The sequence below is a fragment of the Seriola dumerili genome, unplaced genomic scaffold (assembly GCF_002260705.1).
Source record: "Seriola dumerili isolate Sdu_G_001 unplaced genomic scaffold, Sdu_1.0 BDQW01000449.1, whole genome shotgun sequence".
NCBI classification, from domain to species: Eukaryota; Metazoa; Chordata; class Actinopteri; order Carangiformes; family Carangidae; genus Seriola; species Seriola dumerili.
In genome coordinates this window covers 4,191,566-4,726,924 of record NW_019174704.1, presented here as the reverse complement: position 1 = coordinate 4,726,924, position 535,359 = coordinate 4,191,566, and the positions used below count along the sequence as shown (strand labels likewise).

Genomic DNA, 535,359 nt, shown 5'->3' with positions numbered 1-535,359 from the left:
TTTCCAAAACTCCTCCTCTACATACTATGTATCAAAATGCACTGACCAAATGATAGCTAATTGTCCTTCAAACAGTCAGAATCCTTCATTCACAGCTGGCCTGGCCCCATTCTTGCTTTTAGAATTACCTACTCGTCATATTCATTTAAAAACCGACTTTTGAAAATAAAGAAATTATACAACAGTGACAGATCAATCATCCAGTAAACTTGACTGACTTCAGTCACACTCTGAGAAAAGCCATTGCATAAAGAATAGATGAACCTTTGGTATGAAGAGATGGAAATATGCTATCACTACAGCGAGCAATTAAAAGGAGTCGCCGTGATCGTATAGTGGTTAGTACTCTGCGTTGTGGCCGCAGCAACCCCGGTTCGAATCCGGGTCACGGCAATGATATAAAGTCAAGTTGTTTTATTTATACTTGTTGGAGTTGACTGGCATTCTCTACACTTGTCTACAGCATCATGGCAACAATACATAGGTAAGTTGCTTTACATATACTTGTAGCAGGCGTCTGGTATTCTCCACACTTGACTACAACAGCACAACTGTTTATATGCAGTTCTGTGAGAATCAATGTTATACATCATACAAATGTACATGGGGCTAGTGGCGCAATGGATAACGCGTCTGACTACGGATCAGAAGATTCTAGGTTCGACTCCTGGCTAGCTCGATATAAACTTTAACTTACAACTTGTCCGTCGTTTCCAAAACTCCTCCTCTACATACTATGTATCAAAATGCACTGACCAAATGATAGCTAATTGTCCTTCAAACAGTCAGAATCCTTCATTCACAGCTGGCCTGGCCCCATTCTTGCTTTTAGAATTACCTACTCGTCATATTCATTTCAAAACCAACTTTTGAGAATAAAGAAAGTATACGACAGTGATAGATCAGTCATCCTTGGAACTCTGCGTTGTGGCCACAGCAACCCCAGTTCGAATCCGGGTCACGGCAACAATATAAAGTCAAGTTGTTTTATTTATACTTGTTGGAGTTGACTGGCATTCTCTACATTTGTCTACAGCATCATGGCAACAATACATAGGTAAGTTGCTTTACATATACTTGTAGCAGGCGTTTGGTGTTCTCCACACTTGACTACAACAGCACAACTGTTTATATGCAGTTCTGTGACAATCAATGTTATACATCATACAAATGTACATGGGGCTAGTGGCGCAATGGATAACGCGTCTGACTACGGATCAGAAGATTCTAGGTTCGACTCCTGGCTAGCTCGATATAAACTTTAACTTACAACTTGTCCGTCGTTTCCAAAACTCCTCCTCTACATACTATGTATCAAAATGCACTGACCAAATGATAGCTAATTGTCCTTCAAACAGTCAGAATCCTTCATTCACAGCTGGCCTGGCCCCATTCTTGCTTTTAGAATTACCTACTCGTCATATTCATTTCAAAACCGACTTTTGAGAATAAATAAATTATACAACAGTGATAGATCAGTCATCCAGTAAACTTGACTGACTTTAGTCACACTCTGAGAAAAGCCATTAGATACAGAATAGAGGAACCTTTGGTATGAAGAGATGGAAATATGCTATCACTACAGCAAGCATGCAAAGTAAGTCGCCGTGATCGTATAGTGGTTAGTACTCTGCGTTGTGGCCGCAGCAACCCCGGTTCGAATCCGGGTCACGGCAACAATATAAAGTCTAGTTGTTTTATTGATTCTTGTTGGAGTTGACTGGCATTCTCTACACTTGTCTACAGCATCATGGCAACAATACATAGGTACGTTGTTTTACATATACTTGTAGCAGGCGTTTGGTGTTCTCCACACTTGACTACAACAGCACAACTGTTTATATGCAGTTCTGTGACAATCAATGTTATACATCATACAAATGTACATGGGGCTAGTGGCGCAATGGATAACGCGTCTGACTACGGATCAGAAGATTCTAGGTTCGACTCCTGGCTAGCTCGATATAAACTTTAACTTACAACTTGTCCGTCGTTTCCAAAACTCCTCCTCTACATACTATGTATCAAAATGCACTGACCAAATGATAGCTAATTGTCCTTCAAACAGTCAGAATCCTTCATTCACAGCTGGCCTGGCCCCATTCTTGCTTTTAGAATTACCTACTCGTCATATTCATTTCAAAACCGACTTTTGAGAATAAATAAATTATACAACAGTGATAGATCAGTCATCCAGTAAACTTGACTGACTTTAGTCACACTCTGAGAAAAGCCATTAGATACAGAATAGAGGAACCTTTGGTATGAAGAGATGGAAATATGCTATCACTACAGCAAGCATGCAAAGTAAGTCGCCGTGATCGTATAGTGGTTAGTACTCTGCGTTGTGGCCGCAGCAACCCCGGTTCGAATCCGGGTCACGGCAACAATATAAAGTCTAGTTGTTTTATTGATTCTTGTTGGAGTTGACTGGCATTCTCTACATTTGTCTACAACTTTATGGCAACAATACATAGGTACTTTGTTTTACATGTACTTGTTACAGGCGTCTGGTATTCTCCACACTTGACTACAACTGCACAACTGTTTATATGCAATTCTGTCACAATCTATGTTATACATCATACATGTGTACATGGGGCTAGTGGCGCAATGGATAACGCGTCTGACTACGGATCAGAAGATTCTAGGTTCGACTCCTGGCTAGCTCGATATAAACTTTAACTTACAACTTGTCCGTCGTTTCCAAAACTCCTCCTCTACATACTATGTATCAAAATGCACTGACCAAATGATAGCTAATTGTCCTTCAAACAGTCAGAATCCTTCATTCACAGCTGGCCTGGCCCCATTCTTGCTTTTAGAATTACCTACTCGTCATATTCATTTCAAAACCGACTTTTGAGAATAAATAAATTATACAACAGTGATAGATCAGTCATCCAGTAAACTTGACTGACTTTAGTCACACTCTGAGAAAAGCCATTACATAAAGAATAGAGGAACCTTTGGTATGAAGAGATGGAAATATGCTATCACTACAGCGAGCAATTAAAAGGAGTCGCCGTGATCGTATAGTGGTTAGTACTCTGCGTTGTGGCCGCAGCAACCCCGGTTCGAATCCGGGTCACGGCAACAATATAAAGTGTAGTTGTTTTATTGATTCTTGTTGGAGTTGACTGGCATTCTCTACATTTGTCTACAACTTTATGGCAACAATACATAGGTACTTTGTTTTACATGTACTTGTTACAGGCGTCTGGTATTCTCCACACTTGACTACAACTGCACAACTGTTTATATGCAATTCTGTCACAATCTATGTTATACATCATACATGTGTACATGGGGCTAGTGGCGCAATGGATAACGCGTCTGACTACGGATCAGAAGATTCTAGGTTCGACTCCTGGCTAGCTCGATATAAACTTTAACTTACAACTTGTCCGTCGTTTCCAAAACTCCTCCTCTACATACTATGTATCAAAATGCACTGACCAAATGATAGCTAATTGTCCTTCAAACAGTCAGAATCCTTCATTCACAGCTGGCCTGGCCCCATTCTTGCTTTTAGAATTACCTACTCGTCATATTGATTTCAAAACCAACTTTTGAGGATAAAGAAAGTATACAACAGTGATAGATCAGTCATCCTTGGAACTTGACTGACTTTAGTCACACTCTGAGAAAAGCCATTACATAAAGAATAGAGGAACCTTTGGTATGAAGACATGGAAATATGCTATCACTACAGCGAGCAATTAAAAGGAGTCGCCGTGATCGTATAGTGGTTAGTACTCTGCGTTGTGGCCGCAGCAACCCCGGTTCGAATCCGGGTCACGGCAACAATATAAAGTGTAGTTGTTTTATTGATTCTTGTTGGAGTTGACTGGCATTCTCTACATTTGTCTACAACTTTATGGCAACAATACATAGGTACTTTGTTTTACATGTACTTGTTACAGGCGTGTGGTATTCTCCACACTTGACTACAACTGCACAACTGTTTATATGCAATTCTGTCACAATCTATGTTATACATCATACATGTGTACATGGGGCTAGTGGCGCAATGGATAACGCGTCTGACTACGGATCAGAAGATTCTAGGTTCGACTCCTGGCTAGCTCGATATAAACTTTAACTTACAACTTGTCCGTCGTTTCCAAAACTCCTCCTCTACATACTATGTATCAAAATGCACTGACCAAATGATAGCTAATTGTCCTTCAAACAGTCAGAATCCTTCATTCACAGCTGGCCTGGCCCCATTCTTGCTTTTAGAATTACCTACTCGTCATATTCATTTCAAAACCGACTTTTGAGAATAAATAAATTATACAACAGTGATAGATCAGTCATCCAGTAAACTTGACTGACTTTAGTCACACTCTGAGAAAAGCCATTACATAAAGAATAGAGGAACCTTTGGTATGAAGACATGGAAATATGCTATCACTACAGCGAGCAATTAAAAGGAGTCGCCGTGATCGTATAGTGGTTAGTACTCTGCGTTGTGGCCGCAGCAACCCCGGTTCGAATCCGGGTCACGGCAACAATATAAAGTGTAGTTGTTTTATTGATTCTTGTTGGAGTTGACTGGCATTCTCTACATTTGTCTACAACTTTATGGCAACAATACATAGGTACTTTGTTTTACATGTACTTGTTACAGGCGTGTGGTATTCTCCACACTTGACTACAACTGCACAACTGTTTATATGCAATTCTGTCACAATCTATGTTATACATCATACATGTGTACATGGGGCTAGTGGCGCAATGGATAACGCGTCTGACTACGGATCAGAAGATTCTAGGTTCGACTCCTGGCTAGCTCGATATAAACTTTAACTTACAACTTGTCCGTCGTTTCCAAAACTCCTCCTCTACATACTATGTATCAAAATGCACTGACCAAATGATAGCTAATTGTCCTTCAAACAGTCAGAATCCTTCATTCACAGCTGGCCTGGCCCCATTCTTGCTTTTAGAATTACCTACTCGTCATATTCATTTCAAAACCGACTTTTGAGAATAAAGAAATTATACAACAGTGACAGATCAGTCATCCAGTAAACTTGACTGACTTTAGTCACACTCTGAGAAAAGCCATTACATAAAGAATAGAGGAACCTTTGGTATGAAGACATGGAAATATGCTATCACTACAGCGAGCAATTAAAAGGAGTCGCCGTGATCGTATAGTGGTTAGTACTCTGCGTTGTGGCCGCAGCAACCCCGGTTCGAATCCGGGTCACGGCAACAATATAAAGTGTAGTTGTTTTATTGATTCTTGTTGGAGTTGACTGGCATTCTCTACATTTGTCTACAACTTTATGGCAACAATACATAGGTACTTTGTTTTACATGTACTTGTTACAGGCGTCTGGTATTCTCCACACTTGACTACAACTGCACAACTGTTTATATGCAATTCTGTCACAATCTATGTTATACATCATACATGTGTACATGGGGCTAGTGGCGCAATGGATAACGCGTCTGACTACGGATCAGAAGATTCTAGGTTCGACTCCTGGCTAGCTCGATATAAACTTTAACTTACAACTTGTCCGTCGTTTCCAAAACTCCTCCTCTACATACTATGTATCAAAATGCACTGACCAAATGATAGCTAATTGTCCTTCAAACAGTCAGAATCCTTCATTCACAGCTGGCCCTGCCCCATTCTTGCTTTTAGAATTACCTACTCGTCATATTCATTTCAAAACCGACTTTGGAGGGCTAGTGGCGCAATGGATAACGCGTCTGACTACGGATCAGAAGATTCTAGGTGCGACTCCTGGCTAGCTCGATATAAACTTTAACTTACAACTTGTCCGTCGTTTCCAAAACTCCTCCTCTACATACTATGTATCAAGATGCACTGACCAAATGATAGCTAATTGTCCTTCAAACAGTCAGAATCCTTCATTCAGAGCTGGCCTGGCCCCATTCTTGCTTTTAGAATTACTTACTCGTCATATTCATTTCAAAACCGACTTTGGAGGGCTAGTGGCGCAATGGATAACGCGTCTGACTACGGATCAGAAGATTCTAGGTGCGACTCCTGGCTAGCTCGATATAAACTTTAACTTACAACTTGTCCGTCGTTTCCAAAACTCCTCCTCTACATACTATGTATCAAGATGCACTGACCAAATGATAGCTAATTGTCCTTCAAACAGTCAGAATCCTTCATTCAGAGCTGGCCTGGCCCCATTCTTGCTTTTAGAATTACTTACTCGTCATATTCATTTCAAAACCGACTTTGGAGGGCTAGTGGCGCAATGGATAACGCGTCTGACTACGGATCAGAAGATTCTAGGTGCGACTCCTGGCTAGCTCGATATAAACTTTAACTTACAACTTGTCCGTCGTTTCCAAAACTCCTCCTCTACATACTATGTATCAAGATGCACTGACCAAATGATAGCTAATTGTCCTTCAAACAGTCAGAATCCTTCATTCAGAGCTGGCCTGGCCCCATTCTTGCTTTTAGAATTACTTACTCGTCATATTCATTTCAAAACCGACTTTGGAGGGCTAGTGGCGCAATGGATAACGCGTCTGACTACGGATCAGAAGATTCTAGGTGCGACTCCTGGCTAGCTCGATATAAACTTTAACTTACAACTTGTCCGTCGTTTCCAAAACTCCTCCTCTACATACTATGTATCAAGATGCACTGACCAAATGATAGCTAATTGTCCTTCAAACAGTCAGAATCCTTCATTCAGAGCTGGCCTGGCCCCATTCTTGCTTTTAGAATTACTTACTCGTCATATTCATTTCAAAACCGACTTTGGAGGGCTAGTGGCGCAATGGATAACGCGTCTGACTACGGATCAGAAGATTCTAGGTGCGACTCCTGGCTAGCTCGATATAAACTTTAACTTACAACTTGTCCGTCGTTTCCAAAACTCCTCCTCTACATACTATGTATCAAGATGCACTGACCAAATGATAGCTAATTGTCCTTCAAACAGTCAGAATCCTTCATTCAGAGCTGGCCTGGCCCCATTCTTGCTTTTAGAATTACTTACTCGTCATATTCATTTCAAAACCGACTTTGGAGGGCTAGTGGCGCAATGGATAACGCGTCTGACTACGGATCAGAAGATTCTAGGTGCGACTCCTGGCTAGCTCGATATAAACTTTAACTTACAACTTGTCCGTCGTTTCCAAAACTCCTCCTCTACATACTATGTATCAAGATGCACTGACCAAATGATAGCTAATTGTCCTTCAAACAGTCAGAATCCTTCATTCAGAGCTGGCCTGGCCCCATTCTTGCTTTTAGAATTACTTACTCGTCATATTCATTTCAAAACCGACTTTGGAGGGCTAGTGGCGCAATGGATAACGCGTCTGACTACGGATCAGAAGATTCTAGGTGCGACTCCTGGCTAGCTCGATATAAACTTTAACTTACAACTTGTCCGTCGTTTCCAAAACTCCTCCTCTACATACTATGTATCAAGATGCACTGACCAAATGATAGCTAATTGTCCTTCAAACAGTCAGAATCCTTCATTCAGAGCTGGCCTGGCCCCATTCTTGCTTTTAGAATTACTTACTCGTCATATTCATTTCAAAACCGACTTTGGAGGGCTAGTGGCGCAATGGATAACGCGTCTGACTACGGATCAGAAGATTCTAGGTGCGACTCCTGGCTAGCTCGATATAAACTTTAACTTACAACTTGTCCGTCGTTTCCAAAACTCCTCCTCTACATACTATGTATCAAGATGCACTGACCAAATGATAGCTAATTGTCCTTCAAACAGTCAGAATCCTTCATTCAGAGCTGGCCTGGCCCCATTCTTGCTTTTAGAATTACTTACTCGTCATATTCATTTCAAAACCGACTTTGGAGGGCTAGTGGCGCAATGGATAACGCGTCTGACTACGGATCAGAAGATTCTAGGTTCGACTCCTGGCTAGGTTGGCCTACTTTAACTTTAACTACAACTTTTCCATCATTTCCAAAACTCCTCCTCTACATACTATGTATCGAAATGCACTGACCAAATGATAGCTAAATGTGTTTCAAACAGTCTGAATCCTTCATTCACAGCTGGCATGGAGCTATTGTCCAAGAAGAACATATAACACCAATAGATGAATCATCCTTTGAACATGACTTTCTTTTGTCACACACTGAGAAAAGCCATCACAGATAAAATAGAAGAACCTTTGGTATGTAGAGCAAGAATACAACAAAACAACAGCAACAATAGACAAGTATGTTGTTTTACTTTGGTGTTTGTATACTTGTGTTTAATGCATACTAATGTATACCAGACCACAACTGTATACATACAATTATGTATTAGCTTAGTGGCACAATGGATCACATGTTTGATGACATATCAGAAGATTCTAAGTTTGATTCCTAGCTAGCCTGGTTTAGGTAAGTGATGAATGTAATAACACTGTGGATAATAAGGAGAAATTCAGTGTTATTGTACTAATTGGCAGGTGGATCCCATGGATTATGATGTAATGGTGGGAGCTGTTTGCCATAACAACCATTGGACACTGACTGTAAGGGGCCTTTTTTATATTCAGATTGTACATAATACATGTTGATTTTATTGTATTATATGTATCTGTTTCTACATTGTCTCGGCAATGCATCCACAACAGAAACGGTCAATTTATATTGATCCGTTTGGAGCTGAAACTGAGGCATTCAATAAGTCCAGAGATATCAACAGGTAGGAGAGGGCAATAGTGAGGTGGGAAATATCCATGTGTTGTGTGTGAGGGGTTATTTTTCACAAGCTCTCCACTAAACAGGGCTTTGATGAGGCAGCGGTGCCTCAACTGCTCTTGTTGAACTGCTCAACTAAAGGGATACCTCACCCACGTCAAAAAGATGGAACTTCATGTGGTGTTATTGTGTGTAAAGTAAGCAATTGTGCTGTTAATATTACATCACTTCAGAAAAACACATTACTGCATTTGCTAAGCTTCCATGCATTCTCAACTTATTTCTTAAAGTTGGCAGACATGATTTTAATGTAGCAAACTCCCCAAATGGATTTTTCATTTGATGAGCAGAAGATAGTCCAACTAAGAATAGAAATAGCCCAAACTTTTATCAAGGCAACAGGTGGGTTTATATATATTTGTATTTTCTTGTTGTGGAAGTACTGGTGATTTGAGGAAATGACATGACTATCTGTAATCAACAGATGATTAACAGATGATTTGTCTCAACTGTATCGGCAGTGTGGTCAGCATGACAGGCATGAGCAGTGGGGTAAGTCAAGTTTGAAACGCTTGAAGTTGATTACTGTAATGTCTTAAATTATGTAACTGCTATGCATGTAATCTTTTTCCTTTCCTGCTAGATTGGATGCACACTTTGTGAGAGATGGTTCCACTGGACCTGTGTCAGTGAACTATCTGTGGACACAGACTTGTCAAACATGCCTATTCTATTCAGCTATCAGTTTGTACGCCCAACTAATTGTTAATTGTTTAATTTAAATTTCCAAACTTAGGTATGTGCAATGTGTACATGCTTCAACAAAAAATTATATGGTTACAATAATAACACAAACTTTTCCATTAGCACATATAAATGCTACTAATTCCCATATTTTTTGTCCATGTGAAAAGATTAGGCTACCATATTTTATGTGAATATATCTTTAATCCATAGAGACATTTTAGGTTATGAATTATAAGGACACAAAGCGATAAAAGAAGATGTGATAAAAAAGTGATCTATATCTTTGTAAAATTCTACTGGTTGCCTAAAAAAAAGCAGCAACTAAAAACTGGTATAAAAAGGACTCTCCCCAGTATTAAACAATGGCTAGACATAATATGTGATATATATATGCAATGGAAAAAATAACATTTTTAAAATGAGTAACCTTCACTGCAGCTATAAAGGCCCATCATATCTCGATCTAAATAATCCAAGGACAATATGGACACAAATTTAGGAGGCCAAGAAATCAATAACCAACTTGTTTCCCTTGCTTTGTTGATGTTTTTTCTTGCTCTTTCTTTAGTAAAATTTACTAAAATATTTATGAATAAAAAGTGAAAAGAGGTGTTTGTGTGCATTGGTACCTGTAGCATTGCCATGCTGTCATCCCTCTTGCCTCTCTGTGCTTCCAATTCTGCAGCTTCGACCATCAAAAGGGCTTGAATATCAAGCTCTCCCCATAGCACACATTCATCAAGACCCTCCTGTAAGACCTTAGCTGCCTCTTCATTAATGTTCTTACCTTAAAAAGACAGTCACCAAACACACACATTTATATGTGCACAGATTGAATGATTCGTCATAATTCTTTATGCGGCACACTGGGCATAATATGCCAAGCCTTGTTATGTGAAATAATGTAAAGGTACAAAGTAAATTAATCCTACATGTATTTCTCAAGTGTACATCCAGTACTAGTGAAGGGTAGATCTTTAATTTGTTTTGAGATTTGAGATCCTTATGATATTAGTGTAACTGTTTTAGCCCAAGACACATTACTCAGAAAAAACATGAAAGAGCATCACAACACATGAGCAGACCTGGAGAAAGGGCAGCGGTGCCACGGATGTGTGCAGCCAGGCTGTGGACCAGAGCCAGGCGGCAACGTAGCCACAGAAAAACTCCAATTCTCTCACTTGCCTCAACTGCTCTGGGACAGTCTCCATGTAGGGGGTCTTTTGTACCCTGTCGACACATACAAGCATACACACCATGTACATTAATCACAGTTCTACTGCTGTGTGGTTATTTGCATATTTTGAATGAACGTGATCACATCATCTTCATCATCATATTCCAGTTGATGACACACTCAGAGGTACCACTTTTATGTTGGTGTTGTCAGCTGTTTCATTCTTGTTTCATGCTGGTTGTATTATTGTTATGTTTACAAGACAGCATACAGGTAAGGCTTTCATATGCATGAATTTATATGAACTAATTTATATAAACATGCTACCCATTCACTTCCAGTCCTGGGATGTGGGAGCTCAGACACAGGTTTCTGAGAGCCAGGTAATCCTCTCATGATTACAGGTGACGTCTGCAGCAGCACCAAAGATGAAACTGCCATTTCTGAACTGAAGGAGGATATTAAAATGGTCAGGAAATACAAGCATAAGCAAACACACACACACAGTACACACACATAAGACCACTGTACCTAATTGCAGTATGTCCTTGCTGCAGGCAGAGGTTGGCCTTTAGAAGATTAGACTCTATTGCCAGTTCCAGGTTCTCCATTTTGCTAAAGCACTGAGATATGAGCTGCTGTGAAATGGAGTGCAACAAGGAGGACGCTCCTTTCAACAAAAGGAACTATAACAGAGGAGATGACAAACATGGGCAAAATAACACAAACAAGTTGAAGATAAAAAAAAACTGCCTCATATTTACTATGAGGTGCCAAGACAAAAACAGTTCAATGAAAAATTACAGGATGTGGCAAACCCCTGAAGTAAAGATCAAAAGGAAAATCCTCAGGAAGTCTCACCTTAATCCTTTCTAGAGTCAGATTCTGTGTATCAAGATCCAGCACCTTTGGCTCTTCCATCTTTAGATAGGAGCTCTCAGTATCTGATCTGTCCTGTTCATGGTGTTTTGAGTTCACCAAACAACCTGTTATGCTGGCAGAAGCTTCTCCTTCAACAGAATCTGAAAGACAATTCCACTATGTGCATAAACAATTGTTTGATACACAGTGACTCTTTTAGAATAAAATCAAATTATTTGTATTTAAAGTGAATGTTAATGCTTTAGTTCCCAAATTACAGCACAGTATGATAAAGATGATTAATATAATGGAATCGAATTTTAACTTTAACTATTTCACCCACTAAATAACCAATCTTGAAGGTAAATTGGTTCTATTTTTTATCATTCTATCTATTAAGTATCAAAGCATGTTTATCTCAAGAAGACAAATACATCTTCAGGATGCTGGATACCTGGAGAAATGGAGAACACAAAAAGGGCATGTCTTAATGTCAATTAAATGTATGATAGTTTAATTGTATGTCTCCATCCCTACTCCAATGAGAGATGTCACATGATCCAAATATAAACCAAAATAAATCACAGAGAGAGGTACTCTAGCTTACACACCTGGCACAGGAGGGCCATGTACGGTGTTACTGAGTGCCAGGACTAGTTGAACGCGAGCCAGGTTCAATCGGAGGCACAATGTGGATCCATACAACGTTCGGACCGTTGGAGCAAAGTCACAGTTCATAAGTTCTTCCAAAGCCTAACCACAGGCACCACGTACACACAAAGTACATTCACAAAAAACGTAAAATGTAGTTAGCACATTTAGAAGTTTTAATTTGTCAAATGCATAGCTGAAACAACAGCACTGAGACTGAGAACAGGTCAATAAAGAATTTAGAAAATCTACAGAAATCCCATATAGAAAGTACCTCAGCATTGTCCAGGAGAGATTTGTTGCTGTAGAATGTCTTGACAGGCTGCACAATAAGCACAATATATAATATCTATTCAGATTATGGCATGTATAAACAAACGAAAATAGCAATACTTTCAATGCTGTGCAGAGGCAGTCTATCTCGCACTAATGTATAAATTAGATCTGCAACAGCAGATACAGTACACATACTCTTAGAGGATGGCAGGCAAACAACCCATGTGTTCACAATTCCATGAAAGATTCAGATTTATAGTATTACAAACAAAGCAAAAACTGTTACTAAAAGTACAAAGGGTATGCTAAGTGTATATGATGTTGCAAAATGTGTTGCAACAGTGATATGCAACACATTGTAATATTACCAGTTGACACAGACTAAGAGAGAAAAAGACAAAGAGGGAACATATATATGTCTTTCTAAATGTATGCTCATACCTGGTGATCGTCTTTGGCAATGTAGTGTCCATAAGGCAGAAGGACACCTATTCCTTGTGTGAGCTTAACTGTCTCTTTTGCAGCTTCAGTGAACAGACAGAGTTCAGTAAGGGCACGTATCTGCAGAAAACACCAACGCAGGTTAAAAACTCTCACTGAGAACCACAGAGGAAAAACGTTCACATGCACATACAGGAGACAACACAAAGGCTGACCTTAAGTATTTTGCCCTCAACAGTGCGTTGCACATCTCTGCACACAGTCCCCACAAAATGTAGGTAAAGAGCTAGTATGGGCAGTAGCTGAAATTACAATGATAGTTTAACACTTAAGTCAATTACATATTTTGAGCATTGCAGTTCAAAATGAGGGCACACAGACAGTGTTTACGTGTGTACCGTGATGTAGTATCCTGTGGTGAAAAGCCAGTGGCAGAGGAAATTAAGGCTGGTTACAGTGGTACCAAGGTGAACCCTGTGAGGTTCAGAGAAAAGGTCAACTCCAGGGAGCAGTTCATCTCTGATGCTGTGGGAGGCATAATGGAGGTCGACTTGGGGTTGAGCCAGGGAGCAGCACAGCACACACTATGGAAGTGGTTTACGTACACACGCACACACAAATACAGGTATGTCAGAATAAATGGACATATACGCACACAGAATAAAACATACAGTCATTAAAGCGAAAACATTTAGTGTCATCATTCCTTAAATAAAATAAAAAACATGTTTGTGATAAGAGAGATTAATATCCCCCGGAAGTATTACCTTAAACAGGTGAGCAGAGATGAGACAATACTTAGTCCGCTGTCTGATATCAGACGTTAAAATATACCTGTAGAGAAAAACATCCCTCAGGAGCAAATAGGTTTAAAGGGATATGTTTGCAATCTACACAAAAAACAAATCAAATCAATGACAAACTTCACCGAAACCTACTGTGCAATCTTAGCAGTGAGCCCAGCAGCCTGTAGACATGCCCAAATGCCAGCCTGTTTCAGGGTTTGTTGCAGGGAGCCACTTCCAAACAACACACCATCCCATTTCTCTACAGCACCTGTGCTCTGTAAGGCACAATCTACAGCTTTACTCCAGAATGAGTGTGCAGCCCTTGAGATAAAACACAGACAGGGATTAAATTATTATAAGAATGCAAGGAAAATCACAAAAAAGCTCAACTTACACTTTTTTGCTGTACAATTGCAGGTGAATGCATACAGTAAAAGGCTGTAAGCTGACTTCAACGCGCATACATGCACACTCTGTGGATACATTTTTCTAACCTTGTGTTACCGCTGTAGAAATGTAGGTTTCCCATTTCATGCAGCATCAAAACTCTGAGGGAGTCATGATTGTTGGCCTGGAGATACTCTGAAGAAAAGTTGGGATGGAAAGGAAAGTCAGACCTTTATGAACATGAGAGCCTGACACATACTTAATTCAGATATTCCATGCTATTATCTTGTCATTTAGTCTGCTGGTACTCTGCAGAACACAACATGTGGATACTTGCCTTTTTTATATAAAGTGTACTATAGAAGCCTTGTCTGGTACTTTATAAGTATTTTGTGTTCTTACTAATGGAGTTGGAGTATGCAGCAGTGACAGTCGGCATGTGGTCGGTGCTGATAGGGAGGCTGTAGAGAGCATTTTGAGTACTGTAGTCCTCCTCCGTCAGGTCGCATGGTTGGATGTTTGGAGTGGGCATAACTATGGGGCTGAAATCCACCAGGCTTGCAGAATGGCTGAGACCTCTGCTCTGACAGTGCCGCAACTGTCCTGCAAAGCCTGGATAGAAACACAGACATGTGTGAGTTTGAAACAACTGATGTGTGAGTATGCATGTGTCCACTTAATCAGAACTGAACTCACAGGGCTGTGTGTATGCCAGTAGCAGTAACAGTAATGAGCGACTATGCTGGAAGACTTGAAGACAATGCGGTCTTCTCTCAAGAGCTTGTTGGTAACAGCTCAGTGTGTCTTCTACATCCAGAGGAACGCACACAAGGGACATGGAGTGCTGTATTTCTGCACCTTCGACACAGAACATATATGCAAGAAAAGATTATCCATTTAAACACAACCTGTCCACACTTGTTTGGTCTTTGTACATCCTTGTAACATTTTGGTAATTTTGCACAATTCATACCACAATATCTCACCATTCAGGCATTCCTATGTTATTTTCTAATATTGAAATTTTTCAATTACAGGGCAGCCATCATCATTTACTACAAACAACTGTTTGTATGAGTGAAATATTCTGACATGACTGAAACTTGCTGTTCAAACCTTTAAGCTCAACTGCATGTTGAGGAGTGGAGTTTGTGAGTGCTGCTTTTTTGTGAATGGATGGTTGCTGTGCATGGTGAGGGATCCACCCACTGAGCAGCTGGCAGCCTGCGTAGCTCCTGTAAGTTACCTGAAATATAGAAAAGAAAGTACCACATATATACACATACAGTACAATACACAAAATGCACAAGTGTACACAAGACATGAATAAATTAGTCATTATACTTTCAATAGGGCAAAAACACATGATGTGAGTATATTTTCAGATTTGGTGGTGCTGAACAAGAAATTACTGCCGACTTCATACTTATCATGTGATTTCTCGACCTCATCGAGTTTTTCTTCTACCTTTCAACTGCATTTGTTTGTGGAAGAATAATGAGATATATGACATATCACATAAAAGGCTGGGAAATGTTGTATTTCTTTTATCTTGCTAGGTAATCAAACATTAGTATATCTATAGAACAGTTTTATTGGCTTGGGTTTCCTTGATATACTTTGACTTTCACTATATTATCATACATAGCTTGAACATGGTTCTGTGTGTGGGTATATGGTACCTCTTTGCCAGTGGCCTTCTGTGTCTTGATATGGTGTGGCTGTGGAACTGCAGGTCCTCCAAAACTACTAATCCTTTCAAGCAGCCTCCTCTGAGCATGGATGAGTAGAGGAGTTGTAATCAAGGCATAACGTTCCCTGAGATAGGCATACAGATGAGCACACACACACACACACACACATACACACACACACGAACACACAGAGCAGTGTTTTGTGTGAAAATCCACTTAATATGTTTATTTCATGCTTTAAAGATTTCTATATATTACACTATTGTGAGTATGTCTTGTATTGTCATGTCTTTCTACACCAACTGTATATTTCCTCGCTGTGACTGATAAAGTTTAAAAATTGAAAATCTCCACTCAAATTCCCTGTAATGATTAAAACCTGGTACTCATCTCTGTGTCTTTTAAATGTTGCTATACAAACCTATCTATAAATTTTACACTCTTAGATTTGTGGCATCAATTTAATCTGTGTGTTCTACAAATAAAAAAATCCGTCTTATTCACCGTGTGTATGAGTTGAAAAGTAAGGCAAAGTGGGCCAGGCTTTCCCATTTGCCACTATCATGGAGCCGCTCCAGAGTGTGCAACACCAAGGTCCGAACCCAACGCAGGTCCACCTGGGTGCTGTCATCCAGAGGGGCCGAGAAGTGAAGACTGGACTCCAGTTCCTCCTCAGTCATGTCGCTGTCATACAAACTCCACAACTAGTAGGGACCAAGATGAAGATAAAAAGTAAAAAACAGGATTGTGTTATCTCCACAAGATGCAGACTGTAGTGACCACAGCAATCAATGGCAACCTATCGATCACAACAGAATTTGCAATCTAGAGGTTTAGTTTTTTTTTTGTTTTTATCTACTAGAAATGAATGATCATGTGTGTGAGTTTTTAAACAAGTAGCTACGTATTTGTATATAGCTGTATGAGATATTTACCCCTAGTCTGTTCAGCATATCCATGATTAGGTCAGTAGCCAGCACCAGGAGCCGAGTGAAGGTGGTGTGCAGCTGTTCTGTTGTCATGGGGGAGTGAGGTTCAAACTGAACAGCTGTTTGTACTATGAAAGCAATTCTACAGCTTTGGTCCCACACAGTCTGACACACACACTGCAGAGTGGTCCAATGGCTGCCACGATGGGCCAACACCTGAAAAAGATAAAAAAAATAGATGCATAAAGTACAGTACAAGTGCAAGTACAGACAAATTCTGAAAGTAAAATAAAAAGTAAAATTATTGTACAGTATGTGACAGAATAAACACACACAAGTAAAATATCTGTGATTTTCATACAATGACACACAAAGTTAGCAAAGCCTAGATTTACACTGTATGGTCATGTGTAATTTCAGAATTTGTTTACTTGTATGCGAGTGTACGTGCATGTATGTGTGAACAGTACCATGGCCTTTCTGAGATGTAAAGCAGCTTTGTTAAGCGAGTCAAGCAGCATGGCAGCAGTGTGCCTGTGTGTCTCAATCTGCTGTTCCACAGATTGTGAGGGGTCCTCTCCCTCCTCACAACTCTCCTCTGAGACAGAGTCATCAGCCCTAACATCTGGAAAAAAAAGAAGGGGACAAGTGATTAATTCAGAGCAGGTGTAAAGTTTTTCTTCCAATTTTTCAGTGTGCCATTTTCCTCACCCTCCTTTTTGAGCCTGTCTTTGTGTGTAGCCACGTAATTCCTATGACCAGAGTGAGAGGAGTCTCTCTCCGAGACAACCTCATATTTAGAAGACTTCTGTCGCTGCGAGTTCCTCCGTACCAGGACACCAGAATAGGCCAGAGAGAAACACAAGGGATTAAACTGGCTGTACCTGAACAAAGCAAATACAGTACACGGTATTACAGGCATAAACACATGAATATACAGTATATTTTAAATGATTCATATTTTAAAAACTAATCATAACAATAATGACACAAATACCACAATATCTGACTTAAGGTAACAAAAATCAATACTAAATGTACCAAAAATTATGCAATCCTGCTCATGGGCAATGGGCAACAATATGTCTCTATGTGTTGATATGTAATGGTAGCAACCCCCTTGGCCAGCTCATGTAATCGATGAAACTAATCAATAGTTCCCAGAAAAACACAAAAAAGGTGAAGTAAAGCTGGTAATCTGTGTGTGAACCTGTGCTGCAGGGCTCCTCCATGTATCTGGTCCAGGCCCTGGTAAAGCAGTGCTATATGTGCCTGAGCCATGATGTAGTTAAGATGTGACTTCCACACTCTCTCCTCACAGCACATGTTCCTCAGCTGAAGCTGCTTCTTGTGGCGTTGCACCACAGACGACATCATGGTTATCAGGTTCTCCACAACCTGTATCTCCCTACACACATGGACAGTAGGTCAGTGCACAATACACAAATGCACGCAGCCACACACAAACACAGATTTTCGCAACACACAGATAAACACACACACATACTGTACCTGTTAGTTTTCACTCTCTGAAGAGTGCTGTGTGGCATTTTCTGCTTTATTTTCTTTCTTGTGTCGTCATGAGAAGGTGTGTTCTTGTTCTGCTTCAAAAAGCAGCAAAAGTATTTATATGTGTATTTTACATTAAACAAAGTAACAAACCCTTCAAAATAACAATAGCAAAAATAATCATTAAATAGTGCATTTCATTTTTAGTTTTAGTTTGTAGTTTTATCTGCTTTCTTTGGGGTTGGGATACATACTTAATGAACTGCACTTAAAGTGGTTGTGAATTTTGTCTACAATATACGTAAGGCACTAAAATTAAAGGCATTTTTCAAAAAATTTGTGAAGCATATGACTACACCGTAAATTGGTGCTTCTTTGCAAAGTCAGAAACCAGAAAACTTTATCCCACATGAAAGATTGGTTTTACCTAAGCGCACACACAGATTCATTCATAAGTAATGTGCATTTAAGAACACCCATAGTTCATTAAGCTTGGCAAGGTCAAAATCCAATGATGCCAGAGGGGCACCATCTGGAAATAGGAGAGATGCCACCCTCAGCTGCTTGGTAGAGCATTGTTCATAAAGTGTAATGCAAAAAAGAATATCCACCCATTTTTAGTATAGCACAGATGTTGAGGATACTGTCTGTCCTTATGTCCTTGCATGTTTATGTGCATATTTGTATTTTCACCTGGGGTTGTTCATTTCCTTTCGGAGTTTGAACACTATTTCTTCTTTTTCTATCACCATTTCCCTCCAAACATTTTGTGGACAGTCCCATCACCTCGTCACGCCTGACAAACAGAAAAACCATTCAAATACTGACAAATCTTCATCAGCGTAGGTAAAACTGCAAATATCCATAATGAGGTCAATAACAAACCACATTAAGATCCATAAATAAGTCGATAGCAATCCACTGTTTGACATTTTGACTATACCAGTATTTGTTTTTCGAAAAATCAGCAAGGAGCTGGACAGTGAAAGTATACCTGGAAAGGAATTCAAATATGCTTTGGCCCCACTTTAATACAAGGTTGTGGTGACCTTCTTCCATGGTTCTCTGGAGTAGTACTGCCGCATACTCAGTGAAATATGCTTTGCGTCTAACCTTCATCACTATCAAGAACACAAACACACAAAGACAGATGTGAATTAACAAGACTAATTATTCATTTAAAGAAGTTTGTGAGTTTATGCTATTTACCATCTTGATAGGCATCCTTTAATGTGCTGCTGGAGATCAGCTCATACAATATGGTGGGATCCTCACTGCCAGTCAGTGAGCGCAAAATCTCTATAGAAATCAAGACAGTTGTATTCACTAAAACATTTGGATCAATGTCTAACTGCAGTATCATCTATTATGCTCTAAGTAGTTTAGTCACCGTTCACAAAACAAGTTAGCCAGCTGAGGGACTCAAACAAAAATGAAATATTTCTTTATAAAGAGATGTGTTACATGCCATTGGTTGTTTTGGTGAATAAGGTTACCAAGTATATAATATAACATATAATATATATAACAGTAGCCTAAAAATGAAAAGTACATGCTACATAATAATGAATATGTCATTTATTACTGTCAATTTTCATTGGTTGATCAGTAAGATCAACTAAGAATAGCATGCTGTATTATTTTGTTACCTAAAGTTTTGAAAGAAAAGTAATCCTCACAAGTAAAAAGTTCTTCTTTAACTTCTTGCTATACACACCATCTTGTTTTAAAAATAATGAAATAAAAAAATAATGAGACCAGTGTGTGTATGCCTGTGTTACCATTGTCTGCGGTTACCGCTGCTTCAGATGTGATTCTCTTCTTGTTCTTCGCATACAGTGCCTTCAGCTGAAGACTTATTTCACCCTTGACTGCAGCATGATGTGTCTTAGACGGCACAGACACAAAGAAACACACAGAAATACTAGAACTGTGGAGCAAGATATTCTTCAGTTGATGAGTATTAAGAATTTTTAATATCATAACATCACCTAAAAATATAGCAGTCTTTTGTAAAAATCTAAAAATATATTGGGTAATTGTATTAATTTCATGATCTATGATCATTCTAAGAGGAAAAATCATGAAAAAAATCACTTTTCCACTCTTCCTTACACCCACAGCCTCATTGGCAAGTCTCATGATTTGCCACTGGGCATCATAGACCTCCTGGAGCAGCCTGCGACCACAGTCCATAACTGCAAAAGCCATCTCATGCTCCCTCAGCGCACGTAATGTCTGGTCAGGAAGGATGAAGAAAGAGAAATTATTTTGAGCAAGGCTCCTGGTTAATTATCACTTGGGATATCTGAGAATTATAAGTTACTGTGGATGAGAGGACGGGTTAAGTATGTAAAATGTAAATAAAAGTATGACTGGAAGTACTTGGAACTTTTATTGTGAACACACATAAACAGAATAAACCTTACACATACACATGCAGACACACCTTTGACAAGTAGTAGGTGATGCAGGCTATCATGTGCATAAATGACTCTGAGATGTTTCCAGTCCATTTGTGTTTGAGAAGACCTGAATTCTCCTCCAAAACTATCAAGCATTTTTTTAGCACCTGAACATCAGAGCACAGGCACAAACACACACACTTATGAATTATTTGTAGTTTGTATTATGTTACATCATAAAAAAGTAAAGTTTGCCTTTGTAAGACAGAATATTAAGACTTGTATGATATGGTTTTTGCATACCTGTACCACAGGGTTGCATTGGATCTGATGAAAGATTAGAGGTGCCAAAAGGCCATAACAGCTTACTACAGCTTGCACGGCAGCCATGCCATCATTTAAGTACATTGCCAAGTCCATAGCCACCAGCATTCGCTCACATTCTGCCAGCCTGGCTTCCTGCATACACACAAGCACATATTATTAATTTATGTTATTTATGTTCACCTTTGGTCACATCAATACAAAAAGGCAAAAAAGAGACAAGAACACTTGTGATGCCACTATCAACAGTAACTATCAAACAAACTGTTTGGCCTTACTTCTTGTTACAGTTTTACAGTCTTATATGTTATTGTTTTATATATAATTTGACAAATATGTATATACTTCTCAATCTAGATTAAATTGTTACCTGTTCCGAGATAAATGGCCCATTGTCACTGAATGAGTTACAGTAGAGCGATCCCTGCTGAATATTGATCTCTGTCTCAATGAAGATGGAAGTGAGGAACAACTGACACAGGTGAGAAGAGGAGCTTTGTACGGTCTGTTTATGCAGCCTTTAGCATGGTGAATGGGGACAGAGAGGGAAATATATGGAAAGATGATAGATATAAGCAAATGCATTGAAATACAGACTCCTTTACCTGAACTGTGTGGATGTGTTTCCCTCCTTACCTTGTGGTAGCAAGTCTATCCTGTGTACTGTGGGACTCAGGGTCAGGGAAGGTATAATGGCTCCACAGTTCCCTGCAGGCTCTCTTTGCTAAGGCATACTGTTCTGTTTGAAATGCTGCCTGAAGAAGGAGTCAAAAAAGTCATAATCCATAATCCTGATTTTTCTCTGGCTCTGTGGGTATCAGTATTGCAGTGCTATGTCTTTTCCCTTGGCCAATATCCTGATAGTGAACACAGCTGTGTGAGTCAGTGTTAATCATTATCATGCCTAAAGGCTCTCTATTCCACCCTACACCCAAATGAGGTAAGATGTACAAATATGTTAGAATGAAAGTGTTGGACAAAGGTTCTGCTGTTCTTTCCCAGGAGTAGTACAAGCACCTGAACCTAACAAGTGATAGGTGTGGTGAGGTGACATATTAGTACCAAGTAGAGACTTGTGTACCTGAGCCAAGTGAGCCCATGTGGAGAGCAGTGGTACAGGCATGGATGCCAGCAGTGGGAATGTTGTCGCCCCTATGGTGTTTCCAAGTAGCTTTCCCTGGCTGTTGTAGGCTGCAACAGCAAACACATATTTCTGGTTGGGAACAAGCCCCTCCACACTCAGTACACACTCACCAGATACTGCTGGTACCTGGAAACAGACAAAGTCAGGGCTTATATCACAACATACATCAGGTCAAGTCCCACTACAAATGACACTCTTTGTGAAAGAAATCAATTTTACCATATTTCCAGTTCCTGACAGGCTGCAGTCTCCAAGGCGGACTTTCTGGTTAATGCCCTCAGCTGCACGGCCACAAAGCTGGTACCAGCACACCTGTAAAGAAAAAAAAGTACAAAGAGAAAGATAAAAAAGTATATAAATTACACTGGATTATTTGCTACTTGTTAGGTTAGTAAAACAACCACATAATTAAAATCAGATCTCACCTGTCCCTCCAAATTATAAGGTGCTGGAGCAAAAGTTAAGGAATGGTCAGTGCGTGAGAGTAGGATGGGGGGAGGTGGAGGGTTTTCCTCTTCTTCCTTCAGTCCTTTGTCTTTATTTTCAGCAGGTGTCTTAGAGGTGGTGGAGATATGCAGTCGCCTCTCCTCTACTCCTGCTTTCTCTATCAGGATGGAAGCCTCCTGGCAAAAACACAACACATGGACAAACCAGTTGAATATTGATTACATTTAAAGCTCAATTCAATCACCAGTCCTTAATAAAAGTGGCTACATCTGAGTCTGACACCCTACTTACACAGTATGTACTGAAGTTAAATGTGCCACTGAGGCTCTAAGTGAAGGTTTAAAGTCCAAAAACTGACTACACTAGTTGATTTCATTATTTAGCAGGCCTTCAGTCAAAGATGTAACCGGAGGTACCACCAGAACCAAGAGAGCATTTATTACAGTTAAGCCTTATTAACAGGATAATGGCTCTGTCTTAAGTGTTACTTACTATTTTTCAACATACATAACATTATGTGGAAATATATCAACAGCTGGCATGAGATGATATCAACTTTTTTTTTACATTACATGTGTATTTGTGGGTTAGTCTAACAAAGTATGAATCATGCACATGTAACCTCTAGCAGACTCTTGGTTTTGCTGCTCTTATTTGGTCCCATGCTGTTGTACACCAGTAAGGCTTTCTGGACCAGAAAAAGAGCTTTGGACACCTTGTTCTTCTTGATCCGATCCAACAGTTCAGACTCTGCAACTAGACACAAGAATGGAAGTATCAGGAGAAGCCACTTATTTAGACCCATTATTTGTGTCTGGAACTAGGCATGATTTATTGGTAGACATCTAATTTTTAAATCGATATTCTTTTGGAATATTTACATCAACTAAGTTCTGTTTGTGAATCATCAAATGCAGGAGCAGGAAGTTTCACCATTTCTATTAATGTAAAATGGAGTACAAACTCAATGTAATTAATCAGTGATGAGTAATTTTGTCAGTGCGATAGTGAGTCTGACCTGCATTAAGCTGCAGTAACTTGAGGGAAGCTCTGTGGTGGATGATGTCTAGCTCTAGATGAAGGTCTGTGGCCAGCAGGGGCACACGTGTGGACTGAGTGTCTTGAGAGCCTTTCATATCTGAATCTGCCTTAGTTTCCACTTCTTCTTTTTCCTTCTTACTTATTTCATCGTTCTCATTTCCCTCTTCTGATAGGGAAGGAGTTGATGGAGGGAGGGGACAAAATTTCTATCAGAACAAGAGCAAAACAGGTTTTAGCAGCACTCAACCACTGTATATTCTCACTGTATACTGATTTATTTATAATTTTAATGTATATACAGTACTGAGATCAAACTCAAGGCAACGCCTGGTTTAGAACTTAGAACACTTAAGTTTTACTGTGTTGAACAGGTTGACTGCCTACCTGCATAAAAGCAGAGTCAGTGATTGCTGAGCAATCTTGGGGTAGCAGTGTAGCTATGCCCTTTGCCAATGCTTTAAGACCTCTCCTCACCAACTCACACACCTTCTGAAGCATCTCTGTACTTGAACTCTACAAGCACATACAGACACAAATATTCTACAATGCATTTAAGTTTGCAATATTTTTGAAAAACCATACACAGAATACTGTTTTTTTTAACCTTGGCAATACATGGAAGTATAATTTGAGTCTATACAGTTCAACCATTCACATACCTCATGAAGAGAGAAAGGGCATGGTTTCACACCATCACTGTCTGCTTCAGGAGCTGCTAGACATAAGACATTAGAACAATCATACTGTCATAACTATGGTGTGGGAAAACATTGTATATACTGCATATTATGAATAATGTGTGTGTGTGTGTGTGTGTGTGTGTGTGTTTGTGTGTGAGAGATAGATAGATAGATAGATAGATAGAGAGAGAGAGAGAGAGAGAGAGAGAGAGAGAGAGAGAGAGAGAGAGAGAGAGAGAGACTATGGTGGAAGTTTCCCAGATGCCAAATACAAGACTGAAATTCTATTACGATCAAGCACAAAAGTGATTTCAGCTGTCCTACAGACCGAGACAGGGCATATGGTGGAACCTTATCCCTTACCTGGACATTGTGTTTGATTACTGCTTTCAGCTGCACTTTCTAGCAGTATGGCCAGTGTGTGGATCATCTCTGTTGTCATTATGCAGTCCACAGTTGCCAGATCAGAGGCAAAGGCCACCTCACACAGCCTAGATAGACACCACAGCCACTGCAAATATGTTTAAAAATAATACCACACACAAATTAACAGAAATAAGTAGTTTATGTGTGCATATAATATACTGTGAAATTTCTAAGTAAATATAAGTTCCTGTATGTGTTTTATCCTGTTCAAATCAAAGTTATAGTTTAAACAGTCCAATACTCTACAAACTGCGTTGATAAGAAAAACTATGGTCACTGTAGATGAAAAAGTAAACCGTGCTTACCTATTTAAATACGTACCTTATCGTAATTATCAACCTTCTCAAGGTAGTGTGTAAACTCTGGGTTTTGCAGCTTATCCTTTTGCATCACCACCTTTACTTTACCCCAGATAAATAAAAAAACATCCAAAACCAGGTCCTCGTCTGGCTGTACCTCCTACAAAAACACACACATACATACATAACACACACATACACAGACTAAAAAGTCCTGTGCTGAATTAATTTTCATCTGAACTCTACTTGCAGATCAACCCCAACACAAGCATATACACAATATGGAAACTTACAGGAGCGCAGCCACAAACAGTGTTGTGCAGGGTGTCTACCAGGCAAATGAACTCATCACTCATTGAGAATGAAGACATGTGTCTGTCTGTTGGAAACATCAAACACCAAACTCACATTAAAATTCAGACACAGCTGAAATAAGTGTTGGATATTTTGTAATCAAGTAACTGAGGGCCAGTGTTAAGCATCTTATTAGAACCTAATGCTAGGTTATGAACAATCTCAAAGCATGTTAGCTAATATTCAACAGGCATTAACCAGATTAAGATAAAACAGTGCCCCTCATCATTTAAAGTACTTTCTGTTCGAAGGCAACCACAATCAAAGAAAATAAGCCAAAAGACTAATGAAGTCTGGATATCAACAATAAATCAATTACGAGAAGATGTTGTGGACAAAACCCAGTTTCTATTAATCAATCAATTTATCTAAAAAGGTTTCGAGGCCTATATATTGCACAATTTAGTTTTGCTACCATCAATCACGTTGTCATCTTTAGGACGGCTCCTCTGGGAACACAGCAGACTGTTGAAACTGTCGAGTAAAGCAAGCTCCATCTCTGCCTTCCTGAATGACTGACCTTCCACACCCTGATACAGAGAGACAAAAAGAGACTCTCACTCAAGATCATTCAGGAATACAACACACATTAAACTCAAACTGGAAACACAAGAATACAAAAGTGATAACTGATAGAATGTATTCCCCTTTTTATGAATAATAAGACTGCAGTAGATGTGTGTGTGCCACTCACAGACAAAACCTGTAGCATCTCTTTGACAAGTTCAGTGAATGTATCTGGCTCCTTGTACTGAAATAGCAGCTTAATGAACCTCACTGCAGACATGATGGGTACTTTGTTTTCACCTAGTAACACAACATCACATCATTGTGACACAATTTTTCCAAACCACTGCACAACACAAACACCTTGCACTGCATCATAAAGTGGTGTATAACATGTTGATGGTAATGTAAGAAAAAAGGACAAAGAAGACTAACCTGTAATGGCTGAATCCATTAGAGTGGATGTCGATGTCAGTGTACTAAGACACATGTATGGTTGGTCATCATACCTTTGCTCACTAGTAGTTGTTACTCCTTAACATACAGAAACAAAACATGTTACACAAGCTCATTACTTAATATATAAAGTGAACATTCTACACCTTAAATACCCATTTACATTTAAACAATTACATCTAAGGGGTCTGCTGCACCTGTATGTTTGCTCTTAATCACATACTTACTGTAATTACTAGAGAGTCTTTTTCTGCTATGTGTTCGTATTACTAACCAGATAATATACTGATGCCAGCAGACAGGAGTTCCAGGATGACTTCCTGCAGCTCTGGTTCATCTGGCATCCTCGTTTGCAGTGGGTGTCTGGTGCTGTCCCAAAGTGCTTCTAAGATGCCCAAGAACTGTGCTGCACTGTTGTCAAACAGTCCCATTAGCATACGCTCTGTTGCAGTACGGGGCCATGGCACCTACAGTGGATGCAGTCAGACATACAATTCTAGGTAATGTAACAAGAACAAAATTAGTCTACAACCTAAGCAAACATCCTGAGCCTCACTCCATTATAATAAAGACAGTAAAGTAAGGCTTAAAAAACTGCAAAGTAAACTGTTTATTTAATAATTTAACAGGAGTTAGCATGTGTTTGGATGGTCTACTACATTGAATATGTCCTTTAAATTGACAGTACACTTAAGTCTGATATTTAACACTGAGTATGATGACACTTCATTAAAGTGGATCTAATTACGTTAGGCATGTCCTTAAGGGTGCTTTTGGCTTTGACTCTGAACGTTGGTTTGGGTCTCCTTTTGGTCTCATACACTGCCCGCTTGAACATCATGGCACCCAGCTGGAAAAAAAAGATCTCAATCACTTTTAATTTGATAAACCAAAAAAAACCATATCACTATTGTAAAGGCAAATGTAATAAACTGTTAACTTGGGATCAGAAAGTCACAAGTCACAAAATGCATACATCTACAAAAGGCAACAATCTGTATGTGTCTGTATTGTAGTTACACACCGAGAGGTTTCTCAGTGAGAAAGACGTTATGAATTGAGAGCCAGTTAATGCTAATGAGGCATGAGTTGAGAAAGAAGGAATGTGGCTTCTCATGCTTGGGCAGTGTCCACTGGACTTCACATAGTGCTTTAATTTATTATCATTGTATGTGTAGATTATATATGTAGATTGGTATTTGGTTTTATATTTACATGCACTACATGTTCCTTGCATCCTTTTAATGTTTTTCTCTCCTGACTGTGAAACTCACTGTCAGTGAGAAATGCAAATGATATCTACTCTATATTTTATCCAGTAACAGTAGTAAGAGTATGTTTTGATGAGAGTAGGCTCCTGCCTTGATAGACGCCTCTTTATAAGCTCTCTGAGTCTCTCTGGTGGCAGGAACTTCACTCTGCTCCTCCAGCTGTGCTAGCTCATTGATTTTTCCGAGGGCTCTCCTGGAAAATTCCTGAAAGTATTTGGAGACACACAAACAACTCCACAAATATGGAATAGGACTTGCAGAAAAAAATCAGAAATTCAGTTTAAGAACCTTTTCTATGTGACTTCAATATTCATTCAACATGTCCATGCATAATAAACCTGTGACCAGTATTTTATATTAACATGGAGAATGTATTATTTAATTATGTGTTTGAAACAGTAAAATCTTGATACAGCAAATACATGAACATCAAAGCAGAATTTTATTATATAATCCTTGGTAATTAGGACTATATAATAAAATTCAGCATATTAACACCAGGTAAACTGCTGTAAAATTGGCTATCGGAAAACTGCAGACAGATTGAGAAAGGCTGTACGTTGGTATTTATAACTTGTTATTATCAGCCTGTGAATAGTCTGTTGACATTATGATGATTGTGTGTTTGTAGGTGTCTGGATGCATATTATGTGTGTCTTTCACCTCCGCCTGCACTGCAGCCTGGTTGTCATAGTAACAGTGACAGACAGCACAGTAGAGTGTGACAATCCATGGCAGATACTTCGCAGTCATCAGTGGAATGGAGAGCTCAAAACTGATGCCTGCCCACAGAAGGTACTCCAGTGCCTGAATCAGATCACAATTGGTGGCATAAAGTATTCTAAAGCATGACACTCAGACAATTATATGTACAATATAACTCACAATAATTTCTGGTTGTATCACATCATTCATTGGGTAAAAATACCATAATCAGTTTTAGGAGTTGCATGTTGTCTTTTTTTAGTCACAATACTTACCCTATACTATACCCTATATGTACTATACCCTATACAATACTAACCTGAATTCTAACACACCAGAAGGAGGGTAAGGACACCAGCCAATGTGCAAAAGAGAGTGAATCTCACGTCAATCAAACTCACTTTCCAAAACTCATATAGTTTTTCAGTCATAATTAGCACAAACCACACATCACATACTATTATTTACTCATCCACTCTATCTTTCCCTTTAGAGTGTATTAGATGTGGCATGGCAAAAACAACCTTTTGAAAAGACTCTTTAGAGGATGAATAGTCTATAACAGCTGAAACAAGATATACAGTACTATACGTTCCATCTATCATCTATCTCTGAGTACCTGTGCACTACAATTCATGGCCATCAGATAACGACAGATGGTGTAGATATGTAATGAACCTGGAAAAGATGAGAAAGAAAAATAGAAAGATGCATAGTATGAGGTTAGTTCTGCTATATGACATCAAATACAGTTGAATTCTATAATTTCTTACTTTAATCTAACAACAGATGAACTACCATTACTTATATTGAAGCATGCTATGTAATTTTCACTATATCTTGTTCTTGTGCTAACATATTTCCAGGAATCATAGGGTACCCTTGGAAAGTTAACCTGTTACTCTGACGGCATCAGCTTTGTTCACAATGTTAACTTAGTGGATACACTCCTTGCATCTGGAACGTCACAGGCCCTCTATATTGGGCACATTATCAAAATCTTCTCTTTCTCTTTCTCAGACTTTCACAACTCAAATAGTTTTTCCTAAATTTTCTGTCAGACAAAAAGCAAATACTGAACAAATTACATAAGTTGTACAAATATACCATTATATATTTGCCAGCAGAGGTGTTCATGTTGCTGAAAAGCCTGCATCATGATCCTGATGAAGTTCAGCACACGCAGCAGTTTACAGAGTCCCTTCTGGCTGAGGACGCTGTGCCTTTTCTCCAGCTCAAATATACACAGGGCACAGCCCTGCATTGCACGGATCTACACACACACACACACACACACACACACACACACACACACACACACACACACACACAAACACGTTCCATATATACAGTATATCAGGGTTCACATACAAACGTCTCAAAATATCAATGACCTCTCTCCACATGACAACATCTCTTATGAACTAAAATAACAAAATAGAATAAGCATTTTTCACTTCACAGTCAGACTGTCAGCAGTCAAACATACCACACAAAGACACACTACAGACAAGCTTGCATAATACAATATACCTTCAAGGCAAAGGCATCTTTGTCTGTATCAAAACCTTCAGGGAAGAAGCAGGCCATGAAGTGGTCCACATCTGTGATGTCAGTTATTTTCACTGTGCTGAATTGCAGTAGGTGGAGAGTGTAGCCCTGCCAAAGAGCCAATTGGTACAACTACAAACAAAGAGGATAGGGAAGAATAACTTAATGTCAACCATGTGCTGTGCAAAGGACATCTTGGTCAATTCCTGCAGTCAGTTTTGCAGGAGTAAAAAAATTAACTGGCTAATTATGGGACCAGCACTCAGCTGCTACAGCAGTTATGTACTGATGAAGTCTAAGAAGGGGAAAGAAGCAAGCAGTAGCAGTCAACATTGTAGTACAAGAGGTTGTTAATGTAGAATAGACAAGACAAACTGTATATGTGCAGCAACTAATAGTACAACTTAAATTTATCACATTACGACATAAATTACGATGATTATTAACCTAAAGCATTTGGCAGCAGCTTCACCTGACTGACTAATATCCTAACAAGCATACTATGCACAGCAACCAATACTGACCAGGGTTCCTTTCACCACCCTGATTATGTGGAGTGATAAAATAATGAAGCGGGGACTGAATTAGTTTTTGATGGAACACAACATTTTGTTGGAAAAGCAATCAACTTCAGTTGTGGAAACTACATAACAGCTGGTATTATTGAGGCTACTGTGAATTACCTTTATTCCATAGAGAAAATCTGCAATCTGCAACATACGCTCCTGGTACAACCTTGAGGGCAGTCGATGTTTGTACTTTCTCCATATCTCCACCAGGATTTTAATCCTTCAAAATGACAATCATGACAATCAAATTAAAAACAGGTTAATGTTAAAATAGATATATAACTAGACTAGCAAAAAGGACACTAAAATATTGCTGATTCACTATGTATGTAATATAAAATCTATTCCAAAATTGGAGCACCTGTTCCATACACTGTGTATCTATATGGCACTCCAACTATCAGGCTAGAGCCCTCTTTGTAATCAACTCCACTGATTATAATTCAGAAAATATCAATTTAGAGTTAAAAAATTCAGCTTGGACATTTTGGCAAGAATGAGTGCATCTAATAGTTCATAATCACTACCACTAGCTTTACTCATTCATTGCTGTGATGCAGCTGCAGAGGAAGTACTTAGACTGAGTTGACTATTTTCTCAATTAATCAATTCATTATTTTGTTTGTAAACACCCTTAAAACAATTGGAAATGTTCATCACAATTACCCAGAGCCCAAAGTGAAACCCTCAGGATGCCTTTTTGTCTGACCAACAGTCTGAACTCCAAATTTCTAAAAATAAACTTACAATAAGATTTACATTTAATTTACATTTAAATTTAAATTAGGAAAGTAGGAAAGCGTACTTTCTGAATACTGCTGTGTTGGTCAGGGGCCCAGAATCGTCAAAATTTCAGTAGCATTACCACAAAGTCAAGCCTGGCCTTGTGAGTTTGCTAACGTAAAAACATTGTTTAATAGGAGGGATTTTTAGACTGTCAGTAACTGTGAGACTGTGTCTATAAGTGGAATAAACTACATGTTTAGCGTTAATAATTAGCGTTAACTTTCATTAGCTGACGTTAGCTGGCTTTTAACATCTTACCCTTTAGCATTAGAGCCGTTGTCTTGACTTCTTGAAGAAACGACTCGTCTCATCAGTGTCATAAACGAGTTAATGTCCCGTTCAAAAGCTGAAATGACTGGGTTTCTTTTATCAATTATGCCGTAATATGAAGCCGGTAAGTCCATTTCTGTGGTCACAAAGACAATTTTAACAAACCAACATATTTTTGTTAGCTACTATATCCAACAACAAAGAGCTCAAAGCGACTGAGGCATGTCACCATGGTAACGACGCAAAAGAGAGAGGAGGCAGGGCAACTCACACGCAAGTTCTGTTTAAAAACACAACAGACCCACAAATTCAACTCTCAGGCTGTATTTTGTAGAATCAGACAAATGCAGTTTCGTGTTTAAAGAAACACTATGTAACTTCTGAAAGAAAAAAAAACACATTCTTTCTCTTACAAATCAAAAGCTACATTATAATCAATAAGACACAGTTTCTCACTTTCCCCCAGTGGTTTTACTGCCAAATCTGTCTTGGTCTGGTGTGACCATTAGCGACTGGTTAATGCTGGCAAACTGCAGATACTGCTGTATATTGGTCAGTTCACTGACTTGTTGACTCTTGTGATGGTTGTGCTACTGTTACACTATGTTTTAGCATTTACAATTACCCTGTAGCCTAATTGTTACATAGCTGTCACACCTTTAAAAGGTCTACTTGCTTTGAATCTGGCTTTTGTACTTTGCAGTAACTTTGTCAAGAAAAATCATGACATCATCAAGGCACATAAAGGCACTATAACAGTGATTGCACGATGGTTTGAAAGTTTCTGTTGAATCTCTGTGCTTGCAGATAACACAAATTCAACAGTTCTCCTACTCTGGAGACACTATGACTGGGAGGATGAAGCAGAGACAGAAAGAAATGTGGTTGGTACAAATGTTGCACAGTTGGAAAGGACTTCATATTTTTCATCTGAGCTCATAGCAAAATGATACATGCTTAGAGTGTCACCTAATGCTCTCCCATACAAACTCATCAATTCCCATTCAACCACACTTCCACTCTGCTTACAAACCTAAAGCTTCTGGCATTCGGAGCACAGCAGGCTAATGCTCTGGCAGCTATTCCTCAAACAAACACGCACAAAATCACACACACACCAGACAGGGGTATTTCCTGGGGAATGAGTATGGGGGCATCAGCAGTACTCTGAGCCAGTGTCACCTCATGACCGAGAGAAGGGGGAGACAGAGACACAGAGTTACAGAGAGAAAGGGAGAGAAAGAGAGAGAGACAACCAGTCACAGTCAGACAGATGAAACAATGAGGGCAATGGAGTGATAAACAGTTGACATCATTGTTCCAGAAAAATCAGCTTGTTGGCAGAGTCACTATGCAAGTGTGCATTGGAGGTTATGGAGGGGAGGGGGATACAGAGGATGTGAGCAGAGAGAACTCGGGTGGGATGGGAGGGAAAGGCCTATAAATGCGGTGGAGGAGAGCACAGCAGCACCCATCTCAAACCAAGTCAAACCAAGACTCAATTGCCCTCATACCCATCGTTTTGTTTTTCATCTCTTCTGGCATCTCATCATGGATATCCCCATCCAGTATCCCTGGTACCGTAGGGCCTTCCCACATCGGCTCCCTGACCCCTCCTTGGCAGAACCTCTCGCTGACTGGCCCCTCATCTGGCCTTTCTCCTGGTCTTTCCCCTGGATACGCCCTTCGTTCATGCGCTGGTTCAACTTGCCTGACAATGGACACAGTGAGGTAAAGTAAAATTCATCTGTTAACTGTGTAATCGTCTTATGTGAAATGACTGCTGTCTGAAAACTTATTACTAGCAATTTTTCAAACACCACTTATCATAAAATCAGGGGTAAAACTGATACACTGATGTCATGTGACAGATCATTGAACAGAAACGTAATCTGTGAGATTCGTTTTGATGATTTGAAGAATGGAAGAATATCCTCTTCCACTGATGGCACTCTCCATATAATTTAGAAGTATGAGTCTTGCACTGAGTTGACAATAACAAGCTAATGTGAGTTTTATGCCCAGCTGACTTATTTCTCAGTACTGCTCCTAACGGCTGCACTGTCTGTATATAGATGCGCATGGAAAGGGATCGCTTTGTCATTTATCTGGACGTGAAGCACTTCTCCCCTGACGAGCTGTCTGTCAATGTCAGTGACGAGTTCATCACAATACACGCCAAACATGAAGACAGACAGGTTAGAGGGACTACAGAGATCTGCAGAAATGTTCAAACGAAATTGATTTGGTGACACTTTGCTGATACAATTACTAACTCTGTTTCCAGGATGACCATGGCTTTGTGTCGAGAGAGTTTCTGAGGAAGTACAGGCTTCCTGCCGGTGTGTCAAGTGCTGATGTCACCTCCAGCCTGTCATCTGATGGTGTGCTGACAATCACGGCGCCTCGGTCATCGGCGGGCCAAGAGCGCAGTATTCCCATTTCCTGTGAAGATGGAACACAGAAACAGAAAATGTAGAGTAGAGCCTGACGCTCCTGACACTGTTTCACTACTAACCCCAAGTGCCACCTGTTTTTATATTTAACCTGTCACAGTTTTGTTGGGAGTTCAGCACACATATAGGTGGGGCATACATGTCTAGATGTCTATAAGTGCAAGTGCCTTCTAATAAACCAGTATCTAACTCCTAACTCCCTATTATCCTGATGTCTCAGCAAGACAATGGTGCGTTAAAACCAAAGACTAATATGTTGAGCCCATTTAACAGAGTCTGACAGGACATTTAAGTTTTTCATAGACAGACTGTGGTGAATTGCAAGATAATTAACTCCTGAGAGTTAATTTTTCTATCAAAAGCCTACAGAATCGCTCTTTAAACTATACCTCTGTGCCAAAAATATTCACTCCACCATGTAAGTGGCACATAAAGGGCATGTATTCATAGTTTTAAAGGCATTTCCTGTCTTTATCTGGCATTTGTTGTTGTATGTTATACAACACATAATGTCTATACTGGACGTGCACTTTAGTGACAAAATTGTAAGCATGTGTTATATTTAACCTAACCTAGCTTGCAGCATCTATTACTTTTACTGGGAAATGCTAAATAAAGTCAATATAAGGAGTGGAAATGTAAAGACCTCCTCTAAAAATTGTCCAGTGAAGATGGCAACAGACTAAAATTGTTAAACTTGATTGTATCTACATTACACCGTACTGTCAGAGTGGGTATGAGTAAGATGCCAACTGTGCTCTGGTTATTCTTTGAGAATAGTGTTGGTTTCTGTATGTGTGAGGAGGAATGAGTTCTCTGGAGGCATATGCAGTTACTTTTAGTTTGTTCACTAAAAAAGCCACCACAGGACTTGGGACCAGGTGTGTACTCTGTTGAGAGGATGAAAAAGGGTGAATGAGTGGGAGGGAGGAGGAAAGTAGTGGACAAGGGAGGAACTGATGTTTGGAGACAGACAACTTTTATCATTGGGCTCCTTATCCACTGGGGAGCATGACCTCTGAGCTGCTAAGGATAATGTTAATGTGTGTGTGTGTGTGTGTGTGTGTGTGTGTGTGTGTGTGTGTGTGTGTGAGAGTGAGAGAGAGAGAGAGAGAGAGAGAGAGAGAGAGTGCATATGTGCTTGTAGATGCAAGAATTACAGCTCCATCATCCCTTCATATTGGCAACAACCCTTTGGCATATTAACAAAGAAAAGATCAAATAGAATAAACGTTGAAACTCAAAATCTATAGTGTGTGTTTTTCTGTTTGTGTAGTGTTTCTGCTTTTGAAAGAACTTCACATAACAACATAGAGTAGTTCTGGGGAGACAGTGATGCATCATGCTGCTTTATGTGACTTAAAACAAAAACTGTCGCATGTTATGCGTACAGGTTTTTATTTGTTTTTGTCAGGTCTAGACTAGACTACTAGCCAACATGCAAATACAGTGATTTTAACACTGACACTGTTATATCCTGTCGGTGCATTGGGAATGTCCCTAATTCATTTTGATCTAATTAGGTAATTAGGAGAGAAAACCTGTTCATTGCTGTACATTTAGCAGTTGACATTGCGGGCATATTTTTCTCAATTTACAAGGAAAAATAGTAGTTGTAGTAAAAGAAGGGGAGTAAAAATATGCCAAATTTATATTTGTCTCTTTTAAAAAAAAAACAAAAAAACATATTATTTAATGCCTTTTAATACCTGCAACACAGATATAAACTGTATGAAGGGGTATTACAGAGAATGTAGGCTGCGAGATTTTTCGATCAACCAGTAAAACAGACAGAAGGAGTCAAATACAAACCATTAGCAGCAATGGTTCTTGTTTCAGTGTTTGAAAATCCTGATTCTACAATCTGATTACATTCTACAATCATTTGTTGCTATGCAGAGCTGTTGCCCATATCTGTCTAAATTGCAGATTATCAGCAGTGCCGTACATATATACTGTACATATATACTGTCAACAATGTGTGTAAGATCATATGATACCAAATAAAAAGTTATCTTGTAATGTAGTTCACAAGAGGGTCGTTTTCTTTGTTGGTAAAGGCATCATCAGTAACAGTAGAAGTCCCATTTCTACAAAAAAGAAGAGGCGTAGAATTAGAGGAAAGCATTGTATAATGCATATATGTAGTGTGTGTGTGTGTGTGTGTGTGTGTGTTCACCTACAGTAGTTGTGACTTCAGTGCTAGCTGGCATGAGAGGATGCATCTCCTCCACTACGCTGCTGGGGAAGTGGCCAATGCGAGCCTCCTGTTGTCCATAATACGAGTCTTGTACCTGCAAACAGATGATACAGACGAAAGTTGTTGACAGCATGACTTGCTGAGGTGAATGTTACTGCTGCATACCGATATGTTACGTCTTCATGACCGTTAGAAATACATATTATCCTATAAACATGTGTGTTTTACTCACACTGCCAGCCCAGAAGAGGTTCCCTCTGTCTTTCAGCATTGCATAGACATAGACGAGCTGCCCCTGTCTGATGGGGATGAACCTGCAGTCTCCAGGGTAGTAGTCCTGCACTGCACGAGCTATCAAGATAGGGTCTGAGAAGGAATAAAGGAGATGTGAGTCGGGAAAGGACAGAAGGCATCATAGAGAGGACTTTTGCAAATATTTGTCATATTGCTATGCAAATTGATACATTCTGCATGAGTATTAGCTGTTCAAATTTACCAACAGTTGTATAACATGATTACAACATAGTGAACTACTAAGCACAGCAGTCATTGGCAGTAAAGGGAAGTTTGTGAGTGTCCTACTTACGGCTGCATTCGGAGTCAGCGCAGAGTTTCTTGTCAGCAAGTTTAGGCATCTGCCTTCCAGCTTCAGAGGTTGGCAGGAGAAGCCACACTGAAAGAGCGAGCCAGAGTTTGCATGGCATGTCTGTATGTGAACGCACTTACTGATCCAAAGGTCTTATTTTATGTTTTTGTGAGCGTCTTGTGGGCTTTTTGATCCCCTTTTGTCTGTCTGCTGTATCAGAGGAGGAAGCCTAATAACAGCAGCCCCCTTTTCTACTCTCCCTACCCCCTACCTCATGCATAAACACACACACACACACACACACACACACACACACACACACGCACACACGCACACACGCACACACGCACACACACACACACACACACGCACACACGCACACACGCACACACACGCACAAACACACACAGAGCTCCTTTCAAAACTTTCATGCAGGTAAACAGGATGGGGAATGAGGAGGAGGGTCAGATTAGACAGACTCTGGTTTGTCTCCTGGCATCCCCCTCTCTCCATCTGTCACCCTGTTTCACCCCCGCTCAAACAGAGTGTTCGACTTTGCAACAACACATTCCTCAGAGTTAATATACTGTATGTTTTCCCCTGCTTTATTCAGCCACTAGATGTCAGAGCAATGACTCTCACTGCAGACACACCACTGTTCCCATTTTCCCTGTGTATTCCTCCCTCTGTTTGCTTCCTTTACCTTTTTAACTCAGGAGGTGGAGCCACTGGCTGTATTTACATACTGTATGTTTCCACTGCCAAGGAAACCAGCTGAGCCTCTCTTGTGCAAACACACCCAAACACACACACACACACACACACACACACACACACACACACACGCATACACACACACTGACCAAACAGGAATACTTTACCTGCTTCGTGCGAGTTGGCTGGGAGCTGTCAGGTAAGACAGACTTGATTTTTGTTCCTTCAGAATCAGGTAGAACATGAATTAAAACAGATTCTGTCAGTTCTCATAATCAAAAAGTCATGGTCATGTTTGAATGAGTTCATTATTTTGCTTTTGAATGATTTTAAGTGGGATGACAGCATGGTTTCATGATAGCAACAGGTTTTACTGTAACAGGTGAAAAGATAGATGGTGACATGAGGCTTAAAGGCAGAAATGGCTGGGGAGACTAGTTTACCTAGACAGAATTTATATAGAAATAATCCTGCAGTAACTGTAAATAACAATATGTGGTAGGAACATCTTATCAAGTCTCATTTTGGACTTGTTTTAAGACAGGTGGACAAGCATTGTAGGGAAAATTGATTACTTTAGAGACTGTTCTAGGAACAGTCAAGACTTTGTTGGATTTGTTGGAAATAATAGAGCACAATGCCTTTGGAATTTAGGGAGGGGAGCAGAACAAAGCTAACAGTGGAGCTGGTATTTCGGTCAGAGTAACAAAAGTGCCTGTTAGACAAAAGACCTCCTTAAAGGCCATGTGAGATTAGATTACTAGAAAACAACTTGTCTGATTTTCACACGTCATCATACATGTCCTGAATTCCAAAGGTACGGTTATTAAATCTGTTTGTGGTGGTTTTCTGTGTCACTGAAGGTCTATTTCTTCCCCACAGAATTATCTGTGAAAAAGAGAAGACAGGGTTTGAATGATACCAGCATCAGGACCATTAGCACCACAGTGAAGAACAAGTTTGGCAGGGACATATTGGATTACAGAATTGACTCATTCAACCACTCCAGACCAGACCATCAAGGAACAGAAAAGGACAGAAAGCTGTCCATCTGTCACCTGTGTGAGTGTGGATTACAACACCTGGAATTATGTTTTCCAGCTGACTCCTATAAACCTGCAAAAACAATGTTCACACCCAGGAAAAACAGCCTTCCTTCCCCCAGCCTGGAGGACTCCTTCTTCCCACTGTCCTCATCTTCCTCAGTGTCTCTCTCCTTTGCTCTCCCATCAACTGCACCATGTCCTGGTAGCAATGACAGCGGAGGAGGGATAGAGACAGATTTGATACTGGCTGCAGAGCTGGGACAGGCTTTACTGGAGAAGAGTGAGGAGCTGGCAGCCTCTCTGAAGATGAGAGAGAGGGAGATTGAGGTAAGAATGCTGCTGCTGCTGCAAATAGTGTGTTTTTTTTTTTCCTCAACTCTGCAAACTTTTTGACATTACTAAAAACAATAGTCAGATGTGAACAATAGGAGCACTGAAAACTGTTTGCCACGAACAATCAATTAGAATTTCTCTGATTCTGGCCTGCAGTGCCATCATTCTAAATTTGGAAAGACTAAGTCTGTATCTGTAACTATGAAGATTCAGTTTATTCCATCTTAAACAAATTCCATCTAATCAACCAGTAAAGATAATAAAAACATAGAATTATGTAAAACTATTTTTAAAAAAACCATACAAGAAATATATTCAACATGTAATTTACTACTAATATCAAGTTTTTACTTACTCGCCCACATATTTGTCTCTGCAAATCACATAGATAAAACTATTAGACGGAGGAATGTAGGTAGGGATGAGAAAAGTACAGAAAGAGGTTTACGGCTGGGTAAATGTATTTAGATTCTTATCATTATAAGTGGTAAAACAGATAGTTACAATTGTAATATTTTTATTGCGCTATTTTTATTATTACACTGCTAGTTTTCTGTAAGTATTTTTCCTTTATGTTATTTAAATGTATTCATTACAATGGAGGTATAAATCTTTCCCGGATATAAAGTAAATAAGAACAAGTATTTTTATGAAAGACATTATGACATGTGAAAGTAGGAAAAACACAGCTGTAAATAATAATATGAGTGAAGTCCTGGTATTGGGCTGCCTCATTGTCACACTGTCATAGCTTAGTGGGACACTTGAATAGAACAGAACAGTGTTCTTGTTAGTGTTATTTGTAATACCTGTCACTTTCCTACTATGACATGTCATAATGTCTGCTATGAATTAGCTGCCTACAGAAACCATCACAAGATGTAAATTTCACTTCACATTCAAAGCCACAAGAACAGAAAATCCATGTATTTCAGTATCTGATCTCGTCGTGGCGCCTCGCAGCCAGTTAACGTTGTTTTTAACATTTCAGGCTTTACAGCAGGAGAAACATGTTCTTCAGAGGAGGCTGGACATGAATGAACTGGCATCTGGTCAGAAAGAAGCAGAGCTGACTACGGATTTAGCTGCTTTGAGGGCCAAGCTGGAGCAACATCACAGCCAGGAGAGAGCCCAGAGAAAGGATGAGGGCGAACAGCTGACTCAGTTAACCAATCATAACCAACGATTGGTGGAGCAGCTAGCAGAGGTTAGTCTTAAGACACTAACCCACCAAAGAAAAGGTCATGACTATGTTGTAACGCTGTTAGAATGAACAGAATCTAGGTGTAGGCAGGATGTGTGCGTGTTTGTGTGAGGGAATTGTCTGCGCTTGTTTGTGATGTCATGTCATAGACAGGAACAATGCAGACTAGCAGGTTTTGGGAGTCCTTCTTTGTCACTAACTGAGCCTTTCTCAACTGTTCCACCTCCCTCCCATCTAGGCTGTAACACTGGAACACTCCTTGAGGACTGAGATTCGTTCCCTCAGAGAAGAGATGGAAGAATCATCTTTTAGCCGAAATATCAGCTTCACACAGATAAAGAATATTCAAGCAGAGGTATACTTACCACTTCTTAATGTTTTGCACGAGTAAATCAATGCCACAGTTTTGACATGACAGTTAGGAAGACATCATACCATCTTGAATGCTGGATAGTAGGTCATACACAAAAAGCATTAAATATCAAACATGGCCAAAGTATGAAATAATAATACAACGTGAAAGTAGGGAGCCAATTTTATGTTTATGTTTGTGTTTTTATACAGATGAAACCAAGTCCTATCAAAGAATAATGTTTAAATATTCATGGTGTGCAAGCCAAGGCCTTCCTGTAGCTGTTTAAACATTGAGACATAAAAGTATTTGCTTTGAAGTCTCATTGTAGGTCAAGTCATTAGGGAGTGACGTCTAATGTAAATCAAGTTGAAATCAAATCTCAACTCCTGTTTGGGTGGTTTGATTCTGACTCAAGTTCAAGTCTCGAGTGTACAGCTCTGCCTGCTAAGATGCAAATATAAGCAGAATATAAAATAAATCCATTGAGATTTAACAAACTCAGACGCATAAGTATCAAACCTGGTCCTAGATGAATTGCACTCTAGCTGAAATGAATGGCATTTATTTGAATGTTCATCAGAGGCATAATCCAGCAGCTAGAGTTGCTTGCTTAATGATCTAAACAAGGCAATAACTTCAGTTACCACTTTCTTCCACCACTTTCACTTGCACCATTTATTTACAAGTATTTTGTGTTCATCCATCTTTCCCTCCGCCCTTTACAGAACAGAGTTTTGCTGGAGCGGCTGTCGCACATGGAGGCACAACTAAAAGCTTCACAGGAGGACAGTGATGGACTCCGCATGGAGAGAGAGGGACTAAGAGAGAGACTGTCGGAACTCCAGATGAAATTGAGAGAGAAAGAAGCAGAGGTGAGGATCAATGAGTGGCTGATGAACACTGAGAGAAGAAGCCGGAGGTAAACAGGAAGAGGATCATGAGCTACAGGAGATATTACTAACACTAACAGAAGTCACTAACGCGACTAGTTTGAAGCTCTTGATTTGTGTGCGTGCTTGTGCCTGTATCTCACTGCATGTGTGTTTGTGTGTGCATATGTGTAGATAGAGCAGGAGCAGGGAGTGGTGTTTGAGTTGCGTACCTTGAATCGCTCTCTACAGCAAAAATCTCTGAGCCTGGGAGAAGAGAGCATCCTGGACAGTGCTCACACACAACCTTTGTCTCTGCTTAGTGAAATTCAGCAATCACAGGTACACACAGAGACTCATACAAAACACTGGCAACTGCACTGACAGGTTCACAGTAACTTCACAGTCTAACTTTTCCTGGTGTGCACTCCTTCTGACCCTGTTCTCACATGCTTCCTTAGTTTGATACTAACTGCCCCCCCCCCCCCCCCCCCCCCCCCAAAAAAAAAAAAAAATTCCCAACCTTCGTTGTCAAATTTGCATCAAAAGCACAAACACCTTCTCATGAGTGTTTTGAAATTACTGATCTTTCTAAACTGTTGTGTTGTCTCCTGCTAACCAGGCTAAAGAGGCTCTTCTGGCTCACTCCACAGTCCTGGAAGCAAGAGATGAAGAGATACAAGCACTCAAAGAGGAGGTCTGTGGAACTGCACAACATATAACCATGCGTACACAAACACAATTTAACATGGGGATTGACCTTGAGTAGGGGAAACAGAGTGAGTTGATGCTGGTTTCCATTTCAGTGGGTTTAGAATATCTGAAATGGGTGAAAATCCTTGCTGTTACAGAAATAAATGTATTCTCTGATTTGTCTAGCATATATAAGCAAACTAGCGCAATTAGCTGATTAGCTGTTTAAATTCATTACAAAGATTTATGAAATTAGGCATATTGTAGTTTTACCACTTGCATTTTAATACAGGTAAAGCCTTCCTTTTCCTGATACCTTATTTGGATGGTTAACCATTAACTGTGCAACATTATTTATGTGCAGAGCTTGATACATGGAAGCCTTTACAAATCCATCTGCTGGAGAAGAAAAGTTTCTCTGCACTCACCTAAAATCGGACATGAATATGGGAATATGATTTTGTGACATAACATCTAGTTTAGGGCCAATCACAGTCCAGTATCACCATCTTACAAAAATGTGATGGTGAGGAACTTGAAACTTCCATATTACATATACTGATAATAGACTTCAGTGAAGTGGGTGACATCTTGTGTCCAGTACTCAAAAAGATATTTGTATGTTCATAGATTCTGGATTTTTCAATAAAAGAGAAGTAGATGTGACTTATATTATATTATTATTATATCATATTGTTATATGTTACAGTATATGTTTTAAGATATAAAAATACTCAGCTTTGAAAGATGCTCTGTGTCTGATATATTTTTCAGTAGGGATCAAGGGGATCTCAGGAGCTGAGTATAAATATATTGTCTTCTTTTTCACATTTTGCAGCTACAATCTCAGCGAGGAGAGCTGGAGACTTTGAGGGAAGAAATCAAGCCATTTAGAGGCAGTCCTGAAAAGCCAAGCTACAGGTAAAGCTAAACACCTTTGTTGATTTGATGAAACTAGTGATGTTTTGTTAATCTTCATATCAATGTCCAGTTCCTTAGAGAGTGAGTTGGTTACGGTGCGCCAGGAGAAAGAAACACTAACTCAGCAGCTTCTCAACACGATCAAACACAAGGTGGCGCTGTCTCAAGAGCTGGATGCCTGGCAGGTGGGTCTGAGAACAAGGGTATAAAGTTCAAAATGATGCCTTTTGGCAACACATTTAAAATAGCACAGTGTAAAGGTTATCTGAACGTTTCATCTCGTCGCAGGAGGATATGCGGATGGTGATCAATCAGCAGGTGCAGCAAAGGGAAGAGGAGAGAAAGAAGGAAAAACAGCGAGAGAAAGACAACTCAGTGGGACTCCAAAGAAGCAAGTCTTTGAGAGTGAAGGGAGAAGGAGGGAAAGGATTTTTCTCTTTTTTCAGAGACAAATAACAGAGAATTGGCAGCAGTTTAAACAGACTGAGTGTCTGCCTTTATATTTGCCACTGTGAGCTATGGTGCCAGATAATGTACTGTTATTAGAATCACCAAGTCAAATGTTTACAGACCTCATATTTGAATATATTTAAATATATTTGTATATAAAATATATGGATGTACAGTAACTATATATCAGTAATTTCAGTTTTTAGGAATTTATACAATATTAAAAAGTTAAAGCCACTGATGAGTCTCTGCTGAGTGGTTTGCAGTATCTTAAAGCTGTATTTCCTAAATGTTTTTTTGGTCATTCTGACTGTGTGTTCAGACAGCGAAATGAGTATTATAGGCAACTGTATACAAAGTTAATTCAAAGATACAAGTTTGCAAGAGCAGTGCGAACTAACACTTGAAAATGCTTCACGTTTGTGCAAATTTGCCCAAATTCTGGGGCCTCGTGAAAAGGGACAGAGACAGGACAGCAATAACAGAAAGTGCCCAGGGGCTCTCCCACAGAAATGGTCATGTGCATCGCTAGCTAGCCTTCAGCTAACATCCTCACAGTCGGTACACTTTTTTTTTTCATGGCAAAAAATGTGAGAACTGGAATGGTCGGTTTTGCTTCGCTTTCTGTCTAAATACACCTTGAGGCACACAAAGATTAATTGAACACAAAACTCATGTTATGGCCTAAGTTGTTATGGTTAACACATTAGCAGCTATTTGAACATCTGATATACATGGAGCAACACATTCATTTACTGCCCTGAAAGATGTCCAATATTCACTGTCCTTTTTGCTTTATTTTGGTTTCTAACTATTCCTTAAAAAATATCTGTCTCTTTAGTTCACTAGTTTCTAAACAATATACAGTACCACCAAAAGAATGAATTAAAGGAGGCTAAAAGCAGCTTGGTGCTGAGGGTGAGTTAAGAGTTATGTGGCAGTTTTCTGTTGGTTTGTCATTAGGAGTGACCCCTTTCATATTAGCCATTAAATCCATAGTTAATACTAAAAGAATTGATAGTGGAGCTTTAAAACACAATGAATGCACAGTACACTGCATATCTGCAGAACTGCAATATGTTGCTACAAATATTAATACACTTGGTGAAGACAAAACAGCTTAACTATAATACAAATAACATCTTTATTAAATTAAGTCCAAAAAGACAGTCATTCCCTTCCACTTCTCTCCAGGCTTATATGACATAATGTAGAAATAATACATATGCAACATTTCTTATGTTTAACAGGACAAATGCCCAGAAGCAGCGTGGGTAGTGCAAGTTGCATACAAGTCAGTGTTTCCACATGCCTTCATCTATATACATACAGTACAGTAATGGCTCAGCAGAGTTAGTGCATAGCCACTCACACATCCCTCAGCTGGGGTTAGTATATATGGTGGAGCACCTTTTGTCTTACGAGTGAACTGGGGATTTGTTTGCGTGTGGTACTCTCACACACTTTTAATATGCTGGCAAAAAAAGATGACAATCAAACACACAATCAAACACACACACATACACACACAATTTTAGTGATCATACTAGTGTTTTAGCATGTTTTTCAACCATTTACTAAAACTCACACAGAGCTGACATTACTGCTGACCACTTTGTTTCTAGAGTTATCCTCTCAGCATTAGTCGGTGAAAATCATCTCATAGGAACTGGCTTGAGATAATTAATCAGTGAACATTTAATCAGCTTAATTTTTTTCTTTGTCAGTATCATGTGGTAATGCTGCGGGCAGCAACGTATTCAAGCTATGCTGTTTGTACAAGTTGATTTTCAAATGATACTGGCACAAATGTAAACCAATGGCTGTGTGGAAGATGGGACAAATCATGTATTAGTTTTACAAACAACAGTGAACTTGTTGATATAGTCGGCAGACAGGTCAGGTATACATAAATTCTAGTTAATGGGCTAAAAATGAAATAAAAAACTACTATCTTTTAATGCAATCTATATCCATAAAGTTTCTTTGTGTCTACCTACAGTATAAAACTTTAATTTATTTGCAGTTTACAGTACAGTGTGCCACTAATCCTTTCTGTGTCCTTTATCCTGAAGGTGACTTGCAGTCTGGTTTCAGGGAGACAGGAATTTATATCAAGTCACATATGTTGATCCCCTCAAAATGTTAATCCAATCTTCCTGTGTAATCCTATTGTCACCCAATCAGAAAACATCACCTCCATTTTGAGAGGTAGGTTGCAAGATAAGATGCATCGATTTAAAGAAACATTTTGGGCTTCAACACCCAAAAAAAATTCCCCTTTACTGAGATGGTTCCAAGAGTTTTACTGAGGCTGACAAACCTTGGAAGAGCAGGTCATTATGAAGCCTCTGAAACAGGTCTCTGGACGGTGGTCCTGACAGTGAGTTGTAATGGCAGCAGGGGTTAGTGGAAGATTATCCCACATGGACACCTAGTCCCACTTGCAGCTTGTCACCTCTGTGATTTACAAAGGCGCCCATAATCAGGGTAGCGGGGAGTGGGGTCAGGCGCTTCTCCAACACACCTCCTATTATACACCGACTGTTTATCATACCTGGACACACAGAAAAAGGTTTCTGTATGTTTTCTGAGTAGTTTTCATCAAGCATGACATTTGAAAGAAATTTACCTCGAAAGACCATGTTGGCCTCTGGGAGCTCCATCTGATACCCGAATGAGGTTGTGGTCTCCTGCGTCCTGGTACTGGCTTCAAACTCCACTCCAACTTGGATCTGGTGAACACGCACACATGCGCATGCATTTTTGCAATATGCGCTAAAGTATATGTTATGTATATACAGTACGGTGGTATTTGCTGTACCTGTTTGTTGGCTCTGTGATAGTAGCTAGCATGGGCGCCTCCTTTCCCGGCATTCAGCGTTGCCACCCAGTTTGGTCCTGCATGAAGAGAAAGTGAAATGCTGCTGCTGCTGGATCAACCAAAACAGATTTAAAAAAAACAAAAAAAAACATGCCATCTAAATTAAATCTGATGTTTAAAGTTGATTCACAAATAACAACGAAATCTCACGTGAGTACTGTCCAGCCAAAGTAAGAATTCCTCCTTCCTCTGCTCTTCCTCGATGGTAGACGAGCTCCCCTCCTAAAACCAGTCCAGAAGACACACTCTGCAGGAAGTGTGCCACAAGGATAACTGCCCCATAGAAACACACACAGATACATACAATACAAGTAGATTAGATAAGGCAAGGTGGTACAATACTTCAATTTAAGGGCAGATACAAAAGACATGGTTTTAAAAAGCTAATAGCAATATATCATATTGAGGAAACTACATTATTTCTTTAACAATATAAATCAAGACTGATATTCATGCTTGTGTCTTTTTACAAATGCAGGTGTAAAATAATTTGACACTTAATTTGATGCTCAGGTGAGGTTCTAATCGTTCCACCTGTCATTTCTCACCTGACTCTCTGAGGACATCTGGGTTGGCTACTGTCACAGCAGCGGTGAAGTCGTTCCCTCTGTACTCAGTCTCAAACTGCCATGTTACAAACTGGGACTGCTGAGTCTAAAACACAGAATCAAGAATTTGAATGTTGAGTTGTTTGCAGCAAAGAGAATTGATTTTGTGTAAAATAACTGACTTTTATAGAAACAGTGACTGAATGTGGTATGGGATAGATGGCTCTACGGACAGAGAAGGACATTAGGACCTCACCTGGAACACTGTTCTGGCTCGTACACGCTCAGAGAGATGCAACAGAGCGTGAGCGTTCAGACTACCAGAAGAGTCCATTTCACCGATCAATGCTGGGGCATCCTAAAATGTGAGGAAGGATAAATATGCAACCTATCAACTCAAAAAGCCGATATCTCTGGCTGTTTTCCACTGAAAGCGCTAAAAACATTAATGATAAAGCAGTGGTAACATGTTTATCATCTGATGACTCGTGCTTGACCTTGTCTTTGCTGTAATCGTCAGACTGCAGATGCTCCACGTGGAATCGGTAGTATGAAGGACAAACAGCACTGAGATGCAGAGTATGACTGACCTGGAAGCAATCACGTTAAACATCAGGCATTATAACATTTTAAGATGCAAGAGATTTACATCCTTATTGTCTTTACATGCAACACACTGATTGAATGTAAATCAATGTGGGTGAAAGAGTCACCTTGAAGAAGCTGCTCAGAGTTTTATTGATGATCATCTTAACACCCTCAATCTGTTGAGGAAAAACATCTGGGGAGATAGGCAGAACAGTCATATCAAAACCATAAATATCACATTTGGTGCATTTACAGGCATGTAATCATCTGATTATTCTCCTCTTCTGATAGTGAAAATGAATAGTTTCATTTTTCAGATTTAAGGAGTTACATTTAACTAATTTATTGCTACTGAAACATTATCACCGGGTCACAGAAACACAGCTACAGTAGGACAGATACATCTTTTACACATTATTTTTGGAGAGCAAACTGCATTTAAACTTTGAGGTGTAAACGTATTCAATGTTCTGATGACTTTTTGCATCCAGCATTCAATTGCGTGACTACGTTTTTCAATCTAGTGCCTGCTCCATGGTGTGCACTCCACAGCTGTTGCTTTTTAGACAGACATACAGCACATACCTTTGCAGCTCCTGTGGAGGGAGTGAAAGCTGCCTGGGTTGGGTAAGCGGCCATCTCTCCTCTCCCAGCGTGGCGGACTGTCCCAGTGAGCAGGATGGTTGTCCCAGCGAGAAGGAGAGGGGTCCGTGGAGAAAGGCCAGTTCTGATGGCCTGGACCAGAAGACAAAGCTAGGACACTGCCCATGTGGGCACAACACTTCCTACAAGGCCCAATGAGACAAAGGAGCGATTTATGATGATGCTGTCACCCACTTATTTGTCTAATTTCCTGCGGAACGTGCACTTTTAAAGCCAGACTCTAATAATATAAATTAAATATAATATTACAGAATATAAAAAGTCTGTTGCACAAAAACCTGCACTTACTGACAGCTATTCACAAGTGAAATCAAAGATGCAAACAAAATTAAAAATGCAAACTTATATTTTTGAATGTCTTTTGCTATGTCATTAACTTGGTTTACATTGGATTTGAAACTTGAAATAAAGGGATGATTACAACTATGTGCATCACGCCAGGTTGTCTGTTGTTTTCCTGTGCAGGTGCAGCAATTCCGTTAGCTAGCATGACCTTAGCATCAGCAAAAACAGATGCCTGTATGTGCGCTAGTTGTTGTACTACCTACGTCCGATGTGATCAAGACACCTTAAAATCCCGTGCGGAACTGAGAAGTGCACATGAGAAAGACTGTCAGCTGGGTTTTCTTCTTTAATAAACGACAAGTATGCGAAGGCAACTGATGCTGTGATAAACTGATGCTGTAAATAGCTCCCTGCTCCAGATGTGATGGGCCACCCTGCAAATGTGCTCCTCTGAAAACATGAGTCGAATTCTGTGGTCTGAAAAATGACGCTCTTCTATTTACATGCCGACAATTGGCAACTCAATTGAATTATTATGAATATATAATTTATACATTTTCATTTGCCTTACTTACTTAACAGTATATATTTTTCTTTTTTGATGAGGCTTTGACATCTCGGGTGAGTAGCGCAGTGTTCCGCAAGTTTTGTTTCAGGTCGGACTACTGTATGTGCGACACAGCGTCCAACGCAAGCAGCTACAGGTGAGATAATATTATTCAGCTTTCATGTGCTGCATCAGCGAACAGAGCAGGAGAAGGTCAACGGCTTTGTTTTACAACACTCAATATAATTTGTGTTATTTAGCTGAAAGCAATCTTAGACACAAGATACGGACGTTTCTTGCCAAAAGTGCATTTACTAGGATCGTATAAAAGCGTGAAGAGGACTGAAGGTTGTCACTGTCACTGTTGCGCCTACGTGCCTCTTTCTTCCTTTCGTTTCAAAAGCGGGAGTAGATTTTTTTTGAGGGGTCAGCCTTTTAGGGATTTGAGTTTTTCTGTGTGGCCACATTTCTAAGTGGACTGGACATGTCTCCTTCACGGTCCATATTGTTGGTGGGTGAAGGGAACTTCTCATTTTCTGCGTCCATGAGCCAGACATACGCTGAAACAGAGACCAACATAACGGCCACTTGTCTGCAGCATCAGGACGAGGCACTGCGGCATGAAGGTGCAGCCAGTAACATTGAGATCATCAAGGACTCAGGTACATGTTTGTGGGTACTTTCATATTTGTTCTCAGTTGCTTTTTTTCCGGGGCTAGACTTGTTTTCTATTTAATTATTTATCATATTTGTTATTCAGGTGGAACTGTGCTTTTCGGGGTGGACTGCACACAGCTGGGAGAATGTACCTCTCTACAGGGCCGTTTGTTTGACCGTGTGGTGTTCAATTTTCCTCACTGCGGAAGAAAGAGTGGGGTTAAAAAGAATAGAGAACTTCTCAAAAACTTCTTTCTCAGGTATAAATGCATCACACCGTAGGATTCAATCGTTTCGCAGAATTTTCTACTGTCAGATTTCTCTCAAACAGCCATCATCCATATCTGCACACATATCAGCCAGTGCAAATAAAATCATCCATTTCATTTGTGATTGTGAATGTTTTTCCTAAAAAAAAAAACATTAACTCAAGGTCATTTTACTAACAGATGGAATTTAGTCAATTCGGACCCTGATTTATTTATTTTTGTCATGAAATTATACCATGCTTCATATATGTCCATACATGATTTTTCAAACCATTAATTTAAAAAAGCAGTTTTATCGCACTTTATATAAATGTTTACCCCATAAACTGCAATTTATGACACTAATTAGGTTTATAAGTTTTATTTCTTTTCCCAATATGTCCATTGCACAAAATTTGACAACTATTGAGTACCTTAAATGCTGTCTCAGATTCTGTACTTATTTGACCAGATAGCTCCCAATTTAAACCAAAATTAGTCTGACTTGTAGACTTTTTATTTCAGCACATTTCATATATGGCTGCTTGTGTTTAGACAGTATTTAGCCTTTGTGAACTTTTACTTGTTTCGTTAAATGGAAAATAAAAAAAACAAAAAAAAAAAAACATATTCATATTTCATATATATACACATCTATCAATGAGCTATACTGCTTTTTGTGTTCCTCCAGTTGTGTTCAAGTGTTGGCCAAAGACGGGGAGGTTCATGTTTCATTGTGCAACGGCCAGGGCGGGACACCAGCAGACCAGCCGAGGCGAGAGTGGCACAACAGCTGGCAGGTGGCTGCCATGGCAGCGGAAGCACACCTAATCCTTAGTGACATTCATCCTTTTGGAAGTGAGAAATACCAGAGCTACAAGTGCACTGGATACAGGTAAGGAGTAAAGGTGAGTGTTGCAGTGTACAAATAGGAACGACGCTTTGTGTCTGTTTGATGTGCGTTTGCATACTGAGTCTAATGATGATATTGCTGTTGTGCAGGAGCCAGGATAAGGGCTTTCATGTGGAGAAAGCTTTGCTCCATGTGTTTACTCACAGCCTTCCCTACACCTCTGCTCAGATGCTTAAGGTGGAGGAGGCTGTTGAAGGGGAGAAAGTCCAGTACAATATGCCAGCTGAGCTCAGTGATTATATATTCAGGTACAGTAACACAGAGGCTCTCATGCTGTTTGAGTACTAAGCCACCAACGCAAAGAAAGTTATATAACCACATGCTTATTGTCTCCTCTCTTTCATCAGGGGATTTCTCTGCTCATCGTCTGTCCACCCTGTCAGATTGGTGCAAGATTTTCTTCTCGAAGGACTGGCGGAAAAGTGGCCGGTCTCCATGACGACAGAGGACATCCCCTTCCTCCTCACAGCCAAACAGCTGCAGATGTGCTGCCGTGATGTAGACATTACACAATGCTACTGGATCCACCTGCTTCAGAAAGACCTCAGCTCTGACATTCATACCTCTGTGGACAAGAAAAAAGATCAGTTCATGTTTTCGGACAGTCGGGGACACACAGACACACGAGACACTCTGTCAGCCACATGTGTTACCTCAGATAAAGTTGACAGGGTGAGGAACAAAGGAGCAGAGAGCATAAGGTCTGCTTGCTCTCTTGATGTTGATCCTGAAGGGGAAAGTGGTCTTTATTTGCTGCGTCCATCACTGCTCCCTCAGATAGTAGATTTTATAACTAAAAAAGAAGAGTTGATTAACAATGCAGGGAGTCATAGGGAGACAGAGGCAAATAATGAAAGTGTTGAAGGAAATAAGAAGGAGGAATCCTGTGGGGGCTGTAATGGTGTGACCAGCTTGTTATTTGGCATTAGTGGCCTGGTGTTCAAGAGTGTCCCAGTCAACCTTTGGTCCCTGCCTGTCTTTCACGAGCTTCTCCTCAGAGGGGTTTTCCCTTCAGAATGTGAGCCAATCAGATTGCTTGGACAAAGGCTGGAAACACTGCTCACACCATATGGGGTCTCCCTGATTACAGAACAGGAAGGTCTGCGTCTGATGGCACAGCCAATGGGTTTGATTGGTAAGGTGTTTTCAAGCATTGCAAGTGACAACATTAGCTACGTCAGTGTCACTGTGTCCCTAAATTTGGACCTTCTTGCCGTGCTCCTGTTCTCCCTCCCCGACTGGCGGCTGCTGTGGTCACATGACCCACGCTTCTTAAAAGAGTTTGAACTCCGCCCATCACCTGGGACTTCTTTCAATCCATTTTCCCTGTTTCCCGAGCACTTCAGCTTTGACATCAGCTTCTGGACGGGGCCGACATGGGAGGCGAGGAAGTTCCACGCTGTGGTCCGAGAGGCCAGTCATGGGACCGTGGAGCAAGTTAAACTCATTGACACATTCTCACATCCTGACCTGAGTCAGACCAGTTACTGCTACAGACTCATATACCACTCACACACAAATGCTCTGTCACACACACAAGCCCTCCAGTTTCACAAACACTTGGAGTCTTTACTTTTCTCTCGGTTACTGGTCACCATCAGGTAGCTATAGGTCAATCTCTCAGAGGAACAGATATTTAACCTCTTATTATTTCAGAGACATTATAATTACTGGTCCAAGTCTGTCTCTGACTGCTAAGCAAATTATAAGCATATAATCTGCAAAATTCTTGTTGAACCGTCTTTACAATAGCTGAGGCATTGTTTATAGTAAGTCTGAAAACTGTGATTGGAATTCTGTGTTTCTGTGTGTTTTAATTATCCTATAATAAACAAGTTATTTAACTTTAACTTGTGGTCTGTCAAGAATCATTGTAAACAGTTATAGTCATATTTAATACATGATGTGAAAAAGCATAAAAGCAAGTATTCTGCAATAAAACAGCTATGAAATCTGTAATCTGGGTTGTAATAGTATCTGTAACAAGCAACGCCAGTTTGTTCTTCTCATGTTATATGCTTGAGACTTTTAGGTAATTACAAGTCCATAATTGCCTAGAAAGTTTCCTTGAAAGAACTGTAAATTGGTACCAATTATAGGGGGAAAAAATAGAGTAAGTCATGAGACTGATAGGACTCAGTTGTGTGGAGTTTACAAGCAGTTGTTGATATCCCGAGGAATTTTCTTGAAAAAACTTGTCCATTTAAATCCATTCCAAGTATACAATATATTAATGGATAATGCTTGTCTGGAGATAAATTTCACACTTTTGCATGTTCAGCTGACCTGCTGCGCACTGAGTAAACCAGTCTCCTATCTTAAGTTAGCACTCCATTGGAGTTAATTAACTGGAAATGTACCAATTGAACACTTTATTTTACCTGTAATTATTACCAAATTACTTATTTCCAAACTTAAGTGACCCTTGTGCTTAGGAGCAAGTAATCTGTCTAATAATCTAAGATTAAATATTAAATATTTTTGATTTATTCAAATTATTCATGAACTGTGCAACAGGTAATTTGTGGGGTTACAATCCCTTGTTCTCTTAAGAGGATTTATTTAAAAAATCAAAGCATCTCAATTTTTCTCATGTGTATGTCTTCAAACGTTTTTGTTGATTTGAGTGCAAACAAATGATTGTAAACACAACACCTGCAGAAAAAAAGACAATGAAACAAGCCTTTCTCCAAATGTTAATCAACTGCTGTTTTTTATTTAATGAACTAAGAAAATAGTCTTCATGCAGTTTGATAAGAGCTGTCAGTAACCGGGCAGCGACGGAAATGAACGACGTCTGACTCGGGAGCAGCAGCATCGATAAACATGGCGGCCAAGGCGCTTCGGCAACGAACCAGGCGAGGCAGCAGACAAGATGCAAACAACGTGAACATATCCGCCGAAGCTCGGACACCGAAAGAGGAGAAGGGTGGCGACGACAGTAAAATCACAGAGACTCGGCAAGAGTGAGTATGAGCCAGGAGGAGAGACGTTAGACTCGCCGGTGCTACAAGCTCCATCCCCCGTCTGACTGACAGTCTGAGCAGGGGGAGCTAGCTAGCTAGCTAGCTACTTTGATACGCAAGTTTTGATTCTAACAACACGATAACAATGATCGATAACGTCCACCGAACATCCTACTGGCTCTGTGTTTAGATTCATTTCACCTAAAATGGCTGTTCGGTTGTGTTTTTGCCCTAATAATAACTAATTGCATCGTTTATGTTTTAATAATGCAACGTAACGTAGCTGAGTTACCTGGTCAGCTTCATTCATTCTCCCACCTGTCCACTGCCAGATTTATGACAGCTGACGACAGTTTAGCTGCCACCAGCGGATCCACTCCTTCTCAGTATGGGTACAGAGGTTTAGTTCAAACCAGTGATTGGTGGAGTTGATGTGTTGCTGAAATGAGAAATGTTGACAGTTTGTAAGGTGACGTGTCATAATAAATTTAAACGTGAGGATCAATGCTGAGCTGCAGCTGAGCCAACTGATCTAACTAATCTGATGAGTGAACAAGAGGAAATGTCACCAGACACAGAGAGGAGTGTAGGTTACCACCATAGATATAAATATGCATGAAATGGCTCTAGAACTGTATTCACTAACAGTATTCTGAACAAGCGCACAGCTGTTCACATCTGAACAAACTACACCCTCAGCTATCCGCTCATATAAACACAGTGCTGTAGATGGTGTGGCTATTGATTCAGGATTCAAGCATTCAGAGGAATTTTTGTCACATAATTTTGTAGTAAAATACAATGTGGTTTGCTCTTATGGTTATACTGCAAGCACTAGTGGGAAAACTAATAATTAGAAAAAACAAATACAAAGTATAAAAATTCATGATCAAAATATATAAACTTATGTAAAATGCACACATGTCATAATTTTAAGGCAAATCATACATAGAAAAAGAGGTCTAATCAGAACTGGCTTAGTCCTTGGGCACTCCAGTCTGGCATGTATAGACAACACACTCTATGTCTAGATGTCTGTCTACATATCTGGAATAATAAGATTTGAAACAATGAGCTGATTTATTGATTAGTTGATCAGAAAATTAATTTGCTGTGATTCTGATTATCAATTAAGCAAAAATAGCAAAACAGTGCCAAATAGTCTCTGATACCAGCCACTTAAATGAGATGATTTCCTGCGATTTTTGCTTTTTCTGCAGATTAATTGATTGGCGCAAGGCTGATTGAACAAGAAGAACAATCACTAAAGAATGAAACTATGAAATTGAAATAACATTTAGTTAAAACATTTTGGTATAACTTAAAAAAAGGGCAGTCCACAAGCTAAATAGGGGCAACAATCAACTATGCAACTGTATAATGCTTAATCGGTTTTCATAGGCCTTTTGATAGAGTAAGTGATAATGCCCCAACATAGTTCAATTGAGCTTTCTTTGTGGGACAGTCTTTGAAACCTCCACGTCATTAGGGCTTGTCTTTTTTTCTGTTGTGAATTGACACTTACATTGTGTTCCAGCACAAACTTACTCTTTGTAATGAGGGACATATTAACTTGTCAGCTCTGAAATCATTACCATAATTGCAGACTTCCTTAGTGCTTTATTAAAAGCAGGTGCACTGGAAATATCAGCCAGGTAAACCTGTGTATTGTAAAGGCCAGTAGACAGGTTCAATAGGCTTGTCTTTAGATGGCTAATTAGACTGTTTAAATCTAGGCTAATTTCTATTAAATACGCACAAAGCAAACATCATGTACTAAAGTATTTAAATACATTTAGGTTAATGTAAGAACCCAGTTTTCTAATGTTTTTAATACATTTGACACTGAAATTAATATTAATAATAATGCATATGTTATTGTGGGGTTATCAAGCAATTGTGCATCGTGTGTATTTTTGTAATAGGTCAATAAGTCGTGGGGGGCAAGTCTGGGCTCCAGAAGGTTCTACTGCCTTTAAATGCCTGCTCTCTGCGCGTTTCTGTGCAGCTTTGCTCAGCAACATCTCAGACTGCGATGAGACCTTCAACTACTGGGAGCCTGTGAGTACTACTCACTAATATCAGTAATCCTAAAGTGCAATTTGCTGTCATTTGTGACCCTTCAATGGATTATAATTTTCATCTTTTCATTGTTCAAGCAATTTACTGCTTCTTTTTCTTCAACTGTTCATGTCTGTATTTGTTGTGATGACTGTTTTGACAGATGCACTACCTGCTGTACGGCACAGGGATGCAGACATGGGAATATTCCCCATTGTACGCCATCAGATCTTATGCTTACCTATGGTTACACGCTCTTCCTGCTTGTTTGCATGCCCATGTTCTACAGACAAACAAGGTAACTATACCATACATGCTGTCATTTCAAAGTTTGTTGTCATTGTTGATATTTTAAATGACTTCAGCTGACCTACAGTGTAATCAGCCACACTTCTGTGTTCTTCATTTCTCTTCTGTTCAGAGAGGACAATATTTACCTTAAACTGCAGGGCAACAGTGTCAAGTCAGAGGTCTCAAGTCTAACATAAAATCTGTGAGAAACAAGTTAAAGAAAAACTCCTCCTTTTAACAAAAATACATGGTTTTTCAGTAAAAATTTAGAAAAACTAATGAGTTTAATGTTTTTACATGGGGCGACTGAGAACCATACATGAATTCACTTCACACATGTACACGCACAGAGGTTTGTATATCATTATACTGGAACATGTGCAGTAGTTTCAGGCTTGTGTTATGATTGTGTTGCAGGTTCTGGTGTTCTACTTTGTACGATGTGTCTTAGCATTCTCCTGCTGTGTCTGTGAACTCTATTTCTACAAGTGAGTTTACCTTCCTCTAAAATGCAAGTGGGCATCGTAAGCACTGAATATATACAGTATATGATGTGGAGGTTAACCATTTGTATTGTTTGTGTGTGTGACACAGGGCAGTTTGTAAGAAGTTTGGCTTGCATGTGGGCCGTCTGATGTTGGCATTCCTTGTCCTGAGCACAGGAATGTTCTGCTCGTCTGCAGGTTGGTCAGATGTATTCACCTAGTTAATCAGTTCTGTCTCTGTCTCTTTATTGTCTACCTTGCACCTCCATCCAAGCCCTCTTTGGTGTTTATCATCCACCTTTACAGATCAGAAACTGATGTTTCTCAGTCTGGCCCTGTCATCTAAATTGCCAAATGTGAAGCAAAACCTCCTGTTAAATTGTGCAGTAAATTTTCCAAAGAGAATTTCATACTTGTGATACATTTCTGGGATGCAGGTTCACTATTTCTTGACGGCACTCCAGTAGTTGTAGTATGAAAGTTGGCAGAACAAGGCATTGTTCCATATGTACTGTAGCAGACAGTACAGTACAGTTTCTGTTAGGGTTTCCTGTTTTCAGTTTGCATTTTTTATGGTTTATCATCCCTCTCTGTTGTTCTCTCGCCTTAGCTTTCCTGCCTTCCTCTTTCTGTATGTATACGACACTGGTTGCCATGACGGGGTGGTTTCAGGACTCAACACCATTAGCCATTGTGGGTGTTGCATCCGGTGCCATTGTAGGATGGCCATTCTCCGCTCTGATTGGGTAGGGTTGTAAACTAAAATTGTTAGCAATACTTTTCCCAGACAGACTTATCAAAATGTATTGCCCTTTTTACAGCTTAAGTCTATGTTCTCTGTAGGGTTCCGATTGCCTTCGACCTGCTGATTTTGAAGAGGCAGTGGAAAAGTTTTATCACCTGGTCAGCTGTTGCTCTGCTTCTGCTGCTGGTGAGAGTATTTAAAAAAAAAACAATATATGTAAAACTAAGCATTTAAATTTGCATACTACAGGGAAGAGGTACATGCAGATGAGTTTCTTTACAGTGACACATCTGCAACGTGTGCACCAACTTTTGTGGAAGAATTAATCATCAATATAGGAATATATAATATAATGGAATATTACATTATGTGTTATACAGAAAATTATAAAACGTAAGAGACATTTTCATGGTAAATACATATATTCTATATAGATATATTTTGATTCTTCATCTGTCTGCGCTGTTTAACCTGTGTCTCTCTCAGGTACCCCTGGTAGCAGTGGACTCTTTCTTTTATGGCAAACTGGTTATTGCTCCACTCAATATTCTATTGTATAATGTCTTCACACCACATGGACCTGATCTCTATGGTAATATACAAGAGCACACACGTCATTAATGTATAATTTTATATCATGTTGGCAAAACATCAGCCATAAAAATCCCATGGTGCCCATTCAGTAAGGGGTGCACTTGCTCCCTTGATATATTTTAGAGAATTTGAACTATATTTTGTCGAAGCACTTTTCAGTTTTTATAATGTTTTATTTATTTTTAACAAAAAAAGAAATTTCGGGACCCCTCTCTGTAGTAGTTAGTATACCTTGTTCGTAACAGCAACTGCAGAACAAAGAGGGTGCATAGATTACAACTGAATGACACTGCCTGACAGCCAGTAATAGTTTTTATATGTGTGCTGTGTGGAGCATGAGATACTAATTTTATTTTACTAACATTCCTGAGTTTTCTAAAGGCAGTCAAGGTGTACAACGCTGGAAATGATTATTACTTATTCGGGGTGTTATTTACATCTATTATATAGTGACTGTTAGGCTGATGGTACATTATTTTCATGACAGAACGGAGCAAATGAAGCTTAATTGAAAACGAACAATTTAAAGCTGCACTCATTTTCTTGGACTCTAGATGGCATACCATCATCATCACTAACATGTCAAACCATTTAATAGTGTGCCAATAGGTTTCTGTTCCTCTCCATTAAGTTGGCTGAAATACTTCACTGAGTAATTCATTCACAGACAGTAGAAGTATATGTATAGGACCTTCTGGCTTTTGTCTTTTGCCATCAGTAGTCAATGTTTTATCTTATATAACATGTTTTTGAGAATCCCATTTGTGGATTTTCCCTTTAAGTAAATCTTGCACTAACTATACAGTCATGATGCTTCTATTATGGTGATATGTACATGAGCTGTAATATTTTACATGTTTTGTGTTGTTTAATTTTCAGGTACAGAGCCATGGCATTTCTACTTTGTAAATGGGATCCTGAACTTCAATCTGGTGTTTGCTCTGGCATTGTTTTCTCTGCCACTCACCGCTCTCATGGAGACACTTCTACATAAGTTCAATGGTGAGGACTGGGGGTGTTTCATACAGCAGCAAGTGTTGTCATTACTTCCATTTTTTTGGGGGGGATGGAAAGGGTGTTTACCTCAGCTGTGTAAAGTGCTGTGGTAATGATGTACTCAGGTGCTTTGCCCTTGTGTTGCTTCATTCCTGTTTACAGTTATTAAGTTCTTCTAGGACATGGACTGTGTGTTGATATGATGCAATCAAATTATTATTTGCTGTTACAGACTGTTAACTGTTAATTTTACAACACTCAAAAATGTACCCAGCCCCATTGATGCTATCCTGTACCCTAGCCCTCGTCAGTATAGGCATATACTGTCTATGTAGCAAAAACCAGAAATTCATCTAATCTAACTTTTAATTTTCAAAACAGCTCCTCTTGTGATTACATGTGCTTGTGCGCACGTGTGTTTTCTGTAGTGCAGAACCTGGGCCGTCCATACTGGCTGACTCTGTCTCCCATGTATCTGTGGATGCTGGTTTTCTTCACCAGACCTCATAAAGAAGAACGTTTCCTCTTTCCCATTTACCCTCTCATCTGCCTCAGCGGTGCAGTAGCCCTCTCATCTCTACAGGTGTGGTTTGTCATTTTCCAATTTTGGCTCTGATAGCAAAACAGTAGTCTGTGTCAGTTGGCTTCATTTGTTTTAGGTACCTTTTAGTCATAGATGTGTATGTAAAATGAGTTTTTACAGATTCATTTTATTTCTTGCAGAAATGCTACCACTTCCTGTTCCAGCGATACCGACTGGAGCACTACACGGTCTCCTCTAACTGGTTGGCTCTAAGTACCGTCGTGGTCTTCACAGTGTTGTCACTGTCACGCTCTGTCGCCCTCTTTAGGGGTGCGTGTACACACAAACTCTGCTCTCCTAAGCACCAGTTTCAGGCAACAAAAATCAAGAGTTCAAGATGAATGAAAGGAGATTTTTTTTCTTTCTCTGTGGTACAGGCTACCACGCCCCACTGGACCTGTACCCAGAGTTTCACCGCATCGCCAAGGATCCGACTCTTCACTCAGTCCCCGAAGGCAGACCTGTCAGTGTGTGTGTGGGCAAAGAGTGGTACCGCTTCCCCAGCAGCTTCTTACTACCACACAAGTCAGTATGCAGGATATTGTATCTGTGCAAAAACCTGAAGTGTCAGTGCTTCTCTTCTATTACGGATTGACATATAAATGATTTTCATACATCTCTAAGCCAAGATTACATTTGTCACGCCAGATACAAATGTATACTTAAATCAGAGTGAGTGACTCGGACTGTGTCCCTTCCTGATAATTACTATTTCTAATCTCCAGCTGGCAACTGCATTTCATTCAGTCTGAGTTTAAGGGGCAGCTGCCTCAGCCTTACGCCTCTGGTCCTCTGGCCACGCAGATGACCCCAGCTAATATGAATGACCAGAACCTAGAGGAGCCAACCAGATATGTAAGTCACTTAGACATTTACATGTTTATTGGCACGTGGATACTGTAGTTAAGAGCATTGCATTAAATTGTGAATTTTCTTCTTCATACAGGTGGATTTACGGCAGTGCCACTACTTAGTAGACCTGGATACAGATGTAGTGGCGCCTCTTGAGCCACGTTATTCAACCAACAAAGAAGAGTGGAACATCATCGCCTATAAGCCTTTCCTTCAAGCATCAAGGTAATTTTCCAAATGCAAGATTTACACAGAAATAGAGAAAAAACATGCCTTCCAAATCTTAAAAAAAAAAACAAAAAAAAAAAACTTAATCTATTGTGTCTTTAAGTAAGGATAAGGCCCAGAGGAAGAAAATATAAAAAGATAGGCGGCATCCTGTTCACATCTGGGAGAACTTCAGCATAAAGCAAATTACCAATTACCAAGTCCATCTATCTTTCCTGCTTACAAAGGTCTAAAAGAGTGATGCACTTTTTTAATAAAACCCTTTTCTCTCTCAGATCATCTCCTCTCTTCAGAGCATTCTACATCCCATTTATATCAGACCATCACACCACCTACAAGCGCTACGTCATCTTGAAACCACGGCGGCAAAAGCAGCCTCGTAAGCGTATCCACGGCTGACCTTTGAACCTCAGCGTGGCCTAAAATCCTACAACATCCTGATAACAGAAATCAATCACTTCCCCTCAGTACAGCTGGTATTTGTGTGTGATTGTTGAACATGTGTGCATGCATGTGTTTTGAAGTATTTGTCTCTTGAAATATTTGAAGATAGCGAACCCTTTAAGAACTGTTTTTGGGCTTGTGTGCGTGCGTGCGTGCGTGTGTGTGTGTGTGTGTGTGTGTTTGTGTGTGTGTACAGAGAAAATGGTATGTATGGAGGTGAGCTTGACAGGAATCAGCTGGACATTTTATCTCCTTTTGTGTGTGTGTGTGTGTGTGTGTGCGTGTGTGCGTGTGTGCGTGTGTGCGTGTGTGCGTGTGTGCGTGTGTGCGTGTGTGCGTGTGTGTGTGTGTAACTGAATGTATTATATTGGCGGCACACTACAAGATTTTACATGTATTTAGCCCAGGACAGGCCATTACATACAAATAATGTGTTTTTTTTCATACTTCACTTGAAAATGTGGCCTGACAGAATTTTTCTGAATAATTAATCTAACAAATCTTGTAGTGTTTGCTTGTCTGCACTTGAACAGTATCTTATTGTGTGCTCTGTCAGGTGTGAGTGGTGGAGATGAATGAAGGTGAGGGTGTGTTATTAATTTAAGTTGGAATGTTAATAAAACATAATTGACTGTGAATACAATCCTCCTTTTTTTACTGGGATGGTAAAATCACTGCATCACAGGCTGATTGATTTAATTGTAATCTTTTTATTTGAAGATTTCCTTATGTAACAAACATACAAACTCTCACTTACAGGAGAGATGTCAAGGCATTATACATTCTGAATAAATAATAATAATAATGCTATATTTTCTCATTGTCTTTGATATCATGCTGTTGCTGTAGTCAGGCTGCAGGCACTCAAGCTGAATTCACTGTATGAGCCACCTTTCTTCTCACTAGCATTGTTTTTATTAGTCTTTACTCAAAAGGAGACACAAGACCATTGATAAATGAGGGAACAGGTGTATCAGTGAAATTCAGTTCAAGATCTAGACATCTTACAATTTAAGGCCATGTGACAACACACTGTACATAAAAATAATCTATAGTTGTGTGTGTTTTAGTTGTATATGCTCCCTCAAGCATTATTGGTTTATTGTGTCTCAATCTGTTCGAGGTAGCCTGTTTATATCAGGTAAACTATGGTGTGATTAAAATAGTATTTTCAGGCACAGCAAACGTAATGGTCCAAGACCTCCATAGTTATCCTACCAAGCAAGGGCAGCATGACAAGGCCATGCAAACAGGCTGCTACACACACACACACACACACACACACGTATTGCCAAAGTCACTTACAATCACTCAGTCAGATCTGAGGGAGTTTGGTAGTACATGTTTTCACTTGAGCTGAGCACTGAAGGTGCTCTGGGCTTCTTTACTCCCCAAGGCTGAACTGCTTTCGAAGACCCCCAGGTTTCCTGTGTGTGCATTTGTTTGTGGTAATTTTAAACGAAAGGAGCACAACATCAACTGACATGACTGGGGCCTGTAGATACAGAGGTCTTGAGGTTCAGTCATGTAGAGAGGGCTTGTGTTAAGAGTACTCCACCGATTTAGTATAGCACATCTATAACATTGTCACAGCATTTTTTCATAAAAAAAAGAATCTAAATCGATGCAGCATTATAGATATTAGATATTATCTTTGATCCTAATCTAATTACCTGGAGCTTACTTTACTCACAATGCAACTCAACCATCGACAGTGTGTGTAGCAGCTAATGTGGCCTCATGCAGAGAAGTGGAGTGGGCTACTGAGGTCTGGTAAACTAACTTTTTTCTAACCCCACACATCCAGATTTTTTTTTTAATTTTCAGACTTCAGCCCAACATTGACTCGTGATGTCACTTATCAACATTCACTCAGCTCCCTATGGAGCCACAAAAGGTTTTATGCAATACTTACTTCACATGCAATAGTACTCCCCAAGGCGTATAAACAGACTTTGTGTAAAATCAGTGGAGTTCCCATTTAATATCTAATCTCATTCTCAAGACTCTTTTAAAGTGCTGGATCACCCAAACCACCAAAAAAACATTTGTTTCATGCCCATAGCGGTGCAGTGTCTTGATATGCAGATTGTTTTGGTTTTATTTGTTGTGGTTTTGAGATATTCATCTTTGAGATTTCTACTGCCACCGGAATATAATAAAGGTGAATAGATTTTTGGTGCCCATGGCCCAAAAAGAATTACTTGGGAAAAAAAAAAAAAACAGCTTACTGTCAGCAGTTTTTATGGGCTAATGAAAGCTATTCACAGTGAGGTCTGTGGATTTTCAACAATAACCAGGACATTAACAGAAAGATACGTTGCAGTTTAATTCTTTAAGCCTAATTTTCAAGTGCTGTGAGCATTGCGAACCAAGTTGGGGGTATAAGCAGAAATGTCATAAGTGGACGTCTCAAAACCTGAGAAATCCATCCTAAAATGTCAGCATGGTAAGACGGCACCAGGGGTAAATGAGAAAATATATATATTTTTTTTTTTTTGTTGTTTTTTGTAATTTGGGTGAACTGACTCTAATGACAAATGATACAATAATACAGGTTCATATTACCAAAACTTATTGTCACATGGTGAATTGTAGGCCCAGTGACAAAATATAATTTGATCATTTCCTCACCTGATTTTCATCCTAAAAAGTTTCAGAAACGTACTGTAGAAACAATTACAACCATGAACATGCACAGTTTTTTTTTTTTTTTTTGCCGTTCTCATCCACATCTACAATCACACGTACAAACAACACAAGAGCTGTTTGGAGGATCAGTAATTTTCTCTGTTGATCCACTCTTGTTCATTGAAGTATCTCCTTCCGCCCTCAAGATTCAGGCCATTTCTGTAGGAATCCAGATTAGATTGGTAGGATTTTCGGTTTCCGTAGGTTCCGAGGCTGGTTTGGTAAGTGTCGTCCTTGCCGTTGGTGATATATGTCTGATAGAGGTCAGCCTTTACTGTGTGACTTCCAGGCCTCTGTTTGGAATCATAGAGGTCACTCCCCCCTCTGATACTGCTATCATACAATCCCTGGTCCCCATACACACTGCTGCCGTAATGCTCACTCTTAGTTGTTCGGCGACCTAGACTCCTGTCATAAAACTCTCTGTGCCCAGTGCGACCCAGACTGCTGTCATTCAAGTCCCTCTTTCCTGAGCGGCCCAGGCTGGTGTCGTAGAAGTCACGCGTGCCACGGCGTCCAAGGCTGAAGTCATTGAGCTCAAAGTTGAGGAAGCAGCTCTCTGTACTGGCAAGTGTCACAAAGCCACTCTCTGTGTCCCGACCTCCCAGGTTGTCATAGTCACCTGTCGGTGTGTCAGGGGAGGAGCATAAAAAGGAGGTGTTTTTAGTGTGTGGGCGAGCTGACACCAGGTCATCCTCCTTCTGGGAGCGAATGACATTGTAGACATCAGCTGGAGCTGGGCTAGCGCAGAGGCCTGGGTCTGTCTGGCATACTTCTGATTGATGCTGTTTTCTCCGGCTGTGTCACACACAGAGAAACATAAATAAGAGGACGCCTCAACCATTAACATAGGATGAAACCTAAAACTGAAGTATTGACAATACTTTTTGAGTCAGGAAATATCAGCGCCTTAGTGAACAGATCCTACTAACCAGTGCTGCAGAAGTAACGAAAGCCTTATTACGTTTATTCCTTTGTGCCATAGACCTCTATTGTTATCCAAAAACTATTAAAAACATGTTAATGACTTATACCCATTGCACTGGGTGACATATTCTTTCATTACAGTGAACATGGGCATGGGCATTTTTAAAACAAATCCCAAATACAGTGTTTTTCTGCTGCAAATACTCAGTAGCGTGTATTAATCCACAGTTTAAAATAGTCCCTGGGGAATTTACTTTTTACTCCTGTTTGAGTAATATTTACTAAAAACCACAGTGCCCAGCTATGTTACAAAATTTTGTTGCCTTTTTACAAAGTGAAACTATAAATCTGTGATATGATTTTGAAGACTTGGTCAAAATGGACCTCAGACAGAGTAGGGAAGTCAGAAAGTATTGAAAGATGTAATAAAACTTTACTTTTGATCTTTTCCCAGGACTTGTTGACACGAGGAAAAGTATAGAATAACACCACACTGATCATTAAGCCATGAAGTTTATCAGTCAAGGACACACTGTCTGTTACATTGTGTTTTTTTCTAGATAACAGAAATAATCAGTGACAACTGTAAATGGAAATTAGCGCCATGATGTTGCCTCTTGAGGGCTGTAGCTTACAGACGGTCCTATGAAATGGTGAGCTAGTTTTTATAACAATGATCATCATACAATGAGGATATGAAGTAAATAAATAGCCTTGGAGCCAATTTGTTCAGTAATGAACTGAACTGAACTGTATTGATATTCGAAATGCAGTGGGACAAAGCTCACACTGCTGGTCGTGTTTCAAATTGGAGTTGTTCGTTATCATCAGGTGTCCTTAGTATTTAACATTTGCTTTTGTTTTGGATCCTCACCGTCTGACAAGCAGTTTGAAGCAGCAGACTCCAGTCACTGTCAGCAACAGCAGTATCAGGGGAATGGTGGGAATGATGATGTAAACCAAATTCAGAGCTGAAAGAAAGACACAGTCAACAGAGATGCAGATTTAGTGACTGTCAGGTTGGCGTTTGCATATGACAGCATCAGAGTAGTGAGTGTACATCTGTAATGAAAGGTATCCATGATGGTCAGACTGTGTCACTCTATATTGAGCAAAGTCATTCTTAAAGTATGCAAAATCTGTTCTAAACTGTGTACTATGTCATTGTTTGAACAGGCATTCTGAGCACATTTTACCTGTTTGAGTGGAGTTGGGAGAGGGGGAAGGCTCCAGTGGCTTCTCTGAGGAGAATATAAATTGCAGTCAACAATGTTCAAGTATTTTCAAAGTAAAAGACCACTGAATTAGTGTGCGGCAGTACCTGCAGTGTATTTGCAGATGAAGTTGTTCTTGGTTTCGCAATTGTCATCGTTCCACTGGAACATGTAGAGCCCCCCGAGACCTGGAGGTGCAGATGGTTGGTGGTACATTACCACACACACCTCATAGCCGCATGATGGCTCGTCCCAGTGCCAGTGCCTACAACAATCATACGCACAAAGCACATGATCAGCTTTTTTCAAAGATGCCTGAATGGAAATGTTTACAAAACTTACATTCCCAAATGTAAAAAAGGAAAACGTAACTAAATTAAGCTAATAAATAAGATAAAAATTAAAACGCTGTCCAGTTATAATGAGACAAATGCTTGGTATCAGACGCCAATACTTTTTCTGGTAGTGTCCCAAAAATATCTGTAGCACTGAGTATTGAAACTAACTGTCGAATGTCTGGTCGGATTTTGTATTTAGTTATTCTTGATGATATTGTTCCTAATTTAGATCCATTCCAACTGTTTTATTTAGACAAAAGTGTTGTACGGATGCTTGTGTTTAGACAACATTAGAAGAAAACCGATGAATCGGCCAGGCTGACATATCAGCCTATATTAACTTATTGTAGAAATATCTGCATCTGCATCTATGTTGGCCAATAAGAACCTGCAGTACAGAAATGTCAAAATATGTTGGTTATATAGTATAGGTTAGTTATCAGTTTTTTTTAGCTCTCAAAATAAATATTGGTACAGGCCTAAAGAAAAAAATAAAGACAACATTTACTGTCTTATTTCAAAACTATGCCTTCATAAAAAATGGTTTTGTTGAAAAATATGTTTATAACCTATTTCTATGATTCTTAACCTATTATTAGTCCAATCGACAGGGAAAATTAACCAGCACTGGGAAATAGGACATTTCCCTTTATTGCTCTAAAATTCTTCAAAATTTGAGGGGCTAAACTGAGGGATTTTTTTGACCCCTTTGATTTTAATTTTTTACACTCTAGACCCACCTAAATGTAGACTTGCTGCCATCCAGCCAGTAGTACTGTGAGGAGCAGTCTGAGCTGCTATCCTCATCTCCATGGTTACGGCGGAGACCAATCCAGAAGTCTCCATCAGTAGGACGGAGCTCTGTGATGAGCTGCTCAATGATCTTCTGCTCAGCCTCCGTCTCCACGCTCAGCAGCTGCCCTCCGTCCCGTTTGCAGGCGAGCTCTGCCTCCACAAAGTTCAGCCTCCGCCGGAGCTCTGAGAAATAGGCCAGCTTGTAACACGGCCTCCCTTTCCCTGCCTTGCACACATGCTGACCTGCACACACACATTCACCTCATTACATGTGCCAGACGTGCACTGAAATTTTTTCAAAGGCATCGCTTAAATAGTCTGTTAGAGCACTGACTACAAGAAATGGCCTTACTGTGGGAATTATGGGAATTTTATACCTACTACTAAAGATACGAGTTTGTTGTGGAAGTGTTCATAAAACTGTATTTTAGTAGGAGTGTGTCGCCTACCTCTGGCTTCAAATACATCCGCTTCAAGAACCAAACATCCAGCGTATAGAGTGAGGATGGCAGGCCGTCAGGAAACCAAAGACAGAGCCACAAGTGAATCAAGAGTTAATGTTTTTATGCTGTGTTGTGTTTTTTGTGTGCAGGCTTACCTGTGATGAGGCTTGTGGCTGTAGATGGATCAAAAAATAAAAGCAGTAAGTGACAGAAGATTGTTAGCAGATCCATCTTTGTCAGTTGTAGTCACCAATTCACCACCACCTCTCAGTCTTTTTTCATGCCACTGTCTGTTTATCTGGACATCAGTGGAGCTTACACGGGACCAGATAAACTCTATCTCAAGATGCGAGCTCTTGTTTCAGGTGTGAGAAAATGCTCCAAAAAAGGTTCAAATTCAGAGAGAAAGCTAAAGAAGTGCTCAAGAGGCGAGTCCCCTGCTCTGAAAAATAGAGTATGTGAGACAGAAGGAGGAGCAGGAAAAGGAGGAGAAAAGCCTGTGCGTGTTTGGGAGGGGGCTGTAATCTGTTAAGAGCAGTCTTAATGATTGGGAGAAGAGGCTGCATCGATCGCAAGACATCTAATCATGCAAGTGCTTCTCATCGTAAACGCTGACAAGAGGCAGATTTCACTCCTTCCTTTATTACTGAGGCTTTGGGTATTATCATTACAAAAGTGTTACATGAAAATGATCTCCTCTAACTCGATCAGGGATATTATACAATATTTCTCTCAGGTCCATCTTGCAGCGTTTTTATCTTATTGTGTTTCAGGACAAAGCAAGACAGATTGCCAACACAGCTGACATCTCCATCAGGACAATCGATGTATACTTTTTCTTTCCTTTATTTTTAAAGCCCCTGAAAATTAGGTTTCAAATCTTAAATATCTCTTTGCAACAAATGATATTTTAATCAACTTAAATTAAAGTTCACAAATGGATATCCTTACCACTCAACAACTCAGCGAATCTGATTCATTAGTACTGTGTGGGTGTGGTTTGATCAGATTTGATTGACAGAGGCCTTGCAACATAAGCAAACACCCTCTCAATTGTCATGACATCACCTCTTACCAATCAAGGCATGCCCAGTTCAAACTAGCTGCACAGACGAAAACAGAGAAATCCTGAGAAATCCAGGTTGTAATATAATCATAATTGTTGCATCTTCAACATCATGTTCATGTAGGACTCCATTACTTACAATAATAGGCTGATAGATTTATTTTTTTTTAAAAGAAGAAAAAGTTGTAAAATTGGTCTGATAAATGTGTCAAATGACTCAACACTTTGATTACAAAAGAAATTCAGAAATTGACAAATTGTCAACATGCATTTCTATAGTGCACATGATAACAACATAACATTCATGTGTACAGTTATTTATTTATTTTATTTGAATAAATTTTTTTTTAACTAATTAAAAGAATGTTAGTTTGACATTTTGGGATTTGCTTTCTTGAGTTAGATCAATGTCACTCTCATTTCAGTAAGCTACAAACGAAGCCAGAGTAAGCAGGTCAGCTTAGCATAAAGACTGGAAACAGGGGAAAACAAACAGAAGTTAGCTAGCCACCGCTAAAGCTCACAGTTAACATGTTTTATATCTGATTACACAAACTACATATAACATATGAATGAGATTTAGAGATACTGGTAAGTGAATTTTGTTACCTTTGGACTGAGCCAGGCTAGATATTTCCCCGTTTTCTGTCTTTGTGCTAAACTAAGCTAACTGTCTGCTCGTGGTGGCTTCATATCATTCTTCTAATCTATCTTACCTCTTACATCTTGCAAAAGCAAATATTTTCCTTAAATTTCTGGGTTTTCCTTTAAGATTGGTGAATGGAAATAAACAGGAAAAAAATAGACTGTTCCCAAGTTAAATCAAATTTCTCAAACTAAGCTCAGACACATGTCAGATTATCCAGATGAATGTTCGACATTACAGTTTAGTGCCAAGGGAGATCTCCTCGGCCATCTATAATATCATATTCAAGCGTCAGGATCAGCAGAAACCATGGTTGCCTGTGAGCGTGACCTGCTTTTCTGAGCACAAATAGGGGGAAAGTGTATGTGTGCAGTTCTTAATGGTAGCAATTTCTAAAATGGCCCATAAGGTTGATTTAGGGCTTACATAGAGACAGATCAGCCAGAGTTTAAACAGTAGGATGCTTCATCAGGAATATGCTGTGTGTGCTAGCGTTGAATAGGGAATGGGGGGGGGGGGGCTGCCATGAATATACTGTCCTCATGCATGCTGCTCTATCCGTACACTGCTAATCAGTTTAGATGTCGCTTGATTTCAGTCTAACTGTTCCTGCATTGTTTAAATTGAAGGTGGGGTACAGGACGTCTGTATTATCAGGGGATGCTCTAAATAATAAAAGAAAAGACAGAGAGGTTCCTGAACCCTCCAGGGGGATTCAATAAGAAATCAGTCTCGTTTTAAATTTCCTCTTTGTTTACAGCATCTGAGACCAGGAGAGAGTTTCATTCAATTAAGCCTCTCCCATTCAGCTCCCCTCACACAGTCTGTCTTCTTCTGCCTCTGCCTCCCTTCGTCATCCCACTGACCTCCTCCCTCTCTGCCATTTAGTTAAAGGGAAACCAGATGAATGTTCCCATGGGAAGCCAGTACATCACTGACCCTACAAACCACCACACACACACACATAGGCAGACACTCCCTTACGTACAAGGTTCACCATCTCAGAGAAAACCTAACATTGATGTTGAAAATCCACCACTGCTCTTTGATGTTGGACATTTAGCCAATATGCATTAGTAAAGAGAATTGCTAAATGTAAGTTTTCACTGAGGCAAAGTCTGACAGCATAATGGTCAACAGATCACAGTTACAAAGTAACATAACATGATTTTGAAACCATAAACTGGATTTGACCACAACAAATCATTCGTAATGCAATGGCTGTGTTTGTTTGTGGGCTATAAAAACAGGACAATGATTGAGAAACTCAGTTCATTTCCATCTCAAAGCCACAGAGAGAAAGAAAAAACTTAATTATACACCAAAAAAAATAACTTAACTTTCCATTAAATCCAGTTTGAATGATCTAAGTTGGCATGCTGCCAGACTGAGTGTCCGCATTGCGTAGAGCTGCACAGAGAGCTGGAAAGGAGCCCTGAGTCACTGACCTAAGGGGGAGCTGGACGGCTCTATCAGCAGAGCTGAGCATCCATAAAAGAGTTTTGATGAAACCTTTTAAGTGCTGTAGTAATTCTTTTAGTCATTCCTTTTTTATGCAGGTTTGGAAAAGGCCTGAAAAAAGGAAACAGTTTAATAACCTGTGATTGTTAATGCATAAACAGTGTGTCATGTAAATTATGATAAGAAGAATTTCTTCTTCAAATGATTTTCTAAGTAAAGTTTCCTTGTTCAAATCCCGCATAGACACAGCGAACAATGTGCAAGTTATATATGTGAAGTTATATAAGTATATATACATGTATAATTCATATATGTATGTATGTGTATATGTATATAGTTAATAAGAGAATTGTGATACTGGAGACTGCGATCTACAGGAGCTGGTTTGTTTGTTTTGTTCTGATCAAAAATAAACTTTAAATCAGGCACAAAGCAGATGGTCCAAGGTAGGGCCAATATTAATGTCTAGCAGAGAAAGGGTAATTTCATATTGCATTATCAATATACAGTATACAATGATTTAGTAAAGGTTTTTGGAAAATCTACAGAAAAAAAAAAAACGGGGAAAAGGAATGTCTGTTTTGGCTGTTCCAGGTTTTTTTTTTTTATCTGGCAAGTACAAGTCAATTTTCACAATGATACAAATATCATGAGCAACACAACATAAATCAATTCTGCTGGTGGTCTAGAAACACTGACCTAACAGTCAGCAATATTATATGAATAGCCACTGAAACACAAACAATGGATAGATTAGACCTTAATTCAGGGTGTGTTAACCATTTGGATTAGTTTTCTCTTCAAAAAAAAATCTAGACCCAGGTCAATGCTGATTTATTAACTTCTTTACACACTAGTTGATCACTGAACATGTTGAATCAATGTATGTGCAGACTGGATAAAGTAAAGAAAAGCATAACTAGTAACTATTTACATGCACTGACTACCTTTTGAGAATGGGTAATGGGTGTTTTTTTGCCTTTTTGTGAATATGCATCTATGTATATACGGTATGTATGTATGCTTTTAATGAGAAAATGTTATATTCTTTAAATATTTTTATTTGTACCTTTTTCATTCTGAACTCAGTCTGATAAACGATCAATAAGCAAAATAACATGTTTTTAAACATACAGTACACATACAATACACAAATCATATCAATGAAATGGCAAAACAAAGTACAGTATGTAAATACATTTACTCCAAAAAGGTAAGTGATGAATACCCATCACTCGTGGTAACTCCAATGATTGATTTGAGGAAGGGGACAACCCTGAAAAGATTAAGAAAGAAATCTCGGGAGGTACTATCTGACTCCTTGAGACTTCCCCCAGAGCACATCTTTTTGTTTCCCCAGCTGACCACACCAATCTGTGAAAGAAATCATAAAGTCAACAACAATTCACAATGTCAAATTACATAACCTAATTTATAGGGATTTTCTTTTATTTTGGAAATATTTTGCCACAAGATGTTGCTCATTTGTGATATAATGTTGGATGCATGGAGAAGAACAACTGTTCACCTGAACAGTGCGATGTTCAAAGTCCTTGTAAACAGCACCTCCAGAGTCACCTGTCCCAAAAAATACAGAAAATAATAGGCTTCAGTTTTTGACCTACACCACTGTTTTTCATAAATTGAATAACATACCTACTTTTCATCATGTATAAAGAGTTCAAAAGCAAGTGTTACTTGATAACTGAGGTTGGAAAAGATAAAAATGTTGGAAATTAAACTGCATTTTTGTTTTGGGGTGTTATGCCATTTTCCTTACTTACCTGAAATAAGACACAACCGAATGCCTTTATAATGTGTCTGCATGTATTTTGGTGAAATTAGTTTAGCTTAGCTCAATTCAAAAAATGTTTATGGGAAAACTATCAGCTCCTCTTGAAGTAGGGAAATAATTTCTATACATGAAAAACAGAATACATACCTGTACAAGCTATATGGCTTCTATAATCAATGGTCCGACCACCACTGCACAGGAAGTTATCAGTCACAGCAACCTCTGCCTTATCTGTTCTTATTATCGTTTTTGCATGTAGCGCATGCTTGATGCATGCATCTCTCTGCATTGGAGAATTGGAAGAAGAACAATAGCTCAAAGTGACTTTTTAGATTTTAAGTGAAAAGTGAACAAAGCAGGCACACGCACGCGCGCACACACACACACACACACACACACACACACACACACACACACACACACACACACACACACACAAGGGAAGCTCAGTAATTTAAAACTCACAGTATCACCACGGTGAATGTAGGCATCTTTTTCTTCTACTGAAGACTTTATCTTGGTCAGGAAATTGAGCTTTTCAATACGATCCTTTAAAAGAAGCTCCTCTGTATTTAGAGAACACAAAAATACAGTAACCTGAGGTCCTATAGATATTCATTTTAAATGCAAGGCCACTAAATTGACAGAAGAAAATTTGGCAACCTCCCCCTATTTAGCATTTCTAAGTGGTATATTTAATAACAATAAAGAAATGCTTAACAACACACCTGACCACACTCACGCTAATTACAAGGTGATATAAGAACATTTTAAGTGATTAATAATGCATTTGGCATCAACTATAAATCCTCTGAATTTAGCATCTGTAGCATAATGATTGACAATATTATATAATGCAGTTGTAAAGCTTGTTTTATATGAATATGAAATATAAAACTTTTGTCTTTATTATTTTTGTTGTATTAATGAAGTACTCATAAGTATTCAATATTTTTTTATTTTTCAATTTTTTTTATTTTCAATTTTCAATTTATTGCTTATGAACATTTAATATTACCTTATTTCAATTAGCTAGTTAACCAAAGCAGATAAACATCTACCACTGACAGTTCTTATTTGGTTGAGAGCCGCCAGCTAGAAATGAGAGGACTGCTTTTGATTACCTCTGTCTGCTACCAGACAAGGGCCCGCTGTTTTGAAAATTACAAATATTTTTGAGTGGTAACAGTCAGATAAAAAAATCAGTTCATGAAATGTCACCCTGTTCTACATTTCTTAGCATTCATGACGACCAAGCTATGTGATGTTGTTGCAGCATGTTGGTATAGTTACTGTACCTTGCTGCTGGCAGGTAGCGTTCTTGGGCAGTTTAAGAGCAATATTGGTCTCCAAGGTGCAAGGTATGCAAATAGTTCTGAATGAGATACCAAAAACAATTTGACATGAAGAGGGTGATGTTCCAAGTGAACAATTTGTAACACAGGATATTGTCTTCATAGTAAGAACTGTTTTATCAATAAATCCTAATCAAATCATCAAATCCAACTAATAATGACAGTATTTGTGGGACACCAGTTCCGACCTAGATTTATAGGTGGTTGCAACAGCTGTTTTCAGTTCGATGAGAGCCACATCATAGTCATAGAACTCCAGCACGCCCTGATCCACTCTAGCACTAACATTATATTGTGGATGAAGAAAAAAATTTTTAACTTTTTTCACTGTAAAAGAGACAAAATGAGAAAGTGTTAGTATAATTGTTACTGTCATCAGTGAAGAGCAGAACATTTTGTCAAACAAATTTTTCAAATCAAAATGTTGGACCAAAGCATAGGTTTTGACTTCGAAAACTAGAAACATCCATTTTGAAAGCAAAAAACTGAATTAGATACTGCTCCGATTGTTTTTATGATAGCTAAAATGCCGGAAGTCATGTTCAGATACCTGAAGAGAAGAGGCTTGAGTAAGCTTACTTGTGCCATGGCCATCCTCAATCTCAACAGTGACGTGCTCAGGTAAATCATTTCTTTTGAAGCAGTGTGCAGCAGTCAAAACAAACTTCGCGGTCACCAGAGAGCCAAGGCATCTCGTCTTTGATTCTCCAGTCTTAAGTTTTAAATGATAAATAAATACATACTGTAGTTTAGTAGTTATATAACATATAACACTCAAAAGTAGGAAGCAAAAAAAAACAAAAACAAAACAAGGCCAAAAATCCTACTTCTGAATCCACTGTATTGTCACTAAGTCAAGTATTTAGCTTTAGGAGGAGTGAAGACATTTGGCCATTCTCATGCCTAAATAATTATGTTACGTATTGTGATATTCATATTTGGACTTATTTCATAAATAAATTATAAGGTTCAATGAAAAACTGAAACATTCACCTCGACATTAATGTATGCTGACCATGGATACATTTCCCTCTTGTAGCCGTAGCTGTCTATTGCCTTGTGAAGACCACAGAGACCCATAACAGCGTCTTCGTCTGCATGCAAAAACAAAAAATCCACAGTAATTACAAATAAGTAATTCAAAGTTTCTTATGTTCATTGATGCAAATACATACGTGGTTATATCAGTATAGAGTAAAGGTTCAATAAACATTATATTCATTTGGCAAAGGCTTTTTTTCAGAGTGACATAATTTTTTTCAAAAAATATTTCACATTTTTCAGCCAGACAACATTTGGAGGTGGTCAGGCTTGCACTGCAATCAGATGTACAGTTTGATCACAACCTTAAGAAAACAAAAAAAGGTCAGGTTAAAGGTCATCTAACACCGCCTCTTGTTGCTATCTTAAAAGCCCCATGAAATGAAAATGACATTTTCCCAGTTTTAATCCTTTGTCCCTGTGTTAACTGTTCATTATTTCTTGTTATATGCCAAATATATGTCATCATAATACACATTCTGTGCCACTGGATATTGTAAATGCTAATCAATATCCGTGACAAGTCCCTCCCTAGCTTCAGGTTTGTACTGGACACACGTAAATACGCAAAATCAAATAGCAAGCTTGACATAAGCTACAGTAAAAACTGATTTAGAAATTGTTTGTCTATTTGTGGCATTGTGTCCCTTGACCTGAAATGTGCCTTGTATATTGACAAGTCCGACAGTCTGTCCTAATTGCTTTGCATTTTGAGATCATATTAATAAAAGATGTAGGTGCAAAAATCTGTGGATTAAATGTCGTTATTCAGATAATATATCCAGATATAGAACACAGGTTAACACCAAGTCTAATAAAATGTGCTTTTTTGGCACTAAACATAAGGTACAGCTGAGGCTGCTAGACATGAATGTGTGAACCAAATTTCATGGCAATCCATCACACAGTTTTCAATGTATTCACTCTGAACCACCAAAATGTCCACCTCATGGTGGTGCTACAGGGAAAGTCAGGGGATCAGCACAGTCATTAGGATTCATCCTCTGGGGACCATGAATATCTGTATGAAATGTCCTGACAATAGTTGCTTAGATATTTCATTTCTCTACCAAAGACATGCAGACTAACATTGGCATCTTTAGATTTTAAGTGTTATTCTTCTTAATGGGAACACTGTGTATGTTTGACGTTTTTTAATGGTCAATTCTCTTGATTGAGATAGATATATGATCTGTATAAGTATATAATCAATGGGATCCAGTGGGTGACTTTATCGTATCTGTCCATGTAACATCAGTGGTGTTGGACTTTTATCATATACACCATGAGATCAAGAAGGATGATTTTGCCTGCTCTTAACCACTTTAGGAAACAAGAGAAGCATGTTTTTCTCGCCAGTTATGATCATATACCTCCTTTGTGTCAAATTCGAGGGTGGAGATGAAATCAAGGGTAAATATTAGCACACAAATGCACGCCCACAGTATAGTTGAACTAATAATAGAAATTACTCAAACATGTTAGCAGATTAATACAACTTTCTGCCCTCACTTTCTGAGATCCCTTACCAATTACTTCATCAAAGGTCTTTTGCAAATTTGTAATCTGATCCAATCTGAAGTAATGCTTCCCACCAAGCCCTGTTGTGAGTAGCTGCAGGTCTTCATCAAAGACTTCAATTCCAAGGGCAAAAACATAAATGTCTGTAACAGAATGAAACATAACAGGATAAATTGAGGTCTCTCCGTTGCATTAAAACACATTCTGTTGCTCAAGCTGCTAGCAAGGCATTACTGTATAATAATTCAATAATGTTACTAATCATATAGCATGTGTCTGTAACGAAAAATCTGAACAATGGTAGTGAGGCCTAATGATGAAAGTGAATATAGCAACAGAAATCATATAATCATATAATATATCATAAAACTCACCAAGAAATTCTGCTCTTGGATGATTCTCTCCACTTCTATGGTCCATGTATACCATGTTCTTTATTTTTTGCAGAGCTAGTAAAGGCGAACCTCCCATATTATAAGCACCTGCAATGAAAGACACCAGTGTGTTAAAATCATGTACAACATAGAGAGCATTTGATATTTAAACCCTGAAGTTGGCTGAACTTACCATCTGTAAAAAGCATGAGGATGTGATGATGTTCTGTAAAATTTTTTTCTCCAACTCTGTCCTTTATGAAAGCCATTTTGGACAAGAAGGTCTCAAAGGTGAGTGTCAGATCTGTCCCAGCAGTGTTGTGGTCTTTCAGTCCAAATACACAGTAAAACATTAAGATCAAACCATGTATTCAAAACTTGAGCTTTCAACAACATCTCTGATCTGTTTGACTCACCGCCTATTTCAAAAGCTTCAATGGCTTCAATGATTGTTATTGGCTGTACTCCGTTTTGCAAAAAATCAAGAATGTTGACAACTTCAATTATCTCAGAAGAGAAAAAGAAGATTTCATAGTTTGGAGACACAGTAAAGCTGGCAATCTGTGGAGACATGAAGCAGATTAGTTAAATATAAGGTGTATGATCTTTAATATTGTTTCACATTTTGACAAAACTTTGTAAACACATGTAAACTTGTGGAGCTGCTGTGACACATGTTTTTTTAATGCAACACCTCCTTATGTATCAAACTGCTTATGGTTGTTATTTTGTTGAGTAATTGATTCATTTATCAGTAGAAAGAGTATCCCATAGTGTGCATTGACAACAAGCCAAGGGACTCTTGCCAAGAAACATCAATCAAGATTATAATGTATAATTCATAATGAAATTTAATTCTAAGGAGCTGTTGCCCTGGCAACCAAATGGAATGAGATTGTGTAGCTACATGTTACGTGTACAGCGTGCCAAATGTGTTTCTAAAAGTGTGTAAACGTTTCTAAATATCTATTTGACATTTCTGACCCAGGCTACTGGCAATATAAACTCTAACATTTTAATTTTATTCCTTATAAGATCAAGTGATTGACTAAATGTTGAGATTGGTCACAATAAGTAGTATTTCTAACATGTTTTATCAACTCAGCAAATGTATTGCCAACACCAATCAGCAACAGTCTGTACTTTCACCCCATATGCATCTTTTAAACGGAGCCCACAATTAGCAAAATAATCCCAATATATCTCTAGTCCCAGGAGAATGTTGGTGACTGTTAACTGCAAATTCAGCATATTGTAATAGAGAGTTCTGTCACAATAACAATGAAAAAAACTGTGTAAAACTTTTAATCAAAAGGAGAGCTGTTTGTTTCTTACCCGTTTAATAAGTTTTATGATAGTATCTTTTGCATCAGTGACATTTTTCTCGGTTATGCTCTCAGAAATATCCACAGCAATATACACGTTAAGTATCCCATCTTTTGAAATCCTGAAATTTTTCCCCGACTGTTCGTTACCTGCACAATTCATTAGAAATACTGTTACTTTTGCCATACACATTAAATGCCATTTTTGCCTAGAGACAAAATCATCACGGAAGACCATGCAGTGTCTTCTGCATTGTTACAGGGAAACATTCATACCTATACAGTTTCTTAGATTAATATGTTCAGAAATAAGGTATTATGTCCTTATAAAGAAGAGTGAGTTTTTATGTTTGTTGACTAACTTAACAAATGTACCTCTCAACATGCTGTTATAACATAAATGACCATATAGCATTGCTATTAAATAATGCTAACAATCATATTAGTCCATGAACATCATTAGTTCATTAGTTCATTTGTCATATTAGTTCCTTACCGTTGGGCTGTAAAGTGGTGAGGCTTTCTTTGATTGCACTGCCAAATGCCTCTGAGGCCTCCAGTGGACTGTCATAGGTGTGTTTGTCTGCAAGAAGCAAAAGCCACAATAACAGAAGTTTGCAAAAGGCCTAATTGCGACAAGGTAAAAGTAAAAGTTCTCGCCCATCAACGCAGGGACTGGGGATTAGCTCTCAGTAGTTTCAGGCAGCATGTAAATGTTGGAAGCAGGTCAGGGATCATCAGCATGCATCTGCTGGTCTCTTCAAACCAGTTATTGTTGGTAGGATATGATGCCTCACTGACCTCCTACCACTAACCAGGTGGCTGCATTTTTGAAAGGGCAAGACCAGCGGAACAAAACCTGAACTTGTCTAAATGTTAATACTGTTAACAAAATACAAGAGTGCACAACTAAGTCGAGCTCACTTTGCTTGATCAAAACTAGTTAGTAAAACAGTGCTTATAGCTGTTCCGGGAATGTCACACGTTGTTGTTAAAAAAAAAAAAACAAAAAAAAAAACAGTGTGTGTGGGTTTCTGTCTTACAGTAACATTCTGGTTCTGTGCCGGTCCACTGGCCGTTCTCCAGACACGTCCTTTCTTTTGACCCCACCAAAAACAGGTTATTATTGCTGCAGCTGTATTTCACTTTGTCACCAATTCCAAATAGGTTCCCCACTCTCATGGTACCAGCTGGGACACCAGGATCAGGACAGTTATCTCCTGCTGTGGTAACACAAAAGACGAAAGATAACTCATACATACAAAAGTTACAAATGAGGGTGTATCCCAAACCTTGAAACGACAAAGGAGAGTGAGAAAGAAAGCAGATTGCTGTTCAGGACATACAGTCACGGCTACAGATGGGAGTGAAGCCGCTCCATTTCCCGTTTGGTAAACAAACACGTCTGAATGAGCCTCGCAGTCTATGTCCAGAGTAGCACTCATACGTGGTCTCATTTCCAACAAAGTACTTATCCTGAGGAGGGGAGACATCTCCATACTCCAGCACAGTTGGATCTGGGCATTCAACCACTGCAAAACAAAACAAAAGCACCTAAGTTGTCATGTTGAGCAGTCAGCCTGGAGCAAACGGAGAAACGTCATCACTACATAACTCACGTTTGCATATCTGAGGCGAAGACTTTTCGGGTCTCCACTTGCCATTAAGCTGGCACGTGCGGGTCAGAACAGGGTATGGATAGTAACCCTTTTTACAACTGTAGAACAACATGCTGCCACTCTGCAGCTGCCTGGTCAGTGAGTAATAACCGTCTTCAATTTCCATACCTTCCTCTGTGCATTCACACCAAACTTCACCTCCTGAAAAGAAAGGACAGGTTTGGGCCATGGAGGCCAAGATTTTAGGAAGCTCCCTCCATAGCCAGACATTATAGAATTGTTTCCATAAAGTGAGTAGTATTACGTGATGACTAAACAAAACTTTTTATGAAAATTTCAGATTTCAGAAAACAAACATTCTGACTGGGGAAATGTAGGATGGTATTTTTCCCACTGAAATTTTAATGTCAATATTGAAATTGCTGTTAATAACGGTTTTCAACAGCTATTTAATTTTCCTAATTTCAATATACATTATTTTTATTTCAATCCTTAAAGCTACTGACAAATTACACACATTTGTTTTGAAAATTTTTGTCGTAAATTATTTAGTTAAGTTTATTATGTCAATTCTATTATATCTTACAAAAAACAGCCTTAGTTATAGGTTACTATAAATATAAATACATGGGTGTTTGACACATTTGAAAGTTCAAAATAACATATAAAAAAAATATATATGTATTTTAAAATCTAAAGAAAAAATTAGCTTACCCATGCAGAGGACACATGAAAGAGCAGCAAACCAGCTCCAGGGGACAGAAAATCCCATGGTGAACCATAAACTGGGGAACAATATAAAAATGAGAGGACTTTGCAGGAGCCTTACATTTATTGCAAAATGGACAGCAATGTTTGCAGAGTAGGGCTGAACCATAAAAGACCATCCTGGTACTTATTAACTTTATGATAAATAGAAGGGGATCAATACTCTATGACACAACAAACAAATTTCCACCAAATTTTACCATTGCATAAGACCTCAAGATTAAAATAAAAATAATTCATTAAAACCAACTTGATTAATATACTGTAGAAATACGAAAAGCACCTTTAATTAACTATATTTTTGACTTACTATATTCAAATAACTGGTAGTGCATTCAAATATTAAAACTCTTAAAAGGGGAAAGAAAAATCTTATATGTTGACCCTTTTGTCTGAAAGATTGGGAACATTTAAATAAATTCAGTACAGTTAAGTTTGACTATTAATTTTTACCGTTGTAGTCTAAATAGTACTCTCTCTAAGCATTGCTTTGTTTTTTTGTGTGTCCTGACCTTAACTAGGCCATAGCTTCTCTGTCTTTGATCCAGGATTTCCAGTCATGTGTACACACACAGTCACATGTTGCATTAAAAAACAACAAAACAAACAAAAAGTAATTGATTAACCAGAGTACAAAGTACCAAGAACAAATATTTGTCTCATCATTTCCCGAAATAGGGAGGCACTGTGGAGATTTACATATTGGCATGTTGATTCAATTATTGATTGAATTCCCAGTCATCCCAGACTGGTTTAATAGTTGCTCTTTCTGACATTTGATTGAGAAAAACATCTCTTTTAAGAAATGTCGGCACAGGAAAACGTATGAAGTTATTTGCAGTTGTCTTGCGTCTCTTTCAGTTTGTGTCTCTTTTTGTGGTCATTTTGCATCTCTTTGTGGTTGTTTTGCGTGGGCTTGGGGTTATTTTGTGTCTTTTTTGTGAACATCTTGCATCTCTTTGTAGTCATTTGATTGACTTTTAAGTCTACAATAGTACAGCCCTGTATCATCACCTTAACACCAATTTGCACTGATTATGAGTAGTTTTGGGTGTGTATGTTGGGGGTAGAGAGACTTTATGTCTGCTTTGTGCCAGATAGGCAACCAACCTGCGCCGCATCTTACCTTCGGCCTTGGCCTCTTCTCGCTTCCTCTCTTGTGAGTAGAACACTGACTGTTTTCTCCTTCTTTCTTGATAATTAAGGAATTAGAGTATCGCCATAAGCGCAGATGTTTTCCCCATTGATTTTTAGTTTATTCATATGAAGCAATAAACCAAGCTTTTAAACTTTTTCTGTGGTCTTGTGCCCCTTGCTGAGATTGGTTGGTCAAATCAAGAACCTGTAACGTCACTGCAAAGTACTGCAGTGGGTGTGTTACAAGTCTCTTCAAACAGAGCCTCTGGCCTCTTGGGTCCCTGGACCTGTTCAGTAACTCTTTCAGGGTTTAACTTTTATTTTCAGCAATGATTTAAAAGTCTGATATGTATTTTCAACTTTTTTCAGCTTTTCAAAGAGCTGTTGTCACAACTGATCAAGACCAGGTAATAGGGATGTCACTGTATTGATGCAAAGACGTCACACAAGTAGTACTGTAGTGTTTCCTTTAGTGAACTTTGTGAATTACATGTGTTAAATGTGGGCTTTCCAGTTGGCAGAGAGAGACTTGACATCAGTGACAATTAAGTAGTTGTTCTCATTTCAGGACAGACTGATTGGTCTGTCACAGTTCATGTTGTGGAGTGGAACATTTATAATTAAATTTTATTCAACATAATTGATTGAGTAGAATCCCCTTATAAAGGGAAAACATTTTTCATTTTGAACACTTGCATTTACCGGCTCTTTGCCCGAAATATCAACTGACCTCATAATCTATCAATCTTAGAAATAGACTGAACACATTCATGCCTCCATCAGCAAAAACGTTTTGAGCCCATGGCCTTTTCTCTAGTGCCTCCCTGTGGAAGAACTACAAAGTGGACACTGTAGTACTCAGCTAACTCCAAAAAATGGCAGTAAAGCAACGTTAAGGATGACCGCTGCCGATAAAACCTCAAAGAAGAAGAAGTGGAAGCGGAAGTGACGAGCATGTCGGAAGTTATCACCAGCGAAAACAACAACGCGCCAAATTTGTGCTGAAGTCACTGCAGTCGCTGCCTCAAACACATGAAAAAGTTTGTCGAGTAAATTTTCAAAACGCGGCTGGCTGAGGAAGACAGGCAGGTAAGATAGTTACTGAAGTGCGAGTCAACAAGTTGGTTTGCACCTGCTGGTTTTGTTTGGTTGAGTGCATCATGTGAGTTCATGACATACAACAGTGTTGCTTCGTTACGGAACAACATTTTGACGGATAAAATATCAATGTAATTATTCAATGAGCAGACACTGCTTAGAAGTGACAGTATCTGCATGAAGTGAAAACAGGAAAACGTGTGTGCGTGTGTGCGCGTGTGTGTGTGCTTCTGTTTTTAGCATGGCGGTACCTTTTGTGCAGGACTGGGACCTTGTTCAGACACTGGGAGAAGGAGCCTACGGAGAGTATGAGTCCTTCTATATCATTGTCATTTATACCATTTATTTACTTCATAGCAGTGCATCTCCAGGTGATGGAGTTGATTTAAAAAATAAAACTTTTTACAGGACTTATTCTAAAACCAGCAAAGAAATCTTTCAGTGTAAAATACATCAAAGTCAAAAGAGCCACTTGATAATCTGATAAGCTGTAATAATAATAATCATAATAATAATAATTATTGTGATTATTATTGAATTCATAATAATTTAAAAATTCACTGCTTGGTTTGTCAGTTAATAAAGTTTGCCGCTGAGTGCTGACACTCATCTGTTTCCCCTCACGTGACATTTCCCTTTTAACTATTGATTTTCTCTCAGAGAACTATGTTCGTACTTGCCCAGTTGATACAAGAATAACTTTAACTCTCCATCACAGCCTCTGTTCTTCTTCTCTTTTTCGTCTCGTTCTCTGTCATTGAATGGCTGTCGCCTCTTTGTATTTGTGACCTCAGGGTGAGGCTGCTGGTGAACAGGCAGACGGAGGAGGCAGTTGCGGTGAAGGTGATCGATACCTCCCAGGCTAAAGAGTGTGCTGAAAATGTCAAGAAGGAGGTCTGCGTCCATAAGGTTGGTCAGTCACCTTCAATTTAGTCAGTGTTTACTGGCTGAAGTGTAAGAGTATAAAGTGTGTTAACCAGGTTATTTGAATTTTTAAAACTTATTTAACCAAAAACGCTGGCTGAGAACATTGCTTTATGTAAATCATGACCTGTGCACTTACACTACAACATTTACTCCTGTTTGGTAGATGCTCAATCACCCCAACATTGTACGGTTTTTTGGCCATCGGAAGGAAGGGCCGACTGTGTACCTCTTCCTGGAGTACTGCACCGGTGGAGAGCTTTTCGACCGAATCGGTGAGTGAGACAACTGCAGGTGGCAAACATAGGACTGCTTTCTTGGAGGGTGTGACCGAAAGTCTGATAGTTATGGTAGACATTACAACTGTAATGTCAAGAATCAATGTAACCAAGTATTCAGTTTCAGATCATCAAAAACCTCTTCAAAATTAACTGTGAATTACCGTGACTTGCCTCACCCACAGCTCATTCTTGAGTCTATTTATTTTTGTATAAATTTAATTTAAAATTTACTTGACTGACACATGGTTGGAAATACAACCTTTGATTTTTATTTGCCCTATGCATTTTGCTCTTCAAATTAAAATTGGTGTACTTAACCAATTATAAAAATAGGCAGAGTATAGTTTATAGCTGATACGTATGCTGAGAATTTAGACTCAAAATAGTCAGAAATGTTTTACAAAATGCACACATCACAGCCTGAATAAATATTGATATTTTACATAAATATTTCTAAATTTAACTTTTGATTTCAAAAAGCCTCCAGTGTATACAAATCTGTAAGGATATTTGTGACATTCTTTAATGTTTATTTACAGATTGTTAAATGTGCGTACAGGACTTTCGGTGAATTCTTGTATAATTTGAAAGTGGGAAAGATGTTTTCCTAAACAGGCAAAGAGCTTGTCGTCCCTCGATTAGAACATGTACATTTACCAACTATAGACTATTCAGTCGCCTGCAAATATCAGTCCGTCTGTCCCCCAGTTGAAAAGTGTTCCCTGTAGCGCCCCACCGCTTGGCGTTAGATCATGTAATACACATTTGTTACCATTTTGAGTCTAATTTATCTCTGTAGATACTTAAACGTCTGATATCAGCCTGATCAACAGTCTGTTTGCAGCCCTGTAGAAATGTTTGGATGGTGGTTATTCATGTAGGTTATTGAAATGCTCTTGTTTCATTTTAGAGCCTGATGTGGGAATGGCAGAAAAAGATGCCCATAGATTTTTCCAGCAGCTAATAGCAGCTGTGGTGAGTGAAATAAATCTGTTTGTCGATGTGATCTCCTGCACCAGTTTGTGGTGTCATTAAATTTTCAGTTGCACTTTTGCAGGAGTACCTCCACAGTGTTGGCATTACCCACAGAGACATAAAGCCGGAGAACATTTTGCTGGATGACAAAGGTGAGGAAACACAATGTGTATTGACATGTTTAAGGAATAATTTTGTTCAGTATTTATTATAACCTTAGCCTGTTGCTGTTCTTTACCTTCAGATAACCTGAAGCTGACAGATTTCGGCCTGGCCACGATGTTTCGTTTCAAAGGACGAGAACGTCTTCTAAGTCGACTCTGTGGGACGCTTCCATACGTGGCTCCGGAGCTTCTCAGCCAAACGGAGTACAAAGCTCAGCCGGCAGATATCTGGGCTTGTGGGATAGTCCTCACTGCCATGCTGGCTGGAGGTAAGATCACATAGTCTGTGTTTACAATTTGAAACGCAATTCTGTTAAAATAACAATAGCCTCGTCTTTGTGAAGGTTTTAGATTTTTGCAAGACAGAGAAGTGTTGATTCAATTCTGGCCATTTTTAAAGCTGCAGTTTGTGGTCATGTTGTAGCTTACTATATTACTTACTGTATATGTACTTTAGACTGTAACCATGTAAAATGTTCCTCACCAATCCACACTTTTATTGTTATATAAGCGTTAAAGGTCTTATTATAGTTTGGCCCACTTAACAATGCAGTTGGCAGTTGGAACTGCTGCAGAGTCTATGACATAAGGCTTATGAAAGCTATTAAGGTACTTGTTGCATCAAAATTCGTACTCCCTCCTGGAGTCATAAATCTGTCAAATCTCAATATGCAGACATTTATATTCTATGTGACTTACATTTCCCAAGGACTTCATTAGCTCCAAAAATATGCTCCTTGAGATCTAGAACTTGCCTGAGAATTATCACATTTTAAAATCTTCTTCCATATCAAAGTAATCCTGTGACAGCTGTCTGTATATCCATGGGTACACTGTAAACAAGAACTGTAAATGACTCATTTGGCATACTTTTAGTGGTGCCAGTTTGCCAGAGTTTAAACAAAAGTGGGTTAAAAGAAATGGGGTACAAATGCAGCCCACAGCTAATACTTCCTGTTTACATTCCACAAAGCGCCCAAATTATGAGCACTGTTGTTCCAAAAGTTAGAGCATGATTATCCCCAAATCAAAATAATACAAAGACTGTCAACATTGTTCCTATATACCTGGAACAATGACACTCTATTCATATACATATATTTGCTCTGTTATTAAAACGTGGACGTATTATCGACCAAAAAGTCAACAGTGTCCTACTTTGAAAACCCATGGGTTACTGATATAGAATATTCATACTGTAAACCAAACAAAATGTGCTTTACCCGTTCCAAAATACAGTTACAAGGTGATTTTCTGACTGTGAAATAGGATGTTTTGAGTGGCTGCAGTGACATTCTCATGAGGCTGTTTCCAAATCAGTTCCATGCCAAGTAGCTATAATGGGGAAAAAACTGAGACTAGAACATGTCAAATTGTTTATTCAGGGGTTTTTTGAACTAAATACTGCATGTACATTGTACAAAGGGCTAAAATGCAATAAAAATAAATAAGAACAAAAATATGCTCCTTTTCTGTTCATTCTCTTGCAACAGCATCGTCTCTTTGCAGTAGATGTGTGGAAATTTTTTGTCACTGTCTTTGTGTTGCTGCTTTGTCAGAGTTACCATGGGACCAGCCCACTGAGACCTGTCAAGAGTACTCAGATTGGATTCAAAAGAAAACCTATCTACCTCCTTGGAAGAAAATACAACCAGTGCCTCTTAGTATGTTTCAAATTGTTTGTTTCAAAAGTTTAAATCCATTTTTTTTTTTTTCGAAATGGTCTTGGAGCTTTATTTCATTCACATGCAACTCCTCTTCAGGTTTGTTGTCCAAATTACTGCTGGCCAGTCCAGATGCACGCATCAGCATCACAGACATACAGAAAGACCGCTGGTTTACTCAAGGCAAGTCTCAGTATCGGTATAACAAAATCAATTCAACTGACTGCTAAATGTTCACTGGGCTGATTTCTGTCTGTGCTTCTCTGCAGCTGTAAAACAGCCACCAGGTTCTCTGGGCTCAGGAGGAAACAAACTCCTTCGATCAGATGTGGGACTCAAATCCCGTTCCAACAGGTTGTTTTATTTATTTATTTTGTGTTTCTTACTCTTTAAAGCGGCCTTGAGTACCTTGAAAGGCGGTATAAAAATCTAAGTTATTATTATTATTATTATTATTAGAGCTTCCCTTTTTTCTTATTTGAACTCAAAGGTGTATTTCTTTTCATGCCTATAATCTTAAAACCACATTCCTCCCTCTGTAGTGATGACAGGATGCAGTTTTCCAGCTCTCAGCCTGACCTCGCAGCAGGTGGCTGGGAAGCCATGTTGTTAATCAGTCAGACTGACGGTCAAGTCAGCTTCTCCCAGCCGACCAAGCCGGAGCACATGCTGCTGGGTAGTCAACTACTGGGCACGCCAGGAGCCAGTCAGGTAGGTCACATACCCTGCATCTATTTGTGTTTTGTTTTATAATACCTGTGACAATGTGTGTGAATGTTCAACATGTCCTGTTGTGTAATTGCTTCTTCTGCTCTCCATTCAAATGTATCAAAATCTATACAAAGCATATTAATGTGTAATGAACTCCCAGCTTTAACGTACCTAGATTGATGCAAATAACGCTGTCAGTTATTTCATGTCTTAACCACTTCTTCTTATTCTGTTTGTGTAGTCGCCGTGGCAGAGATTAGTGCGGCGAATGACGCGTTTCTTCACTGCTGTGAACGCTGATGCATCATTATCTGCCCTGAAAGACACCTGTGACGGCCTGGCACTTGGCTTCAAGCTCACCTGCGCCAAACAGGTACATCTGTGCTCGAATATACAGGATTCAGATATTTACAGAGGTTAAATACATAATGAGCAACGATAACACCACCTGGACCACACAACCAGGCTACCTGTTTCAGCGGCCACTAGTATTAACACACAATCCTTCAGCAGCCACTACAGACCATAATGCACTTTAGTATAATGAACCTCTCTCTGCCCTTTAGGTGACGGTGAGCACCCTGGACAAGCGCAATAACAAGCTCATCTTCAAAGTCCATTTGCTAGAGATGAATCAGAGAGTGCTGCTGGACTTCAGACTGTCTAAGGTGGGTTTTAGTATTTCATAAGTGTGTAATGTTTCTAATGAATAATCCATTACTGCATTAAAGTTGAGATAATAGTTTATGTGAATATGCATTTTTCCTTTATAAGCCTAGTGCAAATCTAGGTAGAGGAGGATTTCAAAGAGTGGCACTAATGATCGACTGATGTGGGTTTTTCAACGGCCAATGCCAATGCCAATATTTAGGGAGCAGGGTGGCCGATGGCCTTTATTTTTTATTTGTTTTTTTTTTGTTTTTTTAATCTGATAAAATATAAGAATTTTGTAACAATGACAAATAAGACACAAAATTGCGTGAAACATAAATGAACATTTATTTAACACTGTTGTTTACACTTACATGTCCACAGGTAAACTTGTAAAAAAAAAAAAAAAAAAAGTTATGAATGAAAAATGAATAACGTTGCACTTGAGAGAGAACAGCCAAAGCAACAAACTCACGAATCACAAAGCTAATGTTACCGTTACCAAAGACATCCACATTCACTCCCTCATTGGATCTTATCTGTGACAGCTGCCAGTGATGAATTCAATATAAATAACTAATTAAAAGCATTGCTGACCTGAAAGTCTGCATTTTATAATGCTACAACTGCCCTTGCTGTTCTTTGTTTGTAGTATTTTCTGCAACTAACCAGAATCTCCTAGTTACTCAGTAGACAATCTCCTTTATGATGACACTGGCACGTTCATGCCTCATGTTCATGAATTGTCATGTGATGTGCATTTTCAGGTGTGTTAGTATGGACAGATTTTTTTCTGACACAGAGCTAAAATGGCCGTCCGGACAGGATCATTTTAGTGTGGACGTAACCTTTGTAGTCTCCTGTATTGAGGCAATATGACTTCATGCTTACACATCCTTGTTCATATGTAAAAAGTTTAACTAACATAATGTGCCACAATGTGAAAGTTATCCTCTAATGAGGTTGGTCTACGATTACATTTCACTCATTGCATGAGAGCATGTTTTCGTCCGAGAGATGTTGACGTGTCTGTGTGTCTTTTCAGGGTGACGGTCTGGAGTTTAAACGTCTCTTTGTGAAGATAAAACAAAAGCTTGGTGACATCATCAGCACTCAGAAGGTTTTACTTCCCATCACATGAGCAGCCTCGGCCTCACGGTTTCTGGTGTCTACTGCCATTGACATTGGAGAGAAAACCTGTATATATTTATTTGTTCTACTGATGTTTTAAATGTGATCTGTTGTTTTCTGTGTGTGTTCTGGTTCTTGTTTTCATGTACTTCTATCATGTGAGAGAAGTGAAGTGTTTTATATCAGTAGGAATGACATCTTTTGAAAACCTTGGTCATTGCAGCCACTTCTCACTTGTTAAAGGAGCAATAATGTTCAGTTTGCTGTTAGAATCAAGATCAAAACCTTCAGGTTGGTGTGTGTGTGTGTGTGTGTGTACTACTACTTTGTCACTCAACCTGTGTGTGTGTGTGTGTGTGTTGTGTGTGTGTGTGTGGTTGTGGTGTGTGTGTGTGTGTTGTGTGTGTGTGTGTGTGTGTGTGTGTGTGTGTGTGTGTGTGTGTGTGTGTGTGTGTGTGTGTGTGTGTTTCCATGTTATGTCTATGAGAAGTTGTTGATGATACAGTCCGAAGTCTTGAATAAATTATCAAAAGACCAGCATTGCACCCTAAAGGTTTTGTGATGAATGATAAATGCACACAATGAGGATGACCACTGATGAGGAGAAGAATAATTTTAGGGTATGAGCCCAGATTTAGCCAGTATCCATGTTAATATAAAAGTTTTCCTTTTTTAAAAAACAAAAACACTCCTGACAGCTGAGCAGTATACATTCATATCATTTAATGTAGAAGTGAACTGAACCCTTACGTCCATGCTTCAAATGATGGTATGACCAAGTTTTGTAGTGAAAGATACATGAGGACACCTTGCAACTGTTATTATAGTTGAGTTGAGATCACAAGCTGCACATACGGAAATGACAGTGCAAACTAACTGTCTACAAAAGCGGGAATTCCAGGTTAAATTACAACTGTGGGAGTCTGTGATAAATGATTATGAGCCCGTAGCCTTGACGGTGATGGTGACGCTGACAGGCTCGTTATCATCTCCAGGGGAAGGTGCTTGGCTGGTGGGGGTGGTGGCACTCAGGGGTGAGGTGGTGAGGGGTGAAGCTGCCCGGGGTAAAGCCATGGCTGGACCTGGAAGAGACCAGCATCAAGGTTCAGCATCATGGTAGATGAACGATAAGATTTTTTGAAACGCACTTCTCATAAAATCATCAGTTTCCACAAAACTTAAAATACTTTGAAAAAGCGTGGAATCATCAAGTTTTGTTTAACTATGACAGATCAAAGTAAGATTTTTTATTATTAAACCCTGCTCAACTAAAGTACATTCCCCTCAGCTGATATTGTGCCTGTTTAGATCTCCTCTCAGGACTGTAGTCATATACAGACTGTTAGTTGGCAGGATGTGATGTCACGTAGCTGCAACAACAACTTTTTGACCGCAGACAGAGCATGCGGTGTATCTGTTGGCGGTGTGAGCACATCGGCGCAGTCAAAGTAAGCACAAAGAACTCTGAGCGCAGCAAGGTGGACTCGACACAGTACAGGTAAGCTTGGTGACCTGTGGTGATGACCGTGTCCAGCATGTGGCTTTGTCCGGTATGTGTAACTCGAGGAATCACTGGTCTACTCCAGCAGGTGAACCAGCGCGCAGCTGGACACATGGTCACGGAGTCCGAGCCTCTCCCACAGGCATCTCCACGCTGAGTGACCGGAGAGGTTGCAAAGAACCGACGCTTGAATCATCGCATCGTCTTTCTCGATCCCAAAGTGGTAAAAGAACTCAAAATAAGGTGAGGACACAATATCCGGAAACGTCGAAATAATCGTGTGGTAAATATTTATACTCATGTACTCTTATTTTTGCTAATTTATTTTTTTTTATCAGCCATTCAAATGATGCAAGTTTAACCACTTATTTATGTTATCATTAAAGCCATAATCATTATTTATATATATATATATATATATATATATATGTGTATATATATATATGTGTATATATATATATATGTGTGTATATATATATATGTATATATATGTATATATGTATATATATATATGTATATATGTATATATGTATATATATATATATATATATATATATATGTATATATAGAAGCAGACTACAATATAATGGTGTATACAGTCAGATGCTACTGACACTGACGTTTCAAAGTATGAATTTTGACCCTGTTGACCACCAGACCCTTCCAGGTGTTACTGGTGACAAACCTGGATTCACCCCAGCCACTGCAGGAAGGCAGCGGGGAGCCCTGAGGAGTGGGACACGCGGATGCCAGAAGGACAGCAGGTCTCTGCGGACAGGCAGAGCAGCAAAGGCTTAGCCCAGCCTGTGCAGTGAAGAAAAGCAACAGACACAGACTGTCTGCAACACTGAAGCAGTCAAGAGCAAGCAGCCCCAACAAGAGTAACCTTAACTGGATGTTTAAAAATCCACTGATTACTCCGACAGAAGAGAAAAACCTGTATAAGGAGGAGTGAGAAGAAAAGGGAAGTATTGCAATACCCCATATTACTCCCACAGACATAGAGAGACCTTTTTCCATGAGCATCACATAATAGGAACAGGAACCAATTCCTGGAAAACAGTGTGTGTAGCTCATTACTACTGAAACTATTTAATACTTGAATATAATATAAACACTTGGGCACACACTGTTGTACTCTGTTCTATTCCATCCTCGGCACCAGCAGTTCATTATCACAGGTTTCATCAGAATAGAGCATTCGCTCAACAGCTTATACTGGTGACGTCTCAAACTTTACACTTGTGGTGGAATAAAATGGCAAGACCAGGAGTAAGATTATGGTGTCAGAGTGCATGCGTTACCCTGATGCCAGACAATTCAGATAAAATTGAAAGTATTCTAAAAGAAATGAAGAAGATTGCTAATTCTCTTGCTCCATCAAAGTCTAGTGATAGTTTTACCAGCTGGCTGGAAAAAAACCTGGGACCTTGGGGCCTGCCGATAGCCGTGATTCTAATACTGTTTCTCCTCGGGCTGGGTGTATCTATCTGTTGTCTGATTCACAGACGGAAACGGAGGGAAGCAGGACAATTCCCTTTATTGAACAATAATCAAGTCATTGTAAGAGTAGACTTGCAAGAAGTGTAAATGTGAAGTAAACCTCTGAGCTTGCTCAGAATATATATATATGTTAGCAAAAAAAAATGCAAGAGGGAAATTATAGTTTATTCTTTATAAAGATTAATGTTGTGAAATATGTGTTGCAGAGAACTGTCATGTAGCTGTGTGACCATTCTCTGACCACTGTCCTAAACTGACCGTTGTTTGACCGCTCACCTGAGCTGCATCCTGTTTCAATAGGGAATTGATCCCCATGAATCTCAGCTGGTAGTGAACCAGGCAAAAAAAGGTGATAGAAATCTGAAGGAAACAGGAAGCTCCTCACTAGCCCAGTTTGCCAAAGACTAGAGTGAGGCAGAAAAATAAAATCGGCAAATAAGGCATTCAGGATGCATCTCGGGACGGGCGGGCTAAATGTATATAATCCATGTGTAACTGTTGTTTGGGGCTCTTCATCCCTGAGTGATGCAGGGTCCGTATGCATACGTTTTGGAATAAAGCAGAAGAAAGGCAGAATTGTATTGGTGTGTTTGGAAAACATCTTACCTTAATTAGTCTACTACTCCCCCCAGTAGGGGGACATGATAAAAAGTAATTTAAAGACACCAAAAAGTCTCAAAATATTTATGTCCTACTGAGTGTGGAAACCCTGACATTTATATAAATGTGTGTTTGATGTGGGTTCATCTTGCCTGGGCTGGATGATCCACCAATATCCTCTATTCCTCCCTCTGACCCTCCTACCACTTCATCCTCTGGGAAGTTGATGTTTTCCCTCGACTGGCTGTGCTGCCTGGACACACCATAACAAAAAACACTTTTAATGGCATGTCTACACACTTAATCACTTGTCCACATCATTAGAAACTGCTAATTTTTCATTGTTGGTGCTATACGGTGCATAAACAGGTATACAGATACTCACAAGCCAAACAGCATGTCATGTAGTCCTGTGGGGATAGGAACATAGAACATTAATGCCACATAACGGGGCAAATGCTTCATTCTAGAAGTCATCAGGATGTTGCTGATTGTGTGCAGAACTCACGAGGATTGTTGTTGCGGTTGCGGATAATGTACACGAGCAGCAGCGCCGTGATGATGGCTGCAAAGAGCATCCCGCCTATAGCTGCTCCAATCACAGCAGGGTACATGTTGTAGCGTGGTTCCGCTGCAACACATCACAGTTACACATTGCAAAACAGTACACCTCTGACATAACGCGCCTTTTTTTCCATCATGTTTCATCTCTGTCAAGTGGTTCTCAACCCATGTCTTGTTGTTGCAGCACGACATACAGCAAATTCACAAATGATTGGAAATGCGTTCACTGTGGAAGCCAGGATACAAGAAATGGGAGGAAGTTTGGCTGACAAAAATCATGAAGTTAAAGCAAGACTATGTAACTTTTAAAAGAAGGAAAAACACATTTGTCCTGTCCTGTGGTTTTGATGCTACTACCTTACTTGGCCTGGTATGACCAGTAGCTTATGATGGCTAATGTTAGCAAATTTTAGGCAGGTATTATTTAACTGACATTACGGAGTCAGGTCACTGATGTATGACTAATTTTCTTGTGGTACTACTGCACTGTTTTAGCATTTTTATCCCATAATTTTCACTTTTAGCTACAGAGACTGTTGTCCAACAAAAGTTACATAGGCTCACTTTAAAGTAAACCATGTTTCCTGATACATCAACAATACAAGGGTTGAAAACCACTGGCCTATCCTACCTTGAAACCTGCCTTTCTATATCCTAAACACCTGGATTGGTTTGACCAGATCCTACTATACATGGCACAATTAACACAAAGAATTTACAAGAAGAAGCACACAGGGCCAGTTCGAGGACAGGTAAGGAAGGAGGTAAAGAGGAAGTGACTGGGAGATGTGAAGCGGTGAGATGTATGTAATTGTATGTGTTTTTTGTTGTTTGTGTATGAGTCTTTCACCTAAGTGGATAACACAAAAAGAAAAACAAAAATGTTAGACTGTCATCAAAGTCACTGTAACAGCAATCAGAGCAATATACGAGCATCAACAATTTTGAATAATCACCTAACTCACCGGCCACCTTGTTTAAGACATCCCTAACTCAAGTCCCTGTGTTTGTTCAGTTCTCTGCTGAAAATCTGACCACACTTTCCTCACTATGTTTACATACTATACCTGGAGTCTTTGGTGCAGAAGGGTGTCCGATGGTGCGGTGGTTGATGGGCGTGATGCGGAACTGGTAGGTAACGGTCGGGGTCAGTCTCCCTACTGTATGACTCCTGACTTCTGGGTCCTGGATGATGTTACGGTACCAGACTTGTGGACCAATCCTCTCCTCCACCTCCTCTTTTGAACCATTGCTGCTGCCTCTCCTTCCTGGTCTCTCTGACACCAATCTGTGCTCCAGGATGAAACCTGTCCAACCTCCTTGTTCCTCGTTCTGTACCTGCCACTCCAGCTCCACCTCGTTACGCTGCCGGCCGTTGTACATCACTTTGATCAGGGTGGCATTGGGTGGCATGGGGTGCCCTGATAAAAAGCAAAAACACAACCAAATGTATTGCTACGAAAATTTTAACAGAATTTGGTGATCCCTTCATGTTTTGTCAAGTACCACTAACAGGTCAAAACTTTTATTTGTCCAGTACTTGTTTCAGTACCAAATTCCAGTCGTCAATTCCGCCCTAAGTATTTAGTGTTAATTAGCTTGTTAGCTGCTTGACTCCACTGCTGCCTGACAAGATGTTATAAAATCACTGCACACCTAAAATAAATAGTCCAATACAATTACCTCTGTAAACCACAACTGGCCATTTATACATTTAGATTTTGTATGCCAGTCTACCTTTTGTCCCTCATTTCTGGTCTTTATGCTAAGCTAAGCTAATCAACTGCTGGCTAAAGCATCATATTTATCATACAAACATGAGTCTTCTCAACTTCCTAACTAACTCCCTGCAAGAAAGCAGTTAAATGAAATGTCAAACTACTCTTTCAAAAAGCTACAACAACATGGATTTAAAAAAAGAGAAAGAAAAGAAACAATTTCTTACTCTTGACCACTAAAGTGACATTGATTTCAGTTCCTCCCACTGCGTTGGAGGTGGTGCATCTGTATTCGCCACTGTCTTGAGTCTCATCCGTGTCTCTCACAGTCAGATTGGCCCATGCAGATGTTCGCAGCAGCGTGTACTTCAAGGTGTCTTGGATGTCCACACCCTGATTGTTGAACCAGGTGATTTCACTGACGGGAAGATAGTTGGCTCTCAGGTTGCAGGTGAGCTGGACATCGCTCCCCTCGTATACAGACACGACTCTTCGCTGAGTCAGCAACACAGGGGCCTCTATGGGTGACAAGTAAATATATAAATGAGTTAATTAACAAACCATATCTGCTATTTGTTGTAAGGTGTCTGTTTCTGACAACGTGCACTGACCCAGTGTGAGCCTACAGGTCTTGGTCTGGACCAGAAGTGGATGTTTAGCATGGCAGGTGTAGGGCTTCCCGCTACGGGCAGTGCCGTAGCGAAGGATGAGGATGTTTGAGTTTTCTTGCCCGCCTTTGCCCTGGCCCCCCGGGCCCTCCCACCACACCAAGGCCTTTGGGGCCCCTCCATCCCAGGAGCAGGACAGCATCAAATACTGCCGGTTGTTAGTCACATAGGCAAAACACACTGGCAGTGCAGGTGGAACATCTGGTGGAGGGGAAGAGGTTGAAGGGACGTGTAAGAGGTTTGTAGACCAGTGAACATATAAAACCAAACCTGTGTCTGTTCCTCTTAGTGATTCTCACATGTGCGTGTGCTGCACTCAGTTGACTGTTTGAGTGCGGGGTGGGAGCCCATGCATGTGAACAAGCTGTTGTTGGACTTCAGGCCTTCAGACGGCAGCAAGATGGCAGTGCTGCTCAGTGGATTTGTTTGCTGCCCTGTGTCAGCCTCCTCCTGTCCCAGTCGTTTTAGGTCTCCAGTCCAGCGGATGGATGCGGAGGGGAATCCACCAGGCCAGGAGCAAAGCAGTCTCAGAGAGGTGTGATTCAGAGCCGGCTGCACAGAACAGGAGGGGGGGCCATCGGGTGGGTCTGTGGGAATAAAATACAGCGTAACGAGGCAGTGGTGTGTAAGATGGGGGTTATGTGAGGTCATCAGAGCCAAAGAAAGTGCCTGTGGGCCTAGTATATACGTATTTAGGATGTTTGTTAAGAATCATCTTACAAGAATTATAAAAGAACAATGTGCTTTTCATTAGTTTTCTTTTTACTTGCAACCTTTTCTCATGATAGAGCTGGCTAACACAGGCAAATGTCAAGTCAGCACTACAGGGCCTGTTTTTTCTAATTTGAAAGATGAAAGGCAATGGTCTCTAACGCTCTTGGGTGATAAATTGTGGATCAGATATATGATCTGAGTATCTGCCAGAACAGCAGAAACTCTGCAAAACCAAACAGGAGAGTGAAATGACAAGTACTGGCTTTCTAGCCAACCAACACTTGCCATGGCTGTGACATCACAGCGAGGTACCTGCCAGAGAGTCCCATCAACAGTCCCTTAGACGGCCCGAACAGGAGAATAGGTCTGCAGCACTTCCACACTCTGCTGTGTGTTGGTGTGTTGGTGTATGAGTGCATTTGCATGTGCATTTTTTGATGTGTTTTGAAGTCTTAGTGAGTATGCACAGCTTGAAATATGAGAATTGATGTACTGAATGGAGAAAGAATGTTTAAAATAGTAAAACAGAGAAAGCAGAGGAGTTTTCTGGGTCATACTAAAAACAGGAGAGGTGCACTTGAAAGTGAAATCATCAGGTAGATTTAGGGTTAATATAGATGAGATGATTTGTGTTCTCTTGGTCTTGTACTTTCAATGTCAAAAATGAATGATTTAATCTCATGTCCTTGCCATTTGCAGTACCAAGACAGAAGAACACAGGTTAAGACTGAGAGGTCAGCCGTGGAGTAGAATAAGTAGTGGCATAGTCCAAGGTCAGAGGTCAGAGATCACACTCACAGTAGACAGTCAAGCTGATGGTTTTTTTGGAGCGGGTGTTGAGGTAGGTGTTCTGTGCCAAGCAGGCGTAGTCGCCAGTGTGCATGCGGAGGATCTTGGTGATGGTGAACTGCGGCCCGGTGTAGACCTGGGAGTTGTTGTAGAACCAGACGTACTGACTGGCCGGGTTGGACTGGGCTTGACAGAGTAAAGAAACAGTCTCTCGCTCGAGGGCTGAATATCCCCGCTCTGTCATACTGTACGGAGTCACGTCTATCTGAGGAATGTCTGGACCAACTGAAGAGAAAGGATATGAACACACTCAAGTTATAATGGACATGTTACATACACAGGTGAGCAACCTCATGTCATTCTATACAATTCTATTCTATTCTATTCATGTTATTCTCTTAAGAACTACAGTATATTTCCACCCTGCAACAATTCATCATTTGGAGTTGTGTTTGTAGCCACCTAGTGAATTTAAGTCCAATATTCAATCTGTTTTTAGTCTCCACCTACTCCTGAGGAGAATATCTGACTCTTTAGCTGCTACATGCTGCACTGCGTTCACCAGCTTGTCTCTTACTGTTTGTCTGCTGTTTGGTGCTGAGCAGGTGATGTACAGTGGATTCTTAACGCTTTTTTCGCTTAGCTGTCTCTGTGACTCAAATTCAAACCACTGGAGTCCAAGTGTTAACACTTGAAGTACAAGCCAAAGCAGAAACAATACAATGTTTGTTTGTTTTTTCAAATGATAAGGAATATAATGAAGTGAGAATTTTAAGTATATACAAAAAGCTGACCTATGGCTAAAACATTAAACAGTGTGAGTGATGACTTAATAATAATAAGTATTGACTGGAGATTCATGACTTTTATGTGCTCTGATGTATTTTTCTTCTAATGTGAATTGTTCCTCCTCTTGACATTTAAGGGCTTATACTTTCAGAGTAAAAAAAAACAAACATGCACTGTGATCTAGTATTATTACTCATAAACACTTGTGATGTCTTAAAAAGCTATACGTTGTACAATAATATTTTGTTTGAATACCCAAATCTTACCCCAAACCACCCAGAAATACTCACAGATGGTGTCCAGCCATAACCGGTTAGAGCTCTCGCTGTTGACGGCGTTGGTGGCCACACAGCGGTACCAGCCAGTGTGGTTTCGGTTGACGTCGGTCACGTTGATCGCGCTGGTGTTGCCCTGTGCAAAGACTGAGATGTTGCCACTCCGGGTTTCATGCTGCCACACATATTGGATCGGTCCGGTCCCATTTTCCAAATTGCAGCGCATCCACATTGTAGATCCTTCCACCGGAGAAGCATCACTCATCAGGAGGTAAGGCTTACTGACCGGAACTGTAAGTCACACAACATGTAGGTATGTTCACTGTCTCTAATGCAGATGAAGAACAGTGTTCAGTACATGTGTGTGTCCATGTATCCAGACAGCTCATGTTAACTATTCATCTGCAGCCTGTAAAGGTATGGACACCCAAGGGCCCCAAGCTGAGAGAGTAGCCAAAAGTTGTTTTTTTTTTATCTGTGCAAGATTATTTCACGTTTTGATTTAATGATGCTCTGGTTTAGTGACCTGTGGTTAATTGTAAAATCCAAAATGGCCAACAAAATACAAATTGGTGATTACACAGAGACGCTGTTTTTTTCTGGAGACAAACTGGAGAGCTAAGCTAACGGTCTCCTGTCTACAGCTTCATATTTAGTGTACAGATATGAGTGGTATCGACTGTCTCATCAAAAGCTTGGCAAGAAAGTGAATCCGCCTGTTTGGCCAGATCTGTCCCTACTCTGTCCATTGGTTGGAAATGATAATAACACAGTACAAGGTGCTGTTAACCTCATCTATATGAAATTATTGGCAAATCACAAAGAACCCGAGTACAGCTTGATACTTGATGAACAAGATATGTTTTGTTCACCTGAGAGCAATGACAGGTTTATTATCAAACTGTCAAACATCCTGCTTAGTAGACAATTTAAAGGATCTGCATTAGAAATGTTTGTGTTATGTGTTTATGTAGAAAAACAGAATATCAGACAATATATTGTTGTCAGCTTTTTTGCATATGGCTGATGGAATAACGGTGTAGGTGTTAAGAGTGTGTCCCCCTCCTGTGCCTCCATCCTAGCTACACCCCTGCCTGAAGTGAAATCTTACCTCGGACAGTGAGGTGCACGTAGTAGTAGTAGACTTTGGGCTCTCGTTCAATGTCATAGAAGGCCTGGCAGGTGAACAGGCCCTGTGCAGCCGGAGGTAGTTTCTCGATGCTCACAGCTGCACTGTTTGAGATGATCGTCAGCTGTCCGAGCGTCTCAGCCAGCTTCTGGATCCTCGGTCCTTGCCCCAAATCATAGACCACAGCTTTTATAGCTTCAGCGCCGGGCTTGGTGAAGCTCCATATGTACATGTCAGGTAAAGTGGTGCCGCACTCCAGGATCACCGCTTTGCCCACCACCCCATACACACTGGTGTCCTGGTATACCACCTCCCCGTTGTGATTGATCTGCACCGCTGGAGGAGGGAGAGGACACACACGGACATGCAGCCAAATGTGTGTGTGTGTGAAGGAAAAGGAGATGGTGGTGTCATTTGCCCTGCCAGTGTTCAATTACAGGATTGATTACACTGTAAGTTTCAGACACACTCTAATAGTTTAATAAGGGATTCCAAAACAGATAACTGGATTAGTCCCATTATTTTTCCATAAACATTCACTTTATCAACCATCGTTTGCTTCCTTAGCTATTCCCTTTCTCTGTTACTCTGAGAGAACTGTGAATAGTTATGGTGATATGGTTGAAATGTTCCTTTGTCTCTGATGTAATGTACATCAGAAACAACTCCTCACGTGTGAAACAAAAACCTTTCAGTTTTAAATTATAACTTGACTTGAATTAGAGCCAGACTTGCCACATAAAGTGGCAAGGCTGATGTATACGTTGATTTTAGTTCAGTGCAGATATATTGGTATCAGTGGTATGTCTTGGCCAATAAGTAACAAGAACTTACATTACAAAAATGCCAAAGATACTTCTGAGGAAATCTAGAGAGTGTCTTGCTGCTATATAGTTTCTCCCCCAAACAACACTAACAACTTTAAAATTTCCCATTCAGGAAATATCATGGTCATAAATTTAAGTGATCTTTTTTGTTTATATACATATATAAAAATATGAATATATTGTTATGAAACTACAGTTCAAAATATCAATATCAGTCTCCAATATCAACTATTTGTCATGCTATACTTCAAATCCTAAAATTTGTACAATAGATTCTACTGACAGTCGATGTTAAAGAATTTTTGGCAGTCTTCTTAATTTGTCCAAATATATTCATCAGCCAAATCATTAACTGTCACTCAGAAAAGTTTAAATGAATCCAAAGGCATTGGAAAACCCTTACCATAAGTTGTAAAGGTGACCAGACTGGTAGGTAGAAATGGTAGAAGAAAAAAGGCCAGCCCTAGCAGTTGGGCCACCATGGTATCATGATGATCCTGAGTCCAACAACCTCTTTACTCCGAAAAATGTAGTAGAGATGATTGAATGGTAGAAACCTTCTGGACAACAAAAACTGTTTTCCCTCAGGTTCCTGATATCACGTCTTTCCCTCTCTCCGCTCCTGAAGTTTTTTAAGAGAATCCAGTTGCAGGCACTGACTTCATTAGACTGAGAGTAGGAAGGGACGGAGGGTCACTAAACTGATTTGGGCTCAATTATTCATGTGTTTTTTTCTTTCTCTCTATCCCTCTTTCTCAGGGTTAGAATAACACGGTTAGAATGACACGCTGATACTGAGCTCATCCATTTTACAAAGCAGACGCATGAGTGGACAGGTTAGCTTTCCACACAGAAACACACACACACACACACACGCACGCATACACACACACACACACACACACGCACGCACACACACAAGCACACATACACTTATGAACACACCTGCACATTAACTAATAGGTGATATCCAGGGTCTTAACATGAACATTTCTCCACACAAGACTTGTTTTATGTTTCACTCCACTTTGCTGGTTGTTTCAGTATTATGTTAAGGACCAAAAAATATATATATGCTATGCGAACCACAAGTTTTTCAAACTGATTTTGGAGATGATGAGCTCAGCAAAGACATCCTTTTATTTAGTTAAAATAATATCAGACTGTTTTTCCCTCTGTTTTCTAGTCATTTTGGGGTGAGTTGTAAAATTAAAGGCTCCAGATTTTAATTTCAGAGGTCATGTGAGGACCAGAGAGCAGAGTAAACTCTACTGATGGGATTAGGATTAAAATAGATTTAGAAATCTGGCATCTCACAACGATGCTCTGTGTTTCCTCACAACATGCTGCGACCTCGACACTCCGCAAGCCACCATGTAAAGATGTAAAGCCGCACGGCCCATCCTGCACTTACACACCATCTGATCTCTGGAACAGGTATTCATCCTGTGTTTTTAAAGATTCTTCACGAGTGATGAGTTTATGTTTATGTGTTTATAACGGAGAAAGAGAGGAGGAGGGACTGTTGAGTGGAGCCATGAGTATGTAATGTGAGATGTTTGTCATGAATGAATGCAGGACAGAGATCAATTTTCCTCACTTGGCAGAGATAAGGACCGAGGGCCACAATCACTCATCTATATCCGTATAAAAATAACACAACAAGTGAAATTTCATAAAGGAAAATTATAATAATATTATCGAATATGAAGATGTACCCGAAAATATGTATCTTGGGTGGTTTATCACACTGGAATGCAGTAGGAAAGTGCTTTTTATTCTGCTTTTGTTAACTTTAAAACCATAACATGCTGAGTATATATTTTTCTTAACATACTCTACTTTCTGTTCATATTGTAAATATCTGAAAAGACTTGAAATGTATTTTATACTGAATAGTTTAATGTGTGACCTTTACAACACTCGCACATTGTTAATCATGAATGACTCCCTGGGAAGCAGGACTATGTGAGTAGAGCACTGTGGTTCAGTCTCTGACTGTCAGGCAGTGACACAGTCTCTTCTGAGCCTCAAGTAAAATGACACCAGTCCGGGTTTTGTTGACCTCATTCTCAGACATGCAAAGCTAAAGCTGAATATCAAGGCTGGTAAAGTCAGGGGACGCCCTGAGAGAGGCAGGCGTAGTCCACCCTGGAGTGATGGAAATGAAAAATAACTGCCAGCTAATGTGATATAACCTAATTTTAAATCTGTCCTAACTGATTTTCTGAACACTTGGGAGCATCAAAAACAAACTGTAGACACAAGACTGACAGATATGGCAAACCTGTTGGCATTCAGTTGCCTAGTTACACATCTTTTAGCTCTGTTTCAGTCTCGACCAACTCCTAAGAAAAATGCTCCCCTACGTTCACCAGCTAGTTGCTTACGTTGCCTGTCTGCTGTTTGGTGCTTGACAGATAGTGTACAGTCAGTTTATCAGAGCAAAACAAAAACAGCTGCAGCTGAACACAAAGCTCCAGTGTGAGAGTGAACCAAAACAAATAAGCTAAAAGTCACTAAAAAGTTCTGTAAAACTCAAAGGAACTGCATAGTCAGGTGATATGTCCATGGATGTGTCACTTAAAGTGATCCAATCTGGATATAAAATTATTGATTATAGCATCTTTAAAGTTCTCTGAAGCCCCCATGTTCGCTTTTATACTAGAAATACTAGTTAAACTAAATAAGATATAATAAATACAAATATAATCGGTTTAACCGACACTACTTTAGATCCTCTTGAACATCAAAGTTACTGTATCACCAAATTTTGGGCTTATATATGAAGTAGATCTTATTAAACTGCAACAATAAACAGCCTTGAATGGATTCATGGAGGAGTTTTTGTCTTTCAGTTATTATTAATTTGCTTGTCATATAAGCTGAAACCCTTAGACATCAGTAATATTCAACAAGATATAAATATGTGTTTCGTCCAAAGCTGAGCCCCTTTAGTGTAAAGACATGTTTGATTGAGGAGTTTGAACGAGGCGTCAGCTTCCTTTGTCTTGTCTTCAGCAGGAATCAGCCGTCCTGATGTCTCTGATTGTTTTTACAGTGAGGGTGGTCAGCTGACTCGTGATCCTGTTGTTGTTGAGACAGAACTGATCTTAGAATAATTAGCTAAAGCTGTGACGGTTTAGGCAAACGTGTAGTTACAGTGTGTGCGTGTGTGTGTGTGTGTGTGTGTGTGTGTGGTGGGGTCGGGTGCCAAGTACATAAAACTGGTGTGACTGGAAATGGTCACTCACGTCTTTTGCGTCAGCATCCAAACTAAAGTTCCTCTATACAGTAAGTGTTATGCTCTCCTATGGTAGTTTACATGAGTTACATCACAAGTGTAAGTGGTAAGTGTAGTGATCCTATCTGTTGTTGGTGCTTATTTAAGAAGTGAACAGGACCTAGCAAATCTCCCCCTTTACCAGGATGATCTATGCAGCATTGCAGAGAGGGTTTACCTCAGAGGCTGTGACCTCCCGATACCCATATTTCCAGTATTATTCCAGTAGTTTCTGGTAATTGCCCAAGTGCCTGTTAAGACTGTAAGAGTGCGGAACTTTATCAGTGCGAACAGGGAACACTTGGGTTAATACAAATACTGCACATGGCACAGTTCAGCTCAGATAATTTGTTGGTACAAATGACTTGCATCATAGTACATTGTAAAAAAAACATACATTAAGGAGCAGAGAGGAGCGATACCATTGATGAAGATGTTAAATAAAGTTGTCTAGAAACACATAGGTCTACTGTACATAAAAGAGGCATAGCATATTTGGATGTTTTTTGTCTCACAATTTTTAAGTATCAAATATACTCAAAGTAAGTATATATATATATATATATATATATACAGTATATAAGGGGTCAACAGTATATATCTATCTATATATATATATATATATATCAAATACTTACTTTAAAAATTATATATATATTATACAGTATATATGTCAGATATTCAATATTAATCTTACCAGTCTCATTAAGAAGAATAAATTAGTACATGTGGAAATTCTGCCATTAACTTCATAGTGTTTGGATATGACTATTCATGCTGAACTTGTTCATGCTTCTTGATTATTGTGGGTCCTCAAATCAGCTTATAAGCACATTACAAACACTGGACTGGTGCGGCACAGTAGACTGTGGTGAACTGTATAATACACTTAACTGAATGCTGCTTCGGAGCAGTATTAGGAAAAATGTGCAGATTAAGTGAACCGTGTGTTATTTTTCCGACATCAATCAATAATGCTAATGTGGCTTAAATCACACTCAACAGAGATGTCTTTGACAAAATAACCATCATAATTAGTCTAAAATATTTTTGATGAAACATCGTACAGTAGACTTTTAATTGTTAATACATATTTCAGGGTGAACATCTTAATACTGGCCATGAATAAAATATTAGAATATTGCTTTTCAGAGTAAAGAAAGAGAAGAAGAGCTTGTAGTTTTCAGTCTAGTATACACCACTGATACAAGTTTAAATGATCATTTTTATTTAAACGCTAAAAATTCAAGGTTCATCCAACAACCAGTGTCAATGAATACTAAAATCCACAGATACCACAAATAAAAACATCAATATCATAAATCGACAAAATGTCTTCAGTAAATAAAAATGTTTTTTTTTCAGAAAGCAGAAAAACATGAATGATACAAAATACAAACACAGTGAAAGTATTACATCAGGACAGAGGGTAAAACCGAAAGGTGAGGCCTGCTGCTCCTCAGTAAAGGGATGGTCAGTGTGTACAACACAGGATAAATCGAGAGTAGGAAAGTATAGTATTTTTTTTGTTTTCTTTGTTTTTTTATTACAAAATGATACCATGGAGGTTAAAGTAAGGGGTCAACCACATGGAACATCAGTAGATAATTTCATCCATTCTGTTTGAAGTATTTTCCCATCAAATGTAATACATCCATGCAATATATACTTATTCCAATTAAAGTCAAATCATCTTTAACTCGACCTGCCTGTAACCTAAAACTTGAACTTGCTCGCAGACATTTGAAACATGGTTCAGCAGTCTTCCCTTTTCAAAGAATAAATACCACAGTAAAAGATAAGACCAAAGAGAGAAAATTGGACTGAATTCCAGGTGCAACAACAAAAGCTGCATTGTCCTTTGACCTCCCGAGCCATCCACAATGGTGCAGACAGTGCAGAGACACCTTCTGATGGTCCAGAGTTCAACATATTTTTCCAACCTCCTCTTGGGAAAGGTTCGGGTTTGAATCGGGTTGTTTAATCTGAGCTCACTGGAGAGGTCTGAGTTTGTAACAAGATGTCGGTTCAGACATACTGCTCTTTGGGAAAAGTGTATGCCGCCACTCCTGGAGGAGGAGAAGACAGGCCCGGTACTGAGGGGTACTTAAAGATGGCCGTGGTGTGTGAAGGGGGAGAGAAGGTGTTTTTTGACGTGGTGGTGCTGCTGCTGCTGGTTGCAGTGGTTGGTTGTGAGGAGTGGTAGGGGTGCTGGGGCAGGAACGAGAGAGGAGGGTTGATGGGAGGGGAGTAGGGCTCTGGGTAGTCCTCCTTGTTACAGGCCAGTCTGTAGCTCACATAGTCCGCTGTGTTTGGAAGCTCTTCATAAAACCGTCCTGAATGCTGTGGAGAAAGGAGAGACATCACATTTAGAAACAATACACATACATGCTGTACATGCAAACAGTACATATAGTATTTACTTTGGAGTTTCTGACCTCGTAGCAGTGCTTCCTCCTCCATTAATCTCTCTGTACCTCCTGCCCGTCTTACTAACATGGGGTTTAGGACCTTCAGCCATGTTGCCCCTCGACTCTGGAACTCTTTTCCACAAGACATCTGTAATATTGATTCTCTTCCTGTTTTCAAATCCCACCTCAAAACACACCTCTTCAAACTTTCTTACTCTCTTTAACTCCAGCACAAGCACTTAATCGTATTCATTTTTTATGGAATTACATTTATTCTAATTTATTCTGTATTTTATGCCTTGTACTAGCTTTTTATTTTTTTACTGTGCGTTGTAAGGTGTCCTTGAGAGCCTTGAAAGGAGCCTATAAATAAAATGTATTATTATTTATTATAATTTAAAAAGGGAGACAATAAGGAAGGAAGGACAAAGAGGAACGGGGCCATTAAGAAAAAGCTGTGCAACACGCAGCTAATTTAATATCTCTTCCTCCATTTTGGACTTTCTGCCTCTCTTCGATCCCTGAAAGGTCAGCCCTGTCAAGGTGGTTTGGAACTGGTAAACACCACAAATTAACATTCATGCAAAGCTCTCCACAAGCAAATCCTCTGATCACAGAGATTCCACTGAAATGAAGGGAATTTTGGTCTAAAATTTCAACAGTTATAAAAGTTGTTAAGACAAAGCCTTACAAACGGTACATAACATAGTACAGATTCTGCTTTAAGAACATTATAACAGTACACAGAGAGTGTTTTATATCTACACAAATCAATAATGGTCTGAAGCAATTGGTCTAATAAGGTTACCTGCAGTCATGCACATAACCTGTTACGATGAAGGTTATGCTAGTGAAGTTATGCTAATATAAGCAAATATAACCATGTTCATGTCTCTAAGTGGTATTACTGACCCTACATACCCATGGTGCACCCACATAGGTGTTTTCATTTATTTAGACTGGTTAGACTTGTTTTCAGAACAAAAACAACAACATGGTGGAAGGACACAAAATGTTAAGATAGATGACAGAAATTTAAAATCACATAAAGGTTATAAAAGCCACTAAAAGTTCCTTACTAAGAGTTTCTTTTTAGAGTTATTCACAAAGCTGCTGAGATGAGTTTTCTGTGAGGAACAAAGAGAATTGCTCAGGTAAGAGAGGGAACGAGGCTGACGTCCTCGCTGTGTCCTCGGTGGTTGGTGTTTGACAGGTCTGACTGGTCTGTGTCAGTGAATGTGGAATCAAATATTCATCTATTTATTTATTATTGCAGTTGGGGATTATTTAACGTGCACTCAATGAACTGAGATCCTTAGTGCTGCAAATTGTATTTCTCAAGCATCCAAGTAGCACTGATGCATTACTGACAATAGAGATGACTACTATTTTCTGTACGGACAGTCCATTGTTGGTTTCTGTAATAGCAGCTTTATATATTATTTTACATCAGCTTTACTATTGTCGGCACAGTCAGCAGTAACATTACAGCATTCATTCTATTGTAAATGATGTTATTATTCTACAATTATTGTTTACTTTATAGAACAGCAAGTAGTGTGAAGAAATACCTGCCACAATTTTATAAAAATCAGAGGAAAATTTACTCAAGCACATTGGCAACCCTTTGAACATGTGATGTGTAAATTACAAACAACACACGCAGTTTACCTGGATCTCATCTCCTGGTCTTTTCCTTATTGGCTGGGACAGTTTTCTGGACGGGGAATCATTTCTGATCAAGGAGGAAAAGAGAATAGAAGATGGATGATGAGGATGGTGACAAACTGTCTTGGAACAAACACGCATGTGAAACAGAGGGCAGGAGGGAGAATGGACCGTTTACGTACGAGGAGTTGTCTTTTCTACTTCTTATTTTGAGCACCAGGACTGTGATAGTAATGCCCATGAGCACTCCAGCAGCCAGTAATAAGGCGATTACACTGATGACATCACCTGTTGCAATCTGCGGTAGTGGCTTTTCTACAGAGAAAACAATCGTACATCAATAAAAATTCAAACAAACACATGCACGGTTTACAGTAACTTTGGAGGTACAGTAAGAGTCATGCAGGAAAAAAAATGTGAAGAAAAGTTCAGTACACAGCAGCTGCAGGATTAGAAGTGGTAATATTATCAGGAATACTTTTTAATTTCCCTTTATCATTATTATCAAATGACCCCGGACCTCAGGTAAACATACCTATAATGCTGACCTCCACAGAGCCTGACCGTGTCCCAATGCTGTTGGTTGCATCACACACATAGGTACCTTGCAGGTCGTATGTGACTGGTCCTTTAAAGGTAAGGACATTGTCTCGGATCTCAGCATTGCTTGGTATGGAGCCATTAATTCTACAGAACGTGCAGAAAATATAATTTAAATAAAAAGTGCACACAAGTTATGAAACTAAAACTCTCTTCAGTCGACATTTTGTCCATGCGAATAACAATAACAACAATATGCCCTTCATATACGATGATATAATTCAATGATAGATGCAAAAATCAAATACAAACTAAGACAATACACGCATTATAAAACAGGAAGAAGAAAGGTGTGTTGTTTCGTGGTTTATGTTCGCTGGCACTTAGAAAAAGAAAAAGACAACTGTGTTAGCGTAAGAATTAAGAAGGGAAGGACAGACTCTCCACAAATTAAGGAAGAGAAACCAGATTTTGTTTTATTTTATAACTGACCCATTTTCAGTAAATCTCAGTTTCTCAATTTAAAGACACATGGCATCACCTCCTTGATTTACTGGCAGGGATGGTTTCTCTCTTACATTAACACAACTCTTCTCCCGGTTGCCAAGCTGTATTCAACGTTTTTTTCTACCTCTCCTTCATCAGTCTGGTGTCTGAGGCTGTTTCTGTTTTACTTGTATACAAGACACTGAGACGTGTACTTCCTGGATTGATGTGTTAAGTTCAAATGCAGATAAGGGTTACTCATACATGTTAAGTGATGAAGGTGATTTGAAGATAAAATTTGTTCACTTGTATTATGGTAAAATGAAAAAGTGTATTTGTTGCAGAATATTGTGAAATGTTGATTTTATTGTTGTACTCTGTATTTTGGGTATTTACGGTCAATAGTTTTCTTCACAACTAAACAACAACACAACACAACTATCAACTAAAGGCCATTACATTTTTCATACCAGTCACATGACGGCTCAGTGTATTGTTTATGAGGAAACTACAAACAGCCTCTGTCTTATCACTCTGATGAAGGCAAGATAGCTGAAAACGTTTTGTGAATTTAATATGGTGTACTGGGGGAAAAGTCATGTGACGTGTGTGTGTGTGTGTGTGTGTGTGTGTGTGTGTGTGTGTGTGTGTGTGCCCTCTTAAAGAAAGAAATAGTAAATCTGAGTGAAAGACAAACAGGCAGAGTTGTACTCACAGTCTCCACTGATACAGAGAGACGGCTGGGTTGGCATCAGCTTGGCAGCTCAGCTGGACGTTCTCTCTGTTCACATACCAGTTTCCATCAAACCCGTCCACTGAAACATCTGGCTCATCTGGTACACACACACAGACACGTACCAGTAACAAAATATAAGCCTGTAAAATTCACTTCTTTATTTTGAACTGTCGAGTTATGTAGCGTATGAGAGAGACTTACACTGAATATCGAGGGTGACACTGTCAGTGAAGACCTCCTCGTTGTAGCTGGTGACACAGGTGAGCGTTTCCCTATGCGTTTCTTTGCTGGGCACCAAAACGTAGTCACTCTGAACAGTGAAAGTCCCGTCTGAGTTTCTGTACTCTCGAGTGGTCACTTCTCCCGGCACCTTTGTCTCCCACCTGCTCACACCAACGAGGAATCAGTGTCGCGACGCACACGTACATAGATACATTTTGTATATGTGTATACACTAAACAGAAGGCAAGGGTTTCATTTACGGTTGTGTAATGGAAGCGCGCACACAAGAAGAAGCAGAAGATATAAATTCATATTGAGAAAAGCATGCAGATGTGAGAGACAGACTAGTTTTACAATGCAACAATGCAAACCATACCAAATGCTGCAGTAAAAGTAAGGGAGGGTGAATTCAAGAGACAAAACATCTGTTACACACCTGATGGTGCCAGGTGGTTTTCCATTGGCAGAGATGCAAGTGGCCACCGGTGTTTTCAGATTGGATGAACGAGCCACTAGTGTCGGTGAGGACAGACTCATCTGAGTTGTTGGGCGAACTGCGGGAATAAAAATAACCAAAGGCTTCGAGTTGATCTGGCATGAGAATCTTTTTACACCATGATAATATAGTTTTACAGCTTATCCAAGGTTAATATGAACAGCGATTGCCTCATCAGTAAATCATGTTTTACAAAATGCATCTGCACACAACAAAGCCATTTTCTAAAAAGGCGAGTAAACACAATGGTAAGTCAAGATTTTACAAAATATGACTATTATTTTTTATCTACAGGTAATCTTCATCCCATCCAATTAAGATTTTAAGTCTAAAATCAAAAGACAAAATAGCAACAGTTAAAATTTCCAAAATTAAATTTTTACATTGGCTACTTTTCTATGTAACATACAAGTACAGAAATGAATGTGAAAAAACTCACAATATCTCTGCATTTGGAAACCAGTATACAGTATTTTCAAGTGTGTGAATGTTCAATATTGAACATGGAAACACTAAATCCAAAACTGGTCAAACTTTTTAAAATAGCACGAAGCTGAATCAATGAGGACTACTTAGTGTGGCATTTGACACCTTAAAGGAATAGAGATTACTTGCTTTACACCAAAAGTTAGATGTCTGTACGGTAAATATGAAGCTAGAGACATAGTGACAATCCATCTGTATTGTATTTGAAACTCAGCTCATCATACGTCTTTCTTACCGTAGACAGTGAGGTTCACTGTGTTCTCCCGGTTTCCTGCGGGGAACGTGGTGTATTCACAGATGTAGGTGGACTCGTCAGAGAGGCGGAGCGAGGAGAAGGTGATGGTGGTGTCTTCAAGGGTCGGAGTTCGTCGCCTCACTGCTGCGTTCTTGAAGGTGACGCGGTCCCTGTAGGGCGGCGCCACGGACACACCCAGGGAGGGGTTGGCGATCGCCACGTTCTGCTTGGTGCCGTTCACCAGTTTCTGCCATGTTACCTTGAGAAGGACAGACAGACGAAATGGAAGGAGTTAATGAAGGGGTAAGGAAGTGTGTAGTACTGCTACAGTGTATGTGAATCAATGTATTGTATATGTATATGTATACTTCAATAATAAATTGAATAATAAATAAACAAGACGAATAATGACTGTGAAACCTATCAGGGCATACGAAGTCAAAATTCTGATGCATGCAGTTACACATTTATACCAAATGATACTTGTGGTTTGTCTCATTAACTACAGGGAAACATTTTACACCAAAGCCAACTGAAGCAAGCTTCAACAAAAACTAAGTTTTTAGATTGACTCCCTACCCCATAGACAACCCAAACTTTACCAGCTTACAAAGAAGATGGCCTGCAAAATGGGAAATTAGGCTAAGAACTATTGCTTTGGAAACGTATTGTAAATAATGTGATTTGTAGTTAATTTGCAAAAAAAGGAAAAAAATACCAATCCTTGAAACAGATTTCAAATGCAAAAATCACAGTACAGGCCGTTCTGTATAAGATTTGCATGTGTTGAATTTGAACATTGTTTCTTGCCGCTGTCACTTTCAGTGCAGACTCTTTCCCTGTCTGAAGTCTTTGCTAAGCACTTTCACTTTCAAGATTTACAAGAAATTAGGTTTCTCCTGCGAAAATCTAGCAGTGTTCACTGGGTTTCTCTTAATTTCTTGACACAATTAAGTAAACTGAGTTCATCGCAGGATGCTGAAGAAATCAAGTTTTGCAGAAAGCTGAAAATGATTGATTATGGAATTGCAGATAAACACACAGACAGAGTTTATGCTGATTTATCTAGAATTTGGAAGGCGTGTTCTGCGTGTGAATGGTGTTATTTGTTTTTGTGAGTTTTATGTTTTTTTTTTATGTATTTACAATTGGGTGTAATCCACGTTCAGGTGGGCGACTGGATACCTGGGAGATTTTGACGGGCGGGGAGCTGTTAATGAACCGACAGCGGAGATCCACCTTTGAGCCAACATACCCCGACTTCCCGTCATCCATTTCCACAGTCTGGCCATTTATTCCTGAAAGAGAAACATAAAGACATGAAAACACTTTCACCTGCACAGGGAACACACACACACATGCACACACACACACACACACACACACACACACACACACACACACACACACACACACACACACACACGAATATACAAACACACACACATGTTGGCAGCATCAGACTGGCATGCTCTAAGCTGTTCACAGTCAGCACAGCATGTTGAGCTTCTAAAGGGAGCTGAGCTGTCAAAGGTGATACACTTTAGCAGGGTGAGAGGTGAGCTGAGGTCAAAGGTGGTGGATTAGAGTGAGGGTATAAATAAGCACGATTTGTTTGGTTACTGTTCCCACTGACTTACTGATCCCCTTTAACAAATCCACAGCAGAGCCACGCCCACTTCCTGAGTGTACCTGAGTCACGTGTGTTTATTTGTGTTTGTCAGATAAACTTCCAGTAACATCATATTCAATCTGGAAGGTTCATAAAGAATAAAATGATTATTAATTCATGGTGCAGGATAGAGGACAGAAAAAAACAGCTGAGGACAATGGCTGCTCCCATTCTCACACACACGTGTTATTATTATACAGTACAGACACACACACTCTCACACACACACACAGAGAGAGAGAGAGAGAGAGAGAGAGAGAGAGAGAGAGAGGAACCTTTCATTCTCAATATCCCTAATTGTGTCATCTCAGTCACTAACAATCAGCCATCCTTGATTAAAATATCCAGTCTTACATTCATATTTTTTATCTTTACAAACTTTTTTTATGAAGAAATTATTTTATTTTTTATAGTTAATCCATTTAAAGTCCCTTCTCCCTTTTAGTATGGCAGCAGCCAAATAAAAGATAGATGCCGATGGGAGAGAAATACATCTTGTAACTTTACCTGAACGTTCTTTAAGATATGAAGTATTCTCACCATATGTATTTGAAATGTATTGAGATTTGTTTACTTTGTATTTTATCATTCATTTGGGGAAAAATATCACATTTTAATTATATTTTTCATCAAACCTTCTGGTAAATGCTGAGTCATTATGCCAAAATAAAAGCTTTGCAGCATAAAATCAATGTTACACATACACAAATATCATTGTGTTAGCTGTTTTGTCCTCCCAAGACATTCTGTATTTGGCTTCCTCCTTAGATAAAGCAATAAAAATTACCCTAAAGAGCAGTCTGGTGGTCCCATTAGTTTTGGAAGATTATTTTTGGATATAAATATAAACAGCAAAGGTAGTTATTAGGCATCTTATCAGAGTCTCACAACAGAAAATAAAAGACACGGTTGCAGCAAACAAGCTGTGACTTTCTTTCGAAAACATTTCCCAATAAATGTCATTATGGGAACAGCCATCCCTGATACTACTGTAAAGGATACCTCTGGGTTTGTCACAAAATTAGATTTGTTAGGCCTCAGTTACCTCAGCAAACTTTACTTCAGCTGGTCATTTTTAACTTTCTCAAACATTTAATGCCATAAGCCAGGCAACTGGAAATTTTATTAGATGTTATGTAGCTGTATTAGACTGTATGGATGTAACTCATACCCAGGGGTGATTTCCATGTTTGAAATATGAGGTGCCATATTCATCATGACGTCCAATATTTCCATGTTATTAATGGAGGAATATTGATCAGTCCATGAGTGTCCTAGTATGGTCTCTATCACAGAGACAGTCAGTCAAAAAAACACCTCAGGCTGACAGGGCAGACATCACATCTGTTCACCCCTCAAGGTTGTTAACCATGACATAATGCTTTTACCTATAAACAGTAGGTTGGCATCCTAATATTTCTATCAGAGCCGTGTAGGAGCTTCCTGCAGAAATGTTTAAACGTGTTATTTCCTGCAGAAAAATATACAACACACAGTAACTGAACAATAGCCTCTTGCTGTGCCGTTTGGAAAGGCTGAACAAAACGGAGAGGATATATGATTAATACTGCAACATGTTCTCTGGTGATACATTATGAATACACAGGAACAGTTGAAGTAGTATATGTACATGTAGACTTTTCCTCATGCAGTGTAATGTGCAGTGTAACAGTCTGGAGACTGCACTCCCAGGATGCACGCCCCAAAACGATGTGTGTTTACATTTAAGTGACACAGGAGACTGTTGGTCGGTTCCCTTTCATACTGACAGTCAGCTTTGGTTTCTCTTAACCATGACCACGATGGTTTCTGAAACTTAAGCAGGTAATTATTTATGTCCTTTCCCTAACTCTAACCAATCAAACTGTAGAGGTGAACTCAATTTGCACGAACAGGAAAAATAAATGGCTTACATGTTTCGTTACGTATTTCATCATTTCATTTGGTGACTTGTTGTAAAAAGCCCTGACAACACCATCAACTGCTATGTCACTATCCATGAAAACTGTCTGTACATCCTACAGTTGCTCTACTGATAGGCTAAGTCAAAGCTCAATGTGTGTTGTGCCCCAAGGGGTCAATTCTTGGTCCTATCCTGTTCTCTGTACACCTGCTACCCCTGTATATATTTTATCATTGCTGTGCTGGCAACACACAACTATGGTATATCTCTCATTTAATCACAATCATCCTATTACACTAAACACAAGAGAAGAAATACGACGACTCAATGCTTTGCCATTTGCCAATGCCAATGCCATTCAAAATCCTGCCATAACGTTAAATCATTGATTAAGCCCTGTTACTTTTCACCAAGACATAGAGGATGCATAGCATTGATTCTTTCATCTGGCTATCTTTTACTCATAAGAGAACAATATCTTCAAATATTCTATAAAAAAACAGAAAAACAGAATGATTAGGCAAAATGTATTAAATTGCATTTGTTTTCATAAACCTCTTCCTACAGTAAATGTCTGTAGTTTCAAGCACTTATATATGTTACACAGAGAAAGAGTTTGTGCAGATTCCGATCTGCAGACCATGACCTGCCGGAGAGTGCAGAGGGGTTCTTGGGATCTAATGTTAGAAATGGCATCGTATTTCTGAATGACATAAGAAAATCCTTCAACAATGAGCCAAATAAAGGTCAGCCACATAATAGGCCTGTGCATGAACAGAGAGCTAATCAGCTCTGAAATACAGTGAAGAATTAAGGTCTTTGCAAATTCTCAAATGCCCCTAAAAACCGAGCAAGCAGACGGATTCATATAATTCAGTGTCCCATAAACCGGGAGAGCTCTAGACCTAAATCAAAAACAGTAACTTCCTCACAGGACTGTAGATGAGGCGTATAAATTACACTGATATTTTTCACTGTTTTACCTGAAATGGTCTTAAAGTTTAGTTCTGACTGCAGTAGATATAGAAAACCATAGACAAATCTGTTGAGCTTGAATGTCTCTCTGTGCTTTTAAAACTGCACTAAGTTTGCTTTGCTGCCGCCTAACAACTGCACAAAATAAGAATATGTTGATGATTTCATTTGTTTCTTTGAGCTATAAAATAAGCATCAAAATCTTAAAATTTCAAAATTGACTGATGGCAGACTGACTTGAGCTTTGATTTATGTGACACACATTGCACAGACTTAAAGAGAAAAGGCAGGGCATGTTAGTGCTTACCTAGTTTCCTTTCAGCATTAAGATCAAAACTTGAAAACAAAGCCTCAATTAGAAAATAGAATTAGAAGAGTGTTCATTCCCTTTTTTTGTTTGGTCTTGTTTTTTTCATATCAATAACCATATTAAAAAAGCATCTGATATGCAAAACTGCATTTGGCATATTTAAGCTGTTCTATGCATGCAAGCATCTGCACTGCCGACATCAATCATAAAAAATGCAACCAACGTCATCACATAATGACAAGTACGGCTTGGGCCATATGTGTTTTGTTATATTAATATGTTTAATAGTTTTGTATTATAGTAGGAGTTCACTGTGCCATACATGCCCACTTGTATAACCTATTGTGTGTGTTTGTGTGGTTCATTGAGAGGGAAGAAGGCCAGCAGTGGGAGTAGATTACACGATTTAGGATATTAAAATGCATCTGCATCACAGAGTTTATGTCCTCTTTGCTGCAGTACATATGGACGGTTACAAAATATTTGTGCTGAATTATTGTGGATTCAGTCCTTACCAAATTGTTTGTGTGTTTTTAAGCCTCCATTACCTATATGAAGAAGACCTTTAATAGTTTAATGGTTAATGTAATTCATGTTAAACTGACGGAATATTTGCTGTTTTGTGGATGTTTCTGTGATAATTTTAGGCTCAGTTTTCATCAGGGTCCACCTTTTATCAAAGAAATCTGGAATATCCTTCCAAAACATCCAAAATATCTCATATTCAAATGCTTTATTAAATGCCTGTGTAGATTCATCTCAATCATCCAAACAGTAAAATGTCAAATTACATGTAAAACACTGAACTTCTTGACAAAAATTTGACGCATGTTCAGTATGCACTGCATATCTGTAAGAGGGTAATTGTATGATGAATTGTATGAGACATGTTTTTAAGGAATAGGATCACACTTTGAGAAATATGTCATGTCTGTATGATGAATATGAAGATACAGCCATTAGTTTAGTTAAGACTGGAGACAGGCAAAAAGCTGGTCTGACTCTGTCTAACATTAACTAAATATGGCTACCAATACCTTAAGCTCAAAAATGAACAAGATATATCTAAAAGTGTTAAAACAAGCAGTGTTTCTATGAGGGGATTATGCGTTGGACTATTTTTTGGAGCAGTGACTTCCTTGCGTGTCCACTGGTTTTATGGAAGTCACTGCTCCTGGTCAAGACGTAGTCTGCCACATATCCCCCATAAATCGTTTTTACACTTCAGTATTATACACTTCAGATTAATGAAACAAGTGCAGTTGACTATTCTGGAGAAAGATAGTTGATTGTCAAGTTGTCAAATACAGTTTTTGTGGGTTAACCACTGGGCCCAAAGTGTTGGTATGTGACAGTTTCAGCAAATATGACAAAAAGTTATTTTCATAAAAGTTACCTTTAAATATTGAATTTATAGGTGCTGGTAGGCAGATTTAGTTACCTTTGGACAGAGCCAGGCTACCTAGTACCCCATGTTTCTAGTCTTTATGCGAAGAGAAGCTAAGCTAACAAGCTGTTAGAGGTAGTTTCATAATAGCCATACAGATATGAGAGTGGTATTAATCTTCTCATCTAACTCTTGGCAAGAGAGCGAATAGGGGTATTTCCCAAGGTGTCAAACTGTTTCTTTACAAAGTCAGTGCTGCATTAATGGCCCCTCTGCAACCCTCCATCCGCATACACTAGGTGTTTATTTGACACACGCTCAGTAAACACAGACAGGCCTCATTGACAAGTCAGTTTGTAATTTCAGCCCTGCCTTATATCAGGGAGATGAAATACCTCTCACTTTAGTCTAAACACTACCCTTTAAAGGCACACACACATCCCACTGAGAGTCCCCCCCTGCTGAGCTCTGTAGCTGAGCTGATTAGGGGCTTTAGGTGAGGGCAGAGCAGAAAGGGAGCCTCTCTGACACACGCACACATGCACGCATACATGCACGCACACATGCACATGTGCGCACACACACACACACCCACACACACACATATCTCTCCCACCTTCCTCTTTTCTGCCGGGTCCATTCACATTCTTCTTTTGTTTAGACTATAGGAAATTATGTCAACAGTCCTCCTGACAATTACCCATAAAGAGCAGCACACGGGCAAGAGACGACCATGGGAACTTGACAAAACAATGGAAACATTGTTTCACACTTGAATGTGCAGCATGTAAGAACAGCAAGAGCATCACAGCAAGATGCTGGGCTTTTTGTTTACATCCTGAATGGACATCCTGCAATCTTTCTTCACCAAACTTAATAATTATGTGACAACCTATTTTTAAGCTTTTCTTGTATGTATGAGAGTGGCAGGTGTTGCTGCAGGGTATTATGAAAAGACTGGAAAAAATATCTTATTGCTTCATTATTTCAGCACAGTCTCTGATTGCTGTTGGTAAAGCATTTACACTTTTCTGCATACACCAATAAAATGTATATGCTAAGATCTAATTTTTTAACTATAGGTCTCACTGAGATTAACTTCTCTTGCTAAGATAGGCAGCAATAACAATGAGTTACAGACAAACAATATAAGACAGACATCACAAATCTGCCACAAAATCAGAAACAGAAATGCTAAATCATGAATATAATTTCTAGTAAAGTATAAACTATTTCATCCTAGAATCAGCATCAAAGGTAACTTAAAGGTGCTACATCTAAGTATTTTAGTTTAAAACATTTAAAAAATTAACTAAAATTATCAACAGAATGTAATGTAATAAGAAATCGACTGTATGTCTTGTGTTTCAGACATATCTACTCAAGTTAGCACGCTAACCAGCTAGCCCTGTCCTCTCCCGTCTCGTAATACCACTTTGTACTTTATGAGGCCTTAGTGAGTCACTTTAGCGTCCAGTTTGCCCTCAGTCCATACAAAACCACAAATGTCAGCCTGATGGAAAGACACCAAACACAGTAGGGTTCATCCTCAGGGGGTCACGAATGCCTGTGCAAAATTTCAAAGCATTTCAAAAGTACGCATCTGTACTGAGATGAACATTGCCATCAATAGAGCCATGCTGCTAGCATGGCCAAATAGATAAGACCAATCTAAAACATTAGCTTGATGAGACTAACACATTCATTAACACTAAAAAACATAAGTAGCCATACATCTGTAGATATTTTTGGTAGAATTAAGTTGTTTTTTAAAATGTACTGTTATCAAATTCAAACTGGGTCACTTTGATCTGAAAATGTTTTTCCCTTAAGATAGATTTTTTTTTAAAGGAAGTTGTTATCTGTTCTGTCACACTGGCACAAAGAATTTCAGGTATTTACAAGCATTTGTCTAAGATTAAGAATATGAGGGTGACATCATTGTCTGCAGTGGTGCAGACGGTCACATTAAACTGAACAAACCACTTCAGCTTCCCTCACTTGGCTACCAGAAGCCGGGAGATACTGAAAAACTGACCTCATGCTACATACGAGAAAATGAAAATCACAGAGAGAGAAAGAGGAGAGGGCAGATTAACTGTTTAATCTTTAGGCCATGAAATCTGTGATTGATCTGGGATTACACACTGTGTTTGTGTCTTTGGCCTTGTGACTTACAATACAGGGAAACCTTAGGCAGAATGAAGACCAACTGACACACACACACACACGCGCACACACAAACACACACACACACACACACACACACACACACACACACACACACACACACACACACATACGCTCAAACTAAAAACGTGTTTGTGATATGACTACTACCGTTACCTGTGACTAGACTGTCATTTTACATAGCAACTCTCAACAGATTGCATAGCCTGACAGCAAAAAACAACAACTTTACTGAGAATGTAAACTGACTTTTCGACCTCCACTTTACCAAATTATGTAAACTCCTGTCCATTTTTGCCTGATTGAAATGGAGAAAACACTTCTTCTCCTCTCGCCCACCCACCCCCTAAATCGATTATAATCTCTCATTGTTTTTTGACTGGTATCTGTGCACACACACATGCATGTACATGTGTGCGTGTTTGTGTGGGTGTGTAATCTCTGTGGCACTGCAGGAACGCGGAGTGTGCGCTTGGCCAGTGTTCAGCGGGCAGCTCACAGGATTACGATGACTGTTGCTGCTGCATCTGTGTTTTGGGACATGACAGGCGAATATAAACAGAAGAGGGAGAGGAGATGTTGAGAAATCATGTCTGTATTGACTGAGAGACAATGAAGGGGGGAAAAAATGGGGCTTCCAGTGGGCCGACTCTCTCTAGAGAGAGAGAGGTGCACAAAAGAGAAAGTCAAAAAAGGCAGAGGACAGAAGGGCTGTGTGTTTGTGCTGGATTATTTCTGTGGGGTAGCGTCTGTGTGTTCCAGCTGTGGACAGTGGATTATGCTAAAATTCATGAGGATGTCTGTCTGTCTGTCAGCCTTAGTCAGCCTTTTCTGTGTCTTTCTGCAGAGGAGGATTGCAAACTTTTATGCGAAGGGGAAAAACATATCAGTGCCTATCTGTGACAGCACTCGCATCAACTTGGTGGCACCCTACAGGAGATGACAGACCTGCGGAGGTGCTCTGAGTCTGCACCAGTCAGGAGAAGACAGACACACTGCAGCAACAGTCAGCAGGGTTGGACTTGGCAGCAATCATGTTGTTACACCCTTCCTGCTCCCTGTGCAGCTTTAATCCACTGCTCTGTCCTTCAACATGACAATCCTACACACATGGCGTGGCCTCACACTTGCTAATAACACGTACACACATGTATGCACACAAGAAAATTACTGCTCAACTTGCATAGGGGGGTTTATCACTGACTGAATGAAAAAACCAATCACAGCAGATGTCACAGCAGCTCAACACATGCGTATGCTGCCACAATCGCTTTTGTCATTGCGTATTATGTATACCACCACTGCCCCCCCTTTTATTACACATCCCCAACTCTGATGCCAGCTTTATATGTTTGGCCCCAGCTTAGTGTGATTACACAGCTGCACCTGTTACAGTGAGGCAAGAGTTAGTCTATTCATTCAGACACACACACACACACACACACACACACACACACTGTAAGATCTGGGGATGCCATCTGCAGGAGTGGCCACATCTCTCCGTGTGATTACAGCAGTGCACCTGCTGGCAACAGGCAAGTTTAGTTGGACACAGTGAAGTCTGGACTGACTGAAAAATAACAACAGTGTTGAAATGGTCTGGTTTGACTTCTGCACTGATCAGGAGTAAAGGCATTTAGTTTCAGAGGTTGAATCATTTACATATGAGGATGAAAGGAGTTTGATGCTCCCACTGAATGAAGCAAAACTGGCACTAGGGCACTGAACATCAGACACTGGAAAAACTGAACAAACATTAGTGAAAAGAGCCAGAAAATCGATGAACCTATAGCCCGAAGTACATTGAGAATTGACCTAATTTTAAAAATTATGAAAAACTTATCAGTTGGAACAATTCCCCTCAGTAATAGTTAATAAATAATTTTTTGCTGCTTAAAACATCAGTTATAAGCCAGAGTTCTTTAGTTGCCTGGTTGTCAAAACGTTAACATTTATACCTGACATGATAATCATGGAAGAGGACTTTTCACACCCTGGTGACCCAAATCTTGTTTTCAAATGTTACTGGTTTACAAAAGATTAGTCAATTATTTATATGTCATTAATCAGCAATCAGATACATATTATATATCACTCATAAAGGGTAACTTATCAGAAAGTGGTGACCTGTCTTTTTTTTTTCTTTTTGCCTGTTTTTTTTCATTGATACTTTGATGAAGAAAATGATGAGGAAGGTAATGGTGAGGGTGATGATGAAGGTGATATAAGTAAACTGACTCATTAGTGTTTAAATTAACACTCAAATGTTATATAACAGTAATGTAAAATAGATAAAAGACACTATGATGTTAATATTCAATCATTTATCAAAACAATAGGCTGAAACTATAAAGAACATGTTTAAACTGCCATGCTTAACAACACAGGATACCCATGGATGTGAGCAAGAAGAAGTTGGTAAATAAAAAGGTGATTAGGCCTTTTTCACTATTGTACTGTGATTTCTACTTTTACTTCACTTACAGACTGAGTTTATGTGGGTTTAACCTTTACTGTTCACTGAATGTAGGCTACAACATTTTCATAACATGAAAAACACTGAAATTTTCCCTTGCACATTATTACTTCCATCCTCTATGACTGTATCTCCTCACTGAGAGGATACAGGGAAATCAATGTCTTTTAACCTGGACTGATAACACCGGTGTCATTTCATTATTACTTAACAGGTGCTAAGAAGAGCAGAGCAGCCTACCTGGAACAACACAAGTTGTTATCAGGAATATCCAAAATCCAGTGTTTTCCATGCCCATACCACCGTGGCCAGCGTCTCGCTGTGGTTAAATTCCCAGTGTGCACTTGTTTTCTGCCTCCTGCCCCCCCCAGATTGAACACAGCAGCGGGTTCAGCCTCAGGACCGTATGTTCAAGGTCCCGTCAGGTCTCCATGTCCTCTGCGGCAAACCGAGCTCCCCGCACTCACTCCTGCTTCACTAACTGTCAGCCTGGAAAGCTTTCTCAAACTTGTCCCCGCACCTTGTGTCACTTTTTCTTTCTCCCACTCTTAATTCCGACTTCCCTCCGACCGGTAACGGAGCTGCAGCAGTCTCTGTCCGGCTGAGGCTTGGCGGGGATAAAGCAGCTTAACGCGTGGGCAGATTATTTCCGAGATAGCCTACCCCCAGTCCCGACCGACAACTATCTGTCAGTGTGTGAGGGCTGAGCTGAGCAAACCGCCCGCCGGCTGCTGTGCACATTTAGAGAAAAGGCGCAGTCAGGCTATTTTAAATGAGCAGACTCAATAGACTCAATTAGTGGCCCAGACAGAGGCGTAGCTACAGGAATTAGCTCCCAGTGACTACAGGCCCCCTCTGCTGTGCTGTTGTCCTGATTTCACCATCCACTAATGAAGAGAGATGAAGAGATTTGAACACTGACCTGATCTATAGCTAGTGCTGGTGACTTATAACTTGATATATAAATGAATACAGAGCCTGTGGTGTCATGGAGAAAAAAAATGTGCTCGAATAACTTGTGATCTCTAATTGCTTAATTTGTGCTCTGGATTTAATATCTTTTGCTATTGTCTAGTTTGTTTCCTCCCCTCTTGGAGCAGGAGTGTGAAGAAGACGTACCCTGAATCTGTTTATTCGTGAGCTAGGTGACATCTGCAGTAACGTCACATATTGTACAGAGATGCAGTCTGTGAGTTTATCCTGTAAAATATGTTTAATTAATCTCCAAGATAACACAACATTGTGTTTAACAGCCAAAACCTGAAGTACACCTCTGTCCGAGATCAAAATAAAAGAATGACAATGTTAAGGATATATTCAAGATGAGCCTAATGGTACAATTGTGTGTAAAAGTGAATACATTTAAATTTTAATTATGTGCATGATTTATTCTTTTTTTTCTCCATGACACATCCTGATAGATGAATAAATTAATGGAAAAAAAACATAAATAGAAACGATAATCTGATGCCTGTAAACATATGTGGACTATATGGCCATTGTATAGCACAAAGATATGATAAAATATGAAGCCCTGTATCATACGAATTACATCCACATACATCTATTTTACTAAAGGATTATTGAAAGGACATATAATTGTAAAAGTGGTCTGGTCTTGCTTGTATGGCCAGGATGATTTGCGTAGGAGGGAAGCTCAAGGGAGGAATCCAGTGTTGGCAAGTGAGAAATGACTTAAACTGAAACTGAAAAAGTGCAGGAAACACACACACACTAGGAATAGGAAGAAAGAGTCTTAGACTGTGTCTGAAGATGAAGATGAAAGCTAAAGAAATGATGTAGGAGGCAGCATGACACATCTGTTTGACAGAGAAATGTATTCATGGTGGCATTAATTCAAAGGATTCAAAGGTTTATCTGTCACAATCAATATGTGTAGATAGAGAGAGTGTGTGTGTGTGTGTGTGTGTGTGTGTGTGTGTGTGTGTGTGTGTGTGTGTGTGTGTGTGTCTGTGTGTGTGTGTGTGTGTGTGTGTGTGTGTGTGTGTGTGTGTGTGTGTGTGTGTGTGTGTGTGTGTGTGTGTGTGTGTGTGTGTGACTCATTTCTATGTGGAGTTTTCATATAGGTCAGATTGACTGGAGTTACCTGTGTTATCCTCTTTTATTAAACAAGTGACCTGTCCAAATTCTTACCATCTGCACAGTGCATGCTGGAAACAGCGCAGTCCTCTGTGACCATGACATGGGTAAAAGGAGTAAATAAGTATTCATAAGTTTACCTGCAAAATGTTCCAATGAGCCAACATTTTACTATGTCAAATTTTCTTTTTATACTTGATATTTTTTTCATCCATGTTGTTGTAGCATTTAGCTCAAAAAAAAGAAAGAAGAAAAAGTGGACTTTAGATGATGCAGATGGCTTCCATGTTATGAATCTCAACTTTCCCAGTGCAGTTTCATATCCACCCTCATGCAGCAACCACTAAACGTCACATGGCCCAACACTGTCACCTTGTGATGCAGGCTGTGAACATGCACTCAACTCATTCTGTCAAATTCCTTTTATTGGCCCTAAGGTGGAGACACTGAGCAATCATATGCAAGTCATTTAGCATGACAGTGCTAGAAATTTCTAGGGATGGGGGTGGGGGTTCACAAATTCACCCTGTGCAGACATGCTTTCAATAAAATCTCTATATTCTCTTTAATTTATATAATATAATAATTTCAGTCAATATTTTCACCACTGTACATGTAAATTATAGACTTGTTATATAGAGCACATCACAAGAATCACTCTAATCCTTGTTGAAGTCATTTCTAATTTAAAAGCGCAGCTTTGAAAGTGGAAAAACATAGGGAGAATATCACGTAGAGAGATGTGAAGGGCAAATCAGGACAAGAGAGTTCTGGAAGTGAGACAAAGGTGAGGAGAGGACCAGAGAGGAAAGGAGACAAGGTCATCACACCCTGCTGGTAAAAACAATGACGCTGACCGAGTTTGGTCTCAGCCCGCCTGCCTGCGTGCTTGCTCAGTGTCCTCCGTCAGACACACTGCAGAGGAGAAAGACGAATCAGCATTCTCTGGCCCACCCTCATCCCTCCCACCTCTCTGTGTCGCTGCTACCTTGTCTCAGAAGTGAGATGCTCTGCAGTGCTGCACGCGGAGGCAACTACCACCAGCTGCTTATTACCCACGAAGGCAGGAGCTGCTACATAATCCAGCCCTGACAGGAGGTAAGTCTCCTCAAAGATGTTCGGCTGCAGCTCGGGGGAAGAGGTATGAGCACTGGGGTCTCATCAGGAAGACAAAGAATGGGCTAGAATACGTAGATATGCAAGGCGTGATAAGAGAGAATGCTTATGTTCAGAGATATGTAAACATTACCTTATAACTTCACATTTAAAACTCATTATGTAATATTAGGCTTAGGATAGTGATATGTGCAAAACTGCGTCAAGGGCAGTGGGAAAATGTGAGGAAGAGTATAACAAATAGGCAATGGAAAGGAGAAAAAAAAACCTCATCTGTTTCATATTTCACTTTGGATCATGACCAGTCATTGGATTTGGCCAAAGGTGGACTCCGGTTCTGGAGACAACTAGAGGACATTTACATTTAACATTCACAAACTAGATCAGAACATCTCAAACTCTTTGACTTGGGACCCAGATCACAAAGTCATGTCTGCTGTATCAAAAGAAGGATGTTGTCTTTTTAGTTTGTTTCCTTTGGGATCTTTTTGTTCTTTTTTTCTTTTTTTTTTTGGTCTCCATGCTATGAATGATGTCATGACCTCACCTAAAATTACCTCACAACTGTCTAGAGAGCCTGACCTGCTGATTAAGATTAGATTAGATTAGATTGTCTTTGATATGATGTGGTTTGCAATGTGGTTTCCTCTCTCACATTTCCTCTCTTGTTTTTCAAAGTTGCATGGGTGCTTTTCCATCATGCTCAAGTCTCTGTTTGTGTATGGAGTGCTGGGAGGTGAGAATCATTTTTAAGAATATATGGTATATAAATTCTAGTAAAAAAAATATCATAAATGAAATATCTCTACATATGCTCTTATCCCCTTTGTGTTTATTCACATACCCTTCTCTGTTTTGCCCTAGTGTTGCTGATTCCGGCAAAGTGCAGTCAAATCACTGTGTGCTTGGAAGATGACAGGGACCTGAGAGTAGACTGTCTGGTCAAGCCCGAGCCTAACAAGATCAACAGCTATGAGTTCTCTTGGTCCTCTGGCAACAAAGAGTCCCTCATCAACACCAATGTGTCCGGTTCATCAGCAGAAGGCCAGTTCAAGGAAAAAAGCACCGTGGTGGAGCTGGAGCCCCATGGCTACAGAATGACCCTGTCCGGCTTCACAGACAAACTCCCACACAACACCACTTACATGTGCAGAATAACTGGGGAGGTTGCCAAAGTCCATGTGGAGGCAGGTAGGTGGGGTGATTGTGTGTGCGGATTTGAGGGAGTGAGCGTGAGAGTAAGTGAGTGGGAGACATATTAGAGAGGTTTTTGGTTTTTTTTTTCAACTGTTTGCATCCCACTTTTCTTCCTCTGCAGAACAACTTGTCCCGTGTTCAGCGGTAAGCCTGTTTCTGAAGAGCTCCGGTTCCTGGATCGTTTGTCTGCTGCTCGCCTTCTACCGCCCACATAGCTAAAGAAACATGCAGTCTTGCGCCAGCACATACAAACACACATCCAACCACGCCTATGCATCTGTCCGCATCTGCAAACATCCCAACACTAACACCACATGTTAAAAAGATGTTGTCAACAGCTTGCAGCTGTTTTCCTCCCAAGAGCACTGAGTAGAATTAAAATGTGTTTTTTGTAACTCTCTTTGATGAGAAAGAATGAAGGTGACTCAAAGAGTCAGCAGAAATGTTTAGAGATGTGCTTTTTTGGTGCTGAGGCTCACACTGTATTGTATGTGTATAAATGCACTCCCATGTAAATATTACTTTGGAAGCTGGAGCATTTGTTTTCAATAAAGGGATGCTGTTTAAAGTCAGACGTTGACTTGTTGTGAATACAATGTCCATGGGACAGAACTGGGGTTCAGATGGTAATAATATGGTCCAACAGGATATTCCGCCGTTTTTAAAGCTGTGTAATAAACATAAGCTCTGTAATGTTGGATACAGACGTTACTAATGTTAATAATGACAGCTAATGTGTTCCATCATTAGAATTACAACATGTGTGATTGATGATTCAGAGTTGGGTGAGGAGCATCTGAGTTACAGCACATGTACAAAAGGATACACACCCTTTGGAAGTTTTCATGTTTCATTATCATACAACACTGAATCAAAGTAAATGTAATGTGGCTTTTTTGACACAGATCAACTAAAAAAAAAAAAACTTTAATGTCAAAATGAAAACAGAGTATTTTCTGACTTAAATAAGAGTAACATCCCGAACATGGCCAATACACCTTTTCCAAAGCAGATATTTTGACTTGTCACAGCAGCAGAGACTTTAAGAGAGTTTAATTACATTAATTATGGCTCTGTTTCATTTAAGGGTTCAAGTAAGCCTCACCATTCAGCCAGCATGCACAATGCAAAGTCTTGAGAACTGCCAAAACTAATTCATCAATTCCTTATTAATTACACCGGTGTTTTTCCTGCTTTGGAATGTTAAAATGTATGCTGTGAAAAAGATCTTTAGGTTTTAGAAGTTACATTTGTCGACTGGAGATCGTCATTGTGTCTGCAATATTTGGCGAGGTAGTACAGCTGTAAAACCTCTTACCATGTAGACAAAGGAACACTTCAAGCAACTCAGCGAAAACCTGATTGAAAAGCACAAGGGGTGGATACAGGCAAATTTCCAAGTTGCTGAACATCCCTTAGAGTAAGCTAAATGAACGCAGATATAAATCAGCCAAGAGCAGACTGTCCTCAAAACTGAGTGACTGTGCAAGAAGACTGGTGAGGGAAAGACCTGTGAAAACCCTGAAGGAGTTTCAAGCTTCAATGGCTCAGATTAGAGAGACTGAGCAGACAATAAAACGTGGCCGGTTGCTCTACCAGTGACAGCTAAATGGGAGAGTGGGAGAGAGAAAGACCTGCACAGAAATGGCTTAAAATAAGAAAATGTCCTGGAGTGGCTGAGCTAGGGCTGTTCACTCACAATGCTGCACGCAACCTGAGAGACCTATCCACTCAGACTGAAGGCTGTAATCTTTGCTAAATTATGACTTACTACTTGTGCAAACAAATATTTTGTCATTTATAGTTGTAATTATTTCAGAACACTTTGTGGATATCTATTTTCCGTTGATCCTTGCCCAAAAAGCCATATTAAATCCACATTGATTTAATGTTGGGAACAATAAAACATGAAAACGTCCAAGGGGGCTGCCTTTAATTTGATCTAACTTCAAAAATCAGAAATATAGTAATATTGCAGGAGGTCACAAAGGCATATAATCCTCTCTATCTATCCCACAAAATCTAATGAGTTTGTTTGATTATTGTTGGAACCTATGGAGCCCCAGTGCACCAAGTGTCAAATATTAAGACACCAGGAAATAAATAATCCTATGAAGAAATAGAGTGAAATAAATGAAACAACAAACTGAGAAAGTTATTCAGTCATTCTTATTTTCACTGCGGCAGCGTTTTTTTTTTCATGGTAGATTTTGTTTTACGTTTTTCTTTCCAAACGCTCCATATTTTCATGCCATTAGCTACAGTATGGCTTATATTTCATGACTGTGCAGTGTCACCAGTCACTACCTAAACCAGACTGAAATTTTAAATTACAAACGAGTACTCATTTAAACACACATTCGCTATTTAAATGTACACTTTAATGAGGCAAAAATAAAACATCTGAGACCTTATACAAAATCTGTCCACTGGTACAAGCTATTTTAGAGCTTGTCAGGGCTTCACATCCGGAACTTGATTCAGTCGAAATAGACGTTCATGACCCTCCGTGTTATCCGTAGTTTCCGAAAACATAATGATGGCCGCTTTCGCTGGTAGCGGTAAAGGACCAGAACTATCCAAAGCTGAGTACCTAAAACGGTACTTATCCACCGATGAAGATGCCAAGAAATCAAAGGGGAAGCTTAAAAAGAAACGACATAAAGTTCCTGAGAAAGGGTGAGTCGATGGGGACGTTTTAATCAAGTTGTTGCCGGGCATATTGTGTGCGAGTGTGCGTTAAGCTAGTTGAGGTCGCTCCGTTCACTGCCTTAAACTCCATGTTTTGAATGAAAAGTGTTTGTGAAGTTACCAAACTCATTTTTACTTCTTTCATTTTAGACTTAAAATTGTAGACGATGACATAGACTGGAAACAGATGGTCCAAGAGGAGAAGGAGGTTGAAGAGGACGAAGATGAAGCTCCAGTGGTAAGAATTTACAGCTAGCATAATCTCGCTGTTTGGCCCGAAACCATTCATTTTAATTGTATGGATGTTATTTTCTTCTGGGATTCATCGGTTTATTTTATGGTTTGTAATAAAATATAAATTTAACAGAGTAATTAAGAGATAAGTTTAATTTAAATGTAGAAAAAATAACTTCAAAATGCATTGCTTTGTTGACGGACAAGCGTGTCTTGAAAAAGAATATGCAATTTTACATCAATGTATGTTGTGATAAGACCAGCTTTAAAGTGAAGTCATTTATTTTGATGATAGAAAAGTCATTTTTGATAGTGTTAGAAAGCTTTTTTTCATATATTCATAGTAAATTGAATGTCCTTGGGTTTTGTTCTGTTGGTCGAGTAAGACACTTGAAGATGTAACCTCGGCTCAGAGAAATAATAGCTGCCTTTTTCTCTTCACTATTTTCTGACATTTTAAGATTTAAAGTAATTAGCTGATTAATCGATAATGAAAATAATCATTACTGGCAGTTCTACTGCAACCAACAATTATTTTCTGAATAATTTTATGTGAAAAATGCTGATCACAACTTCATGAATCCCAAAATAGGCTCTTCAAATTTCTTGTTAGGTCTGATACAAAACTTCCAAAATTATGCAATTTGATATTACATAAGATAAAGTAAATCAGCAAAACCTTACAGTTGAGAAGCTGGACAAGGTAATGTTTGGCAGTTTTACTAAAAAAAAATGTATGAAAAGATTTGTCAATAGTTGCTCATTATTTTTGTGTCAATCGACTAATAATTGATCATTACAGCTGTAGTTTTGATATTGTTATTTTTCTGGAAAATCGAGCTCCATCATCACAATGATGGAAAAACCATATCCATTATTGCCACAAGGCAGTTCTCCTCATTGATTTACAACATTGCATATAATACTCCTGGCTGTCATGTTGCCTAATGTTCTCTTAAAACTGTCTTGTTTGTCTACGCAGATAGCTGAGGTGATTGATGATCGACCAGACGAGGTGAAACAGTTAGAAGCCTTCAGAACCAGCAACAGATGGAAAGTGATAGGAGGTAATTGGTATTTGTGAAAGATGTAGAAAGAATCTTTGCCTGTGTGGTGAAGAAGATCGTTATTTACTTTGTTTCCTTTCCTTATAGCTGATGAAGATGAAGACACAAGCAGGGGCCACCATGACTCGCCAGAGCTGTCATCAAAGAGAGGGATGCATGATTCTCCTGTCAGAAAGACCCGCCACGACTCTCCAGACACATCCCCTCCCAGGAGAGGTCGCCACGACTCTCCAGACATATCCCCTCCCAAAAGAGGCCGCCATGACTCGCCAGACTTGTCACCTCCACGGCAACATTCAGGGAAATCAGGAAAGGTGCAAAGTAAAGGTGAGTGTTTAGACGCAATATTGGAGGCTGAACCGAATCTCTTATTGCATAGGGCAGGTTAATATGAACAACAAAAACATCACAACAACCAAAAGACCCTCCAACATCAGTATACGTTATTAAGTTAGTTAAGTTGCCCTGTTGACATCCATCACATTTGATTGCTTGATAATTAAAGGTCAAACTGAAACACTGAATTTTCATTTTGCCAGAACTCTATATGGACTTAAGAAATCATTATGAGAAGACTCTGTCTTTCAGATAGATATTAATTTGGATAATAATATTGTGTATCAGGATGTACAGTTTAATTTAAAAATGTAGTAATATAATTACATTGAAATGTGATAAATGACACATCAATATATTAATCAGTCAGCCTAATACTTTCTAGATTTTACTGTCACCCCTCAAATACAACTGGCCTAACAACTTGCACATGAGGAACGTATTTTTGGTTCAAGTGTTTAGTTTTACACTTAACTAAACACCTAATTATTTCTTCTTCAGATTCACCCCCCAGCAGAAGAAAGCCCAGCTCATCATTGTCAAGTAACAAACGTTCACCTGATCCTCGTCGGTCACCACTGGCAAAGAGGGCTCAGAACAGGCATGATTCCGACTCTGACCAGTCACCTCCACGAAAAAAGCCACAGAAGAGAGAAGCATCGGACTCTGACCAATCTCCTCCAAGGAGGCACTCAAAAACAAGACACGGCTCTGATTCTGACCAGTCTCCACCCAGGAGGCGGCCGCGGAGTGGAAAGGACTCGGATGAAGATCTGTCACCACCTCGTAGACCTGGCCAGTCACAGGTGAGGAAAATTGTGTTAGTTTGAAGACTAATTCAAAATTTGATTTGCCTGAGATTGCTGTATGTTTTCATTGTTTGTTTGTTTGTTTTTTTTCTTGTCAGGGCCACAGGATGCTTTCTGGTGGGAAGGCAGGTCTGGTTTCTGTAGATGTTTTAAGGAAAGAGCAGGAGGAGAACCGACGCAGAGACAGACACAACCAGCCACTAGAAGGTTGGCCCAGCTTTTTCTCTTCTAAGATACTTTTCCTTCACAGCTGTTGGTGGCAGAGCTCACAGGACTTTCTATCTCATATCTACATCATCCATGTAATCTCCAAATGTTTACAGATTTCTTTGGTCACAATCGGGATTAGTTCCTTTAGAGCTGGATGATGCAATCCTCATTCAGGTGACACGTTATACCTATTTTTCTGCTATGAATAGATGAATCCCGCAATTCCCAGACGGTGTTCCGAGACAAGAGCGGTAAAAAGAGGGATTTGGATTTGGAGAGAGAAGAACAGAAGAAGAAAGCTGGAGAAAAAGCAGCAAAGGATGAGAAATATGCTCAGTGGGGGAAAGGGTGAGTCTGCATAAAGTTCTCACACATTAGATAAGGCTACTGAGTGTGATGACCGCATAATGAATTGAAATGTGCTTTGTGCCAACTTGTTTCCATGATATAAAGTCAGTGTGTGTTTATAGGTTGGCCCAGGGCCAGATGCATCAGCAGAAACTTGAAGATGCACTGCACGAAGCCCAGAAGCCGCTGGCACGTCACTACGATGACGAGGATCTCGACCGTATGTTGAGAGAGCAGGAAAGGGAGGGAGATCCCATGGCTGCGATGCTCAGACGGAAAAAAGCTCGCAGCACAAAGACACAAGGTGCGAAACATTACATACACGTACATTTATCCTTGAGTTGACTGATCCAAAGTGGTTGTTTACTTAGCGTATACATTGTAAACTGTCTTATTTTTGTTTTGCAGAGAAGCCTCGGTATCGAGGTCCAGCACCACCTCCAAACCGGTTCAATATTCAACCAGGCTATCGCTGGGATGGAGTTGACAGGTACTGTGTGTGTGTGTGTGTGTGTGTGTGTGTGTGTGTGTGTGTGTGTGTGTGAGAGAGAGAGTCTGTGAAAGTGACCTAATGGGATGTATTAGTAATAGGAGTAATGTCAATACATGTAGCAGATCCCTTCTTCATACTATTTTCTTACATCTCATAGAGTTGCACTATTGACAATACTAAATACTATACCTACACTATTGTACAATATGTGATATCATGATCACAATTTTGGCTTCTACAATGAGCTTGATAGGGAGCTTTTATTGAAGATTTACTCTGCTGTGCCAAATCAAAGATGGAGTTGAGGGTGTCATTGCAGAAATAAAAATGGAATTTCATTTGTTTTTCTCTCGCAGATCAAATGGTTTTGAACAGAAACGCTACACACGGATGGCAGACAAAAAAGCTGGCCAGGAGGCAGCTTATAAATGGAGCGTGGAGGACATGTAACGGCAATCAGATACTGATTATTTAGGAGCAGCGCAGGTCCACTGAACCTCAGAGAATTAGCTGAATGGGATATCTACTCTGTGATGTTAGAACAGCTGCAGATTAGACTCATTTACTCAGCAGAATTGATGTGTTGATGCATTTTGTTCACCTTTCCAGAGCAGTTTGGTCCTGTACAACTGATATCAGATTATTACAAACTGATAAACCACAAACATAACTGTATATAATAGTGAGGTGACAGCATCTTTATGATTTTGTAATAACGGGTTCAATGTGGAGATGTGGTTTTCACTGTTTTATTAAATAATGTTTTTGTTAAGTGTTGTGCCCTGAATCACAAGTGTTCACAAACAGTGGTTTGGGGAGTTAGTGTTTTTGTTTGGGGTATTTTTTGTTGTTGTTTTTGTTTTGTTTTAATGGGTTAGGGTCACATCTGTGAGAAACATATCTTTCTTTTGGACCTTTAACAGATCTTTAACACCTTCTGGTATTATGGTTCCAGGATATGTGGACAAATTCAAAAAGTGTATCTAAATGGTGTCTGTGATGATTCTCAGTCATCCAGGTCATAGAGCTCTTCAAAGTCAACTGGACGTTTCGCCTCTCATCCGAAAGGCTTATATAATATCAGGCTCCCAATTTAACCACAGATGAAATGTCAAATAATGCTGCTGTGTGTATATAGATCTCATTCACAGCAGATATTTTGACATGTAATATTGATGACAGCCATTTAATTGTCTGAGTATGTTTTCAGTGAGTCAGCATGCATAAGGCCCTGAGCTGGAACACATGAATGAAACTGAACCATCATCTTCATTACTGATGATATAATTGATTTTCCTCCAATGAGTCGGATTGTCTGCTGTAAAAAAGGCTATTAGTCCTACATGAAATGGCATGCAGGGGGAAGTTATACAGGAATACTTAGTACAAGACAATGAGGACATTTAATCTTTGTTTTTTTTAGAGTAACCGGGCCTTTAGTGGAGATTGTTTTGTCAATTTACTTTTTCCAAGGTGAAGAATCAGCTTTCATGTTAAACTTTCAAGCCAATACAGATGAGAAATCATAACAGTGCTATAGATTAAACCATAACAGCTTCTGAGTTCAGGTCTCAGCAGATCATCCTCATGACAACTGAGCAAACTCTTGAAGAAGATGGTAGTTGAGTGGTTGAAAGCCCCAGATGAAACTAGTAAGTAGGCTCTGAGTTTATAAATGAGAGAAATTATAATTTTGGACTTGTATACCTGTAAATATGGCGATTTTTTTATTGTTTTTGTTCTGTAAATTACTGTTTGTACGAGTTGTGATTTTTTTTTAAAATACACAAATATACAGTGAGTGCTTGTACAAAGTAAGAAATCTGAGTTTGGTCAGTTGGGGACGGTTCTTCTCTGTAGAGCGATTTTATTTCCTGTTACTTTAATTCCGTTTACTTATCAGCAAAAAATCCAAATAACCGTACATCTCTCTTTATTTACGTAGAATTACAAATAAGGACAATTGTCTCGAGCCCGCATGTTTCCAGCATTGAGTATAAAATGGTCAAGTAGGAACCTTTAAAACATGTCAGGCCGTTTCATTACGGAATGTTTTTGTGGACGTACGTACTACAGCCTGTTCTGTTGTGGTAGGTGAGTAACGTCTGAAACTCGTGTGTGGAAGAAAGAGACTTTTAGCCTAAGTTTGGGTAGAAATGGTTGATTGGAGTCCGATAGCGAAGGTGTACGACCCGCTGAAAGCTGGCAGCATCGACGGGACGGACGTGGAGCCCCATGACCGGGCGGTATGGAGGGCTATGGGTGCCCGATACAAGCCTAACAAGGGTGTTGTTGGAGACCCGCTGCTCACTCTGTTTGTGGCTCGTTTGAACCCCCAGACAACCGAAGATAAACTCTATCAAGTGTTCTCCAAGTACGGAGACATCCAGCAGCTCCGACTGGCCCGGGACATCGTCACGGGCTTCTCCAAACGATATGCCTTCATTGAATACAAGGAGGAGCGGTCTGTTGTCCGGGCCCGCCGGGACGCGAACAAACTGGTGGTGGATCAGCACGAAGTGTTTGTGGATTTTGAACAGGAGAGGGCGCTTAAAGGATGGGTCCCGCGTCGGCTCGGCGGCGGGCTGGGAGGGAAGAAGGAGTCCGGACAGCTGCGGTTCGGTGGCAGGGACAGGCCGTTCCGTAAACCCATTAACCTCGGTGTCGGCCTGGTGCAGGAACGGGGAGGTGGTGGAGGTGGAGGGAGAGAGTGGGACAGACAAGGGGCGAGAGACAGGGAGGACCGGGACCGATACAGAGAGGCTGAGTGGGGCGGCAGATCGAGGAGGGATGAGCGGGACAGAGGCAGAGAGAGGGATGACCGCAGACACGGTGACAGGAGCAGGCACAGGGACAGAAGATGAAGCCCGTATTGATCATCCAAATTACTGATCTCACCTGGTGCACATGAAGCTTGATGCTTTGATGCACAGTCCAGCTGCCTGCCTCCAATGGAGAACTTTTAACCCAAGACAGTAAAGGAAAGTGTGACTGTTGAGGCTTGTAGCACTGGTCTATGGAAAGAGCTATAACAGATGACCCTCTTATGGTATCATGATATCAGTTTGGCTTGATGTTCAGTAGATGCTGGACCGGGTATTTTCAGCTGGTACTCTTCAGCATTTCTGACTTAGTAGGCCTTCATACTTTTGTAGTGTGCACTGAGCAATAAAACCCATGTTCTATTTAACTATATTTTTTAAATAAATTCACTAATTTTTTTTTATTATGTTGATGTCCAGCCAGGTGAAGCCCATAAGCTGTAAAAAAAAAAAAAACAGGATCCACAACTAAATGGATAAAATACCAAAAAAAAATTTTTAATTTTTTCTTTTTTAAATTATATTATACACCTATAAAGTACCTGTAAATCAGACTGAATCTGTTAAGATTTCCTATGTTGTGCAGTTTAACAATGTCCTGTGGAGCATCATAATTGGCAAAAGCCACTGAAGGGTTTCTGCAACACTGGCTCTAAAAGGTGTGTTTCCTTGTGCATAGTTGCAGAAAGGTATGAAGATTTTCCTCTATTATGGGTTGCATTGTGCTCTATGAAAGAGGTGATTGAATGTTTTTTTTTATTGTCCTAATTTATATGTAGCTCTGCTACTAGCAAATTTGCTGTGGAATTGTATTGCAAAAATTACAGCATCAACCAAATGCAAAGGCCACCAATTTGAATTCTTAAAATTGCAACTCCATTCCTTACCATTAAAACTTTTGTTGTTGTTTTTATTGTTGTTATATTTTTGTTGTTATTGGTAGCCAGTGGAGTTATTCAAAAATAATCAGTCAAAAGCAAATTTGAAAATGAAACTAAGAATGATAATGACAAAATAAATAATCATATACAGACAATAGAGACAGAGAAATTAGAATGTGCAGGATGTCAGTCTTTTAACATACAGTGTGATGAAAGTTATCCACCTCTGTGACTCCTGCTGAAGTCTTAGCTCATCTGTTTAATCCTGGGTCCTGCCCTTGGATCAGATCATATTGTAGTTATGAGTCACCGAGTGGAATGTTTTCTCTCAAGCTGACCACAAGTATGAAGTCATCAATGTGAAACGCTAAAGCTCTGGTGTTAGCATTAGCTCATTAAGTCTTATCCAGTGACTCCACTCCAGTGAACACATAGTCCATTAGCTCATCAGACTGAGCTGGCTGGTGGGAAATTCATCACTTGTGTCCTGAGAAGAAGTTAAATCTGAGAAAAGTTTGTGCTGAAAAGAACTGATTCCTTAGTAACACTGATGTAACAGAGTGAACAAAGCAACTAAATAATGTAATTACACTTAAAAAACAAATGTGTGCCATGAGGAAGCACTTCCTGAGAAAAGACTATAATTCCAGATAGGTGCAATCTCATCAACACATAAACCTCTAACTTTCACTGAATTCATGTCTAAACTGAGTATAAGATTAAAAGTAATGACTTAATATGCTTTTCATGAGTTGAGACAGTGTGATTGATGCAAAGACACACAAACAAAACCCACAAAACTGTCATGTGTTTCACTCGTTTATGAAATCTTATTTATTTCTGTGCATTGTATGATTGTAACATCATCACAGGAACAAACTTGGATTTATAGCGAGGATATATCACAAGAGTCTGAGGTGACTGTTCTGTCAAACTTTTTTTGCCTAGAAGTGCACATGCAAGCTGATTTCTTACATATGTTGAAGACTATCTCTGAAAAGTGTTTGGTTGTCCGGGCGAGGCCGGTCTCAGACTGCCAGCATACCTGCAGTTCACGATGGGCCAACCAGGGTAAGTCTCTCTTTGGACTGTGCTAAACTCGATCCTGTGAACCAAAACGTACACGGACACTGATGAACTGCTCTCTACAAGAAGCTGGAGTCCACTGTGATGTGCAACTTCTTCAGCTCTCACCTGAAGGCAGGGTTGATGCCAATGTTGTCTGGCTGCGGGAGGGCAGGTGTTCGCCTCCTGCGGAAGGAGGATGGAGGAGGGAAATCCTTCTGATACTGAGACTGCATCTCTGTTGTAACTTGTTCATTTTTCAGTGCTGTCAACCCCGTCTGATCATGGTTGCCCTCTTGCTCGTCCTCCCCTGGTTCCCTGTCCCTGCTGCTGCTGTTTCCTCTTCCTGTTTGTCTCGAGGATGTTGGATGACGACAGTGGGACTGCTGCTGCATGCCCTGGGTGAAATGGTCTCCTGATGGGTAATCATAAACTTGTTAAGAGTTTCATTTGAAACACAGTAATTGAATATCGCTGAAACATCTCATCTTTCCATTTTAAGGAGGCAGCACCAGGAAAAAATATAAAAACTGTGGTAAAACACCTATCTTAACTATTAACAATCAAAAAGATTCAGTGGCTTTTTCTGATTTCTTAATCAAAGGCTTATAATTCCTAAATATCTTATGTAAATCCTCCCAGAGTCATTCATTTGCACTGTATGATACTAGTCTTCTTTAATTTGGATAAATGAAAATTAAATTATTAAACTATCATACCATTTTATTTATGGACCTGTAACATTATATCTTAATGCCAAACTAAAGGCTACACCCTCATTAGTTTAGCCAGTACTTTGCTCGCAACGTTTAGCAATTAATAAAATTGTAAATGGGTCAGTATAATCCTTTTTTTGTTTTGTTTTTTTGATACACAAGTGACAGCATTTTTAAGTTTAACCTTATATGGACGTATTTCTGTTATATTTTTTTAAGTATTACTGTATTATTATTATTTCACTCTAATGACAGTGCCTTATTTATATTATGAACAATTAAACCTTTAAATGAAAGAACAAACTCATAAATCACTTCCCCTCATGCACAAACCTTTTCCAAAACACACAAATATATATATATATATATATATATATATATCCACTAAACACAACACAGTGACATGCCCTCTGTCAACACTGAAACACTCCACACAAACCACAAACGCAAGTTATCTTAAAACTGATAAGTTGAGTTTACTCTCTCCAGGCTGAGATAAGACTTCAGACCTTTGCTTCTGTCTTGTTGTGGGATGGGCCTAAAGCAGAAAGCCTCCCGTGACGTGGTCTCCATTTTAGCAGGAGTGTCCGGGTAGAGGAGAAATCCTGGGGAGGGTAAAAAGTGCCTGATTACAGGAAGACAAGGTTTTCCGTTTTGAATGTATATCCTGTAATCAAAGTATTTGTGCATGGTTAAAATGAGACAGTTTAGTTATTGGCATTTTCTTTTTTTAACACACTACTTTGGAGTAATTCCAGCGAAAACATCTCCACAGCTGGACTAACCTCACTTAACATCTGCTGAAATCCTTCCAATCAGGCTTTTTTTTTCTAGTGTTTGAGCTGGAAACCCCCAGACCAGTTCTCTATCCTTGTTTAAATTATAAGAATTGGCGGTGTAGGTCATGGCTCATTTAGGCCCATTTACTTTGACTGCAGAGTAAAAATAATAATGTGTAATGACAATGACACTAAACACTGTATTGATAAATGTGATATAAATATAATGTTTTATTTTCCACTGAAGCAAAATTACAGACATAGTGCTAATTTCGGATATTTTAGTTATTCTCATTAGTGTGAACTTCGACATTCTGTCCACTATGCATAGACTTCACTATTCAAATACATGATGAAGAAAACTTAATCCACCTGAACCACAACATATTTAATCAGAATAATCTGATCTCAGAACATCACAAACTTTGGTCTGACTCTGGGACAAAAGAGCAGTTAACCTTTACCTGCCACCGTCGGCAGCTCCCCCCTGTAGGGTCGACTTCGCTGAAAGAATTCACGGTGGCAACGTGGGTGTCGTTGGTTGGCATTTTCAATGAACATTTTGTCTGTCGGCTCCTCGTTGTCCTGTTGGCTCACTGGCATCACCAGCAGCTCTGAATCTTTGGTGTCTGGTCCAACAAGTACTGTAAAAAATGACCACAGCTTTAATGTATTCAGTAGTTGCAGAAAGAAACAAACCTTAAAAGTGTCACAGTTTTTATGTCTTTCAAATAACAACCAGTATAAAGCCTTGGACAGCTCTGAGGAGAGTTACTGTTTTGCTTACCTTACATGTAGAAAAAACACAAGATGTGGTACACTTCTGTAGTCTCCCTATACTGTCTACAATTCTCTGTACTGTGTGTGTGTGTGTGTTTGTGTGTGTGCGTCAGGCAATATACAGAGCTACTTAAAGCTTGTTTACGGCAGTAGTCATGGCATCCTATTCTTCTGCAGTGACTGGCAGATACAGTAGTTACCAACTGAGACAATAAAGCAGCCGGACCACCAACAGAGAGCTGAAACTTTGCAGTGGCTGCTTGCACAGACAGTTTTAAAGGGGAAACATAGTCCAGTATTAAAGGGCTTGCAGCAGGGCTGTACTAAAGGCAGTATTAAAGAGCTGATTAAACCGGGGAGAAAAAAAAAAAAGACTCAACGTGAGCTGAGCCTTGTTTCCAAGGTAACATGTCTAAAAGGTCACGTCTTGCAACAGTGACTCATGTAAGATGTATAGTAGCAAGTATGATGATGATAAAATAGATCTCACTGCAGTTGTGTTTAGTCACACACACCACACTGTCAAAGAAGAAAATGAAAACATGTTGTCTATTCAGTGGTTGCCCCGGAGCATTTGGCCCACTCTCAGCAATGCACTGTGCCTCCCAGTTTTCAGCTGGCATAAATCCCAACTATATTTCTTTCACATTAGTTTCGTCCAGTAACTTCTCAGTAGGGAGACTTACACTTGTGAAAGTCCAATGAATCATTATAACTAATACAACCCAAGGTATTCTGTGGTGTGAATGTTCCTGCAAACTTGCAAGTCAATTTCATTACAATACTGTGGTTTATTTGTGTTGTGGGCTGAGGGAGGTAAGACATTATTTTAACATTATCGCATACTTTCTCTATTGTGCGTGCATATTTTCATGAGAGTGTGTGAGAGCTATTTTGAATTATATCCTACTGTGCATCATGTACAGTGATAGCTCGTAGTAAGATAACAGATAAGGTTCCTATCTTTCAAAAAACAAATCTCATTCACAATTTAGGTTTAAGTCCATACAAAAAATCCCTGCAAAACATAGCAGAAACAAAATATACACATTTTATAATCTATAAACTTGCATTTGGTAGGTAGAGGTTTTCTTTGAGTGTTATATCTACTAATGCTATTATCACCTGAGGGAAGCACACTATTGAACACCTACATATTTATCATTGCTGTCTTGGACAGGGCATGCTCCAACTCATACTCCAACTCATACTCTTTAGAGGAACTTGATTCAAACTTAAAAATGTGCAGCTTCTTTGGGTGACATGTGTTCCTCTATTCAAAATGTTGATACCGTTTATACGTTTTAGGATGTCGTAACTCTTTTGTCATATTCTCATGAACATGATCAATGAAGAACAACACATTGTAGAAACATCTATCGCATGGAGTAGATGATCTGATTAGATTGTGGTGAGACTTGCTGCACACATTTGCGTATCAATGAGGTAAAATAGATTGAAAAAAAAAACTTCTATTACCTTTCTTGATGACAAACCATCAGAAAAGTAAACACACATGGTATTTTGTCAAAGGCAAACCGAGTGCCTCTTGTTCAACTTTTTTTCCAATAAAATAAATCTGTGGAATGGTCAGTTGGTCATAATTCACTTAAACTTCCAGAGATACTGTACATAAACTGTTTACAGTGTTTGCACTTCAAGTCAACACTTCAACTTACTCTGAAATTATACAACTGACTGACTTACATTTATCACCCAACATTCAACTTTTAACTATTTTCAGTTCTTTCACAACAACTAACCCCTCAATTCCTTTCAGCACTTTCACTTCCACTGACACTGAGTTAAAAAACATTTTAACTTTATCTAGCGCTTACACTTTGAATGAAACTTAAACTCTTTTCAGGATTTCTTCTTTAGCTGCCACTTAGGCTTCTCTCATTACTCCCACTTTTAACTCTTTCAGTGCCTCCGATTCGTTTGCTTTCAATGATAAGCCTTGCTGGATATGATATGTTTTTCTAATAATCAATAAATCCCACGAATGATCAAAAACACCAATAAACTGTCTGTGTTGGCAAAGCCTGAAAAAAACATTCTTCTGGGCTGTAGGCCTCCTTTGTTATCCAAAAATGTTTGAACTGGGTGACATGTTCCTTTAATACAGTGAACATGGGTGCTATGGTTTATTTACAATGAATCCTTTGTGCAATATCACACATGTGTAATCTGTGGCTCTAGTCTAGTTACAGTGCCCAAGTGTTTTTAGGAAATTACTTAGCCTTTTTTAAAAATAGAAGAAGTATTGCTTAGTTTTGGTCTTTTTATTGAATTTGTTGACAATAGAAAATATATACTATAACTTAAACTATTAGCCTATAATGGTCCAGACTATGTAATTATTGTTTTCATTAAGGCAAACTTTGCACTCATTTTTGCACGCGCCAGCAGGAGTCTCTCGTTCCCATAGTAACAAGCCTTCATTTAGAGCCGTATGCAGCCTGAGTTAGCACCATAGTCTCTGCCGACAGCTTTGTTGCGTCTAAAACTAAGCTCTAACTGCTTTCTTTTTGCGACGGACGGTGTTTTCTATGTCAACTGATAAGTCACTAAGAAGTCGAAAGAACGTTATATTCGAATATTTTAAATTAAAAGGTGAGAGAAGCAGCGTGGAGCTCGTCGTATAACCTAGCCAAACTTTCTCTGTCAGAGACTCTGCTGTTTCAGTGTCCGGAAGTTCTGTGGGGGAAAAGTGAGAAAGGCATGAAAAAAAGGAGCTGGAAGGAACTTCTGACAAATTTTCTCCGAGCACAGTGAAACACTGTTTTCTCTCGTTAAACCTGCGGAGGGGACAGAAGCCGCGTTTTGCTGTATTTATCTAATAACTGGCTGTGTGTATTAATCTATCGATGGGTCTGCCGACGCTGGAGTTTAGTGATTCTTTCCTGGACAGTCCGGAGTTCAGAGAGCGACTGCAGTGCCATGAGATAGAGCTGGAGCGCACCAACAGGTTTATAAAAGACCTCATCAAAGATGGAAACATGCTCATATCTGCCCTTAGAAGTAAGTACACGTTGTTACACAAAGTTACTCAAACAGCAGCTGCCTGATAACAGGGTAACCTAAGGCCATCAAATCAGATAGAGCCAATGTGCTGAGTTTAGCCCACATTACACTTAGTTAATAGTCTTTACATTGACTTGTGTTTGGTGGTATTAACAGCACAGTTAGATAGGTAGTCACAGTGATATGCATAGGCCACTGTGTTGATATAATGTTACAAGCACAGACATTTTAATTTAGTGCCACTCTCTGGTAAGGCACCATTTATAAAGGGTTTTAAAAACTGTAATTAATGGTTAACAAATCGTGTGGACAATCCTGCTGCATGACAGCATGGTTTTTTAGCTCTTTAATTCCTGGGCTGCAGGACATCTGGACCAAAATCCATGTATAAACCTCTTATTAACATTTACAACTACAGATTTATTATGGTTTAACAGTTTGACTCACATTGAGTTTGACTAGCTGTTCATTGAAATGCAAAACTTAAAGTAGTTTACATGAGGACAGAATAACAAAATGTTAAATGCCTATGGTAAGAGCGGTTTTCATTGCAAAGTAATAAAATGGCTGTGTGTTTCTATTCAGTTAAATGTTTTACACTTTCTAGTAAGTCATCAGGTTTGCGTTTCTCTATTTCTGTTTAGCCATTAGGGTAAAAGTTTTAAATGTTAATGAATCATTAATAAAAGGTTCTACAATAATCCATCAAGTCTGCAGATGTAAATATTAATCAAACCAATAATTCAACAATAGCTCTGGGTCCACTGACATGTATTAAGGTGCACAGTATTGTAATCACTAATGTATGAGAATGGGGATTGTTCTGAATTGTATTTTCTCTCCAGTCAAAAATGTATCATTGCTTTTCAATGATCAGATAACAACGTACTTACATACTTAATAACTGACCACAAAGAGAGGGATTTATTTATTACCTTCTTATGACAATAGAAAGGAGCATGCTGGAAAGGTGGATGTTTAACTGCTGCACAGTTTGACTGTGGCTGTCATACTCATACGCTGATGAAAACAGTTACCTCCCATTTGTTTGGAACTTCTTTTGATCAGGTTTAAGATCACACACACACCTACGCTTTGTGGCTGCCTGTGGTTTGTTTCACTCACCTGCTGGTTGAAGTCATCAGTGTAAACACTGCTGCTGTCTGCCATACACACACAAGATGCTGTGCTTGACAACTGAAACAACAGGATCACTTCTCTGTTAACATGAACAGGTCATACAGTGTACAGAGCATTAGCTTATCATTCACCAGCACCAGCAAAATAGGATATTACTATGATACAATGCCATTGTTATTTGTGATATGCTAACATTTATTACCTTTACTGACTGGAAATTCTGTTCTCATTGGAAAGCATTTTCAAAATCTGGAGTTTTCAGTGTGTTCATCTCACATGCGTGTGTTTTAGTCAGTTGTCAGTTTACAATGCAGTGGTGTGATTGAAATAATGCCTTACAGCAGCTGGTATACAGACCAGTGTTATGGGTATGTGGGTGAGAGAATGCTGGCTTGTGATGCCAAGCGTTTGTGCACTTTAGAGAGTAAAGGCGGTATTAAATCCTGTTATTGAAGTGTTATTTGGACACGTAAACACTGTTTTATGAGAGTAAGGCTAAGCAGAGTTTGCTGCAGGGTGCGGCAGTTTGTGTACATCAGAAGACTTTGACACCTCATGTCTCAGCAGTGGATGATATGCAAGAGCTTTGTAATTAATAGTTCATTACAATGATGTTGTTTCTTGCTTTGTAAGGAAATGGGAGCACTGCATTGTGTTGAACCAATACTGGCAGTATGCAAACTTATGCCAAGGTCATTCTTGTGCATAATATGGAAATAATGAACTTATAAATAAGAAGATTGTTATGTTTAAGTGACTGAATGAAATTCTCTCTGTTTTTCTATCAGGTCTTTCTCTTGCTGTTCAGCGCTTCTCTCAGTCTCTACAGGAGTTCCAGTTTGAATGTATTGGAGATGCTGAGACTGATGATGAGGTCAATATAGGTGAGGTGAAAATGCCCCTAATGATCTAGAACATTAGGAGCTAAGAGTGCAAAATATGTCATATATGATGAGTCTTTCCACATTTGTGTATATGGTGTATAATTTCCCCTACAGCTCAGTCCTTAAAGGAGTTCTCTCAGCTCTTGAGCACCATGGAAGAGGAGAGAAAACGACTGGTAAGAAAAAACATTTGTTTGTATGTATGTGTATGAACAGATTTTTTTGTATATTTTTAAAGATGAAATAAGGAAAGTTTAAAAATTGAGGACCTTTTATTGGTTGCGACTTTGAAAAGGGGTGTTTTTAAGTTATAATTGTATAAGTTACACTGTATTTTACACAAAAAGGTATGCTTATTGCTTTAAAACTTTATTGATCACATTTGGGAGTCTAAATGTTTTCAGAGATACTTAAGCCTATTTGAAAAACAGCTGGACATGGACATTAACAAAATATAGTTTTTCTATTTATTCTATACATTTTTTACATTTTCACACCTTTCTCTGTCTCTGCACACCATCCTTATCTGCATAAAATGCATACGTAGTGTTTGTTTTAATTTATTCTGTTGGAAATAGAAACCTCAGACTTCTGAAGGGCCATTAAACCAAAAACCCCTTCTTAACCAAATTATCACCAAAGTCTAAACCAACAGCTTCCTTTGTCCACAAGTAGTTTTGCCATCTCTCTGTCTCTGCTTACTGAAGCTGACCCAACACAGAGCAACACTCAAAGACTGAAAGTTTCAAAGTTACAGTTTTTGTCAGTAACCTTCATTCAATGCATCTTACTGGGTTCTGGGATGCTTGTGCCTTAATCTGGTTTTCCCACAAGTGTGATTCATACATTGAAAACTTTGTGCCAGTAGCTGTGAAAAAACATCTTTGACTCAGAGACCCTCCATCAACCAGACGCCTTTGTGTGGGAGTGACTGGAGTCTGGCACAGTCTGTGTGTGTAGGCAAATCCTCTGTGCATGTTCAATGTACAGTATGTGCATAGTATGCTAACTTATGTATAGCCCTGTGTGTGTGCATGTGTGTGTGTGTGTGTGTGTGTGTGTGTGTGTGTGTGTGTGTGTGTGTGTGTGTGTGTGTGTGTGCCTTTGTGACTTTGTGCATGGTCTAGTTACAGAGGAACCATGTGGAACCTATTCTGCCAATTCCCCTGTGAGACTGAGCACAACCCTGACTGCCTGGGAAAGTCCATAAAAGGGTCCTGTGTGTGTTGTGTCTGCTCTTTCTGTGTGTGTGTGTGTGTGTGTGTGTGTGTGTGTGTGTGTGTGTGTGTTGTATGCTTTTCCGCTTGGAGTAGCACCACTGCAACACTGCTGATAGGTCTGAACTTCTAATAATACCATCATTATTAAGTTAAAGGGCAATTCCAGCAAATGGGTTCCTGAGAAATACCTACCTGTTCAACCCGGGAGGGACTATTGACAATGCCCATCATTCTCTTCGTTTTCAGTTTCACCCCCCTTATTGTAATGTGCTAAGAAAGAAAGAACATACAAAGAAAGCAGACCTTTCTTCGGGTGCTGGTGCAGCTCTAAACTGAAGTGAAAGTGAAGTCATGATGCAGGGCGGGGAAGTTATTTACAGTCTAATACTTAAATCAACTGGACGGAACAAAGCGAGACGTCACCGAGACTTGCAATATATAGACTCATGACTAAAGAGGACCGAGACCAAAGATAAACACCAGAGCTCTGATAACCACTGCTTGATCTCAGGCCACAACATCAACCATAAGTTTCTCATACTCACTGTACAGTCTGCTACAAAGATATTTCCACAATTGTACAATGTTTATTTTAGGTTTGGAGGTTTCTGGTGAAATTTGTTAGACTTGGTTCATATGTTATGGTATATTCAGTCAGAGGAAACTGCACCTGCTCTAAAGCAAGTCAAGATATTTTAGATTGGCCTGTGGTGGTAGCGCAGTCTTAATTTTTCAATTAGATTGGGGCAGTACATGTTACACGGTTTCACAAAAGTAAAGCTTGATTTATCGTAGACAGACTTGGCCTAATTGTTGTGAAATTCTGTGCATCTGCCCTACCTAACTTGTGTTAATAGTATTTGCATCTAGATTTTTTTTCTGTGAATTCAATAACAACTATACACAAAATCTATAAATCTCTAGTTAACTGAAGTACGGGATGAGATCATCATGAAATAGATTAAGTAAATCTCTGCCTTAGCTTTACTTATATACAACAAATTTGTGAAGTTGGCAAGACATTGAGATCATGTTAATGTCCTCATTGATATATTTTGAAAGAAATTTGTCAGGAAATGTGTCTCTTTAAGACAAAATCATCATAAAAATATATTGAGTAAAACACTGAAGTCATCACTGCAAGGACTGAGCAGCTGTCTTATTTTTACTGCTCATTTTAGTATTTGCTGTTATGACAAACTGAGCGGACTGTTGTTTTTTTTCCTCTCTCAGATCCAGAACGCTGATGACGTGCTGATCTCACCGCTCGAGAGGTTTCGTAAGGAGCAGATTGGAGCTGTTAAGGTATACCTGCAGTTGTTGGAATTAAAGGGTAACTTGAAAGTTGCACAGGTTATTAACAGAAAGTAGCTGAACCAGTTAATTTTTGCTTTGAAGTTTTTACATAAATGAAGCACAAGGGATGTTCAGATCCTCACACCGTCTCTGCTGAGGTTTTAACCAGGCCAATATGTGAAGCTCAGTTCATTAAACTTGTCACTAGTTATCTAACACTGTGGGTGGTGATCAGTCAGGTCATCCTGCTGTGGTCTGGTCCCGGTCGGTCTCTCAGTCAATGGTCAGAGAATCCAGTTTGTTCAGATAAACGATGGATCACAGTCCAGTGTCAGGAGCAAGGTCATGGGAACGGACGCTGGAAGGCAAGACAGGGAACGCGTCATAGACAGATAGTTGAACTCAGTTAGGCAGTGTAAACACAAAGTGAGTCTGGTGTCTTGTTTCAGCAGCTGTCTCAAGTCTTCCAATTCAGTTTTTCTCATATTTTTTCCTTTGCTCTCTTTTTAGACAGAAATAGAGGCAGAGATAGCAGTGTCATGCGGTGGGCAGGGTTTAAAAAATAGAACTGGTCACGGCTAAAACTAATCCTGAAAGTGAAATCATAGCTCGTTTGTCAGTGTTAATCGAAGCGACTCCTGTAGAATGTAGCAGGAGTGTGTGAGCAGTACATCCTCACACTGCTGTTGTTGTGCAAGAAAGAGGGGTTGGACATGTGGGGTTTGTAGCTGCAGCTGTTTTAGAAAAGAGCTGTTGTCCTAAATATTTTGGCAGAGTCCCTTCATTTAGATTATTAATGGTCCCCCTGCACTTCGTCATAGCTTTTTGGAATGTTAGTTTACCCCAAAATCCTACTGAGCTTTTGTCACTTTTGAAACAAAACAAAAGCAGGATGTTGTGCAGATATTGGATGCTGTGATCTCACTACAGATATGTGGCATTTTGGTATTTTGAGCCAAAGCAGCAAACTGTAGGAAAGGCAATGTCAGAGTTTTGGTCCATCAGTAACTAAAATATCTTGACAGCTATTGGACGCAGTGACATGAAGTTCGGTATAGACATTTGTGGTGCGGACAGGATAAAACTTACCGACTTTGGTGAGCCCCTGATGTTTCCTCTAGCACCACCGTGAGGTTGACGTTTGTGATTCAGAGTGAAATGTCTTAACAATTATGGGATGGATTACCATGATGTTATACAACAGATAGTTGTAGACAGCTATTCTTCTCTTCTGGCTGTAATCTAGTCTTGTTCTTGATGTCAGTCTCATTTGACATTGTTTAGTGCTAATTAGCAAATGTTTGCATGCTAATAGGATAAATTAAGGTGCTAAACATGGTAAAAGTTACACCTGCTTGTCGGCTCTTTGTGTTGTTGCTTTTATTTATTTACTTATTAGGTTCTGTACAGTTGGACTGGGTATCAAAAACTTTTTGAGTATTGACTGAATTGTGTCAGTAGTACAGTAGTAGCATTGAAAACTATAAAGTCCTGAAAACTGTTATGAAATGACCAGTTAGATTCTTGTGTTATTTACCTATTTATATATTTAGTGATTGTCCTCCCCCTGTCTTCCCCAGGAGGGAAAGAAGCAGTTTGACAAGGAGACAGAAAGGTACTACTCTGTTCTGGAGAAACACCTCAGCCTGTCCTCCAAAAAGAAGGAATCACAGCTACACGAGGTAAACTGTCAGATTCCTAGAAAACACACACCTAGTTCATCCCACATGTGTTAGATAACATAAAGTACTGTAAGTGTATTGTGGTTTTGTTGCAGGCTGACTCACAGATGAGTAAGGACAGGCAGGTTTTTTATGATGCATCACTGCAGTATGTCTTCAAGATCCAAGAAGTGCAGGAGAGAAAGAAGTTTGAATTTGTGGAGCCGGTGAGTTCACATACGCACATTATGGTCATGTATTTTATATCACTTTAGTGCAAGTCAGCTGTGTGTTTTCATACCCGGATACACATTTTATTTGTAATACACAAGGTTTTGTCAGTATCAGCCTTCTACCTTCTTGTGTCGAGTTGAGTGCATACAGATATGATCATGGAAAGGCAGCTAAGCCAGATTCTGAAAAACACACATTACACACACTGTTTGGTCAGTGATGAAAATGTTTTAATGATACATATCAGTAAAGCCCACTTCCTGTTGCTGTAGCAGCACTTCCTGCATGGAGATCTCTTCCGCCTGACAGAGATGGAAATTCTTTGTTGTAAAGTAAACAAGGGTAGAAAATCAAACAACAGGCAGAGGTTGGGTTTCTATTCACCTACAGAGGCTATTTTTATTGATTGAGCAGTGGACTGACAATCATTCTTATGTAATCCTCTCATTATACTTTAACCTACCAAGCCCACATCTAACATTTTTCCTGTGGATTTCTCCCTCTGCTCTTCAGCTATTAGCCTTCCTGCAGGGTTTGTTTACATTCTACCATGAGGGCTATGAGCTGGCCAGTGAGTTTGAACCCTACAAGCAGCAACTTCAGTTCAACCTGCAGAATGTAAGTGTGTGTTTGCTGCAAACCTGTGGACCAAACGTGGGCCTGATATCACTTGTAAATAGTATTTTTAACTAGTTTATTCCATCTGATCTACCTGCCTCTTAAGCCGTTTAGAGAAGGTATTTGAAAGTCAATTTCAGATGCATTTGGCACTACCTGTGCCTAAGTGGAAACCTCACACACCTGGTGCTTCAACCACGGCTTGAACTAGGCTTTGTCTTGCACAGACTCACATATTTTACTGCCTCAATAGTTCACACTTTGTTCACTATCTACCCTTTCAGTTAGCCCTTCAGTTTTTCCTTTAATTTATGGAAAAATAAAATCCAGTTTACTTTTGCATTTTAGTACAAACTTGTACATCATTGTTGCAGCCTCATAGTTTGGGGTCACTTTAAAAAATGCAAATGAGAAATCAATGTACGGCTTGGATTTACAAAAGAAATTTTTTAATAAATTTTTTTAATAGATTTTGTATTTTTTTTTTCAAATATGTACGCAAGCCTCCTTTCAACACATGTTTTTGTTGTTAAGGCTCGCAATAACTTTGAAAGTACTCGTGCTGAGGTTGAGCGGCTGATGAAGAGGATCCGATCAGCAGAAGAAGACTTCAAAGCCCCCAGCTGCTTTACCATGGAGGGATATCTGTATATACAGGAGAAACGTGAGATATACAGAAATCATATTTTTCTTTATCTCACTTATACTGTCTAGAAAATCAAACTCAAGTGCACCTGCATGAAAATGTGTGTCATGTATTGTAGGTCCCTTGGGCAGCGTGTGGACAAGATACTACTGTACTTATGAAAAAAGCTCCAAGATGTTCACCATGAGCAACACAGAGGCCAGACCAGCCAGCAGACAGGTGAGCTGGTAGCACAGATGAGTATGGTTATATAGCAGTCTCAAAACAGTCCCTACTAACTGCTTTATCATGTGCTGCTAATGCAGCTTTGACAGAAACAAAAAGATATGGATTACTAACCTCAAGCTATTGTTTTTTGAGTTCATTTTTGTAGTATTTTGACACAAATTGAAAAGTGGGAAGTACAAGTGTCAGCACAGTAGTTGAGGGGCTAAAACATGCAAAAACACCAATATGAAGTATCGAGTTAAGTTCATTATGTTTCTTTGCTACAATATCAGAAGCTCAGTGAGAATCCTTATAAGACTTTAATGCCACATATCATGGCATATTGCAAAAACATCTCTCTGTTAACAGAACGGCGTGGTGAATGGCACACCAGAGATGTTCAAGCTGCGTTCGTGTGTCAGAAGGAAGACTGATTCAATCGACAAACGCTTCTGCTTCGACATCGAGGTGACTGAGAGGTGAGAGGGAAAGATGACTGAGAGGCTTTGTCTATAACACACAACTGTCTGTATAATATAATAAATTAAAATACTGCTACTGTTGGATTGTGCTTCGGTAAAATGATCTCTCTTCCTCTACAGACATGGCGTCATCACCCTACAAGCGCTCTCTGAGGCCAACAGGCGGCTGTGGATGGAGGCAATGGATGGAAAAGAACCTGTATGAATATATACATCATTAAAGAGTAACAATGATAGAGTATCACCAGGAAGACATGTAGGCTGCATAGAAAAGGTGTTCAAATTGTGACTTATAGTTAGGCGTCATAATTTCATCTTTTGTCAGTGAAACTGGCTTTTTATGAAGCCTTACAGCAAGTAATGCAAACACAGGTTTACATTATTACATATATTAAGTTAAACACAAGCAACTTAGTATTGAAAAAATAATGTTTAAAATGACAGTCTTTTTAATTTATCTCTTTTTTTATCTTTCTTTCCTCAGATCTACACTCTTCCTTCTTTACTTAGCAAAAAGGAGGAGAGTAAGTAACTTGATTTATTCTTAAATGGTTTATTCCTCTATTATTTGTTATTCAGGAATTAAAGTCATATTTGTTTTTTGTTTTACAGCCTTTCTCAATGAAGCAGGTTTCAGCTTTGTTAAGAAGTGTATTGAGCTGGTGGAAACAAGAGGTATTCCTCCTTCATAAAGTGTTTATGATTATAATCAAACTGATTCTTATAAGTACTGTAACTACAGTGTTGCTTCACCAAGTTTATTTAAACACGTCTGTATGTGTGTGTAGGCATTACCACCCTGGGACTGTACAGGATTGGAGGAGTCAACTCCAAAGTGCAGCGGCTGATGACGAGTGTGTTTGGTAAGGTGTATAATGTTCTTCCTTGCATGGAGAAACTTTGATCCAGCACAATCAGGCACAATCAAACAGTAAATAAGAAAAATGTGTAACTATAGATGAATCATGATCTTTCTACTTTCCTGTAGCGGCCACAGCTCCTTCTGACATGCAGCTGGATGCAGACGCATGGGACAACAAGACCATCACCAGTGGCCTAAAGAATTATTTCAGGTAACATACTGTATAGTACAAAACATTCTGTCTGAATAACACCTCTCATGAATCATGAATTCATGATTTCTAATGTGCATACAGGTGTCTGGCAGAACCAGTACTGACCTACAGACTGCATAAAGAATTCATCAAGGCTGCAAGTAAGAGCTGCCTCCTTCAGAACACAAAGAATTTACTGCCTCATGCTGCATTATATGTCGTGTACACAGAAGCAGAGTATCTCAACCCCTCACCACCCCTGAATCATATCCCTTTCTTTGTTTCACAGAGTACGATGACCAGAAGTATAGAGTGAGAGCCATTCATGCTCTAGTTCACAAACTACCAGAAAAAAACAGAGCAATGTTGGACCTCTTAACCAACCACCTCTTCAAGTATGTGTATATCACATCCTCTGCTTTTACTGTTGAGCATAAAGAAAGTGTTGAATATTTTCCTAAAATATTTGTGAAAATGCAAGAACGTCATCCTCATGCCATTTAACCCTTTTTGGCTTTATCACAAACATCTGACAGTCAATTTGTGGGCAAAGTGGGCAAAAAAGGCAAAATTCAAAACAAAAATAAATTACAATTAAACACTGAAGAGTGAAATCTATTCATGAAAAGAATCCTAGCACAGATTACAGTTAAAATTTCATTAAATTGACACCTTTTAAGAAATGTTTATTTGCTTTAGCTGCACAAATCTCGAATTATCACGAATAAGTATGATTGAAAATATATTAAGATTGATATGTTTATAATATACTGATAGATAAACTAGCAGGAGTACGTGAACTGAACTTGGATTATGATCACTTTTTGAATAAGCTTGTCTTTCTGTTTTATTTAACAGTTCATCTCTTATTTCCCTTTTAGATGATATAGGACATATTGAAAATACATGCTTATTGTGTGTGTGTGTGTGTGTGTGTGTGTGTGTGTGTGTGTGTGTGTGTGTGTGTGTGTGTGTGTGTGTGTGTGTGACTGTGTGCGTGCGTGTGTGTGTGCAGGGTGTCCTCTCACAGTGACCAAAACCTGATGACTGTGTCCAACTTGGGAATGATCTTTGGCCCCACATTGATGAGGTCACAGGAAGAGACGGTGGCCGCCATGATGAACATCAAGTTTCAGAACATTGTGGTGGAGATTATCATTGAAAACCACGACAAGGTATGCTTACACATAAACACACACACACACACACACACACACACACCTACCTAACAGACATGTATACTGTATGTCCCTGTCAGATCTTTGGCGAGGCTCCAGACCTGTCTGTGCCGTTACCTCCGGCTCCGTCCTCTCGGTCGACTCCTCGGAGGAACAAGGCCATCTGTCTGTCATCTGGAAAGAGGAAGGCTCGTCTCTACCCTCCTGCTCTCTGCCTGGCAGACAACGACAGTGAGTCTCCCTGCAGCCTGCAGCTCCTGTATCTCATCATATATCCTACCAACAGTGGTGGACAGTAACGAAGTACACTGGTCCGTAGACCATTCAGCAGTGCTTGAGCAGGATCCTTGATCTCGTCATTGTCATTCAGTCTCTGTATTATGTAATGTGTTTCCATTTCTTCGTCCAGGTGACACATTCAGTAGCAGCCCCAGCACGACTCCGATGGGCAGCCAGGAATCTCTGTCCTCACACTCCTCTGAAAAAAACGGACTGTCTCAGACCTCTCCTCCGTCCTCTCCTGCTGCTGAGCCCAGCTCGTCCTCCGCAGCGCCTGCATCTCCTCCTGCGGCTTCCTCCTGCTCCCCCTCCCACAACTCCTCAAATGGGAAGGATCAGAAACCCCAGACAGACAGCGTCGCCTCCCCTCAGCTCATGCCTTCCTCATCCTCCTGGACTTCCTCCCAGCCCACTCCAGCCCAGCAGACTTCCTCTGTGTCCTCCTCCACATCCTCTTTACTCTCTGCAGAGAGAAGTTTGTCTGTCGGAGGAAACTCCACTGCCTCCTTGTCTTCTGTTAAAGAGTCAAGATCTCCTTCCAGAGCCTCCACATCCACCGCCTCCACCCAGCACGCTTCAGTGGACTGTGCCTCCTCTCTCAGAGAGGGTCAGCCTGTTCAGAGAGTGTCGTCTGTCTCTTCTCTGAAGAGCATTCATTCGGTGGATCAAAGAAATGCGACCAGCACCTCTTCCACTGTCACAGAAACCAGAGTGACAGACTCTACCTCTCCTGCTCGGCCGCACAGGACTGCTTACAGGACCGCCTCCTCCTCCTCATCGTCTTCCTCTTCATTGTTTCCCTACCAACTTTCTACATCTTCCTCTCTCACCTCCCTACACATCTCTGAGGGTGCGTACATTTGTTTTTTAGTTGCAAAAATATCAAGATGAACCTGTAGGTGGTGTAGTTTGGTGACAGCATGAAATGTTTAAATATCTGTCACTCTGTCAACTGTTTATGCTTAATTCTGATTTATTGTGTTTTGTCTCAGATTACAAAAGCTGTCACGGATCAGTACAGAGTCTCATGTCGCTGGACCCACGAGACGCAACACACAGACATAAACCTTCACACATCCGGTGTGGCTCTGATATGACTGCGAAACTCTCTGCAACTACATCCAGCAATGGTTACCAGAGGCCTGGATCACTGTGAGTGTCAGTCTCAGAGTCATACAGTGCTTTGCCTTTGATCTGTGCTCTCAGAGAAGGAAAAGACACATAGGCCCTGTTCACACCTGGCATTAACATGTGTCTTCAGTGATCTGATCACAAGTGGTCAGCTCTAAGTACATCAGTTCTCACCTGGCATTAAAATGCATCTCCACATGTTCAGTGATAACAGTCACAGTTAAAAGATAAATATATTATAGCTTTGGTCAGCAGCACAGTGTAACTATATACACTGTAGATCCCTAAAGTCTGAGTTAGATCTTTGTTATATTCAGTGATTTGGTGGTGACATCATCGGGTCTGTTAGATGTAGGTGATCTAGCTCTTCACCACTCTACAATGTAATGAGCCATTTGAAATAGTTATATCTTAATATTTTCAGTTCATTATAAAACTGTGGAGGGACTAATTAGGCAGAGGACGTCAGTTGAGTATGCGGTTCTTCACATCAGTCACCTGATAGGGATCTTAACACCAGGTCTGAACGGGGCCATAGATCTCAGTTCATGCACAGTTTAGCCCTGGAGAAACCAAGAGCCCATGGATAACAGTCATCTAATTTTGACACATTTTAAACATATTTTAAACTGTGTCATCTCAGACATCATTGGTCTGATTTCAGGAATGATTACTTGTTTCTGAAGAAGAAAGCTGTTTCGTTTTTGATGCTGAGAGTGTGTTTTCAAAACTGACATAGTCACTCTCTCAATTAAAAACTGGATATTATCCCAGGAAATGTACTCAGTGGTATGTACTGGAGCTTACAATTTTGTGTTTGTGTGTTACAGATTATCGGGCAGACTACCACAACGTGAGAGTTCAGTATTCTCCTCAGCGTTAGACATATGTTCCTCAGGAAGGTACGTTGTTTTTTAGGTTGTTTGTGGCACAAACTTTTTAGTCTTGAAGTCATTGAAGCCTAAAGTCTACTCAAGCAAAGTAAAACATATTGATCCACAAAATCCTCCTTACCTCACTTACTAAATCACTATTTTATTTTTGTCTCCTAGGGAAGCAAAAGCTCTTTACTCCTGTGAGGCAGAGCACAGCCATGAGCTCAGTTTTCCACAGGGGGCGCTGTTCTCAAATGGTAAGAAAACCACTCAGGGGTTTCATTCCTCGAGGAATCTTTGGTTCCATTTCCACCTGATACTGAAATGTGTTTTTCCATATTCATTGTCAGGTTTTAATGAAGTACTAGGTGTTCAGGGGCCACATTTGTAAAAGTGTGTTTTAATTTTAGAGCTGCTATTTCATCAAAATAGTCATTGATTATTTTTTCTGTCAGGCGGCTAATCAACTGGTTTAGCACAAACTCTCTTACAATCTTCATTTATTCCTGATAATAACCTCATGTAATCTCTTGTATTTCTTAACTTTGAGTGTTCATAGTGTTTCCATCAAACTGTTAAGTTAATGAAAATGAAGTTAGGTCAAACATTTTTAGATGTAGATGTTAATTGACTTGATGAATGTCTTTGCTTACTTGCTGAGTTGAGCTGTTTGTGTCTGCAGTGTATCCGTCTGTGGAACCAGGTTGGCTTCAGGCGACTTACAACGGCAGGACAGGCCTCATACCTGAAAACTACATCACCTACATCTAACAGACCTGATGATGTCATCACCACATCACTGAATAACACAAAGATCTAACTCAAACTTTAGGGCTCTACAGTGCATACAGTAACACTCTGTGCTGCTGACCAAAGCTATAATATATTTATCTTTTAACTGTGACTGTTATCACTGAACAGTATGTATATCAGACTACTGTAGCTGGATCTGAATGATGTATGTACTGTATGTATATCTGACTACTATATCTGAACTATGTTATGTGTTATTAAGCAGCTTGTAATACACTAGATGTTAATGTCTGACTTGTTGGCTTCACTTTATCAACCTTATCAGCTCCTTCTCCATGTTTGTGTTCAGCCGTCTTGCTGAGAATCGTGAGAAAACTACATGAGAAGTGTCTTCAAGGTACATGTGAACAGTATTTTTCTATCAATCTTGGTAATTTATGTGTTTGTAAATAATCATATTATATTATAACTGTCCAGAGATTAAGTGCTCACACTTCTGTACTGGAGCAGTATGAACTGTATCGTTTCATAACTCCTTCATTCTACTATCTGTCAAATTTCATACTGCCTAAATAAAGGACAAATACTTTCCATAAAAGCACAAGTTTGTATTTGTAGATTCGGTTTATGTTTAGTCTTATTTTATTATTTTTGTATGTGTATTATGTATTAATTATTTGCTCAAGAAAAAAACTGCAAATTTCTTAATTATTATTTGTTTCTGAGGTCACCGCAGCTTTCAATACAGATATCCATTATACCATATGCCAACGTGCAAAACATACTACATTTGATTAATCATTCACATTGACACTGTATTTCAAATGTATGTTAGTGTTGACAAAATCAGACTTTTTTTCATTTTTAACTGCAGGAAATTTAAAGTAATCTGCAAATTATATGTTCCTATATTACTAATGCTATAATAAGCTGTTTGATAGGTGAGAGAGGACAAATGGTCTTTTAAAAGATGTGCTCCCAGTTTGATTGATTCCAAAATTGCACTTTGCATATTATAAATATATAAATGACACATAATAATGCAATCAGCAAGCTCCATTTTAATTTGAGATTCACATACCATACGTTCTTATTTTATTATATTAATGCTTTGATGCTATCATACTTTGTCTACATTCAGTGATGCAGAACAGGCGCTTTAAATCCATGGGCTGTACAGTTTTGTGTTCAATCTACTATGAAGGTGTGCTGATCTCTCCCAGCCTCCTCAGCAGTCCGTCCAGTGTTTCCATGTTCTGTGATTTCTCCTCTAGCAGCTCATATCGCAGGCTGGAGATGTCCTGCTTGATCTCTTTCAGCTCCCCTGAATTAACAACAGACACAAAGGCATCAAAGAAAATCTAAAATGCAGAAAAAATACTTTAGATCTGAGAAAATTCTTTTTTTTTCTTCTTCTTTTTTTTAAGGTCATGCTTGGTTTATTGACAAATACATTTAGAGTAGCTTTATTTCCAAAGTGGATACAGCATTTAAATTAAGTTCAGTGCAGTTTCAGTATCATTCTGTTGATTTTACCTTCAGTGATCTCGTCACTCTCTCTGTCTGCTTGGGCTTTGATGATGTATCGCTTTATCAGTCGCTTCATGATCTTCTACAATCAGTGATGGAAAAAGCACCAGATACAATTAACACTAATACTACTACGACTACTAACAAATTATTTTATCACGACATTAACATACATGCTTAAGTTTTGTGAATGTAACAGTGTAGTTTACTGCTGATGAGTTAAAGTGTAGCAATATTAAATATAATATCATATTTTATTAACTTGTCACTTGGTTTGGATATAAAACCCAATTCTGCGGATTAAGTATAAATTACAGCCGTCAAATAAAAAAAAAAAACACACACATGCATACCTGATATCTGCTTGGGTTGGTCGAAGCACAAACCCCGAGCTAGAAAATTAAGCTGAAGTTAACTTCTTTGAACATAATTGTGACTTTTCTTTTTGTCTTCAGCTCTGAGCTGCAGCTTGTGTTGCAGCAGAGAAACCACTGGGAGGTGCTCAGGCTCTGTCTTTAAAGCCTTACTATGTACCATGGACTTATGACTGTACAAGCTGAGGAAGGATAAATGCTGTATACAATGTTTTTATGAAATATCCAGTACATGCATGCAGATTGTGTGGTACCTGGTTGAGCTGTGTCTCAGTTTTCTCCTCACTGTGTCCTGCTACATGCAGGAGCAGGGACTTGATACCTGTGGCCAGTCCCAGCATGGATTTAGGACTGGGGACCAGGTTAAAGGGCACAGGGAGCGTCCTTCCCTCCTCAAAGTAGGAGAACCAGAGTTTGGCTCGAGCAAACTTCCATTCAACATCAGCATCATCCTGAAGAAAAGAGGGAAAACACATTACGAGCATCACTGTGGCTATTTGAGTTTGAGACACCAGTTCAGATTTACTGAAAAAATAGCTTGACATTTTAGAAAATATTCTTATTCGCTTTCTTGCCAAAAATGAGATGAGAAGATTGACATCACTCTCATGTCTGTAGATTCAATTTGAAGCTACAGCCAGCAGTAAGTTAACTTAGCTTAGCATAAAGACTGGAAGCAGGGAGAAACAGCTGGACTGGCTGTCCAAATATTTTTTTTTAAATCAATCTATCAGCATCTCTAAAGTTCCCCTTGTTTCCAGTCTTTGTGCTAAGCTAATCAGCTGCCAGCTGTAGCGTCACGCTAAGCATGCATCTTTCCAAAAATGTCCCAAAACAATTTCTTCAACAGATGCTGTAAAATGAAAATATGAACCTCAACACTGTGTTGATCTGCAACACAAACTTTAAAAAAAAAGAATTTTCTGGCCTAGTCAACTGAAGTGAAAAGCTAATTGAAATGTATATTTAGTCTTTTTTATAGATAAAATGTTTGTAATTGTAGTTTGTTGGATTTTAGATCTCTTCAGAATATGTTATGGTAATTAAATAGTTTCTTATCATGCACAAAAATAAAGAGTATACTGTTTTACTCTTCTTGCTCTATGAAAAATGAATGTGAGATGATTTATTTTGTCACCTAAACATTAGAAAAGGGAGGCAAAAGTGCCATCTATTTACAAAACATGTTCTAATGAGTTCTAATGAGTAAAACCTAAATCTTAAATCTTTAATCTTAACATTTTGAACAATACTACTATGACAAACAATTTGGAGCAAATATACATTTTTACTCCTGTTTTAAATGACATTATTTCATTCCTGCCAGAAACTGAAAAACAATTTTAGCAGGATGTGTGAAGAATGCGTGCTACATGTGAAGATAATGCTTTCTCAGGCCACTGTCTATATCTGTGAGCTTGTATCTGAAGAATATGATGATGTTATTATGATGATAGTGTTTGATTTGCGAACCTCAATCTCCTGGAAGGAACTGTTAATCATGGCGATAAGCATGTTGAGCAGCACTATCACCATGGTAACGTTGTAGACCCCGTAGAGCACGTAACCAATGTTCTCAATGAATTTGTGTCCGTTGTTGATCACAACTGACTTGACCTCAGACAGTCCAAATATAGCCCAGAACAGTGTCTTGAAGCTCTCCTCCAGGCTGGGTGGACGCACAGAGAGGGAAATGGAGGGACATGAGAGAAAAATTATTTTTCACAAACATAAACATTCATCATCAGAAGGGAGACATTTTAGAGGATCTGTGAGAAAAGGAAAGGAAGAAAAAATATTTTTAGGCTCAGTAAATTCTTAATTTGTTCAATATGGTGTTTATGTTGCTCTTCATCAATTTCAAAGCATATGATACATTTTTCGGTTTCAGGCATCTATTGATTTCCACCCATTTATCTTTTACTAATTTGCACAGGCAAAAAAAAACTTAAGTTAAAGGTAGGAAAGTCATCATATGATATTTATTTTCATGTGTTATTATTAACTGTGTGAAAATGCAATTACAAGGTAAATCTGAGGGGTCGCTGTTATGATCTGCTCTTATTCTTCTGAACTTGGACACTTTCTTTGGACTTTGAATTTTGGATTTTTATTTAGTTCCTGTTTTACTTTGAATTTATTTGCCTTGTGTGTCTCATGTTTGTAGGACTTTCTATCTTTGTTCCATTTCCCTCCTCAGTGATTGTCTGCCCCGCCCTAATGTGTTTCACCTGTGTTCTATTACCCATGCCTCCCTTGTGTATTTAAGTCTCTGTCTTCACTCTGTCATTGTCAGTCTGTCTGTCGTACTCCTGTTTGCTCCCATGAACAGTTGAGGTTTTTCCTCAGACGTCCTTGTGTGTCAGTTTGGTTTCCCAGTGTTCATAGTGCTTTTTGTTCTCTTACTCCTCGTGTCACCCAACTGGATTTTGTTGAGTTTAGACTTCTGGTCTTGGACTTGCTTCGCCACTTCGGACTTCTTTTACCTGCTCAGTTAGTCTCTCATGTTGTGTTTAAATAAGCCACTTTACTGCAACTACTCTGCTCTAGTTGTCCGCATTTGGGTCCAATGAACTTCATAACTCGACAGGTCCCAATATGATTAAAGGGATAAACAATAAAAAAAAATCTGATTTTTTTTTCTTCTTCCTTTTGTTTCATAATAAATCAACGCTGTGGCTGGATTAAGTTTCAAGATAGATTTTGACACATGCTCAAAACGGGGGCTTAAGATTAGGAAATTATTTATGTATGACCCAATTTAAGATTAATATTGTGCCTTTATATTGTGCTTTGATATACTGATGTCATATGATACTGTCATATATATATATACTGATACTGTGCTTAGCGTTGGTTCTAGGGCCTCAGCTGTGTGATCTTGCCCATGTGGTAATCCATCCTCCATCCACCACAAAATGTTCAAAAAAATGGAACAGAAATTCTCAAAGCACGCTTTACATTTACACACTTGCACTGTGAAATGAATGTGAAATATACAGCCAACAGACATGTGCACAGAGAATGTCTCACGTGGTGAAGGCGTCGTTCTGCTTCGCCCCCAGGTAGTAGGAGTACAGGTTAAACATGCCGATCATGAACGCCAGAAAAACCAAGATGAAGATAACCATGAACTTGAATATGTCCTTGACAGTTCTCCCTAAAGAGATCTGCAGCGGGCCGAAGCTCTCGTTGGCTGGGAGGATGTAAGCAATCCGAGAGAAGCTCAGCACCACTGCGACTGCATACAGGCCCTCCGATACCAGCTGGGGATCTGACGGCAACCAGTCGATTCGTGCTACAAAAATAAAGCGCAAACAAGTCAAAGTTCAGCACATCAACATTTACTTATATGTATTTTACTTTACTATGTATTTCTTGTAAAATGTTAGATAGTTTTACTTCTTCTGGCCTCCAATAATTATCAAATACACATGTGCAATCTGTGACTAAGGTTTTAAAAGTAGATTGTATTTTCAGGGGTCTAAAGCCAAAAATGTTGGAAACCACTAACAATTTAGGTTATTTAGGTTTGCCATCAAAAATACTACTTTTCTAATTGGGATTACTAAAAGGTTGGTCTGTTTTATCTTTCTATTTAACTTCCCAATAACAGGAGAATTCAAACAGAGACTGCTGATGTTTGGCCATCTGTGTGCCTGCTAAAGTCCAAAGCCAACACATGTCATCTCAGCAAATGCAGTACATATGATCCTGTGTGTATCGCTTTGTGCTAACTTGCTGCAACTGTTTAAACACTAGGTGAATGTTGGCTACTAAAGTGTGGTGGTCTGATAGGTGTGTGAGCATGCTCACCCAGTGTAAAGTAGCGTAAGTTGTCGGGCAGTGTGACATTTATCAGTGTTGTGTAGTGTGTGTGTATGTGGGTCTGGGCTAGGTCAGCGTGTCTCAGAGCAGAGAAGCGGCAGCTGAAGGCGGCGAGGAAGATCGCCAGCATCCCAAAGTCCAAGAAGTTCCACGGTTCTACCAGGTACTCCCCTGGTCCTTGACTCCAGATTTCCTTCACTTCAGCCCAGATCATACCTGCAGCGGCACATATCAAACGGTGTAACACACAAGATGACATGAAGTTTTTGATGAGGAAGTTCATCCATCATGATCATCTACTGCTCACCCACGACCCATGAAATGATGAGGATCTCCATCCATGTGAACGGTGTTGTTGTCATGCGGTAGAGCAGCAGCGGGTCAGAGTGGAGTTGGTGTCCAACTGGGAGCTGATGGTGGGTCATGTTTGCCAACAGGGTGGTGCCCGCGAAACGGTCTGCAGCGTTCAGGATGAGAAGACCCAGGAAAATTGTGAAGGACGAAGCATGGGCAACAAACTTCATGAAGGGGCTTCGCATTATTTTCCCCACCTGAGTAAAAGGGATGAAGCAAAAGGAGGATGAGAGAAAAACACACTGCAGGTATTTAAAATCTAGTTTGTGCATTTGGGAATTAATGTGAATGGCATACTCTGCTGCACGGAGCGATCAAGTATGCCAGGGCCAGTCCAGGCAGTCCTATAGCCACTGCCAGCACCACCAGCAGTTTGATAGCAGTGGTCTGTTGTCTCAGGCCGGGCAGATTCTCATACCAGATACTCAGCAGCTGCTGCTGGCAGTTAGGATGAGCCACAAACTGAAGGGCCCCAAGTGCAGAGAGTAGGAAGCCAGGACATAAAGGGTGGTGAGAGAAAGAAGACAGCAATTTCAAGCCATAATGTTTATTGCTTCTGTGAAGTGTGAATGAAGAGGTCATTATGAGATGAATGGGCCAAAGGGGCAGTGTGGGAAAGAATCATCATGATGGACACAACACACATATACTAAAAATAATCTATATATATATATATATATATACTAACCTTTTTGAGTTCATATTTGATGGCTAATTTGAGCCTTGTGAGGGAGGGGCGACCTGGCAGATCATAGCTGTCTTCAGAGTCAGTTTCTCCGTTCAGTATGGCCTCCACCTCCTGCGTGCTGCGACACAGATCCAGAAGGCCCACCACATAGTCCTTACACTGGCTCGACAGACGGCAGTAGTCGTTCTACAAGCAGGGAAAATGTGCGTCAATGAGTAGTATAGTATAATGTCCTACTGTTGGCCCAATAATTACAGTTGTTAAATATGTGTCAAACCAACAATGTCAACAGTGATTACAGTATTGACTCTCATCTGTTTCTGCTTCTTCTCTTAGGGCCCATAAAATGTTCGTGTGTTTACTGGCAGCTGGTTGGCAGCAACATGGCAAATATGCTTTTTGTGCACTTGATGATGAGCTGGTTTTCAGGTCACGTGCACAGTGGCAGTAACAGTGCACGGTGTTCTTGGTGGACTTGTGTTTGCATCATTGTTAGTGCTGATTCTGTGAGATCTTTGACGGTATTTGTACCTTAAATTCTTTCTCTATATTGGCCAGCATGGCCAGTTCGTTGCTGAGCTCCAGGGCTGCCAGCACCGGGTCCTCATTGGACAGAGAGAGGTAAGCAGGACTGGCGAGTCCTCTGTAGGCATTGATCCGTGATCGTGAGTGGCTGAAGGAATCGAACTGCTGCTGATAGTTACAGGAGTCGCAGCTGCAGAAGTAGTCGTGAGGAGGATCGATGCGAGCCCCTTTACTCAGCAGGGTGTGAACTATCTCGTATTCCTGGCAGTGTGCTGCAAGTATCACTGGAGTCACATCATGAGAGAACCTAGGGGAATGTACACACACAAAAACATATACAATATACATTCACAAAGCAGCAAAAAAAAAAAAAAAAACATCAACGGCCTTAACATCATAAGAACCACTCTCATGTCTATTAAATACCATCAGCAGCTGGCTAACTTAGCTCAGCACAAAGACTGGGAACAGAGGGAAACAGCTAGACTGGCTCTACAGTATCTGAAGGTAACAAAAGCCAAGTACCAGCGCCTCTAAAGTTCACTGATTAACACTTTAAATATTGTTTGTTCAATTCATACAAAAAGAGGGTGTAAAAACAACAAATTAACATTTTGCGAGGGTGTTATGTACCAAACTATTTCTTGGCAGTGCAGCAAACACAAAATAGCCCTTTAATCAGTCAGGGGAATGCAGGATGTCCCACATATCAGGGATTATGTATATTTATTGCACCAGTGCTGCAGTTACTATTACTGTGGTCAGAGGCAACAACATTTTTAGTGACGCTTCCGCCTTTTGCATATCTCTGTATCTTTATACCTTGTCCCGTCCTCATCGTAAGCGTAGAAGTCATCCAACATGTCAGCTTGAGCAGGGCTTGCTGTCAGACGATGAGCATCTCTAAATGAAGGGTGACCCAACAGAACCTCTGTGATGCGAACATAACCTTTACCTACAACACACACACACACACACACACACACACACACAGACAAAGAGCAAAGCTGTTGGTGTGGTTTGGTACCTCGTCCTCCTGACAGCCTTACCTCAGTACTGTTGCTAATATTGTGGAAAATGAATTGCCTGTGAAAAATTTGTTGTCTTGACATTACCTACTTATACTGTGAAGTAAGTAACAATCCTGAAACTATATCTTCCCAAAGAAAGTAATGCTTTGATCTAAACTCATTCAACAGCGTTAGAGGACTCAGTTGTGTAAAAACAGTTGATTATGTTTCTAACAGTAACTGAGTAGTTCAAGATTCAATTATGAAATTACAGTATCAACAAAATCTGTAGTTGCCTTCAGCTCTTCAGAGCATTTAAGCATCTTTCAGCTCATTGGTTTGGTTTTATGGCCCACAAATTTACAGTTTTGGCTCACTCTCCCAGCTCTCACAGCTTAGTTATGAGCTGCAGCAGGAAGCTGTTTTCAGAGAGAGTTCTGTAGAAAAGGCTCTGGCAGTGCATTCCTCTGTGAGCCATTTAAGCACCTTAGCAATGCCAGCCCAGGCAAGCTCCAGAAATTGCTAAACCACACAGAGGACACCAAGTATACCTTATCTGTTGTGTGTATCAATGACAAGAGAAGAAAGAAATCGTTCTTATATGTACCTGATGCCTTAAACCCCTTCAGTAAAGTTTTATAAACCCAAGTCTAGTCTGCGTGCCCTGATCCAACATCCCACACTGGTGAAAAACGTCCACCTGTCCAGCATGGCAGATGGAGTCAGCAGTGAGCATAGTGGAGCATTTAGTAGCTAAATAGCCAAATGTTTTTCTAAGGGGTTGATGGAGACACAAAACAGAGCTAAAAGGCAAGGAAGTATTAGACTGAGATTCACCAGGTGGCCACAAACATGACACAATTCTAATGTCTAATGCTCCACATCTGCTGGATGCAACTCCCAACTGTTCGCTCAATTCAGCGTATAACCTTTATAAGGAGGTAATATGTGACTAATGAGTTTACATCTTTTTTTCAGCTCGTGTGACTGAAAAAATCAGTCAGTGCAGGTTTAATGAAGTTAAAGAACTCCACATTAAAATCTTGTTACAGTAGAAGCTGACAGTAGAGGCTCATGGTAGCCTGGTGTTTGGTGGGTTTGCTAAGCTATGCCGGCTTTTTAGCTGTATGTTTTTATGAGCTGTGGTGGAGGAGCCCATTAAAGGACAGATTAACTCGATTGTTATGGTTCGAACTGTAAAGCTCCACACACAATCAGCAATGTCAGTCTTCTGCCATGTGTGATTAACCCTTTAAATGTGTTTTTGATTCTTGTACGCAAACATACACAAACGCACACATCTTACTGATGGCTAACAGGAGGGCGTCACCCACTCTGGACAAATCTGCCCTCCCCAGCAGCAGCTCCGTCACCTCCAGATGTTCGTTGGCTACAGCCAGCTGCAGTGCATTTTGGCCCATGTAGTCCACAGCGTTGACATTCAAGTTGGGCACATGGAGCAGCATACGTCGCACCTCTGGTATGTTGCCGTACTCAGCCGCCTCCAGGAAACGCTGCTCAACCTCTGACAGGCTGATTGAAGGAGCAGAGAACATGTAGGCAGGACCACGTAGAGCCTGGCGGCGTTTAGCAGCGGTGAGACGAGCCGTGAGCTGTCTCTCCGAGCTGCTGTGGCTGCCAGAGAGTCAGGGGACATAAACACACTGTACATACTGTCCACATGGTAACACACACATAAACTCTTTTGGAAACCACACCTCAGACACTTGTCCCCAGTTTCATCTCAGTTTCACATTTCACATTAATAGGATTTAATCATTCATCATTTAATCATTAATTCTATATATGTTGAGAGAAAACCCTTTGAATAGACATAAAAAAAATAATGTGATTTCTGACACAAAGAGAGAGAGCCACTGCAGTCAGACAAATCATTAGTCAAAATGAATGAAAGACTTTTAATAGTTGTAGTAGATACTAATTTAAATTTGAAACATTACTCTACACAAACTGCATCCTAAATTCCATTTAATGAACCATGTTTGGATAAAAAAGCTAAAAATAGACAACAGTAGAGATAAAATATACAAACCAAAGAGTAAATGGAAATGTTCTGTACACAAAAAAAAAACTTCTACTGGGCTGTAAATATGAAGGGAAACTACATCACTACTCATAATCTTCTAGTAATCCTAATGACATTATGGTGTTGGACCATTCACTGACAGAAACTATTTTATAGTTTAATTAATATCACGTTTTTCTTCTCTTTTATCATTTTACAAAGTTCCGCATCTTCAGAGATCAAACTATCAAAGCTGCTGTCTCTCATACTGTGAACCACACAGGACATAATCTGTATAAAACAATCCTTGTAAGATATGAGGGACTTCTAAAGGATACGGTGTAACATTAAAAATGTAATTTTCATCTCATCCATCTTATTTTTTCAAAGACTTAATTATTGTGGACACGTATGTTGAAAACAAGTTCGAAGATGACCGCACATCATCACAATCAAAATGATAAGTGACTACAATCACGCTGAGGTCATTGACGAGGATATTGTCTTACTTTATTGTTTTATGTTATGGATCTTTATATAAACTCCATGATAATCTGTCATGCTGCGTTGATGTAAATACTGTAAAAAGTTGTTTAAAGGTTATTAAAGTCAAATGATTAATGAATCTAACGAAACACATAAACACACCCGCCCACTACATGAGCACCTGGCTGAATAGGGGATGTAAATGAGAGACTTACCCGAGGCATCGTCCAGGGCAACAGTTTTCCTCTCCAAAATCATCATACATCAGCAGGTTATCACGGCTCCTGGCCCTCGGGCTGTTGTTGTAGCCCGCAGTCCGGCTGTTATGATGAGCCGCCAACGGTCTGTGGTTCATCCTGGAGGTGGTCAACAATAGAGGGTCTGCTCCTGCTTCATATGAACGAGTAATCAAGTGCCTGTGGCATGACTCCCTCTCTCTGTCTCCCTCCGCCTCTGTTTATTCTGTGTCCTTGAGAAAGAATGCATCCTTCTGGGTCCCACTGTACTTTTATTTACATGACTCATTGAACTTTACAGATGTGGAGGGTCACTCACTGAAGGTTACTGGTGGAATATGGCCGTTTTTGTCACAGTTGTTTCAGCTGAATCTACAGACTCTTCTGGATTTTCCTCTAGTGTCCTTAGAAATTACTCTCTGGATTAGTTTTGAGAATACAGACTACTTTGCAAAATTTAAGTTGATTTACAGCTACAGAATATTCTCAGAATATTGTGCTTTGCCAGTGGTTTTCATCCTTAGGCTGTAAAATTCTATTTTAAACTGCAGTGTTTAGACTACATGTTGAGGTTTGTCAGTGTGTGTGTGTGCGTGTCTGTGTGTTTATGTGTGTACATGTGTGCAGGAGTGACTGATGGCTGATGAACAGCAGATGAGATTCCTTAGGGTTTAAATTCCCAGTAGACTTTGTTTCCTGTGCGCTCCCACTCTCCACTGATCCTTGTCCACTGTGGGAAAACAACTTCCCACTGTGCGCACACACGCACACACACACACACAGTATGTGTCTACACACATTTAAGCAAGTTTATTTAAGCATGCAAACATGTGTTCCCTCTCCAGTAGGTCAAAGGTGAGTCCCGGCACCCAGTTTCTGTCGCTTGTATTGACAAGAACACACACATCTGATATTTTTAGCTTTTTTATCTGGAAGTACAGTAGGTCTTGCATCATTGTCGCCAGTTTCTGCTCAGTTCACCACATTTTATCTGCTTTCAGTATGAATTTCACAGAAAACACCCCTTACATCACACGGACATCTCAGCATAAAAAACTCTGTTAAAGCAGACTCTCTGATGTATGATTGTAGCAGTGAAAATTGCCTTTTAAGGGCCTGATTGCTGAAGCGTAGTCACTTTGTACTTTTCATGGTGTAACAGCGTCACATCTTACAGGGTGGATGGTCGGGGGAAAGAGGGTAAACTCTGACAAATGTCACCAGCAAGAGTTTTTGTTAAGACTTCCTCCTCAGAACAGAACAGACCTAAGATCTGGTGTAAACACTGTCAGCTAAAACATACACACTCTTATTGGGGGGCACTGAGTGGGCAAGCACCTGTGTGTGTGTGTGTGTGTGTGTGTGTGTGTGTGTGTGTGTGTGCGTGTTTTAACGCCACTGATTCTGGTGATAACACAGTAGGAGCTCTGGCTCTTTGTATGGTCTGCTATGTGCATATTGCCAATGAATCCACACACACACACACACACACACACACACACAAATACACACACTAAGCTGTGTGTGTACAAATGAGTATCCTGTTGGTGAAAACTGTAGCTTGATTTTCCCTCAATTGGTAATGTTGATATTTAACTTCACCATGACACACACGCCACAATTCTGTATTAAAGCCATGCAACAACTTTCAACTCTGTAGAGTCAGCTGACAATGTGCCTGTGTGTGTGTGTGTCTGTGTGTATGTGTGTGTGTGTATGTGTGTGTGTGTGTGTGTGTGTGTGTGTGTGTGTGTGTGTGTGTGTGTGTGTGTGTGTGTGTGTGTGTATGCGTCTGTGTGTATGTGTGTGTGTAGCTGACTTTCATAGTGGCAGGAAAAGTTGTTGAATGGACAGAGCTGCTGCCTCCCCCTGGAAGTGAAGAAATACTGCATCCAACGAGTCAACGCCTAAATTACAACTTTCTGGTGCTTTTGCTTCTGCTCTGTGTAAAGATAATGCAAGCGCATGTTCAGGTACTCACCCATTCCAAGTCATGGCAACCACAAGTATAATTTGCAATTAATCTTAGTACCAACAAGGCAACATTATTCTCACAAACTGCAGAGAAAATAACTCACCCACACGCATATTCATGCATATGTAGGTATCGTCTTCACACACACTTTTACCTGCTTTCTTCTTGACTATGTTGAGATGGATTCACAGCACCGCCTGCTGGAATGGGTTGGTAGTGGTGTTTTCACTCAACTCAGAACATCAGTTTCACCTGCTGCTGCCAGTCATATTGAAACTAACAGTACACATTTACACAGCTTATTATTAAGTCAGATTTACTACTTTTCACACTCTACGATCTGTGTAACAACAATATGGAATGTGTTCACACTTGAAAGAGTTTGTTCATCTTGATCTGTGTATATGTGAAACAGGACCCCTTCGTCCCAGGCACTTATCCGCTCAGGCTTGACCACCTGTCTTCCCTCTTCTGACAACAGCACAATATTTACTGTAATTGTATCTAGGAATACAAACTGTTTACATTCACCAGCTGCTGCTGTGGCTTTGATTAAAAAAAAAACTGATGACGCTTCCAGCTCTGCAGAGGACCGCTCATTATCAGCTAACACTGCGATATGGAAAGTTGACATTGAACGTCCATGAATATCCTCATCCTCAGGATAGATGCGATTATATGAACACATATGAACATTTTCGGCTACAACTTTTTGACGTGGTTTAAGGATAAGGATTCATGTAGGATTAACAACGTACAGGTTACCCGCTAACCCGTGACTCATAACACACTACTTGGCAACCCAAAAGTTGGTCTTATTAATGGCATATACCTGATCAATAATGCATTTGTGAATTATTTATTAACCATTAGCTACAAACATTCTATAAGTGAGTGAATAAAATGGTTCTTGTTTTCCTCTTCTTGAAGGAGCAGTGGAAAGAATGATGGAAAGTTTGGACATATATGAATCATAACTGCATGCAAAATCAGAAAAACAATAATAACAATAAGTATAAGTTAAAAAAAAACTTTTAAAACATCTCTACAATCAATTGAAAACTACGGCAAAAATCCTGCATTTAATAGTACACCACAATACTGTTTTATCCTGCGTTAGAGAAATGTTGTACAATGACTTTTGCGTTTATTTTTTTCTACATTTCTGATTATTCTGGTTTGTCGTTTTATTGTAATAGATTGCATTGTAATTTCAGGTATAAACATCCTCAAGAGTCAAAGTTACCTTGAAGGACTATAATCAGCACAGGCAATTGGTTACAATCATGTGAAACAATGAAAATGAGACTTTAACAAAACTTCTATGTTGTTTAATTAGAACTTCAGGTAGTACAAATATGCAGTGCAACTTACTTACTAAAGTACTGACTCTGTGCTCTAATTCTTTCTCTGTCAACTGTCAATTATTGGTTGCAATCCTCCTGATCTTTATCGAGACAGATTTGATGGTGTGAGGGACCCCGTTCTGTCTCCAGGTGTCCCACAGGATGTGAGTCCTCTGTCCCTGGTTCTGCTCTGCATTTTCAGGAGAGCCGTTGAGGTTTGCCAGACCGCACTGGTTGAACCACCATCCTGTCTGGTTGTGCTGAGTGCTGCAGCTCTCCACAGTGCGATTCTCGATGGAGCAGAAAGGATTGCAGCCGTCATTGTCCACATCTGAGGCGCTGAACGGAGCCGTGTCCTGGTTCTGCTCCTGGTCATAGCCACGAAATGCGTCACCTGCACAAAAAACATACAGAGAAATTCACATATGGATGGGATACATAATACACAGTGCATTTATCCCAATTTTGAGTTTGACTGTGTGGCAACAAAAAGCACATTTGTCTGAGGATGGTCACACCTGCGCTGCCTGCATATCGGCCCAGGTGTATACTGAAGAACTGGGTTTCACTGTCCAGGCGGAAATCATCATATGATGCATAAGAAGTGATTTCATCGTTGGAGACCAGAGCCACATGAAGTTGGAAGCGAGTATCTTTCTGGTTTACTATGTAAAACACCTTCTTTAGGCCCAACCAGTGTTCTCCTAAACACACACACACACACACACACATACACACACGAAAAGAGAGATTGCACCATTACTACAGTCACAGTCAAGTGCAAATTGTGAGAAATTATTCTCTTCCTTCATGTCTCTGTTAAGTATGAAGCTACAGAGAGCAGCTGGTTAGCCTAGCTTAGCATAATGAGTGGAAACAGGGGTAGCAGATAGCCTGATTTTGTTCAACAAGGAAGTCAAAGCGTTTGTTGAATAACATGTTAATTAGTGAGCTTTAGAGGTGCTAGTTGGCATATTTTACACAGAGCCAGGCCCCCTGTTTCCCATCAAGACATATCATCAAGAATGGCAACTGCATGCTTCTTTTTGTTCCATATGTTTCTGTTGTGCAAATGAAAAGTTAAGTTTGCACAAATTTTAAGCACAAAAGACAGAACGAGTCTCTCCTGTTCATATTTTTGGTTTTAAATTGTGAAATGTGCCTGTAAGACATGTTGCGTTGTATAGATATGTGAGGAGCTGCGTCATCATTTTTTTCTTTAATTTCCTTTAGTTGAGCAGCACACCTTGACGGAAGTTGATGCCTATTAATGAGCTTCTTATACTTCAAGCTCCTCAACTCAAGAGTTAAAGTTAAGGTTTAGGAAACGTGCGGCTTCTGTAGGTTCGTGGTGTTATAAGATATAAGCCGTCCAACCGTGCATGGTAAGGTTGAAGTGTTGTAGTTTAATAAACGACGAGTATGGAGTTTTTACCTCCTCCTTTTATCCACGCTCTCCAAACTGCGTCAAACCAAATACACGGACCCAAACTGTGACAATGTGTTTGCTTCATGAGCATCGCCAGTTCTACTTGATAGCCTTGATAGTAGTCTGCGGCAGCTTTGTTTCTTTATTATTTCGAAAATGATCCAGACTCGCTGACTATTTTCACAGCAGACAGTTTTACCTGTCAAAGCAGACAGGTGCACAGGTGATGCTAATGACGCTAATGAGGTCTCCAGTCCAATAACTGTAACAGTGCGTTTAATAATGTTATTAGTTACACCTGTGTTTCCAATAGTTTGGCAAAAGACTGAAATTCAAACATCTAACTGACATGAAACCTTATAAGGAGTTAACATGCAGATAATGAGAAATGTGATCCATTTTAAGCAATATGACAGATCAAAGCAAACACTGGTATATTCTGCTTTTGTCATTAACAGATAGAATCTCTCCATGAACTGTGACCTGAAAGCATCTAAGGAAGTGAAGTTGTGTTAAAAGTTGATGCTGTTGTTGCTAACACCTCACAGATACAGGAAACATGCATGCGCCTGTGGAACAGCAATGTACAACCTGCAAGGTTCCCAAATCCATCAGCATAATCAACCCAAGGTCGTTTGAAGTCAGTTAATCCATCTGTCCTCCTCTGCATCACCGTCCATCCACCTCCCATATAGTCCATCTCACAGAAAACCTGCAGGACAAGTTTTGTTTTGAGTAGCTGCTGATGAGTGAGGGACAGACTGAGTGCCTGAGTGAATTACATACCTCAAAGGAAGAGTCAGTATTCTCCGGGTGGACGATGTAAATACCACTGGGGATCTTGGGGACGACTGACACAAGACTGTCTTTTATGTCGCTGCAGTCTCGTCCTAATCAAAGCAAACATGCTCTCTTTTGTCATCAGGAATAAAATTAGCGAACACTAAAGCAGCTGCTGTTTCATAATCACTGATGACAAATGAACAACTCTGCATAACTCTGCAAGTCCAGTAAATAATCCCTCTGCAACAGTATTTCACTGGCAGGACAAGAAAGAAGAAATCAGTGTTTGTACTTTATATGCATGCAAATGGCTAAAAAACACAAAAACTCCTCAATTAACTTTATATATGCCTTTTAATTACTTATGTCACTGGATAATAAACATCAAATTTGTGGTGTATTGATTACTACAGGATATATTTCTTATTTTGTTCCGCATGATTAGCAGTGGTGGAAGAAAAACTCAAAGATTAAGTAAAAATCACATTATCACAGTGTTAAAAGATTCATGTATAAGTGCAGAATTATATCATAATAATAAAAGTAACTAGTAACTAAATCTATTAAGTAAATTTAATGGAATAAAAATGTATTGTAGTGTAGTGAATGTAGTGGAGTACATGTAACCTATAAAGCAGCAAAAAATGGAAAAACTCAAATTAAGTACAAATACATCAAAACTGCATTTAAGTTCTTTAGTAAATGTACTCAGTCACTTTCCACCACTGGTAAACTGATATTTGTGTGTAAAATTTGAAAATTCTGTCTCTCATCTTTCTGAATGTTGTATCAGCGGATGTGTCTGTGTCTGAGTTACCGTGGGACTGCACAGGTTTCACGGAGTACATCTCAGTGTTGCTTCTTTGGACCTCAGAGCTAAGCGTCTGCACTTTGGTCATCAGCTCTGTGACCTGGAAATGTGACACTACTGTATATACAGCCAGCCAATCAGATATTTAGAAAAATTCTGTCACTATCTGAGAAAAAAGAAAAACTTCACTTTACCTGGGTGCTGAGGATGTCCAGGGCTCTCTGCTGCTCCTCCATCACATCCCTCATCAGCTTCCGGGTGCTGCGTCCAAACGCCAACAGAGACTGCTGTAATTGGCCTACACACATACACGCATGCATGCACGCGCACACACACACACACACACACACACACACACACACACACACACACACACACACACACATTGGACTATAGATGATGATGATAGAGGTAACAACAACACCAGGAAAGAGAAAGACATTTTACCACAGACTGAATGTTTCTCATCTCGTAGCAGCTTGACGGTGATGTCACATGGGATGGAGCATGTGTCCCGACCTTTGACCCCTCCGAGAAGTTTCTGGCCTTTGCCAGGAGCGTCAGACAAGTCCTCACTGTCTATTTCTGATTGGTTAAAATTAGTGCCGTTTCCTGTGTCCTGGGAATAAAGAGAGAACGACAGTAGAAATTTGATCCACTGTCAGCAAGTATAAATCTACAATCATATCGTGTTATTTAACAAGCCTGGGATGTGTGACTTCAGCCACTTAGAGGATTACAGATTGAATAATTTAAATGTTTTGTTTGGACAGTGTCTATTTCATTTAAAGACCTTTCTCATGGCAGACAGTTTGATTTGTAACCACTGCATTTATCTGACAGCAGTTACTTTCCAAATTAAGATTTTTGCATAAAAAATATATGAAGGACCAATGAAATACACATTTTGTTATAGTTTAAACTACCAAACAGTAAATACAGGGACAGTGGAAAAGATTAGGCAAGTTAATTTTTAAAAAATGAATTTAAAAAATTATTTTATTTATGGTTCAAACATTTTATGGTTCCAGTCTCTCAAACGTGAAGATTTGCTGCTTTTTCTATTAATTGTTTGCAAGTTTGGACTGATAGTAAGACAAGTCTCTTAATATTTACTCCACCAAAGGTCCCAGTGAGTCAGCATGCACTTTACCAGGAGCCTGGAACTGGCTCCCCTAAATGGAATACAGTCATTGTAACACTAACAATTACATGTGTGATTTTCCCGATGACATGCCAAAATAAAATGTCTGCCATGAAGATGTTCAGCTTTGTTACACTGTTGAAAAAGAACAGACAAGTGGGAAGGGCAGTCTGGATGATATTCAGCAGCACTTTGAATGGAGGATTGTTGCTCGAGTCCCTGAGTCAGCAAACAGGACACTCTGCTGAAGTGCTGAGGAAAACACAGAGTCCTGAGCAGCTTCTGTATCAGATTCTGACCTTGCAACTGAGGAGGGATGAATGGAATAACGAAATTTTCATCTGGGGATCAATAAAGTTTCAGGACAAATATCATGGTGACTGATTTGGCAACAAACACACACACACACACACACACACACACACACACACAGTGTACCTGCAATATCCTGCGATTAAATCCTGCAAAATCATTTGGAACCAGCGGTGGAATGATACCAAGTGCATTTACTCAATACAGTTCTGTCCTTCTTGAAATTCACTTGATTATATCCATTTAATACTACTTTATACTTATACTACATTTAAACAGGAAGTATTGTACTTTTTTTACAGGTTGGGACTCATGACAAGCTTCTAAAATGTGATCAGTTCAGACATTTTAGTCTGGAATTAAGTCCTTCAAGTTTTATATACTTGTAAAATAAAATCTGCCAGCGTAGTAGGAATATAATGACTTCTTTTTTCAATGCAAAACATCTTGGTACATTCTCTAAAATCAGCGTTTTCACAATAGTTTGATGTATTGTTACGATACTGCAGAAAAAGGATTTTAGACTCGATTATTGATAGAAATGCCTCTATAAAACTGAGAGTTTGGAGATCAAACGCACAACAGTAAGTAATTAAAATCAGTTCCACCTTGACCAACCACAATGAAAATGTTCACACATTAATTGATCACTATTAACAATGGTATAAAATATATTATACTACACACACACACATATACACACACACATACATACACACACACACACACACATACACACACACACACATACACACACACACACACACGCACACACACACTGACACACACACACACAAACACACACACACACACACACACACACTCACACACAAATTCATGATGCCTAAGTCTGAGCCCCTAAATCTCTGTGATTGCATCAGAATCTCTGGAAGAAATGTATAGTAAAGTTTAAAAAATGACACATTGCCACTCCCATAATTCCTGATAGAAGTTTAAGGGTCGAGGCAGATGGCTGACTAAAACTGACAACATGTATGACATGCATATCGTACATACTGTGGAGGAAAGCAGATGAGGCAAAAGCAGCAGGAGGACAGCTGTTGTCCACATCATGCCAGTCTCGTCTGACTGTGATTATTTCCTCTAGGAGCGAGGGGGCTGAGCTCTGTCCACTCCGTCACCAGCAGCCACTCCTTCATTTATGCTTATATTTCCACAGACTCTGCTCTTTTCCCTTCACAGATCCATCCTTCTTTCCCTTTCATCCACCAAGTCTTTTCTGCGTCTCCTCCTTCCTCTCACTTGTCACACTTCCCTTTCTCCCTATACCTCCTCCCTCACTGCCTCCCTGTCTCCACCTCCATCAGTTACTCCCACTTTTTCTTGTAAATTCCCATGACAACATCCCATGTGAGAGGAGGTCAGATTTGTAAATGGGCTGGTGATAAAAGTCTGGGTATTTTTCTGACAAGTAGCTGAATGTGCTGATTCCAGATTTGTGGTAAAGAGTGACTACCTTCCCCCCTCGGTGTGTCTATTACCAGGCATTGTTGGTTTACAGGTTATATCCTGCCACCAGCATGAGAAACAGATGTGGAGAGGGAAATGAGCAGCTTGTTTCAATGTAGCAACACGTTTTCTCTGCTTGTGTCTTTGCGTGGGAGCTGCAGCTGAAGGTAGGGTGTCTCTGCCACTTCGGCTCATATTTCCTCCCCGTTACACCCCTCTTCACTCTCTCTGACCACTGACTCGTACATCTGAAAACAGCCTCCTAGAGGGTCAGACCAATTACTTTAGTTAACTGGGCAGTTAAGTAGTGAGGAAAGTGAAAAGCGATGGAGAGCAACAGCGCATTCCAGTCAGGGTCCAGCTGGAGGCCTGTCGCTTCTTTAGAAAACTTTACTATGAGTGCCAAAGAAAAGATTTGCTGTTGTTTTGAACCTGTGTGAGTTTACAGCCGTGGTCAGTGAGAGGAATGTGAAAAGCCTGGTGCCGAAAGCCTTGGGGCCCCCACATCTGTCCTATGTTACATGCTCTAGTAAAGCAGTCTATGCATGCGAATGACACACTATATCTGCCAGGCCAGATAATGAGAATATTCAAACAAGACTGTGTGATTTGTAAAGGTATGAAACATTAAAAACAAAACACACAAGTTTTAGGACTTCAAAAAAAGGTGAGTTTAAAAAATGAGAGAAGGCAAAGCAACATTAACTAAATTGGGCCCTCAAAGAGATCAGTGAAACAGAACTAAACTCAAGATACAGCGAACTGAACTGCGTTACCTAACTGGCCTCCATTAAAATGACCTAATGACACATGAGGGGGACATACTGTATATATATTAGCAGCTTTAAGGTAACTTAAGTGTTGACAGTACAAAATTAAATAAATGTGCTTGAGTCATGTAGAAATGCTGCTAGTAAACCTAAATATAACGTCAAACCATGTCGGTTGTTTAAAGGACCAGTGTGTAGGAATTACCGTCATGTAACCGTGAGGTTGGGGATTGAAAGCAACAGAATACCCCTCCCCTCATCCCGCCTTTTCCATGGTCATCAGGTAACGTAAAAACGCGAAAGGCATTCTCTAGAGCCGGTGTTTAGTTTGTCCGTTCCCTATGTAGATATAAAGGACTTACTCTAAGCTAACAAAAACACCATGATTCTTAATATTATATTACATTTCTGCCAGTGGACCCCCATAAATCCTACACACTGGTCATTTAATAATATGAAAGCTGCCTTTCATAACTGAACATAAACCTAAATTAGGGAAAGTGGGATGACATCATCATTCAGTATTATTGTATTAATCTTGACAGAACTCTCTCCAATAAACCCCACAGCTCAGCCCTGACCACATGTGACAATGAAATGATTTGTCTGAATAAATGAAACCACTTCATTCTAGCTGCTTTGTTTGTTGTGTGAATAGGCACCTGAAAAGCCACCTGTGATGGTTAAGCCCCTCTGATCTGGCAGAGAAACGGCAGTGATAAAAAAAAAAAAAAAACAAAAAAAAAAACAGTGTGGAAATGATTTTGTTCAGGAAAACAGCAGAAGAAAGAAAGTTTAACCCTGCTGCAGAGGTAATAATCAAAAGACCACAGACACCATTAAATCTACTCTATCATACACTTTGTTCCTCCACTGCTGCGCGTTTGTTTTTGCACTTTGAGAATTAATGTGACAGTAATGTCAAAACAACACGTTACAGGTGTTAAGGAAGGACAGTGCCATCTAATGGCGACTGGTTTGTATTACATTACATTTAATTCTTGTGTTGACCTTTAGTCAGTCGCCATGGTGCATAAAAAATATGTGTAAAAATTTTGTATGTATGTGGCATCAGAAAGGTTAAACAGACTTCTCTTTAAAAACATAACATAATAGTGACAGTTGACATGTAAGAAACTGTATTATTGCCAGTCCAAATGAGAAAATATTATATCTTTAATGTCATACAGATTTATCAGAATCAAATGATAATTTCAGCACAAATAATACATATTATCACAGTGATGATAACATAAGTCAGCTGGTATATAACACTCCCCAAACATTTATTCAGCTATATTCTACACCTGCAAATAACAAGGTTGCTGATCTCCAAGGAGGTGTAGTAAGTGTATCATGTTTTTGAATCACATTATTTTCCTCTTATAAGGTAAATAAATTAGAATCTGAATGAACAGTGATGCTAATCAGGGGCAGAAATAGACACATACACTAAATGAAAAGTTATGAGAAATGAAAGGCTCAAGTAACCACACATGACACACACACACGTGCTGTAAACTGTCTATTTCTCACAAAAGAGTAAGTGATCACTGTACGCTATGAAATGGTACAATATAAGGGACCTTGGAGGATAAGTGTGAACAGATAATCATGAGAACTCCCAAGGCTGAATATGTTATGCTTCACATAACATGGTAGATGTGTACAGTATGAGAGTTACAGGTGTACAGTTGAAGGCAGCAATACGTGTGGTAATAAAATGTATGTTTTTTTGAGGATTATTGTTTGGAAGAAGCTGGTGAGGCGTCTGATGGATCTAAGTGGTTTCAGAGTGAGCAGGGCTGCTGAAAATCTCTGCTGCCCTTTTCTTCACCCCCAGTTTATGCAACTCCTTTCACGGATGCAAATAGGAATTGCACTTTATCAGTCACACTCCAGTATGTGGTGTAGAAACATCAGAGACAGTGGAGAGGAAACTGAGGAAAATGCAAAACCAAAGAGCAAAGACTTGCAACTGCACCATACAAATCTTTTCTGACCACCACAGTCATCACAGTTTTAGAAACCATTTCTTGAACCGCCTCAGTGTTAAACGACCTACCTACTTTTATATTGTGTTCTCATCTTCTTTTTGTTGGTGAAGAGGAGAAAGGGAACTTTCTTTCTTGGACTAGGCATGCCCAATTCATTTTGACTGTAAAAGGAAACTATGCATGAAAACCTTTCATTCATTCATTTCTGTGTGCACACAGCCCCAGAAAGTTGTGTTAATTATAACACTTGGCAAATGGAGAAATAATTGTAGAGTGAAGTAATGGAATCTGCATAAAACTCATAGAAATAATCCCTCTTTGAACTCCTTTATATTCAGTCTTCCCCTTTTATTTGCCCTTACTTTAAAGCATTTAATGTAAGTATTTCCTATAACTTTAAATACATTACTAAATAAGCAAAAATCAGAGTTAAAAACATTTCTATATATTATTTAGGAGGGGTTTAAGACAGTCAATCTGCCTCATAAAGATTGTTTGTGTGTGGTTTGGTCAGATTTGATTGAAAGTGAACGTATATTCTGAATCAACAATATATCTAAATCCTGATTGGCCCAGAGAAGTATACGTTATTATAAGATATCAATAAGAAGATATCAATAAGAAGAGCTATAACTACAGAACTCTCTCATGTGAAATAACCAAAACTATTCAAACTCTGGCAGAAAACACTGTGTTCATGTCTGACTAGTTCACTCATATTAAGAAGCTGAATGAGAAAATATATGATCAGGGTCTTTAAGTTTGTTAAAATCATACATATCATATATTCTGTATCAGCTTATTTCAACACTGTTTGAAGCTTCATGCTGTTTACAGGGTGTAATATTTAAATGTTTATTTACAACCTTTCATTTAAATGGAAATAATATGGATTCATTAAGCATCATTTCATACAGATTTTTCCAAATTGCAGTCTGTGACATATTTGGTATCTTTGGAACTGTAGGGATTTCCACTGGAAGTTAAAATAAAGTTCTGTGGGTTTGAATCACGTTTGGCTGCACAGCATGAGTTTAAAATTATGCACAATGGCAGTCTGCTACTTGTAAAGCGGTTTTTAACTTGTTTATCCATGTTTGTTTGTGAATTCGTGTCTATTTCCCTCTTAAAATGACAAATTCCATCACCATCCACCATTAAATATCCATAATTCATTTTTTACAATCATTTGTAAGAGTTTCCATGTCCGGTATGGTTTGTATTATTTCTGGTGACTTATAATGATGAAATAATTGAATGAGTTATTGGATGCACAGTAATAGCACCAGTCCAACCAGACATTTTTCTTGAATTCAGTTTGTTGGCCAGCTGAGCTCCAGCTCATTGTGTGCATGTTTTCCACTAGAGGGCAGGACACTGTGGCTGTTGCTTGCACGGACAAACAGGCTCCGGCTGGGTTGGCCTCATCAGGGGCGGATGTTTTCCCAATGCAACTTCCCAACCCCCCCACCCCCCCACCCCCCTCCAAAACCTGGCCAGACCCAGGCCCAGATTCAGGGGAATGTCTCCGGCTCATTTCTCCGCTTCAATATATCTCCTGTGGTTGTCTTTTGTCACCTCTGTCTACACTTCGCCCTCTGCTTCTTTTCCTACAGCAGCATAAAAACCGCAAAAACTGGAAACAGCACAGAGGAGAACTAAAGAACAACCCAATATGTGTAGTTGACTATAATATCTTTCATTTCCGTTTACATTCTCGTGGCTGGAGATGACTTGTTTGAACCGTTTGAAGCTGTGAATAAAACTTTAATAAACGACTTGTTTTCTGAGTCTTGTGTTGGAGTGAAACATTTCCCCTGCAACTGCGGCAGCTTTAAACCCCGCAGCCCCGCCCCTCAGCACTATCACATGAATCTGGACTCAACAGTGGATGTGAAAAAAGTTTGGAGGTCTCGCTGAAATAACTTTTCTCCAACTAGTTTCATACACATATATGTATTTTTTCCACTGTAGGAGGCTTTTAGTTTAAAGTCTGCCTCGGAAATCAGTGTTCGCCTGCGTGTTTTCCCCGGCTGTGATTTCTCCAGCTCACTTTTTTTTTCCTGCAGGAATACAGAGAGAGACAGAGAGGGGGAAAACGGTCTGGCTGCTTGAAGGTATGTGGGAGGCATGTAACGTGTTGCACACTACTGAGATTGATTTTCGTCATCGATGCCTGCTCTAAACTACTCTCCTTCGACTTGTCTACCCGCTGATTGTTTTTCTCTTCACAGCTGATTAACTTCCGATATGTTACAGCTTGAAATAGACAACGACACAGCAGTTCAAATGGGGTGGGTGGGTGGCGGAGGAGGGGGGTTGGAGGGCAAAGAGTGTAAACAAATCCGATCATAACTCCAGCACTCACACGCATCTAATCTTAACGGGCCACTGGCGTCTCTTCTCTCGGTTGTTTATTTGTTTGTTTGTGTGATTGAACTTTTCGACAGATTTTGTTTCGACACCGAACTTTTGGCGACATGGACGCGCACCGCGGCGCGCCTCCGGCCGGGCAGCAGATCGTGCACGTCCGCGGGGACTCGCAGACGGAGCTGGAGGCCCTCTTCAGTGCGGTGATGAACCCCAGCAAGGCGACCAGACAGCCGGCCTCTCTGCCCATGAGGATGAGGAAACTGCCGGACTCCTTCTTCAGGCAGCCGGACCCCCGCGGCCACTCCAGACAAGTACTAACAACAGCTAGTAACTACACCACATTCATGACAAACTACAGCCCTGCAGTTCACACAACAGTGATCACAATAATACAGTTAAAACAAAGCAATCCAAACCTGATTGTTAGTGTCAGTAGTTAGTGATAGTGTTGTATTAGACTGCAAATGTATGGAAAGGTGTTTGTCCCTAATATTTTGTCCACCCCCATTCTCATACATGAGAGACAAAATATTAGAAACACCCAGTCCAATGAAACAATTAGTAAACTGATGAGCAGTTCTGATTAGGGCTGAACTGAATAATTGTTTTCATTGTTGATAAATCAGTCCATTATTTTCTTAGTTAATCGATTATTTGTTTGGTCTATAAAATGTCAGAAACAGTGACACAGTAGTACCCATTGCTGTTTCCCAGAACCCAAGGTGATGTATTTACATTATGATTTATTGTTCACACAACACTCTGAAAAAACTAAAGACACTCAATTTACTATAATGTATGATAATGACGAGCACGGACCCCAATAACGTTTTGGTAAAAACAACAGTAAAAAAAACAATTACTTGATTATCGAAGTAGCTGTCAATTCGCTTTTCTGTCAATCCACTCAAATATTCACAGCTATAGTTTGGATAATTGATTGATTTGTTAAGTCATGCCAAAAATTTGCTGCCTTCCTTTATGAATATCTCTAGGTTTTGGAGTCCTGGTCAGACAAGACATTTGAAGGGCACCTTGGGCTTTAATACTTCCTATTAAGGTGTATGAATTCAACACTATTGGATCCCACTCTTTGGAGATTATAATTACGATTAAGGATAAAATTGGATATTATAGATGAGATGTTTAAGCCACAGTGAGAAATATTTTGGGCTGATCTTCTAGCGATTAGAAAGTAGTCACAGAGTTTCACCAGCACTCAAACCGGCATCACTTCACTTCCATGTTCAATATTGTTTTTGTTTTTTTTAATGACCTGAAAACACACCTTGAAAGTATCTCTTAGATTTGTAGCTGTGGCTCAAATATTGAAATTCGCTGAACTCAAATGTTCACTAAAGGATTTTTGGATAACTTTGCCAGTAATATTAAACTACCAGCAAAGCAAGCTCCTTGGCAGAAGTGATAAAACCATCTTGTAAAGTAAAGCAACCAGACATGTGAAGGACCAGTTTCCCAAAGTGTTTGTCTTTCCACCTTTCCTCACTCTGGTATCCATCCAAACCTTTTCTTCCTGCTGGTTTAAATTTCTGATTTGTTGTTTGTGGCTCGTCATGGCAGTTGTCAACCTACTTGTTTCTCGTCAGGCCAGTTCGGATGGAGGCGTGTGCGGCTCCCTCACTCCTCATCACGTCCGCGCCCATTCCTCCCCTGCCTCCCTCCCAGTCAACTCCCTCTCCACTCAAGCAACAGATGTAGCAGCGCCACAGATCATACCTGACGACGTGCCACTCCCCCACGGTTGGGAAATGGCCAAAACGCCTGCTGGCCAACGATACTTCCTGAAGTAAGAGGTCTATCTTCTGTTTATCACTGTGTTTCATCTGCTGCTCTGCAGGTTACTTGAAGGCTTTTCTGTGTAGAAAGACCCAGAGACTAAGCCCCACCTTGTCCTAACATCTACATTTTTGCATTATCTATTGTTTTATAAAATGGAAGAAAATAGTAAAAAGCACCCTTCACAATTTCCCAAAAGCCCAAATGAGTCTTGTTTTGTTTGATTGTCTGTCCAAAAATCAAAGAGGTTCAGTTTAGAATCATTTATAGCAGAGAAAAGCTGCCATTCCTCCCATTTAAGAAGCTGGAACCAGCTAAATTTCTACATAAATTACTTAAAAGATTAAGATTAAACAATCAAAATGGGTGTTGATTAATTTTATCTAGATCATTAAAGCACAAGGAAGAGAGACATGGGGAGAGACATACGACTGTGCAGATATAACCAGGACTTAAACTCGATCTGTTGCATTCAAACAGAAAACGCTCTGACTAGTTTTGCAACCAGTGTGGTTTCAGCCGGTTTCATTCTCAGGAGCACATGGCCTGACAGCTCACACTCCTGTCAAAGGCAACCGTAGTTTACAACACAGCACAAGCCTGTGACATTGATCTGTGTGAGTGTATATGTGAAGGCGCACATCTGGTAGTACAGGTAAAGCAGGTCCGGGGCAAAACGTAGCCTACCTCACGCTTCTCATCCGTCAGGTTACAGTGGTTTAACAGATACAGATACGTTTAGACCTGTTGTGTGTTTGCAGTCACCTGGATAAGACAACCACTTGGCACGACCCTCGTCTCTCGCAGCTGCAGTCGGCTGCAGCTCAGCATCCTATCTCTGGCACTCCGGTCCATGCCCACTCCCTCAGCAACCCAGCACCCACTACGCAACCACAAAACATCAACCCAGAGACAGGTATCACACTGCTCCCCACCCCTTAACACTCCCCCTCCCCTCCCCCTCCCCTTCTCACCCTCTAGTTTCTCTTTAAAGCACAGACCTGCTTTTTCATAGTTCAACTCCATCTCCAGCGGGCCAGGTCTTTGCTGGGTGTGATTTCTTCGGGATTCCCTTTTGGTGTCTACATCCATGGTTTTCTGTGACTTTGCTGGGAACAATCATGTTCATAGATTTAAAACCCAGGGTGAACTTTAATGACATCAGCATCAAGATGGACTCTCAGGTTCGATAGTGAGAGCATTCCACTAAAGCGAGAGAAATCTTAATTCTCCGAAAAACAGTGGTGAAAGTCAAACTCAAGCAGTTTATTCATATAGGTGTTTTTATTAGTTAGATGCAAGTTTTATAGCTTGCTAGATCATGGTTGTCTTTGAATATATTCCACTCATTTCAAATTTTTCTAGGGTCGGTTCACCCAAATTACAAAAAAACAAACAAAAAGGAAACAAAGGTCCCTGGCCAGACTTGAACCTAAAAGATTTTTCAAGTCAGTGCCCATACGAACATTGAGATGGATTTTGCTCTCTGTAATCATTGTGTTCATGTTCTTACTGGACGTTATTACTGTAGATCCCCAGGTTATACATATGCAAATGAAGGGGATATCTACCACAGTTAAAATTGCTTTTAGCACTTACTTTTGTTACTATCCCTCCACTGGAACTCAACTAGGACACACTGTTCAGGGAAGCACAAAGAGGGGATTTTATAGTAAAATTGTAACTTTGGAAACTATCCACTGAAGACTTCTGAAGCGTCACATTAACTTCAGATAAACACTTGAATGCATTTTTGCGCAGGACAAGTACCATTAATTCTGTTTCCCATCACTTATACCGAATACATTAGAAAGGAATCTCTTTATGTCCAGCATGAAGGGGTGGGGGGTGGGGGGTTAATTTGTGGTTTCATGAGATTGGAAACAATGAAATGTCATTAAAGCAGCTAAATTTGATTTTTTTTTTTTTTTTTCTTTTGGTAACGAAGGATCAAATAAGTACTTCTGTGTGGAAGATGAACCCACAGAAAGTTATCATCTGACTTTCTACAGACCATTGTAGCATCTCTCAGCTCATTGTTTTGGTTCTCAAGGGCGCAACTATACTATTTTGGTTCACTCTCAACACTCTTATCAGCCTTGTTTTTGGCTGCAGTAGGAAACTCTAAAAACCTGCCGAACACTACCTGCTCAGCACCACCAGCAACAGCTGAGAAACACAGTTAGATACTAGCTGGTGAACACAGTGGAGCGTTTGGCAGCTAAAGAGCCGCGTATCTCCCTCAGCAGTAGGTAGAGACCAAAAACAGAGCCCAAAACCCTCGGCCATGTGGCCACAAACTCGGCTCCAAGTTAATGATAATGTTAATCCAAATCCTCTGAAAGTGTAAATAGGCAACAGATTCACTTTAACAACTTTATAGGGTATGTCGGCGTTGTTTCCAGCTTATTTTCTACTGCCCCCAAGTGGTCAAAATATCAATCAATGCAGGTTTAAATAAAGAAGAAGAATAAGAAGCAAAGCATTTACCAGTATATCCATAATAACTGGGGCAGTGTGTCCTTAAAGAGGAGCTGCTGTTGAGTTTAAATGTTGTAATTTGGCTGAACAGACCCTTTAAGAATAGAACACTTTGATTCCCCTATTTTATTTTATTTTATTTATTAGTATGGATAATACTGCATACCTATTTACAAAATCTCCCATCCACTGCATCCAGGCCAGATTTTAGAGCATTTTTACTCTACAGAACATACTTTAGCTGTTTTCCCACTAACCTTCACTTCTATTCTAAAATCTCTACAAACTAGAAGTTGCACAGACATTAAAGGACGTGGGCCAAATTCTACTTTTTACTCTCAGCACTCCATGCACTCCATCCACATCACTCACTGTGTACTTTCACTGCTGTTCAGGTCCACTGCCTGAAGGCTGGGAGCAGGCTGTGACTGCAGATGGAGAGGTGTACTACATCGATCACATAAATAAGACCACCACATGGGTCGCCCCGCGTCTAGGTAGCACACTATCAAATTTGTGTCTCCTGAATTGACAATTCTTGTTTGTCAATGAGAAACATTTTGTTCCAATGTCCACCATCACAAGTTGCTGTTCAGCAACAAAAATAAGAAAGATCGCAAAAGTTTTGACAATTTTTGCTCATATATGTTATTACTGAAATGTTTTAACTCTTGGAAATATTTGCTTAATTGTCAAAAAGGTCTTTTTTCTATGAATTTTATGTTTCCAGCACAGAAGATGAACCCGGGCATCCTTGGTTTGGCATTGCAGCAAAGGCAGGAAAAAGAAAGGCTCAGATGCAAAGGCCTCCCTCCCCAAATCACACCACAGGTCAGAGGTCAAATAAAATTGTAGTTGGATGTACCGTAACCCACAAACTCTATCGTTTCATTTGGAATCACACTAATACCTGCACAAGCTGTTTTACAGTTACGTGATTCCCTGTGTCATTTGGTTGTATTATGCTATATATTCAGTTCAGACTCAACAGTAATGAAAATGTTGTTTCATTCAACACAGTTTGAGTTTTAGATGACAGTGTGTGTGTGTGTGTGTGTGTGTGTGTTGTAGGAGGCAGGAGGAAGAAACCAGATGACCGGTGGGATGGACCATGACAGGAACGCACCGACGCTTGTCCCGTCTCTGGATGTCAGGATCAGATCCTCCAACCACGAACCTACACTTAATGGGTGAACACATGTTTAATATTATCGCATGTAGCTACTGTGACTGTAGTTTTAAATGGTAGACAGTTGTTGTCATTAAGTGACAGAAGTGTAAAAGATATTCATAAACTTTATTGCAGTAAAAGCATCAACAAAGTGTAGAAATAATTCACTTTTTCAACATCTGCTGCTGCCTCCATACATTGGGGATAAGTGGAATTCCATTCATGCAGCTCAAAGCTTTGAAAAATGACATTTCAAAGACTCAACAGAAGCGTGTCTTTCCAGGAACAATGTCCCAGTTACTCTGGATAACCTATTAATTTCGCTGGCAGCAATTTGCATGAAAAATAAATCTGTTAGTTTCAATGAAAATATTTGCATAGTTCCAGGAAAAAGTATTGTATATATTATTTTGTTAAAAAGGGATGATGATCAGGAATTAAGGAATATTTTTGTGCGTGTGTTCTTGTGCAGCGCTCACTCTCGCAATGAGAGCACCGACAGTGGTCTGAGTGTCAGCAGCTTACCCCGCACGTCGGACCACATGTTGAGCTCTGTGGATCACATGGACACTGGTAATACACACACACACATACACACACACACACACACACACACACACACACACAACCATCCAAAAACAAAGTCATGAAATATAGACCTGTGGTTTCTGAAGTGGAAAAGCAGGTTTGATTTTTTTTTTTTCAAAATCATCCCTCCAAACTAAATATTATGTGTATTTTACTGAAACCAAAGTAATGAAGAATACAGTGTTCCGATTTGGCATCTAATGATCTAAATCTATGCTGCAACCAATGGGAAGCAGTTTATTTTGGGTGCAGTTTATAATGTGCCGCAAGTTTAGCCAGTGATAGCCATTATACTGGCTTATTTAGTTGTAATACCTGAAATGATCTACTTTAGAGCTAAAAACGATGGTAATTATGGAAATTAGTTGTAAACTCTGACTTTTGCACTGGCCTCTCACTAATTATTAATATAACTCATAGGGAAACAAATAATTTCATCTTTCTAATGGCATAAAGAACACAGAAAAACACTTGGCCTGGCAGCTATACTGGACTGCACCAAGTTTCAAGTAGCATCCTAATGATGCCTTGATAATTCCTGTTTATTTATTTTCTATTTATTCATCTGTATTTGTGCGCATATTTATCTAATTACATTTTTTGTGTGTGTTCAGTAGCACTGTATTGATTTATTTTTACATATTGAACAGATGAGAGAGATAGAAAAACATAAATTGTGCATTTATTTATGCACATACACAACTTCCTGCAGGGAAAAAACACAGCACCTGCCCTTGATTCAGCTGCTGCTCAATTGAAAAGTCTGTCCTTTATTTTGTTTAAAAATAAAAAAAAATAAAAAAAACTCCCAACAGCCCAACTAAATTTCCAAATTTTGCTCAGCTCACTGTTGATATTTAGATTCTCAACACAGTTCAGTCATTTTATCTTTTCTGACTTCTGTAGGTGACTCTGGCGACAACTCCTCGATGACCTTACAGGAGTCGATGCCTGTGCTCCCGATGTCTGAGGGCGAGGAGCTAATGCCCTGCATCCCCGAGGGTCTCAGTTCGGACCTTCTGATGGACATGGAGACGGTTCTCTCTGGGTCGCATATGGACAGAGACAGCCTGCTCACCTGGCTATAGACACACCCAGCCACCGCCTAAATATGGTTTGACATCAGATCTTCATGACGTGACTGAGAATTTTGGAGGATTTTTTTCTTTTTTCTTTTTTCTTTTTTTTTGCTTCAAAAGTGGTACCGAACATCATTACTGAGAGAATACGCTACTGTTGAGTGATGGATACCTAACACTACTCACACCCTGAGGAATATATAAAAACCTGACTCTCACAGAAGGTGGTAAGCTGCTGATATTCTCCTCCTTTTGGGCCTGGTCTTACAGAGATGCATTGATGGTCTGATCTGTATTTTTATGACACATTCATTTTTAGTCATCAACCTCAGATGATGCTCCCCACGTCTCTGGTAAAGTACGTCAGAGTTAATTTTAGAGTACAGATTGTTTTTTTTGCTATCCCCACTTGGGTAATACTGTTTGCAGCAATCTTTTAAAAACACAGAGCCAAGTCATAATAGTCTACATGTAACAGTTAAAGAAACACAAAGAAGACATGTTAAAATAAACTAAAAGATGCACAAAACATATTGAACTGTAACAAAATAATATCATATCCACATTTATCTCTGTTACTTCATGTAGCCTCTGGGACAAAATGGCAACATCTACAGTAGTTCTACTACCTCTGAGCAGCCTGTAATTTTTCATTTTAACGCACATGCTCACAGTTGTCCAAAGCATGCTCTGAAGAAGCATCGGCACTGCCAGAAAGAGATGACTCAAAGAATTTATATCGATTAACGCTACATTGGTTCAGTAAAACCAAAATTCATGCTACTTTTGCAACACAGAAACATCAGGGAGAGGAGGAGGCACCCTTTTGGTGAGTCAGTAGAAGATGAAGCAAACTCCCATTTACTTTCAAACTTTAGAAATGGTCAGTTAAAATGCTCACAAACCAAAAAATACAGAACAAAAACTTTAATCAGAGTAACTTGTAAGTTTGTGTTGAAGAGTGTCGGGCTGCTCTGAACATGGATTGGATCTTGCAAGGTTTTTCAAAATAAAATTCATGAGGATAAGCTTTATCTTTAGTCACAGTAAAAAAAAAAAACCCTCTTCCTCATTCCTAACAAATCAAAGCCTGTCAAAACCACTTAGAGAGAAATAAAGGCCCCTGTGCGGAGGAATCTTAACTTGAGCTAACAGTAAAATGTGTTTGTAGGGCCTCTCTTGACAGTAAGGACCACTGGAATATATGGAGAATGTCTACAGTAAATGAACATATGGTCAGTATAATGCAATCCAACACAATGCAGTGTTTTCCTCAGGATACAGTAATCCTGACACATCCAGTCTTGTGATCAATTTAGTCAGTAGATGACGGCTTAAACGGTATTCACACTCTTTAGATACTTTATATGGCGTTTGCTGTGTGAAATAGCACCTCTGCTCTTTTTACCTTGAACTTACAGTTTTATTATATAAAAGTGGGTTCAAAGTCGCCCACGCCCGCTCTCAAACACGGCAGGAAATCCTGCAACAGCCTTGCTATAAAATCACCTATTTTGAAGTTACTAATATTCAGGGTTTGTTAATGCTGTGTTTTTAGTGTTTTTAGTTGTATTGGATTGCATTTTATTGTAAAGTGGTCCAGTCATTTTGTCTACTCCAGCATTGAATATAAGCTTCACAAAGGTAGTATTTATTGCAGATTTGTTTTATTAGATTACATAATATTGTACAGCTGTAATAATAATATGTTCACCCCTTGTTAAAGAAGTGACGCCATATAATTACCATTAGGGTCGAGATTTTTCAGTAAGTGAAAAAAATTAATTGAGTCAGCCAGCACCCCTCTGACTATGAGATTAAGCTGTTGTATACCTTTCCCACTAATAGTGTGATGCATTCCTAATCATTTTCTTCTTCACATTTTTAAAAATTGTCTATTCATTCATCGGCATCATTGTTTTTTTTCTCCCACAGAAAGACACAAAACCAGTAACAGTTTCAGCCATGTGTTTCAGTTTTAGCTCCTTACCTAAAACCACACTATAACTCACAAATGATCTACACTTTGCTGACCATTTTTGGATGCATGCACTGCTGATTCAGATTTTCAGATTCATTTTTCTTACCAGTTCATGCATCCATTGTTTTCCATAACTTCCTAAATTACCAGACTCCTGGAAATTGCCCAAGCGACGTAATCACTAACTGTGAAAATCAAGTGTGCATTATTCTTTCAGTCATGCATTATCGTTGAGGGGTAATGCAATTTAAGTGCCACTTGATTTGAAGAGTCTGCCCTGCATTAACAAACAATGATAATGTAACACAGAAAAAAACAAAGCAGTCTCGATGCTCACTGTAATGAATTGTTTCTTACTTTGAGAATGCACACGCAGCGAGTTGCAGACCAGTGTGAGCTTCAAAACAAGTCCATCAAAATCAAAACATGTTGCACAACGCTTCTCCAGTACACCAAGTTTTTTTCAGTTTCCTCATGTATTCATTCATGGGATTGATAAATGATCACCATGAATGCCATGTATACAAAACCACATTCTCATCCTTTTCTTTTTTTCTTTTAAAATTGTGTCCTTGGCTCCAATTTTCCTCTCTGAGGAATGAGGAAAATATTGTGCTTTAAAAATGGCTTTCAGGGCCATTTGGAGAGTCACAGCATAAGTCAAGGACCCTGCGGTGCCTCCTCAGAAAAGCACCATGCTAATTACGGATGCTGTGTTCTTGTATTTTATTCTATCTACACGCGCTATCTGGTGCTGTAGTACAGAAGGCAATCATCAATATGGGGAGCTTTCTTATTCTCCTCTAGTTTAACTATATAGTAAGTATATATTCTGTTTTTATGTGCTGGGTTGTTTCTGCAGTGTGTTTATATTTTATCTGAATTTGAAGCTGTTTTATTATTGGTGAGAGCATTTCTTCTAACCAGCTTCCTTTTTATATATATATATATACAGTATATAGAGTATAAAGACTTAATTCACAACATCCCCAAATAAAGAGCCCGTTCACCTTTTTGTAATCTTTTCTAAATAAAGGTACAATGGGCTGATACACATAAGGCAACACACACTACCTAGCCTATTATTTATCTTAGCATGCATGACACTCGCTATGTATGTTACATATAATAATGTTTATCATCCTATTTACAGAGAGTTTGGAGGCAATCAGACTTGTTTTGTACCTTTTTATGCATGTGCTTTATATAAATATATTTCTTCTTACTCTCACTGTAATCATTTTAAAGGAGTTTCTGTTTAATAAACTTTTAAAAACACTTGACAAGTAGTCATTTGTACTCATATGGATTGTCCAAGGTGTCTTTTTTAAATTCTTGGGCAGTGGAATGACTTTAGCTTCTCTCCAGGCTCGGGGACAAGCATTGCTCACAAGGCTCAGATTGAAGTTATGAGAAATAGGAGTAGCAATATGGTCTGCTGCCATCCTCAAGAGCTTTCCATCTAAGTTGTCAATACCAGGTGGCTTCTCATTATCAATATATATATATATATATATATACATATATTAGAATAGAATTATTTCTTCACCGCTTCTATATTCACTTTGAGTTCAAAAGAACAGTTCTTTGATTATTTTATCTCATTACACACTTTGCCAGTAAAATGATTATTAAAGTAGTAGTAGCAATATCTGAAGGTTTAGTTATGAAAGCCCAATCTGATTCAATGAAAGATGGAGTTGAGTTGAGCATGAATGGAATAAACTACAGATTTTTTTTTTTTTTAATGTAGAATATGGTAGATGTAGAGTTAATCAATATATCTGATTGGCTAATTCTTCTCTTAGCATATGTGGTCTTTCACATGATCACATGGGTCTTTTACATTTCACTGTAAGTAAGTCACTTGATAAATGAAAAGTCTAATTATTAGAAGTTTGATAAACTCCCTGCTCTTGAACGCAACATTTTAGGGTGTAGGAATTTCCAGTATGTGTGGATCTCTCTGTAACAATAAAAGTGGTATTTATAAATGGTAATGGTAAATTATCTAAACTACCCTTGAAGAGAAAATTGCAGGTACTTCACATAACATGAGTCAAAATAATTATGATACCATTTAAAAAGAAAAGATATTAAAAGAGCCAATGAAAAGCAAGACAAAAGAGGACGTGACAAAGTCAGAGGAAGTGGTTGCTGTATGGTGACTTCGCGGGAAATACCATACAGTGGTTAAAATGACAGCTCATACGCTAACCATCTGACTAGTCTTCAACAAGGCCTCAACATGTAAGTATCTTCTTTTAGGAGAATATTCCATGTACCTTTATCTTAACTTTAATAATCTGAGATAACCTGACAAGACTTGACTTTTTTATATACAGTCTATGCTTTTAACACATTATTGTTGTTACAATAGTTAAGACAATTTTTTTATATTTGGTTTATATATACATTAGATGTAGACATACGGGTAGATCTAACTCTCACTTTTTATTTTCATTGACCATGTGCCCTCAAGTATATAGTAGACATGAACATATGTAGGTATGTTATATTAATATTTGTGTATCAGTGACAAAATGAACAGTGTCAGTGTCGATCTTCATTTTCTACTGACGTTATATTACTTCTATTTAAACAGACTAGTTTTCCAGAGGATGTGGGTAATTTTATGCTGACTCAGATTTATGTAACCTATTATTGTAATATAGACTAATTTATGTGAACATGGGACTGTGGTACGCTGCCAGGAACCAGCAGTGAACGGGAACTCAATGACTATGGGCTGAGGGTCTTACTGAGGGACTGGGTCATTCATCATTCTGTTTCATTTCATTTTCATGACTTTTCAACCGGAAGCAGCCAGAGGCGATCCTATATCGTCGCTCTCCAGAAACGTCGACATCAGCGGGACTTTCCGTCGCCAGTCGCCGGAATTGCGAAACGGTGAGTGTGGTATACCTTTGGAATTGACTGCGGTGTCTTGTGTTTTGTCCCGTGTGTTTGTCAGTTTCAATGTTCTTTCTCGGTGATGCTGGACATATCAGTGTGGGCAAAGTTTGGCTGTTACTAGCGTTAGCATACGTTAGCGTTAGCAAGCTAAATGTCTGCTGATCTTATCAAAACTGGTTTCCGTGCGGTGTTGCTAGCTGACTGTATAGTTTAATTAATGCTTGACTGCCGAAACCTCGTTTAAATCTATCGAATGACATAGCTAACATTAGCTACAAGGGCAGAATTTGGCCGAAACGTAACCAGAGCTGAGCCAGGAAGAGCCTGCGTGATGAATCCTTTTCGTATTCAGGAAAGTACCTAGCTACCCAGTCGGAAACAATAACAGTACATGCTGTTACGTATAGTCTTTATTTGACTGTCTAATTCAGTACCACCAGTCGTAATTCTGAAAGGATTATCTGAATGATTGATTGGTCGATCAACAAGAAAGTGTTTGGCAGCTTTGTTTAAGGGGCATTCCACCAGTTTTACTATAACAAGTTTAGATTACCAGTCTCTGAAGCCAAAGTTAACATGATGTAATGCCTTATTTTGTGTTTGACCAGAAGTTAAAAAACCCAAATATGTTGATATGAGTATTATTTAAAAAATGGCAAATGGCAATTTTAGAAGCTGGTTTAAGTGATCTTTTGGCATTTTTGCTTAAAAAAGTACTTCGATGATTTTGGTTGCTTTTCTTTCTGGATGGGGATCCCTCTAAACTTGAACTGATCAATAGTTTAGGTCATTGGTAAAGAAAAAAAAAAAGGTAATCAAATCTTTATATGTTTAGCTAGGGGTGGGCGATATGGCAAAAATATCATATCACGATTTTTTAAAAATAAAATCACGATTTCGATTTTATCACGATCTTAAATTGGAAAAAGAAAAACAGACAATTTAGACCAAAGAACCTTTCTTAACAGATTTTATTTCAAATAGTCGCAGTTTTGCCTGCATGTGCAAACAACGTAAAGTTTAAGGTAAACAACAACAACATTCTGGTTCGTCGTGTTACCACCCGACGTGCGAACGGTTTCTGTGCAAACTTTGCAAATTACATTTGCTTGCGCTTGATCAGTTGCGGAAAATCCAAACCAATTCCATATAATGGAGGTGGAAATTTTTTTAGCGACAAACTCCGTTTGGCTTTCAGCCATCGCTCTCCATGTGCTACCGCTACACACACAAACAAGGAGGCGGGTAGGAAAGTGCGTCACTGCCCGTAATTCGCTATGATTGGTCGGTCAGGTTGACGACGTCAATACGTCTGGTGCGTCGGTGCATCAGCATAGAACTGCAATTTATAGAATGTCCTCTAGACGATCCCACGATCTTTGCAGTTTGAAAGATCGTCTTCACGTTGTAATCCTTCACGATCTAATATCGTCATATCGCCCACCCCTATGTTTAGCTTTGGGACTGCTGAGTCAGACAGAATAAGCTATTTTACTCACTTCGGCCCCTGGAAAACTTTTACAGTCTTTTTACACGAACCAGTGATTCATTGAAAATATAATTGGCAGATTTGGATTTGTTTGTGTTTATGAGATTTATGCTTTATCAGAAGTGTTTTAAAATAATTCTCTGTTGAATCCCTCTGTATGCTATTTGACAGCAAAACAAATTCTCTTCTCTTTTTGTTTTAGAACAGTGTTGATGCTATATGACATGAATTTTCAGGGAAATACTCAGATCCTATGATCTTAACTATTATAGGAAAGTGGCCATTAAGGGTTAAGAGATTTTGGTAGATTATAACAATAAATGTATATAAATATAAACATGTATTATTATAATTATGAGTTTCTATGAGTTTTAAACAAATAGAGACAATGACATAAAGATGTTAAAAAAACTCCAGGAAGAATTTCTACATGAACACAAATCAACTGTTGTTTTCTCTTTTGTCTGTTTTTTTTTCTTCATTTCCACAGGTGCTGCTAACACAAAACTAAAGAGGGAAGCCCATTATCCTTACCAAAGGAGGATATAAATTTTCTTATTGGGTTTTTAATATTCGATTATGGAGGCTTAGACACCTACAAAAGCGATGTCCGAAATGGGGGGAGGGGTTTGAGATCACACAACCCATGGTCTGTATGTATGCATGTGTGCGCTTGAGGAATTTATTTAATTTATATTGTTGGTGCACATAATCACATACCTTATGTTTAAGTTTAAATGGTTGGATAATGTATTAAACATGTCTGAGGTAAATAAACCAGATAATAAAGTGTTCACCGATCCTGGGTGATCTGATCACAGTCTGATATAATTACTGCTTTGAGAATTCATTTTAATTACGCTATTAAAAATAGTCCATCCTTTTTTTTTTACTGCACAGGATGTGTTTTGTTGGACATACGTGTACTGGGACTGTAACTGAAAAATAAATATTGTAGTTTCAGTTAAATGTTCAGAGGTGGTACTCTGTACGAGCTACATGTAATACAGATCCAGGTTTGAGGAGGATAAATAACAGATATGTCCAATGCTGTGTGATAATGTTGGTTGCCAGAGTGGTACTTTTTTTTAAGTTTGACACTTAGGCCAGCCTCACATTCTTTTTCAGTTGTCTTGGTCTGAGTTAACCCTCCCACTTCTTCTGCCCCCTTATCTTTTTTACAATTTTCAGTTTCTGTATGACTGAGTGTGTCTGTGTGAGAGGATAAGACCTTGGGTTTTCTCAAACCTCTCTCCCTTTTGAAGGACATCGCTTTTCCCTTATTCACTATAATTAAATCTCAAAATGGAAACTCTTGTTCAACTCAAAAACAGCCCATTTTTGATGGGCTTGTGTCGTAACGGACCTCCACCTGACCTACAGTATGATAACTCCTCGGGTACCTATCTTTTTTATTCTTTCTCTTTATCAGATATATATTTATAATATGTTTGCATTTATTTATCCATCTAACTTTCTAATGTGATGGAAATGTGTCAATATGTTGTCGTTTTAATCTGCAGAGCTCTTCCGGATCTCTACTTTTGCTCGTTTCCCGTGTTCGGGAGTCACAGAGCGAAGTCTGGCGAGGGCAGGTTGGTTCTACACCGGTGTGGGTGACCGCGTTCAGTGTTTCAGGTGCAATGTGACGGCAGAGGGCTGGCAGGCCGGAGACTGTCCAACAGAGAGACACAGACAGCTCTCTCCTACCTGCTCCTTCATCCAGAGCCTCCCGTCTACAGCCAACCTGCTCTCCTCCTCTCACTCTGCCTTTTCTCCACTCCGCATTGCTCCAGCCATGCCAGTAAGATCACAGTTTCTTACAAAACTTTTTTCCCAATAGGTGAAGCAAGACGAAATCATAGAAATATAATGTTGAATGTAAGACTTTTTCTTATTGTTTTTAGATTCAAATTTTGACTTACTTAAAGGGAGGGGGGAGAGATACAGAGAACAAAAAACAAGAAAAAATTAATAAAAAAAAAAAAATGTCATCACATTCGTATAAATGTTTGTTTTGGGGGGGCTGAAAAGTCAGTGAAATTGTTTTGACCATGAATTCAGAGCTTCACAGATGTGTAAAACCCATTGAGTATTGTATTTGCCTTTACTAGTAGCATTTAGCAACATGAGGATATACTTAGTATTTTTCCTCTGTTTTTTTCCTCCAGCTTTCTGGTCCAGGCCCAGCTGCTCCTAACCAAACAGTAAGTCAAGGTGATGAGCCGGTCGGGTACCTAAATATGGGTTTCTCTGCTCCGCCGCCCTCCAGCCCACTGAGCTCTCGTGGTGTTGAGGACATGTCCCACCAGAGACCAACATGCCACAATCCCAGCATGCGCAGAGAGCAGGACCGCCTTGACTCCTTCCACTCCTGGACACTCTCCATCATCACCCCCGCAGAGCTTGCCAAAGCAGGCTTCTACTATTTAGGCCAGGGCGACCGAGTGGCCTGCTTCAGCTGCGGAGGACAGGTGTGTGTCATCACAGGGACACAAGCACAGCTGCTCTCAGGAAGCAAATCGCTGACTAGCTTAGCTGTGTGTTTACATGTATCAGTACACAGAGTACGGTCATATTCAAAATCGCACATTTTAGAGTCACTTTAATGGGATGGATTATCTTCTTTTTGTGGCTCTTCCCTTCTTGTATGTTGTATTACTATATTTTACCACTAATATTACTATTAGTACTAGAATTGGGGCAGCAGGTTGCAGCACATCCACCTTACAAGCACAACCAGCATCATGGGTATGTGTTGGTGTTGGTATGGTGTTAATTTTTTTGAACAGTGGACATGACAAGCGTTTTTGTTTGGATTTGCAGTTGAGTAACTGGGAACCAGGTGATAGAGCCGTATCCGAACATCAGAGACATTATCCAAACTGTCGTTTTGTCCGGGGGGATAGAGCTGACAACGTGTCGCTGGCCGGAATGGCAGGAGCTGCGTCTGGAGCAGTGACGTCCCAACTGTCTGCAGGAGGCCCAGCTCTCAGTAACGTGTCCAACCCCGCCATGCAGCAGAGCGAAGAAAGGCTGCTTACCTTTGTCAACTGGCCGTCTCGTATTCCTGTGCGCCCTGACCAGCTGGCTAAAGCTGGCTTCTACTATGTAGGTGAGGACAATATCAAAGAGAGTGACCTATTCAATGACCTCCATAAGAAAGGTGAATATCGGACTTCATTCATCAGGTGGTCGTAAGCATGAATGAAAATGTAAGCTAAAGTTGCTCCCTTTCTGCCGGATGTGTAAGTTTTTGCTGACATATCTGCGATATCAACTTTATGTGGTCATAAACGTTTATGTTTACAGCTTGTTATACACCCCCCCACCCCACCCCCCTAAGTTGCAAAGAAAACTAAAAACTAAATACATTCTAATAATTTAATAATAATAAACTTAATAATAATAGAACATTTCAGTTAGAGTGCCTTACATTGGAAAAAACAGATAAAACAATTCAGCTCAAATCCTAGAATTTGAATTATAAAAAAAATGTACTCATAATGTGTAGATGAAAGGTTGAAAGGAAGGCATTTCTTCTCTCCGCCTTCTGATACCAGTAAGTGTTTTTCCCCACTGTTATGTTTCGAGAGTGGGGAGTTCCACAGCTGGCAGGTATTTGTCACTATTTGCCCAGTTTCATTTGAGCTGGAAAGTCCTGGTAAAAATCTTTTTAGGGAATCTCAGGTTCTCATGTTAGCACTAAATGAAGTACCAAAATGTGATCATGAAATATTTCAAGCAAAAGAGAAAATGAAAGATGAGAAAAGTATTCAAATTGGTTTCAAACAGTCATCTTTAATAGAATCACAATGATTTTGCGGTTTTCCCCCCCAAAACCATTTGTCACACTGAGAGCTCTTTCTTTGCCCTCAAGGTCGTAATGACGATGTCAAGTGTTTCTGTTGTGATGGCGGTCTGCGATGCTGGGAGTCTGGAGATGATCCTTGGGTGGAACATGCTAAATGGTTTCCTCGGTAAGTGCTGCTGTTTCAATTTTTTATGTTGATTGGTAAATTTGGTGTCTGGAGCACTTTAAACTGTATTCTATGTATATTTTGATTTTCCAAATACATGTAAAAGGGATGGTTTGAATGAATGTTTGTATTCTTGTATCTCGGTTTAATTGCAGGTGTGAATATTTGCTCCAGGAGAAGGGACAAGAGTTTGTTCACCAGATCCAGGCTCGTTTCCCTCGGCTTTTTGAGCAGGTTAGTAGAGAGCAGCATAATATATTTTCTCATTTCAAACTTTTGGTATAGAATGAGTCGTTTTGAAAATGCTTATTTTTTTGTTTTGTCTCCAAAAGCTTTTAACAAATGGAGACGCCAGCTCCAGAGAGTTTGTGGATCCACCTGGTGAGTGTACAATTATATAATATCAACATACTTGAGAAGGTTAAAAAAAAAATCTGCTGAAGAGTACTGTGTTTTAACACCAGATGTCAGATGAAGATTTAGGAAGAGTATAGACAGAACATCACATGGTGCTCATTAATCAGAAATTGCAGCTGTGTATTTGAGCTATTGTCAATTTCTGTTTAGCATCATGAGAGAGGTTGCCCAAACTCGTCTTTGACATTCATCTATAAAACTGTTGGTTGTGTTGGTGCTTAAATGAAGCTTATCGAAGTCAAACGATACAATCGAAGGGCACATAGACTCCAGACTGACGTGAAATGTTTAAAATAAGTTAAGAAGTCGTATCACCCAGCCTGACATGTCTATTCTCTCTTCCTCTCAGTGGTGCACCTCGGTCCAGGAGAGGAGCGATCTGAGGACGCCGTCATGATGAACACCCCTGTGATTAAGTCTGCCTTGGAGATGGGTTTTGAGAGGAGTCTAGTCAAACAAACGGTCCAGAGCAAGATCCTGACCAGTGGCGAGAACTACAGAACAGTTCAGGAGCTGGTTTCAGACCTGCTGAGTGCCGAAGACCAGAAGAGGGAGGAGGAGCGTGAGATGCTGGCAGAGGCAATGGCATCAGGTAAAGCTGACAGCGGAAAATGTAGCACTTCCTCTCCATTTATTGTCCATGAAAATGAACAGCAATGAATTCCAGTGTTAGTCGTACTATCAGCTGTTCTCAGACCAGTCAAGCTTTTGAAAACCACCAACAATAAATTCCTTTAATAACTCATTTACTCCCTTTGTTTCAGATGGTTTCACCTTTGTGAAGAGACACCAAGCAGCTTTGATCCAGCGCCTAAAGAGTGTCGAGCCAGTGTTGGACCATTTAAGAGAGCAAAACGTTTTATGTATGTTAATCCTTTTTTGTGTGTTTTAGTCTGAGATTTAGAAGACACAGAGTTTGATACTCTGGTGTCCAGGATTTTGTTTCATAACAGCTATAGTTGAACTATTTCTAATCAAATCTTAAAATTATAATTAACTGAAGTTGTAAAACTCGTTGCTAGGTAGTGCTTTAGTATCTGAGAGCACCTTTCATGAAGCTAGTTAAATTACCTCACAATTTGTTACTACAATGAGGTTTCTGAGATTAATGTAGCTGGGTCCACTACATAAAGTTGTAGCCCTTCGTCACAGGATAATGTACAAAGTATCCTTGAACCTGCGGCTGCAGTTCATGGTGTATAACTGTATGGTTATTCGAGTCTGAGTAATATACATATAGTAGATTTTATTTCATTTAGTTAAAAAACATACACAAGTTTAGTGGTTTATCATTAGATAATACAGATACATGTTGAAATATATAATCTCGACTCACAAGTGATAATTCAGCAACATGATATTTTTGCAAGCGGCATTTTGTAGAATAACTGGACTTATCATTTTAGCTGTTATTATACAGCTGTAGCATGTAAAGTTCAGAAACCTCGATCGGGATTTAACTCTTCCCTGTTAACCTGCAGCTGCTGAGGAGTATAGCAGTCTTCAGGCTCAGACGTCGGCCCAGCAGCAAACAGCCAGGTTGATAGAGCTCATCCTCACAAAGGGTAACGCTGCCGCTGAGGTCTTCCGCAACTGGATCCAGAAAAACGATGTCCACCTGCTCAGAGATCTCATGGGTATGAAAAATATTTGATATTTCGGCCACTAAGGGTTCAGTGTGTGGATCACCTTGTACAGAAACTGTTAGTGTGATCAAACTGTAGCTTAGTGGTTTACTTAAGTCCAGGCTGAAATCCACCACATTAAGTTGTTCTGAGCTTAGGCTTGGTATAACTATCAATAAAAACATTAGATTAAACATAAGATAGTGATGAGATGCGATGGTTGGTTTATATTTGTTTACACTGTGCATTGACTAAAGTCTGACCTTAGTACATGTTGTCTTTCACATTTTCAGCCCAGTCAAATGAAGCTGCATCACCAAGCCAAGATCTTTCAGGTATGAAGACACACCTGTTCCTAGGACAGAACTTTGTGTTCTGCCAGTTGAATGTGTGCTTCATTGTGGATCACTTTGTAACTTCTATTTTAAAAAGTCATGTGAAATTCCTAAATGTAAATGTTACATTCTGTCAAATGAGTATGGTGGTACTTTCTGCATAAAATACAAGTACCTGTTAATATTTAAGTGATGCACACTGTTTGGACTCCGTGGGTCTTTTGATGTAATACACCATTTTAATTATAAGAAATGTTAAATATGACGTAATGATACTTAGATTGCAGAGACTAAATTGTTGCAGACTATTATGTTGGATTCAAGAGGAAAATTATCTTTTTCTTTGCAGACCTCCCCATGGAGGAGCAGCTGCGGCGCCTGCAGGAGGAGCGCACCTGTAAGGTGTGCATGGATAAAGAAGTCAACATTGTCTTCATCCCATGTGGACACCTGGTGGTGTGCAAAGAGTGCGCACCATCTCTGCGAAAGTGCCCCATCTGCAGAGGTCTGGTTAAAGGCACAGTTCGAACCTTCCTCTCATAACCAGGAGACTGAGCAGAGCTCCCTCAGTCTCATGTGTCACTATGATGTGATTGAATGTAAGCAATATGATACAAATTTATATTTATTGGAAAGGTTTTCTAATATGTGACTTACCTGGCCATGTTAAACCTAAGAGACATTTAAGATATCGGCAACTTTCTATATCATTTATCTACATGATCGGATAATGCTCAGACATAACCTTATATGATAAGAATCCAGTAAGAGTACAAGGTGATGGATTTTTCAAATATGCTTTTTGGTTGATATGTTTGACATAGGTATACTATTAATCTATTAATATCCAAATATGAAAAATCTAATAAAATAATCAAATCATTGTTCAAAACAATGTGTTCCACTGTTCTTGATCTTAACTCATGTAAAACAAAAACATCAATATATTATTGTTCCTAAATTAACATAAGATTGTCTTATAAGGAAAGTTTATAACAGCAGCCCCATAATCAACATCAGTTTAAAGGCTTCAGTCATTCTGATTATCAGACGAATCAATGAGACGGTCATTGTTGAGCATTAAGGGTCGAGACAGGCAGCAACTACATTAAATCATCATTAAAGAAGCAGCTTCATAAACAACAGAAGTTTGATTGTGACCCGAGGTGTTAATTAATTGGTACTGTAGTCCTCAATTAGAAGAGGGATAGTCTCAAAGTTTTGTCGATACAAGTAGACCCAGTGCTGACTGAATTAAATCATCTGTATTTAAAACTGAACTTATAAACTTTACCATATTTACTGCAGGGCTTCTGTCGTTAGTTTTTGACCAGTTCCTTCTCAAAATCTAAGGTGTTTTATTTTTCTGTATGTCAAATTGAACTGACTTTTGTGACTTGCCAAATATCCTACATCCCCCATGTAACTACAGCCGTTGTATTTATGTTACATAAAAATATGGATATATACTGTTCATTAAAAATCACAAGTCTAAGTCCTTTCTCGGGCATCTGATGGAATCATGCACTGCCCCTGAGCTTTCACATCTGAAACTGGCAATTGGCATTGACCACTGTCAGTTATGTGATCTGCAGTTATTAATTCAGCGAATGTTCATACGGGCTATGTCTGCATCTGTAAGTATCATTTTCAGCAAGTCTAATGTGTCTGTTCCCCATTAGCAGTGCTTGTGCTTTATTCTAAGCCAGTCCAGTTCAACCATGGACGTTTTAGGAAGGACATGTTCAACAAGTACATTACCATTACTAAGGCTTTAGCTATATCAGTAACTTCAGTAAAATTACAGCTACAAAACTATGTACACATTATATAGTAGTACTGTAAGATTATAGTCTCTGGACTGGTTACCAGAGCATCAGACTAGTCACTCATGGAATAAACTAACCACAACCAATGCTCCATGTATTCTGCATACAAAGCCAAACTGACCAAAATCAAGCTTACTCGCTTATTTAAAATACACTATCCACAAACACACACCTTTGATGCCTGATACTATTTGTATAAAATCAACTATGTAATTGCATGAAATCAAAATTGAAACTCAGGCAGACAACTCAAAAATACAGACACTGAATCAATTTTTGTTTATACAAATATTTATTCTTCCACTAGTCTCTTCAGCCACAGTTTAGATGATGCCAATCTGTGAAGAGAGAGACATGAATTACACATTGTTCATCAACAGTGTGAACAGAACTGTACCTGTATTATCTGGCATCAGTGGTTCCTTTGAATGCATCACAAACATTCAGATTGAATAAAAGTTTACATCACTTGCACAGAACTGACAACTTCTGAAAGCAAACATTACCATTATGTTGAACTGAACTAGCCTTAAAACCCAACCCTTTTACCCTGTTGAATGACTGACATCTCACCTTGTTTGCAACATCCAACGCATCGTAATCTGGTGCGAGACGAACGTACGCCTTCTTCTCACCGTCAGGCCTGAATATGGGTCAGAACAAAACAGACAGTTGAGATGAAATAATGAAAGGACAGTTGCTATCAAGTTTATATTTATAAAAGGTGAGATCAAGTTGTTGTTCGGAAAGCTACCTAGACCACATTTTGAATCAAATCCAAACTGTCAAAACACCAGATGAAATACCTAGAAAGGTATATTAAGTCACACAATCAACTATTGTGACTGTTCACTTCTGAGTCCAATAAAACAAACTACAAATATAGCTGTGATTATGGTAACCCAATATACCACTGTTCTGGTATGAACTAGGAATAATACATGGAAAGGGTTCTGCACAAAACAATGCCATCAGTCGAGCAATTCAGTTTCCAACAGGACAAAACGAAACTTGCATTCAGCTCTGCCTGGGTTAAGATTTCTACCTGATGAGTGTGTTGACTTTGGCGACGTCGATGTCGTACAGCTTCTTGACTGCGTGTTTGATCTGGTGTTTGTTTGCCTTGACATCCACAATGAACACAAGTGTGTTGTTGTCTTCAATCTTCTTCATAGCGGACTCTGTTGTCAAGGGGAACTTGATGATGGCATAGTGGTCCAACCTACAGAAAAAATTTACATGATTATAATGTATATTCAAAAGCCCTCCATTTTCTGTCTCTACAAAAAAGACAATTTTCTACATGTACTACATGACATGTCTATTACTTAATTTCTCTGCTAAAAACATGAAAAAATTTCAGCTGGGTGCATCAGTTTATAAAGCTGGAATCATGCTTTTTCATACTTTGATCGCTATTACCATCATATGCACCAAGTTTGATCCTTGTCAGTTTGTTAGTAGCATGCAGTTATTGTGACTCACTTGTTCCTGCGAGGAGCACTCTTGCGAGGATACTTGGGCTGCCTGCGGAGACGGAGGGTTTTGGGGCGACGGAAGGTGGGTGAAGTCCTGACTTTCTTCTTCCTCTGGCTGTGTACACCTTTAAGCACAGCCTTTTTGGCCTTCAGAGCCTTTGACTTGGCCTCAGTCTTGGCAGGGACAGCTAAGTCAGAGAAATACCATGTGTTAGACTATTGGTCAGTTGTTACATGCTCTTGCAGTTTGTAATTCAGTAATAAGCCAGAAAACAGAACCATCACCTCTAAAATATCTGACATGACATGTTAATTGTGCCAAAACGAGTCCTTAGATGGCATTAAGAGTTAATCAGTGTCCCCCTCACAGAGGGTCATCAGGAAAAATCTACATTTACATTGAGGAGCTGAGAGATGAAAACAAACTTCACCTCTGCATGATATGACTGCTGAGTGGTGTATTAGTACCACTGAAGCATTTTTCAGGACAACGCAGAGATTTTTTTTTCTTTTTTTAACTCTGACACAGCAATTGACACATATGGTAACAGTCTTAGTTCATATATGTATATATATATATTCAATAACAAAAATACACACTATTACACACACTATAATACATGAATTTCGTATTTACATATGCCATCGCGCACAACCATATCAGCCCTACTCCGGGGCTTTAACATATCAAAAGCCGCATTTTACTCTACCAAACTAGGCACTAAGCAGGGCTTCATGCTACACTCAACTTTCTTTTAGAAAAACTTGAATAGCATTGCATCGCCGAAACCCCCTACAGATTTAATGTTACAGACCCACTGTTGTCAACCACCAAAACAAATATTTTATACCCTCAATTTATTTTCTTTAATAAAATACAGGCTGGGGCTATCACGTGTAACTACTGCAACGTTTCAAACAACGCTAAGGTGCAGCAAGTGCTAACATTACCGCATAACTAATCTATACAACCTATCATAGTACAGCTTAGACGGCTACTAAGACATCTTGAATTTGTCTAGTTAAAGTGAATCAGAAACAGTCTCGGACGAAACAGGAAAAGAACCATTACTCTAAATAAGCAGCATTTAGTTAGCATTATCAACGCTAACATGCTAATATTAGCTTAGCATCACGTTTCGGCATACATGCCGGGGACAGTCTGCGTTATCTACGTATTTTAACATCTGACAACCACATCCTGAGATTATTTTAACTACTGCCGCTTTATCCTTACATTTCGGGTGCGTCTATTGAACCTTAAAGACGGTATTACAGAAAAATTCACAGTTTAGACATTCAAAATGATACGATTGACAGACCTTCCTTCTTCACCTTCGGTGCCATGTTGAGAAAGGAAGACTGAACGGGGTTTCCTGAAGTATAATGCATGGGCGAGATCTCATGGCAAATGTATCGCGATAGTTAAGAAATCGACCGAACTCCCTTGAATGCAGATGACTTATATATATCCAGGGTGCTTTCTGTGGTGAGTTTGCATGTTCTCCCTGTGCCTGCTTGGGTTCTCTCCGGGTACTCCAGCTTCCTTCCGCAATCCATAGACATGCACATTAGGTGTCTAATGCCTTACTATACTATGATATTTTTATGCCTTATATTCTATTACCTTTATAACTTATTATACTATCACCTTTTTATGCCTCACTGTCATATGACTTTTATGTCTTACTATTTTATCCTTTATCCCCCGTTACCTTACCATAAGACATTTGTACACTTTACTAATCTAGGACTTTTTAAACTAAGAATTCTTTGTTCCTTATGGTTTTATGATTTTTTTATGTCATACTATACAATGTTTTTACACCTTATTATAGTATGACATGTTTATAACCTACTAGAGTGTGACTTTTTATGCCTTATTATACTGACATTTTTTTTGCCTTACTATACTATGACTTTTTATCCCATTCTAGACTATGACTTTGTGATGAGGCGACTTGTTGGTACAGTGGTTAGAACTGTTGCCTCAAACTGAGGAGGTTGAGGGATCAAGTCCTGGGCCTTTCTGTGTGGTGTTTTCATGTTCTCCCTCTGCCTGCGTAGGTTTTCTCCGGGTATTCTTGCTTCCTCCCACAATCCAAAGACATGCACATTAGTTTAATTGACAACTCTAATGCCTTACTATACTATGACTTTTTATAGCTTACTATACTGTGACTTTTTATGCCTTTATTATATTATGACTTTTAATGCCTTACTATACAGCTGATTACATGTGTTCCGGCAGTGGCCAAGTGATACAACTTGATTTTGGTTCAGACTGGTGGAAAGTTTGTTTCAAAACATGTGTGTAAAATTGAAATCCAAAACGACCTCCACAGACTTCCATTAAGCCCACATATAAAGCAGAATTGATCCTTTTCCTCCTCCCTTATCAGGTCTACACAACCCCAACAAACAGAAGCCCCACAGTTGTGTTAAGTGCTGAACTCACAAATAAATTTGTGACGTTAAGTAACTGATGGGTATTAAACATCTTAAGAGAACCTGTTTTCCCATTTCTCACCCAATTGTTTTCAATTACAGTTTTATCGATATTATTTCATGCCCTTATCTGCTTCATAGACTTGGGTCTAGCTTGAAGTGTATTTACTGTCAGTGTCTCAAGTTGCAGGTGAACAAAGTTAACAGAAACAAAACAACACAACTATATATAAAACTGTTTATTTTATACTCTGATTATACAAAGCACAAATGTGAAAATTAGCAGTAAATTAGATTTCAAAAAAAAAAAGAAAAAAATCCACATCACATTTTCATAACAGTCTGCTTATGCCACTCTCTATTCCTCTTGAGGCTTATTTTTCTTCACCTTTTTTCCTGGGGAAGAGAGAAAAAAAGAAAATTTGAATTATTTTCTCTCTGGCTATTTATGACCGTCAACACGAACCACATCTAATATCATTTTATCAAAAAATGAACAGGTTCCAGATTTCAGACTTGTTAATTAGAGGGGTCCAACAAATACTCAGGATGAAAAGCCAACTCTTATGGCACAAAACAGATATAGTTAGACAATTATTTTATGTGTACAAGCAACACTTGTCTAGCTCTGGTTAACTGGTTTATTAATCCTGCATGAATGCATGAGTTTTTGGAATTGAAATGCACATGAAGCGCCATCCTTACTTTTTTAACTTGGCTCCAGAGGAATTCGATCCTGTCTTCTGTGACGTCTTCTTGTGTTTGTCTGTTCCCTCTTCTTTTTGTGTTTTATTTCTCTTCTTCAGTCCCTGTTCTTTTGTCTTCTTTTCTCCTTGCTGCTCTCCACCCCCTGCCTGCTTCTGTCCTTGTGCTTTGCCTTTTTTCTTCATTAAGAAGCGAGGAGTTGTGCAAATGGTGCTTCTCTTGGGAGGTTTCTTCTCAAGTCTGCGTTTCGCTTTGCTGGACACAAACAAATAAAGATGGACTATTAGAACCCTATTTCCAAAACTTACAGGGATCAATTAAGCAACAAATAAAAACAAAAAATGACTTTAGATGTTTTGCTCATTGTGAAATTTCATTAATATCTTCTTTACCTATGTATCTTCTTGAAGCCAATCATGTAATCGGGGACGGGACATCCAGTTTGTTTTATCACATTAGCAATGCTGTTAAAAGAGAAACATATTCAGAGTCAAAGTGTAAACTGTAAAACATCTCACAGAAAAACAACAAACTTGAAATCTGTGCAGGCTCCTGCTGCAGGTTGTTGCAAAAACTGATATTTTGATGTCATGTTTAAAGAGGAGAAAAATGAACCAAATGTCTAACCCAGAACACTTTTACTGTAGTGTCATCACTGTGCTGCAGGTAGATTGTTTTCTTTAATGGATTTTTCTGGGCTTTTTGCCTTTGACAGCAGAGACAGACAGAAACACTAACTTCGCTTTCTCTGCCATCAGCCGCCTGGCGTACTCATTTTCCAGGGTCACACTCACAAAAACAAGTCTTCCATTCCTATCTGCTAAGTAAGATCAGTTTGAATTTTTTATAAGTTTCATGCACTGTGTCCACATACCTGCGCAGCAGTGGTTTGTCAGTTTCTGTGAAGAAGGTGATGGCCTTCCCCTGATGTCCAGCTCTGCCAGTACGACCTGAGGAACATCAAACAGGAGAAATGTATTAAAGCAGACAACACAGGATTAGGGCCACTACTAATGATGCTATGTATTATTGATGATTGATTTTTTATTCTTTTTTTGATTATTCAATTATCTGCTTGTAGAACCAAACATCATGTGTTTGTCTTTTTACACAATAAATGATGATTAATCGTTAAAAACATATTTATTAAAAACAAAGTTTACATAATGTTTTGAAAATAAAGCAAAAGCAATTACAAGCGAGAGACTCAGGAGGCAATAGAGCAATATAACAACAGAAAGCAGGAGAGAGAGGAAGGACAGATATGAGGTCACGTTAAAGAGAAAAGACATACAATTACTTCAATAATAAAAACTAAAATTTAATTAGAGAAGAAGGATGTTCTTGCATCTTTAACTTTTTGATAGTTTTTCATTTGTCTTTCCAGATTTCATAAAATACATGTAAACATGTTTTTCCCCCACTTTCTCTCCTTTCTCCCACAGGCTCTCTTTAATTCCTGGGTGGGTTTGTTTAACTAGGGCTGAGGTGTTCTACTGGATTTGGATTTTGTCTTTGTAGGGGGCAACAGGAGTCCAGGAGTCTGACAGGTGTGATTACAGTGGGAGTCCAACTCCTCTGTGTTAAAATATAGACCTAAAGCAGTAACAAGTTACTGAGTTAGAGGTAAAAAATGCGATGGCAGACAAGTGTATTACGATTAAAAAGGTAGCTGGGATGAAACCAATAAATAAATGAATAAAAAACTAACCAATTCGGTGGATGTACTCCACAGCGCTGGTGGGGAAGTCATAGTTCAGCACGAGGTTGACTCCTTTGAAGTCGATTCCTCTGGCGAGCAGAGCCGTGCAGATCAACACCCAAATCTTACCAGAGCGAAAACTGTTCACTACGTTGTCCCTCTGAAATCAGAAGAGTCACAGAGGAGGAGGATAAATACCAAGTCGCACATCAGTGACACAGAGTGGACCAACAATACAGTGTGTTGGGTGTCCGTATGCACCTGCTGCTGTGTGCGGTCTGCGTGGATCACATCTACATTGATGCCTTCATACACCAGCTCATGGAAAAGCTCCCGTGCTCGCTCTATAGACTGAACAAACACCAGCATGGGAGGCAGGAAACCCTGAAATAAAGCAGAGACATCCTTTCATTTCATGTGTTTTTTAATGTCTTACGCATTGACAGTAAGAGTTTGACTGTTTAACTGTTCATTACCATGTCAGGATCTAATGTATAAATGAACCAAGCTTTTGCATTGAGCCAGAAAAAATAAAGTATCAAACTCACGACTGTGGGATGATCTAGTTTACAAAACGATTAAACAAAATAAATTCTTCAAAAGCTTGAAAAGTAACCTCCTTGATGTTTCCGTACTTTTTTAATGATGTCCCTCATGGCCACCAGTTTGCCGTTCTCCGTACCGACAAACAGCAGCTCCTGTTCCACCGTCTCGACGGCTGTATTTCTGAGAGGACGATAAATTCAGTTTTTCCAATGCGAGAAAAAGCCAATACAAATCCATTAAAAATGAAGAGCGTTACAAGTAGATTATTACCTGTGTCCGATGTTGACTGAAACCAGGTTGTCAAGGTTCAGGCGGCACCACTGCTCTACATCCTGCGTGCAGGTGGCGCTGAAGAAAGCCCTGCGCACCTTTGAACCAGAGCAGGCCAGAAACACTGTAGCCAGCTGCTCCCTGAAGCCCGTCTTACCGGCTTCAAACAGCTTATCGGACTCATCGACCACCAGCCACTCCACACTGCACAAGAAAACAATCAGGCGATAAACGGTGGAGATAGAGACAAGAAACAACCTAAAAGTGAGCAAAAAAAAAAAAAAAAAGTAGCAGATCAGATGTTACCTGCTGAGGTCGAGAGCTGGAGGATCCTGCTTGAGGAGGAAGATGAGTCTGTTTGGAGTACTGACGAGTATGTCTGTGCACAGAAACGTAGGATTGTAAATAATGAGGACGGGCGATCACATTTACGTCTTCTGTGAACAATTCTGCCATTTCTTACCATATTTTTTGTTTGACTGCGGTCCGTACTTCTTGGCTGCCAGGGAAGCTTTGTCTATGATGTGAACTCGAAATCCAACTCCCTCTGACAGGCGGAGCAGCTCTCTGTAGGTCTGAGCACAATACAACAAAACTTGATGGAAAGCAAGACAACGTACAATATGTGATCCTCCTGAAACTGCATTCAGTAAGGATTGAAACCTGGATACTCATGCCTCCTTCCTTGACATCAGTAAATATGCTGTATTATTATTATTATTAAGTCAAACTGTAATTGACATCTTTAAGTATTTCAGAACCGATTTCATAAACTTTTCTGAGAAATACGATTGATTTGTAATGTTAGTGATTGTAAAACTTTTTTTGGCCACTTGGGGGCAGTAGACTTCTGCATATTTCTTGCAGTTACAGAGCAATATTTTCATTCATTGGGAGCTTTTGTCCGCCTGATAAGTCCAGTATTCATTCTCTTTAGTCTTCACTGACTCCTGAAGGAGATACCTGGCCTTTTAGCGGCTAAATGCTCCACTATGTTTTGCAGCTGGTCTCTAACTGCTGGCGTTTGGTGCCGAGCGGGTAGTGTACAGCAGGTTTTTAGATCTTTTCCCCTGAAACCAGCTGCCTTCTGCGGTTGAAAACAACACTGTCAGAGCGCCATGAGTGAACCAAAACGGCACAATTAAGGATCGGACAGCTAAACGATGACCTGAGACTCACTACTCACTATAAAGCTTCACACTGTAATATTGGTTTTCACATTTTCATTTCATTTTTAGTGTAAAATATTGTTATAGTCGCTATAAAATCTCAATATTAAAGCTGCACTAATCAATATCTTTAAATAAAGAATTTGTCAATAGTGTATTGTGAAAGCTTGTAGCAATGAACCCACAGAGAATTATCACCTGACTCTGCAGCTCCCCTCAGCTCTACAAAGCATTTTAGCTGTCATCTTATTGTTTTGCTTTTCTGGTCTGCCACTTTATCATTTTAGTTCACTCTCAGAGCTATTATCCACCTCATTTCCAGCTGCAGAAAACAGCAGTTTTTAGCCAAAAAAAAAAAAAAACCCTCTGATAAACCCTTTGTAAGCTACAGACACACTCACCGTCTAGCTGGTGACCATAGTGAACATATTTCCCTCAGGAGTTGAAGACCAAAACAGAGCCAAAGGAAACAGACTATTATTATACTTTATCTTTATTAGGAGGCCAGATAGAAGTGATGCCAAGTGTCTGCTAATGTTGCTCTGAATCTGCCACACATGTAAATAAGCAACTGTTGGCCAAAACGTTACGAGATGATAGTATATCAGTGTTGTGTTTACAGCTTGTTTTTTTTGCTCGCCCCAAGTGACTGGGAAATCAATGAATACAGCTTTAAAAGCACCTAACAATACAGCGTGTGTGTGTGTGTGTGTGTGTGTGTGTGTGTGTGTGTACCTGGCTGGCCAGTTCTCTGGTTGGGGAGATAACCACAGCTCTGAAGCCCCGGTTGGCCGGCTGTTGCAGGTGGGCGAGCAGCGGGAGACAGAAAGCCAACGTCTTTCCAGATCCTGTGGGGGCACACGCCAGGAGCTCCCGACCCTGACAGAGAAACCAGTCACACAGAAATCCTCACAAACCCACCGTCTGTATACTGTTTACAAACCACTGAGCGCGTGCGCCTGTACTCACATGCATCATGAGCGGTATTGCCTGCATCTGTATCGGCGTCGGGGAGTTCAGCCCTGCGTCTTTGAGGTTCTGAAGGACACGCGGGTTGAGACGATACTCGGACTGCAGCTCTTCAAATGTGCACACAGGGTCGGGTACGTCGCAGCCGTGCACATTTATACGGTGTTGAGAGCGAATACGATTCACCTAAAATCAATCAAGGGACCTTAATAAACATTTCAGTGGTAGACATCATTTTTACATTTGTCTAAATCCCTTTATTAAAAGAGTTTTGTATGTGCTGTGAGTTGTGTCTCTGTGGGGACCTTTTCCTGATGAAGATGCTTCAGCCTCTTCAGAGAGTTTTTGTCCTTCCCGTCACTTGGCAGGTTTTGGATCTTTCTGTCCAATGAAGAGGTCCAGCTGATGCCATTTCCCTCTGTGCCGCCAGCTTCAGGCAGACAGAGCACAGCAAACATCAGTGAATCTCTGAAATAGATTGCTACATCGCATTTATTTTAAATAGCATCTCATACCATTGTTGTGATATTAAGTTTCCATAGTAAACACGTTACAGAGAAAGTGGCCAATTTTCTAAGTCTGTCTAACACTTACATTGTGGTTTAAAATGACAGATTACACGAGGGCTGCAAGTACTTATAATTTTCATTGCCAATAAACCAACCTATTTTCGATTAATGAGTTTACTGCTAAGTCTATATAACATTTTTTAAGTAAAAAAATACCTATCACAAGCTACCTGAGCCTAAAGGAAAATTTTCATATGCAATAACATTCAATTAATCATATCAATTAAACTAGACTTTTGATGACACAAGTAAAAGAAAGTTCACGTCTTAATATAATTTGTATTTTTTAACTGTTTTTGTACATGTATCACATAGTTCACGGATACAAAAAAAACATCTGGAACCTGCAAAACATCCGGTCAACAGCAAACATCATTTACCTTCCACCTCCACCTGGTTTCTTTTTGTCTTTTTCTTTTGCTTCTTCGTCCTCACTTCTCTTTCTTCATCCTTTCGCTTCCTTTTACCTCCTGCACTGGAATCTCCACTCTCACTTCCCTCCTCATATTCCTCTCCTCCATCCTCCACGTCCTCCTCCAGTCCCGTGGTCCTGCTCTGGGCTCCATTGGCCGGTCCTGTGCCAAAGTAATCGATCGCAGATAGAGGATCTGAGGACGCTTCCCCTCCGTGAGATCTGACAACCTACAAAATGAGGCAGGGGTAAACTGTATGTGTAAATACAAAATTGTGTTCCACCACTTATCTAATGAATTGTGATATTAAGGCGCCAAATCTAGCCACAATTTCCAAAATATTCGAAAAACAAACATTGCAGCACATTTTCATGCTAGTACAAATCGAGGTTGACCAAAATAGATTAAACCATGGTTCGAGCTGCTGTTGTTAAACACTATTTTCATCCAGTATATCATCTACTACATGTTTACTTTACCTTAAACCGAGCTGCGTCTTGACCAAACCTCTTCAGGTCAAATTTTGCTCCAGCTCCGAGTTTCCGAAACAACTCGAAAGCGTCCATTCCTTCAGCAGCGTGGTCTGCACTGATCCAGGCATCACTAATCAAACCGGGATCATCCACCGCTGACCTCTGGTGCCACCTACCGGCTGCGACTAACACTATCAGACATTAAAAGAGCACAGAAAGTACAGAACTGTATGCACACTACAAAGACACGAAACAAACATACAGACAACTACAAAGAGGCACAAAATGAATGTAGATGGGTGGGGGTCCCTTTCCTATGCTCCATGTTGATTCATAATCCATCCATGCATACCAACATATTATTTTGCCACAGAATCAGACCAGGCACATGATTCAAGTGTAAATGCGACTTTTTTTTTTTTACTTATTAATATAATTATATGTGTGTGTGTGTGTGTGTGTGTGTGTGTGTGTGTGTGTACATGATTGTGAATACGTTTTGATTTTATCATCAGTCTCAGTTATTTCATTGTTGGAACATTACTGTAAATGAACTGTGAACAAGTTATTCACCTCAGATTTTGTTTCTAAAAATTGGTTGGATGTTAAGGGCTCAGTCTCTGTTGGCTACGAGTGTTTTCATTTTTTTTCAGATTTCAGATGGATATATTGTACTTTTTACTCCGTTCTGACTCCTATTATTCATGTTCATTACCTATAATGGCCCGGTGATAGTCCAAACATGAACATCATTACTCCTAAAATATCAAAGTGATACTTAAAGATCAACACACTAATAAGCCATATTGCTGTTTCCTTTCTTCTTTTTTGAATTGAAAGGGAATATTTTTCTGTCAGCAACAATACAATATGTATTTTCTATTTATATGAGACCTCATTTTGTCTCAGAGGAGGGACATTTTTCAGGTTAGACAGTGACCTGTATGTGTTCAAGTTGTTACTTTTACACTTTAATACTCAGTGTTTTAATTCTCAGGTCAAATACAGGATGATGTAAAACAGAGCCAACAAAGGATTTCTCTTAAATTACCACCTACTGTATGTAAACTCTTAATGTTGAGTAACTCTGAAGCCAGACTGTGGGAAATCATTGCATTTATTGTTTTGAACATCAGATTTGCTGCACAGATGTCCAGTCCGTCTGTCAGGTCAGTGTCATTGTTACTGTGTTCAAATACTGTAGACAATGTATTATACTTTATAACCTGAAGTATGGCTGGGCAATATTAAATCAATATAATGGCATTAAGAATATTTATCCAATATTAATATGGCAAATTAATGTAAAATCACAAATAAAACAAACTGATGTTCAGTGCAACCAACCATGTTCCACTGTCATACATTACACATCAGACAAAACTCACATGTAAAACAACTTCAATTCATCATTTTGCTCACATTAATTAATCTGGAAAACTAAATTTTGTTAAACAACAGCACAATATGTTCATATTACTGCAATGTTTCCACTGAAAGTCAAAACAATAAATTATCACCCATCTTTAATCTCAATCTTTGTCTATTCATTTGATCTTGAAATGTAATTTCACTACTACATATATCAGATGTTAATCCATAAAAGAGTGCAAGTGCAATTGGGTAAATAAAAGGAGGAGCCACTGCCGACTTAAGAAAAAAAATACATGACGTAGTGTGCATGTGAATGTGATGATCACCTTATGACAAAGCTGGTTACATAATCTTTGCTTTCAGTCAGCACTTGAGTGAGTTTGTGGTTGGACATTTTTCCGTCCACAGGTCAGCCTGCTTTGATCTGTCCCGACATGAGAGCCAGACCCAGCGCTGCAGCTGGAGACTCTTTACAGCTCTTCACACGTCTTCAGCAAATCCTCCAGAAAACTGACCACTACCTCCTTACCTCTCTCCTCCTCTCCCCCTCCTTCCCCTTCAGCCTTCAACTCTTTCAGTCTGATCAGAGTCTGCTGCAGACGCCCGATTCTCTGCTGCGGGTTGAAACCATCCCCTCCTGTGTCCTTCTCTCCCTCTGCCCCCTCTCCTCCTCCTTCCTCAGCTCTGAGATATCTGATCAAATGCCCTTTGATGCCCCTACCCTCCTCGCCAGCCAGCGATGCCCCGAGGGCAGGCATGTCCTGAGGCTGGCTGACGCTGAGCAGGTGCAGGAGAGCTTGTGAGAGTGTGTGTCGCAGGCTGGCACTGTAACGGTACTCCAAGAAGTCGTTTGTGTCTTCGCTGTTCTCGAGCGCTGTGGCCAGTGAATGCCACACGCAGCTGAACCGCTTTGTGTCCCCGTAGCAGCTGCGGCGGGCAGGAACTGCCAGGGCAGCGGCCGATTTGATCCTCACCTTGAAATTCTTACAGGAAGTAACAACGTGGCAGAGGGCGGAGAATGCGTCGCAAGACCACAGAGCCGAGTCTGAGGGGAAGTAAAATACAGATATTAAGTTAATTACGTGAATTTAGACATGTGAAAAACATTAAAATATAAACTGAAATTCATATCAATCACTGTTGGATACATTTAACAACCCATCAACAAACAAACCCTGTGATACTGAAGAAGATTCTGTTGCCCAGTTTCTAGTCTTTGTAGTAAGCTAAGCTAACTGCCTGCTGGCTCTGGCTTCATATTTAGTATACAGACATGACTGTGGTGTCAATCGTCTCACCAAAGTCTCAGCAAGAAGGTAAATAATAAGTGTATTTCCCAAAAATGTTGAAGTATTCCTTCAAAGCTGTATCATGCTTTTCTTGGCTGTATGTAAGCGAACAAGGTATTTTATACTTGTACAGAGCATGAATGCCTTTTTTCTTTTGTCCTTCACATCCCGCTACCAACAGGAAGTTGGACCAACCTATCAGCTTGTGTTGAGAGCACACCGACTCCTCTTTGAACCTACTGTTACCGACTGTTACTGTTGTCCTCTCTGCATAGATGAGCAGAGACGTGCGTGTCCTAAAATTCTGGTGTAAATTTTATAGATTTTTTTTCTTTATTCAGACAACCTGTAACATGTCAATCAGCTCGTGTTCTACAGTCATGGTCATGCATCTCTCTGATGTAGAAATTTACATCAGAGTGAGTGTGTCACATTAATTACAGGTTTAAAACATTAGCTGAAACAAACAGCATCATCAGATCTTCGATTACTACCTGAGTCTTTATGCTAAGATAAGGTATTCATGCTGAGAGCAAACACAGGTGAATTCCTGGGGGATGAAGACTCACCGAGTGGCAGGGCGGGGTTTCTGAAAGCGTTTCCCAAGGCGTAACAGGCGTTCCATCTGACCTTCATCGTGGCCTCTGATTGGACAGTTTTTACGAGCGCACGGACCGCGTCCTCCAGTGGTCGTTGGAAAGCAGACCTGGTCAGTTGACTCTGACGCAGGAAATGAAGCAGATTCCCGAGTGCTCGCACTGCGTTGCACTTCACCTGGGAGGTTCAAAGAGAGGACGCACGTTCAGAGTGATGAGAGCCAATCAAAACAATACTGGGAAATGATGTCATCACAGGGCAGATATTTGATTCTTCATTAGTACTCTGGGGGTTTTTTTCACGGCATTGGCTTAATTAACATGCTTCTACAGGGGACATGCTTTCCTTCATTAATGTTACATAACTTCATAGCAGAAAAAAATAAATGGCAAGAGTTAACGATCTGCTTTCTCTTGTGTGTGAAAGTGTGAATATTCTCACCCTGTCTTTGTCAGCTGATGCTCGAGTAGCTGCCTGCAACATCTTGAGCAGCAACATGTCTGACAGCTCTTCTTGGAAGTCCACACCTACACTCTCCCTGACATAGAGACAGCAGATAAACAAATTAAACACCTCTAATGATAACAGATTATACAGTATACCTTGAATACGATATCACACTGCTTTTTATCTAAATCAGTTGATCTCAAAACATATTCTTTGTTAACGACATGATGAAAGAAAGTAAAGTTTTATTTTGAAAGATAAGTGAGGGATCCATGCTTTAAATGGATTCACCATTAGATTATGTTAGTATATCATTATAAAGGAGATTACAGTATGATTTCTAAAGCTTCATCTCAGCACTCTGTATGCTTTCTTACATATTGACAATAAGTGTGTCTGTGAGATTCCCTAACGACCAGGCAGCCTTGGCACGGACGTTTGGAGATCGATCATCAAGGGCGGCGAGGATCGTGTTTGCTGTATCTGCCACGAACATCACATCCTGAAAAAGATACCACAACCTCAGAGCAGATCCTTGTACGTCTGAAACATGTCCGCTGTTCTGTAGTTTTTCCAGACGTAAATCTCTTGACAGAATTTTAAAGATTTTACCTGATGCTCAGTATGCTCATGGTTGCCTCCTTACCTCTCTCAGACAGGGGAACAGTATGTAGACTCCCAGAGCCCTGACAGCCGCAGTCTTCACCAAATAGTTTTCACTGTAGGTCAGCCCCAGCAGCACGGTGATGCACATCAGCTGGGTCTTGTCCTGAAAACAATGTCACACATCACACATGACAGATTCCAGTGTGGGAACAGACAGAGCTCAATCGTAGTGAAACTCACAGGCAGCTGTGCGAAGGCCTGCGGCAGGATGGAGGAGAGCGTGTCGCAGGCGCTCGTCTGCAGCATGGGATGTTGTTCATTCTGCAGCGCTCCGTTCAGCGGACCGCTCAACACTTCTGACCAAAACTGGACTACCTATATCATGTACAGATATGTATGAAATGAAAGCAACTTAAAATTTGAATTTTCACACACCTGAAACATATTTTTTTAATATTTTACCAAAACTGAGGCCAGTGCCAATGATTATTTCTAGTGTATTCTAAATCTTTTTTTAGTTTTGACATATTTGGATACATAACATAAGCTCATCTGGGCAGTTTAAAAAATGGACACGAAAAACAACCAATGAGCCTCCAGTGGGAAACAATAAAAGTATAGTCTTGGGTCTGGCTCACGGTGTCTTTCATCAATACATCACCTGAATGAAAGAGGAAGAATCTAACACAATAAAAAGGAAACAAACAGCAGTAGGAAATAAGTGTCTCTTTACTAATTAAAACAGGTTTAGCCTGATAATCGTATAAAGACAGTGTGTACGTACTTGGCTCATGGGGACCCTCGAACTCTCAGGCACGTTGTTCTCTGCTCTGTACTGCTGGATGATTCCTGTCCCCAGCTCCTCTAGTAACTAGACAAAAGTTGATGACACAGATATCACTGCCTGGTTGTTACTTCTGTCATTTCTAAATATGTGTCAATTGTTGTTATTTTGTGTTGAAATTTTATATTTACACCAGAAGAAATACAGGGCCTTACCTTTGCTCCGTGCAGTTGTATGGAGGGGTCTGTCTCCCCGAGGCAGCGTGCGCTCACCTGCCCGATCTCACACAGACATGCTTGGGCTAGAGAGAAGTAGCCACGTACCAGGTGGGACAGGACCTGAAACACAGTGATACAAGACACACTTTGGGAAAAAAAAAAAAAAAATCACGTTCAGATTTCAAAAATGTCTAACTGAGGATTTCTTTTGTGGTTTCTATCTCACCCACTATCTCTCACCTGTAGAGCTTCTAGTCGGACAGGGGAGGGCTCCAACACAGCACCTCCTCCTGTTCCTGCTCCCTCGCTGTCAGACTGGTCCTCTCTGGGCTGAGTGACCAGCGACACACACAGCTGCAGCAGCCACGGCGGTGAGCTGTCCTCCTCCGCCGGTGTGCGAAGAACGTAGGGGGAGTGTGTGTGCGAGCTGCGCTGGGAGGGTGTGACTGGTGTGCGACAGGGAGAGGACACTCCGTCTCTTTGTCTCCAGCTGAGAGCCGAGTCCTGCGGCGTGAAGGAGCCGGTGCCGCTGCCGCTGTCCGGCTGTTGGAGGAGGAGCTGCACCTCAGGGAGAGGAGCCTGAGTCGTCACCAGAGCCCCGTAAAGTGTCAGGACCGACACACGCACATTCACGTCTACAGACAGAGCGCAGTGGTTTTAAAAGAAGCACAATTTACTGACCTGTTATTTGAGAGCGCTGACAAAATACAGACCTCTGTGGCGCACATAAGGACGCATCTGCTTCCAGAGCGGGCTGAGCAGACCAGGTCTGAGACGGTGGTAGGGAGCGTTGGCCACCAGATAGGCCAAACACTAACACCCAGGAAAGGAGGAGATATGCTGTTAGAATAATAAACCTACATGTGAGAGCTGGGCACTGTGTCAGCAGTTTGTTTTAGGCTCATTCTGTTTTAAGGTCTAAATCTGGAGGGTGCAATTATTATGTAGGAATCAAAATCTTTGAATCATTCCCCCTTTCGATCCAGAGTGAAATATATTGATCATTTTTATTCCTATCATGCAGAGGATGAATAATTATGATTTGGGTCACCCTCTAAACTTTCCTGTACATGGTGAGGATCAAAATGTATGAAGAGCAAGGCGGAGCTTGACAATTCATGCTTGACCTTGGAAAAAACAGTTGTCATCATAAGTGCATAAATGGACCGAGTGTTAACGTTTGTGGGCAGCCAACATGGCTGTTCACTTTTGTTCATTGCTTATTTTATGAAAGTGGAACATGTGAAACTCTTTAAACCTGTAGCTGTTGTTAAAATTGTACTCTGCCAACCTCCACAACAATGTTGGACTGACACTGGAAAAAATCATTGCGGGAGAACAAGAGATAATGTTTTTTTTCCTTGTCAAAACCTAGTGCCTACATTACCCACAATGCAACTCAACTGCCAACAGCACACTTCCCCATTTCTCTTTCAGCAGGCGAAGATGGAATCACACATGATAAGTAAGCTGTGTCTACCAAGTGTTAAGTTATCATACCTTTATGACCTGTGTGAGCGTCTGAGGGGCGGTCTCAGCCAGCAGAGCCAGACTGAGAGCACGGTGCAGTTCTCTGACGGCAGTAGCCAGCGAGAAGGAGAAAGGGGTGTAAGATGTACGAGGAGACGCCGTATCTTCAGCCACAGCCAGGAACTGGCGTGAGCCATCCAGCATGGCCGACAATACCTGAAGCGCACACGCACGTACCTGAGAGAGAGGGGAGGTAGGTGTTACGGTCATACATGTGGAGGAGAATTATAACATAAGTGAAGTTATGTTGTACCTTTGGCAATGGGTCCTTCAGTATTATTGTGATCAGGGTGAGAGGTGGTGGTCCCCCAACAGGAGATTCAGGGATGAATGAAGACCAGTACCCGTACAGGGTCCGCTTTTCAACACCTTTCACCACTGCTAGTAAACAGTGCAGAGCTCCCTGTCGCACACGACCATGGTAAAGTCTGAAAGAGATAAATAGCGCAGGCCTCAGGATTTCTCACTCATTCAGTCAGTGTAACAAACTGTGTCTGCTTTTGCTGTTAACATTAACTGACACTAGGAAAAACTTTCATGACATACTTAAAACATGTAAAACTTTTAGAAGGCATAAAGTTAATTTTGTTCCTCAAATGTAACTTGTAACTTCAAGACATCTTAAGCGTAGAAAATGGCTTTAAAAAAAGACAAACAAACAAAAAAACAAACATGCATGTGTGTATGGACGTATGGATGGATGGTCAAGAGCAGTTTCTTTCTGTACCTTAATTTGCTCTGTGCATTGCCCTCTGAGTCAGAAAACTCTGAGTCAGAACTGTTTCGCTTCCAGGACGGGTAGAGAGATGTGGCAGAGGGTTTAGAGAAGGACTCTCCCTCCCCTCTGCCTCCCTCTCTTCCCCCTCTTTTCTGAAGTGCAGACACAGCCTCTCTATCATCCTCCTCTCCATCATCCCCTCTGCTCTCCTCAGCGCTCGTCTTCTTCCCCTTTCCTCTGGATTTCCTCTTTTTATTCTTAGGAGAGATTAAACAGATTTGAATGTGGTTCTTACAATAAGTGAGTCCAACAAAAATGAAGGCTCGTCTTACCCCTGAGGCTTTGCCTTGCACAGCTGCATCCTTTGGTGGGTCAGAAGGTTTTGGTGCAGAGAGACCCTCATACTGGGGAAGAGGTGCTGGGTAAAGCGCAGCCGGCCACTCGACGCTCACACCTGGAGCTCCCTGGAACATGAGCCTCTGTAGAGTACATGCACAAATCTCTAGTTTCTTACCAAAATATAAACTGTCATGCAATGTCAGTTACTGAAAAAGGAACAAAAATGATAAAGCCATAGAAAAATCTGCAACTGTGGTAGAGTTTTGCACCTTCATTGTAGCAAGTACAGATCCAAGCTCCTCCCCGCCGCCAAATTTCCACTTCCCACCTGAGAGACAACACTGAAGTCCCTTCAGAGCTGCCTGGATCACCTGCACAGAGGGGACAGGGACAGGAATGGGTCAGCTATGACTGAATGCATTTTTCCCCATTCAAATGTTTGTTACAACACACAAATTATCCATACCATGCAGTAGAAGAGCTCATCTGTGTTGGGAGGTTTGGGTGACTGCAGTGTTTGCAGGAAGACTCTGAAACATACACTTCTGTATTGATCATCCAGAGGTGGCTGACCAGGAATCCTGGAGCGAAACAACCAAGAAAGTAAGTACCAAGAAGAAGGAGCATCTAGCCAGAAAACACTACAATACAAAAGCCAATTTGTGACCCGGACTGCAAATAAACATCCTAAATGAACGGATTTCGGACATTATTCTTGCAGTACTACTAGTAGTAGTGCTCTGTTACCTTAAAGGAAAACATGTATTTGAGAACCAAACAAGAGTTTTTTTGAACACATTCATATTTGAGTGATCAGGGAAGTAACGGATTATATTGCAGTAGCAGTTTTGAGAGGTTTCCATCAAGGTTTTGATATTTTTGGCATGACACTGGGCTCTCACTGGAATGTAACACAACTGTGACAGTTGTGAATCCAAGCTGAAAACAGCGGCTGCCCTCCACAAGGCTACAACCTTTCACTGCCACTTCTCAAGTCTACTGGTGTTTGGTGACTTTAACTCTGTTTTTGATGGAGTATAATACGAAGATACAGACGGGGATATTGAAAATGATTATTAGACTAAGAAGATATTTAGGATTAGGATTAGTTTGCTTGTTTCACCTTAGCTCCACCCGAATGTCCATATTCATTCCTTCTGGCTTCTAGATTGATAAACCCTAACTCCCAAGTTTTAAAACACGTCTTCAGAAATCAGATCAGAGACACCATGTCCATGTTTTCACGCAGTCCTCAAACTGGCTGGCTAAATTTATAAGGATGCTAAAGCTTACCTGAGACAGATATTGGCCATACAGGTGAGCGCAACGCGCCGTAATTCCATATTTGGCTGAGATGGAGCACTATACAGCAAAAGCACTCCATTTTCACCCAGTAAGTCACTGAGGTGCTATGAATGAGAAAAATCAATGTAAACTTTCAATAGTTATCTTTAATTACAACACACTTTCAGAAAGCTTGTACAAATACCCACCTGGTGGCACTGAGGTCCATTCCCATACACTACTGTGGAGAGTGCCAAGAGGACATCCGAGTGTGTCCATGTACTGCACATTTTCAATGCACTGGCGGTATAGTTCACCAATACATCCAATGTCAGCTCGTCCATTATTACCTTAAAAACAAAAATCAGTGAGAACAAAAGAAAAAAAGAAAAACCTAGTCAGCACATTGGTGGATGTGTAGGCTGAGCTCTGCTGTTGCTAAAGGCTAGTTGTTGTTACCTTTAGCTGATTGAGAAGATGGTGTATTAGCTGGCAGAGTTTGATGACTAAATGTTCTTGACTCAGCGGCACAAGACAGCTGGCATGTTTCAGCAGAGTACACACATCCTGAAATGGAAATGAAGAGATTCAACACAACCAGGAATTTCTTTCACAGCATTGAAAACATGATTAGAGAATATTTTGTGATGGGATCACACCAGCCGTGACACCCATCAACATGTTGAAGATATGAGTACTCAGCATTAATGGCTCAGGCCACACTCAGCCAAACTAGGCCTTCATTTTTACAATCTCAATTACACACCTGTAAAGTTTTGTGACACAGCTGTGATGCTACTGTGGTGACAAGGTGAGGTCACAAAGTATAATCCTGGATATCATACGTGTTGATTTAGCTGAATGTGTAGAAGCTTGACACTAATACAAAGGTACAAACTGAAAAGGCAAGCCCAAACCAACACCATATGAGATAATATTATTCAAAAGAAATAAAAAAAAAGAGAGAATTGGGAGTAGGAGTGTTGGGCTGCAACTAACAATTATTTTCAGTCTCTATTTATGGGTCTGATTCTTTATTAATTTATAATAAATTCATCATTTAGGATATGACATTTTTGAAAATAGTATAGAGAGATGTCTTCAAATGTCTTGTTTTGTCTGATCAACAGTCTAAAACTAAAAGATATTCAATTTACAATTACTGATACAGTAATATACATATACATACATCAGAGAACCTGCAACTAACCCATAATTGCCAATGAACTTTCTGTCTGACGTTACCAGTTTCAGACAGACACATTAGGTTTATATGGATCTAGGTTTGGCTGCTGTTGCTGTGTTTGTTCCTGTCTATGTCACAATGGCACCATGTAAACCTGAACGTTTATCAGCAACTTCAGAGGCTAATTGTTGAAGTTTTTCAGTATCACGAGTTACGACAAGCGTCTCTACAAGACCACAGAGTATCTGTTACCTCTGGTCGGATGTTGATATTGGGGTAGAAAGTTTTGTTGTAGTTTTCGGACAGCAGCTGGTCAAACAGCAGGTTGAGCTCCTCTCTGAGTTGTCCGGACTCTGCTCGCAGAGCTCGGAGCTTTGTGGCGCAGCGGGAAAACTGTTTCTCAGCGTCCGACGGCGAGCCGATCTGCCAACCGTCCGCCCCCATGGGAGTGAACGGGCCGGCCTCAGTCAGAGACATCGGGGGGAAGGAACGGCCAAGACCCGGTGCTGACAGCCCGGTTTGAGCCGCCATGTTTTTGCCCTCGGAAGTATTTCGCTTGTTTGGTGGTTCTCGCGCTTCCTTTCAAGTTTAACACCCAAATGTCAGACTACTACTCACTACTGCCCCCTGCAGTGTGACCCAGAAACATAAACACCCAGATCCCGGTTATTATTTTCATCGCGTCCCTGAGAAACAGGTGGACAAACTTTTACATTACATATATCATAATGTTAAAATTCATTATTACAAGAAAGAGCCACATTTTTATTAAAAGACTTTTTTAAGATTAAGTATCAAAAGATTGAGTCGTTTTTACCATATTTGAACTGTTTGCTCATGCTCATGCTCATGCTCATGGTTAGGCCCTTCTGAGGGTCATTAGATAAATCTGAGGGGTTATGAGATGATTAATTGAGGAGGAAAGAAGAAAAGGTTTTTTGCATTTTTATTTATTCATAGCTCTACCATATTATTTAGGTAAAAAGACCTGAATTCCAGCCAGATTTCTACAAATAATTGGTGTTATACAACAATTTAGGCTTATATACTTATTGTATGACACTGTAGGAGTTAGGAAGTTAATATTAAAACAACAAAAGAAAGTATTTTTACAAACATTGCTGTAGCGACAACCAAATAATTTTTTTTTCATTTATTTCTTTTTCTAATTATTTTTCAAGCTTTTATTTTCCCTGCGACTGCAATGTAATTTTTAAGTGATTGTTCATTTTGGAAAATGTTTCGAAAAACTGTTGACACTGAACAATGAGACGATCTAAAATGTCAAGAGTGTTGAGTGTGTATGAGCGTTCATACCACATCCTTTCTTCGCAAGCATTGTGTGTGGGTTGACCTGTAGCTATGCTATATGACTAACAACAGTGTTGGAAAGGTTGCTCCACCTATGGTAAAACCAGAAGAATGTGACAAAGAAAAGAGGAGCGACAGAGTGGAACAATAAATGCAAAATGTTTAATGCCAAGCACACATATATAAGCACACATGTATGCATTCACAGTTTTCTGTTCTTCTAACTTACATTATTATACACCTGTTCAGAGTGAAGATGCACACTGTGTTTCAAATTACTTGTGACTCCACAAACAAATATTAATGTTAAAGGAGTAATTTTTCCCACACAAGAAGACAAGAGGAGACAGTTGCAATTGTCACACAACAAAGTGACATTCACTCATCTACATGAAATAGGTGGGGCTGGAAGATTGGTGTCAAAACTCAACACACAAGCCAAATAAGACAAAACACTTGGAGCTGAACTTCTCACTTCTATGTCAAAATGAAACACTGCAGTCAAAACCTGACATTCCTCTTTCAAAATGGCATTTCTTTAACATACCCATACACACACACACCAACTGAATTACACTTTCAAAGCAGCAACAAAACTGATGAACTTACAGTTTTTTTTGTAATTGCTTAAACACTAAAAGTGAATGCTTAGACCAAAGCATCAAAACCTTAACCTTTGAACCCATGTCTTAAACAAAGGAACCAAAAGTACAAACACATTTTCTACTTTACACTTTGTTTTCAGTTCTACAACACACACTTGAAAAAACACTATTGTCAGCGCATTCGTTTATTTGCAATAAGAGTTCTCCACTCAAAGTCATCCGTTGAAACCAATATTTATTTGCTATTAGAGAATCAAAATCAGCATGTACATGGATCTCCTCCAATCTGAAAACCACAGTCTGCAAGCAGTTAGCTGTGGCCAACGTCCCAGAGAAGAGTGTCTATCTTAGCCGTTACACAGAGTTTTGTATATATTTTTGTAACTATCTGATTGGTGAAAAAGCTGGGGAGAAGCCGTGGTTTAGACTCAGCTCTCCCTTCGTTGGTGCACAGGCAGGTCCCAGCCTCTTGGCACAGTGCCTCCTTCTTCTGATCTGACCGCCCCTAGAGAGAAAAACCTACACTCCCTGCTTCTGTATTTGGAGTTGTTCGTTTCTTTTTCAGAAGGAGTGAGCGGAAGTGACAAGGTCAGATTCATCACTAATGGTTTCTGTTCCCTGTCTCTCCCTTCATGGGTGCAAGACCACTCTGGCCACTTTTTTAGTTCATAGAAACAGACTCAACCATAATAATTCCATCATAACCATGTTACATAATTTTTTCTTCCTAACTCTACACACTTTTTCTTATATTAGATACTTAGATCTCAAGATCTCAAGATCTCACAGTCATTAGGAAACACTTCTTTTTCAAACTGCAAAACACATCTGAGTTTTGCACCACACACATACACACCTAAAAACACTTATGCTGAAATTGAACACCAATCAGTCTGAGCCTTAGTGCTACAGAAAGACCTCAGGTGAGCTTCTGTGAGAACTTGCAAATATGGAAGCAGTGAAAATGAGAGGAAGAGGAAGACAGGGAGGAAGTGGAGGACGAGGGCCAGAACAAAGAAGACCAGGCAATAGACAGACATATTTTAGATGACAATAGGGCCACTCAGAAATCATGGACACTGACACTGGGGGAGGCTGAGCAGAGGGTCCAGACCAACCTAAGTCGCTACAGAGTAGCATCCATAATATGGATGAAAAAAATTAAAGTTGTAAAGACAGCAGTGTTTTGTGTTAAGTTCATTGGTGTGTTGTTGCTGCTTTGAAAGTGTAATTCAGATGGTGTATATGTGTATGGTTTTGTAAAAGAAATGCCATTTTGAAAGAGGATTGTCAGGTTTTGACTGCAGTGTTTGATTTTGACATAGAAGTGAGATGTTCAGCTCCAAGTGTTTTGTCTTATTTGGCCTGTGTGTTGACACAATGAGCCAAATTCTGAAATAAGTGTGTAAGCAAATGCAAAAAACTAATAAATGTATAAATGTAAATGTAAATGTATAAAAAGACACATGGAAATTAAAAACAAATCCTTAGTCTCAAAATTACAGCAAAATCATTCACCACATTATCAAGAAAGACACCTCAGAGCATTTTGACAAAAAATTATGAAGAATAAGACAAGAAGCTTTTAAGTTTCATTTGCACCTAATGTAAGTTCAAGAACTGTGTTATCCAAAATTATGTATTTCACAAAAACATAGGTTTTACCATGTGTTTTCCACCCAACCCCAACAACTGCTATGCCTTTAAGTAACAAAATCTTCCATGAATTAATTTGATAGTTTTAGCCTGCAAACATCTTGCTAAATGGGATTTCTTAAGTGTTTGCTGAAAAGGGCTAAACAATTAGAAATTGTAGCTTGCAATAATGGGCCCACCACAGGGTCCAACAGGATTCAAGAGTTTAACAAAGACAGTGCAGATCTTAAGCATCAACCTTTCACAATGCACCTGTCTCTTATCTTCCACTTGAGCTGGTTCTTTGACATGTGCTTGGTTATTTTTCAGGCATGCTTGTTTAGCTTTCACATGTGCTTGTTTAGCTTCCACATGTGCTTGTTTAGCTTTCACATGTGCTTGTTTAGCTTCCACATGTGCTCGTTTATCTTTCACATGTGCTCGTTTAGCTTTCACATGTGCTTGTTTAGCTTCCACATGTGCTCGTTTAGCTTTCACATGTGCTTGTTTAGCTTCCACATATGCTCGTTTAGCTTTCACATGTGCTTGTTTAGCTTCCACATGTGCTTGTTTAGCTTCCACATGTGCTTGTTTATCTTCTACATTTGTTTGTTCAGCTTCCTCATTTGCTTGTTCTTTGTTTTTTATGTCATTTGTAGTTGATTTTTTGTCTCTGTGCTCTTTGTTCTCCCAATTCTCTGGATAAAATGCTTTATCTAGGATAGCTTTGTTTTCTTCAAATGTTTTCTGGCCTTGAATCAAGGATTTATAAATCTCCTGCCATGAATCTATCACTGACTGCAAAAGATCAGCTGAGTCCCTGATGGGCTGTGAAGCTTCACTTTTTGCATCTTTGGCTAGACTGACACAGTTTTGAATGATGGAACAGATGTCAAAGACGAGAAGAAAAGCACGGGCTGCCAAACCAGCAGTGGCTACTGCCTGTCCTATATCAGCGGATATTTCAACCACATCACATACACCTCCTGCTCCACATTCCACAATTTTATGAACATTGTATCCCAGATTACCAACATTTAACACAACACTGGTTACTCCCAGAGTCACATCATGTTTACCTTTCCCCATTTTGACCTCCTCCAGACATTGCTGAATACTCTCCACATCCTCCTTGACACTCTGGAAGACGCAAGCAGCTTTTTTCTGCTGTTTCCTGTTTACTCCAATCTTCGTGCTTGTGGTGACTGCACTGCTGACACCACAAGCAATTCCCATCCCTAGCCCTGCCATCGTCAGTGGTAGAGATGCTCCTAGTGTTAAAGGACTTAATGCTAAACCAACAATGGAAAGCACACTTCCAATTGCCCCCACTGAGCTGCCTGCCACATAGGCGATCTTTATCCCCTTATTCACCTTGTCAAGACGAATAGCAATGTCCTTCAGCTTCTTTAGAAGCTGCTGTATCTTGATTTGTCGCTTGCCAAACTCAGTGATGAAGTGAGAACAATGCCCTTCCGGGAAGATAAACACTGTCTGGAAGTCTCTGTCCTCCCTGATAAAGAGGGGAAGCAAAATTAAAGCTCCAATTATCAACATTTTTTAATATTAACCATGGGTTACATTATTATGTGGACTTCATTGCACTCATTGATGGATGCAGAACATCTCTTCTTTCAGTCCTACTGGTGCAAGACTACCAGTCTAAACTGCCTTAACTGCTTACCTGATTCGGAGTAGTTCATTGACATGACGAATCATCCTTTCCACGCTTTCCTTAGATAAATTCACATGTATACCAACCACAGGTTTTGTCTGGCAGAAGTTACCAACAGATCTGTGAATGATAGAGCTACCATTAATTTAGACAGCTATGGCATGGTGTCATTTAAACATTTTTCATATTATTTCAATCAAAATGGAATGTGCTGTTCATGAAATGTCTATTTACCTTTTCTTTAACTCATCACAGATTGTCTGGGTGGTCTTTATGTATCTGTCCAACTGATTCGACAGCACCACTGCATTCTGAAGTTTGGGAAGACTGAAGACTCGTGAATCTCTTTTAAACTCAATGAGGAGAGGGCAGATTAGTCGTGCAGTAGCGATGATAACCTTAACCTGTTCAAGGCTGATACCTTTGGGCAGATGTAACACCTGGTTCTCCATGGGCACATGAAGTGAGGTGACCGCCAACTTCTCCACTGCACCCAGGAAGTGGTTGAGCTCCTCCAGGCCTCCCAGAGTGTCCTTCAACACAGCAACCAACTCCTTCTCCAGCTTTGCATGACTTTTGTCTGCATTCACCCAGGTCACCTTGCTCTTCCCATATTCCAGAAGGGCCTTACCTTTCTTCTTTGACTGGTAAACATGTCTCAAGTTCATGTCAAGTTTGTCAGCCTTATTTTTAATGTCTACCATGGTTTTTGATTCTGTCTTCCTCTTGTCCACCCATTCAGAGATCTTGTCACAGAATCGTCTCACTGAGTCGATGTAGCTGAAGGTATCTGTGATGTAGCGGCACAAATCCTCCTGTAGTTCCTTTCTGTAAGACAAAGCATCAACCATAAATAGCCCTGCCTCTGCTTGTTGCCTCTGGGTCAATCTCTTGAGACATCGACTTGTCTTTGATGTTGTTTATTTTGCTCAAGTCTTTCTTTCTATCTTTTATGAATTGAGAGAACCCTGCACTGAATCTTCCCACTGCATCAATGTGCTTGACACTTTTTGAGGTGTACAAGCATAGCGGTTCCTGAAGTTCCTCTCTGTAATACAGAACAAACATTGAACTTCCCTTTGAAAAACACATTGATTCAGCTATTTTGTGTAACCCTATTTTCCCAACATTGTTTATCATACCATTGGCATCCTGTCATTCTGCAAGATGATACTGCACCATGTAATTACAGTTCCTGAAACTAGGGCCCTGTTTGTCAGAGCTCCACACACATAAACTAAAACTATATACACAAAATACAAAACATCTTACATCTCTTGCAAAGGCAAGCACTACATCAAAAACTAAATAAACTCTTCTAAAAATGATACTTTGGCTAACGAACTTTACACACAAACACCAAATATATAGATCTTTCCACTGCCAACTGCACACGATTGTTCTAAATCTAAAACATTTTCCACATTTCTACTTTTCTAATGATATGTGCTAAGTATAAAAACACTATTACTGCATGTTTTTGACATTTCTCATTTTTAACATGCTGTAAATATGAACACAGATGCAATGGGGGAACAAAATTTCTTTATTCTCAATACTGAACTGAAGATGACATGAACACTGTGTGCAGTGTTTTGCAAAAATGTGAGGCCGAGAATGTGCGTATAGTTGTGCTGGGCTGACATTTTGCTCCTTGTGTGTCGAGTTTCAAAATCTGTGTATTATTTTTCATTTTAGTGTGTAAGCAATCGTAAAAAACTGTAATATAGTTGCTCACAAGTTATATTTTACGCTGCATTCGTTTTACATTCATTACATTACATTTTACAATCATAAATTATGGTTATCATCTACGCTAAGTAAATTTAAAGACAAATTTCTGCAACATTTTCAGCAGTTGTCATGTAAAATATAATCACTTTTTGCATCAGCTGTTTCCTGTCCTGAGAGTGGAGCCTCAATCAGAGAGATAGTGGAGAAACATTTTTATCTAGAGCAAAATGTTCAAAACTTACTCAGCCTCCACAAAGAACTTTGTCACTTGTACAAAGAAGCATAAGATCTAAGCAGAACTAATAAAGAAGAGAAATGGAATCTAATAGGGAACTGAACAGAAAAGACATTAACTGATAAATTTAATTATTATATAGTACTTTTTCTTTACCTGAATATATTGTGTATATACCTTTTTAATTACGTTTAAATTAGAATTGCGTGAAATTTTGCTGCATACTAATACTGCAAGGCCTATCATGGTTGCAAGATTTTTTAAAAGCCGAGGATTAACAATATTTAATAAATATAAATTACTAATAAAACAGCTTCTATTAATTCACATGAATTCTCTTTTTTGAATGAAAAAAATCCAAAAAGGCCCATCTAAAACCAAACATTTCCACCTTAGTTAATACATCTATTTTAGCCCCTGCAGGTCTTTTACTTCTTGCATAAAATTCAGCAGTGATTTAAAGATTCAAATGTTACCTTGAAGTCATCTGATTGTGTCCACTTGATGTGGTGTCATCAACTCCTTGTAGACTTGTCATTTTACTTTATGTATAGATAAAACAAACATCTGGGGTTTAGAGTAAAAAGACTTTTCTCATCCGTGTTTGATGGACTGAACTTCCTCTGAGGGGACTTGGTGAGGAGGGCCTCACTATGATGCATGCTGGTTTGGTTTCACTTTCCCTTCTCAACATATTCAATCACATATTTTTTGTTGATGTCTTTTCTCCAAAACTCATGAACAAGCAAATTACAGATTTACATACTGGAGAATTAAATATTACCTTTGCCATGACTAGAACATTAACAGCAGTATAATTATTTCTTGTAAATTCTTAATCAATTAATTAATTAAGAATTCATTAATTCTTGAAATATAAAAATGATTGATAATTATGGATTATGCAAGTTTTTCCTTTGTTTAATAAATGCAGTTGTAATGCTACTAAAGTGAGTTGTTTAATTACCATGGTTGTACCAGAGTTTACACAGAGTGAAAAGTGAAGTTCCTCTCTGAACTTTGTGAACTTCCTTTCCCCTCTGTTCTCACTGTTCATGCACTGACCACAACAGCTCTAGCACACAGCTGCTAAGTGCTATTTTCGCCAGTCAGTGGTTAAAGGTTTTTCGGGCTGCAACAAGTCAAACTGTCAAACTGCAGGATTTAGCTGTATTTATTTACTGTATGTACTTTTCTTGTCTTTTTCATTAGTTGTGTCATTTTTGTTCCTCTATTTTTCTCTGCACTTTGAACAAATTGTTTGCGGTAAAACAGCTTTTTGAATGGAGCTGCATCAAGAGAGCTGAACTTCGGCCTTTTGTGGAATAGTTCAGCTCAACGGAGGAAAAGTGTTGCTGAAAATGTTGACGGCAATATCAATACACCTGCAATAGCAGTTAGTTCCTCCTCAATAATTCATTTGTTGACCTCTGATTTTACTACTGTCACAAACACATAACAGAGTCACTCAGCTTGTGACACTTTTTTAAAACAGTTTTAATGGTATAGTATCTTGTACCAGGCCTAAGGCACCAGCGTATAGCTCCACACCAAATCTGACCAGAGCATTTTAGTCCGAATTTCACCATCTGCTGGGCTCATTCAGCCCTGACTCACCATTGTCATTTGCATTACCAGTTAGTTTTACCAAGCTTAAGCAATAGGTTACAATACATTACCTGTTAGGAGCCTGAGAAAGAAGATGTGAAAATACATATTGATATAAAAACTTCAAATAAAGAATAAAAAGCATTAATCTTTGAGATTTTGAAATAACTGCCCTAACTTTTCTGCCCAGGTTCTGTTTATATTTACTTTTCCTATCTTGACATTACTGCCCTTATGTATTGTGATTTCACTGGCAGACACCCAACATAGGCTATGATTAGACCTATATTATGTTAGTAATACAAGTGGTATAAGGTAAATAATATAAGTGAAACAAAAAGTGAAGGGCAATATTTTACTGTACTGTCTCTCTCTCTTCCTCTCTCTCTCTCTCTCTCTCTCTCTCTCTCTCTCTACAGTGTGTCTTGCTCTGAATGAAGGTAAATAAGGTTACTAAGGTTTGTAATGAAAAGAAATCCAACAATCAAGTATTGACGGCCACATCCAAAGCAAACTCAATGTAGAAAGACAGAGCTGGTGGTGGTAGCAACGCAGCAGACACACAGGCGGTGTGAATACACACACACACATGCGAGCCTCAGCAGGTCAGTGACATCAAAGCAGTGTGTCAAGCATAAATAGGTCCCAAAATGATTTTTTGTTTTTCAGTGCTTTTGCACATTCTGACCAGCAGATTCCGCCAAACTGCTAACAACTCATAATCTGAAACATGACAAATTAACCTCAACCTGACACTCTTTTAAGAGGTTTTGTATTGCAATTCAACAGCATATCGTATGTTTTGTAATGTAAAATCTTAATTTGGAAAGTAACTAGTTTCTCCAGCTGTCAGATAAATGTAGTGGAGTAAAAAGTTCAATATTTCCCTCTGAAATGTAGTGAAGTGGATGTATAAAGTATAGCAGAAATGGGATTAAGTACATATACTTTAAAATTGTATTTATAAAGAATATTTGTGACTTTCTGCCACTGAATTCCTATTATTTCTATTACCATTTAAAATTTAGAAAAACCAAGCTCATGTTTTTGCCCTCGGAAGTATTTCCCTTGTTTGGTGGTTCTCGTGCTTCCTTTCAAGCTTAACACCCAAATGTCAGGCTCACTATTGCCCCCTGCAGTGTGACCCAGAAACATAAACACCCAGATCCCAGTTATTATTTTCATCGTCTCCCTAAAAAACAGATGCAAAAACTTTTACATTACATATATATATCATAATGCTAAAATTCATTATTACAAGAAAGAGTCAAATTATTAAAGCACATTTTTTTTAAATGTGTCAAAAGATTGAGTTGTTTTTAACATATTTATGTAATATTACTTTTGGTTTTCTGTTTTTGCATAAAGGCAGAGGGTTGGGCATTATAAGCTAGCTATGGCATTGGCCCCTGCTGTATACTTAGAATAAACATAAAATAAATTATTGATGCTTGAACATAAGTGCTATGTTAATATTGCAGCCGGTCATGGTGGATCATTTATATACAGCTAGGTAGTTTAATAGTGCATCACATACTATAATTTAATCACTTTTTTGTATAAAATCCATCTAATTTTTAATTGTGGCTGCCAGGTACATGTAGTAAAGAACACAAAAAGTCCTTTAAAAATGTAGACACAAAATAAACTGTATACTGTAGTACTGTTAATGTTACTACTTCCCTCTGATGGATTACAGCAGATGCCCCCAGGCTGTTTCCCCAAATGCAGACTAATGCAATAACAAAAGAAAGAAAAGAAATTGTAACTTGTTTGTAGCCTCAGCGAACAAAACGTATGTACCTTACTTCACATTATGATCAGAATATACAGGAGGTAATATACTGTGTCCAGCCCAATAAGAAGTGAAGACATTTGTACATGGAAGTAAATTCAAGGAACATATACACACACACTGCACATTTTGAAACAATTTACTGTCTCAAAGTTGTTTTGAACTCAACATGTTGAAAATATCACAATACCAAAGTGCCAATAAAATTAAATTTCAGAGATAATACAGCAGTGACATTGTTAATATTCACACTCACAGCAGAATTGAAAAGAGGAATGTTCCAAGCATGTACAAAACCTTAAATCTGTTAGCATGGAATATTCTTTATTAAGTTAGAGCAACAGTCTTGGCATTTTTAATTCGATCTCAGTTAACACTGAAAATTAAAGGCATTTCAACAAAAACTCTGTTGCTCATTTTAATTTCTTGAAAAATAAGTTATTATACAACATTCATGAAATAATGTACAAGGTCTGTGCATCAATGCACAACAGAAATAATATCCAGAAATTATGATTTCTAGTGAGTCTGACAGATGTGGAAATGCTGACTGACAGCTGGCATAATAAGTAGTGTTACATTGGCATTTTCTATGAACAGCACATCACCAGCCCAGGCATGACTAAAGCACCATCCAACGATGGTGGTAGTGTTGTATGTGGCAAACAGTAACAGACTAAAGCAAGCAGGAAACCAGGAGGTAGGCATGTCTGCAGAAAGGTGATAGCACATGTACAGCGTGGCACAGAAGTATAAGGGCGGCATTAAAAGTAGTTTTCGGAGGAAATCTTTGGATTTCAGCCCGACTTGAACAGTAGAATGGCCACTTGGCCCAGGTAGAAGTAGATGAAATGCTTCGTCTCGTGCGTCACATAGCTGCCAAAGTTCCTCCCAACAATGCAATGCCATGTGGGATTGTACTTCTTGTCAAACTCCTGCAGGAAAGATAATATTTAGCACAGCATAGATAAGAGGCCATTAAAAAAAAAAAAAAACACGTGTCAATAAAAGTTAGATGTTTGTGGAAATCATTTAATATTAAAATCAAACGTACCTTTTTGACGTAGGCGGCGATATCCTTCTCAATGTTGTACTTTTCCATAGCTTGCATGGCACAGTCCACTGCGTCCTGCTGCATTTCATCTGACATGTCAGCATTCTTTATCACTGCCTTCTTGTCAGACATGATGGCTTTTTGTTTTAACTGCACAGGAGACAAAATAAATCATAATATTCAGTTACATTTTCCCCCCCGAAATAGTTCTTACAAGTTTCAGATAGTGAGACTGTCCATGGCATCAACATTTGCTTACAGAAAGACTCTTAACTACAGCTGGGGCCTATTTATTTGCATCTTGATTTGATGATTTACATGATTTACAACTGAGTGCTAAGTGAGACTCGCACCTTGTACTATCCAGTCAACTGTATTGGAAGCCCCATGAAGCAGGATTACCAAATTATCTGGATAATTTTGAGGAAAAACCTTGACCACCACCCCCTCACCCCACCCCACCCCACCTCACCTCAGCTTACCCCCAGATGTACCCAGACAGCTGTTTTGGAATATACTTGCTGCATTTAGACAACTCACTAATGTGGATGTGTGAGAAAGACAATGTATCCTGTCTGAATGTATCACAATAAGCAGTGAAAGAAGGGTGCTGACATGACACATAATACTGCAACATTACTGAAATGGATGCACCTGCATTGTGCAACTGACAGCATTATAACTTTGGTTAACTATTTCTTCACATATTCAACAAGTTGCTCCTTATATGATTCAAAACTTCAGTAATCGGTAATCACTAACTCAAGTTGTGAGGTTTGCAAACAATGCAAAGAAAGTGGAAGGAGCATTCACACAGATTCTCAGGACAAATACAAGAGGCTCAGGCGAGATTAGCATGCAAGCACCAGAAGCCTCGGTATTCACCCTCACTGGCTGACAGTGCAGAGGTTGCATCGACAACATACAGCGAGTCACACTAGCAGACATGGAGTTCAATCTTACCGTCTCTCTGCGAAGTTATAACGTTCAGATGTGTGCGTTACGGGCAGCTGTATAGCTTTTCGTTCATTTATGCACGGGAAGTGTGCGTCTCTGCCCCGCCCACCACATCACCTCCTCTATCTGATTGGCTGGAGTGAAGGCTCCACCCTGCTGACGGCGTTTTCTACTTGCGCACAGTGCCTGCATCTTATTTCAACCCAGAATGCACCATTTTCACTACCCCCCCCCTTCCTCCACTTCAGTGGGCGTGATTGATCCAGGTGATTGGGTTGATCGATAGTATTGATCAGCATCACTTGCAAAACATTAAACGCTAGATTGGACCGAAACAGAGGAGGCAAGGCACATCTCGAATATGCAGGAGTGTAAAGAGTATTGATCCCATGCTGGTTGGAAAACAGAGTATAACGATCACGCTAAAAAATGTTAAAATGAAAAAGATCATATTTCATAAAGGGGTTTTCAGCGATTTTTCCACATTGGAAGCCAAGAGCTACTTCATTAACCATTTTAGAAAAAGGCAATCTAGTCCACAACAAATCATGTTCAGACAGTTATACAGCTCACAGTTGTCCTAAATGACCTTATACTGAAACATTTCTCTACATCCTTCAATGCAGCATGATGACATAATGGACACTTAGCTCTGACTTCCTGTGGGCTTTGACCAGCAAGATAACTGGGAAAAACCTGAGAGGAAAATATCTCTGTATTGCTGAGACTGGATTATGACCCGAGGTTACAGAAGTCTTCTTCTTCAGTTTACTTCTGGGATAAATTTGGCTGCTCTTTTTTAAAGTCCCCCTCTGTTCAAAAATGGGGTATGCTTATTGTTAGTTAAATATTTGAGCTTCACTGTGCAGAATGATGTACATGCAGAGGTTGACGCTGAAAGGTTGTTGTTTTTTTGACTCATCTGCTGAAGGGAGAAAGTTTCTCTGTGCTCACCTTAAATCTGAGTTTAAAATGTGTATGAGCAGCACTTGGTGCAATCGTGGTCCAATCTGAGTGGAGTTTACAGTGAAGAAGGTGACATTGTGTGTCTAGTTGGGAAACCTTTGACATGAAAAATATTTGCATATTCATAGATCCTGGATGTTTCAACGAGACAGGAGCCGTATATTTATTTTCAAAAGGGTAATTGAACTTTTTTGTAGAATAAACCATATGAAACATTTAATAGATGTCTTATGTTGTCTTGATCTTTAAGTGATTACCTGGCGATCGAGGCTTGAGTATACAGCCAAGGTTTAGTGAAAAAATAAGCATCAGTTAAAGAAAAGAAAAAAAAAAAAGTGTTATTGTTGTTACTGTTTCCTGTGTTGGATGGTCTTCTTATTAATGCAAGCAACAGTACTTGTGTGTCAGTATTCTTGATGGGTGAATGGTGAATACAAAATGGTGAAAACACCAGAATGGGTGAATCAGTGAATATTTAGAATTTTTCTACTACTATATACTACTATAAAAAAAGAGAAACGTAGTAATATGAAACTATAAATTCAACTTTTATTGAAGAGAAAAACACAAGATAGTGAAGATTATACCTAGCAAAATTAAAAGTAATCTTCTACAGCAGAAGACTCACTTAAGAGAAAACATATTAAGGTAACATTCCCCTACACACCCCTTCCCTCTTCCCTCCCTTCTCCACTGTTAATGGTTGCCCACTATTTACCATTCTCCTTACGTGCATGGATCCATCCTGCACCTCCCAGCCCTCCTCCTGGATTTGATCCAAGCTTTGCTCCACTTAATAAAAAAATGTTTTTATCTAAAAAACACTCATCACTCATCAAGATGTCATCAGTGATTTTGTCTCTGAGGTCCCACATGAAAAAAAAATGTGGTCATGTGGACAGAGCCAGGGGTCGGGATCCTCTCCCAGTAAAATGCTCCCATGCTCCTGCTCCATGTATCCATCCTGAAGCCTAATCCTAATCCTGATCTGATCCTGAATCCTGATCCGGCTCCAGAATGGGGAGACAATGAGCCCAGTCCAAACCTTCAGAATACCAGCAGAACCAAAGAGAAGGACGCAAGTTAGAATCACACCTTCACAAATGATTTGAAAATGTCAATAAATGCATCTATGAGGAAGTTTACACTGAGAAAAACAAGGGACGTCGTATATGGTAAATCCAAAAAAAATACTTACTTTGGATACTAACAAATGAGCAAAAGCAGAAACAACAGTGACTACTGGATTTCTAAACAGAATGTAGTGTTTGGTATATGAAGATGATATACAATTAAGTGATACTGTCTTGACCCAACCCAGGAAAAACTGCAGGACCAGTGTGAGGAAACACTGGACTTTAAGGGCTACTGACGGAAGGCAAGTAACTTTGCTGGTACTCATAACATAACGGGAGCATGCACAAGTACAGCAACTACAGCATAACAAAACAAAATTTGTAATAGAAACATTTGGTAATGGTACTCAGCTATTTTCAAGCATATATTCAGGGTAAAAAAAATGACATAAGCCTTATTTTATGCAGATTTCAGAGTTGTGAGAGGCCACAGCCATCATACCATTGGTGCCATGTTTGATTCCTCCTCCTCCTGCTTATCTTAATATGAACTGTGTCTCCTTTTCCTCTGTTTCCATCCTGTCCTGCTCCTCTGAATTCTACAGAGAAACACACGAGAGGGTCAAATGCAAGACTGAGAAAAATATTTAACTATACCACCTGCAAAATAACAACTACAACATAAGACATACAATGATACATTCCACTAAAAGGTACCCTTCCTTACACAAAGCACACAAAAGGGGGAGACGATGTTAGCAGAAAGAGGGATGTTGATCATTTTGGGGTGAAAAGGAAACACTGGGAAAATCGAAAAGGAGAATATAAATATAAGAGAGAGGGCAACGTACACAGACCAGGGTATTAACTGGTCAAACAAGAATCTGCCAAAATGTGAAATGAAATAAAAATCACAGCAGAAAACTGGGGAAACAGGAACATACAACAAGAGAAACAGCAAACAACTAACATATCAAATGGTCCATGGAGACTGTCCAGGATTTGTTCTGTGAAGTTTGTCTTCTCCACTCATAGATGCATTGCTGGCTGGTGGTTTGATTAAGGTCATGTGTGCCTTAAGTGCAAGTCCGCGAGCGGGAATGCCGGGGTGAATAACGTGGAGTCCTTCTGCTGTGACGTGGGGAGAAGCTGCGTGAGCTGCTGTTGCTCCTGCTTCGACTGCGGCTACGAGAGCGGAAACAACCCGTAGCTGGGGCTGCGAGGACCGTCCATCTTCATGCGTATGTAGGCCGTCTCTCCCTGAAGACACAAACAAGTGAGCAGGAATGGGAAAACAGCTGCTTACTCATAGTTATTATGGTTAAAAACAACATAAAAAGGTTTTCCCTCTCATAAAGTGTCTTCACAAGTGCCTCGCTCTTATAAAGTGTCTCCACATAGAAATGATACATGACAGGCAGAGTAAGCACTCACCAGTGTTGAGCTTCATCAGAGCATCAGAGATAAGCTTTATCAATCCGGAACCGTGCAGTGGCAGGAATGACAGGTTTACACTGTATAATGACAAATCAACAACATTGAGCATGAATATAAACTGACCTTTACTTGCTGTCCAGTTGTCTTCACCCTAATGCCCATTTTCCCCACTTAACCTGCTCCATGTTTCACTTCAAGAGTAACCTTAAACAAACAGTTTCAATTCCAAAATCTAATCCTAGAGAGATTCCTTACTGTAACCCTAACCTACCTCATGAGAGCGAAACTTGGTGTTGTCCAGTTTACGGACAGCGTAGGTCATGTCTTCTTTGCGTACAAACTCCACTACGCCAGTGCCATCACGGTACACATCAGCATAACATACATCCTTCAGGTCCTGCAAGCTTCCACTGGGGGGAAGACCTGACAGGAAGAAAGGAAGGCGATAAGTATCTCAACAGTTCCTCCATGCAAGGTAACAAGATAATGTTAGGGCTATATCACCAACCTGAGACAATAACTCTGAACTCGGAGCGCCATGACGGAGGACCGTATCTTCCCCTTGTGGTTCCTAAAGCTCCACCACCACCATCACCACCGCCTCCTCTCCCACCTCCTCGTCCACTTCGAGGGAACTCAACGCGCAGACGGTAGTCGTAACCATCACGTCCATAAACCGCATCTTCTGCATCCCTGAAGGGTGACAGTGAGAGTCACTCACTTTTCCCTAAATGATAGAGTGTAGAAGATGAGTTACATATCAGTATTTAGTTTTACCACATTTCCTACCACTGTTGGGATTTTTGGGTACACTACATGGTTCATAAATGTTACACTACAAGCGTGAATATTCATTAAATGGCATAGAGGAAATAGCACACGTTTTTTAGACACACATGATCCATTCTGTGTTGAAGCATTCAAACCCATTGAGTAACAGTATCTCTGTCCATGGTGCTGAAAAAGTCAAACAAAGTCTCTCTTCAATCAGATTCATTTAAAACAAACATACAGTTTCTCAACTTTTACACTGTAACATTATGTAATGGTGGGCCTGTTATTAAAGTCCCTCAAAGGTATTTTTGACATTTCTCTACTGACATGCCACCACATCTGCTGACACTAGTATATACTGCCAATATACTCTGTCAAATTATTGGTCGAACCAACCAGCAACCGACCAACACACTCTTAACAACCACCTAGCAGGAGACTTGCAACTGCACAGAACAATATAAACCCCATATAAAAATCACTAACACACACCAAACCACCTCATGACAAACACCTGGAACACCACAGCAACTGCCTCACAACAACCTTAACAAACCCCAGAACACCCAGATTTCTGACATGTCGATTTAACTAAGAGTTCATCTAAAAGGGCATTGATACAAGTGCTACCTGTAACTAGTTAATTAGAAGAAGAGTGTTTCTCCAATCTCCAGTGTCAAAGAACTGTAATGTTTATGAACAAAGGTTTGAAGCGGCACAATTGGCATGTTTCAGATTAAGATTCAGATTAAGTAAACCGCATCTTTACAACTCTGACGATTCTATCTATCCAGGTAACAGGTCTAAAACTATTACCTGGATAGATAGAAGGTTTCAAGTTTTAAAGGTGTGTGATAGTGCTAGGAGAACAGCTTTAGCTCTGAAATAAGGGAAATGAGGTTCAAATGTGGCACCGCAGTTTACCTCGAGTCCTCGAAATCCACGAAAGCAAATGGCGGTCCTCCTCTCCGGTTCTTCAGATCAATATCTCGAATGATTCCGTATTTATAGAAGACGTCCTCCACGTCTTTGGTGCGGATATCAGGGGGGAGGTATCCCACGTATATACGACAGTCGTTACTTCCTGCGGGTCCGCGAATGACACCTCCGACGGACATGTTTAACAGTGGCTCAACAAAGTTGACAGCTACCGAACTGTTCAGGCTACCAATTGTTTGACCTCCAACAAGAAATTGTAGAAATATATATTTATGGCTGTTGTCGCTTAATTAATTACAAGCATAATCTTTACGGGAACGTTGGTGGAGGCCCTTCATAACAGTCCAGTCGGTATCCCTGCGGTGGGCGAGCCTTATTAACCAATAGTAGAAATCATAGCCATGTCGTCATTATGTACTGCTGTAGTGACATAAAATTTAAATATTAATCTATTTTATATACTTTTTACTCATTTGATATTACCTGATGTCTGAAATTTGTATTGTACAATGTTCAATAATTAAATAATAATTAGATATAAAAACTTATATTGTATATTATTATAGATATACATTTATAAATCTGTTGAAATGCCACTAGCTAGCTACAGAAATCAGGACCTTTGATTTCTGAAAACGGAATACAGATTAAAAGCCACAAATATAAGGAAAAACATGATACATTTTTTACTTTTAACAGTAGAAGAAAAATCACTCCACATGGAAGATTTGTGTGGAACTGATTTTTCAGATGCATGTTCAGATGCAAATACTCTGAGGTTATCCCCAACAAATGGAGAAGTATGATTCAAAATTGTTCATAATATATATCCCACAAACTACACTTCAAGATTTGAAGATACCATCAGCACACCTGTTTGTAAAGAGAAAATAAAACATGTATTTTAAGAATGCCCATTCACAAAAAGAATCTGGATAAACATATAGGAATATTATACCAATATACAAACCTTACAGTTATCTTGGAAGCCATATAATTTCAATATAACCAAAACAAGAAACAAAAATACAGGACTGTTTACCTATTAATTTTATTAATTAATTTCATATTCAAAGCCCACATTTTCTAAATCTGTTGAACTATTTACTATTGAGCCTGTTTAATTTATTAATAAAACCACACATATCTTGTCTGCTTCAGGAGTTATGAGATTTAATATAAAAAGCCTGTTTACTTTCATTCTTTTTTTCTCTTACTTTTATCATCAATGGCAATATTAGTACATTTACTAAAATACTGTACTGTAATACTGTAAGCAAAATTTTGGCGTAATTTAACAGAGTGTTTCTATGTGTTTTGCATGTTTTGGTGCACAACCCTTTGTGGTATTAAAAATACTGAGCAAGAAAAACACAGACATTTTCTAATGTTATTGAAAGTTTTATTAAAAGAGAATAAAGCTTTGAGATACTGAAGATTATACTTAAGAAAATCAGAAATCATTCTCCTCTGGAAAAGACTCACTTAAGAGAAAAAAGATACAAACCACATTAAGGTCACATTCCCTTGTCGCTTCCCAGTCCTCCCTCTTCCCTCCCTCCTCCACTGTTAATGGTTGCCCTCTATTTACCACTCTCCTTACGTGTGTGGATCCATCCTGCACCTCCCAGCCCTCCTCCTGGTTGTCATCCAAGCTTTGCTCTTCTCATTTATAATAAAAAAAAAAAAAAATATATGAAAAATAAATTGCTCGTCACGTTGCCGCCAGTAACTGTGTCTCTGAGGTCCAACAGAAATTGGAAAAATTAATTTGGATTATTTGAAAGCCAATTTAGTTTGAAACTTTCACTACAATGTCTCCGGTTTGATGGGGTTATGTGGACAGGGCCAGGGGTCGGGATCCTCTCCCAGTAAAATGCTCCCATGCTCCTGCTCCATGTATCCATCCTGAAGCCTAATCCTAATCCTGATCTGATCCTGAATCCTGATCCGGCTCCAGAATGGGGAGACAATGAGCCCAGTCCAAACCTTCAGAATACCAGCAGAACCAAAGAGAAGGAGGCAAGTTAGAATCACACCTTCACAAATGACTTGAAAATGTCAATAAATGCATCTACGAGGAAGTTTACGTTGAGATAAACAAGGGACTCCGTCTATGATCAATCCAAAAAAAAAAAAAAAAAAAACTAAGATTTACTTTGAATACTACAAAAAGAGCACAAGCAAAAAACACGAGCTTTGGGCCTCGAAATACAAAGTGTTGTACAGAACTTGTTAGTACTGTAAAACAATCCATAACACTCTATTGTCAAGTATATGAAAAAAAAAAAAAAAAGCCGAACAGGCTTATAATGCAGATTTCACAGTTGACAAGGCACAGCCATCGTACCATTGGTGCCATATTTGACTCCTCCTCCTCCTGTTTATCCTAATATGAACTGTTTCCTCTGTTTCCATCCTATCCTGTTCCTCTGAACTCTACAGAGAGACACACAAGAAGGTCAAAGGACAGCAGTATATGCTTAGAAGAAGCAAAATCTTTACAAACGAAACAAAACAAAGCACACGAGGACAATCAGAAAAAAAAGAATAGAAAAGAGAAAAAGATGGTTAGCAGAAACGCAATGTTTGTGAGAATGGAAAAGGGGAAGCATGGCAGATCAAGGGTGAAACGGGGCCATGTACACAGACCAGACAACTGGTTTGTGTACATCTGGTCTGCAGAACTGAGAAATACAAAGAAAACTGCAAAAAAAAAAAAAAAAAAAAAAAAAAAAAAAAAAAAAAAAGGGGAAAAGGGAACACACAACATGACAGTACAAACAGGTAACACAGGAGATGATCCATGGTCAGTGTGCAGGATTGGATTTGATAAGTGATGTGAAAATTTCCTCTTCAGCTCTTAGGTACACCATTGCTTTAGTTAAGGTGAGGTGCGAGATCTAGGTGCGAGAGCGGGAGCGGGAACGGGAACGGGATCGCCGGGGAGAGTAACGTGGAGACCCTCTGCTGCGACGAGGAGAGTAGCTGCGAGACCCGCTCTTGCTCCGGCTTCGACTGCGGCTACGAGAGCGAGAACGACCATAGCTGGGGCTGCGAGGTCCGTCCGTCTTCACACGAATGTAGGCCGTCTCTCCCTGAACACACAAACAAATGAGCAGGAATGGGAATGCCAACCATGACTAAGCATTCGTTTATGTAATGAGTAAGTTGCTACATGAGACTCAGGTAGACAGAAGGAAATACCTGCGGTCACAAACAGCAAAATTAATGTCTTTGGGGACATTTACTCAAAACTACACTGCCACGTTTAACGTGCTCATATGCTGCTGCAGAAGTAACCCAGAGCCCTAATTCAGATTTTCGAATATCTGTTTCTGTGTTTGCTGTTTGGTGACATCAGATAAAAATCATCTAGTCACTGAAATTTAGTCTTAAAATGCCACCATCCCTGTCATGATCACTCAATGAATGGCATGCATAGCCAGAATGACGCAAAGAAACAATAACGAGCCATTCAAACTCAAGACTGGTCTTTACTTACTGCTCAGTTATTTTCACTCTAACTTGGGCTTTCTTCAATTGAGAAAATGTTTACTAAAAATTCAATTTAGCCTTTACCTACCTCATGAGAGCGAAACTTGGTGTTGTCCAGTTTACGGACAGCGTAGGTCATGTCTTCTTTGCGTACAAACTCCACTACTCCGGTGCCATCACGGTACACATCAGCATAACATACATCACCTGCCTCTCGCATGTGATCCTTCAGGTCCTGCCAGCTTCCACTGGGGGGAAGACCTGACAGGAAAAAGGTGGCATAAGACTCAGTCTTATCTACGTTTTGGGAAAAGTATAAAAACAACCTAAGAGGAACACAACACGCACCTGACACAACAACCCTGTACTCAGAGCGTCGGGATGGGGGACCATACCTTCCCCTTGGGGGTCCCATTGCTCCACTACCACCACCACCACCACCACCACCACCACCTCCTCCTCCTCCTCCTCCTCCTCCTCCCCCTCCTCCTCCCCTTCCACTTCTTGGAAACTCAACACGCAGTCGGTATCCATCGTAGTCATAACCATCACGGCCGTAAACAGCATCCTCAGCATCCCTGTGGAATCCAACAGTTACTATTCATCTAACTTCAATCAGGTAAATAAACACACACTGTTTAAGTCAAGGAAGCCAGATATCATTGAAGCCCACTGGTTTGTGTTTGTCGCAACATGTTATCTTACAATTGCAGTGATAAAACCTGGGAGAAAAATGCATGCATTTGTAAGTGGGAAAACATGTTTAATAATGTGACTGTTCTGAATAATTAATTATACTGGTTTATTTATGAAGAAAGGAGTGGAGCTGTTGAAAACAGAAAAGTGAGAGTGTTTGATATGATCAATATGTGCACAGGCGCATAATGGCATGAAGAATACAAAAAGGCATGCATCAAATGGCAGCTATTCGCAACTGGAAGGCATTTCAAGCATAGCAGTGAAGAATGTTGGCAATTTTAAGCTTGAAACACATCGCGATCCATCGCGAAGTAGCTGCCAGTCCATGCCTTTGTGCCTATGTTTAGCATATTAAATTTGCTCAATTTTATTACTAAGAAACCATCTTGGAAGCCCTTTTCATCATTCTACTGTATATTCAAAGATTTAGCAATTAAACTATTGTGTTTTCATGTGTGTTTTATAAAACTAATCCTATTTATTTATTTAGTCTTGATTGACTAAGAAATTTGTAGTGAGTTAGTTGTTTTAATACAATAGTCTTTGTGTGAGGAAAGGGTGTTTAATCATCTATCACTCAATCTTTGGCACCAGAATAAAAAAACTTGTTACAATGTTTGTTTTAATTTCCCACTAAAATACAGCTAGTGGATTCAGTGAGTGTACAGTGCGACATAAAAGTAAACTTGGAATATACACAATAGTACAGTAATGTTATACGGGATGCAACTAAGGTTAATCTGTGTTATCTACCTCATTACTTACAGTGAAACAGTGTAAACAGTAAAAAAGCAACAAAATCGAATTTACTGCAGGTTACCAGATAAACTGTGTCTATGAGTGTGGGTGTGTGGATGTATCTTTTGTAAACAGCTTTGGGTGAAATAAACTACAGGGGGAGATAACGTTGAAACGTGGTGGAGCAATGCAGCTCACCTCGGGTCCTCGAACTGCACAAAGGCAAACGGCGGTCCTCCTCTCCGGTTCTTCAGATCAATATCACGGATGGAGCCATATTTGTAAAACAAGTCTTCAACGTCCTTTGAGCGGATGTCTGGTGGGAGATTTCCCACGTATATACGACAGTCGTTAGTCCCAGCGGGTCCACGAACAACACCTCCTCCGGACATGCTAGCACAAAGCTCAGTAACGTTAACCGTGAAGGAAGTTAGCAACCTGACTAGGAGATCTCCTCCTGACGAATAAACGATAAAATGACGCTTAGGTAGTCAGCCGAACATAAAAATTACACGTCAACTATTTAGTTATAGTCACGTCTTAATGGAAACTGAAATCCTTCCAGGTAGATGTCGAAACAATCAGATGAACAACAAGCTAGAAGTTGTAAGCTGCGGCTCAAGGAATTCGAAAACGCCTTCTTCTTCGGCGCTGTGTCTGAGTGCATCAACTTGCTTTAACGGTGCGCACACCGCCACCTGCTGGAGAATCAGGTTACATCCTACAGGGATGCATGTGTACTGCATATTGAGCTTCAATCAGTCGACGATGGATACAGCAGTTGATAAAACAGTCTCAACTCGTTCTGGGGCTTTCGATCAATGATCTTCTTCAGTGGACAAAAATTTAGTACAACATCTACAATTCTATAACAACTGGATAAACTTCATCTGCTACTGAAAATTATGTGGAGAACATAACTATCAAAATCATGTGATATGATCAAAATTGCAACTACATAGAGCTAACACAAAGATTTATATGGCACTTTTTCACATCGTTTCAAAGAGACAGTAATACAATCATAAGGTAAAAAAAACACTCTCCAAAAAAGCAACATAGCTAAGAACTGTTTTCATGTAGCAACTTTATTGTAAACGCAAATGCATCCTGATTGCATTACATTAACTACATTACTACATTAAAATAGTAAGTACTTTAGTTTGTCCAGTGAGACAAACCAATTAAAAATCGCTTTGGACACTGGTCCCATATTTATGTAATGTTTATTTAAAATCTGGTCTTATTTTGTGTGATCCAAAGAGGCCAGTCAGAAAGCAAAAAAAACAAACAAAAAAATAGTTACAACTTTGTCTTTATTTGTTAATAACTTAGGATAGAATAAAGTGGAATTCAAATATAAAACTTTTACACATTTACAACAATTCAAGCTTTCAACAGTACAGTGTCTGACAGCCACAGCATTCTTTCATTAAAATCTTATGCTAAACACAATTCCTCACACAAAACAATAAAAAAAATCATACATGACTGATTTGTAAACCCCACACTTGAATGCTGCAAATGAGCCTTTCCTCACACCACCTTTGTACCTAAATGTCAAGGCAAAACAGTCTGTTCATAATGTGTTGTTCATCACATCTTCTTCTTCTTGAGTGTTTTTTCAGTCCTTCTTTGCTTGTTTCTCTCTGCGTTTCTGTCTCGCCTCAGACACTATTTTGAGCAGTGACAGCAGAATGGGCACACACATAGGCAGGAAGAGCGGTATGTAGATAGCAAATTTCTGGTCATCGGGGAAGTAGAGGAGGTGGAGGAGTGAAGGGTCGAAGAATGCTCTCTCTGACGCCAAGATGGCCTCTTTGCTGTACTGCAGAGCAAAGCCGAGGTTCCCGGCCTCCAACTCAGCCACTGCCAGCTGCAGAGATGTGACAGCACTGGACACCTGGGCGACAACAGCAACAATTACAGGTTAGATACAACTAATGCAACACAGAGTAGTAATTAATGTACTTTAATGTTCATTTAAATAACAAATTTAGGCAATGCAATTTGTATGATCCTTATAATTTTTTCATAGACAATGTTCAATTGAGTTGCCACTTTGTGTCACTGCATTCATTCTGCCTGGCATTGTGTTCCTAAATTTCTTGTTTAGAGAGGGAGTTATTATTCTTTTCCTTAATCAAACAGTAGCATACATATCCTTCCCTTTGATGTCCTTTCAAGGTAAGATGGAAGCTGCAGTAGCAGTCAACTTAATGTTTATCACACTGATTAAAGAAATATGCAGGGAATTAAGGCGCTAACTGCAATGTCACTCAAATAAAAGCCATGATGTGCCCAAAAATAAAATAAAAATGTTGATTTTAGAGTTATTCTTTCTATAAATAGACTTACAGCAAGTTCTAAAGCTGTGTTAATCTCATCCATGCTTGTCACTGTGTTTTGTTGCTATTTTGTTGCTATTTTTTAGTGCTAGCTAGGTATGTAGCTAGCATGAGGTGCCTGAAGAAAGCAGAGTGTTTGTGTAGCAGCCTGGTAGTGCATCCATTACGCTCTGTGTGCCTGATGCCCCTGACAGCACAGTCATGTATTCACTGAAGCGATTTTGTACAAAAAAAAGTCTCCAAAATGTTTGTAGGTGGTTTGCACATTCATACATAAATCTTAGCTTTTCTGTAGGAAGTGGTGTATGCATCTTTCAAGCCCAGTTTTGTGTGTGTCCAGTGGTTGTAACTGAGACCCCGGAACTATTTGAATCACTGAATAAATCTGAGGTATGGGTTCCAATTCATAGGTCTGAAACCAGACAGGTCAAAGATTACTTTAGTCTGCGATGCCCCTACATTTAATTCTTTAATACATTATTTCTAGAAAGACTATATTTGGTTTGACAGTGTGCTTTCTTAAAATAAATAGGGGTGTGCTTTTGACTGGTAAATGGACTCATGGTGTGCAAATCCACACAATGACAAAAACCCCCAGATTAAAAGTACACCAGAATATGTTCGACAGGGTTGTCCATAATCTTTTCCAAGTAAGTCATACATTAATGCAGCTGCGTGTGCATCTTACCTGTTCAGCAATGTTGTCATTGATAACAATGTTGCCTATCTGATCCAGCAGCTGTGCCAGTGAGGTGATGGTGGTGGTTGCTGTTGCAACATTTTCCACACTCCGACTCCACATGAGGCGATCCAGCTCCCAGTCAGCTAGTCCTGCACTGCCACACGGTGCCATCAGGAAGCCAGGGGGAGGGGAAGACGACTGCACACCCAGCAGCAGTCTGACAGGAGACAGCACAGCAAAGTTATATTGTGTCTCCAGGAAAAGGAATACCTGTGTACTGTGGGTGTTCATTTACCGAAGCTGTGCAAGGAAGACTCCCATGACTTTAGCCATGTCGATGTTGATGTCAACAGGGAACATAGTCTCTGGTTCATAGAAACCATTAACATTATAAACCTACAAGCACATGGATAAAGAGATTTTTGTTAAAGTGTGAATGCAAAATCTCATTCCTATACAGCGATCAAATCATAATTCATACCACATGCCCATAACAATGAGCAATAACTACTCACAATATTTAGACTGTCATCTAATGTTGCCCATAACATTATCTCACCATAATTCCACCCCACCGAGGAGAGTGAAATGCATTAGAAGGCACTTCCTGTTTCTTGTGGTCATGGATGTAAAGGGGTGAATGGTGTGCATCTGGTACATACAGAAGAAAATTCAACACCGGGTTGGAAGATGCAGCATTAGAGCCTGAAAGAAAGATGAAAAAAAACAGTTACTACACATATCTATATATACATATCTATATCTATATAGATATAGATATGTATATAAATACACCAGAACAAACTACGTAATGTTTCTCCTTTTTGCAAACACTTTTACCAAGTCTAGCCTCCACAGGGTTGATGACATGTGCGAGGCTGTCAGCGTTGAGTGTGTAGTAGCTGCGGCTGCTGTCAAAGCGAGGGTTGACACCAAGCACGGCATAGTGTAAGGTCTGTAAGGGGAATAAGCGCATCAACACACAGTGGCTGAGCATTTTGTCATTGTGACGTGGGTGCTGCACATACACACACTTGCACACACTGTACCTGAGAGTCAATGCTAAAGTTGGCTACAGGGGACAGTTTTGTAAGCAAAGGTCGGATGTAGGTCTGCACGGCACCTTCTATGTCCCAGTGTAGCCGGTGAGACTTCGGGTCTGGGTTCAACAGACTGAACGTTATTTCATAACCTACAGAGAAGAATTAGCAGAGAACAGAAGGAAAGGGTTTACAGAGTTAAAGTGTATACTGACCACAGCAGAAATTAACATGATCGACTTTATGGCTGTCCTGAAACAAATACCAACCCGGGCTGGATTTAAAGGCTCTCATACTGTCTGCGATGCTCTCCTTGTTGCCAGGGCTGAGACGGACTCTGTCGCTGAGTGCAGCAGTGATGTCAGTGTGGCTAAAAGACATCACCTGCAGCACCTGCTTAATCCGAGGCTCCAAGTGAGCCAGCAGTTGCTCCAGAGTCTTGCCCACTCTCATCTGCGGACCAATGCGCAGCAATGCTGTCCGTCTCTGACCGATATAAACGTCCACATCCTGAGAGGCATGAAGGTACAGGTAGGTATTTAGTGATGTATTATCCTCTACTTATCCAGAGTGACTCAAATGACTCATAATTCTGTTTGCAAGCAATAGAGAAGGTACTGTATTTAGAAATTAAGCAGTAATAACAGTCTATATTCATCTTTTTTTCAGTGGAAATGCTACTTGACTTCACAGATCCATGAATGTATTTCACAAAAGCTAATTTAGCCATTCATCAAAGCATAAAACTACACACATTAATTAACCCTTTAACATTTAAACATATACACACTGTTGAAAAACAAAGGAAATAAAAAGAACAGGATGGGTAACCAAACATGGCTCATTACAAAAATATAGAAAAAAGATAGGAAAAAATAAAATATAGAGTGTTTTAACCTGAGGCAGCAGTGAAGATGACTCTGGGATCACATACACAACCAAAGAACCACACGGACTCTCACTGAGTGTGTGCAGAGACAGATCTGCTTCTATAGACGGACAACAAGAGAGACGGACAGAAATTACTACATGTGGTCTCACTGAAATGACAAAATGTTTGCATGTGAAGAGCTGATCCGACAGGCAAACAGCATCTCACCTGCAGCAGTGGGCTGGTTCAGGGAGTCCTCCTCCATGACTGTAGCTGTGCGGTACCTTGTCTCATACCTGTACCTCAAAGCTGTATCCTCTGGAAACAAATTAATTTGAGACGAAAAAAATGAACTTGCAGTCGTCATATTATATCTTCATCTAAGATCACAAACAGCATTAATAAATCACCATCTACTCTGTGCTCCTCATCCTGTGCCTGTGTCAGCGGGACCTTCTTCTGCTGTTCTGGTGTCACAGTGCCACGGGCAAACACAACCTCCACATCACCACTCAAATGTAGCTACAAAAAAAGAAGAAAAAGAAATAAAGAGACAGACGTTTCTGAAAGGGTACAGGAGTTTTACACATGGAAGATGATTGGCCACAAAATGAGGGATTAATTAATTGAGGCACAAACAAACCTGCAGCTTAGCTAACTCGTTTATCTGACTGACAGGCAACCACGCGCGGTACGTTTCAGTTGTTCGCCACCACAGAGGGACTCCCACAATGATGACCACCGCTGCTATGGACAGAGCAGCAAGCTGGCCTCGTCTACGCTCTGAGAGACACACAAATACAGGCAGAAAAATGAGAATAATATGAACAGGGTTGCATCTAATGATTATTGTCATTAGTGATTAATATAAACTTTCTTGATTAATCATTCAAACTTCCCAGAGCAGAGAGAAGTGCTGTTCTGACAAACTGCTTGGTTTTGTTCAGCTAACAGTCCAAAACCAAAACATATTTAATTTACTATCATACACTCACTGAGCACTTTATTAGGAACACCTATACACCTGCTTTTTCATGTAATTGTCCAAGCAGCCGATCATATGGCAGCAGTGCAATGATTAAAATCATGCAGATACAGGTCAGAAGCTTCGGTTAATGTTCACATAAACATCAGAACAGGGAAAAAATGTGATCTCTGTGACTTTGAGTGCAGCATGATTGTTGGTGCCAGACACACTGGTTTGAGTATTTCTGAAACTGCTGATCTCCTGGGATTTTCACGCACAACAGTCTCTAGAGTTTAAAAAACTGAAAATATCCAGTGAGCAGCAGCTCTGTGGACCCATTGTTGATGAGAGAGGTCACAGGGGACTGGCCAGATTGGTTGGGGCTGACAGATTTTTTGCAAATCAATGAGCAGGACTGTTTGATGGCAATAATGGATTTGTAAATGTTCATTGCAATAATGTCACAAATACCGTGATTTGTCACTAGATTAGGAAAGAAAGTTATTTTACACAGTGTAAAAGTTACTGAATCATCATCACATCTAGATAGTTAGATAGACACATACTTTATTTATCCCCTAGGGGAAATTCATATTTTATATATATATCATATATTGACATTACAAATACATATGCCATGACAGATGATTTTATCCAAATTGTTTGCCCTCAATGAAACCTCAACGGACACGACTGTTTTAATGTTTAGCTCAATCTCTTTATTCCATGAGACTGAGCTGGATGCTGCACTTATTATAACACGTATGACACTAAAGACTTTTTTAAGTTTTACGATGTAAACATGTAAAGTCTTATAGAGAAAACAATAATTGGTCAACGTACGGGAAATGGCTGCAAGACCTGGTTTAGTTTTAAACCTTTAAATACAGTTTCTCTCTGCCTTGGGGTAATTTATTAACTTTAATATTGTAGTTAATTATGGAGTAAAATATAAATAATGAAAACAAAGCACATGAAGTGGCAAACACCTGCAGGTTTGCTTGCAGTGTCTTCAGTGGCAATAGGAGGGGCATCACTGCTGCAGCTGCTTGTGTGGCTAGTTAGCAGTTAGCTTCAGAGTGTCATAACATGGAGAAAACAGCCGCCACATACCAGGGTCGTTACGACTGTTGTAAGTGTTTAATACGCTCCAACAAACTGCTGTGAGCTGGTGTAACTCCTGCCTCTTTGTAAAAAGGAAACAATGTACACAGAATTCAGTTATGAATCTACTCACCTACTTCCGTGGTAGCCATTTCAGTCAATGAACTGGATGTGGTGCGTTTGTTAATGCAGCACAGCCAGTTGTAAGTCACATGACCTACATTAAAAAAACGCGTGACTGTTAAAATAAAAATAAGTCGTAATCCATATATGTGGCTACAATTAGACGAACATTATTATAAATCAGTCTGTCCGTCCCAAACCCGAGAAGACAAGACGGTATATGTTGTTTTGAGACAATAACCTTTGGCTCACCCGGTGAGAATATTAAACGCACAAACACAATGTGAAGACATTCCCTCAACCAGCGCCCCTTGTGGTGGCCTCAGCCTCTGGTAAAATTAACATTATTTACATTAAGCTAAAGAGCTTTTAATGGAAAAAATATAAATGCACGAATAGAGTTTTAAAAAAGTAAATAGAAACACGCAAGCCAAAACTAACACAATGTCACATTATCAAGACTACATACACGGGGTTTAGTGGTGATATTAGCCTGCATTATATAGAGCAGTGTTTCTATTAATTTGTCCACCTTGTTTGCATATGTGAAGGAGCAAAAATGTAACAAGCACCTTACAACACAGGGTAATTCAAGACAAAGCCACAAAATTCTGCCTCAAAAGGAAGGCCTGCTACTGAGTTGAATCAACACGACAATATCATCAGGCCTTTATCACAGCAGACATTTAGACCTGTCATAGAAGGAAGAGCATGTGTTACTTATTATTACATTATTAATGGCTCTGTTCTATTCAAGTGACATGAAGTTGTGAAGTTGTGAAAGTGAGGTTGTAAGATTTTGCTGGCTTGTATTAGCGTACTGCTTGTGAAGGCTTTTCGATTATTCACCACTTTAGCTTTACTTAAATAGCTTCACCACATTAGCTTTAGCTAAATAGCTTTACCACTTTAGCTAAATAGCTTAAAAACTATAGCTATATATGTTGTAACCCAATGTATTTAAATCATTAAAGTAGCAGTACCACACTATAAAAATACTCCATAAGTAAAATTTCAATGCTTTCAAATTTATTTTTATTTAAGCAAAAGTATAGATATATTACCAGCATAATGTACTGGCTACTCCTTATCCAGAATGGCCTTGGTCAGTGTTATATTAGTATGTTACTCTATTGTTATCATAGATGTATGTAAGTAGCTCAGTGAACTGGAAGCTCTACTCTGTTTCTGGGCAGCTCCTGAGCATCCAGGAGCTGTTTCCTGGCAGCTCCTGAGCATCCAGGAAACCGGGGTGGCAAAGTGATAGCCCATTACACCCCATTACACCCCATTACAATTAAAAGCCCTGCATTTAAAATCCCACAGAAGCACACAAGCAAAACTTGCAGTATCAAAGTATGTGTTCGACAGAACATTAATACTTGTGGCTGATGTATAAGATTATATATGACAATATCAAACTGTTAGTACTGATGCATCAATGCTTAAGTATTTCACTGTTGTAGTAGGTTGGGGTGGAGCTCATCTTAACTACTTCATATACAATTAAGCAATTTAGTCCAGTGGTTCCTAACCTGTGGGTCGTAACCCTCCAAAGGATCACAAGATAAATCTTAGGGGTGAGATGATTAATAGGAGAGGAAAGAATATCCTAAATTCTCACAAAAAATTTGGACTAATTTCTGGACTATTCTATAATCTTTGCTTTTATAAATAAAGAACAATTTTATATGTCTTGGTCTGAAACAGTTATTTTGGTCTTAAAGAGTTTTTTGAATGAAACCTTCACAGATTTTTCAGAACGAATGCGTCTTGGGTAGAAGTGCTAACAGCTCACAGACATCTGAAACACAACAAGGGGCCTAAACAGACATTTTCTTTCTTTTTTTTTTTGGTAAAGGGCTCAAATCAAAAAGGCTGGCAACCAGTCAATGCTTTAAAAAATACACTGTATTCAAACATAGCTGAAATGTGGTGGAGGAGAAGATGTGAGTAGCATTAAAAAAGGAAATACTCCAATACTCAATTTATTACTTGAGTCAATTACTTTCCACCACTGACTGAAACTGTAGCTGGGCTTACATCACTGTATAATATGGTCCCACTGCAGTATAAAATTGCATCCAAAAGACACCATAAGCGTAGGAGGTAGAACATCACACAAAGAGATCCCTGCTACTTTTTTTAAAGTTTATTTTAGTTTATTTTTCTCCACTATTTGACACACCAAGTGCTTCAAGAACAATATTAACATCACAAACGTCACAGTATTCCAACACAGCAGTGACTGTTTCCCCCCGCCGCTAACCCCACGAATTGGTCCACTTTTTGGGTACGTCAATGGAAATCATCTTGTCTTCCCGTGGGGCGGGCTGGGGGAATCAGGAGTGGCCATGACACACAAGCATCACATAATATCGACACCTTCACACAACTGAATACATTAATTACTGTATGTAATTTAAAGCTAATGTTATACTTAGAATAGACAAGATGACAAGACGAGACGTTCCTCTGATTAGTGGTGATTAGAAGTGTGAGAACAGAAAGGTTAGGATGAATCATTAGGATGAATCCTGGTGTATAATGGTTTGTTAAAGTGTGCCTCTCTGCTGGAGCTACAGCTGTCTGAAAGTACAACCAGCACTCCACACTTGTGGACAGTCGCTCGAAAGATCAACTCGGTCTGAAAAGTCTTCACACGGTTTGTCTTTTCGTCTTGTCCCATGTACTGATGCCACTAATAATCAGTTGGTCCCACTGTCAGGGAGGGTGTTTTTAGGATGAGCCAACACTTTGCTCTGACAGAAGCGAAACACAGATACACACAAGCTGATCTGCCCTGCTTGGGAGTGGCTAAAGATTTGCCATGTGGGGGATAAATGGAGAAAGTACCGAGTGTGGAGACAGGTGCGGTTAAGGTGAGGCATGAATTGAATACTGACTGATTATCTTGATCCTGCTCATTTCTGAGCTCAATAACTGTTACAAACAGACAGCTTGACATGGAATAAAAGAGTTGTCCACTTCCATAAATTGTTTCAAAAGTGTTTGATCAATTAGATAAAAAAAATCCAAGACTGTTCCCTTTAGTATTTCGTGTTATGTTTTTAAATACACATATCTAATTATGTTATTTTAAATAACTAGACAACTCTAAAGTACAGTAGACAGCGCAGGCCTGTGATTGATGGATGCGTGAGGGGGAATAGCAGAGCAGATATAAGACTATAACTAGGCCACAACAGTATGTGGTGGTTTGATGTTTAGTAGGCGTGATTAGCCACGTAGAGAGATTTTCCTGCGGCGCCAGCAGTTCCAGAAGACTCGTACTTGCCGAGTGCAGCCTGGCTGTTTGCCTGAAGAAGACAAAAGCAGAAAAAAAAGAATAATTAAGAATATTGCACGAAGGAAGTTTCAGTTTCAGACTCCTTTTACTCTGCGAGGATTTGATCTGATGCCCGTTGACGGTTTTTGTCTGACCTCAGCACGTTTGATGAACTCCTCGGTTGCAGCCTTCTCGTTGTTCAGCTCTCCTCTCCACGCGTTCAGGGCAGAGGCCTGCAGGGCACGGCCGTAGGAGAAAGTCAGGGCCCAGGGCCTGGCGAGTGAACAGTTGTTCATGGCATTGAGGTTCACGCTGGCCTCCTCTTCGGACTGGCCGCCTGACAAGAAGGTCACTCCTGAGAAAAAAGACAGAAAACTGCTCAAACCAGATTTCAATAAAACATTTAAGTGTTTCAACTCTCTCTATCAGAGTGTGAACTCATGTGGCAGTATATTGCAATACATATATTATTGCAATACATGCATGCATATGTGGTGATGCTGCATTTTATGGGTAATTTTCCAGAAAATAACGGTAATTTGGCACTATTTATAGGTAAACTAGAGGCAGCATTCAATTGTTACACTTTGAATTAATTAACTAAATAAATGCTAAGCTAACACAGTTGACAAGTCCTTTAGTCAGAGCACAACATGTCAGCTTATCATGCAAAAACAACATTCTCAAAACTTTGTCTCTAATTCACCTAAAATTAGCATAACATTCCAAAAATATTACCATTAAATACATTATAATACTGTAGCATTATGCATTTTAAATAGTGATTTAGTAGTTTTCAGGCATATATTGTTCCTTGTGTCAAAATGTATTACCACAGACTGGAGATCTGGCTTAATATAAGACATCTTTACACTTACATGGCATACAAGTAGATGATGTGTAAAAAGTCTCAGACTTTTGAGAATCAATAGAAATTATTACACACTTTAATCCTAGTTGTCTATAAATTTGGTAAATCTTGAAAACTTTGCTATTTCACATATCACTGCCTCTGACCTGGGACAGCAGGAGGCACAGTGCGGCGCAGAGCAGTGACAGTAGCCATGGCGATTTCCTCGCCGCTGTACTTGGTGGGGCAGGAGTGTCCGGCTGTGACCATGTTGGGTTTCAGCAGTGTCCCTTCCAGGTACACATGGTGGTCTGACAGAGCCTTGTAACATGCAGCTAGGACCTAGCAGCAGAAGAAAAACATATATACGGAAAGTCAAAAGACAGTGACAGCATATATGTAGCAAATTAAACATTCTACAAGACATATACAGTGGTTTGTGTTATATATATTTATATATTCCTCAGCAAATTACCTTCTCGGTGACATACTGGCAACGTTTCAGGTCATGGTCTCCATCAGGAAGGATCTCGGGCTCCACAATAGGAACAATACCATTCTAGGATACATTACAAAGTATAAGTTTAAAGCAACTTAAAGGGGATCGCTTTAAAAAACTGAGCTAATATATCTTTAACCAAACTAAATGACATGGTATGTAATCTCACACCAACCTGCTGGCAAATGCTAGCATATCGTGCCAGCACATTAGCATTCTCAAAGATGGCCAGCTCAGACGGCGTGGTGTCGCTGATCTTCAGCACACAGCGCCACTTGGCGAAGTCTGCACCGTCCTTCTTGTACTGCGCACAGCGCTCAGACAGCCCATCCAGACCTACGGTCCCATACGTGACACAGAACCGTCAATCAGAAACACAGCAGCAGGGGGGGGGTTTATAATGTGTGAGGTTTTGAGAATATGTTCCTAATGCTTCCTACCCTGAGTGGTGGTCTCTCCGTTCGTTCCAGCGAGGGGCACGACACCTTTGTCCACCTGTAGAGACAGAAACAGAAATTGTAAATAATGTTGTCAATGTGATACAAAATCCCATTAAATTTGACTCTTACGACTCAATACAACTTTCCTGAACACAGGACCTGAAAACTCTTTCACCCAGTTTGTTCTCACAACCTGATCTGCTGTTGTGGGGTGGGTCTGTGTGTATCTAAACATGCTGACAGTGAGTCTGTGTTTTCACATACAGTGTAGGAGCCTTTCCAGTTTTTACAGATGAGCACTGTCCTTTTTGCCCACTGAACTGAAAACACTTGGCTGTAGTATAATATCAACACTGTGGATGTGGGGACATTCAGAGCCAAAGCAAACAGCTACCAAATAAGGCAGAGAATCCCAGACTCAAGTTTTTATGTTTAAGGAGACTGAGGTCGAGAACGACACACCATGTAAAAAAAAACAAAAAAACAGCCAATTGCTGGTTGATGAGATGGAAGGTTTTTGTCTTCAGTAAGATGAAGACGCTTATGTAAACAGACTACAAGACTGGAAACCCACTATTTCTCAACTGAGGAGGTCTACTCTTTAGTTGCAACTTGAAGAATTGTTTACCTTGATGCCAACGACAATGCCGCGGTCTTTGATGAGCTTGGAGAAGGAAGTGCCATCGTCTGTGTTCTGGTAGAGGGTTTCATGGAAGAAGATGACCCCTCCGATACAGCTGTCGATGCGCTGGTCGGCTGTGAAGAGCAGCTGGCGGTAGCGGCGCCTGTTCTCCTCTGTGTTCTCAACCCCGATGGGGTTCAAGCGCTTTGCCATGCTGCCTGCAAACAGCACGCGCACATAATTAATTCATACATGCTCAAATGAAGACAGACCTCATTCACGTGTACATAACTACACAGTTAATTCATCAGGCTTTGACACATCTTCCATTTTTTAGAATAAAAAGGCTATTTATTCAGGTGTAAATGTTTTTCAGTGTGTAATGCATGAGACCATAAAATACAATTTAAACGTCCAGGTTTTGTTCAGGTCAAAAACCTACACAAGTATGAAATCACTGAGTCAACTGAAGTGGATGGTACATGAAATGGATTTTCAAATTACTTCAGTCGAATCTACTCCCAGTTTTATTGTGATTCTGTGAGACCAATATTTAATTAAGCCTGTATGTATGCAACAGGGTAGTTTTCCTAAATCCTGACATATCTTGCTTTATGAGTGCTATGTAAAAGGTTTGGTGCAACGGGATCATAAAGATTATAATGATTTGCCAGGTTTCAAAATGATTAACATGACAGATAATCCTGTATTGATAATCCAGTATTGGGATCCTGCTGTATCTGACAGCAGGGCAGATTCTGCCATCTATCATTTTGATTCTCTAGCATGTGCAACTTCTTTTTGCGACCACACACACACACATATACACACATACACACGCATGCACATACCGGTGGACTCATCGGCTGCAAGGATGCCTTTGCCTGGAGCTACTATCCTCTGAGCGATGTCCTGCAGCTCCTTCTTCTGCTCGGGAGTCAGTGCGGGATACTGGTGAGTCATGTTGGCTGAAAGAGAAAGAGAGAGAGGCATGGAGAGGTCAGATTGTTTTCTGTTGTGTCGCCCTGGACGACTGCCCAGCACGGGGCCTCATTTAATGTCCCTCTATTCTCTACAGCATGGCTACCTCACTGCAGAACGGAGTTCCTCTCAGTGAGCGCAGGAAGATGGGTGAAAATGACAAAACTGTGTGTGTGAAATGTGATAAAACAAACGACCGTGAGCAGAAGAAAAAAAAAAAGAAAGAAAGTAGATGTAGCTGCTATGTAGACTCCAAATAAATCTTCCTCATTGGCATTTGAGGTTGAATATGACTGTGTTAAAAAAAACAAAAAACAAATGGCTCTTTAATATGCTGTATGTTCTCAGTCATACAGAAACTGTTTAGTGGCAGCACACAAACACGCTACAGACCAGATTATGTTGTTCCCTATTCCCTTCTTCACTCTGCCGTAAATAAGCAGTTACATAAACCCTCCCCTCCCCTCCCCCCTCTGAAGCGCAGAATACAGAGAGGGAGCGGTTATGTAACCACGCTCCTGTATATTCTGCTGCCAGTCCTCATTATAGCTGCAGGACTGGATGCATCACGGCTTGTTTCTCTCTCCTCAGCAACACTCTGCCTTCTCCTGGTTTCCGCTAATGTCATTATATCCCTCTTTGTGCAATGCACGTACAACTGCCCTTTATTTCTTTGCCTTGATTAAGACATGACTTGCTTCCGGGTTTTTAGCACCCCATTTAGCTTCCTTCAAACCTGCTGTGCTGCTGCCTGATGTCTGCTGCCTATGAATGATACACACTAGATGCATATAAGATGAACACATATGGGATTTGTAAAGTCCCATTTTCCCGACATCCCTAAAATGCATTGCTCCCACTAATACAGACTGTGCCAGGGAACAAGCTGTGACTTCTCTTTCCTGTCAACTACATCAGTTGCCAAGCCGCCCCCAGCTCACAGCGACACTGTTATAGCTTTGTTCGACATCACAAGTTCTCCGGCACATGCCACAGTATTGGATCAGCTGTAGACGACCCTGTTTGATGGATGGAGGCTGCCCCTTTAGTGACAAATGCAGAGGTTAGCTCCAGTCAGCTGTGTATGGAGGTGTTCGATGCACTGAGATTTGCTGCCCGAAATGAAAGAGAACCGGACACAAACAGCTATAGTTCACATGAATGTTCAACCACAGTGAATGCAGACAACTAATTTAGTCTAGACTAAGACTAAACTACCATTTTAGGCTGAAAAGCTTTGTCTGGTTTATTGCTTGCAAAGAAGAAATCTTAGTACAAGGCTAAAAAGAATTGTTAACACAACCCACATCAACTTTCATCTGAACCATGCAAAAGAAAAAACAGGTTTATTAGATAACAAGTGGCTATAGAGTATGGGCCATGAGTGTTAACCTATTCAGATACTAATTTACATTCTTTTACATAATAAACTCATGTGACCGCTTAATTCCCAACTGAGGCTAGTTTGTTGTAGGAGGACACTGCCTGACATACCCTATATCCTCTATGTTAATCCTCAGCTTAAAGCTATGAGATAACAACCTTTAGAGCGCACGCACACACACAAAGGCCTCTCCATGAAAACAGTGTGTAGTTACCACAACACAAATGTCAAACACAGCTCACTGCTGAAAGTTAAATTCTACATGCAGGTGAAATTAAAGAGGCCAGGCCCGCAGGGTACAAAACCTCCCCTGAGGGGGAAAAGTTAGACCAGGGGTATAATCTGTGTGCAGACCTCTCCAGTGAATAAAACAAAGTATTTACACTTGATAGAGGCCAGCCCAAGGGTGCCAGCATTATGTGTGGGACTTGAGCATGTTTGCATGTGCACAGCCCTGCTCCACTGTTAGCCAGACAAAGCTCATGCTCAGCAAATATCTGTTATCTTTTGTGAAGCACCTGCGTGCTTCATCAATACATTTTCACTGACTTTGGGCCCAGTCGGTTTCTGTTGGGAAAACATTGCAAAATAATTTGCAAGGCAATGCAAAGTTTAAATTCAATGCCATATTGAGTCAAACAACTGGATATCGAGCTGAACAACCCAATGAAGCCATGAATAGTTTCTTTTTTTAAATCATCTGCAGGTATGAAAAGAGGACATTGAAGGACAAAGTGTGCGCATGTGACCTGCCTCTGACATATGATCAGCCCAGAGCCGGTTTGGTGGCAACACACTGTTGAGCAGGTACGCTGTAAAAAACATACACACTTAGGCAATGCACCTTTATACCTCTGAAGTATTCTGTCATTTGGTAGGTGTGTGATAAACAGCCAAACAAGATGACGGAACCAAAACTGTGATGTCGTGGCAGCTATTACGGACAGCTATTTAAAACACCAATGATCACACGAGATCAAATCCACCACAGAAGAAGCAGCATCACCTCTGTCAATCCAGACAATAAGCCTCAACACTTTGCGCTTTGCAGGTAGAAGAGATGTCGTATTTGTCACTACTAGTGATGTAAGTTTTTCGCTGTTGTTTTACCAAAATGCAGGTGAAACCGGTCTATAGGACAAGTCTGGTTCTCTTACTGCGAACATAATATGTTTTTGTATACACAGAATAACAGTTCTGTATGTCTATGCTACAAATTTAAAGCTTTCTGATCTGAAATTCTGTCAGGTGTGTACACTGTCTGGCCTGACTCATATCCCTACTTGGTCTCAGCCTGATTATTATATTTTTCAAACAAATGTGCCAGAGGACATCTCAGAGTTGCTGAGTGTTAGACTTTCTGGTCACGAGCTATCCACAAACCCAGGAGACAGTAACATCTGTGTTTTCTATTTTAGTGTCTGCTCCTTATTATGTCTCCAGGAGAAGCTTTTCCTCCATGGGGACCTTAAGAACAAAAACAACATGAAACTCCAGGTTATGCCACACACTCAATAATTATCACCTGCTTCATGCCCTAGCACCACAGATGTGATAAACTAGAAACAAGGGAGTCGTTTGTTAGTGTAAACAATATGGAAGATTTAAATCAAGCGAGATTGAGAAAGATACTGTCTGGCCAGCTCCTGTCTTCAATGATTTGTGTATTCTGCACTACACTTCATTTCCTCAATTTATCTACAAAGAGGAGAAGCTTCAGTGCTTGCCCTGGTTTGATGTGTGGAAAACATAAAATTAACCATAATTTATCAAAAGGCCACTCCAGGCTGTGGACAGCTTTGAGAGGCCTGCTGGGAACCATGAAACTGTCTGGTCACGAACTTTCATTCGTTTGATTGAATAAATGTACAGACAGATGGAAAACAGCACTGACACGTTCACCCAGTCTGATCACAGAGTTTGATTTCCCTCCTGTCTGGTTCAGGAGGACGATCAGCTGATCTATTCAAAGTCCTGATGAAAGGCGTCAATGAAGCAGACCCTCTGACCCTCTGACATGTCCTCAAAGACCAATGTTATTTACAGTTTTCCCAATACAAAAGTCTGAATAAAAGCAAAAATGCTACAAACTGCAACTGACTGTGTTTGAGTTAACTCATTTCAGTTATTTAGATAATATTATGTCCACAAATTAAAGAAAAAAAAATCACACTGGATTTATAATTTGAGCTTGAAAAGTTCAGTTGTTTTTATAGATGAATATTGTGAACGCTAACCCTAACCTTGATGAAGCTCTGCTAATGTCAAAGGAATCTATTTTTAGGAAATATAATATTAGGTTTAATTACTTTCGGGGAAATCGAACAGTGGCGCAGCAAAGGCCACATATTTGATGAGTGAGATGACTGTTTAAACCATCATGTTGCAACTACATTGATAAAGAGATGAGATGCTCCAGCAGCGCTTACCACTTCTGCTCACCAACTATCTGTGGGGGAAACCCTGAAGTCAAGTTGATTTCATGTTCTGGTATGTTATATAATTCAGTGCAAGTTAGGTTGGTAAAAACAGTTAAAAATATTGATTAAATGTTGCTTTGGTTAAATCATTATTTTTTGAATGAATGAATGTACATCCCATAATTACTGTTAACAGACTGAAATGCACTTAGGTGAAATAAACAGGCGTCATCACTGGCAGATCCTGGAAATCAATTATTATCCTATACTATAGTAGGCTAATGTGATATACAATGCAAGTTACACAAACTTTAACCTTGTTTTTGTAGCCCATTAACGTCTTGTTATCTATGAGGGAATTTCTGTTTCTGCTTTCTCCAGGGCAAAAAAAAAAATCTTCCTTATCCACAAAAATGCCCTCTGGTGCAAAAATGTCACTTTGACATGATTTGAGATAGCAATCTTCTAATGCACATGCACACACACACAACACACACACTCACACCACTGCTGGCGACAAAGTGTACTGGGGTTACCTTGTGCTTTGAAATGCACTCCATGATGACAGGCATTATATTTTAAGGGTGGTCATTAAAAAAAAAAAAAAATCAATAAATTAATATAATAATTTCCATGAAAATCAGGATGTTTTAACAAGATGACGTCTGAGATTTGTGAAAGCTATGATAGAGAGACAGCTGAGATTATTGTTTAGCCGTCTTAACCTTCTCTCCCTCATCTCTGTGATTTTCATTCCAGCCTGTTGCACAGTGGTCGACCTCAACAAGACAAATACCATTTCTGCACTGCGACATCAAGATGCAACGGCCAACTCCCTACTGTGGCGTCACACAGAACGCCTTAAGACTGTGATCACTGTAATACTGTCATTGAACATCAGTCTTATGCAGCCAGCAGTAATCACACTGCAGACCAGACTCACAGACATGCATTCAGAGGGATAAAATGACATGAATTCACATTTAAATTCCCATTTTCACCATCCATAGACACAAGTATGATACAACAATTTAACTTAAGTTTAATAAGACCCTAGTTAAGACAAATCAGAGGAATTAATACACATGTATTCCCAGTCTGAAACTCATTTTCAGCTCAGCCACCATGTATCTGATGCTTCTGTCTACTTTAAGCTTTCACCTTAGAAAGGACAGGGTCAGACCAGACCAGACTGCTGCTGCTCGGGCTCACTTACCTGCCCAGGATGCAGTTAAGAAATCACAAATACATAAACATCAGACTCAGTCCAGAGTGGACATCTACTGTGCATCTCTAGCAATCGTGCTGCAGCTGGTCTTTTTTGAAGCATCGGTGCAAGCATTAAACTACAAGACGTTTGAAGCTTGCAAACTATACTGCGTAGTATTCATACAGCTGCAGGCAGGGACTCAGTGGGGGTTAACTGAGTATATCTACCTAAACTCAGGCTGGCATTGCAGTTATAACAATTACTGATAGTTAATATCATATAGTATAGTAGGCATGTAAGGAGAGGATAGGGGATCGTCTGTATCATCACCTCCACATAAAAAGTTACCCACCTTGTTATTGTCTCTACATTGCAAGCTGCATGAGCTTTAAGGAGGTGAAATGGCTCCTTGGGGGGGGGGCAGCACTATTCAAAAGTAAAAAGCCTGCTTGCTGTGCTGCGTTTTGTTACCAGACGGGCTGCTGGCCTTGGCAATGATGCACGTCCCTGTGTTTGGGCTGTTTCTATCTTCAGGCCTTGATCCAGCAGCGCTAGCAGGAGCACTGTTTCCCATGCAGCTCTCTGATACAAGAGCCGATGGCAGACGTCACAGCTGTGTGCATTGCAGTTCAGAGAGAGGTTGATACTGGTGGTGAGAATGTGCAGATTACACGAAGTGACGTTTCTCTCTCAAACGCCGCTAAACTAAACTCTATTTTTTTCAGTTTCAGTTTGTATTTTAATACACTTTTCATTTCCATGGAGAGAAAACAGATGATAAATGTTAAAGAAACAACAAAGACGAAGATGTGATTACGACACAATCTGTTGAGACCTAACTGAAAACTATCCGCAATTAACATTATGCTAAATCAAAATGTTCTGTACCCTACGTTCTAGTGTTGTGCTACTGAGCTTTACACCAAGTCTGACTGTGTTGTATTTGTGTTGTGTGTACAAATAGCTAATACACAAATAGGTGTATATGACGCCCCATATATATTATTGATATACACTACACATATCTACATATACTCTAGAGCTGAAACAGGAAGTCAATTAATCAATTAGATGATCGACAGAAAAATTTATAGAAACTGATATCCAGTTGATCTTTTAAACATAAATGCCTCCAGCCTCTCAGATGTGAATATTTTCTGTGTTTTTTTTGCCTTCTTCGATGGCGAACTGAGTATCTTTGGGATTTGGACTTTTTTCACTTCTTTTCTGACATTTTGCATCCAAAAAACAATTCATCAAGAAGATTAATGTCAGTGATAATAATAGTTTGTTGCAGCTCTCATATATACTCTTATTTTTTAGGTCTGGAACTAACTATAATCTCCATTATTGATTATTATGCAGATATTTTTCTAGACTCGTTTATTAACTGTTTAATCTATAAAATGTCAGAAAACATCAGTCAGTCGAAGCTGAGGAACTTCAATTGCTTATTTTTCTGATATTTAGTTATAGTAATAGAAGACTAAAAAACTGAGCAAATATTGACAGGAGAAGCTGAAACAAAAGAATTTGTTGTTGTTTTTTTTTGCTTACAAATGATTTAAAAATGACGGGATGAATCAGAATCGTTGCTCATTGATTAATAGACTAATCATTTCAGCTCTACAGTGAAAACTAAACTTAATCAAATATCTTTAAATGCTTGTACAAATATGTGCTGCAGCTCCATATATATTTCTTTGAATGAATTACACATACACTATGGTTCAGAAGCTCTTGACCACTAATGGGAATTATGTACATCCTCCTCCCATCACAGCAGAGGAGGTCTACGTGCTCTGGCACAGATACACACTGACAGGCCACCGCCGCCCTCCCTCCTCACCCACCACTGCTGCCCTCTGGATTAAAAACCACGATTTATTTTACAGTTAAAACATATAAAACAGGAGGGTTTGTCGTGTATTTTTAAGAGAGAGAGAGAGAGAGAGAGCAGACGCAACAGGCTCCTCTTTGAAGGTCATTTTTTCTACGCTCTTCCTGTTGCGTATTTCGATGATGTGCTGAAATGCGCAACACTAAAACAAGATATGAAGAGTTGTAATAATTTTCTGTCAAAGGAGATGACGCCATTTAGTGGCACACGGTCTCAGTATAGCTATTAATTCACGAGTAACAAGCGAGGAAGATGAAGTTAGGTTTAGGTGGTGCAGAACATCATCATCATCATCATCATTATCATTATTAACATCATCTGTCCAAAATCCGTAACAGATGGAGAGTGTGTGCAGCTGTCGTGTTGATCAGATGAGTGTTGTTCTTACCTGCTGATGGGTGTCTGAGCGTAGAGAGCAGGTGAACCGTGTGCGGAGGATGCGGAACAGTCTCCTGTGTCACTGCTGCAGCGCAACGTGACCCTTTACAAGAGCCTGGAGACTGGGCGGAGCTCACGCCACTGCGTCACGTGACGCGACGACGCTGAAGTGCTAATGCACATGCGCCGGACAACGTCACAGCCGTTAGACAAGAGCACGAGTACTGACTTTTCAGTCATTTTATGGTGGCAGAAGGACCTTACATTGACCACCTGCATTTCTTTTGAAGGGCATCAATATAAAACAAAGTCAAACAAAATTACTCTGAGAGACAAAGTTTTGTATTCTTAATAAAGTAAATATATGTGGATGTAGCTAAGTCTTGTTCTTTTTGAGGTTCTGATGAAGCATCTTTCCATTTATTTTTTCACTGCCAATGTTACTCATTGTTACAGATGTTATTTGTTGCTACGGCAATGTTGTCAACTTTTTATGTTTTATTTGCAAAATTCTTTATACATAAATGGAAGTTTTTAGGTTCCCAACCCTCTTTCCCTGTTTCCCCCTTGATTTTAAATGAAATACTTTTACCCTCCATTCCTTTAAGATTTTGTATTTATTTATTTATTCTTAACTTTTAACTCATATCACATGCATTTTGTCTCTCATTTCATAGATAAGTTTGTGGAAAACCCTTGTTTTCTCAACCTGAAGCTTAATGAAACCCCCCCCCCCCAAAAAAAACCTGATAGATTATCAGTGCCACACCTCAAACTAGACAGCCTCAAAACTATGTGGTAATGACAGGATTTTTATATGACAGATTTCCTGTTTTTTTCTGAGAGAGATCAGAGGCCCCAGGCAAAAGAAATAATCACCCAGATATTTATAGATGCTTGATCCCTTTTGGAAGTGCATGGGCCAAATAACGTATGATGATACTGAGTTTTACTGTTTATGTTTTACTCTCTCTTCTTTGGAGAAAAGCTTATAAGTATAAGACTGATAAATACTGCCTGATAATGTTAAGTACAACACAAACTTAACTAAACGTGAAGTCAAGTAATGATGATACTAATGATTGATTTTCAACATATCACTGACGTGTTGAAACTAGTTCAGAATTCCTTCTCTCTGTCGCTCTTTCTTCAAGCAGTCAAATGCAGATAAAATCAGCAGATCACTGTAAGAGTTTAATATTCCATCTGTGCTACATGTAAATTACAAAAATACATCATAACATAACATATAACATCAAATAGCATCCAAAATATTCATATAAACTTTGTAAAGAGGAATTTATAAATAAGCATTTTCTGACAAAAAAAAAAGCAAGCTCAGGATCACATGTTTGAGGCATTCTGGGTACACATCAGGGCATACTTTACAAAATCATAATATAATCTGATGATCAGGAAAGTGCTTGAAGGTGTGATTACTGGCTAGGGTTACGGCAACCTTGGACAATAGAAAAAGCCCTGTATCTATCAAAATGTTAACTGGGGATAAACAACAGTGTTGTTCAATCGACCCTCACAGTCCCAGCTCACATCTGTACAGCTGTCCTGGAATCAAAATCAAGGCTGACTTGGGAAAACCAGTGATTGCTCCCCTGAGTCGCAGGTTATAAATGATAAAGTAGACGTTGAAGGTGTACACATCTTGATCTGATGTTGTGATGCTTGCATGATTTTTACATAGTGCAGGAGGAGAGGTGTTTCTGCTGCAGCAGAATTTAGGCAGTTTGGGAAAGGTCGTATCAGAGCATGAAAAAAGGTAGAGAATGTATTTTAAAATAAAGATCATAGCATAATCTTATTGCTTGCTTCAACAGCATGAGGAAATGAGTTTCTTCTGTCTACTTTGTTGCATGATTTTCATAATCATGTAACATGAAAACAAAGGCAGAAGCTCAGAAATACACTCCCTTTGTGGTTTTGGTTGGATGTCTACTTAACTACATACAACTTGTTGAGAAAAAAAGGGGGAAAAAAAAGGAATTTGGTGCATTGTCTTCAACCAGCATGACTTTTCCATGTGGTGTGAGTTTGATAGCAGTCGTACATTATGTACTAACAGGGCAACCATGACCAGTCACTGGAAAACTGTAGTAGATGGACAATAGTGCAATCTTTCTTGCACAACTGTTGAGCAAATGCAGTAGGCTTGAAAAGGTGCTCATTGGAGCAAGGCAAACAAGTAAAAACAAGAAAAAAATAGCGCTCAGCACATCACAAAAAAAAAAGATAAAACTTGCCAATAAGTGGAAAAGTGGTGTTTTTTACTCAACTAAATCATTCCCTTCTAAACTATAGATCCAATAAAATCATAATCAGCTATTTTGGCTTTTTCTAAATAAGACGTTTTACAAGGCGCACCACACCTGTGTGTAAGGGTGAATAAGTGTGCAGAAGTACATTTATTTAGGCCTTTACCTTTAGCGTGTTAGTAATCATACTGTAAACTCAAAGTACGTCACACAAACACTTCTCTGTGTGGACCTTTTTCCTGAGCAGGCTGCAGTAGGTGTGCCGGGCCTGGCAGTGGTGCAACTGTGTGTGTTTGTGTGTCGACATCCAACTGTGTGTCTGGCGTGGCCGGAGGGCTGAGCAGTGAGTCATAGTCGAAGCCTTTTAGAGGTTGCAGAGACAAAGTGAGTCCTCGTCGAGCTTTGGCGGCTCGGTCCGGTCTCTCTCTCAGCTCCAGAATCACCTGGACGGTGACAATGAGGAAAAAAAAAAAGAAAGAAATCCCTTCACTTTGCTTGCATATTGAACATTTCTTCAACAATCTCGCTCATGTTTGAACTGACTACATCCAGACATTCATCAGTTACCTCCACAGGCTGACGCTGCAGCAGAGTGAGGTCAAAAGTTGTTCCATAGAAGAAGGTTTGGCGTTTGAAACGATCGAGGGTCCGCAGGCGGCGGGAGGGAGTCTTGCATAAAAGCTGGGCAGACAAACAGATGTAGGTTGTCATATGACATCAAACAAGACAAACCTAGATCCTGGTGTATGTAGTCAAATAGTTAGTGTTTTGGAGCAAAATTAGTTCAATTAGTGTAATTACCTCAGTTATTAGCAAGGCAAATGGGGGGCTGAAGCTAAGGGGCATTTCGTAGGGAAACCCCCTTACTTTCCTCAGCATGCAGCAGTGGTCTGGTTCTGGAGGCACAGGGAACTGAGAAGAGTTTGGGGGCACATGAATAAGAATATTCTGGGGTGTTTCCATTTTTATAAATTTGACATGACAAAACATAACAATAGAAAACCCACCTGAGCCCTTTAAATTTAGAGGATTACATTTAAAATGATGTTGTTTTCTCAGAACCTACTCATACACTGGAAAACATACATCAGAAAAATGTGTAAAATGACCTCATGAAACAAGCATCAAATGCATTTTACACTGTCTTCATTTTACAGCAAAATTAAAGCTCAGCCATGTCACTGGAAGAGTAATCGTGAGTAATATCATCAGCTTATCATGCAAGATGTACTGAGCCTGCCGGCAACAAGAGCTCACCTTCCCAGTAACCAATGAGAAAAGCAGAATTCCCAGTGACCACCAATCAGCTGCGTGGTTATAGGGTCCCCCACTCAGCACCTCTGGGGCTGCAGAGCAGACAGAGCATGTTCACAGCACTGGATGTACTCTACATTTGTACATTAACATATTCACTTCTTAGTATAATATATCAAAAATGCAAGTATTAGTCTCTTAATGTGTCCCAGCATCTGAAGCTCTGGCAGGAGTTAGCTACAGAGGTGGATTCACCCTAGTTCTCACCCATATATTGGATTGTTCCACAGATAGTAAAGGCTCGTCCTCCTCTCTCCAGGCGACGGGACAAACCAAAGTCAGCTAAGCGGAGGTGTCCTAGAACAGACCATTTTTTTCCGACATCATTATGAGCATGTGACACAAGGCCCTGAATTCAGATCCCTCTTATTGATACAGTTACAACTGTTATGAAATATTTACATATTCCCGTCATAATCTGATCTCCTTAGAGTATGTAATTGGATACACAGGCTGTTCCCTCTCAGTGCTAACAGATGTACTGTTAGCATTAATGTGCATTGACTGACAGCTGTGCACAGACAGGATGTTCTCTGGAAGGTTCTGTGCTTCTCTTGCACACCAGAGCTCTGCTGCTCTCTGCTGGGGACAAGCTTTTACTCACCGTTGTCTGTCAGCAGGATATTCTCCATCTACACAAAAGTGCCAAAAACACTGAATTAGACACCCATCCATATTCACCACTCAATGAACTCTATTATCTTTATTAAGAAAAAGAATCTTGTGGATGATTTTCCCAAGCCTTGGATTTCTTCATTCATTCATTCATTTTCAACCGCTTATGCTATTAAATTTTAACAGTTTAACATTTTAACAGTGCAAATGAGAAAAGTCAAAAAGAATCAGTAGCCTGTAAGAGCAAACTTTAAGACCAACAACTGCAAATAGCTAATTGGGAAAAACATGTTATGTGCTGTACTTTAACTGTACTGATACATTTCAATAGAATTCTACTTCAATAAAATATAAATGTAGCAAAGATTTTTTAAATGGTAATTAAAACAGGAATTAACAATGTTAATGAATAGATCTACTCTGAAGTGGTTCAAAAATCACAACCTTAAGATCATTGTTTAAAATCTATAAATTGTAAAGCATTCACTCTGCGAGGGTTTTTACTGGGAATTGTGCACAATATTGTTTAGTCAGATAAAAACAGAAATACATTTTTTAAAACATGGTGCGCTGCACAAAGACTGCCGAGTCTGCTGTCCACATGTGGAACATGTAAGTAGGGCAGTTACAGAGAAAACCTGGGAGATGAGGGAAAAAGCCATTTATCAGGATAAACATCAGGCTTGCAGCATTTTCTTTTCTTTCTTCTGCTATCTGGTGCACAATATATTTGACATTTTGCACATAAACATGTTACCTGAAACTATGCAGATGTGTATACGTAATGTTACATCATTGATGTTTTGTGTCTGTCTTAATGAGTTGATGTTAAATTTTTTATGTTTGATACAGAGCTGTGTCGTATAATCTCACGCTGGATGGCCCAGTTTGACACGAAACAAAAAAATACTAACTGATGTTATCTATAATCTTTATTAAATAGAAATACATTTGTTTGAATTTTGTACCATTGAATACTTTGTGCATTTTGGTCCCAAACTTGTGAATTCCCTCCATGTCTTACCTTCACATCTCTGTGGATGATTCCAAAGTCATGCAGAAAGCCTGTGAAAAGAAGAACAATAACATAAAAGTCCATAAACATGTTTCAAATCTATCACTCTGTCTTCCTACTGGCATATTAAAAACCCTGGCACAACCCTGTGTTGTTGCTGTGGGAGATCCTTTGAGAGCTCATCTCATTTTAATTAGGCATCCTTTTATAATTACTTATAATTAAATCATGGAAACTTTCATGTAGACAAGTCTGATCTAATTCGGATTGGAGGAGAAAGGTGAGGTGTGTAATACAGTGGCAAGCAGAACGATGTGAACTCTTTGGAATTACTTGGTTTGCTGCATTAAATGTGATCTGATCTTCATCTAAGTCACAAGCAAATATCATACAAGTATTTATAACCGCTTTTGTGTTTATTGAACACAGCCATGAAACATTCACAGTGCTGGTGGAAAAAGTGAACCCTTGGATTTAATACCTGGTTGAACCTCCTATGGCACCAATAACCTCAAACCAGCTCTTCCAGTAGCTGCTGATCAGAGCTGAGTTCAGGAGGAATTCTGGCCCATTCTTCCAACAGAGCTGCTTCAGCTCAGCCTCATCTCAGGATGTTTGGTGTGAATCCTTGATACCTTGATAAACCTGGGAATTCATTTTCCCCTCAATGATGTGGAGCTGTCCAGACCCAGAGGCAGCAAAGGCCCAAATCATGATGCTCCCTCCACCGTACTTCACCTTTGGGATAATGTTTTCATGTTGGTATGCAGTTCCCATTTTACACTATACATAGTGCTGCATGTTCTTCCCAACCAATTCAACCTGAGTTCCATCAGAGTGTGATGGTGCTTCTTTGGTAAACTTCAAGTGCATAGCCATGTTTTTTTGAAGAGCAATGGCATGATTTGATCATTCTACTTTATGCCTTTGGAGTCATCTTAGCTGGACGTCCACTTCTAGGGAGAGTAGCCACAGTCTTCTGAGATCATTCTTGTGAATAGCAAACCCAAAATGTTTGAATGTTTTTTATAAGTAAAAGGAGCTCTCACCCACATTTCCAAGACTGTTTCATTGATTGGACTACAGGTTTGTTAATGTCTGACTCAAATAGCTTTTGTTAATGTCACCAGCCGAGTAGCTCACATACTCGCATACTCACCGAGCGCACATCCCAACTCCGCTGCAAACACTCGTATGGTGTCCTCCGTGAACTGACCGATCATCTGCCAGTAGGTGTACAGGTCTCCTGTGCTGCAGTAGTCGCACACTGCAGGAGTAGAGACAGCATTAAAACATGCCTCTGTCATGTGATGTGAGGTGCACAGGGGTAGTGAAGGTCAGCGGGATGTGGAACACACACTGGTGAAAGAAATTAGGAAAAAGGAGTTTAATCTGGAAGGCAGGACAGTGTAAAACTATTTTACTCTACAAACAAAACAAAGGCAATTTACTGTAGTCTGGTTTTAGCCGGTCTACCAAGCACACAGTTTTGAAAAGATATAGGTTGGGCTGGGGGTTACAGAAGTGTATAGGTGTGTGTGTCTGGAAAAATGGATCGCCCTTCTTTAATTGGGGATAATATTTTTTGATCGCTGTTACACATGAGAAGAAAGGAAAATGTTAGGCGATGCTTATGCTCCATATTCACATTTATGACTTAAAAGATGTGATTCAGTGGTGATTCACCGTTTAAGCAGGCGTCCTTTCTTTTAAAAGTGACACATGTATTCTTGTTGAGCTGCAGCAGCGTTCAACATCTGGTCCCCGGGCTAACACACTCACAGGGGGTGGGGAAGCAAACAAACTGGGTCACACTTTCTGAGTCAGTGACTGATCTGGAAAAAAGGGTAAATGCTCTGGAGGAGAGGAAAACGCGGCAAAACAGCTACAGGATGCACAGGCAGTGGTAGTTCGGGGTTGCGGGGTGGTGGGGATTTTGTTTGTGTTTCTAGGTGCTGTGCAAACAAAACACAGAGAATTAAAGGACTTAATAGGAGGGCTCTTTGTATTTGCATTCTAGGTGTTGGCTTGAGGATTGTGGGTAGATCCTGGACAAGACTACCAGTGTTAAGGTGAAAAAAAGTGGAGCGAAGGGATTTGGGTAGTGGATCTGGGACTGGGTCACTGGTCTCTGGCTGACTCACTAATGTAGAGGTGGCGCTGTGTCTGCCAGCAGTCCTCGAGGTCATGGACAAAAGGGTGACGAACCTGACGCTGCGGGCAAAGGTCAAAGGTCAACCCGGAAAATCTCACTTCTGGCCATTGATCAAAGAGAAGATTTTTCTTCCTTGGGTCCAACTGAGATATGTCTCTCTCACAAATTTAGTAACATTTGGTCTTGAAATCTGACATAAAACTGCTTCAAATGAGACATTACAGATGAAATCATATTTGAGAAAAGGGCGAATGAAAATCATTTCCTCAGACTAAATAAGTTGGTCCCACAACATATCTGACAAAGTGTGACTCTATTCACAGCATAAGCTTCAGTCTTATTCACATTTAATTTATACTGTAGCTGAATACATTCCATCAAGGTTTAGGCAATTAATTAATCATATATGTATAATAATACATCATCTGCATAAAGACATATTTTATATTCTTTTCACCTATTTTTATACCTTGCATATTTGAGTTATGTAGTTCAATGTTGACTGCAATAGAAGGGCAGTTGAAGGGCAATCTTTATGTACTCTTTCCTCATACTACTGCTACTACTACTATTACTACTAATAATAATTAATCTAATTTTAAGCACCTTTCACATAACCCAAGGACAAGCATAAAAAAGGAAAAACGAATGAAAAAGACTAGCTAAAAAGATGGGTTATAAGTCTAGATTTAAAGACACAATTACTAAAAAGCAGTGATAAATATCCCTTTACCTTGAGTCTTGTGTGAATGGTTGAGCATTAAGTCTCATTGCTTTTACATTTGACAGCTTAGAAAGCTTTATTAATCCTGTTTTTCTTAGAAGGGAATATTGATGAATTTGAATGCTGTATTCACTATTTCCAAAATCAAGTCTTTTCAAAGGCATATATTAATGTCTAAAAACTTTCAAGACTTCATTCTTTCTGAAATCTACACACTCTCCATGATTTTCAAGGTCTTCTCTTGGTACTTACCTGGACAATAACTTCTTCTTTCGACTGCTCCAAGACCCCCAGCCTCAGAATCTCTGATTTAGGTATAACCTGTTGACCAAGAGAAATACTGACCTGAAATAACACTATACAGGACTCACACAGGACTCTAATGATTTCACATGCACCAAAATATTTATTACACAGTTGTAGTTAACTACAACAAGTGTGTATGTTAGAGGCCTCACTGACTACAGTTAAAATGGGTCCTGACTTGAAGGCAATTTTGACCATTAACAAGAAATTTCTGGTTAGTTTTAAGGACATCAGTCTTTTAAAATGCAGCACAAAACAGTATGCATATAAGTTTATGTTCTACAGGTCTACAAAAAGTCACTTTGTATATTACTGTATTTGCACTAGTCACTTTCATGAATTTAAAAAATAGCTGTTCACGGCTTTGATCACTCAAACACATTTAAAATGTGAGATTCAGGCAGAAGACTCACTTTGACAGCATATGTTTTCTGTTTGGCCTTGTCCTTCACCTTCAGAATGGGTCCAAAGGAACCTTTGGCGATGTAACCCAACACCTGGTAGAGTGACAAACACAAGTAATGTGTTATCCAACCATATCAAGCCTTACACACACTATTGGTGTCTACGTTGGGATTGAGGTCTACCTGAAAGTGCTCATGCCCAGGCACAGTTCTGTGGGGAAATTCGGGCAGGAACATGATAATAAATCCTGGCAGACTCCATTCTGCTCTTAGCTTGTCTGGTCCAACTCCTGCCAACCTCAGGACATGTTCTGGGATGTCAGGGGACTTGCCTTGGAGCATTCGACGCTGGCCCAGACGCAGGGCAGTTGGGGCCAAGCGACAGAGGCCTGCTGGGATGGACAGACCCATGCTCGAGAGGAAGCCACGCCATCCAGATGGGAAGTGCTCATCCTCCTGCCCTTCGGTGGGCCTCTGTTGGAGGGGGGGGGGGGGGGGACAAGGGGGAAGAACGCACCAAGAAAAAAAGTAGCTTATAGCACTGTGGAGTTATTACCCTGACAGATCCTGGATCATATCAGTGCTCTCTGGGAAGATATTTGAAAAAGAATACTTTCATGTGACCAAGATCTTAAAAGGCCAACTCCTAGAGTCTCAAACTGACAGACTGTGTTAATCCTGGGACTGTTCATTTGACAATGTTGGGTCTCTATTATGCAAGGACCAGCACTTATCAAAGCTGGCGTGCAATGCTAAAAGCAATGTTTTTTTTACTTGACCTTTTGGGAGTTCATGGAACATAAACTCATAAGCCAACAGACGTGGTATAATCTGTGTCACAGAGAAGTTTTTTAGAAATATGTTTATTTTTCACTATTTAACCAGGGAAAGTTTCCTTAGCATTGCTTCATATTCACACACTGGGGAGCTGCTGAGTGCAAACACAGCTCCTCTGCTGCTGGACTAACTCTGTAGCTCTACTTACACAATTAGACATATACAGTACCACAAGGTTCATCCAGGGGCCATTTTTCCCTGCATTGGTCAATAGGGGAATAACAAAGTTTTATAGAAAGTGGAGATACAGCCCTATATGTTGTCAATGTTTTGTTTTTCATTAAGTATTTTTGAGTATTTTCAGAGTTTTATGAATGAAACATTTATAAAACTTCTTGTTTTAGGGTTGTAACCAAAGGCAGATGTGATTTTTCCCATTAGCTAGTGAGTGCTAATAGAGTTACAGCAGCTTATGTTACCATAAAACTCTTTTGGCATAAAGAAAAGACTCAAAGGCACAAATGTAAAGCAGCTATTATATCTATTAGACTGTCACTGTTTGTGTTTGAGACACAAAACATGTTTATTTTTGTTACAGGATCATGTTTAAATTAGGATTTCCATAAGCCTGTTAATGACATTGTAACCTGCAGTAGATTTGTGAAAAATTATGCAAAATGTTTAATGCAAACAATTACAGGGAAAACACTGCATCAGTGGTGCTCAGTGGTGAACAGATAAGTTTCATTTAACCATTGTTCTCATTTGTGATTGTAACAAGAGAAAAAAAATGCATGGTGTACATCCAGTCTGCAGTCACTCAGTCACACAAACCCTATTCCTCCTGGGGCCTTGTGCTGCACAACAGATCTGATGCTCTGTGGAGCAAGATGTGTGTAATCAACCATGCAGGATGTTATTATCAAAATTAAGGGACACATGGACACATCTATAGTCACTCAACTGCAATAACTAACATCAATGGGACACTGCCTGACATCTGACCAGAAGATGGCCAGTGATATGATTTAATTCAGTTTGTTAAAAGCTGTTAAGATTTTTAGATTTCAATACCGGAAGCGTGGCGACCTTGTCTTCAAAATAAGAGCGTAAAAATCCCAAAATATTTCGTGAAACTAACAGAAAAGACCTTTAATGCGTAATATTAACTACGAATTTATCAATGAATATGCAATTTGCTTACAATTTTGTTCAATATGCTGCTGAAAAATAGTAAAAATCAGTTAAAACAGTCAGTCAGGATTGGCATCGTCTATCTGCCTAGTGATTTCGCTCACCAAATCATCGCCATGGAAACAAGGAACCCCCCTACGTGCGTCACACCTTAGCAACCAGGAATTTCACTCAACTCACCTTCCTGTTTTTACTGCCGTCGGCCCCCATCAGTGTGACAGGACATCGACACTAACCTCAGTGCGACGTCTGCTCCTCATCCAGCCGCTCACATTGCACCGCGCGCCCTCACGGCAGCCCAGTCCGCAGTCACATGCACAACACACAGACTAATTTCAGACTTGTAGAAAGCTAACAAACACTCTTTATCAACGATCTGCAGGTGATCGGGGTATCCTGAACAAAATGTGATAGATATGGCGACATAAAAACAAGTTAATCCCGAGTATGGGCAACGTCAGCGCAAATCCGCCCACATCTTTGCCATCCAATGAGACTGCAACCTGGTGGAGTTCAGCTCCCCCTGCTGTAACCAGAGCTGTAGACCTATAGTATCTAAGAATAAGTGGCATTTTCTTTCTATTATCTTTTGTACCATTTTTTTTTGGGACGGGGGCATAGTTTGCAGAGAACACACAAATACAGGCAGCAATAATGCTATAAGTGCATTGTGTGGTTCAAGATGATACATCTTCCATGGACATCTCAATTCAATTTTTCAGTTCACTTGGTCTAAAAATAAACCAGTGCATGCATAATTTCTGCTGCCTTAACATGTGAAACCCCACAGAGCAACATCAAATACAAATTCATGCATGTTTGTGGTATTAGTGGTTAATTTTGGGACATAATGACTCTGATCTCATCCTAATTTTACTCATTTAATCACTAGAAAACCCAAAGCAGGATCAGATTAAAATTCAAATTTATATTCAACAATGTCCATGAATATGCAAATTACCGTTTCAAGGTTCCAACACAAAGCACTGCACTTACAGAACGTGGCTGAGTGACACAATAAAGTAAAAACACAATGCAAACTAAGACGTGACAGCGCAAGTGCCTTTTATTTGGGACTAAGAACATAAAAAGCAAACAGTGCCATCTGAACATTTTACTTTCACATATGACTGTGTTTACCACCGTATGGCAATTTCTACAAAATAAACCAAACTGTTGAGCTTTAAATAAACAAGTAGAAAAGGGTTTTGTGAATCCATGTGGGAGCGTTCAGGGTAAAAGTCGCATCAACTGGACAGCATCACATTCAGTCATCCTCGTCGAAGTCCTTCCTGCCCTGGGGAGCTTTGGGTCCCCCTGCTGGTTTGGCCATGATGATCTGAAAGGAGACAAGACAGTAGTCATTTAATCCTTCCTGGCTAAGCTCTGAGATCCAAGTAACAGGCTGTGGGCTCTGAGGCAGGGCGCGAGGTTACAAACTTGTTATACAGTAGTTAGCATCAGAGGGGAAAAAAATCTGAATGAATGCTTTTTAAGACCAAAAAAAGAAAAGATTAGATTAAATGGCCTTCCCAAAGACAGATCAAATACCTGTCTATTTTCAGTGCTGGAATAACTGCAGCACTTCAGGCACACTTCACAAAATCTATCCAAATTGAGATGCCGAGGACAAAGTTACGAATGTTAAGATAATCTTGGTAAAAAGTAAGTAATAACACTCATCTGGGAAGATGAAGGTGGTTTTAATAATCTCATCTGGAAACTGTGGAAGAGGGCTGAGATCTAAAGAGTGCAGTTTTTTGATGAAGTAGAATGGCTTCATAGTGATCAGAGTACATCTTACTAGGAAAACGCCCTTCAGACAACAAAGCCACTTCAGCCTCCAGAGCCCTGTGTCTCATCTCATTTACATGCTCCCTTCATATTACATTATGTTACATGCAACCTGAGAACGCCGACTGCAAGGAAAAGAGTTCATGAGTGCATGCAGCATGCTAACACACCACACCGTATCCTTTCAGTGCAAGTTTAGTCCGCTGTCAGTGACACACCTGCTGTTATTAAAAACACACGTGAAGTGGCTGAATCTAAATCAGCTATACAACATATCTCTGCATTGAGCTCTGTATCACACCCAGTGTTAGCAGTGACAGGCAAAACAACAAACATTTTTCAGTGGCCTGTGAGTGATTGAGCACATCCGTGTGAGTTTCCTGAGTCAAAAAACACACACACATTCCAGGACCTACTGACAGAGGGTGTGTGTATGTGTGTGCCCTCTAATGATGTGTATCAAAATGATCAGGCTCTTCATCCCAACCGTCCTTGTCCCAATGGCCTCTCTGCTTGGGAGCCTTGGGTCCCCCTGCAGCCTTAGCCATGATGATCTGGATTGTACACATGTCCACACACACACTAACATTAACTACCTGGAGCTATTAATTCACTCAAGAACATGTCACCTGCTGAATTAAAGAATATTAGCTTAATATAAAATCATACACACAAAAATAAAACTGAACATTAACAATTTATGTGACAGAAATCATCAATCATCAAATGTTGAAGCCAGGAGGCCTGTATCGCAAAGTGAGTTCAACTTAGCCCAGCTCTCTTTGGTTTAACTAGCTTCACCGAGCCTGACTCTGGCTGTCCTGGATAAACCTGTCTCACAAAGCTGGTTATCAACTGGCTCTAGGTAGAGTGGTTAATGACAAGTGACACTGCCATAACCACGAATAAAGTGCTTGACATGATACCAGATGAAACTGTTATAGCGACAGCAAAAAAGTGAAATGTTAAGAATATAATCACATAACTTGGAAAGAATAAGTACCTATAGAAACACTAGAAATCATTTCCATATATTACCATAAGGTTAACGCTGTAAGTGGAATTACGCAGGAATTATTATATATGTCTTCAGTATAGAGTGAATATTTTTTGCTTTTTTGTCTGATGATGAATAAACTATTATGAATATGCAAAGCAGATTTAAAAAAAAAAAAAAAGAAAAGAAAGAAAAGTAACTGTTGCTGCTGCCAAATAAGAGGAGGAGACAGTAGTTTGTCTGTTAAGGCCAATCTCACTGGTATGTTGCATCTATAATCATGGAAAATCTCTCAGTGTGTGGATTATTTTTCACTGATTTAAAAGCTTCATTTTAAAAACAGCAAAACGATTTGACTAATGTTGACACCACACCACAGATGAAGGTAAATTAAAACCCTGATGATATTAGATTCAATTAACAGCACAACTTCAAAGCAAAATGCTGCGCCTTATTACTGTCTGCAGATTGAGTAAATGGATGAGGCAATATTCTGTATCTTTCATATTGTCAAATAATAACCCATGAAAAGACCAAAATCCAGGAATTGCTTGCACTAACAAGAATCGCCTCCTATGTAGTCAGCGTCTGATAAAAGTAATTCCCATTGTTGTCAAGACACTATTAAAAGCTAATTAAACCTCACAGCTGCATGGAGTGACGCGTTCCTTTTTTTTAAACAATTAACACGGGAACTGTACTTTACAGTGCACTCAACCCCACAGACACTATCCTGCTGCTGTCAATACTCGCAAAATGTGTATCAATCCATGGCTGAAAACAAATCCCCAACTAACTGCATTACTAACAATGATCGTTATAACCTTCAGTTCCCAGTTGCTTTTAGAGAAGTTACAAAGTACTGAGAGAGAAACTAACATATTGTTTGTTTTAGTCTTTTCAATGGATTTGTTGACAATAGGAAAAATATGAAAGAAGTCCTAGCGCCACGTGAATTTGAGGTTGCGCGTAGATTTTTACTTTGTGGCTGCTTTTGATTATGTTATGATTATTATGTGTGTCATGAGTATTTGTGTACACACCTGATCAACTCTAAGTACTGTGATGGCAGCATTGGTGGCCAGTTTGATGCCCCAGTGTTTGACCAGGTATGGCTCCATAATGCCGCCTTCAAGCATGTCCTTCAAGGCGGGGCCCTCTCCCTAAAAGACAACATCACATCAAAGCCATCAGTCATCAGATCCAAAACACACAAACATGCAGTTTCAACACATTCTTAAACAAATCCAATGGGTTGCTCTGCATTCAGGAAAACAGAGCCTGAAATGTTCTACTTGGTCTGATTTTCCACTAATTGGCTGTCAATATTAACAGATACAAAATGTACATAGTCAAGCATAAATATCGTCTACATATCTGAATGTTACATGCCGCTGTGGATGCTTAACCTTGCCATATAACAAATACCTTAGTAACAGGATTTTAAATGCATTATATAAAGGAATTTCTAAGTGTAATGTGGTAAAATCAAAGATGTCCACACATCATAAAGTATGTAACTTTTTTTTTTCCCCGAAATCCGCACCATAGGGAAATATCTTCACAAAGCTTTTGTGTGACTTTCACAATTGGGCTGTATATAGGGAGAGACTACTTGTGTGTTAGTGATTATTATTAATTAAAACATTTGTTTGTTTTTCCTAAGGGATCAACCTGAAGCTACGGCTTCAAGAAGGAAAATTTGAAATTTATATTCAATTGATAAGAGGGGCTAATATGTGCTGGATTCTCTAGACAATATAACTGTTAAATAAATCATAATCAAGTCATACAAGTATTCTTCTGTTCACAAACACACCTCAATGTCAAAGCCCATGTTTTTGTTTCCCTCGTGATGTGCAGAGTACAGTTTAGAGATGAGCTCGCTCCCCTTCACACCAGAGTTCTCAGCCAGTGCACGTGGCAACGCCTCGAAGGCCTCAGCAAACTTTTTAATGGAATACTGCTCCAGACCGGGGCAGGACTACAGGGAGGTGAAAAAAAACAGAGGTCATGTTTCTGTCAGGTATCATCTGGTGATACACTAAAGACATACAGGGCATGAAGAACAGGAGAGGCATTAGTCCGTTTCAGCTAATGCACTTAAATCTGCATACCTCTCCATATGAGGTGATCTGTTTGGCCAGCTCAATCTCAGTGGCTCCTGCTCCAGGTACCAGGCGCTTGTCCTAGAGACAGTGAAGGACACAAACTGAAGCTTCTGTGCAGGACAAATGGTAAATGAAAGGGTTCAGCATAAACTTATTAAAAAATGTAATTAATAATCAACTTTGTCTTTTGAACATCAACAAATCACACTACAACGTGTTTGTAATACTTTCAAGATGTAGTCATGCTAGAATTGTTCATGGCCCAGGAAAGAAAGCCAAGGCCAGCATGCTGGTAACTGTGGAAGGTGCCTCTGTATTAACAGACCTACTTAAGGCACAGACCATATATTTGCACTGACAGTGCTAGTCTAAACAGAGATGGGGGAGGGAAGGTGTATGTGCATTGTCCAATGTTCTACTGAGTTACAATAACAAACAAATGTTCACAAAAAAAAGTATCAAGAAATCACAACAGTCAAACAACTCCAAATATTCCTTGAGAGAATGAAAGACACATATCAATGTAGCACATTTATCTTTTCTGCAAACAACTTTAATATTTACAACTTATTACCAGAGTTATCAGAGAGATACTACAGTGGTTGATTGCGCTGACTTACCCTGACCAGAACCTTGAAGGTGTTGACTCCATCATCTACAGCCCTCTCAATGTCATCCAACAGGTTGTCAGTGGAACCTCTGACCACCACCGTTGAGATCGCACAGTCCTCTTTCTCTGTTTGAAACAATCAAGACCAAACAACATGTTAAGCATAAAAAATATATGGAGCAAAAAAAAAAAGAAAAAAAAAAAAAGGTTTATAATGAAGGCTCACAAGACTGGAGCAAAGAGTCATTTACCATGTTTGAAGACCACCACCTGAGTGTCCCCCACCTCTGTCAGGTACACACTGTCACAGTGACCCATCTCCTCAGGAGTTGGAGCCGTCTAAGAAAGCACAAAAGCGTAATTATACATGATATAATGGTCAGTTTCATTATGGTTCAAAGATCGGACCTGAATGAAAAATAACTAGACTCACCATCCTGGGCAGTGCTACAGCTCCTACAGTCTTACATAACCTCCTGAGGTCCCACTTGGAGTTAAGCCTGGTGGGGAAAATGGAGAATTTAAGGCTCAGAAGTACTCTGTGATAAAAGACTTTACAATACCACTACAATAATAATACAGTCATTAATTATGTGGATTTTTTTTTCAGTAATCATAAAATTACAGATTGATGCAAAAAATATGTCTGATGTCATGATAATGACAATATTTGATAACAGTCCCAGAATGCGATTTATAACAAGGGCAGACAAGTAAAGACTTGAATCATGCTTCAGATGAAAAGTGTAAATATCAAATAAAGTTATACTATGTCATTCAAGAAATAATACATTTTGCAGCATTAGCCCAAAGAAGACTTTCGAGTATTTTGCATACTGAAATCTCAGGTCAGGTTAGTCAGGTAACATAGGGTGGAGGTGCACATTTAGGTCACTTTCCAACAACACTGCCAACACCACTGGCATCCCTCTCCTGAACATTTAATTCAAACTATGTGCTTTTGGTAGAAGACATTTTGATGAAATGTGTAATGTTTAATGAGAAAACTCTTCAGACCCCCTAGCTCTGATGACTCGGTAATTTACACTGACTGGGATTATCGGAGGTCCTCTTGGTCTTACCTCACCACCATGAGCTTGTACTTGTTGGCGTAGTGTAGCGCCATGTCAGCCACTTTCCCCCCAGTAACCACCACATTGGCACCAGTCTCCTTGATGGCCTTCACCTGGGCCTCCATCATATCCTCCTCTCCCTTGCTGAAGTCCATGAGCTCCTGTGCATTGTTTATCAGCACTGTGCCCTATGCAACAGAGAAGTCCACTGTGAGTACCATTAGCAATTTCACAACAGCCCAAATTCATATTTTCTTCTCTTTTTTGTCTAAACCCTGAAAAGTAGCTCAAACCCGTTCTTGGTTGTATGATGTTTTAATAATATTTCGCAATCAAGTTTATGAAAAAATACCACTCATGTCTCCACTCTTTGGGGAGGTTTAACAGGTTCAGATCATGTGGCCAACATTTTAGCCCAAATGTGAAACTGACCAAAATGGATAGTAAAATACAGTGAGTTAAAGCCAAAAAAAACCCCATTAATTTTTAATTGTTGTTGGTAAGATTTCTATAAAGAATCAAAGAGACCTAATCATTACAGTATTCATTACCTTGGTCTCTGTCACCATGCAGTCAAAGGGGCAGGAGAAGATTGCGATCTTTGCATCTTTAACAGATGTGATGTCACCCTCTGCCTCCTTCTTAAAAACCATGCCATGTAGCATGGAGGATGCCGTCACCCCACAACCCTGAAAAACACCAGAGACGTTAATTTAGAGGAAAACAACACACACACACACACAAAGACAAAATATATTCAATGGATGAGGCTGCTTACCAAAATCTTGCATACTCTGACGCTATCAACATTGAAATTGCCGGACTCTGGCAAGATGGAGACTGAAGCACAAACCAGTAAAAAAAAGAAAGTCAAAGAAATACAAAGTTAATACTGTCATCACGTGACTTTTGTCAAGTGACAATTATCTTTGAGAGCCGACAGTCCCAGTTTGGTTTAGGTAGTCTGAATTGCTGACTCACCACAGGCCTGTGCAATGAGGCTGGCAAGGAAATCTTCATTGCCATACTGTTTACTCATGACTGCTGTACGGATCAGAGATGTAGCCTCTTTAACATCATGGAGGTTCTTGGCTGAGGAACATACGCAGTCTGGCAGGATCTCCAGAGTCTTCCTACATGCCATCTCATAGCCTTCAATCACCTGTGCAAAGATACATTTACATTTAGGCAGATTGCTACCAGCCACAAAAGCATGAGTGAATCCTAATATTTACTACCAACACTCAAGTCTTTGCCGTTATATCATCACATAATCTACACAGCACAAAGGGAATGAAGATGACCAGTGACTACATCTATTTACCTCTGACACGGACAGGCCCATCCTGAGCAGCTCTTCGGCCAGCTCCAGCAGAGCTCCGGCAAACACCAGGACAAAGTTTGTACCGTCTCCGACCTCCTGCTCTTGCATGTGGGATGCCATCACAATCATTTTGGCTGCTGGATGCTGCACCTATAAAACAAAAGACATTCAAGAAAAAAATTTTAATTACCTCATGTATAAATCATTCCAGTATGCAGTATGTGGCACAAAAGTGTTAGTTTCTTTTACCTCAAGCTCTCTGAGAATTGTTGCAGCATCATTGGTGACAAACAGTTTCTCCAAGTGGTTGATGACCATTTTGTTCATACCTGTAAGACAATGTTTCAGTTTAGCCATCACTGATTTTGCCGTTGATCCAAAATAAGTTTTATCAGGTCAAAACACAAAGACTTCATACAAATCTATTTCATATCGCTGGAGGAGGGTGCTTACCGTTTGGACCATAAGCGGTGCGTGTGGTCTGAGAAAGCTCCTTACAGGCTCTGATGTTACGAAAGACTGCCTCCTCAAGCCCAGAATAGTGCTGCATCATACAACAAAATAATATCTCACATTACATTTCCATAGTGTCCAAGTCTGAGAAAAAGTTATTGGTATTCTGCTTAATAACTTATGAATATGTGTGGATAATAAGCTAGGCAAGCAATCTGCAGGGGCAAATGTAAGATGTGTTGAAGCCTAAGATGACCCAAAACAGGAAGCATCATCTATGAGCTGAGGTGACAATCAAAGCCTCATTTCTGACAGTCTGCTAAACGCTAACTGGGTGTGACTGCTGTCTTGACAGTCACTTTTCACTGCTTTACATATTCAACATGTTAAAGTGCTTGAGGGGACTGTTGCAGACGCAGAAGGCTGCCTTCAGTTCATGCTAACATCTTCGGGTCCAGCATCTCCGAGCGGCCTGCCTGCTTTCTAGAACTCTCCCCACATGATTGCGAATGAACGTGCTAACTCAGGGGCTAACGCTAGCTAGCATGCTAGCTCAGAATAATTCACACAAAGCTGACCAACTAGTCCAACACGCTGATTTATCCTCACCTTGGCACCATCCTTCAACATTTGGGCAAAGCCCGGAGCTTTGGGTACGTGAAGGGCCATTTTCCGATATTTAGCAGCCCCGCGATCCTGGACAAGGTAGCCGCGGCGTGGGTTCAGCTCTGGGTACAAAGCCGGAGAGACTGAGGAGGGGCGACTTGAGCGAGGCGTGGGGCTGATGACAGGTAACAACAAAGGACAAACTGAGCGACTCGCGTTTCGCCTGCAGTGACCATGACACACCACTGGGGCGCACTGTTGTTCTAATGGGTCGTATCCCATCTTCTATAGATATCCCGGTCATTTACATACAAATCAATGCAGTAATATTCCCATTATTCAGTTAGATTATATATTAAATCACTGGATGATTGTTGAGACTAAGGCTGGATTACCAATTTGGCAGTGGGCAAACTGCCCAGGGACCCAGGTTCACTCCATATCTTTTGGGTCCACATAACTGGTTTAGTTGCAGATTTGTTAGAAAATTGCACCACTGAAGCACAATATGTCAACTGTGTCAGGTCCTTCATTTAATCCTGTGGCCCTGGTTTTGTCAACCTGTGTTGATCAAAATCTAGTTTGAAACATTAATTATTTTAGTTAATGGTCATTTGTTGTAAAGTGGTGTTTTATGAAATTGGTTCATTTTGTCTATGTGAAGAAACACAAACACACAGAAAACCACAGGCAAAGCAGTATTGTTCCTTCACAGGAGAACTGTGAGGGTGCAACCAGTGACTATTTTCTTTTCCAAACTCACAATTATTTTCTCTAAGAACTGAATTATTTAGTCTATAAAATGTCAGAAGACAGTGGAAAAACATGATATTTTAGTTCAATATCATAGAAAACTGAGAAACTAGCAAATATTCACAGCTAAGAAGCTGGTATCAGTTGATTTTTGGCATTTCTGCAAAAATAACTTTTTAATTGTCTAAATTAAAATAAGATGTACCTTTATTGAGATAATAAAAAGGTAAGAAATATTGACAATTAATTTTCTGTCAATTGAGCAATCAATTAATCAACTACTCATTTCAGCTCTAGAGCACTGTTTGGTTTCTGGGTGCCAGAGAGAAAATAATAAAAGTTATATAGTGGCAGACATAGACGAACCTACAATTTATTGCCCCAGGGCCTCCAAAGAGATTAGTCCAGCCATGACTGGGACATTAGGAGTAGGCAGTGTAATCTATAATGATGCAGTATATTTTATAAACTATTAATGTGCTTTTAAAAAGTAAAACAAGACTAATGCCTATTTCATCATGTAGAGATTTTAGTAAGAGTGACACCAGCAATTATGTGGATAGGAAGTTCTTATTTTGTGTCACAAACAGCCCAGATTACTTGTGTTGCAATCATAAAAATAAAGACTTTTGGATTGATGAAGCTTATACATTTTATTGTGTGGAGTTTTTTTTTTCACATTTGGACACAATATCTCGCTTTGGCAGAAGAGAGACATTTTGCTTCATTTGAGGCTGTTTGCTTGACATTCACTACACGAATAACCTGGTGGATATGGCTTTATAGCATCATCAGGTAATGAGCCATTACATCTTTCCCATCACATTATCAGATGATTTATGTATACAGTATTGGTGCATGAAACATCCACAGGCCATCAAAAGTGCTGACCTATCAAATCCCATTCAAATACTATATTTAAAAAAAAAAATCCCCTTTCATAGAAAATACACTTTACAATATGGCATAATCAAATGACATTTAAAAAAGGCATAACAAATGTTAGTGACATCATTGCATACAAATAAAGTAGAGGAAAATGCATCTCCCCCTGTCAGTAAATTTAGTGTTAGTTCTGCAGATACAATTTTGGTCTCATGCAGCATTTCTTTTAAAGTAGAGTTCAGACACTAGCAGAAAGTTTCTACGCAGAGAGAATGAATACAAACGACAATATTAGTATTTTGAAAATGTAACTAATACATTTGGTTGTAGCAGCTATGACAGGTACATACGCAATACAGAAATCCCTTTGATAGCTACAATGAGGATATTTTACCCACAACTAGCTAACCTGAGACAAGTAAACATGATATACATACTGCTGCTAATTACACACAGCATAGGTAGAAAAAACAAGCTGCCACGTAACAGTTTCCCAATATCATGACAATACTACATGTAAATACCTCAATAATGATAAATGTGAAACATAGCTAAGGTCCTGTGTTTTACATACACACATGCATGTAGTTCAGTTGGGTTTGCTAATAGTGTTCACAGCTGCGTGGGCCCAACCTCCAATTGTGTTCGAGAAGTTTGTGGCTCGACGTGTGAGGTTTGAGCGACTCAGTTTACCGCTGGGATCCAACTTTCTCATCATTGCTCCTCCAGAACGACCCCCTGTACTGGGTCTACAAAGAGGGAGAACAACGGTTACTGCAGAAAGCATGCACAGAGAGTAATGGAGACTGGTTTTTAAAACTGCTTGATTACCAATGACAAATGGAAAATAGGATAAAAGTAATCATTCATCAGTGCACTTCTCTCCTCTTGTTATATGTAAAAGTTATAAATAATTTATTAAAGAATTTGAGCTGAATTTTGTGTATGACAAGTTGCCATACAAATTATTTTTTTCTGATTGATATGATCATCTTTAAAAATGACAAGATTAAAGCAAATGTTAATGTATGAGGGCACAATATTTCTTGCACCTAGAAACAAGTTTCCAAATTTCTGAAACAATGTGACATTTATCAGTATCAAAGTCTATATATGGCCTTGACTTTGGATAACATAATATCAATTTCTTAAGGCTATTCCAAGACTTGCAGACATACTGGTAAGTAGCAGAAAGTATTTAAGAACTGATAAGGCGACAGAGAACGAGCCGATATGTAAAGCAAAGAGTAGTAAAGGAAGGAAGTGCGAGTCTGATAGAGAAGATGAGAATCCTTTACTTAACGCGAGTTATTCATCAGCCACAAAAGAGCAGCTTTTCACTGCAACAGGTCAGAAGCTATAACAATTTTATACACAGCTCATGCATCGAAATACAGGCACCAGGCTAACTCTGCCATGCGCTTTCATGTCACAAAATCAGTTATACTCAGAGCATATTTTTTCATAACTCATCTGGTTTTAGTAGCATATGTTTGAATTTACCTTCTTCCCTACTCCACAATAAGGGAATAGTCGAACTGCCTGTTGTAGGAGGAAAACAAACTTGTGTTTAAATTCCCACAAGACGACCTGTACATACAGCAAGGAAAGCGTTTGGCTGCACATAATTCACACTGATAAACAGACATGGTCACTGTCCATGAGCCTTTCCGCTTTTCACAATGTATCTATTCCTTTCTGGATGCTCTAACATTTTGAAAGTCAACACAGGAAGTGATGCAAGTATACTCCAGGCTCTCTCAAGCACATTTTTGTCATTTCATCTGGCTCAAGTTCCCACACCCATTCCCTCTCCTCCTGCTGTTCCCCTCCCCTCCCCTCACTCCCTCTTCGTCCGAATACCAGAAACACAGACCCAGTTTCAAACTGAAGCGGGAAGAATGTGGGTGGGGGGAGGGGAAGGAGGTCTGGGGACCTACAAGCTGTGCTGTGGACAGGGATTCTTTGGATGGGAGGGTGAGGAAGCAGAGGGAGGCCGTGTGATTCTGCTATCTCCTTTATGCAGAATATGTGCGAATAAGAGGAAATGGACAACTGGCTTCCTCAAATACGGACAACACATACATACAGAAATAGCTGTAGTATTTAAACTGCCTTTAACCTACCATGTATTACCTACAACTGCAAAAACTAATACAAACACTTATGATTATTAGTAAAATTAAAGAACAGTGATATTTCAATTGACCACATGCCTTGTTATAAACACATTTAACTCAAAATAAAGATGATTTACCTGTCGTCTCTGCCAATTATGTCATCAAAGGCCTTGGACAGATATTTGAGTCTCTTCAGTCCACTGGACACAGACTCCAAATCTCGGTCAAACTTTCTGTTACAGTAGGGGAAAACACTCAAAACAATCAGAAATGAAACCAACAAACAAGGAATAAAATCTGAATCTGTATAATGAATGAATGCAAGTTGCAGCTGGTAAACAATAAAAGACTCACATCCTCTGATTCTGTGTGTTGGGTGAGGCAAAGGGACTTCGTAATGCAGCCATGCGGACCAGCTGTCTCCTGCCTCCTCCTGTTTTCACCCCCCGTACACCAGCCTCAGGAGTCCTTCTTCCTCTAGAGCCTGGAGTATGCCCGGGTTTGGCTGCTGATCTGGGGGTGCGTCTCGGTGTTGCAGCTCGACCAGGTGTACGTCTTGGGGTATGAGAAGTTGATGCACCAGCGTCTTCCCCATCACATGTCCGTCCTGGGGTGGCTACCAAACACTCCTCACGTGAAAACTCCCTGGTCCTCTGCAGCCTCTGGGTGAAAGAGAAAGAAGAAGAAAAGATGATTAAGAGATGAGGACAAATGACTAATAGCTGTTGTTGGTGTTGATCCATATAGCATCAAAAATTTAAAGAAAGATAAACACTTCACTTCCAGGAATTTTCACACACAAAATCTCTTTGGCATTGACCAGCACCTCCAAATCCAGCCAACTTAAAACCATGCCAATCAATCTACCTGGCACACTCCACTGATGGAGTTCCGAGCACTGCGAGTAAGTTTGCGGACTGTGCTGGGTTTTGGTTGCTCCTTCAGGGTTTCCCAAGTCGGATTTTCAGGGAGGGAGTTTGTCTGGACAGAACGTAGAGGGAGCCGCTTGCGCAAAGACATTCGCAGAGAGTTAAGTGAAGACGAGGAGCGGAGCTTGCGGAAACGGTCTGGGGCTTCAGGGGAGCTCTCTGCCCCGTCAGACTCATCCAGGACTGTGTGTGCCCGCCAGACTCCCACCACAGCTTTCCCAACTCCATCCATCATTGAAGATGCCATGCTGACTAGACTGAAATAAGATAACAAAACAGCAGAATATGTTTTACAATAATTATATTTCAAGTGGTTTATAAAGATTTTAGGAAAATAAAAATAGTGCTGAAACAATACATCGATTTCTCAGTTTACTTAGTAGTTAGAGCAATTACAATAATTCAGTCATTTGGAAATCATGATAAGAAAAAAATTAATTTCCAGCATTTATGAAACTATAGATCATCAGTGATGACAATTATTGTTAGTTGCAGCTGTAAAAAAGTAAACTTTTGCCCATGATGTTTCTTTCTAGTTATTTAAGTTTGTGAAAGTGTATAACACTTGAAGAAAGTAAGTTATGCAACACGTCACACTAAGTAGCATAGAAGTAAATAAGAAAGAAATATCCATGTATTACGATAGAGACAAACAAGCAAAACAATCTCTTTACAATTATAGTAATGTAAGTTTATCTTATCTTAAGAATTTACTCCACAGCATTCAGTTACTGAAGAAATACAATGAAAAATGAAGGAGCAAATGACCCTTAACAATCCATATAATCAAGGAGCAGTGAATTGTGTTAGTAAAAGTCTGAGGCTTTTGTTTGGTAAGGATCTCTTGCATGGAAGACTGCCCTGCCCTTTCTAACTTAATCCAAAACACTACCAGAGGAGAAAAATAACAGTGATTTAACGTTAACACTTAGGCCACAAATGGTAACGTTGATGATTTTTTTTTTTCATTATCAATAAAAGGCCTGTGATTATCACTCATTGACAAAAAGAGCTGTTGTGCCCGAGAAGACACCGTTAGCTCATCAGCAGTAACAGCGCTAGCTAGGTAACGTTAAAGCTAAAATAAATATTCGTTAAATACCTGATTTAAGAGAACAAACAAAAAGAAAAACAGCTTAAAACCGTCTCCTGTGCCGCTAGGTTACCTGAAAGCTGTGAGAGTCGTGTGTCCTGTGTACTTCAGTTGCCTGTTGCTTCTGCTTCTTTCTTTCTCTGTTTGAATTTGGCGGTGGACCGCGGAACGCACACACAACACACATTCATCACCACGCCCTTCACGCAAAGCATCCTCAATGACGTAATACGTTACGTCTCCACATGTACGTCACCATAAAGTGCTGTGAAATTAATTTGGAGCTTTAACAAAGACCAAAATGGCCTAACCAGGTCAGATAAGTGTGTTTTAACATCATACAAACTAATATGACACTGTTATGAATTTATTTGATGAATGTATAATTTATGTGTGACACTTTTTTTGGATTGATGCTGAACATGCTGTGTGGAAGATTCATTTACAGAAAAGAACTGTGTTTATATTTTTCATTGAGCAAATGAAACATAAATGTAAATGGTCACAAAAAAACAAACATACAGTTCAAGGCTGAGACGAATTATTTTAAGGCACTACGTGGAGAAAAAAAATAGACATGATGATATGGTCATCTACAATGCACTGAAAACCGGTTGTTTGTTTCAAGCCAATTATTTTCATTTTAATTATGGATTTCATTTTTACAGAAATACTGTATGTGAAATTAATATCGATTGTTCATGAAATTGTAGCCTCAGACCCCTTAAAAGTTAATCATATTGTCATATCAACTGTTCCTCTATGCTCTTTTGACTGTTAAAAAATTGAGATTCCTCTTAATAAGCAGATTCACTGTATACATTTCACCATCATCATTGTACCACTTACCCCTCTGATATATTCTTTAAGCACAGTTTGATACAGTACTAAATATTCTATTCAGACAAATGAGCAGAATACAGGCTATGTACCGTGAGTTGCAGTTTTTCAGCTCCAGCCTATAATGCAATCCAATGCAACAGTCCAGTAATAAAGCTTATCTTTGTGAGGTTTATGATGTTCCATTTTTATTGACATGGCGTGAGATAGATGTTGTATCAACTTGGCAAGTTTTGAGGCCAGTTAGTAGTGTCATTGGATTGTTGTATATTGAGAAAATGATTCTAATATTTTGTCTGTCCCATTTATAACGACGACAGAATTTAACAAAGATAATGTGAGGATTGTCTGAATTCTTTGTCCTGTTAGGGCATCACAACACTTTCTTTAAAAACAAAAACTTTTCATGTGAAAAAGTACCATTAGTTATACCCAAATGCCACCACATTATATTAACATAATGTCAAGAATAAGTTAATATTTCATTGTGTCTATATTGTCCAACCATATCTTACTATCGCATCATGGCACTCACTATAAAAGCATTAAAAAGGCTTGTGTTAATGCATTTAATGTTCAAAGAGTTTGTTATAATTTTTTCTTTTTGCTAAGATTCAAACAAGCCGAAGATGCTGCTGGTTGTGCTCATGTGGAGAGTTTTGTTTGTTGTTTAATTAACAATGTTAACTTCTACCTTGATGCTTTTATTCTCCTTTGAAATATAGATTCTAAATCCCAGTGGAAATAGATGCTTAAAGATTAGATTAAATACCTTTCTATGATAAATACACGACTGTCCTGTTGGATTATGCAGTCTGTCGACACCAACAGAACAGGGATAACTGTTCATTAAATACTGTTAACTCATGTGTTCTTTGTCACACCCAGTGAAGATTGTCATTTTCTCACATTAATATTCCATTCTGTCTCTTTGCACATTGACATAAAAGTGCAATTACCATAGATAGGAGAGGATTTGAAGTGTCCAGCAGATGTCACTATAGACCAGCATGTAAAATGCTTACAGGCACCAGTGCTTTGAAATCTTTTTGTTTTAGTCAAAGGTGATTTAATAAAGGCATTAACAAACCTGTGTTTCCACTTTTCATTAACTTTTCATGTTCTTGTTATTTTGTTTCATAAAACAATTTGTGATGAACCTGTGTTTTGCAAAAACAATTTAGGACAAATATATCTAGACAAAATGGGCTTCCCAACATGACAGCACAGCAACGTGACACAAAGCAAAGATCAGTCTATTGTTTAGGGCGAGTCAGAAGATACAGAAGGGCAGTTTCTCCATGTCTGCACAGTCAGTGGGGAGACATCAGAAAGCCTCTTTTGTCTCAATGTAAAATAGACAGACTTTTTTCTTTTTTTTGGCATATGTTGAGTGTGGTCATAAACCTAAATAAAAAAATCATTCACATCCTCATTTTTACATATTAGCACATTACAGTTGAGTGACATCTGTCTTTTCAGTACCCTTTTCAAACAATTGTTTGGTAGCTGTGAATTTCCCATTAGGGATCAATTAGACATTTACATTATTGATAATTACTGAATTTTGGACACACTTGTAGCTAACTGAAAAGCCTGACACAGAAGAGGTAAATTCTTGAGTGGCGATTCAAAGCTCCAGGCACAACCCAGCAGCTTCTTTTACAATAAAAGCCATGACTCATACAGTAAGCTTGTCTTTATATTGTATATTTGATCACCTCTTGTAGCTGATATCAAACCTGTGCATTCCTGACAAACGTGCTCTCGTTTGGTATTGCATTGTTTTATGTCAACATGTTAAGTGTTTCTTTATTGGTAAGAACACAAAACTGTAGACCTTGACCCCTCATGACATGGCAAGTCCCTGTCCTTTTGTCTCATTAAGAGTAAATGTATAACATGATTTTAACAAGCCTCGATTGTACTGTTGAGTCAGGAGTTAAAGTTCAGTCCAAATGTGAAAACTAGACACCAGGATTTCGTCTCTCAGTCGGTTCTTGGATGAACATTTATTAGACACACCTGTTTATTCTGTTGTTGTTTGACAGATATGTCTCTGAAACCTACACCTACCTTTACATCAGGAGGGCTAAAAGCATCAACATAGGGATTATAAAAGTTCTTATTATTTTAAAATAATTATTGCTTTTCTTTCATTTTATAAAATGAGTTTAATCCATCTAACTTTATATGTATAAGTGTCTTTCTGGCCAGTTAAAAATTAATGTATTGAATAATCATATAATTTATGACTTGACCACTGCAGAGACACAACATGTGGACAACAATGAGCAAAATGGGCTACCTGGGTAACTGGACATATTATATGCATTTATCAAACAATGGCAGTGTTAAATATACCTGCCAATCTGCCAATATATGATATGTAAAAACTGTAATAAACACTATGTTTTATGCAAATTCCTGCCATGTGTTGGAAATAGGAGCTCCACTGATGACATTAATTCACTGCCCCCAAATTCTATCCTCAAACCGAAACTGTCAAATAGACAACTGGACTCGTGGCTTACATTGCGGCACTTTTATTCCAAAGATATCAACAAGAAAAGAGGTGATGGAAACTTAAAACCCACTTTTGCATCACAGGGTCAGAGCGCATCACACGATTAAATAACAGATTTAAGGATCATCTTAAGGTCTTGTAGCAAACGTCACAGCTCCTGCTGCCATAATCAATGGTCAAATAAATGAGCAACAGCTAGTACAGTAGACAGTAGATTTTAAAAGACATGTTAGGAAAAATGCTTATTTGCTTTATTGTCAAGAGTTATATTACTAACACTCCTACGACTGTATGGTAAACACGAAGCTACTCCCTGCAGCTCTTAGCATAGCACAAACACTGGAAACATGAGAAATAGGTCTAGCTATTCTGATTCAAGAGTTAACAAAATTCACTTTCCAGCACTTATAAAGCTCATTAATTAACACATTAACTTTTGTTTAAAAACCACACACTCTAGTTTTATAAGGGGTTACCTCTGACCAGAGCGAGGCTAGCTGTTTCCCTTTGATTCCAGTCTTTATGCTAAGCCAAGCTAACCAGCCGCTGTGCTGTAGCTTCACGTTTCACAGACAGATGTGGGATTTGTCTTCAAAATCTCAGCAATAAAGTAAAGAGATGCATTTCCCAAAATGTTGAACCTTTCTTTTTAAATATCATATAAAATTAAAAACGGGGCTACATAAATGGGCGATCACAGTCTCTTGCACTCAGTCGAGAGAGGTGATGTCTTCATGGCCTCATTTGGTGAAGCAGAGACCAACTGACACAACTTACTTGCAGCACTGTCAAAAGAGACATAAAGCATTAGTGGGTTTGGTTTGTAATGATTCAGGGTCAGTCCCTGAGCTGTATGTGGGTATGTTGTGCATGTTTTGTATGTTACCTTTGTGATTTTGCTCCACCGTGAAACCACAGCAAGAAGTACAGTAAAGATCACCACCACCAGCCCCGCTATCATGGGCATCAGTGGGAACTTCATGGTCTTTTCTACAGATGAGGAAGAAGGTGATCAGCCCACTTTTTCTTACTTCACATTCACTGAGTGGCTCATCATTTCATGTGCTGATTAATATCAAATAAGCATATTCAACCTTGAGATGTGGCTTAAGCATATTGTGTCATACTGATTGTGTGAACTGACCTGTTAGTGTGACTTGAAAGCGCTTGCTGTGTTCTCCATAGACGGGAGAGTTAGCTGTGCACTGATACGTGCCTTCATGCACGCTTTTCTCCACATTGCTGGCAGTCAGCTGGCTTGTAAAGCCGTCATTGGTCACTGTGAAACCACCTGCAAATAGATCCACTGCGCTTCCATTTAGTGTCCACGACACAGATGAGACCGGTGGATTGGCCCAGATATCACACCGCAGGACTAGCGCTGACTCATCTTCTACTGCAACCTCCTCTGACCCAGAGAGCTGTGGGTGATCTGAAGAGGAACATCAGAGACAAAGTATTGATGCTGCTGAAGTATTTGAAAAAAATATGATAATATGATTTGGTTTTTTCAGATAGATTCACACATTTCATTAACCTACTGTATGTTAGCATTGCTCTATGGATGGCAATGTCATTTGGTATCTCAGTTGGTCCAGACTGAAATATCTCAGATTACCATGAAATTTTGACATTTGACATTAATGTTTGTACAACATTTCATTGCAATCCATCTAATAGTTATTGAGATTATTATTTATTTGAAGAGACTCACATGTGACATTCAGGGTGACTGAGGCCCTAATTGTGGCATTTCTGCTCAGGTGGCAGGTGAAAGTGGCACCGTTATCTTCATGGATGACGGGTGTAACACACACGCTGCTGCGACCCTTCTTATTTTCTTCCCTCAGACTGACCACAGCGCCATTCCTCAGCCACACCAGCTCTTCGTCAGCCTGAGTCTCAGAGCCGCCGTCAGGCAGGCAGAGCAGAGTCACTGTCCTCTGCAGCTCTGTCTGTATGACACCCTCACCGCTGACCTCTGGTTCAGACTGGATCTTGACACCTTGGGAAAGTTGAAACTTTAAGGGATCACTAAGTGAAGCAGTGAAAACTAAAGTGATTATGCTAAAGGTGTGAGAAAATGTATCCTATTGGAATAATTTAAGCCAAGGTCAGATATGTGACCAACAAGACATGCTTACCTAGTGTCTGGGTTGCACAGTAGAAGAGCAGATGGAAAAGAGAGGGTCTGAACATCATCTTCTCTTCCTTGGGTGAACCTGGAAGGAAGGGAAAGATCCTCAGAGAGATCACTCATGCAGTGCTTATTTAAAATTCTCATGAGATCTGAATTCACCAAAAGTTCAGCACTTTTCAACAGAAAAAACTTTTAGTCACTTCCAGTGATAAAATTAGTTTGAATTAGTGCTCTCAGTTGCTGTTAGGGTAATCATGTCACAACAGACATTTTTGGCAAAACACTAGAAAAACTTGCCATCTGATATTTGTAGAACAGAGCTAGAGATAATTTACATGCATATCACTCTCAGGCATTTTGTTGCAGTTCTAGTCATTAAGTGTGTATATCAGATCCCATTTAGGATATCTGGGATATTATGAGATATTTAAGCATGAAAAGTCATTGTTTACTACAGTTGTAATTTTCAGTTTGTACTTGCTAGCGCTGATTACTTGAAGATAACAAAAAAAAATAATGTGATTGCAGTTTACGTACAAGAAATCATTAGAATTACAGCTACCAGCCAAGTTATGTAGAAGTTACTAGTCGCACGGTGCGAATGCTCTCTCGGTTCTTATGGATAAAATAAACTGTAACATTATTTCAACATATAAAATTTATGATAGCTCATACCTTTGTGTACTCACGCGTAAAGGCTTTATATCAGAGGTACTTACCTGGCAATAATTATTTCCTCCTATTTCTTGTCCGTTTTATTTCTGATGTTCCTTGTGTGTGAGTATGAGGATGTGAAGGACTGTTTGAATCTTCAGTAGCTCTTATATGCGGCTTCTCATGCAGATGAGGACACTTTTTATAACCTCCCTCGCGTGTTTCTAACTGGCTTTCTCATCATTCCACTTGTCTGTTCCTGTCAATACCCTTTCAATCTTCCCACCCATCTCTCTCTCTCTCTTTTATTGTTGTGCACTTATGTATAAACACAGGAAAAGTTTTTATTGGCTATAGTCTTTACAGTGGCACTAAAATGTGTTGGGTGTGGACCTAAGGATTAAAATACATTCTCTTCATATGCTTTTCATAGTTAAAGGTTTTAAAGCCCATAATCTGTTGATAATTCAATCTAATATATTTGACACAATAGGCCTATATGTGTTGATGAAGCAAGTCACTGTGGAAGCCAACAATTAGATTTAAAACTTATAAAAGTCACAACAGCAAGTCATGTAACTCTTTGCTTGCCAGTTGTCTTTGTATATATAAAAAAATATATACAAATATTTTAAATATTGTAAATTATCTTTATTTCATTTTATTTTTACATCAAATTCACATTATCTATATTTCCTGATGTTCTCACATGAGAGGAGAACAGTGTCAAGCTATTCTGGTGCTCCTGAATAAAAAGATATGGGTGCGATTCTTGAAAATCAGTCTGATGACTGACACTAAGCTGAGATGCAATATGTGCATTGTTGTGAAAACAGGTGATAAACCACAGCTTTGCTGCAAGCTGATGACAGAGCTGCTAAAGACCCAGTATAGCCTTTACAAGTGCTTTTACATTTGCACTTTATACTTATATTTTATCGTTTAATGTAAAAATTATGATTCTACAAAGCAAAAATCCGATTTTCGATCTGTTTTGCAAAAATGTAAACATTGTGTTCCCACTTGGGTGCCCTTTGCTTGTTGTGACCCTTCCAAATCAAACTTCATTTTTTAAAATGGTTTTTCAATACTGAATCTAACAACACACATTTCAAACTATTCAAAATGAATATTGCTCAATTGCAAATTTATTTCATTTATTACGAGGTTTCTAAGTGGAAAACAGTTGCTTTTTCCTCAGTCCTGTTACCAAAATGTGTGTCATTTAAAAAGCATGTTTAAAAGCAAATCAACAGATTTGTCTGTTTTCCCCTAAAGTGTTTATGTTCAAATAATCAATGTGTGACTAAAAATCACTATCGTTGCACACAAGTTGTATTTTTCAAAGAAAATGCTGAGCCAAACCTTCATTCATTGATTTTCTACCGCTTATCCTCTAGTAGGGTCGCGGGGGGGCTGGAGCCTATCCCAGCACCCTTCGGGCGAGAGGCAGGGTACACCCTGGACAGGTCGCCAGTCCATCGCAGGGCAAACACACAGAGACAGACAACCATTCACTCTCACAGTCACACCTATGGTCAATTTAGAATATTCAATCAGCCTAGTCTGAGCCAAACCTTAAATTATTCATTTTTTTATCATGTAATTTATTTCACAATTGGATAAATGATGGACCAAACATGATTTAAAAGATAGTGCTTTATCTAAATAAAACAAAAAAAACAGAACACTGGGTAACAGGAATATGTGTCTGTATGTGAGTTCGTGCCTAAGAGTGTATATGCGTGTATTTTTTAGTGTATCTGTGTATTTTTTTTTTTGTGTTTATGTAAGTCTGCACATTGTGTGTGGGTTGTCTGTGTTGAAGGGATGTGCTATGTGCTTGTACTTCTTTACAGCAAAGAAAGGTGGAGAGAGAAAGAGCGGGAGCAAGAGAGGAAGGGGGAGACAGATAGAGAGGATGGAGGGGTGTCCCGCTTCTTCCCTGCAGCATGCCATGGGTGGGTGTTTCTGGCTCCTGCACGGTATGGGTCCTCTCCATATTCTACAAAAGGTAACAAGGACAGCAAAGATAAAAAGCTGAAGATTACACAAGTCCTCAGATCTGTGCTTTGAGAACTAGTCCTAAAATCAACTTTAGGACAACTCTACATCTGATAGTGTTTTAGCTAAAATTGCAATAAATTCATGAAAACAAACTTGCCTTACTTTTTCTAAGAAGCCTTCTCTAGTTTGGCCCAGACTTCTTTCTCAATCTCCATGTGGCGACCTGTGTCTTGCCTTGGGGGTGGGATGGTACACACAACGTCCTCAAACAGGCACCAAAGGATATGTTCGCAGGCTGGCCATAAAAACCTGTTGACCCCAATCCTCTCCATACAACGGACTTCAACATGTGTTGAACTTGTGTCTATGATGATGCCGGGGTACAGGTGACCGTCGTACTTCAGAACACACCATTTGCCAACAGCATCAGGACTTTGCCACTGAACCTCTGTGGCTGTGGGAGTCGTCTGTTGATGACTGACTGTGCAACACTTCGCATCAAAACACTCACAGTTCACATTTTGTCTCAACATGCAGTCGTCATCATGCATCCTCAAGGTGGACGGAACTGGTGGCACATCATTGGGCAGCTCTAAAACTACTTTCTCTACTGCTTCCTCCTTGACATTAAACAACTCAATTGTTGTTCCTGTCTTTTCCAAGATAGCAAACAGCTCCGCGGCTTCTTTCCTGTTCTTGATCCTATGGTAAGTCTCCCTCCATTTTCTGCGGCACTTGTGCTTTTTTCTCTCACTGAGGCCATCAATGGTTTTCTTCCTGCCTGACTCTAGGTCCTTCCTGTATCTATCACGTTGCGTCTCTAAATATTTCTCCCTCTTCCATGGGTCAGCATCACGTCGAGCGCGATAGCGCCGCTGCTTTTCTGCAGCACTTAGTGGTGGATTGGCTCCCTGTAAGTATAATAATCACATTGTAAAACTGATCTTAAATGTCAACAATTTCAGTAATGTCAACTGTAAAACTTAAAAATCTGGTGAGTAGCATAATATTGGCATAATATTCACACTAATAAACAGGGATGGATAGTAACAAAGTACATTTACTTGAGAACTGTACTTAAGTACATTTTTCAAGCTGTACATAATTTTTTTTTGTCAACTTTGGAGACTTTTACTCCACTACACTTATACACACATACACAAATATTGTACTTTTGACTCCACAACATTCCTATAAAGTAGGCCTATTCGTTACTTTGAAGCAGAGCTTGAAGTAGGCAAAATCCATTTTTTTATTTTCAAAAGTGCATAGACCATACGCTTTGTTCGTCACAGGAGAAAAACCTACCACTGCATTTTTGAATAGCTCAATGTGAACTTCGCGGTGGCCAAATGATGGGTAGTTAGAAGACAGTGTGATTGAAATTCTTGTGAGCTGAAAAAAGTACGATGACCAGGAGTTCAGATGTCTCAGGCAGAAGTACTGATTTAAAGCTAACATGCTGCAGAGAAAGTGATGAGCAGTACAATGACAGCAAGTAAACCATAGTAGTGCCAAACCAATTTCTGAAGGTTTCTTGTATGGCCATGGGTATATAATCCCAGGTATCACATGGCTGCAACATTCATTCACCTTACTCCATATAAGGTTAAACTTTATCCTAAACATTCATGTGTGAAGATGCTATTGGACACCAAAGTCCGCAATTGTCATGTTCTTACCCACTTAATATTACATGTGTCTCGTTCTTGTCACCCTTGACAATAATTAGATTTGGGGAAATTCTGATGCTTATGCTTTCCTCATCTATAAGCCCCTTAGTTACCCTAGCAATGGAGGCGAGAAGTGTTTCTGTCCACTATCAGTCATAAGGGTGTCCAAAAAGTAAACCATTGTATACAGAGTGAAGGTCTTTATGGCCTGTACCCTGGGAACTTAGGTAAGGTTTAGGAAAACAAGATGAACATTGGAGTGACACAATCAACAAGATTACTGGGGTCATCTGTTTTCTACCGGCATTAAACTGTAGAGCCAGCGGCATATACTGTTTTATACCAGTGATGGCATTTACAGTAAATCACTATATCAGGTGTAATCAATACATTCATAGTCATTTCAGACTATCGGAAGATAGATCATCGTCACGAAATACCCTGAGGTGTATGGTAATTGTGTCTGGAGAACGGCTTACGTTACATAGCAACCAGTTACTCATTCAAGGTACTTATGGTGAATAATAAACTTATTAACATAAATTTGAACGTCTTAAGGCGTTTGAATTTGGGTGCTACCACTTCATCAATTTCTGAGGGGAAACCCTACACAGGCCTTATCATTTCAAGAGAAGAAACAATTCCCCATTCAACCTATGAATTGAGGTTAGGAATACTGACATTATTAATAAAAATAATGTCATATACATAATATTGACATTATTTATATCTGCATTTCATAGGCTAGTACTTGAAAAATTTAAGTTCAAAATCATAATTGACATTCATTTGATGTGGTGTGTTTGTCTAAGTGCCCACTGAATGGCAGTATTAGAGCACAAAATGGCAACCTGTTGAATTTTGAGCAGAGGGGGAGGAAAGAAAGAATTTGGGTTGAGTAAGCCTTTGATTCATGTGTAAACTGTTTAAAATCCTTTCTGATTAGTGGCGAGAGTGTTTTCCTGTTGAATGAAAAACATACATATGGTCTGTTGTTCACCTTCTGAGCAGGAATGAGAACCTGTAGTGGCCGTAGAGAGCGAGCAGGTAAGGGGGCGGAGCTGTAGTGGAGCAGGGAGCAGAGAGGAGCACACCTGAACAACTAACATACTTTAAACAAACGGATACTTGAACTTAAATAAATGTCACTTAAACCCGCTCAAATTCCCGCTCACGATGTTGAATTGTCCAAGCTTGTCTTTCACAATTTTCAGTGATTTAGTCAGGAGTTTTAACAAATTCTTGCTCCCCCTCCACACAAATGGACTGTCCCAAATACTGATTCACAGCTGTATAAGACCATATGACACGATACGTACGTAGCCCAAACGTCCCCATTCTCAAGAGTTTACGTGACCACAACAAGGCATACATATCCCTAATGTAGCCCCTCCGTCAAAAAGGGTAGATATGTTGAGCCAACCAATATAATAGAAATATTGATGTTGTAAACGTCTTAAGACGTTTAAAAGTGGCGTGTTAACACGGCATTTTCTGTCTTAATACCAGTTTATATACACTCTATGCTTTAGACGTAATTGGCGGTATTTTCCGTCGTCTTGTGTCGTACTAATTAGCCGTCTTACCGCGGACATCACAATAGAGGTTTTGGACCCATCCGTGTTCCACACATGGATGTATCAGAGACAGTAGAGGAGACATATATATAAATATATATACATATATATAAAAGGATCTTTGGATGTATTGTAAGACCACCATGGTGCCATAGCAGCAGTTAACGACGTCAGCGACGTCAGCAGCAACGCTCATGCAACGCGGGCAGTATGTTCCCTGCAGTAACTCAAATATAGTGACGGTTCGCTGGAGTCAGAATCGGGTCGGGTACATACTGCTTGTCTATCATTATTCACATGTATGTTACACGCCCTAACTATTATCCATCAGGTTTATGCTTTGGTCCACTTCTGGTAATAAATCAATTAACTGCTACTCATGTCTGTTACTGTTACTCAGTCCTATTATTCTTTATGAGCGCATGAAAGTAACAGGACTGAGTTTTAGCATAGAGTTAGCAAACACATGAAATGTAGCCAAATGGCGACCATGCTAATAACATCAGCATAACAAGATGAACAAATAACTTCTACGAAATCATTTCAATAACAGGACAGTATTTTGAGATTGACCTTTTCAGTCACAGTTACATATCATCAAATACATAGAAAAGAAAGTGAGAAAACTTACTTTTGGTCTTCCTCTTCCCATTGCCTTCTGAAGATGCAGTTTCCTGTTGAACATGTGACCTGTGGAATGTTCCACATTTTTAGAGGGGAGTGTTAGGGTCACAGGACTGAGTGAAAACCTCATGGGTTTGGGATATGACAAAAAAGTTAAATGTGTATTTTAGGTACAATTTTATGGATTTCATATGACAAGGAAAAACATTTAAAGCATAAATGGGATATGGAGTCACACTGCTTTTTCGCTTACAACAGCAGCCGAAAACGACGCTATAAGAGCAGTGAGAACAGGAGGTAAAATTGGGCCCTAGCCCACAGGAGCTGTGTTCCACCCCCTGACATCCAAATTTCACCTGTCAGATCAAAGCGCTGTTACCTCTCACACTTTGGGCTTGAAAAACTGCCAGACACTGCTCACGCTGACCAAACAAATGCATGCTCGTCTTGGAATTTATTAAATAGCTGTCACCATCACACTACAGCAGGATCAATACATGTCAACTCCAAACTGAGAGAAGGGCTCTGCGCACTTTACTCATATGGCACAGCAGTGGTATCTTCATAAAGTATTTGAATTTCGACATGACATTGTGATCCTACATGGCCTTATTCACCTAAATGCTTTTCTGCACAGCGAACAGGTGAGCTGCTTCACACGGATTCCACAATTTTAGATTAGTTTATAGAGTGAACCCATCATTGGGGTGTGTGTGTGTGTGTGTGTGTGTCCAACTTAAAAATGTCTCCTCAATACATTTAGTTAATGAGTCCTACAATTTATGATTTTAAGCATGAGCTTCATGCTTGAGAATTTCAGTGTATTTCAGATTTATTTAGTCATTTGTTATATGCTGTATGTGTTTTTTGTGCACTGTGACTATTTTAAGCACAAATGTATCAATAGCATTACTAACCTTAATATCAGACCATAATGTGCTTATGATAATATCATTGTGGTGGAGTGTTTGTTAATAGTCTAATTTGCAGTTGATAATGTTGATTTTAATAGGCTACACAATGATCATTAGATGTTTTTGTCAACCACTTTGTAACCCTGCATTAGAATAAAGATAAGAATTTGAATTTGTAGACATACTGTATCACACCTTCTTATCATTGTTGCTGTTAATACTTTCATTCAATCAGATTTTGATTTCCTTCTGTCCTGTCTCAACAAGAGCTAACATTTAAGCTTCTTAAAATGTTAGGCCTGTATCTGCTAAACCTGCTTTCAGTCTTTGACAGCTTCTTATACTTGCTCTCAAAAATAATCCCTTATGTGCTTTTGACTGGGCATAGAAAGTGCCAGTTGTATTAGTCATGCCTCCTTCAAACTTCCCCTCTTCTTTGGTCACGTATTTGCATTGGATGAAGTGAATTTTAATGCATTACAAGCATTAAAATTCACTTAATCAGTGAATAATATTCAATCTTTGACAGCCTCTTATACCTGCTCTTTAAAAAAGCAAGTGCATGGTCAATCAGATCAAAGAGCAAAGGTTAGCAGCAATTGCAGCATGCGTAATTGCAGAGGAATAATGTGCTCTTTATATCATGTTGCACAACTGACTAGCTTGTAACCTATATACTAGATAGACGCACGCAGGAATCTCTTTTTTCCCACCATACATGCACACACACACACACACACACACACACACACACAAACACTTGAAGCGTCTTCATCGTTACTGTGTAAGCTGATTGTTGTGCTTATGACTTCTCTCATACTAAAGGTCAATCTGTGTTTGATCATGTAGACTTTGAGACAGAAATTGACTGAAGGTGAATTTGGCCTTGCTGCTGCTAAATGACACATATTAACTGTGCACGTCCTGGTTCTTTCCTGGCTCTGTCTACTTTGAGAATAACTGTATCTTGAAGACTAGATGCCAGTTGAATAAATATTGAAGTTACAGAGCTCTGTCGGGAAAAAAAAAAGATGAGTGCAGGTTAGTAAGCACATGTGACTGTTTGTTTATGTGTCAAACACATAAGGAAGGCGACCCCAGGGATAAAGCCATTGTTCAAAGTCCACTCCAAGGCAGATAAGATCAGCGCCTAATACATATGCACACAAACAAACACAAACATGTACCTGTAAAACAGGCAAGTAATTAATCAAAGCCTGCAGCATTTATGCCATCAGAACTCCGAGTGTACACTTTGCAAATAGGCATTCCACATCAGATTACTACTGAGCTGTGCAAGACCACACACACACACACACACACACACACACACATACACAGTAAAATACGTAGACACAGTGTATTTCCTCCCTATCAAGAAACATTCAGCAGCCCTGCTTTGACCCTTTTAACAACAGTCCCTCCCTTTGTTTTCTTTTCCTTCTGCATTCATTCTCTCATCTCCCCCTTCCAAACCACATAATTTAATCAATAACTTTGAAGAAGTGCATGTTTCTAAACCCAGATAGACTGACTGCCCCTCTTACCCCTTGCACTCTCTCTCCACACTCCCTCCCTCCTTCCCTCCCTCCCTCCCTCTCTCCCTCCCTCCCCTGTCCCATAGCTTTTCTCCCTTCTCGCTCCCATCTCTCTTCTTTTACTGTTTGAATGGAGAAGCTGGGTTCCGCGGAACCTGCACAACCCTCGCTGGGTGCAGAACCCGTTGCTGGGGTTTCTGTTGCCAAGACGGCAGTGGCTGAGGGAGATGAGGTGGTGGAAGTAGTCAGCTCCAAACTGTTTCGGTGTGCGTGTGTGAGACGCTGGCTACCACTGGCCTACAGAGAGGAACTCTACCATGTCTTGCGGCTCACGGGCCCACTGGTGAGTAGGGGAAAGTTGAAGTGTTGGTGGGGGGGGGATTGGTATGTAATTCATAAAGAGCTGCAACTGTAATACATTCGGTAACTATTCGTTTATTGCAGAGTTTCTGTTGAATGCACACTGTTACAGAATATAATCAAACAGTGCAATCCCTTACTAGTTCTGAAATGTATATACAATATGCAAAAGGTGAAATAAAACGGTGTCTACACTTCATGCTAGTGCAAACCAGTTTGTGCTTGGTGATTTCACAACACTGCTCTCTAACTTCAAACTACTTCTCTGAGTACAGATAAGCTGTCTGAGCTTAGTTAATAACAATTATTTGCTGCATCAGCTTCACCTGATCAATGATGAGGCTGTTTGGAAATTAGTCATATCTTTCTGTTTGTTTCTACAGCTGCTGTCTCGGATTCTGAACTTCCTCCTGCCTTTTGTTATCACCATATTCTGTGGTCACATTGGCAATGCAGAACTGGCTGGATACGCACTGGCCTCAGCGGTACTATCTATTCTCCTTTGTGGCATATTGACCAATTATAATGATAATATAAAATATATAAATCTAAATAATTATGAATATAATTAGTATCCCCACTACTCTGGTACTATTACTACTACAACTGCTGTTACTATAACTACCATTCCTTCTTCTGCTAACAGTAGGAATAAAATGAGTATCTTTTGTGTGCTTGTGTATGCCAGGAGGGCAGTAGACATTTTTACTATTAGTTGTGTTGACCCTGGTGGTTTGCCACAGTGTGATGGTGTCTGTATTACATCTGAGAGAGCCCAGGTCTTCAGTAACTGGTGTGACGTGGTGTCTGTTGCGGATGAACACTCTGATATTCATGTCACCGCTAAAATGGTAAAGAGCAGTAACTGTAACTGTGTAACTGTGCAAACAGAAGAAAAAAAAAATACACGCAGGATTGTACAGACTGTCAAAACACTAATGAGAAGCAAAGTGAAGTGACTGTTTAAAAGTTAATTAACGTAGCACAAGCTTTTCTAAATGAAACCTGTTATTATAAAATTGAAATACTTTCCCAAACCTCTCTACAGAGGATACAAATCCTTAGCTAACTTGTTGGCAAACATTTGCTGACTCACACACGTCCTGCAAACAAACAACCGTGAAGCTCTTTTTCCTCAAACATTGACACACATTTAAAATTTTTGTTTTTAATGGGTTATTCCATTGAGATTGAAGTCTCTTTTGATTGACATGAGACTAGCAGCAGAAAGACGTTGAGCAAAAGGACATAACAAGAATGTAATTTAGTCACATGACTGATGCACATACACACCATCGGTCCCAGTTTGGCTGGCCATCTTGGTGTACAAAACTATCTGGCTCTCTTTGGCAAGCTACATGTTGAACTCTTTTCACCAGGCACTCGTTTACTTTGGCTCGCTGCCATTTGGCGCTAGGCAGATAGCATTAAGTTTGCATGTTGTGTGTTGGGAGAAACCACAGTATATGGACCTGGAAATCAAATCAAAAGTGAGTTGAAATTTGCTGCAACAAGCTGCAGTCTGGAATGTTGATGCTCAGTGGGATTGAGAGTAGCAATCCTTACACATTACAGGTGCATATTTAATTCAGTGTTAATGTCAAGAACTTGACAGAGCTTAAAGCTTCTCACAACCCTCGTCTACCATCTAGTTCTGACTGAGAAGGCCTGGAGAAAGATTTCCACACATCCTGTCGATTAAACCCGATTAACAGACAGGGTGGCAACCAAAGTGCTTCTTTACAGAGGTGTTGTATACAATCTGCTGGATAAGGTACTGGTGATGAAAACAATATACAGCATATATGAGTTAGCCTTTGCTTACACTGAAGCTTACCAACCATCCAGTCTCCACAGAACAAACAAACCCTGTGTGGCTAGCTGTGAGTTTATCACACCACAAGCCATCATATTCAATGGGGTAAAAATTACATAATCTTTCCTCTTTGTGTATGTGTCCAACTGGACCACTTTTGACTTATACTCAGGGGCATTTAATATAAAAGGCGATGTTAGAGAGCTGACATGAAAGGAGGAGAGAGAATGAGAGGAATGTGGTAATGCAAGAAAGTTCCTTCATAGCTTGACTTGACTCTCAGATGTTGTAATTTATGGCACCATGGGACCCCAAAAGTTGTCTAATTATCATGTCCATGGCACCATTCATCTTCATAGCTGCAAATAGTGTACCGAGATGGAGTAATGCACAACATCTGCAGACAAGCTTTAATGTACCAGCTGGTCACTGTCCGGAAGCTGTCACAGACGGGACAATGTGCCTATCACTACGCTTGCCTGCATAAGTGGCACATCATTTTCTGATTTGCACTCTTACGCTGTCAAAACTATTGCCACAACAGTGGTTTGACTGGTTTCTGATAGACATGCCCAAATGCTGCAAGATTTGAGTGAGTAAGTCTAGATTACAGCCCTAGCTGACATGGTGGAGTGCCCTTTACTTCCAGTCGACTTTAAACTCTCATGTGGTTTTAGGTGCTGGATAAATTGGAGTGAGTGAAAAATGGCAAACTCTCTGGATTCAGGCATGAATAGCCTAAAAGTCTGTTTAGTGAATCTCAGGGGTATGTGATGTACAAAACAAAGTGTTCTGCACTCAGAGGACACACAGAAAATAAACAGTCTTCTTTAAACAATCATTAAAATCTGTCATGGTAAACCAGTCACCTGGCTGCACCACCCAGCTGTCCAGGGTGCACAGTTCTAGGATCAATCTCATCCCCAGTTCTCTTGGGTACAAGAGAATGAACGAGTACAGCCCCTCTATCTGACACTGGAGTGAAGAAGCCAGTCAAAAGTCCCTGTGTGTCCAGTGCATTCACTGCTGTAAAGTTCTTTTTTGAGTCATGAAAATATCAAATATATTTACAGCCAAGAAGAAAACCTGTATGTGCACAACATAAATAACACTTTGCCTGAAAAACCTCTGTCATTTGCCATCATTAAAATGAAGCACATAACATCTCAGAGTAGGTGAAAACATAATGGGCGGACAGAGTCCTTTCCTACTCATTGATTCAGCTTCAGGATGAGATGGCAGCATATCATCATCAGGCACAGCAGATTTTCACGCAGATGCTGCACCTGCCGAACAGGATAAATGTATGTGAACAATGGTGCCTGGTGGACTGTTTTGTCAGCTGAGGTGTAGGGAAGCTGGGTGTCCAGAAATCACATTAAAGTATGTATTAGTTATGAACATAAACAAAAAAGGGACTATGAGTAAAATACATTTTTTTATAACTAATCTGCAGTTTTTGTTTTCTGATTTGTTTGTATTTTGTCTTCCACCCCTCAGACCATTAATTTGACCACAACTGCAACAGGCTATGGCCTAGCTGTGGCCTGTGACACACTGATTTCTCAGGTGAGACAACCACATCATCTGCACCTGGTTGTTATTGTGCATTTGAACCTACAGTATGTAATCAGATTAAATTCTCATTTGTCTCATTTGTGTTTTGCAGACATTTGGCAGAAAGAACATGAAACGTGTGGGAGTGATTCTCCAGAGGAGTTCACTGATCCTGCTGCTGTTCTGTCTGCCCTGTTGGGCCCTTCTCATCAACGCACAAAACTTACTACTCATCTTGTACCAAGAGAATGAGGTGGCAAGGTACAACCATTGTTTATGAAACATACACATTGTCTTCAAATTTTATTGAGGACAAACTGTTGGTTAAGTCTTTTAAGGAAAAAAAAACAAGACCTATACTTTTATCTTTAGTGCCGTGGCTGTTATTCTTATAAGCAGTAATACCGATGTCTATATTATCAGTGTATTGTGTTCCATGTTAGTGTGTACAGAGGTATTTTAAGTTCAGCTTTGTATATACATTTGTATAGGTATTTGTAAAGACCCACAAATTGTATTTATGTGTAGTTTCCCTACACTTAAACATACAGTGTTATGTGAATATTATGTATGCAGCTTCCGACAGGATTATGTGAATCTACCTACACGTGGAATATTATAGTAAGATTCCTGTCATTTTATTTATTTCATTCAGAGGAACTAAAGCAACAAAGCAGAAAGTTAATGTTTTAATATAGCCTTGCAAAAATCGGTGCATGTCTGAGCAGAAAGTAAATTATTACCAGTGTGTTTGCTTAACTAAATTAATATTTCTCTGTTTTCCCTCAGAATTGCCCAACTGTACGTGATGGCATATCTACCAGCTGTTCCAGTAAGTGCACTGTCTGAAAAAATATTGTGTTCTCCCAATGGGAATAAAGGCATTTCTTGAGCATTTACATTGAACCAAATTCAACATTAACCTAAATATAAAGGACTTTTTGGATGTTGCATGAAGGATATGAGGTAGCTAGCATGGAATTTTCTTCAGAACTACAACATTAATGCAGAAATACAAAATGTTGGCAGACAAATGGTGAAAAATCTTTATTTTTTTTCCACTAATGCTAGCCACGCTACTGACTGTAGGAAAAAAAAGTCCTTTTGAATTCAATTCTCGCCATGACTTTTCTTGTGCATAAAATAAAAGCATTTGTGGAAAAGCACAAGAAATTCCATCTTTGCAGTAAAGGGCATAAAAACAGCAGTAGGTGTTTCTAGACAAATGGAAGCATCAAGATAACAGTAAATGCCTGGAGTCTGGACATTTCCCATGCTTATAATCAAACTAAATTGTGTAAATGGCACAGTGATTCAAAAGCAACACAAGTAATCCATCTCTGCTCATCATATTGTGCTAACCTCCTTCCTTTGACTGAGATAAATACCTAAACAACATCATCTCTCATCACAAAGTTATGTTTGAGAGTTCTGGCTGTTATCTGAGAGGTGTGCCAGTTCTATTGTGTAAAATATTCCCTTTGTCTCTCCTTGCTACAGGCCATGTTTCTGCACCAGCTGCAGGTTGCCTACCTACAAAACCAAGTAAGTTCATGAGAGGAAACAGGAGCACTTCTCCTGCATTGTGTCAGTGGGTGCCCTGTCTCAGTAAGTGGATTGCAATGTGTTTGTCTCCCCAAAACAAATTCAGACAATGGTGGCAGGAAAAAGGATAACGTCATGTCTAACTCAACTGTGTTTGCATCAGAGAGGGTACCACGCCAAAACAAAATGTTTCGGTCTATTAGTTGTAAATAAAATTTTTGATTATGAGGTGATGGGTTGTAGCCGCTTTGTGTTGCCCTTGTCCTGAATTCGCTTTGGGGGGGAAAAAACAAAGTTTTACTTTGTAAACTGTTTGTAACTTGAACAAATCATATTCACACTGTTTGAATATTAGCTCTACTGATTAGTCGATTGTGGCTGTCTTTTTTGTTTTGCAGGGGATTATTCTGCCTCAGATGTACACAGCAGCAGCGGCAAACATTTTTAACTTGGGGTTCAACTACGTCTTAATCATCAGCTTCGAGTTGGGTGTCATGTAAGTGTGTCATGTTGCTTCTCTTAACCTTTTCTTTTTTATGGACTTTGTGTCACGTGATAGGATGACCAATAAGACCAATAAGATATACTGCATAAGCCTCTATAGCATTTGAAGCATCTCTTTCTCTCCTCTGATTTTTTCACCGTTGTCCAGATAGGAGAGGGCTGGGGGCTGATGAATAGCCAGGAGTCTAGAAAGGGGGGTGGGGGGGGGGGCATTATGCATGTTAATCTATCTGAGAAGAATGATTTGTTTTTTTGTTAAAACAGAGTCAGCCGTACACTGATGTTTATTGTCGTTGTACTTTATTTAGAGAGCAAGGCAAAATAGGGTAAAGAAAGAAGGGAGAGCTCTGACAGGAGTTGATCCCAGTCCAGCTGGACAAACATTTGATACGACATGCAATCGACTTAACCAATCAGGCCTCTGTGGTCGGGTCAGATCTGTCCCTCCTCTCCCATATCAAGCATGGATTCCTGCTAGTTTTCCAGGGTCAGACCCTTAGATGTCAAGTGTGCTCAAACCACAATAACTGTCTTGATGCTGACCTGCTCTGACTTCTCTGTGTGAAGTCCTTCCCCCTGTCTTTGCCTAGAGAGAGGGATGGAGTCACAGTTAAAGTAGATTGTCACCAGACATCTCTCCGATATACAAAGATGTTCCCTCGTGTGTGTTTACAGTGGGTCAGCAATTGCTAACAGCCTCTCTCAGATCACCATCTGCCTGCTGTTGTTTGGCTACATCAGATGGAAGAAGCTCTATCAGAAGACATGGGGAGGTGAGTTATACACACAAATGTGAATATCAAATACTAAATGACCACATCAGAAATTCTTCTACACAACTAGGCCAAAAGGCAAATGTCGCATATAAGCAGTACTGTCTACAGTAATCTGTTGTCCTCTATAGGCCATATTGATTATGGTTGTCTGTGAAACTTTCTGCAGGCTGGTCCACTGACTGTTTGCAGGAATGGGGCCTGTTTATGAAGCTGGCTATTCCCAGTGCATTCATGGTCTACTTTGAATGGTGGATCTGGGAGATCGGAGGTTTCCTTGCCGGTCAGTGTGAAGAGTATTTTTCTTTTGTTTTTTGTTACACATTTTATGTTTTCCTTAAATTTCTTTCAACTCAAAAATTCTGGCAGTGGAGAAGCCCAGTAGATTGTATAAGCTTCATCAGGATAACTTTAAAGATACTCTGATCAAATAAAACTGGCTTTAAGATTGACAGAGCAATTAGAAACATACTCCACTGATAATTAAAACAATTAAATCATACCTCTTTTCTACTTGTAATAGAAGTAGAGCTTTCTTTTTTAGCATAAATGAAAATGTGAGGCTGCAACACTGGGCATCCCCAATCTCCAGTAACTGTGACACCATAAAATCATTTTCATTTGCCTAAACCAAATTCTGTGTATGGATATGGATGCTTCTCCCTCAGTTTCCTTACTGTGTTTCTTGGTGCAGTCTTTAGGCATGGTGGGAAAATCTTTGTAAATTTCTGAATCTGACCTTTATCCTATCAGGTGTGCTTGGCGAGGTAGATCTTGGTGCCCAGCATGTGTTGGTGGAAGTAGGAGCCATAACATATATGGTATGTATCACCCATTTGTCCACTTGATGATTTATGTACATATTATTGGGATTGGCATTTTGGGAAATGCATTTATTCACCTTAGATAAGAAGATAAAAACACTAATGTCTGTATATTAAGTAAGGACCTAGATCCAGGGGGCATTTAGTTTAACTTAGCTTAAAACTCCTGGAGTACTGGGCTGATTTACAGCACACAGCTCCTCCTAAAACCACAGATTGCTGTTCTTCCATTTCTGTTTGTGTACGGATATAACACACGAAACGACTTGCGAATGTTAGAGGTGCTGGTAGAAATCCCAGGCTAACTGTATCCCCCTGCTTCCAGTGTTTATACTAAGCTATGCTAACTGCCTCTGGGCTCCAGCTCCATATGTGACTCATCTTCAAATTCTTTGAAAGAAAAAGAATAAATGTATTTCCTAAAATGTTGACTGAATGTGTAATTGATACCAAAAAAGTAATATTGGGTCCTTGCAGTTCCCTCTAGGCGTCCATGCAGCTACCTGTGTACGTGTTGGCAATGCTCTGGGGGCTGGAGACACTGCCAGGGCCATAGTCACCTGCAAAGTGGCCCTGGTTCTATCAGGTATGAAGACACACATATACACAAACAAAGATGATAAATGCAATTCATATGACGGCCAGGTGTATTAATTTATAATGATACAGTATAACAGACACTTCTGATGTGTTAAACTCTGGGTACAGGGAATGTGTGGATTGCATAAGCACTAACAAAATACAGAAATGTAGAACAACGCAACTTTAATGTCTTCGCTATAGGAGTGCTTGCGGTGTTCCAGGGTATCGTCATTGCTGGCTGTAAGTCCGTTGTCGGCTACATATTTACCTCTGATGAGTGAGTTTCACACCAACAAACATACATTCCTGTGCTATGTAAAGGCAACTCTGTTTCTGATGATCTTCTTAAACTGTCTGTAGAAACATTGTGGAGATTGTCTCAGAGAACCTCACAGTCTACACATTTCTACAATTCTTTGACGCACTTCTGGTATGTTGTCACAGAGCAGATGAAATGATCTCGTCTGATTTTACACTGAGCCTTCGTGTTGAACAGCACACACAGAGGTGTTTGCCTGTTTTGTTGAATAAATGTCTGTTTTCTTTGTTTCAATCTCTGTGTGTGTGTTTCCAGTGTGTCTGCTCAGGGATTCTTGTAGGATCTGGGATGCAGAAAATTGCCGCCTTGTCTAACCTGGTGTGTTACTACTGCATCGGTCTGCCGGTGGGAATAGCTTTGATGTTTGCCGCCCAGCTCAGAATATTAGGTAATACTGTTCATCCCACTCTATCTCTGAATGTCTCTGCAAACAAGCTATACATCGAAATGAAATAAATCCACTGAGCCTGTTATTCCCGTAATCTTACACCAACCTTTTTTTGCCTCAGGATCACAATTTTAGATCAGAAACTGTTTACAACTCCAGCTGTTTGAAATACAATTATTTGATATGCGATATTTGCTTAAATGATGAATTTTACTGAGTAAGTAAATTTTAGTCTACAATCTCCACGATATGCTACTCTTTAGCCCAATATGTACTGTATACAGTGATGTTTATTTGAAATCATTGTGTGTAGCGACGTGGTTCTGCTTGCACGCTGCTGTATAGCCTAAAGTCAAGTTGTGTACATGTGATCTCATGTGTGATCTAACCATGACTGCTACTTTGAGGTGACCTCATGTTAATGGAAAAAGCACGTATACCAAAGGTCACATGTTAACTTCAAGAGCATGGTGGGACCTCATAATTTTCCTCATAAATTCAACAGCTGCCTGTGATCTGTGAGTTGTGTCCATTTGTTTGTATGACACCACAGACATACATATTTCTTCTGTCGTCCAATGAGCAGCGCCCAGCACCGAAGGTAGTGTGTCTATATTTAAATCCAGGTTCATTAGTTAAGCCTACAAACCCACTGCGTCCTGCTGCACCAGCCATTCCTTAATTTCCTTCCCTGCAGCCTGTCATTTACCCCCTGCCAGAGTGGCGCTCTTTGCTGTCCACTCAAAGTATTCACGTATTGATAAATGTGCGTGCATGCTCGCACACACACATTCACCCAATGTGCATCGAAGCTCTGACCTTGTGTGGTGTGTGTCTTTGTGCTTGCTCCATGAGGAACTTTGTGACAAGCAGCCTAATTGTGAAGCTGGAAATAGGTTTGATTGATTGGATTGATTGATTGGATTGAATAAATCCAGTTTCTAATAGTAGTAGTTGAATTATGGACTTGAGTGTAATAATAGTGTAAGTGCGGCTCTGATTTAACATTCAGATATGCAATATGAGATCAGAGTTAGTTGCTCAGTCCACCTCAGACTCAAATATCTCAGTAAGTACTATATGGATTTCCATGAAATTTAATGCAGACTTTTATGTGCCGTTCAGGATCGATTGTAATCACTTTAGCGACCCCCGTGCTTTTCATTCAGTGTCGTCATCAAGTCAAAATTTTAATCCTTCCAATACTTACACTTACGTAGGCACAAAACATATGATATCCCCATCAACCTCAGCTGTACTTTGTGTTTAATGCTACTTAGCAACACGTCAGCATGCTAACACCTTAAACTAAGATGGTGAACATGGTAAATATTCCCTGCTAAATATCAGCATGTTAATGATGTCATTGTGAGCATGCCGATGTCAGCGTGTAGCTCAATGCTCTTGTGCCTATGTACAGCCTCATTGCTAGCTTTGACTTTTTTAAAAACATATTATGTACATCATTACTTTTTATTGTTATCCAATTATTTTACTAGTGTGTATGAAGTGAATACGCTGTAGATCTTTCTTTAAAGTGTGTGCATTTGTGTCTCTCCCGTTAGGCTTTTGGCTGGGTCTCTTAATAAGTGTTTTCCTTGAGACGGGCTTCTTTCTTCTTGTAATCTTCAAACTCAATTGGAAGAAAGTCACACACAAGGTATGATCTTCTCATCTTCCTGTAAAACCAAGGTACTACAAGGACAGAAATGTAAATGGTTCTTATTATCAAATGAAACTTCTTATCTGACAGATTTTCTGCTGTGATGGAGCGCCAATAGGCTGCAGTCCCTCCAGTAAATGCACTTTCCCCATTCCAACTGAATTTAGTCATAATTCAAACTTTTTGTCTCGTTTCAGTTTTTCAGTATTTCCAGTCCATTTTTGCTCTGTCATGGTTCTTTTGTTTTTCTTTTGCTTCCACTCAAACATGCCACAAACGAATACAACTTAATAAAGGCTTTTAAGGCTTTTGCAAAGAAAAGTGGTTAGGGGTAAATAAATCTGAAATCTCATCCACGCTTTTTTTCACATGAATGAAAATATACCTGTTTTAGTTTAATATTATGTATTTCATGAATCTCTATCTAATTTAGGTATATAATGTGTTTTCAGGCTCAAATGCGAGCTGGAAAGAAAGTGGTAGTGATACCAAAACGTCCGGCTAGTACAATGCTGAATGAAGCGATGGTGCCTGACGTCTCTGACTGTCCTAACACAGTGAGTGCATATGGAGAGTATATGCTGTCTAATTTAGCAGACTGTTCTCACTTCATTACTTTGTTTGTGTTATTTTTTTTTATTTTATTTTTTTTTTATCATGCTTGAGCTACTCACACACTGATTTACAGCAGCATCTTTGCACCCTGAAGGCCCAGTTGGAGAGTGAAGAGGTTCCTAAAGCAGATGGCTACAGTCCAGTCAACAACCAGGACCTGCAGCTGAAAGCAAGTTATGAGGCTGAGGGCAACAACAATAATGCAGGAGGTGCTGAGGGGGATGCTGAGCAGAGCAAAAATAATGCAAGCACCAAACCTCAAGCGCTGCTCTCCGTCACTCAGCTGATATTGCGTCGGGGACTCACCTTCTTGGTTTCAGTTCTTATTTTGGCTGTAGGTGTTGCTTGCCATTTTGCTTTCCCTGCCCCGGAGCCCTCTGCTCAGAGCAGGGCCAACTTTACGCTGAACTGGGCCAATGCCTCCACTCCTACGCCACCGGCTCCTCTGGACCTGACCCCAAACCTCTGAGCTACAGTATCTTTGACCTCTGAATGTTGACACCTAGTGGCTGAACACAGTCTTCATAAACGGACAATTTACTCCTGAAGAGAAAAGTATTAAATTCCTTCTCATAAACCTGGGTTGTTATTTTGTAAAACTACAGCCTGACATGGGCGACTGCCTCTATCTTGCATGAAGAAAAAAGATGTCTCAGTGCTGCACTGCTGAGCAAATCCGCATAAGGCAGAAGCAATATCAAAAGAGACTGAGACTGGCAGGATGAACAAAGGTCTTGCTACAAAGATAATGTTTTAACCTGCTCAGCCTTTACACATTACAAATCCCTCACTAAGAGACCACATGGGCATTAAGGAACAGATGTTTTTCCACCGATAGCTTTTGATTTTTGAACCTATTCTTGATTTACATATTGCACTGTGACATATATCTTCTTTCTTACTGACCTCAAATCGTTTTCTGGTGTTTTAACTTTAAGTATAAGATTGACTGTAAATATTTGAGGTAAAATTTACATGTATCTCTATATTACTGTATTGTCTTCCTTTATCATTGTCCTGATATCTTCAGGACAGAGGTGATTAATAAATAATAAGCTAGTTTTTGTTTTTACTGTATATGTATTGTCAATAATATCATGTACTGTGGTACTACCCTAATCAATAAAAAATGACTTTAAACGTGTGTGACAATGAAACTAACCACAGGGATGATCAGGTATTTTGGACTCCAAAAAAAAAAACTAAAAAAAAAAACATTATTTCCCCCAAGAAATTACATTAAGTAGTCTGAACTCTTATTGTCTATGCTCTTATATGCAGTTGAAGGGATCCAAACTATATTCCCAAAGATTAAAAATTAAAGGTCCTGCTGTTGACGTCATAGTGTCCAACAGCTGCTATGCTGATGGGCACAAAATGCGAAACATTGGTCCTGCTAGCATGTAGATGCATTAGTAGATACTAAAGTAGCTACTCTCACATGAGATAGTCTTAACAAAGAACATTTCCTGTTTGCCAGACACACATTGTGTAAATAAAGCTGCACAAAGAGAAGTACCAAACCCATATTATTTAATTTCATCACATATCTCTAAATTAACATCTCTGGGATTTACCAATATCAGTAAATAAAAGCATGGCAGTCAGAGGACCACTGCAGTGATCACTGTTTTATTTAAATTTGGAGCCCACCAGTTCATACTATGCTGCAGTGATTGTGTTATATACACTATGACTTCTTATTTTTTAGGTGTAAACACTCAGAGAAAGTGCATTTGGATTTGTTAAAGAAAGGGAGGCTACTCATGAAGTTACTACTGTTGTTTTAGGTCATAAATGAACTCAAAGGTTTAGTTACTAAATGTGATGGAAACTGGCGTCGCTCAGTAACTGATCCATGATAACGGAATGATTTAGCCACTATTGTTTATACACGTACACAGCTTCTGCCCTTCAATATGGCACTTGATGTTAAATGGCGACGTCACAATCAGCTTGATTGTTTTCACCTACGAGGAGAGGCAATCTCTGATTTCTGTACAAAACATATACAGTAGTATCTACACTAACACTAGTAGTAAGTGCTAGTGCATGTTTGACACAAAGTTTAAGACCCACAAAAAAAGGCATTTCTGCATGATGGATTCAGGCAAATGCTGATAACTAATTTCTGCACTGATGAGAGCAACTCATTTCTCTCATTGCTCAGTATTATCCATTGTAACTTCCACTTCCACACTTCAGGCTGCAGAGGCATAAACATATTTGTATTTGTGTATATGTGGCAGCCAGTAGCTGTGGACTGTGTTAGTAATATGCAATATTATTAACTGCAGCCACGATTTAAGTTCCCAGTTATGTCATGGCAACACAACCAAGAAGCTAATATCAGATTCCTTAAGCTACTGTATCACAAGTTCTAGTTCAATGATACTGACAGCAAATCTTTACACAGCAGTCACTCGTTAATGGTGCCACAGCATGTTACTGATTGCAATCTCTGGAGGTGAGCGGGCCAAGATTATAGTCTCTGTGAGGAGCCTGTGGCAATGTCTCCGCTGATGAGCAAGACCGAAGCACAGACAACGATGTATCCACGTATGAATCAAGCCTGATTTGCATGTTGAATAACGATAAATTAATATGCAAGTTTGTTATGTGTTTTTATGTGCGCAAACACCAGTGTGTTGCAATTCCAGCGCTGGTGTCGGTTTGCAGAGTGCGGTGGCTTGTGGGTGCACCGGCTGCGTACAGACCAGAGTGGAGAGTTTTATGGAATTCCTCGAAGGTGAAGGCTCTTTTGAAGTTAACCCCTACCGAAATGAATAAACCAGAATATGCCTAGTAAGAAAAAAAAAAATCCCTTCAGGCCTGACTGAAAATATGACTGGACAAAATAATTATTCTACAGGATCTGTAGAAAAACACTGTCTATGTGTGTATTTCAGAAAATTACACATGGTTAATTGTCCGCTGTTAACCAGGGTGAATTCTATATTGATGAGCACGTTGTAACTGTGAAGCCTGGCCTAGCTAGTTATCTGCTCCTGCACAGAGCAGCTATACAGGTGGCTGATTTGCTCAGTTTGACATGTCTTCATCCAGCCAGCATGTTGCAGTGTGAGCGTACAGACCTTTCATTACCATCAAATTTGGCGACACAGATCAAAGGAAAGAAAAATAAACCAAAGAAAAAGAGCAGCTTTTCCGTCTTTGATGATGAAAGCACACATCCACAGATGCGCTGTACCCTAAATATAGCATTTAATCATCCTATTTCTAATTGTGGCATCTATTCAGACTGATATATACTGTGGGATGAAAACATACATTTTTAGTATCTTGACTGGAGCCCTTATTACGCAGCATGTTTCTATATAAAGGAGACATGCCTATACAGTATTTTTTTCAGTTCAGCCTGTCATTGGCTGCCTCATTTAAGCCCTGCTTCTTCTTAGATTTTCCAAAACATGACTAATTTAACAACTGCAGAAGTGAATGGGTTTGAACTGTTGAATAGATTAAAGCAAGAAAGTGCCAGAAAACTGACACAAAATACCAAAACTGCTATCAGTAAAATCTAACTTCAAAGACAATCCCTGCAGTGCGAAGTAATAACAGGAAATAAAAGAATAATGAAAATGGATCTGAACGAACTCACATCATCAACTTTTCAAATTTTCAGAAATGAGCAATAACTCCACTTATTTAATGCAATTACAGAATATTTTTTTACTTGTGTAACATGTATCACTCTAATGCAGCTGTTATCTTCTTTCTTTTTAAATAATTTTGTAAAAGTGGGAGTATGGAGTGGAAATTTGTCATCACAAATTGCTTCCTGCGGTAAGATGGTAAGCTGTTAATACCCAAACCAAGGGGTATGATTGTGCTCTTGACTGTAGGTTGTGTCATTACATGTGTACTTAGTATTTTCCCCCTTTTAAAATTGTTTACTGCTAAACATGACACATTTGTACCCTGACTCACAGCTTCGTTTTCGTGCTGCATGTTTGTTGGTCTAACGACGGTCACTCATCTAATTGGAGCAGTCTGACCAGCAGCTCACTCATGAACACTCCTGCAGCGAGGATGACGACCATGAACAGCAGAGTGAGGCCACGTCGTACCACCAGCTGCCTGACTGACAGAGCCACGTCCCGGGAAGCACCGAGCGCCTCCAGCTTCCCCTCTGCTGGACTCAAAGAACTGGGTCGACTGGTCTTTGTGTGGGTCTGGTTCTCGCCTGAGTCCAGGGCTGTGGGAGAGAGATTTGATGCATGGTTAACGTGAGTTGTGCAATAGTTCCCAGAAAGATATGTAGATGTAAGTGGCTTCTGTTTACCCTTATTTTCTATCCCGAAGATGTCGTTCCTCTCTGTAATGTGGACTCCTGCTCTTACCAGCGCCTGTTCAGATATTTAAAACAACTAAGTTCTTTTGAGTATTTACGAAAAGAAAAAAACAGAAACAGAAAACCTGGCTGCAATAGTAGGTATTGTCTACAACAGTGATATCATCAGCAATACTGTTGAATCAGTTCTATTTCTTTGAGTTACTCACCTCTTCAGTGGCTTTCTTCCAGTTTAGTTTGCACAGGAAAACAGTAAAGAACGTGGACTGTATCAAAACACAAATTAAAAACCCCGACCACAGCCCTGCAACAGAGATAAAAAAGACGACAGTTCATTAACTTGAGTGAAAATTCAACTAAACTTATTTCATAAATATTTGATCCGTCCTCACCTACTATGCCCATTTTGACAGGAAACATCAGAGACACTCCAATGGGGAACCCAATGAGGTAGTAACCCACCAAGTTACACACAGCACCAATCATTTGCTTCCCTGCACCTCTGACAATACCTCCTGTCACACCCTGTGCAGGTAAAACAAAAAGAAATCTAAAATCTGTGCCAGAGTCAGGCTTATTTTGCACAACAGTGGGATAAAGTGACTTGTACAGCGACGGTGGTTCCCACCGCAAAGGCCTCAGCGACATGGATGAAACCATACATCTTCATGACATCAGCCACTCTTTGAATAATGTCTCTAAAAGCAAAAGGCAAACGTAGATATAAAAACGGACTTCCAAACAAACACAGGTGAGTGCAAAGCTGATTGAAATATATTTTTGCTTGGATGCAGTAATGGTATCTACTATGTCTGAGGAAATGACGAAAAACAAAAACACAAGCTCACTTTGCAGGTTAATACATGATGTATTACGCATTACATGAGCCTGTTAGTTATTGTTTTTGAGCAAAGAATACACAAACCTACAAATGTTACACAGGTGTCAAAATCTGCACATACTTCTCTGTAGTGAAAATGTAACCGATCACATCCCTGGACACGCCAAGACAGGCTCCAATGACACACGAGACGATGGCTGGGTTAGGCGTGAGAAACACAGCACGTTATTCAAAAATGGCGGCGCAATATACAAAAGCATCAGCTAGGATATTTTAAATTAAGGAGTGACGGAGAGGACAGGAGACTCGGTGGAAAGATTTTCGGTGGCATAATCAAATCAGATCCAACGAGCTCTCCTCTGTAACATAACTCCACACGGTGGTCACTGCCTCCTGTTTTGGGGACACCATGGAGCAGATGTGTCAGGCTACATATTTGATTCATACATGCACAGATGAGGGAGACCTTGCTGGACAGTTTGGCTTGCTCTGTGTTCCCAGCGCCGAGAGCGTTTCCAACCCGAACACTGGCAGCGACAGAGAAACCCATAGGAAACTGTGGTACAAGATGATGTAAGAAAACAACCACTCAACTCATAACTAAATATAGAACATTAATACGATTCTTGAGTAAAGTCCTAAAGGTCAATTCCAAACAAATCTTACTTTAACATACATCATGGCCAAGCCAGAACATAGCAGAACGCTCTCATAGAGTTATTTAGAATAAGAGAGAAATCCTTACTACAAGAAAAAACAGTAATGTAAAGGAGTTACCATGTAAGCGATGGCAGCCAGTTCATAAACTATAGACTCAGCTCCTAACTCAACCTCACTGATGACGCCTGCCAGGAACCCTGCGATCTCATACAGCCACCACTCCAGACAGTGCATCAGCATGCTGGGGATGGCCAGGCGGAGGAAAGAGCCCCACTCCTGCAGACAGTCTCCTGACCACCCTAGGAGATTTCAGTGAAATGTATTTATGAGAAATGTTACGCTGCCATTTCAGTGACAGAGGACAGAAAATATTTCATTAGTGTGGAGGTTAAATTATGCCAATACGGTAAACGGTACTTAATAATTTTCTAGAAAGTTTCCTAGAAAGAACTATATCATTTGGCCGTCATTATAGATTAACAGAGATAGTTTTCTATCTGCACGTCCAGTTCATTTCAATTAACTGCTGAGCTAGAGTAACCCAGAGTGCAGCTGAACATGAATGCTACATCTACAGCCGTACAGCTCAACACATATGGAGAATGAAAGTTCACAATAATAAATCAATTCTGAAGTCTAATGCAACAGTCCTGCAACAAATCTTGCATTAATGAAGGTTATAATTGTATTGAATTATAAAGTATTACTGTTATCGAGCCTAAATGGAACAGTTATTTAAAGGAAATAAGCTAACTAAGCTGACTTGTCTTTAAACTTTGTCTCTACTTTCCTGGTAATTAGCAACGAATGCTTTCCAGAAATCCTTCAAGAAATCATTAAGAAGTGATTGTCAAATAAAAAAGTTATCCCCACAATAATTGAATCCCCTGAATTTACCATCCCACGTAGCTTTGTGCAGGCCCCTGGCGCAGATGTACGCATACAAGAACACGGCCAAGGAATATTGGGAGATGGCATTGGCAGCTGCAGATCCACTTTATTGGTGTCAAGAGATTTAAACAACAACAAAAGAAGTGGGGGGAAAAAAAAGTCACTCATACAAAGAAGTCATCAGGTAAATCCTCCAGCTGACTGTTAAGATTGATAATCAACATTACAATCTAGCTTTGAAAGCATTGAAAATTAGACTCACCTAAAGAGTACATTATTATGAGTGTATACTCACGCGATCCCCAGGTCGAGGAGATTGAGGAAGATGTAGTTGATTATTGCATTTAAAACATTCCCCAAGGCTCCGGATATCACCTGTGGCCACATGATGCCCTGTGAACCAAAGCATGCTGTTTAAAAACACACACACACACACACACACACACACACACACACACACACACCAGTGCACCTGCTGTTTGTTCCCGTCTCACAGTACATGTTCCCTTTCTAAACACACCCACCAAATGATATCATTACCAACAAACTTTCAGTCGTTATTTGGTTTCACACCAGTGGTCTTACAGTCATTAAATGCACCTGATTCTGAAGATACCTCCCCTGCAGCTGGTACATGAAGGCAGCCTGCAGAAGCCAACACGAGCCAATGAATGAGGTTAATTAGATCAATAATGCGACACAACAACCATTCAATACAGTGTGTAGGGGTGCAGATAGAAAAAGAAAAGAAAAATTTGTAAAACCGGGGGGGGGGGGCTGAACTCACTGGCAGAGCTGGCATAAAGATCTTCACATACAGCTGGGAGAGTCTTTATGGCAGACAGAAAAAAGGGAAAATTATGAATTATTGCAACAACAACAACAAAAAAAAATCATACTGATTAACTTAATTCATGAGTAAGTGTATTTTTAGCATCTGTCACTTCTTTTGCAATTGTATGGCTGTGGATGGACTGATTCGTTCACCTGGCGACCTCTGCACTCTGCCTGACAGCCAGCAAAATGGGCTGAGTGTTAATGAGGACGGCCCAACAGGGGAAACAGGCTAAGAGCAGAATCAGAACTCCCCGTTGGAGTATCACCCCTACACGCTTTAGGTTACCACTCCCATAAGTCTGCAAAGAAGGGGTCAGAAAGACGGGGAAATAAAATAACACTTGCTGATGTGCAAGAAAGAGGGCAAACCTGACACAGGAAAACAAATGTGAAACAGTATACTGTGAACACAGCAGCAGCTGGTCAGGACTGAACTGGTTATATAAATAAGTAAATAAATAATACCTGAGATATGAGAGTATCACATGCTGATGCCAAACCACAGCCAATGGAAATACCTGTGACATTTATTACCTATATTGAAATTAAATAGAATTCAAACAAGAGCACAGAGAGAAAATAAAACAGATATAGACTCAGATAGATGAATGTCTGAACAAAATAAATGGTCAAATTCAAAGGCAACGTTATGAAAGAGAATGAGCAGTGATCCTTGAGAGCAAAATGCCAATAAAAGCAGAAACAAAGCTCAAGCGAGAGAGCTCACCGCTATTGCTAACGCCACCCCTGCCAGCTCTGTTTTCCCCAGGTGACCGCAGAACACCATGCTGACGAAGCCGATCAGGAAGCTCATCAGCTGTGAAATGAACTGAAAAACAAAATCATGCTCCCTGCTTTTCGGAACGATAAAAACATAAATGAACAACAACAAACATGCAAAACAGGCAGTAGCTGATTCAGTTGTTATTCATAAAAAAAATTAAAAAAACCCCCCATTGTTTCAAAAAGGCCTTGAGGTAAAAAAAAACAAACAAAAAAACAACAATTTTGTATTTGCTCTGGCAGCTGACATGTGTTATGCTTTGGTTTTGCTGCGCCTCCTTTGTATTTCTAAACGTCCTTACTACCTCTCTTTTCTTCTTTAGAAAATAGTTCCAGTGATTGCTGGTGTAGGTTTTTTGACAGCCTTTGGCATCAAAAGGTTTGCACAAAAGGAAACTAAATGTCCTCATCTATCAAGCTCTGGGTTTGTGCAATGAAATGGAAGTCAGTGAAAAGTGGACACAGGTTGGGTTCTCCAAATTGCTTAACTATTTTTCAAGTTTATGTTGTACCGTAAGTTTATGGAATATTGAAAATGTTTTTGGAAAAATATCTTGGATATATGAATTCATAAGCAGGTCTATGAATTTGAGATTATGGGAGAGAAACATTTATGGGTGTTAGGGGTTATCTTTAAGTAAGATTCCTTTAGGAGTTGATTTAATTAATTTTGATATAGATTATGTTCATTTTTATAATGTGGAACTTCCTCTAGATCATCTTCAAATGCTGATTAAGTACCACCATGCTTTGCTATGACGGATATCCAACATATCAAGCTGTATCTGTCTGATACTTGATCTATTGATGCCTCTAAGGCATTTATTATTGCTACATGTCATGGCCACACAATTATTTTTCTAATTAGTTCCACTGGTTTGGTCTGGTTATTAAACCGTTAATTACTGTTATAATAAAGCAGTTGCAAAGAAAAGTAAAAATAATTATTGGTGTAACACAATCCTCATGTTAAAAGTAAAGCAGCAACTTTTCAAATTAAAAGCAACTCAGAAATATTCACTTTTGTTATGGTAATAAGTGGCTTACATTGAATTTATGCCACTTAATCTAATTTATAGCTGGTTTCAAAAACATACAGTCCTAACAGCCTGTATTTAATGAGTCACACTCAATCATTCTGAATAATGCTGCAGACTTAGTACCTCTAGAAAAATGACTCTTATTAACTGGTTTATCTAAACACAATCTTACCACAGGTCCTGCCAGTTTCAAAAACTGAACTGTTTCATTCTTGTAGTCCACAGGTATCCAGAGCTTGATACTTTTCAGGCAGGATCCGCAGCATGAGTCAACACTGCGAGCAGCAGCAGCAGCAGCAGCAGCAGGTGATTCGTCTGTTGTGGACTGTCCATTTACTCCCTTACATGTGTTTTTTGTAGCTAAATCTTCCATACCGAAATGAGATTTGGTAGAAAACAGCTCTCAGAACTGAATGATGTTCATACAGTACAATTCCCTTCAGACACAGACAAGAAGGCTGGAAGTAATCAATAACCAATTACCTAGACAATAATCTATAACCAAGGCAATGTCTGCCTACCTTGCTATCTGTCCGTGAGAGTGGGTAGATACAGTACACCGGGGGTTTGCTACATGTCAGATCTCTCCACTCCTGACACACCAGTAAGCTGTGCACTGTAAACGGTGCCAAAATAAAGCTGGTTGCTTTTCCTCTCAGTTGCTCTGCAGCGTCACAGATCTTCGCTCTTTCACCAAAGTTCCAAAGAATAAAATGTTTTTTGTCTGAATTGTATGAATATGCACATCTATAGTTAAAAATACTACATGAGCAAGAATGCTTTCACCTTTTTTCACCAAGACCTTAATGGAGCATTGATGGGAGGTGGAAGTTATGACGGCAACAGTTTATTCCTGTAGAGAATAAAGTAGGAAAAGCTTCTTTGAGCTGTTAAAGTGTGGTCTGTATTTTGCTTCCGGTCTATAAAGCATTAAGTGGCCTGGCACCTGAATATATACTCCACATTCTCCCATTTTATCAACCATGTAGATCCCTCGGGTCCCAGGACAACCTTCTTCTTCAAATTGAAAAAGCTCATTCCAAACCAGGCGATAGAAAATGTAGTGTTTATGCTCCAAAAGTATCGAACAGTCCGTCAGCTGATTTCTGCTTTGCACCAACAGATATTTTGTTTTGTTTAGCTTTTATTTAGGTATGTGTGTGTGTGTGTGTGTGTGTGTGTGTGTGTGTGTGTGTGTGTTTGTGTGCACGCGTGTGTGCATGAGTGTGTGTGTCTGTGTGTGTATAATGTCAACCTGTAACTGTATGTCCAAACCATTTTTATTTTTATTTTTTAACTTTTTATCACTCTGTAGAGCTCTTGGCTTAAACGATTAAGATAAACGACACATTGTCTTTGCTACTAGAAATGTAATAAGGGGTTAAATGATTCTGTCACTGGCTGATCCTGCTGTGGATTTGTGTTCTCTTTCTATACATATCTTGGTTTAGTCATACCTAAAAGCTAAGTATTAATGTAAAACATTAAAAATAATTTCATTGTGGGCCATAAAAACAAAAATAATAAGCTGAAAGGTGCTAAATGTTCTGAGTAAAAATGCAGAATTCTCTGTGGGTTTCAAAGGCTTCTGTGACACAGACTCATTCAACAGTCAGGCAGTGCAGAGATATTCCCTTACAAAGTTTTTATGCGTGCCTCACCCTTCTAACCAATCAGAGAGGGAGCTCGTGGCTGTAAATCAGTACACGAACACGCTTCTGGTCTACTACTCCTCTCACACTGAGGCTTCACGCTAGCATTAGCTGCCAGAAGACGTCGCTATGGCTGACTCACAGGCTAGTGAGCTCCTGATTCCTGCATCATATCTGGTTTTGATTTTATTTAAAAGGCCACTAAAAGCCAAAGGTGATGTTTGAAATTCCCATCATGGGGAGAAACAACACACTGACTGCTAGAAATAAAAAAAAAAAACACTCTTGATGAAATCTAACAAGTCATTTTCATGACTGCAGGGATACAGGAAGAACTGACATTACATTTCTCATACTTTCCCCTCACTGAGGGAAATCACTGAGTCTGTCACTTTAAAACAACACACATGCTTGTATCCTGTCACCTTTTCATGTAGGATGTTTTATTCTTCCTGCCATAGTAACACCTCTCAGTTAGGTGTTCCTCTCTCTGGTTGTGGCTATGAGAACCTCCCATTGGGTGGCGCTGTTTTGCTCTTGCTGAAATTCAAACGCTGAAAAATTCCTGGCACATCAGGCTGCTTCACTGAACTTTGAATGGATTTCTGATCATTTATGATATCAACATTTGTCTCTCCTTACGCTAATTCATGTCATTAAACACAGCCAAGCGACCTTGCAACACACCGTCGAACATACTGTCAAGCACTCAGTTAATTGTTGAAATTTCACCTGTTTTCATTGTCTCAGGGGTCAAACGGAGAAGAGAACAACAGAGAGGAGAAGGGGGAAACTAGCCGAGGCCAATGGGAGAGGAGAGGGGGTGACACCTCGTGTAGACTCTCATTCATTTTCCTGGTTCAGTGATGCAGCAAGGCCCACCGGGTCCACCCACCCACCAAATTGTATTCCTCCGGCCCCCCCCCCTCCATCCCAACCACACGCGCAGAATCACACACACGTAAATATGTTCCACCAACCAGCAGGGCTGGCGTCCGCCGTGACGTCACACTGCAGTTCTTCTCGGGCTCCACTGGATGACAGTGGCAAGTCACCGCTTGCACATGACGAGCCGTCATTCTTAATGGCGACCGCTCAGAGTGTGTGTACGTGAGTGCATTTGTATATGTGTTTGTGTTTGTGTGCATGTGCGTTTGGGTGGGGTCGGTGGTGGTGGTGTGATTAGGATTAGGGTGGGTGGGTGGGTGGGTGGGGTGGGGGGTTTGGAGAGAGTAGAAGGTAGTGATGGTGGTGGGGGTGGATGGGTGGTGGGTGTGCGTGCATGGAAGGAGGTTTTGGGAGGGGTGAGAGTATTTGCACTCAGTGTCACTGTGTGTGTGTTGGGGTGAGCGTTTATCCATGTGTGTGTGTGTGTCTGTGTAGGTTGTGAAATTTTTCCTGACTATGAGAGAGGGGAACTGAGAGAAAGATGAGGAGATGGGTGGTTTAGATAATGGCGGCCAGAGAGAGCAGATGAGGGCAGAGCATGTCACACAGAAAGATAGAGTGCGATGGAAGAAGAAAGAGTGAATGAAACAAAAGAAGTGAACATTTGATAGAGAGGCGGAAAAAAAAAGAAAAAAAAGGGATGAGAGGATGGATGGAGGGAGAGACGCTGAAAGAGTGCCAAAATGATTTCCGATGTGTTCTGTTCCCTTCTTTGTTGGTTACGTTGTGGGTAGCTTTGGCGGCGAGCGCTTTAGGGGGTTTTGGAGGGAACAATGACGCAGAGGGACCCGTCGCGTCTGCTCCAGCTGATAATGATGATGCCTGAAAATGATAACAATAATAAGTAGCTTCGTGTGGAACCCTAAAACCGCTGGCACGTGACGCATACGTCATAGATTATCACACATGACACACTGCACTGGACACACAGACATGGCTATCTCACGTTGGCAGTGTGTGTGAGGGTGGTCAGGGCGAGACACAAAGGGAGACAGAGGTGGAAGTGGGGGGGGGGGGGTTATGGGCTCGGAGCCTGTCACCTGCATGCACTTCATTCATTCGCATGCGGGATGAACGTATGAGATGTATGCTGAAAGTCAAAAACAAAATGAATGCATTTATAGCTGCCCCACTGCAGACAAAAAGAAGAGAAAAAGAATCAAAAGCAGCCACTCAGAGAAAGCTGAACCCTACTGAAGCATTATTTTGAAATGTGGTAAAACCTGAATGAGATGGTAGGGAGAGGTGGGGGGGGTGCTGGTTGGGGTTGGGCGGGGCACGGGGTTTGGGGCTGGGGGTGGGGGTAAGAGGGCGTGTGGGTTTGTCGAACATATTTTTTGACCGCATTTTCAGTTTTTAAATCTGCAGAACGTCAAGCTCTTCATTTGAATTTTCGACTCTAACAAATAATTGAAGCGTGGACTCATCTCACCAAAAATAAAAAAAGAAAGAAAAAAAAAAATGACGATATAGATGAAAAGTAATTCAGCCATGACTAAAGCAGAAGAGAATTTGCTGTCTGCTCTTTTGATGATGTATGAGCTTTTGAATTTCTTTGGTGAGTCATATAGAAATTACTTGAAATAGTCACAGCGATGCTGCACTCACATTGTGTACTAGGTGCTATAAATATGTTTTGAGAATTCTAACTTCATCATTCTCGTGAGGAAGGTTGACAGAGACCGAAGGGGAGAGATACTCTTCTTCGACTACAAATTACACTCATAACATGTAACCGTGGAGCCTCTCGGGTAGCTGGGTCAGATTATGCCTTAATGAATTCCTTGTCTGACCTGCCGCTAAAACAGGCATCATGGGAACACGTTGCAATTCCACTGTTGATTTGACAGTGCTGTCCTAATGCAATGGACGAGACTTCTCAAATGCCACCAACCCTGATTTGTCTTCTGTGACTCATCCGGTCTCTAAAACAATGCGGCACCGTGCTGCTCGGTCCCTCATGACACACTGTCCTTTCCATTGCACCCTTGATGAAGCTGTGGGTTTGTCCGCAGGGGTAAACACAAACAGACAGCACCAAAGGGTGTCTCAGGGACCACTCACACCTGGAAAAACAAGAGCAGAAAACAAAAAAGAAAAAAAAAATGGAAAATTTCAGAAGTAAACAGGTCTCCGGGGACATCTTGTATGACTCAGTCAAAAAGCCTCCCATTAAGCTCACGGTGTTATTATGTACGACTGTGTGTTTTTGTCTGGTGCGTGACGGGGTCATAGGGCTGCATTAGATATGACAGATTCATGCTTGGAACTGATGTTGTGCTTTGTTGACTCAGAGTGAAGAGGCTCATTGCTCTGGCAGCTTGGTTGACCTTGGAGAGGAGGCAACCTGTTTCTTTCACTTTCAGTTTCACCCTCGGGAGCTTTTTTTTTTTTTCTCTTCTCTTTCTCGCCTGAGGAAGTGAAGCGCGAGATGTACGATCTGACGTGAGAGTCACAGGAGGAGAGCGGGACCAGGCCTCACCTACAGCGCATCACGCCTAATACACACCAGCAGCTTGTGACACTTTGAAAGTCTTAAAAATCAATCCTTATAGGTTTTGACAAGTGGCTGAAAATAACAACGCAGTATCTTTGTTTTGGAAATCGACTGAAAACAAAGGGATTATTGGATTTGCTCAGTGTACATGCTTGACACATACAGTACACAGGTATTAATTACATGACAGAGCTTCATTGGAGCATGCACACTACATTTTACCTCTTTACAATCTAAGAATTTAAAATATTTTTTCATATAATTAAGCATGTTTTTCTACAAACTCAAATTTTTCACACTTCAGAGTAAGAGCGTGTTGGTTTTCTGTGGTGCTCCAGAAGATGCTGAAACACTTGAGTAAGTAACGTCAACGACTGTAACGATTTGACTGTCTCCAAGTCTTAAGTTGTGTATTAAAAACACTTCAATAACACGTGGAAATGTTGCAACTGAAACAAAGAAATGTTTTATAACTGCAATTGTTCAGTATGAAAAAAAGAAGAAGAAAAAAGCCAACAGTCAGGGCTTCCAGCTCGCTGCCCTTTATGATTCATATACTGCATCATAGTGACTAAATTTTAGGTGCTACAAGGCAGGCGTTACTCCTAAACACATACTGTATTAAAATGAATTACTTATATCAAACATCACTATGTCAAAAAAAAAAAGATTCAAAAATGAACAAAACCAATAAAAACCTCAGTGAAACTTCTACATCTTATTAAGTCACTTAATCTTGAATCTGTAAGAGCAGAATCAGTCCCCATGTATTCAGCAAAACACCCCAAGCTCAATGGGGTTTGTAGGAGTCCAGACCTCTTCTGGAGAACACACGACTGCAGAGTAAAATATCTGCCTCTTGTTTTCTCGTCGGACCGATTTGTGGAAAGTTACTCATCTGATGAGTGTGGACGCACAAACAAAGTGCAATGCATTCAAGAGGAGGAATCAGTCTTCCTGCTTTCTTTAGACGTATCTCTCGGTCCATGTGTTCATTCTCCATGACATGCGACACTAATTTCTGACACATATTTGAAGATTATATAAATTTTCAAAGCTCTGCGACGGGCTAAGACGTAATCAGATCTGTTATAAAACACTCTAAGAAAACACAGAGATAATTCATATTGTTTTAAACCTATTTTTTGGTTCCCACACAATGACATTGGAAGGGGAACTACAGATCGACATAAAGCAGGCTTCTGTTTTTTTCCATTGATTTGTGTCTGATTTGGTTTTGGACCAAATGTGAGAGAGACTCTTTTCAGCATTTACAAAATGTGCCCGGGCCAGGGCAGGATTTGGCCCGGTGTGGATGTTTGTCCATGTGTTACACATGGTGTTTGAACAGTTTGGCCAAATATGTAGTCTGACACTAGTTAAAGGTCACAACCACAGAGAAACCTTTTACACTCCTCCCTCATTCCTTTCTCAACAATATAAACTTTCCCAACTCAGTACGTGGTAGCAAAATATTAATAATCAAACTGTCTCTCACTGTTGCCATGGCAACACCGTGATAAAAGCTAATATCTACTCTGTGTTCTTTCACACCTGAATGTTTCCAGTCTCCTGAAAGTTGCATAAACCACTTAACTAAAATGTTCCCAAAATGAAATGCTTTAAAGAGATGCACGTGTCCATGAATATGAGAGAGCCTTGGAATAATTTGTACGAACGTGTGCTCACGCACACAGCTGCGTACATGCTCACACCGCAGAGAGTGTGAGAAGGCACCACTGAGGTTACACAGTGTGTGGAGATGGCCGACGAGGAGCTCCTCCTTCTCCAGACAGAGATTTTTTTTTTTTTTCGTATTTTTTTGCTGTTAGGGCAACCTGAAGCAGCACAACCAGCTACTACTAATACAAATGGACTGAATTAATCTTATTCTTGTTCAGGGACATGAAAGTGGATGGAGGAAATTGGGGAAGGGAGGGAGTTGGTGGTGGGGCGGAGTGTGTGTGTGTGTGTGTGTGGGGAGGGGGCAGTGGTGGTGCTGTGCGTTAGTGATGAGGCTTGAAAAGAGATGAAGCTGGGAGGGAGGGGGAGGGCAAGGGGGGAGGACTGGAGAGTATGAGTTAAATGCAGAGAGAATTAGAATGAATGATGACAAGATCTGCTCCTTACGTCCCATCTTTTTATCCTCACTTTAGGATTCAGGCAGAAAGAAGGAAAGAGAAGCCCGATGTTTGTCTCCACATGAACACATGTAAAATAATGTTACTACCTAGTGATGAACTGACAGTTTGGAAATGAGCTAATGCTGCTGTTGAAAGCTCGCCTGATTACCAGTCAGGTTGCAGCATAAATGCTTTGTTTTTGTTTTACAGTAACCTCGTGTCATCTGACAGCTGGTGAATAATGAGTCCGTTTGAAATGCAGCTTTGTCACAAAGTCCTCTGCTACTGAAAAGAAGAAAAGTCAGAAGAGGAAGCAGATTCTTGTGATTAAGAAATCAACACATTCAATATGAAATTAAAGCAAAAGTTCGATCACACTGCACAGTGCAAGAAACGTTTTGTTTTTCCTTTTTTTGATTTCTCTAATAACCAAGATATTGTTTCTCATTGACTTTACGAATTTGCATTAGTTTGGCGCAACAGTGTAGTAAGTGATGATATGGTGATTAATACACATTTTAATAGCAATTTCATACTATTTTTATCCAGCAGAACCATGTGAATTGATTTATTTTGCTTTGAATTACCCAAAGGTTTTTACAGGGTTCGACACTAAACAGTGATGCTAATGTGATTTACATCTAATGTAATTTTCTTTTCTATTGTGACCTTTTTCTGTTTCATTCTTTCTCTCTGTGGCATTTAACTTGTCGGCACAACTCTCATCAGTGTTAATGTGGGATGTTTGGTAACAATAAAAGGCTGACCCCCTTTACTGTGAAAGTGCTTTTGTTCATTTTTAGAGCTGCAGCAATTAGTTGATTAACTGATTGGCTGAGAACATTTAATTGCCAACAATTTTGATCATCGATAATCGAATGATTGTTCGCAGGTTCTCAAATGTGAAGGGGTTGTTGCTTCTCTTGGTTTTACATGATGGTGAACTGAAGATGTTGAAAGTTGGTTGAACAAAACAAGACATTTGATGACACCACCTTGTGCCGCAGGAAGTGGTGGACACTCTTTACCGTTTAGACCAAATAACTGATGGATTAATTGAGAAAATAATTAGCAGATTAACCAATAATGAAAGTTAATTGTAGCCTTAAAAATGTTCTGTAGTATACTGTACATCTGGTGTGTCTGTGTAATGTTTGGTTACGTGTCGACCAAAAAACAATCATTGACTTAGTCGTGTTGATCACAACACATTTGACACAGCCTCTTCAAAACCTGACCCAACAGAGGGAGAGCAGAAGGGTAGCAGTGGGAAATATGTATACAGGATACAGATGGTTGATTCAGTCCACAGACTGCATTTTAAATAATTACAAGAGCAGCAACATCATGCTGGCAGTAAACCATCTAAAGACTAATTTCTCTCTTTCATTAACATTTGGTTCGACAGTTTATGTTAATCACCGGGCTGATATCTTGATTTTAACCAGGGAGGCTGTAAAAGGTCGAATCATTTTGTTGTTTCTTTCGATTTTTTTTTTTTAATTCCCTCTTTTCACTTGTGCATCATTCAGCAGAAGATGGTGTTTCAGATTTGACAATGCTACGCTTTCAGTGAATGCAGTTTATGAGACAATATGGCATTGTAACTACACAGCTGTGGGCTGTGATTGCAAAGCCCTGTCTCTTTTGGGTTTGTGCGTATACATACGTGTGTGTGTGAGTGTGTGTGTGGTTGTGTGTGTGTGTGTGTGTGTGTTGCCTACAGGTGACTCATCGCACTGCAGATGACCACAATGTTTTTCTGCTGCTTGAGCGTTCATGGCTCTCTTTCTACCTCTCCCTCTCCTATGATTCTCATATCTCACTCCCTTTTTTTTCTGTTTCTACTTCTCTCTTTCTCTTGCTATCCCTTTCCATCACTGTTTTTCTTCCCCAGATTACATAAAGCCATGTCTCATCCAATTGTGTCTGCACGCCACAGAAATGAGAGAAGAGACAAAGAAACAGAACGTGTACATTTTGAGAACATGTCATACATGTAATTCGGTTTTGGCGTGGTACATTACGCCTGAGAAGGCTGGCCACCAGCAGGAGACGCTTCATCCAGCCCAGGTATAATGAGCCATAATGTCATGTTACGATCTGATTGGCAGATAGGGGCGGGAAGAGGGGAGACAGAGAGAGAAAGAAAAAGAGAGGGGAAGAGAGAGAGGGGGAATAATGATGGTGATGATGATGAGGGGCCATGAGGCGAAACAAAGGCAGTATAAAAAAAGAAAGAAAGGTGAGGATCAATTTATGCTTGCCACCTCATTTTCTGCTTCCCCTCTCCCCCCTCACCTCTCTCACCCAGCGTCAAACTCGCATCAATCATACAACCATTTACCCCCATCCCTCTCTCCCTCTCAATTACACTCTCCCCTCCATTTCTTGTCCTCTGCTTTCCTGTCATCTGCATCCAGTGTCACCGTCAGTGTGGCTGAGTTTTAATTTTTCTTTTTAGCATCATTTCAAATGCGTTTTTTATTTCATCTCTTTGAGAAAAGGGCTGAACCACTCTTTTAAGAGGCAGCAGCAAGCAAACACATGCACACACTGACGTGCACGAACATGATTTGTAAGTGAGCTTGGCTGAATTTTACTGGGAACTTCAGCTTTGCCAACATGGGCACACTGTGCTGTCCAGAAGAAGGGATCTGAAGGATTTGGTATCAACACTGATCATCTGATTCAAAGATTTATAGTTTAAGAAGGATTGCATGAAATTGTTAAATACTATACTATTGTATTTCATTTTAGTTTGTTACTTTTCCATTTTGTCCGTTACCTTTTTTTGATCACCCAAAATGAACAAAAATACAATATGTTCCATTGTTACTCACATTTTCAGTTATTCATTTCAATATCTTGGTATGTATTTTGTTTAGGAAATCTTTATGCCAGAAAAAACAGTGATGAAGTGATATTTTCTAAAGACAGGTGCACATATAACACAATAATATCTGTTATCATGCATCAAATTACTAATTTTCTTTATAAATAACTGCAAATAAATCAATATTTGTTGATTTTTGAGGCCACCATAATCAAAAATGTAAGATTCTAGATTAACCTAATCTTGGACATGCACATGCAGGCATACGCACACACACACACACACACACACACACACACACACACACACACACACACACACACAGAGTATTTACATTGTAATTACCCCTGAGCCTCTCTCCAAGTCCCTGTGGGGCCTCAGGCTGAAGACGGTCTCAGAAGAGTCCCAGTTGTCCCATTGAGGAGATCATTAGCCTGGTTAGAGTAATCCACAACAATCTGTGTGTGTGCACGCATGCATACGTGTGTACGTGGGTGTGTGTGTTACTTGTGTGTTCATGCGTTAACCGGCTGTTAAATGGACTCCACGGCCTTTAGTGTCCGTGGACATTAGCTTTATTGGTGTGATCTGAAAAGTTATTTAGTGACAGCTGGGATTTCCCTCCCCAGGGACGGAGCCACTGATGACTCATGATAGCAGACATGAATGAGAGGGGAAATAGGCGTTAAATTGAAAGACTTGGAAAACTGTGGGGGGAAAACACATCCCTGAATTAATTTAAAAAAATTAAGCATACACAAGAAAATTTGCTAAAATTATTTGTTATAAATTCTTATTTTGTCTTTCTTTTATAAATCTACAAAAATAATGAATGTTGTCTTGTCTTATTAACTTTTAATCAAAAATGTCATTTCCTTTATTTTGAAGGTTAATGAAATTACACTGTAATAAACAAATAATTTGTACATCTTATTTGAGTGCAGAACAAAAAGAACCAACTTTAAGCATTTATGAACATGTTGAACCCCATTAGTTTAAACATGGAGACATTTGTGACATCAGACATGAATCAAATTTGGCTTTGCTTCAGTCTTTGTCTGATGTACACCTGCATGTTTGATTGCTTCTGAGTGTGTAAATGTATTCTGTAATGAATAAAAAAAAAAAAAAGAAAAAAAAAAAGCAGAAGCTTTGGTCTCCATCAGCTTCTTTGTTGCAGGATCACTTTAGCGGAGTCGAGTGTCACAGGCGGCGTGGCTGTCTTGTGTGTTTTAGGGTTTAGAGGATCTGTGTCAAGGGTTATAGAGCAGCTGTGCATTTGCCTGTCCTGGCTTAAGACAGCAAACATCTGCATGCGGTGTTGTATTGTCAGATGTGCCTCTAGACTCTTTGAACTGACGTGACCTGGCCAATCAGCAGCCCCTCTCTCTTCCTTTATCTCTTTCTGCCTCTCCTTTCTCCTCCCTACTCCCAACGCTTGTTGTTTGGAGAAAAAAAAAAAAGATCCTCCCTTTGCACTCTCTCCGCTGGAAAAGAGAGTGGAGTAAAGGGGCACACAGAGGGGGGGAGGGAGAGAGGGCAACTGATTGCTCCTATTGTTTAAGAGTGAGGCTTGCAGCCTCTTAGGAGATAATTGGCACACAAGGAGGGTAATGTGTTTGGATGGGAAAGGGAAGTCAAAGAAAGAGAAATTAAAAGAAAGGTGGCGAGAGGGCTCATAGAGAGGATGCTGTGGATCAGCTGAATTTAAACATTTAAAATTAAACGTGAATGAGTGAAACAAACATGTTCGTAAATCAAGCTTGTATAGAGCCGCGTCATGTATTTCACGTACTTGATACACCAGAGTGTTCTTAGTATGCGCTCTATCCTTGAGCTCTCTATGTCGTTCAAAGGCGAAAGAGACCTTCCGTTTCCTAAAATAAAACAATATAGAATCATCTATTTGCTCCCTTGAAGGCATTGATTGTACACAAATCTGACTGTACTGCGGGTAAATAAAAACCTGAAAATGATAGTTGATAGCCAGAGTAATACATAGGATACTGCAAAACAAAAAACCTTTTGTGCACTGTTGTACTTTGAGTCCCTGAAGACCTATGGTTTGAAAACGTAGAAATATTCTCTGTATATGGGGATATTTCTGTCCAGGTCAGGAAAGATATTCACTAAAACCAGTACATGCATGTGAAATTTTTTTTTTTTTTTTTACAAGCCCTACTGGACATTTTTGCATAAAGTTGATCATCAAATATGCATTACATATGAATCATATTTGACAGCATTTAATTGTCTTACATTGCTGTAAAAAAAAACAAAAAAACAAACTGCATCTGAAACTTAGTGAATATTCTTTAGAATAAAAATGAAAAATAGTCTATTATGTTGGATGCCTGTAAAGCTAAAACGTTTTTAATTTGCATTTAGCTCTGGGACATATTTGAAATGAAAGAAATATCTGTGCATTTTCTTCCTATTGCCAAAATTACACACAGCTAACACTATATAATACAGCTGTTGCACTTTCTTTTGTTCCTGTTTTCAAGAGCAAGCTCTGCCATAAATTCCTGGCATTCATGATGTTCTTATTCTGGTTCTTACTCTCATTTCTATCTGCATGTGTCCTTTGTTTCCCGTCAAACACTTTGAGAAAGCGCTTGACGGGAAGCAGGTGTTAAAGAGCTTTTTAAATAAACTTGACTCGACAGGAGGAGCAGTCATTTCTAAAGCAGCAGAGAAACAGCAAACTTCATGTAAAGGATATGGTAATACAAAGATCATTTGAGAACAATTTTGCACAGTCTAAGCCCCACAAAATCACTCAGGTGTCATATTTTAAAAAAATCACACGAAACCTGCAGGATGACTCGCACGTCACGTGGCGCGGCTTGTATTGTGAAAACTATCAAGCGTGCAGTATTATCTGAGAGACGAGTTTGCTTTACTGCGTCATCAAAGCGAGTCCTGCACGTCCCCCTGTATGTCTGTGTCTATTTCATATTCCAGTCACAAGCTGGGTGGTGCAACTGCTCAAATGGTACAGAGTTTGGTATTTTGGACTTTTTTTTTTTTTTTGTTGGGGGGGGGGGGGGGGGGGGGGGGGTGGAGGGGGGGTGTTGATAAGTTTTGTGTCTCAAGGTCTGTCTGGGATGGGATGGCTGCACATAAAGAACGTGTATGCTCAACATGCTCATGACCACAATCATTTTAGCTTGATACCTCTGATGAAAAATAATAGGAATATATAAAAAAAAAAAAAAGACAAAAATTTACATTCAGTTTGCAAGTACGTCGAAGACGCTGCGAATGTCTTTGAGAGCCACAGCGTGCACCTCCGTCTGTGTATGTCTACATACTTGTGTGCGTGTGTGTTACAAATTAGTGTACTTGTAAGACTATTATTTGTGATATTATTTTGTGCGAGTGTGTGTGTGTGTGTGTGTGTGTGTGTAGGTGCGTGTGTGTGTACAGTGTGTCTAAATTGGAAGGCTGTAATTAAATGCGTAGACCTCTCCACTATCTCCTCCTCCAGCCAGCGCCAGTGACGCACAAACCGCAGCACAGCCATGAGTCATCAGGCCCCCAGGATCACCACCCCTCCTTCTATCTCTCTATCCCTGCCTCCATCCACCTCTACACAGCTCTCTATAACCCTCTCTGCCTCTCACTACACATTCCTATGTCCCACTCTTTCTAAATTACCCACCATCCCTCTCCCCCTCCAGCACGCGGACGATGCGAGCAGCCACTTTTTTTTTTTTTTTTTTTCCCTATACACTCCTTGAGATTCGTGCTCAATTTCCACCTCAATCCGACACGCTCCCGTTTATCTCTCCACATCTGGCCATCGCTCTCTCTGCTACACCCCCACCAACCTTCCCTCTTCACTCATCTGTCTTTACCCCTTTTATCTCCCCTGTTAACCTCTCCACGCCCACCCGTGAACCGGTGGGTTATTAAGTTTGCCACAGTTGCAGGCAGAAGGGGAACAGAAGTTGACATCGGGAGGGAAAGGAGGGAGAGCGGTGGGAGAAGACGGAGAGCAAAAGAGCAGACTTGACAGTGTGAGAAGTAGAGAAGGCTTTGAACAAGTGAGAGGAAACAAGAGAGGGAGAGGGAGAGCATGATTTGAGGCATTTGCCACCTGGCGTCCTGAATCATTATCTGACTCATGCTAATCTCTTATCTTCTCAGCCAAACAGACACACACAAACACACACACAGACACACCGTACACACACACACACACACACAGCTAATATTTAAAAAAAAAAAAAAAAAAAAATCGGCACAAGCAGCATTTTCGAGTTTCAGACAGCGTAAGAGAAGAAGAGTCAGGGGGCACCAGAGAGTAAGGATGAGAAACACTCAAAGGATAGAGAAGAGAGAATCTCTCTTGACTGTCTGACGAAGTCGCCGACGTGGTTGAAGAGGAAAAAGGGGATGTTTCATTTCCATCTCTCTGAGTGTTTATGATATGAGTAGGAAGGGAGAGCATATTAAATGTATGACTCATAAATGTGTGTGCCTCTGTGCCCCACCAACGCCCTGCAGAGAGGGTTGCATCCACTGCTGCAGGAGGGATAAAAAAAAAAAAGAAAAAAAAGAAGGCAATTTCGTGCTTTACTTGGTGTGGTTATCCAATTAGTTACACAAAACATGTGGCTAAGCGGATGTATGCCAATATGCTTCTGTTCCTGATAGATGTTTTATCCCCGGGAGAGCCTTCACGAATATGTAGCAAAGCTGTCTGATGAAATATTACATTTTGAGTGCAATAGTTTTTGTATGCGGCTTTAGTTGTTTCAGTTTGACAGAGGGGATCATGCACTATTATCCTCTGAGCTGACAGTGATAATTCAAGGTATTCCGCTCACAGATGCTGTAAGCTCTGTGTTCATTAACAAAGCCACGTGGCTTGATTGTACAAGGGTTTCCCAAAGTGTATTATTTATTATCTTGCTCCAACATGTGCACATTAATCATGTGTACATCCTGGACATTCCTGATAAAGCCACCTTCCTTTTCACCATGTGAATGAACCTAAAAACGATATGTACACATCTTTATTTAGAATCGGCTTTATCTGTTAAAAAAATAAAAATAAATAAATATTAAGAATAATCCACTGCTCATATACAGACATATCGTATAATGTATAAATGTAGCTCTGGAGCAGTTCACTTTAAGACAACAATGATGTGGTACAACAGAAGTCGTGTGCCACCTACTCATTCTGCAGCTTCGAAATCAACATGGAACTTTTCAATGTCGATTTCAAACTTTGTGATTAACAACAGGGACACTGGTTGCATACATATGCAGGGAACAAACAACACAGCTCTCGCTCAGGCATTGATAATCCAAAATCCAAGCCTTGCAGTGGGCGAATGACTCAACGTTGTAGCACTAGATACTACTCCACTGGAGTACCCCACATTTATTTCCAACATTTGAAATATTTATGGCTTGAATTTCGTTGCCTAAAGCAGACTTTGAAGAATAGAGACTTTTAATAGCCCACAAAAAAAAAAATGATGCCTCGCAAACACTGTCAGTTGGTGATAATATCAGTGAGTGTGGGATTTAAATGATTGCCTCGAGCCTACATAGCCTAATTTCTGAATATATCTCTCCGCCTAAGCTTGTCGGAGTAGCTACAAAAACAGTGATATACTTCGAACATGTGTGCGGCAAAAAAAAAGTATTATTATTTGCAGATATGAAAAGAGATTTGAATTCCATAATAAGCAGATTATAGAAATATAGCCTTTCATTCCTTCTGTTAAGAATTCTGCTTGTTTTGAGGCTTTCTTAAGGATCCCTGTGGATGTGAGTCCCTCCATCTGTAATTTCTCATTTGCAATCTTAGGTTATTGGGTAATGCGGACTCAGGTATTGTATGACAGCCTGTTATTGTTGCCTTTGAGTCATGATTAAGTGCAGCTAGAGGAGTTTTGGAAGCCTGGTGATTAAGTGACATTTCATAAAATAGCAATATCTCCAATTGGATTTCAGCTAGGGACCTTTGATTCACGTCGCCCGTCACCTGATGTTTCCTGTCTGTCTCTGCTGTCAATTGAGGTGGCTATAATGCCCAAAAAATAACTGATTGGATTCATTCCCGCTCTCGTGTTTGATGTGAATGTCATAGAGAGTGCTAAAACTACAGTTTTTTCACTAAAATCCGACCTATATTTACAACGGGAGATTTGGAAACCAGCGGTTGTGTTTCCTCAAGCTCTTACAAAAACTCCTTCCCAAATTTGAAACTCAAACAATAAAATTAGACCCATTCTGTCCTCCCACCAGCTCCCATTTCACGCCAGATGACATAACAGTATATTACATGGGCTTTCACCATGCTATGTAGCAGATCTCACTGCACTTCACATACTGCTGAGCAGCCTTGGATCCTATGATGATGGCCACTTATCTACCTGCAGTCAAAATGAAAACCGCAGACCTTATTGTGCTAAAAAAAAATGTTTAAGTAGTCTCCATGCTGGGATTAGTGTAGCGAATTCTCAAAATGTCTTGAAATGCAGGCGTAAAACCTGACCAGTTCAGGTTCCTGCTGATGAAAGTTTTAGCCTGTTTAACCTGGCCGGAGTGCACCTGTTCCTCACGCTGATGCATGTTTGTGCGAGGCTTTGCCTGTCGTAATAATGCTTCCCCTACCTCTTTTCATTCCAGATCATGGCGACAGCTGGGTAGTGATCTGTGCCCTTTGTGGTCCTTGACTCTTCCTGCCTCCTCGCCTCTGGTGGTAGCTGTTGTTCATGGTGACTGCTGATGTTCCTACGGGCTTTACAATCCTCTGTTGACCTTCATAAAAACAAAGAGCAATATGAAGTAAGTCTTTGTGGCTTGCCTGGTGCCAGATCCATATGCTAATTGAAACGTATTGTGCATCGTTGTACTGTTTTGCTATCTATGCCCCTCTGTGTGACTCAAAATTTGTTGCCATTTTTTCCCCATCGACAATTTATCGAACTCTTCAGTTTTCATTCATGGTCTGAGGTTGGTGGTGTTTCAGCGGATTTTTTTCATTTTGAGTTTGATACTGCACACACCCTGAAGCCTTTTCAAACTGCAACCTGTAAATAAAGGAAATACAAATAACCTGGATCTGCTGGAAATGGTTAGTCTTGTTGCTTGCTGTTTTTACAACAAATAGCTAAATTGCTGCTACTTTTTCTTTGTCTGTTTCCATCTTCAATGCTACCAAAAATGTGTAAATTTGAGTCAAGGAGAGAAATTGATCAGTAAATCAGTGGGTGTTAGGAACACTACAGAAAAACTACAGAAATCGCTGCTAAGGACCGACAGCAGTGCTCTCCTCCAGGCAGTTTCTTGAGATGACCAATGAGCGTCATTCATTTATAGATTCTTTTTTAAATTTCTTAAATATATTTGTAAAAACTGAATAAGAAAAGTAAGATACTGAACACTGCATCAGAGCTGGAAGTCATGCCTAGATCACTGATGGGCCTTTCCTACACAGTGGGGAAGCACCGTACTGCACTGTCATACCTTCATGGCTTACTGGGCCACTTGAAAACAGCAGAACCATTGTTAATGTTATTAGTTTTATTAATATGACCAGTCAAAATGTCTGCTTTACCACAGTCCATAATGCACATGACCACATCACAGAGATATCTTGTGGGGCAAGCAACCATTCAACCAACCAGTATTAATTACAGCAACCCACAAACACACTCTTACATAAATGTAAGAAGAAAAACAAAGAAAACAACTTTTGCTCTTAATTAAGCTGTATAAATAGCAGAGAAGCAGATAAAAAAAGGCTTACCAGTGTTGACAAGGGGTGTTTGATGTTTCCAAAAATCCCCGAAAGAGCTTCTCCTGTGTTTCAGTTTTCATTCACAAGACGAGAGTAAACAGGCACTTGCTCCCTGACAGTAATGTCTGCAGTTTCATCCATATAATTCAACATTAATTGTTCTGATTGGCATCTACTTTAATATCAAAAGTCCTTTCTTAACTAAGGACCTTCATTAGGGCTTGTGTCCACAGGCAGCTGTTTTGTGCTGGCAGTGTCTATTGTATGATCAGCATACAACTTCTTTTTTCTCACCCTGCGTTCACGGCGCTTTCAGTTGAAAAACAGTGCAATTTTTGGAAAATTGCGAAGCTCGTCATTGTCACTTCTCAACAACCAATCAAAATCAAGAAGGGGGCGAGACTTATGACTTCAACACTGCCAACAATGGATGGACAATGCACAATGGAAATGGCTGTCTCTGACAACCCAGTTATTTACAATCTGACACTGAAGGGTTACTATGATCAATATTTCAAATCAAGAGTGTGGACGGTTGCTGCCACCTCCGTCATGATGCCAGGTGAGTTTTGTCACCGTCGTATTTCAAAGCAGTTAGCTACAATTTAGGCTTGCAAACAATGTCCTTTTTGGTAGCCTAGCAACAAAACCATTGCAAAAACAGCTGCCTGTGGACACAGCAGACCCTTAATCGTAAAAAAATCTCACTGTCCAACATATCCTGCTGAGTTAATTATCTACAGCAGTTACTATATCTTTGAGGTGGCCTCTTTCAATATTTCACTATTTAGCTACACTTTCTTGGTGTGAAAAAAAGGACTAACTTCATGTAGCTACAAACCCACAAAAAGGTAAGCTAACATAATGTTAGCGTGTATTTTGTAATAATGTGGAGCACATGTTTTTGTTTGTTTTTACTGCCAAACTGCTTTTGGAGAAGTGAAAATTACAATCACAGGTTATTGTTTGACAAACAATTATACTGAATTTTTTTTTTTTTTTTTACGTGTAAATCTGTTTGAATGACAGTTATATCGATAACTAAAATAGCATTAACTTGGCATTAGTTAGTTCATGGTTAAAAAATAACAATAGAAAAACTATATTCGCCATGTTGGTGTAGCTCAGCCTGCTACATTTCTCCGGTAAAACTTAAAATTTTATTTAAAGTAGAGTAACTAGTCGCTTTGCTCGCACACTACTTTCCAAGTAGTTTGCCCAACACTGTCTATTACTACCGATGTATGTAGTGTGTGGTAGCATACTAAAAGACTTAATGTAAAGTTCATGAGCAGTCCTGTACGTCTGTTTTTCATCTTAAACTAAACCCCAGTGAACTGTATCTGCAGTAACGTGTATGATTAACGCTTATGATCACACTGCTCTGTATACTCAAGAGCGTAGGTACAATAACGTCAATGGTGACTAAGAATGGAAGTCAGTGAGTAATTGCTTTTATGTTGACAGACACCAGTGCTACAGCAGTCAACTCAACAAGGCAGATAAGAAAAGAAAATAACAAAGAAATGTTAAGCAGAATTTAAACTAAAAACTAGCACCACACTCATTGACAGTGCCCGGTAATATTCTGCACACAGTTAGTGCAACTCTAGCAGATACTATTGGGTTGCGTTGGTATGTCAAGGTGCTGCATAGATGAGTGTTGACAATAATAGCAGTGACATGGGATAATAACATAAACAACAACAAAAACAAACAGAAATGTGAAAGTTTTGGTTTGAAAGTACAAGTGGACAGTACACATTAAGGAATCAACAGTAACACTTGATTTTGTGGGTCTGGAAATTCCCAATCACTTTGGAGGAAGATTCTTGGAAACAACCAATTTAGTACTAATCATAGGAAAATAGAAAGTGAACAGTTGGTACTCTAAATATGAAGCTAGAAGAACCTTGAGACTTGCTCAGTGCACAGTGGGTCAGCTGAACATTGAAAGTTGTCCTCAGTCAATTTACAATTCAGCGTATATGAAGAATAAAGTTTGTAGAAAGAAGCCACTGCTTATAAACCCAACTACTAACTCAACTCAATGAACTATCTAAAATAACTGTCTCAGAACTTTGTCTCTGTTTTCCCTATAGTTACCAAATTACCTGTTTCTTTCCTAAAAACATTCAAATTACCTCTAAAATAAAGATCAACTGAATCAATATATGTACATGTTCCCATACTGAAATACAAATGGACATACATCGAAAAATAGTTAAAAATAGTCTTGATGCTGCAGTTTGCATGGAATACCACGGTACAGACATTCAAAGCCTTCCTCATCTCCCCTGGCTTTTCATCAAACCCTTTTCTTCATATTGATCATTACAGCCTTAAAGAGCCAACAATGTGGCTGTAGACTCTTACAGCTTATTTTGATCTATTGATATTTAGGTTAAATTGGGATTTTTTTTTCTTTCTCAGAAGATAACTAAAATCTTGACATGTGGAAATAGGAAGCATTGTGATACGGTCCTCTTGCAATGTACACATTGGGTAATGCACAATCCAGCAGTGTTTTGCACTCTGACGGAGACTGGTTCTGTCTATCAGGGTCAGTAAAAAAATATAAAGTGTCCCAGTTTATCAGCATCTGTCCAGATCTGAGGGACAGGCGCAAGATAAAATGTTTCAATTACAACACTATCGGATTCCCTCTCTGTATGAACAGAGCACTAAATACATCACTGAGGTGCCTGAGTGCATCAGGTCTGTGACGAAGACAGCTGACCAAAGACCTTTTCACGCCAAGTCCCAAACAAATTTATAATCTATAACACTCAACTTCTCACACCTACTCCAGCATATTTATTTTATATATAAAAGATATGGAGCAGAAAAAAAGAAACTTCTGAGCCAATACTTCTGATACTGCATATTTTATTTTATTAATATATATATATATATATATTTAATATTTCACTTGAAAAATATCTTTTGAGCTTTGTGAATGTGGCCAGGAATTCCACACTTGTCATGCATTTCTTTTTCCCCCATTTCCACCTGCCCAATTTCAGTGTTATGTAAGTCTACTTTTTCACAGTGTATTAGAAAAACAAAGGTTGGGAATTGTGTGTGTACACAATATCCATCTACAATTGTGTTAAAATGGCTTTGTCCCTGACGACAACAAAGGAGCCTTAATTATGCCACGCTTTGGCTGCTGTCCTCTGCATAGTGACAAGTGATGAGGCTCTTTCGTTTATTTATAACTGATGGAGATTCCCAAAGTTTTTGTGTTGAATAACACACTGAGGCTGCAATTAAAATTAAGCTTTCGAATGTGAATGAACTCTGTAAGGAAGCAAGCCATTACAAGAAGACTCTGTTTTCATTTAACTACAATAAAAATAATATAAATAAACAATAAATAATATAACCATAACCATATATTAGTGCTTAGGCTATCTTCTTTTTCTTGTTTTCTTTTTCTCTACTGTCAACAGTCACTTGTTCTTTCTAAAGCACAACAGCAAACAGATAAGCACACTCATGCCTGAGAGTAAAACATACAGAAGAGATATACAGAAAAGAGTGGAAACAGAAATTATAATGAAAGCATGCTGCCATTATAGAGGAGCGTATGAGTTGAAATGATAGAGGAGACAAGAGACGTGTTTATGACATTCAGTTACATATAGAAAACACAGCTTTGTTTCAGGGAGATCAGTGTCTGGATTAGCGGAAGTGACAGATAAAGAAATGGGAAATTTCATTGCATGCTGCTATCTGGAAAATGCATTTTGTGAATACTGAGGTGGCTAGATGCATTTATTCACTCTTTTACTGCCTGAATCCTTTTATATTTACACGTACAGGTTTTACCCACTGGCTACAGTGAGGACTTTTCTTTCTCTGTGATGCAACAGAAATATTATTATGGGTCTTGCCCCCTCCTGTTTTGTTTTCATTTGTTGTAGTGTGATTATTCATACAACTAGAATAAATGCATTTTATGTGTTCGTTATGTTTACATTACCCTTGACCAAAGTTGTTCCCTTGTGTAGTCTGAACCATTAGCTAACATCACATGACATCCAATCTGTCCTGCAGCAAGAGTGTGTCCAAAACATTTTGAAAAAGAGAAAATTCAGTCTAAACAAATTGTTTGGCATTTTTGAAAATGCACCTAATTGCTTTCTTGCTGAGAGTTGATTAGAAGCTACCACCAGCAGCCGGTTAGTTTAGCTTAACACAAAGACTGGGAATAGAGGTAAACAGCCTGGAAGAAACTCTGTTTATCAACACCTCTAAATGCTACTAAAAACTTCATCTCCTTTGTTTGATCCATACAGAGATTCAACTGTAAATAGGGATGTCACAATACCACACCATAAAACAGAAAACAACAGAGTGCACTGCACGCCGCACGCACACCTCCATATAGTCAATATATGAGCAGTGGTTTAATCTGACTAACAAAGTTAAGGACTGAATACTAATGACTGTAGCATGCTAATGTTCGTTATGTTAGCCTTAACAAGCTAACGTTGGTTATTGTTGGGTGTGTAGCATTGTTACAACAGATGCTAGCTGTTGCAATTCACGAACAATAACAGCAACATTTCAGGATATGAACATTTTGACATGTTAATATAAAGTTAGCAAATGAAACTAACTCACCCTGAATTCTGTGAACAGATCCACATGTCTGTCTGTGAGCTGCTTAGATAAGTCTGAGGTGTTTTCTCCTGTGGCACTGTTGCGTTCTGGGTTTTGGTTGTCTATAACTTTTCCCTGGTAATCCATGTTAAATACAAAATACCTCCATACACCAGGTTTGCGTGTTTATTTTTTCAAGTCGCCACCGACCTGTTGCTGCACCCATTCCTGCTGCTGTCATTCCATGTGTTGTTGTTATTGTTTACTGTGCCTGCCTTCTTCTTCTCTCCATGATTTTGATGTGATATTATACTGCTCTCGTCAGTCCTGGAAGAATCACATCTCTAGTACATACGACATCTACGGCAACTTCGGTACCTACGGTACTGTAGAATAATGACCACCGTCACATTGTCGGAATTTTGGCATCCACTTGGTACTTAAGTATCGGTTCTCCTGTCATCCCTAAGTGTAAACAACATGTGGTGTTATGGGGCTTTACTTGTATATGCTCAACTATTGCCCCGGCCAGAAGACGTCATTATGCTAAGCTAATTTAACTTACTCATGGCTATTTCTCTATTTAAGACAGTTAACTCTAAACTGGGATTCAGACCAAAAACAGCCCTGCGTTAAAACTTATTCATTTGGAATACACACAGACATATTTCATCTGTCGTCACGACGACTGCAAAACATAACAAAAAGTAGAAATCCTCCATTCCATTACAAAGTAATCCTCTAGGAATGTGTGTGATTGGCTAGCGCAGTGTCTTGCTGGATGATGTCACACTGCATTGCAGGAAAAATTGTGTTTTTGACACAGCCCCTTATACTGCCACGCCCACTGGACTGGCTCTGTTTAAATGAATGAGGGTCATAGCTTTACTCTCAGCAAGCAAGAAAATAAGTGTATTTTATAATTACAGTTAGTAAGAGGCTGAACAAGATCAAATTTCTGACATGTTGTCCTATAAAACCATGTTGAAGGTGTTGAACTGCTTGATTCTTTGATTTATAAACAAGGTGTAGGATATGAGGATTAGCCTACGCACCTCAATGTGATTAACAGTATCAGGAACACATCTTAATGAAAAAATACATATATACTTGTACACAACGTATTTGCACTTACTCATTTGTCGACTTTTCATGCCAATTTTGGGATTTCATGAGCTTGTAATTATTTGGTTCTATCAGTTTTTTTTAATATAATTTAAAACTGACTCCTACATATTCATGAACTGTTAACGTTATGCACACTTTAAGAACCGTTTCAGGTAAATATTTAAATATTTTAAAGAATTATGAAAAAAGTTTTGCAGATGGCATGCTTTAAAAACATCAAAGCCCTTATAACTGCACTTAAAGATATTATAATATAATGCAGTCTCATGGTATTTAAATGACAAATGTTGTGAGACTGTTTAATTCTACTTTAGAAATTATCATACACTACACACCTTTTAAAAACAGCCTCAGTTTCCTTGACTTTTCTTTGAGTGTCTGAAGCTGCATCTCCATTAATCTGCTAAATGCCCAATTTGAAATTGCAAACTAAAAAAATAGTAATGGAAAACTCTCAAATGTTGCAAAATTTACACACTCGCATGAGGTGGTTTTTCAGACTATTAGTCAAAGCAATATTTGTGAAAAGTGAAATGGAAATGCTTTTTCCGCATTATATTAGTATGAATAATGAGTAATGATACATAGCCGCTGCTAGATATGAGGCCAGGAACACATTGGATGTGTGGCATGTGCATGGCAGCTGCGGAACATCTTGGTTTTCATTTAGGCGCACATGTTAACAGGTTAGAGTGGACACAGTGCCTGTATGACACGAGGGAGATGGGTGTCTCAAGTCTCATGGATGCATCGCATGATCTATAGATTCGGCGTCTCACCTATTACTCACGCATCTCCCAGCAAAAATAGGCACAGGAAAGACCTGTTGATGTTATTTTGACATCATATCAGCAACATTACATACATTTGTCACTATTGTTTTCTAGGCTGAGTCTGAATGTTACTGACATGAAAAAATACAGATGTATTTTTTAACCATTTTAACAGCTGCATGTAGAGACAGAGCCACTTAACTGACGCTTTCAGTTAAAAATAATTTAATAAATTTATAATTAAAAGAAATCCAACATTCCAGTAGCCTGCAAACTCTGTAGAGAGCTAGAGCTGGCAGTAGCAGCAACACATCAGAAATGCAGCCGTTGTGAACAAATACGTGTGCGTCTTCGCGACAAGTCAGTGATGGCAGCCGCAATGCACACTCATCGCAGGTAGTGTGTTGCAAGCGTAAGGGGTCCTTGATGATTTCCTTCATCACGTACGCCAGATGCCCTCATTGCCTGCAAACGAAATCATCATCCCAACACTTGGCAGATGCTGGAAATCCATCGCCATGTTTAGTTGGAATGATATTGCGAGAGGAGAAACCCCAGCTTTACTCGCATGACATCGCTCAATGGAAACGCAGACCTTTCGCAATTGTGTTTTGTCAACGTTTCTAAAAAAAAAAATCTCTTCTGTTTGTGCAATGGAAATGTGGCCCGAGTAAATACACACCACATTTAGAGAAAACACTTGTGTTAAACTCCAATCAGAACACAGGTGATAACGATTATGCTAACTGACAGCCTGTACGTACAGTTATATCTTAACTTCATCTTTTCTTACATTTTACTGCCCATACATAGAGACTAAAATAAATACTTTTCTACCAACTTTTCTTTTGTTTAAATTTCCAAGGAAACTTCATCAAGATATTTCATTCACTGAACACTCTGCCATAAGAAATCATTTTAGACTTGTCATTCTTCTAACGTTTTGGTCATACTAACCAATAATTAATATGAACAGTATTTACATCATTCCTTTTACCAACAGAAATAAGTTGGCCAGTGAGCACTAGCATCATCTTCTTAAAAAATAAACCTGTTACATCTGTCTCATAAGTAAGTAAATTAGCCAATTTTAACCCCAAATTGATCACCTGTGGCTAATGTCACTGAATTCAGTTTGTCAAATTCAGTTTGATGGGAGTCGTAATGGGAGGACTGGATGGATTTCTGACATGCTCAAAGTTTTAATTGGCTGTCTTACAGTTGGAGGAATTTTATGACTGAATTTCCCACGTGGCTGTTGAAGAGATATTCTTATTCTTAATCAAGTAGTATCTTACATGTTGTGGCCGTCTTGAGTGAGATTTTGATAAATAAAACTGAACTTTGCTGCAGAAAAGACAAATCATTTTTGGGGACGTGAATGAACAAAACCAATCAATGGTTCCATGTTTGTATGTTCAAGTGTGAGTGTCAATGTTATGACCAATTGATTGGTCGATGCAGTAAGAACACAGAAGTTGTACATTTTGGCCATGCAGAAAGGATAGGCATGTAGTGTGATTTAACACATGGGTACGAGATGAATGAAAACGTACGGCGTCTGCTCATTTTTCAATCCTTTTAAGCACTTTGATAATTCTGTGTGTACAAGTAATGTAATTATTTTTATTATTAATGTGCAATTTATTATGAGTTACTAACTCCAAGTGCTTCATGTCTCTGCCTCACAGAATTACAGTTCACCATTTGATGAATCATTTTTAAACTGGATCCATGAAAAGTCTTAAGGTCTTTGCCCAACACAATGAAGCTTGATATCTTATTTTAAATCTTGAGCCAAAATTAATCAGGGAGAGATAATGATTAACAAGTGAGAGACTGATTACATTCCTGCTTAGTCATAACCCTGCATTAATCATGATAATTTCCCTCACCCTGACACCTCAAGTGAGCATGCCCTATTTTGCTGCGATATCATCAGGTTGTCATCAAAATTGTATTAACTGCAGCCCAGCTTCCTGTTTGATAGGAAAATGTGGTCTGTTCATTTTGTATCTCAGCCTTCTGATGTCCTTGTAAACCCACAGCAAACCTGTTGTCCTTTTTTATAGAATGTCAATAAATCTGCGCAGGACACTTATCAAGACATCCATCAATAGAAACACCCGTTGACTGGCTGAACAATAAAAGAAGCTGTGTTCCATTTCACTGTGACGGACAATGTAGTTCAGCTGTGTGTAATCTATTAAAAAAAAATTTTAAAAAAAGACTGTAAATGTTCAAAAAGTTTTAATTATATTAATTAACAGTTGGTAGAGCTAACTTAGAGCACAATATAAAAAACTGTGTATACAAACTGTTATGTAGTTTGTAATCCATAATTAAATGATTGGAGCTACATATCCTATAGCCTCCTTATCAATAATCCTCAAACACCAGTTTGTTGGTCACACACACACACACACACACACACAGAGTTGTGCAACCCTATTCTTCTTTTGGAGGATCAGAGGTTTTGTCGCTGTAGGTGTTGGTGATGAGTCACACCCGCAAATTACCGCGTTTCAAACGGCTTTCAAATTACTTCCCTTCCAGTCAGGGGGTGTGCTGATAACCGATAACAGTTTTCATTTCAACAAGGAGTTCTGGAGGACTCATCTTTCCATCTGTTTGTCTGACTCAAGGTATAGCCTGTGTATAGCCTGTGCTTGTTCGCATTAGGTCCACAGTACAGTACACATACAGCATGGAGGTCGGCAACACACACAGACAAGCTTAGCATTGATAGAAAAATCCTCAAAAGGTATTCAGTCACTGCTGAGGCTGCTGAAACCAAAACTATCAATGAATCCACTACTGCTGTGTGGTATAGCTTATTAAGTCTTTGGTCATAAAAAGGCTTATTTAAGCTGACAAATGATTATCCAGTCACCTACATAAAGAGGCACAAAGGTTATGCATGTAAATCCCCCAATGTTAATTTCATTACAGTAACATCACAATAGTTGGCTGTAATTAGGTACAGCGGTCTTGAGAGCCCCATGCACTGCACTTTAAGAATATGCTCTTAATCAGAAAAAACACACGCAGATGAAAGAAACATCTTCAACTCTTTGACAACTGAAATATCACTTAAAAATAAATGAGAAATATGCTGCATATACAGAAAACTCAAAAAAGTACTGCAGATCATACCAACCATACAGCAAACAATGTTCATTTTTGGTTTAATGTTGCATTTTTGGTGGCATGTGCATGGTGGAATGTCTTGGGTTTCATTCCAGCGCACATGTTAACACACACACTGCCTGCATGATATGTGCATCTCAGGCTTTGCATGATCTAGAGATTCGGCATCTCGCCTATTTTTCGTGCTCTCAGCAAAAATACACAGGGAAAAGACCTGTTGACAGTCATATTGACATTTCGCCAGCTTCCACTTCATGACACTTTCCACTATAGTTTTCTATGTCTAGACTGGATCAAAATATGTCACACACGTGAAAAAATACAAATATTTGTAACTATTTTAACAGCTGCATGTGGAGACAGAGGTACTTGGTTGACTTTTTCTGTCAAAAATAAATAAGAAATTAATTTCTAATGAAAATAAATTCCAGTAAAATTCCAGTAACCTGCAAACTTTATGTAGAGAGCTGGCAGCAGCAGCAGAAATGCAGCCGATGTGAATACACACATGCTTCTACACAACAGATCAGCGACGGCAGCCGCCACGCACACATGACGCAGGCAGTGTATTCCTGGCGTTAACCTTTTACATATTACTGTTTGCTCAAAGTGTAATGTGTAAATTTCCCCCAGCTGACCTCTATCTTTTAATTCACAGGTGGCCAACGCCCATGGAGAACATGGAAATGAGCTTTTAGGTATCTGTGATGCAATGAATGTATTGTGCATTGTCCCTGTTGAATGAACAATAAAATATGTTTTTTTTACTCAATTGCAGCATTTGAAAAAATAAAGTTGTACGTATGTTGCCAAAGTGGATAAGATTTTGCTGCTTTTGCTTGTGTACTTAAGTAGCGGTGTGTTGAACTTTCTCTACAGGGACACAACTTTGATTAAAATGTCTTTTTGGAGGAGGACCTATATCTGTGGCTAGATAGCTCAAAGCAACACTATTACCTCACCGAACTCCAGCAGGAGACCTTTTCTCAGTGGGCTGTATACACTCCATTACAACTATTCATTTACATATTAATTACATTTATCTATTCCTTTGCATACCTTTGGTCAGTTCAATTCATTTTTGAAAAACTATGGAAACCAGAGCTATGAAAAGGAACGAGTATAAAGATATATCATCTACTCAGTAATAAAATAAAATGAAATAAGATAAATTACAAAAAAACACTTTAACTCATGCACTCTGCATAGCTGCTATACAAACCAAAATAAAAGCTAAATGACAACAGGATTACCAAGTACAATCATGAGGTAATGAACGTGACCACACCACATCAATGCATAGGGATGCATGGATTTTGAAATTTGGCACATTATAGTGACGGTCCGCAAAAGCATGGTTTCCCTGCCAATACATCTGCAGTCTGTGGCTTTGCCATCTGTGCTCTCTGTTGCAGTGACTACAAATGGTGTGGATGCAAGCTATTATTCTAATAAAGTCTCATGCTAGGTTCTACTGTAGTACATTAGAGGGAGCTGGCTGCAGGCCGAGTGTCATGAGGCCTTGAATGTGCAGCATTGCCTCTGAAACTGTGTGTGTGTGTATTGTCAGGGTTGGCTTCCATTCATTTTCAATAGTGTGTTTGCTGATGCATGTGCCAGATGTCTACGGGGGAGAGGGGAAGAGATTGATGGTGAGCGCTGATGTCGCACGCTCTGATATGAGTCGCCTCATCAACCTCAAATTCATTGCCTGCTCCTAGCCACCATCCGTCACTGATGCCACCAGTTTCTCAAAGGTTGCAATGCGCATTTTACAGCTAATATTCAAGGGGGTAAATAATTTCTGAGTAGCAGACAATGAGGGAGTAGGACAACAATCACCACAATGCGCACACATTATTCACACAGGATCCACTTCCCAAGATGTCCATCCGCTCCCACCATAACTCTTCTTACAGGCCTAATTTATGCGATAGACTTTTGGCATTCAGCGGCTGTTCAGAGCGTATTCTCTCACATCATTTATATTGGCTCATAGATCCAAATATTACTTTTAACACCATATTCATCAAGGTGGAGATGTTAACCCATCACAGATTACTTATATGAAGGGATGGTGTTCATTCACAGCGCTGTACAACATGAACAGAAAGACATTTTTATTTGCAGTGCTGGTAAAGAATTTCAAGGGGCTCAGAGGATGGAGGCAGCACAAAAATGGCAAGCACTTTAATCTGTCATTTTTTCCTGTAAGCCACAAACATCTTGGGATTTTATTCATTTATAGTTTCTGCTCTATTTTAATATCACAGTATCGAGTGTATGTGCAACATCCAGAAAATATTGTGCATTCTGTTTACATTTGGTCCGGTGTTAAGTGTCAAACTGTATCTTTTTCAGCATGCATTAGAACACAGAAATATATTACAAATGGCGCTTTACAAGGAGAGCAAACATATGTTATACTGGCTGCTGTGTCCTTTAAGGGAAGGTAATGTAAGTAATAAGTAATGTTGCATAGTTGATACATACATAATCAAGACACTGACATATTGTTGGTGTCAAAGCTCCTTGTAGTTGTTACAGTCCCTGCCCACATCACATATTCTGTTTTCCCACTTTAATATTCTGGCATGTTTTAATGCCACCTTGATTAATTACCATATTGAAGACGAGTATGTCAACATCAATGTTATTAATGGCAAAACACTTTAAAAAAGACGTGTTATATCCTTCATTTTAATATGGTGACATTACACCTGCAGTGTGTCAGTGAGTGGACCAGACACAGGTGCGATTTAATGCTCATTTTCCATGTAAAAAGTCATCTTAAGTTGCAGTATTATCATCTGTCAGTGAGAAAGAGACCTGTAGGCCTTTGAGGGCTACTAATGAGATACTAATTATAAAAATTCTCATTGCTGTCATCCTGTTCTAACACCTCACTTTCCAGATGTAAACACAGCTGCTTAACTATAAAAACAGACAATCACAGCGCAACATAACACCAGCAAAGTAGTCTCACCAAGGAGAACAGATGTTGTCGTCTAACTCTGTGTTGCACCTTCTTACATGAACATACACTTCACAGAGAAATGTTTGCATAGTTCGGCCAAAAACTGACAAGTTTACTTAATTTATCCATTTATAGTTTTCTGCCTGGTTTTTGCTCTATTTTAATATCACAGTATAGAGTTGATGTGCAACATCCCGAAAATATTCTGCATTCTGTTTACATTTGGGCCAGTGTGCATTGGAACACAGTAATACTTTCCAAAGTATTGTTTCTGTATCTGAAAACTGACAAATAGGCTTGATGACTGGATGTAAAACATCCTAATAATTGGTGTAATCGTAATGATCTTTGAGTTTTACTCCATAAAACAAATTTGCTTGTCTCCTCTGACACAAACACACAACATGCATATCGGAAATTTGTGTAGGTTAATGTAGCTTGCGGCAAACTTTTGAAAAGCGTGTACATGAGAAAAAAAACAAAAAAACAAAACAGATGAAACTGTAGATTATAGTGTGGGTGCCAGGGTCCTGCACACATCATCAAGTCCCAGCTATGCATTGTGTTGTAGGAACCTTACGGTGCAATTACTTGTCCTTCCCTCCCTTGACAAAGTGGCGTGGGCGGAAAAGCTTCTGTTAATCATGAGCTCTATTTTATCACTTCTAGGTAGAAACCCTTTGCTGTGCGAGGGAGCTGCATTAGCACACTTGCTGAAAGATCCCCCAGCCTGCATTACCATAATTGTGGCCAAAATGTCAGCAAAAACCAGGGAATTCATCATTCACTATCTCCCCTTGTTTGAAGGATGTCGATTTTTCAGCTCCGCCTGACAAACCTGCAGCCCTCCTCAGTCCAATACCAACAGTAAGAGAAAGTTAATTAAATGGAACAAAAGGCCATCCACATACAGTCACTGCCTCTTGTCTTAGCAGTTTGTACAGGGAACCAACAGCAGCAGCATGCCCCAGCCTCCTCCAGAGGTTCATTTGTCTGTAATGTACATTACAGTAAGAGAGGGGAAGTGTGTTTGTCTGTGTGTGTGCGTGCGTGTATGTGTGTGTGAGAGAGAGAGAGAGAGAGAGAGAGAGAGAGAGAGAGAGAGAGAGAGAGCAGAAACAAAAGAGAGAAAGAGAGAGAGAGAGAGAGAGAGACAGAGCATATAACCGAGAGAGAAATTGAACTATTACAGTGAGGTGTGTGTGTGTGCGTGTGTGTGTCTTCTCCAGTGTGCGTATTCCATTAAATGCAAGCAGTGTTAATCTATGTGAGTGGCCAAGCAGGCGGCAGAGTGTGAGTCAGTGCGGGGGTGCGGACATGGAGTGAGGGTAAGGGGCCAACTAATGCTGAGTGGCAGATGATAATGCCAGACCGTTATATCAGCATCTGCCCTCCGGCTCCATGCTTACCTCTCCGAGCCTGCTGCTGCCATCAAGCATTTCAACATGGATACACATATACACACACACACACACACACACACACACACACACACACACACACACACACACACACACACACACACACACACACACACACACACACACACACACACACACAGCCACACACAACTGTTCCAGGGCGCACATGCACACGCACACAATAACATGACTGCCTTGCAAACACTCTGCATTCTGCAGCAGACAGTCCCTTGCACAAAATCTAATCAAACAGAGGTTATGTGATGCCTCTAGCCATCGTAACAAATTACAACTTCATTTGATGTGTGCATATCCCGTCTGCTAATACAAAACACATATTTGCACGCAGAGACCAAGACAAACCGTGCCTCAACACTGACACAAAGCGCCATTTTAGTTAGAGAGTGAGCATGTTCTTTAGCTGGAGTCTTCCACTTCTCAGAAGCACAGGACTGTATCATTGCTGCAGGGGAACTAGGAGTCTTTGCATGTTTATTTTCATGTCTTTGATAAGCTTAAAACTCCATTTAAAATGAGACATCAAAGACTTTAGATGATATTTCTGCTCGTCCGCTCATTATGTTTCTCTGATCAGGGAAGAAATATCAAGAATCTAACATTCACATTAGTAGAGCGTGACATTTTCAATCGGCCACACAATAATCACTTCATAAAGTTGGCCTCATGTGACTCTGACGTCTGCAGCTAATATCCAATTAACCTCAGAACATCACTGATAATATAGAATCCCTGTCTGTGGTTAAGTGAACGTACAGAGCAATTATTCACACATGTTACAACACACACGGGCACTAACAAAGAAAACACATCTATAAACCTATGCGCACGCACACACACGTGCACACACACACACACACACACACACACACACACACACACACACACACACACACACACACACACACACACACACACACACACACCTGGAAATAAAAGCCTTGATGCAGTGAGAAACTAACCCGTATGAGCAGTGACAGCTGAATTTAGTGGCACTCAAGGCCAGAGCGGAGGCCCGGCACTGACAAATGAAGTGTATGGAAATGAGCTTGGGCTTTAACATTGTGAATCAACTTGTTTCCACGTTATCCAGCACATGAATGCCAGTAATGACAGCACAGTGTCTTCCTTTAACTTCAGCGCAACACGAAAGCGGATTGCCAGACATAACTTGCACCTATATATACGTATATATATATATTTGCCCTTGAACCATAATGTACAAAATGCTCCATTACAGCAGACCTTGGGAACGACTGTCTGGCAGTGGAAGTTGTTTTTTATTTTATAATAGATAGAGGGGAAAGTAAGTTGAGAAAAAGAACGCTGATGAATGCACATGAGTGGGTCGTGTAATCAAAGCATCCCTCTGCAACCCAGAGTTGTTTACTACAGAAAAACCTTTGATTCTTATCCTCATGTTTCAGGCAGGACTAGCGAGGGTTAAAACCTTCTGGCAGACTTATTTCAATTCCACACTGCAAAGCTACTGAATTTTTCTCCTTGAGTTGATATTGATAATGATCAGAATTAGAGCCAGTAAGCATGAAACTAATCATTAAGCAAAGCTTTTTTTTGCTAGCAGTACAGTGTAATATGTAGTATGGGTGCACATGTGGGGTAACACTTTATGATATCATGAATTCCTGTTGGTCACTCTCATAAGTTTATGTGATTAGCTAACGTTTTAAACATCAATCAATGAATGTTAAGCCACATTTACTTTAAGCAGTGCATACATATTAGAAAAGTGCATTTCAGACCCATGCGTTTGATTGTGCGACATTACCAATTATCATAGAAGCATCACACCCTCACAGCAACATGTAAACCTCTACATGTTGCTGCACGACCCAACAGTCAACACCTCTTGTAATGTCAACAAGTCCCAATCAGATTCCTGACACAACGTTAATTTAATATCCAGTTTTTCTTTCTCACTTCACCATGTTGTAAACTGTTGACGTGCACCGTAAACATGTCTGTCCATTCTCCCTTAATATATCAACTGGTGCTTGCTCAATGTATTTGATTTGCTTCTGTGCTACACTCCACTTCAACAACAAAAAATATCATTTTAAAAACCCAACCCCTAAAGACAATTATGTTAAGCTACCATAACAGACTCATTTAAAAAAAAAAAAAAAACATGGAATAGATAGGGTTCTCTGTCAAATGAATGGGTCTGAAATGCCCTCCTCCCTGTGAAACTGTATTCCAGCAAACGTGGTGCCATATGAATTAATGTATAAAGAAACTGTGAGTTAATACTCATTAATTAATCATCCATTAAGCATTAACTAATCACATGAACTCATACCGACTTTGACGATTTCAGGGACTCATGTTCATTAATGCATGCATTAAGTCATCATGCGTTACTTAAGCATGTGTTTTACAGCTTTATCATAGAGCCTTGTGTTGTGTCTGTGATGTGAAAAATGAATGGTGATGAGGGGCCATGTTAAGAACACAATGTGCTGTTGACAGATGGAGAGCAGCAAGAAATGATGTGAGACAGCGGGTGGAAAATTGTGCACTCCCTGGAAATTGAGCAGAAATTGAGCAGCAAAGCACGGCTGCTCTCGTGGCCCGTGAGCCATGAAGCCACAGAGGATCAGGGCCACCTCAGACAACAACCGGGCTTGCAAGAGAAATCGGGCTCTGGAGCACGCACAACTTCTCTGTCTGAAGCTGCAGATGCAAGTCATTGATTCTTGGGAGCACGTCACCAAATGACCCTAATTGATAGTTTGTGAAGGAGGTCACTCTATATTTTTCCTGCTCCTGAATCTGAAACAAGCTCGGAGCAGAGGAAGGAAGGAACAAGGGAGGAAGAAGCAACACACTAACCTTTAATATGTGAGAAGGAAAATGGCTGCGCACCAGCTCTATCTCTACAATTTTCTCTTTTCATTGAGGAAAAGTACTATTTCATTCATGCCATTTCCGTTCATTCATCAGCTGGGGCCAGCCTAGACTCACAGTGCCATCTCCACACCAACATTCTTATCAATGGAAGTGACGTCAGCACTGCCTGCAGCTGGGGGGTGGTGTTGGTGGGGGGAGGAGGGGATGGTGGTGGTGGTGGTGGGGGGGCCGTCACGTGGTCCACTGAGGGTATATACAATAAAGTTGCGCTGATCGTGGTGCTGAAAACATTCACTCAATTGTACATTAGCACCGTTGCTGCTGCCATACAAACACACCACACAACTAAATAAAGAACCGCCGGTTTGTTTTTTTTTTCTTGATGTTGGTCACAGGCTGAAGAGAGAGAGAGCGAGGGGGAAAAAAAAGACAAGAAATTCTCTCAGGTGATCCACTATTCATGAAATAATCTTGGCTTTACCCGCGTTGTGAGTTTCACCACTTCCCCACCCCCCGAGTGGGACTCCAGGTAAGTGGAACGAAATCTCTATCATTCACCAGCCATACTAATCAGAGAGATTAGGACGTTTTCTAAGTGTTATTTATTTAGTTTTTATTAAATTATGATTTTTTTTTTGCACAAAGGAGGAGTGAGGCTTGTTTTAGGCTTGTGGAGTGTGGAAGAATTTCCTTTAAAATCTCAACTTTATCAGTAGAATTGATCTGTGTGCTGCGACTGTTGGTTGTGATAACTGTAAAGTAGATGTGAACTCGAACTGTTTCTGTTTCACCTTTTTAAATTAAGTAAAACGGAATACATTGTGTTACTTCAGGTAATCGGTCATTTCTTATACTTTTTTTTAATTAAATTGAAAAATGAACACAATTATGAGCAAAAGTTTTTTTTTTAAATTAATGTATTAATATGTATAATAATAGTACTTAATACGTGTGATAACAAAAGATCTTATTTTCTATTTATTTGGGGGGGGAGTGAAGAATTAATACACTACAATGCGTGGACAATTATATTTAATAGATATTTCTGAGTGCAGCTGCTGCTCAGAAGCTCCTGTAAAATTTCGGTTAAGATTTTTCAGACGTGAATGTATCAAAAAAAAAAATCTTAGGATTTTAAAGCCACAGCAAGGTTTGATTTTCGATTTTCAGTTATTAATTTCTAATTAAATTAGAGTCTTAACCATATACTGCGGGGCAGTACCTTATTAAGGGGGGATTCTTTCGTTTCCCACCTTGCTGATCCAGTTTATAAAAATGGAAATAGTTAAAATTGTGTGCTGCACGCGGTGCTGTGCTGCCCAAATTTGCGCTTGTCTGCATTCCACCACTGCCACCGAGGAGAGACATGCTCACAGCACGCAAGGACAAAGCCGCGTTTCTTACTCACTGACCCCCCGCTCCCCCCTCCCGTCCCTTGTGCAAAAAGACTTTATCCTCTAAAATTTATCATCCAGCTCATCTACAATTTGGATGGACCACTCAGGGACCGCAGGGTTAAATAGCTCAACCGTAGCCACCAGCTTTACGCATGACTTCCCCGTGCGTGCCGCCTCGAGACCAGTACCCTGGTCACATCGCTTTGATGCATGGAATACCAAAAATCACAGCTAATTCAGACACGAACCGCGGATCAGTTTTTATTTTCCGTATTATCCTTGTAAGAAAGAGACGCTTAAAATGGCAGGTGCGCGCGTTTTGGTTGGGTTGACTTGGAGGGCGAGGTGAGACTTTATTTCTTTAATACACCAGAAATTTTGACTGGAAATTCAATTCTTAACGTGCATTTCTTAACAGTTTAACAGTTTGCTCCGTTAAATCTCACGACAAGACAAAAAAAACCCCCAAAACATCAGTGTGCATTATTCTCAATCGATTCGTCCGCGCGTTGGAAAGATAATGACCAGGTTAACGCACGACTGCAGACAAAAAAAAAAAAAAAAAAACCGACTCGTGTTTGGGTTTGGGTGTAATATCTGTATGCGAATGATTATATTCCTCTTGAAAGACACGGACGGTTTACGCGGCAAACATCTAAAGATGGTAAATACGGTCAGATCATTCATCTCTGTGTTTCCAGATGCACTCAGGTTTCCCAGCAATGGACCAAGATGGACCTTATAAGAAATATTATAAACTAGAATTTGATTTTCCGTTCAAGGCACTCGGAATAAAAAAAAATCTGTTCTGTCAGAAGAGAAAGAGAAGCGTGCCACTTTCTTTGTTGCATTTGCCATGGCTCATTAGACTGCATTTGGGTGCGTGCTTTGTCCTCCAACGTGTGTTCATTTCAACTGCTCACAGTGCTAACTGCTTTTGTGTGGTGGCTTCAAGGTGAAATTGATTGTTTGGAAATTTAAGTCTGTTTATCTAAATTATATAACATATAATAGTATCAATATAGGTGATATAAATATATATATTTTTTTTTTTTTTTTTTAAAGTCAGTGAAGTCTTTTTGTATCAGTCATCATTTCTATTTTTTAGACTTTTAAAAAAAATTCATTTTTTTTTTTTACAAATCAAGCTGTTCAATTCAATAATCCAGATTTGCTCATATTGCCACTGAAATTCCACATGATCATTGCTCCAGAGGAAAAACTACAACAAATGATGAATCATTTCTCATGTCTTTTGTCCCTCTCCCTCTGCCTTCTTCCCCTCTTCTTCAGGTGCTTAACCTCCCTCCTGCCAGTTCTGCATGGTCATGACCTGTCATCACGCCCCTTCCACAGCCCACCTCATCCTATTGGTCCTGCTCATTGTCACTCCACAGCTGGCTGGCACCGCCCCTGTGTGGGGTGAGGGAGGGGAGGGAGGGGTGGAGGGGCACACCCGGACAGACCATAGAGAAGACAGCCTCGCCCCCTTTCTCTCGCTCCCACCCCAGAGTCTCTCCAACCCTGACAACGTGTCCCTAGACCGGGGCCGGGGCCCAGGTCAAGATAACCAATCAGATAAAACGACGGACCCTGCGCAGGTGCTCGCTGTGCTTTTGGAGGCCCTGGACCACCCGGGGGAGAGTGGAATCCAGGGGAGCAGAAACAGAGACTGGGAAGAGGATCAGAGTCGGGAGCTGCCCTCCGTTGAAAGGTTGGAGGGTGGTGAGATAAGGAGAAGGGGGCAGACAGAGCCAGACAGGGGGGAAGAGCAGGAGAAGGAGGGGCAAAGGGCTGATAAGGCTATTGAACAGCTAATTGTGGGCCATTTGACAGCTGCTCAGGCTGAAGATTTAAAGGAAAGAGAGGAGGAGGATAAAAACACAAGGTCAGAGGAGAATCCAGGGTGGTCTGTGGGACCTGAGCGTGTAAGTGAGGAGGGAAGGAAAGAAGAGATAGAGGGACAGGAGAAGGGGAAGGATTTAGAAAGTTTCTTAGATATCGCCACACTAAGTTCCACCTCGCAGGGAGATGATCTCTCTCTGCAGCGCAAAATAAGAGGCTACTTCCAAAACATTGACTTGGGTCTCCAAGATAATGAGATCCTGCCTCCACTGAAGGGCTACAAGGCATATAACACTCAGCTAGCACGAGCAGGAAAGAAACAGCACTGGCAGGAGAACCAGTCCCGCAACAGACCCATCAAGGGGGGCAACTTTATGGATGACTTTGAGGATGAAGGAGAGGAGCTGGAGGAGGAGGTTGAGGAAGAAGAGGAGAGCCTCTCCCACATGGAAGAGGAGGCGAGAGCGCGTGCAGAGAAACAGGAGGTGCTCCGGCAGCAGGAGGAGGCGGAGCGTGCCAGAGAGGAGGAGCAGAGGTTGGCTGACATCGCCTCTGACATGCTGCTGCAGTACATGGGGAGGAAGCAGCAGTCCTACATGAAGCCCCGGCAGAAAAGCAGCATGGGAGCCGCTGGCAACACCGCCGAGGACAAGCGCTCCGAGGAGGTCCTCCCCGATGAAGACGACCTGGACCAGCAAATGATCGACAGGCTCATCGAGATCAGCAGCAAGCTGCACCTGCCTGCGGATGATGTGATTGAGATTATTAGTGATGTGGAGGAGAAGAAGAAGAAAAGGAAAGAGCTTCAACAGCAGCCAATCAACAGCAACCCTGTTGCCCCACGCTTCAGGCCTCTGGTACCTCCTCCTCTGGCTGCTCCGCCTATCTACCACTACACAGCCTCAAAAAACCCCAAGAAAGCCCCTTATAGGTACAACAAATCCAACAAGAAATGGCACAAGGACAAAGTCAAGTCATATAAGCAGGAATATTGGTATAAGCCTCAGAAGCAGCTTGACTACTGGTATAAACCCCAGAAACAGTTTTTAGCCTTCCCTTCCTATCCATACTACCAGAAGCCATATCGAGCATACTACCCTGTATATTTCCCATATCCCAAACCACAATATTATGGCAAGCCCCCCCCCTCCAGAGACCAGCCGTTCGGCCCCCAGGAACTTGACCTCCAGGCCCCAAGGCGCAGGCATAGGGCTGGGGGTAAGAACCGTGGACAGGGCTGGAGGCAGCAACCAGCACCCCGACTGCCTCTCACCCCTTATATCTCTAACTATATCCTTCCTCACCCACGGACCTACCAACCCCTACCTCCCCCCAAACCAATTACCACACCCAGGAGAGGCAGGCGACCCCCATACTACTATCCGCAAATCACACCGGGAGATGACTATGAGGAAGATGGGCTGGTACCTCAGCTGGACAGTGAGGAGGAACTGGAGAACTTTATTGAGAGGATCTACATGAAGCGCAGAATGTATTGAGAGACCTTTTTGGGACATTTTATAGATCAGAGGGACTGACAGAGGTGGGATAGATATACAGTAGCTGGAGAAAAGCTAAAAGAGAGGTGAAAAAAAAAGACTCAGAGGAGATATGTGTTTGGAGCCTGATGGAAATTTAGGGGACAAGAAGAAAAAAAGTTAGATTTATCTTGTTTTAATCACTGTATTTTTGTTGATTTTCTCGGTCAGGGAGAGGATGGAGGGGTCCCAGTTTAAACTCCCTGTAACCATGTTCAGCCTCTTGCTCAGTTTACATTTTTGAAACAGAACATACCATGGTGTATGTCTGCCTCCATTCAGGTCAATCTCTGATGCTCTTGCATTATTCAGAGATTATTAGAGGACACACACACAGGCACACCCACACCCCCCCCCCCCGACACACACACACACACGCACGCACACACACACACACGCACACACACACACACACATCAACACGCCTACATACAGTATGATCACATTTTTGACACATTCACAAGCAGATGTGCCCATTGTAAGAGAACCATGTTTACAACATCACTTTGTATTTTTGTTTTATATTCTGTATGCCATATTACAAAACTAAAGTAGTTCAATGACTTCTTATCTACAGAACTATAAAAAAAAAAAAAGAACACTGCTATTGTCAAATAATAAGTATATTTTTGTTGTATTTGATGTGTGTAGACTACTGGTCAAAAGTTTTAGTACACTCCCATTTTTTCCTGTTTTTATTGAAATTTCAGCAGTTCAAGTCCAACAACCCTTAATGCGACAATGGAAGTAAATGAAACATTGAAAGTTAGTGCAAACAGTTCCTACAGGTTGATGACTTCTAAACCCTCTGTCTGTGCAATTTGTGTTACTACACCCTCTGATGCATTATTAGGACAATAGTGTACTGCAGGAAGTAGTAGGCTCCTGTACATTACTACAGTTTATTTGTTCTATGCTTTACTTTCAGAAACACTGAGACATTGTGTTTACACTATGTAAATTTCAGTTACAAGTGGAAAAAATTGAGGTGTTCTAAAACCTTTGACCGGTAGTGTAGTTGCCTTTCTTATTCCTGATTGGATCAACAGCTGCAATTTGCAAAGGTGCCAAATACACACATTTCAGTTTTTCAAAGTCAAGATTCAGATTTTTGCCTTACAAGCACCATGGTTCTATAAGGGAGATATCATAATGCATAATATTATCAGCACTGCCGGTCCCAATGTAGAAACCCTGTGGACTCCAAAAGCACAAACTTAAACACTAAACACTTCCAACCTGGTGGACTAAGGGTTTTCAATCATTTTGGGATCCAGAAGTTGTTGTGTCAACATATTTATAGCAGAGCCACAATCGCCACCTCCACACAGTACTCCTTGCCCTTGTAGGAGTTCTTCATATATATATATATATATATATATATACATATATATATACACACACATATATATGTATGTATATATATATTTATTTTCTCTCATTGGCCATATCCAGTTCATATCTTTTCTCACATATTTTTTGTGTCTTCTCACATTCTTCTTTTGCCATTTTCCTTGTATCATATCCATTAGCTCATTTCCCTTACTTTCCACGAAAAAAAGTACTTGAAATCACACTATCTGTTCTGCAGCCTTTTACACAGATCTCCACCAAGAGGCTACAAACATTTTATTCATTTTCAGAAGAATTTCATTGAAAAGTTTCAGGCCGGGGAGTCAGGGATTGTGCTTAAACCGTTAAATGCACGTCTTTCTACTTGCATCTTAAAAAATGAACAAAAAAAAAAGAACAAAAAAAAGAGAAAAAATAAAACAGTATGGAGAATTCAAGATGGTTGTTTTCTCTGAATAAACTGTGAACATAAAAAAAAGAAATCTCAAAGGAAGAGGGCCACTGTGTCCACAGTGAAGCCATCTGTCTTGTAAAAGGAGAGTGTTGTTGTTGATGTCACCTTTAGCATTGTAAGATGTACAGTGTGAAATAAATATGCCCGTGCAATGTGTAAATAACAGCATGATGATTACTAGTTTTGCTATATGATAAAAAATAAAAGCAATTATTTTATTAAAGTTCAGTTTTTTAATGGCTTTTTGGAGAGTGCTGTTTTACTTCTATAGCAACAAATGTAGCAAAAACACTTCATTCTTGAGTAATAAATAAATGAAATATATCAAAATACACACAAGAGGAAGAAAATCAGTTGCAGCTTAGTGACAGCACAACTCATATATGTCACAGTCACATCAGTATGGAGACAAATGAAGAAAAAAAAAACCTATAGAGGGAGTTTATTATATTCCCAGACAATTAAAATGAACAAAAACAGCAAGAATGGGACTGAAAAGGGGAGGAATAACTGAAGAAAGGAAAAATTCTGAAGGAGGGAGGGAAACGGTAACTGCAGTGATTGATGAGTCACATGATTGGTGGATGAGTCATCCATCTGTACACTTTACTGCGCAGGACCACACACTCCAACACACACAGACAGACACACACAGACACGCACACACACTCTCTCTCTCCCTCTCTCTTTGAGCTGTATAGTAATTTAGCTGCTGGCATTCAAGATAAAGATTGAGTCATGTTCGCTCCTGCCTCAAGCCAGCCAATCGGCCGGTGGAAAGGTGTTTGGTTGATAGATTTTGCCATATCTTGTTTCCACACCTCCTCCTCACTCTTACTTCACACGGGCAGTATGCCCTTCTGCTATAATTTCCTTGAAGTGCTTCTGGCTGCTGCTTGTTTGGCATCAGAACAAACCTTATGTATGCTGTCAGTGGTACAAATACTGACAGTGATTAGCAGGCTGTCAATATGGTCTAATCGCATGTTATCTTGCCAGCTTGCTCACCAGTTGATTGGAATGGTAACGTTCATGGCTTTATCTTGGCTTGTTAAGTGATTCTTGGACATCATGTTATGATTTTTAATTACAGCTTGTAACCTCTGTAGATATCCAAGCTGGATATCCATTGACTGACTGTAAAGATGAATGGTGGCCACAACTCCCACTGGCCATCAGCCAGTTAACTGGGGAAAAAAAGAAAAGAAAAAGACACAACAGCAACAGAGAAGCTGAGAAATGAGTAAGTGACCCTTATCTGAAACATTTATAAACAGTATGTCTAGCAGTGTAATAATATGACACATGCTGTGTCGTATTGTTGGTAGGAAAAAGCAAAGATATTGTTCAATTTTCTGGACATTTGCAGAGAGTTACATGAGAAGATCAACACCACTCATATCTATACAGTGGCGATCCTAGACTCTGGGGGGCCTCAAAGAAGCCCCCCCCTCCCCAACACCCAGGGGTCCCCCTAAGGGAGGTTTTGGGTCAACGGCAGTGCAGTGTATAGTGTCTTTATGGGAGGTTTAAGGGGGTTTATAGTTCTCATGGCAAAATGTGCAAATATGAGGCGCCATCAGGGGTCCCTTTCCCCCTTGGGGGCCCCAAACATTTGCCTGGTTTACCTCTCCTGACAGTGCACCTCTGTATTTATGGCTAGAGTCAGAAGGCAGTTATCTTAACAGAGCATAAGAATTAAACAATAAATAATAATTAATTCCTCGACATCTATTTCCCATTTTGTTTCTCTTAAAGTGGAACTCGATGCCAGTTTTATCCAATCCAATATCAGTTCTGATGCATTGATTGATCTTATCCATCACAAGTCCAACAATGTAATAGGAGTGCCAAGCTAAATTGGTGGTGTACTCTTTTAAAGAGCTTTAAGGAACGGCAATCATCTTATCCCATGTTATCTTACAGTAGCCTATCATATACACTCAAAAACAGGGGCTCTAAAGCTCAGTAGAGCTGAGTCCTGATGTTGAAAGTAGTTCCTAATTGTAAGGAGAAAGTTCTAAAATATAGTGTCAGTTCTGATTGTAATCTATTAATCTAGCCATCTAAAATGTGTCATTTAATTTTTAACTGATCTATTTTCTTAATTTAATCTTATTTAATTTTATGTCATTTATTGAGATGAAAATAAAATATTAAAATGATAAAATATATAATCTAATACTACATTCATAATTTAATTTAATTTTTCACTTGAGTACTTTTCATTTAATTTATTTTTATGATTAGCTAATTACTGTAAATTGTATTAAATTACATTTTAATTCTACATACATATCTCAAATAAAATATATATAAATATTTATTTAAAAGTAATTCAATAAACAGTTTTATTGATTTTTTTCAATTTTATTAAATTTAATCTCATTCCTCTGTTTGCACGTAAGTGATTTTGATTGAATATTTGATTTCACATGCACCGACACAGTGGTCACCTGTCAACCCATGGCTGTGGACGTCAGTAGAGAGCAAATTAAGTTAAGACACGACTCCACCCCAGATCTCTGCTGCCCGCTGGATGATTTCTGTCACCTTGCAAACATCAATGAGAGGTGTTCGGACTGAGCTGTCCTGACTGGACACAGTAAGACTTTTCTGTGTACTCCGTCTCTAAATGATAACCAAGATGAATACAACATTATCAAATTAAACATGAAACTTTGTTGCAATTTCCATACAACTGAGACTATGGTGTTCGTCACAACAGTCAAGTCAAATCAGTTTTGTATGTAGTCCACTATCACATATCACAAATTTGCTTCACAATCTGCACAACATTCGACACCCTCTATCCTATTGGCTTCTCAAAATGAATGGGTTGATGATTTATTAATGGTTATATGCTACATGTAGGACTTTTGACCACACTTTTATACACTAGTATAAAGCCTGTGATACAATGTATAATGTCTTAGAGAATTTAGATCCACCTCTCTGTAGTCCAACAAAATTTTTCAAGCTAATTTCTACCTCATACAGTAAATTTAACAGGTTTGAGACCTGAGAATGTGGCTAAGCAGGTCTGCTCTGGTAATACATGTGGTCCACGCAGAGGAAGCACACACCGCTGCTTATGAAAACGAGCCCTTCATAAAGTCCCCTTTCACACCTTGTTGCCAAGCTGTGGACAAAAAGAGCATTGTTGAGATGCTGCTATTTACATTCACACATTCATATTTCTGTGGCATTCTACACAATTGAGATTTAAAAAAATTTTTCAGCACAATGGGATAATTGTGTGTCAAGCTTTAGATCACATTACGTCCTTATAGTAATCATTTATATTTTGCCTGGTGGGTGTGCTATAATTAAAATGCAATTTGAATTTGTCAAAAGCCTCCAACTCTCACAGGCACAAAATCTGGTATACATCCAGCTCCTAGCACAAAAGAGTCTGACAGCACAGCAATTCATCAGTAAAGGCCCCAAGAAGCCCATGCATTTACAGTAGCAGAAACACAAGGAAAAACACAGCCATTACTAGTATGAATATTCACTTAATACAGCTATAACACCTTCAAAATATGTTTAAGTAATCATCATGAATTTCTACAGCAGTGGGATATTGGTTTAACCTTTAACGTTACATGTCAGCATGATATTAGCTAAGAGGTCTTTACTAGCCTAAACATATACAAATGTTTCTGCACTCAAAGTCCAAAATCACCAACATTGGCAAAACATCTGCTTCTGCAAGAGTTGGTGCAAGAAAATGTGTTTACACGTGGCTTGGAAAAAAAACAACAAAAAAAAACACGAAAACCAAATGCCAATACCAAATCAACATTTCCAAACAGTGATACAAAATGGATCGCATTAGGTTGTATGGCAACTAGCAGGATCTTGTTTATGTGTTTTTTGTTCAGTAAACTGTAGTTGATGGTTTTTCCTTTTTTCTTATTCACATTTTTATGCCTTTGCGCCGGCGACAACCACAGCTGGAGGCATATCGTTTCAGGGTTGTATGCACACCTGTCCCATTCTCGTGGACACGATATCTTGGTAACACCTTGACACAACTTCTTCAAATTTGGCACAAACATTCACTTGGACTCAAGAATGAGCTGATTAGATTTTGATGGTCGAAGGTCAAAGTTCCAGGTCATGGTGACCTCAGATAACGCTGTTTTGGCCTTTGCAATATCTCCGTAACACCTTGAGGGAAGTTCTTCAAATTTGGTAAAAACATTCACCTGGACTCAAGGACAAACTAATTAGATTATTGTGGCTAAAGGTCAAAGAGCAAGGGTGTGGTGACCTCACAAAACACTTTTTAGCGATTACTCAAGTCTTCACATAGCAAAATTGCACACAAATGATTAATATTTCATATGAATCTGGATAAACAGGGATGTAAACTGAAACTTCTCTGAGTGGCGGGGCATACAACCGTGAAGCGGTAATTCTAGTTTTCTGTGGGTATTGGGTTTTGTGGCATATTTACGCTGGCAATTTGGCCAAGACTTTCTCATTGAAAAGATCATTTGAATTAAACTAAGGTTTAAAAAAGCGGCCTACACTGTGCATGACCATAGCCTTTTTTTTTAATCCATTTGTTTGCCATTTGTTAATGTGATTCTACATGATTCCACAGTGTTTTTCACTGAGACTGAGACCAAGTTGATTTGGTCTTGTTTTTTCTTTGTGAGTTGTCTCATGTTGCTTTGAAAAATTCACATGTACTGATTTCCATACCTGTTTTGTAACCGAGAAATGCTACTAATTGATATTTATCCTGAAACGTGACCCATCATTGTTGCCATTTTTGTAAAAGTGATTAAATTACTAAGCCAGGATGCCTTTTCTTACCCACTGAACTCTATAGTCCCCTACATTTGACAAGTAATTAACATACTGAAAATCTGTACAGTGCTATGGTGCACCAGGTGAAAAATGTGAAGGCTAACTAGCAAAATGTTGTTGTGTTATTAATTAATCTAAAATAAACAAAAAAACAAACAAAAAAACATGAGTCATGACATACAAAAATAGATCCCCTAGGCAAAAGTATAGGATTAGTGTTAGTATCACAAAACGGCTTGAATGCTATCTGTCAGTATGAAATCTGCTCAAATAATCAAGATGTTTAAACTTTCCCCTGTGATGTTGCTCCTGACCTCAGACAGCTTTTCAAATTAAATCTGAACTTCGTCATTGCGCCTCCGTCCTCCTCGTGTTTGTTTATTTTTGTTGTCCGTTAAACTACCATTGTTGAACATAATCTTTGCCACAGAATAAGCCTCATCAGCCATGCTTTTACCAGCCATTAGGACAACAGAGGCTGAGCTGCAAAGGCCTCTCCCTTGAAACTGCATCCTTTGTTTATGATCTCTGCAACCCTTGTCTTTTTGCTTCCTCCTTTCATCTCTTCTTCCCCTTTCTTTATCCCAATTTCTACCCTCATTCCCATCTTCTTCCCTTTTTTTTCCTCCAATTATCCATGCCCCCCACTCCTCCCTAATGCTCCCTAACACACAATCTTCTTCTCCTTTTCTTCTTTATCCTCTCTCCATTTCTTGTTTTGTATGCAAGCCCCAAGGGAGGGAAATGGGTGAAAAGCACTCTCTCTGCGCCACTGTCACAAAAGACTGGTGAGTCATCGCCACTTATGTTCCTGTCTCCCTCCTCCCACAAAAAACACACATATACAGGAAAAACACTCAAATTACTCCCTACCTGCCGTGCACTTACAGGATGACACGTACAGACACGTACAGACACACACACACGTCACTGAGTGCGCTGGCACACAACACACACACACACACACACACACACAGAAACCATTTAGTGACGAGCGATAACATACACACACATTCCACAGCTCTTCAAAACGACCCTGAAATTAAAACCCAAGTCACATAATTTAGTTGATAATTGTGGCTGAAAATGGCATTCATTGATGTGTGTTGCCTATCATGTCTGACGGTATTATTCAGAGTTTGTGAAAGGCACACTCATGCCAGTGACGAAGTTAATGCACAAGGATAGAGAGCTAAATAGAGAGCTGCTCATGCAAGAGATGAAATGCCAGGAGAACAAAATGGACAAAAGAGAGGGGAGAAGAGAGTAAGACAGAAATTCCCTGGGTTAGTGACGCGGCTTTGGTCTTGTTTGACCATCTGCAGTTTATGAACCTCAAAAGAAATGCTCTTCCTCCATCTGCTGGAAGAATGAGTCACTTACAATGCAGTCATGATGCTGTGTGCACAAGATGGCAGTCCTGAATGAACACGATGTACAGAATGACACATCCACTACCTAGTGTATCTAAATCATGTCTTTTCTACTAATTAAAAAACGAATCCACAACAATGCATCATTTTATAAAATTATCATATAGCTTGTGTGTTAAATCTACAAAGTAAATACTGTATTACTTTCAGATGAAAGTGATCAAGTAAAAGGAACAATATTTGCCTCTGAAATGTAGGATGGCATAAAATGGAAATACTCAGTGGAGTATTCAAGTATACGAGAGTAAATGTACTTACTCTCCACCTCTGGTTATCTATCTATGCAGCTCTAACATTTGCAACAGTACATCAGTATATTCAGACTTTTTTTTTTTTTTTTTTTTTTACAAAAGGTTTTTCAACAAACCAGTCCAGAACTTGGATGGTTTTCATTAAGTCTGAGATGACTTCTTTATGTTGCTAGTTTTGTTTGATGAACTCAAATAAGATTCTCAATAACTCAAGATATTCTGTTAATATATAAGACATAAGAGAAACACAAGCACAGAGTCCTAACAATTGAGAAGCTGGAACTGGGGAACAATTCTTGCTAAAAAATGATACAAACAAAAATATAACGGAATAATTATCCCATTACCTCGAGAAAACAAAGCTCTGTTATCTGTTATCTCAAGATAACAGAATAAAAAAATATTTGCGAGTGGCCTTTCTCGGCTTCCGCAGTTATATGTCCTAAGAAGTCATAAACTCACCAGTAATCACCATCTCGTCTGGGGATTCCTCATTGGAACTGTCTCTGATGAGAAAATACAAGAGAGGAAATGATACAACAGAAAAGAAATTACAAATAAAACTGTCAACACACCATCTTCAGGCTGCTACTGAGTCCGCACAGAATTTGCTGCTGTGATAAAAGTGTGCTTAAAATCACTTGAAAAGAAAAGTTTATAATGAGAATCAACACATTCTTTTTTTAAAAACTCTGGTTGGTTTTCAGTTTTAAAAATCATGTAGGCTACAGAGATGTTCAACAAATAAACAAAACCTCCAAAAATGAAATACACTTAATGACCAAAACATAGTATAGGCTACGATAGTATAGTATACTCAAGTACAGTAAAATATGCGCATATCTTTGCTATACTTTTATATACTTTTGTTCTAGGGATTGTTTTCATGGTTTGGACTGCTATGTATGAAAAATTTGAAATACGTGAATATAACAAAGATAACAACAAGGAGAAGTGTATGCCTTGAAATTCCCAAAAGGTAGCAGCTCATGCTCCTGACATGTTTTCATTTTATCTTACCATCAAATTTATAAAGACCAAAGTTAGCAGCTAATGTTGCTGTAATGTTACTGGCACTGTGCAATGTAGCTTAATGCTACTCTCTATCCAATTGTTAGTAGCTTAAGCTGGCTTTGTAATATTTAGAGATAATAGGAGCTAAAATTGTCTTTGTAATTATATGGCACAAAGGTTAGCAGCTCATACTAGCCTAAGTGCCAAAGGTTAGCTAATGCTTCACTTGAAATTTTGAAAAGCAGCAGCTAATGCTAGCCTTATAATGTCTGAATTTTAGAACTTTAGCGGCTACCGCTATCATTACAATGTATGATTAATGTTAGCAGCACTGCGTTACTCGGCTTCATGCTATCTGTGTATTCCATAAGTTAATGTCTAATGTCACTGACATGTTTTCATTTTACCATTATATTTATATTTATACTTATGATGACCAAAGTGAGCAGCTGATGTTGACACTCCTTTGAAACAAGAGTTAGTAGCTTAAAGCTACCCTTGTAATAATCAGAGGTCAGGAGGAGCTGAAGCTATCTTTGTAATTGCAATGTCCAGAAGTTAGCAACTGATGTCACTTACACTTACATTTACATCTCTCGCTCTCTCTTTTTGCTCTGTGTGTGTGTGTGTGTGTGTGTGTGTGTGTGTGTGTGTGTGTGTGTGTGTGTGTGTGTGTATACAACAACTGTGAGAAAAAAATTCTCATGCTTTGTTGAGCACTTAATCTTTAGCACTGGAATCTCTTAGTATGACAGGTTTGTTTGTGGTTAGTATTGTGTTTTGTTACTGTTACCATCACTATTCTTTGGTTAAATGGTTACAGTTCTACTACATTAGTTTAATCTGAACATCTTGATCCATACTCACCATGGACTCCAGGAGTTGAAAGTAAAGGGAGTGGCAGCCAAACACTTACCTTATTTATGCTCTTCCTGATGTCATCAATGATGTCGTGGGCTATACCATGACTTTGGGGGTGGTCTTAAGTTTAATATACTGTGTTAATAAGTATTTGTCTGATTTAGAGCAATTATACAGTTGTTTTAGAAAATTACGATTTACATCTTGGTAGTACTGTAAATGTTTACTGATAAAATTAACGATTTGTCAACTAATCATTTCAAATGAGACTTAGATCCCCTGAATGAAGTTTGGTTCTTCCCATGCTAATTGTTCAGTAGAGACAGAGACTATATAAAAAGTTGTCCTTTCTTAACTGAGAGAGGTGTGCAGATGTGAGTGGTATGGTGGTTATGTAATGCCTAATGCAACTTACTGAGAACTTTTTATTTTCTTTTTCATTTTCTCTTGACAATAAATTGTTGGTTTCCAAACTTAGCAGCTAATGTTATTGAAAAAGTTTAATAGGAAACTTATTTTTAATGGCCTAATGTGACAGCTCATCTTACACTGAGCTTTTCATCATATCTTTTGATTAGATCACCAAATTATAAGCTAATATTAATGACAATTCTTTGTGATTTGGCCTTATACTCCTCTCAACTACTTTGTACTTCTCCCAGACTTAGGTAGTACTTTAGAGATAAGTAACTTTTTTTAATTTAATTTAAAAGTTAGGACTGATACACCCATTATTTTTAGGAGTTTCTCTTCAATTGGTCAGAAGCTAGGCTACATTTAGCCTTAAGATAGTTTGTGAATACAGGCCCTGATGGGTATTGATGATGATCACCCTGAATTAGAAGCTGCATTTTTTAGTGTCAGAAGATATATTTTAATGTAATGTTGTAAATAAATTTTAAACCTTTTTTTTGGTACTGAATAAAGTAATTGTGCCTCTAGCAAATGTTATATTCTCAGGGTATGGATGTTGTGGGAGCTCTGTGTGGAGTTGTCAGACTTTCTGGCTTCTGAATTTGCTGAATTTGTATTCAGTGTTGGTCTTTGCAGGCTTGTTATTGTCTCTGTGTCCACCCCAGAGACACCAGAGCCCTCACCTGATTACTCTTTACAGAAACCTGCTTGTGAGCTATTCAGACACATCAAATATTGAAAACCTGGAGTTTCCGTTTCACACTCGCAGCGAGGGAGGGGAGAGAGCAGAGAGGCAGACAGAGAGGAGGACATACAGGGGCTGAGGAAAAGAGGGGGGGAAAAGTCAAAGAACGGTGGGATTAAGAGGAAATAACACGCCAGGCACCCTGGGAGGGAGACACATGAGCAGGGATGGAGGGAGTGTTGGAGGAACGGGGAGAAAGCAGCGAAAGGTAAGGCAAGGAGAGGTTGAATGTTTATAGCTAATCAGGTGCTTGTCTTGAGTGTAACAGTAGAGGCTGAGGCGGTGTAATCAGCTGAAGATTGATTGGCGGATAACCTTCCAGTCAGGCAATTAGGAGGTCATGTTTGTTAATACTGCTGCTTCTCTCTCAAACCTCAGTGGGACGACTTCTACCCAGGTTGACACACCGACTCAGAACTGCAGAGAGCATGACGATGAGCCCCAAAACCTCCAGGAGGCAGAAGGGGACGACCGGGCCGACAGTGACACCTGTGATGGAGTGGTAGAGTCCAGTCAGGTCAGATTTTAGCATATATAATTTATATTCTATTTCTACAATTTCATTAAATATTTGTGCGTTTCTTGATTGGTATGATTGGTGATGGCTGGAGAGGATCTATGTATCAGTGACACAGAGACATTACCACAGGAGACTCTGATAGCCACAAACACACAGGAGGATGCTGACTGCCTCCCATTTCCCCCCCTACCAAGAGAGGAAGAGGTGACCCCCCCTTCAGTGTCATCTCATCCCTCCAACACACAGAGTAAATCACACACACACACAGCTTACTAATATGAGATTTGTGGGGCGTTACAGTAGTTTGTCTGTAACCAGAGCATGCTCATGTGACGCCTTTTACTTAAGGAGAAATGTGTTACACTAATTGCTGGTGTGTCTTCACAGATCGCCCATCTGAACCCTGCTGGTATTGCCTGAGGTCTCTTGACTCAGAGTATCGTCCTGAAACTGCGAAACAGGTTTGTACATTTCTAACTTATCTCAGACTCTCAGTGCTGATCAGACACATTGAGAATTTTCTTCATTTCACAAACTCAAACTCAACTTCTCTTTGTAATAAAAAAATAACATTGGTGTAAAGAAATGTTTCCATTTCAGGGACATAGTACAAAAAAATATAACAGCCTGGTCTAAAAGTGGATTCATATCTTTATAGAAATAAACCTTGACCTTTTTTTCCTGTGTAAACAAAAAAGTAAAAGAAGTAAAAGTAGTCAGTTGGCAGCAGAAGGACCCCCCCCCACTCTAATTTTATATAATTTAATTATTATTATAAATGCATTACTATGGATGTAGTATTTTATGTTGTAACAGGTTGAAGCAAAGCTACTTTTTGTGCATCTTAAAATAACTAGTAACTATAGCTGTCAGATAAATGTAGTGGAGTAAAAAGTAAGGTGCACAAAAACATTTGAGCAATAAGTGTTTCAGTTGTCTTTGCCATGGAAGGAATGACTTCACAGAGGACCAGATAAAATTTCATTATAATAATTGTCTTTTGCAATATCTATCAAAGGTAATTTTTCCCATTAGAACATGATGTTATTGCTTTCAATGGCAACACTAAATCAAATAGTTTTCTAAACCATCTTCTTTTGTTCATTAAGCAGTTTAACGATTTAAAATTTTTATTTTCTTTTTTAAAGAAAACTGGCTCTGATAAGCTTCGGCTCTAAGTATCAAAACTTGAATTCATGATAATATTGAGTTGCACTTTCTGAAGCTGAGTCAAAGAGCAACTCTGTGTTAGGGAAGATCTTCCCTTAATGGTATCACAACTCTCCCCTGTGGCTGTGTTGCAGGAAGACTCAGATCCGTCGTCACCACCGCCCTCTAGTGCCCAGAAAGTGAGCTACCAGACAGACCCTCGACCTCACTTTGGCGTAGCTTGGTCCTCCCACTCCACATGTCGCCCTCTGTGGGGCAGTGAGGGCCCCTGCTGGGGGCAAAGAAACCAGGAAGTACCCAATCAGATGCACACGTGCCCTCACTGCCATCTGGGCTTGCCCCCTGACACACTGCGGTGGCATGAGGTTATAAACACACACGGACATAAATAGAGACACACAAGCCCACATTCTCTACCAAACATACCACAGCTTATGTCACTCTGTTTACTAAAGAGCCTCTGACTGTTCTCTTTCTCTCTCTTCACAGGCTAAGTGTCTGCTGTTTGAAGGGCTGAGGAACTCAAACAAATAAATGGGAGTCATCATAAGAGAAAATGTTGCTTGTACTTAAAAAAAAAAACTCTCTCTGTAATAATGCTCTCAGGAAATGTTTTTCACCTAAAAGTTATGTGCAATATCTGTTTCTGCTGGAGAACAACTGTCTGTTTAAGCAAAGGCGTAACCATATTCGTTCCTTATTTCATTTTGAGTTCATGCTTAATTTCTGTGATATGTTTTATACAAATAAACTGCATGTGTACAAAATTAGAACACTGCTCCAAGAATATTGACAATATTAATGATTTTTATCTAATTTATTGAAAATGTTTAAACTTTTTCATTTTTTGCAGAGATTAATCTGAAAAGTCATAACATAAAATAAAAGATAAATAACAATAAGAAATAATAACTGATTTGAAAAGCAAACAATTTCTTGAGAGAAGTGCAAAGTGACAGTGATTTTTCACAACCTGGCAACCCAAAACTTATTCTTATCCATGACTTATAACAGAAATATAAAGTATCAGTAAATAAGTAACCACTAATAAAGCCATTATTAACCCTTTATAAAGGGTGCCTTGTAAGAAAGCAGATGTATGTTGTTACATACACAATGGTGCTTAGTTTAGTTTATTCTCACATACAAACTGAAAATAGTACAAATAAGTACAAATAATAGTACGAATAAAAATAAACACACACAAAAGGCAGGAGTTACTTAGACTAAACATACAAACAACAACAAAAATTAATAACAGAAAAAGTATAAAGATATAATTAAACAATAAGAAAACAAAATTCATAATATGGCATTAAAAACAAAGAAAATAGTCCAGTGAAAGAATGTGATATCTAAGTTAAATCATTGTGCATTTTTAAGTTTTATGCTTTGAATTGCCTTTTGACGGACAAATGAAGTATTTTGAATTGAACTGAATGTAGAACTCAGCTGAGAATGTCGTCATTGTGAAGTCACAATAGAACCATAACATTCTGAGGAAAGATTCTTCTAACATTATCCACTTCACTGTTGGACTGCTTTCAGCTTCAGGTAAAGTAATCTCTCTCTGTCATTTTTTACTGAGCAATTTTTTTTTTTTTTTTGTAATTTTTCATATTTTTCAAAAACTTTTTCCTAAATCTAAATTGGCATTGGCCTCTAACCTCAAAAACTGTACTGTATTCTTTTTAGGGGTGACCCGGGAATTACAAAACAAGAGTTTTTTTCCCCATGCACAGAGAAGAAAGCACTCAGCTGGGAGGTTTTGATTTCAAAGATTCTTCCATTGAGGGAGAGATGGGTGAAGACGACTCAGATCTCAGTGATGAAGGTTGCGAGAGTTGCTCAGAGAGGGTGAACGGTTGGGCGTCACTTCCCCATGTGTGCTTGCGGCATGTGTTCACGTTTCTTCCTGATCATGACCGCAGGAGTGCAGACATGGTTTGTCATCACTGGCACAATGTCATGCGCTCTCCCTCTCTCTGGCGCTACCGCTTCTTCCACTTCAACGGTCGACTGTCCAAATTCAGGCAGTCTGAATACTGCTCTGCTGTGACCTATGCCCGCTACCTGGGACCCTACCTGGAGAGGCTGGAGGTGTGTGTGTGTCCTCCACGCAGGTCCTTGGCAGCCCAGCGACTGGAGCAAACCATCAGTGGATTGTTTTCTGAGCTTACCAGGTAAAGGGATGTGTTTCCTGAAAGCCTGTCTAAACCAGATTTTGGTTTTACATAATTCAGCCCCCCAATCACATTATAAATGACAAATCACTTGTAAATGAAACATTGTTTGGTCTCCGCAGAGTAAGGGCCCCACTGCGCTCCCTCTCAATTGTAAGGCTGGAGTTGAACCGGTCAGCCTGGACGTTACGGCTCAGGAATTCTTTGGCAAACTGTCTGATCGACTTCCTCCGCAGAGGGGCCTCAAGGCTCACCTCTGTTTGTATGAACGGGATGCGAAACGGCATGCAGCAGGTGAATATTATGAACACCAAGATACTATCTCAGCAGATATGTCACTGACACAGGCGCTTCAGCAAAGGATCAGTGGTAATCAGTGGTAAATCAGAGCTCATCGGCTGCGGGCTGGTACTAGAGGTGCTCAGTATGTGAATGAATGAGCCATTAACCTTATAAATGGTGTTTGTATGGGCCAAGATTTGTACTAATTTGATTCAGCAACACACTGAAGACTGAAGTAAAGACAATCAATCAGCGATGTAGTGTGACAATGATCTGAATGATGTCGCAATCACTTCAGATCGAGAAACTCCCACAGCTGTGGATCATCTCTGGACCTAAATGGAGGGTTTTTTTTCTGGTGCCGTGCAGGTCCACTTTAACTCCAACATACGCTCTATCCTGAACCACCTGCGAAGTGCTGAAAAATCATTTTCCTAATCCTTGTGTGTATTCTCTTGTGTGCAAAAAGATAATAATTTTTTGTATTATGATGATGGCATAAAAATAAAAGGAACAAACTACATAGTCAGTGACAACAGATGTAATGTACAAATAACTGAACTGAAGGAGGAAGCTCTGAATCTGACAGATGATATGTAATTTCCGCCCCGTCTTAGTAATTCTTTATACTCGCCTTAATTCCTTCATAATAAATGTCATTAAACTGTAAAAAATAATGTTATCATTTTTTTTCAACGGTTTCCAATATATTTTTTTAAATGGAGGGGGAAGATGATACTATTGTGAAAATGTAATCCAACTTGTATTCAATAACGACGATATTGATTGCAGTTTTTATCCCTCTGATTTCTGATCATTTAACCTTTAGGGCCTGGAGCTGCTTTCCGCCCTGTCACACTCTCAGAGCCACTTATACCCCCGGTGCTATATCTCTTCCTTGGACTTGGTGGGGTTCTTTTCTGGTTCTCTGCATGTCTACCAAGACTCCAGTGTGCCCTCTGTCCTGTGCCACCTGCAAGGCCTCACCAACCTGAGCCTCAGTTACTCCTGCCTGTCAGATGAGCTGCTGATGGCTCTCCGACAGAGTCGAAACTCCAGTAGAGAAGGGGACCGCTTGCAAACTTTTTCACTGCACTGCTCTTTGAATGAATCCCATCGGCAGGTAAGCAGGAAAACAAACAGATTAATATTACTTGCTGAATTGCCAAGTGGGATGGAGCAGCATTTGGTACAGTGGACTGTCCCCGATGAAAACTGTTTAACTGCTTATATAGAGGGGTGAAATGTGATGGCATTGAAGGGTGTCATTGCAAAATCATAGATGTCAGCTTTTGGGGAGCTCAGTGTAAGGACAAACACCTGCACAGTCTGCATGGTCTAATTATTCTGCTAACTTATCCGCCAGGTGAAACATGCCTCTTGGCAAGGTAGTAGTGCAGGCGCTTGGGGATTAGTGTGAAGGTGCTGGATGTGAGCACATGCTGAAATAGCAAAGAAAGAAAAAGAAACTAAAATACCACCGGTGAAAACTATACCGCCCTTAGGTTTCCTTTGTTCATTTCTGTCTCTACTTCATCTTCTGTCTCAAGGTGGTGTGTGGTAACTCATGGGCAGCTTTGGCATCAACCTGCCCAGACCTGACAGTCAAGCTTACAGTGGACCAAGTCATCAACACCGACCGGCTTGCGAGGATACTGCAGCGCGAGATTCCCCTGACAGAATATAGCATGACGGCTTTCTACTCCCCTGATGACGACTGGAGCGCCGTGCCCCTCCTCTGTAACCTGCTGCCCCAGTACAGACGCAGCCTGCAGGTCAGGGTCCCCCAGTGTGTTAAACTGAATGTTCACCCTGAAACACAATATGCGAAAGATGCCAATTCAGGCCAGTTTGGTGTGGTGTGCAAAGGTTTTCACATTAAAAAAAAAAAAAAAAAAGTAAAACGTAGTTGTACAAAACCATCTCATTGCGTCTGTGGAGAGATATCTTGCATTTATAGCCGTGCTGAACAGCCATTCATGGTCACCCAGAGGATGAATCCTACTGACTTTGTTGATTCCCTTTAACTTTCTCAGAGGTCAAAGTTTTCCCTTGTGAAATTTCTCTGGCAACACTATAAGATTCACATTGGTGGTTTGGAGTGACAAGTCTCAACAACTATTGAATGGATTTCCATGAATTTCTGCACGCGAACTCACTGTGTGATTGCACCAAACTGAATATCATTGAGAGCATAAAATTAAATTCCTAACTGTCCCACTGACAAGCTGTGATGTGGTTGAAAGCTCTGGACAGAGCTGTTAAGTGTTTTGTCACTGTTTATCTGCTGTGCTTTGCTGTAAATAGAGGGACAGATGATAAAGAGTTTAAATAAAGAGTTTTATGTATATTTTGAAAAAGTATAAGTCTATATTTTATTATTTTATTATATTATATCATATTATATTTCATTTTAATTTTTATTATGCAAACATTTTGAGGTAGTTCTATTTACATTAAAACAATGTGAATGCGTTGCAGTATCTGACCCTGGACCTGAGCAACTGTAATGAATCACTGGATGAGGAGCTGCTGGAGCTGGTTCAGGTGTGTGAGCGTCTGGAGCAGCTGAGAATCTGGGCTTTCTTGGAAATCAGGACTGTGGGGAGGCTGCTGCACATCAGACTGACACAAAGGAGCCTACTCAACAAGATCAGAGTGAGAAACAAAGATCAATACAGGCTGATTCTGCACACACGCTGATTTATATGCACACATGATAATGCTCTTGTCGATCATCTCCCAGGTGAGAGTCTACTCAGTAAATGACAACACCGAAGAACAGGAAGACCAGCTAGGGGAAATACTGTCATCCTGCCCACAGCTCCCCCCTGAACTGGAGTTTTTCGCCATAGTCTACCCCTTTGTGTGATCACTGAACACTTGCATAGGTGCTTGTAGACGAGAACAAAAACACCAGACAAATAAAATGAATGAAGCATGAAATTCCCCTGTTTTACAAATCGGTCGACTGAATGAACAATAACTGGTCACTTGAGTTTGGCATTTTGACTGACTGACTCTCTCTGTAGTCTGTCTATGTTTTTCTCAGGGGGGTGGGGGTTGTGGGTGTGCGTGTGGAAACACTGACCTAGTTTCATTGTAAAGGGTGATTGGGGGAGGCAGGGTGTGTGTGTGTGTGTGTGTGTGTGTGTGTGTGTGTGTGTGTGTGTGCGCGCTCTGGCATGGCGAGAGCACTATTTAAAGGAGCAGGGATTAAGAAGCAACAGTAATATACCAAATTCTTGATTGCATGGCTTATGACACACTAGCAAGGAAGTAAAGTCTATTGTATGCTTTAAATATTATTCATTAGATTTCTTCTAATTGTTATTACAATATTCTATTTGTATAATTATACCTCACTATCCCTCTATTATTATGTACTTGTACAAACGCAATTACGTACCTCTGTATTTATAGTACATACAGAGAAATGGCAAATTAAAAGAAACACTAACATAAAGTGTCTTAGTAAGGTGTTGGGCCAACAGCTTCACTGCTCCTTGGTGTTGATTCTACAGGTCTCTCAAACTGAACATCATTCTTGCAGAAGATATTCCTTCATTTGGTGTTTTTGATGATGGTGGTGGAGAGCACTGTCTATCTCCCAAAGGTGTCCAACTGGGTTAAGATCTGGTGACTGCGAAGGCCTATATAAGTGCAGTCCATTTACCATCCTCATTTACATACTGATCGAACCGTTCGGTGACCCCTCCAGCCACCTGATATCAGATGTGCTCCTTCCGTCTAGGTTAAAGACATCTTTTTATTCACTGGCCTTTTAGCTCACTAACCTATAGTCCATTGTCATGTTTATATTGAGTATTTGTTTCTTGCTGTCTACTTGTTTGTGTTATTATACTTATTATACTTACTCTTATGTACTGTATACATTTGTTGTACTGTATACACTTGTTTTACCTGCTTATTCTTATTTATTTTAATTGCCCTTGGTACAACACTTTGGTCAGCTCAAGCAGTGTTTAAATGTGCTATTGAAGTAAAGTTGACTTGACTTGGATGGAGGCATCCTATCTATCTATCTATCTATCTATCTATCTATCTATCTATCTATCTATCTATCTATCTATCTATCTATCTATTTATCTATCTATCTATCAGATCTGTGAACTGTCATAGTAGTTGACGGTCAGGATTAGCCTCGACACATCCATACAACAGCATCCTCCACGTCATTGGTCACCAAAAGTCGTTCACTGTCACGTGACTGAATAATGGCATTAGGCAGCATGGTGAGCCAATGGCCTGCCCCATCACCTGACCGCTATTTGAATACTGATGCTCCCTCCGCCGCCACATTGGTGCGCCTTCCTGTGTTGTTGTGTCTGACATTGTCTGAGTGGGAACATCACCACCAGCAGGACATTTCTGTAACCAGCCCCGACGACCAAAATGTCTTCACTGCTGAAGCCGTTTTCGGTGTGTGAGGGGCCGTGCGAGAGCTGCGGTGTCAGGAGAGGATACCCGAGCTCGGCTGCACATCAGCAGCAGCCTCCATTCCAGCGCCTGACCGCCGCGGCGGGGCTGGGATCGCTACCGGCCCACCAGCGGTCGTACGCGGCGAGGAGGAACCTGGCGGCTGCTGCAGTCGGAGGGAGGAAAATGACGCATCCCGGGAAGGCTATCCTTGCAGGTTGATTTTGCAACCCTAATATTCAAGCCCGCAGATCCCCCCCCCCCATCATAGTTGCCTATTGCTCTCCGCACAGCACAGCCTAATCTCAGTCGCCCATTAAAGCTACCCATGCAAAACTGGGTCAAAACGCACTCAGCCGACAGTGATGCTATAGCACTCGCGTGATGTAGTTGAATGTATTTGTGTGTCTCTTCTGCATATATTCGTTACTACGTGACATTTTGTTCTTTTGAATTAATCTAAACGTATCTATAAAGGTGCTGGAAGGTTTATGCTGTGTGTTGAATATAGGCTGGTGCATTCAGTAGCCCTCAGCTATTCTTTCCAGTTCAATACAGGTACTGCTGTATAATCACATCACAATAGCATTTAATTAAAAATAAAGACACTGTCTGCCAGCAGCGATCTAGCATCACCATCACTCTGCAATTTATGCATCTAATCTTTTTTATTTATTTATTTTTTACACTGAAATAGAAATGCTGGCAAGTTCTCCTCCTGCTCCCAGAATATTCAAGAACAATCCTGCACAGTGAGTCAACAAATCCTGACAGCAGTGTTTCTCTCCTTTTTCCCTCCCTCTCAACTCAGGTGGCATTGCAGGCGGGATCGAGATCTGTATCACCTTCCCCACAGAGTATGTCAAGACCCAGCTGCAGCTAGATGAGCGAGCCAACCCACCGCGATACAGAGGGATCGGTAGGTCACTGGGACATGCATGATTGCTGACTGACTGCTGCAGGTTTGTGTGGTGCTAGTCCTCTGGTGGGTTACTCACACCTGGATGCTCTTGTGTTTGTGTGTGTGTGTGTGTGTGTGTGTGTGTGTGTGTGTGTGTGTGTGCGCAGGCGACTGTGTGAAGTTAACCGTGCAGGATCATGGGCTCAGAGGGTTGTATCGAGGTCTCAGCTCCCTGCTCTATGGATCAATACCCAAGTCTGCAGTGAGGTGAAGATGCACACATTGACATACAGTAGCTTTTACTTCACAGATGTTGTGTAAAAATACACACAAAAAAAAACAGAATGGAGCTGCAGTAGAAAAGCACATTTTCCTCTTGCATCCTTTTGGTTTATAGCATCACAGATCGCCAGGGTTGTAATCTTCGAATTCATTTAACAGTTGACTGATATCAAAGCAGTGACTCAGCATTTCCTGGTGCTTAACGTTAAAGCCAGACAAATGTGAAGTGCTGCAAGCAATGATTACTGTTAGTATCAATTAAGCTGCTAACTATTTTCTTCTTGTAATTACTGAATAATCATTTCGTCTGGTCATCACAACTTTCCAGAGCTCAAGCTGATCTCATCACGTGTTATTTTGTCCGTCCAAACCCTGAAGATGTTTAATTTATCGTAATGTTAAGAAAAAGTGTCAAATTCTCACACTTGAGAAACTGGAACCATCAGACGTTTGCTATTGTTGCTTGAAAGATTATAAACGCTTATACTACCACTTAGGAAGATAGGTGATGATTAATTTCCTGGCCGTCAACTAACCAATTAATCAACCATAATACTACTTACAAAGTTACAGTCAGTTGTTTGGAGCCAGAAACTTCCAGCAACAGACTATGGATTACAGTGGAATGCATCAAACAAATGTCCCCCCTATGGTTTCTTATTCTGACCCCTTATTGTTCTTGACCGTATCACCTCCTCCCTCTCAGGTTTGGCACGTTTGAAATGCTCAGCAACCCCATGCGAGATGCCACAGGTCGTCTAGATAACACGCGGAGCCTCTTGTGTGGGTTAGGAGCGGGGATAGCAGAGGCCGTCGTGGTTGTTTGTCCCATGGAGACGCTCAAGGTCAGTGGAGCTGGATGCTATTAGACATCTTTTACCGTAGAGAAGCTGTTTCCACGTCTGTTACATCAACGCTGGTCTGAATGAGTATTGGTCTGATTTATGGTCCTTCCCTTTTTCCTCCAAGGTTAAGATGATCCATGACCAGTGTTCCCTCAGACCCCGTTACAGAGGCTTCTTTCATGGCGTCAGTGAGATTATCCGAGAGCAGGGTAAGAGATGATCCGAGGGGCTAAATGTTTAAGCAGTGGTTACAAACTGCTTCTATAAGTAGCAATATGTTCGTGTGTGGTTTTCGCTCCACAATGAAACCTGATCCGTTTGACTTCTGTAGGTGTGAGGGGGACGTATCAAGGTCTGACAGCGACGGTGCTGAAACAAGGAACCAATCAGGCCATTCGATTCTATGTGATGAACCTGCTGCGCAATTGGTACAAAGGTGAGAGAGCCTGTTGACTGCAAAAAACAAAATCCAATGCCCCTGTCCTGTTTTTGACCAGTCTGTGTCCTTTCTCGGTCCGATCGATTGATGCCTTTTTCCTCTTACTTCCTTCCACTCTCCATGAATCCAACTTTTGGATTTGGCGTCAAAGGGGACGATCCCAGACGAGAGATGCACCCAATTGTCACGGCAATGTTTGGGGCGACGGCCGGAGCTGCCAGTGTTTTTGGAAACACACCTCTGGATGTGGTGAAGACCAGGATGCAGGTAGGAAATCCACCCTCTGAAGATTTAGTTACCGTCTTCAGGTTTGCCTTTTCTAAGATGCTTGTGTTTTTTTTTTTAGGGTTTGGAGGCCCACCGCTACAAAAACACAATGGACTGTGCCTTCCAGATCTTGAAGCACGAAGGACCGCAGGCGTGAGTAACCCTGATCCTCGCTTTGCACCGTTTTAGTTTCCACTACTGTAGACAAACCGTCCAACCTCATCTCATCTTGTCTTCCCTGCAGGTTCTACAAAGGGACAGTTCCCAGGCTTGGCCGCGTGTGCTTGGACGTGGCCATAGTCTTTGTCATTTATGAGGAAGTGGTCAAACTACTCAACAATGTGTGGAAGACCCAGTAGAAGGGCCACACGATGGCAGAGGGACCAGAGGGAAGCACAGACCAGTGCCTCATGCTACGCACAACTCAACACCTCTATTCTAGTTCATTCTCGCTCTCTGCATCAGCCCGGAGCAGATGACACTTCATCTTGACCAGTTTCCACTCATCAGATAAATTGATTTGCAGGCCTTGTCCAAACACAGTGATAATAAGTTAGGGAGAGTGGCCAGTTGCAGAAAAACAGCTCAGTTTTGCATTTCACCGCTTTCTCTCTAGTGGTCAGACTTAGGAATAAAGAGGGATCATTTTATTTTGAAGGACAGGAAAAGACTAAGTGAAATGAAGCAGGTGATGTGTTGTCCTGTGCACCCGGCCAGGCTTGTGGACTCAGTTTCTTGAGTCTTATTACCATAAACATAAGTATACAGTATTTATAGAACACGCACAGACAGGTATTACTAACCAAAGGTTTCAATTAGAAAGGGAATGAAAAGAAAAACAAAAAAAAACTTGTGTAGGTAAAAAAAAAAAAGATATGTCTAATGTTTTAGGTTTCTATGACTGTTGTTACTGTACATGTTGTAGAGTGAACACTTTGTACTGAAACCATAAATGTGTCTTCTGATTCACTAAGTACTTACTATACTGAGGGAAGAATGGAGATGCTACTGGACGCAAACAAGCCCGCTGCAGTACTTCAAAATGTCTGTGCAGTACTTCAACACATCTTGGTGTTGTAATTGCTTACTTGACTGTGCTTGTGGCATCATCACACTAAAGTATTCACAGTATTTCCTGTCTGTGTCCTGGTGATGACGTTCAGATACTGCTCATTGTGCATTTTATGGTCCGCCGCTGACAACGCAGTACGGCTGCGCGAAATCTCGATGCGGCATCTGTCACACATGACAGTGGCTCGCAGGCTTGTTTGGGGCCACACAAACTGGTCTGGAGTCAGTACCTCTCCTGCCGAAAGTTTTTAACGTGACACAAGTAATCATTGTAGGACACAAATCCGTATGTAGCACAATCTTCACATGCAGTCTTAAGAGTAGGAGATAAGAGTAGGTTTATTCGAAGGGGGGTTTTTGAGCTCGTTGTTGCCATTCTCGGAGAATAACTACATTTTCAACGTCAAGTGAGTTACTGGGAGAAGGTGGTTGAGTTCTTTACAGCTGCGTGCGAAGGCTTTATTTGAGAATATGTGACCAGTAATGCTTTGTTCACATCCCCGGTCCAAGGTGACCCGTGTCTTTTCAAACCAGGTGCTGGTGCGCTGCCTGAAATTTACAAGCGTATTCACTTCTTCTCACGTCCAACTCCGTAAGCCATACGACTTCGACGCGCTTGAGCCTTCAGTTGGTTTTTTTCTTGCACGTCCTGATGCACTCATCAAGCACACTTTTCCCCCTCGTCAGATATTATGTCACTTTAAATATTCTTTGTTTACCTCATGCTAACCTGCATCGTGAGCTCTTCGTACGCTAACTGATGAAATTGTTAATAAGCCCCGTCTTTGAAGGTGTTCAGTCTCGTCTAACAGTGTTTACATATGTTTAACTCCAACAAAGGGGAAGCAGATGTGTCAGAGGCTCGATGACATTGCACAGAGGCCTTTTTAATCCTCTTTGCCAAACTACTTCAGTAGAATCTCCAATGTGAAATCCCCAATTTCGGCAAATCTGTACTACATTTTAAATCAGGAGCAGCAGAATACTGTTTAATCCTTATGTCTCTGCCATTGTGGTTTCATTAACAAAAGCACAATCCTACCGTATGTTTCTGCTTTTCATCAACAGGCAAACAGCATGTGCACCTCATGGTACAGCATATCGAATTTGGAGTAATCATTCACATTTCAGAGGATCTTCCTCTAAAGCAAATTGAAGAATTTATTTGTGCTGAAGGAAAACTGAAATATGTCGGTATGACATCAGGAAAATAAAAAAAATTGTTCAAAAACATCAGTGCTGGAAAGTATGATTTAAAACTCAGATGTAGAAACATATGTAGAAACATAATTAGAAATAACATGGTTTCACTGGTCTCAATAAACTTGAACTTAATAAACCTGATTTGTGTGATGGAAAATGTGTGTCAAGACGTCAGATTAATAAAATGAAGAATAAGATGTAGATACTGTGGTGGGATGTATGTTTGTGTGAATATAATTTGGAGTAAATTCTACCTCCAGCAAAATGTCCAGCAACATACAAAGGCTGCTTCTTAAAACAAAAGCATTCACTGATGTACAACAACTGAACCAAACATTTATCTGTTGAGTGACAAACAGCGAGAGTTGCTGTTATTTATTTTCTTAATGATTTTCTACATAGAATCTGACAATTAATTGAAAGTGGATTTAAAAACTGACGTAAATATTTATTCGTGTTAAATATTCACATAGAGCCAGCTGGATGCAGAACACAGCATTTTAACCGGAGTGGTGAAACATGGTTGTTCCACACTGGGATGCGAATCAAGCAGTCCCGAGCTGGTGCCACTTGGCTTCGCGCGCACAGGCAGGAGAAAAATCAGCAGGTTGAGGCTTTGCTGACCGCAGGACAGAAGAGATTAAAGGCTGAAGGAGCAGGGCGAGCACCGTCGGCATTAACATCACAGAAGGGAAGTATTAGCGCGCCCACCTGTTGCCTCCCCAGTGCACCTGTCACTTACAGGATATAGTTCATCTAGTGACGCGTAAGGTGAAGGAGGGGACAAACATCAAGCTGAGAAATATCTGTTTTCCTGACGCGTTGGTTAGAATATACACTGTATTCAGATATTAAAGAATTTGGTTACGTATTCATTTTTAAATACATAACCGTGTTTGTGGTTTCTGCATCTGGGAGAAAGGTCTTTACGTGTCAAGACTCCTGATGTGTACAAAACAGTATGTACATGAATGGGAACCCTAACGCTGAAATACATATTACAGTACAACCTCTATTCGCAGTCATCTCAATGGATGGAGGTTGCCATGAATATAAAGTCTCCTATGTTACATTTCCATTGAGCTTGACACCTTTACAGTCATTAATGTTAACCAGGGCTTTTCCATCATGACCAGACTAGAGCTCCCTGACACAATGCCACTTTTGCCAGACAGTGTAATAAAGCCAAAATGGGGGATTGGGAACAGTCTAGCCACCCTTGTTCCAGCTGTCACGGTTCTTGACAGGAGAAGATGTGAATCCTCTGCCAACGTTAGGAAGGAGGACAGAGGTGAGGCTATCTCCTCCATCTGGAAATGTACAACACAAGGCCAAGGGGTTAGGTGTGAGCAAACACTGGTATTTAACAGATCAAGAGGCTTCTTGGCATCTCACTCACATTCGGAGACATTTGTCTTTCCCGCCGCTGGCCACTCTTTGTCCATCAGGACTCCAGTCCACTGCATAAACCTAAACACGCAAGCAACAAACAAATAAAGGGAAAGAAAAATACAGGAAATACACACAACTATTGTGTCATGTTGTGAATCCTGTGACATTTTTCCCTCCCTCACCTCATCAGCGTGACCGGGTAGGTCCATGTTGAGCTTTCCTGTCTTGATGTCCCAAACTTTCAGCGTGCTGTCGCTGCTGCCGCTGACCAGCAGCCTGCTGTCTGCTGACCACGCCACTTGATACACAGATGCCACATGGCCACGCAGGGACATTAAGTACCTGCAGGTAGGTAGACAAGCAGGCAGAGACATGATCACACACTGACAGACAAACACTTTAGGCTTACAGCACCATCACATGGACAACAGCAGTATTACATACATGTTATATGTGACGGTAGACATTGTGGTTGACGGATTTTCTTACTTTCCAGTGCGTCCGTCCCAGATTTTGATGGATTTGTCAAACGAGGCTGAGGCGAGGAGCCTGGTGTCTGGGGAGAAGAGCACTTCGTTGACTAGGGCGCTGTGGCCGGTCATCCTGGCCAGAGGCTTCTTGTCTTCTGCAGGGTTCCACAGGAACAAGGTGAAATCATCTGAGCCAGACACCAAGCGCTCTGGAGCTGAACCCTGAGGCAGCAGAAGAGGAGTAAAGGCACTGAATCAAGGTGCATACACACTTGAACATATCAGTACTTTACAGCACAACAGTACTTACCCTGACTTTGTTATATCTCTGCAAGGCTTTCTCTTTAATCTCTTCCACTGGGGGGGGGGAGAGAAAAAAATGCTTGTTACATGAAAACATCCTCCACAGACTAGAAAATGTGTTTGTTCATCAGAGCAGAACAGAAAAGAGGAGTTCCAACTGGGATTTTAGGCCTTACATGATCCGGTGAGGTCCTGCAGGTTGACAGTGGCAGTTGCGGGTTCAAAAGCGCCAGTGCGCAGGACGTAGTCTGTGCTGAGAGCCAGGGTGTTCACCCAGTGGGCGTGTCCCTGCAGAGTCCTGCACTGGACACCCTGTTTCCACAGACAGACATAAACACACATTAAGAGTTGCTCTATCACACAGGTGTCTCCTCCCTCTTGATTTGGCTCATTGTGTCTGTGGAGATCAACATTGTGCCAGTCCTACACACAAACAAACACACACACACACACACACACACACACACACACACACACACACACTTACATCTTTGGCTCTCCAGACTTTGACCGTTCTGTCCTGAGAAGAAGTGTACAGAAGTCCATCTCCTCCCCACTTCACACAGGTGACTGACTGAGTGTGTCCAGTCAGGATCTTCTCGCAGCGTCCCAACACTGTGTCCCAGATACGTACTGACCCGTCCTTAGAGCTACTGGCTAAGTACCGACACTCTGGGTTACTGAAATGGAGAGGGAGGAAACAGTAAACACGACAGAGAGCCGAAGTCATTACATCACGTGCGAGTGAGTCTTCCACTTAGCTTCTTCATTTGTTGGCAGACAAAAACTGTGTACAACCGTGTCAACCCGTTCACTTCTCTCCATCCTGCTGTTATTACAGACGTGTCTGAACCGACCACAGCCCTTTGACTTGTCCTTGGACTCACTTCTTCTGTCAAAATTGGTGACGTTAACCCACCGCTCTCCAGGACTTTATTTGAAATCGTGGCTATAGGGTGGCTGCGGCTCAGGTCATTCCCGGCGGGAAGTCGAATTGTTGACGTTGTGGCTATGTGGTATGTCTGTTAAACTTTGGGACCATTATGCCACAGGGGCGCCTCACATTAGATTCTTCTTTGAGTAAGGTCATCTCCCAAGGCTGGATTTTACTTATTTGTGTTACTGCAAATGTCAAAGTTATTTTGAAAGATGTTTTCTTACTTCTGGAACAAAACCCAGAAGTTGTAGTTTCACTTTGGCTGTTTATATAACGATGTTTAAGTGCACTGTTTTGGTAGTTAGTGTGCAAGTAACTCAATTAGTGTGCTATTGTGTACTATTCAGAACTCATACAGGGGTTGCACTGACTTGACTGAATGCACAGGTGAAGCCAATAACATTAACAATACATTCAAATGTCCTAGTAAAAACATTACAGTGAGCCAGCATGCACAAAACCAGGACCCTGAAACTGAGGCACCTAAATGGACTTCATCCATTTTATTATTTAAATTGTCTTCTGTGAAAAATCTATAGTGGTTCTAATTTTACAGTTTCACAAGTAAAATATATCAGCGCAGAAGCTGTGTCTGAATGTGATTTTAGGTGAGCACTAAAATAATAGGCAGCAATGTACAGTGATGAGAAAGTGATGACTCACAGATGTAGAGGTTCCCAGCAGAGCCAAGTGATCCATTTGGTGTGTCCTGTCAAAGTCTTTCCCATCTGTGTACCCGTCACTGGATCCCAAAGACAGATCTACAGGAACATCACCACAAAAAACAAACGAAAAAAAAAACAAACACAATGTTCACCAACTTCATCTAACAAACACAGATCAGACATGTTTATGTTGGAGGCGTACCTGACTGTTCTTGCACCCTGAAGCCAGTTTCTTGCCATCGGGTGACCAGGCGATGCTCAATACCCAGTGTGTGTGTCCTTAAATAGAAAAGAATACAGCTCAGTGGTGTTTAAAACCATTAAACTATCATTTGTATCTTGATGCATAGCAGATCTTGTTGCCCTACAGAAGTGACTTCATACCTCTGGCAGTGTGGTGGGGCGTCTCAGTTGCCAAGTCCCAAAAACGCACTGTGGTATCACCTGAACCACTGGCCAGATATCTAAAGCAAACGAGGACAACTTCATTAACAATATGTCTAAACCTACCCATGGGGCGTGTCTTTAGAATAGAATTTCTAGTTTAATCTAAATACTGTTCTATCATAAGGGCTCTCTTGATAAATCAAGAATACAAGAGAGCATGCAAAAGGAAAAGAAATTCTGTGTGAGAGTTACTCACTTGCCGGTGGGGCTGAAAGCAGTTGAGATGACAGCTTCTGTGTGTCCCTGTAGTGTGCTGGTACAGCGGGCCACAGCTCGAACTCTGAACACAGCCTGAGGCTGGTACACAACTGGCAGGACCTGCTCTGTCTCAACCCCAAGAGCCTTCACACAAGACCCCAGACTGGACACCACCTCAGCCTCGCCACGCACAAAAAATGCCAGTGGTACTGGCTCTTCCTACAGTGAAGAAAACACAAAAATGACATATATTCACTGGACTTTAGATTGGCTTTATATGACTCTGATAATGTGATGTGTCTATAAGGGGCTAAAACAGAAACCAATCTGTGCCCTTTGAGAGACGACCTCTTTTTAGGGATAATAAAATCTACATTTGGTTATCTGAATATTGTTACTTAGATTTGGGATTTACCATGCAGAATTTACCATGGGAACAGTGAGAAATGTGTTCAAGACTACACTAAATGATAGTGCATATATTGTATACAGTAATACCACTTTGAAACATTGACATGCACATCTTCATTTGAAACTGAATATTGTAAATGTGCGAAAATACTCGCTAAATATATAGGACATATTTTAAATGTGTACATTCTAATCACAGCTTGAATTCTATATCTATGTTACATAATACCAGCTAGTCACCTTCTGTAGCAGCGCATTGCAGACCAGCTGCAGTTTGTCTGGAGTGATGTCTAGAGGCACATCAAAAGGTGAACCCAGAACCTCCCCTTCCTCATCCTGAAACTGGATCAGGAGCCGCTCCACGTCCTCACTCGTCATCCTCTGTTTGATTTGGATCCAAATCTAACAAAAGAAAAGCTTTATATAGATGGAGGTATAAACAGGTGGTAACTTTTTTCCATTCTGTAAATAATGTCTTGTTTCCTATAGTGTTAGGGAAATCTCTGACTGGTTGTTCCCTGCTGTAAAATATAACATTTATTTTTTGTTGAAACACATCCAGGCTCTAGTGAGGCAGTACAAGTGGATGGATGGTGTTTTAAATGTTGAGCCCATGGATGCTGCTTCACTGAAAGATCAAACCTTGACGGTGTATTTGCAGAATCGATTTCTATCCTAGGAGGTGCTGTCATTTCTCAGTTGTCATGAAGGCAACATTATAGCTTGGCTAAACCAGGCTACCTCACATAAAGGTTACTTAAACTAGACATACAAATGTTTATTTAGAAAACTGGAAAAGGAGCAACACACTGCAGAGCCATGTGTAACACTGTTATTGTAATGCTCTGGACCAAATCGCACCACCTGAAATGAACTGTTTAGCGGTTTACTTTTAGCTAGCCTGTGTCAACCATAGTCTACGCTGTAAACCAACAGAGCTAACTCCGCTAGCCTGCTGTTTAGCCAGCATTTTGGAGACCTAATTACTTTTAGCAGCGACTGCAGGTAAGCAAGACAACCATCGGTTGTTTACGCAACTGTGCCCAGTTTTATAAGACATTAGAGCGACAGATACAGGTGGTAAAACTTTACCTTCAGCGAGGTAGCGATGTGTTAAACTTCTCCACGTGTGTAGCACCGAAGAGCCTTTACATGAAAGATAAGCTAGGAAGCTGAAGTTGTCAAGCCAGCGGACGGATTCTCGCAAGGAATTATGGGAGTTTGGAGTGAGAAGAGTTTCTTGCTGGATTGCCTTGCTCATCTTCATTTTTATTATATTTCGGTAAATTTTCTGCGCCATATTTTAGGTCAAGATTTTTATGAGCTCAGGATTTGTAATCATGGTATCCTGATGCCTTATGGGTTAGGAGGATATTAATGTCACAAAGTAACACATTTTTGTCAGTCCTATATATATCTATACGAATATGAATTTGATATAAATATAATTAGCCTACGTGTATTTTTCCATTCATGTACCATGATGAATTACTTTGATACTTTAGAAATATTAAAAACCAGATACATTTTGGGCAAGTTCTGAATTGTTCCAAAAGCTCCCTTTAGTCCCTTTAGTCCCTTTAGTTCACATTTTCATAATTTCTCGTGATATATGGAAGTCATGATTATAGATATTCCTCCATCATGTTTTTCTTTTCTTCTGTACAAGAGGAATAGTTTTGTAAATGTAATGAAAACCCCTCATGTCTTGCTTTTCCTGATAAGCTCCAGTGCAAATCCCTGACGTGACTGAGAACCATTGAGATGAGTAGAGCCTGCTGTATCTTAAATTTAAATTTTGCCCAATTTAAATATAGTTTATAGGGAGAAAATGGGCCCTTAAGGTCATACTTACCTACCACTGCCAAATTAAAAACAGACATATATTGCTTTCCCTGACTGGGGTTAAAATATTTGCATCGAGAGGAAACAGAAGAAGAGTTCTGCTTTCAAATTTCAAAAAGACGTAACTGCAGTCACATCATCACAGATGAACTTGAAAGGCATTTCCAGCACTTTCCAAACAAACAACGTGCACTTCATATATCTCATTACCACAGTGAAACAAAGAGCCTAGACCAAATACACATCCGACATGTTGATTGTGTTCTGTGATATTATTCACTCTATCAATCAGTCAACCAAATATACACAACTTCACTATAACACGCATGCACACAACAGGAAATTTGGACACTTTTTCTTTGAAAACAATCATCATTTTTGCATTGGAATAGAAAAGACATCCTATATTTTTCTAATTTAAGAAACTACAGTCAAGAAGTTTAGAGCCAGATACATAAATAATTCATTCAAATCGTTATCCAGATAAATTCAAAATATAATCCTATTATGATAATGTTCACTGCCTTCGAGTCTGTCATGATACACATTAGACTTATATTACTGCATATACAATACATTACACATATTTGTTATAAAGCAATAAATGACTCAAAACACCTCAGTGTACAAGTCCACATCAGCATCCACATCTAACATGAAATGTTCTTTGAGGGATTAATGTGTACATAATACTTTAAATCTTTCTGCCATCTTTTTCATTCCACCCAAAGACACTTAGGTCCAATGGCTGGTGCAAATAACTGATAGCAAGAATTTAAGACAGTATAAAGTAAAACATCCTGCATGATCATAGAATTCTCTATACAACAGTTCCCTATGATTGGCTGATCTTTCTTACACTTATTGTACAGCTCTCTGCATTGGCACTAATGAAGACCAAACCAAAACATAAAAATGTGTTTTTAAATACTATTTGACCAATGACTTATTAACCTGCACTATTTTCAAACAACACAACTTAAGCACGCCTTTTGTTTTTAAAGCAACGGTGTAGTTTGGCATGTTTATTCCTTTATTTTCTGCTCTAACAGGCAAAAAAAAGGCCTGTGGTGGTCGGCTACTCATTATAGCGATGAACCTTTTTTTTCTTTTTTGTAGAGAAACTGCTCCAGCAAGAGTGAATCTGACTTAAGGTGAATTCCTTAAAGGCAAAAGTCGGCAACAACAAATTAAAGTTTCCAGTCCATGTGATGGGGCAGTGTGGTGGGTCATTATTTAATGACTGAGTCAGCTCATCCAGTAGATGATGGAGTTGATCTTGGGGCATTTGAAAGTCTGAATCCGTTCTGTGTGAATTTGCAGGGGAGAGGAATGTGATGTGGCACTGCAGTGAACTTGATCTTATTTGTCGAGCCCGTTGATGTCAGGAACGAGGCCTTCCATAACGGCGCGCTTTGACTCCAGGATCTGCGAGATCAAAACAGAGATAGGATCCTTAAAATGCCACATACACTTCCTGCTGAAAATATACACTTAGTGACCACTTTATTAGGCACACCTGTACAACAATTGCTCTGCCAGAAATTCTACCTTTACACATTTTATTATGTTTATTTTTTGTTGACATTGTTGGAATAGTGAAAATTAAATGATATGTTTATCACTGAGGTTATAGTTAATGGTGGTATTGTAAGGGACCACATGATACTAACCATGACATCACCGCTAAAACATATAATTAAAGTAACACCTCTATGGAAAGCCTTAGAGCAATAATCTTATTTTTGTTGCTTATGACAGTTTAGGTTTGACATACCAATAATTTATTAGTAGTTTACTTTTTTTAATACTTTTTCTCACAGGAACTGTGCTTTGCATTATTTACCAGTACAGATTTCAGTGTTAGTCAAACCTTTTTCTGTTTCTGGCATTATTCTAACACAGAATGTTAATTTGTCTAAGAGAAGAAACAATAATGAAAGATGATGAGGTAAAACCATGATGTGATAGCGGCACACTCACCTGGAAGTTAGCGCTGAGGCCGATGATGCTTTGCATGTTTGTGCTGTAGTAACCCAAAACATACTCTCCACTTAGCAGAGGGATCCCGTCCTTATCCACAGATATCTGCAAACAAAACACACGTTTACCTATATAATGAAACCTGCACTCATAGTTTATTTTCATTGTAAACAGTTTCTAAATGTAATACAAAAGCCTCACTTTCACTTTACCTGTATGACTTCATTTGTCTCTGGCAGCTCATTCTCCCGAACCCAAACAAAGGTTTCATAGTCGGACGCACTCTTGAATCCCACCTGCAGGACATCAAACCCACGAGTTCAGATCTGTATTGTATTATATTGTTTGTTTGTTGTTGTGTTGTGTTGCGTTTTTCACTCTTTGTCGGTCCCAGTACCTTGTACAGGCCAATCCAGTCCCATGTGGAGGACATGAAGTCCTCTTGGATGGTGTAATTAAGAAGTGCATCCTGGTCGGCGCTCCAAACACCCACAGGAGTGATGTGCACCAGTGGGGTGTCAAAGTACTTCCTCAGCTGTGGGAGATTTAACAATGTAGAAACAAAACCTTCACTTAGTCGTGATATTAGATTATGTACTGATGAGCAGATTTGAGAACCACAAAACAAAGTCCTATTGTCCAACAATAAGTCTGCTCTCACCTCCAGATTGAAGGTTGCGATGACAGGCTTGTGGTCACTGACTCCGTAGCTCATTTCACTGGTGTATTTATCCTGCGTGACCAGGATTGGATACTCATCTTGTCCATCATCAGTAGAAGTGGATGCCCTCTCATCATCGTCCTCTGATGGTGGGGTTTTGGGTTTGATGCGCCAGAGGATCCGATCAGTCCAGGCTGGTTTCCTCTTCTTGCCACTGGGCAAAGCAAAGGCAAGCGTTGATACCGAAGGTTGAAATTCTCTGTTTCTAAGGCTTACCTGATACATCACATATCCATTTCTGATGCATTTCAACCTAACTAGCAAATTCTTATTCTTAGACAGAAATAATGAAAATGATGCTGTTAAAGTACACACACCACACACACACACCACACACAGATGCAATGCAGAGTAACAATATACCTACAGAGTAGCATGCTGTGGAGAAATGATGGATATTAGGAGTGGACAACAACATGTTACTATAAAAAGCAACACATCCCATACGCAAATGTAATATATGTACATGTATTGAATCTCCATATATGAAATATATGTAGCCTACATATGAAGTAAAATCATACATGTACATATAGTCTATTTATGTCAAAATTACACATGGAACCTATTAGAAATTGGAACAATTTCATATATTAACACATATGTCTAGCTAAAACAAACATGTATGTTCATGTTTATATTGTTGACATATGTTACGTAAATATATGTCCATCCCAAAGCCTGTCAAAAAATGTTGATATTATATATGTAAATATAAAAGATACACATGCATGTTTACATTTAATAAGAAATTATTAAGAAAGTATATAAACATATAGAAATTGCATTTTACTATGGATATGTCATATATGTTATAAGCTTATATCTTCATTTATCCAGAGGATGTATAAATGTGATAATAATATATCCCCCTATAAGTAACATATATTGCAACATCTGTCTTGATATAGGGGCATATATGTCACATATTACATTTCTGTATGGGATACATTATGCAGGAATAAACAGTAGGGTTCTGGGTGCAGGAGGGAGCAGTCTCATGAATGTGCAGATTAAATCTGAAATTCATGAAGGCTATTACCCCTTTGCGTCATGTCATTTATATCAGTGTCTCCAGTTATTTTGTTATTGTAGGTTATATGTATATAACCTAACCTATGTATATAACAGCCTAACAGGGCATATCTATGGAGACACCCACCTTGGCGGGTCTAGCTCCCTGTACCAGGCCCCCAACCAGACAGAGAGCAGCCCCCAGGTGAGGGAGGTGAGGAGGAAGAAGAGGGTGGTGCTGCAGCGCTGCAGGGGCCTGGGTCTGTACATGGTTAGGGGCAGCGCCACAGTGCTCTTTCTGAGAGAGACACATACATGGTGCGAGTGTCAGGAAAGGATATGACTCACAGAAAGAGCTGCTCCCAATTTCATCTATACATCAGGGTCTACTGCTTTGGTCTCCTGTTTAGTGAGTCTCCGAGGGGGGGGGGGGGGGGGGGGGGGGATTTCATTTCAATTGACAATGTGGTGGCACAAGCTTTCGGGACAGAGGACAGATGGTGCGGGGACTAAGAAATAAGGGAATGTGGGGCATGCAACACAAAAGAAGTGGTGTCTCTTACTTAAAACCAAACCATGTCTTTGGAGAGCTGTTCAAAATTCGAAGGGAAAGAAGTGCGCAAGTGAAGTTTGGGTGCATGTTTGGGAAGTGTGTGTCCATGTCGGTGAACAATATGCTTGTTTGAGGCTCATTTTACCTGGTATCGTAGGTGTCAGAGTTGCGGTCAAACTTGTAGGTGGGTTTAAAATTTAATGGCCCTTCCTCAAATTCCTGCAGGAATGGCTCCTTCTTCTTCATCGTGATGAGCTGCAAAAAAAAAAAAAAGGAAAAAAAGAAAGTTAGCAAGTGGGCATTATAGTGAGTGTGTGTGTGTCTGTGTGGGTGTGTGTGTGTGTGCTCATTTCCACACATCACCTGGTCTTTGCTCCACAGCAAATTAAGGCGTCCACTGTTTATGGACGAGCGGAGGAAGTGCAAGCCGTGGTCTGCAATGCGGAAGTTCAGGTCGCCAAACCAGAACACCACCCTGTGAGAGAGGGATGGAGAGCCTCATTTCATTTGCTGCACCACAACCTTCAGTGCTTATATTTCACAGTGCAAATGTGTGTGTGTGTGTGTGTGTGTGTGTGTGTGTGTGTGTGTGCTGACTTGTGGTCCAGGACATGTGGCGTGTCGGTGATGTCAAAGTCTTGCGCCTCCAGGATGTACTCGAACTCATCCACGCGCTGCAGAGCGTAGTTCATGTGGGCTGCTAGGTGGCAGTTGAGGAAACACACCATGTGGCCGTAGAAGGAAAAACGCACGGACACTCCACCTTTATTACCCTGACACAGATAAGCAGAGGAGAAGGAGTACAGTGTGTGAAAGGGAACGGTGAAGTGGATTTCCACACACTCTCACAATAAATTTAAAGTCAGATTATACGGATGAATACAGATTCATTTTCCTACAGTATTTACAAGAAAATTAAATAGAGTATTTTAAAAACCACTTAATTCCCATTTTTTTTCCACAAATAAAAAAAAAGTCTTGTCTTTATTAAGTCAGATGATTTTTTCCTTTAACTTCATTATTGATGAGACCATTTGTCTTGCAAGGGTTTGCCCCAGTGCACAAGTTTTACCATCAAATGTTCTTTGTTTGTGATTTCATTCAGTCAAAGCTGTTGCACGTTCCACTAAACATAGACAACAGGCCTTTCATAGTGTCCTTAAACTCCACAGCAACTGAAGCCAGTGGGATTCCCGGTGCGCAGAGTTTAACGCTGTCGTTGTCTGTAAGGTTCTGGGCCGACCAGTGCTCCCATTGTGATTTCCTACCCAGTATCCAAAGATGCCCGTACGAGTGTAGGTGGTCTGGATGTTTCTGATGTAGGGGAGGTGGATTTGTTTGGCAAAAACCAGCAGCAGCAAACCTTGCATCCTCACTGATGTCACCTACACAGACAGAGATAGTGAGAGATTTTATTAATCATTTTTCGTTTGTTCTTTTTTTGTATTTTTATTTAAAAATGTTTTTTTTTATTTCTCCTATCAATTTTTGATTGAGTTATATAGGTATAATATCATAAACTGTAATCTTGTATTATATGAGAATATGTAAATATACAGATATATCTAAAGATATTGCATTAAAGATATATATATGAACACAGTGGCAGTTATATAAGTTTTACATACTTTTTTTTTTTTTTTCAGAAGCCTTCAGGATACAGTTATTTATCCCAGCTGTTTTTAGCTACACTAGTTTCTTCACACACTGTTATTTATACGTCACCACGCAGTACAATTTTCCCTTTTCTTCCCCTTTGTCTCACTCTCACCTTGACGAATCCTCTGGGTGCCAGTGTGTCCATAAAGACGTGGCTCCAGGAGTCCTCCACTAACAGGTCTGAGATGAACCTCACAGGGGTGGCGTTCACCTCCTGCAGGCTGACACACACCAACACCAGTGAGGATGACAAATACAAATACTGGCACGCTGGCGTCCTGTAAATCCTGCCGCTTTGAGCTCCAGTGTGACAAATTAAACTGCAGCTTCCACATGTTTGTTGCTCACCCAATCACGTAGAGATCTGTGGGGGGCTGGACATCCAGTTGCAGCAAAGCGGTGACGTCTTCAGGAGGCTCTGCTGTGGCCACATTCCAGGTCACCATGTGCAGCCTGTCAGTGTGTGTTTTTGGGTTAATGACAGTATTTGACCAAAGTTACATTGCCACATTTTCCAAGTTTTAATCACACTAGACTCAGGATTATTGTATTCATACTTCTATGACTAGTAAAACACAGAAGACATTAATTATTGACTTTTTTAACATCCACTTTTTCTAAATCTTACTTGGTTAACTGGAAACCACTTCATAACTGTTAAGATTAAGATGTCCGGATAAATTTCAACTTAAGCTCTTGTCAGTTTTTGCACCTCTTGATTTGAGCAGTTAAGCATTTACAACAAGACTGAAAGCAAGTAAGTAAAACGAGTTCTTGACTATTTCAGAAATCTCAAACACTTCCTGTATGTGTGTGTGTGTGTGTGTCTGTGTAAACTTGTGTATGCACGGGTGATAATGGATAATGTGCACGTGTCAACCTGAACGCATCTGTGGGAACGTAGCGTCCGCAGAGCTGGAACGCTTCATCCAGCGTGCGGGACACTTCCTCACTCGCTTCATCGTCAGAGCTCATGTCCTCTATGCAGGTGAGCAGCTGGGACAAACGCTGGCGGAGGAGCATCTTGGACCTCGAGCCCTGAGATGCTGAGCTGCTCATGCTGTCTGAGCGCACACGTGGACTGTCTGGCAAGTAGTCCATCTTTGGATGTTGGTTTTCAGCTTTGTTACCTACCTGTTCTACAGGTCAGGAAGGTTCTATAAGATTACTGAAATAAAAAAAATAAAGATGCTGTATTGCAAGGGGCAAACAAGCAAAATCCAGTGGACAAAATGCTTTTGGCGTTCCTTCCCCCTCAGACTTCTGTGGTTGGTTTGGTTGCAGCCATCTGATGCGAGAGGCCTCCACTCTGCTCAGGCCACTGTGAGCAACATGAGTCGTTTCTTTGTTAGTCAAACCTCTCTGCGTTTGCTTCTGGCAGCTTTTGTTTTAAAGTCCTCCAAACTGACCAGGATGAAAAACCCAAATGCCCAGAGTGAGGCGCGTCCGTGTTGGTGTAGTCCTTTCCGAGTCCTGTGTGGTCATGCAGCGATGGAGCAACAACTGACAAAGCAGTGGGGTCGACCCAGGAATGTGGGCAAGAATGAGTCCGATTTGGACTGTAATCACTGGCATGTGAACGCGTGTGTGTTTGTCTTTGAGTGTGTGCAAGTCACAGGGAGTGGAAGAGGAGGACTAGAGGCTGATCCTCCCATCTTTGTGAGTATTGTTGCAAGACTTGGGCAATTATTGAGACGCGTAAGAGGTTTACTACCAGTGTTTTCTCCATCAGCTGAGTACACTGAACAATGCATGTAGCCTCGCAATTAAAGCCATGCATTAGTGAGGGGACATCAGCACACAATAGCATTAGCTTCTTTTGGCCTCAATCCAGTCTCTCCTCATATAGGTGAAAGGTTATCTTTGTAAACCCAGAGAGAAGTGGGGGGCTTAAATGGAGTTTCGTAAGCTCTGATACAGATGCTTTAGTTTTTTTGTTTTTGTTTTTTTTTTACATAACAAAAGCTCAAATAACTGTAAATTATTGTGTAATTCTATTGTTGCAGCACAGTTAAAAGTGGACAAATTACATCATAGATTTGGAGGCACATAATGCATGAAGCAATCAGCAAGGCCAAAACATTTAGCCTAATACTTAAATGGTTTAAAGAACATGGTGAAATAATACTTTCAGCTTTAGACGAAAAGTTTAGTTTCAGAGTTAAATAGCCAATATTGGAAAATGTGTTTCTCTGTGAAAAAATGACTAGACTCTGACTCTCTTACAGACTGGCTTTTATCATTTAGAGATCCTGGTCTATATTCATTACAGTAAAATGATTTCCTCCAATATGTGTATGGTATTTTGTATCAGTCTTCATGAATTGGATATCTGATTCTGAGACTATGGACTGAATCACACAGCAGCTATAATGATCTATAGGAATTCATGGTATCAAAAAGCGATGGAAATTAATTAAATTAATTCAAAACACCTTAAAAAAACAGGGATGGAAACAAGCTTGGAGCAAAGAAACTACCAGAATAAACTGCCCTTTAAATAAAAAATGTTAATCTTGGGTGCCCCACTTCTCCCTGCCACATCATGTAACAGCGTCACATGCAGAGACTTTGGGCACATTCTTTAGCAAGCAGAGGTGTTAAGTGGATAACCGACGGGGGTTCATCGGTTCAGCGAGAAATTATGAATAGGAGACTATTTAAGTTTTATCACAGAGACCTGCAAAGACTAAGAACCAGCAGCCACAAAGCTTGGCTGAAGCCTATGAAGGTTATACAATTGAGACCCTCTACAGGAGAGTTACACCTTCTTTTCTGTACTCTCACTGTCTCTACATTCACCCTTTTCTGCCTGAAGTCTGTGCTTTCTCTCACAATAACTTTCATCAACATTTTGTCTCTGTTGCTCCTGGACAAAGAAGAAGAAGAAGAAGAAGAAGTGGAAAAAAAGATGAAGAAGAAGAAGTCTGAATGGGAGAAAAAAGTGACAGGATACTATCTTACCTGCACTTGTCTCTCCCACCGCTACGAAAACTTCCAGTGCTCATTTTCTCCCCTGTAGGCACGCAGACACACATATGCCTAAAAAAACTGTAAACGAACAGGAAAGATACCACACACAATAATAGACTGGAGCCTAATAAAACAGACAAAGACAAACCAGACAGGGATGCCTGAAAGTCATTTCTGAAATGGCTTTGTAATCATGTCTAATCACGGTCAGCTTCATCCACGTTAAAGTGACAGTGCCCTGAAGGTCATAATGTAAAAACAGAAACACTTTAGGAGAGAGCTATTTTTTAAAACACATTTTGTAAAAGGTGAGCAAAAGGTTCCCAATGTATAAAAGTGATTCATTTTTATATACTGTTAAAAGGTGAATATCTGGCTGTGAGGTCATGTATCAGCTAAAAACAAGAGGGCTCAGTGAAAATGAGCCAATAACACATAGGAACACTGCAGAGAATAAAAAATCAATATTCATTCAAATATGTACAAAATGAGCATTTGGTTGGCCTGACTACCATTGACATCCAAATCAGAAAAGGAGTTTTTTGAGGCCTTTGCACCATATAGTGTTTTGACAGACAAATTATAAGGAAACTATTCACCATTTCTGGACACATGCACAAACTTTCTTTTCATTTGTGATGCCATTGTCTTGACTTAAACCTGCACTCATTGATATTTTTAGCTACTTGGGGGAAGCATATCGTGCTGCAAACACATGACTAACGTCTTGTTAGCAGAGACAAGCAGCATCAAAGATACTCTGTAACAAAGATGATGCATTACAAGCAGTGGCAATCATGTGAAATGGTTCCTGTCTCCAAAGCGGGCATTGTCGTGATTTCTTGTTGAATGAATTAATCAATGAATGAATTGTATGAATTTGAGCCTAATTTTGCCGCTTGTTTTTATCGGCTAGCTTAATATCTGATCAAAATCATATCAGTGTAATAATATTCTTTTTTCCCCTCCAAAACAGTTAAATAATAATTACAGTAAACAAAGAAACACAGCAAGTTTTATTTAAATTTTAATTCATGGTTTCACGTATAAGTCCCTCTAGCTCTGTTTACGCGGTTGGAAAGCCATGTCAGCAGTACTGCAGCAGCATGAGCAGAACCAACAAAGAGACCTGTGTTGCTAAATCTCGCGAGAGTTTGTTGCTGAGACAGAGGCAGGTCAATTTCTCCTGATCTGTCTGTCTGAAAATCTTTGGCTTGTGAATAATGGGCCCAATAATTATTTCGGTGACTATGGAGTGAAATAATAGGTCATAATCTGTGATCACGTTCACTTTTTCCAGTGGAGTAAGCAGACGCAGACCTGCCGCTGGTCTCCTAAAGGGGCGGGGAGGTGGCGAAACCCACGTGACACAGTTACAGGACAGGAAACGAAGTGCGTCGTCTCCTTTCCAGTGCCAGTGTCCCTGGCAGCGTTTGCGTGAATTTCTGTTTCTGGCCACCAGAAAAATGTAAGTCCTAAAGTCACTCACCTTGAAGCTCTGTTTAGATCTGCACTAACACCTGAGGGAAATATGTGGCTCTCTAGCTGCTAAATGCTCTACTATGTTTGCTAGCTAGCCAGTTGCTAATTTGTTTTGTTGTTTGGTGCTGAGCAGGTAGGCAGGTATACATATGGTTTTTAGAGTTGCCTGCTGCTGATGAGACTGAACCAAAACAGTAAAGTTGCAGGTTGTAAACCAAAACAATGCGATTTATTATGCTAAAATGCTAATTAGAGCTGAGGGTAACATAGTCCAGACCCACTGATGATGTAAAAACATTATTTAGTTAAGTTTTAACCGTACTTCAACTTTTTTGTGCCTGAACACGCACCCCTTAAACCTTAGCGCTAAAATATTTTAATACTAAGCCTAACCTGAAAATAAATGATTGGCCTTATGGGGACCATTTATTCAAGGCCCACCAGGTGAAAGGTGAGCGTGTTCCCAAAATATGACTGTGTGAATGGGTTTTTGTCTCATCAATATGACTAAAATAAGTAAACACACACAGCTGCACTCAAACTTACTTCATTTGTTGTCATGATACAACACTTGCAATGACAACTCTTAAATTATTCCTGGTAGACTTTCCCTAAAAAATACTTCACTATAGTATTATTTGCTTTTCAGAATAATGCAATGGTCCAGCCATTGTAATTAAATGTTTGTTGGATTTTTCTCAAACCCTCCGAATCCACTGATTGTACAGTGGTAAATACTGTGTTCTTTGACCCTGCAGGATGGAGCTACCATGTGAATGACCTTTAAGAACCATCCCTTTTCCAAACAGCCAGAAAGAAGAAAATAACTTTGAACACTAACACTGTTACTTAAATCTGTTTCAGAAAAATATAACAAACAGTATGAAGCAAGCCATGTATTGCTCCTTTTGTGTGAGACAGTTTAATCTTTGGGTCAAGCAGAACATTTCTCTCTCAAATTCAGTAAGAGTTGTAGTTTGGTGTAATTAATCTAAAATCCCTTAGACAGACAGATTTTCTTTTTCTTAGATAACCTGCTCAAAACAAAACACACCATCATCCATTCACTACAGTACCTCTCTCCGTGTGCTTCTCTTGTGGTGTCCGGAAAAAGCTGCAGACCCCGTGCGCACAGATGACGAAGATCTCCAAAGGGGAGTCGAGAGACTGGATCTGCTTTCCTATTGTGAGTCCCGTCTTTTGACTGTTTCTTCTCTTTTTGGTTCCTGCACTTTGTTCTCAGCTGTTCTGGGTGCAAGGACCCACACACAACCTTCTCTGGACTTTAAGCGTAACATCGGATCAAGCTATTATCCCAGGTTGGCTAACAGTCCAGGGAAAAAGTATTATCTTATTCATGAATGGACATGCCTGTTTATTGAATGTCACCGTGACGCATGCCATTTGTTGCATTAAAGCCCTCTTTGTATGTTCATAAATAATCCCTCACTTTGTTAACAGTATGGAATGTGTAAGGTGCTCTGCTTCACTTCTCCTTAAGAGCAATGACTGGAGATGGTGGAGAGTAATTTCTCATGAAAAGCTTTGGTGGTATTGTAAGTTACATGGTAGCTCAAAATATGATTTCTTGCGTCAGGAATTAAAATGTTTTAGTACTGAACGGCAAAGGGTTTGAGAGATATTTTATTTTATTTTATTTCCCAAAAAAGGCTGTTAAGAGCACATTGTTAATTTTCTAAATAGTCAGTCATATTTAATAGTTCATTTTTAAAGATATAATATGGCATGACAATGTCAAACTATTCCTTTACACAGAGAAGTACACAGTCAGGCTCCTTTTCCTAATGAACCAACAACACTGACAAGTACTCTGTAAACCGCTTCATGCCTACAGACATATTAGCTTTTCACTTCCAGTGAAAATTCAGTGCGATGGCAACATGCAAGGTTGCTCCTAATGACTCTGTTATGTTATACATGTACAGGGGTAGGGGCTAAATTCAATACTAACCTCCATCGTGGCTCACATTGTTTTCTTTATTATAAAATGAAACATACATAATTTATCTTAACATGTATTAAAGGTGCAATATGTAAGATCTGGCCAAATCTGGCCAGAATTTTAGTTTAAAATGTTCACAAAATGAATTAACACCATCAATAGTAAGTGAAGGAGCCACAGTGATGATGTCATGACCAAGACCACCATCTACTGTATTTCAGAGATATCTACTGAAATGAGCATGCTAACCAACTAGTTGCGTCCCGGACTGTGTTGTAATACCACCTAGACACACTAGATGCTGTGTGACTCAGTGTAGCGTCTAGTATGCCCCCAGTCCCACGGAGAAGAAGAGCTTCCTCCTGAGCTTGAAGTTACGCTACAGCTCCCGACTAAAAAAAAAAAAAAGCTGCCGACTAGCATCACAGAAACGCAGAGATGGCTGAAGAGCGATCTTTATCTCCATCCCGAAGAACCGCTTCGACAAAAAATCACGTTCAATGCCAAAGAAGAAAAACACAAACATTTTCTGTAAGACAGGTGAGTAACATCTAATGTTGGTCTCTAGCGAAAAGTATCATTAGTGCAAATGAAAAACAGTACTGACAAACACTTCAAGTGGCATAAATGTATGATGTTGACGTTTTAGTGATTTAGTAGAATTTAGCCTGTTCCTGCGGCTGTTGTCCAGCTGGATGCGTCAGTAACTTAAGACAAAGAGACTGTTAGATCCAGAACCAGCAGGTTCAGGATCCACTACCTAATATTGTATTTATTTTAGCATATTCATATCTATCCTTACTATTTATTTTATACACACACAACAGACCTAACATGTTTGAATATAAAGAACTTGTATGATCTAAACTAATTGTCCTATCCTGTTTGTCTGTATCAGGACCAGAATTTCTGTCCAGTCATCCCCAGTGATGGACCAGCTCCTGCCTTTTCTTCTGTGTCTGGCCTCACCAATCATCAACCACAGTACAGTAACACCTTGGAGTATTATTCCTACACAGAACATATATTGTCTATACTGTGATCTTTTGCACATCCTGCTCAGCAGGAGTTTTGTCAACACTTTTGTACATAGTTTTTTTTCAATGTTTTATTTTTTGGATATGTGTATCTATGTATATTTATCTTTTTGACTGTTGCAGTATTTTACCTTTTTATTGTTACTTCCTGTTAATGTTTATTGGATACTGCACCAAACAGCAAGCCAAATATCTTGTAAGTAAAAACCTACCTGGCAATAAAACTTATTTCCTGATTCTGCCTTTGTGATGATGTCATCATCCCTTCCTCATGCTGCTGTAGCCTGACACCCATGTGCCATGCAGTATCCCCTTGCCTTCATATTTTTATAGGTAAATAAAAACCTACTGTTAGTATTATATGTACTCATAATTTGTTTCAGTGCTATCAACAATTTTAACTATCAACAATAAATGCACATATAAATAATACATTTATGGAAAAAAATGAACATGGGGAAAACAACAACATGATTAACTGGACAGGGTTGAAGAGGTGAAATGCTGCCCCCTATGGAGGTGGATCAAGTAGCACGATCTTACACATTATACATTTCCAACATGGTTTTTCTTCAAAGTACAAAAAAAAGGGTTGTCTGGAGAGTTTTATTACCATATAACAATGCATGCTAGTCCGATAATATGCTAGTTTTGTTTCTTTAAAAACTTAAATCACTGAGTTTAGCAAACAATTCATTCATTCACAACTCATCATTTCGAGTTTCGAGACTTGTCAGACTCATCAAGTTTGGAGAAGTCATGTTATTCTGAAGTGGCTGGAAAATAAGATTTTTAAAAATTTTTACAAAGTTTAATTAACTTGAAATGAACCAAATTCATATATTCATGTTAATGAGAAAAGATTAGTTGATTCCACTAAATGTATGTATTATTTATTTTACAGTGTACTCAGGGTGCAGTGTTGTATTCTGTCACTGGATAGCTACTTTAGTGTTGGAGGTGAATAAACTATCTTTGACTGTCTGTATTGGTGGGAGAGGAAACTTAACTCTACCATTGTTTGGCTAGTAATCAAAAACTAGTTAGCTGTCGTTATGCTGCTTATTTGTTAAATTATATTTATATTTTATTATTTTTTATAAAGTTAACACAAAATAAATGAAAAAAACATGCTTACACTTCCCTTTTTTTGAGTCAGATAAGGTTATGACATGTCTAGTTAATCAGAACATCTTTTAAGGAATCAAAATCATTTATACTCGTAAGCTAAACAGACTTAACGGTTCATAAAGGTTTTTAGTTCAAGAGATTTCCTCTCTCACACCCATAAACTGTGCAGAGTCCTAGAGTGTCATCGACATCTGACAAAATGTGTAGCAGCTCTCTGTCCTGGCTCCTCTTCTGCCTCATAATCAGGATTTAAACTAATCTTTGCCATCCAAAGCCTGATTAATTTTACCCTGCCTACAGTGTTCGTGTTTGAGTGTGTGTGTCGGCTGCTGCCTGCCACAGTCTCTGGTTCGATTCTGCTACAGGGGGCGCCAATGACAAATATTCAAATTCTAAGTAGCCTTGATTAACCTTTGCTAATTTTTGTAAATTCTAGTTTGTAAATCCTTTTTATTTGGACTCATTTAATGTAAGCTATATGTATTGCGTTAATCCATCTTTGCTCTATCCAATTTATGATGATTCACTTTATAATTGATATGTCTATGAATGAGGGAAACCTTTTTACCCCTAGTTAATTAATGATTTGCTTTTTAACCAGTTGCAAGTCTCTGCAGCAGCTCACTCATGCAAAACTACTGCATAAATTGACAATAGTAACAGTGTAATATAGTGTAGTGTAGTAATATTTAATGTCCAATATCTGTCAAAGCCTGTTGTGTCATTTATTTGTCCAAAAAAGGAACTTGGGGAAACTAAAGCCACCTGTTGGGACGTGCTGCCAGAGATGTGAAAGTGCATATACTTAGTTCTTCCAGCTTCCTAAACCCACCAATGAATTTCTTTATTATTGACTAATGATATAGTGTCAGATATCTCTAAGCTTCTCAAAGCTTTTCCAAAAAATCACCACATTGGTTTTACTACAAGTCTAATGCACCTATGATTACCTGAAAAAAGCCGTATCATTTCTCTCCCCTCAGGACCTCGATGGTAATTAAGTGAGGAGACCATTGCTCATGTGTTGCATTGTTAAAAAAACAACAACAAATATTTAGATCAGAACGTATGTACAGTTGGTTTGCTTCTTTTTATTCATTTCTTTACGTCTCCAATGTACAGTAGTGTTATTGGAAGATAAGATGACAAAAAGGCACAAATTCACAATAAAAGAAAGAAAAACAGGAGACAAGTTAACAGGAGTGAGAGAGAGAGAGTAAGAGAGAGAGAGAGAGAGAGAGAGATTTAACGATTTAAAAACAGTTTGGGACTGTGGAATCATCATTTGGTTTCATACTCTGATTATAAATCGAGGAATCTAACAACAGATATCTATGAGATTGTCTCTGTTAAACCATGTTCTCTCACAAGTTTGTATGGTGTCTGCAGGCTCTTAAAATGGGTCTACTGTCAGTATCTGTTTTCAAACAAGCTTTTTTCTGTGTAGCTGCAAACTCCAACCCTCCAGCACCCGGTCGAAGCTGCTCCTAAACGTAGAATCATTTCCCCTCGACCACCCATCACCAACCACAAGAGGGCTAAATCGAACTCATACCGAGGCTCCACTGAGGGCCGACACCACCAGCTAATTATGTGGATCAATGAAGTGACCCAAGCTGCCGTTATATATGTTCCTTATCGGTGAGAGAGGCGAGTGTAGTTCAGAGACTGACAACAGAGGTACAACAACATTCAGAACAAAAATATATATTTATACACTGTCCTGCCAATGAGACGAGGTCCCTGTGAGGGAAGAACGTGAGAAGGAGAGGAAGTATAGTGAACAGGATTTTTTTCTTAGCTTTTTTTTTTTCCTCCAACTACAAACCACACGGCAACTCAGCTCTCCACTGCTTTGCAGGAGCGTCCTAAAATCAGCAGCAAAATCATCTCTAACAATATGTAAGAATGCGTTTATTGTGTCTACAGCTGACAATACTCCTCAAAATGTCTTATCAGCACTACATTTCAGCAACTACAACTCTAACATATCCTCATATTACCTCTGTAAGAGCAACTCGGTCACTGTGGTCTATGTAATGCTGAAGATCTAGCGATGGAATAAGAGGATCAAGTGTCAAGAGGGTGTGCTGTAGGTCTGGCAGGACAGTCTGGTCTATATATATGTGTTCATCTACATTAATTTATTTACTATTTACAAAGTCAATACATACAGTACATCCACAAATCTCCATGATTCAGTTGGTAGCCCCATCACAGACAGTGAGTGAGATGCTTGATGGACATAGAGAGAGGTTGTGGTGGTGGGTGGTGGGGTGGGGAGTGGTTGGGGTGGGGGGCGGGGGGTTGGGCATCCGGGGCCAGTGTGTTTTCTCTAAAGAGGAGGCAACGGAAAATGCTTAAAACGATGGGTTTGGAACATTAATCTGACAGATATGCAAAGACATGTAAAGATGGATAAAAAGAGTAGATTTAAGTTACTCTACTTAAAAGTTATGAAGTAAGTTTCACCAAGGCAAGGCAGAGCTGTTATGCTTGAATACTTGCCAGTAACTCCCAGAGCAGTTTTTAAAAGGCCTTTTTTTTTTTTTCCTAAAGAAATTTGATTTTGGATTTATTTGCTTTGTGTGATTCAGCTTTAAAAAACAGACCACATGTAGAGGATAATGTTCGCACAGGGCCACTGCTCCAATATGATCTTGTAGTCAATTAAATTATTAATTGTATCAACATGAAACAAACAAATTAAAAAAAGGCTGAATCTAACTAGACTTGTTTTGCTAAAGACTGGGCAATTTGAATTGATAGAGTAAAACGGACCTTCTGATTAATACGAGTGAACAAATGTTGAAAATCTGCTAGAATACACATACATCTTTAAGATTTGATGACAACATGTTTATATGTGACTGAGCATAATTCAAGAGGCCCTGGAAGAGATAATGTCACTGCTGTTCCTTAAAAAAAAGATTCAAATCTGTCAGCAACTTAGGTGGTTCATTACGACGAATAAATAAATATATAGAATAATTTCTTTTCTTCTTTTAAATTCTTCCCCTGACCTTAAGTTTTCAAAAGTAGAGCTTTATATATATATATATATGTAACAAAATAAAACTACTTAAATATTAGGCCAGTATATACTTTTTTATTAAAAACTGTTTTTTGTTAAATATTTGCCAATGGAAAGCCCTTCAGTGGAACTGATATTAATACTGTTTTACACTGAGTCAGATTCCACACAAGTGTGTATGATTATACTTTTCCATTAATATAAATTGTGTACATTAATTGTTATTTTTTTTTAATTAAAAGTAATACGTTTTATTTAATTTATTGATGAATCCAATACAAATAATCAAATTTAACATAAATTAATATTCAGTCATTAATGCAAAATGCCTAATGCAAAAATCTAAATGTGGACCTCAAACTGATAAAATAATCCAAATATATAAACTGTGACTGACCTGTGTCAGCATTATAATAGTGGCCTTTTGATGTTATCTGTTGCTTGCTCTTTAAAGTTTCCACACTGTTAAAACATGTGGAGGATGTAAAGTATTACAAAGGATGGAAGAGAGGAAATTAAAGTTAACTGAGAATGAAGGAGGCCAAACACACATCAATAAGAGAAGGAAGGATAGTGCCTGTTGTTATTACTCCTCTAGCTCCATTTTGTCCTCCCTTCTTTACCAAGCCAGCATCAGATCTCTTTAAAGACACGCTACTGTACATCACTCATGTACACTCATGCATATACTGAAAAACCACACCGTTACAAAGAACAGCCTTCAGATTCCAGCAGGAGAAAACCCACCTCATCCAAAGACAGACACAATAAAACCAGCATTTAATGAATGATAAACTAACCATCCTTGACTTTCAGCTTGGACTCTGCTTCAATCAAACTGTTGTCACTATAGGAACAAACTGTAGAGTAAGATAAATTTGCGATGATAAAGGAGAGACCAACGTGTCATGGTAGTTATTGCTATCGCTGGATAATACCATTTATCCACTGGAGGAATGACAGGATGGGTGACGGGGCAAAAATTGATACAGAACGCGTAAAGTTTAACTTTCAAAGAACAAGTTATCTATCTACAGTGAGCGGGCAGGGCTGTATACCTCTAATGGCGGTTGATGTTAAAATCACAGCCATGATGAAGAGTTTTGCCTGTAGACAGAAAGACTGTCAGACAAAGAGAAAAAAAGAGACAATCCCACACTCACATATGGCTGTTCCAGCTGTCTTGCTATTTTCCATTTTATCTTCTATCTTAGTAGACTATCTCTCTCTCTGTATGTGTGTGTGCATTACTGTATATTTATATACAGAGGTGATCTTCAATCACTGCACTTTGAAGGGATTCTGTTTGAACAGCCTGAAGAAACTGAAGAGCTAGAAATGATCTGGTGAAAGAAAACTGAAAAATATGGCTACAGACGCTACACCCACATACCCACACACACACACGCACATGCACACGCACGCGCACAAACAGAAACGTGCACACACAATCTCACAAAGCAGCAGAAAAAGCCAATGAATGCCTCGACATGTTAACGGCGATACTGGGAAAAGAATCCTATCTGATAGGTCAGGAGAATAACAGAGACAACGTAACACTCGTAGCACAATCCCGACCTTGCAGCTGCGGCTTGTAGATTTGCAAATTGATTTGAACAACAAAAGGAACCACTGCATAAAGCATGACACAAGTGGAGAGAAGGGGATATAAATCCAAAAAAAAAAGAAAAAAAGAAAAAAAAGGATCAAAATGCAACACTGAGCAGATATAGCTTGGTCTGGAAAAATAAACATCCACAGACAAACTTACGGACAAAATCATTTTAAAAACCCTGTTTATATATATTTATATATATATATATTTCAGTACAATTATTCAGCTCCCCGATATACTGTATACTGTATATATACACATTGGGATATCTTAAATAGAAATAAATCCTAAATTGCAGAGATAAATTTCACTATTCTCTGTAGTTTAGAACGGTTTAGAGACTGAGAGAGAGAAAGAGAGGACTGACTGACAAGATCTATAGTGTTGCTACTGGAGGCCTCAGAGCAGTTAATAAGACGGGGACACTGGATGGAAAAACAAAAGGTGACGGGTGGGACTCAAAGGAGGTGGGATGGGGTGGAGGAGATCAGCTGAAAAACTGGGAGTACACTGGGTCCAGGTCCCTGAAAACCAGATTCAGATTGTACTGGGGGAGGAGGACTTTGGACCGGCCGGTCAGGTGTTGTATCAGTTGGAACAGAAGGAGGATGTGAATCCGCTGGTGTCTGGGTATTCTGGTCTGAAAGAGACAGAGAGCGGTAAGAGCATGAGCATAAGGCACCAATAAGCTTATTTATTGGCTTGCTTTTCTAAAACGCAGTCAGATTTAGAGCCAGACTGTAGCCATCTCTTAAAGCTACAGTAATCAATATTGTCACATAAACAATGGATCAAATGATTGTTTATAATGTGAAAGGGGTTGGTGACAAACCCACAGATAATTTCCCCGTACGTCACAGAGCTTTTTTTTTTTTTTTTTTAGCATCTTTGAGCTCATTGGTTGCAACGTCGCTGTCTTTTGATTCACTCTGGCTCTAATCAACCTTGTTTCCAGCTGCAGCAGACTGTTATTGGCAAAAAAGTTCTGAAGACCGACTGTGAGCCTCCTGCCCAACATCGAGCAGCAGGCAGACACAGTTAATGACTATCTGGTGGTGCATTTAGCAGCTAAAGAGGCGTTTATCTTTCTCAGGAGTTGATGGAAACCAAAACAAAGTTTAAAGGAGACTCAACACTGGATATGTGAATATCATCTGTCTGTTCTGCTGCTTTAGATTTGGCCATAACCTACGATAACATCCAACATGTCTTTTGCATTTCTTTGCAATCATCAATATCATATTGATTATCAGCCGGCATAATGTATATGCAGTGATACTGATATATTTGTAATGAGTGAAAATTGACTGATAATATCAGCTATGGTGAACATTAGGGAATGAAGTAAGTTGTCAAGTAAAAATGCCAAAAATGTAGTTCAAGTTTATCAAATGTGAGAATTTCCTTCTTTTTTGTGTTTTATTTCATTGTAAATTGAACATCTTTTTTTGGACTGTTAATCTAAAGATATTAGCTTGGGCTGAGGGAACTTGCAATGACCAATTTTTCTTTTTTGTTCAAACTTTGTAGACTGAATAATCTATTAGCCAAAAAACAAAATCAATAGATGTTTTAAAAGACTCTACACAAAGACAAACAAAAGAATTCCAAGGTACAATGCTATGGTGCACAAAACACTCACCTGATGAACAGCAGCATTCACGGTCTGACACAACCTCAGTCCTCTAGAGCCACCATCCCTTTCACTGGGTCCTTGACCCTCATCTGACACACAAGACAGTATACAGAAATGATGTTCACAGCCCATCCTGTTTCAGGACTCTCAGACTAGGATTGAATTGCTTAGTTTTACTAATGTATTAATATTTACTTATAACTTATTTTGAAGTCAGATCTTCAAAAGTGTGTCCGCTGTCCCCAGCTTTCTTGCTTACCTCATCTAGCTCCTTGCGCGTCTCCTCCTCCATGCGGCGAATGTCTTCCATGTTCAATTCAATCCACTTGTCGATCCAGCAGAAGAGCTGACGATGGAAATTAGTGAACAAACGCTTCTCTTGCTGAGGACAACAGCAGAAGGAAGATAAAGTCAAACTGTGGTTTAGAGAAAGTGGATTTTTTAGGTGCAAATGATAAATTGAGGCAGTTTGATCATCAGAGATGTTTAATTTCATCCTGCTTTTCCCTGTTTATCCACTAGAGGCTGGTACAGCGCATACATGTGTACACCATGATAGTGTGTGGTACTTTTCCACCGTAATGATCATAAAGTGACAAACTGGTACGTACCACTGTCCGAACTACAAACAAACCTTTTGAATGAAGTTCTCCACTTTATTTTGCAGCCCCCACCACTTGAATTTGACAGTGACCAGTTTGTAGGCACACATGTGTGGGCAGTCTGTCTTGTTAGGAAGTTCCTTCTGCAATTGCACAAATACAGGAAGTTTAGAAATGTTAACAAAGGATAATGGGCTATAATATGGGGGTTAAAAAAGAGGCTCAAAAATTTTCCATTCATATGTATCAGTTACATTCATTGCAATAGTCATTAATGTCTTCAGGAAATACTGAGGTCTTGAGTCCTCCCCTATCCCCCAATCAGGTTTGACTAGACAACAAGTTTGTAAAACATTTGACTTTTTCATATATAGATTCAGATAAGTGTTAATTGTCTGTAAATTTTATTTCCCTACACTACGTCTTTTACTGTAAAGCTTCTACCTATCTATCTATCTATCTATCTATCTATCTATCTATCTATCTATCTATCTATCTATCTATCTATCTATCTATCTATCTATCTGACTTGCACCAACATGTATTGATGCAAGTGAAGTTTTTTATTTTATTTTGCAAAGCAATAATTAACAGTTATGTAGTTGGAGGTCTTTGTTTATAATGTGGCTTCAGACATGTCTCGCTGTACCTTCCAGTCTGGTCCTAGAGGGCCTCGTCCTGTCTTCATCGACTTGAACCTGCACGGGTCCTCCTCATGCTTATAGTCCTGTAGGGACACAAGAAAAACCAGAATGAACAACATGGATAAAATGACACAGAAAGTAACACATCTAGTTTCCGTAGTCATCACAATATGGATCTTAAATTTAAAATATTCACCTTGGGCTCCACTTGGCTTCTGTCCGCAATATCAATATAGACTACATCCACCTTTTTCCAGGTTTCTGCATCCAAACCATGTACCTGAAGCAGAACCACAGAGCACAGCTTAGATACAGACACAAGTCTCTGCAGGCAGCACCCATACGACAGAGACGAGACCACAAGGCTCAGAATAAAAAAAGTTTTTGAAAGCCCATATGATGCAAGTGGAAACATGGAAAATTATACTTGGCCAATACATTTCAAGTAAACAGAGTTAACCACACAGCCTGCAGTAAGGAAATGGGCAATGAACAAAAAGCACCCAAATCAAGTGGGAGATTCAGTATGATTTTAAAATGAAACATTAGTGGTGCAAAATAAACACTTCTCTGGCATGTGCATTGTTTAAAGTCATCCCAAATACAACAAAAATGCTCATATCAAAATTCCTGACGATGCTCACATACACGCATACGTACACGCCCTCTGTTAATTAGTGTCTTTAGTAATTACATTTTCAAGGTGTCCCATGTCGGGTTTGTGCCATGTCTCAATCTTGATCAGGAAGTTATCTTTCATATACTCGTTCTGCAGAGAAAAGGGAAGGAGAGACGAGAGAAAATACATTTGAGTCAGCCTCCTGCTACATACACACATACCACCACACAACACACACACACACGCACACACACACACGCACACGCACACGGAGAGACACACACACAAAGTAATGGTGTCTGACTGTCCCTGCTGGTGCTGTGTCACTGAAAGAGATCAAATTTCTTTCTCAACTTTCAGGTTAATTTGTTGCCTCTATGGCCATCAAAGTCTGCTGTGTCCTTGGTGTCGACATACATGAAATGTATAAGCACCAAAGAAAAAAAATACTTACAGTGATAACTGCGGAGCCAGATGAAAGAATGTGGAGGAGCAAGTAGAGGGAAAGAAAAAAATAATGCAGTTAAGGAACATATGAGTAATGTAATAACTTTTACAGTGTTGGACAACGTTCAGAGGCCAAGGGGAACTGTTGGGAACAGTATTTGTCAGTGCGTATTGTGTGTGTGTGGGTTCAGATTGTGCCTTTGACTATCCCATGTGTTTGTATGACAGATGGCTGTCAGGCAGCTGGTAGTGTGTGTGTGTGTGTGTGTGTGTGTGTGTGTGTGTGTGTGATCACAGCCTGAAAGGCTCAAGTGATTGCATGGCTCTTCTCCCTGGACATACAGTAAATTATTCAACTACTCTTCCTTCAAGGTGAGAGAGAGAGAGAGAGAGAGAGAGAGAGAGAGAGGGAGAGGAAGGTACCCAGAGAATGACAACTGCTTGGACAGATCCGCATCTATGTGACCTCTAAGTAATTTGAGTCAATTGCATTCACACTATTGCAGGAGGATTAAAGTGCACATGATTGTGTTTAGCATCATTACTTCCCTTTATACTGAATCAACAATCTTGACAACAGTTATGGAAGTCCTGGATTGTTGGTTTGATTCAGCAACTGCTTAACTCCTGTTTGATGTTTATTACAGGAGAGTTCTCAAATACCAAATATATCAATATGTGCATATTCAGTTATCAAGGTGGGTGTGATTGCAGCTTCCAGAATTACTTTGAGGCATTGGAAAATGGCTTTCAAAGACTGGGTAAATGCAGTGGTAGAGATTCAATAGCATTCTGTGCGTCAATAGAGTAAAAGGTAGTTTGGAAGATGAGACTTCCACCAGGGACCTCTTCTGGGCCTTTATATAGATTGATGGAGTTTAGATTTCAAGCATAGCTAAGGAGTTCCTGTGAGTCTGACATATTTTCTCTTACTTCTTAGAAATAATTTTATTTATTTCACTCATCTTAAAATACTTAAATGCCAACAATGTCAACGACTGTCATGTTGTGCTCTGTGATTCACATAGGCCTATGGCAAAAAAAAAAACAAGTCATGGCTTGGGTTTTAATTTTAACAGGCGCCATAGTCTGAAAATAATGAGAAAAATTTAGATATATAACACAAACTTCAGATATATGTCATACAACATCACCACCATAATAACTGCTTTTCCACAGAGCTCAGACAGATGACACTGTGGTCATTTTTGTGTCAGTAGAAGGTTTGTGTGTGTGTGTGTGTGTGTGTGTGTGTGTGTGTGTGTGTGTGTGAGAGAGAGAGAGAGAGTGTGTGTGAGCTACCTGTGCGACAGTATGGGTATGCGTTCCAGGCTTTCTCGTGGATGTTGAGAGCTGAAGCTGGAGCCAACATTCTGACGAATGATGGCACTTTACTGCAGAAAAGGGAAGTGAAAAAAGAACACACCATCGTAAGTTTAGCGGTACTTAAATGACTAAATTTGCTCTTCTTTAACTACATTTTAAACAGGCGATATTAGGTAAATGGGTTCGATGCATAGTTAACAAAATTAAGATTTTAGTGCATTAAGGTGTAATTTTGGGATAAAGTCTGCATGTGTGGTCAGTAAAACAACACCACAGACCACTGTTAATTCTAGACGGGTTATTGATGCTGATGTTTTTATGGATCACATCGCAAGAATGGGCTCAGACACAAGTCCTGCCCACATTCTTGCCATAACCTTAGCCACACCAAACCTTTATCTGACCCAGTAAACTGTAATCGTAAACTAATCCTAACTATTTACCTATTAAATAGTAACTAATTAACCATCTTGGTGTTTTTATACCTAAACATAACCATTTAGATTCAGCAGCTGCTTAGCATTAGCCTCTTGACATCATCACAGTGATTATGTTTGCATGCTAACATTAGCATTTAGCTCAAAGCAACATGAAGTACAGCCTGACATAGCAGCTAGCATGGCTTAGTGCTACTTAAACTTTGGACAGAGCAAAGTTTGACCCTGATTTTTTGTGCTAAACTAAGTTAACCTGGCCACTGGTGATGGCTTTATTATCCCATGCAAACATGAGTGTGCTATCAATCTTTTCGTCTAACTTTATTTAGGTATGCAAACAAGCGTATTTCTCCAAAATGTTGAACTAGTTGTCATTCTCAGCTCGCTAGGCTGCATGGAGTGGACCAGGAAAAAGACTTTAAAGTAACGGACTAACAGATTGAAGCAGAAGAGTGTATGAATGAATAGAGAGATGTGCCGTTAATGGAGAATTGAATGAAGTAGCCATCCTGAGTGAACTCTCTGCGAGGCTCTTGCTCGTCTGAAAACTGCTTACCTCTGCAAATGGTAGATTTTGTGTGTGTACTGTCCCTTCTCGCCGTCTTTCTCGTAGGGCTCATTTTTTAGCACCTCAACTCCTTCCCCTCCACCTGTCTCATTCTTACTGGCCTCAGCCACAGAGTACAGCTGGCCAACCTGGTACTGGAAAAGAGAAAGAGAGAGAAAAAACAGGTTGGGCTGAGGTAGAACTTGTGTTTAAAGAGAGATATAAGGAGGTGCTTCCCTCAAGCCTGCCTTAATTGATACATGTTGGACTCGCCATGTGTTATCCTTGTGATGAGTGAGCTTTCACAGTCTCAGTCTTCTTTTTCTCATGTGTGTTATCAGCTCAACTATTTCAATCTTAAGTGATGGATTACTTTGTCTTCTGATCCCTGATCGCTACGTTCTCCTTCCCTAGTCCCTATATCCTGATAATCTCTTCCATACACTCTTGTTTGTCCTCCTTTTCTTCTTGTCCCTTCTCTACTTTTATGTTACGCCCAATTTGTTTACTCTTTCACATCCTGTACACTTTCTCCCACTCTCATCCCTCTCTTCCCTTCATCCCCCATCTTCCTGATCCTGAGTGTACATGTGAGTGTTCAAACATAGGACAATGGCTCCTTTCATTTCTTAATCACCTCTAATCCACCATATAACCTCTGCACAAAGCTGGACCGGAGCGCAGACACACTTACAACATCACAAACATGAAGCAAGTTGATGTAGTAACAATCACTCAATTATTTTCACAGATCAGAGATGAGTTATTCCTTCTTTTCCATTGTTTGTTAATGTAAAACATCATTCTATAAAATCAAACCACAAGAATAATGTATGTTAAACAACAGTATCCCAAGTTGTCTACTTGTACACAAAACCAATAGGAACTAGAGAGGATTTGACACTGAAATGTTTGAATTAGTTTAAAACTCATCAGTCATGTTGAAGAAATACAGGCATTGATTTTTGTATATTTCCTTTATGGGGAGTTTCACAGAATGTGTATTGAATGCCCCCCTGCCACCTCATGACCCTCAAGTGAGCCCTGAACATTTAACCAATAGTCACTTTTAAGGAGTGTTTTAAACGGACAAAATAAGGGAACCGAAATATGGATTAAAAAAATAGCACCTGTAGCACAGGAAGATAGTATATAGCCAATGAATAAAAAAAGATGAAAAAACAACATCATAAAGAATTAGATAAGTATTTGAAAAAAAAACATTTAAAGGGGCTATTTGTACATTTCCTCTGCTGCCGAACCTGGTTTCTTGCCGGTAGCAGGTGGTGTTGACTGTCGCTTGACAAAGGCTTTGGCCATTGTTGTGTTTAAAAGACAAGAGATTATAATATGCCCTTTAAGCAGTGCAGCGTCAACAGGGCAGATTGGAGGTTACAGTGAGTCGCTTTTGGAAAGTGATGAGACGGGCCAGGGCTAGCTGGTTAGCGTGTTAACTTCAGTAGATGACAGGACGTGATAGAGACAAAGCATTAAAATTGGTATTGCTTTCCACGACTGGACACAGCTCTTGTTGAATGTTGAATGTTGCACAAAAGTAGCAATAAACAGAAATGGAAACAACTCTTGTGGATTTTGTGGATGAATGTAGACTGAACTAAAAGTCTGTGGTGAAATTGGTACATCTTCATCTCCTACAATGGATTTATCCTTAAGCTAGATGTCAGGAATGGGACGAAAGGGGAAGAAAAAAACTGAACAGAAGAGACTGCTCCTTTTTAACCATGACCCTTTGACCTTTTGTGTGTATTTAAAAGGTTACTTCTCTGCAGCAACATCAATAAAAGACAAAAAGGACAAAGACCCAGACGAACTGTGCCAAACTGGTTTAAATGACCTTCATATAATGTGGACACTGATGTTTTGGAAAGGAGGAATAAGTTTGGCCATGATGGTCTCTGGGGTGGTTTCAATTACTGGACACCTGGTAAGCAACAGAGAGAGAGAGTCAGATTTAAACTGGAGACTGATTCCCTGAAATCGGCTGCACGTACCTGCACTGCCACCTAAATAAATGGGATAGTGGAATAGCAAAGCCTCCAGGTAACAGTGGTGGACAAATACAAGTCAGCCCAGCCTTATGGGGTGACTCCATGTCCAGGTAATAGAGTGGAAAATCAATTTAGTAAATTGTCTAGGGGTTTCAACAACTGGAAAAATCGCATTCAACAATTACTCCCCCAAACAAAACCATTGTTCGAATATATTAAGCTATTGTCATCCTTTGTGAAAATACAACTGTTGAGCTTTTTGGAAGAATCTTGAATTGTGGGCAGAAAGCGAGAGAGTCAAATCGAGGGATGGATTGAATCATTACAACCTTAAAGTGTTTGGGCAGATATAGCAAACCTCCAAATCTGGTATTTGGTGGCAAATAGATGAGGACTGCCGCTTCAGACATCAGAGAGGGAGACAGAGAAGACGAGGCTCTGGAGGAATGTGATGTGAATGGCAGAGGGGGAGAAAGGGGATGTTACTCAGCTGTCCTCAGGCTTTGTAGATCACATTTTAGTCAAATAACTCTCTTTTAGTATTTTTCCAGCATCTAATGGTGACATAGCATGCCGACCGCATGGGGCACCGTTTTCAGGCCTCCTGCTTGAGAGCAAACCTGCCTCATTATGTAGAGATATGACTAAGATAACCGCAAATAATGAGAAGCAATATGAGCAGATCTAAAGCCTCTATACGCCAGAGGAAATGCCAGCGGAAGAAGTCACTGAGATATATATTGCTCCGCCGCCGGCCTTGTGGTTTTCAGGTAGAATGAAAATGAAAATATACGACACCGGAAGATGTTCCAAATAATTCCTTTATATACATGTGTGTGTGTAAATAATATACGGTAAGATATAGACGATGTGTCATCCTAATCTAAGCTGCAAACTTTGAGCACTCACTGGTGTTTTACACTCATGCTTGAGACTGTTTAGTGAGTGTAAGAGCAGATTAAGTGCTTCAAATATTTATCTTGTCATTAGTAAACAGCATGAGTAGAATGTCTCCACTGAAAGTAGATTACTCTCATTTAAGTGCAAATAATCCATAAACATAAAGCATGGGGGGGGGGTACACACGATGTCATGGAATAGTTTCAGGTGACTCATTTGCAATGCAAGCCTGAATAGAACAGCAAACTGCAATGGAAATGAGGATAACAGCGGGCAGAGAGAGAGAGAGCGAGAGACAGAGAGAGAGAGAGAGGACGAGGATGGTGAAGAAATGTACTGACAGTGTTGATTCAACAGTCTGATTGTAACCTTATTCAACATGATTGATGCTCATTAGTTGTTTCCCAGAGTGATCACCGCTGCATTTTTTTCTATGCAATGTTTCTGTGATATATCACTCTGAGAACAACACATATAAAAGTCCAAACATGATCCTAAAAAAAAAAAAAAGAAAAAAAGAACAGCTTCAGCGATGGCAGGCAGATGTGCTTTCACTTCTCCGAATAAAGTGAACCAAGGAATCAGATAAAAAAAAGTTGAGCCTGGAGCCATCTTAGCTAACACACACATATATATACACACACACACACACAGAAACACGCACACATACACTGAAGTATACTGAAATGAAACGTACCTCTTCCACAGAGATAGGAAGAATCACTCGACTGGAAGAGAAGGAAAAAAGCAAGTTACTCAACAAAAAATCATAAAGGAACAATCAAACTTAAACTTTGATCCTCCTGAGCTGTACTCGTTCTATCAGTTTGTGCTTGGAAGCTCAGCGGGGCATTTTTCTGATGTTGGTGGTCTTGCAGACATGAATTAAACTCAAAGCAAATACAGTGAGCAAAACAGGACATCCAGATCCAGATGTAGTTTCTTCACCTTAAGCTGGATACAGCTTTTACTAGTTTCGTCTGTTCTCCCCGTGGACGATCCTGTGACGGGATTGTTGTTTAAGTCTGTAATACATTATTATTTTTAACCTGACGACTTCAGTTACTTTGTTTGGTTTTGACGGTCCATGTACAGCACGGTGATTAACCTAAAAACCCCTACAAACCGAGTAACTGAATTCATTATTAGCGTCAAATGTGACACTCATCATGCTTCAGTTTGGTAATAATGAATTTTCTCTGTGAACTGGATTAGCCTGGAGAAATCCCGTGAGTGACACACTGACAACATGAAGCGACATCTCTAATCGTTCAGCTCCATATACAGATGTGGACGCTAATTATCAAACATGCGTCTTTTCCATGAAGCTGTTTGAGGGGACTCTTCAGATAAACCACTTCACAGGTTACATGTTTTTAGAGGCTACAAAGAGTAGTCTTCAGTATCTTTGCTAAGTAAATGACAAGGCTACCTTTGTATTCTTTGGCATGATACTTTATTCTTTTTTATGAACAATAATTATAATAATAAAATTTAACGCCGATTCCAAAGAGAACAAAAAAATCAATCGTTAAGTATGAAATTCACTTTGACACTGTGACACTGAGTCATCAGGAGAGAACAGACTATTCTTTGCTATTAGGATAAGATGAGAATATGCTTTACTGAAGAAGGAAACGGTCACGATCAAATGCACGAAAAAAGAAAGAAAAAGAAAAATGAGCTTGGTTTTTAGATCATTTGTCTGAGCAATTATTTTATTGATTTTTAACTGGTTATTAAAATGTTTTTACATAATCAAGGCCAGGCCTGGATAGATTGCAGGATTATCACTTTTTCTGTTATTTATTAGAGTTCAAAGCAACTTTTAGTTATTTGTTACACTGTGTAAAATGTAGCACTTTGAACTACATCTCGTAAACCAATCTCGACCAATACAAACTATTAATTTCACAACCTAATTAAAGATACTATGAATGCTGCTCTGCCCTGTGCTAACCAACTGTCTGCTTGCTCCATGACTGCACTTACCTCATGATCATGTGTATTTATGCTGTGTTTTTTAGACCGAGCCCTGTGATCATTCAAATTTGTAATTTTATTGTTTTATTTTCTTAAGTTACTTTTTATAATTATATTGATATTGTAACAAAATAGTGCTTGAATGTTTGTGCAAGTCAGGTGACCACCGGTACCTCCTAATGGGAAGAAACCAACTACGCATGTGGCCACTTGTTTCTCTTGGATAGATAAAGCTTACCACTGATAAGATTATTCATGTACAAATAGCATTTGGTGGTTCATGTGTTCCTGATGTTTTGTTTGTCTCAACCATTTTTCCATTTTATCGCTGTGTTTACAATAGAGTGTTGGGAAATGGAGCTGGCTAACAAACGGCCACATCAGTCGCACAACAACATGATGACCTCTGTGCCAGCAGGTCTTTCTGAATAAGCCCAGGGACAAATTTGTTTTTGTTCACTTTTTTGACTGGGTGGCGACAGGCCCAGTGAAACAGAACCACCTAATGTTGCACTTACTGAGTCAGTGATCAGTTGCTGTGAACATCAAGATGCATAAAACAAACCCCTTGTGTTGTTTAATTCTCTTTTACTCACAGGAATGAAGAGTTTTTGTTGTACACCCACTCATACCCACAGTATGTCACTGTGAAATCAGATTTACTGTGATCTGATCATCACTCTTTCGCTTTTTAGGTAACAAAATCTATTAATGGAAAACAATGTGTTGATTGACCCTTTAAGTTATTTTGCTTTGGCATAATGTCACAAATGTAGAAACACATTAACATTCCTGTGCAAGTAAATTAAATATGACAAAATAGCAAAAGAAACCAACTTGCTTCAAGGTAGAATTATGTTATAAAAAAAATTGTTGACAACTTTATATTTAGGAAATATTAATGGTGACTGAGAGCTCAGGATTAAAAAGCCAGAAAGGTTTCTGAGCTCTTCACAGATGTCGAACTCTTTGCTCTTTTCGTGCCACATAATGCACATGTACAGTATGAAGCTGTGTTGATTGTTTCGTAATTGTGTGATGTGTGCACGAATTCACATCACCCTGCGTCCCACTCGCCACTGAATGTAATCTGGCACAGATTACCAGCCAGACATTCGGTCGGAGACCAGATGCTGCAAGGAAAAGGCAGGAAGGAAGTGAGAATCACTCTGTAGATAAAATATTATCTAGGCCTATTATATTATTGCACACCTCTTTACAATGCACATATCTCTCAAAGTGAGTCTTTTGTGTAGCTTAGCATGAGGTAAACAGAGTAAACTGTATGTAATTTGAATTTAGATAAGTAAAGTCACCTTAATGCTCTCGCTCTGTAAATCTCCTTGGTCTAAAAGTCTTGACGGGAATATCAGGTGTCGTTCTGTTGCTTCAGAAAACAAACACCCCTCTCCTTCTCCTGCCTCGCTCATCTTTTCTGTCTTCTCCTCTTCTCCATTTTTTTTTTTTTGTTCACTCTGTCTTCCTCTTTCACTGCTATTCAGTCTCTTCACCGTGTCATATATTGCACAGTGTATTGCTGCACACCTGCCAAAGCTCATGAGAGCGCATGAAACAAAGTGGATCAGAAGTTATTTAGGTCAGTGGTTCAGGTGAGCACCACTGAGTCAAAAAAAAAGAAAAAAAAAAAAGCCTGTCTGCACTACAGTAGGACATGGATCAATTCACTGTCTCTTGACCCCCACGATGGTATCTTGGTGTGTGTGTGTGTGTGTGTGTTTGTGCGCATGTACAAGCCTCTTCGTGTGGCCATGTGTTGACAGTGTGTAAGTGCATTCAGCATTTAATCGTGACCGATTTAATTAATTTCCAGGCAGACTGCTGAGGCCCAGACTCTCCCTAATCACTTCAGATCTTTAGCCAATGCCATCACTCTGATCCTGGGCTTTTTTTTTTTTTTTGTGCTGGGCCATTTATTGATTAAATACATGTGGTGAGAAACCAAGACAATAATCAATGTTGATAACTGTATGCCCATTTAAGCCAGACTCTAAGATCAGATTGGTGTTATTTTTAACTGGAAGCTGCTTACAGATGAAATTCATGCTAATTTACAATAGCTAAGCTCTGACCTGACACTACAATATAACAGATGAAAATGCATATATAATAGAAAAACTGAAGGAAAAAAAAAAAACCAAGATATATTTAAAATATAAAAAAGGGGGTGGAAATCATCTGAAATGATTCTGCAACACTACAGACAGATGAATATTTCTACAGGTGGGTCTCAACCACCTTGAGGCAAAAGGAGTCTGGTCCACACACTGACACCAGTTAAGAGCATGAAAATGAAGGAGCCACCATCCTGCCTCAAGTCGACAACCATGACTAATTTGAGGGCCAATATCTTCCCAAGTCATCTGCAATTCATCGGCCTTACCATTATTCTAACCAGCAGCTGATTGTGTGTGTAGGCCTCAGTCAGGTATCCTCACAGAGGCCTGCAAAAGCAGTGTGCTAAAAAAGCAACGTGTCAAAAAAAATCTCTCTCTTTGCACGCGAGATCCCACTTTATCTGCCATTCCGTCCCTTCAGTCCAGCTGTCAAATTCTCAGAAACGCCTGACTGGTGCGTCAAAACCTCGCCATTTGCCTTTATTTGTATTTGTATTATTATTTTTTTTGCCAAAAGCTTTGCGCCCACCTCCCTTACCTGCCCGCTCCCACCCCTTCTCCCCTTGAGCATCCCTCCACTCTTGGTCTCTACACACCTCGCTATATCCCCATTCCTCCGGAGGCAAATGCCGGAATGCTCCATCAGTCGTTTCACCTTCACAGCGAATCAATAACATGGCCACACAGCGGCTTACAGGGATGGACGCTGGCACGGCGCAGCTTACACCCGCCTTTTCTCCCTCAGCACCATCTACTCCTACCGAGCATCCGTCATTTTAGCACCAGAGCAAAGGGGAATTATAGGATTCGCCACAGTGAAAGCCTCCCGATCTCACTTGAAGGCTTGTGATGCAAAAAATGTGAAGGGCACAGCCATGCCTGCGCCGGCTGCTGATGCAACTACAGCCACAGCCGCTTTATTATCTCTCGGTCAATTCAGCCAATGCTTTAGGGTGATGGAGAGTCGTGAGCATGAGAAATGATGACGGACACGGAGTCGAGCAGATACGGGATGTCGACATCACCCCGGCCGCACTGTTGCAATTCCCCTCTCGGGCGACTGGCCACAATGTCAGCGCTGCGAAATCAGACGGATAAACGCGCACACATTCTCCCCTCTCTCTCCCTCACACACACACACGCGCGCACACACACATACACACTCCCTCTCTCGCTCACACATGCACACACAGCTACTTACAATTCCTTTATGAGCATTTTTTGGCGGTGCAGTAGCCTATATCTCAGAGGGGAGCAGCTCAATACAGGTCCAGAAACAGGGTCGATCCCTCCCTCCGTTAGTCTCTTCTTTCTCCGCTCGCTTCTCTCCCACCTCTCCCCCTCTATGTCATTCTACCTCCACAGTCGCTTATTTTCTTCAAATTCACTTCCTGATCGGGGCCGCGGCGCGGCGTTGCTGTTGCGCGCAGAGCACCGAGGCCTGTGCAGAGCAGACTACACACAGAAAAGGATGGTTCACAGGGAGCTGGTTGTGGTTGTTGTTTGTGATTGGTTAATAGAGCTGAGCCATAATGACTGAAAGGGCCAAACTGAGCCTAATTAATAAATCTAAGAATTTACAACGCGTAGAAAACTGTTTAAGTCTGCTGTTTGGAGCAGCTCATACTGACAATTTTTCACCCCATACGACTAAAACAGCCTTTTAGCAGCAAATTAAAAATAAAAATAACAGAATAAACAGAAAAACTAAATAGTTTTAAAATAAATAAAAATAGATGATAAAATAGCCTAATGGATAGATTAGAATAAAGAATAAAGTTCACATTCAAGTGTTTTTAAGCTGTAGATTTGTACAGCTAATAGGCTACTAATAGCTTTCTAAAGCTGAAATGAAATTTCGTTTCTAAAGGAATGGGGTCCTATATCATATATCCTAACTTTATTCAACCAGAAATGATGAATTGGATGAACAAAAGCTTGGAGAATCACACATAATTTAAGATTGATATAAACCCCCATAAACATTATATAGACTACCATAATAAGAGATGGGATACTCTATAACAACAGTGATTAAAAATATAAAAAAACAACCAAGCATCAGACAAACCGCACGAAATAAAGACATATAAATAAAATCATAATGATAAATAATACATAACAGGAAATAGCAAGGCTTCTGTCGTGATCCAGGCCAAATGAGTCCCCCTGAACCGTTTTTCTTATGAGTGTGCTACACCCTCTGCGTCATCGCAGTCACGGTGACGTAGAACCGTGGCTATTCACCATCAGAGTATATATGGGCATGGCACGGGGACCACCGGTGATGGCACAGACGCACGGTGCGTCAGCTCTCTAAGCCCCTTAAACAAAGTCCCCGCATCTAACGTGATTATTTGCATACAGAAACGCCAGACCCACTCCAGACACCTGCCACTGCTGACTGACATGTCATCGTTTGTTTTACATGACAACGACTCTCAAATACGCTTCCTACAGCGATCACATGTGAAGTGTAAGATGAAATCGTGGAGGAAATTACGCGTGTACAGTCATCCTCTCAGGCAGATGTGTCATTCTCTCAAGGACCCCTGGAGGCACCCTGGCCAACACTTTGCTCCACCATGCACGGGGTCTATAGGATGGTGCTGGCGCGTGATGCGATGACAAGGCGTCACAGGTCCCTAATCCAGTCCCACGTCCCGAGGATCGCGGGATGTGATTGCGTGTGTGTGAGTCTAAAATTATGTAACAGCGCACTGCTGCTGTATTTATAGCGCATCTGTATCCGTCTGCCAACATCCGCTTATCATCCCTCTGTCTTCTCATTGGAAGGGCCGCTTAGTGCGTCTAATAAATGTAGTATCTATCTATCTGTCTATCTATCTATTGATGTCATCTAACATCATCAGGTTTTCATTATAATTCCTACTAAAGATAACTTGACTTGTAGCCTATATGTCAATGGGAATAATTACAAAAACAAAAAAACATTGTGTTATAATAAGTTTAATATGCATGATTATGATTTGCCTGTTTTGATAGAGTGCGTTCTATTACTGTGCCTTTTATCTTTCCCCCGTTTGTCTCATTGCTTTGTATGATCTGATCAAGCAACAACAGAGAAACCCACTGTGGCTCATTATTTAGAGGTGTATGGTCAAATTGTTCAAGAGAACCGGATGTGACTGACCCACTACTTGCTTTACAGTGAGTTTAGAATCAACACAGAGACGCAGTGGTCTCACGTTGCGTCTTTGAACTGTGTTCCTGGACAAAACCAGCAGGGTCTCAGCCAGCCGGCCAACAATTTGCTCCTCCAGCAACGGCGGCACCAGGGCCAGCAGAGAGCTCCCGGGAAGCTGCTGTCCCTGATGTGAGTGACGCTGCCTCAGTCAGATCTCTTCTCAGGTGAAGAGAGAGGCTGAGGTGTCAAGTGATAACCATCTGCCGGAGTGTGGTGTCAGATGGCAGAGCAGTGCGCTGACAGGCCTGCTCAAACCAAACGTGTAGTGAGAATGTGCAGCGGGAACATCTGGTGTTAAAACACTTTAGAATTAGTCTTAACCTCACCTCCGAACAAGCTTCCTGAGGGGACGCGGAGTGAGGAGACAGTCAGTTCTCAAACACTGTTGTTAAAGCAGATTAGCACTTTTAAATGTGAGTGCATCCTGGATAAATGTAACACACTTTACATACGAACCATTCATATGGAACTGTATGGAAACAAAAACCTATCTCGATTCCAATAAGATCGAAAAGCACGTCTACGTGTGTGTCTGTTATTTGTCAGTGTATTTCAAAATCCTGATGTTTGTTTATCAAAAGTTCAGCAGAACATAACTGTAATTCAGTTGCAATTAGGCCTAAAGGGCCAAAATGTACCCTGGCTTCTTCATCATGTGTGGTGGCTGGGCCTCTAAATCACATGCTTCTAATACTGACCTCTGCTGGTTGGTTGCAGAACAACCTAAAACTCTATCAACTACATTTTTCTTAACACCTTTTCTGAAATTATACAGAGACCTATATTGCAGCCAGGTGAGCAGTGAAAAAAAAAAAACATAAACAGGGACAAACATTTTAAGAGATCAACACATTTTTTATTAACCGGCCACAAATTCTTCCACATTAAACTGGAATACCTGTATAACAAACATCTATGTTCAATGATAAAGGAAGAGCTCTATGCGAACAAGCAGTACACAACATGTGTGCGTAGTTGCCAGCACAGCAACATTTAAATACATCATGACATTTATGATGGAGAAGGTGAGTGTAAAATAAAAATAAATACACATGTGAAGGAGGGAGGAGCTGAAAATGAAAGTGGGCGTCAGGAGAGAAGTGCTAAACTGAGCTGATGTGTGTGGTATTTAAAGGGTTTTAACGCGGAATAAAGTGCTGCATTTCTTTTAATAGTAAGTAAATAAGCTGAATGAAATATTGACTTTAAGCAAAGGCATCTGAATGATGATGGTTTTATGGACACATGCCGATATACATTGAGTACATCTACATGTATAGGTAAGTTGTATTACCTACCCAAGGGGAGATAAAGTTCATTAGAACATGCTGACCAATGAACAAATCATCTCTTTTATATGAAAGTATATTCAAAGGGAACCTCCGGCAAACTTAAAGTATAAAAAGGAAACTAAACAAAGCAGGAAATAAAATAAATAATCTAAACATACATGAACATTTCGCTTTTAGCAAAACATGCCGCAGTTTGTTTGACGTCCCCCTTACAGAATACAGCCATATAAAACACTGACATTCATCCAATACTACAGTATACTCTAAGCTAAAGTAGTTTTATACTGTAATAAGATGTTAGCCTTATAAAAAAAAATCAAGAGAAAAAAAAGCCTCATCATTAATCATCATGACTGTCTTTTCTTCTCACTCATCATCAGCAATAAGGCTCGTCTCTCCTCCCCCTGCCTCCCACTCGTTAATGCCATTCAGTCCACACTTACCTTACACCCTCTGTCAAAAAGTCCAGCTGATGAATAGATAGGTAGCACCGTGTTATGGGATTTACAATCAGCATGATTTAAAGTCGGCACATTAAACACAAACGAAAACAATGGAATCACTCACTAATAAGGTTGGTAGTTGTGAGGGTGACGTTTTTGCAGTCTTGCTGGTTTCACAGGTGGAAATTCGTGGGCTAAACAAGCTTTCCTTTTTCCTTTTTCTGCTCGTATAGGGACTATTAAAGCAGTCTGGTGTGGAATGGAGCTGCACTAATGTGCCGCTCAGAGAGGAGGGAATAAAAAAAGAGAATTCAGAGGATTTGGGGGAATGCAGAGGGCTGATGCCTCTTTCCTTTCACAGTCTTTCCTCTCTCTTGTTCTTTTTTTTATTTATTATTTTCCCTCTCCACGTTTCACTTTTCTCCTCAGCAACTCTCCAAAAGACTCGTTTCCGTGACAACCGCAGCATCAGTTTATCTTGGTGGGATTTTGGCAAAATGGGGGTGGCAGTCTGTTTGTGTGTGTGTGTGTGTGTGTGTGTGTAATCGTTGGATAAATGTGATATTTAAGATTTCAGTTGTCCTTTTAAACGCGTATGTGTGCAGGTATCACTGGACTGCCAATGTTTCTCAGTAAGAAATCTTCTTCACTTGCTGTTCTCCGTTTCTCTTCATTTCCATTTTCTCTAGACGAAGGCCTCGGGGATGTCGGAGCCGTTAATTTTCATGTAGATCTTAGCGTTGTCCATCTTCTGCTGTTGCTCTCTGAAGAGCGTCCGTCTGTAGCAGATCAGGTAGAGAGGCAGCAAGAAGCCCAGCATACTGAGCACAAGGAGTCCAATATTGACCTGGAGGACAACACTAGAATTAGCCATGCCCGAGGGTTTCATTCGCGCGTGACAGTGTTTGAGTGTGTGCGTATACATACCCAGAGTGGGTCTCCCCCCAGGGGTCCCATCATAGCCAGAAATAGGGGTTGCTGCAGCAGAGCAAACACAGCACTGACCAGAGACTGCATGCCCGTCAGACTACCAAACTGGGAGGAGGGATACCTGGAGAGAAAGGAAAGGTACATTTAGTCTCTAAGTTTCAAGCGACATGCACACGCAGAGGACCAAGATGATGAAGATCATGATATAAATGTGTGTGATTGTGTGTGTGTGTGTGTGTGTGTGTATGAAGTTAGTGGTACTTTGGGGACTTACACAGCAGCATAGAGGCCACCGACAGCGGAGTGAATGAATCCTCTCACCACAGTGTGTAAGACAAATGACACAATCTGAGATAAAAGATAAAAGTAGAGGAAATCAATAATAATAGATCATTATCATTTAGGTGGGAGCCTCAAAGGAACTGGTCAACATTTTGGGACACATGCCTTTTGGCTTTTCTTGCAGAAAGAAGATGAATATCGCTCGCGAAATGAAACTGGAGGTGGTTTTGGAAACGGCTTGCCTGGCTCTGTCCAAGAGTAAAATCTTCCTCCCAGCACCTCTAAAGCTCAACAATTAATGTGGTATATCTTGTTTGTTTCATTTGTATCTACTCTATGCTAAGCTAGATAGATAGATAGATAGATAGATAGATAGATAGATAGATAGATAGATAGATAGATATTTTATTAATCCTGAGGGGAATTCAGGTTTATTTATCTCTCTGCATTAAAGTGAACCAGCGTGTTTCCCGAAATGCCAAACTATTCCTTTAAAGTTCCACATTATCACACATTATATGTAATTACACATAGTGATGCTGTTAGCTATGTTGACTTTTACATAACTGGCTGTCTCTGCTGCCAACAGCCTGTGAAAAGAGGCTAATCAGTAACTTTTTCTTTTTAAGAAAAACTTTGCTAGCAAGGCATCTCTGACAGCTGAAGTGCACCACTCACCTGCAGGGGGAGATTGGGCACTAGGCAGGTGATCCCGAATCCTACTAAAAGGACGTTTGTGAGGACGAAAGCTCGCAGGGCATTGGTCACCTTCTGGGTCTTTCTGTCTCTGGGCTTTTTCTTAATCTCCCCCCTTATGAAGGAAGAGAGGTCAGATGAGCACTGATATCACAACTCTGTTTTCACAATAAAAGTTCGTTCCTTGGTTCTATTCACCACACTGGCATATGTAAATATTAATGCCTGGGTCTATAAATGGAAAGGGGTAGAAACAGAGAGTTTACCCACCACTATTAAGGGGTTACTCAGACTTGACTCACTTGCTGCAGGGTTCCTTTTCCTCCTCTCCATCATCACAGTCCTTCAGCTTCCAGTCCATGATCTGACCAATCACAGGAGTGGTCATCAGGCAAAGCAGCTGCAGCATGCCAAAGATGGAAGTGTACAGACTCACTGAGAGGGAGAGAATGAGGATTAAAAGGTTGTAAAAAAAAAACAAAACAAACAAACCCAAACCCAACATTACAATATTAGAAATTGGGAAAAAATAAGAAAGGGGAAGGATTAGAAGGAAGGATAAAAAGATCGAAGTGGTGGAGGCTTCAGGTCTGTTTTCTAGCTAGTTAATGACTATGATGGTACAGTTAATTATTAGTCCTAGCTGCGGGAGCTACACACAACCAGATACTGAGTTAAAGGCGGTTCGAAAGTCAATATTATGCCAATATGCGGGGGATTTATGATCCATGGACTAATGATGAATGAAAAGTGCTCATATGATGTGTACTGTTTGCTGGTGCTGAGGGGCAAAGTTAGTTAATGAGTACAACAAATGGTACCTGGTGGTTTCAGATGAAAGCTGAATGTCAGCTGAAGGACTGGGTTATTGACATGAACAACAGCCAAAGTCAAATCATGAAATAACACTAAATAGCTATGACAGTTTTACAGTAAGTAGTGGAAGTGGGTTATTGGGGTGTGGTAGCAGACCTGTGCCAGACTAGAGGTTATATTATAATTGTTATTAACTTGACAGTTAATAATCTAATGGTTCAGTAAACTACTGATATAACTATAGGCTTTTAGTCTTACCAACTTCCATTCTCTCCACTGAAAATTCAATTAAAAGCAAGTCAGTTCAGCTGCTTTTAAGTCATGAATCAAAGTCACTTATTGATAGTCAGTGTCATATTCTAGATAAAGCAAAAAAAAGAAGAGAAGTTTTCATGTGTGTCTACACACACAGAGACACATATTCAAAGGTAGAACAACAAACCTGTGTTGAGGTCTCCATCACTGAGAGACTCCAGCACGCTGTTCATGGCCCCCATGTAGAACAAGAGACGAAGCTGAGTGACGGACATGGTGACCAGGCTGAGCATGAAGATCGGGCTGATGATAGTTTTCAAGAATGACTGGGCTGCAGAGGAGACAAAGGAGTAAATGACATGCATTAGGATGAGAAGCACAAAAAGACGGGGTCAACCTTTACTAAAAAAAAAACAAACAAACAAAAAAAACAGCTACAAATTCACATCAGGAGCTTTTCAATTCTGCACTCTTACACTCTTCCTGTGGCCTGCACTCCATTTCCAGGTCCATGGTGGAGAGGCAGAGCTTGTGGCCGTCCTTAGTGGCCAGCTCCTTCTGCTTCAGGCTGTTGCCAACACTCAGACGACGGCCCACGGTGGTCACTTGGCTGTAGAACTGCTTCCCTGTGATTTTGTGGTCAAAGCCCAGCCAGCTGAACTTGATCTTCACACTGAGAAAGAAGAAGAGGGCAGATGGATGAAAAGCGGGTGAATAAAGTGGGAGTAAAAGACAAGGGCGACAAGGGAGGGGGTCGTGGAGGATAAAAAAAAAAAAAAAAAAAAGAAGTTAATATCATAAATAGAAAACTCAGTCTACTGGAAAAATTTCCTGCTGAATCAGCCGGTTCAAAAACGTGATTCTAAGTGTGATCATCAGCAGATAGACTTTAACCTGGTTGCATTACATTGCACATTTCTGCACATATTACATAGTTATTTGTCAGATAGAGTCAATGATTTCTATAGCCACGCAATGCAAACTGTTCTGGAAACACCTGGATCTACATCTGGATGGGAAAGGCTGCACCAGAATGACAACGTTGACATGTAGTAACAGATAAAAAAGAAGATAGAATCGTGACTGCAACTACATAAAATCAGTGTGTATCTGCGGTACTAACCTGTAGTCCATGTCCTCTGGTCCTGGGAATGGTTCCAGTGGCCAGTTGAAGTAGCAGTTCAGGAAGACCAGTCCAGCACAGGCAGCCCACACCACCAGAATAGTGATGAAAGGTATGCCAAGGTCATAGATCACCTGTGCACATCAAAACACGAGCATTGAATGCAAAATACAGAGGAGACCACAAATATAAGAAGTCAGAAAGCGTTTCAGTGTTTTAAACCTGCTTCCGGATCCATATCTCCATCAAATTACACGTGTGGAAAATACTCACATTTCTAAATTCTATCTGCGAATACTGAGGCATTTATATAAGGATGACCATGTCATGTTACTCAGTGGTGGCAATATTATATCATATATTATATCATGTTTCCAATTGGATTCAAGAAGAGATATGGCAGGTTATGACTTTGGAAAACAATTCCAATAGAAGTTGGGCATTTGTCTATTAAAGTGGAACTCTTTCCTTCCCCAGTTCTGCTGACTGATGTGCTCAGCATGTATGCACTCTGTTAACATTATACTTTTATACTCTTTTTTTTTTTAGCATTCTATCTAAGGGTGTTGCGATATGTATTGACAATAACTGTGATATTTAAAAAATAAAACATTGTGTTAATAACACATATAGAATAATATCATAATGGCGGATGCTAGGCCTTGTGGATCTGGTTGCCTCTTCTCTATCCATTAAGTTTAATTGTTCTTTTCATTCGCGTTTGCACATGGTTACAGACTCTTTCTCCACCTCCCTTCACTCGTATTTGAATATAATGCACTTGCCAAAAAAGAGACAAAACACACAGTAAACAAAGTTAAAGATGAATTTGACTGCTGGCATCATTATTATTACTATTTTTCTTTTCAAATTTTCTGTAGATATAATGATAATATCGTTATTGTAAATTCTTTTGGCCACGATAATCGTACAGTGAAAATCTGACACTGTGACCGCCCTAATTTGAACTATTTACTGTGTTATTTAGTTTCATTTAATTGGATTGCAGCATGGAAAGATAGAACAATATATTTTTTTTTACATTATGTTTTAAATTTGGTGAAGACTGGATGACATTTATAGGAGTGGTGAAAAAACATAAGTTAACATATATCGTGTAAGTGCAGGTGTGCGGATGTGTGCAGCGTAAGTCAGTGATTGTTACCTTGACACCAGGGAAGGTGACAGCGGATGAGGCGTAGGAGCCGATCATCAGGGCGATGAAGGTCGAGCGGAGGTCCCCAAACATGTTAGGCAGCTAGAGAGAGAGAAATGAAAAGAGACAGATTAAGATTTCAGATTATCACATCATCACAACTTGTCCTAGTTATTCTTTTCTGAGCCAGACTTACAGGTTTTAGTGGAGATCTGCATTTTAACAAGCGAAACGAGCCATATTTCATTGTAAATATGAGTATAAAGGTCAGAGCATCTACTGCCAAGATCATCGTGGTCTCAGCTACACTCTAGCTGCTCTAAGCTTGAGGCCGCTGGGACAGATTTGGGACACTGTGAGGATGGTGCCCACTGACACTGGGGTCAGAGGGGACAGTGGGAACCAATTAGCATGCAGACATGGCTGTACAGAAAGAACATCCGAGAGAATACTAGCACAACAAAGTGACATGGAACACTTTGTAATATAAAACACCATCACATAACACACACAGCTGTCCAACACGGGACACGGACGACGCAGTGCTGGTGAATTCTATACAGCTGAAACAATCACAGAGGTCGACTGAGGAGAGGTGACATTCGAGGACAAAAGAGATGGACTGACGATAAAAGATGACGAGGGATGAGTAACCTACTAAGTTCACTCTCTCTGCCTTTTACATGCTTTGGGGAAAGACAAGAGAGAGCTGGGAGATACAACAGAGAAAAACAGGAGACAGCGGGTGACAAAACACCCGAATACAAAGGCATTCACAAGCTGTTCTGCTTTCAAGAGACTGAACAACAACAAGCACATTCAATTACATAAGAAGGAGGAAGCTGAGGAAGAGGTATGTGTTTGTGTCTGTGTCTGCTAAACTGAAAAAAGTTTGCACACTGAAGCACCCCAGTTTATCAGGAGTCCTTGAAAGAAAAAAAACAACTGCTCCAACGGATTTTTAAATATTACAGATACATCAGCAGCTGCTGGAAAGGTGAACAGACAACTGACATTTGGGCAGGGAGCCAGCTGTGGCTGCTGAGGGCAGCTGAGTGTTACCCAACACCCCTCAGCTGAGAATGAATGCCTGTAGGTCTGAGGTGAAGTCATAATCAAGGAGTCAAGGAGCAATGCAGAGTCTAATTATTAACCCAACACTGAAGCTTTCAAGTACAGTATGTCAGGTTGTGAAAGGGGATGAAAGGGGAAAACATGGCTTCATGGACAGACCCTGAAGGCTTCCTGGGGGCTGAGGCCTGCAGGAAAAGAGCAAAACAAAGCCCTAAATCATGGCTTTACTACATCGCTGACATTAAGGCAATGTGGCAGCAACAAATAAGGAATTTAGGTGGACGCAACTGATACCACATAGGAGACGAAAGACGTAGCCTGTGGTGGTATAGAAAATAGAGTGTTTTATTGGGAGATTTAATGGAGGAGAGCCCCTCTCTTGTGAAAAGCATCACCATGGTACAACCCCGGACTCCTGTGTGTGTCACTGTAGGCTGAACTGATGGCAAGGGGGGGGGGCAGGAGGATGAAGAACAGCAGGGGGAAAATGCAAAGGAATGGTGAGGGAATGACCCTGTGAACTCTACGAATTCCCACTTGTTTTTCCGTCCCTGTGTCTTTTGTGGGTCTGCTCCGTCTTAAAGGGGAGCTCCACCAATTCTCCACAACAAATTCTGTTTACACGTCTTGGGGAGCCTGCAATTAACAGTGTAAATTTGTTATATGTATCAGGAGCATATAAAAACACTTACTAGTTCCTACTGATACAATGGAAGACAATAGAGAAGAAGTGAGTAACATTTGGGAATTTTAGGGAAATAAATTGAACTTTGAAGGCTACAGTACTGGAAACAAGTTTCTTCTAAAGTATCCAATTATTAGTCTTGTTTATCATAGTCTACATTGAGGCACCAGTAGGAAGCAGTAAGTATTAGACTTGTACCTGATTTGTGCAATGAAAATTACACTGTAAATGACGGACTGTATTATAAAGTGTGACCGACGGCCGTTCGAAGTCCTCTGTGGCTCCAAGGAAAGCCGTGCGAAATCTGATTCTGCCTCAAATGATGTCACTTGAGTCAGTGATGGTTGGGTCTGAGGACTACAAGTGTGAAAATGAAAAACATGTGGAGGCTCGCCATTAGAGCTTTACCAGCTGAACTAAGCTGTCAGTTGCATTGTGGGTAATGTGGGCACCTGTTTTTTTTTTTTTTTTTTTAACTGTCCATTGGGGTTTTGAAAAGGCTTGTACTTTTTTTAACTTCCCCGTAAACATCAATCGAACCCCAAAGGGTAAAGTCATTTCCAAAGCATGAATGGGAAACTGACTGAGGGGTCTTCATGATTAATGCCTCTGATTGTTGTTCTTTCTTTTTCTTTCAACTTGCTGCACAACGTAAAATTCGAGCCGTTGTAGCTGCTAGATCTGCTCTTGCTATGATGTTCTTGCAATACTAAACGCAGTGGACAGTGATAATGAACCAGTGCGTTACTTTCCCCTCTCCTCCTCTCTCTCCAATCAGTCCCTGCTCCCTGCTATCCAAAGCTGAGGCCGATTGTCCACGGGAACACAGAGAGCAGCGTAAGCAGCCAAAAACCAAAAAACCCAAAACAAATAAAAAAACAACAACAGAAAAACATAACAGAGCACAACAGGAGACAGGGTGGAATGCCAGACGGGGGGGGGGGGCAGACAGGGAGCCAGCAAACTATTATAACAGCACTAACATTGACACAAAACACACTATGAAGATAGAAAATATACATCTGGACAAACACTATGTGACAAGGCTTTGCAGTGGTGGTGGGTGGGGATTCAAAGCACACGCAACTGTGCACTCACTTACTGTGAGAGAGGTGAAGGTCATGCACATGCCCCCAAAGCCATTGAAAGTCAGCGCAATGAAGATAAGGACAGAGAGTTCTGCAAATGACACACATTAGGTCATGAGTCAAGAACCACACTACTAAACAAATGCAGTTTAAAAATGAAGGTACACGTGGAGTCTGCGGGCAGGCTTACCGTTTGGTTTGTAGGCTCCATAGGCAATGAGGAGACAGGACAATCCAAAGCACGTGCTGAAAATAGATGAACGCCTTGTCAAACCCTTCTAATGACAATTTAAATCGCATCAAATTGCTGCCGAAGAAATAACATCCAGAATACTTAGGTTCCAAGTCAAGTTCAAAAGACACCATAGTTAGTCTGGATCATTTCTTCTCCTTCCTTGCTTACCTGCCCAGCAGTCGTAGCTTGCGAGGCCCATATTTATCCATGACGATCCCCAGCGGCAGTGTGATGGCTGAGAGCAGGAAGGAGCCCACCGTGAAAGCCAGGTTCAGCATCTCATCCTGCTCTTTACAGATCAGCCAGCCGTTCATCCTCAGGGGCCCGTCAATGGGGACAAGGGGTCTCATCTCCACTCCGTCGCCCAGACCAACCACGGCACCCTCACTTTCGTAGTAGTCATACTCGTCGGGTGCCGGCGTCGCCTCGATTTGGGACAGATTGTAGCTGGAGCTGTTACCTAAAGAGCGTTATGAAAGCGGGTGGAAGATTAGACACATTTTGGAGTATGACAACAACAAAAACAAACATGTGAGATGAGGTGATCCAGGTTGCCAAAACGTGACCATTTCATTTAGGAGTCACATGTCTTATTTGATCATACTGATGCGAAAAAAAGTTCTGCGAAAAATCGTATGAGTGTGGAAGATTGACTTCAGCCGCTCCTATAGACGCTTTGGCGCAGGGAGCCGTGGGCTTCTTGTCATACAGATGAAATCTGAAGGCGGCGGTTCTGCTTATTCACAGGATCATGATACATCAACACATAGTGGTCTCGCGTGCACTGATCACGTGCAGAATCAGGGTGTATGGAAAAACTCAAAGTAAAAACCTATAACATCATATCATGTGCCAATCTGCTTTTACTGAGATGCTGTTTGGATTTTATTAGTAGCCTACGTTGGAATGCCGGGGATATAAGGTGATAAGGTGGAACTGGCAGTAAACTTCTCATTATCATTAGAACCTGCAAGATAATGTGAAAAAGTACAAAAGTTCAGGTTGAGTCCAGCGAGGAAAAACGAAAGGAGCAGCAGTTTGGAGACTTTATTGCTCATGTATGAGCTGATGATTTCTGGATTTTCTCCCTCGCCTCTACCGTTTTCCTTTCTAGTCATAGATGGCAAGTATTTGTGTGGTATCCTTGTGTGAAACACCATGACGTGCTTCATAACAAAGTGGCAAAGTCTCCCTCAGGAAACCAGATCGTACACGTTGTTAGACACTGTGGAGCAAGGCCGAAGGGGGACAGCTGGTTGGCAAAGCGTCCGAACATGCACATATTTGGTGTTGTTTGGCAAGTGTCGCAGGAAGATTCGATTGGGCAGGGCGATGCAAAATGAATAGCTCGACTGTTCAAAGAAAACACACATTAGTTTTTTTTTTTTTTTTTCTCATCCTCGGACTCTGACAAAATAACGGCCGGCATTAAGCGACTGGCACCAAGCTTAACGGTCACATTATCTGCAAAATGCACTCTTGTTGAGTGGCAGGGAAATGTGTGGGTGTCTGTGGCTCAGTGTGGGAATGAAGCTCGCAAAGAAAAAGAAAAAAAAACAGGGATGAATCCCAAGATTTAGAGAGCAGACTAAAAGAATCATAAATCACCTCGCATATAAAGTGTTCCTTTACTGGCCTTACAGACTGATAAGCAGCAGCAACGGGCAAAGGTGATCAGTACAGTGTTGAAACAGTCGGTGAGGTGGTGAAGGTGATTAGTGAAAAATTGTGGTTAATGAAGGAACAGTGTATGATGTCTTTTTTGCAATGACATTTCCATTTCGATGAAATTTCATAAGATTCTGTGGAGCTGCACATGTACTAAAAGGTGTGACGCTCTCTATGAATTCTAGGGAGTATATGCTTTAACTGTGTTTAAGAGTAAATGAAAACCCTCAAACGTGTATAAAAATGTGCAACAAGTGTAAAAAAAAAAAACTGTCATTTGACCAACTTATCTGAAGTGAGGCAGTGCCCATATAAACCTGAGTTTTAACCATCCCCCTCATATATCTGCTGCATAAGCACAAAATCTCCATCTGCACCGTTGTTATCTGTCCTTTTTGTTTTTACTGACACCCCACCCACCCCCCTTCCTTCCCAGTTGTCTGATTTCTACTGTTCATCACTTTACTATCAGTCTCTTCCCTGCCCTTTATCAGTGGACTTTAAGCTTCCATATTACCAGTAATAAAATCCCGCTGTGGATCTCTCAGTCCCCTCTATCACATGTCACATGCCTGAAAAGAGCTGAGCCGGTACTGCTGTGCTCTCCCTCTTACATCATCAGCACAAGATAAAGACGACTGTGGCAGCGCTCCAGGAAGTCACCTACAGTGGTGGATGCTCAACTAGGGGGTGTGTTCCTGTGCACAGCATCAGCATTATTTAATATGCTATAAAATGTTGTACTGTTGAGTAATTAGCCTTGAGCAATAGAAGGTCAATGGTTGAATTTTAGAATCTGTTACTAGTGATGCTGAATGACCCTTAAACATCGAGCTGGAAATATATCCTCCTACAAACCACCAGCTAGGTGAATCAATTACTCTCAACTCCTGAGAAGACAGGCCGGCTACTCAACTGAATCCCACCAATAGTCTGGTGTCTTTGGACAGTGCTCATCACAGTCAGGCAGCATGGGGCACGACACAGTGTCACCTCAGGTCCAAAGGATAAGTCTGGCGTGATTCCTCTGTCTCTCTCTTTTCCCCTTGTGACCACTCTCTTTTAAAACGACCTGACTGGGGCTATTGTGTGCATCACTTCCACCTTTGTACTTGAAAACACTTAATAAGCACTTGCCTCACCGTGGACGGGGAGAAAAAGAGAAGACAGGACAGCTGATCTAGCCCATTATTGGTTTATCAGTTGCCTCCGCTGCCACTTTAGCTGGAGTCGCTGTAAATTAAAAAAAAAAAAAAACTCCAGGGGGCAAGTAGAATGAGATACTGTTAAGTTTATGAGACAGTGGAGCCTTTTAGTCTTTAACTTTTTGACCACTTTGCCGACCTGTAACCCTGCGCTCTTTCTAATTGAACTTATCAGGTTTAATCTCCTGGGTCCTCATGTCCATTCACAGAAAACACTTCTTGTTCCCAGAGAATGGATGGAAGAGGCAGGAGAGGAGCAGTGTTCAGTTACGTCTCTTAAGTAAAAGCTTGCTCCCCTCTTTCACCCTAAATCAAGGTGCCACTTTACCGACTGTCCCGGTACCCATCTCCCTCAAGTCCTTACATTAAGTTCTGCACTATAACCTCATGAAGACAGATGCTCAAGACCATTTACTTAAAGGCAACTGCTTTTCCATCAAGAAAAAAATCTAGGCAAAAGTCTGGAGATATATGATGGAACAGGCGACGTAAAAGTAAAGCCTGTTGGTCCATGATTCCTTTGTCAACACAGAAATACAACAGTTGTGACTCACCCTCCTCGTTGCACATGTACGAATAGAAGCCCTCTGACTTGAGCATGATGAGGAGCGATCCCCATCCCAACAGCACGGCAGAGAAGAGCAGATTCTCAATGATAGCCGTCACCGCCATCCACCAGCGCCTGGCGAACGCTGTGGCCAGGGTCGGAGCCATGGTTTGAGGGAAAGAAATTAAAGGCAGGGAAGAGCAAAGAACCAGAGGGAGACAGATGGAGGGAGAGAGAGAGAGAGAGAGAGAGAGAGAGACCACCAGAGAGGGAAGACAAGAGCAAGCTGGAAGCGCAGAGAAGAGCCTCCCTGACTGACACTCAGGATGAGGGATCACTGATCACTTATCTGTGAAGAGGAAGGCACAAGAAGAAGGGGGAGGTTTTATAGTTAGCCTATCACCGAAGTTACTGTTAGACAGAAGGGTTCAGTTTACATCACAAGATAAAACCACTTAACTTTGAACCTAACTGAAGATAACTAGTTGTACTGTATGAAAAAAGTGAAGAAAAAAAATCGGTGAAGTCTGTGACTAATTAAACACGTGCTCTGTTTTCGGAATGATTGAAAATCTCCCTTCTAATTAGACACAGAGGAGAGATAATGGCACTTGTGTTAAGTAACTAAAGTAACTAATAGTAACAATGTGTGGCGAATTATTAACCCTCCTGCTAGTACAAAGATCATGACATCACTCTGCTGCTGCGACATCCCATTACAGGCACTAATAACTGAAGAAGAATCCATGGTGGCATCACTGTGTCTTTCTGCTGTTTTGCTGGAAAAGGCAAACTGGTCCAAACTGGACTCTGAGAGAAAAGTGGGGCTCTCTCACTGCTCCCTCACCCCGTGGCCCCCTGTCTCTCCCCACAACTCCCCTTAATGTCCTCTCCGGCTCATCCAACCGCAACTTTCCTCTGCAATTACTGTGGTGCATCCAAAACATAAAGGAGCTGCCAGACAAACAATTAACAAATCCGTTCTCTCAAACACACACACACACACACACACACACACACACGCACGCACACACACACACACACAATGCTGTACATGCACCCACACACAATCTGTTCAACCAGTTTGATGAAAGTGTTTGCAGAGTGAGCTGCAGATCTCATAGAAAAATAAACAAGCAAGTGAACATATTAAAATTGCGGGTAGCCTGTTTCTGTGTGTGTGTTGTTTCACTTAATTAAAGAGACAAACCTATTCCCATTATTCATTCAGTCTCCTACCACGCAAAACAAATTACAGGAAGCTACACAGGCAAATTACAAACTCCTTTACCTCTCCACGCTGTATGCAGCACCATCCAGCCTCAAACTTCCAGATGTACTCCGGTCAGCTTTAAATGGCCAGTTATCTGTGAAAAGCCAGGTTTATATACTCAGGCTGCCTTCACGTGGCGCCCCCTATTGACCATGGGACTGTCTGATGTCTGCACCCCAGCCAATCAGCACTGAACAACAAACAGGCCCAGCACTTTGATATTTGAATAATGATGCAGGCAGAGTCAGTTTGAAGTCCTGTAGATGATTTTTTTTTCTATAAAACTTAGTTTAATAGTACAGCTGGACTGAGGAGCAAATAAACAAAAAAGTCTTTGTAAATAAGAATGACAGTTTGATTTTATCAGTCATTGTTGGGAATGGGAATGGGGATGGGGAAGTTTTAAAGCACTTTAACTGGGTGAATGGAGGTGAGTGGAAAGGATTAATCAAGTCAAACAAAGTCTGGTTGAAAACATAATGGACTTTTGCAGATAAGGATGCGTGGTGGCTATCAGCAGCACGTCTGGTTCAATAACAGGCACTGATAGAGAGCAGGAGGCAGACTGGGAGCGACTGGTGACTCCTCTGTTTCAGTCGTTGCGTAAACTGTTTACTGATGTTTACCGTGCTTTTGTTTAATGTTTACCGGAGTATGATCTGCTGAGGTTGTGGCTACACGCAGACTGAGGGCAGCACTTGGCTGATCTCAGCCTCCATGGAGTCCATTAAACCGGATGCTTGAATCGGGTGATTTATGGTCACTAATGAGTCATTTTTTTCTCAATATGTTGCAGAGGTTTAATCCCTAATGCTGCGTTCACTTGCACCAAATCTGCATGATCAATAGTCCTGCTGACTGCCCCATTTAGTTCAGTGGAAATTCATTCAGCAGGTGTTTAAGTTGAGTTTTAATTTCCTTTTTTCATTAAAAACATCTGGACCATCAGTGTATATGTATGTATTTTGACTATATAATAGACTATGTAATAATCTATATAACCAGACCACCCCCAACCCTTGCTGCTGTTGCTGCCTGTGTGTGGATGCAGAGACACTGCAGGGGTTGGGTGTTTGTCCTTGTGTACTTCCTACTAAAACATGTTGAAAATTCAGCTGTGAAAAATGTAGGAAAAAAATAGGAAAAATGTTCCTATGGAATAATACAGTAGTAGCCTATCCATTGTTTGGATCCGTTGCTGTACCTCTCTGTGGTGATGCAAATTGAGGATAAATTTCTAAAATCACAATTTACTGTTCACTCTTGACTGTATTACATAGGGAGTAGTGAATGAGTGAACAGATGACTGAATTCACACACAGCTTATATTTTATAAGCTTGTAAGATGTTAAAGTTAAAGATAAAGATAAAGTTTTTACCATTAATTTCTGCAGATGAAACCTCCTACGTGGATTATAACAGCTGGCAGGTTAGTTACGCATCTTTGCTGTCTCTACTGTAGCCGTGAAAGCGGGCAAAATGTCCAGCAAGTCCAGAAGTTGTGACGTTAAAAGTGTGTTTGGCCGTTAAGTGTATCTTCACCACCCACACACTGTATTGTTCCAATATGTAGAGATGTGGTAGAAAAACAAGGGTTTGGCTCTGAGTGCAAGCAGCTGCCTGGTGGTCAGGATTCACATGAGGGGCTGCTTCCTCTCTCGTCCAGTCTTATCTTAAATGTCTCACCAAAAACATTGAACCTTTACTGTATTGTTCTCTCTGCATTTAAACTGCTGTTTGTTTTTGCACACAGCTAGACTAACTCTGTGTAAAAGATAGTAAATTGTTACACTTGAGGAGGATTTTCCAAAGCCTGGCAACCGAAGTCGTCCTTTTTAATGGCTCATAAGTTATCTGACTAAAGCATTGGTAAATGATTGTCAAATGATGATTAACCATTAATGAAACTATTAATTACATTTTATAAACCCTTTATGAATAGTGCCTCATCACAAAATGGTTCTTCCCATTAGTAATAAATTTACATTATTATTATTATTTTTTTTTTTGAATTGAGGTTATATTGTCTGCAAACTGAAAACCTGTTTTCCATGCTGGAGACTACTGATTATCCATAGTATTATCCAGTGTATTATACTGAAACTGTAATCAATATTCAAATTAACCACTGAGTGAACAGTGAACCTATCTAACCAAACACTGATATGGTCATTTGTGCTGTTACTGTGATCAGCGTCTCAGATAAAAGGTAAAAACCAAATTTGAAATTCAGCTTTTGATCTTGCTTCCTATAAAACCATCTATGTTGATGGGGCATTTGATCTATCAGTACTAGATTAGCCAATCAGACTTTAAATGATAAACTGACGTCACATTGTTGGTGATGCTACAAGTGGATTTGGAATGTAACAATTATTTATAGACTCATTATAAAAACAAACATTTCAAATACGATTATTCTTGTGCAGTGTCTGTTCATTTGTCAGCAGGATAACGCAAAAAGTACTGAACCGACTTTCACTGAACTTGGTGGAGGGATGGTGCACGAGCCAGGGAAGAACCCACTAAATTTTGGGGCAGATCCAGATCATTTACTGTGGATTTGAATTTTTTTTTCTCTGGGAAGTCTGGTGTTTGTGCTCTCTGAGTGCCCTTCTAGTTATTGCCCTGCTTTCTTTGCATCTTGCGGCACTGAAATTGAATTAACGCCACCTTGTGGTGTTAGATGATGCTTGCATCACAGTGAAAAGAACCACTGATACACAAGTATCACAATGTCTTTAATGTACATTCATAACTGGAATCAAATATTTGTTTCAGCAGTGCTTTGCAAAATCCACAAAACTAACAACATCAAAAACAGTGCAACATGCCAAAAAAAAAAAAAACAGAACAACATAGAAACGATCCTAGTCCTAAGAAATAAAACGGTCTTTTCACATGATTGTACAGTTGCTGATACATTTTGTCTGGTCTGAACATTGCTTAATAGTTATATACATAACTCCAAGCAAACACATATTCAATAGTGATTTTGTCCCTGGAGTTTTTAAGTGCATTATTGTGGTTACACACATAAGTCCAGTGTCTTCTCATCAGTGTAGTCCACATACAGCCAAAAGACAAAGTGCCAGTGAGAGCAGCAGCATCTTTATGGAACCTTCACTTCCTGGTGCTGCGGCAGGAAACACAACAAGATAAGAGGGAGGAGGAGGAAGTCAGTGAAAGGAGGAGAGAGACATTAAAGTAAATGATGCAACATTTTACAACCATGACCTCCTGTTACATTCATTTTTAGCAACAAAATCTGTGCACAACCTGAGTCAAAACCATATATATATATATATATATATATATATATATATATACATTTGTTCTACTTTAGGGCTTTAAAACAGGTGGCACCGATACAATAAATCGCCCATGGAATAGTGAATAGTGAAAAACCTGTTTTCCAAGCTGGAGACTACTGATTGCCCATTTGCAGTGCTTTATACTGAAACTGTAATCAATATGCAAATCAATCACTGAGTGAACAGTGAACCTATCTAAACAAACACTGATATGGTAATTTGTGCTGTTACTGTGATCAACGTCTCAGATTAAAGGTAAAAAAAACCACCAAGTTTGAAATTCAGATTTGCTTTTGATCTGGCCTCCTATAAAACCATCTATGTGGCATTTGATCTATCAGTCCTAGATTAGCCAATCAGACACTAAATGATCAACTGATCTCACATTGATGGTGATGCTACAAGTGCATGTACCTATCTAACAGTTATTTACAGACTTCAAATTGATTATACTAGTGCAGTGTTTTATTTTCTGCACCTTATCAAAAACATTTATTGATCTGATCAGCTCCCTTACATCATACATGATAGACAATATTTTCAAGACAGGACTCAGTTGTCTGTCATGTAACAGAACTATCACAGTATATTTCCATAAAACATTACATTAATATTTTATCATCCCATTCAAAGTTCATGTCATCAAGAGTTTATCTTCTGCACTACATCTTTCAGGCCTGGCCCAAATATTTTTCTGTTCAATACTAAGACAGATAACATTTAACAAAAACATTCCACATCCGTTACGTAACAGCACAGACAGAGAAAGTCCATTACTTGCTGTCCTACTTTTGACTGTTGAACTAGACAAAAAAATGAATGGTATGCTTTGGTTGTGACCAGATAAAATGTAACTATTAAGGGTCTTAAACGGCCATTTTAGTGGTTATGCATGTTTTACCCTATTTACTTCAAAGCCCTCATGTTTCACATCACAGCTAACCATTTTACAAACCACACAGCTGTGTATTGTATCAGAACTTTAATTTAGGATGTATTGTGTGCACAGTTCCAGACTTCCATTGGTTTCTATTCATTTCTCTCAGAAACCAACATCATTACTAGAAGTTCATAAAGTATTAACAGGAGGGAAATGTTGGAAGAATTGTGATACTTTATGATTAACATAACCATCTTAAAGGGAAACTGTATTATCCTGAATAGAACTTTTCCATTATTGTGTCTACTTTTAAGACAGGAGTTGTCAAAGAGGAGTGCAGTGATCTTCGCTGTTCCTCCTAGCCACTACACCCAAACATTAGCTATGATAAGGCATGAATCGAGTCTCTATTGTGTCTGTCTCATTTCAGCAACGATGTGAGGTCACTCTCACATATTCTGTGTATAAATTATGTGTGAATCTTGCATTCTTTGAACATTTGCATTGCAAGCTCTTGAGTGTAACTTGTTCCCTTGCTGCAAGAATAAATATCCTACTCTTATAATTTTCAGACGGTGTTCCTGAGTTTATTTGATAATTTTCCTAACAAAATAAAATGTAAATAAATATATATTATTTAAATAACAAAAGCAGATTACTTAGTTAGATCAAATGTATTCTGAATTGAATCAATAATAAATGTAGATTTAATATTATGTAATGTTTAGGTGCTTACCATGTGAAGAGTTTTCTGGAAATGAAAAAGACAAAAAGTGAGATATTAGACAAATCCTCTTCAACAGCAGTTCAAACCCATGTGCATGCTAAATATGTACATACGCACCTTTGATGGTGAAAGTGGTCTCCATGCCAGCGTGGATGTGGTCAGTCACGTGACAGTGGAGTAACCAAGTGCCTGGGTTCCCAGCAACCATCTCCACAGTCTGGAAAGTCCCCGGGAAGAGGTCAAAGACATCTGCACGGTGCACACGGTCCGTCTGACACACACACACACACACACACACACACACAAACAAGGATTTAAGAGCACAACAGATGGGGAACTAAGAAGAGGAACTAAACATTAAGTGTTGAATGAATGAACACCCAGTGGTTTTCATGCCAAGGACATTTGCCTCGTACAGTTTCATTTCAAAAACTAATAATGATCTTCATTTGTGTTTGTGGAGGTCACCTTGTAGGTAAATGTCTCGGCGTGGAAGTGAACGGTGTGCATGTCCACTTCATTGCCCATCCCCAGTAGATACCAGTCAACTTTCTGGCCCCGCGTCATCACCAGTCCATGGAGGTTACCGTACACCTTACCATTGATCCCTTCAATAGACACATTCACATTTAGAGATTACCGCACACTCATAACATCACACATGGAATATGACACACGCTTAAAAGGAAAACCATTATTTAGACCTCCTCTTATGCCAAATTAAAAAAAAAACTTGTGTAGGATCTGTGAAAGACTTATCAAAAGCAAATTGCATGCTGGATGACTAATATTGGATCAAATATTGGATTTAAGTTTTTACCTTTTTTTTTTTTTTTTTAGGATTTAAGTATTTTTAGTGTGCTGAGGAGGAGTAGTATGTTCTGCCCTGGTTTGCATATTTAGATGTTAGGTTTAATGTTAGGCTGGCACTTCTGCTCTGTGACACGGCACGTTATTTTGCTGGCAGAAGCCATAAGAAGATGGTAAATTGTGGCCATAAAGGGGATGCACATGGTCAACAGCAATACTCAAGATGGGCTGTGGCATTCAAACCACGATCGGCTGGTTGTTTAGGGAGCCAAAGTGACCCAAGAAAACATTTTGCACACCATTGAACCACCACCGCCAGCCTGGACTGTTGACACAAGGCAGGTCGGGTCCATGTATTCATGCTGCTGACAACAAAGTCTGACCCCACCATCTGCATCTGCGTGCCTCAGCAGAAAAACCACATTTATCAGCCCGGTCTCCAACTGCCCAGCTCTCTGGCAGCGACAAGAGCAGCATGGTCAAATGTTGTGAACATTAACTGACGCTCTGTGTAACTGCCACATGATTGGCTGACTGAATAATTGAATGAATAAGCAGGTGTACAGGTGTTCCTAATGAAGTGCTCAGTATGTTTACATATTATATGTATTTGTTTTATGTTTTATCTTGAGCTGCGGTCTGTGTGTGCTCTATATTTTATCTGGCTGAAAGATAAATTTCCCCTCTTGGAAAATAAAGTTAAAAAGTAAAAGTATGAGTAGTTTAACTGTATCTTCCTTCTACATGTTCTCTCCCATCCTAACACATTTCCTGATGGGATGACCCCAGTTTTTCTCATAAGGATCAATAAATCTTGACTTAAATTCTTTCATAGATTAGATAGCTTCACTGTTCGCTCCCATCCCCTCCCTCTCTTCTTATCTCTCACCGTGCATCATGTTACTCTCTTCAAAGTCTACGTCGGAAATGAAAGCATCGGGCTCGATGCCAAGGTACTTTCTGATGTTGTCGTTCAAGTACCAGGACTGGTTTTCATCATGCACCATGAAGAGCAGAGCGAACTCCTTCTCCACGTCGTCCCTCTGTCTGTCGGGCCCCTCACCGCGCTGCAGTGTCCCGGGCCTGCATATCACCAGAGGCCCCAAAAGACCACTGTACAGATCCTGAACATAAACAAATGGACCCACTCTGTCACAAACACCTAATACCTCAACTACCTAAACATGCAAGTGAATTAAAAACACATTGTTTTAACAGCAACACTGTGAATTATGTGCTGTACTGTATACAGAGATTACGTACCTTTATGAAATTAACATTAGAGTAGTAGGCGTAAGAGATGCAGTTAGGATCTGAGACCCCTGGACCAGAGCTTACAGGAACATCCCACGTCAACTCGAGTATGTGACCTGAAGGCAAGAGAACATAGAAAAAAAACGCACATCAGTCCCTCTGGGAGAAAACACCAGCAACAGCATTTATTTCATTTATTTCTTCAAAATTTGATTCTCACCGGGGTTGACATGAACGTGCGAGCCACTGGCCCTGACTCCATGTGCACTAATGGAGTATGGTCGGCTGGCTTTGTTCTTGAAGGTGATCACGATCTGCTCCCCTACCTCTGCTTTGATTATTGGACCTGCAGGGTGACAAGAAAACTCATGTTATCTTCAGTGTTTTCTTGGTTAAAAAAAAAAAAACAAAAAAAAAAATTACATAAAGAGCAGCTAAACTTACCCATAATTCCCAGGTGTTCTTGGTTGGGCTGCCGTTCCTTCGGAACTCTGAAGGTCTCATCAGTGTATTCTCTGTACACTGCCTTCTTATAGCGTGAGCCAATTCGGTTCTTCCCACTCTCCACAAACATATTGCCCGGACTAGGAGACGTGTACCAATTTGCTTCCATTAACAAACAGTAATAAGTTATGCCACTAATCACATGCTCCGGCTCCAACACCGATATACATCATCCTACAATTATCTTACTCACACACCTGTCCTCTAATGTGGTGTGGAAGTTCTCCAGCTCCCACTTTCTGTCAGGCGAGTAGTTCCACTCCATTTCTTCAGCGCTGATAAAATACTGCACAATCTTGGTCGGCTGTGTGCGCGTGTGCTTCACTTTGCGTTGTGGGCAGTGGTCCACTCTGTACTGCTGCCTCATGCCAGCTGAGTAGTGGTCTGTTACCCTGCAGCTCACCTCATACACACCTGTCAGGAGTATGAAGAGAGGGTTAAGGATTTGGGCCCGTACCTGTTTGAATGTGCTTTAGTGGTTTATTTGGGACGGTTGCACTTCCAATTAATGATGACATCTAACTCTTGCTCGCATTGAGTTTGAATGCACTGACTGTAAGTCGCTTTTGACAAAAGTTTCTGCCAAATGTGAACTGTCACCAACTCCCATTTTAAATTTAACGACAAAAAAAAAAAAACACTTCTGGTTTGTACCTTTTTCTTGCAAACCTCATTTGCTTTCAACTGCATTGCTACTGGTAGCTAGAAAAAAAAATCTTGTGAACTTGTGGTTTTCAGTGTGTTACAAATGTCAGCATGTTGGGTTAGCTCCTGATTGCTTATTCTATGCATTTAGAGTGTGATTTGTGCTATCAGACCACTTCACTCAAAAATGTGTTTTGCTTCACTTGTATGTGAAGAGTTTAAAATGAAAGATATTTGCTGGATTTTTCACTGAGGGAGAAGTAGACATAATTTTAAAAGAATGTTAACTAGTTCATTTTTGTGGGAAAAACATATCAGACACAAATAATTATATTCAAAGTAGAATATTTTACCTTACATGTCTGTAGGAGACTTGGTTATAGTCTTAAGAGAATCCGTAGCAATTTACATCACACATGTAGCAGAGGCCAGGTGTATCCTGCATCCACATCCACTGTTATACTTAACTTTTTTTTTTTTTTTTTTTTTTTTACAGTATTATCTCTTGATGACTAACATGACCAAACTAAATAAAAAACGATTAGAATGACTGCATTGTATGCCTCTGCCAACCAGTCAAGTTGTATGAAATACAGTCCCAACCCCCACCTTCCTGAGTTACAGCGTTGAATAATGGCCAGAAGTCTGTTTGCAGAACATTAGACGTTTGTGTTAAATTGTGTCAAATTTAGCGTATGGATTTGTGAGTTATTCGTGAGTTGACCACAGAGTTCTAATCAGTTCACCCTTGAGTCCGAGTGAATGATTGTGCCAGATGTAATAAAATTCCCTCTGGCGTTCCTGATCTCATGTTCTTCAAAAGAACATGAGCTCACTGTGACCGTGAACTTTGACCACCAAAATCTAATCAGCTCAAGTCCAAGTGGCCGTTTGCGCCAAAATTTGAAGGTATTCCCTCAAGGAGTTGCTGAGATATCACATTCACGAGAATGGGAGATACGTATGGACGGATGGTAGCTTACAACATCAACATCAATATCCACATCAGAATACTGTAAATGAGATTAACACAACAGATAGCTTTGAAATTTCCTGTTCCTACTGTGGTAATTCATGTTTCTTGTTTTGGGAGTGGTCTGCATGTCACAGGAAAACAATCACACACAAAGTTGTCTGCCTCTGTGTGAGTGGAAGAGGATGTGGTTTTTCACTTGGGAGCGCTTTCTGTTTATTTACGTAAAGAGCACAATGACTAACCAGGAGTGTTTGGCTGCATGGTGACGGTAGCAGTGGTGTGGGGGAAAACGCTGACTGTATCGCGCGTTGTGCTCTGCCTCTTGAATGTGTTCCCCTCAAAATAAACACCATGGATGTCCGCCTCTGTACCTAGCCCGTAGGTGTACCACCAAACTTTGTCCCCGGCACACATCTCCAGTGCGGCAAGGTTCCCATACATGCGTCCATTTACAGCTGAAACGAGAGGGGACACAAAGAAGAAAATACTAAAAAAAACACTAGAAAATGGCACTCAAATTATAATACTAAAGGTATGTGAACTACACTTATTACCACAAAATAATATTTTAAGGTGAGGTAAAACTACACACTCTTTTACCATGCATCTTATTGCTCTCTTCAAAGACCTCGTCCTGTGGATTTGTCGTCGTGCTGCCAAACATCTCGATATTCTCCTCCAAATACCAGCTCATGTTTTCATCCATGACAGAAAAAAGAAGGAAGAACTCCTTATCCACGCCTTTCTGTTAAACAACACACACACAGTCCAGGTAATAGTAAGGACACAGGGGTTGGAGATGTAATGGCAGTTGCGGTAGACAGCATAAAAACTAATAATGTATTATATTGTTTTAAACTCTTGTACACATAAAAAATGTCCGTGCCTGCCTATCAAAGATGTATATTGTGTTCTTGTTACAGTCAACTTGCTATATTATCTTCTGTACAGTGCATTTTGTTCTCATTATCGCTATCTTATTTGCAATGCCCCAATTTTCTGACAAGGATGACTGAAGTTTCATTTTAATCTTATTTAATATCAGTAGTGCTGAAACAAAAGAGAAATCAATAATTAATTTCTTTTTGCATTTCTCTACGTGAGTGTTTGTTAATGGATAACGGAGCAGCACCTGGGTTCCATCCTCTCTCAGCGTTCCTTTCTTGCACACGAGCAGAGGTCCCACTAATCCAGAGTTGGTGTCCGCGGCAGGATCAGTGGCAGAGTAGTACAGGTAGGGGATACAGGGCGGATCAGATGAAGACGGACCTTCCAGGACCTGCCAGGTGTAGATGAAGTGCTTGCCTGGACCAACGTGGGAGCCGGGATTGTTAACACCTACAGCATTGCAAACACAAAGTTCTGCATTAGTCAGAATTGATTTTTCCTGTGTGTACAAAGAATTGAGCTACTGCTTTAGAATCCACTGATACGAATGCATGTATTCTATTTGCTTGAAACAGCAGCAACAGTTTTATTCCTAAATTGTATTTTTTAAATATTTCAATTAAATCAATGAGCCAACAGGCTTCTGCAATAAAAGTCTGTGTATACATAATTGTTTATCTTTTAAGAATTTGAGGTATTCTGAAATGAAAAAATATTCTTTTGCAATGCGGCTCATGTATGAGTTTTATTTATTGGGTTCTAGTTCAAATGGAATAAGCTCTTTGCTCTACCGCGCACTACAGGCATGGGCGGTGATATATCCTTCAGTCTTGAAGTAATATTCATACAAATTTCAGTCTGAATTGTTAACCATCGGCTAAAGCTTCTGTTTATATAATACAGTCAGTCAGTCCTCTCCTCTTGTTATCACTGAAATGTCCTGAATTGCAACAGTTTAAAATATATCACAGCTTCTGAAGTTTTTTTTTTTCTAGTCTGTGCAACAAGTATCTGTGGCCATGCAGCTAGCTGCTCCCCTCACCGTCCTCGTAGCTGCTTCCCTGAGAGTGTTTGTCATAGTGCAGGCCATGAGGCTGGATGCTGTAATTTCTATCAGCCTTGTTCATGAATGTCACTTTGAGAGTGTCTCCTTCCTCTGCCCTCAGGACTGGACCTGGACAAATACAGGATATCATTGTATTCCAGACAAAAGGTGGTGAGAGAAAGAGCTTGGGTGAAGTACAACACAAGTGGATAAAATACAAAAGAGAGAGTGTGATTTTTGCCAAATCTGGAACCTCTCGGAAAAAGGGGACACCTTACCTAAGATTCCTAAATGTCCGGGATCAGGTGTTGGTGGTTTTGTGACGTTGAAGGAATTGTCTGTGTACTCTTTGAATATCGCTTTCATGTACTGACCTCCGATCCTTCCACCACCTCTGCTGAAAAACACCTCTGATGCACTATACAAGGGAAAGCACAAGACACTGTGAGGAGGGCAGAGAAGCAGTAACATAGCAGTTCATTTGTGGCCTGGATGAAGCAGCGATGCGGAATTTCTTACTAGAGACAAAACTGAACAGAAAAAAACAGCTGGCGGGTTGGAGGGGTTTCACTGCGTCAGGTCAGGGAACGATAACAAAGACACAATAACAACCGCGTCACTATCTACACTGTTTACTCTAGACACTACAAAAACTGCCTCGCCACAGGAATGACCAGGGCACATATAATCAGCACTGTCCCGAGGCCATACAGACAGCAACTTTGTTCAGAGGTTTTGCAAGCCTTAAAGGGATAGTTCACCGCTTAATGAAAGGCAGCGTGTGGTAACTCCTGTACTTCCTGCTCCAGAACTAATCAGGCTAAAATGTCCAATGGATAATTTTTACACCTGCCTTTTATGCCAGCTGCCTGGCTATAAAGCACAGGGGTTATATTGTATTAGCTGCTTGGTTGATATATTGTTATAGTTTTATTACAGCTATAAAGACATTTTTTCCGGTTGCGATGAACTGACGGCGATGATGCAATAAAACAATAAATGTAAATTCACCCTTAATCTTGCAGTGACCCTCACTGTTCCCATTGATTACAGCAGGTTGTACCGTCATGTCTGCCTACCTGCCGGCCTCAATGAGGGATACATTGTTAATCAGATCCTTTCCTGAGGGGGCATAGTTCCACAGGACTCTCTCTGCTGCCAGGTAGTAATTCCTCACAACACCGCCCATCACTGTGGTGCTGGCCTCACCCTCACTGCCACATGACTTCACTTCATAAAAGGCCTGCATCCCGGCTGGAATTAGATGAAAAGACATGCACAAGAATATTACACAAGACCATCTACAAAGTAAAACCCTGTGGTGAAAGTGGACTTTCAGAGGCAGAGTTGAAAATCAATTAATGGTCCATAAATAATACATTTTCCAGGGATCTTTTAGCAGGTGACAGATTGAGGTGTGGTCATATACAACGTGTGAAACTATCAAAGGTGTGATATGCAGGGTAAATAACATGTCTCCACTTCTCTTGAAATACACACAAATAAGAATAAACCATTAATGGAAAATCCAGTATGATACAAAGGAATGGTATTTTACATGTGCCAGCATTATTTGTAATATTTGAGCAAGTATGACTCATTCATGTCAATTATCAATGGACTTTGCACACACTTAAAATACAAGACCTGGCATGTTTGAAACAGAAATACAAGCTCTGCTGCAGGAATGCTCATAACGCCAACGACTGTGGTGTAACTCACAAAAATATGTTCTCCCCTGTCAGCAACCGGTAAAGTCTGAGAGCGAAGAGGTAAAAGGTTAAAGGTCAGGTGACCTACCCTGCAAGTGGTCATTAACCTGGCAGCTCAGCAGCCACTTCCCGCTTGCTTTCGGGACCATCTTAGCGGTAGCAAACGTGGCCGGGAACAGGCTGAGGACGTCGGTGCGGTGGCCACGGTCCAGCAGCGTATTCCCATGGAAAAAGGCAGAGTGAATGTCCACCTCGTTACCCATGCCAAACAGATGCCAGGCTACTGCACGGTTCTGGCACAGCTTGATCCCGGGCAGGTTACCAAACATGTACCCATTAATAGCTGTCACACAGAGAAAAACACAGACAGAGGTTAAAGGAAAGGAGCAAGAGAGAAATTTTAACCTTTAGACTTTCTTTTGACTTCATTTGGAAAAACACTTTAAATATGCTCAGTTCCATAGATGGTACAGTAAGGGCAACAACAACTTTTCGATTTTGTGAAAAACTAGCATTTCATTTCAAGATAAATGTTCTTGTTAGACAACTTCATGTGTGTGCAGTCAGATAGTCCTTGAAAGACTTAAAATCACTCATCTCTCACCATGCATCAGGTTCGACTCTTCAAAGTCTGGGTCTTCTTCGTTGACTCCAGCTGGATCAGAGAGCATCTGAATGTTCTCCTCCAGGTACCAGCTCAGGTTCTCATCCACCACGTTGAACATCAAGAAGACGTCCTTGTCCACATCGTGTCGGGCTGAGTCTGTGACAGATTCTGGCTTCGTCTGAACTGGTTCATTAGTCTTCTTCAAGATTCCTGCGTACATACAGAAACATAGATGTAGAAAAATGTAAACTACTACGTACACAAGTAGGGGCACGTTTAATTGTAGGTCTCTGGCTTCCCATCATCTTTGTTTAAAAGGTTTGAAGAAGCACTTAGTAACTGTAATCATGATTAAAGGTCACATATTTTACACTTTTCTGCTGTTTTATTTGAAGTTCTGAAATCCACAAGAAGATATATTTGTGCTTTTAAGAACCAAAAAACATCTCATTGTAGTTCTATATCCCCTCAGGTTTCTCTCTGGAGCTCCAGCAACAACAGGTTAGTGAGCCAATTGGCTGACTGTTTTCTGAGTAATTGAAACCCTCAGAGAAGCCAAATCCTGCAAGGCTGGACGATGGATCTGGGTGGGCTGGACTTAGGGCATGGCAAAGGGGGGAGGGGGGGGGGGTCCACTGCTTTGTTGTGACATCACAAAGTTACTGTAGTGACTGACAGCTCATTTTAAAGCACAGTCTCTGGATATGGGCTGTGTGCATTTCTCCATGGAGATACTTTCACAGAATTAATATAGAACCTAGATCTGCTTTAGAGTAAAAAAAAAGACATGGAAATCTCACTTTATACAAAATGGGACCTTTAAGGGATTTGATTTCACATACAAATAATGCACACATTATGAGAAAGCTTAAATAGCATGTAGTCACATTTCTTCATACCCTTCTTGCAGGTGAGCAGAGCCCCGATAAGTCCTGAGGCGATGTCCTTGGGAGCATCCAAGTGAGAGTGGTAGACCCAGGTCAGGCAGTTGGCGTCATCATCTGTGGGGGCAAATTCTGGCCTGACCTCCCAGCGGTAGGTGTAGCTGCCTCCCGGAGGAACACAGTCATCCTTCTTCAACCTGCCTGATGTCCCATCTGGATAGAGTGCCCCTGGTAAGCAAATACAGAATGTTTATGCTGAGATCATTGTGTTTCTGCTCAAGATTAGAGAGCATGATTATGAGTATGGTTTCACTTTGCGTCAGTGGAAAACAACTATATGGTCTGAACATTATGGTCTGAGCAAGCTACATTTGCCCTAACTGTTTGAAAATTGGAAAGTGAGTGCTGTAGAATGATGTAAAAAGATTATTCATGAAATAAATGATTATTCATTTTTCAGTGAAGGTTTTCCAAATCACGGTCATATCCATTTCATCTCTGGTTCTTATCTCAGTTCAGCTTTAAGCCTCCACATGTGTAGGCGTGTGTGATCTTTAAACACATTAATGACCTCAGTCTTAGTTGCAGATGTCTCAGATAGACTGACCTCTGTACCAGGTTGTACTCGTAACATGTTAGCTGATTTTACCAGTTTTATGTCTTCAAATGCTGACACCACTTCCCCATTCCTGTTGCTCATACATTATTTCCATATCATTCCCTTCTTGCCTAAGGTGCTGTTTATAAAAACTAGTTGAGTTATAGCTACTAGTTACTAGTTTTCTGACTTATAGGTGGAATGATACACTTTAATTTCCTTAATAAAGGAGGACATCAGCCACAATCTGTTTAAAGAGGCAGAACTTAATCTTAGTTTCACTTTCAGTTCCCGTAAGGCTCTAAAAATTCCTGAGGCAGAATTTGTATCCACAGATGGGGGGGTGGGGTGGGGGGTGGGGGTGGGGCGGTTGTTGCAAACAAAGAGCTGCAAAGTTCTTAAGAGACATATTTCAGGGAGGCCATGTCCTCCATAACAGCCACCTAGTTAGTGAAATTGTGCTGTGTCCTTTCCTGCACTCTGACACAGGCCTGAATGGACTTTCAGTTTGTAACCCATTTGCCCTTTTTCTGTTTAGCCTGTCAGTATCTTGTTATCAGAGACAGTTGCAGCACTTAAAAAGAGGAGCAAAACATGCCAGCACGCCATACTTTCCGACTGGGATTACACAAAGCCACAGCACAGTGTATCAGATATCAGAGACTATATCTATTCAATTGAATAATGTATCTGAAAATGCAACCAATGTCAACATCATGTCGCTGAGCCTGTGGAACCTAAGTGTTCTGAAAGCATTGCCAAAACTTTGAAGGATGTTGAGGCACATCTCTTGATAATTGTTCATACTCTGCATCATATCATAAAAAACAATACTATATTCTTTTTCCCAGAAGAAATAAGCCATGGCCAAGATAAAATGCACACTTAAACTAATGTCACTTGCAGAATGAATCTCCATCTCTATGAACATTTCTTCAGATATTGTTAGTGATATCACCATTGTTATCATTTATGAGTAATGGTAATAATTAAATATAAAAGTTTTTTTTACATATCATGGTAAACTGATATTTATTTGGGAAGGAAATCTATTCAGGATATCATGCAGCAATAATCATTTCCATCTGATGTATTATGTTATTTATTATTATGATGACTATTATTGTAACAGCAAATACTAGGTTTTGAAAAAGGTGCTTTTTGTCTGGGGGATATCTAATTGATTTTGCATGTCTTTCTGCCTGTAAATACATGTGTGTTCCTATCTGCACATACAGTATCTGTATTATGTAACCCCCTACCCTCTGCATCCTTCTCATAGAAAACTCCATGAGGATGCATCGAATAGTTCCTGCTCGCAAAGTTCTTAAGGTGGACCACGATGACGTCATCAACCTCCGCTCGCAGTATGGGCCCCAAGAACCCCAACCAGTCAGGTCGGGGGGCCTGTACTCTGTACGTAGCATTTGTGTACTGTCTGAACATGGCCTTCTTATACACACTGCCAATACGGTGGGGTCCTCTTTCCAGGAATACAGATGCATTCCTAAGAAAAAAGTGGCACAAAGACAAAAACAATGAGAGATACAGATGGAAAAGTGGTTACAGAGAAGGACAAGAGTGTGTAGGAGGCAAAACAGGAAGAGGCAGCTACTAATCCTGTTTTAATGGGCCTCAGTGTCAGAGTATTGTCAACGTGCACTCTAAGGTTTCTCAAATGGCTCGGATTTATCTTTGAAATCATTTAATCTCATTGTCAATAACTGACTGAACTTTAATTTCAAACTGTACACGAGCTCGTCATAAATGCCTTAACTCTGCATGTAAAACTGCAGAACAAACTGTATCTGGTTGCATCTCCTCTAACAATTAGACTTTGTCATTATTGTGATTACATGTTTCTGTGGGCTAATAACCCGTTGCTGGAGCTGTGGCGAATGCAGTTTTGCTGCTGTATATCCAGCTCACAACCAAAGCAACAAGGAGGATGAAAAGAATTACTTGGGTTGTACTGACCTTGCTGTCTAATAAAAATACTAATAAACTGAGCACCTAATCAGAGCAATTTAGTGCACATCTCACTAATTCATTGCACAACCGACATGTATGACACCTTGGCTGCTGCACAACCCTTTTGTTTTAAAAAAAAAAAAAAAGAAGTGATTATGTAATCTGGCTGCCTGACAGAGTAAGTCAAGAAAGTCCAGCATTATGCAAGGATGCAACAGGATGCAAACACAAGCCTTCATCTGCTCTTTACAAGTGACATTTTCCAACTTAATCTTATATCACTATGAGCACAATGACAGTAAAAAAAAAAAAAAAGGTTCACCATTACTGGTTCACCAGTAATGAAGAGATCACCCCTCATCAGCTATCTGAACACTGACTCAAGCACAACCCATCGGGACACCATTGCCAATCATAGTAACGCTATTATTTGTGGATAGACTTGGATATCCTCATTGCATCCTTATACTGTACATCTTTCTGTTTATTCTTAAAGTACTTTACAATTATGAAATATGACAGTTTGGGGTTGTTATGCAAACTTTTCTCTCGTGTATATGAGAGGCAGCTGTCTGTGTTGGTGTCAGTGTTAGTATAGGAAGCCTTTAATCGAATGAGAGATGACAGTCATTCACTGTTAGTCACCCGTGTTTCCTCTGCCAGACGAACCAGCAAAGCACACAACAACCCCTTCACAGGTCTAGACACAGTCACACCCTGACAGAATGACACACTGCACTGCAACTTTTCACATAAAACTTTTTTTTTCCCTCTCTTTATCTTTGCATTTAGATTACGGATCTTTCATACTTTTTATAATCACTTTACATCTGTTAATCGTATCAACACCTCACGTGTTCATTTGATTTGACTTGTGATATCAGATGAATAAGTGATGACACTTAATTCCACTTCCCCTCACTGTGTGCACACAACACCTCCAAATAACTTCACCGTATCACAACTCACTCATCATTTTCGACGTTTTCCCCGTTGATCAGATTTTTTCCACTTGGTGCATAATCCCACGAGTCCTCAATGATCCCCACGTAGTAAATTCTCTCCTTGCTGCGCCTTCCTTCTGCCAAGGAGGGGAGAAGAAACAACAAACAAGTCCAAGCAAACAGCCCCAAAGTCCGTGCCATGTTCCGAGAATCGCTGCGTCAGATGAAGGCACAGAGAGTTTAGCGGGTTATTGGTTCAAGAGGAACAAGTGGAAAGCCCCGCCGCCTCCAGCGTGTAGTGTAAGCCCGTATTTAGACTGTACGCCGGTGCTGTACTACTTACGAAAATCTAAAAAGCAAAAACAGTTGGCCTATTCAGTCAGAGAGCAGCGGTGGAGTGACCGCCTCCTGTGGTATCAGACGTACTGCAGGGGCAATAACCACTCAATGTTCTCGCGTTAATTGTTATAGGTTGTTACTGAAATCGCCTGCTGGGAAATTAAAGTAATTGAGCTACTTATTTTAAAATGCAGACTCAAGCACCGCGGGTCGTCTCAATTGGCTGTCAAGTTTCCAGTTTCCACAGGTGATGAATAAGCATGTTAGTCAGCTGGTCTGTGAACAGTTTTTGAGAAGTTAATTTACTCTAGATCTTTCTACATTTCGGTGTCACTTTCTAGTAAGTCACCCTAAAGAACCAGTGGCTTTATTATTGGTTAATAATAAATCAGTTGTAAGACATTAATAAGAACCTCTTGGGTTGGCAGGTTGTGAAATATATCTCTGGCTGCTTCTAAATGTTGGTGATCCATTCATCATTAAAGGCTTCACAGTTTTTAATAAGTCAAATGGATTTAGTTCCAGGTTCTTCAGTTTTTGGCGGAAAGATTCCTGTTGAATGATAAAGCTGCTGCAAGACGAATTTTACACAACCTGGCAACACAAAGGTTGGCATTATGATTGGATTTATTTAACCATGAATGAAATCATTAGTCACAGCTTATAGGCCAAAACGTAATGAGTTGCACAATGATATGGAAATTCTAATTCAAGAAAGCAAGCTGAATATTTGATCATTTGGATGATTAGAACATTTATTAAAGTTGCGATGTTGTTCGAGTATTTTCTTAGTTGCAAGAATGCTGTACAACCACTGAAATATTTTAAGACAACTCATCTTGATAATGCACGTTCCCCTCAAAACAGCACTTCATACCTGCCACAAAGGAATGAAGCTGACACCTGCTGACCAACTCTGAGCAGCACAACTGTATAGAGACCGAGCTGGGTGAACTGATGGCTCTGCCTTAACAGAGCAATTGCAGGACACCACGGTAATATGCAAACACCTTAAACATATTTTAGTCACTCTGGTCATGTCCCCCTCATCCAGTTTAGTGAGTGTGATCCTTGAGCTTCCTATTTCTCATAATCCCCACAAATCTCTCAGTACAATCTGCAACCCAAGATCAATAGTGATGTTGTGCCAAAACAAAGGCACTGGGTGGTTCAACAGGAATAACATCAGTGGAAAAGTTTTTTTTACTGTTCTTGTAGGTCACAGGGTCAAGTCCCTTGGCTCAGGAGTTAATATGTTCTCTTTTGTCTTGTTGCACGATCATGCCCCCGGATATCCAAGCACATAGAAAGAACAGACTGTTCCACGAGAGCACCTGTGTACTAATGTATTCTCAGTCAGGCACCAGCCCAGTGCTAAACTGTGAATGGAAACCTCTGGAAATTCAACTTGATGTCTGCTGGATGATTTCTATATGATTTACGTTAAACATTAGAATAATGATATCTGAACTGTCAGATTCCCATGCCATTCTCAAGTTGTTATTTGGCCCTGCAATGTGTGTGTGCTTATTTTAATTTACAGACAAAATATGATCATTTTAGGTGCAAATATGTGAATGAAACTAAATACATTCATACAATCCACATGCCTCCACTTGAGCGCCAACAGGACCTTGAGCCCATTTTTACAGTGATGGTTAACATCTTGTGTCAGATTAAGACTAATCTGATTTCAGATTAAAGCATTTAGTTGAAGATTCAAGCAGATTTTTGAAAACAGCTTTAGTTCTATCCTCAGATGTTTGTAGCATTATAGCATTAGGAAGAAACCTCTTACATGTAACAGGGTCCCATCTCTTTTATACTAATCTTGTTAATTCTGGTTTTAATAAATAATTGGCTTTTTTCCCAAGTACCTGTCTATTAATCTTAAATTTTGAGATACTGGCAGAGCAAAAGCATTTCAATGGCTGAATCTAGTTTCCAAGTACAAGTTTAAGGATTACTTTGAAACTTGATATCAAAAACAGATATCATTTAAGCAATGATTAGTGATAATTTAATTCATGGATACATACTTTATAGCCCACTGCATTCCACATGTATTCAACATTTATGTTTTTAAAATGATCCATACTTTTTTTTTTTTTATCAAATTCGTTTAAACTCTAGCTGTGCCAGTTGTAAATTTCAGCTGTCCCAATTTTTTTTTTTGCCACATGTGATATTGATGATAATGATGATGATGATGATTAGATGATTAAGTAGATTAACATTTACAGTGTTGATTAACACCAAATCAACCAATAAACCATTAATTCATAATTTATTTATTGGCAGTGGTGGAAAATAAGTAAGTACACTTACTCAAGTATGGTACTTAAGTACAGTCCTGATGTCCTTTACTTGAGGATTCTCATTTTATGCTACTTTATACTTCTACCCTTCTACATTTTTGAGGCAGATATTGTGCTTTTTACTTCACTACTTTTATCAAACAGTTATAGTCACTAGTTACTTTGATCTTACATACAAAATAAATGATCAATTTATAAAATATGATGCATTATTAGGGGTTAAAGATATACACAGATGTTTTCAGCTGATTAGGTTAAAGTTACACATTTACATGAGGTCACCAATAAGAGTGATACAGTTGTAACTTTTCCTACAATAAAACTAACAGAAGCTCCTAAAGTCCTGATTTGTTTTATAAGTTCTATGCACAAGATAGACTAATATCATGTGTGCACATGATTGATAAAAATCATGTGGGGATCCATAATTTAAGACACTGAAAAAGCAATTTTGCATAATGAGTGCTTTTACCATTAAGTTAATTTTGCTGGTATACAGTGGTGTCTGAGTCCTGTACACATGCAGCTTCAGTGGAACCCCTTCCCTTTTAATAGATCCGTTGTCACACCTGTACAAACACCTGAAACAAGTAAATGCATACATATGTGGTGATTAGAAAAACCAGTTCGTAATTGAGGAAAGTTTGCACAATGTGAAATCTCAGCATATTTCAGCCCTCTTTTTTCATACATGTATAAACTGCACTAATAGTGGGAAGGTTTCACTTTTCATTTTAGAAGAATATAGAACATTATTTCTGTCCCGTCTCGGTTATATTCTGGCCTGAGGAAGGATTTCTGTATTGCTGTATTTCAGAATAAAAGACAAGAGTTAGAGTTCACTGGAACCATGTTTTATTTGCAGGAGTGGACTAAACCATGACGACATTTCAGAGAGGGGGTGGGGGCGGGCAGAAAGGCTTGTTTTAGATACAAGGATCTGTCAAACTTCACTGTACTTATAATACAAATAATATAAAATTTAAAAATAATTGCAATTAAAAACAAACTTTTTATTTGGGACCTGTCTACTTAGTTCCAATATTGCCCTCACTACTACGCTCCTTTTTTCAATCCCGGACTTTCACTAACAACAGAGCATCTTTTATATCTAGCGATGTTGCTACTTTTACTGAAGTAAAGAAGGGTGGCCCAATCCCAGCGCCGTGCGCGTTCACGGCGCTTTTGCGTGACCGCGGTTCCCTCAGAGTGAACGCGAACGAAAGCGCGTCGCTGCTGTTGGTTGTCAGTGTACAGACATGGCTGCCCTGAGTAAAATACCACACAGCTGCTACGAGATCGGTCATACCTGGAGCCCGTCGTGTGCACAGTCCGCTGTGGATGTAACTAGGGGTGCTCTGGAGGTCTCCTTCAAAATATACGCCCCTCTCTACCTGGTACGTTTTGTCGTTCGGGCGTTCAGTATTGGGACTCGGAAGCTAAAGTTAGCTAGCTAGCCAAGTAATGCCAAAGTAGTTCTGAGAAATCGCCGTAAATATTAGCTGACATATTAGCTTTCACTCGGGGACTAAGTTCAAGTTCGAGAACTAGCACAAACATTGCACTCTCAACGTTGTCCTTGAAAAACACAGCCTAGCACACTCACTATTTACCCGCTAATTAACAGTGGTCACCTGAAATTATCACTTGACAGGTTAAACCGAATAGTTAGCATTAACCTGCTTTACCAGTTTGTCGTGTTTACGTTGCAGTTCTTGATGCACTGTAATGGTTTTTAAAACTTTAACACCATCATCAGGTCCAATGGGGAAGTTTGTCACATTTGAACAGCTGTTTTCAAGTTTTGTCAGGCGTTGTTTGGCAACAAAATATTAACACCAGCAACAACTTTCTGCATTGCAGATAGCAGCAGTTTTAAGGAGAAGGAAGAAGGACTACTATTTAAAAAGGCTTCTCCCTGAGATCCTGTGGTCTACCTCTTTCCTCACTGCCAATGGAGGTCTCTACATTGTTTTCTTCTGCATCCTCAGGTTAGTAGAGCAAATGTCACACAGATACACATTGTCAATCACACAGCTCAGCTGAAATTAAGATGCAAGAGATGCCAGGGTTTGACACTGATCTATGGATCAGTGTATATGTTTGTCATTGAAACTAAAGATGTCATGTTTCATAAAACAACATGAAATAAACAAGCTTCTAAACTAACAAAAGTTGTTTGCAGTCTTATCCGTGTTAATCACCAAAATGCTCTGTGTGTCCTTGAGTTCTAACACATTTCTTTCCTCATTAAACCTTTGCAAAGCTGATTGAAAAATATTTAACATCCTGCTTATTCACATCCATGTTTACTAGCTGGCAGTCCTCACCTACATTGCCTTTGTTAGCACATTGCATACCTCAGTGGAATAGTATGAAACCATTGGCAGGAATACAAAACACTGTTCCAACCTATGTGTGCATGCATATGCGTCTTCAAGATAAAAAAGGGAGCCCATACAAAAAATTTCCATATAGCTTCTAATAGAGGTCAAAAACTACACAGGATACCTGTAATCAAACCAAAACTTTGCTTGTTTTTTATTTGAAAAAAGTAGAAAAAAATACAGTGAAGTAACGCTGAATATATCCAACTTTAGGAAACTGTTGGGAGGGTTCTACTCCTGGTCTGCTGGGTTTGGCTCGGCACTGCCTGCCTCTTATATTGCCATCCTCTTGGAGCGCAAAAGCCGGTGAGATTCATGGCTGTTTATTTTAACTACATTTGCTTGCCTCTCTTACTCTCTGAAAGTCCTTTCATATTTTAAACTAAAACACATTTATGAGGTGCAACAATGCACAAAAACAGTGCTTCCTTTTTGGCAGTTGTTGGATACCTCTCAAGTATCAGAGATGGCTTTGTAAATATTGATTCTGTTTGTAATGAGAAACTTTATGTCTCATCCCTTCTTTCCCTGCCAGGAGAGGGCTGCTGACAATATACATGACAAATCTTGTAAGAGCTCTTTTGTTCATTCAAACATTATTTATTATACATAAAGAGATACATCTGCTTTTACCAAACAGTGTATTTGTAACCATGTATTCTTGTTTGTCAGGCCACTGAGACTTTGTTCCGCATGGCCGTGACACGGGGCATCATCAAACCCATCAAACATGGCGAGGTAAGATGACAGGGAGGTTTGGGTGAGCTAAAAGCGAAGGGACCTAAATACTGGTGCTTGGGGGCTAAATAGTATAACAAATAATACGGGAGGCCCTCGTCCCTACTCAGCCTGTTTTAGCTGTTATCAGGAAGCTGTGCTTCATCAGGACTGTATAAGCAGATGTGGAGTAATATGAAGAATCTTCAGCAGTAGATTTCTTCTTTAAATTAGCTCTGTCTCATCACAATCATTGGTGCAAACAAGAAGAACTCTATTGTGCTAAACGTGTGTCCAGATGGTGATTATCAAACTAACTTCAGCCTCCTCTCAGATCCCTACCTGAATATAATTCAGTGAGCCTAACTTGTAAATCCTCAGAAGGTTTTTCCTTATTCCTGACATGATGACGTGACTTGCTGCTCTTCATAATTACAGCAAAGCCAGCACAAGTTGTGATAAATCAGTCAGCGTCACCCGCTGAGCTGAATCACACCCTGACGCATCTCTCTTCATGATCATTTTAGTCAGTAAGTGACGGTACATTCGTCTCACTCCTTCGATATGAGGCCTTTGCTACGTGAATTAGCAGCTCTGCATGCCTTTATATTTCATACATGTGTATTAATTTTTTCTTACGTTACCGGAAGCAGTCTTTATTTCAGATGTGGCAGCAAGCCGGAGATGCAAGACGGATACATATAGATGTGTCAGTACAGAATATGAAATGTAGGCAGCTTACACCAATATTATACAGCTTCAATATCAAGTTAATTTGTAATACGTAACTTTCACATATGGTTTGACTGCATGTTCAACATGGCTCCAGTGTCAGTGACCACTTTCATCACTGATCTCACCAGACTGTACTGTGATGGTGTCCTGTTGTCCTGATTTCCACTTTCTGTCTCTGTTTCCCATTAGGTGCTCTTGTTCTGCATAACTGCATCACTCTACATGTTCTTCTTCAGGTCAGAGCAGCACAGTGGACAGTTTACAGTGAAATAATGAACATTGCTTTGTTATAAATATCCTTCAAATACTGTATAATAAGCGAGAGCAAATGTTAAAGGTTTGTGTGTTTTATACTGCAGGAGTAAAGATGGTCTCAAAGGCTTTGCATTCTCTGCATTAAAGTAAGTTGCCCCTGTTCCCACTGATGCCTTGAATTAGATCACTGACAGTTTTTGGTTAAACCTCACAGCGGTGGCATGCGTCATGTGTCGCAGGTTCATCATTGGGAAAGAAGAGATTCCAACTCACTCTGGTACGGCAGAACACGTCTGCACAAGGCCCCATGAGAGGATAGCTGCTGCAGAGACTGAGGATTCACAGGAGTCAGCAGAAAGGCCCAGCTCCAGGAGGAAAACTCTTGTAGCCTACACCAGGGAGCTGCTAGAATCACTGTGAGAGAGTACACACCTTCACACAGACACTTAAGGGGTTTGTGCAGAGTGGTGGGCAATACTTACTTTTTTTGTTTTTTTTTAATAATCCAGATGCAAACGGGGTCCAAGACACAGATGTTGTAAACATCACCAAGACAACTGCATTTCGTACTGTGTTAAAGTAAGACACTTTTTTAACCAAGAACCAACTTTTGTGTGATTGTTCTCATTCATGCGATGATGGATTTATAATACTCAAACTCTTTCTTATTAAATAAAATAATAAATGATACTAATACTAGATACTAATACTAGATACCAATACTACATTTCCTTCTTTTTCACTGTCCAGGGTTTTGTCAGGATGTTCAGTGTTGGCTACCTGATTCAGTGTTGTCTTAAAGTGCCCTCAGCGTTCAGGCAGATGTTCTCCAAACCCTCACGACTCCCCTCCCTCTTCTACAACAAAGAGAACTTCCAGCTAGGGGCATTTCTGGGATCCTTTGTCAGTATCTACAAGGTACATTTCATACTGTTTTTAAACTGTAAGTTTTGCTATACTACCTTATTTTCTCTTCCTTGTTCCATTCCAAACAGAAAACAAACAAACCAAAAAAGAATTTATCACCTGTACTACACTGTTGCCCATAAAGTTGGAATAATTTTGTTTTCAGACACAATCCTCTGTTTATTCCTATTTAAATGCATCAGTAATCACTTTTGACCAGGTGCAGTGATTACATTATGTGTCCCAGGTGAAATGAAATAAATCACATTGTCACAATCATTTCATGGAAAGAGGTAAAAAATATTTTATTCCAACTTTATGAGCAACAGTGTATATACATTCCTGTGTTTCCCTTCTCCTTAAAGACACTTTTTAGTTTTTAATCTCTCAGATTTTTCCTCACATATCTGATCTTATGTTCACTAACATTTCCCCATCCTGTCCCATTTTCGTATTTCTTGGCATACATTGCAAGTATTATATTGTGAATTTGTTTAAATGTATGTCTCTTTCACTCAGGGAACAAGCTGCTTGCTGCGCTGGGTGCGTAACATTGATGATGAACTCCATGCACTGATAGCTGGTAAGACGGGAATGTGTAAAGTGTCAAATAAAATTCCTGTCGAGTAATCCTCCTCTGGACTTTGTCATGTCTCAGTTGGTTTACTCTGTTTGACACTTGTCTCTTTCCCTTTCTCTTTCAAGGCTTCCTGGCTGGTATTTCCATGTTCTTCTACAAAAGCACATCAATATCCATGTATCTCTTCTCTAAGCTGGTGGAGGTAAAAGAAAATCTCTTTGCACACGAAACAATAATAATTCCAGTAAGAAGACAATAACATTGTCAAGAAAATATACACATCAAAATGAATCCCTCATCTCAAGGATGGAGAACCAATTTTCAGTGAATATCATACAAAATAGAATTCAGCCTCTTAAATAATAAATAATCTTACATTAATATCTAAAATATTACCAGTAAATACTGCATGTTCATCATAATCTAGAGAAAATCTGGCGTGTACAAGTATGTCTACCTGCATACAAGAAACTAGTCGCTTCTGAATGTCGGTTACTCAGGAAATCTGAAAAGGTTATTTACATGCTTTGTGGTAACATTGTCACTGTAAATCTAAGTCTGTGTATACACACAGCAGGTCTGTTATGAGAATGACCCATCTGGCAATTTGGCTGCTTTAATTCACACTAGAGCCTTGGAGAAATGTTATATAAATGGCAGTAGTTCATAAGTCAGCAGATTGCCTAAAGAGCTATAATAGAAAATTGACTCAAGTGACGGAACACGTTACAATACGTGTCTGTTTACCTCGATTGGCTTGTTTATCATTAACAGCACAAGTAATAAACTCTTGTCTTTAGACCATGTACTTCAAGGGCATTGAGGCTGGCCGGTTCCCGTACTTTCCTCATGCAGACACTGTCCTATATGCCATCTCCACTGCTATCTGTTTCCAAGCTGTAAGTAACACATACACAACCATGCATACCCACTCACATTTGTTTTTTTTTTTTTTTGGCTGAGTAACGATGTAATGTATGACTCATCACTGTTACACAGGCTGTGATGGAAGTGCAGAACCTCAGGCCTTCATACTGGAAGTTCCTGCTGCGTTTAACTAAGGGCAGGTATGAATGCATGGTGTGGAGTCTGTCAGTTGTCAAACAGTGTTTTGTTTGAGAATCAGTGATGATTAGAACATACAATGCATTTTACTAAAGAGTTTTATTTTAATATTTGCATATCCTTTTCAGAGGGAAATTGCTGCTTTATTTAGTATGGATAACAAATTTTGCATTCTTTAAATGTTACTAAAGAGGAAAAGATGATGAGAAAAATCTGTGATCTTTAACAGTTTTACTCACAAACACAATTTGGTTATGATCCAGTCGTAGCTGCATTGTTGAAGAGCATTTTAGCGGTGTATATGGTGTTTGAGCATTTTGCAACACAGTTTGCAATAAATATATACTGTTTGTCAAGGTAATCTGTTAGTGAGAGTTGTATTTTCTGTCTCCTCAAGACAAGAGATTATTTTGTATCAAGAGATTGTTTTCTGTCCCGTCTCCTAGGTTTGCTCTGATGAACCGACAGTTGCTAGATGTGTTTGGGACTCAGGCCTCCAGGGACTTTAAAGGCTTTGTGCCCAAACTGGACCCTCGCTTCACCACTGTGCTTCCACCAGGAGCCGACATCCAACTCGGATGACTTGGGACCAAGCTCTGGGAGGGGCTTTAGGTTTACCTGAACAGGAAATGGACAATTTCCCTGTTCTGTCTGAGTAACTAAAGGATTTTTTTTAAAGGTGTTGAAACAGCTCAGAAGTGGTAATGTTGTTTTAAAAGACGGGATATGCTTTGAAGGATGTAAAAGCTCAAGATCCGTGCAAAGCATGGTCTCTTGAGAATTAAGTGTGGTGTTTCACAAGCACTTACTGTTTGGGCCTGTATGTATACAGGTAACTGGTGAAATAAATGAAATGCATAATTTTGTTAAATTGACATTGAAATTAAAATTGACAAGTATATTAATATTTTTAAGTCCTAATGAAACTCTCAATCGCACAGGACAAATAATAATAAGAAAGCCACATTCATTTCTATTTTGTCAAGTTGTCAATTTGCATTTGGCAGGATCACATTAACCTGTTCTACCAGGTATGTAAACCCCAAAATTGGTTTATTGGAAAATAAAAATGACTTCGCTTAGGATGCAACAGCACTGCTTTTATCCTTTAATTGTAATGTTTCTTCATTTTGCGAGTTACCTGTTAGTTGGTACTGACTGATTTTGACGAATCTCTGAAAGTGTACCTTCTCAAGACCATGGGTGCAACTGATGAGATATAAAATTATGTAGCCTTATCAAATATTTTACTTTGTAGTAGAATATGGAAGATGAATTTAGATGTGTTATATGACGTGAAACACAAAGGTGGAAAGTCAACATGTTTAAGCAGTTACTTAAATTAATTTTATTTTTCAAAGCTTAATTGATTTTTTTTTTTTTTATTGGGTTGTGCTTTTTTTTGTTTGTTTTCTTTTTAAATTTCTATTCACTCTTATTTTTTTGCAACTGCACTTGACAGTAGTGATTTCAATTGAGTCATCTTTAAAGATAATTAAAGAGAGCATGGAGGGCTGTGCCAAATTTGGAAGTTAATTTTGTGGACAAAATGTTTTTGTTGGTGAGACTTTATTTTACTGTTATTACAACTCATTAACTGGAAAAAAATTACAAGTGATTTCACCTTGAAGACATAAATTGACAGTAAAGGCAGGCAGGAAATCGGTGAATGTATTAACAGTTCATACAGAGCACTAACCTGATTACTTCAAAACCTTTATTTACAGTTAGAAGGTTTTCAGTAATCACATTTCTCATACACTGTATTTTCAAAAAGAGATTGATTTATTTTAGAAGTATTAAAAATGAAACAGTCAGATGTTAGGCCACAGCCTGAAGAGATTATTTGGTCCCAGGACTTTGAACTGTGCAAACTAACTCATTTAGATACATTATTTTCATTTCATATTTAGTCTGACTTGGTTTGAATTATTTTGGTTACATGGACGTGCAGCTACAAGTAATGAATATTCTTTTACTCCCACTGCCATGCTGTTACAGTGATACTCCTGTAGTCTGGCACATGGTTGAAATCAGATAGTTGGTTTCTCCTCTGCCCATTTTACAGTAAAATACATATGTACTCAGTATTTAAAGCAAAAACTGCTTAAATGTCATGAGAAAGGACTTGATAAGAGAATAGGCCCATACGTTTAGAAACAGCCTTTGACAAATGTATCACATGGATTACATCATTGTAAAAAAAAAAAAAAAAACTAAAGAGCCAAGACTTTGACATATGTTGTGAGCTGGTCAAATGACAATGCATTGGAGACATTTGCAGATCCATATAATTCAAAGTTTATTTAATTTGCAAATGGTCTTTAAAACCAAAGTTCTAAACCACAAAATCAATTGTCCACCCAAATTTCAAAAAAGTCAAAGCTTCAGTCAACCTGAGCTATTATTTTCAATTTATTCTCTGGAGGTGTTTGGGTTGGAAATGACTTATTACTTTATGTTAAATATTCACTAATCTTGGCCAATCCCAAACACAGGATGATTTAAATGTTATTTCGGTTGAGCTATTCAAATATAAAGAAAATTGTATCGGCGCTTTGCATTTTAATGAATGCTTTTGGCAATTCCAAGGTGAACTCTATTGCTTACAATCAACATTGATTTAAACATTGTTTAGGAATTTGGTACCACATCGATGCGTTTGCCTGAAGGTTATAAGAAAAATGTTTCTGTGAATAAAAAGCGCATAGCTCTATCTGCTTTTGTTTTTGATTTTTTTTTTTCTTTTTTAATAAGGATGTCTGCCAAAAAGATGATTTGAGTTTTAAACCTTTCATGTTCTCTGGAAAGTGTGAGTTAGACCTTTTTTTTTTTTTTACGAAGAAACACATGGTATGTCAGGGGTTCATGTAATATTTCAGTGCTTAACACAAGATTCACTATGGCATCTTCAAGTTTCTCCAAGTGGACCATTCATGACAACTTCATTCCAGATGTGAAATAATTACATATAATTAGAGTGTAAAATGTTAAACTGTCTTGTACAAAACTCATATTTCTGGCAGTTATTTGAACTGACAGTTTGTTTACTTCAAGTTGTTCAACCCAGCTTTAGACACACCTGACCTCCATACCAGAAGCCATGATTGTAAAAAATACAGTGCAAAACTCATGTTTAGACTAAAGTAGCGGTGTTTTAAAAAGTGATAAATTAACTAAATCTATTGTATAGAATAATAATACAACTCTCTGTACAACTCTCAGCACATGTATTTGATTTATGTAAAATGAGAGTATATTAAAATATTTTTTTGATTTCATGTGCCTGACTTGTTTTCTATCATGTCTTTGCTTGTGAAATGTCAAAGTCCTCAAGCTTCACCTGATCATGAAATTTAAGAATGGAAAAACTTCAGAATGCGTGTCACTGAATTTGAAACCTATCTTTTAGTTCACTGATTAAGTACAGATGCAGGGACATGGCGGAGGCTGGACAATGTGCTGCTTTGATAACTGTTATTATAGATCTACTAGCAAATCGGTTACCAGTTTGCCGTCAGGATTTATGCTAGAAGATAAAGGAAACTTCAGCAAATTAAAATATCTAGAGCTGGAAAACATGTCAACTATCAACCCAATGTAATTGGGTTGATAGTTATAATATATCCATGGGTCCCACAGTATTTGTGTGTCAACTTTTTTAAACAAGGAATCCAGAGCTGGTGGACTGATATCCATGGAACCTGCTATGTAAGAGTCAAAAGGAGTAAAGTCCTGATGTCGTAAACACTCCTGACCTTTCCTCTAGTGGCACCATAAGGCCAATATTTACGTTTATACACAAGAAATCTAATGGGCAACAGTAGTTGTGAACATTGCTGACTATATTTATGCTCTCTAGAGCAAACTTTAAAAGCTCTCCTTCACCATCAGGCCAAAATGAACTCCCTCCTGTCTGTCAGAGAATCATGTTTATCATTTAGTGGACTGCAATGTCTGCTATGTCTTTATGGAGGGCAGTGATTGGTGCATAACGCTTTGAGTTTACTCCAAATGCACAAGAAGAAGAACTACATAACAGCAGTAAGTATATGTGTGTGAAGTACAAACACGTCAGCACTTCTGTTTTGTGATTTCCCATTCAAAATAAAAGTGTGTGACTTACCTACAATTTGACTTACACATATTTTGTGATTGTGTGTTAATATAACCCACTCTTGAATGCTGCCATCAGTTTCCTTTTGACTGTTAACAGATATAGACAAATCAGCTGTCATCATAGACTGTAGGTATAAAAAGGCCATCACCCTAAATTATTGTGATTTAGGTCTCTTGTTGAAGAATACTCATCCATATAGCTGGCCCTGTACAGATATTGTATTTTATTTATCAAATTTATTTCTTTTATGTGCGTATTATTATTTTTTGTTTTGATCTATAAGCTGTTGGATTTCAATGGTGGATACATTTAAGGTCATACATGTCTTATCTTGTTCATTCTAAATAATCCACAGACATCAGTGTGAACAGTTTTCCCTGGGAACTGGTGTGTGTGTTGAATATTAAACAGCTTTGTCACCAAATGGTACCACCATTGTACACTAAGGTTGACTAGGGGCAATAGTTTTTTTTTCTAATACAAATTTGTGAGGATGACGCTTTATTTTGAAAGATGTAGACAGGAAGTTGTCAGTTCTGCATGATCAGTGGCTTTCACTCTGAGAACCACGGTTACTTAATACTGCCAACACAAATACCAACTAAGTTACTGTAAGAAACGGATACCTTTAAGAGTACGACGTACCCATGGGGGGTAAGAATAAACAGCGAACTAAAGGAAATGTTCGGGTAAGTACTATTATCCGTAAGCTAACATACAATCGTAAAGTAGGATTGCTAGCAACAAACCCTTAGCAGAAGCTAATGTAAACTTCACGTTAACAGCTAGCACGCTGCATGTGGCAGTGCTGTCCCAGCTGTTTTATAACAACGTTTCCGTCTCCCTAACGGTACTACTTTTGTTAGAATTTTCTATAACCATACTTTTCTCTCCTGCTGCTAGCCGTCGAGTAGCGGCCGGGCTGCTGAGGTACTGACCCGGGAGGGTGGTGTCATCCCGGGGTTTGTGGGCTTTGATTCAACGGTCACCTCAGAGCTGAGTTACGTCCCCGCTGTCCACGGCGCGGAGGAGATAGACAACCTGGTAGATCCTGACTTCCGCCTGGTGCTCAGGAAACTCTCGAAGAGGGATGTTGTCACCAGACTGAAAGTAAAATCAAACTTTTACTTAATTGTGGTCTTAGAGAAGTTCTACTTGCTGCAAGGCACACAAAGTTCAACATGTACACAAAATCTATGCAGAATACAACACATCTAATACACAATTAGCATTTTAAGTACTTAAACATCTATGCCACAAACTGATAGTTAAAATAACAAAATACAGCATACATGTAACTTGAAAAGCAGTCTCTTTTGCTAAATTCATCCCTATGGTGTTTTTTGGTTCAGGCGTGTGTATTCATAATGTGTACTCTTCCCAGGCTGTGCAGGACTTTGGGTCCATGTGTCAGGAACGGGATGCTGAAGAGGTTAAAGGGGTCCTGCCATACTGGCCAAGGATTTACTGCAAGATATCAGTGGTGAGCTGACCACACATTCACCACGCATTCACGAAATTACTTTTTTTGTATCAGTGTCTGATTACTCTTCACATTCTGGAAATATTGCATCTGTTATACTTAAACAAACACCATCATAGATCTTGAACTATCCTGTCATTCTTATCAAATGAAAGGAAAGCATCTCACTTCTACAGAACATGATGGGAAAAATCTCTCAGCAAGAGGTTTGTTGTGTGTACATTACAACAGTTTTGTCTTCATCATTATGTCTGTCAGGATCATGATCGTCGTATCAGAGAGGCCACCCAGCAGGCTTTTGAGCAGCTGGTGCTGAAAGTGCGTCGCAGCTTGGCCCCCTTTCTGAAGAGCTTGATGGGCCACTGGATTTTGTCCCAGTGTGATACTTACACACCTGCAGCCTCTGCTGCGTGCCAGGCCTTTCAGGCTGCGTTTTCACCCGCTAAACAGCCTGAGGCTCTCAGCTTCTGCAAGGATGAGATCTTGAATGTAAGTAGTAGTGATGGCTTTAGTGCAGACAAGGGGATTCGCACTTTAATCTCATGAGCTAAATTGAACTCAATTAAATAGTTATTTTTATTCTGCAGGTACTTCAAGAGATTTTGTTAAAAGAAACGGCAGACACACTGAGCGATCCACAGTAAGTTATCAGTTTAGCTCATTATAACTTCAGTGTCTTTTCCTCTCATTGTATGTGCGCAATGGAAATATACTCTATTAACATCTTTGCTGAGACACTGTCACTTTCCCATGTTCTCTAGAAGTGTAACAGAGGAGGAGAGAGAATCCAAATATGTGCGCATGCTGACCAGCTCTCTGCTGGGGGTGAAGAGACTGCTCTCCCTGCTCCTCCAGAATGACAGGGAGGCCCTGGAGCAAAGACTAGCACACCTTGTAAACTCTGGGAAGTTCTGGAAGTACAGCAAGCACAAGACACCACAGGTACCATCATCAAACAGGACTGCAGAGCTTATAACAGATGATAGAATGCGTATACCTAAATCATGAATTTGTTTACCTGGCATGCTCATAATGAGTTTTACTCAAATAAAATTAAGCACTCAACGTTTTTTCTTCATATATTCATAATTAATTTTAATAAAAGTATCTAGTTTGCAAAGATTGTGAGGGATAAAATGTGATAACTTCACTGTTAAGAGGCCATCAGGTTCCCCTTGTAATTCCAAATGTCCTAAGTGATTTTTTGTGTGTGGTTTGCATATTTATTTGTGTGCCCATGTTACTGTGGCTATGTTTACATGTGAAGGCTAAATGTAAAGAAGAAATGATTATGTAGAATTTATTTATTCTATAAGGTTAATTCATTCTTTGTAGTTCATATTTTCTTACTCAGTCTATCCCAAACCTATACTTGTTGAGTTGACTGTAACATACAATGATAAAACAATGTGAAAGTTTGTGCTGTCACATGCCACCTAATATACATGCAATGACCTGTTGTGAAGAAGATGTTTCTCTAACTACTGCTATATGTTGCTCCACAGGTGCGAGGGGCATTTTTCGAGATGGTGTGCGCTCTCTGTGAGTTCACTCCAGCGCTGGCGCAGGCTGAAGCAGCGCGACTCTGCCCTGCTGTTCTCCTCAGCATTGATGACACAGATCCTGTAGTGCTGCCTCCTGTGTGGGAAGCTGTTCTTCATGTTGTGTCTACGATCCCCGTAAGCTTGTGTTTAAAGGATGACCTCACATATACAATAATACTCATGCCGTTATATATTGTCAGGTGTTTTGTAGTGTTGTCTACCCTCTATAGTATCACAGTAGACTTACTTACAGTAGTGCAAGAAGGAGTTATAGTAACCAGCACTGGTAGAGTCACAAATGTATACATACCAAAGTAGATGTGTTTAATTTTTTGTTGAGCCAATTTATAGTTAAGTTATATCTTTGATATTTTTGTTCCTGTTCCAGGATTGCTGGACACATGTGAATGCCAAGAAGGGCTTCCTACCCAAACTCTGGGCTCTACTAAGAGAGGGGGGCAAAGGGATGGCTAAAGCTCTCCACCCTAATCTGATGCTGCTCCTCAGCAAACTGCCCCAACAGGTCACTGATCCCACCTTGGACTTCTATACCACATTCTTCACTTCCCTCACACAAGGGTAATTTGTGTGGGTGTGTGGGTGTGTGTGTGTGTGTGTGGGTGTGTGTGTGTGTGTGTGGGTGTGTGTGTGTGTGTGTGGGTGTGTGTGTGTGTGTGTGTGGGTGTGTGTGTGCGCACACTTGGGCTGAGAGACAATTCAATATTATTTATCAAATTTCCAGGGAACTGCATTGTGAAAATGAGTTTTTCCTGATCTACATTGGTCCGCATTTCATTGCATTAAGGAATAATTTATTATTTAAAAAAAAATGATTTTGCATTCATCTGACATTTAAAATTTGTCATACAAAGTATATTGCACAGTCCTGTGTACGGCTGTATGCTTGTTCAGGAGCTGGAGCAGGAAAATTGCAAACAGATTTATGATTAATGATTACGAATTATGAGCAAACCATATTACATGATTTTACATGCAAAAATATCTACTCATCACTTTCGTTAATATTGTGATACTGATTTCAACCATATCAGAATTCCTGCCTTACACCATCTATCTGTCTGTTTTAGCCTTTCTAGTGAGCGCGCAGCAATAAGTCCATCGGAAAGTGCAGTTATAGTATCTTCTGTTGTTGAGTGCTTGAGGTACTGCATACTGCACAACACAGAAAAAGAAGAGGATCACAGAAAAATAAGGACCATGCTTATTTCACAGCAGGTGGGATCACACATCGCACATATTTTTCCCATCCTGTCAAATCTATTGAAGTCTCTACATTTCTTACATCATTATGTTTTTTGCCTCTTTATAGCTCTTACCACTACTAGAAAAAGCTCTGGGAAATCCCTCCCTTCAGAATGGTCCTCTCTTCCTTTTGGTCACCGAAATGCTCATTTCCTGGGAGAAGAGGGCAGGTTTACACAGCGAAGGTGAAACCAATGACAGCATGGATGTCTTCCAAGGGCTTCTGGCAGACTTCTGGGAAGAGCTTGGTCTTCTCTTTGTGCGTTATGTTGACAAGGAGGAAGCAGACCCCCAGGCATTGGAAGGGGTAGCCACCTTGCTGCAGGTGAGTTTAGTTTAGCAGAATCTCTGTTTCAGACATACTCTCCACTGAAATCTCCATGTTGACAGTAAGGATACAGCAAATCAATATGGCTGTCAGAGCCAGTCATGTCTTAAAGTGAAACACACACACACACACAAATACAATCCTTAAATAAATCTATTCTCACTTTCTCTTTTGTCTCCAGGTGATGCGTTACCCTGAGAGAGTAAACAGAAAGCACATCCAGAAGAAGAAATCTGTCAAGATCTGTTTGTCTAAGCCGGAGGACAATGAAAAAACCGGAGTTGAGGGGGATGATGTAGAGAAGCCTGTGCAGACGCCACCAGAGCTTGCGAATGAGAAAGCATTTGGATCCCTAAAGATCCAGCGTTTTGAGGATGTAGTGTGTCAGCTGGCACAACTGTGCCTGGTGCACGTAATTGAGACAAACTCGGAGAGACATCTGGTTTTCCTCTCCCTCCTCCTGCGGTCCTTCCACACACAGAGGGTCTTCAGTGTAAGTCGTATTTGACAATTACCAATATTTATTTCAGTGTCATCTACAGGATTTTTACACCCCATGAATTTGTCTTTGTAATGGCCAAATCTGTGAGAAATAGTAAAGTATTTGCAGTTTTTAATTAACGCAACAAAACATGCAAATACACGTATAGTCTTTTAAATTAAATAATGAAAAGTCAGTTCTAACAGCTCTTATTTGATGCAACTAACTTCTTCCACGAACTGTGCTCATCTTAGACATTGGTGGAGTTGGACGATAGAATAACAAAGGACAGTGAGCAGACAGATGAACTGAATATGAAAAATCCAGCAATGCAGTTCCTGCTGGAGCGGGTGGTGGTGTGGCTGGCCGAGAAGGGACGCAGAGACACCGAGCACCTGGTGGAGATGGTCTTTAGCTCACTATACTGCTGCAGCCGGCAGGAGACCACCCGCATACTCAACCACATCACCACGGTAACACAAAATTACATCTCTTATGTGCAGCGTGATGATGCCTCTTTTGTCATAGCGCCAACTTTAATGCCTCCTCTTCACTCTGCTCTCTAGATGGATCTACAGTGGGGAATTATCCTGCAAATTGTACAGAAGGTATGTGTCATCCTGTTCATACAGACTTCAGTCAAAGTGTATTACCTGCCTATACACCACATTTGCACTGTTGTAAATGTCTGTCTGTCTATCTGTCCTATTAGGCATGTGCGGATCCTCAGACTGTTAAGAGCTGCAGTGATTGGCTGAAAGGTTCAGTTCTGGGCGAGCGGCTGCTGGGATTGACTGAGGAGCTGTGCAAAGTGGAACGCTGCTCTCCCAGTTCGACCTCCTCTCCAAGCAGCCACAGTTGGAAGCTCATTAGCCTGGTCCTCTCTCAACACATCAACAATGGTGAACAGAAACAAATACTATTTTTGTTCAGAAATGTACCTTTTTGCTGGACTCTAAATGCACATTTGTAGATTTTGGTATCTGTCACCAAACTATATAATAATAGTTTTGATCTGTTTAACCTGCACAGAGCCTCTGATAGGGGAGGTGTACATGGAGAAGATCTTAGAGAAGCTCCACGCCACTCTGTCTGAGACCAAGAGTCTGTCAGATGCAGGCAACATGGAGCCACTCATCTCCTTCATCTGTGATGTCGCCTCCACATTCTTCTCTTCTGTACAAGACTGTCTTCTGCTCCTCTCTGCTGAGGAGCTCTTGCTCAGTGTCTTCCAACTCACCGCCCAAGATCAAACACACACTCACCTGTCTGGTAGATACTAACACAGTGCTCAAAACATATGTACTGTACGTGACAGGTAAGCTGAGTAACTAATTTGTGTTGATATTACTTTCAAAGACTCACTTTTAGATAAGCTAAGGAAAGTGTGTGTTGCTGGGGTCCAGTCATTGGTCCAACACTCGGAATATGAAGTCAAGGAAGGCGGTTTCCTGCACAGTGCAGCCGTTTGGGTGAGAAACCAACTACTCACCGTCTCTCTGGACATTAAAAGGTAACAAAAACCATCCTCTGGTGTAGTTCATTGTGTGGGAATCGGTGCAACCATATCAGAAGAATCTGTCCCAACTCCTCTTGGTGTTATGTTTTAGTTTACAGGTTCTAGCTCTGGCTGTACAGAGCCTAGTGGAGACAATCATATCTGTCTGCGATCAAGACTCCTCACTCCTCGTCCAGTTCTTCACCCTATTGACGCCAAGCCAGACGGAATGGACAAGAGTCAGGCAGGCCTTACCTCCTCAGGTGAGTCAGCCATTTTGTCATCCTTCCTCAAGGAAAATAACTAATTCAGGCTCTACCACGCATTGGTTATGCATTCATTAAATCCTTCACACAAAACACTTGACATTCATGTGGTGTTGTTCCCCTTTTTTCTGTCCTCTGCAGTGGATCAAAACACCGTTATTGTCCAGCCGTCACAGAGGAGTTTGTGAAAAACCCTCCATGAACATCTGGAAGTTTAAGGTGCCAAACGGGCTGCCAGCCCACCTATGTGCCTGTGCCCTGTTAGGGAGGGTGGCCAGGACTGTTGCAGCCATACCTCGTGACCAAGAGGAGGCCCAATGTCATTCGCACCTGCCAGACCTTAAGTGCACAGGTACACACACATATACACAGGACATTTCTGTAACTGTGTTTTTCATATATTTATGTGTATGTCAATCTATGATCCTGTTTAATATGTTTGTATATGTATGTGTTTTGTTTGACAGCATCAGAGCTGCTGTATGCACTGCAGTGGTGTAAGGAGGTAGAGTACAGCCCCACCGTAGTGTCTGCCTATCACAGCCTGCTGACTGACTGGGGGCTGTCAGAAGGACTCCACAGCGAGGTTTCAATGAAACGCCTGTTGGAGACTCTCTACTCAATGTGAGCTTCACTGGGTGATTTTTGATCAAGAGTGGATTGGAAGAGCACTTGGCAGAATAAGCCAAAACAAATCCGCACTACATCAACATATGATATGATTTTCTACATAAAGAGAGCTGCCAGTCGCCTGGATCCGTGGAGCCTCTTCAAATGACATGGATATGGTTATGTTATAGGACCAGTGTTTCCCCTATATGCACCTTACAAAGCACCTTACTGAAACATGACTGCTGCTGATTTCTTTTTGTTTATGAGATGAGAGGAAGAGAGAAGAGGATAGTCTAATCTCTTAAATTATTTTGCACTACAGACAATTCATATCCAAGTCAGATCACACCTGTGAGTAAAGCATATAAACAAGAAACTTTGCACTTACCTGATATTGACGGCACAGTGATTATAACAACACACCCCAGGTAGATGTCAACAATGAAGCAAGCAATGCTGGTCACGTTTTCAAGATTACCATTCGCCAAATCCTGCAATTTCACGTGCAGTATTGCACAGTAACGTTACAGCAAACGCACTCAATTGATAGGAATACACAAGGAAACGCATATGTGAAATCAACAGCATTTGGAAGATCCACTTTGATACAAAGATAGGAAATTGTTGATATTTCTGTGAGGGAATCTGTTATTTGGATAGCATTCCCTCAAAAAAAAAAGTAACTTATTTTACCACATTTTAGTAAATGAACACTTTGGTGTTTGATAACAGTGGGGTGATGCAAATGAAAAAAGGACAGTTAAGAATGAATCATTCTTAATGGCTACTACTCCATACCAGGGGAAACACTGTAGACTATACATTAAATGGCAATCAATGAAAAATAGCTGATTACAAAAAACAACTTTTAAAGAAATTTAATAAATATATCCGCTTCTAAAGAGAGAAGTCATTTTTATGTATGTTTTTCTCCCAAGAAGTAATTTGAAACAATATGCACTGAACATATCGTGTATTGCATTGTTACCTTGTAGGTCAGTGGAGGATGGAGGTCTCTGGTCTCTGACTCTAGAAAACTACATCCACACCAACAACTTGGCAGCCACTGGCAGCGCAACCGTGAGGAAGCTTTACGGCAGTGTAGACAGGTCAGTCATTTATATGTTTAATTCATTTTGAATGGCTTTGGATTTCACATTCAGAGCCATTATGTAGCCGCTCATACCACTGTGTTGTATGTTGAACACTGTCTGTGTTTGATCAGTTTGTTCCCAGTGACTCAAAGCAAACTGAGCACGCTCCAGGTGCTCTGTCCCACTATGACTATAAAAGACAGAGAGACTCTCGTCGCTCTGGCTACTGCTGGAATAATCAACTGGCAAGAGGATGACAGTGAGAATACACACACACACACACACACACACACACACACACAGAAATATATACTTGGGCACTTTTGAACTTGAACCATGCCAATAATAATTCTGGGCTGTGTGTCACAGATGTGTATGGGTGTCTGGTGGTGCTGCTGTGCTGTCTAGAAGCCAACACAGAAATAGAAGAGGAGGTTATGCAGGCTATCCTGGCCACGGTGATGGAGTGGAGGAACAGCAAGGAGGACTGGTTCCTCTTTAGCAGGTAATGTAATCACACACACTGATTTATTTATTTTTTTTTTGTTATATCCCTCAATCTACTATATCTACCGACATACTTACATTTGTCACGTCCTTCTCTTTCAGTGACCTCTCTAAAGCAACTGCAGAACAGTTGAACCTTGCTGTGGAAATGATGCGTTTCCTGTCCTGGCTGGTGGCCCGTTGTCCGACAGTTCTTGGCAGCAGCCAGTGGGACTTCCTGCTCTGCTCTATGTTAGCCTGGTTGGAGGTGAGACAGAAATCATGCATATTGTTGATGTTTGTGACTTTGAGGTCAGAGGTCAGCCACAGAGTATTCCCTCCAAGAGCTGGTAAAGATTGAGTTCCAGGACATTAGAGCAGGGTGTTTTTTTTTCTTTTTTTTCTTGAACTTCTACTTGTAGCTCACCATGCTACTTTTTACTACAAATATATGCTACAAATAATTTCTGTTTTGGTTATACATTATCAACAACTATCTATTTGCAGTCACTCATTATGTCTGACTTTGCTTGCTTCCTATCTCAGACTGCCAGCGAGAATGTGAGCAGCCTATGGAACCCATGGGTGCAGCTGTTTGTGTGTGAGAATGCTGCACTGATAGTGAAGCTGAACCAGTTCTTTGGATCGTCCTCGCCTGACGTTCTGCAGGAGCTGCCGTCAGAACTGGCAACTGAATGGACAGAATTCTTTGTAGAGGGAATCTACAACCTGCTGTTGCCTCTTCCTGTCAATATTACAGGTATGTGTGGATTTTATTTTAGGAGGTTTTGACTCAGTCTCTGGGAAACTCTAAAAAGAGAAGCACCAAATCTTCTCTAATATGTTAGTAAGTTGCTAAATGATCAGCGTTTACATGTATTTGACTGTGTTCCAAACCTGTACAGTGTAATATGCAAGCAAATGGAGTAAGTGAGAATGTTTAAGTACAGTATGTTACAGTCCGTATTTCATGGATCACTGTCCTTTTGTGTGCTTGCTGTCTAAATGTAGATACCTTCACTGAACCGGATGATCCTGCGTTCCCGTCGGCGGTGCTGGAGTCAGCCGGCGTGGCTCTGACATATGTGCCTGTGCAGCAGCTAAACCAGAACTCCCTGCCGCCACAGTTCATAGCAGACCAGAAGACGAACCTGCCAGAGCCCCTCCAGACGCTCCTCAACACGTTCTGTCCTCTGCTGCTATTTAAGGCCAGACCTCTGCAGATCACCGTCTACAACCTTTTGGAAAAGTGAGGGTTTTTTTTTTTTTTAAGTGTGTATCAGTACACAAAAGTGGGTTTCCTTTAAGTAACAGAAAAAAGATCTGCCACAAACTGCTCTAGTACTGTGTTGAAATTAAAGTTACAACTATCTGGAGATCTTTAAGGCCCTGTAGGAGGTTGCTTCATGCTTACCACAAGATTTAAAACTAAGAAAATTAACATACGTGCTTATTGTCAATACAGGGTCATGCCTCAGCTGCCTGAGTGTGATGGAGAAGGAGACAACAGCAAATCTATTGATGATGGAGATGAGCCATGTCTGTAAGTCAAAGGAGGGAGACCCCCTTTATTTCTTAGTATAGATTATATTTTTTAATGATACTCTCTCACCTTTGGGTTTTGCGTTCAGTTCTCCTCCAGCTTCTCTTATGGCCGTCCTGTCGACCTGTGAGGAGCTGTGCGACAATATCCTGGCCGGGGTTCAAGTAGGAGAGTTTGCAGTGGTCCAGCCTTTCAGTGTGGAGTACTCCTGCATCCTGGGTTACCTGCTGGCCTGGAAGCTGCTGCTCACATTTTTTAAATCCTCACCCTCTCACGTGAGTCTTGTTTCAGAACAATACGGCTACTTTTTCTTTTCTGGTTGCGACTGTAGACTTTGAGTATATGAACGTGTACAGAAGCTCATTTATACGTTTCATGGTGAGAGTGTGCTTTGACATCTGTTGTGTTTATATGAAAGTATTGTCACAGCATTGACTGCTCTTCTGATGTACCTCTAGCTGCGTGCTCATTATGCCCAGTATCTGAAGAGAAGCTGCTCCCTTAACAAGCTCCTCCTTCACCTCTTCAAACTGATGCCCGAGAACCCCGTCTACCCAGGGCAGGGGGGAGAGACAAAGGAGACCAAAACCTTCTTTACGGAGAGTCTGTCACTAGCTGTAGACAGTAAGTACATCACACACACACACACACACACACACACACACACACACACACACACACACACACACACACACACACACACACACACACATACATGCAGTTCTCTGTACATGAATGTGAAAAGTAAACAAGCTTAGATTTCCCCCCTCCTGTGTTTCTTTGTCTGCAGAATGTGACTGGGAACTCCCTCACCTGGCTTGCAGTGTATACTACAGCACAGTGCAGGACTTGCCTGCCATGGTGCGGCTGTGGTGGAACAGCCAGGAGAAGAGAGTGAGCGCAGCTGTGGAGAAGTTCACGATTAAATACGTCAGTCCTGTTCTCTCGGCTCAGGAGATCTCATCTGTCCACTCCAGCACTCAAATGTTTGACAGCATGACTGTAAGTCAAGCTGTTGCCTTGCTCCTCTGTGTGTGTGTGTGTGTGTGTCTGTAACTACAGCTTGTACGAGTTTAAGGTTTCCTAAAATGTCAGATTTAATGAAAGCAGACAAATTGTTTATGCAGTAATGGAGGATGGTGGGGCTTTTTTTTAATTTTATTTTTTAATTTATTTATTGTTCCCATTTCTCATCTCATCTGCAGCGACCGTTTTAAGATTTTTTAACTTACCCAGACACCAGCATATCTGATCTCCAAGAAATTACCCCGAAGTTGATAGGCGTGATAATCATTTAAATTGAACAAATCCTTTGGCGCCGTACCTGCATCACATTTGCAGTATAATGATTCAGCAACAATAGATCCTGTTCATTTGAAATCATCAACTGTGATCCTGGCGTTGGCTTGTGAAGCAGGTGTGTGATTGTTTGACTGAAAGACTCCCAGTGGCACAGAAATCCAGTGTATTTATTTATTTATCTCATTGCCCCAGGTGAAGGCCCGCTCAGCAGCGCGGGAGGTGATTGCTACCTATTCTGTGGATGACATCTTCATCGAGTTGGTGATTCAGCTACCACAGAACTACCCTCTAGGCACTATCACTGTAGAGAGTGGGAGGCGCGTTGGTGTTGCCGTACAGCAGTGGAGGAACTGGATGCTGCAACTGAGCACCTACCTCACACATCAGGTAGACACATAAATGAAAGAAGTTGGTGTAGTTTTCTTGAAGAATACAGGCCTAGGTGGCTGTGGGGGAAAAAAAAGGGATTAAAAAAAAAAAAAAAAGACAAAAGAGGATGAAACGATCCCAAAAAGATGTAATTGTGTGTTTGTGTGTGTAGAACGGCAGTATAATGGAGGGCCTGGCTCTGTGGAAGAACAACGTGGATAAACGCTTTGAGGGAATAGAGGATTGTATGATCTGCTTCTCTGTTATCCACGGCTCCAACTACTCCCTGCCTAAGAAAGCTTGCCGCACCTGCAAAAAGAAATTCCACTCGGCGTGTTTGGTGAGTTATGGGCGTACATGTCATCATATTACAACCAGGGGTGGGCTGTCCACATCTTCAGTGCCTCTCTGGAGATGGTAGAGGAACTATTAGCATTGATACACTTGGAGTATATATATATATATATATATATATATATATATATATACATATTTTTGATCTTTGATCAGTCATCATAACAAAGAGAGAGAGAACAATATCATTTGCAACAAATTTTGGTTTGTCCAGTACAAAGATATTTCATAAGCATTTTTCGTCTTTCTTGGACTTAATTGAAGGTTTTAATTCATAAAGCCACAGCTCACTACTGGTTGTGTCACATACACTTTCCATCTTACATCTCACAAATACCATTAAATGCCTTACGACATATAAATTGAACATAAAGTGAACATAGCTTTTTTTTTTTTTTTGACGTTGTCTTCTCATCGTTCTTCTCATCTTTCCACAGTACAAATGGTTCACTTCCAGCAACAAGTCCACCTGTCCACTGTGCAGAGAGACCTTCTTCTAACCCGCCGTCTTGATTCTTCTATCAACCAGGACTGGATCGATTGTGATAACATGCAGAAGGTTGTGAAGAAATTTATTACATCACAATGTGGGCTGACGTTCTCTCTCTGAGGCTTTTTTTCTGACCGAAATGACAGGCGTTGTTTGGCTCTTGTCCTCAGTGGAATCTGAAGTACAATTAAAAATCTAGTGAGGTCCATATTCATTAGTGTGGGTTAAATAGCTGTCAACAGTTTGTTTAGACCAGTGCTTTGCTGTACTGTATATACGCAGCATCAGTAGCTCCCTGCTGATGTTTTTTCCGTTTTTATCTTTTTTTTTTTTTTTTTTGACTTAATTTTTTATCTCTTGAAACGTGCAGGTGTGCAAAGCGGCTGAATCACAAAGTTGGGAAAACCAAAGCTGCCCAGGTGTTTTAACATCTGTTGAAATAAGTAATTATACAAACTGAACAAAAAAAATGATGGTCTAAGTAATGCAATGCCCAATACAGATTTTACAAATATTTCCTAATATTTAGGAGTGTAAAAAGATTATGTCTGATTAGTGACATGCCTTATACCATTGTCACATGGTGAGATCACCTATGAAAAGCAGGAAGGAGAAACTTGTTTAGGTCGGTTTTTAATTTCAAAATGACATCGCTCAGAGACATCAAAAACCTAATAAAATGCATCTTCCCCTGTGCCTGCATACAGCTGTAAATGATGCCGGAAATAAAATACAAGTGGATGGATATAATTAATGGATGCAGTTTGTTTTGTATTCTGCACTTGCAACAGGGATCAAAGAAAGAATACACATTAAAAAAAAAAAAAATGAAAGTCATGTTCCACACAGAAACTGATATTTATCTAAAAATATTTTGTCATTAGAATGTGTACTTGAATGTGTACCTTCATGCATGCCTTGCAAACGAATACAAATATTTTTGAATGCTGATCTGAATGTGAGAGACTACAGTGAGTAGTGTCGAAGCTCTGTACCACCAATAGTCTTGTCGTGGCTTAGCAGCTTTACAGGATTTTACAGAACAAAGTACACTGCGTACATTTTTCCAATGACTGAGTTGTGTAATACAGAACAATGCATATGCAGGGATAAATAAATCTAGCACAGACTGCTCATGCATATTTCTACCTGCATACACAGACCTTTACTCTGGGATCCGTAAAGGTTTATACATTTTGCCCCAGGTGTATTGTTATACACCTAATACCTTTTTAATAAGTAGTACCTTTGCCAAAGCTAGCCTCTTTTATATGTTAATGACAATCATTATCTAAGCTATTGCAGTTTCCAGGTCTTAAATTCTGTTAGTATAATATCTTAATGATCACAAAAGAAACAATCCAGGGAAATGTGTATAAAGCTGAACGGATAAACCTGTAGGGACTAAACACATGGTTGGCGATTTGATTCAACTGGGACCCTCTCCCCCTTTGCTACCAACAAACAAGTGGATCTGTTATGTTATACTGTCACTGAATCTTACATAACTTTATTCAAAGTCGACTATAATAAAACCCAAGTGCTTCCGTGAACTGTTGTGTTAACCTGGGCCTCCAATTACAGGCGTATGATATTTCCATATAACTGTTACTGTAAGTTAACCTGTGTTAGTTTCCAAGAAAAGACTGTAATTAACCTCAGCCTGTGACTGCTGGCACCAGTCTCCTATGCTCATTTATCTCGGATCCACCTCCTCCTCATGTTGAATAATTTATCTGTTTTAATGGAGGCTTGCTCTCATCACTGTTGTTCCTATGGAATTAATTATGACAGATTAAGCATGATCAATGAATTAATCCCCATCATTTGGTCTGTCTTCGATGTGTGTGTGCAAGCATGTGTGCATTTGTAATTCATTAATGTGGTCATAATTTATCAATACATACAGCCAGCATCCATCATCATCTGCCCTTGACCTTTTTAATAACCATTGATCTGTTTGCCAGGCATAAATATTTATACTGAAATTCCCGTCTGTCACGACTTTAGACACACACACACACACACACACACACACACACACACTCACACACACACACGCACCCATGCCGATGGCCTCAAATCTAACTGCTCATTATCTGCTTGATTAAGCAGTGGTGCAAATGTTATGAACTACAGTACAGCCTTGTGTGCCGCCTGTTCTTTTCATAATCTAGGTCAATCCTCACCAGAAGATGGCAGCATTATCACAAGACATCGCTTGGAGAAATAAAACCACTGTTTGAGGAGATGTACATATTAACCAGTGAAGAAAAATAAAAAGGATTAGTGTTTCTGACTCTCTAGAGGGATTAAATTACCTACAAAGATCAAATTTTTGTTGTTAAATTTTCCGTCTTCTGGCTTTTCAGACAAATAGTTTTTCATTTCATCCAAATAATTAATATGCAATTTTAAACAGGAATTAATAAGAGATCCCACAGGGATTATTAATGTGCCATCTTTAATTACTCAAATGAATATGATGAATAAATTCAGCCACGATGCTGAAACCTGTCTGATACGATAGCTGGAGACCCAGGTTAAACGTTGCTGACAGACTTGACTGGGAGGATGTAAATAGTTTTCAGGGCAGGGGTGCCAGTCAGGATGGAAATCGCTGATGTCAACCATTCTGAAAATAGCTGGAAACAGACATTAATGTTACAAATGTTAATTTATACACACAAACAAACAGATTTTGAGAGTTCTTGAAAAGACTGAACTAGTTTCCTATTAGAAAAACTGAATTTGTCTAATAATTAAATCCAACCAAAGGATCAGACATCAACTAGTGATTTATGTGTGTTGGACCAGGTGGTGAAGATTATGATTTGATTTCTTTTGGTAAAAAAGCCAAAGAGCACATTGAATACTCTACGTTTCCTTTCCTTTATACTGAAAGTGCTTGCGATGCCATCCATCCATTAACCATCCTCTTAACACTGACCCACTTGCATGAAACTGCTGTACTAGCAGAAGCTAATTAGACGCCAACCTGTCTACAACCACTCAGTTCACTGGCCTTTCTGGCCTTCCAACCTGATTGGTGGAGGCTTGGTTACTTCATAATTAGCCAAGCCTAGTTAGCTCTCATTTAGCTCTCCCTGACCCATTTGTGAGGCTATTAGCATTCTGAGCCATTTGTAGGCGGCTGGTCCCATCCCAGTTGCACCACTCCTCAACACTGCAGGCAACTGCTCAGCATGGGAAATGGCTTTGAATTCATCTGTGTGAGTGTGTGTGTGTGTGTGTGTGTGTGTGTGTGTGTGTTTTGTGTATGTACATGTGCCTGTCAGTTTGACTCTGATGATATTAGTTCTATTGAAATGAATCCTGCAGACATTTTATTTCCCTCTGTGTAACCAGTCTCCCTCTCCTCCTCCATCTCTCTCCCATGTTTCCCATCATATAGCACGTTGTATAAAATTACACACAGCATACAATCAATACCTGAATTTGAATGTAATCCTGGGAATTTATTGGGTTCATTTATCCTGAACCAAAGCAGGAAACTTTACAATTCAATTCTATCGGGGCTATTTCCGCAACTGCACTCAACTCAAAAGCAAAATGATCAATTTTATTAACATTTGCTGTTTTCATATAATGAAGGTAATAAACAATGATTATTGACCTCAATCTATTTGCTCCTAGACATGCATTTCTATTAGTCATTATGGCTGGGAAGGGCTGCCTGGTCTGCCACAGTTTAAATCTACTGTTATTACTCTGTCATCACATACAGGCCTTTTATGGTTTTCTATTACTGCTGCCATGTTATAGCAGCAATGGAGGACACCAAAGAGCAGGTGGCTGAGTGTGCTGTTTTCAAATGACTCTGGCTGTGATTCAAAACCACAGCGAGAAGATTTAAAGAGAAAATTCTTTATTTCAAGAAATCAAAATGAGAAAGTCAATAAACATTAGAACGTGCACGTAATATTATTTTGTCACAGTAAAAGAAAGAATTCCTTTAGAATGGTTTCAGCACTCATTATAGGTGCAAATGTCTGTACATTATATTTGTGTGCCTATTACACATTAAATATACATTTATGAACATATTAGCAGAATGACTGCAAAGCGGCCAATCCATCCAATATCATATGACCACTGCTGAACACTTTCTCAAGTGCATTTGGAGCCCAACTGACCTAACTCTTCCCCATGATGAAACTTATCAGTCCAAGGGCAATGCATGACAGAGGACTATTTAAGAATTCTGAAGCACTGCTTAAGTTCACAGTCATGCACCAGCAGCCAAGGTCTGCCTACAAATAACACTGGCTGTGCACTTTTTTGTTCTACCAGAAAGCCCTCTGCATGTAGCTTCAGTCAACCAAAGTGCCCCCCCCCAACCCAAAGTCGACATGGAAATAACAGAACATAAGGACTGTAAAAGGAATCTGAGCATGACCAAATCTTTTTAGATCCAACTAGGACAAACACATGAGCGTTACTTCCTGAATATTTTAGGTTGTGTGTGTTCGCTCCTGCACATGAGCTAAACAGAGGCAGGGAATAGGGACAGTAAGGCTTCACACTGCAGTGTTATTCTTGTATCGGGGATGGATCAACTGTGCACTCTTTATGACTCACAGTGCAGAGGTAGCAATTAGGCAACGAGAGTTCACACAGCACAGACCTCTATCATGCCCCCTTCCCTAAATTTAGAGAAACCCACAGGCATGTCCATATATTGTACAAATGCTCTATATATTGTTATAGAGGCAAAGAAAATGGACTTCTACTCCCTGTGGCAAAATTTGATTTACTGTTCTATTTAAATGGCCACACTGTTTCAGAGAGGTTGGTGTTTCCATAGCAAAGCCCGAGGGTGTTTCGATACATCACGCTGTAAAGTAACCAGGCATTTAACACACAGAGGAGAGGAAAACACAGTTACCAAAATCAAACTCATCATCACACTGCAATTAATTTGAACATGTTGGTCCCGCTTTGATAATCTTTTCCCATCATTAAAACTTTTCCTCCGGTGGCACCATGAAGTTGACATTTGTAGTATTGAGTGAAATGTCTCAACAACAACTTCATGAATTGCCATGAATTTTGGTACAGGCAATCATGAATTCTCAAAAACGTTGATCTTTAACCTTTTAACTTCTCATTTGGCGCCATCACTGGGTCAAAATTCCACTTGATCCAGAGCTTTGGTTAATGACCAAATACCTGTTAAAAGAATTCCCATTGGCCTCAACTGTACTTTGTGTTTAGTGCTAATTACCATCCGCCAAGGAGGTTATGTTTTCACCCGTGTCTGTTTATTTGTCAGCAGGATTACACAAAAAGTACTGGGCCGACTTGCACCGAACTTGGTGGAGGGATGAGGCACGAGCCAGGGAAGAATCCATTCAATTTGGGGGCAGATCCGGATCATTTACTGTGATGTACATTTTTTTTTCTCTGAAGTCTGGTGTATGCTGTTTGACATTGGCCTTGGCCTGGGCTCTCTGACTACCCTTCCAGTAAACTGTTTGCATGATAACACGCTAAAATAAGTTGGTGGACATGGCAAACATAGCTTATCTGCATGCCTTAGTACAGCTTCACAGAAGTGCTAGCATGGCTGTGAACTATTTTTATCTCAAAAGACAGTTATTTATTGATTTATTTTGCAAGGTATCATTTTAAGAAAAAAAAACAAAGATAATTTGTCATTTTCTCACTTTGACATCAAGGTTGACCTGATATCTTTGCTCACATTACTCAGAGAGGCATAAGTTAAACTTTTTTAGTTATTGGACTACCTGTCCCTCTCTCTTCAGCTGCAGTATTTACTGTGGTAAGTATATCAAAATCTGATCCAGGTTGGTTCTGCTTGTCTGCATCAATCATCAGAATGGCATAGCTTCTAAACAAGTATACAGCATGATATGGCCCTGTGCTGTGCCATAAACTAAGTGAGAAAACATCAGATCCTTGAAGTTTCACACAATTAGGTAAATCCTAATTGCCAATTACTTTGATTTGTAATCCTAAAGGTACTTAATGAGCTCATTTAATGGTGCCATGGAGCATGATAGAGTATGGTAATTGGTTTTTATAAGAAGAGTAAAAATCAAGGTGTGCCTGTGAGGTGGGTGGTGCCACTTATTCACCAAGCCATTATGTGGCATTAAGGGAAAGTTTTCAACAAAAGAAGTTTAGAAAAGAATCTCAAAATCCCAGTTGTAGTCCTTCAGATAAAAATAGACACACATGGAGTTTTGAAGTGAGATGTTTTGGCGCTGGCAGCTCTCTCCTTAATGATCATCCCCTGATGATGATGTGTTTATGTACATCCGTCTTCAAGGGTAAAACTAAAAGGTAAAAAAAAGTCATCCAGCTGCCCTTGCAGCTTTTTACTGCTGTAAAAGTGGACATCTTCACTCTCCGGTTCTAACAAGGTCGGAGCTGTCAGGAAAGAGTGAGGCCGGGGAGCTAATATACTCAGGCCAGGAGGAAGAGTCATCCCTCATACACACAGCAGACGGAAAACTGGAGGAGAGAGAAGAAGGAGGAACAGTGTGAGACCGAGAAAAAGAATGGAGATGAGTGAGCAGAGGGGAAGAAGGGGAGATTAGGACAAGTCAGACAGGGAAGACAGAGAGGAGAGGCAACGAGATAATGGAGAACTGGAGCAGGGAGTGGGGGATGAAGAGTGGAGAGATGGGTGTTGAAAAGAGAGAAGCTGGCTGCCCTGCCCTAAAGCAGTGTTGATATGACAGTTGTCTGAGGCCACATCTGAGGCCAACTCATTCCAATGATAAATGCCTCTGGCTTTACCAACCTTCACACTGAGAGATACATGCACAATACTTTATCTCTCTTTTTCTCTGTCTGAAAGAACAACTCTCTTGTAACACTTAAGTTTTAGATCAGTTATATCTGAGCTATCACTCTACTGTATATTCCCTATAAAAGGAGCCCATTATTGGCTGATCTGAAACATAATTTATTCCTCTGCTGTGTTCTACCTTTATCTTTGTGACATTAACACGAATCAGTCATGCTGACACCAGTCAGCAGCACTCATGCACATATGCCCTCATATGCCCCGCTTATCATTTTTGTGTTGGATTGGATGTATTCAGCTAATGGCTAATAAATAAAACTAATTAAGCTTATGGTAATGGAATGATAATTTGACATCAATTACTCATTCACTGCACAACTAGGACACTTTGGTATTTCAGTGGGTGAATCAGGAGCAGACAGGGAGGAGAGATAAATATCTGAAGCCAATGCCGCCTATGGGCTAATACTCACATTATGTCTACATTATCTCACTGTGCAATGGAGCCATATCAAGGCTAGCAAAATAACAAGGTAATCAATTAAGTTAACCATGCAATTAAGTTAATTAATTGCTTGTATGCCCAGGAGTTTCCTGGGGCTTGTGCTGTGGACCGCATTACTACACTGGCCAGTGATTAGATTACAGAGTTAGTAATGCCATTTGAGGCTCAAGTGTGAGAGCTGTGAAGTGGAGTCCCGCTGGTTGCTGTAAGCTTCTGTCTCCAAATTAACAGCATAATGCACCCGACTGCAACAGCAGCATAAATAAGGAAGTGGTTTGTAGGGATACAGATTCCAGTAGATTGAGTTGCTTTCTTTAAGCCAACATGGTGTAGTGAAATCTCTTTTGATAGAATCTTCATAAAAATAAAGATTATATCACTGCATTGCAGTGTGCTTTGGTTTGCTGAGGAGGAAGTAAAGCAAAATTGCTTTGGCATCTAACAGAAAAGTGCATTAGATAGTTTGCTTACTGTGCACAGATAAACAGCTGATGGAAACAACACAGCAGGTCCTCCAAATCCTCCAAACCCAAGAAAAAAAAAAAGCCAATGTTGAGATGTAGTTTATTTCAGATGCCATTCCCTTATATGAGTGTTTCTGTATGAACTGTCAGGCTGTTTTAAAGGGCAATGGTTACACTGTGATAACAGGGAAAACTCACTCCTGTGCGCACATCACCAGCACACTGACACTCAATAAGCTACACATAACAAAATAGTCTAAAACATATAATCACAACAGTGTAATGTAGTAATGACAAAGCAAGAAAAAACAAGGCCCACAAAGAACTTCATACAGGACACAGCATCTAATTACAATATCTAATGTCAGCCAAACTTCCAAACTGCCTAACTGCAACTTTGGTTGGTTTTTAGTAATTGTTGCATTTCTCATTTTTATTTCAGGCTTTTAGCAGGGATAGATACATTAGCACCAGGTATTGAACCAAATAGTCTGATAATACAAGTTTATGGAACAACTTAATTTTAGAAGTTTGTACAAAGGGTTTTAGTAAAAAGAGAACAACTAAATTACAGATTCTGGTGGCGGAACATTGTTCACACCATTTGCGCTGACATCGCATATTCAACATTTCACATTTATCGTGTATTTTTACGGTTCATACTTAGGCTGCTGTTTGCTGTGTTTGCACTTTTGTTAAATCATATTGACACTAGCAAGCTTAGTAAGCATCCATCTCAATGTTATTGCTGAATATGCAAATCAGATTCATGATTACTGAAACCCAAGTAAACAATCACCCCAGTTCCCTCACCTGTTTATCAATTCATCTCACTGCCATTTTAATTTATTACAAACTGAGTTAAGGTGTGAACATGCAGTACTTTAAAAGAACAAAGAGGACAAGATAAAATGGCAGACTCCCAGCACACTGTCTGAACTCAAAGCATTGACTGCTGGAGGAATACTTTGGCCCTAACACAGGCCTTTATCAGGCCTCAACAGAGAAAGACAAAAGAAAGAAATGTCCAGAATTTATACTTTCAAACTATTTGAATAGGTGAACTATTGGCTACAAATCAGATTATGGATACTATATGGATTATCAGTAACAATCTTTACAAATACATCACTACACAAAGGTTCAATTGAGGCTTTATCAGTAGAAATAGGGATACACTTTTGGATTTATTTTAACTAACTAAAGACAAAGATGCCCCATTGTGACTGACGTTATCAACCATTATACTCACAGGGAGCTACTGAATAGTAAATCATGTTTAGAAGTTACTGTATACTGTTGATTTCGATAATCTGGTGACACGTTTTAACTGTGCAACTTACTTTTACACACTAACTTGTGCTCTTACGTTCGATTATGTTCGGCTTCACTTGCTCAAGAGAACATAAAACACTTTATAAATCATCTTGGGTTGATACTTTCAGTAAAAAAAAAAAGTGTTTAAACAAAACATACACACACACACACACACACACACACACACACACACACACACACACACACACACACACACACACAAACAATAAATTGATTTGCAGTCATTCAGATGTGTCCTTCTCTGTTTGACTGGCAGTAATCTCGTGCGGTTTCTGCATGCAATATTGAAGATAAGAGACCCTGTCATTACTGTAATGTGCTGTGTTTGAGCACCGTGCTACTACACCAGACATCTTTGGTGGATTTTACCAGAACAGAATATGATTCTGTCCCTCTGTCCCGTTTTCTCTTGTATTATAATGAACATGCTGACAGTCGAATTAGCATGGTGTCACTGTGGTAGTATGCTTCAGCGACATGGCTGCACAGCTGTCCCACTGTGATAGCACACCACACTCTATTAAAAGATCATAGTACAGCCAATGAAACATGTAGGATGGTATGTCGTGAAGGTGGCTGACTGTACCTTTATTTGGATTCCACTATTGTTGGGGATGGCTCCTTCACTCATTCCTTTCTAGTCGTTGCATTACATTTCTTTTAGGATTTAGAGAGCTTCTTTTCAAAATGAGTGTGTCATCGCCTCATTTCAGCCATGTTTCTTTTGTTTTTGTAAGGATTCGAAACGTTTACCCAGTACAGAAAATGTACAAGAGTATCTACAGTGATGACAACAACAGTTAAATTGACCATAAAGGATTTAAAAGGTTGTTTCGATTTGAGGCACCATTGTGTGACGCATAGATGGTTTTCTCACAATCAATAACACATTTTATATCCAGGAATGTCGAGTTATTTGCACTGAGAAAACCGATTCAGCCCTTTTGTGGGATATTTCAGACAAACACACACACACACAAACACACACTATGGTTGAGGCCTGCGCCTGAGTCCTTGTACTGCACGTGAAGGAAGTGCAATAAAATAATAATAATAACAAAAAAATATATTCTCATTTTAATTGATTCCCCCTGAGTAAGCTGGGGAAGTTCACCCATCACTCTAACACAAGGTTCCTATTTTTAAACACACACACACACACACACACACACACACACACACACACACACACACACTGGAGAGACCGACTCTTTAATAGGCTCCCCTGGGTTATAATGTTATTGTTGATTTCCATGCAGAAGTCACAAAGATGTACATAATCAAATTCCCATGTAAGAACGCACAGACACACACTGCGCACATGCATGAATGCATGAACAAGGGCAGAACCAGAAGCCTCCTCCTTTCATTGTCTCGCTCTCTCACTCTCCAAACACACACACACACACACACACACACACACACACACACACACACACACACACACACACACACACACACACACATATACACAAACACACACACACACACACACGCTATCTAGACTGTCAACATCCACCAACATTTTGCTGCCATTGTCAGATAGGCCTGAACATGAACCAGCATCTGTGGTAATGTGAATGAGAATTTTATTGCACTACGAGTCTAGTCGGAGAGCGAACACAGGAGGAGTATTTAAACTGTGACTGTACAAATCTTTACTTTTTGTTTTGTCAGAGTTAAATCTGTTAATAGAGTGCTTTAATGCAAACAGTCCCACATTTTCTCCTTTTTAGGCACTTTATCTTGTCCAGTCAGCATGCACTTAGTGAGGCAATAAAAAGCTAGTTTGTTGTTAGTGTCTCCGTCCTCCCCATCTGATTTATTGCGAGGGATATTTTTATGGAGGAAAAGTGCATCTGTGTTGGGAAAAGTTAAATAAGGACATCCACACAGCAGTATTTTATGAATTTAGTATATTATTATTATACTGTTGATTACATACAAAACTGTTAACATATTTTTGCTGATATTGTAGAGATTGTGCAGAGAATACAGTATATACACTCCTTTTTTTGTTGCAGTCTCATTTTTACCAAGGCTTTCAGTGACCTTGTGTGTGACATGTCAATCACATTAAGTCCCAAAGAATGACTGAGAGCATTTCTGACAGGAACCCTACCACAGGGTGCACAGCACATGCCACGAATACATATGTATACCCTATTCAGTCAGGAAGATTGACTTTGAAACATTTTTGACACCAGCCCTACTGCAATATAATGTGGAAATAGACCCATGGGAAACTAAAAAGTTGTCTGATCATAAATGAATTTGAAATTTAGGATTTTAAAGGACCAGTGTTTAGCATTTAGCGGCATCTAGTGGAGAGTTTGCAGATTGCAATCAAGTGAATACCCTACCCCTCGTTTTCTAAGTGTGTAGGAGAACCTACCGAGGCCCTTTGGTAGGCTAACGTAAAAACGCAAAAGGCCCTTTCTAGAGCCAGTGTTTGGTTTGTCAGTTCTGTGCTACTGTTGGTGAAACATGGCAGGCTCCATGGAAGAGGATCCAATCCCTATGTTGATATTACACACTCATGAAAACATACTTGTGAATATTATATTCAATTTCTTAACATTGTAAATCAATGTATTCAACGCTACTCTACATAAGAGACATATAGTGTACAGTGTATAGAGTATATTAACATATTTTTGTAAATGTTACCATCACTAGGAATGCATAGAGCAAGACATTTATATTACCATCTTTGCCAAAACACATAAAAAATAATTTACATATAAAACATGTCAACATACACATATACATCCAATACATACATCAAATCTTCAGTAGAAATCTAAAGTAAGATATCATCAAGAATGAGCTTAATAGTCAAGATTCAAATAATAATAAAGTAACTACACGAAGGAAAGGGTACAGATGGATCAATGCACAACTGAACTGGACCAAATGCTCATTAGGACATGTCTGCTTTCAGAATATCCCACTCAGAAATGAACAATGATCAATAACTGCCCTATTATAGAAAGTCTCACTTTAAAGGAAGAATGTGTCGGGTGCTGTTGATGTTGTAAAAACAGTAGAGAGAAAATGAAGAGTGATCACAGGTACAAGGACATCATAGCTGATAGTTGCTTAACTTCGCTTTAAGTGGATTATGTTATTGGAACAGTTATTCATCAACACTGAATGGTCAAAAATGGCTCGATTAAGCTTCCTCTCAAAGTTCATCAACACGGTCTCTCGGAGTTCATTGGTGACTCACTGCTGCAAGAACGGAAAAGTGCTTTATTTAGAAGAAGTGAAGTTGGATTTTCAATGTCTGTGCTATTCCTAAAGGTTCATTTATGGTGGATTTTTTATAGGTCAGAACCCAGAAAGATAATATGAGATTTTATATACAGTCGGAGTGCCAATTGGTGTTACTTTTAACTATGAGTGTATTCTCAGTTTCCCTTTGAGCACACAAAGATATCAATCCTTTCTCTTCTTATATTTTGTCCTGAAGCAAAAACTCTCAACATATGGTTTTAAAATACAGTCGAGTGTTCCTTGTAGTTATTATCTTTTTACCCTCTGGCCACATGTAAATACAGAGCTACAGCACTGACCATCCTGCCTTGAGGTTTTCAATCAAAAATCAAGTAGTTGCTCTTTGCTAAATGCACAAAACAGGTAGCTGTAATGAAATTTGTTTAAAGGAAACTGGGCAACAACGTTTATTAACAAACCCTTTGTTCACTCAGTCCCACTGTTTGATTATTGGCAAACAAATGTCTAAACATCAGGCTTCCTTTCTTTACTCATTCTAGTTTTGTCAAAGCAACAGGCTCAGGGCACAATAAATGCTTGTGTTTGTTGTTTTTAAATAACATTTTGTCTAGAAATGTAGACACCGGAGGATCCTGCCCCTGAATTTGCATTTGCAACTAGTCTCTGATTGGTCTCTGTCCATTGTGCTGAAACAATCAAACCTACCAGGGTTTGTTTGTGTCTCTCTCCATGGTGCTGAAATAGTCACACCTATTAGCCCTGTGGTCAGCAGTAAGGTTCAACTGTGGGCAAGTTTTTTTAGCTCTGTCCAGTGGAGTCAGTACCAGTGTATGCAGCCCCATATGTTATTATATGTTTCTTTCCCTTATAGAATTTTTTTTTAGTATTTTATCTTTTGTTCAGTAATGAAATAGATTCATAAAACTTGTTGTTTAGGGTTGTGTCAGCTGGCAGATGTCATTATGTTGCACTACAAGACTCAAACTGTAATTGATGGGGTTATTCAGACTCAATAAACAGTGAGCATGTTTTTTTTTTTTACTTCTACTTAGTTGCGTTCGAGACACAAATCATTTATACATTTGTTGTTACAAGGTTATGTTGACTGTGATTTGCACAGACCTTCTATTGTTATTTCCATTGTTACTTACAGTAGAACACTTTTATTGCAGACAATGAAATGGAAAACTTCAGCTTTTGTTTTTTGGGGGTGGCAAAAAACTTTTGGTTGGATGACCAGATTTGGCCTGTGTACTGCTATTTGCCTTCACAATATACTGTTTAGTCTGTCTGTCTATGTGTGTCTCTCTCTACAGTGCTGCAATAACCAAATCTAATAGTCTCTCTTTGTGTCTCTCTCCAGCAAAACCCAGTTTCTCTCCCCTAGTGTTTGTATCAATTTTAAATCAACTGACCACTGACATTACTGTTGCAACATAATTACCCCAATGACATTTCTCGTCAACTTTACTCACACTATTTAATGTACACTATAGAGTCCATCGTTTACCTTTTATCTCCAGGCCTAAAAATAGAAAAATCTCTATTACGCACCAACCTTCAAATTTTACTCAAACAATAAGCTTTAGGTGTGTTTATAGACCCGATGATGGCAATTTTCCCGATATATTCCCGACCCCCTCCTGTGCCCCTTCCATGACCTTCTCTAATTTGCATGTCCCTCAGACAGATGGGGTAATCATTTTTCTCTTCAGCTACTTTAACAGGTATCAGGAGAGCTATAAAAGACATCTAAGATTTGCCTGCAGTCTTGTCATTAGTATTCATCTTGCTGAAAGATTGAAAGACGTTTGGACTGGACAATAAAATTACCTCTCAGGCTTTTTTATGAAAAAAAAAAACCCAAAAAACAAAAAACAAAAAAAAAACAAAACAAAACTGAGAGTGCCTGGAGGTAATGTTCGGCAACACCTGCTCCAGCACCTGATCCACTTGGTAGCCATAAAAGATTGAGCTCTTCCAAACGCTGCACTTGATTATTTTCAGATTATTTACAAAAACAACCAAACAAATTCATCTGATTGTTAATTACTATAATCATTCACAACAGACCATGTTCAAGATGCTTGAAAATATTATAAATGTAGTGATAGTTATTATCTGTGTTTCTTAATATCAGGGTGACATTTCCCATAAACTACATTGTTTTGTGAACAAACAGGATATTTTCTTCATTAGAGGTTTTCTCCTTTGCTTTAAACCAGTGAAGAGTTGAAACATGTTCAAAGTGATTTCAGTCTTTCGCTTGTTCCTCCATCTGCTCCTATTCCTCTTCCTTTTTTCTTTAGATAATTTCCTTTGTTGTTGCAATGCAAATCTGCACTTAAATTTGAAGATACATAGTCACTCCCCAAACAAATTTGTGGATATGGAATTGAAGTTCAGATTCTGCAGTGTGGGCAACTACACATTAAAGATGCAATAAAAGGTCAGTGTTTTTCCAGATGCATGTAGAATATATGGAGATGAGAGACATTTGACACCTCCATATTTGATTAGGTGCTTTCCACCTTTAGAGCTAATTCAACCACTTATGTAGAATGATGGTGACTCAAATGTTGCACTATATGTACTTAAAAGTATTATGTCTATGGTGCAAAGGCACATGAAGTTGCATTTATTGTAAGCTTAGCGACGTGTGATCGATAAATTCACACCTCTTATTATTAGCACAGTCTAATGAGCTTAAACATGTAGCTCAAATTGGTCTCTACTAAATGACTATCATTGCAGATGTTTTTCAAAGGAATTGTGAGATTTAAGAAAGAAAAAAAATGTGCTTTGTTCACACACGTGCCCATTCCACTCTGTTCTGCTGTATTTGTAAATTGCGTTTACAGCACAAATTAAGGTTCATTCATTCTCATCGCTAAATATGATATGATGATGTCTATTCCCAAAACAGACAAATGTAGACAATGTGTTGATTAGGTAATTACTGCCTTGCACAGAAAATCAAGCTCACTTTGATGCATTTCACCTATTTGTTGATACAATGCCAGTCAGCTCTCCAGAAGAAGAGGGACTGGGTGCCAAACTCCATGCTAATATAACCATATGGCAGTTAAAAACTCATGCATCACACAGTTAAACAAGCTCAAGTTGTACAGAAGATAGGACATGTTGCAGGTATTTGTATATGTTTGTCCCTTATTCTAGATACAGTTTTCCTCTTAGCTCTTGGGATTTTTTAAACTGAAATGTGTCTGATGCTTTTGCCCTTGTGATCTTATTGATTTTATGTAATGTTCTATGCTTTTAGTTTATGTTTAGCTTTAAATCTGGTTGCACTGACACATTTTGCATTTGATACCTCCCCTGCACTGTGCATAATTATGCGTATTGATGTGTGGATTAGATGTAAATCATCTGCCGGGTACGCTGACATCCTATATGCTCTTTTGAACTTCTGAACTAAAAAAAAAAGTGGAAACCTTGATGTCAGTGTCTCTGCAGCAGCTGTGCATGTATCTTTTTGTGGTTCTTCTCACGTTCCCCACTGTATGGCCATGAAAGTATAATTTACTGACATAAATATAACTTCTGCAACCTAATCAGAGCAGAGCGTAACATTGCAGCTGATAAACACATGCTGTTCACATACGATACACACACAAACGCAGAGGAAAAAAGGTGCAAAGGCGCACTGAAACACACACATAACTTTCATATTGGCAGCTGATCTAAACTGGGCCAGGCAGCGCCTTGGAGGGAGAACGAAGCGGTACAGAAAGTACAGCAGTCATATGGAGAGGTGGAGGGGCCACAGGGTATGAGTGGGGTAAAGGGAAGAAACAGGGAAAAAGGGAAGAGAGACGTGAGAGGGGAGAGAAAGAGGACAAAGTTTAGGTAGCCCCTTTGGCTTGAATACACATTGACTTCAAAAGTTTCTTTCTCATTTCTTTCTTTTCAGATGAATGCATTTACGGTGTATTATCTTGTAGCTAACCTTCCTACACGCACTCTATTTTTGTCTAATGACATAGTTATGTCTAAAGTTATGTCTAGATAAGTCTCCTGTTCAAATCCCCAAAGTAAAAAAAAAAGTATTTATGCACAATTATTTAGATATCAGTATACTTTGTTCTTATTCTTACCTGTAAATCTTACATTGCTTTGTCTTCTCACAAAGCTTTGAGTTTTGCATTGGTAAATCAAAGACAGTCCTGACTTCTTAAAGGTGTACAAATGTCCTTACATGATGCTGGAGCATGTCTGTTCTCTTAGAGCATTTGCTGTTTGGCTTCTAAACTAGAAGTGTATCGCAGAAGTTAAACAAAAGGTGTTTGCTCACGGTCTAGCGCAGGGTCCTTTTTTGGCCAATCTTAATGGCACATCTTTAATAAATATTTATAGGGGCCACTGGGGGATATTAAAAAACATGACATGCAAGGATGGCTTTATCCCCATGGTGACAGAGATCTATGTAGAGTTAGAATAGAAAGAGAGGGGAGAGAATGAAGACAAGGCAGTCATTTGTTTGGCGATGGCAGGCCAACAGATGACTTTGGCAAGGACATGTTTGATAGACATCTGTTACACATAGTAAACAATGAAAACCAAACCCTGAGGGGAATACAAGGACTGTTCCTTATGGAAAATCATTGAAGAAAATATTCACTGATGTAGCACTGATGTTTGTGTAATGAGGACTTCAATATATACTTTTAGAATGTGTGTATCAATTGATATCATTCAGCTTAGATGTGAAAATTGCTGCTAAACGATTGGAGGTCTTGCAGGTTCAGGAGTCACATCATCGTCATGAGTCTGACTTGGCTGAACTGATTCTTTATTGGATGGTTTTAACGAGAGAAAAAGAAACTAACATTGATTTTGCCTGGCTATACAAAGCTCATTCATCAGTCATTCACTAAGTTTACACTGGTTTTGCTTTTCCAAAGTGGACGAGCAGTTCGTAACCTGAAGCCCAAGCTCACATGCATGGTTGTGAGCAGAAGGCTTGTGCATCCCATACACACCTTTCGGGATATGCATACCTTTCACGACTCACACTTTCAAACGGCATCTCCTACACGGTCCACCTTGTGCGGATGTTCACACCCTCAAGTTAAACCTGAGACTATGCACTTTAATCCCTCAGTTCGTTTCATTTTAAATCCAATTTGCCGCCTGTAAGCATTAGGGGGCAGTCCATCTCTGCTGAACTGTACCTCAATAGAACCCAAAAATGTTGAGCTGAAAAGCTGAAAAAGATGACATTTGTGTGTAGTGATGGAAGTTTGAGGTTAATAACTATCCCAATCATGTATAAGAAAAGCTCCTCTTTGTGAAGTTGGATGTAGCACCCAGAAATCTGTTAAAGTCTTTATAAATGCAGCTAGACAGACTCAGTATACAAAGTGAGAACAGAAAATAGCAAAGTAGATTTAACCCAGACAGCAAAATGATACTGAATCACCTGAGAATGACCATCATAAACTCAATATTATCTTAAAAAACTTGCTCAAGCCAGCACAAACCTGAAAGATCAAATTAAAAAAAGAGACAAAAAACTTTCATACAATTACATTTCAGTCGTGCTTTTGGTTGATAACATATTACATCGGTACAACAACAATTGTGCTTTATATGTAGCGAGAGGTTTCAGGGGTATCATAACAACAGAACATGGTTTTGAAAATCTTCTCAGCAAGTAATTTTGATAGATCTTCAGTGAGACAATCAATTCTAAGTCATTTCACATTTTAGGTCTGTCTTATAAAAGTTTTTTTTTTATTATCTTTTTAAATAATGTAACTTTAAGGTTTAATTTCAAGAAATACTCTCTACCATCCTTTGTTTATTTTTTCATTTTTGTTAGTAACACTGTGTTTGACTTTGTTCTTTTCTTTATCCTGTTGTGGGGAAAAAAACCATTTCACACAGGCACATAATGTGGCGACAAAACGCATGCTCCCCCAAGGAAAAGCACTAGATTTTACAGTTAAAGGTTTGATTTGAGGTTTAGTTCGGGGTGAGAGTTTGGATAGAACATGTAGCGGTTATGATTAAAAGTGGGATAAATCTCAAGGGAATGTATGTAAGTCAATGCAAAGTACTCCTTATTGACAAAAACTAGTGGTGGTGTGAGCACAGTGTCTTTCGAGCTATAGGGTGGTGTGGACGCCGCTGTCAAACCAAAGCTTTGTTGATACAGCAGTTTTTCCACACACAGGATCGTCACTGCAGCAACAGACAAAACCCGATGTCAAAGTACATCTTTAATGAGACACTAAATGTGCAGAGCTGAGCAGAGTGTAACTTTAATGATGTGCGATATGCAGACTTTACCTCTTGTGCCTGCCTTCCATCGGCAGCCCTGACTCATGACACTTTGCTCTTATTAGGAAAAAAAAATTGTACTGTGCATAAGTGTTGTCTCTGCACTTGCTATAAATAGACTGGCTCAGCTGTGTCATTTTCATTCTTTCTTTTTTTCTTTCTTTCATTTGATTTTTCTGTTTTGTTTTTGACATTCACACAATGCAGACTTAAAACACATGTTGTAGATTATCAGAACATCTGTAATCCTCTATGATCAACACCTATTGAGAGATGTGGATTTCTGGGCCGGTAAGACAGCAGTTTTGTCCAGCTGATTCGTTGAAATAAAGAGTCTGATCTCCTTCAGTAAACAACCCTTTAAAACACCCCACTCACTGCGCTCATTTGTTTCATGCATTCCATATTTTCGCATAATCTGGCGTCTGCCATCGTTCGAGACTTCCTGGTGCCGTGTGGTATTTAATGGCACTTATTACGACCCTGCAGGATTCATTAAAATTAAGGTGCAACTCTGATTATGTTCAACATCTGCTTCATATTATAATATGCGCTTGCAGGTCACAAACCCTTGGGGATATTCTCTCCCTTGATGCTAAGAAGACATTTGACCATTAGAGATGGATTAATTAAGGTCTTTGCTCCACAACATCCAGGCTTAAATAAAACCTAATTTTCATAATTGAGGATTTTAATATCTTGTCTACAGTTTAGTGCTGACAGGTGATGCAAGCTTGTTCAGGATCAGAGTCTCTTGGCTCTCCTAGGCTCTCCCCCTGGAGTTGTCTTTTATCTCCTCTATTATTTCCCTTATCTCTGGCATCCATTACCAAAACAGCATGAGTCTGTGGGCCACCAGCCAATTACCATTTCTGATGCTTTCCATTTTGTCCCCCCTTCTGCTGATGACACCTTGATTTTCATCCCTAAAGTCGTACTGTGTAATTTCCACAAAGAGATATACTGTTTGTAGTGCCATTGTTCAGAAGATCACACATAAATCTACTCGGCATGCTTTGACATGGGTGTGAGGAAGCTGATTGACAGACCTAGCCGTTTAGCGTTTTATCTGAGATCTTCTGAGGAGAATTTCCCTCCTCAGTAGGTTTCCTCTCGTAGTGGACGTCTCTGCTCGGCCATTAATCAAGTCATATCAGTGAAATGTCTCAAAAGTTTGCTGAAGCTAAATGCAACTCATCAATCACATTACTGAAAGGCTTCGTATGTAAGCGATGTAGAACATTTTTCTTCTCTACCCCTTGTCAACGGGGGGATATGATCTATATGCAGAGTTGGGTTCTCCCCACACTTGATTAGTTTGTGAGGTCCTCCAGAAAGAGAGTTGGGGATGAAAGACAGAGGGTAGAAAAACAGAGAAAGGTACAAGTGGAATAATGAGGGGAGTAGATAGAAACAGAGAAAGAGAAAGATGAAGTGGAGGGGAGAGAGACATAGAAAGAAAGATAGATGGAGGGGCGAGGGGGAGATTGGGTTACTTGCAGATAACATCGCTGTGTGATAGATTCTTGTGGAGACTAAATTGGGCTCGTGGGCTGAGAGGGAATCAGTCTAAGTCCTGAGTGACAGGCAAGGAGAGCGCTTATCAATGACTAGTAAGGGGAAATTGGACATGTCCTGAATGGCCTCATGATAAAGCTGCTCATTTGGGTGTATTTCTTGAAGGGTACACAGCATGGTAATCGATAATTCTTTTACATCAATTCAAAATGCACCATTTCGTTCTTTGTCTTATCTGTAGTTAGGCTGACATAGATATTAGTCTGACCATTATAGCTGCACTTTAAAAATTGAAGAGCAGCACCCCACACACACATGGACCCTCAGCGCTTCTCGTGAGGTTGTGCACAAGATGTTTAGTCCAACGTCTGCAGCTAAGGTTCTCTAAAGCTTAAGAGAGGTGAAGTTGACATTTTGAGAAATACACCTAGTTGCTTTCTAACCAAGTGTACACATTAAAATCCAGTAAATTCAAAGTACTTCTTTTTTCAGTGCAAAGCGGACAGCTAGCCTGACTTGCTCTAAAAGTAACAGAATTGACCTTCCTAAGCTCACCAATTAATACATTATAAACCTAACTCAAATTTTTTAAATCCACACAAAATTTTGAAGCGTAAAAACAAGACATTGTGACCCAGAAAATCCTCCCTGTCCTCTCATCATATTCGTGGTGGAAACATGAGGTCTTATTCTCTGTATGCCAAACTATTCCTTTAATAAAGTGTACTGACGTTAATGACAAGGTGACTAGAAAGTCATTATGGTTCTTCTTTGTCTCTGTTGGGTTCGTGCACTTGTCCCCATGTTCATCTTGCTCCCCCCTCTCTCTGCTCACTGTCCCACTAAACTGGCTTTAAAAGCTGCAACCAGATGGCTCAAGAAAATGAATGGCTCTGCCCGTGTATGTGAATGAATGGATGTGTGTGTGTGTGTGTGTGTGTGTGTGTGTGTGTGTGTGTGTATGTGTGTGTGCACGCAGTGACAGATTCAGGGTTAAGAGGGTCATTAGTAAAAAGTGAAACATTTCTTAGTCCTTCACCTTGTTCATTCATCTCTATCTCTTTATCTCTCTTTCACTTATTCACTCTTGCCTTTGCCCTCTATATTTTGCATGAGCATCTATTTAGTTCTTAAACAGGGTTATTTGAAAGTGCTGTCTGGCATGTCTTAGTGCTGTGAAGTAAAATCAGTGCTGGGAAGAACATAAAGGACATAAACACCTTCTTTTACAGGTTGAAAGGAGGAAAGATTTACCACTTTCATTCTGAATGACTCAGGGGAACCATTGGCAGAAATGGAATAAAATATTCATAATGATCTTTTCATTAGTGTATAATCACCTGAAATTAAGAATAGTTGTGTTTTCGCTAGCTTAGAATGAGCTCTTCATATCTGCCAGCCCGCCATATTGCACCCCTGTCAGTGTAGCGAGTTCTCGCTAACTCAAAGTTCAGTTCACACAAGTTAAAATTAACAAGCTCATGTTCATAGTTCACAATTTTGAATTTTGAACTAATTTCACTGCCCCCCCCCAAAAACTACTTCATTTCTCAATGAGCTGCTCTGAGTTGTTTTGTTTTTTTTTTCCATTAAAACCTCCTCCTAACTAAATACATTACTGTATACTACTATAGAATCACAGACACATTACTTTTAGAAACCAAGAAAGAACAATGTGAGTATATGTTTTACCATTTGAAAATTATGTCATAAAGCAGGACAGCTTGAAACAGATCACTTTCCAAATATAATTCAGCTCCATGCAGGTCATGTTATTTTTTTTTTCAGTCGGTTGCAGTCTGCAACCTCACTGCTAGATGCCACTAAATCTTACAGACTGATTGTTTAAAGACTCATACATTTCTTGATCAAACAACTTTATGTAATTTATGTTCCTACGTTTCTATTTTCATGTTATTTTGCTGCTGAACTGCATTTGTGTCTCACTTGCAAACATCTTTGGTAAAGAAAGTGTGTATTGAAACTGTGATGATTAAATGTGCACTTGTATACCTACATATGTCCTGTATGCATTAATGTGGAAGACAATGCATAGTATACAAAGTAGAGCTTGGTGTGACCAGAAGTATAATTGAAATTGATTTATCACACTATACAAATATTCAGTATAGATGAATGATAGACAGGATTCAGAGTGCATATTTTTCCAGAGGGAATTCACTTCTCTTCTATGTCACAGATATATCACCTCGGGGAGGGAGAGTGACAGCATGATAGTTTCATGAATTAATAAAGCTCTTGCTATACAACAAAGCCTTCCGGTTAATCCAAATAAGGTCATAACTCAGTTGCATTTGTTTGCAAACAGTCACACATACATACACACACAACCACACACACGCACACACACGCGCACTCACACATGGGCGCGCACACACATGCACACGCAAAGTAGCTACCACTGTTCTATTGCAGCATTTTTCATTGAGGAGATAGCACAATGTTAATACTTATTATTCAGAAACAGTGGGGAGGTGTCGAGCTCAGCAGTCTGCCCATTTTTTAATAAACAGCATACTGCTGAGCTAAATCATATCATAGCAACTGTGTGTGTGTGTCTATCAGTGCATGTGTTCGCATGAAAGAAACACACCACCAACAGGAAAAAGGAAAAAGTGAGAACTAAAGAATTTTTGTTTTTAATATTTATAGTGAAACAATTAATATGCGTAATTGGATTTGCGTCTTGTCTTAGTGGATTAAAAACATTAACACATCTTTAATTTGTAATTGTGAACACTGTGAACTCGGATTGTCAAGTTTCTTGTGCTACTGGGAAGGAACAGTGAGAACAAAATGATGAAACACTTAATTTGCAATTGTTCCCACAGATAGAAGCAATGAGCTGCACACTGCAAGGTAAAGGCAGAAAGTCACATTCCAAACAAGTTCAGCCTTGAGCAAAAAGTGTACTTTTGAAGAACAGTCAACAATTTGAGAAATACCATGAAATCAGTGCACTTTGAGTAGTTTTTATTTAACTTTATTTATTTTGTAATAGGTTTCTTGGCATTTTGCATTCATTCATACTATACTATATACTATATTGTGTTTTATCATTAGATCAGCCCCAGTTGTTTTTTTTCATATTTGAAGTTCATGTTTGAGGCTGTTTTAATAAGCCTTAATTTACAAAAATGTCCCAATATAGTATGGCATAAAAAAGTCATAGTTAAGTAACGCATAAAAATGTCTTCGTATAATAAGGCATAAAAGAAGTCATAGTATAGTAAGGCATAAAAACGTTGTAGGATAGTAAGTCTTAAAATAAGTTGTAGTATATTAAGGCATAAAAAAGTCATAGTATAGTAAGACATAAAAATACCTTAGTATAGTAAGACATAAAATCGTCATATTATAGTTAAGTATAAAAACATAATAGTATAATAAGGCATAAAAAAGTCACAGTAAAGTAACGCATAAAAACATCATAGTATAGTAAGTCGCAAAAACGTCATGGTATAGTAAGGCACAAAAATGTCATAGTATAGTAAGACATAAAAAAGTCATAGTAAAGTAAGTCATCAAAAAGTTATAGGATTGTAAGGCATAAAAGAAGTCATAGTAAAGTAAGGCATAAAAACATCATAGTATAGTAAGGCCTAAAAACATAGTATAGTAACATAGCACAGTTAGGTATAAAATAAGTCATAGTATAGTAAGGCATAAATAATACATAGTAAAGTATTGCATAAAAATGTCCTAATATAGTAAGGCATATAAAACGTCATAGTATAGTAAGGCTTAAAAACATCATAGTATAGTAAGGCTTAAAAACATCATAGTATAGTAAGGCACAAAAATGTCGTAGTATAGTAAGCTACACATATGTCATAGCATAGTAAGGCACAAAAATGTCATAGTATAGTAAGGCATAATAAGTCGTAGTATAGTAGGCATAAAAAGTCATTATATAGTAAGGCGTAAAAAAATTCATTGTAAAGTAAGGCATATAAATGTCATAGCATAGTAAGGCCTAAAAACATAGTATAATAACATATAAGGTTAGGCATAAAAGAAGTCATAGTAAAGTAAGGCATATAAATGTCATAGTATAATAAGGCCTAAAAACATAGTATAGTAACATAGTATAGTAAGGCATAAAAATGTTATAGGATATTAAGGCATAAAAGAAGTCATAGTAGAGTAAGGCATAAAAAAATCATAGTACAGTAAGGCATAAAAAGGTCTTAGCATAGTAAGGCATAAAAACATCATCGTATAGTAAGGCTTAAAAACATCATACATAGTAAGGCATCAACAAGTTATAGTAAAGTAAGGCATTAAAAGTCATAGTATGGTGAGGCATTAAAAGTCATAGTATAGTAAGGCATAAAAATGTCTTAGCATAGTAAGGCTTAAAAACATCATAGTATGGGGCGCTGCAGTTGACCCGGTTCGAATCCCGCATCGGACGGCCCTTTGCTGCATGTCATTCCCCCTCTCTCTGCCTCCCCATTTCCTGTCTCTCTCTACTGTACTGTCAATAAAGGCATAAAAGGCCCAAAAAAATAATAATAAAAAAAAAAAAAGTCATAGTATAGAAGTGCATAGAAATTCCAAAAAATTGTCACATTATAGTAAGGCATAAATTCGCCAAAAAAGGTCATAGTATAGTATGGCATAAAAATGGAAAAAATCGTTGAACCCAAGCAGGCACTGAAAGAACATGTAAAGTGGATCAATAATAACCTGAGACCCTGGACTCGAACCTTCAACCTTCTCACTCATGGGCAACAGTACTAACCATTGTACCATGTTCCTTATCTAAATTTGAAGCATACTTTAGTAAGGCATAAAAACGTCATACTGTAGTAAAACCTCAAAAAATTCCATTGTGTAGAAAGGCATAGAAATTCCAAACAAGTGTCACATTATACTAAGGCATAAAATTGTCAAAAAACTTCATAGTATAGTATGGCATAAAAATTCCAAAAAACGTCACAGTATAGTAAGGCATAAATTGTCATACTATAGTAAGGCATAAAAACATCAGAAAACGTCATTGTCTTGTAAGGCATACAATCCTCACAGTAAAGTAAGGCTGAAGTACTCTGAAGGAACCCAAGCAGGCACTGGAAGAACATTTAAAGTCGACAAAATTTTTGCCCAGACCGTGTACTCAAACCCTTGGCCTTTTCACTCTTGGGCAACAGTGCTAACCATTGTACCATGATGCCTCTTGTCAAAACAAAGCATACTTTCGTTAGTCATAAAAATGTCATACTGTAGTAAAACCTCAAAAAACTCCATAGAATAGAAGGGCATAGAAATTCCAATAAATTGTCACATTATATTAAGGCATAAAATCGTCAAAAAACATCTTAGTATAGTTAGTCAAAAAATCGTCAAAAAACTTTATAGTATAGTATGGAAAAAAAACATCAAAAAACAACATAGTTTAGTAGGGCATAAAAACGTCACAGTAAAGTAAGGCTGAAGTACTGTGAAGGAACCCAAGCAGGCACTGGAAGAACATGTAAAGTGGACCAACAATAACCCTACACCCAGGATTCGAACCCTCAATCACCTCACTCTTGGGTAGCAGTACTAACCATTGCACCATGTTCCCTACCTGAATATAAGGCTAACTTTAGTAAGACATAAAAACGTCATACTGTATTAAAACCTCAAAAAATTACATCGTATAGAAAGGCATAGAAATTCCAATAAATTGCCACATTATAGTTAGGCATAAAATCGTCAAAAAAGGTTATAGTATAGTATGGCAAAAAAACATCAAAAAACGTCATAGTTTAGTAAGGCATAAAAACATCAAAAAATGTCATAGTATATAGTGAGGCATAAAAACGTCAAAAAACGTCATAGTATAATAAGGCATTAAAATGTCAAAAAATGTCACAGTGTATTAAGGCATAAAACATCACAGTATAGCATGGCATAAAAACATGAAAAAACGTCATAGTATTGTATGGCAAAAAACATCAAAAAATGTCACAGTATAATAAGGCATGAACTGTCGTACTATAGTAGGGCATCAAAATGTCAAGAAACATCATAGTATAGTAAGGCATAAAATGTGCTGCCATACTATACTATTAAGTTTTTTGACAATTTTATGCCTTACTATACTATGATATTTTTTGATGTTTTGATGCCTTAAGACATTTTATGCATTATTATACTGTCATTTTTTTATGTTTTCATGCCTTACTATACTATGATGTTTTTTTATGTTTTTTGCCATACTATACTGTGACATTTTTTGATGTTTTTTTGCCATACTATACTATTAAGTTTTTTGATGATTATATGCTTTACTATACTATGATGTTTTTTTATGTTTTTTGCCATACTATACTGTGACATTTTTTGATGTTTTTTTGCCATACTATACTATTAAGTTTTTTGATGATTATATGCTTTACTATACTATGATGTTTTTGATGTTTTGATGCCTTACTATAGTAAGGCATTTTATGCATTATTATACTGTCATTTTTTGACGTTTTCATGCCTTTCTATACTATCAGGTTTTTTGATGTTTTTGCCATACAATACTATGACGTTTTTTGATGTTTTTGATGTCAGAGCATTGTTAGGCAAAAAATTGTCAAAAAACGTCATAGTATAGTATGGCAAAAAAACATCAAAAAACGTCAAAAAATGTCACAGAATATTAAGGCATAAAACGTCATAATATTGTATGGCAAAAAAACATCAAAAGATGTCACAGTATAATAAGGCATAAACTGTCGTACTATAGTAAGGCATCAAAATGTCAAGAAACATCATAGTATAGTAAAAAAAAGTAAAAAAAAGTATAGTATGGCAAAAAAACATCAAAAAACGTCATAGTATTGTATGGCAAAAAACATCAAAAAACGTGATAGTATAGTAAGGCATGAAAACGTCAAAAAATGACAGTATAATAATGCATAAAATGTCTTACTATAGTAAGACATCAAAACATCAAAAATATCATAGTATAGTAAGGCATAAAATCATCGAAAAACGTCATAGTATAGTATGGCAAAAAAACATGAAAAAACATCATAGTATTGTACGGCAAAAAACATGAAAAAATGTCACAGTATAATAAGGCATAAAATGTCTTACTATAGTAAGACATCAAAACGTCAAAAAATATCATAGTACAGTAAGGCATAAAATCGTCAAAAAACGTCATAGTATAGTATGGCAAAAAAACATGAAAAAACATCATAGTATTGTACGGCAAAAAACATGAAAAAATGTCACAGTATAATAAGGCATAAAATGTCTTACTATAGTAAGACATCAAAACGTCAAAAAATATCATAGTACAGTAAGGCATAAAATCGTCAAAAAACGTCATAGTATAGTATGGCAAAAAAACATGAAAAAACATCATAGTATTGTACGGCAAAAAAACATCAAAAAACATTACAGTATAATACAGCACAAAATTTCTTTCTATGGTGAGGCATAAAAAGGCATAAAAAGGTCAAAAAACGTCATAGTATTGTAAGGCAAAAAATTGTCAAAAAACGTCATAGTATAGTATGGCAAAAAACATAAAAAAACATTAAAAAATGTCACAGAATATTAAGGCATAAAACGTCATAATATTGTATGGCAAAAAACATCAAAAGATGTCACAGTATAATAAGGCATAAACTGTCGTACTATAGTAAGGCATCAAAATGTCAAGAAACATCATAGTATAGTAAAAAAAAGTAAAAAAAGTATAGTATGGCAAAAAAACATCAAAAAACGTCATAGTATTGTATGGCAAAAAACATCAAAAAACGTGATAGTATAGTAAGGCATGAAAACGTCAAAAAATGACAGTATAATAATGCATAAAATGTCTTACTGTAGTAAGGCATCAAAACATCAAAAATATCATAGTATAGTAAGGCATAAAATCATCGAAAAATGTCATAGTATAGTATGGCAAAAAAACATGAAAAAACATCATAGTATTGTACGGCAAAAAACATGAAAAAATGTCACAGTATAATAAGGCATAAAATGTCTTACTATAGTAAGACATCAAAACGTCAAAAAATATCATAGTACAGTAAGGCATAAAATCGTCAAAAAACGTCATAGTATAGTATGGCAAAAAAACATGAAAAAACATCATAGTATTGTACGGCAAAAAAACATCAAAAAACATTACAGTATAATACAGCACAAAATTTCTTTCTATGGTGAGGCATAAAAAGGCATAAAAAGGTCAAAAAACGTCATAGTATTGTAAGGCAAAAAATTGTCAAAAAACGTCATAGTATAGTATGGCAAAAAACATAAAAAAACATTAAAAAATGTCACAGAATATTAAGGCATAAAACGTCATAATATTGTATGGCAAAAAACATCAAAAGATGTCACAGTATAATAAGGCATAAACTGTCGTACTATAGTAAGGCATCAAAATGTCAAGAAACATCATAGTATAGTAAAAAAAAGTAAAAAAAGTATAGTATGGCAAAAAAACATCAAAAAACGTCATAGTATTGTATGGCAAAAAACATCAAAAAACGTGATAGTATAGTAAGGCATGAAAACGTCAAAAAATGACAGTATAATAATGCATAAAATGTCTTACTATAGTAAGACATCAAAACATCAAAAATATCATAGTATAGTAAGGCATAAAATCGTCAAAAAACGTCATAGTATAGTATGGCAAAAAAACATGAAAAAACATCATAGTATTGTACGGCAAAAAACATGAAAAAATGTCACAGTATAATAAGGCATAAAATGTCTTACTATAGTAAGACATCAAAACGTCAAAAAATATCATAGTACAGTAAGGCATAAAATCGTCAAAAAACGTCATAGTATAGTATGGCAAAAAAACATGAAAAAACATCATAGTATTGTACGGCAAAAAAACATCAAAAAACATTACAGTATAATACAGCACAAAATTTCTTTCTATGGTGAGGCATAAAAAGGCATAAAATGGTCAAAAAACGTCATAGTATTGTAAGGCAAAAAATTGTCAAAAAACGTCATAGTATAGTATGGCAAAAAACATCAAAAAACGTCAAAAAATGTCACGGAATATTAAGGCATAAAACGTCATAATATTGTATGGCAAAAAACATCAAAAGATGTCACAGTATAATAAGGCATGAACTGTCGTACTATAGTAAGGCATCAAAATGTCAAGAAACATCATAGTATAGTAAGGCAACAAACATCAAAAAATGTCATAGTATAGTATGGCAAAAAAAACATCAAAAAATGTCATAGTATAGTAAGGCATAAATACGTCAAGAAATGTCACAGTATAATAAGGCATAAAATGTCTTGCTATAGTAAGGCATAAAAAGGTCAAAAAACGTCATAGTATTGTATGGCAAAAAACATCAAAATTCCTTAATATAGTAAGGCATAAAATCATCATATTGTAGTAAGGCATAAAAACATTATAGGATAGTAAGGCACAAAAAATGTCATAGTATAGTAAGTTACAAAAATGTCATAGCATAGTAAGGCATAAAAATTCCAAAAAACGTCATAGTATAGTAAGGCAAAAAAACATCAAAAAACGTCATAGTATTGTATGGCAAAAAACATCAAAAAAACGTGATAGTATAGTAAGGCATGAAAACGTCAAAAAATGACTGTATAATAATGCATAAAATGTCTTACTCTAGTAAGGCATCAAAACATCAAAAATATCATAGTATAGTAAGGCATAAAATCATCAAAAAACGTAATAGTATAGTATGGCAAAAAAACATCATAAAACATTATAGTACAGTAAGGCATAAAATCGTCAAAAAATGTCATAGTATAGTATGACACACAAAAAAACAGAAACAAAAACATCATAGTATGTACGGCAAAAAAACATGAAAAAATGTCACAGTATAATAAGGCATAAAATGTCTTACTATAGTAAGACATCAAAACGTCAAAAAATATCATAGTACAGTAAGGCATAAAATCGTCAAAAAACGTCATAGTATAGTATGGCAAAAAAACATGAAAAAACATCATAGTATTGTACGGCAAAAAAACATCAAAAAACATTACAGTATAATACAGCACAAAATTTCTTTCTATGGTGAGGCATAAAAAGACATAAAATGGTCAAAAAACGTCATATTATTGTAAGGCAAAAAATCATCAAAAAACGTCATAGTATAGTATGGCAAAAAAACATCAGAAAACGTCATAGTATAGAAAGGCATGAAAACGTCAAAAAATAACAGTATAATAAGGCATAAAATGTCTTACTATAGTAAGGCAAAAAATTGTCAAAAAACGTCATAGTATTGTATGGCAAAAAAACATCAAAAAACGTCATAGTATAGTATGGCAAAAAAACATCAAAAAATAGGCTATGTATAGTAAGGCATAAAAACATCAAGAAATGTCACAGTATAATAATGCATGAAATGTCTTACTATAGTAAGGCATAAAAAGGTCAAAAAACGTCATAGTATTGTATGGCAAAAAACATCAAAATTCCTTAATATAGTAAGGCATAAAATCATCATATTGTAGTAAGGCATAAAAACATTATAGGATAGTAAGGCACAAAAAATGTCATAGCATAGTAAGGCATAAAAATTCCAAAAAACGTCATAGTATAGTAAGGCAAAAAAACATCAAAAAACGTCATAGTATTGTATGGCAAAAAACATCAAAAAAACGTGATAGTATAGTAAGGCATGAAAACGTCAAAAAATGACTGTATAATAATGCATAAAATGTCTTACTGTAGTAAGGCATCAAAACATCAAAAATATCATAGTATAGTAAGGCATAAAATCATCAAAAAACGTAATAGTATAGTATGGCAAAAAAACATCATAAAACATTATAGTACAGTAAGGCATAAAATCGTCAAAAAATGTCATAGTATAGTATGGCAAAAAAACATGAAAAAACATTATAGTATTGTATGGCAAAAAACATGAAAAAATGTCACAGTATAATAAGGCATAAAATGTCTTACTATAGTAAGACATCAAAACGTCAAAAAATATCATAGTACAGTAAGGCATAAAATCGTCAAAAAACATCATAGTATTGTACGGCAAAAAAACATCAAAAAACATTACAGTATAATACAGCACAAAATTTCTTTCTATGGTGAGGCATAAAAAGGCATAAAATGGTCAAAAAACGTCATAGTATAGTAAGTTACAAAAATGTCATAGCATAGTAAGGCATAAAAATTCCAAAAAACGTCATAGTATTGTATGGCAAAAAACATCAAAAAAACGTGATAGTATAGTAAGGCATGAAAACGTCAAAAAATGACTGTATAATAATGCATAAAATGTCTTACTGTAGTAAGGCATCAAAACATCAAAAATATCATAGTATAGTATGGCAAAAAAAACATCAGAAAACGTTATAGTACAGTAAGGCATAAAATCGTCAAAAAACGTCATAGAATAGTATGGCAAAAAAAACATCAGAAAACGTTATAGTACAGGAAGGCATAAAATCGTCAAAAAACGTCATAGAATAGTATGGCAAAAAAAACATCAGAAAACGTTATAGTACAGGAAGGCATAAAATCGTCAAAAAACGTCATAGAATAGTATGGCAAAAAAAACATCAGAAAACGTTATAGTACAGGAAGGCATAAAATCGTCAAAAAACGTCATAGTATTGTATGGCAAAAAACATCAAAAAACATTACAGTATAATACAGCACACAATTTCTTTCTATGGTGAGGCATAAAAAGGCATAAAAAGGTCAAAAAATGTCATAGATTGTAAGGCAAAAAATTGTCAAAAAACGTCATAGTATTGTATGGCAAAAAACATCAAAAAACGTCAATAAATGTCACGGGAAAAAAAAGCATAAAAAATCATAATATTGTATGGCAAAAAACATCAAAAGATGTCACAGTATAATAAGGCATAAAATGTCTTGCTATAGTAAGGCATAAAAAGGTCAAAAAACGTCATAGTATTGTATGGCAAAAAACATCAAAATTCCTTAATATAGTAAGGCATAAAATCATCATATTATAGTAAGGCATAAAAACATTATAGGATAGTAAGGCACAAAAAATGTCATAGTATAGTAAGTTACAAAAATGTCATAGCATAGTAAGGCATAAAAATTCCAAAAAACATCATAGTATAGTATGGCAAAAAATCATCAAAAAACGTCATAGTATTGTATGGCAAAAAACATCAAAAAAACGTGATAGTATAGTAAGGCATGAAAACGTCAAAAAATGACAGTATAATAATGCATAAAATGTCTTACTGTAGTAAGGCATCAAAACATCAAAAATATCATCGTATAGTAAGGCATAAAATCATCAAAAAACGTAATAGTATAGTATGGCAAAAAAACATCATAAAACATTATAGTACAGTAAGGCATAAAATCGTCAAAAAACGTCATAGTATAGTATGGCAAAAAAACATGAAAAAACGTCATAGTATTGTACGGCAAAAAACATCAAAAAATGTCACAGTATAATAAGGCATAAAATGTCTTGCTATAGTAAGGCATAAAATCATCAAAAACGTCATAGTATAGTATGGCAAAAAAACATCAAAAACGTCATAGTATAGTAAAGCATAAAAATTCCAAAAAAGGTAATAGTATATAGTGAGGCATAAAAACGTCAGAGAACGTCATAGTATAATAAGGCATTGAAACATCAAAAAATGTCACAGAATATTAAGGCATAAAACGTCATAATATTGTATTGCAAAAAACATCAAAAGATGTTACAGTATAATAAGGCATGAACTGTCGTACTATAGTAAGGCATCAAAACGTCAAGAAATTTCATAGTATAGTAAGGCATAAAATCGTCAAAAAACATCATAGTATAGTAAGGCATGAAAACGTAAAAAAATGACAGTATAATAATGCATAAAATGTCTTACTATAGTAAGACATCAAAACGTCAAAAAATATCATAGTATAGTAAAGCATAAAATTGTCAAAAAACATCATAGTATTGTACGGCAAAAAAACATCAAAAAACGTTACAGTATAATACAGCACAAAATGTCTTTCTATGGTGAGGCATAAAAAGGCATAAAAAGGTCAAAAAACGTCAAAGTATTGTAAGGCGAAAAATTGTCAAAAAACGTCATAGTATAGTATGGCAAAAAACATCAAAAAACGTATGGCAAAAAAAACATCAAAAAATGTCATAGTATAGTAAGGCATAAAAACGTCAAGAAATGTCACAGTATAGAAAGGCATAAAAAGGTCAAAAAACGTCATAGTATTGTATGGCAAAAAACATCAAAATTCCTTAATATAGTAAGGCATAAAATCATCATATTATAGTAAGGCATAAAAACATTATAGGATAGTAAGGCACAAAAAATGTCATAGTATAGTAAGTTACAAAAATGTCATAGCATAGTAAGGCAAAAAAATTTCATAGTATAATAAGGCATGAAAAAGTCATAGTAAAGTAAGGCATAAAAGAAGTCATAGTATAGTAAGGCATAAAAACGTTATAGATAGTAAGGCATGAAAGAAGTCAAAGTATAGTAAGGCATAAAATAAGTCATAGTATAGTACGGCATAAAAAAGTCATAGTATAGTAAGGCATAAAAACATCATAGTATAGTAAGGCACAAAACTGTCATAGCATAGTAAGGCATAAAAGAAGTCATAGTAAAGTAAGGCATATAAACGTCATGTAAGGCTATAGTAAGGCTTAAGAACATAATATAGTAACATAGTATATTTAGGCATAAAAGAAGTCATAGTATGGTAAGGCATAAAAATACCTTAATATAGTAAGGCATAAAATCATCATAGTATAGTAAGGTATAAAAACATAATAGTATAGTAAGGCATAATGAATTTTTATCTGTTTACTGGGTTAGCTTTATTTTGTATTAAGTTTCAGTGATGAATTTAAAAAAATGATTTCAGTGCCTAAAAATATTTTTACAGTACTGGTTGTGAAAGGTCCCTGGTGCCAGTTCCAGGAATCAGTAGTTTTATAGTAATGGTGTTATGTTAATGTTGTATAGTGTGATAAAGGTCACTCATAGTGCTGAACCCACAGAGAGGTATCACTGAACTCTTCAGTTTCCTTCAGCTCAGTGGAGAGTGTTAGCACCTTTCAGCTCATTGTTTTGGTTATATAACCTGCAACTCTACAGTATGATTCTGATTCTTACTGCTCTCATCTGAGTTGCCAGCTGCTTGTATAAAAACCCACTGCACGCTACCTGCCCACCACTAAACAACAGACAGACACAGCTGGCGACTAGCGGGTGAACATAGTGGAGCATTTAGTAACTAAAGAGCCAGATACTTCCCTCAGGGTTTGGTGGAGACCAGACCACAGCTATTGCAGTTAGACACTAACACAGCTTCAAATGAATGCTCCCTGCTGAATGTTTAAATATCCAATTGCTTGCTAACACTTCCTATGGCCAACTTTATATGGCCATAATATGATAGTGCTGTATTTACAGGGAAAGTCCATGAATAAATATCAAGTGATTACTTGTGTGGCTGGGTAATTGCATAGTTGGTATTACATCACAGCTTTTGTGTTTTATTTTGTGACACTGGTGTTTTCATTGATGAAGAAAATAAATGTGATTTTCTTGGCATTGCATCCATATACCAGGCATTTCCTTTAAAGGCCAAAGACACATTAGCTGTGTTGGATATATGCAGAGTGTAAATGTTTTGAATATTCATGACACTATGTACAGATGACTTCCCACAGCACTGGTGGTTAAAGGTGACATGGTCAGCGCACAAACCATTCTAATTTATACGGATACTTAAAGACCTCAGTCTCAAGAGACAGAAGCCCATTATTTATTAAATAGCTCATTGTTATCAAGGACCAACAAGTCTGTGAGAAAATTACTGATTTTCTTGTCCAGGAATGCAAAGCACATAATCTATGTGGGAGGGCAAGTACATTGTTTTGAAAGGCATTCTGAGGTCAGGCATATAAGTTATGATTTAAAAGTCAAAATGTTGCAAGATGTTTGTAGTCTTTCTAATGTATGTTTCCATCTCTTCTCTGCTTCCACACAAGTAAGATAAAATGTTTGGAAGGAATGTGCTTATTATTCCTATATGAAAAAAGTGGAAACATGATTCTTCAGAACACATATTTATGTTGCCACAGGCAGTCAGATAGGTCATCAATATGCTATCATTCCTTTGGTAAGCATATACTCAATGATAACTGTTGTTTTCTGACCTCCTAACTGCCAGATAATTTATTTTGGAATTCATTATTGCTAGAACAGGAGGTTAGTGGTAAGTTGCATGAATGTCAGGTGCCTTCATCAACATTCAGGACTTTAACTAATCTGGCTTCATGAATTTAATAAGCTCTGTATCTTAGAGAGGGCATGTATTGTTCTGTGTTAACTGAGTACAGTATTTAAGAAGCATACAGCTAGCTGTTCTACCGTAAACACTTGGCATCAGTTTAATTAGCCGCCATTTCCACTATTGCATGAAGATTGCAGTGATTCTATATTTCAACATTCAGTGTGGAAATGCATTTTATTCCCTGCTAAATGAGCAGACATTTAATGCATCTTATTTTGCAGGATTTAAATTGCAATCACAGACTTTTCCAAATAACACAAACAGATCAATCAATTTTATGTGGGGTTAGGAATATTGATCACCCTAACAACAGATTGGTCGACAGTGGCTGAATGCCATGACAGCGGTAAGCCAAGAGGGCTCTTTTCAGGGTTTGACGGTGCTTTCTCACAATATGTAACATTAGCAATGATTTCTTAGCTACACCATGGCAAAAGCATAAAAGCTGGACTCCTGCTGTCTCACTTGCTGGCAGGGGGTCTCTTGACAGAGACAGCATCATTTAGTCAGCTCAAAGAGGATGAGATGCTAATCCCTCCTGGTCTGCAACATCTGCTTAATACTGACCCATGTCCCGATGCATTGGCAGCAGCCTCTGCCATAACATCTGTTTAAAGGTGACCCTGACCCCTGTGTAGTACCTTGGTGTAAAGTCGTACCTTTCTCTCGACATAGATCATTACCTCTGGCCAAACCAGCGTGTGCGACTTGTGTGAATTGAGAAGCATGTGAAGTCAGAGCTCAGTGAAAAACATCTGCTTCATACTGACCCTTTTGCCCCCAACCTCTGATAGAGTCACAACTTTTTCAACCGCTTTTCATTGTTATAGCTTTGCAGTGTCTGTCTGCCATGTCTCTGTGCAAGGTTAAATTATTGTTATAATATAATGAGTTTTGGGTACTGTATAATGGCTTTATAAAGATCTGCTACTGTCATAACTTCTTCATACTTCTTGGGAGTTTTTAAAGTAGGGCACAATTAAAAACACGTATTATATGAGCTCATGTATCTATATTTCCGTGACACATAAATAGTTTCTCTATAGCTTGTATAATTCAAATCTATGCACAAAATGTTTTCTACTGTTTCATCTATTTTATAGTCCCTGTGTTCAGAATTTAAAGAAAGAAATCTGATTATAATGCAAACAAGTAATGCTGGATATATCGTGACAAAGTAGGCAAGATCTAACTGTTAAAAGTGGCAATGATAATAATAGAATTTGAGTTGATTAAAGAGATTTAGGAAATAATGTATGGTTTTGTAAAAACTCTCAAAAACTATTTGATAAAGCCTGGTTATGGAAGAAGTTGTCTTCAACAAGCTCAACTCTTAACTCTGGTTGTATAATGAATCTCTTTGGTAAGAATGTGGGCATCATTATGACACATAGCTTAGATCACAACACAAAGATGTGACCTTGCCTTTAATGGACATAAAACCTTAGTCATGACATTGTTCAGCAGACTCTATTCCAAAATAAATTTCATGAGAAAAGATTCAGTGAGAATGGCTCATGTTTGTCCATATCAAACGGAGAGGGGACAGACAGTGAAAGAGAGTAATTGCTTCTGTCAGAAGAAAAGATACAATACTTTTTTTTAACATAACACAAGCTTGCAGATCTGATAGTAAGTGTGTGTTTATCTGCACAGTATATGTGTGCATGAAATAGAGACAAAAAAATCCAAAGAAAGAGTAATCTGCTCTAATTAACCAGGATAACTCTGCAGCTCTTTAATGAGGCACCAGCATATAGACCACCAGAGCACTCGCACACCCTAACTGCCACAAAACTCTCATTTAACACTGTGCTTTCTCATCATTTGGAACTGTGCCCTAAAATACACAGTCTGAAATGGACAGACCCGAGGCCTTTTATATCCTCCATTAGTTGTGCAGCAGATATAAATTAGCAGTATCACTGCAACCACGGCAGAATCCAGCCAAAGGTCGACTAATGCTTTGTCGTCCTCACATTCCACCATGACATACTCCTTCTACACTGGTGTCTCACATAAAGTGAGCTTCACAGGCATTTGGACAGACATACAGTGATGTTTTGGCTCTGTGCTGTTATTACTTTAGATGTGAAACACCACAGCTGTTATTAGTTTTGTGTCCGGACTGTCAGCTTTAATGGATATGTTGTCCCACATGAAATGAGCAGTTGGAGAACTTCTGCCACCCTTTGTCAACTTTACTCAGTGCCAGTGCACCAAGAGCTGTGCAGATTATCATGGTGAAATGATCAGATGATGAAATGTAATAAAATAAAATAAGGATAACATGCCTATTTTTAGAGGCAGATTTATTAACAGTAAAGTTACTTCACGTGCTTTAATGTTTCAAAAAAACATTATATTTTTCCAATACCAATACGTCTTTGATATTATGACCGTATAAAAGCAGACAGGCAATACAAGAAGAGAACAGGTGATGAAAAAGTTCCTGGCTGGAGTCAGACCAGGTAGATCATGGGCACATGATTGTTGAGCACTAACCACCAGAACGTCCCTTTCCTCTGACCTTTGGCATTTTTATGGATGTGTGACCGCAATATAGGATGTTATCTCAGCTAAATTTTTGTTATTTTGCAAACATTTATTTATCCAATTTCAGGTTCGCTAATGCTCTTCCACCTATACTCTCCCGGCCACTGAGGAGCCTGGAGTGAAGCACCTGAGGTTTGCTTAAAGGGCATCTGAGTGGTGAGTGATGAAGGATCTACTCACTCACTCACGTTTACAGGTAATATCACAAACTCAAAGTTCTTTTCATTTTCCGATGGCTCAAGTGGGTTCACAAACATTTTATCATGTGCACACTAAACTTATTACTGACATAAGTCAAAAATGCTGCATATTATTGATTTTTTTTTGAAGGCCTTACCACACATTGGCGATGAAGTACACCTGACCACTGTGTTCAGGCTAAATGTTCTTGTGTTGTCATCTCTGGCATCCCGTGTTATTGTGTACAGGCTCTTTGACAAGTATAATAAATGCACCGAAGTTGTGCATTTTCCCTCGAGCCCCAAGCGTTTCAACCACAATGACATGTGACAGCACACCTGCTTGCAGAGATGAGACGCTTCGCTGCATGTCTTCCTGACATGAGCTGTCTCTGCCTGTAAAAACGTCTTAACTGGAGGTCACCCGTCTGATCACCTTTGGCCTGAACCTCAGAAAAGTCAAAGAGGTGCTGCCTGACGATCTCAGTGTGTTTCCTGGGCTCATGTGGGGAAAATGCCCTCAAAGTAAAGCTTGTAGACATCAAAGCCTTTTTTTTTGCACAAATTCTCTCTGATGGCATCTTGAAGCACAGGAAACAGGTCATAGCGTGTGTGTGTGTATGTGTGTGTATGTGTGTGTGTGTGTGTGTGTGTGTGTGTGTGTGTGTGTGTGTGTGTGTGTATGTGGCCTGTGTGTGAGTGTGGTTGTGTCTACACATGGTCAGCACAATTACTGAACATCAAAGACCACTAACATGCTCTGCTGTCATCCCTGGTCGATCTCTCCAAAGTAAATCATCCTGCAAGGTAAATGGAGATCTGGCTATACAGGATAGCGCCGAGGAGGAAGGAGAGAACAAGGGATGAAGAGGAAAATAAGGATGTGTTGAGGGCAGGTGATATAAAGAAGAAAAGTGGCTCTGGAAAAGATTAGGAGTGATAGAAGGATGGAAAGAAGTGGCTCAGACGAAAAAAGGACTGAAAGGAGGCGACCAGAGATGTGGGCAAGTGAGTCCCACATCATAAAGAAGAGGAATGTATTTGCATATGGAGCGGCTGATACTGTCGAGACAGCTCTAGTTCTCGCAGCTGGCAGACTGACAGCACCGGGCAGGTGTTGAGGTGCAGCATCGTGGCACATTCAGAAAGTGACACTTGTGCGAGAGTTGTGTGTATGTGTGTGTGTATGTGGGTGTGTGCATGTGGTTGTGTGTAGAGGGGGCACCATTCATCTTAAACAGCCCTTTGTGCATCTGCCTTCAAAAGTCAAGACGTACTGTATCAGTTCTCTCCCCAGCACATCCATCTGCATCCCTCCTTCTAATTGCCGTTCCCTTCGATACAGTTTTGTCTTCTTTCTCACCCAAAGTTAAACCGAGGAACAGGAAAGTGCTTTATAGACTGAACTGTGAATATTCATGCAATTACATTATAAGAGAATCCGAGGTGTGTGTCTGTACTGATGACTGATTTTAGGACTTATTTAATTATGTTTGGATCTCAGCATCGTATATGAAGATGTTCAACTTGTCACTTTGGCCAAGAGGTGAGCTATTCTTCATTCTGAAACCGTCTTGCTCTGACAAACCTAAATGAATGCATCAATCAATATTCCTCCCCTTGCTTCCCATCTAGTTTTATACCCTTGTCATTTCAAAGGTGGTGACAAAGCAGCAAATTTTAAACACGCAGCACAAATTGGCAAGATAACGGCAATATATTTTATCATCTTTCTTCAATTTAATATAACATTTCTGTATCCCTCCCTTTTTTTCTTCTCGAGGGCCATTTGAATGACAGTCAAGTTTTACCTTATTAGCAAATCACTTTGTAATAACTTGAATTCCGGGGCATTCATTATATATTTGAATGTGGAGCCAAAATCACCGGTTGTTTCCTTTTGTGAAAAGAACAAAGAATAATGGCTTCGAAACTTTCAATAGAACCTCCTTGTCCTCGTTTCACTGACAAACATATTGACGAATCCAATATTTATTACAAGAAGTAAAATAACTGAGAGCAAGAGAGAAGAAAATCAAGTTTAGAGAGTTTGTATTTGGAGAGAGTCTAAACTCTAGCTGTGAGGCTTTTGGTCTGAAGTATTTCATTGTTGCCTTTCTGAAGAGATGAGTGTGTTTTTGGGTGATATAATTGTGGGACAGAACTGTAACTTTCACTTTAACATTACATTTAGGGTGCGATTAACCATGAAACATCATATTGACAAGGTGCTGAATATAGATGTACAAAAATACAGTGGTGGGTTTGGTTCATGTGACAGCTCAGTTCACTATGTTGCATCCTATTTACTCATCGCATGGCTTCAAATCCATTGTTGCCTGTCATCCCACCTGTCTCTTCCATCTGTCCTCTTCTTCCTCCACACCATCGAACAAAACAGGAACAATGGAAATGAAAAGCTTTCAGCAAAATTTGGGAAAGTTCATAGGTAATTTTCCGCAGGGAACACAAACACTCAAAACTCACTTAAAAACACTTAAAATTATTTGCTGCAAAATCTGCTTGACAGTAAGGAAGGACACACACACACACACACACACACACACACACACACACACACACACACACACAATGCAAAACAGCATTTCGCACGAAAAGAATTTTCTGTTTGGTCTTCCTCGACCTCCCTGTACCAGTTCACAAAACTGCTCTGATTGATTCAGTGGTAATTGAGTTTTTTCACTGACCCCTCACTTTTCATCAGGAGAAGAATCACACCTCAGCTGCAGAAATTCAGCTCTCTCCAGGCTGTGTTTATTCCTGACAGGTGGGCTGATTGCAGCTGCTTTTTTCAGTCTAACATGACGTCTTATTGCCATTACTTAATCCCCCCCCAAACCCCCAACCCACCCCTCCACCCCCTCCTCAGTCATCATCCTCTGACTCACTGAAAAGGGCGGATACCTCTCCCTCCTGTCTATCAGACTCAGCTGCATCCACACACACACACACACACACACACACACACACACACACACACACACACACACACACACACACACAC

The 535,359-nt window shown here is 39.6% G+C and overlaps 43 protein-coding genes, 1 long non-coding RNA gene, 24 other non-coding genes and 1 pseudogene across 82 annotated transcripts; 41 read left to right on the top strand and 28 right to left on the bottom strand.

Annotated features, from left to right (window-relative positions):
- The first annotated feature begins 321 nt into the window (after nucleotides 1-321).
- On the top strand, nucleotides 322-393 carry trnah-gug. Its single transcript has one exon. It is a non-coding gene; the product is annotated as a tRNA-His (tRNA).
- Nucleotides 394-606: 213 nt separating this feature from the next.
- On the top strand, nucleotides 607-679 carry trnar-acg. The gene has a single exon. It is a non-coding gene; the product is annotated as a tRNA-Arg (tRNA).
- A 500-nt stretch (nucleotides 680-1,179) lies between these two features.
- On the top strand, nucleotides 1,180-1,252 carry trnar-acg. The gene has a single exon. It is a non-coding gene; the product is annotated as a tRNA-Arg (tRNA).
- A 352-nt stretch (nucleotides 1,253-1,604) lies between these two features.
- Nucleotides 1,605-1,676, top strand: trnah-gug. Its single transcript has one exon. It is a non-coding gene; the product is annotated as a tRNA-His (tRNA).
- Nucleotides 1,677-1,889: 213 nt separating this feature from the next.
- trnar-acg lies at nucleotides 1,890-1,962 on the top strand. Its single transcript has one exon. It is a non-coding gene; the product is annotated as a tRNA-Arg (tRNA).
- A 352-nt stretch (nucleotides 1,963-2,314) lies between these two features.
- On the top strand, nucleotides 2,315-2,386 carry trnah-gug. The gene has a single exon. It is a non-coding gene; the product is annotated as a tRNA-His (tRNA).
- Nucleotides 2,387-2,599: 213 nt separating this feature from the next.
- trnar-acg lies at nucleotides 2,600-2,672 on the top strand. Its single transcript has one exon. It is a non-coding gene; the product is annotated as a tRNA-Arg (tRNA).
- A 352-nt stretch (nucleotides 2,673-3,024) lies between these two features.
- trnah-gug lies at nucleotides 3,025-3,096 on the top strand. Its single transcript has one exon. It is a non-coding gene; the product is annotated as a tRNA-His (tRNA).
- A 213-nt stretch (nucleotides 3,097-3,309) lies between these two features.
- trnar-acg lies at nucleotides 3,310-3,382 on the top strand. The gene has a single exon. It is a non-coding gene; the product is annotated as a tRNA-Arg (tRNA).
- Nucleotides 3,383-3,734: 352 nt separating this feature from the next.
- trnah-gug lies at nucleotides 3,735-3,806 on the top strand. Its single transcript has one exon. It is a non-coding gene; the product is annotated as a tRNA-His (tRNA).
- A 213-nt stretch (nucleotides 3,807-4,019) lies between these two features.
- Nucleotides 4,020-4,092, top strand: trnar-acg. Its single transcript has one exon. It is a non-coding gene; the product is annotated as a tRNA-Arg (tRNA).
- Nucleotides 4,093-4,444: 352 nt separating this feature from the next.
- trnah-gug lies at nucleotides 4,445-4,516 on the top strand. Its single transcript has one exon. It is a non-coding gene; the product is annotated as a tRNA-His (tRNA).
- Nucleotides 4,517-4,729: 213 nt separating this feature from the next.
- On the top strand, nucleotides 4,730-4,802 carry trnar-acg. Its single transcript has one exon. It is a non-coding gene; the product is annotated as a tRNA-Arg (tRNA).
- A 352-nt stretch (nucleotides 4,803-5,154) lies between these two features.
- On the top strand, nucleotides 5,155-5,226 carry trnah-gug. The gene has a single exon. It is a non-coding gene; the product is annotated as a tRNA-His (tRNA).
- Nucleotides 5,227-5,439: 213 nt separating this feature from the next.
- trnar-acg lies at nucleotides 5,440-5,512 on the top strand. Its single transcript has one exon. It is a non-coding gene; the product is annotated as a tRNA-Arg (tRNA).
- Nucleotides 5,513-5,706: 194 nt separating this feature from the next.
- trnar-acg lies at nucleotides 5,707-5,779 on the top strand. Its single transcript has one exon. It is a non-coding gene; the product is annotated as a tRNA-Arg (tRNA).
- A 194-nt stretch (nucleotides 5,780-5,973) lies between these two features.
- On the top strand, nucleotides 5,974-6,046 carry trnar-acg. The gene has a single exon. It is a non-coding gene; the product is annotated as a tRNA-Arg (tRNA).
- A 194-nt stretch (nucleotides 6,047-6,240) lies between these two features.
- Nucleotides 6,241-6,313, top strand: trnar-acg. Its single transcript has one exon. It is a non-coding gene; the product is annotated as a tRNA-Arg (tRNA).
- A 194-nt stretch (nucleotides 6,314-6,507) lies between these two features.
- trnar-acg lies at nucleotides 6,508-6,580 on the top strand. Its single transcript has one exon. It is a non-coding gene; the product is annotated as a tRNA-Arg (tRNA).
- A 194-nt stretch (nucleotides 6,581-6,774) lies between these two features.
- trnar-acg lies at nucleotides 6,775-6,847 on the top strand. Its single transcript has one exon. It is a non-coding gene; the product is annotated as a tRNA-Arg (tRNA).
- A 194-nt stretch (nucleotides 6,848-7,041) lies between these two features.
- On the top strand, nucleotides 7,042-7,114 carry trnar-acg. The gene has a single exon. It is a non-coding gene; the product is annotated as a tRNA-Arg (tRNA).
- Nucleotides 7,115-7,308: 194 nt separating this feature from the next.
- On the top strand, nucleotides 7,309-7,381 carry trnar-acg. Its single transcript has one exon. It is a non-coding gene; the product is annotated as a tRNA-Arg (tRNA).
- A 194-nt stretch (nucleotides 7,382-7,575) lies between these two features.
- On the top strand, nucleotides 7,576-7,648 carry trnar-acg. Its single transcript has one exon. It is a non-coding gene; the product is annotated as a tRNA-Arg (tRNA).
- Nucleotides 7,649-7,842: 194 nt separating this feature from the next.
- Nucleotides 7,843-7,915, top strand: trnar-acg. The gene has a single exon. It is a non-coding gene; the product is annotated as a tRNA-Arg (tRNA).
- Nucleotides 7,916-9,881: 1,966 nt separating this feature from the next.
- On the bottom strand, nucleotides 9,882-29,466 carry cfap54 (cilia and flagella associated protein 54). Its single transcript, XM_022762685.1, has 46 exons — nucleotides 29,397-29,466; nucleotides 28,822-28,880; nucleotides 28,161-28,304; nucleotides 27,588-27,701; nucleotides 26,975-27,076; nucleotides 26,501-26,693; nucleotides 25,958-26,070; nucleotides 25,679-25,793; nucleotides 25,203-25,288; nucleotides 24,932-25,069; nucleotides 24,548-24,695; nucleotides 23,991-24,017; nucleotides 23,482-23,670; nucleotides 23,086-23,219; nucleotides 22,442-22,639; nucleotides 22,236-22,328; nucleotides 21,954-22,142; nucleotides 21,509-21,627; nucleotides 21,243-21,390; nucleotides 20,852-21,007; nucleotides 20,259-20,381; nucleotides 19,925-20,030; nucleotides 19,353-19,442; nucleotides 19,138-19,264; nucleotides 17,845-18,042; nucleotides 17,346-17,518; nucleotides 17,105-17,259; nucleotides 16,641-16,850; nucleotides 16,210-16,409; nucleotides 15,694-15,829; nucleotides 15,221-15,257; nucleotides 14,699-14,869; nucleotides 14,414-14,587; nucleotides 14,119-14,206; nucleotides 13,775-13,945; nucleotides 13,604-13,670; nucleotides 13,235-13,420; nucleotides 13,052-13,138; nucleotides 12,837-12,956; nucleotides 12,080-12,221; nucleotides 11,469-11,629; nucleotides 11,139-11,293; nucleotides 10,935-11,055; nucleotides 10,516-10,660; nucleotides 10,060-10,217; nucleotides 9,882-9,893 (listed from the first exon to the last, which is right to left on the bottom strand). Exons 1-46 carry the CDS (start codon nucleotides 29,464-29,466, stop codon nucleotides 9,882-9,884), a joined length of 6,048 nt encoding a protein of 2,015 aa, XP_022618406.1.
- Nucleotides 29,467-32,845: 3,379 nt separating this feature from the next.
- On the top strand, nucleotides 32,846-34,906 carry LOC111234403 (alpha-crystallin A chain-like). Its single transcript, XM_022762476.1, has 3 exons — nucleotides 32,846-33,109; nucleotides 33,454-33,576; nucleotides 33,666-34,906. The coding sequence occupies exons 1-3, from the start codon at nucleotides 32,930-32,932 to the stop codon at nucleotides 33,855-33,857; spliced, it is 495 nt and encodes a 164-aa protein (XP_022618197.1). The 5' UTR covers nucleotides 32,846-32,929; the 3' UTR covers nucleotides 33,858-34,906.
- A 614-nt stretch (nucleotides 34,907-35,520) lies between these two features.
- mia (melanoma inhibitory activity) lies at nucleotides 35,521-36,860 on the bottom strand. Its single transcript, XM_022762475.1, has 4 exons — nucleotides 36,621-36,860; nucleotides 36,267-36,400; nucleotides 36,018-36,128; nucleotides 35,521-35,924 (listed from the first exon to the last, which is right to left on the bottom strand). Exons 1-4 carry the CDS (start codon nucleotides 36,736-36,738, stop codon nucleotides 35,901-35,903), a joined length of 387 nt encoding a protein of 128 aa, XP_022618196.1. The 5' UTR covers nucleotides 36,739-36,860; the 3' UTR covers nucleotides 35,521-35,900.
- Nucleotides 36,861-37,478: 618 nt separating this feature from the next.
- LOC111234597 (BICD family-like cargo adapter 2) lies at nucleotides 37,479-43,359 on the top strand. 2 transcript variants are annotated; one of them, XM_022762759.1, is made up of 10 exons: nucleotides 37,479-37,533; nucleotides 38,217-38,707; nucleotides 39,705-39,920; nucleotides 40,156-40,272; nucleotides 40,998-41,144; nucleotides 41,337-41,483; nucleotides 41,764-41,838; nucleotides 42,673-42,755; nucleotides 42,826-42,940; nucleotides 43,044-43,359. In XM_022762759.1, exons 2-10 carry the CDS (start codon nucleotides 38,462-38,464, stop codon nucleotides 43,209-43,211), a joined length of 1,314 nt encoding a protein of 437 aa, XP_022618480.1. In that variant the 5' UTR covers nucleotides 37,479-37,533; nucleotides 38,217-38,461; the 3' UTR covers nucleotides 43,212-43,359. The 2 variants fall into 2 exon arrangements, with proteins under 2 accessions (XP_022618480.1, XP_022618479.1); XM_022762758.1 differs by lacking the exon at nucleotides 41,337-41,483.
- Nucleotides 43,360-44,370: 1,011 nt separating this feature from the next.
- LOC111234450 (mitochondrial import receptor subunit TOM40B-like) lies at nucleotides 44,371-48,588 on the bottom strand. 2 transcript variants are annotated; one of them, XM_022762553.1, is made up of 10 exons: nucleotides 48,433-48,588; nucleotides 47,811-48,010; nucleotides 47,351-47,418; nucleotides 47,135-47,227; nucleotides 46,894-46,995; nucleotides 46,638-46,743; nucleotides 46,240-46,362; nucleotides 46,030-46,106; nucleotides 45,838-45,940; nucleotides 44,371-45,762 (listed from the first exon to the last, which is right to left on the bottom strand). In XM_022762553.1, exons 2-10 carry the CDS (start codon nucleotides 47,992-47,994, stop codon nucleotides 45,623-45,625), a joined length of 996 nt encoding a protein of 331 aa, XP_022618274.1. In that variant the 5' UTR covers nucleotides 47,995-48,010; nucleotides 48,433-48,588; the 3' UTR covers nucleotides 44,371-45,622. The 2 variants fall into 2 exon arrangements, with proteins under 2 accessions (XP_022618274.1, XP_022618275.1); XM_022762554.1 differs by having other exon boundaries at nucleotides 48,437-48,588.
- Nucleotides 48,589-48,891: 303 nt separating this feature from the next.
- On the top strand, nucleotides 48,892-52,388 carry fdxacb1 (ferredoxin-fold anticodon binding domain containing 1). Of its 2 annotated transcripts, XM_022762456.1 has the most exons (6): nucleotides 48,892-49,231; nucleotides 49,319-49,382; nucleotides 49,481-49,637; nucleotides 50,317-50,520; nucleotides 50,628-50,786; nucleotides 50,886-52,388. In XM_022762456.1, exons 1-6 carry the CDS (start codon nucleotides 49,205-49,207, stop codon nucleotides 52,141-52,143), a joined length of 1,869 nt encoding a protein of 622 aa, XP_022618177.1. In that variant the 5' UTR covers nucleotides 48,892-49,204; the 3' UTR covers nucleotides 52,144-52,388. The 2 variants fall into 2 exon arrangements, with proteins under 2 accessions (XP_022618177.1, XP_022618175.1); XM_022762454.1 differs by having other exon boundaries at nucleotides 48,892-49,382.
- A 962-nt stretch (nucleotides 52,389-53,350) lies between these two features.
- Nucleotides 53,351-61,566, top strand: alg9 (ALG9, alpha-1,2-mannosyltransferase). 2 transcript variants are annotated; one of them, XM_022762457.1, is made up of 15 exons: nucleotides 53,351-53,504; nucleotides 55,430-55,565; nucleotides 55,729-55,863; nucleotides 56,274-56,344; nucleotides 56,451-56,539; nucleotides 56,952-57,087; nucleotides 57,185-57,272; nucleotides 57,573-57,678; nucleotides 58,560-58,682; nucleotides 59,105-59,259; nucleotides 59,400-59,529; nucleotides 59,637-59,784; nucleotides 59,985-60,114; nucleotides 60,206-60,336; nucleotides 60,615-61,566. In XM_022762457.1, exons 1-15 carry the CDS (start codon nucleotides 53,365-53,367, stop codon nucleotides 60,736-60,738), a joined length of 1,842 nt encoding a protein of 613 aa, XP_022618178.1. In that variant the 5' UTR covers nucleotides 53,351-53,364; the 3' UTR covers nucleotides 60,739-61,566. The 2 variants fall into 2 exon arrangements, with proteins under 2 accessions (XP_022618178.1, XP_022618179.1); XM_022762458.1 differs by lacking the exons at nucleotides 53,351-53,504; nucleotides 56,274-56,344 and having other exon boundaries at nucleotides 55,448-55,565.
- Nucleotides 61,567-63,560: 1,994 nt separating this feature from the next.
- layn (layilin) lies at nucleotides 63,561-67,616 on the bottom strand. The gene is made up of 7 exons (XM_022762684.1): nucleotides 67,347-67,616; nucleotides 67,198-67,218; nucleotides 66,694-66,991; nucleotides 65,723-65,880; nucleotides 65,598-65,642; nucleotides 65,276-65,372; nucleotides 63,561-64,272 (listed from the first exon to the last, which is right to left on the bottom strand). The coding sequence occupies exons 1-7, from the start codon at nucleotides 67,420-67,422 to the stop codon at nucleotides 63,561-63,563; spliced, it is 1,407 nt and encodes a 468-aa protein (XP_022618405.1). The 5' UTR covers nucleotides 67,423-67,616.
- Nucleotides 67,617-71,182: 3,566 nt separating this feature from the next.
- LOC111234364 (complement factor B-like) lies at nucleotides 71,183-80,231 on the bottom strand. Its single transcript, XM_022762411.1, has 18 exons — nucleotides 80,109-80,231; nucleotides 79,395-79,595; nucleotides 79,122-79,307; nucleotides 78,819-78,998; nucleotides 78,272-78,358; nucleotides 77,786-77,925; nucleotides 76,867-77,011; nucleotides 76,644-76,775; nucleotides 76,451-76,558; nucleotides 76,085-76,219; nucleotides 74,508-74,608; nucleotides 74,094-74,226; nucleotides 73,703-73,841; nucleotides 73,458-73,534; nucleotides 72,625-72,725; nucleotides 72,307-72,442; nucleotides 71,893-71,942; nucleotides 71,183-71,738 (listed from the first exon to the last, which is right to left on the bottom strand). The coding sequence occupies exons 1-18, from the start codon at nucleotides 80,164-80,166 to the stop codon at nucleotides 71,565-71,567; spliced, it is 2,283 nt and encodes a 760-aa protein (XP_022618132.1). The 5' UTR covers nucleotides 80,167-80,231; the 3' UTR covers nucleotides 71,183-71,564.
- A 1,872-nt stretch (nucleotides 80,232-82,103) lies between these two features.
- On the top strand, nucleotides 82,104-89,198 carry chek1 (checkpoint kinase 1). Its single transcript, XM_022762596.1, has 14 exons — nucleotides 82,104-82,388; nucleotides 82,638-82,703; nucleotides 83,192-83,306; nucleotides 83,488-83,596; nucleotides 84,513-84,577; nucleotides 84,660-84,729; nucleotides 84,822-85,010; nucleotides 86,301-86,405; nucleotides 86,505-86,588; nucleotides 86,675-86,759; nucleotides 86,948-87,116; nucleotides 87,358-87,489; nucleotides 87,683-87,784; nucleotides 88,813-89,198. Exons 2-14 carry the CDS (start codon nucleotides 82,639-82,641, stop codon nucleotides 88,906-88,908), a joined length of 1,386 nt encoding a protein of 461 aa, XP_022618317.1. The 5' UTR covers nucleotides 82,104-82,388; nucleotide 82,638; the 3' UTR covers nucleotides 88,909-89,198.
- A 1,106-nt stretch (nucleotides 89,199-90,304) lies between these two features.
- Nucleotides 90,305-92,012, top strand: LOC111234573. Its single transcript, XR_002665652.1, has 3 exons — nucleotides 90,305-90,396; nucleotides 90,485-90,642; nucleotides 91,057-92,012. It is a non-coding gene; the product is annotated as an uncharacterized LOC111234573 (long non-coding RNA).
- Nucleotides 92,013-92,286: 274 nt separating this feature from the next.
- Nucleotides 92,287-100,457, bottom strand: vsig10l2 (V-set and immunoglobulin domain containing 10 like 2). Its single transcript, XM_022762683.1, has 12 exons — nucleotides 100,379-100,457; nucleotides 99,131-99,484; nucleotides 98,011-98,310; nucleotides 96,965-97,240; nucleotides 95,752-96,039; nucleotides 95,396-95,653; nucleotides 95,012-95,302; nucleotides 94,134-94,487; nucleotides 93,011-93,133; nucleotides 92,888-92,912; nucleotides 92,655-92,755; nucleotides 92,287-92,306 (listed from the first exon to the last, which is right to left on the bottom strand). Exons 1-12 carry the CDS (start codon nucleotides 100,455-100,457, stop codon nucleotides 92,287-92,289), a joined length of 2,469 nt encoding a protein of 822 aa, XP_022618404.1.
- A 4,140-nt stretch (nucleotides 100,458-104,597) lies between these two features.
- Nucleotides 104,598-121,899, bottom strand: LOC111234579 (nectin-1-like). Its single transcript, XM_022762733.1, has 10 exons — nucleotides 121,692-121,899; nucleotides 111,724-111,836; nucleotides 110,539-110,797; nucleotides 109,758-109,875; nucleotides 109,301-109,482; nucleotides 109,079-109,196; nucleotides 107,873-108,024; nucleotides 107,520-107,652; nucleotides 107,341-107,404; nucleotides 104,598-105,601 (listed from the first exon to the last, which is right to left on the bottom strand). The coding sequence occupies exons 1-10, from the start codon at nucleotides 121,747-121,749 to the stop codon at nucleotides 105,287-105,289; spliced, it is 1,512 nt and encodes a 503-aa protein (XP_022618454.1). The 5' UTR covers nucleotides 121,750-121,899; the 3' UTR covers nucleotides 104,598-105,286.
- A 6,497-nt stretch (nucleotides 121,900-128,396) lies between these two features.
- bud13 (BUD13 homolog) lies at nucleotides 128,397-132,964 on the top strand. The gene is made up of 10 exons (XM_022762573.1): nucleotides 128,397-128,543; nucleotides 128,706-128,793; nucleotides 129,772-129,856; nucleotides 129,944-130,183; nucleotides 130,694-130,998; nucleotides 131,100-131,208; nucleotides 131,421-131,559; nucleotides 131,682-131,863; nucleotides 131,968-132,049; nucleotides 132,409-132,964. Exons 1-10 carry the CDS (start codon nucleotides 128,401-128,403, stop codon nucleotides 132,500-132,502), a joined length of 1,467 nt encoding a protein of 488 aa, XP_022618294.1. The 5' UTR covers nucleotides 128,397-128,400; the 3' UTR covers nucleotides 132,503-132,964.
- A 1,186-nt stretch (nucleotides 132,965-134,150) lies between these two features.
- Nucleotides 134,151-135,330, top strand: snrnp35 (small nuclear ribonucleoprotein U11/U12 subunit 35). The gene has a single exon (XM_022762649.1). It carries the CDS (start codon nucleotides 134,209-134,211, stop codon nucleotides 134,914-134,916), a length of 708 nt encoding a protein of 235 aa, XP_022618370.1. The 5' UTR covers nucleotides 134,151-134,208; the 3' UTR covers nucleotides 134,917-135,330.
- A 1,300-nt stretch (nucleotides 135,331-136,630) lies between these two features.
- On the bottom strand, nucleotides 136,631-139,189 carry LOC111234616. Its single transcript, XM_022762786.1, has 5 exons — nucleotides 139,103-139,189; nucleotides 138,780-138,959; nucleotides 138,046-138,141; nucleotides 136,950-137,235; nucleotides 136,631-136,860 (listed from the first exon to the last, which is right to left on the bottom strand). The coding sequence occupies exons 2-5, from the start codon at nucleotides 138,916-138,918 to the stop codon at nucleotides 136,743-136,745; spliced, it is 639 nt and encodes a 212-aa protein (XP_022618507.1). The 5' UTR covers nucleotides 138,919-138,959; nucleotides 139,103-139,189; the 3' UTR covers nucleotides 136,631-136,742.
- Nucleotides 139,190-141,841: 2,652 nt separating this feature from the next.
- On the top strand, nucleotides 141,842-156,353 carry LOC111234365 (rho GTPase-activating protein 42-like). The gene is made up of 24 exons (XM_022762412.1): nucleotides 141,842-142,119; nucleotides 144,051-144,146; nucleotides 144,261-144,322; nucleotides 146,600-146,671; nucleotides 148,243-148,344; nucleotides 148,440-148,550; nucleotides 149,071-149,175; nucleotides 149,710-149,839; nucleotides 149,940-150,040; nucleotides 150,398-150,507; nucleotides 150,631-150,709; nucleotides 150,995-151,034; nucleotides 151,123-151,185; nucleotides 151,299-151,373; nucleotides 151,499-151,583; nucleotides 151,668-151,726; nucleotides 151,855-151,960; nucleotides 152,581-152,740; nucleotides 152,824-152,974; nucleotides 153,153-153,872; nucleotides 154,015-154,174; nucleotides 154,984-155,055; nucleotides 155,206-155,285; nucleotides 155,711-156,353. The coding sequence occupies exons 1-24, from the start codon at nucleotides 141,966-141,968 to the stop codon at nucleotides 155,797-155,799; spliced, it is 2,982 nt and encodes a 993-aa protein (XP_022618133.1). The 5' UTR covers nucleotides 141,842-141,965; the 3' UTR covers nucleotides 155,800-156,353.
- A 519-nt stretch (nucleotides 156,354-156,872) lies between these two features.
- Nucleotides 156,873-168,823, bottom strand: LOC111234535 (short transient receptor potential channel 3-like). The gene is made up of 15 exons (XM_022762682.1): nucleotides 168,820-168,823; nucleotides 166,818-167,055; nucleotides 165,397-165,725; nucleotides 163,903-164,035; nucleotides 163,087-163,387; nucleotides 162,556-162,741; nucleotides 162,165-162,329; nucleotides 161,821-162,064; nucleotides 161,502-161,729; nucleotides 160,719-160,983; nucleotides 159,159-159,354; nucleotides 157,940-158,137; nucleotides 157,665-157,703; nucleotides 157,318-157,393; nucleotides 156,873-157,105 (listed from the first exon to the last, which is right to left on the bottom strand). Exons 1-15 carry the CDS (start codon nucleotides 168,821-168,823, stop codon nucleotides 156,978-156,980), a joined length of 2,730 nt encoding a protein of 909 aa, XP_022618403.1. The 3' UTR covers nucleotides 156,873-156,977.
- A 1,383-nt stretch (nucleotides 168,824-170,206) lies between these two features.
- On the bottom strand, nucleotides 170,207-175,780 carry LOC111234596 (angiopoietin-related protein 5-like). Its single transcript, XM_022762757.1, has 8 exons — nucleotides 175,656-175,780; nucleotides 173,630-173,801; nucleotides 173,377-173,480; nucleotides 173,189-173,282; nucleotides 172,375-172,478; nucleotides 172,180-172,300; nucleotides 170,678-170,863; nucleotides 170,207-170,553 (listed from the first exon to the last, which is right to left on the bottom strand). The coding sequence occupies exons 1-8, from the start codon at nucleotides 175,710-175,712 to the stop codon at nucleotides 170,234-170,236; spliced, it is 1,158 nt and encodes a 385-aa protein (XP_022618478.1). The 5' UTR covers nucleotides 175,713-175,780; the 3' UTR covers nucleotides 170,207-170,233.
- A 4,983-nt stretch (nucleotides 175,781-180,763) lies between these two features.
- On the top strand, nucleotides 180,764-190,425 carry LOC111234613 (transcriptional coactivator YAP1-like). 2 transcript variants are annotated; one of them, XM_022762781.1, is made up of 10 exons: nucleotides 180,764-180,785; nucleotides 180,945-180,992; nucleotides 181,326-181,559; nucleotides 182,856-183,055; nucleotides 183,807-183,961; nucleotides 185,922-186,023; nucleotides 186,257-186,357; nucleotides 186,598-186,716; nucleotides 187,170-187,270; nucleotides 188,192-190,425. In XM_022762781.1, the coding sequence occupies exons 3-10, from the start codon at nucleotides 181,356-181,358 to the stop codon at nucleotides 188,371-188,373; spliced, it is 1,164 nt and encodes a 387-aa protein (XP_022618502.1). In that variant the 5' UTR covers nucleotides 180,764-180,785; nucleotides 180,945-180,992; nucleotides 181,326-181,355; the 3' UTR covers nucleotides 188,374-190,425. The 2 variants fall into 2 exon arrangements, with proteins under 2 accessions (XP_022618502.1, XP_022618503.1); XM_022762782.1 differs by lacking the exon at nucleotides 185,922-186,023 and having other exon boundaries at nucleotides 180,778-180,992.
- Nucleotides 190,426-192,543: 2,118 nt separating this feature from the next.
- Nucleotides 192,544-202,602, top strand: LOC111234415 (inhibitor of apoptosis protein-like). Of its 3 annotated transcripts, none has more exons than XM_022762495.1 (14): nucleotides 192,544-192,595; nucleotides 193,169-193,255; nucleotides 195,241-196,149; nucleotides 196,274-196,554; nucleotides 196,922-197,224; nucleotides 197,577-197,865; nucleotides 198,631-198,730; nucleotides 198,886-198,964; nucleotides 199,063-199,111; nucleotides 199,497-199,739; nucleotides 199,912-200,010; nucleotides 200,629-200,784; nucleotides 201,066-201,107; nucleotides 201,457-202,602. In XM_022762495.1, the coding sequence occupies exons 3-14, from the start codon at nucleotides 196,056-196,058 to the stop codon at nucleotides 201,648-201,650; spliced, it is 1,929 nt and encodes a 642-aa protein (XP_022618216.1). In that variant the 5' UTR covers nucleotides 192,544-192,595; nucleotides 193,169-193,255; nucleotides 195,241-196,055; the 3' UTR covers nucleotides 201,651-202,602. The 3 variants fall into 3 exon arrangements, with proteins under 3 accessions (XP_022618216.1, XP_022618218.1, XP_022618217.1); XM_022762497.1 differs by having other exon boundaries at nucleotides 192,577-192,595; nucleotides 193,172-193,255; XM_022762496.1 differs by lacking the exon at nucleotides 192,544-192,595 and having other exon boundaries at nucleotides 193,095-193,255.
- A 603-nt stretch (nucleotides 202,603-203,205) lies between these two features.
- rpl23a (ribosomal protein L23a) lies at nucleotides 203,206-205,837 on the bottom strand. Its single transcript, XM_022762814.1, has 5 exons — nucleotides 205,737-205,837; nucleotides 204,422-204,602; nucleotides 203,982-204,158; nucleotides 203,510-203,579; nucleotides 203,206-203,274 (listed from the first exon to the last, which is right to left on the bottom strand). The coding sequence occupies exons 1-5, from the start codon at nucleotides 205,804-205,806 to the stop codon at nucleotides 203,260-203,262; spliced, it is 513 nt and encodes a 170-aa protein (XP_022618535.1). The 5' UTR covers nucleotides 205,807-205,837; the 3' UTR covers nucleotides 203,206-203,259.
- A 1,303-nt stretch (nucleotides 205,838-207,140) lies between these two features.
- Nucleotides 207,141-213,778, bottom strand: ddx52 (DExD-box helicase 52). The gene is made up of 15 exons (XM_022762572.1): nucleotides 213,685-213,778; nucleotides 213,173-213,434; nucleotides 212,529-212,653; nucleotides 212,224-212,409; nucleotides 211,990-212,133; nucleotides 210,549-210,660; nucleotides 210,392-210,464; nucleotides 210,086-210,289; nucleotides 209,905-209,995; nucleotides 209,531-209,653; nucleotides 209,279-209,429; nucleotides 208,442-208,517; nucleotides 207,960-208,031; nucleotides 207,568-207,822; nucleotides 207,141-207,258 (listed from the first exon to the last, which is right to left on the bottom strand). Exons 1-15 carry the CDS (start codon nucleotides 213,769-213,771, stop codon nucleotides 207,237-207,239), a joined length of 1,983 nt encoding a protein of 660 aa, XP_022618293.1. The 5' UTR covers nucleotides 213,772-213,778; the 3' UTR covers nucleotides 207,141-207,236.
- A 999-nt stretch (nucleotides 213,779-214,777) lies between these two features.
- On the bottom strand, nucleotides 214,778-224,582 carry heatr6 (HEAT repeat containing 6). The gene is made up of 20 exons (XM_022762817.1): nucleotides 224,303-224,582; nucleotides 223,324-223,431; nucleotides 223,074-223,214; nucleotides 222,874-222,989; nucleotides 222,047-222,161; nucleotides 221,850-221,951; nucleotides 221,574-221,720; nucleotides 221,251-221,498; nucleotides 220,777-220,951; nucleotides 220,494-220,700; nucleotides 219,707-219,806; nucleotides 219,234-219,628; nucleotides 218,991-219,113; nucleotides 218,776-218,862; nucleotides 218,232-218,366; nucleotides 218,032-218,154; nucleotides 217,763-217,887; nucleotides 217,380-217,476; nucleotides 216,911-217,115; nucleotides 214,778-216,097 (listed from the first exon to the last, which is right to left on the bottom strand). The coding sequence occupies exons 1-20, from the start codon at nucleotides 224,579-224,581 to the stop codon at nucleotides 215,523-215,525; spliced, it is 3,603 nt and encodes a 1,200-aa protein (XP_022618538.1). The 5' UTR covers nucleotide 224,582; the 3' UTR covers nucleotides 214,778-215,522.
- A 10,187-nt stretch (nucleotides 224,583-234,769) lies between these two features.
- Nucleotides 234,770-236,759, bottom strand: LOC111234381 (dynein light chain 2, cytoplasmic-like). The gene is made up of 3 exons (XM_022762446.1): nucleotides 236,666-236,759; nucleotides 235,703-235,852; nucleotides 234,770-235,583 (listed from the first exon to the last, which is right to left on the bottom strand). The coding sequence occupies exons 2-3, from the start codon at nucleotides 235,832-235,834 to the stop codon at nucleotides 235,446-235,448; spliced, it is 270 nt and encodes an 89-aa protein (XP_022618167.1). The 5' UTR covers nucleotides 235,835-235,852; nucleotides 236,666-236,759; the 3' UTR covers nucleotides 234,770-235,445.
- A 3,018-nt stretch (nucleotides 236,760-239,777) lies between these two features.
- LOC111234516 lies at nucleotides 239,778-242,042 on the bottom strand (annotated as a pseudogene).
- Nucleotides 242,043-244,608: 2,566 nt separating this feature from the next.
- On the bottom strand, nucleotides 244,609-247,409 carry LOC111234408 (serine/arginine-rich splicing factor 1). The gene is made up of 4 exons (XM_022762486.1): nucleotides 246,985-247,409; nucleotides 245,698-245,927; nucleotides 245,438-245,610; nucleotides 244,609-244,949 (listed from the first exon to the last, which is right to left on the bottom strand). Exons 1-4 carry the CDS (start codon nucleotides 247,176-247,178, stop codon nucleotides 244,755-244,757), a joined length of 792 nt encoding a protein of 263 aa, XP_022618207.1. The 5' UTR covers nucleotides 247,179-247,409; the 3' UTR covers nucleotides 244,609-244,754.
- A 566-nt stretch (nucleotides 247,410-247,975) lies between these two features.
- Nucleotides 247,976-255,203, bottom strand: pigs (phosphatidylinositol glycan anchor biosynthesis class S). The gene is made up of 13 exons (XM_022762681.1): nucleotides 255,103-255,203; nucleotides 253,932-254,074; nucleotides 252,371-252,510; nucleotides 252,138-252,249; nucleotides 251,956-252,045; nucleotides 251,754-251,845; nucleotides 251,126-251,366; nucleotides 250,866-251,008; nucleotides 250,657-250,771; nucleotides 250,376-250,521; nucleotides 250,112-250,212; nucleotides 249,823-250,033; nucleotides 247,976-248,689 (listed from the first exon to the last, which is right to left on the bottom strand). The coding sequence occupies exons 1-13, from the start codon at nucleotides 255,201-255,203 to the stop codon at nucleotides 248,411-248,413; spliced, it is 1,914 nt and encodes a 637-aa protein (XP_022618402.1). The 3' UTR covers nucleotides 247,976-248,410.
- Nucleotides 255,204-256,058: 855 nt separating this feature from the next.
- aldoc (aldolase, fructose-bisphosphate C) lies at nucleotides 256,059-268,007 on the bottom strand. Its single transcript, XM_022762348.1, has 9 exons — nucleotides 267,905-268,007; nucleotides 260,473-260,589; nucleotides 259,628-259,839; nucleotides 259,000-259,054; nucleotides 258,735-258,895; nucleotides 258,536-258,619; nucleotides 258,228-258,402; nucleotides 257,366-257,565; nucleotides 256,059-257,241 (listed from the first exon to the last, which is right to left on the bottom strand). The coding sequence occupies exons 2-9, from the start codon at nucleotides 260,582-260,584 to the stop codon at nucleotides 257,149-257,151; spliced, it is 1,092 nt and encodes a 363-aa protein (XP_022618069.1). The 5' UTR covers nucleotides 260,585-260,589; nucleotides 267,905-268,007; the 3' UTR covers nucleotides 256,059-257,148.
- A 1,144-nt stretch (nucleotides 268,008-269,151) lies between these two features.
- Nucleotides 269,152-278,910, bottom strand: LOC111234520 (uncharacterized serine/threonine-protein kinase SgK494-like). The gene is made up of 13 exons (XM_022762666.1): nucleotides 278,849-278,910; nucleotides 276,881-277,171; nucleotides 276,707-276,790; nucleotides 276,240-276,308; nucleotides 275,253-275,322; nucleotides 274,268-274,375; nucleotides 273,118-273,158; nucleotides 272,083-272,110; nucleotides 271,686-271,775; nucleotides 271,422-271,510; nucleotides 270,966-271,076; nucleotides 270,732-270,845; nucleotides 269,152-270,607 (listed from the first exon to the last, which is right to left on the bottom strand). Exons 1-13 carry the CDS (start codon nucleotides 278,876-278,878, stop codon nucleotides 270,371-270,373), a joined length of 1,362 nt encoding a protein of 453 aa, XP_022618387.1. The 5' UTR covers nucleotides 278,879-278,910; the 3' UTR covers nucleotides 269,152-270,370.
- Nucleotides 278,911-279,709: 799 nt separating this feature from the next.
- Nucleotides 279,710-287,793, bottom strand: cct8 (chaperonin containing TCP1 subunit 8). Of its 3 annotated transcripts, none has more exons than XM_022762631.1 (16): nucleotides 287,640-287,793; nucleotides 287,031-287,121; nucleotides 286,827-286,906; nucleotides 286,578-286,727; nucleotides 286,235-286,415; nucleotides 286,032-286,093; nucleotides 285,805-285,942; nucleotides 285,263-285,441; nucleotides 284,614-284,680; nucleotides 284,432-284,519; nucleotides 284,191-284,306; nucleotides 283,577-283,648; nucleotides 283,279-283,443; nucleotides 282,503-282,622; nucleotides 280,883-281,016; nucleotides 279,921-280,007 (listed from the first exon to the last, which is right to left on the bottom strand). In XM_022762631.1, exons 1-15 carry the CDS (start codon nucleotides 287,697-287,699, stop codon nucleotides 280,909-280,911), a joined length of 1,677 nt encoding a protein of 558 aa, XP_022618352.1. In that variant the 5' UTR covers nucleotides 287,700-287,793; the 3' UTR covers nucleotides 279,921-280,007; nucleotides 280,883-280,908. The 3 variants fall into 3 exon arrangements, with proteins under 3 accessions (XP_022618353.1, XP_022618352.1, XP_022618351.1); XM_022762630.1 differs by having other exon boundaries at nucleotides 279,925-280,007; nucleotides 280,879-281,016; XM_022762632.1 differs by lacking the exon at nucleotides 280,883-281,016 and having other exon boundaries at nucleotides 279,710-280,007.
- A 1,261-nt stretch (nucleotides 287,794-289,054) lies between these two features.
- On the bottom strand, nucleotides 289,055-293,549 carry LOC111234580. The gene is made up of 5 exons (XM_022762734.1): nucleotides 293,490-293,549; nucleotides 292,262-292,580; nucleotides 291,749-292,056; nucleotides 291,532-291,627; nucleotides 289,055-290,023 (listed from the first exon to the last, which is right to left on the bottom strand). Exons 2-5 carry the CDS (start codon nucleotides 292,568-292,570, stop codon nucleotides 289,864-289,866), a joined length of 873 nt encoding a protein of 290 aa, XP_022618455.1. The 5' UTR covers nucleotides 292,571-292,580; nucleotides 293,490-293,549; the 3' UTR covers nucleotides 289,055-289,863.
- Nucleotides 293,550-296,799: 3,250 nt separating this feature from the next.
- tmigd1 (transmembrane and immunoglobulin domain containing 1) lies at nucleotides 296,800-299,731 on the bottom strand. Its single transcript, XM_022762582.1, has 6 exons — nucleotides 299,643-299,731; nucleotides 298,928-299,005; nucleotides 298,498-298,788; nucleotides 297,928-298,215; nucleotides 297,670-297,773; nucleotides 296,800-297,568 (listed from the first exon to the last, which is right to left on the bottom strand). The coding sequence occupies exons 2-6, from the start codon at nucleotides 298,983-298,985 to the stop codon at nucleotides 297,557-297,559; spliced, it is 753 nt and encodes a 250-aa protein (XP_022618303.1). The 5' UTR covers nucleotides 298,986-299,005; nucleotides 299,643-299,731; the 3' UTR covers nucleotides 296,800-297,556.
- Nucleotides 299,732-307,994: 8,263 nt separating this feature from the next.
- LOC111234624 (multidrug and toxin extrusion protein 1-like) lies at nucleotides 307,995-319,996 on the top strand. 3 transcript variants are annotated; one of them, XM_022762797.1, is made up of 17 exons: nucleotides 307,995-308,253; nucleotides 308,654-308,755; nucleotides 311,587-311,655; nucleotides 311,756-311,904; nucleotides 312,433-312,475; nucleotides 313,144-313,188; nucleotides 313,587-313,684; nucleotides 314,368-314,465; nucleotides 314,635-314,748; nucleotides 315,219-315,286; nucleotides 315,767-315,875; nucleotides 316,073-316,148; nucleotides 316,232-316,301; nucleotides 316,446-316,578; nucleotides 318,144-318,238; nucleotides 318,694-318,798; nucleotides 318,933-319,996. In XM_022762797.1, exons 1-17 carry the CDS (start codon nucleotides 308,041-308,043, stop codon nucleotides 319,323-319,325), a joined length of 1,980 nt encoding a protein of 659 aa, XP_022618518.1. In that variant the 5' UTR covers nucleotides 307,995-308,040; the 3' UTR covers nucleotides 319,326-319,996. The 3 variants fall into 3 exon arrangements, with proteins under 3 accessions (XP_022618518.1, XP_022618517.1, XP_022618519.1); XM_022762796.1 differs by having other exon boundaries at nucleotides 318,930-319,996; XM_022762798.1 differs by having other exon boundaries at nucleotides 307,996-308,253; nucleotides 318,951-319,996.
- A 2,525-nt stretch (nucleotides 319,997-322,521) lies between these two features.
- On the bottom strand, nucleotides 322,522-328,657 carry LOC111234470 (multidrug and toxin extrusion protein 1-like). The gene is made up of 16 exons (XM_022762585.1): nucleotides 328,396-328,657; nucleotides 327,128-327,229; nucleotides 326,866-326,934; nucleotides 326,551-326,699; nucleotides 326,351-326,393; nucleotides 326,164-326,208; nucleotides 325,859-325,956; nucleotides 325,570-325,667; nucleotides 324,790-324,971; nucleotides 324,460-324,568; nucleotides 324,134-324,209; nucleotides 323,800-323,869; nucleotides 323,564-323,696; nucleotides 323,381-323,475; nucleotides 323,163-323,226; nucleotides 322,522-323,075 (listed from the first exon to the last, which is right to left on the bottom strand). The coding sequence occupies exons 1-16, from the start codon at nucleotides 328,594-328,596 to the stop codon at nucleotides 322,849-322,851; spliced, it is 1,761 nt and encodes a 586-aa protein (XP_022618306.1). The 5' UTR covers nucleotides 328,597-328,657; the 3' UTR covers nucleotides 322,522-322,848.
- A 37,061-nt stretch (nucleotides 328,658-365,718) lies between these two features.
- LOC111234268 (neurosecretory protein VGF-like) lies at nucleotides 365,719-367,740 on the top strand. Its single transcript, XM_022762245.1, has one exon. It carries the CDS (start codon nucleotides 365,719-365,721, stop codon nucleotides 367,738-367,740), a length of 2,022 nt encoding a protein of 673 aa, XP_022617966.1.
- A 14,812-nt stretch (nucleotides 367,741-382,552) lies between these two features.
- fbxo39 (F-box protein 39) lies at nucleotides 382,553-386,155 on the top strand. The gene is made up of 6 exons (XM_022762678.1): nucleotides 382,553-383,001; nucleotides 383,124-383,295; nucleotides 384,113-384,406; nucleotides 384,834-385,058; nucleotides 385,765-385,941; nucleotides 386,030-386,155. The coding sequence occupies exons 1-6, from the start codon at nucleotides 382,553-382,555 to the stop codon at nucleotides 386,153-386,155; spliced, it is 1,443 nt and encodes a 480-aa protein (XP_022618399.1).
- A 1,522-nt stretch (nucleotides 386,156-387,677) lies between these two features.
- On the top strand, nucleotides 387,678-391,324 carry LOC111234430 (tricarboxylate transport protein, mitochondrial-like). Its single transcript, XM_022762519.1, has 9 exons — nucleotides 387,678-387,940; nucleotides 388,535-388,642; nucleotides 388,792-388,891; nucleotides 389,613-389,751; nucleotides 389,876-389,960; nucleotides 390,083-390,187; nucleotides 390,342-390,457; nucleotides 390,537-390,610; nucleotides 390,702-391,324. Exons 1-9 carry the CDS (start codon nucleotides 387,700-387,702, stop codon nucleotides 390,814-390,816), a joined length of 1,083 nt encoding a protein of 360 aa, XP_022618240.1. The 5' UTR covers nucleotides 387,678-387,699; the 3' UTR covers nucleotides 390,817-391,324.
- An 870-nt stretch (nucleotides 391,325-392,194) lies between these two features.
- On the bottom strand, nucleotides 392,195-398,717 carry nle1 (notchless homolog 1). Of its 2 annotated transcripts, none has more exons than XM_022762518.1 (13): nucleotides 398,647-398,694; nucleotides 397,795-397,971; nucleotides 397,142-397,362; nucleotides 396,883-396,962; nucleotides 396,701-396,777; nucleotides 396,497-396,594; nucleotides 395,384-395,576; nucleotides 395,073-395,208; nucleotides 394,904-394,950; nucleotides 394,613-394,815; nucleotides 394,306-394,465; nucleotides 394,131-394,201; nucleotides 392,195-394,041 (listed from the first exon to the last, which is right to left on the bottom strand). In XM_022762518.1, exons 2-13 carry the CDS (start codon nucleotides 397,930-397,932, stop codon nucleotides 394,029-394,031), a joined length of 1,437 nt encoding a protein of 478 aa, XP_022618239.1. In that variant the 5' UTR covers nucleotides 397,933-397,971; nucleotides 398,647-398,694; the 3' UTR covers nucleotides 392,195-394,028. The 2 variants fall into 2 exon arrangements, with proteins under 2 accessions (XP_022618239.1, XP_022618238.1); XM_022762517.1 differs by having other exon boundaries at nucleotides 392,202-394,041; nucleotides 397,795-397,956; nucleotides 398,647-398,717.
- Nucleotides 398,718-399,647: 930 nt separating this feature from the next.
- On the bottom strand, nucleotides 399,648-406,430 carry LOC111234530 (inositol polyphosphate 5-phosphatase K-like). The gene is made up of 12 exons (XM_022762677.1): nucleotides 406,210-406,430; nucleotides 405,678-405,782; nucleotides 405,442-405,550; nucleotides 404,939-405,055; nucleotides 404,268-404,443; nucleotides 404,034-404,145; nucleotides 403,816-403,925; nucleotides 402,044-402,257; nucleotides 401,780-401,917; nucleotides 401,595-401,678; nucleotides 401,383-401,487; nucleotides 399,648-400,827 (listed from the first exon to the last, which is right to left on the bottom strand). Exons 1-12 carry the CDS (start codon nucleotides 406,428-406,430, stop codon nucleotides 400,762-400,764), a joined length of 1,557 nt encoding a protein of 518 aa, XP_022618398.1. The 3' UTR covers nucleotides 399,648-400,761.
- A 12,186-nt stretch (nucleotides 406,431-418,616) lies between these two features.
- On the bottom strand, nucleotides 418,617-433,201 carry LOC111234434 (phosphatidylinositol transfer protein alpha isoform-like). Its single transcript, XM_022762524.1, has 12 exons — nucleotides 433,051-433,201; nucleotides 428,429-428,459; nucleotides 424,832-424,977; nucleotides 423,815-423,906; nucleotides 422,520-422,527; nucleotides 422,141-422,215; nucleotides 421,643-421,726; nucleotides 421,452-421,529; nucleotides 420,835-420,945; nucleotides 420,460-420,582; nucleotides 420,207-420,289; nucleotides 418,617-419,204 (listed from the first exon to the last, which is right to left on the bottom strand). The coding sequence occupies exons 1-11, from the start codon at nucleotides 433,065-433,067 to the stop codon at nucleotides 420,242-420,244; spliced, it is 813 nt and encodes a 270-aa protein (XP_022618245.1). The 5' UTR covers nucleotides 433,068-433,201; the 3' UTR covers nucleotides 418,617-419,204; nucleotides 420,207-420,241.
- Nucleotides 433,202-435,897: 2,696 nt separating this feature from the next.
- Nucleotides 435,898-449,897, bottom strand: LOC111234620 (large neutral amino acids transporter small subunit 4-like). 2 transcript variants are annotated; one of them, XM_022762791.1, is made up of 15 exons: nucleotides 449,844-449,897; nucleotides 448,560-448,901; nucleotides 445,301-445,592; nucleotides 445,088-445,143; nucleotides 444,912-444,988; nucleotides 442,060-442,152; nucleotides 440,895-441,028; nucleotides 440,248-440,444; nucleotides 439,959-440,102; nucleotides 439,775-439,792; nucleotides 439,003-439,135; nucleotides 438,683-438,815; nucleotides 437,997-438,070; nucleotides 437,720-437,843; nucleotides 435,898-437,639 (listed from the first exon to the last, which is right to left on the bottom strand). In XM_022762791.1, the coding sequence occupies exons 2-15, from the start codon at nucleotides 448,717-448,719 to the stop codon at nucleotides 437,478-437,480; spliced, it is 1,797 nt and encodes a 598-aa protein (XP_022618512.1). In that variant the 5' UTR covers nucleotides 448,720-448,901; nucleotides 449,844-449,897; the 3' UTR covers nucleotides 435,898-437,477. The 2 variants fall into 2 exon arrangements, with proteins under 2 accessions (XP_022618512.1, XP_022618513.1); XM_022762792.1 differs by lacking the exon at nucleotides 439,775-439,792.
- Nucleotides 449,898-452,547: 2,650 nt separating this feature from the next.
- Nucleotides 452,548-468,005, bottom strand: LOC111234353 (hephaestin-like protein 1). The gene is made up of 20 exons (XM_022762387.1): nucleotides 467,610-468,005; nucleotides 465,932-466,176; nucleotides 464,087-464,299; nucleotides 463,185-463,397; nucleotides 462,669-462,923; nucleotides 461,948-462,122; nucleotides 461,147-461,286; nucleotides 460,866-460,997; nucleotides 460,068-460,273; nucleotides 459,536-459,680; nucleotides 459,178-459,390; nucleotides 457,512-457,728; nucleotides 457,255-457,394; nucleotides 457,031-457,156; nucleotides 456,820-456,926; nucleotides 456,446-456,680; nucleotides 455,215-455,354; nucleotides 454,864-455,017; nucleotides 454,756-454,770; nucleotides 452,548-452,961 (listed from the first exon to the last, which is right to left on the bottom strand). The coding sequence occupies exons 1-20, from the start codon at nucleotides 467,783-467,785 to the stop codon at nucleotides 452,882-452,884; spliced, it is 3,327 nt and encodes a 1,108-aa protein (XP_022618108.1). The 5' UTR covers nucleotides 467,786-468,005; the 3' UTR covers nucleotides 452,548-452,881.
- Nucleotides 468,006-471,467: 3,462 nt separating this feature from the next.
- On the top strand, nucleotides 471,468-479,723 carry tmem135 (transmembrane protein 135). Of its 2 annotated transcripts, XM_022762766.1 has the most exons (15): nucleotides 471,468-471,638; nucleotides 472,105-472,232; nucleotides 472,842-472,934; nucleotides 473,164-473,197; nucleotides 473,301-473,366; nucleotides 474,270-474,316; nucleotides 474,440-474,481; nucleotides 474,575-474,751; nucleotides 474,845-474,914; nucleotides 475,086-475,253; nucleotides 475,761-475,824; nucleotides 475,947-476,023; nucleotides 476,622-476,720; nucleotides 476,821-476,888; nucleotides 477,333-479,723. In XM_022762766.1, exons 1-15 carry the CDS (start codon nucleotides 471,501-471,503, stop codon nucleotides 477,466-477,468), a joined length of 1,407 nt encoding a protein of 468 aa, XP_022618487.1. In that variant the 5' UTR covers nucleotides 471,468-471,500; the 3' UTR covers nucleotides 477,469-479,723. The 2 variants fall into 2 exon arrangements, with proteins under 2 accessions (XP_022618487.1, XP_022618490.1); XM_022762769.1 differs by lacking the exon at nucleotides 476,821-476,888.
- A 1,848-nt stretch (nucleotides 479,724-481,571) lies between these two features.
- On the top strand, nucleotides 481,572-494,869 carry ltn1 (listerin E3 ubiquitin protein ligase 1). Its single transcript, XM_022762732.1, has 32 exons — nucleotides 481,572-481,695; nucleotides 481,910-482,116; nucleotides 482,391-482,489; nucleotides 482,748-482,978; nucleotides 483,077-483,129; nucleotides 483,251-483,431; nucleotides 483,995-484,168; nucleotides 484,422-484,612; nucleotides 485,122-485,269; nucleotides 485,364-485,621; nucleotides 485,806-486,117; nucleotides 486,360-486,578; nucleotides 486,672-486,713; nucleotides 486,818-487,007; nucleotides 487,138-487,377; nucleotides 487,465-487,618; nucleotides 487,716-487,866; nucleotides 488,011-488,221; nucleotides 488,337-488,493; nucleotides 489,477-489,590; nucleotides 489,707-489,834; nucleotides 489,945-490,080; nucleotides 490,185-490,329; nucleotides 490,608-490,821; nucleotides 491,073-491,310; nucleotides 491,527-491,604; nucleotides 491,693-491,879; nucleotides 492,063-492,228; nucleotides 492,395-492,606; nucleotides 493,099-493,293; nucleotides 493,448-493,615; nucleotides 494,067-494,869. The coding sequence occupies exons 1-32, from the start codon at nucleotides 481,654-481,656 to the stop codon at nucleotides 494,127-494,129; spliced, it is 5,304 nt and encodes a 1,767-aa protein (XP_022618453.1). The 5' UTR covers nucleotides 481,572-481,653; the 3' UTR covers nucleotides 494,130-494,869.
- The last annotated feature ends 40,490 nt before the right edge of the window (nucleotides 494,870-535,359 follow it).

Coding starts and splice junctions, on each gene's coding strand:
- cfap54 (XM_022762685.1), bottom strand. CDS start 29,466: ATGCAGGGCTGTGCCCTGTGTATATTTGAGCTGGAGAAAAGGCACAGC. Junction 25,289..25,678: donor AGATGACAACGTGATTGATG/GTAGCAAAACTA, acceptor TGTTTCCAACAG/ACAGACACATGTCTTCATTC. Junction 10,661..10,934: donor CCAGGACTGGAAGTGAATGG/GTAGCATGTTTA, acceptor ATGTGTCGACAG/GGTACAAAAGACCCCCTACA.
- LOC111234403 (XM_022762476.1), top strand. CDS start 32,930: ATGGATATCCCCATCCAGTATCCCTGGTACCGTAGGGCCTTCCCACAT. Junction 33,110..33,453: donor CTGACAATGGACACAGTGAG/GTAAAGTAAAAT, acceptor GTCTGTATATAG/ATGCGCATGGAAAGGGATCG. Junction 33,577..33,665: donor CCAAACATGAAGACAGACAG/GTTAGAGGGACT, acceptor CTCTGTTTCCAG/GATGACCATGGCTTTGTGTC.
- mia (XM_022762475.1), bottom strand. CDS start 36,738: ATGCCATGCAAACTCTGGCTCGCTCTTTCAGTGTGGCTTCTCCTGCCA. Junction 36,401..36,620: donor CGCTGACTCCGAATGCAGCC/GTAAGTAGGACA, acceptor ATTCCTTCTCAG/ACCCTATCTTGATAGCTCGT. Junction 35,925..36,017: donor GCACTGAAGTCACAACTACT/GTAGGTGAACAC, acceptor TCTTTTTTGTAG/AAATGGGACTTCTACTGTTA.
- LOC111234597 (XM_022762759.1), top strand. CDS start 38,462: ATGTTCACACCCAGGAAAAACAGCCTTCCTTCCCCCAGCCTGGAGGAC. Junction 38,708..39,704: donor TGAGAGAGAGGGAGATTGAG/GTAAGAATGCTG, acceptor TTAACATTTCAG/GCTTTACAGCAGGAGAAACA. Junction 42,756..42,825: donor CCTGAAAAGCCAAGCTACAG/GTAAAGCTAAAC, acceptor ATCAATGTCCAG/TTCCTTAGAGAGTGAGTTGG.
- LOC111234450 (XM_022762553.1), bottom strand. CDS start 47,994: ATGGGCAGTGTCCTAGCTTTGTCTTCTGGTCCAGGCCATCAGAACTGG. Junction 47,419..47,810: donor CCTCCACAGGAGCTGCAAAG/GTATGTGCTGTA, acceptor CTATCTCCCCAG/ATGTTTTTCCTCAACAGATT. Junction 47,228..47,350: donor CTCTGAGCAGCTTCTTCAAG/GTGACTCTTTCA, acceptor GATTGCTTCCAG/GTCAGTCATACTCTGCATCT.
- fdxacb1 (XM_022762454.1), top strand. CDS start 49,205: ATGTCTCCTTCACGGTCCATATTGTTGGTGGGTGAAGGGAACTTCTCA. Junction 50,521..50,627: donor TACAAGTGCACTGGATACAG/GTAAGGAGTAAA, acceptor GCTGTTGTGCAG/GAGCCAGGATAAGGGCTTTC. Junction 50,787..50,885: donor CTCAGTGATTATATATTCAG/GTACAGTAACAC, acceptor CTCTTTCATCAG/GGGATTTCTCTGCTCATCGT.
- alg9 (XM_022762457.1), top strand. CDS start 53,365: ATGGCGGCCAAGGCGCTTCGGCAACGAACCAGGCGAGGCAGCAGACAA. Junction 57,679..58,559: donor ACATGGACCTGATCTCTATG/GTAATATACAAG, acceptor TTTAATTTTCAG/GTACAGAGCCATGGCATTTC. Junction 59,530..59,636: donor CTCTGTCGCCCTCTTTAGGG/GTGCGTGTACAC, acceptor TCTGTGGTACAG/GCTACCACGCCCCACTGGAC.
- layn (XM_022762684.1), bottom strand. CDS start 67,422: ATGGATCTGCTAACAATCTTCTGTCACTTACTGCTTTTATTTTTTGAT. Junction 66,992..67,197: donor GGATGTATTTGAAGCCAGAG/GTAGGCGACACA, acceptor GTGTGTGTGCAG/GTCAGCATGTGTGCAAGGCA. Junction 65,373..65,597: donor TCCCAACTCCACTCAAACAG/GTAAAATGTGCT, acceptor TCTTTCTTTCAG/CTCTGAATTTGGTTTACATC.
- LOC111234364 (XM_022762411.1), bottom strand. CDS start 80,166: ATGGGATTTTCTGTCCCCTGGAGCTGGTTTGCTGCTCTTTCATGTGTC. Junction 78,999..79,121: donor TCCCATCTGTAGCCGTGACT/GTATGTCCTGAA, acceptor GTGTTACCACAG/CAGGAGATAACTGTCCTGAT. Junction 78,359..78,818: donor CACAGAACCAGAATGTTACT/GTAAGACAGAAA, acceptor TGCTTCTTGCAG/ACAAACACACCTATGACAGT.
- chek1 (XM_022762596.1), top strand. CDS start 82,639: ATGGCGGTACCTTTTGTGCAGGACTGGGACCTTGTTCAGACACTGGGA. Junction 83,307..83,487: donor AGGAGGTCTGCGTCCATAAG/GTTGGTCAGTCA, acceptor CCTGTTTGGTAG/ATGCTCAATCACCCCAACAT. Junction 84,578..84,659: donor AGCAGCTAATAGCAGCTGTG/GTGAGTGAAATA, acceptor GCACTTTTGCAG/GAGTACCTCCACAGTGTTGG.
- vsig10l2 (XM_022762683.1), bottom strand. CDS start 100,457: ATGGTGGCCCAACTGCTAGGGCTGGCCTTTTTTCTTCTACCATTTCTA. Junction 95,654..95,751: donor TGAGTGCAGCACACGCACAT/GTGAGAATCACT, acceptor CCCCTCCACCAG/ATGTTCCACCTGCACTGCCA. Junction 92,756..92,887: donor CATGACATGCTGTTTGGCTT/GTGAGTATCTGT, acceptor TGGTGTGTCCAG/GCAGCACAGCCAGTCGAGGG.
- LOC111234579 (XM_022762733.1), bottom strand. CDS start 121,749: ATGGGCATGGAAAACACTGGATTTTGGATATTCCTGATAACAACTTGT. Junction 110,798..111,723: donor CGCCCGTCAAAATCTCCCAG/GTATCCAGTCGC, acceptor GTCCTTCTCAAG/GTAACATGGCAGAAACTGGT. Junction 109,876..110,538: donor AGTGAACCTCACTGTCTACG/GTAAGAAAGACG, acceptor TTATTCCCGCAG/TTCGCCCAACAACTCAGATG.
- bud13 (XM_022762573.1), top strand. CDS start 128,401: ATGATGGCCGCTTTCGCTGGTAGCGGTAAAGGACCAGAACTATCCAAA. Junction 128,794..129,771: donor ACGAAGATGAAGCTCCAGTG/GTAAGAATTTAC, acceptor TTGTCTACGCAG/ATAGCTGAGGTGATTGATGA. Junction 131,560..131,681: donor TATGCTCAGTGGGGGAAAGG/GTGAGTCTGCAT, acceptor GTGTGTTTATAG/GTTGGCCCAGGGCCAGATGC.
- snrnp35 (XM_022762649.1), top strand. CDS start 134,209: ATGGTTGATTGGAGTCCGATAGCGAAGGTGTACGACCCGCTGAAAGCT.
- LOC111234616 (XM_022762786.1), bottom strand. CDS start 138,918: ATGCCAGTGAGCCAACAGGACAACGAGGAGCCGACAGACAAAATGTTC. Junction 138,142..138,779: donor GGAGCTGCCGACGGTGGCAG/GTAAAGGTTAAC, acceptor TACCCTCCCCAG/GATTTCTCCTCTACCCGGAC. Junction 136,861..136,949: donor GGCATCAACCCTGCCTTCAG/GTGAGAGCTGAA, acceptor TTTGGTTCACAG/GATCGAGTTTAGCACAGTCC.
- LOC111234365 (XM_022762412.1), top strand. CDS start 141,966: ATGGGTCTGCCGACGCTGGAGTTTAGTGATTCTTTCCTGGACAGTCCG. Junction 148,345..148,439: donor AGGAATCACAGCTACACGAG/GTAAACTGTCAG, acceptor GTTTTGTTGCAG/GCTGACTCACAGATGAGTAA. Junction 148,551..149,070: donor AGTTTGAATTTGTGGAGCCG/GTGAGTTCACAT, acceptor TCTGCTCTTCAG/CTATTAGCCTTCCTGCAGGG.
- LOC111234535 (XM_022762682.1), bottom strand. Junction 161,730..161,820: donor CATCATTTCATGGGTCGTGG/GTGAGCAGTAGA, acceptor GTGCCGCTGCAG/GTATGATCTGGGCTGAAGTG. Junction 160,984..161,501: donor CTTACGCTACTTTACACTGG/GTGAGCATGCTC, acceptor TTATTTTTGTAG/CACGAATCGACTGGTTGCCG.
- LOC111234596 (XM_022762757.1), bottom strand. CDS start 175,712: ATGATGTGGACAACAGCTGTCCTCCTGCTGCTTTTGCCTCATCTGCTT. Junction 173,802..175,655: donor CTCATCTGCTTTCCTCCACA/GTATGTACGATA, acceptor CTTTATTCCCAG/GACACAGGAAACGGCACTAA. Junction 170,554..170,677: donor CCGATATGCAGGCAGCGCAG/GTGTGACCATCC, acceptor TTTTTTGTGCAG/GTGACGCATTTCGTGGCTAT.
- LOC111234613 (XM_022762781.1), top strand. CDS start 181,356: ATGGACGCGCACCGCGGCGCGCCTCCGGCCGGGCAGCAGATCGTGCAC. Junction 181,560..182,855: donor CCCGCGGCCACTCCAGACAA/GTACTAACAACA, acceptor GTTTCTCGTCAG/GCCAGTTCGGATGGAGGCGT. Junction 183,962..185,921: donor AAACATCAACCCAGAGACAG/GTATCACACTGC, acceptor ACTGCTGTTCAG/GTCCACTGCCTGAAGGCTGG.
- LOC111234415 (XM_022762495.1), top strand. CDS start 196,056: ATGGAAACTCTTGTTCAACTCAAAAACAGCCCATTTTTGATGGGCTTG. Junction 199,740..199,911: donor GGCAGAGGCAATGGCATCAG/GTAAAGCTGACA, acceptor CCTTTGTTTCAG/ATGGTTTCACCTTTGTGAAG. Junction 200,785..201,065: donor CCTGCTCAGAGATCTCATGG/GTATGAAAAATA, acceptor TCACATTTTCAG/CCCAGTCAAATGAAGCTGCA.
- rpl23a (XM_022762814.1), bottom strand. CDS start 205,806: ATGCATTATACTTCAGGAAACCCCGTTCAGTCTTCCTTTCTCAACATG. Junction 204,603..205,736: donor ACCGAAGGTGAAGAAGGAAG/GTCTGTCAATCG, acceptor TCTCTGACTTAG/CTGTCCCTGCCAAGACTGAG. Junction 204,159..204,421: donor AGTGCTCCTCGCAGGAACAA/GTGAGTCACAAT, acceptor TTTTTTCTGTAG/GTTGGACCACTATGCCATCA.
- ddx52 (XM_022762572.1), bottom strand. CDS start 213,771: ATGGACGCTTTCGAGTTGTTTCGGAAACTCGGAGCTGGAGCAAAATTT. Junction 209,430..209,530: donor CAGACCGCACACAGCAGCAG/GTGCATACGGAC, acceptor TTCTGATTTCAG/AGGGACAACGTAGTGAACAG. Junction 208,518..209,278: donor GGAGTACATCCACCGAATTG/GTTAGTTTTTTA, acceptor GATGTTCCTCAG/GTCGTACTGGCAGAGCTGGA.
- heatr6 (XM_022762817.1), bottom strand. CDS start 224,581: ATGGCGGCTCAAACCGGGCTGTCAGCACCGGGTCTTGGCCGTTCCTTC. Junction 220,701..220,776: donor TGAAGGACCCATTGCCAAAG/GTACAACATAAC, acceptor CCTCTCTCTCAG/GTACGTGCGTGTGCGCTTCA. Junction 218,155..218,231: donor AGGCCTTCGCACAGCTGCCT/GTGAGTTTCACT, acceptor CATTGTTTTCAG/GACAAGACCCAGCTGATGTG.
- LOC111234381 (XM_022762446.1), bottom strand. CDS start 235,834: ATGTCTGACAAGAAGGCAGTGATAAAGAATGCTGACATGTCAGATGAA. Junction 235,584..235,702: donor TCGCCGCCTACGTCAAAAAG/GTACGTTTGATT, acceptor TCTTTCCTGCAG/GAGTTTGACAAGAAGTACAA.
- LOC111234408 (XM_022762486.1), bottom strand. CDS start 247,178: ATGTCCGGAGGAGGTGTTGTTCGTGGACCCGCTGGGACTAACGACTGT. Junction 245,611..245,697: donor GTACAGGGTTGTTGTGTCAG/GTGCGTGTTGTG, acceptor TTTTCCTGTCAG/GTCTTCCCCCCAGTGGAAGC. Junction 244,950..245,437: donor CCAAGTTTCGCTCTCATGAG/GTAGGTAAAGGC, acceptor TTGTGTGTTCAG/GGAGAGACGGCCTACATTCG.
- pigs (XM_022762681.1), bottom strand. CDS start 255,203: ATGGGGTGTAATGGGCTATCACTTTGCCACCCCGGTTTCCTGGATGCT. Junction 250,772..250,865: donor ACTTTAGCATTGACTCTCAG/GTACAGTGTGTG, acceptor TTCCCCTTACAG/ACCTTACACTATGCCGTGCT. Junction 250,213..250,375: donor CTCGGTGGGGTGGAATTATG/GTGAGATAATGT, acceptor ATGTGCTTGTAG/GTTTATAATGTTAATGGTTT.
- aldoc (XM_022762348.1), bottom strand. CDS start 260,584: ATGACTCACCAGTATCCCGCACTGACTCCCGAGCAGAAGAAGGAGCTG. Junction 259,055..259,627: donor GCATTGTCGTTGGCATCAAG/GTAAACAATTCT, acceptor CTGTCTCTACAG/GTGGACAAAGGTGTCGTGCC. Junction 257,242..257,365: donor AGTTCATCAAACGTGCTGAG/GTCAGACAAAAA, acceptor TGTCTTCTTCAG/GCAAACAGCCAGGCTGCACT.
- LOC111234520 (XM_022762666.1), bottom strand. CDS start 278,878: ATGGGGGCCGACGGCAGTAAAAACAGGAAG. Junction 272,111..273,117: donor TCATCCACAGAGATGTGAAG/GTAAGACATGGA, acceptor ACTTTTGTGTAG/ATGGAGAATATCCTGCTGAC. Junction 271,776..272,082: donor TATCCTGCTGACAGACAACG/GTGAGTAAAAGC, acceptor GGTCTGTTCTAG/GACACCTCCGCTTAGCTGAC.
- cct8 (XM_022762631.1), bottom strand. CDS start 287,699: ATGGCCCTTCACGTACCCAAAGCTCCGGGCTTTGCCCAAATGTTGAAG. Junction 287,122..287,639: donor TGTTGAAGGATGGTGCCAAG/GTGAGGATAAAT, acceptor TGTATGATGCAG/CACTATTCTGGGCTTGAGGA. Junction 285,442..285,804: donor GCATGGTGACAGAGACCAAG/GTAATGAATACT, acceptor TCTGTTGCATAG/GGCACAGTGCTGATAAACAA.
- LOC111234580 (XM_022762734.1), bottom strand. CDS start 292,570: ATGGCATCTTCAATGATGGATGGAGTTGGGAAAGCTGTGGTGGGAGTC. Junction 292,057..292,261: donor CCATCAGTGGAGTGTGCCAG/GTAGATTGATTG, acceptor TCTTTCACCCAG/AGGCTGCAGAGGACCAGGGA. Junction 291,628..291,748: donor AACACACAGAATCAGAGGAT/GTGAGTCTTTTA, acceptor CTACTGTAACAG/AAAGTTTGACCGAGATTTGG.
- tmigd1 (XM_022762582.1), bottom strand. CDS start 298,985: ATGATGTTCAGACCCTCTCTTTTCCATCTGCTCTTCTACTGTGCAACC. Junction 298,216..298,497: donor AGTCACCCTGAATGTCACAT/GTGAGTCTCTTC, acceptor GTTCCTCTTCAG/ATCACCCACAGCTCTCTGGG. Junction 297,774..297,927: donor CTTTCAAGTCACACTAACAG/GTCAGTTCACAC, acceptor CCTCATCTGTAG/AAAAGACCATGAAGTTCCCA.
- LOC111234624 (XM_022762796.1), top strand. CDS start 308,041: ATGGAGAAGCTGGGTTCCGCGGAACCTGCACAACCCTCGCTGGGTGCA. Junction 312,476..313,143: donor CATATCTACCAGCTGTTCCA/GTAAGTGCACTG, acceptor TCCTTGCTACAG/GCCATGTTTCTGCACCAGCT. Junction 318,239..318,693: donor GGAAGAAAGTCACACACAAG/GTATGATCTTCT, acceptor ATGTGTTTTCAG/GCTCAAATGCGAGCTGGAAA.
- LOC111234470 (XM_022762585.1), bottom strand. CDS start 328,596: ATGGAAGATTTAGCTACAAAAAACACATGTAAGGGAGTAAATGGACAG. Junction 327,230..328,395: donor TGAAACTGGCAGGACCTGTG/GTAAGATTGTGT, acceptor TTTGTTTTTCAG/TTCATTTCACAGCTGATGAG. Junction 323,870..324,133: donor TACATTTTCACTACAGAGAA/GTATGTGCAGAT, acceptor TTTTGCTTTTAG/AGACATTATTCAAAGAGTGG.
- LOC111234268 (XM_022762245.1), top strand. CDS start 365,719: ATGGTCATGACCTGTCATCACGCCCCTTCCACAGCCCACCTCATCCTA.
- fbxo39 (XM_022762678.1), top strand. CDS start 382,553: ATGCACAGAGAAGAAAGCACTCAGCTGGGAGGTTTTGATTTCAAAGAT. Junction 383,002..383,123: donor TTGTTTTCTGAGCTTACCAG/GTAAAGGGATGT, acceptor TGGTCTCCGCAG/AGTAAGGGCCCCACTGCGCT. Junction 385,059..385,764: donor AGTACAGACGCAGCCTGCAG/GTCAGGGTCCCC, acceptor AATGCGTTGCAG/TATCTGACCCTGGACCTGAG.
- LOC111234430 (XM_022762519.1), top strand. CDS start 387,700: ATGTCTTCACTGCTGAAGCCGTTTTCGGTGTGTGAGGGGCCGTGCGAG. Junction 387,941..388,534: donor CGGGAAGGCTATCCTTGCAG/GTTGATTTTGCA, acceptor CTCTCAACTCAG/GTGGCATTGCAGGCGGGATC. Junction 388,892..389,612: donor ATACCCAAGTCTGCAGTGAG/GTGAAGATGCAC, acceptor CCTCCCTCTCAG/GTTTGGCACGTTTGAAATGC.
- nle1 (XM_022762517.1), bottom strand. CDS start 397,932: ATGACGAGTGAGGACGTGGAGCGGCTCCTGATCCAGTTTCAGGATGAG. Junction 396,595..396,700: donor CAGGGTGCAAGAACAGTCAG/GTACGCCTCCAA, acceptor ATGTTCCTGTAG/ATCTGTCTTTGGGATCCAGT. Junction 394,951..395,072: donor GCAGGACCTCACCGGATCAT/GTAAGGCCTAAA, acceptor CCCCCCCCCCAG/TGGAAGAGATTAAAGAGAAA.
- LOC111234530 (XM_022762677.1), bottom strand. CDS start 406,430: ATGGACTACTTGCCAGACAGTCCACGTGTGCGCTCAGACAGCATGAGC. Junction 401,918..402,043: donor TCGCAACCTTCAATCTGGAG/GTGAGAGCAGAC, acceptor AATCTCCCACAG/CTGAGGAAGTACTTTGACAC. Junction 401,488..401,594: donor AGACAAATGAAGTCATACAG/GTAAAGTGAAAG, acceptor TTTTGTTTGCAG/ATATCTGTGGATAAGGACGG.
- LOC111234434 (XM_022762524.1), bottom strand. Junction 424,978..428,428: donor TTCCTATCTCTGTGGAAGAG/GTACGTTTCATT, acceptor TCTCTTTTCCAG/TACCAGGTTGGCCAGCTGTA. Junction 423,907..424,831: donor AAAATCTACCATTTGCAGAG/GTAAGCAGTTTT, acceptor CCTTTTCTGCAG/TAAAGTGCCATCATTCGTCA.
- LOC111234620 (XM_022762791.1), bottom strand. CDS start 448,719: ATGGCTCCGACCCTGGCCACAGCGTTCGCCAGGCGCTGGTGGATGGCG. Junction 445,144..445,300: donor AAGCTACGACTGCTGGGCAG/GTAAGCAAGGAA, acceptor ATCTATTTTCAG/CACGTGCTTTGGATTGTCCT. Junction 438,816..439,002: donor GAAAAGGAACCCTGCAGCAA/GTGAGTCAAGTC, acceptor TTCCTTCATAAG/GGGGGAGATTAAGAAAAAGC.
- LOC111234353 (XM_022762387.1), bottom strand. CDS start 467,785: ATGGCACGGACTTTGGGGCTGTTTGCTTGGACTTGTTTGTTGTTTCTT. Junction 463,398..464,086: donor TCTGCTCACCTGCAAGAAGG/GTATGAAGAAAT, acceptor GTATGTACGCAG/GAATCTTGAAGAAGACTAAT. Junction 459,391..459,535: donor AGAGAGCAATAAGATGCATG/GTAAAAGAGTGT, acceptor CTCTCGTTTCAG/CTGTAAATGGACGCATGTAT.
- tmem135 (XM_022762766.1), top strand. CDS start 471,501: ATGGCTGCCCTGAGTAAAATACCACACAGCTGCTACGAGATCGGTCAT. Junction 474,482..474,574: donor TTTGCATTCTCTGCATTAAA/GTAAGTTGCCCC, acceptor CATGTGTCGCAG/GTTCATCATTGGGAAAGAAG. Junction 475,254..475,760: donor CCTTTGTCAGTATCTACAAG/GTACATTTCATA, acceptor TCTTTCACTCAG/GGAACAAGCTGCTTGCTGCG.
- ltn1 (XM_022762732.1), top strand. CDS start 481,654: ATGGGGGGTAAGAATAAACAGCGAACTAAAGGAAATGTTCGG. Junction 483,432..483,994: donor GCAAGCACAAGACACCACAG/GTACCATCATCA, acceptor GTTGCTCCACAG/GTGCGAGGGGCATTTTTCGA. Junction 489,591..489,706: donor CTTTACGGCAGTGTAGACAG/GTCAGTCATTTA, acceptor GTGTTTGATCAG/TTTGTTCCCAGTGACTCAAA.